The 576716-nt window shown below is 38.9% G+C and overlaps 14 protein-coding genes across 39 annotated transcripts; 7 read left to right on the forward strand and 7 right to left on the reverse strand.

The window, feature by feature from the left end:
• Positions 1-40626: 40626 nt before the first annotated feature.
• On the reverse strand, positions 40627-82366 carry htr7c (5-hydroxytryptamine (serotonin) receptor 7c). 2 transcript variants are annotated; one of them, XM_086077019.1, is made up of 3 exons: positions 82175-82366; positions 81632-82082; positions 40627-47779 (listed from the first exon to the last, which is right to left on the reverse strand). In XM_086077019.1, the coding sequence occupies exons 2-3, from the start codon at positions 81979-81981 to the stop codon at positions 47041-47043; spliced, it is 1089 nt and encodes a 362-aa protein (XP_085933145.1). In that variant the 5' UTR covers positions 81982-82082; positions 82175-82366; the 3' UTR covers positions 40627-47040. The 2 variants fall into 2 exon arrangements, with proteins under 2 accessions (XP_085933145.1, XP_085933144.1); XM_086077018.1 differs by having other exon boundaries at positions 81632-82366.
• A 3420-nt stretch (positions 82367-85786) lies between these two features.
• Positions 85787-127321, forward strand: piwil2 (piwi-like RNA-mediated gene silencing 2). Of its 3 annotated transcripts, XM_086076829.1 has the most exons (24): positions 85787-85869; positions 87947-88295; positions 88390-88489; positions 89151-89268; positions 92416-92594; positions 93909-93990; positions 95677-95787; positions 96065-96182; positions 98198-98322; positions 98392-98472; positions 98556-98669; positions 101426-101614; positions 106011-106095; positions 107718-107810; positions 107986-108126; positions 108245-108358; positions 112447-112635; positions 114246-114347; positions 114847-114963; positions 116314-116402; positions 116557-116662; positions 117907-118160; positions 120090-120197; positions 126443-127321. In XM_086076829.1, the coding sequence occupies exons 2-24, from the start codon at positions 87975-87977 to the stop codon at positions 126597-126599; spliced, it is 3093 nt and encodes a 1030-aa protein (XP_085932955.1). In that variant the 5' UTR covers positions 85787-85869; positions 87947-87974; the 3' UTR covers positions 126600-127321. The 3 variants fall into 3 exon arrangements, with proteins under 3 accessions (XP_085932955.1, XP_085932957.1, XP_085932958.1); XM_086076831.1 differs by lacking the exon at positions 101426-101614; XM_086076832.1 differs by lacking the exons at positions 107986-108126; positions 108245-108358.
• A 1928-nt stretch (positions 127322-129249) lies between these two features.
• Positions 129250-146600, forward strand: LOC147174179 (poly [ADP-ribose] polymerase tankyrase-1-like). Of its 2 annotated transcripts, XM_086076827.1 has the most exons (28): positions 129250-129722; positions 130733-130957; positions 131147-131242; positions 131387-131423; positions 133098-133173; positions 134133-134153; positions 135641-135735; positions 135819-135885; positions 135978-136164; positions 136261-136382; positions 136968-137059; positions 137180-137258; positions 137637-137808; positions 138316-138395; positions 138735-138880; positions 138988-139153; positions 139230-139449; positions 140194-140303; positions 140427-140615; positions 140744-140990; positions 141104-141186; positions 141301-141421; positions 141513-141610; positions 142126-142200; positions 142292-142397; positions 145138-145324; positions 145413-145569; positions 145650-146600. In XM_086076827.1, exons 1-28 carry the CDS (start codon positions 129308-129310, stop codon positions 145734-145736), a joined length of 3756 nt encoding a protein of 1251 aa, XP_085932953.1. In that variant the 5' UTR covers positions 129250-129307; the 3' UTR covers positions 145737-146600. The 2 variants fall into 2 exon arrangements, with proteins under 2 accessions (XP_085932953.1, XP_085932954.1); XM_086076828.1 differs by lacking the exon at positions 134133-134153.
• Positions 146601-148063: 1463 nt separating this feature from the next.
• idua (alpha-L-iduronidase) lies at positions 148064-157101 on the forward strand. Of its 4 annotated transcripts, XM_086076040.1 has the most exons (15): positions 148093-148115; positions 148313-148400; positions 148705-148845; positions 148946-149028; positions 149817-149924; positions 150017-150112; positions 150325-150527; positions 150628-150807; positions 151771-151981; positions 153747-153965; positions 154031-154152; positions 154295-154420; positions 154622-154698; positions 154767-154867; positions 156341-157101. In XM_086076040.1, exons 3-15 carry the CDS (start codon positions 148823-148825, stop codon positions 156457-156459), a joined length of 1668 nt encoding a protein of 555 aa, XP_085932166.1. In that variant the 5' UTR covers positions 148093-148115; positions 148313-148400; positions 148705-148822; the 3' UTR covers positions 156460-157101. The 4 variants fall into 4 exon arrangements, with proteins under 4 accessions (XP_085932164.1, XP_085932165.1, XP_085932166.1 ...); XM_086076038.1 differs by having other exon boundaries at positions 148064-148400; XM_086076039.1 differs by having other exon boundaries at positions 148064-148400; positions 150358-150527.
• LOC147174181 (purpurin-like) lies at positions 156525-160965 on the reverse strand. Its single transcript, XM_086076042.1, has 6 exons — positions 160805-160965; positions 160616-160730; positions 158840-158976; positions 158647-158759; positions 157272-157484; positions 156525-157193 (listed from the first exon to the last, which is right to left on the reverse strand). The coding sequence occupies exons 2-6, from the start codon at positions 160727-160729 to the stop codon at positions 157183-157185; spliced, it is 588 nt and encodes a 195-aa protein (XP_085932168.1). The 5' UTR covers position 160730; positions 160805-160965; the 3' UTR covers positions 156525-157182.
• A 1640-nt stretch (positions 160966-162605) lies between these two features.
• On the reverse strand, positions 162606-163948 carry atp5meb (ATP synthase membrane subunit eb). The gene is made up of 4 exons (XM_086076873.1): positions 163796-163948; positions 163270-163324; positions 163063-163161; positions 162606-162959 (listed from the first exon to the last, which is right to left on the reverse strand). The coding sequence occupies exons 1-4, from the start codon at positions 163829-163831 to the stop codon at positions 162934-162936; spliced, it is 216 nt and encodes a 71-aa protein (XP_085932999.1). The 5' UTR covers positions 163832-163948; the 3' UTR covers positions 162606-162933.
• Positions 163949-164781: 833 nt separating this feature from the next.
• Positions 164782-168410, reverse strand: LOC147174183 (potassium voltage-gated channel subfamily V member 2-like). Its single transcript, XM_086076872.1, has 2 exons — positions 166970-168410; positions 164782-165485 (listed from the first exon to the last, which is right to left on the reverse strand). The coding sequence occupies exons 1-2, from the start codon at positions 168296-168298 to the stop codon at positions 165213-165215; spliced, it is 1602 nt and encodes a 533-aa protein (XP_085932998.1). The 5' UTR covers positions 168299-168410; the 3' UTR covers positions 164782-165212.
• Positions 168411-171064: 2654 nt separating this feature from the next.
• tmem150aa (transmembrane protein 150Aa) lies at positions 171065-183207 on the forward strand. The gene is made up of 8 exons (XM_086076406.1): positions 171065-171138; positions 172333-172620; positions 173974-174021; positions 174194-174280; positions 174824-174891; positions 177336-177463; positions 177543-177720; positions 180582-183207. The coding sequence occupies exons 2-8, from the start codon at positions 172556-172558 to the stop codon at positions 180881-180883; spliced, it is 876 nt and encodes a 291-aa protein (XP_085932532.1). The 5' UTR covers positions 171065-171138; positions 172333-172555; the 3' UTR covers positions 180884-183207.
• Positions 183208-183879: 672 nt separating this feature from the next.
• rnf181 (ring finger protein 181) lies at positions 183880-188066 on the reverse strand. The gene is made up of 6 exons (XM_086076407.1): positions 187971-188066; positions 187591-187682; positions 185545-185675; positions 185280-185395; positions 185073-185147; positions 183880-185004 (listed from the first exon to the last, which is right to left on the reverse strand). Exons 2-6 carry the CDS (start codon positions 187674-187676, stop codon positions 184945-184947), a joined length of 468 nt encoding a protein of 155 aa, XP_085932533.1. The 5' UTR covers positions 187677-187682; positions 187971-188066; the 3' UTR covers positions 183880-184944.
• Positions 188067-188728: 662 nt separating this feature from the next.
• On the reverse strand, positions 188729-202949 carry tango2 (transport and golgi organization 2 homolog (Drosophila)). Of its 2 annotated transcripts, XM_086077023.1 has the most exons (9): positions 202753-202937; positions 201900-202016; positions 197661-197749; positions 195261-195380; positions 195061-195178; positions 190764-190831; positions 190444-190594; positions 189856-189960; positions 188729-189692 (listed from the first exon to the last, which is right to left on the reverse strand). In XM_086077023.1, the coding sequence occupies exons 2-9, from the start codon at positions 201953-201955 to the stop codon at positions 189572-189574; spliced, it is 828 nt and encodes a 275-aa protein (XP_085933149.1). In that variant the 5' UTR covers positions 201956-202016; positions 202753-202937; the 3' UTR covers positions 188729-189571. The 2 variants fall into 2 exon arrangements, with proteins under 2 accessions (XP_085933149.1, XP_085933150.1); XM_086077024.1 differs by lacking the exon at positions 195261-195380 and having other exon boundaries at positions 202753-202949.
• A 1272-nt stretch (positions 202950-204221) lies between these two features.
• On the forward strand, positions 204222-393787 carry arvcfb (ARVCF delta catenin family member b). Of its 14 annotated transcripts, none has more exons than XM_086075596.1 (21): positions 204222-204544; positions 275404-275505; positions 281227-281317; positions 283653-283866; positions 323730-323888; positions 332212-332355; positions 334633-335273; positions 347280-347785; positions 354352-354535; positions 359717-359834; positions 359927-360098; positions 363296-363313; positions 366869-366940; positions 381958-382091; positions 383772-383922; positions 384169-384361; positions 385624-385735; positions 386414-386501; positions 387786-387877; positions 389542-389654; positions 391135-393787. In XM_086075596.1, the coding sequence occupies exons 4-20, from the start codon at positions 283681-283683 to the stop codon at positions 389641-389643; spliced, it is 3072 nt and encodes a 1023-aa protein (XP_085931722.1). In that variant the 5' UTR covers positions 204222-204544; positions 275404-275505; positions 281227-281317; positions 283653-283680; the 3' UTR covers positions 389644-389654; positions 391135-393787. The 14 variants fall into 14 exon arrangements, with proteins under 14 accessions (XP_085931722.1, XP_085931724.1, XP_085931730.1 ...); XM_086075598.1 differs by having other exon boundaries at positions 281269-281317; XM_086075600.1 differs by having other exon boundaries at positions 204223-204544; positions 381958-382085.
• A 415-nt stretch (positions 393788-394202) lies between these two features.
• Positions 394203-415051, forward strand: txnrd2.2 (thioredoxin reductase 2, tandem duplicate 2). The gene is made up of 17 exons (XM_086076088.1): positions 394203-394316; positions 394817-394882; positions 394971-395027; positions 395096-395240; positions 396020-396094; positions 396866-396944; positions 397202-397264; positions 398699-398769; positions 402651-402670; positions 403052-403143; positions 403217-403391; positions 406679-406815; positions 408714-408809; positions 409020-409112; positions 411459-411530; positions 412077-412174; positions 412258-415051. The coding sequence occupies exons 1-17, from the start codon at positions 394241-394243 to the stop codon at positions 412385-412387; spliced, it is 1545 nt and encodes a 514-aa protein (XP_085932214.1). The 5' UTR covers positions 394203-394240; the 3' UTR covers positions 412388-415051.
• Positions 415052-426271: 11220 nt separating this feature from the next.
• Positions 426272-466202, forward strand: gnb1l (guanine nucleotide binding protein (G protein), beta polypeptide 1-like). 4 transcript variants are annotated; one of them, XM_086076823.1, is made up of 8 exons: positions 426272-426372; positions 426682-426809; positions 440063-440217; positions 442543-442668; positions 442760-442922; positions 446430-446522; positions 452796-453011; positions 463410-466202. In XM_086076823.1, exons 3-8 carry the CDS (start codon positions 440108-440110, stop codon positions 463686-463688), a joined length of 987 nt encoding a protein of 328 aa, XP_085932949.1. In that variant the 5' UTR covers positions 426272-426372; positions 426682-426809; positions 440063-440107; the 3' UTR covers positions 463689-466202. The 4 variants fall into 4 exon arrangements, with proteins under 4 accessions (XP_085932949.1, XP_085932950.1, XP_085932952.1 ...); XM_086076824.1 differs by having other exon boundaries at positions 426682-426803; XM_086076825.1 differs by lacking the exon at positions 426272-426372 and adding an exon at positions 426444-426486.
• Positions 466203-470086: 3884 nt separating this feature from the next.
• tbx1 (T-box transcription factor 1) lies at positions 470087-478286 on the reverse strand. Of its 2 annotated transcripts, none has more exons than XM_086076822.1 (8): positions 477757-478286; positions 476366-476696; positions 474930-475031; positions 474513-474684; positions 473634-473789; positions 472942-473009; positions 472300-472400; positions 470087-471048 (listed from the first exon to the last, which is right to left on the reverse strand). In XM_086076822.1, the coding sequence occupies exons 1-8, from the start codon at positions 477938-477940 to the stop codon at positions 470660-470662; spliced, it is 1503 nt and encodes a 500-aa protein (XP_085932948.1). In that variant the 5' UTR covers positions 477941-478286; the 3' UTR covers positions 470087-470659. The 2 variants fall into 2 exon arrangements, with proteins under 2 accessions (XP_085932948.1, XP_085932947.1); XM_086076821.1 differs by having other exon boundaries at positions 476366-476747.
• Between the last annotated feature and the right edge of the window lie 98430 nt (positions 478287-576716).

Raw genomic sequence — 576716 nt, forward strand, 5'->3', positions numbered from 1 at the left:
CCTCATGCCTTCAGTCTTTTGTCATGACCCGCTCTTGTATTGAAAAGCGTTCTATCTTGGTGACAAGAATGTAACAGACGAACTTGAACTTCTCAAGAGGGATGTACACATGGCAATAAATCCTCTCTTGATGATTTGCTGACTTTCTGTTTTGCAAAACGCCTCCGCCATGCTGCTATACACAAATGTAAATCGAAACCACCGAAATGCCTCTGAGGCATACTTTCATGCCGTCTCCGAGGTTTGCTTGTACTTGCCAAGGAATACTTTTAATCAGTACACTCCTGTATGCTATTCATGACGCTATATTTTAAAGGTAAAGTAGCCAGAGGAATCACCATACTGTTCACTCATGCACATTATTGTGCAATGCGTTTCCAGCTACTTATGGAGTGTGTTCAAGCTTCACCTTTGGGGGATAACCAGATGTTCATTTCAATCATGTCTGCTTCAGTTGATCTGAGAGATGAGAGCTACACTATGCACTGTGTGTCCAGCTAATGAGAAACACAATTTCATGTCAATTCCGATGTCAAGATTGTATGTTGTCAACGTGTCAGTCTGAGACAAATCAATGGAACTTTTGCAACCAATGCAATTGTGGAGTTCTGTTCCTTTTAATTTTTTTTTATTTTTTTAATATTGCTTCAGATTGTTCTTGTTTTTAATATCCATGCAACATACAATTCAAATGTTAAATTTAACATGCTGATTCACAAATACGTCAGTCACGATTTTCTCAATGTTTACCTCAGGATTGTTCTTCAGAGCTGAAATGAAAGCTATGATCTCTTAAAGGTTTACAAAGATCTACAAATTCCCCAAATTGGACCGTTTTAAAGAGCGCTGATCTAAATCCAGTTGAGTATCCGTGAATGAATTTGCAACATACAGTTTGAACAAACTTCCCTTCAAACCCTTCAATCTTGAGACAGCTAGAGTTCGCTCACAAGGAGAGGACCAAAATACCTTTTGACAAGTGCAGAAGTCAAATTGAGAGCTACACAAATAATTTGTTTGCAGTGATTGGCTCAGAAGGTTGTGCTAAAATTTGATTTAGGTCCTATTATTTTTGTCGGAGATAATGTCATTTTCATGTGTTAATTTTCAGTAAGTCTTTATATATTTTTTATCATGTCATAGTACTTCAATAATAACGTTGAGTTTTTTGTTTAATTGAAGATTACCAACAATTTTGGCCTTATATGTATTTTAAGTCTTACATACACCATATAATATAATCCGTCTGTACAATCATAGATATATATATTTTTTTTTCAGTTGTTACAGACATAAACATGATTAAGTACTCTTTGAAGTGTTCTTAAGAGTGCACATAACCAACAGAAATTCTTCTTTAGAAAGTTTTTTTTTGAATGTGGTCCAATTTTAAGCGTTAAGAAACAAATCTGGAATAGTTGCTATTTATCTTGATAGCATACCGTCTCACTGTGTCTTTCTAATACATATATATATATATATATATATATATATATATATATATATATATATATATATATATATATATATATATATATATATATATATATATATATATATATATATATATATAAATGTTTGCATCAAGCTATATATATATATATATATATATATATATATAATGTTTGCATCAAGCTGCTTCCATTCCATGCTGGCAAACTTAACAAGGTCAATTCCAATGTCACCACGCTGCCTTAGTTCCACAATACACTTGATAAAAGTGGACCATAATCATGCTATCATCTGAGTCAGTTTCTTACATGTAAAACTCATCAACAGTTGTGGTGTATTCAAAACGACATTAAAACAGGTAGGGCTGGGTATTGCCAACAACCTCACAATACGATGCGTTTCGCGATACATATGTATCCCAATACATGTTCTTTAAGGCGATTCGTATCCCGACATTTTACATTGCTTTACATGTATTTTTATTATAAGAGCCATATGTATATCTAAATGATGTTTATTATGCTGGATGGCAAAAATGTTTTTGTTAGCAGCTCTTCTGGTTTGCCACCGAGTGGCATGCGTGGTCTAAATGCGGGTGCACAGACACAGTGGGAAACTTTAAAAATAGGCATTGGCATAAAAATATAATAGTATTAAAATTACAGCTCTAAAATGTGCTTATTTGAAATATTTGGAGAAATATATATATTTTTTCATTTAACAAATTGTATTTAGTTTTTAAACAAAATATAGGAAAATTGGTACATTAAGAAACATGTACCAAGTTAAGTTTAAATAAATAAATAAATAAATAAACAAATAACTGTTGATAGTCTTCCTTTGTTTTAATTTTTCTTAGCAAGACACAGTGTCCAATCACTGGGACACCTACACATGTACACTTTTTTTGGATTAAGTAGTAAACTGTCTGCAAGGCACCAGTGTCTCTTTTCTCCCCTCCCCCCATTCTGTCCTCCTGCTGCTGCTTTGCAATTAACTTCAGAGGCTGCTGCAGCACAGCCCTGCAAGGAACGAGTGGTTAACTGCCTACAGTATTTACAAATGAATGTGCAATATCGATTCTGACGCCTGTATCGTATCGATACGTGTATTGTAAAGAGGCCCGCAACAATATATTGACGTATCAATTTTTTGAACACACCCCTAAAAACAAGTGTAATCAGTCAAGATTAAAAACAATCTGAAACATCAACATTGTCAGCAACCAGGGTTCGACTGGCACACAAAAAAATCGACCCTGGCATTTGACTTCGGCCCACCGGTCCGGTCTGGCCCGGCCCAGCTCGACTGCTGCCTAACATGTAGTTCTGCCACTGATGTTTATTGATGATGTTTCAGTTTGCGATCTATATTTGAGCTGGATTTCCGGACTAGTCCCTCTAAATTGTGGACAATACTCTTAGGGTAAAATGTTATTTGTAGCTTAATAAACTAGTAATAGCAACTAATATTCCAAAAATATCCCCATTGGTTTTGCTGCAAATAATCATAAGCACATTCAGAAAATATTAATTTATGAATTTACTTATTATCTTGTTGCAAATCATATGAGCTGTGAAAATTTTCAACAAAAATAATCAAAAATAATCAATCATGAATCAGTGTTTTCATTTAGACGTGCTATCTACAGATCAAAGCGGATCTATATGCACCATTTATAAAACAACAATTTAAGTTCTAGACATATTTTAAACTTTCAACAAATTTCCACATCCATCTAGAAATATTGACTAACTCAACTGACTCATCATCATACCATATACATTTTACAGTGGTAACTAGTGATGGGAAAATGAAGCTTCATGAAGCACTTGTGATATTTTTTGACTCCTCTAGATGGCACTCTTGGTTGAAAGATGCAGTGGAAATGTAATCAATTTCCTTTGCACTAGCCTTTATATTTAAACCAAGAGCACCATCTAGGGGAGTCAAAAAATATCACAAGTGCTTCATGAAGCTTCATTTTCCCATCACTAGTGGTAACTACTTCGGAAGAGTGTCCATAAGAATACACAAAAAAAAAAACTTTTTTTTTAACTGAAGCTGATGATGGACATTTTGTAATATTCAGAGTCTTCAAATGCTTCTGCAATATTCATTTAAATCGAACTGCATTTTTTGTGCCAGAATTATAATTTTTTCTTTCCCAGTGCTAAGTGGGGGCTTGACCAATGAGCGGGTGGGCAGACATAATATTTGTTTTTCCTGATTTCAGTCACTTTAAAAGGATGTTCTCCTTCTTTACAATAAAAGAAGCTCTGATGCACATCATGAGCATGTTCGATATAAAAGTAGTTTTAACAGTATTTGGCCAAATTGGTAAGCACAAGTGACCACAAGGCAATGGCAAAAATATTGCACATGCACCAGACCATGCTCATGTGCCTGCCAGTGATGTGCAGTGAGCTCTAGGTTTGGTTAGGCAGGCCGTCGCAAATTGAGACAGACACACCAATTACAAATTTGTGTGTCGGCAGGCGAGTGTACAACGTATCCTAGGGTGACCAAATTTTAATTTCCCCCAAAAAAAGAGGACAATCAGCCTGACCTCGTGATACTTGATACTCAGATACAAGATGCCATAATTATTTAAACATATGGCTGCTCTGTATGGGTAGAAAAAGAAAAAAAAACAAAACATTGCTCTCTTTTGAAGTCTTACATTTTTTGCTCCGCATTCTTCTTTTAATTTTTTACTTCGAGCACGGTTCGTACCCATCGCCTCCGGTGCGGCAGCTCAACACTTGCCACTCAGCTAAAGTTCTGGGCCGCCGTCAGCCAGTGCGCAGTCTGCCAGCCACAATAAACGTTGCAGTGCACTCTCACAACAAAAAACGGACAATTTCAAACCTGCCCGGACGCCCAGAAACAATGTAATAAAGTGAATATCTCCCTGTAAAACTGCTTAATTCCTCACAAAATCAAGCTAGCAATATCAATAGCAATGCCAAACATTATGAAAAGCGAAACAGACAGTTAATCGAAACACATTCACAAAGCCAATCTTTCCTTTTGCACCATTCTTTGTGAAAAGTACGAATAATTCTTTGTCCCTTACTTTGCTGAAGATCCGGTAGCTAAGGCATTTTTCCTCAACAAAAAAAGGCGTGAAAATAGTTTTATATTCTCCAAAGTGGCGTCATCTTACTGCTTTGCTGTGCACTAAATGTGTTTTGAATTCACGAATGCACTGTGCGAACGTACGTTCGCATAGGAATAATACAGCGACGTAAAAAGGCTGCGTAGCGATCTGCCTATTTACGTAAAGGACTTTTCTACTGGAAAACTGACTACGCATGCGCGAACACACATTGCTACGCGGACAGGGCTGGCAAACGCACAAAAGCGGTGTGCCTTCAGGAGGATAATTTTTGCAGTATTTTTTGCCTGCAGGCCAGACGAAGTAATGAGTCCTTTTTAATTGAGGTATGAAAATCATTCAATGTTGTCACTTTTAAACCTATAGGTAGTGTAGGCTTTCTGAAAGACAATAAATAATTAAAACAAATAGAAAAAGCCAAACGGTTTTAACTTTTATTTCAGCCTGGGGTAGGCAGTGCCTCCCTTGCCTACCCTGACCGCACGTCACTGGTGCCTGCCAATAGGGCCGTTTCTAGCTTCATGGGGGCCCTAGATGCTGTTTGGAGGTCTCTAGTTTGCCAAACTATAATGAAGAGATTCCTAACCCTTTAGATGGTCTCCTAAGATGCCACAATCTATTAAACTTTATGAGCAAAACAGTTAAACAGTTAAAATTAAGCATCTTAAGTTGACAGTCATCTTTACATCAATAAATAAAACCGCTTTTGAGTGTGTAGACAAATGATTGATTTAAATAACACAACAAAACAAACTCAATTTAAAAGTGCAACAAGGAAAACAGACTAACTTAAAATAGCTCCTTAGGTTATCAAGCAAATAGACCATGAGTAAATATTCCTTTATATTGGTGTGTATTAACAATCCATTACCTCAAGGAAGTCTTGGATTTATTTTTATTTTTTTTCCTGCAATTGACAGCCGCGAACTACATCCGACAATCAATGACTTGATAATTGTTGCCTTTAATTGTTGCCTTGACGAGTGTAGGCTGCTGAACTGCTTTGGGGTAATTGAGGCTATACTGTTTGACATCTGTCACCGAGTGACAGGAGCGCCTCAATATGCTTCTTTTTCTACCACTAGCATATAGAACGCAAAGCTTATGATAAAACAAAGAAACCTTATTGATGTGCATTAAAGGCATTCTAATTTTCAATCAAGTGGCAGTGTATTACTGAATCTCCAACTTGTGCTATTAGCTTTTGCTAAAGTGAGTGGGATTAAATAGTTTTATATGGAAGTTTCTCATTTGCTTATCATTTCACAAGATACAGCAATTAGTTTGGACTAGTTTGTAATTAAGTGACAAATAGTTAGCAAGTCACACGCATTCAATAATGGCCTGAAAATTAACTACACCCTAAAAAAAAAAAATTCAAATTGACCAATCTAGCTGGTAGTTATAGGTGTGAGTATCTAGAATGGTAGGTGTTTTCAACCAATATATATTGGTGATTGGGCCAACCGATACAAATTGGTCATTCTGACCAATCTGCGGGTCACAGGATTAGCGAAAATAAGCACCACTGATTGTCACACCGACTTAAGTGGAGTGAAATCTGTTCTCCACATTTCTCCTGAGGGAGCAGTGAGCAGCAGCAGGGGCCGCACTCGGGAATCATTTGGTGATAAAATTAATAAAAAATAAAAAAAGATAAATAAAATGAAACAAATAATCCAGTGGCCAGGAAAAAAAAGTCCAAATCAAAATACAGTATGTGGTTGGACAACTTCCTTTTAAGGAATACAGTAGGGCTGCAACTATAGAATATTTTAGTATTTAAATACTCGACTGAAAATTCTATGGAGTACTGAAGTACTCGGGTTAAATATATTTTTGCTTGGATAAAGAGTAATTTGACGTACTTAAAATTATGTTTGTAATCAACAGTTTACTTTTTAAAATTGTACACTTACATTATACGCCAGGGTAGTAGTGACTGAGCATTTATGAATTTGGAGCAGTTGACCAGTAGGCCTAATAAAGCAAATTAAATAGGGTATTTTGAAGGCCTTTTTCTTTTGCGTTACAGATTTTTTTTAAAAGAGAGAGAGAAAAAGAAGAAGCTTGTGATGAATGTAACTTGTGATGAATCTGCAGACACGAAACACATTAGCTACTGGAGTACTGCCCTACAGGCCACATCTTACATGACAGCCTTCACATTACGCTAAAATAACATATACATATGACAACCACAAATAAAGAATCCCCCGCACACTGACAAAACTTCACTAAACAAGTTTATTTGAGGGAAACAACGTGTTTTGCGTTGAGCGTCATCAGGTTCACCTCAAATTTTTGTTGTTTTCCTCAAATAAACTCATTGAGTGAAGTTCTGTTAGTGTGCAGGGGATTCTTTTTTCTGATTGTCAAGCACGAGCTCCGAGCTCCTGCTGCCCACCATCACCTGACCATTGGAGGCTGTGCATAAAAACCTCTCCATTGATTAACATATACACATATTCATGTATCGTGTTGTTCACTCCATTCATGGCGTAAGGTGAAAGTAGAAGTGGCAAAGGCCAAACAAGGGGCTTCCGATGACTTGTATGCTAGGTTGGATAGTAAGGAGGGAGAGACTGATCTATACAGGTTGGCAAGGCAAAAAGAAAGAGATGGGTAGTACGTGCAGCAGGTTAGGAGAATAAAGGATAGGGATGGAAGTGTGCTGACAGATGCCACTAGTGTGATGGGAAGATGGAAAGATTATCGACTATAAGGAGTACTTTAAAGTCTTAAATTTTCTTTAAAAAAATCGACAGTGCGCCTAATAGTGAGGTGCGCCTTGTGTGTGGAACAAGGTCCAAAATCTGACTGACTGTGTGAGACGACTTCCCGCACACATTGCTTATATACAAGAAAGGCGCACCTGACTGAGAACAGACATGAGAGCACGGAAGAGTCAACTTGGTGGCGAGTTCTCCAGCCCCTCCTCTCCCTCTCCCTCGCCCCCTGCTCCACCCCCCACCCTCACGTGTTCGCTCTGCCAATCGTGACTTGTTGTGTTCAAACTTATGCCATGGCGCTAAAGCATGCATGTTCAGTGAGCATGTGTCCTCTTTTTTTTAATTTGTTGCTTGTTTCAGAGCTTAAGAGCCACTTACAAGTTAATTGTTTGATTGACAGATCTCTCCAAAACAGAGCGGTCTGCTCGTGCAGGGAGTGAGGGAGATGGAACATACCAAATGCAAAGGGGTGTCCGGGCTAAACTACTACATACAGTAGTGTATTGTTTCCTTTTTTTCCTTTCTTTTTGAAACGCTTTATTGAACAAAGTACACTTATAGCAACAGATATCGCAAAAGTCACTTTAAAGCAGGTAAAATGAAAGGAAGGGTTTATAAACCTGTGGTGAGACCAGCGATGTTGTTTGGTCTGGAGACAGTGCCACTGAGGAAAAGACAGGAGGCAGAGCTGGAGGTGGCAGAGATGAAGATTCTGAGGTTCTCTTTGGGAGTGAACAGGATGGAGAGAATCAGGAATAAGTACATCAGAGGGACAGCACATGTTAGAGGCATTGGAGTTAAAGTCAGAGAGGCCAGACTGAGATGGTTTGGACATGTCCAGATGAGAGATTGAGTATATTGGCAGAAGGATGCTGAGTTTCCAAATACCAGGCAGGAGGTCTAGAGGAAGACCAAAGAGGAGGTTTATGGATGTAGTTAAAGAGGACATGAAGGTAGTTGGTGTGAGAGCAGAGAATGCAGAGGACAGGGTTAGATGGAGGCAACTGATTCGCTGTGACGACCCCTGAAGGGAAAAGCCGAATGGAAAAGAAGAAGATCTAACTAGACCAACTTTGTATTGTAACCAATTTCATTGGTTGTTTGGCTAACCAAAAAAATTGGTATGCCCGTAACCACCCGGAATGGTCAATGTCTGACCAATTATTGGTTAATCAAGCCAATATGAGCTTAATCTACCAGAGTGGTAGTTTTTTAGTGTAATACCTATATGCAGTATTTGATTTGATGGGCTCCTTGCCATATCAGCAAGAATTGCATTGCAGATTTTAGAGTAGCTACATGTTATTTTTTTATTTGCAAATCAATTATTAGCTTAATGTTATTGGTGGAGATCTTCTCTAGCATGCCACAGCCTTTCATGTGAAAACCTCTCAAATATGTTCATTCAGCACGTGCCCACCTTTCTTGGCATACTTTTATACAAGTGACTGTGATTCATTTTGTTCACACGTGAGTCATTCACTGCTTGGGTGAACCGCTGCTCTCCCGGCAGTTTTGGTCTTGGCTGGTTTTGAGTATAATTCAAAATAATTGTCTTGAGTACTGCCACAAGACAGAGCCCCTGCTCCCCCCAGGTAATACTACGTGTACAGCAGCAAACATTTCAGGTTGCTATGTTGAGAATGTGAGTGTCTTGTCTAAAAATATGCTATAAACTGGTGTGAAGAACCCCTTTTTATCCTGTAAAATTATTTGTAGGAACTCACCTTCTAATTGTCCAAAGAGTGATTCATTAACTTGACTTACAATTTACATCCATTCTATCCATTCTAAATATGGGAGACCATGTTATGAGCGACTTGACAGAATACTTAACAACTGTACAGTGTACTAGCCTCACAAAACCTTTCTGCTATCCAGGTAGTTAGACACCTCCACACAATAAGTCTCAGATGACAGGATGGGTTCAGACCCTTTCTTTATATGACAGGTGTTTAACTACCTGGATAGCAGAAAGGTTCTGTGAGGCCAGTACAGTGAAAAGCGAATGCCTTTTATGGACTTTAGCATCAGACACAACTCGACAACAACGTTGTCGTTCGTTCTATGACTCCTTTTTCACTTGAGCATACTGTCTTCTCGCGCCGAGTCGCTCTCTTTCTTAAAGGGGCAGCAACTTCATAAAGATAAAGGAATTGGGCCAAAAAATACGTCTTAACTTTCTTACAACATGCTATTAATTACCACAAAATAATAAGAACAAGGCCAAAACGCAAATAATAATAACAGGATACCACATAATATAAAAAACACCCGCGATTAGCAGTACCATCTCGGAAATTGGTCTATAATAGTTCTTAACAGTCCGTTGGGAGGCAACTCTAACTTCGGCCTTCCTTATGATTCCATCTTCACTGGGAACAGTCTTGACTATTACGCCCATTGGCCACTCATTTCTTCTTGTCTGTTTATCCTTGAGGAGACCAACATCTCCTTCCCTGATGTTAGTAGTTTCGTGGTGCCATTTCTGTCGAGACTGAAGGCCACTCAAGTACTTCTTACGCCATCTGCTCCAGAAGTTGTCTGCAAGGTACTGAACGCGCTTCCAGTGGCTTTTCAGCATATGCTTCTGAGTGACGTCACAGATTACAGGTTATGCGTGCGTTTTTTGTGTCAGCAGCATCGCAGGTGACAAGATGTGAGGATTTTCTGGGTCTGATGATACTGGCAACAAAGGACATGCATTTATGATGGCCATTACTTGGCAAGGAAAGTGGTCAGGATTTCATGGGTAAGTTGAACATGACCAGCTCGCATCAGCATGATGTCAAGTATCCTGCGAGCCACACCAATCATTCGTTCCCATACTCCTCCCATATGGGATTAATGTGGTGGGTTGAAGATCCACTTGCACTTCTGGCTATGAAGGTAATTTTGTACCTTTTCTTCTTCTGACACATTTGTTGTCATTTCTTTATGGGCACCTATGAAATTAGTGCCACAATCTGACCGTAACTGCTTTGCAGACCCCCGGAGAGCAAAGAAGCGCCTCAAGTGCATTGATGAAAACTTGAGGAGCTTATTTCCTCCACGACCTCAATATGAACAGCCCTTGTGCATAAACATCTGAAGAGTATTGCCCATCTTTTAATCGTCGTACTTGTTCGTCTTGCCGATACCTCCCATGGGCCAAACATGTCAAACATAGGTGAAGGGGGGCTCCACTTTGAGTCTGTCAGCGGGCAAGTCGGGCAGCTTTCCTTGCCAATGCATCGCTCCTACAAGCCACAAGCCAAACTAAGAGGGTTGACCTTTATGAGAGGACTAGTTTTAGAGAGATTCCGTTTCTCAGAGTTGCATCATATTTCATCTGCATATGTTTTGAGCTGCACATTTCTAATGCTTACAGACTCTGCTTGTTCTAACAGTTTAGGGGTGATTGCAGTTTTACAGATATGCCATCCACGCCACTTTGTGTTGGTTGTGAGCTGAGAAAAGCTCCGTGCAATATGAAAAAGGTGCGACACAGCTCTGGTAAGAGACTTGTGGAGAAACGATCCCAACAATCTGAACTTAGTGCAGCTTTAGTGATGCACCTCTGCGTCATTGTCAGGGTTCAGCAAGTCGAATCCTTGTTACTCCGACTGGATCTCTGGACAACGATGAAGGAAGGATGGCCCCGTGAACCACGATGTATTTTGTAGCGAAACAGCTGGGACTGAACGTGAGCCGTGATCAGCAGTATTCTGGTTGGTTGCAACAAAATGCCATTGCTCTGGAGTGTTCGATTCTCGACACGGTTGTTTACATAAACATAAAACAACATGCGATTAATTAACGCAAATAATAATAGGGCCAAAACATACAGAGAGGGCCTCAATTCCAATTTGTAAGCTATTAAAATTGGATTTAATTCATCAATAGATTGTGTACACACCCTTTGACATTTTCTATCCACAGCGTATAATGCCCGAATCTTGAAATACAAAATCCAATATGAATTAGAGGCAGGAGCTGATGGCAGAAAATCTATCTGCCAAACCATCTCTGCCACCCTGCTTTGGAGCCTCAGTCATATTTTTGTATAAGGCTTTGGAACTTCTTATATATTCATGGGTGAGATGAATATGATCGTGGTGGGAAAATTTCTAAGACAGTTGAAAACATCTTTTGCATGTTAATGCCATATTTCAAAAGACAGATTTAGAAAGAGAGGATTTCACCCTGTATGTTCTGTCAGGTATTACAGTTGTTTTTGTTTGTTTGGTCCCATTATACAATAAGGGCTTCAAGTGATTGTGATTATTAGTGATGGGAAAATGAAGCTTCATGAAGCACTTGTGATATTTTTTGACTCCCCTAGATGGTGCTCTTGGTTTAAATATAAAGGCTAGTGCAAAGGAAATTGATTACATTTCCACTGCATCTTTCAACCAAGAGTGCCATCTAGAGGAGTCAAAAAATATCACAAGTGCTTCATGAAGCTTCATTTTCCCATCACTAGTGATTATGGATCACACCCATTTTGAGTCTCACCTGTGGCTGAGGTTTAATTTGGCCAAAGCTGTTAAGAGCTGCTGTCTAAGGAATTCTAAAGTGTTTTATTGCATGGACTTTTTTTTTCTGAGAATAAAACTTAATATCAATTCTAAACGTCAGGAACTATAAAACAGAGCTTGTAGCATGTAAATAAACTTTATTGTTTTCAATAATATCCCTCAATTCCACCAACTCGCTTTCCATTGAGGAAGCAGTGTCTGGGGACTTTGAGATGGGTATCTCTGAGGTTGAAGTCACTTGAAGTGGTGAACAAGCTCCTCGGTGGAAAGGCCCCGGGGTGCATGAGATCAGCCCGGAGTTCGTAAAGGATCTGGATATCGTGGGGCTGTCCTGGTTGACACGCCTCTACATAGCGTGGACATCGGGGACGGTGCCTCTGGATCAGCACACAGAAGTAGAGGTCCCTCTTTTGAAGAAGGTGGGCCTGACGGTGTGTTCCAACCGTGCTTTGGGAGTATGGGGTATTTAACCGCCTGATACAGGCTGTTTGATCCCGGTACGACCAATGTCAGAGTTTGACATGATGGATGGATATTTCCAGTTATTTATGCTGAAAATATTAAACATTGGGTAAGTTCTCATGATTAAAAATCTGCCTTTTTGTAATATTAGTGCTCAAGGACAGACCGGCCCTCACCCTGTAAATGTAGGACTTTTTTGGATAGCTTTTCCCAGTTTTACCAAACAAATGTCATTATTGGATCCAATAAGTCTTTGTCATCCTAATGCAGAGTTAATCTTTAGTTCCAAGATCTCTTTTTTTAAAAGTCTATTTCTCGTTTTAATTAATTTCTTTCATTCACTGCGGTGTCCAGGGAAGCAGGTTCTGCAGCAATAAACATAATCATGAGTCAGTTCAATATTGCGGGGAAATCCATGGTAGCTTAAAACTGTTGATTTTGCTTGACAGTGTGCACAATGGAACACAACAATGTTGACACTATGAGACTATGAATACACGGTTGCCAAATTGCGCAAAACCATAAAGGGATAAACCGTATTCCTTCATGTACACTTATGTGTGATTAACATGTTATTTATCTACATGAGCACATCTGTTGTATTGAGATAACGTCTCTCTGGGCTTCTCTCCTCGCCTTTGTCCTTATCTGACGATCATTCATTATTTCAATCAAATGCTATTTCTGGAAATACATCCAACACAAAGTTTTTAACAACCCACAGTGATGTTAGATAACCATGAACTGTTAGTCTAGGCCAAATAATGGTTCCAAATATCTGCGAGTGATATGTTAAGTCCCATGCTGTTGTATTGTTCACAGTATATCATCACTCATAGAGTCTTGTCCAATCACATTGCTTGAACTAATTGTTGAATAAACAGAAACTGCGTAGCTATTTAAATCATTGAAATCTATAGACGCCTTGTCTGCCCCCTCCTCCGATACGTCGAAGCAGTCATTACGGTCCAATTAAGCAGTAAAAGCCTGTGTGACAAGGATGTGATTTCTGAATAAATAGTATTCACATTCACATTTATTTGTATTTGTTTTTGTATTCAATGATTTATCATTACTGATGTAGCATACTTATAGTAGCAATCAGGGAGAGGAAATGAAAAACTATTAAAAAAAATTAAATGTTGACACTGAACTCTCAATTTAGAGGATGATGTGCATGACAAATATATACAATGTTACATGTCTGTACAATGAACATCTGCATTCGTGCAAAAGTTCTTTGGTATAAAATGGATATTTTTTTACGTATTTGAATCGCATACTTATAGAATCGCTCTAACTGATGTGACTTGGAATTTGTTTTGATCAAGTTGTTGCTTTAGTAAAAGTGTTAAAACTGTCACAACGACCGTGCTAAATGACAAATGAGCTCCATATTGATAAATCACATGATCAATCTCCGCACCTCCCACAGCTGTCACTAGGGCTGAGCGGATTAAAGGAGTGGAGCATGTCAAACAGCATGTCGTAATGGGTCACAGCACATGTGAAAAGGTGACCACAAATTTTCACTTGGAATGATTTCAATCCAAATGACAAAAAAGTATCCACGTAAACCAAAGGATACTGATCTATTATATATGTATCTTCCATACAGAACGTGAGCTCTGGCCTTCTGGTAGGTGATAAAGAGTGTGCACTTCAAACTACTTTAAAAACTAATATGTTTCTCCCTCTATTAGACTTTCAAATGGTGCATTTGAAATGCAGCAACTCTGCAATGATGTTATCGTTTTTAAATGGCACAGTTGAATGTGTGTGTTTTTTGTTTTTGTTTTTTAGATAATTTGAAGACTTTTTTGTACCCGAAACACTATTTTTATATTGAACTGATGTCACCAATGTCTTACAAATGCAATTATGCCATCTAGTGGCAGAAAAAGGACCTCAACACAAATCAATATCAACCTTTTTGCAATTTTTCACTAGTAAACACCTTTCTGATATTTCTCCACTATCTTTTTGCGCAACATTAGAGGAATTGGTGATTTTCTACTCATCTTCGCTTCTAAGAGACACTGCCACTCCGAGAAGCTCTTTATATATTCCAATCAAGTTGCCAATGGACCTCATTAGTGGTAACTGGTCTTCCAGCTGTTTTTTTTTTTTGTGTGCAATTGACTTTTCCAGCCTCTTAATGCTACCTGTCCCAACTTTTTTTTTAGATTTGTTGGCACCATAAAATTTACAATCAACATATTTTTCCCTTAAAATGATACATTTTCTCATTTTAAACTTTTGACCTGTCATCTATGTTCTATCTGAACAAAATATTGAAATTTGGCACTTCCACATAATTGCATTCAGTTTTTATTCACAATTTGTAGTGTCCCAGCTTTTGGGGAATTGTGTTTGTGTATGTGTATGTGTGTGTATATATATATATATATATAAAGAAGGAAAGTAAGAAAATCCTCTGTCTGTGTTGTTCTAGTGTGCTTTTCTCCAAAGTCCAAATGACAGATAGTAACGTCTACCTCGCTGTGACCCGCTAATCCATCACAAGGAAGCAGACCACACAAAGTGAAATCTAATATCTCAGTTGCACAAAAACTTTGCAACTTGCAGGCGGTGCTTGCGGCTAGGCTTTAAAGATGATCAAATCAAGTTGCCACGGCGACTACGCCCTTCTCCACTGCTTGGAACCCACATCAGCGCTTCCAGCTAGATTTTAAAGTGTAGGCTGGACATGGGTCGAGGCTTGCAATCTTCTACTTCCTCCAGCCTACCACCACAGAGTCTACTGAAGAGTCAGTAGTATACATACACATACTGTATTTGAGTCTGTCATGGCAGAGCATATTATCCTGCATTGTACTTTCTATGATCCCACCGTTTACTTAAATATCATTATATCTTCATATTTATGATGATTTTGAATTCACGATGATGATCTGATCACACATGCAGGCCCACAAGAAGAGATGTCGAGTAAAAGTGACACGCAAACAGTGCTCTTCAACTGCTTGTTAGTGAGGGTGCCTTGCTCAAGGGCACCTAATTTACAGTAGCCAGTAAGCTAGCACCTTCAACAACTAGTTTTTTAGTTTTTAATTTTTAAATTCTTGTCCATAGCTGGACTCAAGCCATGGCCGAAAGCCTGATAAACAGGAAGGAATTTAAGAGAGTTGCGTGTCCAATTCCCAACAGATCATCTGTAGAAAGGAGACGTTGGCAAAATCGCTAGTGTGTCATTTGGCTGAATTTGGTGTCATTTGTTTAACATTTTCTAGCTCTTACCAGAGAACAAACTGGGGCTGTTTGTGATATTCTTTAATATTGCAAGCGCAAGTGTGAAAACTGAGGGTGTCAAACAGAGGTGTTATTTTTTCCTGTGACTGTGTGAGTCATTCTCTTTAGCATTTTAACACTATGCGCCCTGTCTGTGGATGCAGGATCAGTCAGCTGTTGGCGAGAGATCATAGTTTGTAGCACCTACATTTGTAGTAATCATGCACAAGTTTTACCATACTGTATTTTTATTTGTTATCTTCTTAACTAAAAATATCTGAGGAAACGCATAGACTGCAGTCTGCAGCCACCTAAATTAAGGGTCTCAAACTGGTGGCCCTGGGGCGTTATGCGTTTTGTGTGTTGTGAAGGGTAGCATAGCTCAGATTCATGACAGCTTTCGGCAAAACATAATTCTGAAGTGATACCAAGTGGAAGAAAACGATATCCTGTCACCCAGTCCGAATCATGTCTTTTTCAAAACCTGTTAGAAAGGTTAGTGACAAGAACAGACAATTTCAAGAAACACAGAAGACAATGAAATCATACAACATTACTCAACTAGACATGCTGAGGAGTATGCAAAAGACCAGGGAGAGAGAGAGGACCGGGTCACCAATCCTGTTCATGTTATGAATAAGCACTGTCAATAAAGATTGAAAAGATTAGATTAGTTAGTTTTTTTTTTAAATACTTGAACCCTATTTTTGTGGAATACAGTTGACCCCCGCATACTCAAAGTTTGGCACCCGTGGATTAGTATATTTTTAATATATATACAGTATATATATTGGCTGGCATAAGAAAATGGTTGGATATATATAATTTTTCCCCCCAGAATTTACCCCACTTTTTCATGGAAAATGTTGTTTTTTAAAGAATTGTTCAGCTTTGTAAGGAACAAAATGTTGTTTTCCTGCAATGCATTTCAATGGGTGTCAATTATGCAAATTCGCACACCGGCCAGTCCCTAAGCCCCGTGAATAGTGGGGTTCGACTGTACTTGATGTGGCCCAAACACACTCAGATTCTATTCCATTTACGTTGGCTTTGAGACCCCTTTCCTAAATGTAAGCTGTTTATTAAATGTTGTTGCTTGCCATGCATTTGTAAACTTACATGGCTGAGTACAATCTCACAAGAATTTTACAAAATATGTACAATTTAGCATTGAAGATATGCTACAAAAAGCAGCACTATAACTCCGCAAACTACATTACGACTCAGTTCAGACAATGTTGAGGGATTAGCTGTGTGTTTATTTTGCTTTTTCTTTGGCTTTGGAGAAGAATTTACATTGATAAATACACTCGTACTTAGACTCGTTGTCAACGTAGTGTTGACGGTTACCAAATAATTTTGGTGTCAAGCCAGCCGGGGATGATTCGACATTAGAGCCGGGAATCGACTACCGGTAGCCACAGGCTATCAAGAAAAAGCACCAAATAAGGATCATAAAAAAGGGAGCTGACTGAGTAGCTGCTGATTGGCTAGGCAGTCAACCACTACATGCATTTGTGGGGTGTTACTCAGTGGCGTCTCTGGCATGAAAAGTTGAGTGGGGCACAACAGTGGCCACTTTACATCCACAAGCAGCAAAGCCTTACACAATAAATTCGAATTCAATTCAAGATCACAATCCGCTGGAAAAGCGCTATATAAATGAAGTAGCCTACCATTTATTCATAGCCTTACAAATTAACGCTATGAATAAAACCTTCGTATGGTCAAAATAAAAATGCTACTCACCAACGCTGTTCATTCAGGTCACTTTCATTCAGCTTAACTTTATTTCCAATTGACCAGATTTTATTTGCTGCTTCAAATTCAGCGCATGGAAATGTTTTTCTGAAAAGTGTCCTGACCACAATCTGTGCTGTTACAAGGTGGTCACTCTTACAAAATCTCGTTTTTTTCCCCCTGTTTCTTCAGCGCTGCTGCTCTCTCTTGAGCGATGACGTCATCAACGAATCGACTTCATTCATATTGTTGGTTTGCTATTAGGTTTTGCTCCCGATGAAAACCAATCTAGCTTATTGCTGTATAGTGCGGCTGCCATCCGCCAAAACTGAGCGTGTGTTGATTGGGTCTTGACGTCACGTGACATCAGTCCTGTATTTTAATTGGACGTTGGGCCCAGTTAATGTGGCCCCATGGCTGTCTATTGAGAGCAACTTGGGACATGTGTATGGAGGTAAATATGGTGCAAAACTAACTTGTAAAAAAAAATTTACCTGTAGAAAAAAGTCTAAAATTGTATCTGTAAAAGTCGTGATTTGTACCTGTAAAAAAAAAAATTTACCTGTAAAAAAAAATGTGTATGTGTAAAACAAATTTGTATCTGTAAAAACAAATTTGTACCTGTAAAAGTCATGATTTGTACCTGTACAAAATTTTTTTTGTATCTGTACAAAAAGTGTAAATTTGTATCTGTAAAAGTTGTGATTTGTACCTGTAGAAATGACAACTTGTACTCAAAGAAGTCGCCACTAGGAGTCACAAGTGTTTTTTCTGCTGCTGTCCAGTGACATGAGTTTTGCACCAAATATCTCGCTACAAAAGGTGCAAAACTGATTCGTACTTGTAGAGCGCTGTGATTTGTACTCGTGGAAGAAGAGGGCGGGCTCTGGAAGATTTGGGCGGGCTAAAGCTCAACCTCATTGGTTGAGCGAACGACAGTGGGTTGAACTCAAATGACGCCCATGCACAAGTCCACAATTCCGAATAAACAGAGTAGCCACACTAGTTTACGAGTCATTTTGGAAGAAGAGGACGTCCCAGGCGTGAAAAATTAAAACATGGTTCAATATACAAACACCGTGTGGAACAGCTTAAACGTTGGTTGACATGCAGAGCACTCCAAGTGGGCAGAAAGAAAGAAGTTTTAGTATGAAGGTAAGATTTATTGTACGAACATAGCTCATAATCCGATGCTAGCTAGCTAGCTCATCTCATGTTGTTGTCACGAAAACTGAACACATTGAAGTCACAATTTTTATTTCAAGATTTGAAGCCTACCAATGTAAACATACGATCAATAGCTTGTACCTGTAAAAAAAATAATAATCTAAAAAAAATACCTCATAAACTGCTGCTTAGATGTGAAAATTACTATAGAGCTACAGAACCCTATTGAATGTTTTACAAGATAACCTAAGCCTATAACCAAAAGTGGACAGTACTCAGCTACTTGTATTTGACTAACATTATATTCAACGTTTTTAACTCGGTCAAATGTTAGTTTATTTATTTTTAATTAAATGAGAATCTCATAAGTTTCAAAATCTTGCTGAAAAGGTGGAGACAACTGCTGCAGACACTGCTGAAGCATCAGTGAAAAGGATGACCCACTCCATCAGCAAACAGCCAAGAGACAGGAGATGACACCTGGGGGGTATTAAATCAAGCCGGATTATGGAAAATTATTTTGCAGATCTTCTGTTGATGTGAATGTAGCAGGCGGTGGTCCCCTTCCCAACCCGTGGCAGTGGTCAGTCTTTTTTTCTGGTGGCTACAATAATGGGCAACATATGTTTACAGCTCAACACCTATTTAGTCTTATTTTTTATATATATTGTTATAGGCTACTTGCCGAATTGTTGCCATGGTCGCGTTTGGCTACTGTTGAGATGTAACAGTGAAGAATGAATATGTAGGTCAATTCGAAGTGCTTTACATTAAATCAATAATTAATAACACGATTAATGTGAAATACACATCTAACATGAAACAATTACAACTTATATATTTAGTCTGTCGGCTTTTTTTTTTTTTTGCTTATGATATTTCCCTCGTCTTATTGATAGCAGCAGTATTGCCTTTTTTGGTGAGTCTTGAATTCCTCATAAAGCTCCATCAATAACTTTTGTTCTGTTTGTGAGAAGAATACTGTTCTCGTCTTGGATGGATGCAGAAACGGCTCTTCTGGACATCAAATAAAACATTACAAATGATGCACAATCTTGTTTATTGAATGATACATGTTGTTATTTGATCTGACTATTTCAAATAACTCTCAATATGGATTAAATTGTACTCCTGCAACATTTCTCAAAATTGGAAGACATTTAGAAAGCATAATTTATTGCCTTTCCCAAAGGTGATTGCAGTGAAATTCTCTCAGAACAGTAACCAGTGTATCAAGGATTCTCATTTGTTGGACTTCACAGCCACTTTGAAGCAGGTTTGATGTCACACCATGTGCCACCGTCTAGAGATGGATCAAGAAGTAGCTTGGATTGACTGCATGCTGGCATCTGTGCGAACAGAATGGTTGGGTCAGCATATTCATACAATAAAAAAAAAAAATCATAGCTTCCTAGCTGGGTCATTATCAAAACACAGCCACTGACATTATACATAATCAGTTAAATGTTTAGCTTTATCTTGTTAGCCAGAAAAAAAACAAAGATTTTGTCACATCTTAATATCAGAAATAGTGGTAATACTGATAGACACAGACATTGTTTATAAACATTCCCATTTGCATTATTTTTATTTGGTTTCAGTGTTGAAAGCAAATGTGTATGTTTAAAAGTGTAAGAGCCTTTTATTTTAACTGTTTGCAAAGCATACATTGCAAAAATACTGACATTTATCAATAAATTGTCATATTTAAAATAAAATGATTAAATACAGAGGTTAAAGGGTTGAGGTTTAAATAACTGTAGCGGCTTAAAGATCCACTCGCAGTAAAAATGTTTTGTTTTCATTTTATTATGATAGTAAGAGTACAGATGCTTAAATATAATGTTAGTCAAATACAAGTAGCTGAGTACTGTCCACTTTTGGTTATAGGTTTAGGTCATCTTGTAAAACATTCAATAGGGTTCTGTAGCTCTATATCACATCCAAGCACTAAGCAGCAGTTTATGAGGTATTTTTTTTAGATGTTTTTTTTTTTTACAGGTACAAGCTATTGATCGTATGTTTACACTGGTAGGCTTCAAATCTTGAAATAAAAATCATGACTTCAATGTGTTCAGTTTTCATGACAACAACATGAGATGAGCTAGCTAGCTAGCACCGGATTATGAGCTATGTTCGTACAATAAATCTTACCTTCATACTAAAACTTCTTTCTTTCTGCCGACTTGGAGTGCTCTGCATGTCAACCAACGTTTAAGCTGTTCCACACGGTGTTTGTATATTGAACCATGTTGAAATGTTCACGCCTGGGACGTCCTCTTCTTCCAAAATGACTCGTAAACTAGTGTGGCTACTCTGTTTATTCGGAATTGTGGACTTGTGCATGGGCGTCAATTGAGTTCAACCCACTGCCGTTCGCTCAACCAATGAGGTTGAGCTTTAGCCCGCCCAAATCCTCTAGAGCCCGCCCTCTTCTTCTACGAGTACAAATCACAGCGCTCTACAAGTACGAATCAGTTTTGCACCTTTTGTAGCGAGATAAATGGTGCAAAACTCACGTCACTGGACAGCAGCAGAAAAAACACATATGACTCCTAGTGGTGACTTCTTTGACTACAAGTTGTCATTTCTACATGTACAAATCACAACTTTTACAGATACAAATGTACACTTTTTGTACAGATACAAAAAAAATTGTACATGTACAAATCATGACTTTTACAGGTACAAATTAGTTTTTACAGATACAAATTAGTTTTACACATACACATTTTTTTTTACAGGTACATTTTTTTTTTACAGATACAACATTTTTTTTGCAGGCACACAATGGATGAGACAGACAGAGCAGTCCACTAATTACATTCCAAATTCAAACTGCTCTTACCCAGAGCTTAATTAAACGATCCATCTGGTGTATAAAACCAAATGACCATTTACCAATTTAGCTGTTATTCAAGTAAGACGATAATGTTTCAAGCAATGTATACGGAGAACATATGGAGTGAACTCTTTGAACTCGAAGCAAATAAAAAGGTGGCAGTCCAGGAATAGACACACTTCACACTACTCATATGAAAGGATAGAATGTGTCAAATGTGTTTTGTGTTTGTTGTGTCATAAGGGTCTCTTAACTGATCAGTGATTTTATCGCCGCCCTCCAGTGAAGAGTCTTTGCAGAGAGTTGACATAAAAACACTCGGTGATGCACATTTTGTTCAACAAAAGAAAAAAGACTTTGTTTGCTGCTCGTAATACAAAAGGCAAATCGTGGCTGGATTGGAATTTATTGATTGTATGGTCAATTACTTTCAATCTTATCACAGCAAAGTGAGTAGGGAGGGTTTTGAGGTAACATGCTGAATTTTGATTGAAACGCAAATCTTAAACAGACTCTCATTTTATCTGAATGTTATTTTTTTCTGACTTTTGATTTACTGACATTTGTCGTAACAACAGAAATAAGAACTGTTCTGCTGTGGATCTTCATACTAAGTATTGCTTTTTAAAGCGAAGAAAAAAATCGTTGTAATAGTGGAATGGGTCATTTGCTCTACTTTGGCAATTGCAGAGAGTGTTCCAATGCCCGGTCTAAGCCCTCAAGCATTGTTCTCTTGTCCTCGTACATTAGATTAGCAGTAAAAGGCTTTGTGCACAAACTCAGCAGAGTTCAAAAGAACAAGAAGTGTGACAAGCGTAAATATCACTCTCGAGCAGATTATCAGGTGTTGGACAATAAGTTAAGTTATTGCAACTGGATACAAAACAACTGAATATTTCTCTCTGACCTTGTTGATCTAACAGCTACCAGAAATTATACAGACACACCTGGTGGAGTAGGATTATGATCAATGTTTAACTGCCAGCCTCATTATACTGTAATGTCTAATTTAGCAGATTTTAGTTGTGGTTTTAGACAGTGTAGTGTTTTGGACAGGCTGGTCTCCATAGTAACAGCTCAGACAAGTGCTTTGTGTTGTACAGTGTCATCTATGACCAACTCCACTGGATTCCGCTATAAGCCAAGATAACTTGGCAAAAATAACGTGGCTAATGAGAGCCCAAACCAGCATTATAAAGTGTTCAATGATTCATTAGAAAGTTGTTTTCTTGAATGCACTTGGCACCGGTCTCGCAGATTAAACTGTGGTACTTTATTCATGCAAACAAATACACCAACATTGTTCCAAATATAAAGTTTGAACAACTTGATGAAACAAGATCTAAATAATTAAAGTATGTGTAATTAATCATGAGTAATCACATTTTAATACATCATAGTTTTTCAACAAAAAAACATCCATCCATCCATCCATCCATTTTTCAAACCGTTTATTTCTCACAAGGGTCGTGGGGGTGCTGGAGCCTATCCCAGCTGTCATTTTCAATTGAAATGGATTTTAGTGGATGACTATATTGAATTGCATTTCAATACAAACAATTCAAACCAAAAAGAAAATGTCTCTAGCCAGAGTTAAACAGAACAAAAGTTCAAATGAATTTTCTGAACACTATTTATTGCCTTTAAATTGATTAGTTGGATCAAAAATCACTATTTATTGCACATTTTCCTACCCTTTATCTTCTACCACTTAAAGACAGTCCCCAACAATCCACTTTGTGAGTGAATTTGTCAATTTTTCCTTTTGAGGAGTAAGCGGTTCAGAAAATGGATGGATGGATGGATGGATTCATTCAGGAGAGCAAATAAACACACTGCAAACTAAAATGATACTGGAAAACGTACCTCCACCGAGGCCCAAGAGTACGTTTTAATTTAATCAATGAGCCACTCATGGGTGATAAATGTACTCCCTCCTGCTGCAGCTCTAAAGGTGACAATGTTCGAGGCAAGTTGAAAATGCAGCGGTCGACTGTGGACCAACCACATGTTCCAATTACACATTTGACAGTAAGGGCAAAGCGATGAACACGATGAACCATACATTTTAATCCTACATAACAGAAAGGTTCTGTTTTTTGAGGTTGTTAACTGGATATGAGATTTAGCAAAACTTTGATCAAAATTGCGAGTTAATTAAAAATCCTTTTCTCAACAGTCTTGGTTCTAAAGGGGAGGTCTGAGATAAGTCTATAATTTGCTAACAAGGAAGCATCCAGTTTTGTGGCCTGGCGTCATCTCCTTTCAGGATTTTCACAGGGTTTTAAACTCACCTAACTGAAGTGAGCAGTTGATTATTTCCTGTAACTTAGTTAATTAGTATGCAGGATCATTTTATCACTTGAGCGTGAACCTCATTGTGCATTAGGCTGTAAAATGCATATAAATTTATGCATGAAGACTACCTTAAGTGGGGAGGCCGTTTCCCTGTGATATGCCACGCATCCACCATATTGGGTGTGGCCATTATATTAGCTGCAAATAAATTGAATGAATTTGATTATTAATTCAATAAATTATAAATTTACAATGGTGTGTTAGAATGGCCTAAAAGTAATGGTTCATAAATCCTTCTTAATCCCATGAGTTCAGTATTTGAATTAGGGATAGACCAATTATCGGCCGAGCCGATTATCAGTGCCGATACTTGTCATTTTTGACAAATATCCGCATCAGCCTTTTTACGAATCTGAAGGCCGATAAAACTGGTATGTCACTGAGCAGTGAATGCTTGCGAACGTAACGAATTTAGAGTTTTCATCAGGATTTGTAAGATGTGTACAGACAGTTTTTACTTGTCGTAAACACATTTCGAACATATTCAGACAATTTTTCTCTGCGAAGATCTTTTGAAACCTTTTACAAACCCTAACGAAAACCCCAAATTAGCTACATTCGCATGCACAGTGAGATACAGGAAACTTTTCATTTATGGATCTATGCTGACACTAGGAATTCCTTACACTTTTTATAAAAAAAAAAAAAGAATTGGGAAATTTTGTTGAAATTTTAGGAAACTTTATTTACAATTACAGTAGAAAACTAGAGAACCATTTATTTGCTTAGTTTTTAGTTAGCTTAACACATGTTGATGACCCTGGAAGCGCCCTGCAATTTTTGTTATTATTTTTAAACAAACCTGTCAATTCTTTACTCATATTTTCTCTTTTACTGCAAATGTATATCAGCTTGAAATATTGGTTATCGGCTTTCTTGACTACGAATAATCGGTATTGGCCTTGAAAAAAACATATCTGTCTATCACTAATTTGAATATTAAAACACTTGATACATCTCACTCCATGTAGCAAATGAGGTAGGAATTTTCACAGATTGCTTCAGTCTGCCACTTTTAATACAGCTGCTACATCGATGTACGATTCAGCACTCACAGCGGGGTTGATGTACTGTGTATGCACTAATGTCTATGATAATACGTGCCAGCAGGTGTCTCACCGGGCGGCAATCAAGACTATTGACTGCTTGTGGCAGTGCTGTGTGAATAGAGGAATGTACTGTATAGCATCGTGAAAAATATGGAGTAAAGTACTGTGACTGTCTATAGGGTAATAATAAAAATTACCCCATGCATTTAATGTGCCGCACACACTGAGGTCTGGTGATGGGTCAGTGCCAATGTCAGCTGGGATACGTTCCAGTTCCCCCGAGCTTCAACAGGATTAGCTCTACTATTAGTACCATTTCCAGTTCCAACTGAACTTGTCATACTATTAAGCCTTGACATGTTTAGCAACATTATTCCGAGTTGAGTATACAGTAGGAGTTGACATTCCTTGAGAAAGAACATCTGAAGAATGATCGAGTGTAATATTTTTTTCCTCCATGTTTTCAAATGATTCTGTGCACAGATGACCTAAAGACATCATTTGCATTACGTGCGAGCTTTAACCACTTCTCCAAAAGCATATTTTTAGGCCTGTCCTCAGTGTACATTTAGGTTGAGGATGCAAGTTCTGTGACTAATGTGTTTCCATAAATGTATACTTGGCTGGCAGCAACAACAACATGCAACTGCCCTGTGTTGAATTGGTGCGACTTTTAATGAGGTCGCTCCAAGCACGCTAATCAGGCTTGCATGTGTGCGATAGCCAAGTCATAGCGACTCTTTGTGCTGGCTTGTTGGCCCAGCTGGGTCCTTTCTCTTCAACCACCGCCAAAGCCTGAGCCAACTGAATTCAACAGCTTCCTTCAGGGCTTAGAGAGTCGTCCTGTTGCCCTTTTCTTTGACTTTCTGCTGCTTTGGGAATTTCTGTATGCTACATTCCAACATCTTTTGGATTAGATCAAATGCTGCTTCATCTGAATCCGCAGCATCCTTCTGGAAATAAATCAGCTATACTTCCGAATAGGAGTCACCATTAAAAGATGGTTAGGACTGATAAAACTTCAGTGGAGGGAAAACAGCTGCCAGTATGAAAAAGTGCCCGCGTTAAATAAAAGAGCTGTATTGATTTTGTGAAGGCTTAGGTATTTAGTGCGGAAAACCAGTGTCACCTCACAGGCTGTGTGATGCACGTAAATGAAGAGGTGGTTGGTTATTTTTGGTCATGGTTGCAAATTTCTATCAACCCAAGTCATTTCGCAAAAACACTTCAGGCAGTGTACAGCACTTTTATGAGCTGTTCTCTAAAGCCCGGTGCACAATCATATAATTGCCCCTGCTGCTTCAGTGCTTTTAATAATCAATTCTTGTAAAGCACCTGGCTTGTGTAAAGATGCCAAATGAAGTTGAAGCGAAGAAGCGCAGCATCATGCGTCAGCGAGCATCGAAATCTAAAGATGAGAACGGTGTCTAACTGCGTCCTCTCTTGAAGGTCATTCAGACTGTCTGAGTTGCATTCAGCCTCTGCGAAGCACCGCTACCCACACAAAGGGTCAAAACTGCAATACAAATATCAGCGTGAGAATGTGTCATCATCAGTGCCGAAGCAAGATGGTTTCAGGAAATCAATGAGGTAAAATAAAAAAAATAGAAGTGTTTTCTGCTGGAAATATAAATAAGAAGTCATGCTCCCATTCAGATATTGATATTTTGCGACATTTTCCTCTCCATGTAAGAAAATATCATGGTACAGGGTAAATACTGACATTTTTAGAATGTGACTCTAATTTCTGAAGTATATAAATATTTAATATCCTGATTGTTTTTGGGGGTGTTGCTGATAAAGTCCTAAATTAAAATTCATTTATCAATTTTCTGTGCTGTTTGTCCTCATGAAGGTTGCTGGTGAGCTGGAGGCAACAAAACTATGAATGCAACACTTTTGTTTTTGCTCCCATTTTTTGTTTTATTGGGGGAAGGGTCAGGGGACTGAGAACACTCACAGAAATATTTCAAGCGTAACTTAAGATGTATGTAATTTTTTGACATGATAAATTCCCATTTACTTTTTTTTGAAGATAATTTTAACACAAACCTATTAGTCTACTAACACCTATTTATTTGAAATGCATAATCCTCAGGTTTATGTATTTGGTATTAATAAAGAATAATTACTCTAAATTAATAATAATGAGAGTATTTATTTAAAATACATAAAGTATATTGTTTGAATTGCATAATAATCAGGTTACCTAAAAACACTTATATTCATTTTTTTTCTCTTTTTTTTTTTACTTTTACATTTTTCTGGTTTTGGAATGAAACTGAATTCAGGCATTTCAAAAGTGTAAAAAAAAAAAGTAATTATACTTTTTGCATTTCAAATAAATAGACTAATGAGTATGTATCATATAAGGTTTATTTGGTAGGTTTGTGTTAAAATTTTAAATGGGAATTTGTAATGCAAAAAAATTACATAAATCTGAGTACTGACTAGCGAACGACAGAGAGACATTATTTTTGGGGGCGGGATATGCAGCTGTGACGAAACCAGGAAGCGCTGACAGTCGACACCGTGGGAAACAAACTAACCTAACATGGACCAATGGACGCTGCAATTAATTCTGTTCTTGCATATTTACTCCCGGTTTCCTTGAACAGCGTCGCTTTGTGCATTTTTATCTGGTAAAGATGCTTTTTTTTTTTCCTAAGACGAGACCAAAGAAGGCATTTTCATCCGTTGCCGTGATTGGTCAAAAGAAACGTGTACAAGATGCCGCATCGCCCAATCAGCTCGAAGTATTGTACACAATGTAACACCTTTCCCGAGCAAATCACCGTGGAACAGTCCCAGATTGATATTGCGGAGAACTCCCTTGAGTGAATCATAATTATCAATCTGGCAATTGCCAGGTAAAAAAAATATATACAATTTTTTTTTTTAAATGGGAGCAAAAACAAAAATGTTGCGTTTATATTTTTGTTGAGTTTGGTGACTTTTGACGAGAGGCAGGGTGCTCCCTAGTTTTTTCCTGTAACTGTATTCCATTACAGTTACAGGAAAAAACATGTAATCAGGTTACAGGTACATTTATTAAAAATGGGGATTACTTTGAGGGATTACAATTACGATTAGAGAGAGGGCGAGAGAGAGAGAGAAAGAGACAGAGCGAGAGAGAGAGAAGGACAGAGCAAGAGAGAGCGTGTGCACACCCCCGCGAGTGGGACCATTGCTACATGTCGGGGAGGTGGGAACGAACGAACTGACTAGTCGTGTCCTCCACACGCAGGCAGTTTGAAAAAGCTTCACGGACGGGAGGAGGAAATGGCGACCGGTATTCACTGGAACTTACTTGGAGCGAAAGTTTGAGCTGAGAGTCCAGCGGCATAATACGCGCTGTAGCTTCTTGCTAGCTAGCCCGCTAGCCTACAACCATAATGTGAGTTACACCTTCCAAACAAATCTTCCTCCCACCAATTCACTATTTAAACATCATGCACAACATATACACGGCTAAACTTGTGACTGGGATAAAAGTTGATGTCGCACATCGTCATCCTCATTGGATGACTATCTATCTATCTATCTATCTATCTATCTATCTATCTATCTATCTATCTATCTATCTATCTATCTATCTATCTATCTATCTATCTATCTATCTATCTATCTATCTATCTATCCATCTATCCATCTATCCATCTATCCATTTATCTATCTATCTATCTATCTATCTATCTATCTATCTATCTATCTATCTATCTATCTATCTATCTATCTATCTATCTATCTATCTATCTATCAAAATGTGAGGTGTGGTTGCTTTCAATGACAGTTTTAAAACAGCATATGGCCTTCAATCAATCAATCAATCAAGCTATCTATCTATCTATCTATCGATCTATCTATCTAGCTATCTATCTATCTATCTATCTATCTATCAATCAATCAATCTATCTATCTATCAATCAATCAATCAATCAATCAATCAATCTATCTATCTATCAATCAATCAATAGCCTACATGCTTTTTAATTACATTAGGATTTTTGCTATTTGTAGGCTGCCCGGGTCCCAATCACCCGCAAATAGCAGGGGCACATTGTATAGAATATATAATGTGGTGATATTTATTTTTATTTTGTCTTCATGAGCATATTCAATATTGGAGTAATCCAAAAGTAATCCAGTTACATTACTTTAATATTTTGGTACTTGATTACGTTACTAACTACATTTTTTAGCAGGTAACTTGTAACTGTAATGTATTACATTTTTAAAAGGAACCCTCCCAATCCTGCACACCCAGTATTGTATGGGTGCAATCTAGAGGGAGAAAATTATCAAATCAAATGAAAATATAAGTGATATTGATTATACTTGTCAGCTGCACCAAACTGTATGTCCCACAAGGGTTAAAGACGAATGATGTTGACTGCTCCTTAACACTTGATGACATACTGGAGGTGAGCAACCAAAGGGCATTGTGTGGTGGGAATGACAGGAACAAATAGAGGGGAAATTTGTGAGCACTCAGACAACATGCTGGGACAGGAAATCTTTGCTCAAGCTCAGCACCAGAGATCAGGAATAATGTGCCGTGACAAGAGGCAGGTGCAAACTGATTGCTGCTATAACGGCTTCAGACAGCACAGAGCACCTGAGTGTGCTTGAGTTTTCACGTCCAAACTGACTGCTGTCAGTCTTCATCCTGCTGCACAGGACATCCTGGAGCATATTAATAGGAGAAAGGTGTGCTCACTGAGCGGCGAAGGCTTTCGAGAATACAGTGTTCCCTCGTTTTCCGCTGGCTTGGGTTCCAAAAAATACCCGCGATAAATGATATCCGCAAAGTAGTTAGCTTTATGCTTTACATTTACTATAAATGTTTTAAGGCTCTATAACCCCTCACCGCACAGTTTATACACTTTTGTCATCGAGGTATTTACATTTGTTCACATTTCTCTCTTGTTTAAACATTCTCAATGTTCAAACCTTCGTGAATTTTACAAAATAGGTACATTACTGTAAAAATAAATTCATGCAAAATTGCACCGCGAAAAAGAGGGAACACTGTATACACACGTAGCGAATGTTGCGATTTCATCGGGTTTTGTTCAAGGTTGAAAAAGGTTGCAGAGATGTTCGCCAGATGGTCGCAAACCGTTTTTCAATTTCAACTTTTTGATGGTGACAAGTAAAACGGTGTCTGCCGAAAAGTGCTGGCATTTCATCCTACAAGAACTCCACTTGGAACTTGAGGTACTTTACCCTATAAAGCCAAATGCATCATATTAAATACAAGTCATTTTGAGCTCTCTATTTCATGAGTATAATATTTATTTTCCCATTAAAACCTTGACGTATATGATCTGACACATGCATTGCACGATTAATCCAGTAGAGGGCAGTATCACACAGGTGATGGCTTTTCCAGCAACCTTGCAAGATCGCTACAATTGAAAAATATATATATATACTATACTTAATAATAGTGGAAAATATTCTTTCTGGATTTAAAAAATTCTAATATGTTTGATAGGTTTGTTTAGCATTTTATTTTTGACAGTTATAAATGTATGAATTTAAAGCATTGTGACCAAATGTATCAAATATGACACAAATCAAAAGTCATATGTGGAAGTTGATTTATTTTTTTTAAGTTTGTTCAAAAGGACCAATACTCTGTTTAAAAAGAATCAGAATTTCCTTTCATATATTATGGTTCAGGCTTTATAGAGATAAGAGAGGCTGTCTCTGTTTGTGTTTGTATTATGTCATGCCATGCACTTTTTGAGTGAAACCAGCCGGTCAACCACAGCACATGAATGCAAATTACAGTTTGTCCGATCTACTCAAACCTGTTTGAATTTTCTGTTCCTCACTGTAAAAAGGAGCCGGAAGAACCCACAATGTATGCACAGCACTGAAAATAAAGATGGAAGTCGGCAGAACTCATGCTGTTTTCTAGTAATGAAACATGTCTGCATTGTTCATTAATGTGAGTGAATCCACCTGTCGGTATTCAAAACAATCAAAATATGTATCATCTCTACCTAGTGAGCGATGACCCTATTGTGTTTCACATGTGTAAACAAAGGAAGTTAATAAAAGACTATTTATGTGGCTGACTTATTTTAGCGAGAGATCTAATCTTCTACATTAAAGAAATCATACTTTTTGTCCTTCATTCATTTAGAATCTTATTAGGAAGCCAAATTTTCTATTACATCACGTTGCTTTCCGCCCTCTGGAATTGTCCCTGCACAATTTGTGCCAAGTCACATACTCAGTCTGTACACACAATGCCACTTCAGATTACAGGAGCATTGAGTGGTGCTGGATAGATGGTTATAAAAATTTTTATTTTTTTTTTCAAAGTCTGACTGCACAGATGTGAAGCTGCTCTAATAAGCCATGTAAAACGATGCTGAGTGCCCTGGTTGGATATGATAAAATGGTTTGCATAATGCGCATATGATTCGGTGCTCTCTTTACATAAATGAGCTGAGGAAGCCTGAGGAAAGTAAGATGGGAAGTCTTTGCAGTTGAGTGTAAAGAATTATTCAAAAAGAGGTGACTTAGTGTTTGGCTAACAACCATTCAAAATGTAAATGAAGTTAAAGTTGCATACATACATTAAAATACTATTGAGAGAGGAGAAGAGGAAAAGTCATTTAAATGTCATCTTGAATAATGTAGAGATGAGAGAGTGAATCATACTGGTATGCTTTTGTGCTGCATGTCAACTGAATGTCCAAGCTGTTGTATCCCGAGTCATAAATAATTCAACTTCCTACCATGTCCAACACTTTGAACAATGCAATAAACAGTTCATGCGCTACGAAATCAGCTACGGAAACAACCTGATGCGTTCTTACTCTCCTCTGCATTACTGACGATTTAATCTGGCAGACAGCTACAGAAAAGGAATTATTTACGATTTATGATGTAATTTTCATGTTTTACTCTCTTTTCTGAAAGCATTGGACTGAGGCTGCTGGGTGCAAAAGGTCATCCACTATTCTTGAGATCAACACGTTTGCAATTTGTTACCCAGCTCTCGAAAGGCAAACAAGATATTAAAAAAAGTATATAAAACATATATATATTTAAAAAATAGATAAAAAATTATAAGTGATAATAATCCTTTAAACATCACTTTTTTGTTGACTGGGTGTATTGGTTGCTTTCCAAATCTTTACATCCCATATGCAGCACAAAAAAAAATCCGTAAAGGAAATCTGCATTGTACTGAACCCAGAAAATAGCATTAACTCAAATATGAGATGCCGCCAGGGGCATAATTCAGAATTTATTCACATACAACTGAAACTCTCTCAATACCATAAGCATGTCGCACACGTGACATGAATTAGTTAAGTCAAGTCCTGCATACTGTATAACTTTGTGTGTGTGTGTGTGTGTGTGTGTGTGTGTGTGTGTGTGTGTGTGTGTGTGTGTGTGCGTGCGTGCTGCTCCTGGAGTGTTTTATAGTTTCACCACTTTTACAAAAGAATGTCCTCAATAATATAAAGTTAAAAATATAAAGTTTTATTTCACAGTACTTCTACTAGACACTCAAAATTTAAAATTTTCATAAGAATAGAGGTACATTTGCGGTAACACATATGGGTTTGTTTACTGATTTTTTTTGGGGGGTCATGGCCTCAGAAAATACAGATTAATTATTTAGAGGTTTTTTGGGGGGCCTTTTAGACTTTAATTGACAGAACAACTGAAGAGTTGATATGAAATGGGAGAGATAGAGGGAATGCCCAGCCGAAAAGGACCACACGGCTCAGGAATTGAACCAGGGTCGCCTGCTCGAGTACGAGCCTCTACACAGTGCGGATGCTCAATGCAATGAACCCCTATTTAGATTTTTCTTTTTTTTCAATACTCAATAGCAAAATACTGTCCAAAAAGCCCATTTATTACGTTGGATGAAAAAGTTTGCTATGCCAGTATTTCACAGTTCAAAACAAAGGTATTATCAATGTTCAATGCATTTTCTTGACTGGCTGCACTCTGCTTCCTCTTCTTCTCTTATGAATAAAATGCTGTGGATGACAGAAGGACCTTTTGTAAAAGAACACACACACAAAAAAGTAACACGTCACTAAGAGGCATGTGTGTTAGTTGTCATGTAAAATGCATATTAATCAATTGAAGATAAATCGCATACATCCAACATTGAAATTAGCATCTTCGGAAAACGTGGCAAATAATTCCGTTTCATTTGGGACACATAACGGTAGAGGCATATTGGCATTAAAGTATATTAAAGTGTGATAAACATCACTTTTTTTTGGCAGAGTTAAATTAATTAAAATACTCGTAAACAATTATTATTATTATTTTGTCCTTTCACATTGCAAGTTTAAAGCGGACAGTGGCTGGTAGTGCTGGTACCCTTCTGAAGAGGCCTCCCTCAGTATAGTGGGAAGAAGGTTTGCGTCTCTGAGCAAAGGTTATTTTCTGTCCATTCACACCTATGGATACTTGAGAGTCTTGTGCGCATGTTTTAAAACGCGGGAGGAGCACTCGAGAAAAGCCATGCAAGCGTGCGGGGAACATAGCACGCACACAGAAATATCCGGATCAGAACTGGATTTTTTGATTGTGAGGCAGATATGTTACAGGATCAATGTCTACTCTACTCTCTAAAACATACCATTTAATAAATTATAGCAATTTTTCATATGCAAATCATAGTAAAAAAAAATAAAAGACTAATGGAGGATGGGCATACATTTGCAATCTTTCATGTTCACTAGAAACAAGTACAACAGCCTGTGCAACTTTATAATCACTAATAAATCACAATGAAATTGGAGACAGTAGGAATGTTCTTCTACCACACACACACACACACTTGTACTTATATAATTGTGAGGACATCCATAGACATAATGCATTTCCTGGCCCTTTCCCCTAACCCCAACCATCAAAAATGATTGCCTACCCCCATTCCTTACCCTAACCTCAACCATAACCCAATTCAAACCTAAACTCTAAAACCAAGTCTTGACCCTCAAACAGAGGTCTTGAGTTGTGATGTGAGGACTGGCCAAAATTTCCTCACTTCACAAAAATGTCCTCAATCTGTTGGTTGAAGACATATTTTGGTCCTCACAAAGTAGTATGTTCAAGTACACAAACACACACACACAAGTTTGTTTTAGTACCTTTGTAATGCATTCCCTCGTCCCTTCCCCTAACCCCAACCATCAAAAATGATTGCCTACCCCTATTCCTTGCCCTAACCTCAACCATAACCCAATTGAAACCTAAACTGTCAAAGCAAGTCTTGACTCTCAAAAAGAGGTCTAAACTTGTGGGGCCCAGCAAAATGGCCCCACGTGGACGGGTGGGCCCCACAACACTGTGAGATCCCAGAATGTTAGCCCCACTATGTAACAAAAACAAGACCACACACACATTTCTGTATTACAAATGCTTTGCAAACCAATGACCAGACAAGCAATAGCCATTGTGTAGGAGGTCTTGTAGGATTGCTGGCAGGCAAGATTGCGAACGTGTGTAAAATCACAGACGTGTGTCCACCCTGCTTGATTAAAACACACCATAGAGTGAATATGTCTACTCTACCCACAACTGTTATACTGTATCTATCCATCCATCCATCCATCCATCCAGGCTTTTGTGGTCTAAAAAAACAAGACCAAGATTTGATCATTTCAAATGTGATGTAAGCTGTATAAAAAATGTAATGTATAATTTTTAAAATTTTCAACATTGCACTCAATTACAGTCTTTACGTAATGTAAGTGTGTCATTGGTGCTGTGTACCAAACAATGACAGCTGTGCAAGTGATGCGGAGAGTCATGAAGCAAAAATAGCCTAGTTATGATACAACAACTTATGTGCAATGATAGGTGTGGAATATTTATTAACAACAAAGACGTAGAGAACTGAAGCTACAATAATCAATAATGCAAAAAACTGTGGACTAGGGCCCCAGTTCCAGCTGAAGAAACATACCCCCAATGTCACAGTTCTGCTCCGTTGTTCACCTAAGTGCCCTTTCAGTGTTTTTCCTGTCACCCCACCACTGTTTCACCCTGCCAGTCACCCACCCCACCTCATTAGTTGTCTTGCTCACCTGGGCTCATAGGTACTCCACAGCAACCAAGCCACTATTTACACACACTATTTACACACACTCATTGACAGAATGTTCTTTACAATCTCATACAAGATTCTCCAGCACTCTTTCTTGGATTGATCTCCTAATCCTGTCTGTTGTTCTACTTTTAACCACCTCGGTCTTCTGTATCTGATCACAAGTTCTGCTTTATGCTTTTCTGTCTTTCTACCTGTGGGCCCCTAGACATTGAGGCCCATATGCATGAAAGCAGAATATCAGCAAAATACTAGGACCGTGGTGTACATCAGGGGTCAGCAACTTGCAACTCTGGAGCCAGATGTGGCTCTTTAGTCCCTCTCATGTGGCTCCCTATGGATCTATAAAAAAATAAATTAAAAAAATTATTATATATTTTTTTACATTTTTATTTTTATTTTTAAATACAATTATTCTTCAAAGAAATTAAGGATTTCTATTTTTTATGAATAATTAAATATCCGAAAAATGTCAATACAAATTTTTAAGTTGTCAGGAAAAGAGAGACAAAAGGTAGATGAAAACGGGTTTTAAAAAATATATATTTTAAAATGTCCAAAAAGTGACTATAAAATATCCAAAAACGATATTACCATAAATTGTACACAAAATGTCTCCAATCAGATTTTTTTTAAAGCAGCAAAGAAAACATTTATAAACAATGCAATGTCTAAAAACAAAAGAAGAAATCCTGAAATATAGCATAAAATGTCCACAAAATTGCCACACAAAAAAACAAGATTTCAGAAAAAGCAGGAAAGAAAAGAAGGAAAAAAGTAACCATAAACTGTTCAAAACAATAGAAACACGAAATTACCATAAAATGTACACATTTCCCCAAGTCAGAATTTTTTATTTGTTTTAAAGGCATCAAAGAAACCATTTAAAAACTATAAAAAGTCCAAAAACAAAAGAAACCCTGAAAATTGCCATAAAATGTCCAAAAACGGAAGTACAGATTAAAAAAACGACCATAATATGTCCGTAAAATTGACAAAAATGTCAGAAATTTGAAAGAAAGGCAGAAAAATCTAAAAATGTAGGGAAAACAAGGTATGAACAATTAAAAGAATAAATAAATAAATCTAAAAACAGAAGATGAAAGGTAGAATAAAATGTATCTCAAAAATATTGAATGCTACATATTTTTCTGTTATGGTGCAATTCTAACTAGCTCTTGCGCCCTCAGTACATTATACTAACACTAACTCACTTTTTCGTTCAAATGTTTTGCGTTTCCAGACAGATTTTTTTGTTATTTATTTGGCCTAAAAATGCTCTTTTCACAGGAAAGTTTGCAGAAGCCTTGCTGTACACGATTGTGCAGTAAGATCAAACCTTACTATAACATTAAACTTCCAATAGGGAGTTGTCTGCAGAAAGGTGTAATATCTTATTCTATAGTGTAACTCGACATATTCCTTGGTATAATTTTGACCAGTGGAGTAAAACAATAAGCGGTGGATGTCTCACAACTGTGCTTTTTATTTGGAGGATACTGGCAAAATGTGATAATATGATATTCAAATTAGAATGATCAAGTAAAATGATATTGTTAGTAGTGATGGGAAAATGAAGCTTCATGAAGCACTTGTGCTATTTTTTTACTCCCCTAGATGGTGGTCTTGGTTTAAATATAAAGACTAGTGCAAAGGAAATTGATTACATGTCCACTGCATCTTTAAACCAAGAGTGTCATCTAGAGGAGTCAAAAAATATCACAAGTGCTTCATGAACCTTCATTTTCCCATCAGTAATTGTTAGTACTAAGCAATGCCATATCTTTCTAATGTTAACATTATGTTTAATTTACATCCACAACACATATGAATGTTCATGTAAGGGCCAGAGACTCTTACCTGTCCAAGGCCTTGAACCATTTTGCAACCTGTAGTTATTTTTTTATCTTAACTTTGCTGACAGCAGCACAGTTTTTTCTGGGCTCCACCATTTTGTGAATAAAAATACACTGGTGAAGGCGATCAGAAAGACTAAATACGTCAAACACGTTCATTAAACATATTTCGACAGTTGAACGTCAGTCAGCATGTGCAGTTGTGTGATAAAACTTGTATATAGGTGGTATAAAGCACCAACTGCATGTGTCGGCAATTAATGTGCGTATAGTGGCTTGAGGCACTAGAGCGCGATGCCTCTCTTCCCTTCTCGCCCATGTATTTGAACAGGAAATAGTACACCAATTCAGCTATTTTAACTCATTCACTGCCATTGACGGCTATAGATGTCAAAAATTCATTTGAACTATTTCTATTAGTTTTCCACTTTTTCTACTTTTGTTAATAAGAGTATGAAAATCTTTTTTTTTAATTACATTTAGAACAGATATAAAATTTGTGATTAATCGTGAGTTAATTATTGAATTCATGCGATTTTTTTATCGCATGACTTTACCAGTTAATTCACGATTAATCACAAATTTTATATCTGTTCTAAATGTACAATAAAAAAATGATAGGTTTTTACACTTGTTAACAAAAGTGGAAAAAAAATTAAGCTAATAGAAATAGTTAAAATTATTTTTTTACGTCTATAGCCATCAATGGCAGTGAATGAGTTAATGATGCAGTTAATGACATTATTGGTTTGAAAAAGAATATTACTGTCTGGCCGGTGCTGGATTTCACTTTTCTTTCTTTTCTTTGGTCCTTCCTCGGGTCTCCTGACGGCGGTGTTCGGTTTAGGTGAACGGTATGGGATTTTTTAATAGGTTTTTGGTGAACTATTGAATACACACAAACTCACACGCACGCACACAAGCACATACACATTCTCACCTACATACAAAATAAAAAAAAATTAAAATAAAAAAAGAGAGCAATGATGATGACATGTCAAATCGGTGAAATTACCGAATGAACAATACTGAGCTCTTAGAAGAATTATTATTTTTTTTTTAAGAATATCAGTGTACAACATGAACCAGAGAAATAAAATGGAAAATAACTCAATGTAATAATTAATAATATGTTTGTTGTTTGTTTTTTTAATCATCACATGTATAGGAGGAGACTGAGAGGTTCTGCCTGCCCTTGAGCAAAAGTCCTTGATATGTAGATTTCTTATTATATCTACCATACATGGCATTGGATAACATAAGTAGGAAAGAAATTACATTCACTTTGAAGTATACAGGCCGCTTGGCCTCTTGTGCAACTCCTTTCATGCTGGCAACCTTAAAAAGCAAGCATACGTCTTCCAGCAAAAGCTAATTACGCAATGCTGGGAAAATAAATTATTTGGTCGCTGCTTTGCAGATAACGTCACTGCAAATTAATTTGCTGCAGATCCATCCCTGCAGGGAGTGGTATGGACTAAAAGCAGTGACGCAAGTTGTAATTGGCCACCAGGGTTGGGAGTTATTTGGTAAAAAATTTAGTTAGCAAAGTAATCCAAGCACTGTATTATTAAAGTAATGTAACCAAGGGCAAATACAGTCAAAACCAAAAGTATTAGCATGGCAAGATCTATTCCTTTGCTGTTGTTGCCATAAAGAGCTATTGCTCTATGGAGTGGCAAGGATACTTAAGGGTATCCAAAGATTACAATCCAAATAATCCATTTCATAAACAATTAATCTCAATCGGAGTCTCTAAACAGGAGATGTTTGCTCATAATGTGCTGTTTATTAACAATGAACAAAATGTACAAAAAACATACGAAGACTATGAACAATTATCAGTGTTTTACATGAATGAAATTTGCACATACACACTTGTTCCTTGAACAGAACTAGTCATATTTTCTCTCCGTGTTTCATTTTCCACACATCCTATGAAAAAGTAATAAATGTGTTTCTCCTACTAGCACTTTATTTACAACCACACAATGTTATTAATGTTATTAATTAATTAATAATGTTTTTAAATCCTGTTATTAAACCCCCCACTTCTAAACTAAAAACTGTACTTTAGTAAGTATTCTTCAAGCTGTTCTGTGTAATTTTAAATTATATATTATTTTGAAATCTATGCTTTTAATTTGGAAGGCCAGTCACTCACATCTCATGGGGAAACCAATTTGGCTTTGCCAAAAGCCACTTTTGTCTTGATGAGATTCGGGAGATTCTTCTCCAGACTTCTATTGAGGTGGATTACAATCTTGTTGTACATAGCACCAGCTACTGTGCAGGAGGGGCATAACAATTAGTAGGCATCATTGAAAAAAATGACGTGCGGCGCCACTGCGCCGGTGCCGTGATATGTCAATCATTTGGCACCTGTGGGGTCCAATCGAATTTGAGGGGGCGTGGGGGGCATTGCCACCCCGTCCTACCCTCTGATTTGTCAATGGTGGCTGGAAATGCGGTTTCCATGACTGCTGAGAACATATTGTTAATGTAACCGCGTAAGTGGTCCACAAAGTTGGTCGACAAACAGAATCCAGCCAACATATACTCTTTTGTTTGTCGCCAAACACCACACATTACCTTTAAAACTGCAGCAGGAGGGAGTATATTTATCAGCCATGAGTGGTTTATTGATTCAATTAAAGTGGACTGTTTGGCCTGGGGAGAGGTATATGTTGTACTAAGTGCATAGTTTTTATTGCTTGTTCTGAATGTTTCTTGTATTGAGGGGTTAGAATCATGTCTTCTTCTTCTTATTATTATTATTATTATTGTATTTTTTATGTTATTGGGAACGTCAAGGATGAGCTATACAGTGTTCCCTCGCTATAACGCGGTTCACTTTTTTTTCGCGGATTTTTTTGTATGCAATTTTGCATGCATTTTTTTCAAAGTAATGTACCTATTTGATCGAATTTATGAGCGTTTGAAGATTGAGAATGTTTAAACAAGAGGGAAATGTGAGAAAATAGTAGTAAGAAAACAAAAATAGGTGATGTCTGGTCGGTGCTGGATTTCACTTTCCTTTCCTTTCTTTGGTCCTTCCTCGGGTCTCCTGACAACCTCATGACTCTAGCTGGATTCTGAAGTGTTTGGTTTAGGTGAACGGTATGGGATTTTTAATAGGTTTTAGGTGAATTAATGAGTACACACTTACACGCACGCACACATGCACACACACGCACATGCACATACTCACGCTTATACAAAATAAAAAAATAAAAATAAATAAAAAAGAGCGAGCAATGATGATGACATGTCGAATCGGTAAAATTACCGAATGAACAATACTGAGCTCTCTCAAAAAATAAAGAAAAAAGGAAATGTGAGAAAATGTAAATGCCTCAATGAGAAAAGTGTATAAACTGTGTGGTGAGGGGTTTTAGGAGCCTTAAAACATTAAAAATAAATGTAAATCATAAAGCTAACTACTTCGCGGATTTCATTTATTGCGGGTATTTTTTTTAACCTAACCCCAGCAGAAAACGAAGGAACACTGTACTCACTATAGTCAAACCATGACATTTCCGTCAATTCTTTTAGGGGACCTTTTTATTCTTTTTAGCACTGTAGTTAGTCTCAGTGTGTATCCCTGCATTACCATTTTATTTATGAATTTATTTTAAATCACTTTGGAAATAATGTACTTTACATCAAGTACCATGCATCCTCTGTTGTGGGTACGACGATCCCACTGGTCATTTTATGATATGCTGTGAAACACAGCACTACTTTTTGTTCCCCTTTTAACACTTACAATCTTGAAAGGATCTCCTCAGATTTTCTATTGTTTGTGGTAGTGATGGGAAAATGAAGCTTCATGAAGCACTTGTGATATTTTTTTACTCCTCTAGATGCCACTCTTGGTTGAAAGATGCAGTGGAAATGTAATCAATTTCCTTTGCACTAGCCTTTATATTTAAACCAAGAGCACCATCTAGGGGAGTCAAAAAATATCACAAGTGCTTCATGAAGCTTCATTTTCCCATCACTAGTTTGTGGTTCTGAAACACTAAAAATACAATTTATTTTCCTCTACTTACTGTCACATACATGTTTGGTTTGCCTAAAGAAATAAAAGTGCATTTCTTTATCCAAGATCTCCATCGAGGTTTGTGTGCTACTTGAGGATGCTAAAGAATGGCGGGAAAACAAAGCAGCAGTGCATTTTTTTTTTCCAGTAAGGCTGTGGATTACTACATGATTTGCAGATGTTTGTGTTTCTAGTTTACAGCTCATGTCCACACACTCAACATCGTGCAGTGTTTTTTTTCTTCTTCTTCGTCATCTTTGTCGAATTTACTGGCAAGTTACACTCTGTCCTTGGGCTACGATGTGACCTTATTTACAGAGCTTATGCAGCTACTAACTTTCCCGCCTACAAACCCAGGGTGGAAACATCTGTAGCATTGGAAAAATAACCAGAGCATGATTTGTTATAAGACAACATACGTTTCTTTATCAGTGCAGAACGTCAACATTTTCCGGTTAACAATGCAGGCAATCAATGTAAAGGCTTTCAGACGAGAAAATTGTGGGCTTGGAACAGGACTTGCTGCGGCAGTCTGTGTGGGCTGGAAGTGGCCAACAACAAAGAAAAAAAAAACAAGAGTGTTACAACAATCCAGCCTCAGACAAAAGTGTGCATCAACTTTTCTATGTCTGCTGACAAGTGAAACAGTCAGGCTGACAGGTCATTGTACATGAGATGATAGAAGACGTCATGAGACATTTCAAGGCAGAACACAATCCATGATAACATTTTGACCTCTCGATGAATTAAGAGAGGTGACTCGAGCGGATCCAAGACAATATGTTCAGGCGCAGGTTAAACCATTGTGCTGTTTCAGGGGAAATTATTTGGAAAAATTCAACAAAGGTTACTACAAGCTTTGAGCGTTGAGAAGACTGGGTAGCTACAGACAAGTTCGTCAACGGGATGGTGGGTAATCAACCAATGTGTGTGCGTGGGGGGGGGGGGGTAACTGAGACGAGTCAGAAATGACACTGGAACTGGAGAGGGAAAATGACCAGCTGTGCTCAATTTGAACATTTTCACTTAGGGGTGTACGTACTCGCTTTTGTTGCCAGAGGTTTAGCTATTGATGAAAGTTTTAGTCATCTGATTGCATTTTAGTTTTAATCCAATTTTAGTCAACAAAAATAAAGAGCATTTTTAGTCAACTAAATTGACAGTTTAGTCGATATTTTCCTTCAGCATTAATTTAAACTTTTATACAGAAACACCTTATTTGTAACTGCAGTTTAACACACAAGACACATTTAATACAACGATGTATTTATTGATTATTTCAATGAAACATGTTGAACTGACAATAATATAACTTAGTTTTCACCTAAATCAAAAAAGTGCATAATTGTTTGAGATTAATTTTACAGCTGCAAAATGAATGTAAACATATTTGAACATTAAATAAAGTGCAGTGTACACTGAACAGTTTCTGAGTTTCATTCCTTCTGATTGGATTGTGTGAATTTTCGTCACTGTGTTGTTTTCATTTTCGTTTTAGTCATTGACAAAATTGTCAGTCAATTTTAGTTATCGTTATAGTCTCAATGAATGTCTTCTATTTTAGTTTTCATTTAATTTTCGTCTGAATTTGTATTTATTTTTTTGTTGACGAAATTATCACTGTATATAAGCTGTGCACTGACTAGCAAAGTGTCGTTTCTTCAATGTTGTCCCATGAAAAGACATGTCTGTTTCTCAACGATCAACAATAGGTTCATGTGCAAGTGGAACGTGCATACCGCTGTGATATAAGGGTCATCAACTTGTTGATGTTTTTGGTCCAGACATCGTGGGTGGCAGGGTTAAAGCAAATAATGATCTTCTGGTGCTTTGTGTGGGCATGCAGTTGGGCTTGTAATGCTTCCTCAGAAATTCAAGAGCACTTCTTTGTGAAACTTAACTCTCTCTTCATCATCAGAACACCTTAAATCCAGCTCTCTGAGTCTCTGTACTAAAACTTAAACACCATTTATTTATTTTTTGCTATTAACCTTGTACATCACATTGTACTGGTTTTGGTAAGTGTGGTGTGAGTGACTCACTTTTTTAGATACTTACGAGTATATAAAAAAAATTGCACCTTTAGTAGAAGCTTTGCCATCACAAAAAATTTGTACCAGAAGAACATGTACAATAGACATTAATTTAATGAAAGACGTGACTCATTGCCCCTCTTGCATACTTTCTTGTCATAACAGTCGAAATCTAATTGCTCTTTCTTATCTTGCCCTGTATCTTTATCGAGGCGGAGGTGAAAGAGATGTCTTTCCCAAAAATTAATCAACGCTTCCTCGCTTAATTACAGGAGGACATTAAAAATAGCAAAGTAAATGAGTGCATTCCACTGTCAGCAATGTCAGTAAAGCCTCTGGGCGGCATCCAGTGTGTGCAAGACTCATCTGCCTCTATTCGGCTCCGCTGCGCTGAATATACATCATATGCACATTTTCCTGTCTTCATCAGCAGCTCAACACTGTGACACACGCGGAAAGCTGGCTCAGAATACAAACCGCATTCCCCGCAAGTGAAATATGGCGGCCCTCATTCCCCCAAGTGTAATGCATATTGACATGGATGCTTGGAGATTGGACATTGTCGCGGGGCTGCACAAGGTGCACTGAGGCAGCCTGCTATTTCATGTGCCCAAGCAAAATGTCAACATGCTGGCAGAGGACAAGTCCCTACTATGCACTTCAGGGACTTTCGAATATTTTCTTTTACTGCCCATAAAAACTCCAAAATGGTTTTAGTGAGTGTGTTCACTGAGATTGGACAATTATACTTCTTGTTTCCTATAATTTAGTGTTGTGGCCGAGACCCCACTAACCAAGACCAAGACATTATTGAGACAAGAGAGTTTCGAGATCAAGACAAAACCAATGCTACGTTCACACCAAAAGCGAGGGGAGCGATCCTGGCAGTGCGATAGCATTGTACACTCTAAAAACTAACTCGAAAGGTCTCTTAACAACAGTTGCAAAAATGCAAGTTAAAAATGTAATTGAACTTTTGTCCACTCAAAATTCATTATTGGCTAGCTGAAAACAAAATTCAAGTTGGCGTAACTTCATAAAATTAGCTTGATAGCTTAATTTTTCTCAACATTGATTCAATTTTAAGGCGATTTGAATACTCCCACAATGCCTTACACCATGTTCAAGATGTACAGTGGTACATCTGAGGCATTTTTTACTCAGATTTATTGGTTGAAGTCCGAATTGTACGAGTTCCGAGACGTTCAAACTCCAAGGTTCCACTGTAAATAGTTTTCCTTTCTGTTCTCTACAATGTATTTGTGTAGTTACTTAATGATTACTATAGTGTTAGGAATCAGGGAATGTTCCATTTATATTATATTATTTTATTATTTGTTACTTTTACATTAAAGTTGCACTTTGTAACAATTTGCCCAAAAATATCTTTACTGCGAGTGTGTTCAATTAGTCCAGATTTCACCCTGAGTAAGTTCATTTGTGCATGAGTAAATTGAAATCAATCATTAAAATCATGCCGATCAATTGACATGTTTGTATACTTACCCTAACTGAGCCAGATTGCCAGTAAGTCATATAGTTGAAGGTACGTTGGAGGTGTGCGGGAAAGTGTCCGCCATAGCGAGTCTACAGCAAGTCACTTGGAGTTCAGATTTATTGCTGTTTTTTTGAGTAATTTTCCGTCCTGTTTTTCTGACTATTCCCCAGAACCTAACACCCCCCTAATTTTGCAGAATATTTTATTTATGAGAATGTTTTTTTCCTGGTAAAACAGGTAGACAATGTTTGTTTTTTTGAAAGAAAAAAAAAAGCTCCCCCCCAAAAATTAAGTCAGAAAGGTTTTTTTTTCCAAGTGAATGCAATACGCTTTCGTATGTTCATACTTTTTGTAACATTTTTGCTTGGTGGGGTGCAGTGTCATATTTCAAATGTAAAATTGGTGCTTTGGCTCAATAAATGTTGGAAAACACTACAGTAAAGAGAATGTTCTAAGGCTTGTCACAATCCCTCCAGCTTCAAGTAAAGATGAGTTGCAACGCTTTTTTTGTATTGTGTTTCATAATCCTCACACTGAACATAGAACTCAGCAGGATTACACCTGAGTGGCGCTCTAAAAGCAAGATTTGTGGTTTAGTACATTTCCCTCTTGCTGGAGGATTCAAAAAGTGCTTCTCCTCTGCTCAAACTGCAACATACGGTACTGTATCACACCACTTCCTTTTTCTGTGTGTGCACTACAAATCAGTTTCATCAAGAAAATAGCAGACAGCTGTCAACCACCCTCATATGAATAAAATATATAGTTGCAGGCAAACATAATATTAAGGGCAGTTCTTTTGGGTAAACGTTGTCAAACACTTCCGTAAAGCCTTCAAACAAGCCTTTAGGTGTGTGCCTTTATCCGTATGGACACATCAGTCTCATCTGCAAGTAGACGAGTGATTAATTTTGTATGAAGGGAATCTTGCTTAAGATGAAGACAAGCTGGTGTGGGAATAACAAGACTGTCTGCGCGTTGAGTGTTTGTGGGTGGCGGGGGAGGGCTCAATCAAAATAACATGAGAATTGGCCAGGACCGCGGTGACATTATGACCAGGGATTTCTTTATTTACAAAGTTAATAGTGTAGATGCTCTGTCACTTAAGATAATGTCAAAGCGTTGAAAGAGGGCAATTACAGAGCAGTTGGAGATCCAATTCACATGATTGAAAAAGAGCTGCTAATTAAAAAGAACATTGAGTCACATCAGCCTGGAGGTAATGTACAGTATTGTCAAAAGTCGAGGTAGAATCAGCACACACTCTTTGACTGATGGCATGTGACGCAAGTTTGTACCAGTCACCAAAGACTTGTAATGGGAGTGTTGTTTGGTGTCGGATCATCTCGCACCCTAGATAAGAGACGCTGTTGACTACCAGTGGAGCAGTCTCTGGATCATGTTGTCTCTTAATAAAGTGAAAAGTTTACTTGTGGTTTTATCAAGGTCAGCAAGACAACTGTGGTGTGAAAAAATAACAGCCGTGGAAAAACTCAAGACAGATAGGATTCAAGCGTGTGACGCTGTGAAACATGGAACACTTGACATTTGACTATTTAAAATCTAAAAGTAGCAATGTGGGATGGATCTTTCAAACACACACCAAACCATAGACATTTTCACCATCGTTCATCACCACAATTTAAACGATTGTGAAACATTTATCATGTTTTTATGGAAGAGGATTAGGGTCAGTGAAGTGAATAAAAAGTGTTGGCAGGACTCTCACTTTATTCTCAGAATCTTGACTTCAAAGTGAGAATTCTGACTTTCTCATCCCCATCACAATTCATAGCACTACGTCACATTTAAAATCAAAATTCTGAGATTAAGGTCAGAATTCTCACTTTATTCTCAGAATTCTGACTTTAAAGTGAGAATTCTGACTTAAATTTCTTAATTCTGACTTTATTGAATTCTGACCAAAATTTCATAGCGCTACGTTACAAAGTCAGAATTCTGAGATTAAAGTCAGAATTCTGAGATTAAAGTCAGAATTCTGACTTTAAAGACAGAATTCTGAGTTTCTGACTTTATTCTCAGAATTCTGACTTTAATCTCAGAATTCTGACTTTGTGGCGTAGCGCTATAAATTGTGTGGGGAGGGGGAATCAGAAAGTGAGAATTCTGAGAAAAAAGTGAGAATTCTCAAATTAAAGTCAGAATTCTCAATTTATAGTCAGAATTCTCAATTTATAGTCAGAATTCTGAGTTTAAAGTCAGAATCCTGCCAATATTTTTTTTTTCTCTGTACTGGCCCTAATCCTCTTCTGTATGTTTTTTTTGTTTATTCGTGATACAATCACTTTAAAACTATGACTTCTAAGAAGAAGGGTGACACTTAAATACACAGTAAAATACACAGGATTTGTTCAACAGAAGAACTTCATATGCGTTGTGCTCGATCAAGGTTCCTTATTGAACATAATTTTGAAGTATACAGAAATCAATCAGCCTCCATTGTTTTCGGAGACCACAAGATGATTGTGTAACACAGCTTGTCACCCAACACTAAATGCACAAAAGCAGTGTCGACTTGAATATCTCACAAAGTTCACAAAGTTTTCTTTCCAAAAATAGCATAACTGAGTCTCTCTCACACACGCGCACGCACAAACACAGACAGAAATGATAACGCTGTCTATCTGCCTTTGCAGTGGGACCAGAGAGCTACCAACAGTGACTCACATTCTGTCAGAATGTGTTTTATCTACAGGCCTGCTTCATACTCGCCACAATCCACGAGGTACAAGCACGAGGCCACCGCGTCGCGCTCTGTGAGTCAATGTCAGCTGCAAAACGTCTTTAGACCTTGAGGGCTTCGTGCACGCCCACCGCCGACAGACGGCGGTTGATGTTGCGGTATCTGCAGCGGAGAAGGTCACGATAAGTGGAGCGTAGGTCTCGATTGAAGAAGGCATAGATGAAGGGGTTCATTAGGGAGTTGGCGTAACCCAACCAGAGCAGCGTGCGCTCCAGCCAGATGGGCACACAGCTGCACACCACCCCACAGATAAAGGGCCTTGCAGTGGACAGGATGAAGAATGGCAGCCAACACACAGCGAAGACTCCCACAATCACCCCCAGTGTCGTGGCCGCTTTCTGCTCTCGTTTGAAAATGGAGATGTTTCTCCGTTCACGGTTCAGCAGTCGGGACAGGGCGGCGCACTCCTCCGCCACACCAGGTGGCTTTAGGCCCTGCATTCGTAGCGCCTCGTTAGTCACCGTTTCCAAGCGCTCTCGGCGAGAAAAGTCAGTGAAGCGGTGTTTGGCGCCACTCTTGCGGGCTGCCCGGAAGATTTTGTAATACATGATCAGCATTACCAGCATGGGGATGTAGAAGGCTACGGCTGTGGAATAGATGGTGTAACCAATGTCTTGGCTGATGAGGCACACGCCGGCTGTGTGGACGTTTTGGGCCCAGCCACAGAAGGGGGGCAAAGTGATGGATGCTGACACCAACCACACGCCCAAGATCATCTTTGCCATCAGCTGACCATTTTGGCGCGCTGGGTAGGTTAGGGGCCGTGTGATCCCAAGGTACCTGTGAGACGGAAACAAAGACGGCATTACAAATTGGCTGAGCTCACAAAAAAGGATGGTATGGGGGCACAATGGCTTGTCACTGCGGTCATACCCTTAAATGTTTTGTAGCCATGTATATTATAATATGAATTATTTTTAGAGGCTAGAACTTTCATTGTTAAAGCGGACGTCAACTCCAAAATGTTCTGTGTAAAAACGATATTCTGGGGAATATGAGTAATACAGCAAAATCCAATCATTTTAATCCATCTCAGGGGGCAGCCATTTTGTCTTGCTGTCAACTAAAAATGAGATCACAGATGCGCGGAGCTCAGGTAACAGCCAATCACGGCTCACCTGTTTTCTGAGTAGGGTCAAGTGACGTTCGCAAGTTGAGCCGTGATTGGTCGTTACCTGAGCCCTGAGCAACTCAGATGTCATTTTCATTTGACAGCAAGTGAGATGGATAAAAACGGGTGCATTTTGCTGCGTAATTTATATTCCACAAACGCAATATTAACCAAAATGCAGTGTTTAGACTAGTGGAGGAACATAAAACATATTATTGGAAAAAAAAATAAAAATCTTTGTGTTGACTCCACCTTGAATATAGAACAGAGATTGCAAAATTAATACAATGGATTTCAGACACTAAGACCAAAATTTGACTGAAATATTTAAGTTTTTATTTCCAATATACATTTCAAAATAAAGAAATACAAAAATTGACAATATACTGACACAACAACTGCCAGTCAAAAAAGCAGTAGGAAGAAGTTAAAATGTATTCAATCCTACACTTCTCCTACAATCCTTCTCTATTACCGATAAAAAGATCCATTGAGAAGTGTAATCCGGAAAATATAAATATTTGGTCTGTATTTTATATACAGTATGTATAATCTCTTTAAAAAACAAACAAACAAACATACGCATATCACTGGCATCGGGCCAAAACCCTGTACCTCCAAAATACTGTAGTCACTTTTCACAAGACCCCAAAAACGGCATTGTTTGCTCAACCATTAAAATTACGTAAATAGCAATACAGATACATACAGAATTTTGAAAAAAATATGAAATTAACCAAATTGTAAATTATTAGGTTTCGGCCCCACGCCAATGCACCACATTTATACCCACACAGTATCTTGTGCCCAACATGTTTTGATACATTCTTTTATAATGGTACCAGTTTATGTTTGAACATTGCTTTAATTCCTCATTCAAACTGCTCTACAGTTTCAAACCACAAACTGACAAATAAAAACATTTTGTTTTGTTTATAAAATTATTGATGGAAGAGCACATGGAAAACTGAACAGAAAAGGTGTTTCGGACAACAAGAGAAAGTACTGTTGTTTTTCTGGTTTTGCAACACCCTTAAATGGTTGGTATATTTTTTTTCATTGGCAGTTCATCTTAACTTTTGCCGTTTAAGAACATACCTGCACCATTTTGGGCCTGCAATAGGCACAGACCGTTATTTTGGTGTCCAGTAATTTCCCCAACAGGGTACATTTGTGGATATCATATCTTGAGGGAGAGAAAGAGAAAGGCAACTTGTTCTAAGTTTCTTGGTATTTAACTGACTATATTCATCAATTAATTATGAGGGTCTTCTCAAAATGCTGAAATTGACTACAAGTGTAATGTTAAACACACCATCATGCATTTAAATTTCAATAAGAACCAATGCAATGGACGAGATCTCGAATTTGTCAGGAGGGCTGTTATCTGTTATTCTATGACTTTGGAGGAATGTAACTGCTAAAGAGGGAGCTATAGATCAAATAAGCAGCTCTGTGATTTCAAATAGTAGCTGAAGGAGTGTGAAAAAAAACACGGGGATGAAAAGCGAGGAAAAATAGCTGCTATATTCACAAAATGCTGCGACAGTGTAAATTGCAGCTCAGTGTGTTTTTAGCAGCATTCTTCATTCAGCATCAAATGAATCAGGAATCAAAGCAGTTTGTTGTTTATATTTGTGTGTTTTGTGCTCTGATTTAATAGACAAAGCTTTCAGGAGCATGAGACAATCAACACGAATGTCCGTCCACCTGTGAGTAGCATCCATTGTGTACAAATCTAATTGAGCTCGGCCAGCCTTGTCAGATTCACTTTATCCTGTATTTAGGTGGGGAACTTCTGACAGTTTAAAAATAAGTTCTGAATATATTACAGACACCTGGATATACATCACAATAGAAGAGCCCTGCTAAATCATTTTTAGGGTTACATTATTCTGCAGTCTTATTTATTGTATCTGTAACAGTAACTATGTGTTAAATTGCGATGATGAACTCAATTTCAAACACTAGGGTAGAAAGAAATAGTTTTGAGTGTTGTTAAAAAAAGAAGGTGATGTAACATACCCTGTCCCAGCTCATGGGAATGTGTTACAAGCATCATCAAATTTACAATGAGTAAATATTTGCTAAAGTATAAAACAAAATAAAGATTAAAGTATATGAGTTTGAACTTTAACTATCTTGTCTTTGTATTGTATTCAATTGAAAAGTATTTGCAAATCATTGTTTTCCGATTGTATTTACATTTTACACAACATCCCAACTTCTTTGGAATTGAGGTTTGTACATAAAAAATACTTCATTTATCTAATATATTTACATGTCTCCCTTGAAACCTAACACAGTATTTGGTAGTGATAGGAAAATTAAGCTTCATGAAGCACTTGTGATATTTTTTGACTCCTCTAGATGGCGCTCTTGGTTAAAAGATGCAGTGGAAATGTAATCAATTTCCTTTGCACTAGCCTTTATATTTAAACCAAGAGCACCATCTAGGGGAGTCAAAAAATATCACAAGTGTTTCATGAAGCTTCATTTTCCCATCACTAGTACTTGGTGAGGAATGGCAAATGGATTTTTAGATGGCAGAAATGTCGGACCTAAAATGTCGCAATCACTTGTATTTAGTTCATGAAGACAGACTTTGTTTACACTGCAGGTTAATTCCGATTTTAAGGCCCATAAATGTGACATGTGATCATTTTCAAGCAATACAAACAGTGTAATTCTATTCTTTTTTTGGGCCCAAATTCGACCCCATCTCCTTTCATATGTGTATATAAAATCTGATATGCATCCGACGTGTCTCAGGCACCGACATCCGACCTCATCACCAAAAGTCAAATATGTGCTGCATGCATGGGGGATGATAATTTTATATTTGCCTTTAATTTAATCCCAATTGAAACATAAAGCATAAAATGGACATTTATTGAGAGAGTAATAAATCAACCACATAGACGGGTTCCACATAGACGGTTTTAACACGCGTCAATGATGTGACATGTGACATCTACATGAAATGAAGAGAGCGAGGAGCGATCGTCTCATTTCTCCAAAACATTTCTTCATCCTCCCGCCTCTCTCCTCTGTCAATCTCCTCGTGTCCTTCATGAAATTTCTAGTGGTAGGCACTAGAATGTAAACAGAGGAGCGTGGAATTTGTAAATAGGGAATTGAGACGAACTGGACCATATTTAATTCTGTAAACACAGCACCATGTGATGGTGTGCTTTGTACTCATGCGTGTCCCTTCATGGTCGCATACCGTGTAAATTGATTTTACAAAAAATCCAAATTGTGGGAATACAACCATAGATTCAAAATGGATGTGAGTAGCTCAACCTCACTCGTCCATTCATTCATTCTCCGAGCTGCTTATCCTCACTCGCGTCGCGGGTGTGTTGGAGCCTCTCCCAGGTGTCTTTGGGTGAGTCAGGGTATACCTTGAGTTGATCTCCAGCCAATCAAAGGGCACAAACAGACACACTCACATTCACACCTACTAATTGACAGTCTTTAATCAACCTATCATGTATGCATGCAACATACAAACTCCGCACAGGAAGCCCAGAGGCCAGATTCGTACCCACAATCTCTGCACTCTAAGGCAGATGGGATAGCTAGTTGATCACATTATACTGATAAATCCTGTATGATGACAAGCAACGCAATGAAAATAGTTTGCCTTTTTTTTTGTGCGTGTTAGTTTAAGATTTTCATGGGAAATGTTTGCCAATTGCCGTTGGAAACACTCAACAGTCTGCATAGACCACAAGAAAAATTTAACAATGGTCCATCCATAACTGTCCAATGACGAAGTATAAAAATGTATGCAACGATCATTGACTCTTTAGTTGCTGTCACCATAAAAGGAGACCAGGGTTGGTCCTTACACTCTAAAAACAGTTGGGTCAAAAGTAACCCCATTATGGATTTTAAAAAAAACATGTATAACGTATTCTGTAACTCCCCAAAGCCTGGAAACTGACCATTTTCTTTACAGCGGTCATTGGATTGCAGGTGTTTCTAAATGTCCTTAGTGAATCACCTTTCATTTTTCGTAATGAAATTAGATATCATTCAAGCAGCTAAAATCTTTAGTAGGGTAAAGTGCCTGAACTTCCAGCAGCATTTACACTACACTCTAAAAACAGTTGAGTCAAAAGTAACCCAATTATGGATTTTAAAAAATTGGTAAAGGATCTGACTAATAATTATGAGTTGTTTTACACTAAACGACCCATCTCTTGACTCAAAGTTGGGTCAAAATGACCCAAGTTGAGGATCGGTCCATTTTTTACCCATAGTTGGGTTATTTTTGACCAAACTGTTTTTAGAGTGTATGGGTGCAGTAGTGATTATACTTGAATATAGCAGTTCTGGGAGGTTATATTTGGCATCCTCATGCACTTCTGACATTATTGTCACACTATACTATAATGGTTGAGGGGGGGGGGGATTATCTTTTAAAGCAATGGCTGATCAAGAGATTGACTTTGCATAGGAATGTGTGACAAATTTGTAAACAAAACATTTTTTTAGTATGATATTTTTATTGACACGGTAAGAGAATCATGTGTCTCCCCAGCTCAACACTACAGTAATTGAATTTAGCCTTGTGAACAGCCCCCCGCTGGACACAGTATGCAATTACAGGAATAAAGTAAAACAATGACATAAAACAATGTCTAACTTCTTAACCCAACCGTGTATACATACCAGGTCCTAATGTAAATATCGGAAAATATAAGAACAAATGTATTTCGTCTACAGCACGAATAAAGGAATTGACCTCACTGTTTACACAATGATGATAGAACATCAGGAGACTCAGGGTTCAGTATCTTGTTCAACGATACGTTTATGTTGCTACAGGGAGTCAAACCATCTACCCGCAAGGTTGTGGATTGAGAGAAACCTAATTCAACATCCCAAGCCAAGCTGCCCCCAGAGTGACACACTTACAGGCATTCTGAACCAAAAGAAAAGCGTGGTGTTGTTTTTTTTAGGTATCTCAGGACATATTCATGCAGAAGCCTCGGGGATTCTGCTGTCACAGACCAACTGTGTGGCCAAACTAATGGAGAATTTCATTACTTCCACTGGACTACCAGCTAGGGCACAGTGAAGTAAATTATTTTCTGCACCATAACACTGTAATCGGCCACAGTGTGCAACAGCCTCCTGTCTCTTGGGGTATCTCTCAAACCTTTTATGTCTGAGAGGGAATACGCAGTGAAATATTTACCAAGCTGTAGTTGGTTTGGGTGGCAGTGTGCTAAATTTAGAACAGCAAAAAGAGGAACAGGGCAGGAGGGAAGTCCATTTACTTTCTCCCACAGAAACTTTCCACTCATCTTTTCATCTTTAGACTTCCAGTGGCAATGAGGGAGATCCAAAATGCACCTTTGAAAATGAGAATTGGCCCACATTTTCCGGGACGGATCTCATGCTTGCTCTGTCAATCATGCAATGTTTTGAAATGGATGAAAAGGAATAATGTGAAAACACCCCACTGTTACTGTCACTTCGTCTTTTAGATGCATGGTGTACAAGATCCTGACTTATATTTGCCATTAGTGTTACTAGCCATATTATGTCCTAATATAAGATGATGGTTTTGTGAACTTTTTATTTTGTCTATTTACTATGGACTGCCTTTGACTGCACTCACTGCATGATGGCAACATATTGTTCAATCTCAAAATGAGTAGTAAAGTTATTTCCTACTGATCAATCAAGCTCAAGACACCTATTTACCTAGCAAATCATTTGAATAAACGTGTCTTCATTAATTTTGTTTCAGTGACGCCTACTCTTGGCTGAAAAGAGGAAGTCCATGTATTTTACAGTCTTTGAGGTGAGGCTCACCACCTGTCCTGTAAACCCTCCTATCAACCTTTTATTGGCTCCCACAGCAATAGAGATGAGTGACAACTATTAAATGCCATATTGATAGCTGCATTCAAAAAACCATTGCGCCATCACTGTCAGCATGGTCTCCATGGTGTACAAAGAAAACATTGTGCAGGCATGGCAGCCTTCACAGAAACGAGCGGAATAGAAAAGAATGGACAAGGCCAACTAAAAACCTACAAATAAATCCAAAACTATTTAGGATATGAAGGCTAAGATGGTAGCTGGCACCCGCATTCCGGTTTGGGGCAGTGATGGCATTAGCTACATGTAGTGGCATTTATTATTATTATTATTATTATTATTATTATTATTATTATTATTATTATCATTATTATTATCATTATTATTATCATTATTATTATTATTATTATACTGATTAATTAAAAAACGTAAGCCGCATCTTGTGCATCTTCAATTGATGATCATGTGCAGATAATGGGTTTTAAGACATTGTTGTTGTTGTTGTTGTTTTTTGTATTATTTTCGTCTATATTACCAACATTGTTTTTCCCATTTGTATTCTTTTCTTCTATATTCCCTTCTTTGGTTTCTAATACTTGGACTAATCCAAGGGTTGTATTATTAACTGTGACAGATCTGGAAACGTGATAAGCAGAAGTGTCTAGGGCTGATGTTCATAAGTCATTTAACCAATTAACAAAATCATTAATATTAGTAAAATGAAGAGGATAATTCAGCAAGTTACAGAGTTAGCTTGAAACAGTGAAGCTAAATGTTCATTAAAGATGCACTAGTGGATTACACCTTTCTGTATTATTTGGGGAGTGTGCAGGTCTACATCAAAGATTGATTTGAGGTTATTTGTCATGGAAACACGTATTTGCCACATTTACTACCTGAAACCGCTTTCTATCGCGTCAAGTCAAATTCTGATCAGCATTTATGAGGAGAATTTGCACCCCCTTGTGGAGGCGTCCATTTTAAATGCTGTATGAGAAATGCAGTGATTTATTTATACGCACGTCACAGAGTTGACATTTAATCATTATTTTAAGAGGCACTGTCAAGAGCGTTTTTTTCAATCTCCAATTCAAACACATTGTGAAAAAAATACAAGGTGCTCTTTAAACAGAACACTAAACGTACTCAAAGTCACAGTGCAAACAAAATTACACTACTACTGCTCTTGGGGAACAACAAAGGCACACGCACGCACACGCAACACACTTGTCTTTGTATCATCGTGAGGACATCACCTTAACCCACATTTTACTGACATGATGCAATTCCTAGCCCCTTTCCCTAACCCCAACCATCAAAAATGATTGCCTACCCCCATTCCTTACCCTAACCTCAACCCCATAACCCAATTCAAACCTAAAGGCAGAAAATCGCAATGTTTTGCTTCACATTTGAAATCAGAAGATAACAGGAGTACATGACTATGATAGCTGAAAGCAAATTTACCTCTTAATTTTTTTAGTCCAAAATGTTTGAAATTGTTTTGGCTATTCTAGCTTCAAGGTAATCATAGTGCTTTTTCACTATCACCTCATTCACACATCTCGCCGCTTTGGCATTGAAAGCTCTGTCACAGAACGTCTGCAGTCTGGTGTTAGGGAAGGAGAGCAAGCCAGCGTCAGATGGCTGCGGCTTCTGTGATGGGGTTTCGCCATCGAGGGCAATTATGTATCGTGGAGCCAAGGCATGCAGGCATTGTATGTATACAATGTATGTAAATAGAAGCAGTAGAAACACTATAAACTATTACATTTGCAATGCAGACATTCACCATTAACTCATTCACTGCCATTGACGACTATAGACGTCAAAAATTCATGTGAACTATTTCTATTAGTTAAAAAAAAAAATCCTTTTCATTTAATTTTGTAAGAAAACCTAGAATTGTTTTATTGTACATTTATAACAGATATAAAATTATCATGCGATTAATTACGATTAAACGGCCCTTATTTTTATTTATTTTTTTAACTCAGGCCCGTCAAGCGATAATTTTTTTTTAATTGTAATTATTCACATGACTTCACTAGTTAACTAACGATTCATCACAAATTTTATATCTGTTCTAAATTTACAATATTTTTTTCTGTTTTCATACCCTTGTTAGCAAAAGTGGAGAGAGAACTAATAGAAATAGTTTAAATGAATTTTTGACGTCAATAGCCGTCAATGGCAGTGAATGAGTTAATTTGTCTCCCCTTTTACATGTACTAGCTCTAATTCATTTATTGAGTCTTCTGGTCAAAATAAAATTACCTCTGTAAAACTCAGTATGGGTCTTTTGCAGATGCAGTAGCCTACATATTTTCTGTAGAATAATATTAAAACCCTATAACACCAAACATATCATATTAAATACAGAACATTTTGAGCGCTCTTTTTCATGAGTATAATATATTTTCCCGATCAAAACCCTGACGTAATATGATCTGACACATGCATTGCACGGATTATCCGTTAAGAGGGCAGTATCATCCAGCTGATGGCTTTTCCAGCGACCTTGCAACATCGCCCCAATTGAGAAAGGAGAGACACCTATGTAAATGTTCTTTCTAATTTTGGGAAATACTAAAATGTTTGATATGTCTGTTTATTATTATATTTTTGACAGTTATAAATGTACAAATTTAAAGCATTGTGACCGGATGTATCAAATATGAAACAGATAAAAAGTCATATGGAGAAGTAGATTTTATTTCATTTTTTTAATGATTGCTCGAAATGACCAATAAATTCTTTATTCACAAATAATTAGAATTTACTCTCATATAATTCATAGTTCAGGCTTTTTAGTTTAGTTTTGTTTTTTGTTTTGTTTTTTTGTGTGCAAATGAGATCTGCTTTGGCTGTTGTCGTTCTTGTGACAAGGCATAGAAAACATGTAATGTGTTTAAGGTACTATTGGAATTTTTGAGTGTCTAATTTCTTGTTTACTTTATGGGCCATTCTTCACAAAATAAAGTTTGATTTAACAGCTAGGCTTTATTGTAGTCCCGATGTTTCTTTACATATATGAATTTGTAATTGTGTCTTAGACACAGTAAAACGATTATTTTCAGTTTAATGAAGATCAGTGGTTCAGAAAATGGATCAACAAAAATGCAGCTTGGGTGTTTTGTTTACTTGCATCTATTTCCTTGGGGTCCATTAACAAGTGATGTATTCTCACTGTTCCATCACTCTTTAAGTATGACTCTTGAACCTGCAGATCACTAATAGTGTCGTGGTACAAAGAGCTGACTTTGGTGCAGCCAGCGTGGGATTGATTTCCACTCTGTGACTGTATAATTTAATGTCCTGCCACAGAAACTGGGACATGTGAAAGACTAATCCGATTTCCAATTGATCGAAGCGTACACTTGCAAGAGTAATTTGATTTCCGATCGAATAGTCTGGTTGTGTTAATCCACGTTTAAAGTGTTGATCAAGGTCAAAAGAAGGTGTTTGCATGTGCAGTGTTCTGAAATCATTTTTTTTTATCAATTTAATGCAATAATTTGGTTCTCAAAAGTGCATAAAATACTGTTGAGTGGCTGACTTTTTACTTTGTGGTTATCAAGACAAATCACATGTTGAAACATATGCTTTTATTTGTAATTATGTTAATGTATAGTAAAAGCAGTTAGTGAGCGTGCAGAAAAAAGCAATGCTGTGAATGGCTGGTGACTCTTCCAGGGTGTATCCTGTGTCTTACCCAAGCTCAGCTAAGAAAGGCTAGAAAAAAAGCAACGGTAATTCCCAACACTCCCTTTATTTAACATTATGTTGTTCGTTTTGTTTTTTGTTTTTTGTAATTCCTGTCCCAGTGGACTCTTGAGAAAGTCATCAGACCCAAATACTTCACTGAGCTCTTGAACCTTTCATTTGAATAATGACATATACAATATTTTGAATGCAGTCACACAAACGTCATAGTGATCCATGCATGGACCACTGGTTAAGATGCTAGCATAGCGTATCTATGAACAATTGCTGAGTTTATATCCTATTACATCCTATTAGAAGATTTAGACAGTAAGGGATCTACTAATCTTAGGAACCACAACCACCCGTGTTGTATACGTCCACCACCATCCATGTATGATTTGCTGAAAGCTCTATCACACATTTTTTTAGGGTGATACAAAATCTGTAATTCAGCTGTTCCAGTCTTGAGCAGTGTCTCTTGAATCTGAGTCAGAGTGTTTTAGTGCATTTGAAACAAGCAACAGAGCAAGTTTTCTGCATCGCTCAAAGTCTATAAGAGGAAAAAACACAATTTACCTTTTCAAATGTTTTTTTGATTTAGGGCTGTGCAATTAATCGAATTTCAATTACAATTCGTACAATAACCGTAATAAAAAAACAAGATTATGAATACGAATTTTGAGTTGTTTAAATGTATATATTTGCACTTTTTTTCTACCGTTATAATTCCGACCGCCCGGCCTTGGGTGCTGCGCAATTTTCCAGAGCGCGCAGGTGGCTCTCTCTCACTTTCCAGCATGCTTGCTCGTCATGCACCATACACCGTTTGAAAGATGGGTTTCTTCAGATTTGAATAATGCCCAACATTTCATGATAAAATCATATCTGCAGGCTCAGATGTCCCACTTGGTCCAAACTGGTCCAATTACTTCGAAAAGAGTCCAATGAAAGTATTCCGGGAAAATTGTTCACCTACGCCGACCCTTTACATTCATATAGCCACGTTATTTGGTGCTGCAAGTTCCAAAATACGCACAACATCGACCCACAACTTGTCGCTCAACATTGCCTCCCCAAATTTGCCTCGGAAGACTCGTCAAATAACATTTGGCTGATATCTTCCGAATGATACCTTGTTTGGTCTAATAGAAAGATGTTTTATCGGTCACAAGATCCACGCAACCCAATGGCCGTCTTTGTGCGTCAGATGGTCCTCCTTCCAAACCTCCCCGTCGTCGCTTGAGCCAGTCATAGCGAAGGTTTTTGGTGTCAAAAAGCCAATCAGATCCTCAAACCATCGACGTGGCTAGTTAACTAATTATTTGAAAACAAACACCATCCGCCTTTAGCCCTCCAATGTCATAAAGCCACGTTTTTAGTTGCTGCAACCTGCCAAATACGCACAAGATTCACCCATTCTTATGCTCGTTTGAGTTAGCACTCATGACTAGCATTTGCAAACGATCTTCATGCGCGACGATGATGCATTCTCGGCTTAAGTCTCTTCCACCAAAACAATTCTCTTAATAATCCTTTGCCTTTTTAAAATTCTTCATCTAGACGCCGTCTCCTCTCACTCAAACCATCCATCCACGCCAAGTACTTAAAATAAAAAGCAGAGAAAAACAGCAACCACCTAAAGTTTTTCTCTTTCCTCGTTGTTGTGATTTTCGTCACGCAATGCTTGGGTGACGTCACGGGAGAAACCGTCGCACGGTGTTTACGTGTCGATCGAAACTCGTGACGTAGCAAAATGGATCGTACAAGCGGGCCAGCTGAGAGGACGGTTCCTGTGAAAGTCCCTCGTCCCCTGCGATGGAAATTTTACAATGCGCGTAAAAGGTCCTCCCTCGTACAATGCATGAACCAGTTACAGCGATTTCATGGTGTTTGGCATATTGAACAGCCAATGAGATTCTGAATATGTCAAATTCTTGCTTGCTTTTTTCGAAAGCCAGTTTGCGCAAACGTCATGTGAGAGAAAACATCAGAGGCTCATCAACGATGCGGCATAAAGGCATAAATCAAAGCCTTCTGTATGCTCTAGCATATATAAAAAAAATAATAATAATAATTTTAATTAAAAAAAATTTTTTTTACGTATAAATACATTTTGGGGACCATGGCAATAGGGTAGATGTCACCGACTTCCGGGTTTTACACATCAGCGCCGTTTCCGGCCACTGCTGGCCGCGTTCCAACACACACACGCACCCCCACCTTAGTGCCCCCCAACCGCACGCTCCCCGCTTAATCGGCGGGAGGGCGTTACAGCTATCTGAAATGCTTCGGACACTGAGACAGACACTACACACTTGCATCCTCGCACCCGTCGACGGGAACGCGCAACTGAGGGGCACAAAGGCGGAAGCGCAAGTACTGGGACGCGGCCCACACGTCGCAAACCGGAAACGGAAACAAAGTTGATGGGTGAAAAAACCTGTAAGTCGGAAGTCCCGCCTCCTCCGTGGCATATAGTCCATACTTAAAATATAATGTTTTTATACATGGTTGGGAGCAAATGAGTTAATATTTTCTTCATAATTGAGCAGCCTTATACAGCCATATTCTGCAATTTCTTACTGGACTTTAGTACATTTACTACAGCCTAAGTATTCAGATAGCAAAAGCTCAATTTTCTTCCAAGTAGCACAAATATCTTGAGTTTGAGGTTACGCATATTTTGCACTTCTATTGGCAAAGGTAGCTGCAGTGATGCAAATACAGTATTGTAGTACTATTTGAGGTATTTTGATGAAAGCATGTCACAGTCAGTTAAAGTGTTCAAATGTATAATGGAATTGTTTTTACTGCCAATACAGTGTATGTCCAGTTTAGTTTCAATGCATATTTTTCAACCATGCCATGATTGAGAGGGTTACTTTAAAAATGTATTCCGACACAGTTATTACTTATTTGTATAAAAATATATATAGTTAGTAACATAATCCAAGTACCATAATAGTTTTTCTCCAATGGTTTGGCTCATTCTTTAAAACAGAAATCTTTCCATCTCTCTAAAAACTTTTCGCACATGCTTCAAAACTATATTCCTTTCTCATATCAGTCAGTACCATCAAAACGGCAAAGATCATTCTCAATTTCTTTAGCTCATTTGCATTCACTTAGGTGCTTTTGCCAAAATAACCTGGATTGTTCAGCATAACGCCATGCATCACCTGCAAATGCTCATATCACTCCCAAAACAGTTGACCCATTTGCAAACTAGAACACGTTAGCATTTTGTAAGCACTGTAAATCAAAATGACTACATATTTTGTCACTATGGCAGCGGTCTACCTAGCAGGGGGGTTTCACAGCAAAAGCAACCTACAAAGTTTGACGTCCAACACACTGCACTCATACTGCCAAGGAAATTGTAACCATTTTTATTTACACACAAAACGTAACCTCCACATAAAAAATAATAAATCAATACAAAAAGAGGAAAGAAAAATGATATCTAGCCTAGAGTGCTGTAAAGTCCTGCGGTTTCAGGTCAGTAAACACCAAAGCGCTGGTCATTCTAGCACTAACTGCTGCATCGGACCCAGTAGCCTATGAAGCAGTGTAGTTTCCCACCAGCGCACGCCGCCTCAGGAACATCGGCACCATTTATGTAACCCCTGCAAATTGCTGTGCAGTTTATTGTTTTACACCAAACTGCACTGCTATAATAATTCTTCATCATCGATATAAGAATTGTTGATGGCCAGGCACTGTACATTGGTTATCTACTCGCTTAGTTGTCAACTGGTTACTATGCCGTATTTTTAAGGGTGCAGCAATGTTTACTGACGATGTTTGTAAGAATTTAAAAGGAAATTAAAATGCTTTGAGATCCAAATTTGTGGTACATTTATGGTTTAAACTACTGATTTAGGCAATTATCATATCTTTTAAGGGGCCGTCAGTTATTTGCAAAAACATTTTTTGCAGTCAGGCTTGGTCCCAAACCTCACTGTATCCACATCTTTCTGTGCACAACAGAAATGCATCTTAAATATGCAAGCGCATGGCACAGCCTCAGAGTAAAACGCAGAGACGAAATGTAAATGTTGATTCATTCATTAATTCTGCATTAATACCGCATTTTCCTGCAAGGAACTAAAACCCCTTGTAGCTTCAGTTTTGCAAATCGACACTAAATCACCAAATCCATCAAAGACAGTCACATCACAGCTGAATAATGACATGTCTTTGAATAAAGTATTTGTGCCACAGGCAAGTAAGCAGAAGCTAGCAAGGACCAAGGACGTCTTCCTCTGTTTCTCTGTCATGATAATGTGAGAGTGGCAGTGTGAAGTACCCCTCCATCGTTGTCACATCCCCTTTGGTTTCTTTGTCAAAGAAACACCTGAAAGCTAAATAAGCTTAAAGGAACTCTTCATGTCTCTCCAATTTGTTCTTGACCTTTAAGGGAAAATGAGAGTCATCTAGCCAGGAGTTAATATGGTTGAAATAGCAGTCTACAAGTCATCACTGTGGCACAGCAAATAGACGCTGAGGATCAGAGTATAGCTTTCGCCTCAGAAATATAATATATAATATAACAAATGTAGAGCTCTGTGCTTTCATTTAGTCTATTTTCTTACTGACCTTTTAAAAAACATGTATACTTGAATAAATATTACAGGTCTGGTGGTGATTACATATCAATCAAGTGTACTTTGTAGTGTAAATGCTGCTGGAAATTCAGGCGCTTTACCCTACTAAAGATTTTAGCTGCTTGAATGAAATATAATTTCATTATGAAAAATGAATGGTGATACACATTCACTAAGGACTAGGCATTTAGAAACACCTGCAATCCAATGGCCGTTGTAAAGAAAATGGTCAGTTTCCAGGCTTTGGGGAGTTACGGAATATATTATACCGGCATTATGTATTCAAAATACAACAAAAATATAACTCTACAGTTACTGTGAAGAAACAAAAACATGGGATCAGATTAAAGGATCTTTGTGCAGTTTGTCGCTTTTTTACTCGCAACTGCCACCTCCCAAAGCGTAACTGCAGCATCTGTGTCAGGCTCGTTCATGGTGCGCGTACGAGTACGTGCACGATCTTAAAGCGACAACCAGAGTTAACAAACGAAGTCATGACTTCAAATGAGGTACGAAAAACTGTGGATAAATTGTCACAAATGTCGTGTCGCTCAATGGGGCTGCCTGGCAACCCTTGCACGGTAGTTGTGAGCAAACGGGTCAATGTCAATGAGAGTCGGAGGAGGCCAGTTGCGTCCTACAAACGCAGCCAGTGCAAAAGCTTCACGGGGGGGAAGGAAGAGTGGTGACCGGGATTCACTGTTTGGAACGGACTCACTGAAGGATCAATTTATCTTAAAAGTTTAGTTGCCAGAGTCCTGCGCTGTCCTGCTACAGTGCCAACCAATTATACCGCTAACGTGAGTTCGACTTGATGTCACGCATCATCATCATCATCATCATGGTTTCATAATTACGCTTTGTGTGGGTGTGCTACTGCGGCAAATGATTCATCCATCCATCCAAATGCATGCATTTTAATGGCTGTCCATGGGCTCTTTGCACAACTCCATTACTTCCTGAACTCAATGCCACTTCTTCATTACCTGTCTTTCATGAGTGAAACTGATTAATCCAGGTGTGCCTGGCTCCAGTAACCACGACGACAATGGCACACCTGGATTAATCAGTTTGTCTACTCTTGAACAACAGGAAACAGAGGAATGGTATTAAGTTCAGGAAGTAGTCGAGCTGTGCAAAAAGCACATTTTACACAGATTCCCGGTCCCTATCACTCTCAAATAGCGGGGGTTAACGTCCACTGTATACAGATATACAGTATGTTGTAGCGATATTTATTTTTATTTTGCCTTCAATAGCATATTTGATATTGGAGTAATACAAAAGTAGTCACATTACATAATGGTACTTGAATTATGCTCCTAACTAAAAAAAAATTTTTATTAACTAGTAAAAAAAAAATGTCAAACTGTTTTTATTCAAATCATTTACAAAACATATAATGCAATTCAACCGGGAAACAAACCCGCTACATCAAACAAACATGCTCCTCTTACAACAATTGGCGCCGGGTCAGCTATTTTAGTAACTTAGATCACAGGTAGCAGTTTAAACAAAAAAATAACAATAAAAATGAAACAATTGTCCTTAATTTCCTTCCATATTCTTGACGTAATTAATAAAGGGAGTCCACAGGCGTTCAAAAGTCCGTTGCTTGTCCTTTAGAATATACGTTATGCGTTCCAGGGGGAGAATCGACAACATCTGGTTCATCCATTGTTTGACAGTAGGTCTGTAATACTAATACAATACATTTCTTTGCTGTTGTTAAACCAATTCGACTCTCTCAGTTCTGCTGTAGTCATGTCTTTCTGGAAATAATCCCAACCAAAAAAAGTGCTGGATCCCACGGGATTTCTTTAAATACAACTCTTTCCATAACTCAGAATAGATTTTAAAAGTAAACCTCCCAACTCTGTCAGTTTCACAGTCAGGGGTACTATTTTAGCAATATTGTTTATTGTAGTCAGTCATACTTTGCAGTAGTGTAGACATTTACTGCATATATACACACACACACATACACATGCATGCACACACATGCAAACACTAAACATATTAATAGTTAAACACTAGTAACAAAGACTTAGAGAAATTCGTCTTTCAAGAGCTGAACAGCAGAATTTACAACAGATGTTTGATCCATGAATGTGCCGACATCCACTATTATGCCCTTCTGTTACTATGTCATCTGAATGCACCTCTGTTGCAACCTTCAGATGATACTCTAAACTTAGTGACTATTTTCCTCTGAAAACATCCTGTCCGGTACAATGGTTCATCAATGGTTAAGTGTTGTCTGGGTCTTGCTATGTCAAAATGTGAACGGCATTATGAAGAGGACTGTTTAAATACCAATTCTAATTGAACTAGGAAATGTATTGGTCGATCAAACACCTGCTGTGAATTCAGCTGCCCAGCTCCTTGTTAGAGAACAGCAAGTTGTGCAACAAGTACTGAAACATTGATCAGTTGGAATGTGCACAAGTTTAGAGAAGGTCAATTTATCTTCACCTGGAAAGGTTATAGTGCATTTTAGGTGCATCCTGATATATCACCTGAATTCCCCTAACCTTTTGTGAGTAGAATTAAACTAAAAAGCGGCTTGTAGAGCACAGACCACCAGGCGTAATTATTAAAAATGCAAATTAAATCAATTCACAGAGCTTTGTATTTGGGTTTGTTTGTCAGTTATTTGTCAAATCTGTGGTTAATAGAGGATGAAGAAAAGCCGGGGGTGGCCAATGTTATTCTGGGGGCTCAACGGTTCAAATGGATTGAAATACAATTGGTTGTTGACATTTAATTGCTTGTTCCTTCATGCATTGTTTCTCTACCAAGTTTTGTTGATATTGGTTTTGTATATTTGTGCAAACTGGCTGTGGTTATTTTTTGCAAGTCATATTAATTGCTTGTTCGTCTCTGTGTGCCCTGTGATTGGCTGGCAACCAGTTCAGGGTGTACCCCGCCTACTACCCGAAGCCAGCTGGGATAGGTTCCAGCGCCCCCCACGACCCTTGTGAGGAAAAGCGATTAAGAAAATGGATGGATGGATATTAATTGCTGTGAAAATGGGTCACATATACCAAAGGTGACCACAGTCTTTTAGACAGTATTTATGAGTAATATAATATAAAACAGTTTATAGTCATTGATGGTCTAGTGGTACATTCAACTGGCAGCGTGGGTTCACTTCCCACTCAGTGAAAGTGTGAATGTGAGAATGAATGGTTGTCTGTCTTCAAATGCAGGCTTGGGGAGTAACGGAATGCATGTACCACCGTTACGTAATTAGATTGCATTTTTTTTTTTTTTGTATTCTATTACAGTTACAGGAAAAAACATGTAATCAGATTGCAGATACATTTATTAAAAATGGGGATTACTTCGGGGATTACAATTTCTACGATGAGAGAGAGTGCAAAAGAGGGCGAGAGAGAGAGAGAGAGAGACAGACAGAGCGAGAGAGAGAGTGAGAAAGGGAGAGAGAGAGAGAGAGAGAGAGAGAGTGAGAAAGAGAGAGAGAGAGAGAAGGACTGAGCGAGAGAGAGGTGGGAACGAACGAACGAACTACAACTAGTCGTGTCCTCCACACGCGGGCAGTTTAAAAAAGCTTCATGGACGGGAAGAGGAAATGGCGACCGGTATTCACTGGAACGTACTCGGAGCGAAAATTTGAGCTGAGAGTCCAGCGGCATGCTACGCGTTGTAGCTTCTTGCTAGCTAGCCCGCTAGCCTACAACCAGAACGAGATTTACACCTTCCAAACAAATCTTCCTCCCACCAATTCACTATTTAAACATCATACACAACATATACACGGCTAAACTTGTGACTGGGATAAAAGTTCATTTTGCAGTTGATGTCACACATCATCATCCTCATTGGATGACTAACTAACTAACTATCCATCCATCCATCCATCCATCCATCCATCCATCCATCCATCCATCCATCTATGAGGTGTGGTTGCCTTCAGTGACAGTTCGAAAACAGCATATGGCCTTCAATCAATCAATCAATCAATCAATCAATCAATCAATAGCCTACATGCTTTTTAATTACACAAGGATTTTTGCTATTTGTAGGCTGCCCAGGTCCCTATCACCCGCAAATAGCAGGGGCACATTGTATAGAATATATATTGTGGTGATATTTATTTTTATTTTGTCTTCATGAGCATACTCATAATTGGAGTAATCCAAAAGTAATCCAGTTACATTACTTTAATATTATGGTACTTGGATTTCATTACTATCTACATTTTTTAGCCGGTAACTTGTAACTGTAATGGATTACATTTTAAAAGTAACCCTCCCAACCCTGTTTAAATGTGCCCTGCAAATGACTGCTAACCAACCTGGGGTGTAGTCTGCCTTTGGCCGAAAATCAGTAGTTAGGTGGATAGGCTCCAGCTCACACATACCTGAACAGGCAGGTATAGAAAATGGATGGGTGGATGATACAATTGAGTTACATTAGAAACTGGTTTTATTTTACATTCAATAGAAAATCAATTTAAAATACCTTTTATTCATACACATATTTGTTACTATTATTTAATTATACTTACATTTCAAGAGTGGTTATGCATTTACTTGTCAACTGAACAGTCTAATTTAATCCAATATGACAGTTGAATCCAACATCTGTATTACAGTATATACTAAACAATAAAGTTGAGCTTTCAACAATGTTTTTGTTATTCTTGTCACACTGGGTACATGGATACTGGGAAAACCATTAATAGAGAAATGTGCAGTCCAACAATTGTTGATGATTACATAAACAAAAGAAATGTAGACTGCAGAACATAATACATAAAACACATTTTGATTTTGCACCAGATGCCATAAATCAGTACATTAAATATGGAGATGGAATCTATGTTCCTGTCTGAGCACTGCTCACACCAAACTATGACTGATGACATGATTTTCATTACAAGAGCATATTCTGATGTTTATCACTGCTCCGTGTAGCGAGAATAAGAAAATAATTCATAGTTACTCATCTTGCAAAGACACTGTATCACATCTGTGCATTCCACAGATTTATCTCCACACAGACCAGTTTGGAAGATGGACTGGTAAATAAGCGTAGCATTGCAGACAAGTAAACACAGCTGTGACAACTGTCAAACAACATTGATGATACTAATCCAGTTGAGTAAAGGTCACTGAAGCACAGGCAGTAAACATAATGATGGATAAGCAGGTAAGATTGTAATAATATAACAAGCTCATTATGTGCAGTTCCATGTATAATACTTCAAGTTGTGTAATCTCAGGAGAGCAGTGAGAAAAATTACGGCTGAAGGGCTACAAATGGTCCACCCGGTTCTTTAATTAATCCAGCCCACCAAGCATTTGTATCATCAAGTGTCCTGTAGCTCTTGTTGCCTTATTTTAGCCAGTTTCCCCCTAAAATTAGTTAGTTATAATGCAAGGATTTTTTTTCTTGTCCCATTTAATAATTTGGTCATTTAATTTGAACTATTTCACACATTCAACATATTTATAAAATAATTGGTTAGTAACTCAATGAATACTAAATAATAATGGAGATAATAATGGAGATAATAATGATAATATTAATAATATTAATACTAATATGATGATGATGAATCATGATTTAATTATAATAAAATTGTTGCATTAATTAATTGTTAATGTAGCTGTTTTTCAAAAAATATTTAAAATAGTTTCCCATTTTTTAAATGTATTTATCTAATTAAATAGTGTCAAATTGGAAAAAAATTAATTATTGTAAATAAATATGTAAAGCATTTTTGCATATACTTTTAACATTTTTCTTGATCAAATAATCATTACAAAATTAGAAATACTATCGGTATTTTGCATATTTATTAAACAAATATATTTATATCTGTATGTATTGATTTTATTAAATAATCAGTTACCTCATCTACAAGCATAAGTGCTCTGGGGTCCATTTCACAAAGCATGTTCAACAAACACCAAGACTAACTCGGCAACAGCGAGTTGACATACACTGAGAGAGGAAACTCTGCGTTTTCGGTTCCAGGACACCTGATTTGAGGTAGTTTTATCAACACAGAGTAGTTTCACCTGGAGTTACCGCTACACTAAAAAGACCGCATCAATGGAGCCCCGATTCGTCGAGTCCCCATGGCATCGGGGAAGAAGAGTGCGGCGGCGCCCTCTGCTTCCGCGTTTTTTACCCTCTCGACTGGAAATCTAAATGCGATCATATGGCGAATTTGAACATGTCTTTAGAAAAAAAGTGTATCACAATGACGACATGATGTGAAACCGTACCGTTCAAAAAGATAACTGTCCGGAAATGCCAGCATATCTATGCGCGGTCTGATAACAATCTTATGACGAATATTTAATTCCCTGCGCAATAATGCAGCACCTTCATTAATAGGGTCATTGTCAAAAAGACATGCCATGTTTGTAACAAAAGTGGACTTTACGCTCTTGTGTATTTATGCAAAAACTTGCCGCAGCAAACTTTATAAATGAGGAAATTAAATGTCGTGTGTGGTTGAAAGGAGGCGGAGACAGAGAAAACCTCAAAGTTCATTGTGAAAAACCTGCTCCTGACCAGTTTAGGTTCATGGACAATGTTACTACGGTAATTGACCGAGAGCTTAAATGACCTATTTTTATGAAACAGGCTAGAGTTACCTCTTTCCCTTAAAGTTCGAGTTACCTCCCTTTCTCAAACAGAAGACGCAAAGTTTCTCACATTTCAGAGTTTCTTGACTCAGGGTTCTCACTAAACCTGCTTTGCGAAATAGACCCCTGGACAGTCTGTTTTAAAAATCTAATGTTTGCACACACCCATTTTAGGAAGTGCTTTCATCCACTGTAAACTTACATAACATTGTATAAGCAGCACACAAAATAAAATTACGTTGGTTTGTTATGATGGCTTTTTGATACAAAATTTCTGAAGTAACTCCCAAATAATCAAAATCTCTGACAAGGCTGCTGTTTATCACAAATTCTGTCCCAGTGTTTAAAGGATGGGATTTCTGTCGGTGTTGAGGGAGCCCAATTTGGTGACCTACTCAGTAGTGTCCCTGCTTTTTGCAGATGATGAGTTTCTGATGGCTTCATCATGACACAATTTTCATCTCTCACTTGGAGCAGTTTGCAACTGAGTTTGAAGAGACTCAGATGACAATCCGCACCTCCTGTTCTGAAAGCATTCTCCTCTGTCGGAAAAGGAAGGCATGCCTGCTCCATGTTAGAGACATCTTGCCCTAAGTGGAGTAGTTCAAGTGCCTTTGATACTTGTTTGATTTCCATGCCCCTTGTATCTTTATAAATATTTGAATTTCTGCCTGCATTCCTGCTTTTGAGTCTGCCTGCCTTTGCCTCCACCATTTAAACTGGACCAGTATGACCAGGCCAAAAACAGACCCAACAGGACGTCCACACTGTCTGTCAACCTGTCATCAACCTGCCTGACCAGGATCCAAAATCAAGCCCTCTTCTTCCATGTCAGATCAAGTCTTTCCGGCCCCAGCACTGGCTACATGTCAGCTCAAGGCATTAGACAATGTTTGTGGATCTGCATGCCGAAGTGGGCACAGTCACACCAGGCCTTTGTTCCTCTTCCACCGGTGTCTGAAGCTGCAGCGGACACCTTACTCCTCTGTTACAGGTGATGCATGTTCTGTGGCTGCAAATAAACCTGTTCCGGGGCGAAGTGCTTAAAGGTGCATTAACCACCTACTCCTGTTCTGACTGAGTGACTGGAGGTGCCTTGGCTCACCTCTCTTGTTCTTGAGCTGTGTTTGTCACCCCAGCGTTATGGCACTGAACTGCAGCATCCATACCTCAGCCCACTTCCTGAGCTGCAGCCCAGGCATTCTGTTTCCTTTTCCTTTTTTTTCTGTTAATAAAACAGTCTTGCCTTGCTTCCTACAAAAGACTCTGGTCAAGGTGAAACTTGTTATTAGTGTATAGTTTTCACCCTGTGTGGATTAGAGACAAACTACTTTTTAATTTTTGAAGCTGTACAATGTTAAAAGATATATTCAAATAAATTTTCGTCATCCCCGAATTCACACATGTGGTAGAAACTCCAGAATTGCTCAATCAGGGTGTGTGTAGGTTTATTGAAAATTATTGTGTGACACCAGATTTAAAGTTAGAGAGAGAATAAAGACTCATTAAGTGGTAGAAAATGTTCCAACAGATCAACTTTAGCTCTCTTGTGCACACTCTCATGTAATTTCCACTTCTAATTTTATTTTGGCTGTCCTTGGTGGGGGTAAACAGTGCCGCACACTTGGATGCAGCGCCCTACAGCAACAAATTATTCTACATTAAATGAAACGTCACTACACTGAAGCTATGCACTAGAGAACTGATAAAATAGCACAGACAAAAAGGTACTATTGGAGGTATAAATTTAGCTTTTTATTATCAAATAAATGTTTTAAATTGGCCACAAGGATTCATTTTAAAATAACTTTTCCCCATCAAAATCTATTTCTGGGTAACATTACCCATAATTCTGACTTCTATTTTCTTACCTCTTCCTGTCTAAATTCCCTTCACACACATGCGCACACATATACACACACACACACATGCACGCACACATCCACACACAGAGATTTATTCTATTGACAATTCCAAGCTTACATCACAAGTCAAAATGGCAGTCTTTTGAGGAAGGTATGAAGTCGGATTTATCCAACTCTCAGTGTCCCAGTTCCGCCCTCAAAGCGCTGGAGGCAAATGTAAACAACAAAGATGGCTGGCAATCGTTGCATTGACTTTGGGAAATAACAGAATTTGTGTCATTCAATGCTGTACGTATTGGCCATCTTGGATGTTGAAAGTAGCTTGCTTTTAGGGTTGCATAAACTCTGCAATGAGAAGATTTGACAAATTTTCAAGTGGATTCACGAGTGTATTGTATATGTCTACTCCATCTGGCAATGTCTCCGCCTGCAATATCAGATAATTCACGGGCATCTTTTTACTTTCCATACAGGTATTGAAGCATTTCAGTCTTAGAACTGTTTGGGGAAATGTGCCTTCTGTTGGGTGCTACCGCGTTATTGATCAAGAAAGTCTAGCTTCACCCATGAAAAGGCACTTGATGTTGAAAATAGCTACATTACCACCATGCTAACAAGAAATGTAGTTTAACTAGCAACGGCACTACTTGTAACACCACTACTGCCCAACACTGTCTACAAACAGGCAGAGATAGCAGAAGAATATTCATGATATATATAGAATATTCCTCAGTAGCTTAAATAGTCCCTCAGTATCTTAAATATACCTCAGTTATCTACTGAATATAAAGATAAGTTAGATGCGCCACTCACTATAAACGAGCTCTACAGTGCTCTAGATAGTATGCCTAATGGCAGAGCACCTGGCCCGGATGGTTATCCGGCAGTATTTTTTTAAGCACTTTTGGTTAATGCTTGCTCCATTATTCTTAAGAGTAGTAACAGAAATTAAAACTAATGGTTACATACATCCACACATTAAAACACAGCAGCAATTAAACTTTTATTAAAGCCAGAAAGAGACCCCACCCTTCCATCAAGTTACCGTCCAATTTCACTAATTAACACTGATATTAAAAATGTTGCTAAGGCCTTCGCATCTAGACTAGAAACAGTAATCTCGACAATCCAATCATTCATAGCGACTAAACAGGATTTATTAAAGGTCGTCAATCTACTAATAATATTAGGAGGCTCTTTAAGCTTATTAGCATGTCACAGCGGCATGATAAAAAGGCAGTTATTATATTGTTGGATGCAGAAAAAGCTTTCGACAAAGTTAACTGGTCCTTCCTCTTTGCTGTTTTAAATAAATTTGGCTTTGGGAAGTCATTTATTCACTGGGTGTCAGTATTATATGATTCTCCTAAAGCTACAGTTACTACTAATGGGATTACATCTCAGAGTTTTACTCTACAGAGAGGCACAAGACAGGGAAGCCCATTGTCCCCTTTATTATTTGCGATATTTATTGAGCCACTTGCATTAGCTATACGCCAGGAAAGAAGGATTCAAGGAATTCACTCCAGGGTAACAGAACACAAAATGTATCTATATGCCGATTATATTTTACTTTATCTAGAAAAACCTGCTATCTCGTTAGGGGAAGTATTTAACTTAATAACTAAAGTCTCACATTTATCAGATTATTCTATTAATTGGACAAAATCAACACTACTACCTATTACAGAAAATCCATGGAACCCTGCAAGCCAGGACCCACACTATTCATTTCCTATAGGTAATTTAAAATACTTAGGTATAAAAAGCTCACCTAAATGAACTGATTTTGTTTATTTAAACTTCATTCCACTTCTGGATAGCATTTACAGTGACTTGGAGCGCTGAAATAATATTCCCATTTCTCTAATAGGACGAATAGCCACTATTAAAATGAAAGTTTTACCAAAAATAAAAATTTAAAATTAAATGATTCCATTCAAACCTACGTCTAACTGGTTCCAGTCGTTGGACTCGGCCGTTACAAAATTCGACTGGAATAAAAAAAAGCAAAGATTAGTCTATCAACTCTTCAGAAAAGTTAATCCAAAGGAGGTCTAGAGGCACCAAATTTTATGCACTACTATATAGCTAACCATCCAACAATATATAATTCTATGGGCACAACCCAACAGAGATACTAACTGTTGGCTGGAATCTGCCTATTAGCGAGAGCCACCACATCGCAATAATTTATATTGCTGTTTCTGTATTTGGCAATTTGTAACTAATGGTTGTGTTTTTATAGTCAGGAACCCAGTTACTGCCAGCAGGATCAAGTAGACCACATCAAATGACACTTTACAGTAACCAACTCCTCATGATTCACTTCCAATGGGCACTAAAGGTTAATATTTAAGCAGTTTGATGGATGTCGGCAGGAATGAGTTCTTGTAGCGGTTCAGCCTGGTTCTGGGGGCCCTGAATCTCCTGCCGGAAGGCAGTAGCTGGAACTCATGATGCAGAATGTGAGTCGGGTCAGTAACAATTTTCTGTGCCAGTCCGGTGACGGACCGCTCATAAAGCATCTGTAGGGAAGGATGATTCCTGACCCCCATGATCTTCATGGCAGTCCGCACCAGACCGGCAATCTGTGACCTTGACTGCACAATAGTAGTACAATAGATATATGGTGCAATGTTGTGTGTGTGGAATATATGCAGCCGTGCTGTACATACTCATGTATATATATATATATATATATATATATATATATATATATATATATATATATATATATATATATATTTATTTAGGAGTGTGTGTGTGTATGGGTGTGTGCAGTCCTCATGTATGTACTTCTCTACACATGTATACTTCTGTGAAGATTTCTTATTGCTGCACTTCTTATTTAACTTTAATTTATTATTATTATTTTATTTTATTTTATCTCTTTCTATTCTGTTGTTTCTTCCTTACTGCAACTGCAGACTCCTGGGTTTGCTCTCCGGTCAGTGGTCCCTGCGGGGCCCGCGGATTGTGAACTCACACACTCACACGCACGCACATACGCACGCTGTTTGTCTGTACTGTACATCTCATAGGCTAGTGCTGCAGATCATGTATTAACTCAGGTAGAGGTCAGTTCTGAGGTACACTGTCTTCCACAAGGGCAGTTGAACAATGATGTAACCATCATAACACAATGATGAACGCCTATTCCCCCAATGGAATACAAACTGAATTCAATGCTAAAGATTAAATCACCAACTTTTCAGGTCCCAAGCAGAGACATGATGCATACACTTTGGAGTAACTGTTATTTTAAACCTCTGTTTGTGTTCATAATTTTAATTACTAAGTACTGTCTCAAATGTTCTCCAATTTCTATACTGTAAATGTCTAGGAACGTATGCCAAGAAACGTTTTTTGAGAGGAGCAATATGACGGCCTTGCAGCTTTAAAAGTCTTGGCCTATCCAGTAATATTCAGATCAGTGAAACATGCAAACTCCACACATGAATGGTGGAGCCCGAGTTTGAACCCACGACCTCTGCACTGTCATCCACCATGCCACCTTGTTTAACACATATAGAATAAAAGCAATAAATAGATTTAAATAAAAGCTGGAATTCTGAACTGTTGTCTCATATTCATATTTTAATTGGAAACCCATATAAATGGTCTTCAGTACAACAAAATTAAAGGAACTGACCTTGCAATACCAATACATGGGGGACTATGTATCCATATATTGTGCAAATATTAATCAAATAAACACACACCACACCACGTTGCAATCAATTATATGTGACATATTAAAAGTGAACAACCACCAACTAAGAACCAATTATGTTTCACATTGTTTTTCTGAGTCCCACAGGAACAAAGCAACACAAAGCCTATTATCTCTCTGATTTGTAACTTTATTGGCCTCTTGTTTAGTACGACAAATAATGGATGCCATTATTGTAATGTCAAACTTGAAGCTTGATTTATGCAACACAAAATTCACACAGCACTACACCCATTTTTATTCTTCCTGTCTCCGGGGATTGTTGAATAAACAGAGTGGCAAGTAGACAATAGTAAAGTAAAACTAAGATTACTATCACCTGGCCGGTTATGAATAATCCATCATCCTCCATGTCAAGTTTCCACAAGAGAGTGGAACGTTGCAATTCTGCTCGTGGTGTAGCTGTCTTCAGTTTTTTTTAAAATCAGAAATAAAGGACTTCATCAGACATACTGTATGTACATGAACCCACTCAATAGCAATGTGTAATTTCATTAAAAGTAAAATTGACTGTGATTTTTAGCTCACACTCAAACACAAAACTTGAAAATCATAAGTTCCTTCCTGACCTCATTTTCAGTTGTGTGGTTGTGTTCAATAGGTCACTGAATAGTGCTAAAGGATTGTTTTGATTAAGTGGCTCACAGTATAGACAGCATATAAAGTGCAGCAAAAATTAAAACAACAAAACACAGATAGTAACTTGTCAATGAGTCAAGAATTTGTTCTAATTTAGTCTGCTGAACTGACATACAGTAATTTGTGAGCATGTGTACAATTTGTCTTTGACTTCAGGTTATTTTGTCATAAAAGTCAAATGTGTATTTGACTTCAGGTTATTTTGTCATAAAAGTCAAATGTGTATTTGACTTCAGGTTATTTTGTCATAAAAGTCAAACAGGTAGTCAAACAGGACACAAACAGCTGCAGTTGGCAATACAAGCAGCACTTATCAATGATTAACCAAGCCAATATATTCTCCCACCGTTTTTTTTTAATGACTTCTGAAATATTTTCATTGACAGAACTCTGCCACAACCTCACAGGCGTATGGTGGAATTTGATTAGCTTCTCTATGAGGTTGAAAACTGCTTTTAGTCAGCATGAAATAGCTAGAATAGTTCGTCGCATTAGCTTGTGATCATGGGATTTACGAATATTATATTTTCTGACTAGAACACACACTCTTTTTCAAAGAATTTCTCCACAAACGTGAACTACCTTTGATGTGATCACGCTAGGTAGCCTTGCTGGAAATATCCAATCCTTCACAAGGTGGAAGATGGAAGGGAATAAGTGCCCGAGAGCAGAGCTTGGGCGTCACATCACATTACCTGAAGATGCGTCAGCTATGTCAGGTCATGTGTGTGTGTTGCTGAGGGTGAATACTCCCCAGCTGCACTCTCTCTGGAGGGACAAACTTACTCCTCTCACACTTTTTTTTTCCAATGCAATCATTGCTTCGATGGGAACAATAGACACTTCTTTTCTAAACCAAATACCATTTAGAGGTTCTCACTTGTTTGATTTCCCATGCTGAGTGTAACCTGCAGCCAACTTTTACAGTTAAGTGATATTTTATATTAATATCAGCCAACCTGCAATGTGAGCTCTTTCCTTCCTTCAGCATGACTTTTCGTAGACATCCAAAGAACTACAGAAAGCACCCTCTCTTCCCTCTGTTTTGAATAAATCATTCATGTTTGACTTTTGAATTATTGAATGTGTAACATATTACTCTCAGGGAAAGTTAAAAAAAAAAAGTCAAGCCAAAACATATTTTATCTTATTAAAGTGAGTGGGTCTGAATACATCTCAATCTTTCTTGAAATTCATGCAAAGATAGTGCACCATAAATGACTATACCTTTTCCCTTTATAAAACGGATGGGCTGTGGCGGAAAGAGTGATTACTTCTCCATATGTTTGGCCTTCAAAGCTATGAATCTGAATTTATATTTAAACATAAATGCCATGAGAGTTTATCATACAGTTGTTACGCCTGTCAATAACTTGCTGTTATAGAAAAAGAGGTTTTGTAAAATATGTGGCTAATATTTTATAGTAGCATGATAATTCGTGTATCTTCCATTTCTAAGTAGAAAATCATTCTTTAACACATAGATTGTCAGAATTTAACAAGCAATATCATATTCGCAATGATTTCCGAATGAAAATTATCTGAGCTGGAGCCTATCCCAGCTGAATTTGGATGTGAGATCCAGCTTCCGGGTTTTGATTGCTGGCCAGTCAAACACAGAGTACATACAGTATTGACAACAACAAAAAACATTCACACTCTAATTCACAACTATGGACAAGTTAAATGTCTCCATTTATTAAGGTTATAGAGGTGGGGGGCATTATGTACTGTGTCAGTTGAGCATCTGATAGACTGTAAAGTTTTGACATTCTTGTCTTATATTTCATTAGATGTGCAGGGTTATTTAATGTTGTGTACATAATACATGTCATGATTTATCTGATGACTTCAATCATTTAATTCCAGCCACCTTCCATTCCACAGTCAACTAATGAATCGAGTCAAATTACTGCTACTATTCAGAAATTCCCTGATAGGTAATGTAATATCCTGAAAAAGTTGTGATTTTCTATCTGGGCGCAGTTCAATTCTCGGTTATTTTAACCACTGTTTAACCCCTAACCTTTAATTATGCGTTGTTCAAAACACGGTTAGTCACGCTGTTTGTTAACGGCACAGTCAAAGTTAACCATGCCGTTTACGTCACTGGTTAGCACCGATATATCCCACAATTCCTCTTTTTGTTTAGTTCCGGGTCGGCAAAAGAAATGGACACTATCCAAACAACCCCTGGCACTTGGCGCGAAAAAAATAAGTAGGAACTTTTCTGCTGACAAAAAAAAAACGTTATTCAATCTGTTGAGTTTTTGTAAAATAATTTAGTTTTAGTTTTTTTATTCATTATAATAATAAAAAATTCTACTGTGTGTATTTTTAGTGAATATTTTGTGTAATTTTTGCCAATATTTTTGTAGCATATAATATTGCATATGTTTGTCAGATTTTGTTTCTCATATTTTTTTTGTCATATATTTGTATTTTTGACTGATTTGTATTTTCGTGTAAAATTTTGATAGAATAGTTTTTAATTATTTGTCTTTTTGTATTTACATACATCTAATATGTGTGTATTTTTCATCTAATATTTGTAACTATTACTAATATTTGTAATTGTTTTAAATTAAAATTAATTAACAAAAATGTAACTTGGAAACTAAAATTAAATAATTAGCCGCTATTCACAGTGTTGTCTGTTTGATTATTGACATGAAAGCAAACAAGAAACATCACAGGTAACCTTTCTTTGGAATCACCTCCCACTAAATGTTGGGCAATCCTGTCCATTCAGAACTCTTCTTAAAAAACAAATTTTTATTCTTTCTCTTTTGACTCAGCATGAGACTTGGCATTGTATTACTGCTAAGTAGTAGCGTGTGCGTAACTCTTCATCAGAATAATCACCAATGTCAAAGTCAAGACCTCGATACTCTCTTTCTTGCGCTCAACGGGAATCATGCCACAAAAGCAGAGTTAACCACACTGTAAAAAAGTTAGCGGGTGTCCTTAAAGTTAACAGAGTTTTGAACAACAAGATAACAGTGCCGTTAAAATTAACCGTCAGTTAAATCTACTTAACCAATGGTTAAAGATATAACCGAGTTTTGAACAACCGGGCCCTGATTGATAATGTGAGAGAATGTTAATTACCTAAAGCACCTTTGGACACTTTTTGCAAAAAAGACAGTCCACAGTACAATATTTATGCGGCACACCATCATTGATGATAGATGTGTTTATGTAAAGGTGACATGGTGCCCATTGCAGAGCCATTCACCATGGATTTTATTGGTATTATCTGCCCGTGATTAGATTGTGGAAGGAAGGTCAGAGATACTGAACTCCACCAAAGTGGTCTTTCGGAGAACATCCATATAAACCTGTGGGATTAAATATTTATTGGGTCTATACACAAGGGTTCATGCTTCTGGCTCCATGATGTCGGTGGCGTTAGCTTACTCAGAGAGGCAGTCAACATACCTCGTACATTTCTTGAATCCTTACCAACCCACTCATCCAAAGTGAAATCCTGCAGTTTCATTTTTTATAAGTCCGCGCAAGCCTTTGATCACATTCACCACAGCTATCTTATCATCAACACTCACCATCCCTCACAATTTCCTCTGAGCCCTGCTGTGATTCATATGTATGTGATTCATATGTTAACTCCACTTTCACTTATTTCATTGGGATTACTGTGCAGTGTTTAACAGAAACAGTATAAATTCATTCTGGTCTGCTCTAGATAAGTGGTGCCGAAACTTGGATTTCCTAATAACGGCCCACGGATGCTTACTTGGTCGAAGTTTGTTCACTGGTGGGTCTTCCTGTTTCATGCACCATTGAGCACTATCACATAACACAATATTAGCAATGAGATAGCAAGTGTTCTAAATCCATCTTGTCTTGGGGTGTAAAGACAACAAACATCTATTCTGCAGGGTAAGGTTTTCATTGTGATGTTCATTGGTTCCATATGACAACTTAGTGGAACTCATGCTCTGACTGAGGAATGATTGTCCACAAATCTTGAACATATCACACTCAGCTCTTTGACTTTTCTTATACACACACTAGTCCTTTCGTTCACCATCAAATTTTCATGCAACAGTAGATTTGATTTTACATTTGGATTTGTGTCTTGCGGCACAACAGATTAAATACCAATATTTTGACTTTTTTATTACAAATTACAACAGGGAGGGCAGACTCATTTGTCGCAAGCAAACCAAAGATAATGGTTATACAATAATTACTGCTGAAAGCATCCCGGCTATCCTGCACTCTTAGCCAGTATAATACAGTAATTGAGTTGTTTTGGTGTTGCTAAAACCTGCATTGTTGTGTATGCAATGAGTGAAAAATTAGCCATATTGATTTGTCACTTCAGTCCATTCAAACTCTGGTGAGCCATGCAGTATGTGTGGGTATAAATGTAGGACATTGGTGAAACTTGTTTTAAGTCCTGCAGCTGATCCTAAATGCCTGATTAAACACTTCCCATGATCTTGTCAAGCAGATTAAGTGTACAGTAAATTAATCACAGTCTGCGTGCGCATCTGCTGCTCCAGTGACTCAAACAAGTAGGATAGCCTATCATGTGATCTGGAATTTTTGATCCCCTAGCACCAAATGCACCATTATTGGATGGATTTGACTCACAGTTCGTTATTGGATATGGCAGAGTAACTTACTCATTTATAGTTTTAGCAGTTCTTTTAGGTCAACTACACAGTAAAATTGGAAGTGTAAATTTAACTTCCATGGTGTTAAATTTAACACTTTCCCCGAGTTTATATACAAACCCAATTCCCAAAAAGTTGGGACACTATACAAATTGTGAATAAAAACAGAATGCAATTATATGGAAGTGCCCAATTTTAATATTTTATTCAGAATAGAACATAGAGAACAGGTCAAATGTTTAAACTGAGAAGGGAAAACTATGTTGATTTTAAATTCCATGGTGTCAACAAATCTCCAAAAAGTTGGAACAAGGCCATTTTCACCACTGTGAGGCATCCCCTCTTCTTCTTACAACAGTCTGCAAACGTCTGGGTCAAGTTTCTCAAGTTTAGAAATAGGAATGCTGTCCCATTCTTGTCTAACACGCCTCTCTCTAACTGTTCAACTGTCTTGGGCTTTCTTTGTTGCACCTTCCCCTTTATGATGCGCCAAATGTACTCTTGAAGTGAAAGAAGTGGACTGCAGGCTGGCCATTTCAATACCCGGACGGATCCTTTTCCTACGCAGCCATGATGTTGTAATTGGTGCTGCATGTGGTCTGGCATTATCGTGTTGAGAAATGCAAGATCTTCTTTGAAAGTGATGATGCCCGGATGGGATGATGTGTTGTTCTCCAATCTGATTATACCTTTGTGCATTGACGATGCCTTTCCAGATGTGGAAGCTGCCCATGCCACACGCACTCATGCAAGCCTATACCATCACAGATGCAGGCTCATAAAGTGAGTGCTGATAACAACTTGGGTTGTCCTTGTCCTCTTTAGTCAGTATGATATAGCGCCCCAGTTTTCCACAAAGAACTTGGAATCGTGATTCGCCTGACCACAAAACAGGTTTCTACTTTGCCACACTCCATTTTAAATGAGCCCTGGCCAAGAGAAACGCCTGCGCTTCTTGGTCTGCTTTAGATATGGCTTCTTCTTTGTACTGTCGAGTTTCATCTGGCAACGGCGGCTGGCACGTGGATTGTGTTCATGGATTGTGTTCACCCACAATGTTTTTTGGAAGTATTGCTGAGCCCTTTCTGTGATTTCCCTTACAGTAAGCATTCCTGTTTGCGGTGCAGTGCCGTTTAAGGGCCCGAAGATCATGGGCATCCATATGATTTTTCGGCTTTGACCCTTACACACACAGATTGTTCCAGATTCTCTGGATCTTTGGACTCTAGATGATTACTTCAACCTTTTTGAAATGTTTTGCTGGTAAACACCTTTCTGATATTTCTCCACTATCTTTCTACGCAACATTGGAGGAATTGGTGATTCTCTACCCATCTTCGCTTCTGAGAGACACTGCCACTCCGAGAAGCTCTTTTCATACTCCAATCAAGTCACCAATGGACCTCATTAGTGGTAACTGGTCTTCCAGCTGTTTTTTTTTATAAGTGCTATTGACTTTTCCAGCACCATGAAATTTACTATCAACATATTTTTCCCTTAAAATTATAAATTTTCTCAATTTAAATTTTTGACCTGCCATCTACGTTCTATTCTGAACAAAATATTTAAATTTGGCACTTCCACATAATTGCATTCAGTTTTTATTCACAATTTGTATAGTGTCCCAACGTTGTTTGAATTGGGCTTGTCGTTCTCACGAGTTCCGAGTTAAATTTACACTTCCAAAAGTGAAAGAGTGAAAGAGTGAAAGAGTGAAAGAGTGAAATTACAACACCCATCGTGTTATTTGACACATAAAAGTGAACTCAAAATAATTAACACTTGCTTTGTAACTCAATTTAACAATACAAAATTTGCTGTGTAGCAATTTACGTTTCATGACTTACCTGTCAACGCTGATCACACAGAGGGTCATGATGGAGGCAGTGCAGCACATTACATCCATGCCGATGAATATGTTGCAAAACACTTCGCCAAAAAGCCACTTTCCCCCGGTGAGGTCAGTCACTATAACAAATGGCATCACCACTATGGCCACGGACAGGTCGGCCACAGCTAAAGACACCAGGAGGTAGTTTGAAGGCTGCCTTAATTTCTTCACCACGCACACCGCGATTACGACCAACGAGTTTCCCATCACGGTGACCGCTGTGATGATGGCCAGCATCACCCCGATGATGATCTTCTCCGGGCGTCTGAAATTCAGCAGTTGCTCCCCGCACGACTCATTCCGCATGGTTGTGGGGCCGATGTTCTGCAGGACGTTGTAAAAAAGCTGCCAGGTGCCATTGGTAACTTCAGAAATCTCCTCCTTCTTGTTCAAAGGAAGCTCAATACCTGAAGTATTAAACATCACGACAACGCGAATGAATGAAGTAAAGGGACGATTCGCCAGCGCACTCCAGCGCGCATATTTGGATGTCTGTGACCTGCTTTCCTCTGCGAGTCAGTGCCTTCACTTCCAGCCAGCTGCCGCTTCACAGGTCGGGCGCTTTCAGAGAAGAATAGTTTGGGGTACTAGTGGCTTCCGGTCCTAAAATAATCCACATAGCGGAGCACGGTCCACCTCCACATGCGTCACTACAACTCCAAAGCAATGCAATAGTAACAGCATGCCTTGTTACGTGACACGCTCAAAGCGCATCTCTCTCTCTTTCTTTCTCTCTCTCTCTCTCTCTCTCTCTCTCTCTCTCTCTCTCTCTCTCTCTCTCTCTCTCTCTCTCTCTCTCTCTCTCTCTCTCTCTAACGACAAAAAGAAAGGACGGCCCAAATACGGATAGAAAACGAATTAGCCATATCATTACAGTATAGCCTACTGTACACAAATAAATCATCGCTTTTCAGGAGACCATTTTATATTTGTTTAATCATTAGTCAAGTCTAGTCATTTTCAACACTTTGCAATGAGAAATAATAAAAATGATAAATGAATTAGCACATACGTGAGAAAATTAAATTTACTATACCAAATTTTGATTGATTGATTGGCCAAGAGAAGATAATTATTACATCAGTATTCATATTTTTTGTAATATTTGTGTTTGGTGTAATAGTGCTATTAATTTGTTCTAATGTGAAATGGATGCCTCGGCATAGCCTACTTAACTTTGGGTGGAAACTTTTCATAGAGTAGCATTTTATGTTATTTATTAATGCATGTTTTCATACTCATACACTTGAAAGTTCAACAGTATTTAGTGAGTCTCATCTTTGTGATACAATATTAAAAAAATAGTAGTACTCAGAGGGAATTGGTCTTTAGCAAACTTGGCTTGAGGGCCTGAGTGTGTGTTTGGGGTTCAAGGACCAGTGGAGAATTGCTTGTAAGTTCTTTTATTATTTTTTGATGCAGTGAATAATAAAAATGTGTTCTCTGCAACTGACCGCTTTCGGAAGAACAGCAGTCATCACTTTCTTGTTCTAAAAGTTTAGTGTTCTACAGCATGCCAGGTTAAAGGTTTACTGTTATGAATTGAAAAGTGAGCAGATTTATAAGAACCCAATGCTATTAAACTGTCTGGTTCTTTATCTCTGAATTCATGTTAGCAAGTACTACGAGTCAAACATAATATTCTACATATTCCGTGTATCTCATTCAGTGCCGCATGCTTTCATTCAGAATAAGATGAGTGGTATTTCAGTTGCAGATTTATGGCTTTTGATGTGTGTACAGCACAGCATCAACATCCTGGCTGACTCAGCTTTTGGCTTGGACTGGGCTCTTGTGTCAAAATATATTTAAATGTTCAGTATTTATGTTAATGGTGTACTCGTTACAATTGGTTCACTTTTTGCCAGGACCTGCATTGTGTGTGTGTTTTCTTGTTTTTGCCACATGCATGCCCATATTCCGGGATTTTACAGACTTGTGGGGCCCACTTGTCCTTTTTGAGTTTCAAGACTTGGTTTTAGACTTTAGGTTTGAATTGGGTTATGGTTGGGGTTAAGGTAAGGGTTGTGGTTAGGCAATCATTTGTAATGGTTAGGGTTAGGGTAAGGGGCTAGGAAATGCATTATATCGATGAGATGGCCCCACAAAGATAGTACCACAAACTTGTGTGTCTCTGTGTGTGCGTGTGTGTGTGTGAGAATGGTTGTGCTGTGGGAGTAACGGAATACATGTACCGCCGTTACGTAATTAGATTGCAAAAAAAAAGTAACTATTTCATTACAGTTACAGGAAAAAACATGTAATCAGATTGCAGGTACATTTATTAAAAATGGGAATTACTTTAGGGGATTACAATTTCTACGATGAGAGAGAGTGCAAAAGAGGGCGAGCGAGAGAGAGAGGAGAGAGAGAGGTATTTTTAGGTCACCGCTGTCAGACTCATGCTACACTTTTAATGTATGTACTCTGACAGAAAATTTAATGGATGGATAGACGGATGGATGAATGGATGGATGGACGGACAGATTGATGAAAAGGTTTGTGAGGGAGTTTGGCTAGTTGCATCGTTATTATCCAGACACTCATAAACAGTTGTGGTGTGACCCACAATCCTGCCTGTCATCCCTATTCTTCAACTGAAGATGCAGGCTACGACAGACTCTGCTGCTGACTCCTAATTATCTGCTGTGCAGCCTGACAGGCAGGTCTGTAATGACTGTCACATCAGATAAATGCCACTTTCTCTCAGGCCTCCTGCTGTCAAGAAAATTTGGTCCATTTACACTAAGGCTATTACTAATCTGGATATGTCAGATGACTTTCAGGGTAAAAAGACTGTGGGCAAATCCTTACTGCTTACACAAAGTAACACAAACTATTCTGCAGGTCAGTGTCTTTCTCAGTGCTCCAGAGGATCTCCTAATAAGGGGGGGGGGGGAAATACATAGAATATTGAGACACAATAGTTAGCAGAGTTACTATAGAGATTACTCCACTGCAAATAAAACATGAGTTATGATTTAATGTAACAATTCGTTCTGATCTTCCACAGGCCAGATATAGAAGGCCAAAAATCTAATTGTTCAAAAAGTTAACTTTTTCTCAATGTGGCTCTTGGTCAGTTATTCATTTGCAGTTTTAATGTAAGTTTTGAGTGAAGGCTATTTTCACTGGTCAAAAATGGGTGACTAAGTTATATGTTCCGGTCTGTCCACTTGGACTCAGGCCTTTGTTGAAAGGAAAGGAGCTTCAATGTTTACTCACTCTATGATAATAATAATAAAATAAATAAAATAATAATAATAATAATAATAATAATAATTTCTGTGGAAGTTTCAAAAACATTTTTAGTGAATTATTGATGACTCTTGTGCTGTTGTTACTATGGCTTTGTGAGCATAGTATTGTTCTTAGGACCTTAACCTTGCGTATATGAACTTGCTGAGATTATATGATATTTAATAATGTAGCTCATTATTTAAATGCACTAAACGCATGCGTGTTTGTTTTGTTTTTAGATGGATTAACCTTGCAGTTACTACTTTCTAACAGTAGATGGCAACACATCCTCGGTTACCATTTGTATGACACAATTTAAGTGTGATTTAACATGTTGGTAGATATTGATGCCATCAAGTATAAACACCCGGAGAGTATCAGTAACATATTACTAGATACTTTCACAACATTTTAGAAGTTTGTCAGTGTGAAATGCATATTTTCACAACCCAACTCAACCTAACCCAACACCACAATTAATAAAGCAAGGACATATGCACTTGTTTTATTCATTGCAAACACACACTTGCACAACTTTACAAGGGTTATTGCTATAAATATCAAATTAACTAAATCTCTATCCATTATGAAGGAATGACCTTTGATGGAGTAGAGTGGAGTCTTAATTTAGCACAATGATTACCGTTTTGGGTAGAATTTGATTAATTTGAATACACGCTATCATCAATGTTGTAGGGATTGCGGCTATGAATATCGTACAGTATTGTATGTGAGGGATTCTGTTCGGGGGTAGCAAATCCTTTATCAAATACAATTGGAAATTAATTGGCGAAATGATTGGCAGGAGGCGTAAACCAATGATATAAACCTCTACGTCTTAAATCGTCCAATAGCGTTTAGAGGGCGGGAACAGTCTAGTCAGTTCAGATTCAACACCGGGTCACGGTTGAGAAGCTTGGTTCTAAACCCTAAACGTTTGTCACCCAGCAAAGTGTGAGTTTTAATTTCCATGATACGTTTTCAAGAACTATTTATTCGACCAACATACGGAAACTGGTTAGTTAGTTAAGCAAATGCAAGTCACAGTTGCTAATTGCTTCCTAGTCAGCGTCAGCAGCCTTGTGTGCAAGCTAAGTGCTAATTTTGCTAACTTTGCTGTGTGTTGTCTGTTAATAATTTGACAATGTATGTGGAATGTGTTAGAGTATACCAATACTTTTAATAGCATTGAAACGTATGATAGGAATGGGAAATGTTCCATATCTTAATGTTTTTTTAGGGAGAACACCTGGCGGGGATTTAAAATGGCCTCCGTTATCTGTTTTTTATTGTATTAATCCCATTTAGAGTAGTGAATTTAGAGTCTGAAGTGACTCTTTTCTACGTCATGGTCCACAATAGAAAGACAGTTTTTGCAAGTGCAGAAAGGAAGTTTTAACTATAGTACAGTTTTGACCTCTACAGCAGTGGGTCCCCCAATCTTTTTTTTTTTTCGTAGAGAGGTATGGGAGAGATGAATTTCCCGCTCACACGACATGCTACGCTCTTTTCCTTTTCTTTTCTTTTCCCCCCTTTTAAGAGAATTTGAGCGCCTGGTACCAAGTGGCTATAGGCTGTGGCGCCGACCAGTGGTTAGAGGTCTTCAGGACGTCTTAAAAAAAAGAAAATAAAAGATTTTTAGGTTGAATTTTAAACGTCATTACTGTAGTCTAAATTGTTCAAAAATGATAGCGTGACATGATATTTTAAAATGATTAAGACAGCAATTTAAAGTATATTTGAATAACTGTCTTTGTGCGAGTGTACTAATGCTGTACCATTAGATTGGGGGTGTTGTGATGTTAAAATTGAATGTTGTGCATGTGTTCAAGGTTATTGACAATTCTGTGATGACAAGTCAAAATGGCGGTCAACTCGGTGAAATGACGCTCTCCACTCATTGAAAAGCATTGGACTTTGGATTCTTGTAATTTGACTACTATAACAATATGCCTGGTTTGTATGATAGTCACAGGCAAAAGCAGTACTAGGCTGTTTGTTTTCACTGCATAAAGGAAGCATTTGCATTGGGGACATATCAGAAATGCCCGGATATTCCGAATTGTTAGTAGGGTTGTTCGATGCCAACTTCCCCCCAAAAAATCAGAAAATTTTAAACCAAGCAGATTGTGATTTTAATGGAACTTGGTATACTTGTTGATAGTGATGGGACAACACACCAATTTTAGGTAAGTCGGAGCAGGGGTGTGGGAGTGACGGCCTGCTGTATTTTGGCATTTTTGGCGAAAAGAGTTGAAACCTTATATCTCATGAAGTTCAGGGTCAATCTTCACAAAGCATGTATTGTTGGAAAGGGAATTCAACAAGGATTTAAGTATTCAAAATCTGCAATCATTTAGAGGATTGGTGCATATTTTAGTAACTTGACCTTTTGATTTATAATAACTTTTCTTGTGGATTATGGGATTTTATTTTTTACCATTAAATGCTGTTTATTTTGAGTCAGGACTGGGCAATAAATCAAATTAATTCGATACATCGTCATTTAAAAAATCAAATCGTTGATAATTTGCTAAATTGTGAAATAGAGTTTTGTCTTCTGGATTACTAAAAGCTGCTGTACTTATGTTCTGTTATATCCAAATATTTTGTGAGTTGTAATTTTGCCCAATGCTGGATGAGTGGTTTACAAGACATGTTTACAGTAGCTACCAACTACTTAAATGTAAGTACAAACTATGAAGGTTAAGTGTACGTTGAAACTAATTTAGAATCAGTATACATTTTTGTTGTCTAAACATTTTGCACAGCAATCACTTTTGAATAAATTAAAAACCTTTAAATGAATATTTCTTGGGTTTATTCGATTATATTCGTAATCGTCCTGAATGACTGCAAAAATCGAGATTTTATTTTTGAGCTATATCGCCCAGGCCTATTTCAAGCCTTTTGTGCTGTTATTGACACGGTGTGAGAAGTTTTAAAATAAGTACAAATTAAATTGGATGCATAGGATGGGGCCGGTCACACAGACAGATTTATTAACAGAACCCCCCTCTTTGCACTTCAGTTCACACAAAATATTTCAAGTGGACAAAATGGATCCAAACATGCCACCTGCCTCCAGTGATTCGGCAGGCATGCCTTGGCGGGGACGCAGTAGAGGGCTAGTTGTAGGACGAGGCCAAGGTTTTTTGACTACTCCTGCGAGTATCCTACAAGGACAAGGATCCAGTATACCCTCTGACCCTTTAGCTGGACGAGCTAGAGGGCTTCAGTCTAACAATGGAGGCCTTGGACGAGCAAGAGGGTGGCTCTTTCCCTCAGCAGAACCCAAGGTAGGTATTTCAAGAGGCACAGTCATGGCTATCACAGAGAATCGGAAGGCCCTTACAGAAGAAGCCCTCACCAGGAAAGAGGTAATTAAAGCCTGAAATGTGTTTTATCTAAATATCTTTTTTATTTTATTATTATTATTTATTTATTTTTAATTACTATTTACTTTGTGCATAGGTTGATTCACCTACACATTGTCATGGACGTTCACTGGTCTCAATGTTCAGGGGAATGGGTGTTGAACCCTCAGTGGCCTCATGTGAAAAATTACCAGTTGGTATGTATATACTGTACAGTAACTTCCCCTCCAGGATTTTCTGTTTATTATTGTAATAGTTGTAGTTGTGTAAGGGAAAAGTCTTTTAATTAGTGTTTGCCATGAACATTTGAAAATAAAATCAAAGTTGGAAAAATAATTGCAATATTTTTACTAGTAATATTTGACGAATTGCTATTGCTATTACCCAAGATACAATAATGCACCAATAAATGCTCCCCTTTTTTTAGTGAAGAGAGAGCTCATTTGTTTTTGTTGACATTTAACCTGTTGTGATTTAAACTTAAAGCTGTGTGATTGGTGCTTAATGTACAATATCTTAATCCTTCTGCTGCTAAATCAATCAGCAGTCCAAAACTTCAAACAACCAATTTGCCATTTACATATACAGTAGACCACTGCATAGTCACGGTTCAGAACTCACAGATTCACTAATTAACAGAGGGGTCATTTTTTGTTTTTTGAAATACTTTATTTTCTTTACTGCACTATTCCTCGACCAGCCCGGTCACCCACAAATAGCAGGGGTCCAATGTATTGTGCAAAAGGACACGACTTGAGGCAAACGCGTTGCAAATTTCTTGGATTTTTCTAGTTTGCCCAGTACCCATTTCTCTGTTCACATTTTAATTGGCAAAATTTAATTCAACTGTTTTTGCAGAGACAGTAGAAGTTGGGAAAGTGGAAGAGTTGAAGCAACCAAGTCCGGATGTAGATGTGGTTGCCAGCATCTCACAGACAAGTCACCACCTACGAGCAGTGATTGGCAGAGGGAGAAGGTAGGAAGATGACGTGTTCCCCATCTCGTACTGTATATACGATTAACTTGTCACTTTAAAAATCAAATTACGGCTGTGCGATATGGCCCAAAATTCATATCAGGATATTAAAGCAACACTAAGGAACTTTCAGTTTATGTTGATTATGGCGGCACCATATGGATAAAAGCAGTAATGTTATGCCTGAAGGAAGATCACATTTCCCATGAGGACAAGCACATTGCTTAATTTTTATTTTTTTTAGCTCAAATTGACTTCCATCTTTGTAATGAATGGGGAAAGGGAGAAGTGACATATGCCATAAAGCAGTCAGCTAATTTGTAGTGTTTTGTGTGGCAGTGTTCCTACCATCATCCTCAAATTTGCTTAGTGCAAGTAAAAATAATACAGACCCCCTCAGGCCATGGCAAAGGTACCATTCAACTAGTTTTAAGTTGACGTTTAATCAGAAGAGTTATGAAAATATTTTATTAAGGTTGAAAAGTTCCTTAGTGCTACCTTAATTGCATCTCCTCACGACAATGGTATCCATCCATCCATCCATCCAAACTATTTTCTTAACCGCTTGTTCTCACAAATTGATATAAAATTAAAGGTAAAAATATTTTTAATTAATGATAATTTAATAAATGAATCATTTCTGAATAAGTTTATACACTATCACAGAAGATAAATTGATCAAATAAAAAGTGATAACAACAAACACAATTAGGATAACATTTATTGTGTAAATCTCAAATAAGAATTAAAAGTAAGGGCTCCCTAGTGTAAAATAGTGGAAACGGAAATAATGCTGATATTTAATTGAAATCAGTACAGCTGGCTTTCAGTTTAGTGTTCTATAATTAATTCAAATGAATGGCCCATGGATTACTTAGCCTTTACTAGTTCTGTAGTAAATAATACAAGTCTATTAAATTATATTGATCAGATCTCAAACGTCAAAAAGAGCAAGCAGCAATAAAAATAACAAATCATATTGTTGGTTGGATAGTTAATGCTCAGCCCAATTACTTTGTGCCATGTACAAAACTATTCTTTGGCATGCTATTTTTTCTATTTCCGGTATCTACTGTTGCTGATGATACAATGACAATTCCTCCAGTTGGACTAATAAAAGTTCATATAGACTTTAAATATTTATAACTAATATACTAGTTTTAGGTCACGATACGTACAGGGTTCCCGTGGGGTCAAAAATTCAGAAAAGTACATTTTAGGCCTTAAATGTCTTAAAAAAACTAATATTTTCATCCCAGGTCTAAAATTAAATTTACCCAAGTCTTAAATTCTTACATCCGCTACATCCATTCCGAGAACTGTCTGTAGAAAAAGAAAAAGTGACTGCTGCGTTGTTTCTATTGTCTAGATACTGAAAAAAGTCCACACACCAAAATCAAAAGGGGCATTTGAGAGGGTGTGTTTGTATTGTACTCAGTGTAGTTTGGGCGGGCGGATACTTTGTAGCGGTTAACATAGCATCTAGCTTGTTGCGTTCGCATCACGGCAGTTAAAAGCCTTTCATCGCTGCAAATAGTTTTAAATTGGGTGGGGGTCGCTGTCTGTTCCTGTAGCGGACATTGAGTTTGATGATCTGTGCAGCATTCTCAGCATTTAGTCTTGTATTTATCTATATTAATTTTATTAACAGCTTTATAAAGTAAAGTTGACACATGATGTTAAAAAAGCTCGTCGTGACTCTCTTCTTTGGCTGTTTATGAAGTTTGTCATTATGTGGGTGCGACCCGGTGTGTCACCAAGTGTTCAGACGGGGACACTACAGTTTGTGTTGAAACCAGTTTAATAGGAGCTCAGCTACTTTTAAAGAGGCACGCTGTTGTATTGAATTAAATCCTTTGCATTTGCCTTGAAAAAAACCTTGTACAACCACATATTTTAAAAGTGACTTTTATGCCCACTAGATATTTTATTTATGCATTTAGTTTTTAAAATTCATTTTATTGTGTATTGTACAGGGTGACTTGACACAGGTTGAAATACAAATGACCCTAGAAATTTAATCAATAAATGTGATAAAATCAACACTTTAATATATGTTTTAAATTTATGTTTGACTAATTGTGAACTACTTTATCTCTTATTAGGAATCATTACATTATTTATTATCTTTATTTTTTTCTTATAATTACAGCTATCTTTTTTTTTTTTTTTTTTTGCCAAGTGGTGTCGTGCTTGCGGTGATGAAGTGACGAGTTCTGGTGATGTGCTGTCATCCTCAAAAACGGAATGTTTGTTCAATCATTGACATTGCATCATCAAAGAAAAAATATACAACACACTACGACTGTTAATAGTGCTGTCACTATTGAATATTTTTAGAATCGATTAATCTGATTCATTATTTAATTATTACAAAAATATTTTTTTCCCTGATTACTGTTTACTAACTAGTGATTGGTGTTTATTACTTTCTATTCGTATAGTGATTTGAAGGTGAAGGGGGGATTGATGTTGCACTTATGTTATCAGTTCGGTCATTGTTAATGTTTTCCACAGTAAAAACAGATGTTTGCAAATGTCTTATTTTGATTAAACACAGAAAATAATCAGTCTTCTTTCAGGAAGGACTACAGAAATCAGCAAACAATTACTGTTGATATGCTGAAATAAGAGGATTTGGAAAATTAGAAGGCAAAAAAAAGTCTAAACAATTACTCGATTATTAAAATAGTCGATTAATTTGATAATCGATTAATTGTCGATTAATTTGATAATCGCTTAATTGTCGATTAATTTGATAATCGATTACTTTTCGATTAATCGATTAATGTTGACAGCTCTAACTGTTAACCTTTTCTCATTTGATTTGTAAGTGACAATTCAGAGGTTTTCTTAGCTCAAATTGGGGCAGAGGTGGTACTACTGATAACCAGGTATCGGTGCCAATCAGGGGCGGACTGGGGAGAAAAATTGGCTCGGGAGCCATTGACAGACCAGCCCACTTCATGCGTTCTATTGTAATATCGCTGGTGTCAGGCCAAAACCATGTAACTCCGAAATTTCACTTTTCAAGAGACCCCAAAACGACTTGAATATATATGTATAGATGTATGCACCCCTAATACATTAGGATACACATCCCTATGAGTTGCACTAATGCATGGCATGGCCTGTGAACTGTTATAGCTTTGTTGGCCAAGAAATTTCTGCTAGCCCGATGGGAGTTGGAAGAGCATCGATGCCTGCGCTTGGACTGGGACGAGGATCCCCTTTACCTCTTTCCTCCTTTCCTCTCAAAAGTGTTCAGGCTGGTTCTCGTACCTCTGAGCCGACAGCCTACCATCACTCTAAGATCTCTGACCCAGGTAATGCACTTAAACGTTTGAAAATCACACAAGGGTGGAGAACATCCAACGCATTAAACACATTCCATAGCATATATGTAACTACAAAAATTAATCAGTAATAAGGGGTCAATCAATCGTTTTTCTATACCACTTATCCTCACGAGGGTCAAGTCACGTGAGGTAGACCCTATCCCAGCTGACTTTGGGTGAGCGGCGGGATACATCCTGGACTGGTCACCAGCCATTGCAGACAGACAAACATTCACAACATATGATCATTTAGCCTTCAATGAACCTAACATGCAAGTTTAGGAAATGTGGATGTCAGACTACGGGAAAAATGCCCTTACCAGCATAGAGAAAATACGTTAGCCCAGGCGTCCACAATCCATTCACACTAAGTAAAAGCTGCTCATTACAGGCATTATGCGAACAAGTTCAAAGTTTGAAATTGGCTAGTTCAGTTCAAAGTTAAAAAAAATTTTTTAGCCAAGTTCATCATTCTAAAAATGAACTAGTTATAATTTTATAACATTTTAGTGTTTACAATAAAATTCTATAGCAAAAGTCTCAGCTTTTCCATGTTTTCTCAATACTGGGTTTTATAAAAAATTAAATAAAATAAACACTAAATTCACATTTAACACAATTGAGTTGTATGGCTTGATTGGAATTGCCCACGTCTGACATGGGCCCCTGTGATCAGCTAGCTAGTTTAGCACTCTTCTCTGGGGCAGCGGTCTAGTGCCCAATCTCTACTGAGAGCTTTTGTGTGAGGACATTTTTTGACAGACTGTTGGAGCTATGGCACAAAGATAATTGTCTCACCAGAGACTCTCCTAGGACGCGTTAGGCCTCCGTTTCACAGCAAATGTAGTCTTATAGCGCTAGAGTCAGCGTGGTTAAGCTAGGCGCCACAACGGCTGTTCATAGGCTATGTAATGCAACGTCCTAATAAAAGCATAACATGTAGGACTGTATATGGACATCTATTCCTTAAACTTGGCTTTTATTTTGAAGTCAGTTCTCGGAAGCAATCGTTGTGACAGCGGACTTGTTTTTGATTTGAGGCTGCATATAGCGCATTGCCTGACCACACTCAAGCTGACTGACTCAACTGCATTATTCTAGTGTGCAAAAACGCAGTGACAGACTTTGAACTGAAGTGCAATATTCAATTTGCAGTGCTCATGCGCACTGGCACACCGCTTATGTGCACCTCTGATCATCATCCATCCATCTATTACTACATTATTCCCCCCACCCTCCAGTTTTTCAATCCTTACACTAATAAAAGGAAATGTATCAATTTACTATACCAATTCTGTTTAGCAATTGTGCCCATCGTCCAAGAGGTGCAAGACCCCTCAGCTATTGTACCAGGAAAGACAGAATTGGAAATGGAGGCTGTCCGGTAAGATTGCTTTTTTTTTTCTCTCTCTCTCTAAACTGTTGTGAGTTGTTGTCTTGAGGCTGTCCTTTTGGCCTCTTTAAGGGAATTGTCATTCGTTTTGTTTGTCAATACTGGTGCACTATCTGTCATCTGTCACTCTCATTGATCCCCTTAAGCATGTTTTTCATTCAGTTTGCTGTATTTTAACAAGCAATGCTTTCCATATTGAGGTTTATCATCTAAATGTCTTATGTTTACATCACAATATTTCCATATAGAGGCATATTCTCCCATGAGCTTAAGTGAGAAAATGTGCTCAGAGGCACACTGGCGACGATTAGTATAACTTGCGTATCCACTATGCAAGTTAATTTCACATTTAGTAAGTGGAACGCCTCTTTCTGATTGTGTGTGAGAGGACACAGGAAGATGGCTTCAAGCACTGAAGCGATTGCTGCCCGTCCACTCCTCGTTGAGAATCATGACGCGCAAAGTGCCATATGGAACTTATTTGCTTACATGGCCGACAGCCACGGCAAGCTAACCGACAGAACAGAGCCTGTCTGTAAGGCTTGTTTTAAAGTTGCTGTGGCTCGAGGCGGGTCCCAATATGGCCAAGTACCTCGCAAACCAGCATCCAGAATTATACTACCATTTGAAAGAGCGACAGGTTCATTTTTCACAAATAATTTCCTGTTTAATACATTTTGTAGAAACTTTATTTGGTCGTACGCCGCCATTGTTATTTTCGTCGCAACGCATTTAGTGCATAATGACGTAGAATGGCGGCTCGCTCTCTGCCGAGCAATGTGAAACGCCTATAAAGAGAGCAAGGTAAGTCTCCGTAGCGTTCCTAAAGGGACAATCAAAACGCTTGAATGTGTCTGGTGAATAACGAGAGTACGGTGTGGGGGTGTGGGGGGGGGGGGGGTGACTCTCCCGACTGCATGTAGTTTTTTTAGGAACGCTATGAGCCTTAACTTGCTTTCTTTATAGGCGTTTCACATTGCTCTGCGTTGCGGCGTACGTCCAAATAAACTTTCTACAAAATGTATTAAACTGGAAATGATTTTTGACAAATTAATCACATAGTTATGTTAGAAACAACCAAATGAATAATATAGAGCAAACTTGTCAGGGTTCCCTTTAAAATATAAGTCAAATACGAATTATTTTGTTCCCAGTTTGTAGTATTTGATTATGCATTCGACTACGTAGATGGGAGCGGAATGGTGAAGAGCAGAGAAACACGCACACATAAGCAATGTTACGTTGAGTCAGAGTACAACTGTATTGCCAATATCACATCGGATGACATCAAATACAGTAGGTACTTAGAGAATATGGCATGCAATATGAAAGCTCATACAAAACATACATAAATGTATACAGCATGTCCATACATTGACATGTATACATCCTAATATTTTGAATTAATAAAAAAAATACAAAATAATTAGCTTTTGCTGATGTTTTAGATTTTTGTCAATGTACTGTTTCAGTATCGAGATATTTTATGCAGGTATAGTATCAAAGTCAAAATTTTGGTATCGTACTCTATCGTAGTCACCCATTCATTCGATCATAGAGCTTTAAAATGTTTAAGTCATTTTTATGAAGGTCATGTAAAAACTGTTGGGCTATCAAATCAATATCTGGTGCTATTGAATCAAAGTTATATTTTTGTGTGTCCATTTTCTTGGTCAGCACGCCACTCAATAAGGCTGGATCAAAGGGAACTCCAATATCTATTGGCTCCAATCATATTCCAATTCACTGCAAGAACAAAGCCGTTTATCAGTACCATGTGACATATACGTAAGTAACACTGATTCCTGACTTTTTTTTTTTACTTCGTCAGACAATCAACTAATAATGCTTTAGCAAATCTGTACACTCGTACACTTACTCTACTCTGAAAATCTGCCATTACATAGTGTTTAATGTTCTATGATGATGTCGTCCAATGACAATGTCATCCTAAAGTGAATCCACTTAGGAATGACATGCCTTTTTCTAGTGACCATATTCTTATTTGTGTATGTACGTGAAAATATTTGTACAATAAGAATTTGTATGTCTACTGGTTTTCCAGCCCAAATGTTGAATCCATGTCAATGCGTTTTGCAATGATGAAAGATCACCGCTTGACCACAGGAGAAGTCATGGCTTTTGATGGCACTATACTCTACCTTCCCCTCCAACTCAAGGATGTATGTATCACAGAATATTAAGGCATCGTGTGTAATAATTGGTGACATCTAGAGATGAACTAATATTTACTTCATTAAAAAAAAAAAAACACTCTTGATTTCAATAATATATATCACATCAACCGACATTGAAAAAAATATATATAATCGTAGGTTTAGTAATCGGTACTTATATTACATGGCTGGAGCCTTACCAAGAGGCTGACTTGTTTCACCAACATCTTCCTGCTACCGATGCCCAAAGGGCAGCTTTGCGAACGTAGCACTAGTTAGCCCTGTTTGCAGCTAGTGTCTGACCCAGTGGATCGACCACCGCAACAACTGGGGCCTGCAGGTGGTCGTCGCTGAGTCCCGTTATTTGGGCTCCTGACTCTTGTCGCCCTCTGCTTTCTCCCAAAAGCTTTTACTAGCTACTGCTATAGAAATAAAGGTGACTTGACTAGCCGCTCTTGTTAGCAGGCCGATCCAGCCCATGGCTCGGTTAACTCTCACTAGCAGCTGTAGTTAGCTGCTCGGTTAACTCCCACTAGCAGCTGTAGTTAGCTGCTCGGTTAACTCCCACTAGCAGCTGTAGTTAGCTGCTCCGTCTAAATCCAGTTTGCTCAGTCTTTCGGCGTTGCTTGCCGGCGTTCTCCCTGGCTGCTGTTGCTTGCCGAGATGCTCCCTCCCTCGTCACGCCAAATAATAATATTGGTGGAAGGCTTGCAAAGTTTGGTCTCTGAGTCAACGTAGTTCGCCTGCTTCAAAATGCACGCGCTTCAGCTGTATTCTATTATTTGGCGACATATAGTGGTCAACTATTACACACGAACATACACACAAAGCAGCTGAGCTCATCTAAATGTATATAGTAGTGGTGCGGATCGAATCACGGATTTGAGTCACGAATCGTTTTTTGGACCAGCCAAAATAGTACTTTGTCTTTATTTTCCATTAAAAAAATATCTATTCAAAATGTCTAATATAGCCGTGTAGGATTTAGTGTCTTAATTAGTTAGTAAAACGCCTTTTCCGATTAAAAAAAAAATATATATATATATATATATATATAAAAAAACAATACAAAATGCCTAATATAGCCATTTAGGAACACAACTTTTAAGTGCAATATGAGGCAGAAACATTTTTATTTTTACATGGTCATGTGTAAAATAAGGTATTAATGGCTTAAAGTTGTGTTCCTATAACCTAAACAGTTAAGTTGAATGTTTTATTCTTTTTTTTTAATGGGCGAATGTGTTTTATAAAATAAATAAAGACAAAGTTCTATTTATCTTTTTTTGCACCAACGTGCAATTTAGGGCACTTCCTGTCCTTTAAACAAAGTAGCCTTGGTCCAGAATATTGAAAAGAATTAAAGCTAGCTGTCAAACTTGCTTATCAGCCGGCAGCCAGACACTTGGTCATGCTAAGAGGTAGCCGCTAGCCACTTATGTCTGAGACTTCTGCCATGTCATACGATGACAGCGTAATTAATTAGCGGCATCTTAGCGTCCTAAATTAATATATGCGTTTGGGATAGCGTTGTGTTGATGTTGGTTGCAACTACAATGTCAATCAACTACGACAAAGTAACATCTAAAAGGGAAGTCAAGCTAGCCATCGCCACGACGTGGGCAAACTTCAAAGTAAAAGTGTTAAAAGGCTATTTGCTTTGCCGTCAATGTAATACTGTATTTGGTCAACTTTATTGTGAAGTTAGACTTAGCGTGTATACTCAGTTGAGTATGTTACAGCTTCCTTGACATGTCAGTATGGACTGTGAATGCGCACTTTGTTTTTGTTTTGTTGTGGCCATAGTGAACGGGGGGCCAAAAATTACAGCAAAAAAACTGTAGAGCAACCTAACCTCACATGTTCCAAACTATTGATTGACTTCCCAGCACCAACCCCTAATTCCTCCCATTAATAGTTGTGAACCCATCTAATACTACGGACCATAATTCGGGAACGTTCCTATTGTTACACTGTGAATATGTGGTAGTGTGTAAAAGTAATATTTGTTTAATACACAGGAGCTGGTTCTCAATAGTTTGAGAAGAACAGACAATGAAGAAATCCAAATCCAAATAAAGATAACAAAGATGTTGCCACCCAGCAGTGATCTATGCATCCCACTCTACAATATTATTCTCAGGAGGTACATTTTTTAATTAAAGTATTTTCTCCAAAACCATTTATTTTTATTTTATTGTTCCTTTGTTTCAAGGGTCATGAAAATGATTGGATTGAAGCTGGTGGGGAGAAATCATTATGATCCAGAAAGTGCAATAGTTCTTGGCAAACATCGGTAAAGTAGCTTATTGATCTGCGGTGATGGGGTAGTTCTGTTTCAAGCTGTTCTGCTAATTATCTTGTGTCAATATTTTGTAGACTGCAGGTCTGGCCAGGCTTTTCAACGAGTATCAAACATACAGATGGAGGTCTGTACCTGTGTGTCGATGTGTCTCACAAAATCTTGCGGAATGACTCTGTGCTGGATGTCATGTGAGTAATGCAAAATCAGTTACACAACACAAAGATGAAGTCAACCCAAAATTGTTTTTTACAATACATTTTATGTGCCCCCACTAGTCTAAACATGGCATTCTGATTAATATTGCATTTGTGAAACATGAGTTAAGAAGCAAAATCCAGCCGTTTTTATCCATCTTAGGGGCCGGCCATTTTGCCACATGCTGTCGACTGAAAATTACATCACTGTTACTCAGGGCTCAGGTAACAACCAAACACAACTCGGCTTCAGAAAACAGTTGAGCAAAGATTTGTTGTTACCTGAGCCCTGCGTAACTGATGTCATTTTCAGTCGACAGAAAGTGGCAAAATGGTTCCCCTCCTAAAATAGATAAAAAAACAGGTCGATTTTGCTGCTTAACTTCAGCTTAAGGGAAACTTCAGCCGTGATGACCCATAAACTCTTAACGTACTTTTTTCATCAGGAAAATATTAGCTTGCATTTTCAATTTCATCAGTTTGTTTTGGAATCAGTATAAGATGAATTCTTGCGGTATTTGTGAGTTCACAAACTCCAGAGAATACATCTTGTACCGCTCCTGCTGATGTTTGCAGCCGACCTTTTTCAGGTCGGACCAATCAGGCATTGTTTAAACAGGACGAAACCAATAAGCACCGATGGCGGGGTGGAAACAAACAAACCTAACAGACGAATGGATGCCGCAATTAATTCTGTTCTTGCAGAATTACTCACTATTTCCTTGTTGAATTTGAATAGCGAGGCGTTTCGTGCATTTTTATCTGGTAAAGATGTTCGTTTGATATGATTTCGGGATGGCGATGTGTGGTTGTTGGCATGTAATGGCAATTAAAAACTACGATAAGGCAAGCCGAAACTTTTAGAAGACAAGTCAAGCCAGCCGTCTTCTTGAGCTTAATTTTGAAGTTAGCCTTTGTTCAGGTGGCATGGTACGTTATTGAATGTTTGTAGCTTCCTTGACAAGTCACAATGGCAGCGCCCTAACATCAAATAATTTGTTGCTTTTTAATTTGAGGTGCACAACTTAAGGACTAGTTTCACTCGTATTTGTGCCTTGATGAGTTTTTTTTCTTTCTCTGCCATGATAGTGAATGTGGGCTGATCTTGTTGCCATCACGTGAACGTGCTTTTAAATTAGAAGCCGCTTTTTGGATCTCACGGCGAGGTTGGCGGCGGTCATCTGTGTTTGTTTTTGTCTGTGCGTGCTGCTTGTGTGCTTACCAAAGTGTTCCGAAGATGACATGTACAGCGCTTTTGAGTTCCGCAATATTTTTAACATTCTGTATACCTTTTAATAATCGAAATGTGGACGTTTCAAGAATTCATTCATCAGCATTCAAGAATCGGAAAATTCCCCCACCCCTAATTATCAACTCATTAAAAAAAATGTTTAATCGGATTGGCCAGTATATCCACGTACCCCGCCCATCTTCCGATGTCTTGGTACACGTCAGAGGGGACAGGACATAATTGTACGGTCAAAGTCATTGTACATGGATATCGCTAGCAATAGGTACCGGCAACCACAATTTCAAAATACCTGTAAACCACATATAAGGTGTTTTTTGGGGGGCTTCTATTTGACATCAAAATGAAAGCAAATACAAGCCCCCCCCCCCACCAAAAAAAAAATTGTGGCCATATATAAAACTACTTTTAAGATATGGACCCAATTTCTTGACAATTCTTAACAGCCTATATGCTGAGGGTTATGGTCTTGGTTATGCTGGTAATGCCAATAGCAGCGGCGTAACAAAATGAAAACTCAACTACTCAAAACTATAATAGCCTTACGCCAGTGGTGTCAAAATCCGGTCCTCGAGGGCCTGAGTCCTGCATGTTTTAGAGGTTTCCCATGTTCTACACAGCTGATATATATTTAAGCTCATCAGCGAGCTCTGCAGGAGCCTGATAATTATCCTTATCATTGAATCAGGTGCGTTGGAGTAGAGCAACCTCATAAACATGCAGGACTTAGGCCCCCGAGGACCGAATCTTGACACGCGTGCCTTGCGCCCATTCATCACTTCACGTTGAACACTTTATTCTTTAACACTATTCTTTTTGTCAAGTCTAAAATATCCTAGTAATATTATGTGAAATTCAAGCAAAAATGTCTAATATGGTTGTTTAGGATTTAGGAATAAAAGTGCAATATGGGGCAGGGCAGGTACATTCTTATTTTACACACTGTCCATGTATAAAATAACAAGGTATTAGTGGCTTAAATTTGTATTCCTAAAATCTAAAGGGCTAGATTTGACATTTTGAACTTGCCACTAACGTCGGAGATTTGTGCCGTACCATACAATGACGGCATAATTGATTAGCGGTTTTAAGCGTCCTAAATTAGCGATTAAATATGAGTTTGAGATGGCGTTACTGTGGATGTTGGTCGGAACTATGTAAAACTACGATAAGGAAATCCGAAATGTCAAAGGCAAGTCAAGCTCGTCGTCACGCCACAACGTGGGCCAACTTCAAAATAAAATTCTACTAAGCACTGGAACGCCCTGGGAGATGCAACACAATCTCAAACTTAATAGACTAGACTTGCCCTAACACGTTGAGCGCAAGTGCATCTATCTAGGAAAATTGAGTTTACTGTTTGTAAATTCTGTGGCAAATGACAGTATACCAGATTGTTGAATGATTGTTGAGACAACCCAAAGCGGACTTTTCCAAAATATATAAAGCACAATTAGGCTTTCAAATGAAAACTAATGTTTGATACATTTTCTTCTGCCAGGAACATTCTCTACCAACAAAGCAAAGAGAAATTTAGAGATGAATGTACCAAAGAACTTGTTGGTAATATCATCATCACCCGCTACAATAACCGGACTTATCGCATTGATGCCATTGAGTGGGACAAATCACCCAAAGACACCTTCACTTTGATGGATGGCACAAAAACCACTTTTGTGGACTACTACAGGTGCGTCGTCTGTGTTTGAAATTATCAGAATTGAGCAGGGAAGGTAGACATTGAAACATAGCTTTAAGTATGGTTTTATTTTTTATTTTTTTGTGTGCCAGATTTGTCGTGTGTGTGAGAGAATATTTATATAACCAGGCTTGAAATTATTTTTGTGGAGCAGTTTTGCACATCAATGACTTCATTGTATGACCAAATGTCTGGTTTTGTAGAGCGATTTTATTTATTTATTTGTAGGTTAGTTCCTGGGATTTAAGACAATATAACATATTGGTTTTCGTATAATCAACAGTTTTTATTTCTTAAATTAACATTGTGTAAAGCTGTTTTTTATTTTCTAGAAGGAAAGCTAAATTGGTGAAAAAAATTAAGATCTACAACTATAATGTAATTATTAGAGCATTTGTTGAGTAGACCGCAAAAGTCCAAATCAAAACTCTGGGCTCTATTGTGAAAAACAAATAACCAGACCTGGGCATTAGTGTTAATCGTCAATTCCCATCAATGACAATATTCAGCTAATACTTTATGATAATGAAGGCTCACAAAAATATACGGAATGAGAGGGACCGTATGTACTCACCCAGATCAACGGATGTAAACCTTCTCAGTCCATGTATTTATCCGAGGCTTCGTGTCATTGTATGCTTGCTGCAAGGTGGGAATTGCCGATTAACGGAAGTGGCCAGCTTTGCAAATAACATTATGGTATATTATAAATGTTTTATACTAATATCCTATAACAAATTGGGTAATGTGTTGTTAGTTGCAGGGTTTTTCCTGGCTCGCATTGAGGCAGAGGTGGTACTACCGATACCAGGTATTGGTGCCGATAACAGTCTCATTTTAATGTATCAGTACTCACGGTGGGGCCGTTGTATGATCAAGAACTAGAATTTAGAAATTGTAGGATTTGAAAGCCATTAATTTCATGTAATTTTAAGGAAAAATAATATATTGGGATCTACCGGTCTTTCTTTAAAATAATCTGTCATCTTTGGGTGTGGAAATTTATGTACAAAATGGTATTTGGTATTAGTATTGGTGAGTACTCAAGAGTTGAGTATGTATCGGTCAGAAACAAAGTGGTATTAAACTAATCCTGACCATGCACCATGATGTGCGTTTTTTCTGTAAATTCAACTGACTCACTTTCTTTTACAGGCAGCATAAGTTAAGAGTTCCAATAAGAATATGTCTATTAGTATTATGTTTAAGCATTAATTCATTAAAACGGTTCTGCCATAACCTTTCACGAGTGACAGTGGTGTCTCACTCACTGTTTTTGCCAGGATTCAAAATAAGAATTTTCATTGCATGATGTGGCAAGACACAAGGCGCCTACCAGCATCATGACAAAGAAACAATATATACAGACTACAAACATTTTGCATTTTACAACAATGAACCTTATTTACAATTTCAGACCACCATGGATGAAATATTGCAGTCATGATTTCGCTACCTGTGTTACTTACCCCCGTAAAAATCCTGCAGGATCTTATAGCTTTTACCACAGAAAAGTGGAGATTCTCCAAAAAGGTTCCCTGTAAACAGGTATTTAAACTTCAAACATCTGGAACAAATCTGAAAAACAATAACATTTAATCGTCTGAGCTTTTTGTATGCATATGTGAGATTTCCTACTGCATGCGTGGTCATTTAACGCAAGTCCACTGCAGAACGCGAGTGAGTTTTTGCTTTTCTTCTGCTTCTTCGTGATAAATGCTTTATTTCTTGGTACAAAACCTTGTTTATATGTGTTCTTCATGTGTTTAATGAAAAACATGTGGCAGGGGATACAAGTTTTTAAGGGGGGGGGTAAGTACTTTGGCACAACACCGGCACGTGAAGCTCCCCACAAGAGCCTCTCCCAGTCAACCAACATCACTCTCCGGCGTCCCCAAAGCACTTCAGCGGCCACCGAAACCATTTCTGAAGCTAGAGCCATAACCATGGGCTGGGGCAGTGAAGATTCTCCGGGATGCAGCTGGCTGGAGCTCTCAAGTGGATGGCTAGGCCGCATGACCCAGCAGCCGTTCGCGCGTTTGTGATTATTAAATTTCTTAAAAATTTTATTTTATTTTTTTTTTATTTTAACTACAATCATTAAAAATTCATCCACTAGTACATATTATATTATAAATATAGTTCAGCGTTTATTGTGTATATACTGCATTTTTGTGACTTCAGCGACTGCCTCGCTTGGAACCAGGAAATGGATGTGGGCAAGACTTCCTCCTTCTTCGGTAGTTACTTCAGGTCTTTCCGGTGCACTGCTGTTGATATAGCGCCTCCATAGTGGCGCTATGCTGCAACTGCATACATTGCTGCCATGCTCAATCAACACAGCTGGAGCACTGTCTTGCGAGATTGAGATGTCAGTTGCTCTGGCTGGAGGCAGCCGCCTCCAAGTTTTGAACGCAGGAAAAACCCTGGTTAATCATGTTCAGTTGTGCTGAACGGTACTATTTCTGTGTTTTTTATTTTATTTTGTTTTTTTAAGTAGCACTAATGAACTTTTCACCCTTAAAAAAAGTATTTTCATATCTCTTCTGATGAAACATCGACTTAAAACTAGTCGAATAGTACCTTTGCCATGGCCTGAGGGGGTCTGTATAATTTTTTACTAGCACAACTTTGAGGAAGATGGTAGGAACACTGCTACACAAAAAACTATGAATGTGCACACTGCTTTATGGCATACGTCACTTTATGTTACAAAGCCGGAAGTCAATTTGAATGTCGACGCACAATTACTGCTTTCCTGGCAGAAGCTCCAAAACAACTGAAAAGTTTTGTCTGAGGAGACAAAAAAAGAAAAAGGGAAGCTACCCGGATAAAAAGTCAAGTGATCTTTATTTATAAAGATCAACATTGGCCTGACTTTCACTCGCTGGTGTGAGCTAAAGGAACGACGCAATGCGCTTATCCTCATGGAAAATGTGGTCTCCCTTCAGGCATAACATTGCCGCTTTTGTCCATATTGTGCCGCCATAATCAACATAAACTGAAAGTTCTTTAGTGTTGCTTTGAATGCATCTTGCGACTCATGGAATGGGAGGGGTGGCGCGAGAGGAGGTGAGAAAATTTAGTTTGTTCGTGTGTACACTTCATCTCAGGCCGATTTCGATTATTACACTCCACAGTTACAAAATTGGCATAACCGTAAAAAAACTTTTATTAACACCAGGGCCGAAACCAGTCCTCGTCATTTCTGCCTCGGATACCCGCTTAGGCAGTCGTAGTCAAGCCAACGGCAATATGCATGACAGTACACTGCACAGGGAGAAAGCCAACTTCAAAATAAACCTTGAAGGTATGTACAACATGAGTCCAAGCTAGAGATTTCTATTGTTTTTCACTTTTGAAATATCACATGACGATTTTGGCGTATTATTTTTAAATCGTCCTGTATATCGCTGGCGTCGGGCCGAAACCTCCCAATTCCACAATTTGGTAAATTTAATATTTTTTCAAAAATCTATACTTTTGATCAGTTCACACGTGTGTCATTTTTATGAATTATTGACCAATCTAAAATGTTCAAAATGACTTGGTCTCTTTGACGATCGATACAATGTATTTGGTTGAACCAACCAAGTTTTTGGTCTCCTGAAAAGTGAAGATTTTGGAGGTAAAAGCTTTTGGTCTGATGTCTGTGATATGGAGATCAATGCCTTGAAACGCTTTTATTTTGACCCGCGTTAAAGTGAAGCACGTTCAAATTTGAATAGCAGAGTAACAGGCAATTTAATGAGTCTGGAGGGAAAAACTAATGCTACACACTTAGCTAAACAGGAACTGTTGTGACTGTTACGCCGTCCTGTACGTCAGCCGGGAGGGAGGAAAAAACCGTGACTCAATCATACCAGTCTCAGTACGAAAACCTGGATTTGGCAGCAGCACAATGATCCAATTCTGCGAAGCATTCAAACACATACCTGTATACATAAAATTCCTCAATAAGGTATGATATAACGACATGTTTGTTTATCTCTGTTGCTGCGTGCGTGTGGGCCGCCTGCGCAGTGTGAAGCGAGGGGGGGAGGGGGGCTGGATAGTTGCCGCAACTCATTGGATTAAAAGGCTTTGATCAAATATTCCGATCACATACTTTTTCGCGAATATCAGCCGGTCATGATCAGTGGCCGATCGATCGGAGCATCCCTAATTATAAATGTATACTTGTACTATTAATCATAACAATACTACGGTATTTCGAAAAATAGCAGGAACAATAACTTGTGCACATAAAACTATATTTACTGGCCCAATCGATGTATAATGTTTTATGTTGAAATTATATTTTAATTAATTATTTTATGTCAACAAAACTTTTATTTTAGCAGTTTGAAACATAACGTCATTATCTTTTATTGTGCATTAATCACAGCAAGAACTATGGAATTAATATTAAAGAGATGGACCAACCTCTGCTCATGCATAAACCAAAGGAGCGGTGCAAGCCCGGCGGAAAGGTAAAACATGTTCAATTTCACTCTAATAACTCAACACAGAACATGCTGCAGTGTGCCAATACACTTTGTGTTCTTAACTCTTGACACAATGTTGAAATTTAAAATCTCAAACGAAATGTAAATGTATTTCAAACTTGCCTGAATTGTAGCGCAGTGTGTGGTGTTGTACAAGTTTCCAATTGTTAGCAAGCAATTTTGCTTGGTTATGACGATTCCAGCCTCTGTGACATACTTGCCAACTTTGTGTTGTGAAAAAGCTTTTTTTCCTTCATCGATAATTTGTCGACAGGCGGACTACCATGGGCTTTGCTGTAGCAAGTCAGAAGAGTTGCTCTTTGCCTGGCCTGCTTTTACGCACGCTCCCCTCCTAAATAATCCATACATACATTTTCCTCACTGCTTATCCCCACGTGGGTTGCAGGCATGCTGGAGCCTATCCCAGCTGTCAATGGGTGGGAGGCGGGGTACACCGTGAACTGATCGCCAGCCAATAATAATAATACATCAGATTTATATAGCGCTTTTTTGGACACTCTGACGCGTCACAGTGTATACATTATTCACACTCTGGAGGCAATAAACTACATACATAGCCACAGATGCCCTGGGGCAGACCACTCCAAGTGGTCCGGGAAGGTGCCTTGTGCTTGGCTCAAGGCTTCTTGACAATCACTGTCTCCATTGTCTTGTTACTGGCCGCTTACCGTGCGTACAAGCAGTTAAAATTTCCCCACAATGTAAACTTTGCTGCAAAATAGGAGAAATGACTGATCAGAAGCCACACGGGAGATAGAGGTGAAATTTGGGAGTCTCCCACACGAATCGGGAGAGTTGGCAAGTATGGACTGTGCTGAGTCTTCTGTAATATGTGCTCATACGAGTGCGGCAGCTTGCATGTGAAGAAGGGAGTGTACAGTTTTATTTTTTGGCCACACGTGGCAGTAGCGATACAGAATTCAATTTCTTCCATTGAGCAGCTTTTCAGATTTCAGTTCCCTGGTAAATGTCTAAAGCCCTTGTGGGTCACCACAATATCATGCTATAATAGAGCGTTTTAAGGCAGTCCTGATTTACTATATTTAGTCATTTACAAATAACATCAATAGACTTGAATATTGTTTTACTAACAAGGTAAATATGGCTTTTCCAACTACAACACTCATCGGTCATGACTTTTAAGAAAACTTGTTGAAGAGAGTTGAGATATTGGATAGTTCCTATAGCTAGACCAATGTTAAGTTTTGAGTAAATTTTATTTTGCGATTTAAATATAATAAAGTTAGATGTATTCACTCTGATGGATAATGTTTTCAATATAAACCATTTTAAGATATTATCTAGGTCAAAATTGGCTTTGGCCATAAATACAGAAAATCCACGTGGAAAAATAAAATTATCATCTGCAAAGATTAGAGGAAACCAGGAGGAAGAGGCTGCCTAAAGCCCGTATCCCACTGAAGGAGACGACTGTTGGCGAGTGTTTGCAAAGGTAGCGAATGTTGATTTCTCGTCAGGGTTCGTTCAAGGTCTCAACACTCGCCAAATGTTTCAATGTTTTTACTTGTTGCAAGGAAATTTTAAACATGTTAAAAATGCAATAATGTAACACTTATTCATTGCAGCAAGTCATTACTGGTGAGATCCTAATTGTTCCCGAGCTTTCTTTCATGACTGGGATCCCAGAAAATATGAAGAAGGATTTCAAAGCTATGAAGGTACAGTTGCTCAGCATGTCAGCATTTATTTTAGACACACACATATATGTGCCACGTTTTTTAAAATGTAGTTTTGGTTAGCTGTTGTTTTTAGCCTATCTAAAGTAGACTCAAAAGTGATAGGTCAAGTCATTTGGCTGGCCACAATTCTAAATTTTATATTTGAAAATTTTAGGACCTGACTATGCACATTAATGTGAATGGTGAACAGCACACCCATTCAATAAAGCAACTTCTGAAGAACATAAGCACTAACCCCGACAGCCAGAAACAAGTCACCCAATGGGGCCTGGAATTTGGCTCAGAAATACTGCTCGTAAGTTCTATTATCGACAATGACAATATTTTACCGTACACAGATTCTATATTAAAACATGTTAGGTAGTCAATCCAGACCAGCTTGATGGAGTTAAATTTCACTTGTACTGTTTCAGGTGAAGGGTAGAACTCTGCCTCATGAAACTATCTGTGTCCAAACATCGTCATTTACCACTGGTGCTGATGGCTCTTGGTCCAGAGACATCGTCAGGCTGGCTTCAATTAGCTCTGTAAGTTGCTGGGACATCTGGTAACTGCATCTTGGAAGATGAATGATTCATCCATCCATTTTCTACCATTTATTGGGGTCAGGTCGCGGGGGCAGCAGCTTCTGTAGGGAAGCCCAGACTTCCCTTTCCTCAGCCACACAAGGCGTTCCCAGGCTAGCCAGTAGACACAACCTGTGTCCAATTTCACAAGGCTGGATCTTCCGAAGGCTGAATTTGTCGGCTGCATGACCCAGCGTGACCCGATAGCACACACGGACTTGCATATGAATAAACTGCTGCTTGTCAGTAGTGCATTGACCGACAGTCCATTCATGTGGAAGCCCGTGCGTGCGGTAGAGTCGCGCCAACAGTGACATCAAACAATTTCGGCCTGAGGAGGAGGACCCAGCCTTGTGAATTTGGACACACACATAGTCTCTACAGTATGTCCCAGATCGTCCTTGGGGCCTTCTTCTGAGATGTGCACAGTAGAGCTGGACGATTAATCGAAACTTTATTGTGTCTTGATTTTGGCTTCTCTCGAACTTTAAAATGTAATAATTAAATAAAAACGATTAATATGCAGAATATCGCGGTGCATTTACAAGTTCACTATGTTGTGAAAGCACCATGTTGCTTGTAGCAAGCCCGGTGCGAATCGTGATTCTGCCGTCCCTAAGCGTCCTTTACGCTTTGCGCCACCGCAGCCTCTTTTAATGTACATGTATTGTAGTGTTGGTGAACTAATCAGGCCAAGCGGCGAACAAACAACTCTTTAATGACAATTTGAGAGTAACTGCCGGCCGTAACCATGCCAAAACACAACAGCTCCGAACGCACTTAGCTTACCAAAACAAAAGTCTGTGTTGCGTTCATGGCCTTGGGAAACTACACAACTCGCGACACACCCACAAGGATGAAATAAAATCGGAAAATGTTACGTCATATAAGCAGGTATAATTTTACTTTGCCTACACTTTAGCATGTGTGGGTTTATTGACTGGAGATCGCTAAGTTTAATTTTTTTAAATATGTATATTGAATTTATTTATTGATAAATGCAGTGTTTAAAAAGTGCAGTGTTTACATGTTTCATGCAACATGAAAAGTTGGATATGTTGAAGTGGTAAATTGTAACTAACTGTAGCTTCATTTGCCTTTATCTTAAGATCCTGTAATCTATAATTGATCTGATATTGTTTATTATTATTCACTTTTTGTTGGGTAAAGTTTTGGAGGGGAAATGACCTTGAAAAAAATAATCGCATATAATATCGTAATTTTGGGAGGAAAAAATGTCAATTAGATTATTTGTAATACTCGTCCTGCCCTAGTTAGTACTTAGCCCTAACTTACATGATGTAGTTTAATTTTTTGATGTGGTTTAATTTTATAGTAGATAACATATTATTCTGTGTGGGTTTTCTCCGGGTACTCCGGTTTCCTCCCACATTACAAAGACATGTATGTCAGGTTAATTGAACACTCTAAAATTGTCCCTAGTTGTGATTGTGAGTGTGAATGGTTGTTCGTCTCTATGTGCCCTGTGATTGGCTGGCAACCAGTTCAGGGTGTACCCCGCCTACTTCCCGAAGCCAGCTGGGATAGGCTCCAGCACCCCTCGTGAGGAGTAAGCGGTTAAGAAAATGGATGGATGGATAACATATTATTCATGTTTGCCTCATAATAAATGCATTTTACATTACAAACTGCTCCTAATTCATTCGCGATAATTGTATTATTGTGCAAATTTACAAATGACAGCATTTTCTTACATGTCACTGTTTTTAAAACGGAGCGTTTTTGTAGAAGCAAAAAAAAAAAAAAAAGGATCCGGCACCGGTAAGAAATTTTTTGCGTAAACCCACTTCTCGAGGGACCACTACACCATTGGTCTAAATGAACTGCGAAGATCCACCACTGACAAGTGGAAGAAGATGCTCTGGTCAAATTACACCAAAATTGAACTTTTTGGCCTACGTAACAAACGGTATGTTTGGCATAAGGACAACACTGCTCATCAGTCTCAACACACCATTCCCACTGTCAAACGTGGTGGGGGCATCATGCTCTGGGGCTGCTTTTCTTCTGCAGGGACAGCGAAGATTTTGCGAGTAGAGGGGAAGATAGATTGAACCAAATACAGGCAATAAAGAACCTGTTGGAATCTGCAATAGACCTGAGACTGGTTCATCTTTTAGCAAGAAAAAAACCTGAAGAATACAGCGAAAGCAACAATGGAATAGTTAAAAAAAAAAAAAAAAAAAAAACACACATCAATGTGTTAGAGTGGCACAGTCAAAGTCCTGATCTAAATCCAATAGAAAATCTGTTTTTTGTTTTTATTAATTTTTCCTTTCTGACACATTATTACAGCAGGTTACATCGGTCACATCATTTGCAACATTAACATCCGAAAGAAGGGCTGACTGGTTGAAGCCATGGCTCATTAGTAACCCGTCCCCATCAATTCTTACTAAACGCATCAGTCATATACGTTGATTTTAATAGTCATTGATTCATATCGTTATCCATTAATCCCAGACTTATGTCTGCACACTCCTCACTCAGTTATCTTGAGTGAATGTGCTCGTGTAAGTTGCGGCTGGTCCCAGTCATTTGGAATTGGTAAATCAGTCCCCAGACACCACCAACAGGCCCACCCCATTTGGCGAGCAGCCACGGCGAACGTGTGCTCTCTCGTTCACCAGAAGCGTCTTCGCTGACCTTGGATCAGTTTTCACCCATGATGTGGCATCCAGGCCAAGGGTAGATCGGCTTGCATTCTGACCATTGCGTCCACAGCAATGTTCACTCCATTCTGGTCAGCTCAGCCACCACTGTGGAGTGATTTTAAGATTGTGGTTCATAAACACTCTCTATCTAACCTAGCCGAGCTGGAGCTGTTTTGCAAAGAAGAATTGACAAACATTTCAGCCTCCCGATGTGCAAAACTGATAGATATACCCCAAAAGACTTGAGGCTGTAATTGCAGCAAAAGGGGGTTTGACAAAATATTAATTCAGGAGGGGCTGAACACTTTTTCGCACTCTACTTTTCAGTTTTTTTGTTTTACAACAAGTTTGAAATAAAATATCCACTTAGTTTCACTTCATGATTGTGTGCTAATGTGTTTAACTTTCACATAAAATTGAAATGACATCTATTTGTTTGTGGTCGTACTATGCCAAAATGGTGACAAACTGAAGGGGTGTGAATACTTTTTCAAGCCGCTGTATTTATAAAGTTATATACTTGACAAAAAGTGTTTAACGTGAAGGGATGAGTGGGCGTAAGGCTATGATCATAGTTTTGAGCAGTTGAGTTTTAGTAGTTGAAAAAATATTAAGTTTTAAAATCAATGAATACATGTTTTATTATTTGTGATTTCAATTTAAATCAAAATAATTGTGATTATAATTTTTTACATAATCCTCCAGCCCTAGCCACAATGGCCTGGGAGCAAACCCACTACCTCAGCATTGCTTTCGAGTACGTCATTATGTGGTTGCTATCTTGCCACCTAGTGGTCCAACTGAGACACCACAGTTGAATTGAACGGTGACAAACTTGTTGCCACAACTCTTGTAAATGGTAGATATTCCTAAACGTTACTTGAAGTACTATTGTATTGTGAGTTATTTGTACTTCACTGTATTCCTTAAAAATAAGTTGCATTTGTATATTTATATTTATTTATTCTTAATTTTGTGTGTTCTATACAAAATGTCTTATAAACAAATGAAAAAAGATAATAGAGAATTACTATTAATTTCATGCAATTTTAAGGAAATGTCCTATATTAAGATAAAGGTCTTTAAAATGATGTCTTATTTTTGGAAATTTTGTGTGAGCACTTGGTACTGGTATCATTCTAAAAAAGTGATATTCAAAATCCCTAACAAAAAATCAACCAAGGAACAGCCCCCAACTCAATCTTGCACTTGTAAGTCAATGTACCACTATGCTACTTTTCAATATACTATAAAAAGTAGTTAATTGAAATTTGGAACTATAATGCTTAGGTTGAAGACTTATCCATAAACAAGTTTCTATCTTAGCAAGGTTTGTTTTGGTCATTTGTATTAATTGACAAATCAATCTCTTAGGTCCCCCTAAAAACATGGGCCATTTTCTACCCTCGACGCTGTGTCGGTCAGGCTGAAGAGTTCATTTCAACCTTTAACAAGGTGGGTGGGCCCCTTGGGGTGCAAGTGGCTCGTCCTGTGTGTGTGGAGCTGAGGGATGATCGCACAGAGTCCTATGTCAAGAGCATCCACTCTCAGCTCACTAGCCAGGTAAGACCTATATTTTAGCAATAGACATACAGTACATTCTTGTGTCCTGAATTCCATGCCAATACTATATTCGAAACCTTAACCTACATATAATTGTTTTTTATCAAGTTATTCTTGTAATACTATTAAAGTATTAATACGTAGGGTTTTTCCTGGCCCAAATTGATGCAGAGGTTACTACTGATACCACAGGTATCAGTGCCGGTGCAGATACAGTTCGAGTCTCATTTTAAGTATTGCTAATTGCGGCGGTGGCCGATACCAGTATTAGCCACCTTCCGGCCATTTTACGATCAAGTACTATAATTTAGAAAATATAGGAATAGAAAGTTGCCATTAATATATCATGCAGTTTTAAGGAAAATAATATATTGGAATATATAGGTCTTTCTTTAAAATAATCAGTCATTTTGGGGTGGTGAATTTTATGTACTAGTGGTATCAAAATCTGTGACTACTCAAGAGTTGAGTATGTATCGGTCGGAAACAAAGTGGTATCGAACATCTCCAATTCACACTGACTGTGGAACCGACGCGGTGTGTTTGCCTAACTGCAACCGCACGGACTGAAATTCACACCGCGTGCGTTGCGTGAGCAGCTGTTCGTGTCTGGAAATCTGCACCCGCCAGACCACAAGATCACAGGGGTTCACGCTGGAGTGTTGAGTTCACGCTATAACAACCATGTATATAGAGTCCTATTGGTAAACAATAGCCACACTTGCCTGTTGTCACATCAATATGCTTTTGGACATTGTTTCTGGTACTTCTACCATGGCTCTTCCACCATGGGTAAGTACATTTTGTGTTTAAATAGTGTTATGTTTTCATGTTTAATTTAATCTGAGATAGGTTTTTTTTGTCTTAAATGTCCGACTCATGTCATGCTATGTAGTAAGCTAGCTTCCCTCCCCCCCCAAAAATTTGTTCGCAAACGGTTTTATTTTGAAATATACCAGATCTACCTTGAGACCAACGTTCGACTTCCTGTCCGGCTCGTGTAATTTCTTCAGCATCATTAAAATACACATGCGACGTCCAGAAAAAATAGAATGCTTGCGGAAACCTTCCGCAGCGCCGCATCCCTTCCGCACCGCATACGCACTGCAGCTGGTGTGAATTGACACGCAGACTCGAAATCACACCACAACAAAAATGTTAAGGTCTTTTTTATTGTTTAAATACTGTACAGGGTGTACAGTTTTTTTTACATAAATAGTCATTAAAATGGGAATTTTCTGTTTTTGAAGTTTGGGAACGTATTAATTGCATTTACATTATTTCCTATAAGAAAAAATGTTTCGGAGGTTGAACAATTCGGACTTTGAACACTTCACGAATTGTGTTCAAACTGGAAGCAGCCACCTCCGAATTTTAAATGCAGGAAAAACTTTGCAAAGTATTAATAGAGCGCCAGTGCAGTTAATAAAGGTATTATGACAGTGAGTTTGACCAAGGAACTACTTGGACTGACTGTTTATATCAATTATTTATGGTGGGAGAACATTTCTGATGTGGATTCTTGTCTGTAAATGTACAAACATAATATATTTTAGCGGTCTGGGAAAAAAATCTGGCTACCTGTCATATTTTTTTATTCTTGTTTACAGCCTAGTTTGCAGCTTGTAGTGTGCATCCTTATAGGGAACAGAGAAGATCTCTACAGTGCCATCAAGAAGCTCTGCTGCGTTAAAAGTCCCATCCCATCCCAGGTATCATACAGTAGCACAAGAACAAACTAGTGCAACGTCAATCCCCTTTCTTTTTTTTTATCTCTCTACGAATATGAAGTACAAAATAAACACCATTCACTGGTTAATAAATAGTAATCAAGAAAATAATGATTTCGTAATAACTTTATTGCAAAATTTAAATGAATCAAATTAGTCGATTAATTGATTGAATAATCGATAGATTAATCAATTCTAAAAAATATTCGATAGTGACAGCACTATTCCGCGTTTTGAATGAAGGTTGCTCAGTTTAGGTTAGCATCAAGCTTTCGGCTAACGATACCACTCGCTAGCTTTGGTCATTTGGAAGTAACCATGAAAAAAATTATTTATTCCATTTTGGGATGAAGCTCCAACATAAAATGTAGAAGAAGTGAAACGCTGAATACTTTCCGGATGCACTGTACAATGTGCTTGACACCCCAGTTTAGCCTTTGTCATTGTGAATCTACTAATTAGTATTGTGTTTGTTTGCTAGGTTATCAATGTCCGGACAATTTCCCAGCAACAGAAGTTAAAGAGTGTGGCCCAAAATATACTCTTGCAAGTGAACAGCAAATTAGGAGGAGAACTTTGGACTGTCAGTGTGCCTTTGGTAAGCCCCATGATTGGCATAGCGGGGAATGTATCCTATCCACACACACACACATAAATATATCATATATTAGTGTTGCACGGGATACTGGTACCAGTACCATACCTCGATGTTTTGGCGTCAAAAACGGCTTGGTATCATTTTTTCTCAATACCGGTACTTAAAAAAATTTATACGAGACAGCCCGCCAACTCTGTTTTAAAGGCAGGTACACATACACGCATGGCCGCCTGTCTACCCATATGTGGAAACCCTTTAAGTAAGTGACACGCCTCTTTCAGCGCGTGTGCGAGAGGGCGCAGGAAGATGGTTTCATGCATTGATGAAATCACAGACAGACAACAGATACAGGTTGACGCATTTTTGGCACTTCCCTTAAAAATAAGTGGAGTGTGAATTATTTTGTTCCCTGTTTGTAGTATTTGATTACGCATTCGACTAATTGGGAGCGTAATGGAGAAGAGCAGAGACATGCACGCACTCAAGGAACGTTACATTGAGTCATTGGAGTGCCACTGTATTGCCAATATTTAAAACGGATGACATCAAATGCAGTCAAATACAGTACTTCAAGAATATGGCATGCAATGTGAAAGCACATACAGATAAACATAAATATATACAGTATGTACATAAATTAACATGTACACATGCCAATATTTTGAATTTATAATAAGTTATTTTGTCAGTTTTAATTTTGCTGCTTTTGCTGATGTTTTAGAGTTTTGTCGAGGTACCGTTTCAGTACCGGTATTGAGGTATTTTATGCAGGTATAGTATCAAAGTCAAAAACACTATCGTATATACAGGGTGATTAAAAAAAAATCATCACGCAGTATCTCAAAAACGAAAAACAATAGAAAACTCTAGCTTGGACACATCTGTTAGACATACCTTTTACCTGACATACCTGTTTATTTCATGTTTTACAAGTGCTCAATGTGGCCATCACCGGCAACGTGTACATATTTATATATGCGTGTGCGCGCACACACAGTGGATATCATCAAATATCTACAACCCCCTGTTCAAATGGCAAGTTTGTGTGATGTAAAAAAAAAAAATGAGACCAAGACAGCTTGTTTTACCATTAATGTAAACTAGCCAAAAGTGCTGCAACAAAGTATTAGGTTGAGGGTGTGAATTTAATTAACCATGTTATTGTAACTGTTTTATTTTTCCTTTTTGAATCATTACAGTGAAATTTTTTAATGCTTTGAAATGATTTGTCTTTGTCTTGTTTTTTTCTCCCAAAAACACGTCACTTAAACAGGGGTGTGTTTTTTATATCCACTGTATGTGGTGAAGATGTGGCTGAGTCAATGTATACTTACAAACTTCTCATAATAGAAAAACTGTATGGTGGTGGGAGTTGATGTCCACCATGACACCACCAAGTCTCGCCAGTCAGTGATGGGCTTTGTCGCAAGCGTAAATAGGTAAACATTCTTCCCCTTTTATTGGTGTCATTAATGTTCAGCTTGGCAATTCTATTTCCCCCCCCTCCCCAATATCATGAGTTCTGTATTATGCATAATATTTCATTGTGTATTTTGAAAGGTTATTAACTTTATTTATTTATTTATTTTATAGCTCAATAACTCGCTGGTATTCCAGAGTAACTTTTCAAACACCCAACGAAGAACTCATCAATGGTTTCAGAGTTTGCTTGTTGGATGCGCTGCGCAAGTATCATGAGGTATATGCTTTGACACAACAATGGTGGAAATTCATTTTAAGTACAGTAATTAAGTGTTTTTGGGCACACACAAAAAGAGACAATCCAGGGAACTTTGTCTTTTTCGACACGTTAATTACATCAAAGCAGCTGCTGTTGTTTTGGGGTTTGGAGTGCCTTTAATTAGTTTTAATTAAACCTCAATGAGGTCTAATTAAGTTTTTTTTTTTATCAGCACAACAATGGCAATGAGTTAGTTGGTTGGTTTATGGTTTCATTGAACATATAAACATAAAGAAAACACATTACAAGTATAAAATATAAGTTGAAGTAAAAAAGAAAAACAAGAATAGGAAGGAAAAAAGTTTATATGTTCAAAAGGTGTAGGAGGAAGTTAAAAACTTATCTAGTTATGCACAGAGCCAATGATGGTTTAATAGTGTGAGACGCACAGTATAATCTGTCTACTCACCCATGCTGAGACGGTTCGCATAACAAAACATGTTCGTTAGCTCGAGGCAAATTTTCTACCAAAATTTTGAACTTGAAAAGTTCATAAAAAAGGGTAGTTTGTAACTCGAGGTTCCACTGTACGTGGATGTGTGTGAACAAATGTCGAATGGCTCCCTTGCCGCCACCATCATGATATCATCTGGCATCGAAACAAATGACTTGGACAACTTTGCAAAAAACCTGGCTACGTGTAGACGGGGCCTCAGTCCGCTTGACATTTGTCTAGTATGTTATTGTATTTTCTTCTACATGTATAGCACTTTATATGTATTGTGATTGTTTTAAAGTGCTCTATAAACGTAGTTGAGTTGAGTGTGCGTCATCAGTATTTCCCTAATTTGTCATTAAAATGTATTGACCCGGTTATTGTCAATTACATTGATAAACAATACCCGCTTTAGGCAATGCTTAGTCCGCCAGTCGTTAATCGTCGACAAAATGGGCTTCTGTCATTGACGGAACTTCCGTCAATATTGGCTTGATGCCAACCTCTGCTAAAAAGATGCCCGAGTCACCTTATCTGGCTATATATAAATTGCAAATGGAATTAACCGTTCAGTCCTAGACTTGGCTTTTATACTTTTCCTTTCGCTTTTTGCAGGCTGCACTAGAATTTTGACTCGCTAGGTTAAGAGAGCCAATCACTCGATATTAATGTGTTGTGTTTTGCAATAGTTGGAAAAGAAATGTAATGTAATAACAGTGTACATCAAAACGGCCATATCCAAACTGTGTATAAACCTTCTACATAGGTCAACCATTACTTGCCAGAGAAGATTGTGGTATATCGGGATGGCGTGTCAGATGGTCAGCTCAAGTTGGTTGAGCAGTACGAGATCCCACAGCTGATCAAATGCTTTGAGACGTTTCCCAGCTATGAGCCGAAGCTTGTCTTCATTGTGGTCCAAAAGAGAATCAGCACTACCCTCTATTCCTACGATGGAAGGAACTTTGGCACACCTTCACTTGGAACTGTTTTGGATCACACGCTTACTCAAAACCACTGGTCAGTGTTTTTTTTTCTTTCTTATTTTAATGGTGCAAATAGCGAGGGTTCACTCTAAATTTCATTTTACTACCGTAATACTGTATCTCCGGCATAATACACACTTGGAGATTTTACACGCCACCAAAATCACCTTAAAAAGCTGACTTTCCTTTGTGCTCGTGTGTTATGCACTTACCCAATTTGATGGTATCCTTGCTAAAAGATAATAATAATTACACTGAACAAATATATAAATGCAACACTTTAGTTTTTGCTTCCACACACAAAAGGCCATTTCCCTCACCTTTTGTTCACAAATCTGTTAGTGACCATTTCTCTTTTGTTGAGATAATCCATCCCACCTCGCAGGTGTTGCGTATCAAGTTGCTGATTAGACTGTGTGAATATTGCACAGATGTGCCTTATGCTGGCCACACAATAAAAGGCCACTCTGAAATGTGCACTTTTGTTTTATTGTGGGGATCTTGGGGGTCAGAAAACCAGTCAATATCTGGTGTGAGTGTGACCACATTTGCCTCACACAAACCTATTTTCCCTGAATAATAGAAACCGGGATTCATCCGTGAAGAAAACACCGTTCCAATGTGACAGACTCTATCGAATGTGAGCATGCGCCCAGTCAGGTCAAGACCCCAATGAAGATGATGAGCATGCAGATGAGTTTCCCTTAGGGGGTTTCTGAAGGTTTTGTGCAGAAACCATTTGGTTGTGCAAAGCAATTGTTGTAGTACAGGGGTGGGCACACTTGGTCCTCAAGGGCAGGTTTTGGATGTTTCCCTTCTTCTACACAGCTGATCTATGATCAGCTCAACAGCAAGCTCTGCATAAGCCTGATAAAGATCCTGTTGATTGGAATCAGCTTGTGTTGGAAGAGGGAAACCTCGAAGACCGAGTGTGCCCACCCCTGTTGAAGCAGATGTCCGGGTGGCTGGTACGATCTTAGAGGTGAACACGCTGGTGGAGTTCCTGGGCTGGTGTGGTAATATGGTTTGCGGTTGTGAGGCTGGTTGAATTGCCGGAAGTGCCTTTTGAGGTGACTTATGATAGAGAAATAAACATTGATGTCATCTTCAGTCAACAGCAAGTGGCAAAATAGACGCCCCTTAAGATGGATAAAAACGGCTGAATTTTGCATCATAACTCATTCCACAAAAAATATAATATTAATCAGAATGTTATGTGTAGACTAGTGAGGTAACGTGTAACATTATTGTCAAAAAATGTTTAAGGTTGACTTCCACACAAAAAGCTTTTTCTCCATAGTGAACGTCGAAAATACGTCAGTTACATGATAAACAAGTTTTACCTTTAGGTATCTTGTTCCCTTGGTTTGAGATTAGCATCTATTCCCCGAGACCCAGCCAGCGACTAAAAAACTGGTACACATCCAGGCTTTTGAAGATTTTAAATCAGCTCCAGTGTAAGGGGATCCAGTGTTGACTACATGATATAGGTCGTGCGGCCAGTGTGAATTCTGGCAAAGTCTGCAATTTTATTAAATCATTGAACACAGCAGGCGATAGAAGGTAAGGTCCAAACTAGCGATCTCCAATTTCTGTAAATGTCACTTCCTGGTTTGAACTCTGAAAAGTCAGACTTTCCTCGAATGCAGCATGAGTCCATCCATATATGTCAGTGGATGTTGCTTACTGTAGTCCATGGAACGCTCAAGAAGTTTGTGTGAATGCACAGACACGGGAAATTAGAGGAAACATTGCATGGCACATACAGGCACATTTGTGCAAGCAATCGTAATTAATAGTGATGGCTTCTCGAGCAATAGAAAAAGGGGGGAAAAGTAGACTGGTTAGGAGAGTGAGACTGAATTTCGCCCAGTCTGGTATGGTTCAAAGGGCCTCGTGAGTATTCCGCAAGAGTTATCTTCTCTAAATTTCAAGTCTTGTCCTTTCTCTTTTTTCCACATAGGGTGGACTTCTTTCTCATGGCACATCACATTCGCCAGGGATGTGGACTTCCTACGCACTACGTTACCCTGTACAATACGGCGAACCTCATGCCAGACCATCTGCAAAGGTTTTCTCTCATATAAATATTTTAAATGCTGTTGATGTACTTTTGAAACGAATGCTTCCCCACTGATTAACTATCATTTCATGTAATTTAAAACGGCGTTTGTTATCAAGTGTCCCAAAATCATGAGGTTAACAAAGCATTCAAAAGCTGTAAATTTATTTCAACAAAATTGCTTTGGCATCATTGAGTTATTGAATTATTTAATTTTGTCCTAGCTTATGTGATATGTCGTAAAATGATATTGGCCATCCTTACTCACTGTCATTATCATGTTATACAGTAGGGCTGAACGATTAATTGAAATAGAACAGGCTATGATTTGGAGAGAGAAGGGCAAAGAAAATTGTAAAAAATCAGCCGTAAGCATGCCAGGAGATCCATCCATCCATCCATTTTCTGTCGCTTATTTGGGGTCAGGTCGCAAAGACAGCAGTTTAAGCAGGGAAAGCCCAAACTTTCCTCTCCCAAGCCACTTCGTCTTGCTCCTCCGGGGGGGATGCTAACGCAGTTCCAGGCCAGCCGGGAGACAGGGCTCTATTTTCGTAGACAAGACGCACATAGTCTTAGTCTTCATAATTCTGCTTTCTGTCACAGAACAGCTGTATTTATACTGAGACTTGATTACACACATTACATTTTGTCATTAGGGCAACAGGTGATTAATTAAGACCATCACCAGGCAACCTCTGAAGACAAATGGCTACACTGAAGGAATAAGGGGGCTGAATACTTTTGCAAGGCGATGTATTGACAATTCCGAACATCCAAGCAATTCTGATATTTCCACAATGCAAATGCTTGCTTTACATGGTGAAATCAACGGTGTATTGTATTGCTTTTGACTGTGACTAGCATACAAACCAGGCAGATTGTTATAGTAGTCGACATTTTCATCACATTTTGACATCAAAATAAACCTCACTAATGAAATTACAATGATCCAAAGTCCAGTGCTTTTCAATGCGAAGAGCTTTCTTTCACCGACATTTTAACTTGTGACGTAAGCTTGGAATTGTCGATGTCAAGAAGGCAAAGTTTGGTGGAGGACCCAGACGCAGGGAAGCAGGGTAAGGAGGCAGAGGTGATGGACAAAAATAAATTGAATTATTCAAAACAAAAGCGAACTCCAAATGGCAAGTGAAAACAAAACGTGAGGGGGACAACAGGACAAAAACTGGTAGCATGACGAGAGGAAAATGACAATGAACCGACACAGACAGAGGGGAGACAGGAGACTAAATACACACACGCTAATGACACAACAAGACACACCTGGGGCAAGACACAAGTGGCTGAGGGCACTGCTTGGTTGACACGAGGAAGGGCAGGATTACACTTAACAAGACCAAGGGAGACACACAAGGAAAAACAGAACCCAAACATGACAGTACCCCTCCCTCAAGGGACGGCTCCCAGACGTCCCTAAAACAAAAGTCCAAAAACATGGCGGGCGGAGGGGGTCACTGAGGCGAGAACCTGGCTCACCCATCAAGGCCAGTCCGAGGGAGTCCGGAGGGCGTCCCGGACGCCAGACGAGGGGAGCCCGGCGGCGCCGGTCCGGAGGGCGTCCCGGACGCCACACTGGAGCAGAAGGCGACCGCAGGACATGCGCCGCCAGATGAGGAGAAGAGGACGGCAGTGGGATGTGCGCCTCCTGTCCACACTCATGGGCTTGAAGCTGCCATGGAAGAGGCGAAGAGACATTGCACGAGAGCGGCACGGGGGAGGAGGCCCGGGGCTGCAGCGGCACGGGGGAGGAGGCCCGGGGCTGCAGCGGCACGGGCGAGGAGGCCCGGGGCTGCAGGGGCACGGGCGAGGATGCCCGGGGCGAAAAGGCTCGAGGATGCTCGGGGCGGCACGGGCGAAAAGGCTCGAGACTGAGGCTGCCGCGGAGCCGGGACGGGGACTTGAAGCTGCGGCGGAGCCGGGATGGGGACTTGAAGCTGCGGCAGACGTGGTTCGGGGACTTGAAGCTGCGGCAGACGTGGTTCGGGGACTTGAGGCGTGCTACCCAGAGCGCCACCAGCCGAAGCCAGGAGCCGCAGGGCTTCGTCCAACAAGGCTATTAGTAGGGCTCCGGAGGCAAGTATTTGTTCCTGGCCTGACAGAGCTCCCGCTGGGTCCTTCTGTGGTTGGTTCATTCTCTCAAGAAGGCAAAGTTTGGTGGAGGACCCAGACGCAGGGAAGCAGGGCAAGGCGGCAAAGGTGATGGACAAAAAGAAATTGAGTTATTCAAAACAAAAGCGAACTCCAAATGGCAAGTGAAAACAAAACGTGGAGGGGACAACAAGGCAAAACCTGGTAGCATGACGAGAGGAAAATGACAATGAACCGACACAGACAGAGGGGAGACAGGAGACTAAATACACACACGCTAATGACACACCTGGGGCAAGACACAAGTGGCTGAGGGCACTGATTGGTTGACACGAGGAAGGGCAGGATTACACTTAACAAGACCAAGGGAGACACACAAGGAAAAACAGAACCCAAACATGACAGTCGATATGCTCTGAGGGTTATGGTTAGGCTGGTAATGCAGATAGCAGCCAGTCTTCGGTGGCAAAACAAAGTGAAAATTTGGTGAAAAGACAGAGAAGGTGGTGAAGCGAGGCAGGAACAACACCCAGTGCATGACTTGATCCAGCGATTGACCAATCAGAATTGTTCACGGCATAATATCCACTGTCTTCTGAATAGCTTCCTCCCTTACTCAGGTTGTGGGAGTGCCGTTTGGGGCGGTAGGCGGCCTACCCAATGTCGTTTTTGTATAAATGTGGGTTCCCCGGGCAGGCAGAAATTATTTTCCAAAGCAATTATTTCCTTGCAGACATTAACACCCTATAATGCTCCTGTCGCCGATCCTCTTCGGAAACAATCAGCAACCATCGGCGTATACCTGGAAGTGCCTGATCGTCTTTGTATTTGTAAAGTCACGTGTGATCATGCAAGAGCTTTCCTCTCGGAGGACTGGATTATTGACCGGTGGTGGAATAGAATATTTGTGTGTGTGTGGGGAGCTGTGTTGAAATTATATGACAACACCACACACAATACGACCAAAAGGGAATGCCCCCTACTCTCTAGCCACTGAAAAGACAACAAGACTGAGAAACAAACCATAAAAGTACCCGTTGCAGGTCAGCACTGCTCGGGTTTGCCGCCATACCTAATGGGCAAGTGATGCTGCACCATGGGAAGTTCTACTTTGGCCCCCTTGAGATGGAAACAAGGGTGGTTGATATCCATAAGCGGGCATGAAGGGCGAACGTCCAGTGACTGTGGGTGTATTCTACCCACGGCAGGTGAGTGGACCATGAGGTGGGGCTGAGCAAACACACACTTCGGAGGGCCGCCTCAAGGTCCTAGTTGGCCCTCTCTGTCTCTGGCCATTGGTCTGTGGGTGGTATCCCAAGGACAGGCTGGCCGAGGCTTCCATAAGCTTGCAGAACTCCTTTCAGACTTGGGAGACAAACTGCGGCCCTCTGTCCGACACCAAGTCAACCGGAAGACCATGTAGCTTGAACACATGCTTAACTAGCCGCTGTGCTGTTTCCCATGACGACGGTAGCTTAGGGAGAGCAACAAAACGTCTACCACAGTGACAGTCAATATGACAGAGTTTCCCCTAAACATGGGAGGCTTGTGACAAAGTCTAACGAGATGTATGACCATGGTCGTGACGGAACAGGCAATGGCCAAAGCAGTCCTGCTGGTGGATGGCGGGAACACTTACCTGCAGGCACACGCCGTGCAGGCCCCAATGAAGTCTGTGACGTCCCTTTTCATGTCAGGCCACCAGAATCCCTGCGAGACGAGGGCGAGTGTCCGGCTGATTCCTGGATGGCAAGCAATCTTTCACTCATGGCCATACCTTAAGACCTCTGGACAAGAATAAGTAGGGACAAACAGTTTTCCTGTGGGGCACTCACCGGGGACTGACATAGTTTCTAATAAAACAGCGGTAAACATTTGCAAATCCCAAGAACCTCTGTAATTGTTTTCTAGTTTTAGGAGTGGGCCAATTGATCACAGCCTGAGTCTTGATGGGATCAGCTCGAACCTGGCCCCCCTTGACGATGAACCCCAGAAATTGGACTATATTGTGCTTGCGGGCAGGATATGCAACTGTGACAAAAACAAGAAGCAGAGGCCATGGGAAACAAACAAACCTAACATGGACGAATGCATGGATGCTGCAATTAATTCTGTTCTTGTTGAATGAAGAACAGCGAAAGGCGCTTCGTGCATTTTTAACTGGTATAGATGTTTGTGCTCTTTTTTTTAACCTTTAATGACATTTGCAATTGTTGCCGTGATTGGTCAAAGCAAAATTAGGTAGGCGCGCATAAGTTGCCGCATTGCCCAATCAGCTTGAAGTATTGTACTGAATGACCCACCTTTCCCCTGCAGATCACTTGGAGAACTCGTTCGAGTGATACACATTATCAATCTGGCTGTTGCCAGATTAAAACAAATACATAATTTTGGGAAACTTAAATAGTTTTTAATCACATATATTTGCCCCCAACAATACAATTATCTGGATTTTATCTACTTCAGGAACACCTCTTTATGGATGAAACGCACAAAAAAAGGCAATTACATTTAATTGAAAGTATTATGTAAACACAGTCATGAAAATCTCAAGAGCATAGAAATACCGGGCAGCAAAAGAAAAAATACTCATGGGTAAAGTTCTGTAATAACTATTTAAGTATCCCGAAAAAAATGTGTTCATCATTTCTTTTTTTTGTCACGAGGAAGGGAAGGACCCAGGCACAAGGAGTAGGTTAGCAGCAACGGCTGCAGTTTATTTACATTACAAACACAAAGAATCACCTCTTGCAGAGGGACAAAAACGCTGAACATAAATTGCTCCAAACTGGAGAAAAAACAGCGCACACAAAAAAAAAAAACTAAAGGCGCTCCACTCAGGAGGGGAAAAACAAGGTGCAAGGCAAACAAGGGCTGTGGATCAAGGGCTGTGGATCAAGGGCTGTGGATCAAGGGCTGTGCGACCGCTTCAATGCACGGGGTGTGACACTTCAGCACTGAGCATTGGCTGAAGCAGTCTATTTATTAGGTGAGTAATTGGAGACAGGTGAATGCAATCAGGAACTGAGCGGCAAAGGAGGAAGGGCAAATGGCCTGAAGTGAGATTGGTGGTTAGTGCTTTTAAAATAAAACCGGAAATGGATGGACAAATAAGAGTAGCACAGGCCCGCTTATTGCGGCGTGACATTTTCTTTATTTTTCTTTTTTTCTAAGAGAGCTCAGTATTGTTAATTCGGTAATGTTACCGATTCAACATGTCATCATCATTGCTCTTTTTTTTTGGACGTGTGTGGGGGTTGGGGGGAGGGTTGGTGCGCGCACGCACACATATGTGTGTGCGTGTGAGTTTGTGCTCATTAATTCACCTGAAACGTATTAAAAATCCCATATCCTTCATCTAAACAAGACTTCAGAATACCGCTGGTGTCGTGAAGTTGTCAGGAGAACCTAGGAAGGATCAAAGAAAAGAAAAGTGAAATCCAGCACCGACCAGACACCACCTACTACTCACAGGGTTACAACCCAGAATCTTTCACCAAACCCAGAAACATCTAAATTCCAACAAATTAGGGTGACCTCAAGAGACCAAAGGAACTGAAGAAAAGAGGGATGGATAGATTAAGCAGAGTGAGATCCACAGACATCAGCCTCCACCGATTCAGCAACCAGAGGAAGAAGCAGATTGTGTTTGAATTTTGGTAGATGCTGGTATGGTGGATCTGGCATGCATGAAAACCTCCACCAAAGAAGGCAGCCGTCGACCCCGGCCAGGACAGGGCAAGCACAACGCCCCAGGCCCCCCCAGGCCGCGGGAGCGCCAGGGCACGACCCTCGGGAACCCGCGGGGGCCACTGGTCGGCGAGCAAACCCAGGAGCCCAGAGCGCCCCCCCACCCCAACAGGGCCCACGCCCCAAGCCCATTGCAGCAGAACGGGGCACGGCAGGCCCACCAGACACCCCACCGGCCCACAGCCCACGCTCCCCCCACCCACACCTGCCACCCACCACAACCCAGCCCCCGCCGGCCCCCAAACCCCTAGACACAGTTACAGTAGTAAGTCAAAGTGAATGTCCAACCACAGTTAAGCATACATCACTCTGTTGTACTGGTATCAATTGTCAAGACTATTTTGGTCAATATAGTCAAAAGCTTATTTTATTTACATTGACTATTCTACTCCCAACAGGCTGACCTTCAAGATGTGCCATTTGTACTGGAACTGGCCAGGCATTATTCGCGTACCTGCACCGTGCAAATATGCACACAAACTGGCTTACCTTTCAGGCCAGTACCTACATTCTGAGCCATCGATCCAGTTGGCCGACAAGCTTTTTTTCCTTTGAATTTTTCCCCCCAGATTTTATTTTCAGAAACCAGTCACACTGTTAATGACAATTCTGTTTTGTAGTGTTTTAAACTGAGATGTTGAGCTAAACCAGTTACTTACTGGAACTGGCCAGGCGCTATAGGCGTACCAGCACCGTGCAAATAAGCGCACAAACTGGCTTACCTTTCAGGCCAGTACCTACATTTTGAGCCATCGATCCAGCTGGCCGACAAGCTTTTTTTCCCCTTTGAATTTTTTTTTCAGGTTTTCTGTTTAGAAACCAGTTATACTGTTGATGACAATTCTGTGTTTTGTAGTGTTTTAAACTGAGATGTTGAGCTAAACCACAGTTACTTACTGGAACTGGCCAGGCGCTAGAAGCGTACCAGCACCTTGCAAATGAATGCACGAACTGGCTTACCATTCAGGCCAGTACCTACATTTTGATCGATCCAGCTGGCAGACAAGCTTCTTTTTTTTTTTTCTTTTTTTTTTTTCCCATGTTCAGAAATTGTGTTAATGGAAATCCACTGGAGCCTGGAATTCAGTGGCAGCATGTTTGTTTTCTTCATAATAATATGGTGAAAAACAGTTACAAAAAATAAAGTTAATCTCTGCACAGACCGTAGAGCCATTGCAAACACTTAAGTGCATCACATTTTTTATAATAACTCAATAAAAATGGGCATTAATATCCACACTCATGTGTATAAAGTGTAATAAAAATGAAACTTCTCATTCCTGCCTGATAAATCAATCACATTTCCATCCTGTATTGTGGGTGCGGACATTTTCTGTACTGTCAGTGTAAACCGGAAGTACGTCTAGTGGTAGTACTTTTCCTTATTACATTAACATTATTAATTTCAAGTTGTGAACGTATTTACATATCTCTGGCATCAGGCCAAAACCTTGTACCTCCAAAATTGTCAGTTTCAGGGAGATCCCGAAAACTGCATCATGTTTAGCAATGAAATCTTTGTTCAGCTATTATCATTCCATCATCAAAGAGAACAAGCCATTTTCAACACTTAAGATTGGTCAATAATTGGTAAAAAAAAAATTACACTCATACATAAGTGTCTATTAGTTTGAAGAAATATGAAATTTACCAAATTCTGCCTTGGGAGGTTTTGGTCAGATGCAAGCGATTATGTAGGAAAAGCCGTAAAGGCAACACACTCCACGCCTGGTGTCATGAGGCTCCACTCATCAAAAACTTTACTCTTTCAGTCTTTTTGCATACTAAGAATAACTTGTGTAACTGGTCGAATAAAAGTCTTTACATTGCCTTGGTTTAGTCCCATGCCTTTACCTCAATCTTTCTCACGCGATTGTTTTCGCCTAGGAACGTAGCAGTGACCCTTCCCAGGGCCCAGCTGCTACGTGTGACCCCTGTTTATCTAGCAGCAGAACTAGGTCATCATCCTGTAGTTTTCTGCAAGATAGTCTATTTTTGTCTTTGTTTAACCTCGCCAGCCAGATTGATAATAGTGATTCACTTCACTAGGCAGACCCATTCGGTAAAAGGCGGGGCTTGCTTTACATTACTTCAAGCTGATTGGACGCTGCAGCATCTTTGCACATTTTGTTTTGACCAATCAAGGCAACGAATGAAAATATCATCTTCCGTCTCGTCTGGGGGTGGGCACGAACATCTTTACCAGATAAAAATGTGCGAAACTCCTCTTGCTGTTCAAATTCAACAAAGAAACGGTGAGTAATACTGTGAAAACATAATTAATTGCAGCATCCATTCGTCTATTAGATTTGTTGTTGTTTTTCCTACCATCGGCGCGTATTGGTTTCGTCCTGCCTAAACAATGCCTGATTGGTCCGATCGAAAAAAGATCTGTTGCAAATGTATCAGCGGGAGCGGTACAAGATATATTCTCCGGAATTTGTGAAATCACAAATACTGCGAGAATTCACCTTGCTGGCAAGGTTAGTCTTTGTTGCAATGTGGACAAATACTCTGGACGGCCTTACCATCCACACTGTCACACTGTGTAAGACCGCCTCACTCCCAGCTAAATGTCTCCAAAACAAGCATTTTCAACGTTTGCTCCAAGGTAAGACTTTAATGGGCTAGGCTAAAGCTAACTAGTAACCAAACTATGTTGTCGGATTTACTTTAGCTTTAGAGGCAAGATCATCCACAAAACTGGACATCAAAGTTATACTGTAACTACGATTAAAAACACTCACTGCATGCTCTGGCACATTCATTTCCATTGTAAATATTCAGATTAGAAGGAAGTCGGTCGGACTAGGGGGCGGGGCTTTTGTGAATGGTCCATTCGCGGTCTTTCGTCATTCGCAAGCCTGCGCAATCCCCTCTACTGTGGTAATGGGTGCCTTACCAAAACTAAACCCTGCACTCGAAACTTAAGAAAAGGTGATTAAAAATAGAGCGTTTGTATTGGGCCACCTTCGAGTTATGTTTGTAGAAACGGAGTGAAATGCGAAATCGACCTAAATTAACCTTGAACGACATGTATTAAACCGAATCAATGTAGAAACAATTAGTCCCATAATCAACAATTACATGGAGACGACGTACGATCTGATTGCTCTGTGAGTAGCACAACAGTGCAGTGTAGCGACTAATTGATTCCCAGTGCGAGCGAACAGAGCGCTGTGATTGTGAACCGGAAGCACGTCAACTTTCAGCGGAAAGGCGGAGCAGGGGACCAGGGTTATTGTTGCTTGCGAGTTGCTGTAATGGCGGTGTCTCGTCGCGCTGCAACGCAGCAGCAACAAAACAGCTTACAGTCTCCGCCGAGAAGCAGCTCACTTTCGGGTGCTGCTGCGCCGATGGCAGTGATCAACTCACCGCATGAGACTGATCGGGAATGCAGCGGAGCGATTGAAGGCGCTGTGGCCTCTCCGGACCTGCCTGCCGCGGTCTTGGCCAACAGCGCAAGCTCAAGCACGACAACCTCTGGAGGAAGCGGCGTCTCTAGCCCCGGCTCCGCGGCCACAAGCCCCGCGGATGGTATCGGCGGAGCATTCCGGGAATTGTTCGAAGCCTGCCGCAACGGTGATGTGTCGAGAGTGAAACGGCTCGTCGACTCTGTGAACGTAAACGCAAAAGATATGGCTGGCCGAAAATCGACTCCTCTGCATTTTGCTGCTGGTATGTATAGCTAGCTAGCTAAGATAAGCTAATGAGCTATCGCCCGGCTACATCATCATGTAAGCTAAATTAGAATCCCAAACGGATGTATGTGCTACTCCCGACATGTCATGTAACTGAGTGATTCAATATAGCCTTGTTACCTTTTTGTCGTGCTATGTCAAATCAACAACAAACTGGTCCACAGGCTGATAGATTCGACTACGGTAAAGTAGCTTTAAAAGTAACTCCGTTTTTATTGACCTCCTCGTTGAAGATCTTCTCTCGATCGTATACATTATTTAGATTGGATATAGTAATAATTTCCCGTTTCTTTGTGCAAAGTGGATATTTTGCGTAGTCGGCAACTCGCCACTCGGTATTATTTTGCCGTGAATCGCCCGAAAACTTACTTACAAGTGCAAATTCTGCGTCTCAACGTGTACTACCGCTAGGAATAATGGCTAAGGCGAGCGAGTCCCGAGCTGTACTTGTTTTTTTTTTTTTTTAAAGATACAATTTCTTGACAATAGCCTATATGCATTATGCTCTAAGGCAGTGGTGTCCAAACTCGGTCCTCCAGGGCCAGAGTCCTGCGGGTTTTGGATGTTTTCCTTCTCCAACACACCTGAAACTCATCAGCAAGCTCTGCATAAGTCTGATAATGATCGTCTTCATTGAAAGCAGGTGAGTTGGAGCAGGTAAACATCCAAAACCCGCAGGACTCTGGCCTTCGAGGACCGAGTTTGGACATCACTGCTCTAAGTGTTATGGTTAGCATTAGGCTGGTAATACTAATAACAGCCTGTGCTCTGACGTTTAATTAGGCTGGTAATGCCGATAGCCTCTATTCGGTGGCCAAACAAAATTTAATATTTGTGAAAAGACAAGAGGTAAAGCGATGCAGGAACCATGATTGACCAATCTGAGCCATTCAAGGCAAAATAGCGTTAGCAGGAGAATTGCCTGTCACGGCATAACATCTGCTGCCTTCTCTGTAAGTAGTGTCATTTGAAATGATCTTCCTTCAGGTTTTGGTCGGAAAGATGTGGTGGAGCATCTCCTACAGACAGGGGCTAATGTCCATGCCAGAGATGATGGAGGACTCATCCCCTTGCACAATGCCTGCTCATTCGGCCACGCTGAAGTTGTGGGCCTCCTCTTGTGCCAGGGTGCAGACCCCAACGCCAGAGATAACTGGAATTACACTCCTCTGCATGAGGCAGCCATTAAAGGAAAGATAGATGTGTGCATAGGTAAACTCAAGTTACTGTCTATTTTTGGTTTATGAAAAAAAAGTTAATTGTATGCATATTGAAAGTTGTGAGCATGGTTAGTTATAATAAAGCAAACTGCCAAATAAAAGTTGACTAGCGTGCAAGTCAAAACTAATCACTGCCACAGTTCAGAGAACATTTTAAAGCACTTCTGTGTTTCTCATGTAGTGTTACTCCAGCACGGAGCTGATCCTAACATCCGTAACACTGATGGAAAATCAGCACTGGATCTGGCCGACCCTTCTGCTAAGGCGGTGCTCACTGGTCAGTTCCCATTCATTTCTCCAAAATGCCCCCCCCCCCAAATAATAATAATAATAATATCACAAAGTGTAGCATTATGAGTGTCGAAATATTGCGATGGTTGTTGCATGCCTGAGCCTAATCTAAATATATATTTCCAAATAGGTGAATACAAGAAGGATGAACTCCTGGAAGCAGCGAGGTGAGTCATCACCACCTTAATTTTTAAGTGTTTGATAGTCGCATATGCTTACAATCAGTTAGACTAGCTGCTGCAACATCATGATGTTGCAAGGACTGCAGCTATCAACACTCAAGTAAGTATTTTGGTCTTAGGTCACCCTACTGAACATTCTATCAAGTAATCGAGTATTTGGATAATATAATAAAAAGGTAAATTAATGCCTGGATAAATTATAACGATTCAATACCGATTAATCCCAATACGAATCTATGAATTGATTATTGCGATTTTTTTTTAAAACTCAAATTCCGAAAATACTAATCAGTAAACTTGTACATGTACACTGTAAAATTTGTATGAAGATGTATTTATTTATCTGAAAATTCAGGCTTATAACTGAGCCACTGCATTTAACAAACAGGTTGCAGTCTGTTTCATGTTTGAACAGCACTGAAATAAAATATTAAGGCTTTAAGTTACATTAATGTAACATTCTTCCATGCTTAATGTGTGAATCCTAACCCTAAGTAAGACGTTTTGTTGAATATTCCCATAAAAAATGTTTGTTTAAATTGCATGATGTTTAAAAATCGATTCGGCCGCATATCGATTCGAGAATTGCGCGCTGTAATATCGTGATATATTGCAGAATCGATTTTTTTCTAACACCCCTCGTAGCAACCGTGTCAAGCTACCAACATTGTGTGTAGAGTCTTTTTCGCCTATTATTCTTCCATTGAAAAGTAGTCCAATAGCTCTTGCCATCCTATATCGGGCACTCATCTAGCAGCTAACTGCTAGCCACTAACACTGGCAACAGGTGCTATACTATAGCATTAATTTGATTGATTTTTTTTGCGACCTTAGTTACAGATTGAATGTGATTTCAGAATAATGCTGTTGATGTTGGTGGCAACAGTTTGTGATGGCAATATAAACTTACAGGGATACTTGACACTCATTGAGCCATTTTCAGCAGTATGAAGTTAATATTTTGTCCAGAATGAATTTGATAACTGCATTACTTTTCATGTGCAATTAATACTTTTTAAAAATGATTTTTTTCCTACTTGCTGTCAACTGAAGATGACATCACCTGTGTTGAGCAAGTAGGTAATGATCAATCATGGCTCACCTGTTCTGTGGGTTTGGTCAGCAAACTGAGCCATGATTGGTTGTTACCTACTTCCTCAGCACAGGTGATATCATCTTCAGTCGATAAGAAGTGGAAAAATTAGTTTTGATTTGTATTAATTGTACATGAAAAATAATGAAGTTATCAAAGTCATTTTCTCGACAGAATATTAACTTTTTATTGCTGAAAATGGCTCAATGTGTCAAGTATCCCTTTGACACAGTGCCAACTAGCCTCTGGTCAGGAAGACGAATCAAGTCAGCCACCATACACTGCCAGGAACGTTGTTGAAATAAATACGTAGTAAGGCATTGATCATATCCATGTATTGTGCGGAATAATTTTATTTTAAAGTTGGCCTAGTCAGCGCGTTTGCGGCGTGTTACTCTGCACAGCGGCGGGCTTGACTTTTATTCCGGAGACAGAAAAAACAAACCTAACATTTTCTTTCATTGAGATACTTGAGTACGCGTTTTGCCTCCCTAATTATTGTCTTTGAATTGTGAAATGAAATGTGTCTTCTTCTTTTTTTTCCAACTATGTAATTATTTTTCCAGGAGTGGAAATGAAGAGAAACTGATGGCTCTCCTGACTCCATTGAATGTCAACTGTCATGCCAGTGATGGTCGCAAGGTAAATAAAATATATAATAACTACAAAAAGATAGCCTGTCATGAAACCAATGATACAAAGTGTTGTGTACTATTGCCATGTGTATAGTTCCCCCCTCCCAAAGTAAATGCATACAGCAGGATTAATTTTATTTTTAAATTTGTTAAATGTTTGAGAATTATGCATGCACCTCTCACTTAACCGGTCTGTTTGTTAATATAGTAACTTCTGAGTTATCACTCAGATGCCTCATTCATCTTCTCCTTTTTGTCATTTGGTCATTGACCTGTTCATCTTTTGGAACTTTATATCAGAGTTCAGTACTTGAGTGGTTCCCAGGATGTTTAATTTCAACACACCGTGTGTCTCAAAGGAGATATCATCGCCACTTTCTTCATCATAACACTTTTATTGGCTACTGGCATATCGAATGTTTTAGCATGCTTTGGTGGAATTATTTTTTTGTCTGTCTGAAAGTGTTGCGCAAGATCAATTGTCTGAAGACAAACCACAGTGCAACTGACAATATTTTCCTAATGTCATTGTAAAGCGTTGCTAATGTTGATGTCATGTCATAGAGACTACATCCCCCGCTGCCACCGCCACCATTAGGGCAGTTTTGTTTTTAAAAACACTGAAATGTGCATAGTGAAGTGCTAACACTACTGGATCTTCACAAGCTTGTTTCATTAATTTTTGTCTCCTTTTTTCTGTAGTTTTTCATTATGCCTGCATGAAGTGTTCCATTTAGATTTAATTTGTTCTGGCATATTACTACCACTAGATTGCTTAAAACTGCGGAGGGCTCTCCCTCACCCCTTACCATTTTACGACATGTATGACAGATCAAACGGCGATTCATGAATAGGCCTTGTCAGTCATTTGAGGGCAGAATAGATTTATCTGTGACCCGATGCTGCCGTTTTGTAATTTTTGTTCATTTTGTTTTCTGTGTGACTCTGGCAACATTTGTCGATCAGTCAACCTCTCAAAAAATGCTGGTAAGTTGACCTTGATAACAGCCACTTGATTGATGCACTGTTGTGGTCTTTTAGTTTTTTTTCTCCCCCTTTTTTTAATCCATTATTTTATTTGACCAATAAGCTGGCTGTCACTCGATTAATTGCACATCATGGGTGTGTGGGTCACTGATGTATGATACTGTGTGTGCGTGTGTGGCATGTGAGTGTGTTTGGATCGTGTCACTGATGACAAGTCCATGTTTTTGAATTTGGAGAGGAGCTCAATTTGTCTTCTCACTGCCTGCTTTCTTCAGCGTCATCGCTGTTCACTCACCCACACCCTCATTCACCCAGCCTCCACACACTACACAGTATCTGATCTGGCTTTTGTTTTTGGGTTTTTTTGTTCTTATTGACATGATATCTGACAATTACTCATGCATGCCCAAATGCTCGCTCCTCTTTGCATTTTGTCAAGCAATTGTGTCTGGTGAAAATTGTCTACTTGTTACCCCCATGATGAATCGGTTGGTATTCAGGAATGCCTTTTATCTGTTCCTCGAGCTCTATGCTTTTTTTCAATGTCATCTCTCACTGAACAATCCCATTGCACAGCAAATTCTGTCACCTTGGAGTTGCAGTCTTAATATTTCCTTTTCCCTTTTTATTTTCTTTACAAAATATTCCTGCTTGGAGGAAATTGGTTTGACAATGACTATGGGAATTGTTCCTTCTTTTTTTTTTTTTTTTCAAAAAATATCCCTGCATGGAACTTGGATTGAGAATGACTATTTGATTGCAAGCTTCATCTTTGTTAAACATTATAAAGAACGTGACCATACTTGGATTTACAGCTTTGCTTTCACTAACATTTTTTCTTGGCTGAAAATACATTTTGCTTTACAACTTAAGCTTGAATATGCTTTCTTAAACAATGTGTTTTATGGCCCCTTTGCATGACCCTAGGGTTGGATTTGATATCATTTGATTAAATCCAGATTAGAACTGGCCAAATGATTTCTTAATCAATACTTAGTTGAGATGGATGAAATGAGAAGGTATTGATGTCGTTATTCTATGCATTTTATTTGAGTTTCTGGATAGCCCATTGGAAGCAACCGTTATGCCCAACTGTAATATCTACCAATCACATTTTTTGAATTCATGCTTGTGTACAGTAGGTTCTGTCAGCTCCCTACTTAAGCAAAATTTCAGCTTTGTACTGCAAGACAGGTAATAGATGTAATATAATGAAATTAACATTGCTATTTCCTCACTCTGACATCAAATTGACAACACGTTAAGTTGGACATTTGTTTTGCCCACACCTCCGCTGACTTGGCAACATCATATGTACCATTCATCTGCAACTCACCTAGTATAGCCGGCCCAATCACATTGGCTCTGGCCCTAATCAGCCGCTTGCTTCTATGGCCATTGAAAGCAGTGCACGGTCAAGTAGCCAACCGGTCATGTTTCTTTGCATTTATGTTAATAAGAAGTCCTTTTTTAATATATATATACAGTCCACGCCCCTCCACTTGGCCGCTGGCTACAACAGAGTCCGCATTGTTCAGCTCCTCCTTCAGCATGGAGCTGATGTTCATGCCAAGGACAAGGGGTGAGTGCTCCAATATAAACGTTGTAGAAGACTTGAAAATGGACATAATCACAGACAATAACCTGACTATTTTGTGACTGCAGCGGCCTGGTTCCTCTTCACAATGCTTGCTCTTATGGTCACTTTGAGGTTACTGAGCTCCTGCTTAAAGTAAGTTTCAGTTCATTGACACGCATTTGCAATTCCGAATGGTGTGAAAACGTCCTCTTGTGCTCGTATTTTCCGCACGCTTCCTCCTGCAGCACGGTGCTTGTGTCAACGCTATGGACTTGTGGCAGTTCACTCCTCTTCATGAAGCAGCATCCAAGAACCGCGTGGAAGTTTGCTCCTTATTGCTGAGCCACGGGGCCGATCCGACCCTGCTCAATTGTCACAGCAAGAGTGCTGTGGACATGGCCCCCACTCCAGAGTTGAAAGAGAGGTTAACCTGTGAGTCTTCTTAAGCAGAAACAACTGAATCAGGCTGTCATCACCCAAAGTGATTTGTTTTTCGGTCCCTTAATTTTGTCTTTTCGTTCTATGTAGATGAGTTCAAAGGTCATTCACTGCTCCAGGCAGCTCGAGAGGCAGACATGACGAAAGTGAAGAAGACTCTGGCTTTGGAAATCATCAGCTTCAAACATCCTCAAACCAATGAGACAGCTCTGGTCAGAACCATGCCAGCTCCATACTTACATTTCTGTGTTACTCTACTTAGGATTTTGAATCTTGTGCTTTTTAGTCGATACTGTACATTGGGGCTGGGTGATATGGCCCAAAAATTAAATCTCAACATCATAACATCATTTGCAACATTGACATCCGAAAGAAGGGCTGACGGGTAGAGAAGCCAGGGCTTATCCGTAACCTGTCCCCATTAATTTGTTGGTAGCTATTGTAAACATATCTTGTAAACCGCCTATCCAGCATTCTGCCACGTGCAAATGTAGTAACTCACAATAATATTTAGCTGTAACGGAACATAAGAACAACAACTGTTAATAATCGTTAATAATCCAGAAGACAAAACTCAATTTCACAATTGAGCAAATTTTCATCAATTGTATTTTTAAAATGAAGAATAATCGATTTATTGCCCAGCCCCACAGTACATTAATTCTGAAGTTATATTAATGTTCTACTGAGTAATTAATTATAATCATCACTGAAAGAGGACTCACACATGCTTGTTTGTTTTGTTCTGAACGTATGGCCTTGGTACTCATTTATTTTTCTTTTTTTTTCATTTTAAGCATTGTGCAGTGGCTTCCCCCCACCCAAAAAGAAAGCAAGTGACTGAGTTGCTGCTGCGTAAAGGTGCCAACATTCATGAGAAGAACAAAGAGTAACTCCCTAATTTCTTTCCCATTTTACATAATGATTTTTTTAAACTATTGCTATACTAAACGTTACAAAAAACCTCTGACTTTAAGATGAGAAAGGGCTAACTTGTTTTGTGTCACAGCTTTATGACGCCTTTGCATGTTGCTGCTGAGAGAGCTCACAATGATATTCTGGAGGTGCTGCAGAAACACGGAGCAAAGGTTAGTATTTCAGATACTTTATTTTTCAGAAATCTTTGCAGTAACCTTTTCAATCCGATCCAATCCACTGTATTTCTATAGCACATTTTATAAACAAGCATTTCTTAAGTGCTGCACATTGAAATCGATACACCATCATATAAATAAAATCTAGTAAAACCAAATATAAAAAAGTCAATAAAATACTAAGGTACAATGAGTAAAATAAATCATATAAATACATGAACTAAAATAAAAACAAGACACGAGAAGACCCCGAGGACCACACAATTCATGCTCGACTAAAAGCCAAAGAATAAAAGTGGGTCTTAAGACGAGACTTAAAACATTTAAGATGTAAGAAAGCATATTTCACCCCCCTACCTTCTGACTTCTCAGGTGAACGCTGTGGACACTCTAGGACAGACGGCTCTGCACCGAGCTGCTCTGGCTGGTCACATTCAAACCTGTAAACTGCTGCTAAGCTATGGGGCCGACCCGTCCATCGTGTCACTGCAGGGTTTTACTGCTGCCCAGATGGGAAATGAGGCTGTGCAACAGATTCTCAATGGTAATCACATTATGATCTTGAATATTTGTCTTTTGAGCGAGTCAGGAAAAATCACAGTTTCAGTTTTGGTCATTTAAGGGGGAGTCAACCCCGCCAAAAATTCTGGACAATAATGTATTGGATTAATATTGTGTTTGTGGAATATGATTTGTGCTGAAAAATACATTTTACCACTTGCTGTCAATTGAAAATGACATCACAGTTGGTCAAGTAACGACCAATCACAACTCAGCTTCAGAAAACAGGTGAGTCGTGATTGGTCATTACCTGAGCAACTGTGATGTCATTTTCAGTCGACAGCAAGTGGCAAAATAGCCACCCCCAGAGATGGATAAAAAGGGGTAGTAGATTTCAACAATCCATATTCCACAAACGCAATATTAATCAAAATGCTGTTTTTATGCAAGTGGGGCTACATAGAACATATTGTTATAAATAATTTTTGAGGTTGGCTTCCTCTTTAAGGGCTGCTCTTCAAATTGAATCTTCTATTTTATTTATTTCCAGAAAATGTTCCCACACGAAACTCTGATGTGGACTACAGATTTCTTGAAGCAGCCAAAGCAGGAGATCTGGACACGGTGCAAGTGAGTTGGTTCCATGATGCACTTTCATTATTTTTCTAAAACCTGTTGTACTGCTAACCCTATTTTTTGTCAATGTATAATTTAGTAATGGGCTATTGTTGGCATTTTACCTAAAATCATCAGGGGAAGACTAATGACTTGCATTTTTGTTTTGTGAAGAAGTGATAGATTATTTTCTAAAAGAAGGAAGGGTCTTTTTTGACACTCAAAATAGAACCTTTCTGCCAGACTTCTCAATTACACTAGTATACCATTCATAACGCGCTACTTCTCGCCTTCAAACTATCCCTTAAGATCCATCACAGTATGTATTGCTGTAATGTTTTCTCTGTGTGGCAGCAACTGTGCACGCCTCAAAATGTAAATTGTCGGGATCTGGAGGGCCGCCACTCGACTCCCCTTCATTTTGCTGCTGGTTACAACCGAGTGGCTGTGGTGGAATACTTGCTTCACCATGGAGCTGATGTCCATGCTAAAGACAAGGGGTGTGTTTCTTTACACTGTTGATTCCCCCCTTACTCGCCACAAGTAAAAAATACCCAATAGACTATCTTTCTGGAGAATAGATTTTTACTTGCGCTTCTCTTTTCAGCGGCCTGGTTCCTCTTCACAACGCTTGCTCGTACGGCCACTATGAAGTCGCTGAGCTACTAGTGAGGCACGGAGCCTCAGTCAATGTCGCTGACCTGTGGAAGTTCACCCCGCTTCACGAAGCAGCAGCCAAGGGGAAATATGAGATTTGCAAACTGCTGCTCAAAGTGAGAACCATTTCAATCAGTGATGTATACATTATAAGATCGGAAAATTAACACAATTACGATTTGAAACCTGCAGCATGGAGCAGACCCCTCCAAAAAGAACCGTGATGGCAATATGCCACTTGACATGGTGAAGGACGGAGACACTGACATCCAGGACCTTCTGAGGGGTGATGCTGCCCTGCTGGATGCTGCCAAAAAGGGTTGCCTGGCTCGTGTCCAGAAACTTTGTTCCCCAGAGAACATCAACTGTAGAGACACTCAGGGCCGCAACTCCACACCACTCCACCTTGCAGGTAATGCGAACCGGATGCTCCTGCTCATTTCTAGTTTTGTCACAATTGAGTCAAATATTTAGTTGTACCAACCTGGAATTTATAGAGAAAATGACCTTTTTTGAATTAATGCAATGCATTTTGCTGGCCGAAACCTCATTCGTCACAATTTGGCACATTTAATTAGTTATTTATTTATTCCCAAAAAATCTATACTTTTGGTCAGTCCATGTTTGTAAGTGTAATTTTTACCAATTATTGACCAATCTAAAATGTTGAAAGTGGTCTGCTCTTATTGATGATGGAATGTTAATAATTTAACAAACATGCAATTTTTGGGGTCTCCTGAAAAGTGACAATTGTAGAGATACAAGGTTTTGACCCGATACCAGCAATTTGTACTTTTAAGGAAATTACTTAAGAGTAGTTTAAATTCACTCACATTTTAATGTCAAATACTAAAACATATTTCTGGAAAATCAAAACTCACCAACCTCCTCTGTAAGCACATTTAAGAATCTTTGTAGACACTATATCAAAAATGTTGCTCACCTGATGGTGTGGCATGACCTCAGGAGCTCTTCACACCAGAAAGCCCAGGAATCTTTATGTCCTGCAACAGTTTTATAAAGAGAAATCGTCCTAAATACCTCCAGGTCATGTTCACATACTTTCTCCTCTCACTGTAGATGTCCTATGGGGAGTTTATAGGGGGGAGATGCTGTGCCTGTTAAAATGTTCTACTGATTCCTGCTTTCTACTTAGCTGGCTACAACAACCTTGAAGTGGCTGAGTATCTGCTGGAACATGGGGCAGACGTCAACGCTCAAGACAAAGGAGGCCTTATCCCTCTCCATAATGCTGCTTCCTATGGCGTGAGTCTCAACCCACAAAGCTCTTAAAACAATCCGTAGCGTCATTTCATTTATTTCAAAATCAACTTTTGGGTGATTACAATAAAAATTGTGACTTGTTCTGTTGTCTTCCCTCTCTGACAGCATGTTGACATCGCTGCCCTGCTCATCAAGTACAATACATGTGTGAATGCCACAGACAAATGGGCTTTCACACCCCTGCACGAGGCAGCCCAGAAGGGTCGCACACAGCTCTGTGCCTTGCTGCTGGCTCATGGGGCTGACCCAACCATGAAGAACCAAGAGGGCCAGACAGCCCTGGATCTGGCCACGGTAACATCAACTTAGAAGCATTCACTCTCTCGCATGTTGTCTATGAATGCTTCTCATCCTCATCTGTCTTATAATTGATCAGATTTCTGCTCTTTAAACTTCATCCCTTTCTGTTTCTGCACCTTAAGGCGGACGACATCCGTGCCCTTCTCATGGACGCCATGCCCCCAGACGCTCTCCCAATTTGTTTTAAGCCGCAGGCCACAGTGGTCAGCGCCTCCGTCATCTCCCCAGCCTCCACACCGTCCTGCTTGTCGGCCGCCAGCAGCATAGACAACTTGGCTGGGCCGCTGAATGAGCTGGCCAGCGGTGCTGCTGCCGGGAGCTCGGGAGTAGCAGATGGAGCCGCAGGCTCAGACCGCAAAGAAGGAGAATGTAAGAATCTTAAATCTGCTTCTTTGGTCACTAATATGTCTCCACATTTGGGTAACGAATACAGTCTTTCTTTCATTGATTCATTTATTTGTTGATTGATTTTTGCTTAATAGTAACAATGCTGGACATGAACATCAGTCAATTCCTGAAGAGTTTTGGCCTGGAGCACTTGAGGGACATATTTGAAAGAGAGCAGGTAGGAAATAAAGATTATATCAAAAATATTAAATTAAAATACACACATACTCATCAAAGGCATTAGGTGAAGTGATCTCATGCATCACTTCTTAAACCTCTTGTTTTATTTTAGATCACTTTGGACGTCCTTGTTGACATGGGTCACGAGGAGCTGAAGGAAATCGGAATCAATGCCTACGGCCACCGACACAAACTTATCAAGGGTGTTGAGAGGCTGCTGAGTGGTCAGCAAGGTGAGGCGACCTATTTGAGGTCATTGCTATTTGTAAATTTTTCTTCAAGAGCAATTTAACCTTCATTTTTTTCTGTTTGCGTTTATCCCAGGTGCCAATCCATATCTGACATTCCACTGTGCCAACCAGGGCACCATCCTCATAGACCTCGCCCCAGATGACAAGGAGTATCAGTCGGTGGAGGAGGAGGTAAATTAGGCTCGTTGATGTTCAGATAGCTCCACTCACTACTTTCGACACATTTCTTCACCCCTCAAAATTGTGATTTCATTTACCATTTACAAAACACCCCACACACACACCAAACAACTAAATATTTTTCGTAGTTTTCAAACACAACCAACCCTTTAATTTTACAAGTAGCTGTGGTGCACATATTCACCCAGACATTTATGCACACGCGCGCCAACATACAATGGCGGCTGAAACAACACAAAAAAACACAACACACACCCTGAGGTTTTTTTTCTCTTCACTTTGCAAGGCAAAAAATATCAAACACTGTTTTTGCTTACTCTGATTCCCGACCTCCCCTCCACTCTCAATGTCCAGTAAAACTGCTGTCTTTGCAAATCAGGATTATACTGTATTGTAAATGCAATGAATCATGCTGCCCTACATCTGAGCGCATGATAGGTGCTTTTGCACTATGTTCCCTGTCTTTGCTGTTGAAGAGCATTAAACATGTTTTGATTGCCTCTCAGATGCAGAGCACCATCAGAGAGCACAGAGACGGAGGCAATGCAGGTGGCGTGTTCAGCAGATACAACATCATCAAGGTCACAAGTCTTACTTCACGTCCTGTTTTAAACTCCCTGTTTCAGGGTGGGAATTACACATTGGCCTTCACAGTTCATATTTTGTCCACAGATCCAAAAAGTGGTGAACAAGAAGTTGAGGGAACGTTACACACACAGGCAGAAGGAGATCGCCGACGAGAACCACAACCACCACAACGAGCGCATGCTGTTTCATGGTACGCACGACTCCTCAGCTGCAGCCCGTTTGATTTTTGGATTGGCGCCAGGCCTGTCGGATCTCCACGTTCTGTATTCATGCAGTACATACTTTAACGATGGGCAAGTAACAATGCCAGGTATGGGCCCGATAAGAGGCCTTATTTTAAGGGTTAGATACTCATGACAGCAGCAGATAATAGTATCTGGCACCCTCTTGTGGCTGTTTTACAATCACTAACTAGAAATGAGAAAATTTCCATTAATTTTTTTTAATGTGTAACTCTGGAATAACATTCCAAGTTACTGATGAGGAAAACGGAGCATATATTGTGCAGTTTGATAAATACCTGGTGGTCCCGTTTTTGTGTCTAGCCTTGTATTTGCCAAAAATAATTTGGCTCGTTAATTTTAAAACTTGTCGCCATGTTTGTGGCGGATGTGACGTCACCTCATTGACAGGCCGTCACTTCCGCTCATTATTTACTATTAAGTGAGACATCAGATCGCTTGCCAACAGATTCATGTCTGACGGCGTATTAGGGCCACGTATAAATATATAGATATTTTTAGAGGTGCAAGGTAATATTCCAAGAAAAAACGTTGCAAAAGTTGCACGAAATACATGTAGCGTACAACTCTGTTTGTGCCAATACTTTTCGGTCGGGTTTTCAAATAAGGAGATAGTAATTGCTTTAGCAGAGATTAATCGATGCATTCGTACTTTGAAGCGTTGGGAACTGCCAGCGACAAAGACAATTCGCTTTTCGAAGGTCCACACCCTGAGGATCAAGCATTTAAGTTAATTTGTTAAATGTATATGTACATTACATTTATGTTTCCAGAATTATTTACACATTCATACATTTATTTATTTATTTTTTGTACAAGTGGCTAAGTTGATGTGTCAAATCTGCTGCTCTGTCATTCTCTTGCATTTACCTAAAGTATGCTAGCTTCTGATTGGTTAGTGTTCTTCAGCTGATAGTGGGTCAGGAATTGTTGTCGCTCTAGCTGTCGTGTATGACGAGTAAAGTTTAAATTAGGAAGAAATCCATCTTCATCCTGCCTTTTCATTTTATAAAGAGTGTTCCATTAACCACCAACGAATCCTCACGTTAGCTCCTGATGGACAAAATCCTGTACACCTCGTCCAAACTATAACTACGCTACGTGTATTTGTCGTAAGTTTCTGAGGGGGTTTTTCTCGCAAATTTGCGACTTTATAAAGTGGCAAATTTGAGTTTTTTTTCTCTGAATATTACCCTGCTTCTAAAAAATATATATATACGTGGCCTTAATACACCATTGTAATCCAGACTTTATTATTTATTGAAACGGAAAAGATGTCACATGACCCGACTTCCGGATTCCTTACGGCGGGAGAATACTTGCATACGCCCCTCCTCCTGTCTCGTCTCGTTCTTCAGTAAAATGGCTGTCGCCAGTCACAGATTGATGGACCTTCTGTGAGTATTGACTCTGGAAAGATGCGAGAATGACTCAATTGTCATAAACGTTTAATCAGGGGAGTCAGTTGAGCCCAGACGACATTCAACGTGGTGACGTCATGGCTTTGCTCCTCGCCGGCGAATATGGCTGCAAGCAGTAGCTGTCTTGGCTTGTTGACAAATAAGTTCCGGAGCTATTACAAGCTTGCTTGTATATGTCTCCTTCTGGCCACCACAGGTACAATTATGGTAAAATGTTAGATTTGGATATATAGGTCTTTTTTTTTTTTTTGTAATTGGGTTTTTGGGGGAAATTTTTAGGCATCAAAAGTACTTGTGGTATCAGTACATCGTAACCTCGGAGTTTGAACGTCTCGGAACTCGTACAATTCAGACTTCAACCAAAAAATCTGGGTAAAAAATGCCTTGGAGTTAGAACTCATTTTCGGAGTTCGAACACCCAAGCAAAGCAGGCTAAGCCGAACATACCTTGAAAACGGGTAGCCGAGCGAAGTCGAGCAATGCCGAATGCTCACGTTGCGGTAGTTGAGACGATGCACTGCTCATTTCCAGTCAGATCGTGAATACTCCTGGAGGTGCTCCATACTCGCGAGTGCATTTAGATTTTTCCATGGCAATTTTCTTCGCCATGAGCCCAAGGAAAGACAACAATGCCAGTGGCAGCAAAGAAAAACATACAGTGTTACAAACCACAGTGGAATTAGGAAGGAGATTATCGCGCAGTTGCAACTACCGTGACTACTTCTGTAAATACTGGCACAAGGACCCTCCTTAGCTGTTCAACAACGTGCCTGACGTTAATCAACGCCCGCAAGGACTGCTTGGTAGTCTAAAAATATGCCCAATGTAAAATACACAAACTCAGCACTGAACTAAAGCTAGCATTTATCATCCACTGATGCCATCACACCACAACAACAAAAATAAGGTATTTTTTATTGTTTAAATACTGTACAGGGTATAAATGTAAAAAAAAAATGAAATTTTCTATTTTTGGAGCTTGGGAACGGATTAATTGCATTTACATTATTTCCTATGAGAAAAAATGTTTCGGAGGTCCTTGGACACTTCACAGGAACAAATTATGTTCAAACTCCGAGGTACCACTGTACTTGGTATTGATGACTACCCAAAAATGCAGTACTTGCACTTGTATCAGTCTAGGGGGGGAAAAGTGGTATTGAACATCCCTAGTGTTTACCTGCGCTTTTAAAGATTATTTTCCATGAAATGACCCTAAAAAGATGTGTTGTTGTGCTGCATGATCTTAACTAGTGTCTTCCCTCAGGTTCCCCGTTCATCAACGCCATCATCCACAAAGGTTTTGATGAGCGTCACGCCTACATTGGGGGAATGTTCGGCGCGGGCATCTACTTTGCCGAGAACTCCTCCAAGAGCAACCAGTATGTGTACGGCATCGGCGGAGGCACCGGCTGTCCGACACACAAAGACCGCTCCTGCTACCTGTGCCACAGGTTAACTACCCATCCCAAATAGTCAAATGTTTTGGGTGTGCTCCTCTTGATCATTGTCCAACTCGTTCTTTTGCTCTGCTACTTGCAGGCAGATGTTGTTCTGCAGGGTGACTCTTGGAAAGTCCTTCCTCCAGTTCAGTGCCATGAAGATGGCGCACGCTCCGCCGGGACACCACTCGGTGATCGGGCGGCCGAGCGTCAACGGCTTGGCGTATGCCGAGTATGTGATTTACAGGGGAGAGCAGGTACAGTTGGAATTCACAAACACTACGAACATTCATCGCATCCCAGCTGACTTTTTTTTCTTTTTCTTCCTCCTCATCAGGCCTTCCCAGAGTACCTCATCACCTACCAGATCTTAAAACCGGAGAGTGCAGCCCCGTCTGCTGCAGGAGCTGAGCAGAAGTCATAGTTGGTCCCATACTGACTCCTTTCACCTGACACATTTCCACTTTTCCCTCCAATGGATGCTAAGCTGACCAGTACGTAGAGAGAGCAGGCTGTGTAATACCCTTCTCCTTGTCTCGGTTCACTTCTTGTGCATCAGTTGCATGTTAACACAGGAGCATGGAAGGCCCTGTAGTGTTATGGATTACTTCTCTTGTTAGTTTGCCACCTTTCCAGCCTCAATATCTTTTTACACGCACACACAGTTTCTTCAAATTATGTGGACTATGAATATAACCATATCTGGGTGTTCATGCTGTTCAAAACGTTTCATGTAAACACTATCAAAGGAAATGGTTGTTATCCTGTAATGTTGACTATGAACCTCCAGGAGAACACTACAGGTACGTCATGTTGCACAAGGCGTCGGGAAGGATCAGATACTTGGAATCGGCATTAGGCATGAGAGTACGCTCAGTAACACAGCTTGATTGCAATGCACAACACCCTAATAATATGAGGGATATTCTACACATATGATTGCTGTACATTTGAAGCATTATGTATGACAGAATAGCTTAGTATTGAAACATGCTTGTGATGTTTTAAAAACGGATTGCCAGTCAACTCATCAAAGCATCCCTCTTGTCACCATTGGTCTTCTTTTATGCATAAGGATTTGCACTTTTACATAGAAACCTATTTAAGTTATTTGGAATTTAAATGGAAAATTGCAGGAAAAAAATATTTGTACAGGTTGTGTAAATGGTTGTTTATAACTGTTACTGTTTAACAGTGTCTTGAGTTGAACATAACGATATGTGGAGTTTTCATTTTATGCTTTCCCTTCCCTTTTTGTTTTTTTTAAATAAATGTCACACTAACAGTTTATTGTGTTTTCTTTTCTTTCAAAGCTGACATTCAATTTGACTGCACCTTAAATACAACGTAATAGTTGTCTGGTGAAATACATTCATCATTTACATCAACAGTAGATGCAGTTTGTGTTCAGAATAACAGTAGTTAATATTTATTGAAAGTGAGCAAAGCTCAAAATTCTTGTAGTGGCTGAGCACACGGCAGCTCAACATTAAAACAAACTTATCAAATATGTTTGTCCTTTTACAAAAAAATGAAAATGGAATGATAAGCTTTTTTTCCCCTCAAATTCAAGTGAACTATAAAATTCCTGTTAATCACTGAAACTAGTTGTATTGACATTCTCATCTTGGCTCTGTTTGACGTCAGGTCTGGCACCTGTGAACAGTTATTGCAACCTAGGTCGAAACAGTATTTTTGTTCACATATTTTCAGGAATTCGACTGGCCACTAAATATTAATCTCTGATGTGTTCAAACAGATCCATATTCCCTGGCACAGGCTCAACACTATAGTATGAGAAACATCCTCATGTTGCTTCACCATCTTCATGTTGTCCTGTGTCTTAAGAACTTGGTGTTTGCAGTTGTCTGAAAAACTGTCAACCAATGTTCTTTGGAAAAATTGGAAGCTTGTCAACAGGTTTGTTCAATAGTGGACTTGTGGAGGCTTCCTGTTGAAAGCTTGGATTCACAGTTAGCCCAGACTCATTAGCTGAGTCTGGGCCCTTCCATCAATTTGAATTGTAATTTTAATTGACTCTGTTGACTCAATGTCTGGAATTACATTTTTCCCCCAGATTTTCAGAAACTGCACAAGAACTGTATTTAGAATTTGTTTCCTAACATTTATTGAGCCAAGGGAGGCACATCCTAATAGAAAAAAATAATCATCACTGCACACCATCAAACAAGAATGTCACAAAGTGTATATGAACTGACAAAATGATCTCGTCTTAATTTTGCTCACAATTATACATAGTGTACGCAATTTGGGCCTATTTAGTTGAACGCAAAGCTCTCATTCTGTTGTATGAAAGGCAACACAGGTCGATATACTGTAAAGGCAAATGGATGGCTGTACCTTCTGCCATCTACTGGAAAAAACATGTAATTGTTCACAATACGTCGCTGGCATAGATGGACAAATCTAATATTTCTAGTAAATAAATAATTTTCGGATCAATAAAGTTTAACTGGATAGCATGAGACCTCTCAAGGAACATTTATGAGGCGCACAGATTGGTAATTAGTATCACTGGCACTGTGAAAAATCTACTTTCAAACAGATGATCTGGTTCGGGTTCGTGATCCCAGACCGTTATTTATAATTTACAATTGGTCGCAGCTGATTAGGCGCTGCTCTTCATTAACGTTTTTAGCAATACGTTCTCTCACTCGAACTTTGTAATCACAGAACATCGGAAAACTACAATCACGTCGCAGTCAAATGACGTCACTTGGGTCAGCTGACTTAAACTTTTCTTAGAAAAAAAAGGTCCCAACCACTGAGTGCATTTTATGAGGTACAACTTCAAACTTTGTTGTGTGTGTGTGTGTGTGTGTGGTTGTTTTTTTCCAGACTTTGTCGATTGTTTACTAAACTCTTGAAATGCTGATTTCACGTATTTTTAATCGGGGGTGACAAGCGAAAGTCGCCAATTAAGCCCCTCTTCAGAGATGAAGACATTGCTTGCCTTTGCATTCATCGTGTGTGTCACAGGCGCTTCTTCCGATTATTTTGTCATCAACGTTGATATCGGAAAACCGGTTGCACCTCTGAAACATTTCTGGAGAAGCACTGGTTTCTGGTAAGTAAACAATCCTCCCAGAAAAACGCGATTTAGTCGAGTGTAGCAGCTGCGTGATGAACTCTATATTTATTTTGTATACAGTACTCTAGTACGTGTTTTGTGTTAACGCAAGCAACAACCTAGTTGTTACATTTGGTATAGAGCTACACCAGCTTAATCGTTTACAGTGCTACAAAACAATTATTGCATTTATGACATTAAGAGCTGAATAGCGCAAATTTGCTTTATGATACTGTGTGTGGTCTCTTCTTGTTATGACAGGTGTGTAATACATTTGTTAAGCACTGTGTGTCGTGTGCAGTCCTCCTCTCCCTCACACTCAGGCGCATCACTTTGACCTGAGCGTTGACCAGCAACAGAACCTTGCCTACGTGGGCTCGGTCCCACATGGAGGGATCCAGCAGGTCCGAATACACTGGATGATGGAGCTGGTCAGTGCGCAGTAAGTGACACTGCAGCAGCTCAGACAAGCTTGCAATTACAATATGTGGTATTGATTACTGTCAATATTTTTTAACAGTCATCTGCTTTTGTTGTTTCAGAGATGTTGGAGGACAACCCCAGTACAATTTCACAAAATTGGACCAGCTAATCAATCTGTTGTGGATTAATGGACTCCGGCCAGGTACAACACCCCCACATCAGGCTTGAGAATATCCTATCGCATGTGTGATTCACCTCTGGTCTTTTCTTCCACATTTCTCAACCATTTCAACGTCATTTTTGTGTGTGCAGAATTCCAAATGAGAATAATCCCCATTGTATTTAATAGAGAGATTTTACAATTATTGTTGTGATTGTGTTCTTGTTGCTGGTTTATGTCATGTTTTTGAGCCCTTGAAAATGACTTTTTTTACACATAATACCATTCATCTTTCTACATGATAGCATTTTATCCATTGTCATTATAAATAGTAGCTAAACACATGGCAAAATGTTTCAACCTTATTAATTGACAATTCCGAGCTAATGTCACAAGTCAAAATGGCGGGTGAAATGACCCTCTCCATCATTGAAAAACATTGGACTTTGGATCGTTGTCATTTCATTTGTCAGGATTATTTTGGTATCAAAATATGATGACATTTCAATCTGCCTGTTTTCTACGCTAGGCAAAGGCAAAACAATATGCGTTTTGTTTTCACTGTATAAAGGAAGTGTTGAATTTGTCAATTGGCCTTTTCGCTTTTGCGACTGAAGTTGTTCGCCAACCCTATGTTAGCATAAACAACTGCTAGCACATTAGCATTTTATCTGTTCTCATTTAAAATAGTAGCTGAAAACAGGGCAAGACCAATATCTCATATGCGTCTAAAAAAACAAAACAATTCTTACATAATATTCATAAAACTTGATAAACTTAAACCCACTTTTGTATATTTATGTTTTCTATGCACATTTGCTATTTTTCAGGTTTTGAACTGATGGGCAGCGTTTCGAACTACTTCACAGACTTTGAAGACAAAGTTCAAGTGTTCAAGTGGAGGGATCTGGTTTATCTCATAGCCAAGAGGTACATTGGTGAGCGAGCGCCCGCAGTGGAGGACACAACTCTGTGCAAGTACAAAGCGACTGGCTTTGTTAAGATGTTCGCTGTTGACTTTGTCTTGCAGAAAACTATGGTCTTGGAAGTGTTTCTCAGTGGAACTTTGAAACATGGAACGAGCCCAACAACCATGACTTTGATAATGTCAGCATGTCAATTCAAGGTGCGACCATTTTTACATCATATCTAGTTGCTGTCAATGTCTACACAGTCTACTAAAGCTGTTACATTGTGAAACTGGGCTTTTTACTAAAGTAACCAAAATAAGAATAGTTTGCACAATGTTGTATTGTACAACCACAATATGATATATTGAGGGAAATGCCATCATGGTTATTTCAATAGAATCCACTGTGTGATATTCTGTCTCCTCAGGGTTTCTAAATTATTACGATGCGTGTTCGGAAGGTCTGCGGGCTGCCAGCAACTTGCTGAAGTTTGGGGGTCCGGGAGACTCCTGTCGTTCGCCGCCGCGCTCGCCTTACTGCTGGGCCATGCTTCAGCACTGCTACAACGGCACCAACTACTTCACCGGAGAGACGGGCATCCGGATCGACTACATCGCCCTGCACAAGAAGGTGTCTGCGAGTTCACGTGAATGGATGTGAACACCTCCTATCTATATTTACCCATCTCCAATTAGGTAATCTGTATTTTTTGCATTCTTCTGTCTTGTAGGGAGGAGGTTACTCTTTGCCAATCCTCCAGCAGGAGATGCAGACCATGGGAGAGATCCAGGAGCGTTTCCCTCGGTTCCTCAGCCGACCTGTGTACAACGATGAGGCTGATCCGTTGGTGGGCTGGTCCAGGCCTCAGGAGTGGAGAGCGGATGTGACCTATGCTGCCATGGCCGTCAAGGTGGGGAGCAGGGGAGGATTAGAGCACTGGTCTGCAACCTGCGGCTCTGGAGCCACTTGTGGCTCTTTAGTCCCTCTACTGTAGCTCCCTTTAGATCTGTAAAAAAAAAAAAAAAAAAGTATACATTGATATTTTGTCCGATATTTGTTTCTATTTTTAGACAAAATATTATTCAAATGAATTAATTAATAAATAAATAAAATAAATGATGAAATATTCAAAAAATGTCAGTCCAAAAGACGAAAGGTAGATAAAAAAAAAACAATTTAAATACCATAAAATCTCAAAAAATAAGAGAAAAAGCAATAAATTATGAAATGTCCATGAAATTGCCCAAAATGTCAGTGAATTTAATAAAATAGGCAGAAAAGAAAATATTAATATAAGTTACCATAAAATGTCCAAAAGCAATAGAAGAAATCCCAAAAATTACCGTTAAAAAAAGGCAACAAAATTGCCCAAAAATTGATAGCGAAAAAGGTAGAAAAAATATATTGTAATATATAGTCCTAAAATGCCCCAAAAAAGAAGGAGAGGCAGAAAATTTGCATATGTCCATGAATTTTTTAAAATAAAAAATGAAGTATAAAAAAATTATCCAAATAAATGCAAAAAGTACAATCGAAAGGTAGAAGAAATTGAACCTCAAAGTACTGGATGCATTCGCTGTTGAGCCCTCAGTACATTAGACTGACACACTGTTTCCTTCATCACAAATAATGTTCAAATATTTGGAGGCTCCAGATCTATTCATTTATTTATTTGACGTAAAACTGCTCTTTCGACAGTAACGGTTGTTGACCCCCGGATTAGAGGAATAATGACCAAGCGTCGCTGCACCATTTTAAGGAGTTTGGTGTGAAAGAACACGAGTCCTGATGGCAAATAACGTTGATCACATTATTACGTATTATGACGTCCAGCGCCGTTGGTAATCTCGTGACGGATAACTGTTTGTCACAGGTGATCAGTCAGCATCAGGATGTGCTGTGTGCAAACGCGAGCATCAACTACACCCTGCTGAGCAACGACAACGCCTTCCTCAGCTACCATCCTCACCCCTTCACCCAGCGCACTCTGACCGCTCGCTTCCAGGTCAACAACACGCGACCTCCTCACGTTCAGCTCATCAGGAAGCCCGTCCTCACCGTCATGGGACTTCTGGCTCTGCTAGGTACTGACTGACTGGATTTTGATTTGGGTCCATAATGTGATAAGTTAATCGCTACGTACGCTTTAGCGTCATTGCAAATGACGAAGTATTATTAACCTTATTATTTAAAGCCATTAACTCATTCACTGCCATTGACGGCTATAAACGTCAAAAATTCATTTGAACTATTTCTATTAGTTTAACTTTTTTCCCCCAGTTTTGTTAACTCATTCACTGCCATTAACGGCTATAGACGTAAAAAATTCATTTGAACTATTTCTATTAGTTTCACATTTTTCCCCCCACTTTTGTTTACAAGAGCATGAAAACCTAGAATTTTGTTATTGTACATTTAGAACAGATATAACATTTGTGATTAATCGTGAGTTAACTATTGAAGTCATGTGATTAATTACTGAAAGTTTTTCTTTTTTTTTTTTATTAGGCGATAATGTTTTTTAATTGTTATTAATCACATGACTTCACTAGTTACCTCACGATTAATCACAAATTTTATATATGTTCTAAATGTACAGTAAAACATTTTTTTCTAGGTTTTCATACTCATACTGTTAACAAAAGTGGAAAAAATGTGAAACATACAACAATCAACAAAAAAAATTCAAATTAATTTTTGACGTCTATAGCCGTCAATGACAGTGAATGAGTTAACTCATTAACAAGAGAATAAAAACCTATATTTTATTTATTGTACATTTAGAACAGAAAATTTGTGATTAATCGTGAGTTAACTAGTGAAGTCATGCGATTAATTACAATAAAAAATTGTAATCGCCTGACGAGATGATTATTAAAAATTTGCGTCAGGCGATTAAAAGTTTAATCGTAATTAATCGCATGACTTCAATCGTTAGCTCACGATTAATCACACATTTTATATCTGTTCTAAATGTACAATAAAAACAATTCTAGGATTTCATACTCTTGTTATCCAAAGTTTAAAAAAAAAAGTTAAACTAATAGAAATAGTTAAAATGTTTTTTTTTACGTTTATATCCGTCAATGGCAGTGAATGAGTTAACTTATTCATATAGAAAAGCCTTAAAGGATCTTTGTGCAGTTTGTCACTTTTTTACTCGCGACTGCCACCTCTGGCCCAAAGCGTCACTGCAGCATCTGTGTCAGGCTCGTTCATGGTGCGCGTGCTTAAAGCGACAGCCGGCGTTGACAAACGAAGACATGACTTCAAATGAGGTACGAAAAACTCCGCCCCTCCCCAAAGAATCTGTGGAGTGTGCAGGGTCCGCACACTCTACTATAAAGGTGATAGGTGCAGTCAGAGCGAACAAAACGAGCTTATTGAAATGACCAAAAGATTCAAACACATTTACAAACAAAACATTTTAAAAGCAAAGGAGAGAAATTAACTCAAAGACCACATAGTGAAATTGATTTGAAAATGCTCAAAAGTCACTAATCAAAGGTATGGGAGGGGGAAAAAACACACACAAATTGAACTTCTTAACATTTACATTTTGGGCTGACCTCATTTCTGTCAGCATCTTGTTCCTTTTACATGCAGCATAACAGCTAAAAGCTGCTTCACCATGCTTGCCTTGAAACCTGGCCTCCACTAAAGTGACACCCAAAAATGAAAACGATCATGTTCTTTTGTACCGGTACTACATAATATATTGAGTCTCAAATTTGACCCTGGTGGACAAAAATGGATTTTAGACTTTAAAAGTCTGTGTGAAATCAAGCTGTACATTCCATATGTGTTCATGGAAGATGCGCATTACGTAATCTGTCACTACGGCTGCAGGTGAGACGCAGGTTTGGGCACGAGTTTGGAACTCCGCTGGAAGCGGCGATTCCCGCAATGCAAGCGTGGGCGTTCTGGCAAGTACCCACCAGCCCGAAATCCCGGGAGGGCCGGACAGCTGGCAGGCCGCCTTGCTGGTCTACAGCAGTGACGACAACCGCACGTCCGCCAACACCAATGTTGTCACTGTGTCACTGAAAGGACTGGAGACGCACACAGGTGATTATTTCATAATCAACGATTATGATTGTTTTAGATTTTCAAAATGTTTATTTGCTACTCAGGTCTTGTGTATGTCACGTATCTGATGGACAATAAGGTGAGCAACCCGTATCAACAATGGCAGGACATGGGAAGCCCCGCCTACCCCACGACGGAGCAGTTCACAAAGCTCAGGAGCGTCCAGGTTCGAACATGGCTTTACTTTATTTGGATCGTATGTCATATTGTGATATTGGCAATATATATGTAATTGAAAAAAAAAAAGGCAGAATTGTCTTATTATATTATGGTCGTATCTATCAACCGCCTGAACTGTACTTTGCCAGGACCCCCTCGTTGACGGGCCCCAGCCGGTGCCTGCAGGCGACACTCTGACGTTGAAGGCAAGCCTGCGCGTTCCGTCTGTGCTGCTCGTGCATGTATGCGCCCGGCCCAAATCTGCTCCCAACCAGGTCAGTACTTTCGGAGTCACCGGGCGGATTTATAAGGCATTTGTACTGTGGAGTTGTTGCATGAATTCCGCAGATCAACTCAAGTTGATCAAGGCCAGCTATTGTCCTTAATGCCTTAAGACGGATAGAAATAAATAAATAAATATCCAATAAATGCTTATCTGGCTTGAATGAGTGAGGTGCCATTCTTTGCCTTTCAAGGTCAACGGTTTGCGTTTCATCCGGATCACCAAAGGTCAAGTCCTCGTTATCTGGTCGGACGGCTGTGTTGATTCCAAGTAGGTGCGAAAACTCCATGAGACTTGTTGTGTGCGCGCCCCATAAAGCATTTGTTTATTATTTGCAGATGCATTCACACCTTTGAAGTGGAGTTCTCTGCAAGTCAGAAGGACTTCAGTAGGATTAATAGCCACGACACCATTTTTACATCTTTTGTCTATTCACCTGGTAAGATGTTTTTTTTTTGGGGGGGGGGGTAATCCTTTTACATACCATTGTGTAATTAGGAGTTATTATACAAAAAAAAAACGTATGATATTCAGTAGGGGTGTGCCCAAAAAAATCGCGATTCTCATTTAGTACGATTCAGAATCGATTTTAAATGTCCCAAAATCGATTGTATATAAATTATTTCATACTATCTTGTCTGTGTGTGCCTTTATTTGGAGCACTGTTCATGTTGTACCCGATTTGGCCGCTTTGGGGCAGTGTGGTTCCACGTGGTCTGTTAAGTTGTAGCCACATTAGAGAGTAGAAGGAAAAAGTCACAATCAAGTTAGTCCAATAAAAGTTGTTTTTTTCGCAGCGTGGAGACGTTCTTTGGAGTGATAAAAGTGCCGCGAGTAGCATGCTAATTAGCATTAGCGAGTCAGACTAGAGTAGATCATTCCAATTCCTTGCACATCTGTAGATTGAAGCAAAAATTACTGTCAATCAAATCATTTGGAATCAAAAATCGTTCTCAATCAAAAATCGATTCTGAATCGAATCGCAGGCCCAAAAATCTGAATCGAATCGTGAGACATTCAAAGATTCCCACCCCTAATATTCAGCTGACGGGGGAAAGAACCGAAAATGGCCAACATGATTTCACCTTCACAACAGGTGTTTGATCAAAGAATGACCAAGACAGTTCATGGTTCAGTTAGAACTGCTATTTTATTTCAACCGTTTTCACCATCATGCTGTTTACATTTTCAACATATAATGAGAACAAAGATGACACCTAAAAAGTGTTTACATTTTTGAAAAAAGGGGTTAATCGAACATTGAGGAGTTTTGTTAAATTTGGCATCTGCAGTTGCGATGAGTTTTCCTTCACTCTTCATGGCCGTGAGTGTTTGAGTGTGCCATTTGAATGCTTGATCAATGATTACATGATCTATTGATTGATTCATCCTTTTCCAAGATGGAATGTTTATATAACATGAATCTTAAGTAAGTTTTAAGAACTAGGATTAACATGTTTTGTTACATACGTACAGCCATACTAATATTTGGTTAAATTCCCTTAGCATTTTTTTATTTATTTTTACCTCAACCATTCTAAATGCTTTGGAATGTCAAAATAAGGCTACAATGAAACTTCTGGAATGTCAACATTCAGCATTTTCCAAGGCAGGTCCATAAAGAAGAGATTTGAAATGTCCACAATTATGCTTGATGATGGCTCCAAAAAGCATCTTGTGTTTGTAAAAAACATTCAACCAAATATAGGTAGGGCGGCTTGTACGTGTAATTTTAGCCCTGCGTGGAATGGAGAAAATTAAATGTAAAATAAATACATTCTCATCGGTGCCCATTTCTTGTTACTCATTGAAGACGACTATTTTTGTAATGTAATCCTTCCCGTTGTTATAGTTGGGCCGTAATAAACAACGTCCTTGTTAACGATGCCGACTTGCCTGTTGTGTTGTTCAGCGGACCAGCAGGTGAGCGGCTGGTACAGGGTTCGAGCTGTGGACTACTGGGGCAGGCCCGGGATGTACTCGCTGCCCGAGAAGTATTCGGACGTGCCCCGTCATCGAGAGAAGACATGATGTAACTAATCTGCTGTTTGTTTACAGACATTGTATTGTTTTAAATATCAAATGAGACAGGAATATTTTGTAGTTTGTTGTCATTGTAATATTTTATTTTTTAATTAAGTCATTTTAAAAACATAATGAACCTTGCGTTGTTTTTTATCAAATGTACTCCAGAATGATGAAACGGTACCGATACTATTAACTCATTCACTGCCATTGATGGTTATAGACGTCAAATATTAATTTGAACTTTTTCTAATTTATTTTTATTTTTGTTAACAAGAGTATGAAAACCTAGAATTGTTTATTGTCCATTTAGAACAGATATAAAATGTGTGATTAATCGTGAGTTAACTCGTGAGTCATACAATTCATTACAATTTTAAAAATGTATCTACGCTGCTAATTTTTTAATAATCTTTTCTTTTTTTATCGCGTCAGGCGATATACATTTTTAATTGTAATTAATCACATAACTTCAATAGCTAAAGAAAAAATGTTAAACTAACAGAAATAGTTCCAAAAATGTTTTGACGTCAATAGCCGTCAATGGCAATGAATGAGTTAAGACGGAGTTGTGTCATGGACTTTTTTTTTTTCTTCACTGCGATGTTCTGTCACGACAACTGAAACAATGATGACAATTTAAGCCGTGACAGGATTATTCTTGCGTCTTGGGTCAGCTTTAACAAAGTGCTGACTTCATTCCCGGCACGATGACCAATCAGATTCTCTTCAGCAAGCTCCTGATGAGAAAGAAAACCAGAAGCATTTTAGTCCAAACATCCAGCGAAAATACGTCCAAACTTGAAGTGAACGCGTACCGGACTGCAGCACGGGCTGGAACTGTCCCGCCATGCAGATTTCCTCCTGTTTTTGCCGCACGATTCTCTGGATAGGAGGGGACAGGCCGCGGGGGTTGCGGGAGAAGACCAGGGCGTAACCGTCCTCGCAGCTCCCGTCCTCCTTCAGACTGCGGCAGGCGTACGTGATGGCGTAGTTGTCATAGTCGGTGTCAATGATCCAGTAGTTGTCACCTGGGGGAGCACAGAGCACAAAATGCCATGAAAATGATGGAAGCCCGAAAGTGTCAAAATTCAATAAATAAAAAACGTCATTTTGAAATAAATATCCTTTAGATAAATAACAGGCAATTATGTAATGTGGCCATTAAATTGTAAAATGTGTTTTTATGAATGGTGTTCATGCTATTCTTTAATATGTAACTAATATTTTATTTTGATTAAATATTTCATAATGATTATTTATTTCATAATGTCCTTTTCTTCAATGGCCTTTCTATTACATATTGGCGTTTTACAGCCGAATGATTACTTGGTGTGTTGTCAATCAAAGTCAGTGGGTTGGGCCTCCTGTTTGATCCTCTACGATCGATTAGTTTTCCTAGACACGGGACACGCCCATTGTTAGTCGGCAATGGTTTCGTCGAGCGTGGTTACCAGCGTTAGCATTTAGCATCAAGGCTGAACTGTTAATTGAACTTCCAAATTGTGACACAGCTTCATGATGCAACCCTTTCTCCGGTGAAGGCCTTAAGACGTTATGACCCGATTCCAAACGATTTTCCACTTCTCGGAGTACTCCTGAAAGTGACTTATCTCCCGCAGCCATTCTTTCACAAACCCGTGATTGCCACGGCTCCTCATCAGCCAATAAACTCTTCTCCACGCGTGAATCGATACTGCAAGTTTTGCTACTCATGTCTGTATAACGGACTCAGCCAATCACGTAACTGGCTTCGCCTCATGTGATTTGATTGACAAGGTCAAGTCATTCGGCTGTAAAACGCCATTATGTAATAGAAAGACCATTGAGGAAAAGGACATCATAAAATAAAAACTGACTTTGTAAAAAAAAAAAAAAAAAACGTTCTTATCTTATAAATCCTTGGAAAATGAATCATTTTTATTAAAAAAGTATGACGGTAAAATAATCATTAATAGAAAGAAAGAAATATTTAATCAAAATAAAAAAATTGTTACATATTAGAGAATAGCATGAACACTTTTCATAATAATACTAACACATTTTAAAATGTAATGGTTATTTATCTAAAGGATATTTATTTCAAAATGACGTTTTTATTTATTGAATTTTGACACTTTCGGGCTTTCATAGAAAATGAGACCGAACTTTGCCTCATATTACACATCGGTGTGAGAAATGAATTGGCCATACCTCCACTGGACAGATAGCTGGCCAGCCCCTGGTAGTTCATGAACATCTTGCCTGGACTTCCAGGGTCAGGCACCGAGTACTGAGCGGCCATGTCGGCACACACCACCCAGAACCTGAACGTCGTCAGAGAGGGAGCTTGAAGAGCGAGCAAGGATTTGAAGCGCTTTGTATGCGGTCGATGAGCGCCGCTCACCCGAACAGAGTGACTCTGCCCTTGGAGGAGGCCACCATGGCGCCGTCGTCTCCGACCGTGTACTCGGCAGAGATGTTGTCCTGAAGGAACAAACCCTCCGGATCCTTCTTCTGCAGGGCGTACCACTTGCCTGCATACTGACGGCAAAAATACAAATGCACAAATATTTATTTTCTGCACTTCAACAGATTATTCAGCATTGATACCTTAACTGCATACAAATGCTAAAGGACAGTATCTGTCATTTTTACAACTTTGTCAACTCTCAAAATCGGCTTGTCAAAATTAGTGCGTTAATTTAAAGTTCCTTTTAAGCCACAAATTTTTTTAGCACACAATTTTGCAGTAATAAATTCAACTTATTGACTGCTATTGACGGCTATAGACGTCATAAATTCATTTAAACTATTTCTATTAGTTTAAAAAAAAATCCACTTTTGTTAACAATTGTATGAAAACCTAGATTATTTTTTTTTACGTTTAGAGCAGATATAAAATGTGTTATTAATCGTGAGTTAACGAGTGAAGTCATGCGATTAATTACGATTAAAAAATAAGAATTGCCCGACGGCCCTAGTTAAAAAAAATATTTTCTTTTTAAGAAAAATAAATAAAATAATTGTAATTATTTTTTAAATTTTTAATCTTTTTTTTTTTAAAGAAACGATTATTACAAATTAGGGGCGTCGGGCGATTAGAATACTTAATCGTAATTAATCGCATGACTTCACTAGTTACCTCACGATTAATCAAACATTTTATATCTGTTCTAATACAATAAAAACATTCTAGGTTTTCATACTCTTGTTAACAAAAGTGGGAAAAATGTTAAACTAATAGAAAATTATTTTTGACGTCTATAGCCGTCAATGGCAGTGAATGAGTTAATAATAATGCATATTTGTGGAGGCTGGGGTCAAGTTGTATTTTACCATTTTAAAAATGTACATAATTTTACTAGTTACTTCATGTTAAAGATTAGATAGCTCTTAAAATGAAAAGAAAAATGAAATTATGCCATCTCGTGGCAGAAGAATGACCTCAAAATATTACACTCGTATTTTACAGTACAGTATATCTTTTTAATTTGTATTCAATTTTATGAATTATTATGAAATTACTGTATCAATGACTAAAAGTTGCAGCCATATTTCTATTAGTTTAGTTTTTTCACTTTTATGTTAACAAGAGTATGAAATAAAATAAAATATTTTATTGTACATTTATATATGTGTGTACGTGTATTAGAGCTGCCAAATGATTACATTAATCAGATTAATCTTAGAATTTTGATTAATCACGATTAATCACTTAATTAAAAAGGCTTTTTAATCAAAAATGCTTGCCCACCAAATTTGAAGAGCACCTGTTATGTGTTAATTCTTTAGACATTTAATGTTATGAGGACGTCTTAAACATTTTTAATCCACTGCACACTTTCATCCTTCTCTTTTTCCTAATCAGTTAATTATTTGCATAATTTTAAATGGAGAAAAAAAATTACCCCAGTAGTTTGACATGCACAAATATTGTGAATGTCATACGCAAACATTTATTTAAATGCTTTACTTTAATCCATGATCTTATGTTTATTGCTCAAACACGTGCGCTACCTTTTAATGTATAATATGAGAATCTGCGCTCAAAATTAATAGTGTGATTAATCTGACTTAATCCATGATTAATGCGATAATTTTTTGTGATTAATCAATGGGTTAACGCATTCACTTTGACACCATCAATATATAGTTGGATTATTTTACAATGCAGACTTACTCTTGTGGGGTCAAAGTCCTGTTTGACGGTGAAGCTGTCCACCGCGCAGCTGGCCAGGCTGTGCTCCACGCTGGCCAGCAGCAGCATCACCACGGCAAACATCTGCAGGTCCATTCTAGGCAAAAAAACAAGTTCAATAACATTAGTCTGCTTCAAATGAAGTTTCTCCAGCTGCACCGTCCGTCTTACCTTGTCGGGAGTCGCGGCAAGCTGAAGCGGGAAGGTCCGGTTCAGAGTTGTGAGCGGCATGGCAGCTTTTTATACATGAAGCTCATCGTTTATTTTTACGTCGCGAGCCTAAATGGGGAATTTAAATCTATCCATAAGCCATTTAAGCAAATCCCCCTGTGCCGGGGAGGGGTGAGCTCACCTGTCCGGTCCTCGGGGCACGTGGCCGCACTCAAAGTGCTTACAGGTGATTTATTTTGGCCTTGAGAGTTGCATAAAAACAATATCGGTGCACTTTGCACTACATATTAGTTTTGTTTGTTGCTTCGGGCTTAGCACACCTGACTCACAAGTACAAGGTTTGAATCTTGCACCAGCTCATTGTTACTTCCTGCTAATTGAGATGCTTACTGGGCTTATTTCTGTAAAAAAGTGTGAAATTGTGTTCAAATTACTCTGATATGCACGTTCATTTATGAAGCCATATATTTATGCAGAATAAGTTTTATTTTTAACTCATTCACTGCCATTGACGGCTCTAGATGTCAAAAAATCATTTTAACTATTTCTATTCGTTTCACATTTTTTCCCCACTTTTGTTAACAAGAGTATGAAAACCTAGGGGGGAAAAATGTATTGTACATATAGAACAGATATAACATTTTTGATTAATCTTGCGTTTAAATAATTAAGTAATCAAACAAAAAATAAAATATTTTAAAAATTAGGGGCGTCAGACGATTACATTTTTTAATTGTTATTAATCTAATTTGTTTCTAGGTTTTCATACTCTTGTTAACAAAAGTGGAAAAAAATGAAACTAATAGAAATAGTTCAAATGACGTTTTTACGTCTATAGCCGTCAATGGCAGTGAATGAGTTAAGAGCAATCGGTGGTGACAATTGTAATGTTATGTCAGCGAAAGCTCAGGTATTAAGTTAAGTAACGTCTATAAATACTGGCATGCGTACGCCGACATGCTCTTGAATGATATGTGGGGAAGGCGAACGTTGTAGTTCATGGATTCCGTTATGATTGATATGCTATAAATGTATCATCACCTCATATTATAACACATTGATTTTAAAAAGTCAATATAAAAGTGAAGACGACTGTCGACTAGCAATTTTGTTACAGATTTTATCAAGACATGGAGCTTTATGATTTGTTTTGTTTTGACATACATACTAGAGCTGGGAATTTTTGACTGTCTCTGTCAATTCCGATTTTTGGGTCTGCGATTCGATTCCGAATCGATTATCGATTCAGAACAATTTTAGATTCAAGATTATTTGATTGACAATGATTTCTGCTTCAATTTATAGATATGCATTGAATTGTCATGATCTGCTCCAGTCTGACTCGCTAATGCTAATAAACGCACTATTCGTGGCACTTTTATCACTCAAAATTCCACCTGAAAGCCAAAAATCGCTACAGTAATGCTATCAATTGCCCTAAAGATTTCTGCGCTACTATTTTTGACAGAAGGTGAGCGCTAAGTTTAGCCAAGGAATAAATAGCAGCGAGCAAAAGTGCACAGCTATTGTTGGCAACCGGCACCGAGGCGTTAGGTAAGTCCGATTGCTGGCTTGGGCTGATCCAGTGCAAGACGTGACCTCACGTTGTCTGGACCGGCGTCACGTCAGGTCAAAGAGGATCAGTGACATCACAACTCGATGTGAGCCGTTTTCTCAGCTTTTGACCGTTTGGCAAAACTTGTTAAAGATGTCAGTATTTTTCTTTGGTGGTGTTCCATGACATTTTTCTCATCTAAAATGAACGTAGTGTAACCTTAAAACAATAAAATACAACTTCATATTAGTCATGCCACTTTGCATTTATTCAAGTTAATTAAATCTGTGAACACATCGAGGTCTTGTAAATACAAACTGAGAACTGTCGTTGTTAAGAAGCAATAATGTAACAGCGGATGGGGAAACAATAGTGGGCATGGGTGGGGTTTACACAGGCAGCTATTTTAATCAAAACTTCAACCAATTATTTACATGATTACTAACAGGAGCAGAAGCCAAAGAAATAAATTATTCTTAAGCAACAGTGTCGATATCTACAACATGGGAGCGCCGACGTTGCCCATTCCACAATGACGAAGGACAAGTTAGGAACTGTACATGTAAGTCCAGGTTTACTTCAGGATGGTGTCTTCATTTGCTGTCATGACAAAGTATAATATGATTAGGTCAGAACGTTTAAAGAAAAGTAACAGTCCTGCTTTATTGAGCATGCCCAAAACATGGTGAACATATTTGGTCACCTGCTGCTAGCTCCTTGGCAATGCGCTCCTGCTCCTGACGGGCCTTCGTCTCTTCCTCCTCAATTCTCCTCTCATCAGCTGCAATAGGCTTCAAGTGATCTGAACAGAGATAAGAAGCGTGGCATTCAAAAACCGGCGGGAAATATTGATGTTTACACTCCATGGAATTTGTGGTGAAGTAAATAGGCTCCTTTGGGAACAACTTACCATATCTCTTCTTGCCATAAATGATGCCAACAATCAAAGCTGAATACCTGGCGGTCTGGAATACAACACAAACAAATCATCAGGCCATTCTCACATTTCATTATTTATTCAGAAAGTATCAGCAACGGTGTACAGAGCAACTGCAATGTGTAGTTAATTGAGTTGTTTCACTAATTTTAATGCGATAGTGAGTCCTCGACATACGTAGTTTTGAGATTTTCACCGCCAAATATCTAGTGTGCGCAGCGGCGTAAGAAATTCTATTTTATGTTTCATTATTTTACATGTATGACCTGTAAGTGCTTTTAATACACACATTTAACTGTATTTACGGATGTAATGTCGCGTTAGCGTAACGCCATACAATTCCGGTTACGCCCCCAACGTAACTCCGCCGTAAAACGAGGACACCCGTGACAGGTCTATTACGGTGTCGGTGCTTCTAAATCTAAACCGAGGTACGATACATGTACTTGACAACAAACATTCATATTGTATTGTACAAAATATTACGGGGCGAACGAACCTTAATCAATGGAGATACAGCAACAGGGGGAGCCATGGTTGAGCGACAGGCTAGTAGCTAGTAGCAGAGAGGTCACTTTATCGCCGCAAAGGATTGTGGGAGGGAGAGGTGACTTCTTCAACGAGCAAGGGTAGGAAGCGTCGCAACTGATCGTTGTTAAAGTGCTGCCACCTTCTGGACGATCACAAAAAGAGTTTACTGTTCTTCCGTCAACAAGCTTTATTTGTTTATTTATTATTTCGTCACCAAACTCATTTTACTCAAATAACTTACCAATGGAATTCATTGAAAATTTATTAATAATCTATTCCAGCCCACCATAAAAACTCTACCAGTTATATAGTAAATATATCGCTGTATTGTATAATAACATAATCCAAAGAGAATGAAATAAACTGGTTTTATAAAGTGTAATTATACGTACTATGTGATATTGGGTCTTTAAGGGGCAGGCATAGTGAATGACATCAGGAGATGGAGTCAGGATGACAGGTTAGTCTTCGCTTGTGTGTCTGGGCAGAAGTTGAAGCCAACAGTAGCTCAAGAGAGAACAAGTATTTCCATGTTCTTTTTGCTTACGTGGGTTTTCTCTAAGCACTCCGACTTGGTATGGACATGAATTCCTATAGACAAACTTGAACCTATGATTTAAAATTTTTGACTATTATTGTCAGCTGCAAAAATCAACCGTATGTTTGTATCCATTTTCAATTTCTGTAGACGGGATTGCCATGTGTCCCGACTCCCGAGATGTTTTGATTTTGTCAATGTAGTGTACATTACATACTAATACCAACAATATTTTATAAGCAGTGCTGTGTTTGACAAAATGCTATAATACAAAACTGCATTTATTTGAAACCCATGCAAATAAGTAGCCTACATTGTGTATAGGGAAGTAATCAGTATTGGATGCGGTAAATACTAAGTTTTGCATATCCATTGAACGTACACAGGTTCATAGGACTAAAAAATACAGTGTAGGATTTAGGCTGCAAAGAATTTTTATTTATTTTTTTAAACAGTTTATACTAAATGTTCTGAAAAATCTGTTGGAACTATGACAACATTAAGATTCATGCTAGTTGTTCCATAGTATCGGTAGCAACTGCACAAGTTGAAATAGCATGTCATTTTATTTGAGCCATGTTTGTTTCACAAGTAATAATGTATTTTGTTGTGACGAACAACAGTGTTGTGATTTAAAAAAAGAAGTTTTTAAAAAAATTATGATGAGATCAGATGTTTAATCTTCACCAAATTCTGGTAAGGTATGCCGCCAAGGTTTTTATTAAGCCGCTATCTGCATCAGGCCTCGATACAAGTTTGTTAAGGCAGTAAAGTCGAAAATGTGTTGAGTGCAAAATAAATTGTGTCACTGCCACTCTAACAAAATGTCTTAAAGAATCCAATTTCTTTAATTGGCATGGTAGTGGTCATCTCCGATTCCGAAGCAGTCGTTCATCTTCTGTACGGTCCTCTTGACGATTCTCACTTTCCCTCGATTCTTGAGCGAGGCCGTGTACTGATTGGATTTGAGTTTGGAGTAGTAGTCTGAGAACTTGTTGAAGAGGATGGATATGGGCAAACCGTTGAGGATGATTCCAAAAGCGATGCAGATGAAAGCAAAGAGACGGCCCAGGATGGTCTCTGGGTAAACATCGCCGTAGCCCACCGTGGAGATGCTGACCTGCGGGTTTTCAGGGGACAGAAAATTTTCAACTCTCTTTTGTTGATTTTTTTTTCAAGGTATGCATTTAGTTTTTCTTTGTTATACTTTTGCGACCTGATAAATACTGTAGAAATTAGGGATGTTCAATACCACTTTTTTTTCAAGATGATATCTTTACGAGTACTCAAATCTTCTGTAAACACTGATGCCGGCATACCAAGTATCGATACATTGACAGATAACTTCATGTCATATCTGTTACATCCGGTCACAATGCTTTAAATTTGTACATTTATAACAGTCAAAAATATAATAATAAACTGATTTATCAAACATATTAGTATTTCCAAAAATCAGAAGGAACATATCCCACTATTAATGAGTTTGGGTGTCTCTCCTTTCTCAATTGGGATGATCTTGCAAGGTCGCTGGAAAAGTCATCAACTGGGTGATACTGCCCTCTAACGGATAATCCGTGCAATGCACGTGGCAGCTCATATACATCAGGGTTTATTAATATGATTATTGATATAATACATTTGGCGTTGTAGGGTTTAAAACAAAACGTACTCAGTCCTTCTGGTGTGTTTTACCCGAGCCTACTTTCAGAAGATGCCCTAATTTTCTCTGCTCAAAAGATTTGCCTTGAAACAAAACTGACGAGTGTAATAATTGCCACTGTTAGATTAGGTCCATTAATGATTTGATAGTTGATTTGAGTTAGGCCGTTGTGTCGCTGTAACCTGTCCTGACTTGTCTATCTGCACTCTCGCGCACTTATCTAGTTGAAACCAGTTAAGACCATCAGGTCACACATTTTCATATGGGCTAGGCTGAGCCCCCCCCCCGTGTGGTAAGATTCCAGTGAATCTTTCACTTTATGAGGACATATATACTACGGCTGGGAATTTTTGACTGTCTCGCGATTCGATTCCGATTTTTGGGTCTGCAATTCGATTCAGAATCGATAATCGATTCAGAACAATTTTAGATGAAAGATTATTTGATTGACAATGATTTCTGCTTCAATTTATAGACATGCAATGAATTGTCATGATCTACTCCAGTCTGACTCGCTAATGCTAATTAGCGCGCTATTCGTGGCATTTTTATCACTCAAAAGAACGACTATTCATACAAAACCCTTCAGGAATGTATACAGAGAAGCATTTTAACATTAATGATCGACATATGCTCTTCCTACACTGCAAAAAAACAACAACAAACTTTTATTGGAATAACTTGATCATGACTTTTTGCTTCTATGTGGCTACAACTTAACAGTGTATCAGAACGAGCGGAACCACACTGCCCCTAAGTGGCCAAATCGTGTACAACATGAACAGTGCTCCCAATAAGGGCACACACAAACAAGGGCAAGACAGTATAAAATAATTGAAATGAAATAAATTTGGGGACATTTGAAATAGATTCTGAATCATACTAAATGAGAATGGCGATTCTTATACGAATCGATTTTTTGGCACCCCCCTAATACTTACCGATGCCCACCACCACGCATGAGGAATGCTGGTGAAGTTGGTTTGAGGCATATCATGTTCCACCGTGTAAACCATGGCAGAGAAGCTGAAGATCCCCATGGCGATGAAGAGGAACAGGCAGCCCACCTGTTGGTAGCACTGGCGCAGCGTGAAGCCGAACGCCCGCAGGCCCGTGGAGTGCCGGGCCAGCTTCAAGATCCGAAAGATCCGCATCAATCTCATGATACGCAAGACTTGCCCGAGCTTCCCCACCTGCCCCACGGCCTGCATGTCGGCCTCGTGCTTCACGTAGTTCTCCTTGTTGTCAAAGAATTCCAGAATGGCCTGGAGGTACTGAGGCAGGATGGCGATCAGGTCCACAGTGTTGAGCACACTCCGGCTGAAGGATTTGAGGTCAGGGGTGGAGACCAGACGTAGCAGGTACTCCATGGTGAAGAAGGCGATGCACATTGACTCGACGTACTCCCAGTAAGTCTTCCCGCTGAGCTGGCCCATATGAGCTCTGTACTGCATCGCCTCCACTGTGTTCAGCGTCATGGCCACCAGTGAGATCAGGACGAACACACTGGAGGTCAGTGCCATCAGCTTGGCCTTGACGGAAGAAAACGGCTTCTCCATCAAGTTCCAAATAGCTCGCCGCCCGTGGCCCATGACCATATCTTGAAAGAGCTCTTCGTTCTCCTCGATCTCCACCTCGGCTTCCAGCTCCCTCTGGATCTTCAGCTGCTCGTTCAGCTCATCCTGTCGTTCCTCGAAGGAGATGCGGCAGCAGCGGTGGGTGTTCTTGATCCTCACCCCCCAGTAGTTGATCTCCTCCAGGAAGTTGCGGGGGCACAGCTCGTCTTTGATCCACAGTACACCGGTCCGGTAGAAATTGAAGATGCTGTGAAAGGTGTCGGGGTCTCTGTCGAAGAAGAACTCGTTGCTGGTCACGTTGTAGTCGTCACACAGGTCCACTTTCATGTTGTGGTCGGTGTAAGTGGCCAGTCGCCCAATTCGGGTCTTGGGGTACCTCGCTGCCATCTTGTAGGCGATTTGGAAGGGCTTCCCACCAACATTGATGTAGATCATATAATTCTTGGATGGAGAAATCTGTTTGGAAGATCCATGCTGGCCATCATCATCTTCATCTTCATATTCAGCGTAGATATCGTAGATGTCTTTGCTCAACTCTTGCATGGAGTTCCATGTCCTCACGCAGCTCTCCTTTGCTAACGGATAAACAATCTCCGAAGATCTGCGACTATCGTCGGGACCCGTGACTTTGTAGTTGGGGAAAAGACTTTGTCTCCTGTTGAAGAAGCGGAACACCTTGCCGGTGCTCCCCATGTCAGTGCACAAACTGGAAGCTGCCAGCGTTACTTCTGTCTAATATCCTTTTACCTAAGTATGGAAGACATGAGCAGGATGCCTCATGGCCCCATTAATGTTGCTGACTGAGAGGATCCATGTGCTTACCGGACATCTAAATACCATTATCCCCTGCTGATCTCCATAGCCTGAGATCATGTGGACAGGGTGGCATATCTCCACAAATGCCCCTCACCAATGTCCGCTTTTACATCAACTATCATTGACAACATTGACTGATTGTGTTCACAGTTAGAATAGGTCATTTAAAGAGAAACAATGTAGCGTGTTATACAGTACATACATCTTTTTGTAGCACTCTCAAATTACACATGGAAAGTACTGGGCAAATGTTTTAGTGTAAGATTACACATATTGGGGAGTTCAGGAATTGTGAATCATTTATAGTTAATTGCTCAGTTAGAAAACAAATCTCTAAATTCTTACTGCACAAGTTTTGCGAGGGTTCCGCCTCTTTTAAACTAAGAAAGACAGCAGATACAAACAAGAGGATCAAGGTATTAAGCTCTGGTCCATACGTACTAACTGGGGGGTTGTACTGGATATTGCATTGTTCAGGGTTAAAGTGAACAAAGACCTTTACGACTTAATCGATTGTTTTTGCCTGATACAGTAACATTCAACAATGGTTGAATGTTCAGCATGCTTGCCTCGCAGGAGTTTGCTTGTCCTCCTCATGCTTGCATGGGTTTTTTGCTGGGTACTGCAGTTTTTCCCCGCATTACAAAACCATGCACGTTAGGTTCATTGAAGACTCTGCTTTTTATGTGGTGTACACCAAAAATATACGGTAGAACTTTTTAATTTCCCCTTGATTGACCATAACCAGTAAAATAAAATCAATAAATTAACAACAAAGTGAGTCTACCTTTTTTAAAAGGTGTTATAAAATGTGGTTGGTAATATGTATGCAGCGTCTCATCATAAGCTCCTCTCTTCCCCCAACTGATTACAAGGGCATGAACTGATTTGCGAAAAGCTTGAATTCTGTCCATTTATCATTAAAGGTGAGGTCTTTAGTTTTCACTCAGAAATAAACACGTATTAAACACTGATCCTTCTCAATCAACACCTCTGGGCTTCTGTTAATGTGTGGTGGTGATTTTGTCATCATTCACCACCACCCCAGCCTGTATTTTCCCATTTTGTTGTGTTTTGCAATGAGAGGGACGTTTGTGGGCAAAAAGTCTATGTTTACCCGTCCAGCCAATCACAGAGCAGGGGGGCGTGTCGCTGAAGGCAGGCGCAATGTTGACGAGAAGAGTGGGGGTTGAGCCATGGGAGGAGTACATTTTGAATTGGTTGGTTACAAACACAAAACTAAAGACTCCACTTTTAAATTACATAATGTGTAGTATCATACTATAAAACAATATATTTAGATCATTTTCATACAATCCTATCCTGAAACAAGAATGCATGAGGTCCTTTTTTTCAACAATTTATAGATTATTAAAGATTTTAGGAAATAAAAGACAAATTATCTTATAAATCAATGACTCTCATGTCGTTGTACATTCATAATATTTGTAAAGACGTGTAATTGTTCTAACTCTTTCACAAATTCAAACATATTAAAAAAAAAACTATTTTGGTGTGTGCTCTTGTGTGAATGCAAACTCGCTGCCACATCCTGCCTATTGCAACAACATAAGGAAGCTTCCTTCACCGGTATTAACAGTAAATGACTATTTGTAAAACAACCACCCAAAAAAGGAACTCTTAAGACACTGACTTTATGTTAATTTTCGTGCAAAAGGCATATTAAGCAATAGGAGAAAAGTCCTATGCTGTATATTTAAAAAAGTAATTAGCATCTTCTGAAAACATGAAATTTCACATAGGATGCATAATGGTAAAGACATTTTGGCTCTAAAAGTGTTCATAATACTTTTTTCATTACTTAATATGACGGTACCTTTTGAATGATAACAACTGCTAATAATTCAAATTCAAATATTTATATCAGTAAAATTGATTGATTTTCCAAATGGCATTCAGCCTGTTTGCCTGTAAATGGTATTGATCAAATGATATGAAAATGGCCCATAGATTATAGATGATTCTGAAGTCTCATTTTTCTTCATTTAATTTGATTAATTAATTTATTTAATTATTAAAATAAAAAAATGAAAGAGGGGAGAAAGAAGTAAAACTTAACATATGTCCCTAATTAACACAGAACGAATGGCAGCTATGGTCAAGGTACACAACATAACAGTTTTACAAATGGAGGACAAAAAGACTAATCAACCCCCCCCCCCCCCCCGCCCCCAGATGGAATCGCTAATGCAGAAGTGGCCCACAGTTTTGAGGGCCGAACCACGAGTGTAAAGTTACATTTCAACACTATCCAATATATGTGTGATTGTATAAAAATAAAAGCATTGCCAAAACTGCCATTTTGACACTGGCGTTTATTGTTTCACTGCATACGTATTGCAAGCTGTAACAATGTTGTTTGTCTTGTACCAGCTGTCAACCTCAAACTCAGGAGATGGCCACCTTGAAAGTCATACGATATGTTACTTAACAGATATATAATTTTGTATGCAGTGCTAATTTTACTAAGGCATGATACTGTAATGCTACTTATGTAAGGTTGTTTTCTTAAACTAATTTAAAAAACAAAACAAAAATAGATGAACGTGGAAACGTTAGAACCAACTCCTTAAGTCTTATTTTGAAAATGACAAAACGGAAACTAGTTTGTGGCACGCTTGATTTGCTGAGAAAGAGCGCTTTTCTAAAGGGAGACCAAGGTTGTTGGTGTGCGGTGAGGGTCTTGCAGGCTGGTGGTAGGTACAAATTCAGGAATACGCTATCACTTGCATTGAACCATCTGCATACTTGTCCTCTACTTAATTTGTTTATGAGTGGCTCATCTCGAAGGTTAACGGAAACGAACATGCGGGCGAGCGTAAAGACCAGCCGGTAAAGTGCACCCTAGAACTGGCGATGTCTAAAGCTAACGCGGCTAACAGTTGCGCGGTTCATTCGAGCAGACGGGACAATTCAAGAATATTATTCTACTCGTCCCGCAGCTGCATTCACGTTTGACGTCCATGAAGTTAATTTGCCTGTATTCTGTGAGTTAACCCAAGCGGTGTCGGATGTAGTTAGCCCAGGTCGACTCCGAGTTGTATTTATGGTGGCCCCCAACACAAATAAATAAGGACATGCACACTCCGTGTTGCTTGCATGCAGAATATTTTCTTTTCTCTACTGAGAGTGTCATATGACTATGATGCTTGCTCGTCACCTGTGTCACTTTTGAAGGAGCAGTAAACCGATCATTAGTTGGTTTATGCTCCCTTCAAAACTAAATATAAAAGTCATTCGTTATGATGTATGTTATGCGAAAGGCATAATTTTACACAATCACCACTGTGCGTTTTGGGATTGGTGCTGTGGGAGTATTAACAATGTAGTAAGTAAGTTCATTATTGTAGTAGGAGTTTTCACTTTGTAGTAACTGAACTACAGTATATCTTACAAAGTGTTATCATGGAGTATTGAGGATTTTCAGAAAAGTCTTTAGAAGTGTTGGTTTACACAAGTCCACCAAGTCAGTAATTACTGAACCAAAGCTGCATTTGCAGAAGTGTTGGAACTTGGAAGTATCTAGCAATACAATCAATATGATTTTACAGAGCTTAAGGTTTCCAACCATCAAGATACAGAAAATAACTACCCACTTGTGAGTTGTTCATGTCAAGGTGCCGCACAGGAAGTAGTAGCAGTGTTATAGTAGACCCACTGGGGGACCGTTGAAACCAAGTCCACATGAAAGATGTTTTTGTGTGCTTGCAACTTTTACTTCCACTTTCAAAATATGCGATCACCTAAACAAGAGCTGGGGCAAATATTCTACCATTACAAAGAGAGTTATAACAATACATTCATTCTATTGTGGTTGAGAAATTTTAGTTACATGAGTCGGTCAAAGTACAGTACAGTTGCTGTAAAAGCCCTTCTGTTTCTTGTGTCAGGTTGAAAGGGTTCCTGGAGCAGGGTTCCTGGAGCAGACACGCCGTGTCATTCCCCCTTCTGTCCTCTCGTGTCTCCCCTCCCCCTCCCTGTGTGTTCCCCTGTGTGTTTGTGACCCCGCAATCCCACCCGACCCCATCTGATCCCCCGTGTCGTGTCGCCACTCCAACCCGAAGCCGCCCTCTCACCCCATGCTTGGGACAGCGCCAGCTCACTGCCAGCCCAATGACTGCCTGGATCGTCCTGCCGGTCAGCCTGTCTGCCTTCTCCATCACGGGAATATGGATAGTGTGAGTGCACGCATGCCTTGAAAGCTTATCACGTGTTCTGTGACAGCACTTGTGACTGTAAGCCTGAAGTGGCCTTTATCGTTGCCACGACTGTTGTATCTGTCAAAACACGAGACAATGCCCACCTTCACTTAAAGAGGAAGTCAGCCCCCCAATTTTTTTTTGATTTTTTACATGAATATGTTGTATGCGCCCCCTACTAGTCTAAATGCGGCATTCTGATTAATATTGTATTTGTGGAATATGAATTAGGCAGCAAAATCCACCTTGTTTTATCTGTCTCGGAAGGCGGCCATTTTGTCACTTGCTGAGACTGCCAATTACATCACTCTGCCTAAGGGCTGAGGTAATGACCAATCACGGCTCACCTGTTTTCTGAAGCTGAGCCATGCTTGGTCGTTGAGCAACTGTGATGTTATTTTCAGTTGACAGCATGTGACAAAATGGCTGCTCCCTCAGTTGAACAGAAACGGGTGGATTTTGCTGCTTAATTCCTATTGCTATTACGCAGTATTAATGAAAAAGCCCAATGTCAGCAACATTGTCTCAAGCCGTTTATTACACTCCAGTTGAGGCTAAATTAACTTGCCTGTAAAACTAAACACTCAAAACAAAGAGAATTACACACAGTGCACACTTTGTTTAGCTTCTTTCCCCGAACGTATCTGGCTAGCTCAAGGCTAGTGCACAATGGAAAACGTCATTGATCCGCTAATGCTAATTTGCTTGCTACTCGCGGCACTTTTATCACTGAAAACAACGGCTATTCTTACAAAACACTGCAGGAATGTATACAGAGAAGCATCTTAACATTACTCACCGGAATATGCTCTTCCTACGCTGCCAAAAAACAAAAAACAACAACATCAACTTGTACTTGACATTTGACATACTTATCTTGATTTTAACTTTTTTCTTCTACTCTTTAATGTGGCTACTGGCTATAAGAGTGTATCTGAATGCGTGGAACCACACTGCCCCTAAGTGGCCAAATCGTGTACGACATGAACAACACTCCCAATAAAGGCACATATAAACAAGGGCAATACAGTATGAAATAAATAAATCAAATCGATTTTGGGACATTTTATATTGGTGATTCTGAATCGTAGTAAATAAAAAAATATTTGGGGCGGGGGGGGGGGCACACCTCAAATGAGTAATCTCTTCTAATAATGTTCATACTGATTGAGTAACATTATGACACTTGACACAAGGTGATTCTGAATCGTAGTAAATAAAAAAATATTTGGGGCGGGGGGGGGCACACCTCAAATGAGTAATCTCTTCTAATAATGTTCATACTGATTGAGTAACATTATGACACTTGACCTTGTGTTGTTTACTCTGCAGGTACGCCATGGCCGTAATGAATCATCATGTTTGTCCTGTGGAGAACTGGTAAGTGATTCTTATGTCATTTGACAAAAGCGGCCACATGCTATCATATCTATACCATATATTCTCTCCAAACACATTAGAGAGTTTTCCTGTATGAACTGTGCCAGCTAAGGCTGTTTAAAAGCGCCATATAAATAAAGATGACTTAACTTGACTTGTGTCACGACTGCAGGTCCTACAATGTGAACTGCACAGAGGAGCTGCCCCGAGTAGGCTTTCCCAAGACCTGTTGCACCATCAAGGACATCCCCCTCATCAGGTGTGCTTTTCTACCTCACAAACTTTCTTCAATGTCCTCACAGTCACCACATGGCCCACGATAAGCACACGGCGGGCGTGATGCTTCTGTGACATCATTGATTCGCGCTTTGACTCGTATGCCATCGCAAACGTGTGGAAAGGCATCGCAAGGCGCAGGAGTTTATGATTTCATAAAGTAGTTTCACACTGCGCCTGCAGCAGCACATGATCGAATTAAGTCACGTTGCTGTGTTATAATGATTTGGGATTTTTCATTATACTTATTTTGTTCTGACTGAGTTTAGTTTTTTAAATTTAGTTAGTGTTAATTAATTTTTAGAGCGCGTTTGTTAGTTGTTTTTATTTGTTTGAGTATTAGTATGTTTCTTGTATGCAAGACAAAACGTCATTTTGTAGTAAAAACGTAACTACTTTTTTGTGTGTGTTCATTTTCGTTCATCCATAATAACCAAATCTTTCCCAAATCAATGTTCTTTTGCCGTAACTGTATACAGTATGTTAAGTGTTGCTAACAGCCCTGTTTTGTCTTCATCTTTTGCAGTAAATGTGGTTCTTTTCCGCCTGAAAGCTGCCTGTTTAGCCTCATCGGCAATGTCGGAGCCTTCATGGGTAAGATCGTCAATGAGATGAACCAAACACAAAACATGGCCATGAAGCAATATGTATGCCACAGCTTGCGGAAGGTTGTTTGTCCCATGTGGCAAATGTGAAACTAGTACTCAGTGTTGCTTGGCTTGGCAAAAAGACTTGCCTGTCGTTTCTTTCAAAAGGTACTATGTCTTCAGGCGTGCCATTTCCGCCACATACAATAATTCATCATTATTAATGCATTATTTTTGCTGGTGCGTTGACATGGAACTCATCTGACCTGAAAATTAATCTTCATATTCATACAGGCTGAAATCATGAATCTCTTGGCAACACTTGCCCAAATAGCCTCAAATCAAATCTTAACTGGCCAATTGTCACATGATGATAATGATGTCATCCACCTTAGTGTAGGAGACATCCAGCAAGACCGTACACAGACCAGCCACAAGTGGTGTAGAAGTGTATTGCATCATGCCCAAAGCTGTTCTGAATATATTTGACTCTCAATTGAGGTAACCAGAAAGTATTTGTAGCGCTTCACTTTTTCCACGTTTTATGTTGAGCCTTATTCCAAAATGGCCTCAATTCAGTTCCCCCCAAATTTCTACATACAACACCCGAAGAACTAAGAGTTACAGTTAGTAATCTTTCGAGACTAGCTGCTTTCAGTTTATGCCAAGCTCAACATACTTGCTATCTAAAAGAGGCACAAGATTGGGATCAATTGAGGCCGGTGCATTGTCATTTTCATATCAGAATGTGTGCGTGTGTGCGTGGTGCCCATGTCAGCGTCTAGAGCTGCAGAGGGGCTTGAAATAGCCAGAGTTCTTTAAATCAATAATGAATGCAGTTTCCTTCCCCCGGCACCCCTCCCCTGCCTTCTCTTCTTCATGCACCCTCCATGGCCTTCCTCCATTACTCCTCTTCTTCCTGTCATGCAGGAGCACCACTCATTTTTTTCTTACTGAGAAGGGGGAGATGACGCCCAAAAAAACCAAAACAAACTTTCCTATTATTTATTATTATTAATGTTTCTTATTATTAAAACAAACTTTCCTATTAGCCATTTTATTACATGTACTCTTATTATTATTATTATTATTATTATTTTTTTAATAAACCAAACCCCATTTATGACCCACCAGTGATCGAGCCAATACTGACCTTATTTCCAGGTCTAGGGTACTTGTAGCCTGTGATACTTTAAGCCCCCCCAAAAAAAGGTGTCAATCTTCTCGGTTAGTAGTTGGTGCAACACTTTGGCCGTTCATTGGTGAATCCTCATGTGCACTAGAAAGACAAAAAGGTCTTTGTTCCGAAATGTCAACTGTCATTGTGTGAATTTAAAATTTTATGAATCATAAAGTACTTTGTATCGGTATGGGTGAGTATATAAGAGTGAATACAGGGAGTCCTCGAGTTACTGTGTACACGACCTAAGTCATTTCGACTTTACGACGCCCGTGCCTCGTCCGTAGCGCCTTCTTTTTTGTTAATTTCCCCACAGTAAACACGCCATTTTAAAGTTATTTAAAGTTGTGTTGTTACCTCTAGCAACGGGCGTCCATCGAGTGCGCCACATTTCCGTGTTTAAGTTTCCATTAGCTCCACTTTGCCGTCCGTCAGCCATAAATGTCGACACGGAATATTGGTTGGTACAAATGTTTTTTAAAATTGCCGTACAAAGTATTTTGATGTAAATATCAACTTTAACAGTGAAATCTGACTTAAGTCGATATTCAGGTTACATTCGGCAGTGTAGGAACGAAACTCGTTCGTAACTCGAAGACTCCCTGTACTTGTATTGGTGTCTTTCTGGAAAAAAAAGTGGTATCGACCAACGCTATATAAAAGTATTTCCTAAGTGCCTGTTTCTTCTCTAGCTCACACAGTTCTCCAGATACGTAAGCTCTTTGTGGACTCACAGTTTAAGTTCATTCTAAAACTGATGCATAAAGAAAAATAATTTAACATTGATTGTATATCTAAACACCAAAATATTCAACCAAATCATATAATTTTGTGTAACGAATAACGAAAGTCCATTAGCTTAATGCTAACATTAAATGCAAAGCACCATCAACAGGCTAGCAGAAATTAGCATGAATGTTGACTGTTTGCTGTCGACGGCTGATGGCTAACGCAAACTGTTCCTCTTAAAGTTAAGTTAATAAGACAGTGTTTTGAGGTATCTCGAACCACTGCTTCTGACAGCATTGTAATGAAACACGGCCTGGCTCAAATTGACCTGGGAACATTATCGCCGCTTGTGAGAAAAGAATGGAACAGGATTTCATGACTCTTATTACACATAATTTAAGTGAATATCTAAATACAACAAAATGTATTTTGGAGCAGATTTTCACAATTGCATTACATAATACTCTACAAAATGTTTGTTGCGTGGTGTGTGTGTGTGTTTGCTGTTCGGTTTTACGTAAATGTGCGTTTGTTGTCGGCAGTGGTGATGGTGTGCCTTCTACGCTACGCCCAGGTGATAGAACACAGCCACAGTTGTTGGGTCAACACCATCGCTCTGGTGTCGGGCTGCACCAACGCAGTGGGTCTGGTCATGGTGGGCAATTTCCAGGTAAGGTCACTCCTTCCTCACTTTCAGCTACACATCTTGGACATCCTTATGTGTGTGTGCGTGTGTGTGCGTGTGGTAGGTTGTCAATGCCAAGTCTCTTCACTACGTGGGCGCCGGCGTGGCCTTTCCAGCAGGGCTGCTCTTCGTGGGCTTGCAGTGCGTGCTCACCTATCGGGTGGCCGTCACCGCCCTTGACTTCTGGATGGCACACTTCCGCGTGGCTCTGGCACTCGGAGCCATGGTCTCCCTCGTGCTCAGTATCCTTTTCTCGCCTGGTGACGCTCAGGTGTTGACATTTTGTTTGTGTATGTTCTGAAAGTGTTAATTAAGGAAATATGAACAATTAATTGGAAAATGGATGGATGGTTTTTAAAATACCTTATGTGTGACTTATTCCATGTTTTGTTTTCTTTCTTTTTTTTTTAGGACTAATAATGAAATGAGAATTGTAAAGTAGAACACATGTTTGAGGAACAACAAAAAATATTCAAGAATTAAAAAAAAAAGTATACTGCTTGTTTCACGAACATAGCTAGCTCAAGGCTAACGCACAATGGAAAGCGCCATTGACTCACTAATGCTAATTAGTGTGTTCTATCGCGGAGATTTTATCACTCAAAATACGGCTATTCGTACAAAAACGTTTCAGGAATGTATACAGCGAAGCATCTTAACATTACTCACCGGCGTCTGCTCTTCCTACGCTGCAAAAAAACAACAAACATTTATTGGCATAACTTGATCGTGACTTTTTTTCTTCAACACTCTAATGTGGCTACAACTTAACAGTGTATCAGCACGTGCGGAACCACACTGCCCCTAAGTGTACTGCCCAAATCGTGTACAACATGAACAGCGCTCCTAACAAAGGCACACACAAACAAGGGCAAGATAGTATAAAATAATAGAAATAAAATCAATTTTGGGTCATTAAAAATCGATTCTGAACCGTACTGAGAATCGCGATTCTTATGAGAATTAGTGATACACCGAATATTCTGCCGCCTAAAATAAAATTAAAGCTGAAAGAATATGGCCGAAAGAGGATGTTGTAGTGACGCAAGCAAAAAAACGAAGAAAACAAAAAACGCTGCAAGAAAGTGTCTGTTTGAATTAAACGCCATACTTTAGCTAAGATTAGCACTGTTGCTATCAACAGTTTTAAACGAGTAAACACTTATCACTATCTCTGGGTGACTACAGACCTGAAACCTTTTCATTAGGATGAGAGATGTCTTAACCTGCTTGTGGTAGCTTATTTAGCAGACTGCAAGACTTCAGATGTTTTAAATGTCTCTCAGACACAACATTTACAACATATTGGTGACGACTTGCAAGTAAAACAGCAAAGTCCTTATTAGGGATGTAACGATAACGGCAATATCGCGATATTAAAACTGCCACAATATCATCATTGTTATGTCACGATATTAAAAGCAGCACATCTGTTAAAAAAGTCAGGTTGATTTCCATTTGTGCAGTTCTAGCACCCTCAGGTGGCGAGTTTTTTAGTGCAGTTTAATTTTCACAAGACATGTTTTGGCCCTTCTATGTTTAAAATCCATGCTAATGGTCAGATGAAGGGGAACGTATTATGTTTCTGAACCGAGTCAATATGTGGAAGAACTCAATCTGCGCATGCATTAGCAAGTAAGTGCCTCAATATTAAGTGTTATTAGAGTTTGTAGGTTGTTTATATGCATTGCGGTTATGTACAGAAGCACGTTTTTTTTTTTTTGTATGAGCTTGTGTTTTTTTTATACAAAATTTAATTTTTTGTCCGAAACCGAAAATGAGAAATGCTTAGCCGAAAACTGAAATGCCGAAAAAAAAGTTATGCCCAGTTTTTATTATCTTTGCCTTTATTATAATTTATTAAAATTATAATATTATAAAATATTTAGGCCTATTGAGCAAGAGCATTTTAACAAAGCACAATATAAATTGTCCACACAGACATCAGAGACATGTTGGCGAATGGTACATTAAACACCAAACGCGGGGTGAGTAACTGAGCATTTTCTAGGCTATTTGGAGCGGGACACGGTGCGGCGCACGTAAAATCGGCACGTTCACATATTCACCAACGTTTAAAAATAAATACATTTTCTTCGCACTAGCCAATCGGCCTTGAGAACGGACTGCAAAGTCACACACGGCGTCCTGTACAGATCTGTAGTCAACTGGAGATCGTGGTAAGCGTTTACTTGTTTAAAACTGTTGATAGCAAAAGTGCTAACATTAGCTAAAGTATTTAGCACGGCCACCAGGTTGCAAGTGAAAAAGTGGAAGCGCTCGAGGGGCTCTCATCAAAGAAAAAATGGAAGGCGCTGCAGGAGAAAGAGTGGCTCATCTGTAGTGCAGTACTCGGCAGCGCTCTCTTTTTCGACAGTTTACCAAGCGACCCGCTTCTTCTTCGGTGTGCACAATCAAGCTGCCGATACAAACGGGCACAAGGTGGTCACTCACTCCCGTGTTTGGTGTTCAAACAGACACTTGCTTGCAGCGTTTTTTTTGTGTGTTTTTTTTGGCTTGTCACCACAACATCCTCTTTCGGCTTCAATTTTATTTCGGCTAAGTTTTCGGTGGCCGAATATTCGGTGCATCACTAGTTACCTCCCCAATCATGACCTTCATATCGTGATAATATCATATCATAATGTTTGGATAACGTTACATCCTTAGTCCTTATAGGAGGAGCCTTCTTTGACAAATTCTGGCGCATGCGCGGTTGGTTGAGTGGCAGAAAATGATAGCAGGCAAGCCGCGCTGTATAGATGAGACGTAAAAAAAACTTCCCTAGGTTTTCATACTTTTGTTAAGAAAAGTGGGGGGGGAAATGGTAAACTAATAGAAATAGTTCACATTTTTGACGCCTATAGCTGTGAAGGCAGTGAATGAGTTAAAAAACATCAAAAATCATTCTTGCTGTAATGTTTACATAATTTATGAATGGACAGAAAGGTGATGACTTTGACTATGTTTGGTAATAAGGATAAATACAGATAGAGGACATCTACAGTACTTGTTACTCACTCAAGATGTCACTCTTCTTTTTGAAACCACATAGAACGCCGAGCTCCCGTCTCCTCGTTGCTCCTTAACCTCTTCCTCCCAGGCGGCATCTTCTTCTGGCAGGAGAGCTTCACGCTCCAGCACGCCGCAGCCATCTGCGAGTGGGTCTTCACCGTGGACATCCTGGTCTTCTACGGCACCTTCACCTACGAGTTTGGCACGGTCACCGGCGAGACTTTGATGGCAGGGCTGCAGCAGTGTCTCCGCCACGGCTCGGGGGTCATCTTGGGCCCCGGGGCCCGCGACTCCACGCTGAGCGGGGGGACGAAGGGTCTCAAGTCCCCCGGGGGGAGCAGCACGTCAACGCATCTCAACTGCACCCCCGAGAGCATAGCCATGTTGTAGCTCGGCGCGGACGAGCTCCGTGGACATCTGCCACGTGGAACCATGACTGAGGTAGCATGCCAAGAGAGAGACTAGTTCTGTTTGACAGCAAATTCAACCCAACCGCCGTCTGTAATGCAGTGTTACGAGAATTTCAGAAAGTCATACGAAAAGTGACGCACTACACACGGCACCCGGGCCCAAATTACAAGTTTGGACGCAACAAACGCAAAACTTCAAAATTAAGACAAACCCGTCATGTTCATGATGCCACTCGCGAGGCCACGCCTCTTATAGGCACACACGCAACTACCGTTTTTGTTGTTGTGCCTTTTGGCCCGTTTTAGCTAACAGTAATTACACGTTTCAAACAAGTTGGTTTCTTGGTGTAAAATGAGCTGGAAGATGAGCCACGGAGGCCAAACAATGTATATGGATATACGCATAGAACATATTATTGAGTTGAGTTGAGATTTGTAAATAATATTTTGACTCAACCTCCGCTTTAATCCATTCACACACTTCCACCCTCAAAATATAATCCTTTCACTCCCCAATTCAGTGCATAACGTTTTGTATGACGTCTCACTAAATTCGTCTGCAAAAAGGGTTTTGTAGTGATACTTTAGGAATGATGTTTTTACTTTGTTTATATTTGCCTTAGTCTGTAAGCCAACCCCCGAAAACGTCTGTGTTTAGCCCGTATCTCACTGAGCGGCGCTTTGCTTGTTGCTTTTTTGGCAGGCTTCCTTCTAATTAAGTCAAGTTTAGTTACCGTATATTGGCCTTAATCACGAAAGAGACTCAAAAGGGTTTCACATGGCCACAGTTGACAAATGTTATCGACATCCCTTGATCGGACCACAAGAGAGCAAAAAAAAAAAACATCAGGGGAGAAATACGAAACCTTGAGAAGGGAATGTGGAAATCCCCCTTCCAGTGTTGCAAAAACATTGATCGAAGTCTGAAGCCGATTGAAAAAGCAAAACTCGCTACGTGCGCGCACCCTCGCAATCCTGCGCCCGCTCAGCAGGTTACGGGCTTAAATAGAATGATGCACAACTTGAAGTAGGTTTTTTCAAAGTTGGTGAGTTGAATCTTGGACCGTGAACCCTTTTAATGGGCAACATTCCACAGGTGTTTGGAAGTGTAAGGTGCTCCCATCCATAGTTGGACAACTGGGCTGCCTTGATGGAGTTAAAAAAAAAAAACAACAACATTATTTTGTTGGCTGCTGTGGCCTTGTTTTATTAAACTTTCCCATTTCATGGATTTCTGCACAGCTGGCACTTTCCAAACGAGAGAAAATCAATTGATGTTTGTGTAGTCGAAAGAATTCTGAATGTTGACGACAATTAACAGCCTTGTTTGCCCATCAAGCTTTAATTATGACACTTGAAGAATTAAGTTGGATCGTAGTTTCTCATCCGAATGCTTTCAATTTGAAGTTGGACCTCTTTGGAGTGTTCCTGTTTAGACATCAATCAAATAGGACTATTTAAACCAGAAAAAGACGCTTCACAATGGATACATTATCCATGCACTCACACATTCACACTGACCAGTGTGACTATCACTGGAGGCAATGTGTGTGAAGTGCCTTGCCCAAGGACACGACGACACGTGACTTGGGGAGAGCGGGGATCGAACAGCCGACCTTCTGGTTACTGAACGGCCGTTTCTACACCCTCAGCCACGGCCGCCACTTTTGTACATCTTTTATTTCTACTGTACTGTGTATTGATTGCAGTTGAATGCTGGCGTTGTCATCTTGGAAGTGCCTCCATCTTGTCATGGAAGGAAAAGCATTCAGCAAGGTGGCTGACTTAACCTTTTGACCTCAAAATTTGCCACAGGCATGACTAGGAAGGACTACATGATTGCCACATCATGTTTTCAGCCTCTTTTATGTGCCCGTCTAAAATTGCTCCAGTTTCTTTAGTTACAGACCTTTCGCTTTACAAATGGCTGTTAATTATACTGTTGATTTCTTTGATTTTGTCAAGCAACAAACCTACTGCACGGTGTCCGTGTCGGCCAACAAAATGACCCTTAAAATGCGTAACGACCAGTGCTCACTACATCTGTTACGGGTTGCCATCTACTGAAATTGACTTGCTAGCTACTGCAGTAATTTTTTCAATTTGCTGCAAGTGTGTCCTCGTTTTCAGTTTGAGCTCGGCTGGACCTTGTTGACATTTGTTAGTTTGATTAGCCCATTGTGTACGTATGAGTGACAGTATTCTGCTCAAAGCTGCCAGTTGTCCACTTTTAGTTGTATTTATTTTAGTTTTTTTGTTTTCATGAAGTGTAAAAAATTTTGTCAGTAAAGAGATTTGGCCTTATCCCTCATATGTGCCAGGGAAACATATTTCCTTTATTTGAGTCTTTGTGTTGAGCCTTAGCCATGTTCACCATTTTGAAACCAAAGTCACAGCGTGTGACGTCTACAGGCAGCTTGTATGAGCCATCACAGGGTTGAATTTATTATTCTGTATCGGCATCAGTGCGATATGCCACATTCAACACTGGATTTTAACCTTTTATTTTTTGTAGAAAATGTGCAAAAAAAAGTCCCTATTTATTTATTTGTTTTTGACATGGCTTGAACTCCCCTGAGATTGGCCGGTGACCAGTTCAGGGTGTACCCTGCCGCTTGTCCAGTGTCAGCTCCAGCTCACTTGTAACCCAAGTGACGATAAGCGGCATACAAAATGGTGGCTGGCGTGAACTCTTATCAGGCACTATTCAAAGTGAATCATCTCTTTTCTTTAATTGAGATAATCAAATACACACTTTTGTTTCCTTTACATTCTCTAAATGTACGCTTTGTCTATCATTTAGGTATTTTATTTTGACAGATTTATATTCAAATATGAAATAAAATCTTAAATTATGACAATGTGTTCTTGGACTGTTAATGTTTGTTGGTTACCTTGGAGACAGCCTAGCAAACATGTTGCATTATAGGACTGCTAGATGGGCACTTCGGCGTGTCACAAGTCAAACACTTTAGGGAATTGTACAACAAATGGATTTATTTGAAAGTCTCAATTTAAAAAAAAAAATACATCAAAACAAAACTTCCTTACTTCTGCTTTAAAACACTTGCATGCAAATGGTGACATTTTTTACATCAGGGGTCTCAAACTCAACTTCTGTGGGGACCGCTGGAGATAGTTTGGGTGTGTCTGTGCTGCATCAAGTATTCCACCCAAGAAGTGGTTCAAGTATTCAAAAAACAAAAAGTACAAGTTACAACTGATCCATTAGTGACTTGGTCCGCTCTCTCCTTGCCCTGATCCTTTACATACTTAGCATGTCAAGTTGTGTAATGTCTGATTTCTTAAGCACTGCAATTTTCTCTGTGCATTCAAGACGTTCCCCCTGTGCTCAAAACAATTGTCTCCTGTTTCTTGTCACCAACCTTGCCCTTCGTGGCAGGTTTTGAAAAAGACATAACTGGGATTGGGTGACAGGATACCTTTTCCTTCCACTTGGTGTCACTTCAGACTTACATTTCGCCAACAGCTGGCATGAGCCTGAGCTACGGTAGCCCATACATGATTAAAAAAAAAACACCCAGGGCAATAAGATGGCCATGAACTTTGATGATAAATCGAAGGCCACAAAATATCTTCCCACAAACGTTCCCCGGGCTGTGGGTTTGAGACCCCCTGGTTAAGATAGTACAGTACATCAGCCCTGCAGTAAACCATCATGAGGTTTAAAAATAAAATAAAAATACAACCAGACTAAACACCACATGAGCCATTCAGAACAGAAATAAAAACATGACAATCCATGTTTGGATAGGGCCTATTGTGGCGATGCAATATAGTGTAAAATCACTGGTTTACATTTTCAAACATCTTTTCATATAAAATGATTGGAATGAATTGGAAAAACGCGCACACAAACACACACACATATATATATATATATAATAAATTAATTGATATATTGAGAAATATTTATATAAAAAAATGAGCCACTGCTGCATATTGAAGGTTAATGTGTGTGTATTTTCACACTGATGGTTAAGAACTTCCTGAATATTTTGTACCGGTAAACGGTTACTGTCATGTGTACATTGCTCCATGGAGGTCCTCCAGTCTGTGCTCCCTCTGTTTTCTTCGTTCCTACATCACACAGCACACGCACTAAGCAAACACTTGCGCGAATACACAAAACGTGTACACACACTCACCTTGTCTTTCTTGAACTCCTCGTAATCTGGATTATCAGTTGGTAGTTCAAGTCGACACAGCGGGCAGGAGTTAGTCTTGAGTTAAAAAACAACGACAACAACAAACGCTCGATAAAATGCTGCTTTGCAACAGACTGAACAAAATTGTGTGTGTGTGTGTGTGTGTGTGTGTGTGTGTGTGTGTGTGTGTGTGTGTGCCGTTAGTACCTTGCCCAGCCACGGCAGTATACATCCAGAGTGGAAAAGATGTTTGCAAGGCATTTGTCGAACCGTCTCCTGCTCTTCAAACTCCAGTAAACAAACAGGACACTTCAGGCCTTTGTCTGCAATAGTAAAAAGTCAACCAGCTGGGTCGGTCCCACACTGACCATGTACAATATGTATGTCGTTAATATATGGGGCAAGTCATTTTTGCTGCGGAATATCTCAGCAGAAAAAAAAAAAAAGTGTTACGTGCACATCGATGTGTCACCTGCTTGTTCAGGAGAAACGACAACCATATTGAGGGTCTGCACCGCAACTTTTGCAGCAGGGGGAGGAAGACGTTGGTTCCAGTCTGATGAATCCCCCGAGTCCATCAAGTCCAAACCCTGCATCAGAGACCTTCACACACAAAACACAAGCCAGTGTTAAAAGCTCAATGATTGCTATGGTAAAATATGCCATGACAATTGAAAACCGTGTGAGCATTTATTCGACAGATTTGTGCTCAATGTCAACGTTTTAGTAGTCAAACATGTTGCTCAGAAAATTTGAGTGAAGAGGAAAAGTCCATTTATTTCAATAATTTGTTTCAGAAATTGAATGTTACATTCGTTCATTGCACACAAAGTGAAATATTTCAAGCCTTTATTTGTTTCAATTTTTTTATTATTGATATATGATTATGGCAAAATGACGACAACAAAATCCAGTGTTTCACAAATTTAGAATATTTCACGTATGTGACCCACCAAAAAGGATCACAAAGACAGAAATGTGGGCCTTCTGAAAAGTATTCAAGTCATATGCCCTGACAATACTTTGTTGTGGCTCCTTTGTCATCGATGACATCATGGCGGCGTGGCTTGGAGACGACAGATCAGGTGTTATTGTAGCCCAAGATGCTAGTTTAGAATTTGTCTGCATTGCAGGGTTTCTGTTCCCTCGACTTTATCTTGACAACAATCCACAAAATGTCAATGAGGTTCAAGTCAGACGACTTTGCTGGCCAATCAAGTGCCAAATCCTGTTGGGAGAATGAAAGCCCACCCAAAAAAATGACATGGCTCTCCAAACCATTACTGACTGTGAAAACTTCACACTGGACTTTAAGCAGTGTGACTTTTGTGCTTGTCCAGACTCTGGGAGACCTTGTTTTCCAAAGGAAATGCAAAATTGACTTTCATCTGAAAAGAAGACTTGGGAGTCGAGACCACTGGGGAACAGACCGGTTTTTCCTTGCACAGATGCTCCTGGCGTTTGGTTCAGGAGTGGCTTGAGTCATGGAAATCGACAGCTGTAGCTCATGTCATGTATGTGGTGGTGTTTATTGCACTGACACCAGCTCCAGTCCACTCCTGATGGACTCTTCCAGATTTCAAAATCGCCGTTGCTTGACATCCTCTCCAGCCCTGTCACTTGTGCACCTTTTTCTTAACACTCTGTTCATGTACTTTGATACAGCAATTGCAATGCAATTTCTTTTTGAGACCTTTTCTCCTTATGGAGGGTGTCAATTATGGTTTTCTGCACAATGTTCAAGTCAGCAGTCTTCCCAGCCCACTAAACTAGACTGAGACAATTTAAAGACTGCGGAACATCTCTGCAGTTGTTTTGCATTAACTAGTTAACAATATTGGGATACAATGTTGAGCTTTGTCACAGTATTCTAATTTTGTGATTTTTGTGTCTTTCTCTTATAATCATCAACATCGAAACAGATAAAGGCTTGGAATATTTCACTGTTTGTGGTGAATTAATGCAAGTTTGCCCGTTTGTATTGAACTTTTTAGCACAATACATATTGCATTCGATTTTTAAGAGCTATTTGCTTGAATGTTTCACAAAAATGTTTATTTAATTTGAATACAATATTTCAAATGGATCATTATTTGAGTACAATTTCACACTGTAATGTTCAAACTGTGCATGCATGTTTATTCAATTTATTTCTTATAAATAAAACCCGACTCTTTTTTAAAATAAAACTACACCATTGTATTTTGTCACACTGAACTTGGACATTTATATATTTTTAGGTGGTACTTGATGTGTTTGAAAATCACTATACTAAGTTGCCAATTGTATGCTACTATTGGCGCTAATAATTATGACTATTTCGTTAACATCTGGCGCTTCATAACGTGCAGATGCCAACTCGAGCACAATTTTACTTCACTAGTAACATGTAGTTGTCCTGCCAAGGTCGTCCTACTAGAGAGGACAAAGAACGAGCTAGTACATTGACCTCAAAGCAAAAATAACTAATGAAATACTCAAACTGCTTCCGGTTCATGAGTGACAAGTAGATCGCCACCTGGCCAGTTCAAGTAGAGCGTTCTGGCGGTACTGTTCCTCGGGGTTGGTGGGCTCACAGTCGTGCTCGTCGAAGTAGGATGCCATGTTGTCCTTTGGTTTAAAACACAGGGAGGGAAAAACGATTGAAGTTTAACGTGTGATTAAAACACGGAGAAATATCGCATGCACTAAAATTTATATGGAAGAGTTCAAACTTAGTCACTGGTCAAAATGTGGTTCAAAGAACAACATTGCTGCAGGATCTAAAATGTTTGGTTTCATGGGGATTTTGGACAATTTCCCCTCCCTTTAGCTTGTAAAAAATTATCAACTGCTGCAGCTAAATTTCTCGTAATTATGGAAGCATAATAGAGTCCACATAGACAGATTGACACTTACCTTAAAAATTGAGATCGTTTGTAACAAGAACCATTTGTCATTCTTCCGGGTAGAACAGAATCAATCACGTGGTAATGCTTTCCTCCAATCATCGCAATCGAGTCCTGACTCAATCAGGCTCCGCCTTGCAGCGCCGGCTTGTTGATTATTGGTTACTCAGGCTGTCAGTCAAAGCCAACCAGTCGTTGCCTCACGTCACCATGCAGTACTCGAGCCTACCACTAATGGCGCGATTTAAACATTTGCTACAGAGCCATATTCGTATCTGATTTGCTACACAGGAAAACAAACAAACACCCATCCATTTGCTTAACTGCTTTAGTACTCACATTACCTCTAAATAACAACTTGATGCCACTCTTCTTAGCAGCTGGTAATCGTATAATAGTATAGGAAGAATGAAACACACATTTTGCTCCACCTTTTCAACATTTTATGTAATTTTTTTCCCACTTGTGAATGTTAAAATTGTCAGCAGCACTAGATTAATACAATAGCATACATTTGACAGATGAGGCATGATGATTTTGATTGAAGAGCGTCTTTGTCATTATTGTAGAAATGTGCCTTGAACTCGTGCTCATAATAAGAGGCCACTCTAATCTGCTGCGTATCTCTCACAGAAGTCATTTTTCAGAAGTTCAAATAAATAACATGTCAGTGGGTAACTGGCATGGCCACCAATGATCAATTCAAAGCGAAAATGTTGGTAATTCCATTATTGTAGTTGTGTCCCCATTAAGTGCATTGTCCACGTCTACCTTAAAAGCTTTTATTTATTTATTTTTTAACAGTCATTATAACGCTTAAGCTTGTGGAACTACTGGGAAGTATTCGTATTTGATGAGCAGTCATGAAACTGAAAGTAGAATGGACACTAGATGGCAGTACTCATAACGGAAATGTTTTACTGAAGCGCATGATGCCGATTGAAGACGGTAAAGCCAAGGTCATCATTTTTGACTGCATTTTCTTCACTTAGGCAAAAGGGTGTTTTCCCATTTTTAGTTCACGTCTTTTCAAGGGCTTCAATATAAAGTTGTCATATAACTTGTTTAAAAAATGTTGCAGAATTTGAAAATGCAGAACCAAATGAAATTCACAAAAACATTTGTTTTTGCTGTCTGCAAATACAGCAAAAAAGCTTGACTGAATGTGATTAGTGAATCGATAGCTATTAAGAGTGGCAAAGAAAAGACAAACACACGTGCTAAGATGTATTCTTCTATCTTTCTACAGATGTGTAAATCACCGATAACTCCATTGAGAATCCTATTGGGTAAAAGAAAAATGCAACTAAATCTTCCGACGGGTTTTCGACTGATTAACTGATGCTGTTGTCAAAAACATATTAATAATAATAATTCAAAAAAAAAATAAAAATCTTTGGCAATCCTTTAAATAATGTTCAGATATAATTTACAGTTCAATCAAAAATAAGGACTTGATAAGTGTGGTGGTAGCTCTTGCTGTGTTGAATCCAACAATGCTACTATTAGTTACTATGGCGACATAGGACTTGGACACAACATGATGATTCGGTGATAATGCATAAAGCAGCAAGGCTCTGAGGCACAAAGTGAGTTTCCTTCATATCGTCTTCATGTGTGCAGCTTGAACTGGAAAGAACTGGTGCACCAGTTGTTTGTGTCACAATTGAGCATGGTTCGCTCTGTGAAGGTCACGTTCCCCTTTGCATCAATCAGGATAATTGTATTGGTCCTGAAAGAACAAACAAAATGAAAATGCAAACACAACTAGGACAGGAACAGGACACGTTATTCAATTAATTTACTTAATTTGGTGCAGTGGTTTCTGGCAGGGACTGTGCTTGCATCTGAGCCTTAGCCAGGTGGATGCTTGCTATCTGGTGTTAGTAACCAACCTGGTGCCATAATCAGGAGTGCGAACACACACGGCTGACAGAGCCCGGATCATGGACTTGCTGTAAACTTCACCTTGGCTCTCCTGATCGGGATCAGGCGAATTCCTGTTCAACAGACACATAATAAAACTACAGGTTCTTAGAGTGAGACTGACATATTTCTATCTCCTGAGTTTAACCTCAGCTACACAATATGGATACAAGTATTGGATCATAGTGGTAATCATAATTACTTGAAGTGAAAATAGAAATACAACAGCTTCCAGAAGATGTTTGTTTTTCTTTGTTCTTATTTATAACTACTTAAGATGTACAAATTATTTGGAAGCGGTCACACTGTGTGTGCTTTTCTGGGAGGGGTAGCAATGGCCAAAGAATTGAAGATGCTACTTTTCTACTTAAACTCTGTTTAGTACAGGTTATTATGAAGTGATCCAAGGCGGATAAAGCAACCAATTTTATGCGATCACATATGCACACAACCTGTAAAGCACTACATTAAAATACAGTTAAGTGATTGTAAAAAATTATTTTCTTTTTTTTTTGATGTGGTCTGTTGAGATTTGTGTATGTCTGGTTTGCACGTACAGCTCTTCATTATTAAGTACACCCAGCAGCTCCTGCACAAGTCCATCGCAGGACAGTGACTGGTTGTTGACAATGCTGGTGAAGTGCCGCTTGCCTTGCAGCAGTTTCTTCCACGGGGTGTCCAGAAGTGAATTACTCAAGCTGTAGATTCCTGTATAACGGCACAGGCAAAATGTAGAGGTGGTTAGCACATTGGATACATCACTGCAATCAGCAAAACATTAATAAATAAGTACAGGCAAAGAGGAGGGCAAAAGTCAAAACACTTTCTGCAGCAATCACATTTAAAATGCATGGATGAACACACACAAAAAACAGACCTGGTTTTAGATGGATGGGTTCAGTGCCGCCTCTGTTTCCATAGTAACACACATGATCTTGCATGGTTCTACATCGGACATCATAAAATGAAAAAATAGAAATCATATATTTTATTGATAGAGTTGCTAATATATTCCTGAATGTGTGCTGTGACAAACATAATATGGTCTCGGCAATAAATACAGAAAGACTATGTTAAATTAGTCACCTGATTGAATTAATTATTTTTGTGAAAGGCAGAATCAGATGGTTGCCCTGTAAATGTATTGACTGGATTACAGGAGAAATTAAAATTTACAGATGCTGGAGAATTAAGGCCACAACCCAGTATAAATGTCAGTCAAATTTAACATAAAAAAAAATACAGCTGCAGACATAATTAGGTGCGCCTTGACCATTTATTTAGTACAGTGGACCCCCACTATTTGCGACGGATAGGGTTCGGGCTAGCCCCCAAATAGCGAAAATCCGTGTATCGACTGAAATGTAATAGAGAGAAAAAAATAAAATAAACTCCCCCAAATTCTTAAAAACACTGGTAAGCCATTTACACCAAAAATAGGGGTGATTAGGGGTTGGACAAAACAAGAAATAATAATAAATGAATAAATAAACAAATGTTAAATGTTATACAAAGGTCTCAGAATAGTTATTGAGAACATATTTTGTCTCAATAAACGGGGGGAAAACATGTCCCAATCCTTCAATCAAGAAGAATCCAATCTTTTTTTTCTCCACGTCACTTTGGTAACAGACCAACTACTGGCAACTACTGGCATCAGTCAACGTGAAATGTAATGCAGCATTACCTTAATATCAAAGTGGGGAAGACAAAATCTGAATATTTGCCCATGTGTGGGTCACAAATTGACAATAGATGTAAAATACATTTTAAAGTTCAAGTTAAACGACGAAAAGAACTAAAGGGCTTATGCCGCATTCGAGGACGGTCGGAAGTTGGACTTTTCTGAGTTCAAACCAGGACTACTGTATATCCGACTTCAGACCATCCATAACGCCATTAATAGCACAGTGTGTAATAAGTGACCACTAGATGTCGCTGTAGCAGCAAACACAAATGTTAGGTTGAATCCTGGCACTGTGAAATCTCTCGGTCTCCACAAGAGCTCCTGCCTCCTGTGCAAATTTGCATGTGCAGCAAATGCTGAGAATCGTTATGAAGAAACACATCAAATACATCGCTACTGCAGTCAGACAATTTATTTTCAAGTGTGATTGCAGCACGTTACTAGGGTTGCTACGAAGGAAAAACATGGCCTTAATCAGCAATATGCCCAAGATGCCTCAAAATGATCAAACACGCATCATTTGCAGGCTTGAAGGAAAACATGAAGCATTTGAGCCGTTTCTGCTAACGAAACTAGAAGAAGCGGTGGGCCAAAATTGGGCTTTGACGAGTGAACAGCAGGACGTCAAAGCCACAGAGCAGAGGCACAGGGAATGAGTAGGGAAGAGCAGAAAAGAGGCTTTTACTGATCTCTGTGAGTGAAGTCATCAGCATGCAGGTTGGGAGACCTCAAATGAAGAGTCCTCAAGATTGAAGCAGCAAAGCAGTTTCTTAAACACTACGTGCAGGGTACTTTCCTCGGGTTAAATATCATTTATATCAGACCTATACTGCAAGATCTATAGTTAATGTAAAGACCATGGATTATGTGTCTTTATTTGGTCTTGTTACCTATAACATCACGTTTCGGGCTGCGTGCACGGACTTATATATGACTGGACTACCAATGCCACTTACCATCGGGAGAAGTGAAGCCACTGGCGGCCATCTTACATTGCCAATCGCTAAGCCCGCCTAACTAGAATACACTGATTTCTCTGTAGCTTTTCATGTTATTTTCTGTCTCTACGGGAAAAAAATGCCACCATGTATGGCATTCGGTTGGAGCATAAGAATATGATTTTTATTTTTTCTGATCAGGTATATCTTCCAGGCTACTCAAAGATTCATCTCCTTCATGTTGTCAGAAGAACCAACAATTAAATGAAAGGAAAGTGTTTGTGAGGGGCAGTGTTGCTACCATTTTAAAATAATTATTTCAGTGTATAGAAATACCACTGGGTGACGGATTAATTTGAACATCTCAGTTTTAATCCAAACATTATTATTGTGCTCACTTATAAAACAAGACAAAATGGCAACATTTTGGAGGAATTTGAAGAAATGCTGTCAGTAAACTGTACTACGACTTTTCAGTCATAAGAAGAGACATTCTTATCCACAGCAAGTTATTGTGCTTGCAAATTCTTCTTTTTGTCTCAAAGAAATTTTGAACATGTTAAAAATTTGGCGAGATATGGGGCTTAAAGGTGTTGACATTTGATCTGTTGACGTTAAAGATGTGGCTATATCAGATCATTTCCGTCACTGTGTGTTCTTTAAGCTACAAATAGCAAGGCAGGTCATCTTCACCCATCTTCAAAAGTTCAGGCAACCACTGTGTCTACAGTTTCTTTAAAAAAAAAAAATACATAAATGAGATAGTCTTCTTGTTTATGTGTCTTAATTATACATTTATGGAAAACATGTCTGTGTCACCAACTGTAAATGTAGAGTTCCCCTGGAAAATCTCAAATGTCCTGGGCGCTTTTGTTCCTTTTTCATGCCAACCTAAAACTCCTTTGAGTTGCACTACGAGCATAATGACTTTGAAGTCAAAGTGCAGGAAAGTCAGCTATTTAACATCAGTAAAGAAAATGTTGAAAAAATGTCTTCCATGGTATCATCAATGTAGGAAAATGGCATCCAGCTCTCCTCTTGCTAAGAAAACACAGGCCCAAGTGATCATGCCAACATCAACATTTGGATTTGCGTGGAATTTCTTGGCTGCTTAAAGAATGCTTTGGTATTGGGTACATTTTCTGCTATGAAAACACTTGTCATTTCATGTAAACATCTAAAAATGTGTTCTTTCCTATTCATTATTATTTTAGGACACATCAATCAATCTTTAATGCATGTGAATGTGCATATCTAAAGCCCACAGTTAAGCAGCTCAGGGCGGACAAAAAAGGTACTATTCATTGAGGCTGTTTTACTGTTGCTATTTTTTACTATTCTGCTAATTGCAAGTTCTATTTCTACAAAAACAGCAATTGTGTTTACCCCATAAAAGATATGGTCATCCCCAATTAGCCATGCCTTGGTTTTCATTTAAAAGAGAGCGATGTGAATGGGGATCAGAATATACACTTTTTGGAAAGTGAAATGTTAGGTTATGCCTTGATCACATCAAGCATAGCGCATCTTAGATGAAATGGCTGAAATATGTATGAAGTAGAAGACATTAGCTCCTCTAAGGCCAGTCTCGCTGTCGAGTTCTTGGAAAGTAATGACTAAAACTAAATCACTTGTGTGTAGGACATGGAGCATAGATTATTAGTCAAGGTTGTAATGGCTTAACAAGCAAGACAACCACAAGCTACAAATTAGTCACGGCCAGACTAAACAGCCGTTCCTTTAGAGTTCTAAAGTGTACACATGTTTGAAGGTAAACTTTTTGAGCTAGTTTGAGCTAGCTTCAAGCTAACAGTAGGTTTTACTGAAGTCAAAGTGATGAAAACATTCCTATAAGAAAATAGTAGACATTTTTAATGCTTTTATGTGCATTTTTTTATTTTCACTTTTCCACGCATGAAAAGATCGACTTCCAAAGTGTCCTAATAATATGTGAGCATGCAGTCCGTATAGAATTATATGCTATTGCTGGTATAAATTGCAATCGGACTAACCGAAGCTAAAGACTTCAACAGGCTAACCCAGTCAAGTGCATGCCAGTCGAAGTTTTTCATCACAACATCTTGTTTTGGTTGGATTGATATGGCCATAAAAGTCTTTCGGTCCGAAATCGAAAATGTACTTTTGGCCAATTTTTGGCAGCTAAAGATTTCTAGCGTCTTTAAATTCCATGCCAGGCCAGCTTCTATGGTTACAGTATGTGGCGGCCCGACACCAGAGGCATGGTGGCCCCTGGCATCCGTCAATGTCAGTCCCTGTACTCCTTGTTTACCTTGCAGCAGACGAAAGGTAATTACTGTGTGGACGACCACGTAGCTTCATCCATGAACTAAACTTAAAAAAAAAAAAAGAATAATATCATTTTACCCTCTCTGGAACGAGTATGACTTGTGTGAGTGCCCTCAGCACATCATTTAAATGCAGAATACTTTTTAAGAGCAGAAACTTATTGAAAACTTTGCCAAAACTTGATTTTTGGGATGTGGTTTGGTGAAAGTCCAACTAATCCACTCAGCAAATGGTTTACTTACTTGAACTCTGCTGTGAGAAGGTTGAAGCCGTTATACAGGTGACTTTCTGTTGAGACCTTCTTTAGGTAGGAGTAGCAGTCCAACTCCTTGTCTACAAGGTAGTTGGAAACGAGGGAACCTGTGGAATGGTAATGATCGATTGTAATTCTATTACAGTAGTAAAATGATACACTAAAACCAACAACCAAAATAAATAGAACCTCTTCCTTGCGCATCTGGATTGGGCCGTCCTTCCAGGTAGTTTGTGATTGCAGCTAGCCTCCCGTTTTTGGTGACCCCCAGCCATGACCCTCCTTCTTTACCATATTCCAGGTCTAGACCTGATTTGTGGGACATACGTGCAAGAATCTTTATCCCAAAAAAAAAGCACCATTTCTTGCGTAAAATAATACCAACGCTTTGCAGTGTCATATTCATATTCAGATTACTTGTTCATATTTTCCACAATTATTTCATCATTTGATTGATGTCTGTTACACACAGCTGGTTTGCATTAGAACACAAATGAAATGGAAAAAAACAGCAAAGAATTCTGAGCTGGATGAAATTCCAAATCATTAGAAGTGAAAGTTGATTGAGGCTTAGTGCCCCCCCGCAGTTTACTATAACGGTCCCCATGTCAGTGGCTCATAAAGTCAGTATAATTACAGTGAACATAAGCACCTTTGCTTCCTTTGTGTGTATCCCTGAATATCGAATTAAAATGGACTATCCACCTGACATGTGATGCACAGCATTAATCTTCTTGCAATCATGAAAAATATATATAAATCAATAAATGTGCTTTCGCCGTGGCACATTTCCTGACTTGACATGACAGGCAGGGGAAAGGAAAGGTCATTTAAGTCTACTGCAGTTGCTGGTGATCAATAAAGACAGGCCACTTAAGCCGACAGTGACCAGTAGAGCCAAATGATCTTACTGCTCTAAAAGGTGAACAGAAAGCTAGCCCAATCCCACTGGGAGCCGTAGCTTACTTCTCGTCTCGTCATGCTACATCTCCTTCAGGACCTCCCCCATGTCCCGCCGATAAGGCAGTGCCATTATTTCCTGTCACATCGCATAAAAGCAGACATCAATTAAGGACCCAGGGCTCAAGTCCTGACCCGTCCGTCTATTATACAAAAGGGACAAGGATGCTATCTGTGCATTTCCTCCTGCAGAAGAAGGAAAAGGATGATTGATTCCTCTTTGCTAGAATGTGTATTGAACATTAGTCAATTAAATATAGTTTACTACAGAAGGGAATGTCCCGTGACAGAGTGGAGAATTAGATTCTGGGGTGCAAGGGAGACTATTCCTTTATGATTTAAAGCTATTTAGTCTTGAATGAAGCTGCAGTCAAGGAGGTCAAAAAGTGTTTTAGTGTGTGTGTGCAAATTCTCCAACTATGTGGAGACATAGCCAGAGGACCATTCAAAATCTTAACTACTTAAGGCACAAACATCGTCTGCCTATTTAACGTTGCCAGCTGACCTTAGCAAAGACAATTACTCATCAGGGTGCAAACCTGGGTCACAATAAATTCAATATAAAGTACATTAGGACTGCACTTAAAAAAAAAAATCACAGCAAAATGGGGAAATAATACAATGAATTTCTCTTATATGAAAATGAAAGAAAATATTTAATTTGGCTTTATTTAGTTAGGCCTTTTGGTTTTAAGTTTCCTTTCTTCTGGCAAGACTGGCAAGAAGAAACATGTGAGAAAAACGGTGAAAGTTTGGGAGCATTTTAGATTGAAACACGAAAGACACCTAGTATCAAGCCGCATAGGACCTAAGGTAAAGCTAAGGTTAAGGATAAGGTCAAACTTTATAGCACAAATCAGTGAGACTAATGTTAATGTACCACACTGACAAAATGTTAGCCCTACACGTTTACTAATATAATAGGGTTACAAACTTGTATGATATTGGAAAAAGAAACAATATGCCATACGGGTGTAATATTGCGACATTGATATTATTGTGATATATAACATGTACCTAAAAACAAATTTTTATTTTCTAATGAAAGAAAGAAAAAGAATGCAGCAAAAATAACCAGGCTAAATGTATTCTTACCTTAACGTACTATTCATATATACACAATTATAAAGTTATTTAGTGTTTGTAATGCCCTTAGATACTGTCCTCCTATTGGATGGCATGTGCATTTAAGTTTGCTAGCTCAAAGTCGGATAAACGCATGCAAACTTATCGCATGTGTTTGCGATACGCATAGTGCACGGGCAATTATCTATATATTTGCCGCCCAATAATGTGTTTTTTTTTTATGATTAAGTAGATTGTGTTCACTGGGGAAAAAATCTGTTAATTACCAAACCATTTTAAAATAATACCCTCTAGAGCCGTAATTGCAATAGCGTGAGACGGTGATATTGCTCAAGGTTATCAAACCACAAACATCTGATACCACACCATGCCTAATCTTAAGTATGGTCGCTAACACAAAAATCAAATGCAAATGATCTTGTGACCTGTCTCTGTGGCTGCAGCGATTCTATGAATCTTTACAGGTGTGGCCTGGTGGAATACAATAGATTGATTGCTGAGCTACACTTGGGATTTTCTTGCTTCAAATTTTGCACGACTTACCACTGAGAATGTCACTATTGGCTCCCCAGAAGTCTGCAGTCTTCGATGGTCTGTTGTAAAACTCATCTCTGTTGGCAGCCAAAATTAGCCTTGGGAGAGAGCAGTCATCTTGTTAGTATCTTTGCTGATTCAGTCAGCCATTTGAATACATTTCTAGAGTGAACTTAAGTGCATCATCACCACTGACCCAACCCCACAAGGTATTCACTCGCCTTTATATCATAATTGTACATACAACTTCAAATGTTTAACAGTGAACCCACCTCCAAATCGCCATTCAAAAATGTTTTTTCCTTCCGTACTAATATGGTCCTCCTATTTGCTAGCATCAGTTTCATCTTGTTCTACGCGAGTGCATGGTTTTAACACTCCACCCAGTCTCCCTATGCACTATAATACATGATGGTTGAAAGTCACCCTGTTTTTCACTGCTTTGGTCATTGTCCACGAGTGCCAGAAGGGCGTGTGCGGCTGAGTCAGGCGCCCATGCATATGAGCACCAAAACGTTTTGCAGTATAAAGCATGAACCAGAGCCACAATCATCTGGCTGTGCTGCACACAGAGAATAAATAAAGCTTTTTTATTTTATTTGAGCGGAGGCATTGTGACTGAGTGCTGTCGCCCGTTTGAAAGTTGGACATTGAAGACAAAAATAATATTACTGAATACTACAGTATAACAATTAACTCATTCACTGCCATTGACGGCTATAGACGTCAAAAATTCATTTGAACTATTTCTATTAGTTTAACATTTTTTCCACTTTTGTTAACAAGAGTATGAAAACTTAGGAAAATAATTATTGTACATTTAGAACAGATATAAAAAATTGTGATTAATCGTGAGTTAACTAGTGAAGTCATGCGATTAATTACGAAAAAATGTAATCGCCTTTTTTTTTTTAAAGTGAGTTTTTTTAATAATCTTTTTTTTTAAGAAAAGATTATTACAGTCAATGTAACAAATTGTCTTTTTTTCCTTGAACACATTTTTTTTTTTATACATGCCCTTTATTTTGGATGATTTTCTTATTCTCAAGAATTTACAGTGGCTGCATTAGGGCCCCTCATTATTCTTGGGCAACGGGAGCAGAGAAGAAAATCATCCCCAAATGATCTAATAGAGGTCAACCTGTAGCAATCAAGGGCTAATCATGATAGCTTGTTGGCGTGGCGCTAAAAATGGCCAAATTCTAATGATGCCACATAAAAGATGCATTTGGGGATTTCTCACCATAGATCTGGAAATAAGTATGGACATATCAGTTAGGGACTGATTGATAATCAGTCCAGTAATGTTCACTGATTTTTTTTCTTAGTGGAGGTCTTCACTATAATGAGTCAGAGACTTGCTACAACTTAAATATTTATTTTTAAAACATTCAGCAGTCTTCAGAATTGCACATCAATTCTGTTGTAACTACTGGTCTATATATATAGCACTGCTGTTACTGAATGAGGACACACTATGCTTCACCTTTCCCCGGGTTGATGTTTGAGTCAGTGCACAAACACCTCTGATCTGATCTCCTTAGGCAGGGTCAGAATCCCAGAGACAAGGACAGAGATGGACTTTTTTTCCAGGTAGGACATTGGCTCTCAGCGTTTGGGGGATTAAAATAAAGCCTGGCTCCACATCATACCCTAACTCATACAGATGGCTCATTGTGCAATAGTGCACACGTCTGCATTGCTCACTGAAAGGTCACACTTACTTTCTACCTACAACAGTACCAACAACATTGTCAATAGTACATTAGGTGAGATACAATACAAAGAGTATCAAGTATATTACATCACTATCATTAAATTGTCATCAAAAAATTACGTTGCCCACCAGAGTCTAATGTGAAGTCCAATGTAAGTCTGTATATTAGTAGTACAGACTTTCATCAGTCGACTCAATATGATAGCATCGACACCAGTGTTCACTGGGGGGGGGCTAAATGCAGGGGGCAAATTCCATTCAAGAAATTCTCAATTTTAATTATTATGTAGTTCTAATCAACAGTATGATTAACATAAACTACATCTCCCACAATGCCTTCAAGGCCTTCTCTGTTGAACCAAACACTCACAGAAGCACAGACCTACGTTTGCAATTTACATGAAATGGAAATCATTTATACCAAACAGTCTTTATTTCATAATGTGTGTCTCGATCCAGTCATTTGTGATGACCAATCAAATTTCAGCTTCTATGTATTGCCACGTAAAAGTAAATTTGTCCAAGACACATACCGTTACCATTGAAATGGCTGTCTTAGTTTTACAATCAAATGACAGATTCACCACTTTGTGCCTCCGTCAAGGCTCACAGTGATGTCCACATTTTTCCGTCCTCTGACAGTCTGTTAGGTTTACCCCTCTGATTGGTTGATCTTGCTATGCCCACCAAAGATTGATTCACAGGGGATTTTGGGGAAAATGTACAAAAACTGAGACCAAGAACAGTAGAGCTCTGAAATTTGAGCTGCGACCACACATTTGCTTAAGGTGGTGGCTGAACTATATCCCGAGGCATCATGGGGCTTTTCCACGCCATGACCAGCGGCACTAGCCACCAGCTAGCTCACAGGCTAATAGGTTTCCGCGCACCACGTATACGGGTGGCAGGCTCGTCAAATACATGACCGCCTTGGCGTTGTGTCGGAGGTCCACAACAGAGACACTTAGGGGAAAGTGAATTATTTATTAAACACAGTGACACACGTTATTCATACTTATACTTCACGACAGACATTTGGTTTCATATTTCCTACTAGTTGTAAACCCACAATGTTTTGCTATTCAGCATATTACCGTAGCTTAATTAACCCAAAATACAGAACACTTGGAAATGACACTAAGCTGGTGTGTAATTTGTAGTAGAAGAGGGACGATGCATTTCTCGGGGTGTAGTGTAGTGTCGCTAGCTAGCTAACCGCATGTTGTAGCTGTAGAAATGGGCCACCAAGGTACCAATGAGGCGAAAAACAAATCATTAAATAAAAAATAATAAATAATGAGCATGGCGCGAATCATGTTGGACACCCAAATGTGTCACGCCCAAACAGCCCTAATAATCATATCACATTGTATTTTTTACAGTGACTGATGAAGTTAGATGTTTTATCTGTTATCTTTGAGTTACATGTTACCATTCTCTTTTCTAAAACATAATCCTTAAATCTAATGCAATTGCCTTCGGCTCTTCCATCATGACATGTACGTGCTTCATAAGGTAACCTCATCAGCATTCCACGTCATCGCATAATGGTTTTTGGGGCTGCCGGGTTAATAACTTTTCTTTCAAAGACAAAAAGTCGTGCTCTCTTGAAAATTCTCATTTTCAAATGTAAACAGAATGGCTTCACAAATCAAAGTCAAGTGGAATCTAATGAATACCATCAAAGTCAAGTGTCCCACTACATCTGCTTGTTTGGTAATATCATTTTTGTAGTATTAATTGGACATTGCTTTTAACCCTGGAGAACCCAAGAACCCTTTTCTTCTTTGGAAAATTATGAATTATACATTAAATGACTGCTATAAGTTCACTGAACACCAAAATATATGTTTTTTCAATTTTAACCCTTTTTTTTTTAACTAGCTCAGAGTTGCTAATTTATCAAAAAAATATATAAAACATACTCCTAGGCATTCTGCAACATGATTTGAAATAGATTAACCAAAAAAACAAAATTTTACCATCTGATGGTTTGCTGAGAAGATGGTTTTGTTTGGATTGATTTCCAGCTCAACAAAATTGGCATGTTGCCAGCCATCTTGTCACCACCTCTCTGGCTCATGTAAGTGCAATATTCATCCACTAGATGACCCCATGCAGGGGTCAGAAGTGGCACGCTGGACTTTTGAAGTTAAATTTGTAAAAAAAAAGAAAAGGTATTTGTTATTTGAGTAGCAGAATTTATAGGGGCCAAATTTGACCCCGTGGGTTCTCCAGGGAATCTAAATGTGCCAGGTTTTCTCTTCTTATACTACAAGGAGAAAAAAAACAACATTGCAAATTAACTTTAACAATGAACTAATGTAGTCTATCTTTGGTTAAAAAAAAATTATGAACAATGAACTGAACTAGTTCATTTAAAAATTTGGTTCACATCATAGAAAATGAACTTTGCCAACGCTGTAGTCTGGTTCGCTGCATGATGTGCAACAAAAATAAACATCAGAGCGTATAAATAGACTTTCCCTTGAGACTGTAATAAGTATAAATAATACAAGATAGAAAGTTACCTGTAGGCATTTTTTGATGCAGGCCGGGGGTCAAATTTAATAAAAATGATACACATGGATGTTGTGGGAGATTGATGACAGGATTTTACTCAGTCCACCTTCAAAAGCTGGTCATGTCTGCCAGAAGGAAGACAACAGCAACAACAAGGAAAAAACAAACAAACATTTAGGATGGTTGGGCCTAGGGTTTAGTTATAGAGTGTTGAATTTGAAAATGTCTATATAATGACTTGCACAGAATAAACGTACATTACGTGGACCTATTCAATTGGAGTTGCTTTGTCAGAGCAACCTAATGACAATGTTCATTTGAACTGATGAACTCCAATCACAGTATGTTTTGTTGTGCCAAGTTTAAAGACAGACTGCAATGTTTTAGAAATGGTTACAATATTTACAGTAACCAGCGTTACACAAACTAACAAAAGGTTTTACGATCTTGTCTTGACTACAAATACAATGAAAGTCAATAGCTACGTAGATTACTGTAACAATAAAGATAAATGTGACAAGACTTGACAAGCAATCGAGGTTAGCATTATATTTAGTTTCAGTATGAGGATAAGCCAACATACGTAGTATTGTCAGTGCTAATACTAACAAATTAACCTTTGGCCTCAAGCACCACACGAGCGAGGCATGGTTGCGATTATGTATGGATATGGGTGAACTTTGAAGTAACAATGTTACACACAGTATAATTACAATTCCAGACTACACGTATATTTTAATAGCTTTGACGATCAACGGCGCCAGCTAACGTTAGCGAAATTAGGGCCAACACTGCAATATTATTTATGGAAACAAATAAAGCACATTTTGTAGTCATCCCCGTGTGCAAAATAAGACTCACCGTAGTAACCCTCTGGAGTGATCGCTGGTACACTGCAAAGTTTATTTACTACTAATACCGCTTCTCTGCTGCCCAAGGCAGGTAGCATTCCCAGAGGTGATCTCGATTTAGCTATGGCTCCCTCCCGTTTTATGTATCGTGTGTGATAGCTACAGCCCGCAATTGACGTCCACCGTTAACTATAGGTACATAAAACGAGCGCATCTTTTCCTTCCAAGGTCGCCGATTGGCCAGTTCAGTCCACTGATCAGGGGTTCAGTCACAGCAGTAACGTGAACAAAATTTTATTTCCGGGTCCTGTAATTACCAAAATAAAAGAATTGTTAGCTTTTAAAATATGGTTGGAAATACCTGTATTTTTCAAAATGATGGCTTATTAAATGGTCAAATATTACCCAAACAAGTTAGTAGAGTGTAAATTACATCGAAGTTCATGCATGATGCTGCCAGAAGACACATTCCTGTAACACAATACTGAGGCATACAACATATTGGCACTTTTCATAACATGTATAGCATATCTATCTCAAAATGAGGAACAAACAAACAAACAAACAAACAAATAAGAAAACAAACAAACAATAGCTAAAATTTTCAACTTAAATTTGACTGGAAAATATTTATTACTGTAACTGTAGAATCTGTGACTGTCTTTCTGTGGCTGTCTTTTATTTTGGGAAAAAATGCTAAAACATTTTCATACATTTATGTTAAATTTATAAAATGTTCATACATTTATGATATATTATATAGTTATAGTAAACAGAAACACTCATTGTTGTTAATGTTTTTGTTGTGACTTTCTGCTTGTCAGTCAGGCGTCGCCATATAGTGAGTTACTCATCATGGGTCACCAACCTTTTTGAAGCTGAGAGCTTTCTTTTGTACTGGTTAACGCGAAGGGCTACCAGTTTGATAGACATTTCGGGGAATCTCAATCTGCCGCTAATAATGTTTAAAAAAAAAGTTTTAATTATCTTTATTTATGTGAATAAATTGTTAGGAAACAGGTAGATATCAACCTACAACACTTGATTTCTGTTCATCTCTGTTCACTTTCAAATTACATATATGTATGTATATATATATATATATATATATATATATATATATCAATATTTACAACATTTCTAGGAACTCATACTGTCTCATCACTGGTGAACTATTTTTAGGATTGGCCAGCGGGCTACTCCTGTGGTTCCTGGGTGACCCTTCCAATAGAGGCCTCAACATTGATCACTAAAAATCAGAATCAAGAAGGAAGGACTGCATGCAAGCAGGGGGATAATGAAGAACTGTAGATTTTATTTTAATTATTCCCCCCCCACTATAAATACACTGGCCGAGTGAATTCTCACCAATAGAAAAAAAAAGAAAGAAAAAAAAGAGAAAAAAAGCAACTATAATAATAAACAGTCAGAAGATGTCCAATTCTGTGCGGGTGGCGATGGGCGGAGACACTGTCTGTGCCCGACAGCATCCTCTATTTTGGATGAGAGTGGATAGAGGCCACGCGACACCACCCTCATTAATTAGCAATTATTCACCAATGTAACCAAGTTGCAACTTTTTACCCAGTGCTTGAACGTTTTCGGGCGTTTTTGTGCAAGTGCCGCATTACACCGAAGGCAAGTGAACGCACCAATATCTGAGATTAGTGAGGTTGACAGAGAAGGTCCGCAGCAGCTAAACTGCATACGAAAAGCGTAATCATTCGAGCCACCGGACTACTGCTCATCATCTCGTAGGCTCTCATCTCGTCCGTAAAGGAGGATGGACTGGACAAACTGAGGTAAAAGCCGTGCAGCACATTGCGTTGTCGCGCAATTCCATGTGCGTATTGAGCTATACAGCTTGAGCTTGCAGCACCAAGTTGGTTCTGTGCTTTACAACTCACTATAACAAGGGGGCGTTGTGAATGCAATTGTGAACTATATTCGAAAGGCAATGATGCATCTTGATTCGCTGTACGCTTTTGTCACATCCCTACTCATTAATGTGTCACGGGAAAATGTTTTGTTTTGTAGCTAGGTAGCTTACAATAGAAGTATATTAATTTGTGGGCTAATTTCCCTAATTGATCCACATTTTGGAAACGAGCTGCAAATAATTAAATCCTTATTATTTACGTAATTTTGCTCTTTACGTTTAAATGAGTTTCTATGAATAATCTTAGGTTGCATGTAATTATGTGTGTCAGTGGCAGATGCTTATGTTATAGTGTCTTATTCAGAATAATGTGCACAAATGACTGAAGACCAAGTCTTGAAAAGGCTCTAAATGAAGTTATCTGCATACTCGGACCATTTTCGTTTCATACCCGGCTTTCAAGCGGAGGGATGCATGCATTCAATTAACTTAATTAATTTACAACCATTTCTTATTGAGCTTCAGTCAAACCCCACATGCTGTGGCCTGCATTGAATTGTACTATGTTAGAACAATTGATGAGTTATCAGGCTTTGATAAGAAGAATTAAAACATTGTTTTAGCACCCATGTTAGGTCACTCTTATGATCTAGATGCTTGATAACTATTTCAACATGTGTTATTAACACAATCATAAGGGCTTTTTGTCCCCCCCCAAAGAGAATCTTTCATTAATTTATTACAGGTGTCACTGAACATTATTTGCCTTTTTAAATATTTTGTAACCCCAGAAACGAGGGGAAAAAAGTGACTATCTATGGCAGAAAACTGCTTGTAATCGAGATGGTTTTGTCTTCAGGCTTTCATCATCCTCACCCCGTGTCACTATTGGCCCATCTTAAAGGTTAAAATGTCATTTTTGTTGTGGTACTGATATGACTTGAGGCTACGTTCAACCTTGAGGTCTTTAATGTGCTAAATTACTGAGAAAGCTGCGGTCCCCGAAGAAGCTGTGGTATTTGAAACTGTCAGTTCTGTTGCATAGTTACTCATTCTGATTTGAATGCACAATAAAAGCTGGTTAATGTCAGATCTATTGTGCGTATTATTGGAGCGTGACCTGATGAGTCATGGCACCATCAGGATTATTTGAGCATCATTCAAACATTTCAAGCATCCTCATGCATTGCTTGCATGTGGCTGTCATATTGCATCCGCAAGTGCGGATGCTACAGATTCAAGATATGTTAGCACTATTTGCATTCACAATATATGACAGACTGTGTCTCACACCAATGTGAAATGCTCTTCATACTTCCACTTTTTGGACCGGAATCATGATTTTTCATAATTAACACCATGTTCCTTTATTAGATGACCAATAGAACAGTCTGAATACCTTCTTTTGTCTCAATTGTTTCTCTTTAAACTCAAACAGCTGTTGCAGGGCATGGAAGAACATTTCAGGGATCAAGCGTATCCAGGCAATTTTTCTTGGATGCATAACATGCAAAACAGATCTGAATGATAATTTTACAGTATGTATCCCTGTTGAAGAAAATCCCCCCCCCCCCTTTTTTTTGCATAAATATTCAAAGCAAGAAGTTTTCCCTTGGCCCCTTTATCGATGAGAATGAAATCAGGCCAGATGTTTTTAAGAACTGACTAACAGCCAAACGAAACATATTTTCGATACCATGTCATTTTGCACGTTATTTTTAAAGATATTTTTCAAGACTATAAAATTTGACTCAAATGAATCATATTTCTTTTGAGTTAATTGTCAAATGGCTACTGCATTTGACCAACTAGTGTCCGCGATGATGATTTACTCAACTGCAGACACCACCAGGCATTTGCTGATGTTATTTCCCAGATAAAACAATCAAGCTGTGTTTCAGATCTGTTCCCACTGCACTTGAGTGTACTTGTCATGGACGACCTGAGAGACAAAATGAAAACCAAAACAAGTGTTGATGCACCAGGACTTGAGTGTAGCCTTTGGTCTTGTGATTGTTTTCTCAGTTTAAACAGACTTCCTCATTTTGTTTCAATCCTATCTCACAGACTAATAATTTTACTTCAGCATATCGATAGATTTCCACAACTACGGAACTATTCTTTATAACTTTTAAGTGCTCCCACTTGGGAATGTCATCATCAGCCAGAATTTTGAAAAGCAAACCCAATAACTACATAGCGACCTCATAAGTTTGGCTTTAGTTCAATTTTGCTTGATACGTGTATATCTGTCCATCAGACTGTAGGTCTGTCAGTCTACCTTTTTTTTTCTTATCCGATATTTGAGTGTATTTATTTAGCAAAGCATTATATATCAAACAGATAGTTCCATAATTTATGTAGCTGTTGTATTTTTTTTTTAAATTATGCTTTCTGTTTTTTCTTTGTTCTTTAGCTATCTTTTATTCATGTCAGCTTTACTCTGCCTCGAGTGTTTCCTCATCAATGGTGTTTCCTGACAGTTTTATCATCATTCTGTCAATCATACAGTCATGCTGCTGTTTGTGTGCGCAGGGGTGCAGCCAGGGAAAAACATATCCCCCGGCGCCCCACCTCATCAATGCCACAAATTGAAAATGCTATTTTCTAAGGTCTCTGTCAGCCTTGGATCCTGAGAATCGTCATCACTTTTCTTCTCCTTGCAGCGGCGGTTTGTGTGTGCGTGTGTCATGTTTGTTGACCCTGCTTTTCATTGTGGAAAAGCACTATGTGATGCAATGTTTGTTTAATGTATTGAAAGAGGCATGTATTAGAGAAGAGGTCTTACAAATCCTTGTGTTAGGTTGGAGACAGGCAGGAGCCTTTTTATTATTGGTTGACAGAGAGTTACTTCCCTTGTTACAATGTCAAGGGAATATTCAACACTCTCAAGTTGGCGCTTTCTCCTGTGTCAATTTACTATTTATTCCTGTCTCATAATGTAGTGCAGGTTGAGGCAGAACTAATAGTTTCCTAATTGCTCCCTCACTGTCACTTATCATTGACACACCTGCCTGAACACACACCACGAGCGCTCTGGCAAAGTTACGTCAGTTTACAGGTTGCACTTGCCGCAGCACAGCTGTAACACCATGCTGAAGGGTAGTTTGATGGTCGCATCACATGCTTTATTAATTAGAGCTCGGACTCGCACCCAGAAGTACCCTTCGCTATTCGTTTGCCGCGGAACTCATTCACTGCCATTGACAGCAATAGACGTCAAATATTAATTTGAACTGAATTCGTTTAACATTCTTTTCTATTCTTGTTAACAAGCGTAAGAAAGCCTAGAATAATTTTTTTGTACAGTTAGAACAGATATAAAATTTGTGATTAATCTTGAGTTAACTAGTGAAGTCATGCGATTAATTACGATTACACATTTTAATCACCTGATGCCCCACATTTTTTAAAATAATATTTTCTTTCTTTATTTATAATCTTTTTTCTTTTCTTTTTTTAAAGAAGAGATTATTAAAAATAAGGGGCATCAGGCAACATTTTTTAATCGTAATTAATTGCATGACTGCACTAGTTAACCCACGATTAATCACACATTTTATATCTGTTCTAATACAATAAAAATATATTCTAGGTATTCATACTCTTGTTAACACAAGTGGGGAAAATTTTTAAACTAATGGAAATAGTTCAAATTAATTTTTGACGTCTATTGCCGTCGATGGCAGTGAATGAGTTAATCAACGAGTTTTGTGTCAGCTCGAATGGGTCACAATTTGTTGTTTGGCATGTCATAATCCCAAAAAAGAAAAATCCAATTGGATCCTAATGGCAAATGGTGTGCACTTGTATGGCGCTTTATCTACACCATATGTTGCCCAAAGCACTTTACCAAGCCTCATATTCACTTTTGTGAAGACATCCGAGTGTACATAGACACACTCACACACACACACACACACACACACACACTCGTTCGTGTAAACCTACGGAAAGGTGTTTAAAATAACTTACTTTAACCTCCAGGATTCCTCACTGTACACTGCCCAATGACAGAAACCTTCTTTTGGACCAATTTTAAATCCATCAGCTTGCATTGTACCAGCTGCTCTAGCTAGCACTAAGCTAAAGTAGGCATTTTTGTATTTCGTCTCCCTTCCTAGGACGATGAGAAAGGCCAACAGCCAGTAAACAAAGCTGTTGATAGACTACTTAGATGGGCGTTATTGGCTATCTGCTTAACAGTTGAATTGACAATTGAAATGACACTGTAAGCTACGCACTGGTTAGCGTTATTGTTTTGGCGTGCAACATCGATTCATGCACAGCTCTAGTATTAATTGATGTTTCTTTTAAACCTAGTTTTAATGGTTTGGTTGACCCATGGTTTTAATTCATGTGCAATTCAGGAAGTTTTGCAGAAATGTCTTGTTTAATTTCTTTACACAAGAACTAGCTAGTATTTCTGTCCATGACTTGGGAGCTTGGCTGTGTGAAAATGTGTCATTCTTAACTCCTTTACCGCCCAAAACGTGTAATGACGTATACTAAAATCCAAATGAATGCCGCCAAGAACGTTTATTGATGTTTACGACGTTTTTCTCTCTCAATGGGCAGTGGAACTTGTTGCGCAGCGCTCCTCTTGTGAATGGGTGTAAAAATCACAAAAAAAACAATAACTATGGCCAGCAGATGGCAACATTGTATCTCTTTTCAATGGGCTCCTGGTAGTATGGAATTACACTGTAACATGACAAATCTGATGAAATAGAACGTTTTCATGGATGACGTGAATGATTGCCTGAATGAAAGCCTTTGTCACATTAAATCAAATTCACAAAGCGCCACTAAACAAAAAATTTTAGTGTCAAAGTCACTGTTGTGCAGAAAATCTATCTTCACAAAAAGCTTTTTTTTCTCCTTGTTTTCAATTTTCGCTCAATGTCACTCAAATTACCTATTTTCAAATGGTGATTACTAAAGAATGGAATAAGGTAGAAACATACTTTTTTCTCTAATGAAAGAATAGAACGCAATTTTTGATGTTTATATCATCAAAGCACACAATATTCAGTTTGCCTTGAAAGATGAGTTAAAATGCTCGAAATTGGCTGGCACTGTCGGGGTTGTTTTTTTTAGATAACGTGTGACAGTAAAAGAGTTTAGCCACGGAAAGACAGGCAGTTTAAATACGGTTGGCAAACGCACAACGTGAATGTACGCTACACCAAATGATTTGGTAAGCATTGCTGATCAAAAAGTAATGGTAGACCACTGCATCACTGAACAGTGCTAAACTAACCAAAGCATCCAAGTGAACGGCAAGGTCACAACAAAATACATCTCATAGAGGATTTCCATTAGGTACTTAATGGTTTGTGACCCATTAGCAAAGTTTTGACCTTGTTATTGTTCCTTGTCTGCTATAAAGGAGACTATTAGAACACCCCTTTGCATATCACTATAAATATTATGCTCTACAATGCGAGCAACTGTTAATGTTATTCATGTTACCGTTGTTCCGAGCTCATTACAGTTTCATGTTCAGTGTAGCATTTCATTAGCAAGGTTGCATGGGGGTTGTTGAGCAGCATTATTACTACAAGAATGCTATTATGCATTTGCCATATTATTTGCATTACACCATTGAGTACTTAATACTTGAAGTGTTTGTCTTGGGCTTGATGAATACCACATCTACAGTTAATGGAATAAAAATACAGTTTAGACACTTGATTTTGCTAGCATTTTTTTTATGAGCTGAAAGCTCAAAGATCTATGAATACATAAGACTTCTTCTGAAATATTGTTCCCAAATCTGTCCAAGCCTGTATTTGTGATCACATGTTATTTTCCCAAGATGATTTGCATAGAGTTGTAGCCTTTGGTCTACTTCCCTTCAATGGCTCTGCAAATTCCAAATTGTTACTAGATATTGGTAGGAAGTGGAACACGCTGTCGTATACGATGATCCAGAACATCCCAAACACGTTCAGTGTGTGGAAGTGAGTACACTGGCCACGCAAGACCTGAGATGTTTTCAGCTTCTATGAATTGTGCACAGATCCTTGCAACACGAGGCCATGTATTATCATGCTGCAAAATGAGGTGATATCACGATATCTAAAATGTGCCTGTATTTATTGTCAATGACATATCATATGCCGGCCCATTCCAACGTTGACATCATCAAACCACTCTGTGCTATCTGCTCTGTACAGTGTAAACCAGGATTCATCTATGAAGAGAACATTTCTCCAACGTGAGAATTTGCACATTCATGTTTAAATACGGTGACGAACTGCAGTCAGGTCGAGACCCCCGAGAACAACTAGCATGGGGGTGAGCTTCCGTGAGACCGTTTTGCGACAGATTTGCAGAAATTCTTTGGTTATGCAAACTGATTGTTGCGGCAGGCTGGTCTGAGACGATCTTGGAGGTGAAATTGCTTGTTGTGGAGGTACTGGTTAGTTTGGTTACATGTGGTCTGCGGACGTGAGGCCAATTGCGTGTATTGCCAAAACCTCTGAAACACCATTTTTGTCCAGTGCTATAACAACATGCACACATTAGATGCACATCATTTGAGTTATGGTGCACATATGAGGAGGACATTTTGTGTGATTGTCATCACAGATGAGATTTTTTTGTGTGCCAAATTGAAGTGACTTGTGATATTGAGCAGTCATGGAAAACAAGTAGGAACCCAGAGTGAATGTCCCTTTGTGTGTCTGACACCTGCAGCGCTCATCCTCCTGATCCTAACGTGATTAACATGCACTTCCAAGCTCCCCGGCCCTCCCACCGCACACCCCCTTTGGCTGGCCATGCTGGCACAGCTCTGTTGTCTTGGCACTTGCTCCACATTGCTTCTATTGCTACGGGATGACTCAGGTCTTTGTCTGGGATGGACCAATATAGTAATGATTGAACTGTAAGATTCAATGAATTCAATTAATGAATAGCTCAAACGATTGTTGGAGTTTGAACCATCGTCATATATAATGTCATGTCATACCATGCATGATGTATGCTGCACCTTTTGCTACCATCACTAAAGATGACAATAATCACTCCACTAGGCCTAATTCTTGCCAGAATCAAAACGTTAACTCTGCATGTGTCTTATGTCTGTTTTTATTTATTTATTTTTGTTTGTTACATTTTTACTTAAATCAGAAGAAGACTTGCCACGAAATAAGTAGAACAGATATTCCCATCAGAAAATAATTTTTGCTAATGTTACCAAGTGCTTCAGTGCCATGTTTAGTCAGAGATGATCGCCAGTAACCAGGTGGATGACCGAGCTGAAGAGTTGGTTGTTAGATGTTTAACATTTTATTTTGGCTGCTACTTCCTTGTTTTTTGTTCACTTCTGCTGACTTCCAGCCATCACCGAGCAGCTTTTTGTGGATTTGGACTAGATTCTGTAGCAGGTGTTGCACACATTCACAAGGACGAAATTGTTGGTATTCCAAATGAAAACCCAACAATGGTGATGGAAAAAACTGACTAGAGGAGGATGGGTGGTTTTGTTCTGAGGCTATTTTGCTGGATCATTCTGCTGCGTCTCTTGAATCTGTGCATGGTACAATAAAATCTACCCATTAGAGCTTTCACTATTCATATTGACAGCAATGAATGGCTTCCAAATGGGTTTGAATCATAGTCCCAACAAATAAAAAATCCATAATAATGAATGGCGGATGGCGGCCACTTATATAGCACTTCAGCTACATCATACGGGTACCCAAAGCACTTTACAAAGCCTCAATTGTACTTATTTGAAAACTACAGTATGTATGAGTTAGAACCTGACATTTTGACTGCCGTTTCTAACTCCAGAAAAGTTGTTATTTTTTTAATTAAAAAAAAAAAAAAGTTTTTATATTTTTATATTTTTATATTTTTATATTTTTATATTTTTATATTTTTATATTTTTATGCTTTTATGCGTTTATGCTTCTATGTTTATGTTTTTATTTTTTTTATTTTTTTTATTTTTTATTATTATTATTATTTTTAAATTATTTTTATTTTTAATTTTTTTAATGTATATATATATATATATATATATATATATATATATATATATATATATATATATATATATATATATATATATATTTATGTATAATTTTTTTTATTTAATGTTTTACTTTGGCTGAGATACCTTGCCGTGCCGTGGCCAAAGATGCGACCCGGGTCAGTTATGAATGAATTATTGGTTTATTTCGGTTCCATACAAAATAGAAAAGAAAACACAAACATTGTTTTGAACAAATCAATTAATAACTAAAAAGGGAATAGGCTGAAGCACCAGACTTATTATTGCCTATCCAGTAGTGTCTTGGGAATCACCTAAAATTACAACAGTAATGCTAAAATAAATAAATAAAATACTACCCAATACACATTATAATTCCTACATGTTTTACATTTTATCAATGGAACTGTAAGCATGAATTTTACATTAAAAAAAATTCTTTAACCCCAACACAGAAGTACTGTACTCAGCTTCAATGCATCAAGTCCATTTCACAATTTTACATCCAAAAATGAAACACATCTGTATTTTATGTTGGTCCTCACTTCACATGTTCAAACATAAATACACATCTTCAGTTCCAGTTCACTTCTCTTAATGTAAAGAAATTCTGAATACAAACATGTAGGCTATTGTTCACTACACGAAAAAGCATTTCCAATGTCTTCAAATCCACAATATCCATACATTATAAGCTACCAGATCCTTCAAATAATTGATTAATTGATTCTCTGTTACCAACCTAATTAAATATTCCAATGATTTTTTTTCTGTTATTTGATAACCAGGTCTATATTTGTTTTATATATACGTTTCCCAAAATTCAGCACAATATGACATTTGAGGCAACGGAAGAGACGAAGAGTACAAGAGTATGTGCCTTTTTGTGCTGTAGGTGGATCCTGGTTCCACAGGCCTGCTGCATGTAGCATCCTAGCTAGCTGGCTAGTTAGGGTTAAATCTCTTCGTTCGTTGATATGCCTAACGAGGTGAGGAAGAGGCTGGCAGCAACAGAGGAGTTGATGCACTGTAGAGATGGGTTTTGTTGACCGTACTGCTTGGCATTTTGTCTTTGTATAGACACTACGCTCAACAAATACATCAATTCCTCTCCAGAATGTCCGTCCTGTCCCTACTGTATGTGGAATATGTACACCTCCACTTGCAAAGCACATCCATCCATCCATCCATCCAAATATACATATTGTATTATGTTTCCAGTATCTGTTGGTTGTAACTTACTGTAGATACTGTACACAAATGAATAGGACCTGTCTTTTTGCTCATCTTTCATCATGTCCACATCCCTATATGCCCCTCCCTCTGCCCTCAGACCTGGCTCTGTGTGCTGCAGTAGGATTAGACAGGCTTCAACATTCTGGTGTGCCTTGATTATGTCCAGGGATAAGAGCTGCTTAATTGTAATCACTGGCGCTGTACTATACAATGTAAACATGGGAATAGACCACACACCTCGGATAAATATACAAACACATGGCTTGGAAAATGGCTACCAAACTTTTTGATGTTGTATGTGTTAAGTGAGCTGTAATGCAGTTATTTTGCAGATCTGGGTGCAGAAATAATGGATGGAGCAGGTTTGGCAACTCCAATGCTCCTTTAAATAGAGAGAAAGAAAACAACTCTTTAAGGTATTCTGCCTGGCTGACTGATTGCAATTTTATTTAGTCTTTACTTATTCCTGAGTCCTGGCAATCAGTCAACTCAAATTAGTTCTGTGTGACATTTTACTAGATTTTTCAATTCTCATTCCCTCATGATTACACCTATACCCTATCACCAGATTTGCTTTGTTAAACAAAAAAAATCCACCTTGATGGCTATATCATGTCAAAAAGGACAAACAAGGACTTTATTTTTTATTTTTTAGAACACGCACATTGACAGAATGTTAGAGTCGTTCTAGCGGAATAGGTTGGCCATCTGGCTTATTAGTTGTCAGATGTAGGGTCAGCTCTCTGGTGACCTGTCCTTGGTGCATTGCCCTTTGTCCCACACTTTTTGCATGTGGATGTTGAAGTCACAATTTTAAGGTTTTGCTCCCTGGCCCCCGCTACACTTTTGAAGTGTAATTTGTTATTTAGATGTGGTAAACTGACCACAAAGTGCCACATATGCGTTTTCTGACAAAATACATAATCATTTATCATTTCATTGTTAAAAATTTGGTTGATTGTGTGGATGGAATTGATTGTTGTTGTTGTTTTATTTTTAAATAGAAATAGACATATATATACACACACACACACACATATATATATATATATATATACACATATATATATATATATATACACACATATATATATATATATATACACACACATATATATATATATATATATATATATATATATATATATATATATATATATATATAGACGGATGGATTGCTGTATCTAGGCCTGTTTTAATTGAATAGTCAATAAATTAATTGTTGATTTTCTGAATAGTTACTCAAAGAAATACAATTTTCATTTCATAGTCAAGAGTGTTTGAAAATTGAAGGTAAAATAATGTCATGTCATATTATACATAATGTCTACAGTTGAATGGTGAGAAAACGGCTTAATGCCCATAAAATCCAAAATACTGTGGCAGTTGTTTTAATATTTTCAGAGGTTGTTGACAGATGTGTATTTGAATTTGGGTGATGAATCACAATTCATTTTGCGTCATTAAGCGAGAGTATGTAACCTTTCAAGCACAACTGCATCTACCAGTCAAACATACTTTTAAGCAGAAAAGACGGCGTCAAGTACTTTTATGCTGTGTTGCCAAAGGTTTGGAAAGCGATGTTTAAATAAAACTGGCAGCTAGCATGAGAAGCTAAAAATTTACTGCTTCACTCCATAGTGCTCCATGCCAGATAGCAAAAATAAATGGGACACTTATTTCTAACACCAAGAGGACAATTTATGTTTTAAAGAAGTCATACTATGCCTTTTTTTCCACAAATTAAACCAGTTCCCAGGTGTCTGGTCATCAACATATCTGTCAAATGTTTTTGTCAAAATACCCCATAGTCAAGAATTATAGATATTTTAAACCATATTTCTTCTTGTAGGGGCAAATTTGTGTTCATGCAGTGCTCTTCTCCTCATCCCAATGCTCATTCTGAGCTAAGGGGATTTGGGCGTTGCATTCTAAAATATCTCAAGGGCACAATCTTCTTTCGCCTCAGTTGCCTGCATTACATATGTGAGCTAGTTCTTTGTATAGATTTGCAGGCATGTAGGAATTTTGTGCCTCAGAGGATAAACAAAAAAACCCCAAAAAAACTGTGTTGCTTTTAATGTCCATAATGATTTTTGCTGTTGCTGTACAACTGTATTATTGCTTTGACAAATTAAGTTGAACTTTATTTGAGCTAATTTAATGAACCAACAGTTTGTTCAGTGAAGCCAGCACCTTGACAGATCAAAGAAACTGAAGCTACACTTTAAAAGGGGGGGGGGGGGCAGATGGCAGTAGACTAGACTGAAGAAACCCCAAGGTGAAAATATGCATGTGCATTTACCTGGTGGTCGTAAACCATATGAGGCCAGCCAAGTAGTATAGTTTTCCACAGCAGGTGTAGGCTAATTGTGGTTTGGAATGGGAACATCAACCAACCAGCAAAAAAAAACTATTTCTACGCAATTACAACTTACAACCGTAAATGACTACATAAAAAGCAATTACATCAGCATTACTATCCATCAATAATGGTCATTCTTTGGCTAGAGTGACATTGCAGTAATTATTTCAAGATATGAAATAATGGAAATACAAATCTGTCACATTATAAAACATATATTAATTTTTACAATGGTAAGTAAAATTTAAAATTTCTTACTATCATAAAATTACAAACGTAAGAGTTAACCATTGTAATGTAAACATGTCCAAAACAAGACACTTCAAACGTTAATGACAAATGAGACGAATAATATATATGATGAAAGTAATATAAGTATCTCTGCAAATGTGACTCTATCAAATGTTTAACCCTGACATAAGTATAAAATTAAATCAACCACTAATGGCATGTTTTGTAAAATGTTGCCAGCAAACGGAACATTCTAGATCTTATCTCGATTCACGGCCCCTTCTTGTCAAACAGCCAAAACAGACGGGGCCAAATTGCATTACACCAGCCACTGAAGCAGTCGTTTATTCATAAAAGGCTGGCTAATTGGCGACAGAAAACTGATGCATCAGGATGGAGGGCAGAATAAAACAAACCTGAGACAAAACAACGCCCCCACTGCACCGACAACTTCACACACAAATCAAATATTTGCTGCTTAACGGAAGGGAACGCTCTTGGCTACAAAACTTGCAGTTCACCTATACTTTTTAAAACATGATGATAGTGTTTAGTCTGACCCACCATCAGCTATTTGTATATAACCAATGAAAAAGTCAATTTGACATAATATGTCCCCTTTAAGGCAATATATTTTCTTATAATGGAATGGCCTTTTATGGGCTTGGGTGATGTCTTCTTGACCGGTTCTGCACCGGATGGGTGTTGTGGGCCCACACGTCCTGTTTGTGTCTGTGGGGACCCGGGCCCATTGGTCTTTATTGTGCCTGCACTGTAACTTGGGCACCTCTAATAACTAATGTTGTATGTGAGGTGCGGTTGATCCACTAGCATGTCTCTTGAGACACACGCCTATGGGATTTAGTTGCTAAGTGTGGGGCCACTCTCTTAATTGCTATACACTACCCTTGTGACTACTTTGTCTTGCTGGATTGCCCTCATTTGCACTCAAATGTTTTACATTTGCGTGGAAATGATGGTACCGTTGCGTCCATGGTTGTATGTATCCGTTCAATTTAAATAAATAGATAAATTCACGAACATATCCGGTTTTCATTGTTTTTCACAGGATCAATTAGCATGTGTTGAATTTGACTGACGCTTTGCGCGACAAATGGGAGGCGTAGTGCACCGTGTTGTTACCATGACTGCTCCCAAGTCAATCACGAGGGGTGTAGGGAAAAAAAAGGCAGGTCTTGTGTATGCCTGTTGTTATTGTTATATATCATCACCCTCATAAAATAATTGCCTAAGTCATTTTTTTTAATACAAAAATTATTTTTGCCTAAAGCATCTCCTCATGATGCAAATGGTTAAATTTTTTTGTGTTGCCTGAAAAATCTGAAAAAAAATGACTACGGTAATTATTTTAAAAAGGCGGCGACATATTTAAAAAAGCATTTTAGATATATAAAAAAGAGAAAAAAGTATGTAAACTTTTTACATATCTCACTTCCTCAACCTTCAAATAAGGTGCAAAGCTGTGTTGATGGTCCAGAATTTGGTAGTGTTTTGCGCTGCCAAACCGGAGACATGGTCACGGTGCAGCAGGAAAAGGACCATCGCAGGAGGAAAAAGGGTTATGGGTTATTTTTTTTGTTTTATTTTCTACCCATTAAGAGGTGGCATACATTAAAATAATTATAATGTATGGCGTCTTTGAGTAAACTCTGAGTATCATCAAGGCTGGGCCGAGTTAAAAATCAAAATATGGTCACTTTAAGTTATTAAAGAGCTGAGGTTGGACTGTATAAGATAAAGCTTGTCTTCTGGGCCTGTTCAATTGAACACAAAGATGATGTACTGTTTTTCGAGATGCTATGACTTATTCTGCTGTATAAATGGCAACGGGTGGATTCACAGGATTATTTTACCTTCTGCCATCTAATGGAGGTTATTTTTTTGTTTCTAAAAATAAATAAATAAATAAAATAATGGAGGTTAATTTTATTACCGGTACTCTGTCTATATCTCTTTATCGCCGGTATAGATAGATATACAAAGATATATTTCTAATTGATCAATAATAATTTGGGGACAAATTAAGTGTTATATAAGTGTTGGTTACTGTTTTGAGTGGACTAAAATTTAGTGTTTGTTTGCTTGTAACCTAAACCAGTGGTTACTGGTTGGCCCATCTAGTCGAGTAGTCAATGTATCGACTTTACCACTTCGCAATGATGGTTACTGTGGAAATATTTGAGTAAAAATGTGCATGCTTGCTAGTCTTTTTTGTAAATATAATAAATGCATGTCCATCTGAAAAGCTAGCCACTAACGCTTGCTGACTAATATGGATTATTGTCTGTTTTACAACATCCGACTGTCCGTGAGAACACGATAATGTATGTGATTTGTGATTGGATGAGTGAGTCGTGGGGGGGGGGGGGGGTGGCCAGTGGAAGGGGAAGCGGATTTCGACAGTGTGCCTCGGTAGATGTGTAAGGTTCAATCACTAAGTGTGCGGTTGTGAATCACCAACTGTCTTTTTGTGTGTGTGCAGTCATCTTTTCCAGTCGGGTTCGACCATGTCACGCAGTGTTAATTCAATGGAGACTCAAAATTTGTCTTAGGTGCGAGTGTGAACGGTTGTTTGTCTATATGTGCCTTCCTATTGTGAACTGTGCCTCATGCTCAAAGTCAGCTGGAATGGTCCAGCACACCCGCGACCCCAGTGAGGATAAGGTAGAAAAGATGGAGGGGTGAAAATATGCGCCTTGGCGCCATAAAGATTGGAAAACACTGGCCCAAGCTCAAGTTGATCTCTCAGGTAGCATTTCATGCCAGAATTGCATTGAAAGAGATTCTGGAGTCAAATGGCGTCATAACTCATGCATGTATGTACTTGTTGTTGTGGCCAAGATAATTTATGTGGAGGTCATGCGAGAAGACCTCCCAAAGAGGCTGTCAAATGAAGACAGGAAAATGTTTTCCTCCCCTCCTTAAGAGCTGGCAGTAGATATAAAGGGACACTGTCAGAAAATGAATGTGGCAGAGAAGATGCCAGCGCATTCATCAATGCAGGGCTTTATGTGTGGGAGGCTTTTTGATGTGCTGCTATGGCTCCCACTGCATTGGTCTTCTGTTGTGCTTGAAAGCCAGGAGCTTTGCCCAGCTGGGACACAACTATATATGCAAGTTGTCTTTCCTGCCTATCTTAACCATGACCCGACGACAAGTGACCTACAGGATGTGTGGAAATAGAAAAATACGCTACAGAAATGTCTCGCAGTAAATCGATTGTTGCTCATGATCTCTAATGTTTTGCCAGTGGGTAACTATTTGTTATTGATCGTTTAATAATCTCCACGTCAGTTTGGTTGCATATTTCTTTCAATTGGCAGTTCAAATGTTTCTGTGCCAGAAGAAGCCATACAAGCCCAAGTCACGCTCACGACACGTCTGTTTTCAAGTGAGCGTTTTTGTTTGGGATTATGAGCAGATCTTTTCTCTCGCCAACCTTTAGCCTTTCTGTCACTTTAGTCATATTTTTTTCTGTAGCCACTTAACCTTTTGTTCATACAACCTTATGTAATTCATAGATTGTAATTTTCACTCCTGCCCTATGGAGGTTGCAAAGGTTTGTGGGCCTTCTTTTCTCATTTTCTTTTCTCTTAAAATTCTTCTGGCATCAACTGCTGCGGTTTTCTTCGCTCTACCTGCTCAATGTCTGTTACTTAGTACACCCGTGGTTTCTTTCTTTTTCTAGACAATCTAAATGGTTGTATAGTTTTGGCAAACGGCTGTGCAATCCCTTTGATTGATTTTCCATTTTGCATCAGCTTTGCAATTGCTTGTTTTTAAACGCGGTCCAGCTGTCTGGTTTTAAATGTTGTTTACACTGTTCCAACTGTGAATGCATTCAGTACAGGTGACACATCTGAAAGTGAGTGTAAGCATTCAGTGTAATTTATTCTTTTAAAACTGCTCTATGGAGGAGTTTGCCCAAAAATATCGTGACAATATCCTTTTTATATGACCATTTATGACTCAAACATCTTCTAATTAGCAGATTAACACCTAAGATGTTCACAATTGGTGCTCCTGCAAGCCTGTGGCCAATAGTTTTCAGACGGGATTCGGGTTTGAATTTCCCACACTCTGCGTATGTGACGTCATGCGCGCAGTGCGTATGTGACGAAGGGAGTGTGCAGTTTCATTTTTTGGCCACATGTGGCAGTAGTGATTCAAAATTCACTGGGCCGTATATAAATAGAGTTTGGCCAACTCGGTATCAAGCAGGGTAACAAGATGGCGTCCATTTGTCATGTGACCAGCAGTTGACCAATCACAGCGTGACCAATCGGTCAACTGCTGGTCCCATGATATATGAACGCCATCTTGTTACCCTGCTGAAAACAGAAGTGGCCAAACTCTCCCTATATATGGCTCTGGAAATTCAATTTCCTGCATTGAGCAGCTTTACTATTCAAATTAATTGGACTTACCTGGACATCATGTTTCAATACTTTTGCTCAGACAACAAATGAGTGGGTTCATATTCACATATGCAGCTACCTTTTAAATTGTGTATTCACTCCAGATGCAAATGCCTGGAGACAAAATGAAATGTTTCTTTTGTTTCATACTAATATTTTATAAGGAAAGAGAATTTTAAAGGCCAATACTTTTTTGTATCTTAATGTTGTCACAAAATTTACTGTTCACATGATCTGACCTGACTTATTGCACTTTAAGACAATTCAGAATCTTTTTTATTTATATTTACAATTATTGAATTAGAATTATGAAAATATTTTCATCTCATCTTTGCTGATGTCTATGTTTGTATACAACTTAAGTGATTATAAAATGTATTACTTTAATTAATAAACTGAATAATTTGACCAATTACTGCCTCTGCAAAATGTTATTTGGAATTTAATGTTTGTGGAGTTTTTATCATGTGTTTGATATTTAAGAAGAATTGTTCCTTTATTAATCAATATTGGATTGAATTGAATTAAATCAAATGAAAAAGAGAAAGAAGCAAAATAGAATCACACTGAATTCTTGTGAATCCAAAGCAAATCAATTGAGCAAAATTAGAAATGATACCCAGCCCTGTAAAGGATTATAAAAGAGAGAATAAGGACTGTTGAGAGGCTGAAATCTGAGAATTTGCACAATTTGAAGTCAAACAACGGCTTTCAACGGTTACTCAATTTTGAAAATAGTTGTCGATTAATTTGATAATAAATTGATTGTTGATAATCTATTTTGTCACCTCTAGCATCAACTGTTACATACAAAGTTTAACAGTCTTAAAGAAAACATATTATTCTTTAAAACAGTGTCAGTGTCGTGATGCCGTTTTTGTGATAAGACCTAACCTTGGCGGTGCATTGCTGAAATAGAGAGAACCTTGGATATTTTAATTTGTTATCCTAATGCAGTGGTAGGAAACCCTGGTCCTCGAGAGCCGCTGTCCTGCCTGTTATCCATGTCTCCCTCCATCAGCGCACCTGATTGATGAACAAGATCGTTATCAGGCTTCTGCAGAGCTTGCTGATTAGCTCATCAGTTGAGTTAGCTGTATTTGAGGAGAGAGACATGGAAATTGGAAAACAAGGCAGGACAGTGGCTCTCGAGGACCAGGGTTCCCTACCCCTGTCCTAAAAGATACGCTCATCCTCTTTTGAGAATTAAATAAGAAAAATCCACCGGAGCTTTACCTGCTCTGCATTACTGAAGAAAGCCATCCATGAGTTTCCCTCTTCCAACACAAGCTGATTCCAATCAGCAGGTTCAGTATCAGGCTTATGCAGAGCTTGCCGATGAGCTGATCATATATCAGCTGTGTTGGAGAACGGAAACATCCAAAACCTGCAGGACTGTATGACACCTATGGGGTTAAAGAGTATTGCACAGCAGCACTGTCCTTTTTCTCGCTCTTTGTTTCTCATTCATGGCTCTGAATTGTTGTTGGCTGACACTTACGCTCATTCAAATTAATTGTCAACTATCTAAACATTTAGTATTGTTTTGCATTAATATAAATGAATCCTTGAAACCGTCCGTTTAAAAAATGTTTCAGGCAAGAATGGTCAGCACTTGAATTGGCCTCAAATAATCTCCTGCCTCAATATAACTGAGTCGGTTGATCCGTTGTTCCCTGTCACTCACGCTACATACTACACCTCTCACAAATAAGACAGCCTGGATGCACCACGGGGATTTAGAAAGTATATTACAGCACAGCAAAATCAATCGGCGGGCGGGCTGTAGCCAACACAGATATCCAAATTTAGTTCCAAATTCCTGCTTTTTGCATGTTGCTCACTGCTGGGTTGACAATCTGTTTTGAGACAGGATATGAATATATTAAGCAGTGTGTAGCAAATTAAGAACCCGCCCCCAAAAGTACACAGCATATTCTGCTTTGGTTACAAATAAATAAATACATTTAAAATAAATAAACTGGTTTCTCTGCATTAATGAAAGGCAGAGTGCATGCACACTTCCATCTATATTTGTGTTGGAAAATCACATGTCGTCCTCCCCCTTTCAGTTCCATCATAATCTTCTCTTATGGGTCTCAGCCCATGGTATCTTAAACCACTTTGTCTCCAACAGCTGCTGAGACCAAGCACAGAGAGGTATAGAGAGATTAAAAGCGCCTTTGCAGCCCCCTCAAAGAATCCCACATTTGTCTCTGCCTCTAGCTCCGTTTGTCTTTGATCCAGTATGGCTTCCAAGACATTTCAGTTCTGATTATGCTAGGGGCTTCCTGCACATGCTAGTCTATATGCAGGCCTACTATTGACATTGCTGATTATCCCTGTTGATTCATTCAGCTAAAATAAAAGCCTGACCTGTTTTCAAATTCAAAGTGTTTGGGTGAACATGCGTCGGGATGATGTACAGAAGGTAGACTCTCTTGAATAACTCAACGATTCTGTGATTCTCATCACATACTGTAAAATCCCAACCTTTGCCTTCTTCTGTGAAGGGTGCATGCCCTCCCTGCAATTCTTCAACTTTCATCTCATCCCGAGCGCAGCTTTGTATATGAGTGCAGAGCATGGATAAATCAGTGGAATTAGCCATACCCACTCGACTCCATGATAGATTGGACGTGATGGCCAAGCTCAGTAGAATGCCTGCCACCTTACATTAGCTGTTTGCAATGAATGGTTGTGGTTGCTCATAATGATACAGTCAGCTAAACAGTAGACCTATACTTGACCTTGTAGTATCATGCATGGGTAAACTTCATATAGGAGAGTAACCGTAATCTCAACGTACATAAATGATCTACAATCACTAATAACACTTAATATTGAGTCACTTACTTGCTAATGCACGCACACATTGTGAATCGAGTCAATTTGTGGAGGAACTCAAACATGTTGCTTCATCTAGCCATTAGCATGGGTCTTAAACATACGTGGCCAAAACATGCCTAATTAAAGTTAAAACACACTAATAAACTAACCACCAGAGAGTGCTCTTACTACACAAATGGAATAGAACATCTCCTTTTTAACGGTTGCACTGCTTTTAATATCGCGACGAAAGGAGAGATATCAGAATGTGGGGATTGTGTAAACCTTGTCTTGCCTTAAGCATTTGTAGTGACTTTCTTAATTTGTCTACAGAAGTTGTTCCTGGTTGTTAGTGGCGCTTTTTGGTCCATAGCCATCTTGACCAGGCCCCTCCCCCACACACATACACACCAGTGAACATCCAGAGCTCGCTTGAGAGTGTGGACTCCTTTAGGTACCTTGGTGTTCACCTAAACAATAAACTGGACTGGACAGGCGACCCAAATGCTCTCTACAAGAAGGATCAGAGTTTTCTCCGCTTTTGAGGTCTTTTGACGTAAGCATTGGCCCTGCTCTGGACCTGGTTATGACGCTGTGGTGGCCTCGGCATTTGTCTTATATCATTGTGTGCTAGGGAGGAGGCATAGGGACAGAGAAAAACAAAACAAAACAAAACAACACTTACCCGAGTGGTTAAGAAAGCTAGCTACGTCCTGGACTGCCAAATAGACTCCATCGAATAGGATGGTAGCCAAGCTGACATCAATCATGGTCAACATGTCTCACCCCCTGCTTTACACTGCAGAGTCCCTGAGCAGCTGCTTCAGTGACTGACCTCTATACACTAGCTGCAGGAAAAATGTTCTCCTTTCTTTGGGCCCTGTAGAAAATGAAGCATGGATCAGTATTGGGCCTAATTTGCAATGTGGGGGCACCAGTGCGATGAGAATTTTTGTTGTTTTGTTGTTGTTGCACGTTTATTGTTTTGTACTTGTATTGTTTTTTTGTTTTCTTTTTTTAACTGGGTAACACCGGTTATAGGGACATAATATATAAGATGAATAAGGCCTATTGTGCGCAAATCCGATTAGTTGATTAATCAACTGAATAATCGTTAGATTAATCGATTCTAAAACTATTCAATAGTTACAGCACTGCCTGTAAGTAGACCTCAGAGAATAATGTCCCCCCCCAAATGAAACGATTGAAAAAAGAAACTGTTAAAATTATTTAGATCTCTATTTTCCCCAAAATGGATTTTGTATTAGGTGGAGGGATGTGTGGCAGTATACAAGTGACTAAATCAGAAACTGCTGCCCACAAGGTAGAGATTAATTAGTTTAGTGAACATTATATCACCAGATTACTGCCTAAATTACTCTTGTTCAGTACACACATTCCCATTTTTGAGTTTAATTTGAATACATGTACATACAACCTTTTTAGTTGTTGATGTTGTAGTATTTCTAAAGACACTTTTCATTTGTCTGTGGGTTTACATGATGCCATCTCAAATAGTGAAAAATAGTCAAAGGCTCAACAGGGATATGATCAAACAGCGCCCACGCACATGCTTCCACTTAAATGTGGCATAAATGTGCAGGGCTGTTGCCCCTCTGCATGGCCTTATTCAATTCTCCACGAATGGCCTTGCTAGTTAGTTCAGTGAAAGTAAGCTAAGCTTGTTTGGCTGCTTTTGGAGTCTGGCCTTTACGCTCCCCAGAGGCCATGTGGCCATATGTCTTCCTCACTCTGGCTTGGACAGTTGGACTGTGTCCATGGGTTGATAGGAGTGAAACACACGCATTTCCCCTGTATGAATTTATACACATAGAAACGGTGCTTCTTTTCTGCTTTGGATGGGAAAAAGAAACGCGTACAGATTGCCAGTTGTCCACATGAGAGGATATTATATTTATTACAACAATACCTGGAGTCTCATTTGGTGGGTTGACTCCTTTTTCCAATATTGGTCTCTTTCTCTCTGACCTTCACATTCCCAGCTCAAAGCCTGTTGCCTGTGTCCAGCTCCTGTTGACAAGTCGTTTGACAACGTTGACTCTGACTGTGCTCCCCTGTTTGCCCAGCAGCCATCATTGTGTCCTGTCTGGTAATATTGAGGTCAGGCTAAGCCACTATGCAGCAGTTTCTAGGACACAACACATATCAGGATTGCTGGGAAGTTGAAATCAAGCTGAAACTCCTGGGGGAGGGAGTGGAGTTAGTTACGTGACACCCGCTAATTCCGCTAAATATGTGTCCTCGCTCTCTCCACAATCGGTGTAGGCACAAAAGGCTCCCTGATGGGTTCTTCCTCTTTTTTTTAATGCCCCTCAATTGGACATGCAGGTGCCTGCAATGAGCTAATGTTCATAAGTGGATTAAGCCTTTTTACAACACTTTCCTGTGTGAACAACTTATGTATATGTGCATTATTGCCCATTTTCCCCCTAAGATCACCGTATATTTGCCCACATTAGTATTATTTACACAACTGTAGTTACAATGAAATCTGTTTAGCTTAATGCCCCTGAGCATAAGGCTGTACAATTAAGCCAATTTGAATCATGATTACGATTTTGGCTACCACAAATTTCAACACATTCAATGGACACTCCCACAGCGTCTGTGAGCTGAGAGAATGGCTTTATTTTTCACAATTTTGAAGTCTCATGTTATTTACCAGGGCGGCATGGTGGGTGACTGGTTAGCACGTCCGCCTCCCAGTGCACAGGACGTGAGATCGAGTCCGGGCTTCGGCCTTCCTGGGTGGAGTTTGCATGTTCTCTCCGTGCTTGTGTGGGTTTTCTCCGGGTACTCCGGTTTCCCCCCACATTCCAAAGACATGCATGTCAGGTTAATTGAACTCCCCAACTTGTCCATAAGTGTGATTGTGAGTGTGGATGGTTGTTCGTCTCTGAGTGCTTTGCGATTGGCTGGCAACCAGTTCAGGGTGTACCCCGCTCTACTGCCCGAAGTCAGCTGGGATAGGCTCCAGCGCCCCCCGTGACCCTTGTGAGGAAAAAGCGGTTAAGAAAATGGATGGATGGATGTTATTTACCGCGGCTTTTTTATTTAAATTTTGTCAGAAAGCACTCTGACCATGTCAATCAATTTTTCTCGATGTCTTTTTTTTCCCCCTTTTTAATTTAATTAATTTAATTAATATTGGATATTCTATTGTGCGAGTGGTGAGAGTGTTACGGCCGGTTGGTTGCGGCTGCACAATCCATTGAGATGCAATGCCTAATTATTGTATACATTCTGCCTTTAAACATATTAATGCTGATTATTGATTGAAGTTCAAAAGGTGTTTATTTAATTATTTGTTTATTTGGGTTAGTTTGGGTAATTTGCCATGATATTTAGCTGCACTGCATCATACTGAGAAGTGTTTGTAGTTACCTTGTTGCGTTACATGGGAAAATTATAGTCATTAAAAGTGATAATTCTGTCAAACAGATTTTTCTTTAGTGAATTTCTTTTTCCTTTCATTACAAATCCTTTAGATATGATTATTGTATTACCAATAAGACTCTCTTTGCCTTGTATTTCCCAAAATTAAATAGCTTATGAAGGGCATCACTTTCCAACATTTTATGACCCTGGAAAAGATTGTAAATCAATAAATGCCATTACTGTGAGTTTCTCTATTTTTGAAACGCTGTTTTGAAAAGTGTATATTCTCCCACATTCCTGCTTCAAAGAGGAGACATAATAATCTCACTGAGACTCCAAGTGTCATTTTTTTCTTTCTCATACAGAGTAATGATTATTGGCCATGGTGAGGACTTTACCACTGTCTGGGAACAAGATATTTTGTTGACGCACCCTTCCAACAGAAGACGCGTGTCAGAGAAGTTCCAAGACTGGTATCCCAAAAGATTCAAACTACTTTTGTAGACTTACTGGTCGCATCTTTGGTGACATCAATCCTGGCACTTGTCTGACACACCTCATGACTGTTTGAATATAGATTATTTTAGGTGCTTGTTCAATCCCCTCCTTATCATGGTTGAGGGTTTTGTGTGTCCCAATAAAACTGGTCCGATGCGAGAGACCAGACCATGCTGGTTTCTTTATTTTAAAAATCTAAAGCAGCTTCAAGAGTAATGTCCTTTCCTGTGGTGGTTAAGTTATTAGCATAGTAGCCTGGCTCTGAGCCAAGGCTTGACCGACAGGTGTAGGAGTTTTAGGAGAGCCTTAGTGGAGTTAATTTGGATTATCAACCCTGGCACTGATTGGGAGGCACTTTCATTGTGGGTTTAATCTGCAGCACATTTTTAGCACCCCCATTCACTAATGTGCTGCCTTATGCGCTTCATATTGGTGAGGAGTTTACCTCTCATATGACTCTCAGTTTACATAAAGATAAAATAATCCTCAGATATGCTTTGTTAGGGCTTCTCCAACTCTTATCACTTATTTCTTTGCAATATGTGTTCAATTATAAATGTATTTGAATCTTTTGAGTGCTGTCATGTGAGAGGCCTATGATGTCTTCCTGGCAATGAGTGGTTATGTAGGCATGATGTAACTAGGAAAAAGAAGCAAAGCAATTTTGTTGATCTCTAATTTTTCTTATAGTTTAATGATATTATTATTGAAGATATATATTTTTTTAAAACACATTTTTTGAACTCTACAATATCTCCTTTGATCCTAACAAATGATTTCTGTAAAACTTGTTTTACAGAAATTACATTGCATGCCTAAATTCCACTTCTGATTTAATTCCTCAACAACATTCAAACCTGCATTCCTCTGACACCCAAATTGCAGGTGAATAGCTCGGCAAGTTACAACAATGATAGTGAATTAAATATTTAATGTATATAAACAGTGTAGTCAAGTTTTAGTTTGAGTTATCCTGCTCTTGGTTTAACCGAGTGTAATCGCCATAATGATCAGCAGTTATTTTTCTTGTTTAGTCAGCAGCACACCTCTAGTTTACCATATCTAGACTGTGTGGTTTAAGTTTTTGCAATACTTTGTAGTTTAGATTAACATCTGGTCTTTTTCAGTTCAGATTGTTGTATTTCGTTGGTGTCAACCATTTACACTGTAGTCGCTTTGGCAGAAATCCAATATTCATCATATTTTTATCTACAATTACAAGAGGCCTGATTCCTATCAGAGGCAGTTGGATTCCATTTTTTCCCCTTTTAAGATGCCAGGATGGATATCCCACTTGAGAGCAAAACATACATTATGAATCTCTTTTTTGTCTGAAATTTCAACACGGTGACATAAAATCTCAATTTGAAGATGCATGTTAATGATAAATGTGTTTTTCTCTTTTTGACAGCCCAGATGAACATTTTCAGTTCAAACCTGCCTGATTATTAAATGCTGCCATTGGTTTTTGCTTTAGACTGATATAGAGATAGAAAATGTATGCAAAGGCACCTTTACCTACCATATACAGGCCTATGTTTTTTGCATCATAGCTGTAATATTGAGACTGAGATCAATTTCTTCCTGAGCCCAGGATGTTTCATTTGTGGACATTTCGGGCACTTAGGCCTGGAGGAAACACTGCTCTCCACCCTACCGCTCAATATCTCGACAGTTCATCTTTCAGATGAGAGTTACAGCTTTGGACTTGAGGCCATTTTCAGCCAGGAAACGTCGTCCCCGTGTGCCCTAATCGGCCCTCATGTCAAACAGATTGCCTGCAGTCATGGAAAAGTGATAATGTGACACAGCACATTATTGTTGCTAGAGCCAACAGCTTTGCTTTGTAGGATTCTGCATGAGCAATGTCCTCTGCCGTGGTTCTAACTTGCTGCCCAGCAGATACATAGTGATATAAACAGTACCTAACACACCTTCTCATCCATCACTCTTTACATTTGTTCACTTCTCCCCTGCTTAAATCGTACTACTGTAAGTGTTATAACATTCATCATTCATTCTGTGCCTACATTTTAAAATTTTATACATTCATTAAAACAAGTTTCGTAATAATGCCATGCAGTAGCAATATCACCCACCGTTCAGTTCTCTTCATACTGGTCTGTCTTTGCCATGGATGACAGGTCAGAGGGAGCAGCAGCCAGGGCAAATCTGAGCTCCCTTCCACTGCTGCTTTTCTCATAATGGAGTTTATGCCAGCTTCCTGACAATAGGAGAGGAAATTTGCTTCATCTCCTAAACGCTTGATATGCAAATCAGCCTGGGGAGCTCTCTTACCAGGATTTGTTTGTATTGGGTCGCTGCGGCATGTCTTCTTTTTACTCAGTCATTCATTAAATGTGTTTTAATGATTCACACAGGCTGGAAATGTGTGGCTTTGCATTGTGCAGAATTATTATTGTCGCACATTATGTATATATCATATGCATGTTTATCCAGTTTGGCATAATATTGTATCAATGTTGTTATTATTGAACTTGTTATGGTTAATGAAAATGTACATTTTGTATTCACTGATTGTTATATCTTAATCAAAACCAAAATTGTTTGAATGAACTGTAAAAATGACACTTGCCACTTTTTTACCGTCCTTACATATCTGAAATCAGCCCTTGTTTGTATTTTATATATGAATATTTTTTTTTACAGTCCTGTAACTATAATAACTTCAGTTCCTCACGGGTTATTGCTAGGTCACTTGGCACAGCATGCTGGTTGCGATCGGCGAGTACTAGTGAGTGGTTGGAATGGTTGCTGCTATTCAGGCTCCGTCGGGAGCAACATGGTCCTATAATCTCCAGTGGTCTCTGAAGCGTAGAAATCAGTTGACTGGTAATAGAAAGTACATCCACACTCAAACCCATTTCTTGGCCTTACTCTATAAAATATAAAAGCAGGCTGCTCTCTTCTGTGCCTTTCACACATATTTTTTATATGGATCGTGTTCACAGCAAGCGGTGGCGAGCACAAAGGAAATACTTTCTTGATACTATATTGACTTTGGCTTGTATTCTCTGAGTAAAATGTGCTTCACTAAGATAAGGAAGGCTCACTGCTTCTTGTGTTGGAGACAGTGGTGAGAATGTCAAGATAACTTGACTAATTAGTGTAAAAACATCTAAACTGCAACACTGACTAGCGACTTCTGTGTTGTTGTTTTTTTCTTTTGCTGTGTTGCTGCAGCACATTTCATATCTGGTGAGATTGTGTGAGAATCTGTTCACACCCATAGGGGGCAGCTGTGCTCTCTATAACTTAGGCAAAGCATAAGCAGAAGAGGTTTGCGGCGTGACTGGCGTCCTGCCCAGAAATAGTCTTGCATGTTGTTTATTGGGGGGGGGGGGGGGGGGGGACTATATTCAAGTGCATGTAAGGGAACAGTCCAAATGAAGTTGAGTATTTACTAGAGACAGTACAGAAGCTGGTTGAGATGATTAGGAAGAGAAGCTATTAATTGCTTAATATGCCTTAAAGGAGTAAATATAATGAATCACAGTACAGGAAATAATTCCTCGAACTCATGGTTTGCAGTGCCACTGTTGCACTCTATGTTATCTACTCTGGCACTAAGATCAATTTGTTTTTCAAGCGGTGGAGGCATAGAGGGAGAGCAAAAGAGAGGTAGAAAGCTGCCACAAGGTCTAAAGTAGCTTCTGATTGGGATGGGCAGACTCTTCATTATAAAGCATAATGATCAATTAGCAGTTAGTTGTTATTTCCCTAAATGTATTGGTTGTGTGTTGCCCTTTAAGTAAGCAAGTGAGACAGTGCGATGTCTTAGATAATGCTTTGACAATTGCAATTTTACAGGGATACAGTGCAAGTCAAAGACGATCAAAAATCCAGTTGGATTAGGCTTCATTATGCCAATTTTGCTTCAAGATTAAGTTTACGACAAAACATAACCTTGTTCATGCACTAGATTGAACAAATTCCACACGATTTACTTGAGATTAAGATTCTAAAATTATTCAAATAATCAAAGAACTACAAATACTAAAAAGAAACATGGTTGGTCATTAGATCCCAATATCTCAATACTGTCCTGGAAAGTACACAAATCTGTAGTACCCTTACACATGTCTGTTGTCTCTCCACTGACATCTTTACTCTGAATTCAACAGTTATCTGCTGGCTCTGAAAATGGATTGTTCATGTCAGCTACCATTAATTTACGGGAGATCATAAAACAAGTGTGCTCTGCATTTCATCCCCTCCTACTGCAATAAATGGAGACAGTTATTTCCAGGGGCAGCAGTCTTATTTACTCTACTGTATATTACACACTTTTGTTCTGAAAATGAGTCATCCTCAAAATGATCCCCCCATCATCTGGGAAAGGGAGGGATTCATTAATATGGATGAGGAATCATGCACTAATGGTCAATTTATGGCACAACTAAAGCTCATGATGTAATTCGCTACAGTCAGACTAGTCAAGAGTCTATGATATACAAATGCATGGCTTTGCATTTTTTAGACTTAATCATGTCACTTCACGTGCAGATGTTGAAATAAAAATGCCCGTACTTAGACTTTGACAGCTGTACAGCGTTGAAATCCTACCTGAAAGTTTTCACTCACTATTTTATCGTGAGTAATTCAGTCATGTAATGTTTTAAACGTTAATTTCTCAAAATATATATCCAAAAGGGGCGGGTCTTCCCTTCTGCAGGTGAATTGCATGTCCTGTAGGGTTTAAGTCTGGAGACAGACTTGGCCAGTCTAAAACTATCCACCTATTTCCTTGATTAACTCTTTTGTTGTCGTGGAGAATTATCACCCAAATCGAGGGGACTGGCTTGGCTCCTGCCACCCAGCTGAGAATGGCACCTGGGATTTGCATGGCTTGAGCTAACGTTGAAATGGGACAGGAACTGGTGATTTGTGGGAAAATGTCGCCAGAGGAAATGAAAAAGTGACATGAACTGGTGTCAGGGTCTGGTTTGGGACAAAGTCTGTGCAGCCGTGTACGCAGCCCTGGAACGGTGATGTCAAGGGGCAGCACTAGTGGCTGAAGCACCTGACTGTGGGCAGATGGGCGGCGACGGTAACTGACTGTATACAAGAAGACTGAAGGCTCAGAGGCTGGAACATGGCTAACTTAATGCGAGTGGCTTGCCTATTCAACAGGGAGAAATACTGCAGGGAGCTTGTGATATTTTGCTATTTATCTGAAATCCACGTTGCTTTTTTTTTTGTCTGAAAAAATTGCACCTCTCGAAGCATCTTGCCGCTCTTGTCTCACGCCAATCCCACACAGCCAAGGTATTCATAAATATATTTTGCTCACCAGTCCAATTACTCTGCTCTTGCTGCCACTTACACTGGGCGCATTTTGTTTGGTCTGATCCTTTTGTCACACGGTGCGGTGTTATGGGAGGGAGGTGGACCCACATACAGGATAAGCAGCCTGGTGGCAAAGGCAAGCAAATCTCAAAAACATGTTGATTTAGAAAATAATCAAAGAAAAGCACTAGATGAATCAATATTTGGATAACAGTAAGCAGCAACAGGGAACCAAACATACTGAAAATGGATTACAAGACTTTGAGACGGGGCTGATTGGAGGAGATGAACAAGGAGATGACTGACAGAGGGATGAATGGCAAGCCACAGGTGATACTGTAGTGATGATGATAGCGGCTATGAGCGAGTGGCATAAGAGGTGGTGGAAAGTGATCGGATGAACACGGGAGGGCAAGACAGATCACATGCTTGAGCTGCACACAGACACAAGAGGGAAGATAAAGGATCTTAAATGCAGAAACACAAACAAAATTGTTAAACTAACAGTCCAGTTGCGACTGAAAATACACATGCTTGGTCTATAAATGTATTGCCTGTTCAAGACAAGATCAATGAATATGATACATGTTTTACAGTACTTTACATGATTTTGCTATTTGATTTAATGTAAATTAATTACAATTAGGTCTTACAATTGATTGTTGACGAGTCCAAAGTGTTGGCTTCAGCTCACCTGTGACCTTAATGAGGTCAAGCGGTATGGAAAAGGGAGTTAAATTGCATTAAACCTAACAAATACTGTGCTCTGCTACTCCATTAGAAGGCAGAAGAGACTACGTTGTCCTCCCCGTTTTGTGCAAGTGTCCTTTATACAGAGCAGTAACCTGAAAAAAAAAGTGGAGAAATTGCATTAGCGGGTGGTTTAACCAGGGCTATGGCGTTCACCTTGTCTTCTTTTTAAAATAGGTTTGAAGCTTCTTTTTTCCAGACAAAGATTATTTTTCCTCCAGTGAAGAGAGAATTCTCTTACCTTGCTGACAGTTTTTGTCTGGAAAAAATATATATATATATTGAGTGTCTGTCATTTAAAATATTGCTGTCCTTGGTGAAGGCATCCTTACAAAGCAGCTAAGTTCCTGGGTTAATATGATAAGCACATACAACAGCTGGTGGTCAAAAGCTACACAAAAACACACGTTTTGAAATCCTAAGTCTGCCTGTAGTGATGTCCAAATACCTTCTGGGCATTCACAACATGCTTATGGTCACGCACAGTGGGCCCGTGGGCTACACGGTGCAGTACAACATTTTCTGAACGTGGATGAAGACTTGTAAGTCCCTAACTCAGCTCTTTGTATTATTCCTTACCCTTTAGTAGTGTTAATTTTGTCAAACGGAAACCAAACAAAAATAATTTAATACAAAATAAATAAATAAAATAAAAACACATTCACCGGACTAAAACGAGACAAAAACGCTCATCAGTATGCATTTTTGTCGACTAATGAAGACGAGACAAAAATGTACTTCATTAATGAAAATTGGACTAAAATCGATGGACATTTTAGTTCATGAACTAAAATGAGGTGAATATTATATGATTTTGTGAAATATTATCTGCTAGTCTGTCACGTCTGTGACACTCACGTGACATACAGTGATACACCCCCTTTTAAATCTGCAGCTAGCAAGTGCAACATACACAAACACATGGGACAGACAGAAGGTGGATTCACGGTGAAAAATGAAAAAACAAAACAAGTAAATTATAGTTATGATTTAACATGAATCCACGGCTATAACGTTCCAATAATAATAACAATGTTAATCCGACCGCTAGGATAACTGATGCTGGCTAGTATACTAGCTTAAATAGCATGGAGCCAGAGTAGCCACTGTAATTGTGTGTGAAGTTGTTTTTCTTTAAAGAGATGAGAGAACATTTTACATTTTGGATCTGAAATGTTCAACATAATCTGCTGACAAAAAATATACATGAGTAAAATAATTGTCCTGACTAAAACTACACTAAAACGTTGACAAATAAAATTATGTTTTCTTGGACTAAAATAAAGACTAAAATGCTAGATTTTTGGTAGACTAAAAATGGACTAGGAGGTTGTCTAACTGTGATAAAAACTAACAAGTGTGAAATTTAATTGGACTAAAACAGACTAAATTTAAAAATGTCGGATAAAATTGACATTACCCTTTAGGTACTGTATTTTTTTCCCCCTTTAGATTGGCTGAGCACCCAAGTTCATGTTCTAAATTCCTCTCTGCGTTTAATTGTTTTGCACTAATTTGTGCTCTTATTTAAACATACAGTATCGGCAGATCCTCATGCGTTGCTTCTTCATACAACTTTTATAGTACACTAAGTGACAGCAACTGAGAAATCATGTACTGCAAATTTTGATTGTACTGTAAATTTTGATTGCCCTGTTGGAACCCTGCTATTGTTTTTCTCCTTGCTCTAACATCATTCGGCCTGACCTCAACAACAAAGGCTTACACAATCTCAAACTTAAATCATTTGATAATTTCAAGGGCCAAGCAACCTTTGTCCATTCAATCGCCTGCTGCAATGCAGATTGACTTTGATTCGGAACAGTGTTGTTCAGAATTTAGATTTGGAAGATGCCAATACGAATATCAACCTATGTAGCATGGTTGTGCTGCTCTTCTTCACTTCTCCTGGAACAGCTCCAAACAAATGTAAATATTGCATATCAGGGGTCTCGAACACACGGCAACAAGGGCCATTTGCAACCTCCAGGATGATATATTGCAGCTACTTGACATCAAAGTTGAATGTTTGTGCAGCCCCTATGCGGTTTGTGTGTACGTGTTGTAACATTTGTAGGCTACATAACAACTTTCAGTGAAAGGCAATTCTAAAATGAAATCAAGTGGAAGGAAAACTTATATCATACCAGTCCCATTCATGTCTTTCTCAAAACCTGCCGTGAAGAGAAAGGTTGGCGATGAGAGCAGACAATTTCACGTGACATGTCACGTGATGTTTACATCAATCTCCATGTGTCACAGCTGTAAAAGGAATGTTCTGATGAATGTAGTGGCACATGTAAAAGGCAGCTCGCAATCGATCACGTCACATGTAAATAGTTGACCAAAGCTTCAATGACAAAAAAAAGTCTCCTTGTATACCCGGCTATTGATTCCACGGCGCGCATGCATGCGCGTGTGTATAAAGAGTCCAGAACAATGCAATGGATTTTTGTTTAGGCATTTTCGAGTGTTGGTGTGGGCTAGATTCCACGCCACGTTAAGTCCGTCTGAATGGGTTTTTAGTGAATGCTGCTGTGTTCCTGTTTTCATAGCAGTGTTGAATCAGCTTCTCCATTTCTCTAATTGTTTTCCCCCTTTTATTGTAGGAAGCACACTTGGCATATATTGTATGACATTTTTGTTGTTCCAGACAAGAGAGAGCTGTGAATTTCTGCTGAGCTTCTCTCAATTCTGTTTTTACCTGTAGTGTTGATGCTAATTCCCCGAAGTGATTGCTTTTTAACAAGAGAAGTCAACCCAGTAATTTTTCACAATAGTATGTTATATGTGCCCCTACTAGTCTAAACACGGCATTCTGATTAATATTGTGTTTGTGGAATATGAGTTAAGCAGCAGTATCCATCTACCCGTTGATATCTATCTCATCAGGTGGCCATTTTGCCACTTGCTGTCGACTGAAAATGACATCACAGTTGCTCATAGCTCAGCTAAAAACCAATCGCGGCTTAGCTTCAGAAAACAGGTGGCGGCGGGAGGTGGGGTGGGCACGGGTGCCCTCTCCGCTCCGTTGTCCGGCCCCTCTTCGGCACCGATGCCTGGGTACGGGGGGTCCCCAGTGTTTGGGAGTAGGAGGCTGGCGGTTGGGAGAGGGGGGGGGGGGCTTGATTGAGGGGGGGGGGGGGTTACTACTACTACTACTCCTAATAATAATAATACTTCTTCGACTACAATACTACTAATACCATTACCACCATTACTAATATTAGTATTACTCTACCCTTTCTACTACAACTATCACTATTACTAATACTAGTGTTACAAAGTACCCCAACTATTAACACTACTACAACTATCACTATTATTACTACTACTACTACCACTACCACAGCTCATATTATTTCACTACTAGTAATATTACTCACACTGTTGATATTACAACAATTACTACTACTACTACTATTAGTACCACTACCACCATTATTTTTCTTGGAAAAACAATACTACAAGTGCTACTACTATAATTTCTACAGCTATTACTACCTCCACTACTCTGCTATTAGTACTATCACTCTGCTACACTACAGTACTACCACTACTAGCACTACAGCCACTATAACTAATGATCATTAGTTGGATTAAGAAAGTCGCAAGTGAAGTCATACAGTCTTGCTCACTCACAACTTATAGTGGAGTGACAAAAAAATTAACTTACAGTAACATAACACTAAAAAGTACAATTACGTCTAAAAGTTGGAGTAAGTGAACAACAATTGAGATAATGAAATGGATTTATTGCACTGAATTGTTTTAAAGGCTAAACAAACAATGCTGCGGGCTTTGTGGTGAAGTGACAGTTAATTGAAACTACTACTAAGCATTTTCAGAGCAGACCATTAAGGCTAAGACTGTGGAACTTAGCTGCACAGTATTTACAGTGGATATAGTTAGATTCAGCACACGCCCGCCACAATTTAAAGGGCCTACGATTAACCCCAAATACAGTCCTAGTAGGCCAAGGTATTAACCATGGAGAAAATGAAATGCGATGGAACTTTCTCACTCAGCTGTAAGCATTATCACCCAGCCATATCAGAACATTCTTTCTACGCGTGCACTTGATGTAGACACTGTCATCTGGTACAATGAAGTGGAGGGTGTGTCTGTTCATGACCCAAAACTGAAGCCCGTCCTGTCCATTACACATGTCAAAATAGTGATTCAGCTGAATCTTGGGACTACAAATTGAGTATTTTTTTCTTTTCTTTTTTTTGCGGTATGCCGAGGAAAGCCTGGACTGATGACTCTGGCTGGGCAACTGTTAGTTCCTCAGATCAGATCTGACAGAAAAGCATAAACCCTTACAAAATGCACTGTGGGGTCACAAGTTTATAAAAGAAAAAAAAATCACGTACTGTAAAAAAGGCTCATCAGGCAATGCTGACCTGTTTTACCAAATTTGAGCTCTTGTTTGTTTTTCTGTTGGTCAAATACTGTTTAATTGGATGTGTGATGACATGAGATAAAAAAAAAAAAAGTTAACACCCTTGACAAGAAGTTATAGTAAATAAAAAACTAACTTTTGCGTTATTTTGAACCAGTGAAACAAAGGACAGTTCATCGTTGTCATTAGATTAAAGGTTATATTTTGTATGCCGTGGTCACCGTATTGGAAACATGTAGTATAATGTAGTCTATGCCCATGTCATGCAGACAGCTTTTTCACAGAGGCAGCACAAAAGATGACATTTCAATTGTGGCGCTTCAATAGGCACAGTAGCATGAAAATTGTATCTATACGTTAGCCACTTGCTACTATCACGAATCAACGATATCTCTACTGTACTTGCGTTAGTCAGCTCAGCTGTACTAATCTGTTCACAATCACATTGTTTTTAAAGGTCCCAAGTTGACTTACCCTGTAGAAATTACGGTAAGTATATTGCTGATTAACTGAGCATTATTTATAGCTGGTGAATCAATAACGATCTTATAAATTCGAGATAAACCAATATGTTTTTTTCAGGGCTGATACTGATGCGGATTATTAGTAGTCAAGGAGGCCGATAACCGATATTTGAAGCCGATATTCATTTTCAGTAAAAAAAAAAAAGGGGGGGGGATATTCGTCAATTTTTTTTAATACAAATGCCAATCTTGACTTTGTTGTAATGTCATAATAAAAAATAAAAAAAAGCTTATTGAAATGTTTTCTGTACACTTTTTAAACATTTTTTTTTATAAATCTTAGACAATATATTTAATTGTAAATTTTTAAAAAAAAATGTCCAGGGCGCTCCAAGGTTATCAGTATGTTTTAAAAAGCTAAATGGAATTTGGAAACACATTTCTTTGTTTTAATGTCGAACAGAAACAAAAGGTTCAGAAGGTTCCTAGGGTCAGCAGCATCTCTTATGAAGTTAACTAAAAATTTAAATAATAGTTCCCCAAGATTAAAATGGTTTTTGCTTTACCTTTTATCGCCTGTCAGATTTGGAAAAAAGGCTGATACTAATATTCGTCAAAATGCCCAATATTGGCGCCGATAATCTATGTGCAGCACTAAGTACAAATATTCTTCTTCCAGATGAATCAGGGGAAACAAGTTTGAAAGTCAAAATTTGACCTACCTGTTTAAAATGTGATTAGATAATAGTTCATCCGCATAAGACCCTTACAGCAGAATCATCTCGAATGAAAACCATGTCATTTCATGAAGCACCGCTCTAAGCACCTTTAATCGCTTTTTTTGTTAGTGTCTCAATTGAATTGTTTTAGAGAAAATTTTATTCAGAAATGGATTTTGGTTGTGGTGCCCCGGTGTTAATAATATTCAGGAGAACAGAAGCCCACTATCTGCTCTGAATGGCAGATGAGGTAAGAGGATGTCTTATGGGTTTTTGCTCCCCTCCAGATGGTTGCCAACTCCTGTTGCGACTGAAATCCAGTAAGACACCCCCATCCCCCACCAAAACATAAGCAAAGCCACATGCACTCCCCCTTCTATCACTTGATCCCATTTGCAGTAAACTCCGGGGATCGCTGATCAACCTTCAGCAAGGTCACTGAGCAAGTTACTCTTTTCCAAATAAAGATCGAGTAGCCCATACAGCTGTATAAGGTGTGGCTCTTCTTTGCTAGTGGCAATCTTTTAATGATGAGTCAACAACAGGACAAACATTGTAGAGAATGCATCTTTACAGGAAGCTGGGTTTGAAAAAACACATTCACCTTGAGTAAGACTGTTCAATTTTATGGATTAGAGGCCAATATTTATTATAATACATACAACCCGCACACTACAACATGCTATTTCCTTTCCAATCTGACCGTCATCAATTGTTACCTTAGCCTTGCGACACTGTGATGTAATTGTCAATCGTCAGCAAGTGACACAATGGCCGCCCCTCTAAGATTGACATAAAGGGTGGATTTGGCTGCTTAATGCATATTCCACAAACCCCATATTGATCAGAATGCCATATTTTGACTAGTGGGAATGTATAGAACATTGTAAATAAGATTTTTCTTTCGGACATGTTATTACAACAGACTTTACCAACAACATCTCATTTACATACGAAAAGAAAAAGGGCTGACGGATTGAAGTCATGGCTTATTAAATCCCCCGTCCCTGTTTGACTTTAGAAGTAAAACCACTATCAAGAGGAAAATATTATTCAAAACATCCGGTAGTCAAGTTTTTAATGCTTATTTTTTAGAAGATGCTATACCACTTTATATGTATGTATATGGATGCTACTAATCGGGGAACACACAAAAAAAAAAAAAGCTTTCTGAAAACCTTCAGCACTAACACTAATAAATTATTTTACTATAAAATGTGAAGATGCTCGCATATATCAATGCAAAGTGATAGGGTTTGGCCTCACTAGCCAGAGTGAATATGTGTCACTCATGACAATGAGGCGCTACAACAAAAGTAGCTCTAATGTCATCCTCATGGTGGTGCTAAAGGAAAATTCTTGGTCCTAATAGTCTCCCAGCCTTGAAAAACCATACAAACTGTCATGACTGTTTGTATCGTAGCTAAAGATTTCTGAGTCTGGGAATCCATTCCCTCAAATGATCTGAGAAGAAAAACCACAGCAGTGATTCTAGCCTGCCTGTCTGCGCCAACGTCATTACCTGTGTTCCTATGGAAACAGAATATCCTCTGGAGATAAAATGGTGTTTACCTTTTTGCTTTGTTTATGTTTCCTGCAAATCCTGCATCTATGTGATTCCTTATAACAGCCATGAGAAAGTGATAAATAAACCTGAACCTTAAAAATATGACACAAAACAACTGAGGCACATTTATTTCTGTCGCATTAAAATTGTATGTAATAATCATTAAACTTTTTTTTTTTTATATGAAAAAAACACATTTCCAGTGATTTGTCCTTGTACCGCATTACTGCTTGCAAGGCCACCATTACCCAACGGTGCAGCCATAGCCCATATGGTCCTGCCTGCCCTCCCTCCATCCCATGCATTCACCGATGCCCCTTGTTCTCAGCGGGTGAGGAGATATTATACAGCATCATGTTCGGAGACCTGGGCTGAACTCCAGCAATCCCAATTTGATAGTCTTATTTTTATAGACTCACGAGAACTGGCAATTTGGCGGCTGCAATCGCAAATAGTTCCATGAATAAAATAATGAGTGTACTTCCTGCCCCCCCCATTCCAGGAGCGCTAAATCAAAAGCATATAATTAAATGAAAACATGTAACCAAATTGCAGTGGTGCATGTGCACACACTATACATTAGCTGCAGATTGACCCATGTATTCAACCAAGACAAAGAAAAATGGAGTTCATGTCTCACAGTTTTTGCAATGGAAGTCATTCATCCCCTGAGTGTTCATTGACGGCGTTTTGCCTCTGTTTTCAACTTTCTCGACTCATCTGTGATATTAAATAACGTGTCAGCATGGTCACTTCCAAGGTGCCCACCAAGCTGTGACAAAAAGTGGGACCTGTATGGGTTTTGGACCAGGCATGGGCAACTGGTTGATCAGGTCGAAGTTGTAATGATTCAAAACACCGACAATGAGAGTCAAATCACAGACAGCAGGAGATCTACAAGCTGGACTGTTTTAGTAGCTGGCGAGCAAGTATATAATTTTGGGCGGGGATTGTCCAGTGTTGGTCGTGTCAGCCATGCGTGAAAGTCAGTTGGTCAGACAAGGCGGTATTGCACAGTGACAGCTTGACGCGCATCCTCGACCAATCTCGCTGCTCTCATGGTTTACCCGCCCCTAATCTGGACCAGCAGGTTCTGCTTTATTAAACAGAGAGGCAAATTGCTTTTCAATCGATCATATTCTGAGTGTATCCACTCCATCCACTTGCCTCCCATACATTGTATTAATGGGAAAAGGCTGTGCCTGTCCATTCTGTTGTTGAGGAAGCCAGTTAAAAACACCATCATGTGCCCTGCTTGTTTATAAACAGGGTTGGGAGGGTTATTTTTAAAATGTAATCCATTACAGTTCCAAGTTACCTGCTAAAAAATTTAGTTAGTAACGTAATCCAAGTAACATAATATTAAAGTAATGTAACTGGATTACTCCAATATTGAGCATGCTCATGAAGACAAAATAAAAATAAATATCACCACAATATATATTCTATACAATGTGCCCCTGCTATTTGCGGGTGATAGGGACCCGGGTAGCCTAAATAGCAAAAATCCTATGTAATTAAAAAGCATGTAGGCTATTGATTGATTGATTGAAGGCCATATGCTGTTTTCGAACTGTCACTGAAAGCAACCACACCTCACAGTTTGATATCCCAGTCCCAAGTTTAGCCGTGTATATGTTGTGTATGATGTTTAAATAGTGAATTGGTGGGAGGAAGATTTGTTTGGAAGGTGTAACTCACATTATGGTTGTAGGCTAGCGGGCTAGCTAGCAAGAAGCTACAGCGCGTAGCATGCCGCTGGACTCTTAGCTCAAACTTTCGCTCCGAGTAAATTGCAGTGAATACCGGTCGCCATTTCCTCCTCCCGTCCGCGAAGCTTTTTCAAACTGCCCGCGTGTGGAAAACACGACTAGTCAGTTCGTTCGTTCCCACCTCCCCGACATGTAGCAACGGTGCCGCTCGCGCGGGCGTGCATGCTCTCGCTCTCTCTCTCTCTCTCTCTCTCTCTCTCTCTCTCTCTCTCTCTCTCTCGCCCTCTTTCGCACTCCCTCATCGTAGAAATTGTAATCCCTCGAAGTAATCCCCATTTTTATAAATTTTATAAATGTACCTGTAATCTGATTACATGTTTTTTCCTGTAACTGTAATGGAATACAGTTACAATTTTTTTGCTATCTGATTCTGTTACTTCCCCGAGCCTGTTTATGAAGGGTTAAAAAAATGTACGCTTTAACATGGATGCTTTTTTGACAGGTTAATCTGAGATACGAATCACAATTGTCATGGCCAATATGCCATTGTTGAAACATTTGCCTCTCTGGTAATTACCCTTTTAAAAAAACAACTAAAAGATCATTCTGTTATATAAACATGATTCACAGTGTGCATTAGAGTGAAAGATGCTTTCCACTTTTCACTTGCAGCCTCCCAAGTGATCGAAACTTTATTCAGTTCTTTAAAAGGCAGACTTTGACATGACAACTTTTGGTAACTTTGTGACACACCCTTGCACCGCCAAATGAAATGTATCCATTTTTTTTTCAGTACTTAGTTTTGAATGACAGCTTTCCATTTGACAATGTCTCAATATTGTGGTTGTAGTTTGCATCATAAATGGCTTCCATTTGACCTGTTGTGCCTTATTTTATATTATTTGCATTTGGTTTGAGAGTCCTCAAACATCCTCAGAGCAGACACAATTTTATGTAACTGTTGGTCAATGTTATTTATATTTGTACTGGTAGTGTTTCAAGTGACAAGAGAGTGGTTCTCAATACTATCGTCAAATTCATGCATTCTAGTTTAGATCTATAGCCTTAAATTTGAAACCAGACTAAGGTATGTGCTGAGGTTCCTGTTTTCTTGAGTGCGTTGATAAAGTGCTTATCTTCTTTGAAGGCAGACTTATGTTAAGTCTCTGCCTGACAGGTGGAGTGTGATCCTGCTCTGATAAATGTGCTCCTGCTCTGATATTTGTATGTGCCTTTCACCTTAGCCTAAGGTGAGTACTTTGTACTTTCTCTACCCAAACAAACGTGTGTTTGTGTGTGTGTGTTTTTTTTAAATGGACTTAATTATAGTTGTGCTTAAACTGTAAATGTACAATAGCTCAATGTCACTTAATGACACAAAAAATGCTCTGATCCGTCACCAAAATTGACTTGTACATCGCTACTCATGTCAACTTCAATCTCTGAAAATGTCAGAAAAATGTCAAAAATCAATGATGCTCACCTTCCTAGCGTGCATGTTATCATATGGCAGGAAGTGGAAATTCTTCTTGTACTTTTGATATACAGTACTGCATAAAGTTTCATTTAACACAGTGACAAAATATTGTTAACAAAGACCTTTCTTTCTAGAAGATGATTAGCCAATGTGATAAACTGCCGCAATATGGCACCAACTACTGCCGATGAGGACTTGCTCGATTCCAAGATATATATATTTTTTTGCTTTAAGTATCAGTGGCTTGTATCGTCAGCTTCAGTACTTAATACCTTCGGTATCCATTCCCGAGTATCGGTACTCGCCCAATCCTAATAAAAATGATTCTTGTTAAATAACCTAAAAAATTGTAATGCATGTTTGGCTATGACATTTAAAAAAAAAACGTCTTCTTTTTTTTTAAGTCACTAGGTACATACTACAGTAAATGTTGTCATGGTGACTGAGTGCGAACCTTGAGATTGTGATTGAGTCTTTCCTTATAAACTTGTTGATTCAATGATGCAAATTTTGCTACGATAGCCTCTATTTCCATCACTAAACAAAACTGTACTCACAGTGAGCTAAGATGTCTCTGTTGAAATTAGGGATATTGCGTAGAATTCCTAAACATCCTTGCTGTTCTTCCAAAAGTATTTGTTTTTGAAAAATATTGTCTGATTACCACCTAACAACCAGTTTGGTAACCCGGGAGCTAGGAGCTGAAGTTCAACTAATTTGTGGTAGCCTGACTAATGGTCTGCCTCCTCTTTAGTGCCTTGGACAATAGGACTCTCCGTAGCTATTTTACAAGAACACAGAGTTGCTAAAGTTTGCTGTCCCTTTTTGCTTTGGAGAATTATCTTGTTTGTGGCAGCTAAAAAGAAGCGTACTTAAATAGTTTGACAGTTGATTAAGTGGATCGCAACTTCAGGTCATGTCTTGTTTCCTTTGTGGTTTTCTGGGAATGAACTACTTTTGCTGTCTCTTTGTGGGGGCCGCACTACATCACTGGATATGCTTCTGTGCAGCTCAATGAAGAGGACTGGCCTTGGCTGAGATAATCACTTTAGGGTTTGGCATGAGGGGGAAATTATAAATCTTGAAACACATTATTGTGAGGAGAACAGACTCTGACACTGTGTCTGGAGATCACTTTATCTCCAACACTTCGCCCAAGCTACGATACTCCCTCACTTCCTTCCTTGTCTATACTATTCCACTAAAAGGCAGGACTGCAGAGATAAAACAACAAGTAGCTGCTTCATTGCTTGCAATCATGCAGTCCTTGCTTTTATGTTTGATCGAGCTGAGAATAAGTGTCCAACGGTAGATTGACTGACAGCAAATTGGCTTTAAGAGAGGTCAAGCCACACTTTGAAAAGCTCCTTGAATGCCCCATAATTCTAGCAGGAATCATTCAGCGCATCAGACACCTGCCGTCCTTGTGGGGGATTACTCCCTCTTTGGGAGATTTAGCTTCCTCCCGTAGGCCATAAACATGCAAGTTAGGTTAATTGGACACTCCTAATAAGACATTTTTACGCATGCAATATAACACAATGAATGCAGTTTTGTACTATTATCATTGAATAGAATCTAGAGGGGCGGCACGGTAGCCGACTGGTTAGCACGTCCGCCTCCCAGTGCAGAGGACGTGAGATCGAGTCCGGGCTTCGGCCTTCCTGGGTGGAGTTTGCATGTTCTCCCCGTGCTTGCGTGGGTTTTCTGCGGGTACTCCGGTTTCCTCCCACATTCCAAAGACATGCATGGCAAGCTAATTGAACACTCCAAATTGTCCATAGGTGTGGTTGTGAGTGTGAATGGTGGTTCGTCTCTGTGTGCCCTGCAATTGGCTGGCAACCAGTTCAGGGTATACCCCGCTAGCTGGGATAGCCTCCAGCGTCCCCCCGCGACCCTTGTGAGGACAAGCGGTTAAGAAAATGGATGGCTGGATGAAGAATCTAGAGGACCGTTTTAGCTTTACATACTATGCAACAGGTCCATCTTGCACACATGACTGAGTGATAAATGTTAGTCAGCAAGGTGAAGTGCACTGAAGAGGGGCGCTATCCATCCAAGAGCCTGTCCTCCTCTCTAATCAAGGTCGTTTGAACCTTAAATCCGTGCCTTTGCAAAGTGTCCCACAGTTTAATTAACTCTCTTGAGCTTCGCGATGAAAAGCCATTCTAATAGTATGGGAATGCATATTAATCTGCTGGCAAGGGGCCAATTATGGTTGTGTGCAGGCATTGCATGGACTAAAAAGACCTACCCGAGCTTGAGCGCTCATTTGAGCTCTCAAAGGCTTTCTTAACACACGTTCCTACTTTTCTGCTTTGTCATAGTAATTCTAATATCATTAACTCATTCACTGCCATTGACGGCTATAGACGTCATTAATTCATTTAAACAATTTCTATTAGTTTAACATTTTTTTCCCACTTTTTTTAAAAAGGGAATGAAAACCTCGATTTTTTTTTTGTACATATAGAACAGATATAAAATTTGTGATTAATCGTGAGTTAACTAGTAAAGTCATGCGATTATTTACGATTTAAAGAATTTAATCACCTGACACCCCTCATTTTTAATCGTCTTTTCTTATATAATAAATAAATTAAATAATTGTAATAATTTTTTTCAAATTTTTAATAATCTGTATTTTTATTTATTTTAAAGAAAAGATTATAAAAAATTAGGGGCGTCAGGCGATTACCATTTTTGATCGTAATTAATCGCATGACTTCACTACTTAACTCACAATTAATCACACATTTTATATCTGTTCTAATACAATAAAAAAAAAATCTAGGTTTTCATACTCTTGTTAACAAAAGTGGGAACATTTTTAAACTAATAGAAATAGTTAAAATGAATTTTTGACGTCTATAGCCGTCAATGGCAGTGAATGAGTTAATAATAAAGATCCTTAGGGAAAATCATGACACCACAAAACTTGTCATGGCTATTGCTGAGGAAATTTTGGGTCGTATACAATCAGTTTATAAACAGCCATCTGAAAATAGCTACATTTCAAAGATGACTTTCAAGTTGTAGTACCAACAATAAGTGGAGATCATCCTGACAAACTCCATCACGGTTTGGAAAATATACCATACAGGACAGGAAAGCTCTCCAGTGTGCCATTAAAACTGCACAACGCATCTGTGGAATAGCCTTCACACCATGAAACCACATGTATGGCAGACATTAGCCGTGACAGCACACATCCACAACACACGCTTTTCAAACTTCTTCTATCTGGTAGAAGCAACAGGAGTGTCGCGAGAAAAGAGCTTCTTCCCACACGCCAACAGATTCCAAAACAGATGACTTTAAAATCCGTGAAACACTGTGCAATATTTTTCTTTTTGTAATCCTGTCCAATGTTTACATTGTGCAATACTTAATCTTTGCACGTAGTGTACTGATTTTTAAACAATTACTAATGCTGAACTTTAATACCTTACATGCTCTTTTTTTTTGTAATTTTCAGTGTTTGATAATTGTTCGTATGCACATTCCCTAGGCCCCCTTTCTTTCAGTATTCATATTTACTCATTTAGATTTGCTCTTTTTTAATCTTTGTAAGTGGGAGGAGACTATCAAAGTAAGAATTTCATTTCTCAGTGCTTCCTTTGTGTTTTTACTATGCACATCAAATAAACATTTGAATCTTGAATAATAATGAATATTGCTTTCATGTTATATTGATATATTGATGCAAATGTTCAATTAATCCGGTTTTATTCATTCTATGTACCGTATTGGGTTAATGGAAAATTGTGTGCTCTGATTGGTCCAATTGTCCAAAGTCACTTGAACTAAGCGGTGCAGGGGATGGATGGAAAATTGTGTGACTTTGTTTTCTTTAATTAGTTTATACATAGTTGTGACAAATTTTAAATTGTAGAACATTCCTAATAAACCTACAGGTTATTTGGTCAGATACCGTAGCTTGCATGCTAGATAACTAACACAAAAATTGCATAACACATGCTGCATACATGTTATGTGATCCGGTACATGATCTTAATGACAAATGTTTCCATGTTTGTTATTGAAGGTGGAGTGTCCAGTTAAATGGGCTGAATCCTACAGAAAGTTGGACTATTAAAGTGGAAGTCAACCTTAAACATTTCTTGACAATAATATGTTATATGTGACCTCACTAGTCTAAACATGACATTCTGATTAATATTACATTTGTGGAATATGACTTAAGCAGCAAAATCCAGCCGTTTTTATCCATCTCAAGACGTGGCCATTTTGCCACTAGCTGTCGACTGAAGATGACATTAATGTTGCTCAGGTCTCAGGCAACGACCAATCACAGCTCATATCAACCAGAATACCATATTTAGACTAGTGGGGCTGCATAGAAGATATTATTGTCAAAAAAGTATTTTTTGGGTTGAACAATTTTCTAAATTTATCTGGACTTGTTTTTAATCTGAAATGGAAAATAATACAGCATTATTGTGAAAGTCACCAACTCTGCATTGGCTGTTAGAATGCAGCATGTGGCTTTTAATTTGGCTCCTCAGCCATCAGTCGTACAATCTGCCTCTTAATGCAAGTGTGATCATGACCACAAAGCTAGCTTTCTCACCAAAACGTGCTGTTATCTCCGCAAAAAGATGGAACTATATTTTTTACAACATAATTTTCCCTCTTTATCCACTCACTTTTAACCCTAAATGACAGTTTTGCCACCATATTACCTCTGAATTGCTTTTTTGTCATTGACTCTCTCAAATATTGCTTATTACGCATTTGGGCTCATTCAATGTCAGAATGTGCTGGAGCAATGACAGCATATTAATAAGCCGGCAAATAGCACTTTGCTACGTGCATCGTGCAGTTACACCAAGGAGAGCAGCTCTCCTTTGGGCAGCAGACACAGCATTTTGAATTAGTTGAGAAAGGTGGGCCAAGACGTTTGCTGCTATGCAGTTAACTCCAGTCCAGTCTAATTTGCGGTCCTTTTAAGAAGTTAGATTGTAGTGATAGAGGCTTTGAGTTCATCTCGTCTAATTTACTACAGTAATGAGTTTAACCACACCAATAAAGTGTTTGCAGGGGTTTTGAGGAATTTGGACAATCGCATGCTTGAATGAGTCTATATCATTTTGCAGTAGTTGTGGTTGGATGGTTTAGAGCTGGTGCTAATGTTTAATTTAAATTTCTGTGTTCTAGTTGTCATGCATGTACTGTGGCATTGGAGTTTGGATGCAGGAAGGATTGGGAAGAAGGACTGGGAAAAAATGTAAATATGGACTAAAACAAAATGCTGTTTTGGGTTTTAATTTTTTAGAGAAAATGTTTTGCTTTTTTTTTTTTTAAGTCTAATTGTAAAGTACGCAAAAAGGAGCGTTAGTACCACACTCAAATAAAAAAAAAAAATCACAAATGTAATATTGAGAGCTTAAAGTCAAAATGTAGCAAGAAAAAGTCACTGAATAAATTCTCACATTGAATTCAGTGTTTCCTTAAAATGATTATAAAGCTCTTAGCATACTTGTAGCATAAATCGGGTCAATTGATTATTTAATTAATTGAGGGCAACTCAAGTTTAATGCCTGCCCTAACCTCGAGCACCTTTCAGGGACACCACATCTGTTTTTGGATTATTTTTTTGAGGATAACAGACTCATGAAAAAAAAAAAAGTAATTACATTGAAAACAAATATAGAAATGACTAGTTTTTAAATGTGACTGAAACTAACTTTTGCATTTTGTAGCCAATTTTGTAAACCCTGCTCTTGCTAATAGTAATTCCAGCACATTCCAGCACAAGGAAGTTATGAGGAAGTGTGATTGCAGTTCATTATTTGAGCTCTTACTTTTTTTTTTAATTGCACCTTGCCTTATTATCTCCTTATTTAGGCTTTATGTTTAGAGAATATGACAGGTGGTTATATTTTCATAATTGTTCCGATATACTGATTGTGATCTAGTAAGTTATTTTTTTTTTTTTTACTATTGACGTTGGTTACTTAATCGAATGTTTAATCTATTTTAGATTGATACATTAATACATATGAAATATACATCTTCAATAAAACACTGTAAATTAAAGTGGGTCGATCTGAGCCATAAAACTCCAGGGCTGAAAATTAATCCCAGTCCGGCCCTACCTTTGCTTGATTGGCAACCACTCCTGAGTGTAGTTTGCCTTTTGGCCAAAGTTAAATGAAGCCTTCAGCTCCTTGCAATCTGGAGCAAGACAAGCGGTATAGAAAGGGGATGGATGGATTTCATGCAGCGAGGTTCAGAGCCCTTACCTCAGCCACATCTAACCCTTTGAAATGAACTAGAACAGTATTGTAAGCCAGGCCCCCTGAAAAGAAGTCACTTCAAAATCATGGTGAAAGAAAACAACATTTTTTTTTCTTTCTGTTTTTACGTCCTTTTGGTATGCTGGGAAGGTTTCCGTCTCAACTCTTTCTGGATTGTGGTGAAGAACATAGTAGTGAAGAAGGCTTGGGCTAGTTTGACTACAAACTGTTCTTAACAATTTTAAGATTATTATTGTATTATGCTAGTATGTTTCCTTCACATTTTTCTGTCTTACAGGAAAATTGTCGATGTACTACAACATTTTCTACAGTATATCCTCAGTAAAGTAGAATGTGTGCATCATACAGTAACTTTAAATTCATATGGTGTTTTCAATGAAGCTTGACAGTATTGTTTTGGGTGAGGCAGCGGAGTGTTGCCGTAGACAGGGAGCAGCCAGCGTGACTAATCTGGGAATCTCCTCTGTGGCGAGCACGGATGGCCGTCCTTCACGCCTTGCTGATGGAAACTGCAAACCCGTGGTCCCCCCATAGCAGTTGCAGTGGGTGGGAATGTAGACACAATGTTGCGTGTAGGAGTCATGACTTCAGACTTTCAGTTGGAACGTCATAAATCATCTGTTTCTTGCTTTTCTATTTTCTCTGGATAGGAAATACGTTAACAAGACCCACCAAGTATTGATTGCAAAACACTTTAGATTGTTACAGCTAAAAGTTCTTCAGGGATTTTAGTTTGTGGGTATTCTAAATAGCAGTGGTGTGTTGCATTTGAGTTGACCAAAGAAATAAAAACATTTCAAGAGCGGAGAACTGCCATTTTGTATTCCCAAGGAAACAAATTGGGAATATATGGTGGCTTTGTGAAAATAGGATTGCTTTGTTCATGCTGCAATGAGGCAACTTGAGGAAACCGCCTTCCTGTGTTTGCCTCCAAGCTGGCTGGGGTTCTGCTCTGTTTTCAACCACAGTGGGACAAATGATGAATTTGTAGGTCGTGTGAAAGGAAAAAATAAACAAACCCATAATATATTCTTTACATAGTAATTCTTGAGAAATAGCAGATACAAAACAGATGTGACAAATAATTGTCAAGAAATGCAGGATAATTGCTAAAAAACACATTTAAACTTGCAATGTTTCTGAAAAAATTTAATATTCAGAAATGTTGTCTTCAAATTAATAAATGACAACTCATTTCTAAAACACAATAAACTCCCAAATTTGAGACATTTGAATTTGGCCTGAGGTGCTGATGGAGTCATGGTACATTGACCTGACTTCAGGTATAGCAAGAGTTCACTTCCTACTCGGTGAATGTGAGTTTGAATGGTTGTGTGTCTCCAAATGTTCCCTGCGACTGACCAGTCCACCTTTTGCTCAAAATTAACTGGGATGGAGCTCCAGCTCCCTCCGACCCTGAACAGAGTAAGCCATCTAGAAAACGGATGGATGGATGATTTTGATATGCCATTCTATTATTTCTTGAGTCTACAATCTGCTGGGTCAGAGTTTTGTGTCAAGATGCAATCCGTTTATTTTTCAAATGTGCTGCAAACTGCAGTTCCATCCCCAATCGCGATTAGGACAATGTTGGTCTTTTTGGCAGACTATCATCTGTTAGGCCAGTCAATATTCAAGCAGCATTGTCTAGTCAACATAACAGCACGCTGACTCACATAGGTTATGTTTTAAAACAGAGCTATTTCATTAAAAGTTTGCAACATTTGTGGTCTTTTTTTCTGGATTTCTAGGCAGGGGTCACCAACATGTTGTCTGTGGGCACCAGTAGCCCGTAGGCCTGTTATAAAAATAGCTAATCCGTGAAGTAATCATGTGAAAATGTTAATATTTGGAGAGATTCACTGAAATCAAGTGTTCCATATTGATATTTACAGTCTCTGTTTCCTAAATCATTGTTGACAATTATTGGGAGAAATCAGGATCAGATTACATGATCAGGGATGTTCAATACTACTTTTACAATGATTCAGTCTTTCAGTACTCACCAATACCAAGTACTGTTACCTTCATCTAACACAATAGCAAAACACTGTGAACAAAAACCTTTTTTACTTTCTTTCTGATGCAGAAAATGATTCCCCAATGTGTCAAACCTGCTGCAGTATAGCGCCAACTACTGCCAAGGAGGACTTACTCTATGTAATAGTTACTTTACCTCAAGTAATTTGGGCTGGTATCGACAGCCTCCATGAATATATATGTGTGTGTGTATATATATATATATATATATATATATATATATATATATATATATATATATATATATATATATATATATGTGTATGTATATATGTATGTATGTATGTATGTATGTATATACAATTAAATATATATATTATATATATATATATATATGTATGTATGTATATATATAAATATGCAATTATAATAATGCAAACTTGAATGATTTTCTAATCAATTCTTGTGAGAACATAATTGGATTTAATATTACAGCAGGGAAGACACTTTACATATGAACAGATTAAAACACCCAACTTTAAAATACAGAATTAACACCATCAATCAGTTTACAGAATTATAATAATTATAATATATATTCACTTACGCTTCAATTAAATGAAAAATTAAAAATAATTAACAACCGTCTAGTTAATTCTCCCTTCAGGATAAATGTAATGTTCAAGTTGATTTCTGATGGCTCTGAAAGGGATAATAATTTATACAAAGTGGTTATGTTTTAGGCCAGGGGTGGGCAAACTCTGTCCTCTAGGGCCGGAGTTCTGCAGGTTTTGCAGGTTTTCCCTCTTCGAAAACAAACTGGTTTAAATCAACAGAATCGTTATCAGGCTTTTGCAGAGCTTAATGATGAGCTGATCATATATCAGCTGTGTTGGAGAAGGGAAACATCCAAAACCTGCAGGACTCCAGCCCTCGAGGACCGAGTTTGCCCACCCCTGTTTAAAAAAAAAAGTTTAAATTTATTTATACAGAAGTGCTCCTTCACTACCAAGAGATTCCACATCTCTCATGATTTACATTTAGCACCTTGGATGTGTTTGGTTGCTTGTCTTTAAATGATTATTATTATTTTTTTACTTCATATTGATATCGCAAGTCAAAATGCAACTGCATTACCTGAAACATAAAATCCACATCGCTGCTTCTTTGTCTTAAAGTCAATTATGAATAGAAGCCTTAATGAGTACATTTCTTTATTCCTCATCTTCACCCACCCGTTAATGGAAAGAAGAGAAGAAAAGAAATGCTGCCAAACAGCTGTTTGTTTGCTGTCAATTGTGCCGCCAAAAAGTCTTGCTACAAACTTCTTATTTCCCAAATGATGCATCTGTGTTTGTGTGTGTATAAGAGGGAGGAAGGAAAGGGAGTGTTGCCTCCTTTTTTCCATCTGGAGAAAAACTGTACTGGAATGTTAATTGGTTTGACTGGTCATCCTCTGAGATATGAAACAGGGCCGTTCCCATTAAAGCTCACAATGGCCCCCCCCAAATGTGTGAAGCACAGTCTGTGTGTGTGTGTGTGTACTGTATATGTGGGAGGGAAGGAATTATTTTTAATTTCCCGCCTCTCTCCCACACAACTCTCCGGCTCATCATCTCTTAACAAATAGAAAGTCTGAGGTATTAGAGAATGTGCAGTGATTCACGGGAAGGCTCAATCAGAATCTATTATGCAGAGAGAAGCGGCAAAGTTATGAAGTTATGGTAATGAGGAGCTTACTGTGCTACAAATCTTAATGCCATTGAATAATTCCTCTCGATGTCCTTCCTCATCTTGCCCTTCTCCATCATTCTGTCTCCTGTCTATCTTCAAGAGCGCAGCATTGTCATGAAGCCGTATGCATGCTGGTTCAGAGAGTTCATGGTAAATTACACAGACACTATGGACTAGACTACTCACAATATAGCTCGCAATTGAGCTCTATCCTCCCACATGGCATAATTATAATAATTCATATTCCTTATGTTATTTCTGCATTGAATGTATAGTTCAACAAATAGAATTTGTACATGGTAAACTCTGTATGGATGCACCACCATGAAGGATTTCAAATATAACAAGATGTAGTGATTTTTTTTTATTACCTTAAATGTAAAGGTTTCACACAAATATGGCATATCATTTTTGAAGTTCAGTCATTTCATGCGGAGGACCTCAATTTACCTGGGCTCAAAAGTATTGGGACAATTGATTGCAAGTGTTTAATTGGCCTGGTGTGGTATTTTTCCAATACTTATTACTTAAAGACAAATAATGCTGAAGAAGATTTAAATGCAAGTGAAGGAGTAACGTCGGTTTGAGTGACGCAGTCCAACTACACTGATAAATATGAAAAATAGAAGACTGAGGAATTTGCATTTCCAGTTTAGATTAGATTTAGAAAGTACCTCCACATTTATTTATTTTTGTGCAATGATGGTATTTGAAAAGCATGGCGAAGAAAAGGAACAGTCCATGACCCAAAGCATACCACATCATGATAGATAGGTTATTGTAGTGGAACATGTGCCAGTGCCAGTCCCAAACTTGGGTAAAAATGGCTGCATTGTGTGAGGAACGACATCCAGTATGAAGGCAGTGCCAGACAAATCATGTGAGTGACTTGCTGCAGTGAGCCCTGATGAGACCAGCTGTAAAGCCATTTTTACACTGCATTTAGCAAGGTGCAGTGTGCTGTCGTCAAACTCATTCATTGCGTGTGTGGTGAGGGGCAGGGACCACGGAATGGAGCATTGCTTGGTGGCAGGGAGGGTGTAACGCGGCAAGAGGTGCCTCAAATTGGGAAATTTGACAGCAGGGCCTTGTGATGTCAGATAAGCGCCTCCAATTGGAGAGGAGCTGGCTGAGTAATTTTGTGCTATTTTGGTGGACTTATTTACAAGTAACTGCATGATTAAACTATCCACGTCAGCACCTCCAAATATGGGCACGTTGGCAACGGATCATTTTGTGTTTCTTTCACATGAGTGAGTGCAGTGTGATCAGGGTTTATAGCACAACTACTGCTTTTGTCTTTTTATGATTACACTTCTGGCCAGGTGAGGTTCGCCCTGGACTGTTTGCGAGTCATTCACATTACGTACATAACATTCACCAAATATAACCTAATATGCATGTTTTTGAAATGTGAGATGAAGGCAGAGTACATTGAATATTAATTAGAACTATACTATTGATGGCGATATTTAAAATGATGTTCCTTTTTCTAACCCCCCTGAAAACTGTATACTTCCCTAAAATTGTAAACATTGGATTTTTGTGAAGCCTCTTAAAGTCATCAATCACATTTTCATTATTTTGTTTTTAATCCAATAAGGCGTCTCCAGATCATAAAAATTCTGTTATTGTCCTCCTCCTGTCTAAACCTAACTGTAGTTTGTTTGAGGTTTCCTCCCCCCTTTTCAACTAATGAGTCATTCTCATAATATCTGCAGTTAAAGTATCAAAACATCCCAGCATGAGCTTTTCAAGGCAAAAGCAGATTTTATTTGATTGCTTGGAGATGATGATTTCTCTCTCGGCTGAGTCCCAGCATGGAGCCACAGGAAAACCTTTGGGTGGCAGAGGGACCATGCATGGATCTGGGAGGGGGTGAGGATGATGAAGTGCGTGTCTGGGCTAGTTTGTATTGTTATTGTACAGCTTGAGTTCGACACAATCTACTGCATACCACATGTTGTAGCACATTGTTCTTATCGGCACTTGGAAGTATATAATTGCTGTTTCTGTCAAATTTTTGTTTGTTTGCTCCTTCCTTCAAATTAAAATTTTAAGTTATAATAGTTATAGTGTTGCAAGGTTTGGAGATAACACCTTCATATCAGTGAAGCAAAATCTGAAGTACTTGAATTGGCTGGCCCTTCTTTTCCACTATTCTTGCTTCCCTTTACTGTTTCACGTTAGTACAAAATCAATTGATGGTTGCACATTAGTACGACTTTGCCCCTTGCAGCATTTGTGACCTTCTTTTTCCTCATTCCATTTGAAAACCGACACAATCCCCCAGTCTGGTTCGTACACTAACGGCTGCACAAAAGGTGAGCAGGGAATTGCAGCTTGAGCCCAAAACCAAGGGGAATCATCCACAAGCTATTACAACTGCCAAATCTCTGGAGCACTTTCAGTGTCATCGAAGCCAAAAATAGAGTAAGACTGAACATTTGTTGTTTACAATTTTGACTGATTGAAAACTCATCAGGAGTTATTTAGTCAAGTAGTGAATAATTGTAACACAATAGTGTTACACTCTTTGGGGTATAAAAAGGAGACAACATCTGGTATGAACTAGTATGCATGTATTGTGTAATTTTGTTGGTAGGTTATGTCGATTTATGATGATATTGTCTGGTGAGGCGTCTGTAAGTGTCAAGATCTACAAGCTTCTGTGGATTGTTTGAAACTTTAGAAAAGAAGACAAAAAAACATTTTGAAAAAAATAGTGGGTAATGATAGCAAAAGCCATTTGTATTTCCTGACAGTTGTCAGCGGGGTACGAGGTTGCAATCCACCTTTTTACTGACTTCATTGGTGAGTTACACAATCTCACGGAGCTGGGTCACACTTTACATAAACAAGGTGACTAGTTTACAGCCTCCTCAAAAGCATCTTTGCTGTCAGCACTGTTTTAGTCAAGGCACTGCAAGGACTTAAGCTCAGGGCAGGTGGAGAGCGCAGCTGAAAGGAAGGGAGGAACAAATGTGTTATGTTCATACGCATGGAACACGGCTAATGTCAAAAAGCCATGCGATGCTCATGGTGCACCAAAATGGGATTTGAGTGAGTCTGCATGAGAGTCGGTACCTACCTGCCATTTTCTTTGAAAACATTTTGCAGAGCTCTGTTGAACAGGGAATTTGTCTTCCACAAAGGCAACGGAAGTAAAAGGCAAGAATTATTTATCACAAAAACAACTGGAGAAATTGTGGAATAAGTGATTGAGTAGTGATTAAGTGAGCCAATGATGAGCAAATAATGCAAAATACACTTTATCCTTGTAGTATTACTTTCAGCCCACAAATGGCAACCAAGACTCTTTGACACGGGGCCCACAATCAACAAAGAAAATAAGCTGCTGCTCCATCCCATTTACCCATCACAATCACCCACAAAGTAGATCTTTTTTGAAGAGGAAAATGGTGACCTGCCAAAGCTGCTGGTGGCACAAGCAGCTATTGACTGGATGAATCCATCCAATGTCCCTGCATTCAGCTGGTGATGATTTTCCTCCCTGAAGGGGAGATGATGCTGGGAGGGCTGCCATGGCATCGCCATGGATCCAGATGGCCCAAAACATGAGGGGGTGCATGCGAGCAAATTATCAGCAGACCATATTCCATAAAGTACAAGCTGAATCCCAGACTGGAGCAAAGTCAAACTGTATGTTAGTATGGCCGAGATGTTTTTGTCCTTGTGCTCCCCGGACCACATTCAACATACGGAAAATGACCTTGCAACAGACAGAAGGAAGTAACTTTACTATATCTGTTCTTGTTTATTCCAAAGGTATTTGATGAAGTTGACGGCATTGCTCTTAAAATCCTCCAACCATGCCTTTATGGTCCTTGCTTTGTTGCTAGTGTTATAGTCAAGACCACATCAACAGAGACCAAGACGTTATCGAGACTAGAGAGTATCAAAACCAAGACAAGACCAAGACTTTTGAAGGACAGGACTGACACAAGACCAAAGTCTGTATACATCAAAGAAAAATCACCACAACAAAAACATAACAAGATGGCCAGTACAACAACAAACGGGAAACCACCGTGTACAGTGTTCTCTCACTTTTTGTGGGCATTCCACAAAATGGGTGGGGGGTGGAGGTGGAGTGGGGTAATCATTTCTGCAAAACACGCACAATAGTGAGGTACAACTCAAGATAAAGTTAAAGTACCACTGATTGTCACCCCGTAATGCATGAATTTTTGACCCAAATACAAATCCGCGGTATAGTGAATCTGAGATAAGTGAACCGCAAAGTAGCGAGGGACCACTGTATTTTTATTAGAGCTGTCAAACAGTTATTAAAAAAAAAAAAAAAGATTAATGACATCACTTAATTTAATAGGATTTTTAAGATCACATGTTATATGTTAATTCTTTCGACATTTAATGTTATGAGGATGTCTTCAACATGTTTTTTCATCCTATAATTTTTCTAATCAGTTAATTACTTGCATAATTTATAATGGAAAAAAAAAGCCCCCTGTAGTTTGACATGAACAAATATTCTGTATGTCATATGCAAACATATATTAAATGCTTTACTTTAATGCATGTAGTTACGTTTATTGTTCAACACAACTTGTGCTACCTTTAACGCAACCATCCGCTGTTAAGATAAAGGTTTATTGTTTCTTTTTTTTTAAAATGGGATCCCTATTAGTTTTCACAATGGTGAAAACGATTCTTCCTGAGGTCCCTCACGGAAACTACAAATAAAACATCATTCTTTACAAAATCAGAATCAACATAATCGACATCATTTACCTAAACATTCCCAAGTGCTTACATCAAATAAAATAAACAAACAGAAAAGAGCCTGCAGCTAACATCCTAGAATCACACTTTACTACCAATTTTCACATTTCATCACATAATTCATGTATATACAAAGTTGTATAACCTCATTCATTAGTTATTTTCCAATTATTTCTTTTTTTAATTTGCTTTTCTAACTTAGCGTTTTAACCATAACAAGCAGGTATGGGGGAAGATGGTTCAAGTATAAAATTGCTCTATACATAATTGTTCTTTTAAGTGCATTAGTTCTGGGAATAAGCAAGGTGAAGTTATTACCCAAGGCCTGTCTGATCTCTGGTGTCATAATTATGCCTTTAAGTGACTGATAGCTGTTGTGAAAACAAGAAGCCGGGTTTACCCGAAATGTTGATATTTCTTAAAAACAAAACAAGTCGACATGCCAGTCTATCATCCACCATCATCCAAGACAGTCTGACATGCATGCTGTCAACTTTGCATCTAATTGATTAACGGAGGACCAAACGAGACGCTCTTTTCTGAATAATTTGAAGCTTTGTAAAGTCTTGTTTTGATGCACTAGACCAAACTGTTGGGCAGCAGTCCAAATGAGACAAGACTAAATAATTAATTAACAATTTAACTATAGTTTCATTTAACAATAACAAGTAGGTACTCCTCCTAATATTTGAAATATTTCTGCTCATTTGAGACACAATACTGTATATTATCAACATCCACCAGAGCACCAGAGAACAAATAGTCCCTGAATAACTCACTCGCCATAATGCTAAATCAAGAGCTGCTCGCTGGGGACCTCACGTGTGAATCACCTGTCGCCGTAAGTCCATGCACCTTCCTTTTTCTTCTTGGTCATAGGCTCCTGTGTTGTCTCATCACTGGGCCTTTTCTCCGTTGCAAAGAAACTTTCCAAATATGTCAGTTTTTTACTCATTTTGTTAACTTGTGGAGTTAGCATCAGTGCTACGCGACTGAGATAATTAGCATCTTGACATGCGTCAAGAGTCAGTCGTAACAGAGAGAATCTGGTCAGCTAATCAATTAGTAGGTACAGTGAGTTTTTTATTCCTTTAACTGTACGGCCAGCCGTGGCCCGTACCGGTCCGCGGGCCGGTGGTTGGGAACCACTGCAATAGAGTACACTGAAATAAGGAGCAAAACACATCGATTCCTCTTTGCAATACAGTGTTGATTGTGGAAGTAAGTCTCATTCAGATGTAATTGATTTAATACATCATTTTGACACAAGGAGCAAAATTGTTTGGGGATTATTACGATGAATAAAGTCATAGCAGTCATCCTGGGGGGCTTCCTGGGGCCTGCAGTATGCTACTTCAACTCACCTCACCTTCGAGCGCTCACACAAATGCAGCAGCGTGAACCAGACTGCACATTGAAATGGGGAATTGGACAGGCTTGGGCCGTGCAGCACAGTTCACTGTGCTCATGGGAGGACGCCACAAAGGTGTGGGACACATTGATTTCGCTTGAAGAATTCCTGATTCAATCACGCATGGCTGATGGTATGAAAGTGACGGAAAAGTGTAACATCGCATTCTCTGCCCCCTGTTATCTTAACACTAATTAAAAGTTATTTGTTTGGATCAACTCACACTTGAGATTCACATTGCCTGAGAAGTGTCTCGCAGAGTTGTCTGTCAGCGCTTTGATCAAAAGGATTATAATGAGACGTCCTACTGAAGGGAACAAGCACACTTTCCCCCACACAAGCCTCATTTGTGATTTGTTTTGGTGAAACTTTTTGGCTCCTGGATGTAAAACGGAAGAAGGGACAGCCAAGAGAAGCTTCTGTTAAAGACTTTCTCTTCCTTCACCTTATCTTCCTATTATAATTTTAATCTACTGGAGCGATGTGCTTGTTTATGTATGTCTAGAATCTAGCTCATTCAAAATGGTTGCACTGCAATAATGTTTCCATTACTGACTTTGGGGATAGTGTGAGAATGTATAGGTGACCTAATTTGAGTACTATTATAATTTTTGTGTTTTAGATATTGTAGAGACTTCCCTAGTACTTGCAGCTCACCGCGTCTTTTTTAAAAAAAACATTTTTTTATAAATTTTTTTTAACAATAATATTTTCTTTGTCTACGTAAGGTATTCTGGTTAATATTGCGTTAGTGGAATATGAGTTAAGCAGCAAAATCCATCTCAGCTGTCGACTGAAGATGACAGTTGCTCAGGTCTCAGGTAACAACCAATCAAAGCTCAGTTTCAGAAAACAGGTGAGCTGTGATTGGTCGTTGCCTGAGCCCTGAGCAACTGTGATGTCATTTTCAGTCGACAGCAAGTGGCAAAATGGCCGCCGCCTGAGATGGATACAAATGGCTGGATTTTGCTTCGTAACTTCCATTACGCAAATGTCATATAAATCAGAATGTCATGTTTGTGAAGTCGCATATAACATATTATCAACAAAATGTTTAAGGTTGACTTCCGCTTTTAAGCAAACTTATTGTATGGTCCTTCTCCCATCTATCTATACTGGGCGAACTATGTTAATAAGAAAAAAACAGACGAGGCACAAAACCTCCTTCCTGCGAGGTGGAAAAAAAAACCTTATCACCATGAGAGAACTCTATTTCTGTATTCTAGTATGTATTCCGTTTTTATGAATGCATAAAAGTTCCGGGATCTGATCAAAGATGACAGGCATTTCAAAAATATTTCTACATCAGTTCGACTTTATCATTCATCAAGCTTGTGATTCATTTTCTTGTGATTTAATAGATACTTAATCTTGATAGACGTTATCTTTGCTCCACAAGTCTTGTTTCTCCTCAAAGAGTTTATTTACTAATCTGGTTCTGTGCCTCATGTGTGTAATTTGCTTTCTTGTAAAACACTGCATTGAAAAATTGCTTTCCTAATCCCGTTGTGGCAAATAGCCTCCAGGTTCTGTCAGTTATGAGTGATTAGATCTTCGCTAGAGCGTTTCTCACAGGCTTTGCTGGGATGTGAGCCAGCATTGTGTATTGTGGTCAAGATAGAACGTCCACTAATGAGTGACAGGTCAGCCTTGTTTATGGATTAGGGTGGGCATGAACCCGTTCAATCAATGCCACTTATTTCTTGGCTCATTTCCTCCTCCGCCATCGCTTTGTGTTCCTGCAGGTGCCGGATGATCTGCTTGCAAACACACAGGAATCCAGCTAATGACAGTACAGATATAGAAAGTCTTACAAGTCTTATTATTATACGCTTCTCTCTTCTTATACTCTGTCTTACCCAACCGGCCGAGGCAGACCCTACAAAGTTGGGTGCTGTTTGAGAATTTGGGTAGGTCGCTGTTTGCTTTTTTTGGGGGGAGGGGGGTTCTTAAAAGGAGTCTTGATTAGTCTTTTGATTAGTGAAGAACCTAACTTTTTTTTTTCTGGTGTTATTGAAATCTAGGAAACATTCACTCACTTTGCATCCAGACTAAATGTGACTCACGAATAACTATGCGTCTCTACAGGACATATAAAAAGTCTACACACCAGATTTTTGTGACATAAACTATAGATCATTAACCCCCCCCCCCCCAAAAAAAAATCCATTGTTCATTAAAATAAAAAATAAAAATATTTTCGATAAAGGGAGGTAAAAACATTCAATGTGATTGGCCAATAATTGGACATGTGTTCAAAATTAATCAACCACATTCAAACCCATGAGTCAGCATAGAGCCATTTAAAGTACAGCTGTCAAAAGATATATATTTTTAAATTAGATTAATCACGTTTTAGAATTTCGATAATCACTTAACCAAAAAGGCTTTTTGTCAAAAAATTGTACCCGCCAAATTTGAAGAGCACCTGTTATATTTTAACTTTTCAACATTTAATGCTATGAGGATGTCTTCAACATTTTTTGATCCACTGCATAATGCACACGCTCATCCTCCTCTTTTTCCTAGTCAGTTTATTACTGACCCCAGTAGTTTGACATAAACAAATATTCTGAATGTCATACGCAAACATTTATTAAATGCTTTACTTTAATGCATGTAATTATGTTCATTGTTCTAACACCACCTGTGCCACCTTTAACTAACCATCCGCTGTCAAGATAAAGGATAATATGTGGTCAAAACGAATAGTGCAATTAATCTGCGTTAATACAAGATTAATGCGATCATTTTTTTGTGACAAATCAACGAGTTAACGCTTTAACTTTGACAGCAGTTATTTAAGTAGGCTTGGAGGCTTTTTCTGTCATTTGTTTGCTTTATGGCAGAAATCTAAAGAAATAATTTGTGCTATAGTTTCACATTGAAACATGATAAGCTTAACCTTTTAATGTGATTTTTAATTTATAATGATATAACGTTAAAAAAGGGATATGGTTGACTTCCACATTCGGCAGAACAAAACGAAGCAATTCTTTAATGTTCAGGTCGCTGGTGAAGCCCTATGTAGGTATGCGTTCTTTTCATCATTTCATCTTTTCACAAAAAAATGACTGCCAAGTTTCTATGATTCCCGTAAAATGAAGATCTGTGTGCAAATTCTGCCAAAATAAATTCCTGTTAAATAATTCTGCTTCCTGTCTTATAAGTTTAAAAGTTATTACATTTAAGGAAGAAATGACCATGTATGTCCTTTTTTAATTAAAGGGGCGTAGACTGCTGGCGTCCTCCAGCTATTCCTGCTTTAATCTCTGCGTCATAGATTTCATCAATTAAGCAGTGGTGTAACTGGAACGTTTTATTCTGACACCCCACAATTTATAATATCTATTAAATTATGTGACAGTAAAAAATGTGTGCAAATTTATCGACATCTTTAAAAAATAACAATGATGTCAAAACCTCACCCCAAATATTATTACTGTATTTAGAAAGCACATTACCAAGATTTTCCCACATAACATCCTTTTTTTAAGTGCCTGTACTTGCGTGCTTTTTATTTACGAGAATTCTTCCATCCAGGCCGCTCTGACAGTCTGACACAGCCAACTCGAAAAGGCTAAATTGTGAATGAAGGCGGCCATATCAAAGAGAAGCGATTTATTGATAGTGGAATCCTTTCTGGAAAATATGGAACATGGAAATTTCCTGAGACTTGTGACTGTCATTTAAAATGATTGTGGTACTATTGTTCACTCAAAAACTCTCTTTATGTATTTTTTTGATCAGGATAATTATAGTAGTTTGCATTTTCAATTTTATGAATTTGTTTTGGAGAAATTAGTAAATGACTAACCAATCTTGAAATGTCCCCTTTTTCATCAATTTTAAGTCCAGAACTATAAGGTGAAAAAGGTAAAGCAAACGTTAAATTTGTAAAGGCTGCACACTTTGATGCTTTTTATTCTGTATGGGATAAATCCAATTAAAATAATTTAATCACAACACTCTGCTTATGAGTGGATGCATGTTTGAAGGTCCATCAACAAAAAGACGTGCCTATCGTCCCAATTATTGAAGTCAATTATCTTCACCTGTCACAAATGAATAGGCCCTCCATGCATACTCGCTCAAATCAAACGGATTGAGAACTAAGCAATTCTTTGCTATTGCCAAATATTTTATGATTTTAAAACTGATCGCAATGTTTGTGTTTTATCAGGTTTCCACAAGCACCACCACACCTACAGTCCATATATTCAGTAACAAACCAAGATTTAGTCTTTTAAAGTGCTTGAAAAAGCATGCTGCAGTGACACTGTGACCAGATCATCAATATAGCGCTCCCTTAGTGTCTTTTAGGTACAAACAAATCAATTCAACGGGCAGACTGGCTTGTGCTTGGGTCATAAAACTTGTAAGTTACAAGAAGAGATTGTTTTCCAGCACAGCTGTGCTCCACTATGGGTCAATATTAGACTTTCCTCTGACAATAGTAACAACGTGATACATGAAAAGCCTCGAAATAAGCGGTTTCAAATCACATTTTGCGCCTCATCAGATGTGGACGTTTTTCCGATAATTGAACCACCGAGACCGTGTGAAAAATCTTCGCTGGGCTGGATGCACAAATTGCTCATGTCATCTATGCACTGACTACCCGGAGGTTGAAGCAAGCTAGGCTCGACATAAACCACACCAGCTAGCTAAAAATGAGCTTTGATTGTCTACTAGTGTGGCCTTAAATTATTGTACTCTCAATAGTGTTGCTGTAGTGCAAATTCAATCGTATGTCCCGTCTTTGACGGATGCCCACCTTTCGGCGAGTGCTTACACATTTTCGTGAGTGCTTTATGGCGCGAATGCTCGAAAAAATACACGGGCTGAGAAGGACTCTCTGTACTGACCTGGATTGACGGACGGAAACCTGCTTCAGTCCTGCTCAGTCCGTGTATTTTGAGATGCAAAACACATTTTGTACGCACAAAACACATTCTGTATGCATAGATTATGCTTTTGTGCACAATATTCCCCAATACTTATGTAATTGTGACATAAATCTAACGCCCTAAAATCTGTGTGAATTCTTTAAAAACCTGTAACGTTGAGGAATACATGGAATCACTAATTAGGCTTTAGTACCAACACTAAACGTAAGACCCAGATAAAATCATCCAATCTATCCATTTTCTATATTGCTTGTCCACATTCAAGATGTAATTGAGCCGGAGCCTATCCCGGTTAATTTTGGGGTGAGAGGCAGGATACACATCTGGAGAGGTCAGCAGTCAATCACAGCAGATGAAGTTAACAGAGGGCACTTCCGTCTCCCGTCGTTGACGACGCCCACTTTTCGTTCAGTGCTTCCGCATATTTGGTGAATGCTTTATGACTGGAAGCCTTTCAAAAATACACGGAATGAGAGAGACCGTTTGTACTCATCCTGATCGACGGACGTAAACGTGCTTCAGTCCCTGTATTTATACGAGGCTTCACGTCATTGTGCACTTGGCGAAAAGTGGGCGTTGTCAATGACGGGAAGTGACGAGAGACGGCAGTCAAGTACTGTCAATTTTAACAGATGATAGCTAAAAATAAAGATTGAATGATTCTTGGTTGTGATATTTAGTGGGCAAAACATGCTCTTAAAATCGAATTTAGTCTTTTTTTTTCAAAATGATTGAGAGTTATTTAAGCCCCATTGAGCGACAAAGATTATGACACTGCAAACTAGCACCACATCGTAAACTGCTTCTTCCTGCCAGTTTCTGGTGTCGTGTTGAGAGGGAAGACAAGATCGTACCAAGTCCAAATGACTTTCTGCTCACACATCTATCACCTCCACCGCAATCCTTCTGCTCACCTCAATCTCTGCTCAATGCCAGAGAGAAAGGGGAAACAGAAACACAATTTAACTAAGTCGTTAATGCGTAGAATATTACAGCCTTTGCAGAAATTTAAAGGAAACGTGCTCAATAAATGAGACATAATGGCTCCAGTACCTTGATTTGATTGGTTTTTATTTTTGTAATTTTGGTGTTGTTTGTGTTAACACGATACAAAATCTTGCCAACCACAGCGCGGTTTTCGCATCTATCGTCTTTGGATGTTAAGACAGAACTGTGTCAGAAATCTTCCTCCTCCCTCTCACATGGTTCAATATGTTCTGTTTGATTTTTTTTCTTTTGCCAAAACTGTTGTGATGTTTTTGATCTCCCCTGCTCCCTGACATGTTTTTTTGACAATATTATTGGCTTGTCAGTGTGTTCATAGTTGGCAGCTGTAAAATTTGGGAGGAATTTCATCAGTAAGAATGCAGGTGTTTCCCATCAATTTCAGTGAGCTCTGCTGTCAAGACAATTGCTGCATTTCTTTCTTAGTCTATTGACTTCTTTTTAACGTCAAATATGTTTTATTAATTGTCACGGTTTTATCTGATGCAAAACTGCAAATTATAGACAGAACATTACAAAAGAGGATTTCTTTAGTGTAATACAAAATACCATAACCACATAATAGCCACAATTTTTTTATTTTTTTTACACTGCCAGTCCCAAGCTACACTTCCTGCTTCTCTTCTTCTACAACAAGATCCTAGCGTGATAGTGGCTGATCTTACATTTTCTGCCACCTGATGGCCGTTTCTTTTAAAAAAACATTGCAGTCAAGACTAATCCTTGAGTCGGAAGCTTCGCCAGACCCTCCTGTGCACTTTTGCATGAAAGAAAAAGCTTATGACGTATTGATATGTCATGTGTATGCGGCGACTATGACACTTATCTCGTATTGATACGTCATATGTATTGAGAGAGTTAAATTGAGCAACCTGTCACTGCTAAATTGACACAGTGTTGTGTTCAGTTACTGTAAATACTGCCCCGGATTGAGCTAAGACAAAAAGTTTACATTGATCACAAGACAAGTCAGGGGAAGGCGGGATTTTAACCGTGGTTCCTTTGAGGTTGATCTTCTTCGCTGAAGGTTATATGCGTAATTAGAACTTTGCCTCTTAAACTTGTGGAGACTTCATAAATGGGTCTCCAGAAATAATCCATCATGCTCATGATTTAAGAAAAAAACTCCAAACATTTTCACTTTTGATTGACAGAAGGGACGTTCAGGTACAGCTAAATCTAGGTCACACTTATGACACACACACACATACACACACTCTCAATGTCAAAGAGAAGTAGATGCCAGGTTTTTGGTCTTTTTCAAGCAGCCAGGGAGGCAGGACTTCAGTGAAGAGGTGATGGATTGATGCTCTCATTCTTGGCAAGTGATGGCTCAGAGGCGGTGTGTGTTACTTTTCCATCAGCTCTGATCTCTTTCCTCACCCTTCCTTCTAGCTGCCACTGTTCGAATGTCGGTCTGAGAGAATATCGATATAATAAAAATGACGAAGTGGTTACTTCCCTCTGTATTTTCCCTTCTCATCTGCCTCCACCTCCCACCGTCAGTAAACAAACATCTCAGGCAGGAAGTGTAAACAACGAGATCATACAAAAGTAATGATTATTGACATTAGTAATACAAATTAAATTATTGACAGAATTGTACAGTTTGTCAGTTGTAATGTGCAATTTACAAGCTCCTGTAGTGAAGTTATTATTAACTCATTCACTGCCATTGACAGCTATAGACGTCAAAAATTAATTTGAACTATTTCTATTAGTTTAGCATTTTTCCCCACTTTTGTTAACAAGAGTATGAAAACCTAGGAGAAAAATGTATTGTACATTTGGAACAGATATAAAATGTCTTAACTAGTGAAGTCATGCGATTAATTATTATTAAAAACTTTAATCGCCTGAGTTTTAATAATCTTTTCTTTAAAAAAACAAATAAAAAAATAAAAAATAATAATAATTACAATTACTTAAAAAAAAAAGAGAGCCTATTAGAGACTATTCAAATTAGGGGAGTCAGGCGATTTTTCGTAATTAATCGCATGACTTCACTAGTTAACTCACGATTAATCACAAATTTTGTATCTGTTCTAAATGTAAAATATTTTTTCCTAGGTTATATACTCTTGTTAACAAAAAGTGTAAAAAAACTAATAGAAATAGTTCAAATTAATTTTAGACGTCTATAGCCGTTAATGGCAGTGAATGAGTTAAAATTCCCTGTCTGGAAGCATACAATTATTTACAATTATTTTATTATTTTAAGTCCACAACAAATGTATTGTCATTACACACAACACTGCTGAACAACAATGTCAGCATAAAGACTAACACTAACACATGGGAGCTGCTCAGGCTGGTGCACAAATATTATAGGCCACTAAAATAGCCAGTCTGGGGTCGCCATGGCAATGACAGAGAGACTGTTCCTCTCATTCCACGATATAGCTGATGTAAATTGCTGCATATTACTGCTTCAAGAAAAGAAAACATAAATGCATACAAACTTGTGTCAAAGCTGCATTTATCATATTATGTCATTTTCAGTCTTTAACCATGACTTTTTTAATATTTAATAATTTAAGTAGATCTTTTTGCAGGTATAGATGTTGTTGCCCCACCTGTATGTCTTATATAATGCTTATTCTGAAAGCATACAAATATGTATTCGCTTTGATACAAAAAATAAAAACATCATCAGGAGACCAAACCCCCCCCCCCACCCCCACACAGCATGCAGTAAAAAAAAAAGAGAAAAAAATAAAACAATGCTAAACAATAACCTTGTTATATTTCGTTTCAAAGTTTGAAGAAAATACATTTCATAGTTGTTTCTAATGGCTTCCTCATTATCAGAAAAATGCTGAATTCCAATCATTCAACCTCAATTCATACGACTGCACACAGATGCCTCCTGGGTACGACTCTCTGAGTTGGGATAAAAGTTGTGCAGGGAAAAAAAAGGGAATTTAGTCAGATGCTGTAGAAGTTGCTTTGGTATGTTTTCACAGTATTCAGCGGTCTGTTTCACTCTAGTCGACGCACCTCTCGAAATCCAGCGTGATATTGATTTGTGTTGAGGTCATTCTCTGCAACTAGATGGTATAATTGCATTTGTAAGACGTTGGTGACAGCTCAGTGCACTCTTTCATTTCATATAAGAGCGATCTCAAATTTAACATGAAGTAACTTGTGAAATTCTGCACATTTTTAAAATGGTAAAATGCAACTTGACCCCAGTCTCCACAAATAAAAATATTAGTATTAAATTCATTGCTGCTCAATTTTGACCCCCGATATAGGCTTTCCATGTAAGGGGCAATCATTAATCGTGCATTTAAAAAAAAATTGGCGTTAAAGGAATTTTAAATTAACTCAAAATGAATGCACTCATTTTGACAAACCTAATGTAAACATGTGATCAAAGGCAGGCCAAAAAGTGGACGGCTCTTGCTTCAAGTGTCTTCTTTTTGCTGTACTAGCTTGCAGCTGCTGCTCGTAGCTGTAAGGCTAAGAAAAATCCATGAAAGACACCATCCAAATAACCCATCAAAAAAGAGTTTATAGGTTCATGTTGTGCACTCCTGTTCTGACATTTTGTCCCTGATACAACTGTAACTCTGCATCAGAGGTGAGGCGAGTGCACTCAAACTGAAAAGGTTCAGGTGCTAAAAGACTTCACACAGTGCATGTGCCCCTATTAACATCTCTGCACCTACCAGTGCACCAGCACCTGCGACCTGCTGATAGGCAGAGGCAGATATGCATGTGAGAAGAAGGCAAAATGGTTGGAAAGTAAACAAGATAGACGGATATTGTCTCTGGTAGCAGATGTTGCTACCTTATGTTGGAGAACAGAGATGCAGTGAATTCAAATTCTCCAAAACTTTCATTAATGAGAAATTAAATAGAGAGTTGAGTTTTTGTATGAGGGTTTATGTGCGCACGCACATACACCAAAAGCTGATATTATATGTGTTACATAAGTTAGCAACTCTTTCTAAACTTAGCGCAAGCTGATGGCCATCTGTCAGTCGACTATTATAATAAATACCTTCATTTGGTATGTATTAAAATATGCATGAGATCTCAAGATGTGTTAAAATGTATCTTCTTAATCAGTTGTGAAAAATGTTTTGCCATGAAAAATTTACATGAACAATCTCTCTGATTGTGGCAAGTGGACAGAATGTTGTGACTGGTCTGTGTACATTTTATAAAAAAATACTCTACAACAGGGTTTTTTCAAATCCACAAATCTCGCCATTGTGGTCGTGGTTACTGAGGTCAGGCACACCTGGATTAATCAATTTGTCCAATCATTGAGTTCAGGAAGTAGTCGAGCTGTGCAAAGAGCCCATTGAAACCCAGGGGTTCGGTGAGTTCACAGGTGTTTGGCGGAGGTCAAGACAGACATCTGACACAAATGATTGGTGATGATATGCCCCGCTTGGCCATCATTGGCTGCAAGTGATCACGCTACATAGCTTGACCTGTCTGTGCTGCAGGGAATTTGGTGTGCTCAATAGTCGACTTGTGGTTGTTGTGATGGTTTATTACGTTTTCTTCTCCACACTCCCTTTCAGGCAAAATCATATTCTTTTCCTCTTTTTCTCTCATTTTTTTCTGTTCATATTATGAAACTACAGTATGAATTGTTGCTCCTGTGTCCAACTGTAAGTTGTTGCCTGAAATAAATTAAATTAATGAATGAACTTATGGTGTTCCACAAGGTTGAATTCTGGGGCCTCTGTCATTATTTGCTGCCACTGGGTTTCATCTTAAGAAAACAGTAGTAGTTGTTTTAAAGTTCCCATCTCAATGCAGCTTAAGGAAGTGTTAATTTAGTTTTATAGAGTTGATCTGAGTCATGGGAGTCAGCGTCCTAACTGCATGATTTGACCAGCTCAGTGGTCAAATGGAATTCTAAGAACGAATTTGGCCCCACTTAGGTGGGTGTGACAATCAGTGGTACTTTAACTTTTATGATTTGAAATGCCAAGTTGAGCAACTCTAGTCCAGCACATCTAGCTATCTAGCAAAACTAAATTAACACTTCCTTAAGCTGCATTGAGATGGGAAATACAAGGATAAAATGCTTTCTGAATTCAATGTGAAAAGAGACAGATTTGATGAAAGGACTACTCTCCCTGTCAATTTATGCACCAGTAAACCCTATACCTATGTTTTGATAAAAAAAAAAAAACATGTTTTATTTTTCAATTAAGAAGGGTTTGATGAAAGTGCATATAGGAAACTGATGCAGTTCAGTGCCTCCAACAACTGCTGTACACATTTATATCATTAGGTTCAATGTGGCTCCTGAAAGTTCCTAATTATTATTATTTATTTATTTTCACTGTTTTAGCAACATCTCATGAGTGGTGATGAGTCGTGATCAGAGGTGGGTAGAATAGCCAAAAATTTTACTCAAGAGTAGCGTTACTTCAAAATAATATTAGTAAAAGTAAAAAACGGTCATCCTAGAAATCACTCAAGTACAAGTAAAAAAGTATTCGCTGAAAAGAATACTGAGTAACTGCTTGAGCATGAAGTCTTATTTAAAAAACAATGTCATCAGATAGAAAAAATAAAATAAAATTATGTACAAAAGCTGGCATATTCAAATCATAGAATAAAAAATAATTAAATAACTTTTTGAGCTTGTTGTGTTCTAACTTCTGCCATGGTGCTAAAGCAGGCATGCACAATTAGGAGTGTCCTCTCATTTACTTTTTTGCTTGTTTTAGAGCTTAACGACCCACTTACAAGTTAATTGTTTGATTGACACTAATATGCGAAGATGACACTCCCTCCAAAAACAAACAGTGGAGCGCGGGGGGGAAGGGGGAATTTAGGGGGTTGAACGGCTCTCTATAAAGACTCGGTTTCCATCGTCACATTGAAGAGCCGTTCAAAAGACTCGATTCGTTCGCGTTACTTCTTCACACATCTACTCAAGTAAAAGTAAAAAGTATTGTGTGGTAAAAATACTCTTAGAAGTACATTCTTTTCAAAATGTTACTCAAGTAAACGTAACAGAGTAAATGTAACTCATTACTACCCACCTGTGGTCGTGATGTAGTAGAGTATTTTTTCAATGCAGGAAATACTCTCCCAATATCAGCTGTCTGGAATGACTACACAATTCCAAAGCCTTTTTCTTCCCACTTATCACACAAGCCCGTCTGTTTATGTGGACTAATGATGATGGTCTCTAATGTTCTTTTGGAAGAAGCAATTAGCTGCTGCTCTCTCCAGACACACGCTGTACAACATATGCAATAGAGAGTTTTTCCTCGCTCCGCTTTCAGCTGAGCCATTACCTGGCAATATAGAGCTGTCTGGGGCTTTGCAGGGAACGCGGAGTGCTTCAAACTGCCTGAAATAATTGCATGGAATTCAGTTTTATGACAGTATAGCATGGGGGTGTTCCGTGTATCGGGGGAAGCGCCATCGATAGAAATATCAGTCAGCCCTAAACATAAAATGTTGAAAAGACAAAAGCAGCTTTACAAGAGTGACATGCACATCATGTCATTTTCTGCCTGACATACACCTCACATATATTTTTTAGAGAAAGGTTTACTTCAGCACAGGAAATGTGATTGTGAAGATCCAGCAGGCTAGGTAACACCCACTCAACATTTATTATTAATCACAGAATTACTCAGGAGCATTCTACAAACAATGTGGGTTCAAGGGGAACAAGTCATGACAGAATATTTAATTGTCTGCTCGGCTTGTGATGCATTGCATGCAGATATATGAACAAATATTGCTTCAGCATTCTGTTATTATATGTTGACCACAACCATCCATTGTTGTGATCAAATTATCTTGTCTGGAAATAAATTGAGTGGATATTCTCATCCTTGATCCGCCAAATCATATTTATTGTTGTCATTCACCCGAGGAAATGCTTTGTTGAGAATAATATGCATTACTGTCATGTCACTTGTCTTTCCAGTTTATTGACCTCCAGTGTATTAAAGTTATTCACTTGCCAAACTGTATAAGGGAGTCACTTTCAAGAGCATCGCATCATGTTAACGGCGTACAATGAAATGTCCATAAATCACGCTGAGTTGTCCATTCAGGGGCAAGGCCAATGCTTGTACTGAGGCAAAGAGAGAAATGTCTCCCTTTTGATGTTTCTACCCAAGATTCAATGTGCTCAGAGTTGATTTGTTCTTGATGTACACTCAACCTGGAGAAGAGAATTCTGATCTCATGCCAACGAATGCAGCATGAACATAAGCGATAGAAGTCTGTTTGAATCCACCAAATTTTCTTGTGAACCGTGGAGGTACGCTCTTCTTCTGATTTCATCTTTGATTTTTGACTATGGAGACTTAGGTGTAACCAACATCAAAAAGCAGAGAGATGTCTATGGGTGAAATAAAATTGTGCAGCTGAGAAAATATGTCAAATCAATCAGAGCCATTGCACATATTGGACATTGTCAACATACAACAATTTGGACTGTCCTGAACAAGAAATAACCACTAAGTACCAAGGAAAACAACAACTGCTGTTGACTGAAACTATGAGAGCAGTAAAGACAGACCCTATGACAACATCAGCAAGTACATCAGCAACAACCTAAAGGATGAAGGTCCTAAACATAGAGGAAAATGTCATGGCTTAGCCTTGCCTGTTCTCTCCTGGGATGTTCTCACTAATTTCATTGGATAACAGTATAAGTTAGTGTAAAAACTCAGACATCTACAAAAATATTTTGTCTGCTAATTTAAAGACAAAGTGATAGATAGATAGATAGATAGATAGATAGATAGATAGATAGATAGATAGATAGATAGATAGATAGATAGATAGATAGATAGATAGATGCAAATGATGCGATCATCATTCAAGGGTGCAGTTGATCCCGTGTTTGGGTTGTCAGCCTTGTTCGGAGTCATCAAAGGCAGCTGAGCCAGTGGTGTGTATGTCAGTATCATTTGTCCCATGGTGTGAAGCATCACAATTCATGTATGCTCTTGTAATGTCACAGGTCGTTTTCTCTCCCAGTCCCTGTGATGTTTATATTTCTCAGACACTGCAGGGTGAAACCAAAGGTCAGGCTGCGCATCAATTTGTTGAAGCAAGTGTTGCCTCATTGTTAGGAATCATTTATTGAAGAGGAGAAGTGAAAAATACACATATTGCATATTTGTATGTATTACGATGGATTGCTTCAGGGAAGATTTGTCAGTCAAATGTTTTTTTTCCCGTGTTTGTATTTTGTCAGCAAAACGTATCTGCTGCAACACATTGAAATTCCACATGGGAGAGAAAACTTGCTATAACAGCAAAGCTGGTTTCTTTTTTATAACTACCGCTAGTACTCAAAGAAGGGTTGTTTCACTGTAGAACTTTTGAACTCCCAAACTTTATGTAGACCACATCTCACCATTCATTTTGTATCGGTAACAAACAAAACAACATGCAGAAAGCTGATTGTCGTCACTTTGTCAAATATCAACAACGTTGGATGCAAATTATTGAGTGAAATGTTTTGAGAAGATGATACTTAATAACAGTATATTATCACTCAAGTGAGTCAATTCGGATTGATGTGACCATTCATTTCAGGGGGCGGCCATTTTGTCACCTGTTGGCTGCTGACTTAAAATGTCATCGCCATAGTTCAGGTAACGGCCAATCACGGCTCACCTGTTTTCTGAAGCTGAGCCATGATTGGTCGTTTTCTAAGCCCCGAGCAACTGTGATTTTCAGTCGACAGCAAGTGACAAAATGGACGTCCTTTTAGATGGAGAAAAACGGGTGAATTTTGGTGCTTAACTCATATTAAACAGAATGCTGTGTTTAGACTAGTGGGGGCACATACAACATATTATTATAAAGAACATTTTTGGGTTGACTTCCTCGTTAATGTGTCTAATAATGGTCACATAATATGTTGCTCTGCAACAATTGTACTTTCTCCTGTGAAAATAGAACACCTTAAAACCTAAAAACTTCTGCAGTTGAAAAGGATCCCTTAGAAGTGCTCATCATAAAAAATGTGGTCTTTACAATGACTTTTAGCTACAATATCTTGCTACATGAAAAAAGGAAGTTATTAGAAACAATACAAACTGTAAAAAATGAATATAAATATTTGGCGATTCACATTTACAAATGAATGAAAAATTTGCATTATTCCCATTGCAAAGGCTTGATTTGTGTGTTATTTCGAACTGTGCTGGGATGAACCAATTGTGAGTGCATGTGTCTCTGCAATCGTATAAGAGCTATTTCTTTCAAATGTGGAGTCAGCAAATTGGCTGCATACTTAATTCCAATGTCATTTTATTTTAGTCACAGATCTCCCCCGAGAGACGGAACAATCAAGTCCAATCTATCAGAGCCTCGCCTTTCCTTGTTCTACTTGTGGTGTGACGGCACTCGCCAACATCAAAGGTACGACCGCCTCTCCCTTCACACCTCCAGCCTCCGTTAATCACTTTGTTCAGCTCATCATTGCAGCAATTATATTTCTTGACACTGGTTTTGGTTTAAACATCCAACACTTGCGTTTCCTCTGGGGATTGAGTCACTTTGCTAGTTAGCTGCTTGTTTCAATAAGTTTGTTTTATCCCTCCAAGAAATATGGTCTCATTTGAATATTTCATACAATTACAATGTGGTAAATATCAGTTGAAGCATGTTGTGGTTCTATTTATTTATAATAAGCTTTTCAATGTGCCCCAACTGTCAAACAACTCAGACTTCAGTCAGATTTATTAAAATACTCTTTGTAATTGCAATTTGTATGCAAAGAATGTTGCTGTTTTCAATATTGAATAAATTGACACCAAACTGTGTATTAAGGATACATTTTCTACAATTATAAATGATTGAGGATAAACGATTTAGATAATGGATGGATATATGCCAATCATGAGTCACATTTATAATGATGAAAATTAATACGTGATTTATTTTCCATATTAAGTTTGTAAACAACATCAAGTAAATTGTGTTTGGTTAAAGAGTAATAATTCACATTTAAAATCACTAGCCTCAGTGATTTTGAAGCATATTTGCAATTTGACCCTTTTTGTAGTGAAAAGTAGAGGCTCTTCAAAGAGAGTATATTATGCTACCGCAGCATGACAGACATGTCAATCTCATTGATGAGCGATTGCACCTTTTTGAACAACTGTTACAAAGTGTTGCATCAACTGTATTTAACACAAAAGCCTGAATTGTCTTTGTGAGAATGTGAATGTGTGAATTGTTAAACAAGAAGCATTTGAGGTTTAAGAGACACCAGTGTGATGTACGTTATTTTGTTTTTCCAATACAATTCAAAGCAATTGCTGCAGGGCACAACTAACTTAGTTGAATAATTAGAATCTAAAATTTGTAACATTGCGGAATAGTTTTACTTCGGCCCCTCTACAAATACAACTGTCAGCCAAGGGCCCCTCGAATCGTCATCATCCATTGTGTGCGGACTTTAAGAGGAGAAAATAAAAGTGTATTTTTGTGTATTGAATATCAAGTTTGCAAATATTGAGTTATTTAAACAAATGAACATACTTTTAGACCAAAATAACAAAAGCTACCTACCACTTATTTATAAGAATTTTTTTCTGGTTTGCTTAACACTTCTAAACAAAGTAGTGAGTGTACCTTTTAAAAAATAAGATTGATTTGGGGCATGTTCTGATAAAACAACTCTTATAGATTCTTCTTCTTTAAACTTATTCGTCACATACTGGTGTAACCTCCACCTCATCACAGAAATTAGTCACTTTGACAAGCTACAAAGTGTGTGCAGTCATTTGGCTGCCTGGCTCTGTTTGATCGGTAAAATGGAGTCAAACATCACTAGTGGTTACGTTTGATTGGAGAACAGCGCCAGAGCAGGAAGTCTCGCTGACACCCCCCCCCCCCCCCCCCCCAAAATAGATTGCACAATAAATATATATACAAATAAATACATACATACATACATACATACATACATACATACATACATACATACCGGTAAGATAATAAATAAATAAATTAAGATATGAAAATAAAAGTAGCAAATGGAATGCACCTCAATGTAAAGGGGTAAAGTTTATTTTCTTCTTCTAAAGTATCCAGAATCAAAACTACTCTGGCAAGTACAATTTTCCCCAAAAGTTAACTGGCAAAATATAATGGAGTAAATGTCGCACGTTTTAATTGGAGGGATAAAAACATTTAAAATCGCTGGAGTCAGGCCGAAAAGTCATAATTCACAATTTGGAAAAAATATATTTCTTTCTTCTTTTTTTTTTTTTTTTTTATCTATACCCTTGGTCAGTCCACATATATGGGTATTATTATTATTATTATTATTAATGTATTTATTTTTTTTACAAATAATTGACCAATCTAAAGTGTTGACGATAACTTGCTCTCTTTGATGAGGCAAAGTTAATGGTTGCACAAACATGCCAATTTTGGGGTCTCCTGAAATGTAACGATTTTGGAGGTACAAGGTTTTGGCCTGACATCAGCGGAATGTTTGCTAATTTAAAGCTGCTGAATGCAGAATATTGAATTTCGAATTGCTACTGCCACCTATGGCAGAAAAATGAAACTGCACATGACAGAGGGCGGGGAAATTCAAACTCGAATCCAGTATGAAAGCTTTTGGCCCGAGGTTTGCAGGAGTACCCAATGTGAACAGCTAAGGTGTTAATCTACTAATTATAAGATGTTTCAGTCATGAATGGTCAAATAAAAAGGCTATTGTAAAGATATTTTTGGGCAAATTGTTACAAGGAGCAGCTTTAACATCAGTTAAAAATAAATAAATAAATAAATTGTTTGCTCCCCAGATTGATGTTCAACAACAAAACGGTGACTGAATATATCTTGTTAAAGATACATACAAAATGAACGTTTGTCACTGAAACATAACGTATTTGCTGTGGTATCCCAGGTACATGCCATGGATGTTTCCATTTCGGCATGGAAAATAAGCATTTGGCATGCACGTTAACTTTTCATGATGACACCTCCTACACTGCAATGCAATGCTGCACTTGTAGCATGAATAGAGCAGTATTTCTTGGCTACAGTATATTATTCAACTTTGGGAAACGTATTTAATGTTGCTTCCACTATCGATGAGCATGATGATAAATGACCGCTTTAACTTTGACAATGTTCAGCGTGATTGATTCCGTGATCGAGCTCCTTTCTTGTCAAATGCAGCAAAAAAAACAACAACAAAGTGAAAATGATTGCGCTAATGTTGTCTGTTTCTTAGTGGGAATTTTTGGCCTCCCATGATCTTCTGTTGCGTACATTATAAGAACGTTTGCTGCTGTGTGTCTTTGTTTTAAATGTTAAGATAATATTTGGTTGTGAGCACTTACAATAGAGACAGCTGCGTCTTTTTATATCGCCAGCCAAAGTACGTTTTATCACACATGTACTGCGCGTGTTAAATATTCTATATTAAATATTCTTTTGTTTTCCCCGTTATTGCATTGTTGAACGGTGTGGAATTGATTAAAGCATAAAAGCGTTTAAAAAAACAAAACAATGTTAATGTGTTGTAACAATTTCTTTCTTTTTTTGTTGTTGCTGATTTTGCCTTTTTTCCCCACATAAGAACAACATGGAATTTTCTTTTTTGGGGTTACCTCATGTTTTTAGTGGACGTCAGGATAATATGGCTGTAATGTGTGGTAAACTTACTACGCTTATATGCAACATTTTGAACATGAACATCATGCAAATCAACTTGCGATTGTGATTGGTTAGTTAAGATCCAATCATGAACCAGAAATGTTGACATCATCCAAATTATGCTTTTTTTTTTTTTTTAGAATAATACTGTATGAGAAAAACATGAATTCCCATGGCAATGATAGATTCACATGAGTTTCATCAAATCCCACAAAGCCTTAATTTTGATGAATAGATTTAGGTATTCATTTGTAAAATCCTGAAGACCTGAAAACAAGAAGACAGATAATCTTCTCAAGATGTATTTTCTATGACTAGAGTATGAATTATTGTAATGGAAAGTTTCCCTCTGACTGCTGCCTCATTTGCAAATCACTCGTAACTGTGGCGGTGAGTGTGTTTTAATTATTTTATAGAAGTGATTTATCCTTCAGTAAAAATATAGAGGTGCAGAAACTCCACTGTATTTCATACTAATTAAATGTATTTATGCCTTGAGACCACTTTCAACTCAACCATTTCTCTTTGTAGTGGAAATAATCTGTTTATTTTTTTCCTTTGATTAGACTACACACAAACTGTCCACAAATGATATGCATGCCTTCTGTTTCTTCTACTTTAAGTTCAATCTAAAGAGGATGAGTAAAGTTTAGGAAAGGGTTAACTGTGCAGACACTTGTTGTGTTCTTATTCCTTGGCCATTTTTGAACATCTGCTAATGTAAAGCTAAAAAAAAAAAAAACATGTGGTGTTACAGAAGCATATTGGAAAATCATCAAACACTCGTCCTTATGCATTCCGGGCTATTTAAGTATGCTCAATATGTTGCTGTTTAATGGTAAGCTGTGAGGCGTAACTGACATGCTGACATGTCTGCCATAATATTCTATTGATGATGCAGTATATATAGCACGCAGTGGCTGAATTGGCAGCCTTCTACTTGTCACGGCACAAAGTACCACAGTTCGTCAAGTATTTGCAATCAACATTGGACGTGGTATTTTATTACTGGTAGGTAACCATTACTAATTAGAGTTTTATAAACAAACCGTAATTCAAGCACCTGAATGTGCACAGTTTTTCTCTCGTCATGATTTGCTTTGGAGGAAGGGTGAAGAAAGAGACACCAGATAAGTGAAAAAAAAAGAAAAAAAAAGAAGAAGAAGCAGACGTAGACGTGAGCAACAAACATCAAAGAAGGATTTTCAACTTTAAAGGGAAATTTACTTTTTTCCTTCCCATGACTTATCCTGAAAAATGAATCCTATTTATGCATACAAACGCATACACATAGGCACCTCTCACATCCACCCATAAAAAAAAAAACATGCCTGTTTGAAAATGCAATGACTTCATCTTTGGCTTTGAATATCCTCAAATTGGTGTCGATTGCAGTTGCTTTCATATTAACGTGCATTCTGAATTACACTTATTTAACCAACCCGCCACACGGTGGACGAGCGGTTAGCACATTTGCCTTACAGTTCTGAGGTTGTAAATTGGGATGTTCTCCCTGTGCTTATGTTTTTTGGGGGGGGGGGGGGAACTCCGGCTTCCTCCCGCTTTCCATAAAGTATAAGCAGTCCGCTCAATTCATATTCTCGCGCATAAAATAAACATCAAAATTAGGGGTGGTCGAGTACCGATACCTGGTATCGTATCGGGCCAATACCCAGCCTTATTTCTTTATTTGATCTTATTTATTATTTATTATCTTTATTACCCGTACCTGTACTTGCGACCCATACCCTTATCGACCGCTCTCTTGTGGCCGTTTTACGATCAGGAACATAAGGCGGATGTCTGACAGATGGCCATTAAGAATTATTTTTTTATTTGTTTGTTTATTTATTTATTTGATTAATTACGTGTCAGTGTGTGTGTGTGTGTTCTATACAAAATATATATTTTATGAACAAATGGATTAAAAAAGATAATAATAAACTGCCATTAATCTTATGCAATTTTAAGGAAAATGTTATATTGGGGTATAAGTCTTTCTTTAACATGATCTGTCATTGCTTTTTGGTCAATTGTATTTATCAATAGTGAGTAGTATCGGTACTAAGTATCGGTATCGGTGATTACTCGAGTTGAGTACAGTATCAGTCTGACAAAAGTGGCATTGAACATCGTTAATTTAGATATTTTGAACAATTCCATGTTTGCAAAGTTGTTGGAACAGTGAGCCTATGCAGTGCACAAAGCACAGGGTACTCGAGTATTTTGTAGCTCAATCTGCCATAGAAAATATTGATTCTGGAAGAAAACACAAGCTTTCCTCGCAAATCTGTTGAGCTGTACTCATTTAATTGAATTCATTTTGGCAAATAAAAAAGCGCCTATATGTGTAATACATATGTTTAAAAATGCATTGTGTTGTTGCAGTTCAAATCCGATTTAACTTCTGCCTTTTTCTCTTTTGTCTCCCCTTTGTTGTTCCTTTTGTTTATTTCCCAGCTCTTTCTCATTCTAGCTGTGTCATCCCTCTGTTTTTGTTAGAGTTGGGGATGACTGTTGCCTAACAGCTATCAGCCTGCATATCTACTAGGTCTGTATTGATGTGGAGCGGTATTTCCAAACCATTTATTGCCACCTCCATATCATGCCACCATTGGTGAAAGATATCAGTGTTTGTGTGTGACAGTGACATGCACTCAGGCTTGCAAGTGTTATCGGGAAATCACGAGCTTATGACAGTATGTGTGATATGACGCCAAGATATGTGTTTGAATGGCTGTGGGAAGCCTGCATGTGTTGGATTCGGGCCTGCAGCATTGCTCGCATGTCAGAATGCATTACAGTTCTGTGCATGACCATAAGGAATGACAGGGTCGTTTCCCCATTGCGGCTATGAGTGTTCATTTGCAGGAATGAATGAATTCATCTTCATCTTTAGATGTCCATCAAAAAAGGTTCATCCTCCAAAAGACTTTGTCTAGGTTTTGACACGAGTAGCCTTTTCATACATGCAGCACATGGTTGGAGCTACAACCATGAAGATGTACATACAGGACTTCAAATATTTTGACGTTGTTGGTTTGTAATTCAATCACAAATACCCTGATCCTTTTTTTTACTCGGGTAATTGTCCCAGAACTCAAAAGTCTTGAATCTTTTTATTATGTCAATAAAAAAAATTCACATTTGTGTTTGGAATAGTCTTCCCCTTAATTTTCGTTTTACTTGCTGTTTAATAAAAACCAGTACAGTCACAAAACCACTTTGTGGTCCAGCCTTTGGCCACATCTACCTTAAACAGCATCAGTTTTATTTTTAAAGGCTATGAAAACCAAGATGGCAGAGACACAATTTATTGGCAAGGTATTTCGATCAGTTAATGAATTTGTCCAGACATTTACTACATTTTAGATGCATTTTAACGTGGCTGGTATAGTAAAAGAGTTAATTCCACATAAATCCCCCATAAATTTGGGGTAATTTTATGTTAACAACTTTGTGGTAACAGTTTGGGGTCTTAGAGGACCATTTCTGTTCCTTATGACTGTGCCACAGTGCAACAAGCATTGTCCATTTTAGGAGTCATTCCAAAACTGGGTGATATGGCACCCTACTGTACAGTCAGGGATTGTCAGGGGTCCCATGGGAAATCCATTAAATTTTCCCAAAAATACATTAATTATTTGTGTGATATGATGTATTGATACACAATACATGATATTTCATTAGATAGCAAAAGGCACAATAAACCTGTTTATCCACTTGTGGCCATTCATTCAACAGAATAAGTATGTGAATAAATCCATTATGGAGATCAAATTATTATTATCGCAGTATTTTTGTGTGGTGACATGCAGTGAGATTTGCCATATGTAAAATAGGTACTTTGGCCAATTATGACCACAAAGTTCTTAACCAGAGTTTTTTGCCATATAGTGGTGAATGGTGAGATTACAAATTTAAACTATAAAGTGGACCCTCGCTGTTTGTGGAGAATAGGGACCGGTGCCGGCTCATGAATAGCACAAATCCGTGTACAATTGATGTCCATTAAAATGCATTGGAGTATTATTATTATTATCGTTATTATCGGTATTATTATTATTATTATTATTATTATTATTATTATTATTATTATTATTATTATTATTATTATTATTATTATTATTGTAAACCCAACTGATCATTGAATGACCAAAAATACAGAAACACTTCACAATGATATAGTGGCCGTAAAGGGGCGAGACCATGTAAAGATCATTTGGGAATGGCAAATTATTAGACATCATAGAGATATCACACTTATATTTTCAAGAGTGAATGGAAAATATCCTTCACCTAAAGTTTAAGTTTGCTGTGCATGTGTGAAAGGGGCCCAAGTGTGTGATGTTAAATTCTCTTTATTGTGCCTTTAATTGGTGAATTGTGCTTCCATTTTGTTCTAGCGATATTTCGTCAAAACCTACACTTTGTCTTAATTGGCAAATGGGCCTCAAACTTCAGAACGCAAACACATAATTGGCGCCCAGCAGAGTACCCTCGTTAATGTCTGCTGTTCTGGGCTTTGTGAATCCTAAATAACCCCACACAGGCCTTTCCTTTGAGGAGAGAATTTAGGCTTTTCCCTTTTGGCACTGGTGTCAGAAAAGTGCAAATGAAAGAGATGAAACTAGCACAGATGCCGCTAGCAGTGCAATGAACCCCACCACCCATTTTAAGTGTTTCAGTTTAATGTGCCATGTTGGTGCTTTTTTTTTTATGCATGAGGATTAGCCAAAACCTTGTGTAGAAAGTACAATCTCCAATGGCTAAAATTTCCCGTGTTTGACTGAAAGCGGAAACATGCTTCTGGGTCAGGGTGTCTTTATTGACCTGGTACCCCTCCTTTCCTTTCCCTTCTCTCCCCTCCCTCCTTGACCTGGAAGATCAGGACAAGTACAACTAATACTGGACATGGAGGACTATGAAGTTCGCTCAGCCGCCAGCATTCTGGCCTCAGTGAAAGAACAGGAAGCTCGTTTTGAGCAGTTAACCCGAGCCTTGGAGGAGGAGCGTCGCACCCTGCAGCTTGGGCGGGCCAATGCGCCTGCCAACCCTCCCAGCAGCCAACCGTTAGCATGGCAGCAAGTTGTGATGCAGGTAAATGTGTGAGCATGCCGGACCATCTCTATTGTGTGTTTCATCTGCACCGCAACCTCTCGGCGAACTCCTCCAGAGATATATCGCCCTCCATCTGAGCAAGCTCATCACATCATCATGTTAAGTCCTCATCTGTGGGAATCAATCACAGTCCTGTTCAAGTTTTGACATTTTGAGGCATCTATTTACATTGCTTGAACCCTGTCCTGGATGTTCTGTGTATTACTTTTTTTGAGGCAAACTGATTCAGCTTCTTCTTCTTGCTTCTTTTTGCTGTTTTCGTCTAAGCTGCTGCTTGACATCCAATTCCATCTCCTTTCACCTTCTGGTCTTTGATATTGTCTGGTGTTGTTGGTGATTGAATGTGGCCTTTCATCCTGGCCAGGGCTCCACTGCTGACTGTATCCGCAAGTGCAGGACATGTAAGTTGGACAAATGAGACAGCTGTAATCTTCTAAAAATGTCAACAGACACATCAGCAGATTGATTCATCTCTGACTGCCAGAGTGACGAAACATAAGAACAAACTCATTGAGGATTCTACTAATGCATGTTCTCCTTAATTAATTTATTTATTTATTTTACAATTTTTCTTTGGACATTCCGATTTCCCGTAGTGAATTTTTGAACAGAGCCTTTCAGACAGCACATTTTAATAAGCAGGAATCGAAAGCAATTTGTTTGCACAGCCCCTGCAATGCTCAGATGTAGCATGGTTATACGTGGTAAAAGTGGAAAGGGCATTTATTATTGATAAAGTAAGACCTTCATAAATGATTTTACTTACCTTACATTTGCCTGAGGTCATATTTTGTTAATGGTCCGTGTCAACGTTTACACTGACGGGCCTCGCATAGGGAAAAAGGAAAAGGTGAGAGTGTTAATCTTTAACCCGACATCCTTTCAATACTCAACAACCAATAATGTATTGTATGTGTACTGTATATGTGCAGTACTTGTGCTTGAAGGGGGGGGGGGGATTCTATGTAGGCTGTTCAAATGTTAGGATTTACAGTCTGTAAATTGTCCTTGGTTGCATTTTCCTACACCATCGCACTAACTGTGATTTACATGAAAACTCGAAGGAGAAATAAACAGCAACAAAATTAAAGCAAGAATACATCTCTAGTAAAAACATGGTACTGAGATTAATATTGTTTTTGGTGAATTAAGAATTAAATGGATCATTTTCAGCCGCAGACAGGAAGTGACGTTGAAGGCAAATAGCGCCTTACCTGCTAATACAGCAGACTGTCATCTGAGAGACTGTTGAGAGCGATGGATTTAATTCAATCCCGTGTACACCACGCCTTGAATGGAAAGCATACAGTGGCCATCAGAGGAAGTATAACGAAGATAAAACTAAGAAAACTATTGTACATCAACTTCTTGATATGAAAGAGGTCCGCAAATAGAAACCCAGATAATCTTCCAACTTGGTAAGTACAATGCATGTAGATGATGATGGTTGTGATCATTTTGCTCTCAGTCAGTTTATTATATTGCTTTTGAAAATGTAATGAAATTGAGTACGTCACTTGTCAACTTCAATCAATTTGAATCGAATAAACCCAACAAACGTTTATTTAAAGGTGTATTTTATTACAAATGTTCAGACAACAATAATGTATACTGATTCTAAATTTGTTTGAACATAAACTTAACATTCATAGTTTGTGCTTAATTGACACAATTAAATAGTTGGCAGCTATTGTGAACATGTCTTGTAAACCACCCATCCAGCATTCTGCCACTTGTGCAAAATTACAACTCACAATAACATCTGGATGTAACAGAACATAAGAACAACAGCTTTTAATAATCCAGAAGACAAAATTCGATTTCACGATTTAGCACATTTTCAACGAAACAGTTTACATGTAACATATATCACATTCTCACAATTTTGCACTCAAGTAAGAGTGAAAATATCTAAAAATGGTGGCATCTTTAAGTGAGTAGATGCTTTGTTTAAAGTTTGTGAATTTAAATAAACAACAGCTTGTTTTGGCATTTTGGGTTTCATTTTCCTTAAAGTGACATCCCATTCTCAATTGAGAAGGTTTAATAGGACGTTGCCCCCCCTAGCCCTATGAATTTTTTTGCATTCATGCCATTTTAACAATTTATGAATCAATGCAAAGAACATGTTCATGCTATACCATTCTTTGTAATCCGTCAGAATAATTTCGGTCAGACACTCCATTAGCGTCTTATCAAAAGAGATTCAGTGACACAGATCAAAAACGTTTTTTTATCTTCATCCATTGACAGTGGCTGCATGCGACCACTCATAGCACGACAGCCTTTCTTCATTTGACATTGCGCTCGCCTTTGCAAATTGATTTTTGCCCGAAGGTGCGTCATAATCAAGGCTTTGAAAGATCAAGTGATGTATTATGGGAGGTTCTATGTGCGCAGATAGACAGACGAGACACAGACAGTCCCATCCCTGTGAGGCTGAGGGAGAAGGTGACCTCGTTTCACCAGACGCCTCATCTCCCATCTCGTGCCGCGCCCATTGATAAGACAACACAGGATCATTTCATGTATCATGCTTATCATAAACTGTTGGTTTACTTTTTAAGTGTTATTATTCAGCAGGCTTCTGGCAACTGCAGAGCTCCATCATCTTGTTGTCTGAGTGGAGTGGGAAGTTTTCAAAGACTTTTCAGCTTTCGAAGGGAGTGAACAGTGCAGCGTTTGATCAGTGTTGCTGTCTGTGGTGAGGATGTACAGACCCCAACCCTGCCGTGGCACTGCAGCACTCAGCCAACAACCGGCCCAGTCGCCCTCCGCCCACTTTCATCTCCGCACAGCCCCCAGCCCCGTCTAGGCACAATGCATACAAAGGGCTGAGGGTGATATAGTGACAGAAGATCTATCCTTCCACTGGCTGGGCCTGGGAGACCTTGTACCCTCATAAATCAGCTTCTTCACAATGAGCCTTAGTTCCCCCCTGCTCTCTTTTTCTATTCCTTCTCTATCTCTACCCTGTTTCCCCCTCACTATGCCATCAGGAACCTTCTCGCCCTCCATAAACACCCTAATTACCTTAGTGTGAAAGTGGCTCCTTTGTTTATTTTTTCACCTCACACTGTTCCCAAGGTCCTCCTTTACACTTTTTTTTCTTCTTATACTGCTGTTATGTGGAGTAGCCAGTGGAGAATGCCAAGAATGTCGCTGCTGGTTTTCTTGCTTCCATACAAAACACCTACTTATAACGGCACAATATTTTAAAGTGTATCCAAAGGGAAGTGAAAGAAGGAAAGGTTTGATTAGTGTAGACTGTCAGTGTTACGTTAAGTGAAAAATTGCACAATTTGAAGTGTGACTTTAATGGATAAAAAGAGTGAACACACCACTTTAGTGACACAATGGAACAGTGGGCATCCCTGTGGCATATGAGAAGCCATTTTGGTAGGGGCCTGTTCAAGACTGTGAGTGCCAATGCCATTTGGAAAAATTTATCTTGAATCCCTATGGTCATAAACTACATATTTAAAGGGGAAGTAAACCCACGATGTCAAAACGTTGTTGTATTTAAAAAGTGCATGTCTTTTTTATATGCAGCTGTTTACTTAAATCTATACTGAGCGTTGCGGCGGAACTCCACTCAACGCTCTTGAGGTTCTCGAATCTCAGCCACTCTTTTTGTGGCAATTCAAAACATCGTAAATCATAGCCAATCAAAATGCATGAAAGGTTTCACAGGCAAAAAATGTATTTCCGGGCTATAAGCGAGAAGTTACGCAACCGCTCACCACGCGTTGGAAGCAATGCAAATACAGTATATATATATATGTATTTACATCTTTTACAGCACTACTTACCCATATTTATCATTTTAAACACTCAAACAAAATATAAACACAACACTTTTGTTTTTGCTCCCATTTTTTACGAGATTAACTCAAATACTTTTTCCACATACGCAATATCACCATTTCTCTCAAATATCAAATATAGTCTAAATCTGTGATAGTGAGCACTTCTCCTTTGCCGAGATAATCCATCCCACCTCACAGGTGTGCCATATCAAGATGCTGATTAGACACCATGATTGGTGTCTTAGACTGCCCACAATAAAAGGCCACTCTGAAAGGTGCAGTTTTGTTTTACTGGTGGTGGGGGGTTGGGGAGGGGGACTAGTGGTTTTCTGAGTAACAAGACCATTAATACTGAATAGTTTTTTGAGTCCCCAGACCCCCCCAATAAAACAAAACTGCACCTTTCGGAGTGGCCTTTTATTGTGGGCAGTCTAAGGCACACCTGTGCACTAATCATGGTGTCTAATCAGCATCTTGATATGGCACACCTGTGAGGTGGAATGGATTATCTCGGCAAAGGAGAAGTGCTCACTATCACAGAATTAGGCTGCGTTCACACTGCAGCTCAATTTCGATTTTCTTCACAAGTATCTGATTTTTCCATGCAGTGTGAACGGTACAATTCCGATTTTTTTCACACCAAACCTGGGCCTCTTTCGTATGTGGATATAAATCGGATATGTATGCGCTGCTTCTGCACTGTGAACGCTCATCCGCACGTATCCGATTCATACGTCATCAAAAGCCTGATATGCGCTCTGCGCGGGCGGGACAGAGTGCTTGGAAGGGAGACTACTGACACGTCTGTGAATATATACGAAGCTGTTTTGAGTAACAGTGTTAAAATTGTATTTGTCTTTAATGTAACCACACATGAAACATGAAGCATAAATTTGACATGTGTGGCGATAGTAGAAATTCAGCCCTGCAGACGGTTCATCACGAACGGCGATGACGCGACTTCATCTTCGGTAGATTTCTCAATGAAATGAGGAGGTCGAGGAGTTTCCCCTCATTTCCCCCAAATATTTATATTACCTCTTCCAACCTCGCTACTCTGGCGACATGAGATGGAAAAAATAAGTCAGACGGATTTCTGTTGCTGTTTGTAAATAGCACGTTCAAAACTGACACACGAGGAAGCCGAGGACAGCAGCCAAACAGTCGCGCAGCTGAATTTGCATAATGTGTGCAGACAAGACATATGAATCGAACTCCTAACATGTCCGCAAAACGAGTCCACCAGACCACCAATCTGTAGCGTGCGTTGGCACAGCTAAATTTGCCAAAAATTTGCCACTGATAAAACTCGCTTGCCTCAGTGGCTTGGCTGGCGGTAAAACGTTGCGAGTCGGGACAATATTTACTTCCGTGAACACCGCAACGTGACGTTGTTGTTTTGTGTGTACGCCGCTCGACGTGTGCTCTTTGCGCATGCGAGTCGCATCACGGGCGTGTTGCGTTCACATTAGATGTCGCAAAATAAATAAATAAAATAAATAAAAAAGATGTCGCATTTGTTTATGTAATGTGAACGGTACGGTGTTGTGTTTATATTTGTCCTGAGTATATGTACCTGTGGATGAAATAGTGAAACTTGCGATAAAAATATACAAGAGCAGTGTACATACTGCGCCGGTTAGATTCAAATGATTGCGAGCAAGCCATTTTTTTCTTTATTGTCACCCGTGTCCTCTTACTGGAGCATACTGCGGCTTCTTTGACCAACCCGCCTTCTTTTTAAGGGTTAAAAAAAGTAATGATGAACAACATTGAATGAGGAGCTTTAGAACGCGATCCATGCTGGCACAGTTCAAATTGCAAGGAGTCCTTGTACTAAATCGGCCAATGTGAATGGCCAACTGCCATTTTTAGTGATTGTTGGGTCCTAAGTCTGATTCGGAAGCACCATGCAATATGTGGTCTATAACATTGCATCTACTTGCTATGCTTAATCACACTCGTGGCATCATCATCCACAGCTAAAGTGTCCATTTTGTTTGATTGTTTTTCAGTATCGGCTATACAATGTATCTAGCTTACATAGAAATGGCTCAAAATAGAAATGCCTTTTATATTGTGAGCTGTTTATATTCGTCTATGGTGAGCTTCAAACTTTCAGCCTTCAAGTCAGCCCACTCGAGGACTTAATGTTTGCCCTAGTCCAAGTCCCCGCCATTTGATCACAATCCAATAAAGTATTAAGTTCACTAAAAGCACTAAGAAGGGTATCTGGAAGCTGCTCCAATTTTCTTCACTTCAAATCCTCTTTACATAGATGAACTGACAATGTCAGTGGCTGGAATCCCTGCCTGCAGATACTTGAAGAAGACAAGGTAGTCCAAACATACTTTTAACCTGGGTCCTTTGATACAGAAAATAAAATGGAGCCCATATGTTTACAATAAGTACCTCTCCTTTATAAGACCCCAGTGCCCCCTGTGGAATGTGACCCGTCTAGTGTCCAGCAGGTAACCAAACAAGGCTGGGTGCTGACCCCATTTAACATATATTTAAAAAAAAAACACTAATTCAAAACGTTCTTCTGGGTTCATATAGGTCTGAAGGTGTTATTCAAAGCTTCTTCTTTTTTTTTTAAACAAGCCTTATGAGCTTAATACACTCATTTGACATTTTTACCACTGCCATTCAAATCATTGTCTACATTGCCTTGTTTTTGTGCTCCCATTGTGTGAATTTCTTTAGGAGTTTTTCAATAAAAATGACAAATGTATCGCTATTTGTCACCTTGGAGCTACACATAATATAACTGTCCATTCTTCAGTCTAAACTTCCCTGGCGATAATTAAAAACTACAATGGCGCATTTGAGAGTATGTTCAGTGTTGGGCTGTTAAATTTGCACACCCACATGGTGAAGACTCGGGCTTTTCAAACCGCAGTTAAAAATGTGTGTTAAGGAGTCTGAAAGGTTCCCCTCGGGCTCACAAAATACTACAGAACGAGTCAACTGTGGACCATCTACCTCCACACTCAACTGGAAAATTTACCTAAGGATGCACCTTTTTTTATGTTTGCTATTTTTTTCTACATGCCAGCAGTTTTCACATTTTTTTCTTGATTACTCTAGAACAAATGTTTATTTAAAAAAAAAATTTTTTTTATAGACATATTCGTCTGCTCACTGTTTGAACTCACATTGTTGTCTTTCTGTCGATACATATTGAACATTACACAGCCTGCAATCCCTCATATTTCATGTCACACAAAAGCACAGTCTTCAGTCATTTTTTAATGGTGGAGCCAGAAGGCGTTTTATATGCCGGTGTGTTTCAGAGAGGGTGAAGTCAAAGGATTTGGACTTAGCATGTGAAATGTCTCGTTTTGTTGAGAAGGACAGTAATAGTGTAGGAATGTGTGAAAAAACAGGAACTTATGTGACTTGCTCCTTGTCCGAGCTTTTCATTTAAGCTTCATCCTCTTTTGTATGCTTTAACATTTTGTGAAAATTTTAGGAATATGAATGTATGAAAATCTATTTTGCTATAATAGGTTTAATATCAGTTTTGAAATTATCAGTGTTTGCGGGCCTTCACAATTGTCATAAATAACATATAAGAGTTCATTTTAAATACAAATGGTTTTTAATGACATACTGTAGGTATCTGTAATGTCTATGTAATTATTCTCCAAATGTGTCTTTACAGTGCTGTGGTGCCATCAAAAATTACCACATGATAAAAATAAATGATGAAGGTCGGACTTCTAAATCACACATTTAACATTTTTAGAACATATTGTAATTGTGACTAGGGATGTCCTGATCACGTTTTTCTTTTTTGCAACCAAGTCCAAGTCACTTGAGTTTGAGTATCTGTATAACAAGCCCCTTGAATAGTTGTACCTTTAAAAAGTCAAAATTTTTGCAGAAACCCAGAAATCCGTGGATGTTTTTTTTTTGTCAACTGCTTCTCATCTTTTTCTCATCACGACACGAACCCAACATTTTGTAATATACTGTAAAACTAAGTTATTGATGTTCCTTTTGGCAGTATCTTTTTACTTTAGGATTATTGTGTTGCTTTGTTAATTAAGATGAATTAAAATGGCAATGTAATTGGCTAGAATCTGCAACAGTATAGGGAGACGAAACAGCACAGCCAGCCTAGTGGAATACTTTTTCTTTTGTGCCGTCTACACATTTCAGATCCAAAATAAAACACTAAACATTTGGTTTAAATCAATTGATTGTTGTATTTTTACATACATATACAATATAAAGATATAGCATGTTAGGCCTTAGGCCCTTTGAACTTCCCCAACTGCCAATGTTTGAATTCACACTGTTTAGTAGCTGAAATGCATTTCAGCTAACATAAAAAAAACAAAAAACATTTATGAGTTTCCTACAGTCCTTAATAGGTTTTGAATGAATGAGTTACTAAACGTAATCAAAGGTGAAATGACTTGCATCAAATCATTAAAAGATATTGAGTTGAAACAAATGCATAAATGCCACTGTTTGGAGGTATCGTGGACCGTAACTAAATCTGAATGCATTGGTGCATGGTGGACCAGCTCTTTCATTAGGAACAATTGAATCTGCAACACTATAGGGAGATGAAACAGCACAGCCAGGCTAGTGGAATGCTAAACCTCAGGCATTTCCCTTCTGCTTGGGATTTCTCCTTTCTCTGTTTATTTTAAGTCCAGTCATCCCTTTCGGCCTCTCTTCACTGTCCAAACGCCTCTCAAAGTTTTTGGTTAAGCTTGCATTGACGTTATTAGATTAACATTCCACCGTAGTCCTGGACACAGTACTTGATATTGGAGTGTGAATTCTTTCACGTACATCCCAGCCCTCCCTTAAATCTAGAGCAGTGAGGGGAACGGGACAAAGAGGTAGAGAAAAGAAGCTGCCTGTGTGCATGTGTATGAAGGGTGTAAAAATGTGCAGAGTACGGTTTTGCCTTTGCCTCAATGGGGACAACTTTTGTTTTGTGTCTGAGACCCCCTCCTTTTCCTCTTTTTCCCTTCGCTTCTCTCTCTATGCCAAAAAGGGGGAGGGGTCCTTGGGGTGAGAGACAGACACAGCTGGGGTGAGTAGAAGGTGCTAGTCCCACCCCACCAAGGTGCCAGTTAGACCCCAAAAAGTGTATGAGAGAGAGAGAGAGAGAGAGAGAGAGAGAGAGAGAGAGAGAGAGAGAGAGAGAGAGAGAGAGAGAGAGAGACTGACTGCAATTTAGGACCCACCTTTCTCCTCTTCTCCATTGGCCCCAGTGGTTTTTGTTTTTTGTTCTCTTTCTCTATAACTTACAGTATATTGAGTGTGTGCGTTGTCTTATGTGCACACAGCTCTGCTCCAAACTCTATTGACTTGGATTCATTAGAGAGCAAGATTACTCAGGCTTCTGTTTCTCTTTCCTTCCATCATCTCTGCGAAGGAGTCTGTCTCGTACTAGAAGTTGTCATCGCTATGAATATAACAGATGCTGGTGCTCACACAATATTCATTTCAAAATAAAAGTATTACTAGTACTTTCATATATAATACATGTGAACAAGGGATGGCTGAAGATACAAGAAATACAAAAAGTCATACAAATATCTATAAAAATGTGCTTTATATATTTTTATTGTGAAATTTGAAAATGTATACTAAGCATTTATATTGTGAAAGTTACCCATTTGTCATTAGTCTTAAAGGAGATTACCAATAATGACAATACAATGAAGCACAACAGCAGGAAAAAGATCACCAATAAAAACAAAAAATACATAATAGGCGCATGCCACTGACTTGTAGTACTGTATTACTTTACTTTCACTATAAGATTGTAGCCTGTCAAATGGCACAAACATGATGAAAACCGGACAGAAAATTGTGTCCAACTACTACAAGCACTGTCAGAAAGATTCCTTCTTAACTTACAGAAAACAATGTTCAAGTTTGATTGATGCAGTCAGTCATACTATTTTTGATATGTCATTCGTCTACATCATGTGATCTGTACTGTTTCATTACATTTGAGCTCGCCCGGTATTTTAATACTGTGTTTTGTAGCGTTGTAGACAGACCATAACTACGATGGCAGCAGTGTTGCTTTTACTTTGAAGGGCTACACGACACTTCCAGTATAATCATCGCTAACTTGGTTGAACTTGACGCGGCTAGTAGCGGATGGCTGACCGCTTCTGAGCAGCTACCTTGCGCTCCCGGAGGCAAAACTCCACGTAAATACACGAGGATAACTCAAGGGCACGAGCGGAGGAGAGGAGGGAAAGGCAGAACTTTTCCGACTGTTGGAAGTAGCCGCCAGACAATTATATCCCGCTGAGGGTTTTCCATTTTGGGGAGCGAACGGAGGAAATTTGGAGCATGCCTGCCGAAGTGAAACAGGTTCGTATTGATGCCTGCTCTCAGTCTCAACGCGAGCGCGTCTCTCTTCTTCACTTTGCCCGCGAGAGATAATTATTCATCTGTCGTGGACAGTTTTCGTTTCAAGTACAACGTCATTCTCTGTTCTGTTTAATTGCTGGATGTCTTTTCGGACTATGGCGCGTCTGTGTGCATCGATTGACGTGTCCCGCCCCCCTGTCTACCTTCCACGGGATGGCTTCATGTGAACACAATGAGATTTACGAAGCATCTCATCTTAACTCCGTGGGTCTCCGTGTTGCATGGGCGCTTGTAGCTTTGCAGGACCTTGACTTGTGGTCTCCTTGGGGGATCATTCATGGGCTTCCAGTCAATAGAAGACTTTCTGGGCATTATGCTGTGTGGTCATGGGACAACCTGAAAGTTTGGCCCTGAACAGCTTACAAGGCTCTTGACTGAATTCAAACCCGATTTATAGCATGGGTTGTACTGACAATTGTGTGAAAGGCATGACATTAAATCCTTTTGTCTTTTTCTTGCATAGATACCAATGGAATGTGCTTTTGTTAGGACTTGCATTTGTGTGTACCAGGGCATGATGTGCATACATTATCGGAGATGCTCGCTGAGTTTGAAGAGCTTGAATTTCCCGTCAAGCTTGGCAGCTCTCTCGTGATAGACAAATATATCATTACAAAAAAGACCTAGTGAAGGATAGAATAAGGCCAACATCTCATCCGCCAGTGGTTGGTTAAGAAAACAAGCTTGCTGTAAATAAATGTCACCTATAGCTAGTTATGAGGGATGGATGCTGTTTATCCTCCCTCAGACACCCTTTATTTTCCTGTCTGTTTGGCAGTGATAACCCCTGAAGGTTCTAAGTGCTATGCAAGTGCTGATGGATTCATACCAGGCTTGTTACTCAAGGGTCACCACTTGTTGGGCTCCTATCTTAGATGCATGCGTGTCGGAATGCATGTCAATGACCCAATAATATGTCCTTGCCATGTTTTTTCCCAAAATGGCTCAGAGAGGTGAAGCAATGACCTTGCATCCGTGACCTCTGCGGGGCCAACATGGTTGGCATACTTTAGGCGAGGCCGGCATCATGGCGTGACCCTTTCAACTTAGCTGGAGATTCCTCAGCTGGGAGCACCTGCTTCCTAGTCACGCTTAAGCCATCATTTGGCTTGTGTTGATTGTGGAACAAAACATTACGAAAAAGCAAAGAGTTCAAACTCCTTTCCATAACTGCGATGCTCTTTTATTGGCTTTATTTCAAAGAAATGACATGAAAAATGACTGACGTTGCAGAGACCATTTAGAGACTGTAATTATAATATATAAGGTTTTTTGTTTTTCTACAACTAAAGTCAGTTTTTAGACTCAGTATTACAGTGTAGCTAAAGTTGAGACAAAGACAGGTCTGTAAAATGTTAATGTAAATTAACTTTTTGCCCAATTAATATTTCTGCATTCTGCATTGCCATTCAATTAGTGGGGAAAACTACAGCAGGCCATATATCTGAGTTTAAAAACTGTACACCAGAAGTTTGTAGAGCCCTGGGCCTCGAAGTTCAGATGTAGCATCTTCTCATCATGAAAAATAGAAAATTAGATATGTCACGGAAAATAAATGAAAACATTATGAATAATCGAGTAGTTGCCAGCCTTCCAAGGTCTGTCAAAAGCCCGACAACACTCTTCCTCTTCAGTAAGGAGGACCCATCCGAATAGCAAAACTAATTCATGGTGATCCGGCCAAAGCCTAAAAGGGAAGCTTGTCTTCAGTCTGCCAGTTTCCTGACAGCTTGTGTGGCTTGTCTGCTGCATTGCTGTTTGCCGTATTGCAGAAAAATCCAAAAGTTCTATAAGTTTTTCATTGGCAGCGTTTTGGTGTGATGGCTCATCCTGCACTACTCCTTTTATTGACTCCTTCCTCAGGCTCTCCCATTGTGGATGAGTGGATCAATATCTGAAGACATGTAGAGCATGAGAAATGGCTTTGTTCGGGGTCATGCAAGAATAATGACTCTGACTGATGACATATGAACACATACTAGCCGAGGAGCGTGTATCAAAGGAGGGGGCATTTGATGAGGGGGGAGTGAATTCTGCTCTTGTATTTCGAAGGTGAGCGGGTCTTGCAGGAGACATGATCATGCGGTGGTGGGTCATACCAGATGGCCTTCCCATCTTGCAGCATGTCGATGCCGGTCATGTTTGCCATACAAGTCCCATGGCTGGTCGTCTTGTATGAGGAATCATATTACATTATGCATTATGCTTTTCTAAATATGTTGTTCGAAACACTTTTGTCTCCTTATCAACATCGTAGCCCCTAAGGACCTACTATTTTTGTATCAAATATAAAGAACAGCATGTTTTTTTTTGGTCTTATAAATGAAATATGTTTCAAGTAGATAGAGCAGTAGAAGGTTCTAGTAATTGTTTCATCATTACTCAGTAATTATTTAGTTTATAATAGTGATTTTGTTCACTCTATTCTCTATTAATTATCACGTTTGTGTTTGATTTCCTTAAACATTTTTGGCTGACAAGTCCGTTCGAATGTATTTGCAAATACGTTAAAGCAATACTAAATAGGATCTGAACCTTCAATTATATTTTCATATTTCTGCTGATGAAACATTGATTTACAGCTAGATTAATGTAACCTTTGTCATGGCCTGAGGGGGTCTGTATCATTTTTACTGGCACTAAACAACTTTGAGATGGATGGTGTGTACTCTGCCACACACCAAAAAAAAACCTACAAAAGTACAGACTGTTTTACGGCATACATCCTTTACCCCGACGGAAGTTGAGTCAAACGTCTACACGTGATTACTCTTATCATGAAGAAGCTACAAAACACCCCAAGAAACGAAGATTGTTGTCTTAGGCGACAATAATAATAATGATGATAAAAAGCTTACCTGGATGTGGATTTCACTCGCTGGCGGGGCGAAAGACGGGGATTTGCAAACGATTCTGCCTTTGCGGGGACTCGGCTCTTTTTAGTAGGTACCTTTCCATGCTTAAATTTTTAAAAAGCGCTTGCACAACAATAAAGAAGGTAAGATCACAACCACCGTCTGCAGTTAACATACTTGAGAAACATTACAGTGCTGCATAAATAAATACATAGAAAATAGCCACTTGTTGGACGCATGGATTTCACGATGATATGCGCTTGGCCTCATGGGAAATGGGGTTCTTTCAAGGGAAATTAAAGGGAAAACAATATCATCAACGAAAACCAAATGCTCATTTGTTTTGCTTTAAAATATATTTAAACATGTTCCAACAAGTATGTTCGAACGTATTTGCAAGTAACAGTATGTTTCAACATACTTGCAAATATGTTTCAAGTTTTCAACATACTTGGAATTGAAATACTTGAAGTTCCATTTGTCATTTTGTTCCCATGATGCCACGGGGATATGCACATGCGGAAGTCAATATACCCCGTGGCATGATGGCAAAAAATGGCGAATGGGAATCACACACTAAATAATAAATCATAAAAATTATGACTATAAAATACTTCATTTTTTAACGTATTGGTATACCGTAGGCCAAATGCAAAAAAAGAAAGAAGGATTTTACGTTTGCACATGTCCAAATCAATATCATGTGCCATTTTTTTTGTGCTGTTGTTTTGAGAAAAAGGCAGTTTCTATCATTGGACAGCAGTGATATTTATCCTTCATCCAGTTTTCTTATACTCCGTATAGTTTAAGATTTTTAGACAATATGCTGGCATCAATGAAGCTTTAAAATAAGACAAAATAAAATGAAAATACTTCTCAATACCTGTTTTATTTCATATGTAATGTGATTTTAGACTGCCATTGCTGCAGTTTACTTTTGGACGGCAGTGCTGACTTTGTAATAAATATTTCAATGCAACACAACCCCAGACATCTGTGCTCCAAGTGGGTTACAAAGTATACTAAGAATTATGCACAAATGTTAACTGGCATGTAATGCTCTGTGCTATAGATAGTGCACTGAGTGTCCATGCAGTGTATCACATGAACTCCCCCTCAGCTTTTGTGTTTTTTTGGTGTGTGGTAGTTGTGGATCACTAGCAGGTGTTCATGCAACCCCCAATCTGCACACTCCCCTCTTTTTGCACTCCCCTCACTCTGTCCTGAGTCACTGCTGTCTCCCATCTCGACTGATGCAGCCTCACGATCGTTCCTTCACTTTGTGACCACAGCAGAAGTTAATAAATTTCACCTTCTCCTTTAATATGACATTGACGGAATTAAAGAAATATAAGGGCCAATATATTGGGAAGCTGACGAGGATCCTGCCACACAGCCATGTTGAAAAACAGCACCGAGGAGAGTAGCTGTGCATTAATGAGATGGCAGTCTTATTATCATGCTTGAGCTGCAGTTTCTCTTTGCATATTCCGAGCCTTTTATCCAACATTTTGTGCAGCTGCTTTCAGTCCACACCACATTTTGCCTGATAACACCATTACTCGCCCCTGCTAGTTTGTAATAAGGTCTCTTCAAGCTTTATTTTCTGGGGCCATTATATTTGCCATGTATGACATGTAGACACGTGTCAAACGATGCACTCTTCAACACACCCAAGCAAAAATAAAATACAAATAATAATCAATTTGATCCCAGTGCTATTTGTTCAATTTTTGTCTCTGGGCTCTGGACAGTGGGATTCATAGCTTCCCTGACTGTGTCCAATAAACACCTCCTATCTTTGCTGCTGGAAGCCAGCAACAAGAATCATGTTTTTGATCAGATAGATAAAAAAAAAGTGACAGCCTCACAGAAATAGGAAGGTGCCCAGTCACAGTGTGCTATGGTTAGACCAGACAGGAGCTGACATCCATTTAACTTTGCATAAAACTGTGCTTGGAGGTGTACAAAAGCACAGTAACTTGTAGTGACAATATTTACTTTTTAATGGTGGTTAGATTACATAATGGTATCAGTTCAGTCATTGCACAGCCTCTAGCTTAATTTTAGGAGATAGAAAACACCAAGCTGATAAAATGTGATTTATTTAAATAAGATAATAATTGACACGTTTCAACAGACTACATGCTGAGGAAAAAAAACTTTCAAGGCACTATGACTATCATAACCAATGAAAATTTGGCCCTTTTTTTCCCCTCTTACTTTTTAATCTTACCTTAGATATTTAGTCCAATTCCATGCAGCAACTTTGTATGTATAACACACAAACCCTGACCCATGTTTGAACCAATGAGCTAAAGCAGATATTGCGAGCCAGCCCCTCTTGTCCAACATCAGTGACCTCTGGCCTCATAAATGGTCTTCTGGATGAATACTGTTGAAGAAAAAACACACACACATACACACTCCATTGAAAGTCTTCCCAGAAACCTTTTATAGCCGCAAAGGGGAAACCAAACCAACTCATATTTCCCGTACCTTTTCACTTCTTCTAGGTGTACGTAATATAAAGCCCTCCATAACAATCGAAAATGATAACCCAATCATTTTACTGGTTTTCCAATAGGGAACGTGGCTAAGCATTTCTAATCATTGTCAGCAGTGTCTGCATAAGTCATGATCATTCAGTTTTAAAGAAAAACTACCTTTAATCTTTTAAGATCAAATGCCAAAAGTTTATTTGATGTATTTTCTTGCAATATCATGCGGGGATTTCTTACATACTTTCAGTTTGGTTCTGTTTTTGGGGCCGACATTGGGAGAAGTTATCTATAGTTCATATACGCTCCAACCCATTTATTCTCAATCTTGGGACCTGTTGGAGAGGCCCTTTGGGGGAAGGTCAGTTTTTATAAAGCTTCCCTCAAGCAGAAAAAAACCCCAAATGCCTCCCTACTTCTCCCTTTCTCTTCCATCCAATGTATGAGGCTGTATATGTAGGGTAATGTAGGGGCCTGGGGAAGACATGACTCAAGCCTCACTAGCGTGTTTAGTCTGGAACTTTCTTTTCAAGGATTAGCCCACTTCCTGCCACTGGAAACGGTCGGGATGTCAGGGAGAGCATCGATCTGCCATCATGGTGCCATCTGTCTCTGGCTGCCTTTTGGGATTAATGATTCTCTCTGACAGCTCTTTCGTAGGGCTCTATTAGAGTTGACTGGCCATTCAGATTACTCTGACATGTGGCAGCGCGAGGACTTGGCACGAGACGTCTTTGCTGTTTTCTTTCACACATGCTAGTCATTCCAATAATAGAAAGTGGAACTTAACATACTGGTGTGATGGGCAGACACAGAGATGTATACATTTTAGTTGCGTTATGATTCTGTGCCGTTTTGACCCTTATTTTGGGGTAAAGATAGCCAAAGCAAGATTGTGTGTCAAACTACAATAAGTCTGTGTATTGCTTTCTCAGAGCTTAGCAACAAAGCATGTTGGGGGTTTGCAGTGAGGACTGGCGTTTATTGACCTGCGGGCGGTTGAAGAACTCTGATGAGGTCCAGCAGCTCATTAGATTGCTGTTCCGAACCTTGCAACACACAATTCCAGGGAGAAAAATAAAAGGGAGAGCAATCGAGGTAGAATGAAAGTCCAAACCACTGTAAGTTGACCGACTTTGGCTCAACGGCAACCCTCGCTACTCGCAGCTTCTGCTGTCGCAGCTGCAGCTGCACACAAACATTATGCTAACCAGAGGCAAGAGTTCAGCCAAAACCAGGACGAGAACTCCCCAAAATGGAAAGACAAATGCGTTGCTTGCATTCTTTGTGTTGCTAGTGCTCCATGCAGACAACCATTTGCAGGGTTTAATGGAGGCGTTTAGATGTTCAGTGTGGCTGTCATATGTCATTACATGCCATGGCACAGTCTTGTTTCTCATCTTCTCTTGATATGCGCTCTTCCCATTCCCAGAGGAGCCACTTGTGAACAATGGAATGATGCGCCTCCTCACACATTCCATGGGCTCTTTTGAGCTATCCAGTGCATCTGCCCCACATAAGTGGCTGTGACTACATAATGACTACGGGAGGTTTATATATAAATAAGGTAAACACCATCTTATCCCATCACACCTTATTTTTAAATTGTTTGGAATTTGTAGTAGGTTGTAAAGAGTGTCAACCTGAGCCTCTAAAATGGAGGGACAAGTACTAGCCATCCATGGAAAGGTGTTGTACTTAAAATTCTTTTGGTGGGATAAAGGGTGTAAAACTACGATGTCTGCTTTTAAGCTTTTTGTACCCAGCAGTTTCAGCCAAGCAAGCTCATAGTTTGGTATTAGGACATTGTAGTTGTGTTTGCCATTTGTTATTCTACTGTATATTGTGCCCTTGAAAAATTCTTAAAAGATAGGGTTAGGAATTGATCTAGCCTCCCAGTAGACTTGCAGTACACATCTCCAAAGTAATTAAATTGGCTACTGGTTTGTTGCACAATTACAGATTATTAGTGGGACCCTTACAAATGCATTGTCTTGATTTTTGCTCTCTACTTGGTCAATCACAATTGCACAATTGTGTGCAGAATCCCTCAGAGTTGTCCGAGTTAAACAAACACGGTTGTTGAGACAGATCTCCCTGAGTTCCCAAATTCTTTCCATCATACTCTGGTATGACTACAAGAAGCTTAATCCAATAAAACTTTTTCTTTGTGGATTTTTGCTCTGTCACTTCTTAATACAACTGTGTGTGTGTGTGTGTGTGTGTGTGTGTGTGTGTGTGTGTGTGTGTGTGTGTGTGTGTGTGTGTGTGCATGTGCGCATGTGTGCATGTGCGTGTGTCTGGAACCTCTGTTGTTCAGACCACAAAAGAACACAATCACTATGGGGCATGCAATAGTTTGCATTCTGTAGTCTACTCTTAAAATAACAATTGCAGTAAACTCCATTCATTTTCTTTCAACTATAACTTAACTTGACGGATTATTATAATACAAAATTCCTGCTACCATAGCAACCAATGCTGATATTTTCAAATTACATTACTGGTTAATATATTATGTCCAAATTTTAATAGCTTGGTTTCATTATTTTCCTATTGAGAACCCCCCCCCCCCCCCCCCCAAATACAAATCCCTTAAAAATATGCTGAAATTTTGACATTTTTTCCCTATAAATGAACAAGACTGGAATTTGAAGTAACACACATAGGCAAGCTACAAAGCTTCTGGGCAAATTTCTCTTTGGCAGATAAGGCAAAACTGAGCTTTTTGTCAAGTCACATCAGTTCTGCCTTCAAGTTTACAAATGCAAAAATGATGCCTCCAAAGAAAAGTACGCTGCCATCCTGTGAAAAGCTGTTTTATGGTCTGGGGCTGCTTTGCAGTGTCCAGCAAAGAGTGTCTTGAAGCTGTGAAGGGTACAAGTGATATCTGTAGACAATCAAGGCTTGAACAACTGTTAAATGGTTCTGAAGGAATGCAGTCTGGCAAAGACGTGACTGGGCCAAAATGTATATTGACACTTGCATACGTCTTACTCAGAGTGGCATCATTCTAAAAGGTTGTGCAGTAATTTTTTTTTAAAAGTAATTGTGTTGTACCACTAAAATAAGCATTTCCTGGTTTATACATTAATTGCTATAGTTTCTCATTTTTTAAAATTTATTATTACTTATTTCTCAATTATTTCTGTGTCCATTGTTTTTTCCACCCTAAACAAAAGAGTACCAACATGTTTGTAGCCTAGGCATGGGCCGATGTCAGATTTTGACGGTATGATAACCTTGAGCAAAAATATCGCTGTGTCACGGTATCACAGTATTGAATTTACAGCTCTAATATATATACATATATATAACCATTTTCCCACTGAATAGTTTTATTTTTAAACAAAATATAGAATATAAGCATTTGCTACAATAAACATTTGCCATGCTAAGTGAAAATAAGTATCAAAACAAATGCTGTAAAATGGGCAAAACCTTCAGCTCAACATTAAACGAATAATGAATTATTTCTCGATAGCTTGTTCAACAATATAAGACACACTACTAACTCATAGCGTAGTTGCAAACGTTCATTTTTCAGACAGCATTATGTTGTTTTTTCTTGAATTTGTGATAGGTGGTGCTCTTTGGCAGCCACTATTCTGAAGCACATTTTGCAAGTAGTATAGCCTTCATCCAAGCCACGGTCGCCATTCTTTTTTCGAAAGCCCAAAAATTCCCACTTAGCCGACTTTGTTTGGACGGGGGGAACGTTTGCTTGGTGGTTTACCTCCTTCAGCCATCCTCCAGCTCGCTCAGTGCTCGCGTTCTCCTACCTCAGGCGAGTCATATAAAACGCTCTGTGTTGTAGTCGATGTTAACATGTCCAGCCATGCTAATTAGTAACGTTATCAGCAATGGTGAGCCGCGGTAGTGAGATTAATTAGTAATGAATTCCCCAAAGCAGGACGTGGCCAGCCCGACAGTAACGTGGTTGGCTGCTGCAGCGAAGGCACACTCACGTGACGTAAACAATGAGACGAGGATGCTGCTGACCGTCGCTGCACACCGCTGGTGGCCATTTCAGGTGTACGCCTCCAGTCGGGGCCGGGGCTAAACAACTTACCGGTTTGGGAGGTTTTAAAAAATCGTGACTTTTAATATCATGATTTACCGTCTAACCGGTTATCGGCACATGCCTATTGCAGCCCTTTTGAAAACAGTTTTCAGTTATGTTTCCATGGTTGGTAATGTCACTTGATTTATTATTCGTTTTAAGATTTATTATTGTGCACTTGGCTGCAGGTAATACATTTATCTTTGTAATCTTTTTTTTTTTTTTTTGTGAAACAGATTTACCATTGATAAATAGTGTAACTATGTTTGCAATCTGCTGTGCTAGGGAAGACAAATTTCTTGCATATTCTAATGAGTGCACAGCAATTGTTTATCTGAAAAATGTTTATTGGAGCGCAGACTGGGAGTTGGATATTATATCAGAGGGATGGCCTTCAAAGGGAGAGCTGTTTTGTCCCGTGCCATATTGTGATGTGAAAATTACTGTGGGCCTGTGCAGAGAGAGTGATCTGGAATAACCGTGCCAAAGCATAATCAGAAGTTTACAGGCATCAGGACTGGCATGATGTCTGCAACTCTCTGACTCTGGACTGCCACTGCCACAAGCTACTTCTGTGTTTCCTTATACTCAGTCAAGTCTTCTGTTCATCCAGCTAATTCACTTTCCTTACAAACTTTCGGGCCTCTCTACTCCAGCTTGTCTTCAGTGCTTTGGATACTTTTTTTTTCTCTGTTTGAATTCTGCAAACGGTGGCTTTCCCACCGTGTCACTTGGTGGATCGTTCGATTATTTCAAAGTGAGTCATACATAATAATGCAGTGTAGAAGTGTGCATTACCCATGTTTTCTGTTGTTGAATTTGAATAGCTGGGCTAAATAATTTGATTGTGTGATTCATTTTTTTCAACTTTGCCTGTGGCAGAACTGCAGTTTTGTGCAGTGGGGTTCTGAATGAGGCAAAATAATTTTAATACCACAGCTTCAACAGAGTAAAGTGTGAGAAAGGAAGGGAAAGAAAAATATGCCATTGGCGAAGCATCACGCTAAATAAACACATCTGTGTTCCTTATGGACATGAAAAGGAAAGATTTATAGCCATGCTTACTGGATATACCGCTCCCTTAGTGAATTGTTCATGAATATAGTTATCTGTTTCCACCAAGCATGCGTATAAAGTTGCGTAATGTTCATAAAGTCATAACTTGTACTGTAGTTGTTCCAGGTTATTGAAATGACATGTTTGGAATGTAGCTCCGGATTAAGTGTATTGATTTTGGGAGTCTCAAAGCATTTTCCATAGGGTAGAAATCTTAACACTACAACAGCATTTATTTATTCAGTACATATCTTTTATTCGTATAGTTTACCTTGAGGATCATATTACCATTTGCATTGGGTTGCCTAGATTTCGAACTGCCCCAAGAACATGCCTCACTGATGGATATAAAAGCGACTCAGCCAGGATTTTTTTTTCTCTTATCCCAGCATGAGCAAGCAGGTCATCAATCATTAATGATTTGAAATTGTGTATTACTTAAGTTTGCTAATGCCACGTATTGTATGCCCAATAGATATCTTGCATACCTCTCCACGGCTGTATGTTCTTATACTGGAATCCTGCAGCGATGGCATTTTGTGTTCATGGCTGCTGAGCCTGTTGTGGTGTATGCTGCCAAGTGGTGTGATGAAATATGACAGCCATGTCATTCAGGCTGTTACAGAGTAATTTATCAGAAGATGTGACACTTCATTCAACCCGTATGTCTATCTACGTCTATCTATATCTATGTCACCACAAATGCCTCAGCTTGTCCACTATAGGCCACTGTGTATGTCTCCATGCTCTAGAAGCTGAGTCTGTAAACATGATCGTGTAATCCTCTTTGGTATTGCTGTGCATTTACACAGGTGAATGATTCTGTAAAGATTAGAGTCATGGTGGAGACTTTCCTGGAAAACTGCAGGAAATTGAATAATAGACACACTTATTGCTCATTCATTGGTTTCATTGTGTACCGATTTGCTAATGCCTGTGTGATTTCATTGAAAGTGTCCAAGGGCTGACTCATTGTGTGTTTTCCCACAAGTGCACAGAAGCTATTTGTGTAACTGGAACTACCGGGGCCCAATACCTCAAATGAGTCATGATCCGCATGATAGTGGTCCCCACTGCCTCTTTCCAGAATTTGCTTTATAGTGCAGCAGGTGCCCTTGCATCATTTGATGAGCAGATGGGAAGCCATTCAATTCGCTAGTGGAGATCGAGGACTAGAAGTACTGGAATCGTGGCAAGGAAGGAAGTAATGGAACCGAAATTGAGGAAATGGGACAGCGTTGCCATCATATGTAGATCAGAATACCACAGTTATTGCTCTCTAATCTCCACAACGTTAGGAATTTGGAGCCTGTGTTTATCAGCAAAAATAGCATTACAGTATGTGCATCACATGGCTATGGAAGGGTTTGTACATCATTTAACTCACTCTTTCTTTATTGAAAAATATTTAGATTATATCAGGTGGACCATAAGATTCCATACATAAGAAAAATAATTTTTTTTCAATGAAAAATATTGCAAGGTATCTAAAAACCATATGAGTGGAAACTTATGGCCCACCTTGTATAAATAATTTTTTTTCAATGAAAAATATTGCAAGGTATCTAAAAACCATATGAGTGGAAACTTATGGCCCACCTTGTATAAATATTTTCCATTAAAGAAGTGGCAGGCTAAAATTTGCGCAAATTTTATTATTTATTAAAATGTTGTTGATTTTTTGATAATATTAAGTTTTTAAATCCAGTCAACCTTAACAATATGGAATATTTTTACTTTTGATTATTTCTTACTTGTGTTGTTTAGAAAAATATATTTATAGGTAGTTGTGATAGATTCAAATGCCCTGTGAACTTGTGTTGTTGTTGCATGGTTTTGATGCTTGAGTAGTGGGTATGGATTTTTATCCTCTGCACATGTGGTTTTTTTTCAGGTGTTCAGTAAATGGTTATGTGCCACTTGAAAAATATATGTAAACAATAAAACTTTTTGAAGTTCGAGCCTCTGGGCTTCTTATAATACTTTTGTCACAGTAATCTCCACACTTCAACCCTCTTTTGCACTGAATAAGGCATTTCGATTTCTTTAAATGCTTCATATATTGGATTCATAAGCAGGACCAGGGTCTCCCCTGTTTAATACATTCCGAAGGTTTAGCTGGGGTCTTCCTCTGGCTTGTAAATTTTGTTATTCCTTCCTCAGGCCAGTGGACAAAATGGGCTTTGGTCTATGGAATCCAGTGCAGGGTTGTATCTCTCATTGTGTCATTTTTTGGAGGCCCCAGTGAACTTGACAACAATAGGCTTGATATGAATGATATATTGGTATATTGGGGTTTTCTAGCAAGCGGTTAATCTGTTTCTGGCAATTTAGTGTTTGATTAGAAATAATGCAATGCAACTTCGATGCTTCCAGAGGATCCAAAATAGGATTGATTGTTCAGTTAGTTTTTTGGATGGGGCCTGCATGCCTACAACAATCCACCTAACCTCTGTTTGGCACGCAATGCACATTGCTTGGCCTTGTTTCTCATTGTCTTAGTCAGATGTTGAGAGTAATGAAATTATAGTGCTTATGGATACACAAATTAGAGGTGAAACAACATTGCAATTTGTATTTAGTCTTTTGCTGAAACCACTATTTGTAGAGAAACTGTGTCATTGGGTGTGCACTACTCCATTACACTCAGGTGCAGACGCCCTTAACGTGGAGATGCTCAGTCATTACGGTGACATCTGGAGACGCAATTGTACACTAGATTTTTTTCTTTTTCTGATGGAGTATAAAATGGAACTTGTACATTTCATTTAACATCTATGTTATGATTGGGGCCCAACTGATATGAATTACAGTATTTGTTTCTTAAATTCACATTCTGTATAGCAGCAAGCAAAGCAAAACTGATTAAAAAAAGATGGAATGTAATTTTGTGAACATTTATTGTGCAGACCTCAAAAGTCAAAACCCAGGACAAACAACACAAACAAACAAATAACATTACGGATAAATAATAAATATTTATACTTTTAACCTAGTAGGCCACTTCTTCTGGCTGACATATATCAAATCGGAACTTAATTCATTTCCGGCTATGGTTCTGTTTAGTGAGTATAATTTTCTAGCTTCGTAATCCAGACACTTAAATTTCCTGCTCTTTTGCTGTTCAAAGTTGGATATTTTCCGCTTTGACACGGTTCCAGCCAGACGTCTATGAATAGTGTACTTAATTGTGGTGTGTGTTCAACGCGGGAGCCATGCCAATTTTTGGATAGCTTTGCATTTAGCATGGATTTTCCATCTTTTCTATCTTATTCACCGCCACGCAAGGAATGATTACTGATTTAGGAGCGACTCCGCAACATGTTTAAGCGCAAAAGTACCCAGCCGAAAACTGCGATGCAAATATTTTTTAACACACAGTCACAGATTAATATCGCATACTGACCACTGACTTCCACTTACAGAATGCAACCAATGATGGCATTGTTCCATCTGACCACCTTTGATGAAGTTCACATTCCTGCTGAGAAAAAAAGCTCAGGCCATTAAAGCACACATACATTGTTTTCACTCCAGTCATTCCTGTGCCATGCTTTTATTATCTATGCAGTCCAGTGTGAAAAGGTCTGCCTCTTTTTCAGCAGTCTAATGCTTACAAAATGTGGGCACATCCAGTTTTTGCTGAGGGAAATTGTACTTTTATTTATTGAAGCTAACTGTTGTTTTCTCATTCCCAAGTGAAAGGAAATGCATTCACTGTATTGCCATTTTTCAGTCTGCAGGCTTTTTATTTATTTGTATGATTTTTTTGCTCACAGGTAAACTTATGTGAGAGAGAAGAATCCACAACACTACTCTTTAGGATTCATTATTAACGAGAGAGAGTAAAACAATCACAATGTCTTCCTTCCTCATCTTACTAAGTACATAGTGATATGCAGTAATATATACAGTATATAATGAATGTAATTATTATTATATATACCACCCACTTTGGGCTGTATTCCCAAACAACTCGACTCCGATTGCACTGAAAACTGTTATTTGAGAATGAAAAACTTGAATTTCAGGGTTGCAAACATAAGTTAACTTTCGCTTTGTCAGACAGGTCTACATGTATTGTTTATTTCTTTTTTTGGAGTATCTTCCCAAAACATTCATCTGGATCCTCATGTGGTGTTGTAGTGTTCTATTTTGGAGCTTGTCCTGCACACTTCATAACCTGTTGCGCAGCATTTGTTGAACCCTTCGCTGGCCCTTCTCCTTCTGACAAACCCGCCTTCTGACAAAAGCTCTCCACAGAATTAGTCTGACTGCAGTCATCACATACCCTCCACTCTATTTCAAGCCCTAAAACAGAGGCCCTCTGCCCCTTGAGTAGACCGTGCTGTATGTGTGGGCCAGAGCGTGGGCCAGAGCGTGGGCCTCGCTCACTCAAGGCAGTTCCTGCCAGCTGGTGCAAAGGTAATAGCAGAGATAATCTCCCAAATGGTGTGGCCTCACTGCATCTCTGCCCCGGCTACATGGAAAGTCTGAAGGACGCTCATTGATGTTCACTTTCGTCTCGGAAAGTTCACAACATTGTTGTATTGAAATTTCTATTTTGCTTGAAACATCATCATACCTCTGTGAGTGGGGAGTATCTGTCAGTTCCATCCCTATAGTTTTGGGCAGTAAAAAAAGAAAGAAACAAAAACATCCTCATTTAGCCTGTGTTTAACTTTTACAAAATTCACTTTTCTGTTGTGAGTTTATTTTCCAGGACGGGGAAAATTCTACCATGGGCAGACAACAGGAAAACAAACAAAATCCCATGTTTCCTTCCTGTCTCTATGCAATTTGACCAGCTTCCACATTCATTACCACTGAGCAGTCATAACAAGATGAAGGACATTGTTTCGCCTTACTTCACTATCACTTGTCACACCCAGATCTTGGAATGTGAGACACTTACACATTTACTGCAGTAAGTCGTTTTAATTTGCCAATAATACATAGGGTGGCGATGTTTGAACTATTTCAACTACCTAAAAGTGAGTCTCATCTGCCTCCCAGAACAAATCTAGAAAGCGGCAAGTCTAAGTGAGTATAAGAACAGGGTTCTCTTCTGCACTCACTTCCTTGGGTTGTGGGTGGTAATGGATGGAGTGTATGATGATGACTGTAGATCAAACTGTACTTTGGTTGTACTTGAAAATGAGTAGTTAAGGGTTTTTAAATAAAATGTTCATGGCTGTGCACAGTGCCCTCTTGGTTTGGTTTTGCGTGGAGTTTTCATGTTCTTCCTGTGCTCGTGTGGCCTCACTGTAGTTTCCTCACACAATCCAAAACCATGAACTGACATTTTTTTTAATGCCTATGTGTGTGATTGACTGTGAATGATTTATCATTATATGGGTGCAAATTGGATAGATGCTCCATCTTCCAAGTTTGATGGATAATTGGTTTTGTTAAATGTTGAGTTTCTTCACCAAAGTTTCAGTTTGGGAAAGGAGTGAGTTTTCACAGATTGAAACAATTACAACTGATTTATTTGTTTTGTTGAATTTAATCAGTCTTGAAACATTGGGTTTCAAGGTTATGGTTATGTTACATAGCACATTTTCTATGGAAGCAATGTAGGCCAACTGGTTTTTCTTTAAGGGCCATTAACTTTGCTATGTAACTGAAAGTGAGCAACAGTAGTGCCTTCTAGTCTTTTCAGCTTTTACAGTTAGTAAATTTTTTTGGTTACAAATCCCATATACTGTTTTGCACTCGAGCCTTAGTGGGAGCAGCCATATCCCTTTTGCTTGAGCGAATGTAGTTAATCGTTGAGAGCATAAAAAAAATGGGAATAAAGTATTGGTATGTATGTACAAAAATCATATTGTTTTATTTACTGCCATTGAAAAAGGTCAGTCATCCGTGGCATTGTCCTCCAAGATGAAAACAGTTGATGATGCTGGTCCAACAGCAGCTGGGCTAAACCCGTTTTTCAACTTTGAGGTGTAGGCAGTAATTTTGGGATTTTTTGCTCATTATATGGTCACTTAGTGTTCATTTTTTGTTCTTCTGCTCAATGACTAATGTTAAAACAAGTATACATACATATATAAACACCAACAAAACTTAATTTTATTAATTGCATTTTTTTTTTGGGATGCTGGCTGTCATCTAAAATCTTTTTTTTTATGACAGTTTGTAGTTTGTGTGTTATCACTAATGACTATTTTGGGTGAAGATCCTGTTTACTTGCTTGCCAAAGCTTCTGAACTCAGCATTTCATGTTGCTTGGAATGCACTAGTGACTGATGTAGTGGTGGGGTGTTTTATCATGGGCAGAGATGCATGTGTTTGGTTGATTAAAGACTGTGCAGGGGGTTTGTGGCCAGATGCTTGGCTTGCAGCTGGCCGTGCAGGAGGGAGAACTATGCAGAAAGGCAGCCTTACCGCAAAGTGGGGCTTAACCAGACATTGAGAGGAGATTATCCATATTTTGTCTGTATCCTCCTCTTCTTCCCAACCACCTGCAGAGTAACACGGACCCACAGCATGAATAGTACATGGCACAGAAATAACATATGTGATGTATTAAGGTTGGAGTGCAATAACGAGACGCCTTTACATATCAACACCTGTGGGCTTTATATCTAGAGCATGTCTGTCAGTCAGGAGATCTGTGCACCCGCCAAAAAATAAATAAATAATCAACTCCCATTGTTATCTGGCCCATCCTCCTCATACAGCATATTTCAGCTTGGATTCAGCAAAAGGGCTTTACTATGCATTCATAATATATTCTCTCCAGAGTGCTCTCCTGATCATTTAAAATGCAGCGCTCCTGATATTCTTAAATCATCAAACAAATACTTAGGATTAAAACCATACTGTGAGAAGCACGGCTTCATTTATTTGCATACCGTGGATCTGACGCAAACTGTGGCCTCTGAAAATTATTTTTCAGATATCAGCCTCCTTTTAAATATTCATGATCAGCTCGCAGCTTCCAAAGTGAGCCAAACAGATCCTCTATTGCTGCATTTGCAACACATGTCCACACATGCGCACGCACATTTCTAATAGCAGATGAATTATATTGTACCTTGCAATGATACATTTTTGAAAGAAATAAAAAGAAAAAAAATCAATGGAATTTAAACATTATGACCATGTAGTGGAGTATTTCCCCCCCTTCTCATTTTAAAGCTCTTTGTGTGCTCACCCACTATATTATTCTCATTAAAATCATAGATTTGAGAGAGGGGTTTGTCTTTGGAGTGAGATGAAGGGCATGGTGTCTGTGTACTCTGGTTGACCCACAGATGTCAGATCCGCGGTAGAGTTAAACTCAAGCTGAAAGCATTGGGAAGACTGCTCCATCCCTCTATCATTATCTAACTGGGCTAACTATAGACAATCATCTACAATCTGGGGAATGTATATATATTTTTAAGCGGGAGTTATCTAACGGTTAACATGGTCGTAATGGACTAATGTCATTAGGTATTTGAGACAGAGGATGTTCAAACTAACATTGCAGTTGGCTCTTTAAATAATGTTAAATAATTGAACGTTAGGGTTATAGGCTGCACTCTTATGGTCACCGTTCACTTCATCATAGATCTACCTGGACAATCTAATTAAATCTAATAATAATTCCCTTTTTTTAACCATGAAAGGCAATTAAGAACAGTTTCTTCTTATTTACAATGGCTGCTTGGATGTAATGATTTACACTCTAAAAACAGTTGGGTCAAAAATATAAGCCAAACGGGGTAAATAGGGATGTACCCAACTTTTTGAGTCATTTATTTAACCCCCAAATAACCCCAAAACAACACACACAAATTGGCTGTTTTGTATAAAACATTAAAACTACTGGGTTATAAATAACCCAATGTGGAATATTGTATTTATTTAACTAAAAAATCTGGGTTGGTCCCTTTTTGATCCAATTTGGGTTATGTTTGACCCATCTGTTTTTAGAGTGTGGGGTTCAGTGTCTTTCCCAAGGACACTTTGACAGTGGACAGCTGAGCGGGAAATCAAACCCCCGATTTTTCGGGCACTAGACTACCCGGTCTACGAACTGAGCCACAGTCAGCCTGCAATCAGCAGATAGAAACATAATTCGAAAAACGTTTAAGAGATTACACTCATGGCGTTCACACAAAGCTAAGTCTATTATTAGAAACCTTCAATATATATTTTCTAAATCAACAAACAACTGAATTGCATCTGCGGGTATATTTACCTTCAACACTGTAGTGCAGTTGTAATAACTTTTGGGGGATTGAGTAGTAATTATTCGTCTATTCCGTTACAAAGCCGTTGAAAAGGTTTCTTAACTGTATGTCACTGTCGACTCGTTACACTGATTCAAATACCTCCCGCGCCGTCATTAATCACATAATTAACCCCAGCGAATCTACGTCAGCCATAAATGCTCGAATAAAATTCCAGGACATGCTACGAGGCCCACGTCACCCTCTCAGGTATATTCTGATGCATTTCATCGGCTAAGAGACCTAGAATTGGTCAAAACAAAACAAAATGACGTATTCGCTCTCCTGGCTTTAAAGGGAGAAGCACACTGGAGCGCTCCCAGCCCTAACGGTAGCGGTCAGTGTTTTCCCACAGATTTGACCTACTTGGGTGGGTGGACTACGGCGGTGGGGATGGGAGGCGAGTTACGTCTCCTCTAGCCTCGCGGTCCACAAGTGAGTGACGCCGAACTAACGTTACATGCGGTATATCCTGTCTCGACACGTTTTTTTTTCTTTTTAAATATATGTTTAATACATTTTCTTGAAAACATCTTGGGTAGTGGCCAATTTACTTGGGTGGTCCGCCCAAGTATTAACATGGTGTGGGAAACGCGGCGATAACCTTAACCCCTAACCCTAACTCTAAAGCAATAAAAAGTTAGTATTGGCTCTCTAACCAAACACTGGGGACTCAAAATTCTTGCTGTATTTAGCTTAATTTTGCATCCTGAAGAAGATTCTACCATGAATCTGATTGTGCACATGTTCTTTTTGAAGATTATCAAAGAATCACCTCCGAGTGTACATCAGACTCTGAAAACGCGTTTAATGCAACTGTCATTTGAATTGTTAAAGGGACCACTAATTGTGCTAAATAGTGGCACTTATGTAATACGTCTGTATGTAAAAATGAGGTCAGGACTGAAATTTACCACCCTGAAAAATTCAATAGTAATTTAAGAGTTTTGTTTGTTTTTTGACGACTTGCAGCACTTCTTGGAACGCCTTTCTGATTGACAAATTAGCCTGACTAATAGTGAAGGGATAACAGCAACATTTTACTTAGCTTCCTGGTTTACTATGTCTGCGTCATGTTGTTTCTGAATAAATTTTGAACATTCAAGCAAATATGCCAAACAAGTGACATTTTCAACTTGACTTAGAAGATAAAGTGTTGTGGTCTGAGTTTGAAAGGAAATGGCTGACTTTCTATGCAAGGATGGTCGGATGGTGGTCCCCCTCAGCAACAATGGCTTCTTTCCTGCTTAAATTGCTGAGCTGCCTTTAACATCAGTGTGGCTCCTCGGGCTCCTCGGCCAGTAGAGGCCTTCTCCCACCTTCCACGGACGGTGAGGTATTTGGCTTCCCAGTCTTGCTGCGACTAACGAGTCTCCACAGCTGACTGCCACCACTTACTGTGCAGGTGTAAAAACGTTTCATGTCAGGTAGTTTCCGAAAATCCTGATCAATCATGACCAAAATTCATATGCACATCCTTACTCACTGTCCACTTTGGGATTTTATGGAGATTAAATATGTGCTGCAATGAGGAAAAAACATCACATCTAAAAAACAAATGGATATAATTAAACATTTAATCATTTTCCTGATTAAAAAAATTAAATAAAGGCCTATATTTTTTTGTGAAAAATTGGCCGTCCCAGCTACCTGATCTCTTTATGGTGTAGTATATCGCTGGCATCAGGCCGAAACGTGTTGGTGTTATTGTTTTTATTTTTTACAAATTATTGACTAATCTAAAGTGTTAAAAACAGCTCGCTGTCTTTGATGATGTAATGTTAATGTAATGGTTCAACAAACATGCCGTTTTTAGGGTCTCCTGAAAAAGTGAATGTTTTGCAGGAGCAAGTTTTCACCCTGACTGCAGCAATATTGAAGTTATTTTTATTTTTATGTGTATAATTAAAATACATTTTTAAATTACTTAGGACTTTCTTTTTTCTTCTTCTTCTTCTCTCTCTCTTTTTTTTCAACCTAATACTGCTATATGTTTATAACATCCACAATCCACTGGCTATCACATATAGGGTTTTAGGTGAGCTTGAGCATATCCTACATTAGCTGAGGTGTCATACACTCTGAACTGATTGCCACTCAATTTACGGACAATGTTTTGTGTATTGCCCATCTATTGTAGTTAAGAAAGGTAACCCCAAAAATTAGTGTGTCAGAATGTGTATGATACAGTGCTGTTTAAACCGCTTCCTTTTTTGTCATGCAGTAAGGAAGAGCAAAGACGCAGTGCAAATGTTGCGCCCCAAGCAGTTAGAATGAATGTCGTGTTAAATTAATACATCTGTCATTATTAATAGTTAAACCAAATTGTTGTATTAGTAATGTCGCATTTTTATATGGAGCTCTTGCATCGGATCTTATTAGATTGTGCATTTGTGCTGAATGTCAGGACCTGTGGGAACTACTGATCTAGTAATAGCATGTTTCTGCATTTAAGTTTATTCTAACAATGATTATGGTGAATGCTGTCAAAGAATATCACTAACCAGTTCAGTCCCTGGTGGAGCTGGAGATAACATCAGATTGCCACATAGCCTCTTGACCACCTCCATATGGCTCACAGCCCTTTAAATAATTATGTTGGGATTTGAAGCCCAAATCTTCAATTTTTGAAAACATTGGTTCAACACTCAATGTACAGTTGCAGAAAAAAATGCTACCCGTATGGTCTTGATTTCTGCATAAATTGGTCATAAGATGTGACATGATTTTTATCTACAGTAATTAAAAATATTTTTGAAATTTTGACTGAACACAAGTAAACATTCACAGTGGAGGGTGGAAAAAACAGTCAGGGGGGACTTAAAAAAAAAACTTTTTTCCCTTCAAAAATGTGTTTCAGTTCAGCAATATTTTTGGCATGTCAGGTGTGCATCACTCTCATGACATCATGCCGCAGCATCTTAAACAGTTTTAAACTCAGGAAGGAATATTTCTTTCTGCCGGAGCTATTCCGTTGTTGATTTACTTCTTTTTCTATAGGTTGTTATCTTGTCACATCACCCTTCTTATCCTAAACTTCAATTGGCAGAACGATAATCTCAAGTTTTCCTGCAAAAGGTTTTGAAAAACTTGGTAATTCCCTTTTTTGCTGATGACAGCAATGTGTCCAGACTCTGAGCAAGCAAGCATTGCTTTTGCAATCTAGTCTCTGGCCTTCCTGCGCATGTTCTCCCCATGCCTGTTTGGGTTTTCTCTGGGCACTCTGGTTTCCTCCCACATTCTGAAAATATACAGGGTAGGTTCATTGAAGACACTAAATTATCTGTAAGGTTGTATATTTATTTGTTCGCTGTAATTGGCTGACGACCAGTTCAGGGTCTACCCGGCACCTCGCCTTTAACTGTTTTCCACACGCTAGAGACATAGAGCAAGCTAAAGAGAGGAGCATCTTTGGGAGGCTCCTAGTTTAGTGTCTTTTAAATGGGAGATCCTGCGGCAGCAAACAGATCGTTTTTTGGTGAAAGGGTGTCAAGGGGTATTTTGCTAGCAGCCTAACAGGAAGTTGAACATATGCATGTCCCCTTTCCAACTCCCTAAATCTCCAGTAGACCTCACATGAACTTCGCTTTGGGCCAAACTTGCATTCCCAGTGTTCCTGCACACTTTGCTGTTACCACTCAACACACATACACACACTTTGCTGACAGAATCATGCTGACAGGGATCCAGAGGCTGAGGGGAGGAGCACTACAAACAACCCACCCTCCGGGAACCCAAGCATATGGCGTCACAACAAACCCACCATCACCACCAAACGTGGATTTCAGCAAGCTGCCACTAATATGAAGCCACAATTCTGAATTCCTCTCCCTCGTCTTTCCCTCATTGCCGAACCCACGCTTCAAATAGTCATGAGTTGCAATCCTGTGGCAAAGGCTCATTGTTTTTGGTTCACGAAGGGTATGTTTTTTAAAATACCCTTTTATTCCTTGCCTTTTAAATCAGATTCAATTTAGACAGTTTGGTTGGTGTGCCTGTCTTTGTTTCAATAAGTGTGCCTTTGTATTTATGTTTGCTCTTTGGATTAGGCACTTTGTCATCTGTATTTTATTTGATTTTTATGTCTTGTTTTTCAAACTAAAAAGGATGAAACAAACAGTGAAGGTGTCTAAAGTATAAACGAAAGAGAGCAAGAAGCTGTGCTTTGGCTCAAGATCAGTCACCAGAGGAGAGATTAAGTTCCCATCACCCCCTATGGCAACATCTTGGATTTGTCTCCTGTCTCTTTTGGCTATTTGTGTTTCCATTTTGTGCACATTGCACTACTAAAACAGTCCACTGGAAATAGTTTTAGAGTTGAATGTCCAGGTACCAGAAAACCACACTGTCAGCTGCAAAGAGTCAGCATATAGGTAAAATGAGGACTCTCAAGGGCAACATTGACTTAAGCATGTAGTGTAACTTCTTTACCCTGGAAGGACATTATTTTTTGGGCTTTTGCCATGCATTGTCAGCTTCTCTAGTTCCTTTTCCTCCAGTTGTTTTCCTTTCTACCTCTGCTTCATCCCGCAAGCATGCCTCGTTTTGGCTGGATGTTTTGATCACACAGTCCCGGTTCTTTTTTTTTATTTTTATGTTTATTGCATAGCAGACTGTCACATGCTTCCCTTTCTCCCTCACTCTTTCTTTAACTTCATCATGTGTTTCCCCCCCACCTCCTCCTTTTGGCAAGAGGGCAGGTGGTTAAACATAAGGGTCTATTTGGAAGTTGGGTGATCCAAGTTTAGTCAGGAGATCTTTGCTGGAGGATTAATTGTGTAAGAGCCATGTAATGATTGCTGGCATGTCTGAGGGTTGAAATCCTGTTAGTTACTGCACAGGGGTTAGGTTAAGACTGAGCAGTTGTCTTTGTGTGTATGCATGTGTACAGTATGTTTGTGAGAGAAGGACAGTGTCGCCTGCTTAACATGACCAGGTGGTGAAACTGCTTCTGTTATTTCAACCTGAATTCGAGAGCACACAGTGTTCACATGGTGGATATTGAATCAATGATTCTCAAAGGATCATTGTCTATTGTACAAATTTACAATGTGTTTATTCAATTACTATAGTAATTGACTTACTTTCTTGGAATTCACATCTAAATACAGTACTGAATTTGAGAAAGTGCATTTTTGTTGTTAGTTACAGTATTTTTTGGGGGTAAATAAAATGGCACGCTAAAATTCACTAACAGTTTTTTGGTACGTAAATCTACCTTTTTAAAATGTACTGACTGATATGTAAAAATTACTACATCACCAATAATGTGTCTTACTATGTGGAATAAAGGAAAATTTGTCTTTAGAGATAACTTGTTTATAGCTAGAGTAATAGAAGAAGAAACTCGTTTTGGTGAGACCCTAGGACACTTTGGGAAATCACAAAACGTGCGCATAAAACCGAATGACAGTTTGGTTTATGATCCTTTTTGTTTTCCCCTATCAATATTTGGATTAATATGCAGTATGTTTACAATAAAGAGAGTATGTATTTTTACTTGTTAATCTTACTATTTATGTTTTTACAGTACATAATGTGTTTAATATAAGTAAAATACATGTGACAAACAAATGCAGAGATGAGTAATTCTTGAATTGACATTTTATTGTTGGGTTGTCCTGAAGAAAAATAATATTCCTATCTATTTTTTCCCCACTTTTTATTTATGTATTTCAAAGAAAGTTGCTATCCTCAGAGAACCAATTCAACACAGGATCAATGAGTATGGTTTGACAGCACATAGCAGGTAGCAGCTAATTGACACTGCTGATCTCCCACCTTCTTATTCCCCCTCCCCCTCTGCCTTTTCTCTGCGCAGCAATCCATTATGGTTCGGATTAGTCACTTTTAAGAAGCCATATGTCCCCATGTGATCTGTTTTAATGTCATGGACTCTACATGAGCTCACCCAAGGGCACTGTATCTTACATGATGCTTAAATATGTAATTTGTTGAGTCAGCTTAAAATGTTCTCTCCCCATGCATATACTGTAGATTTTAATATACTTCTACCTGACTCCCCTAACTCAGTGATTCACAAACTGTGTGGTATTCTATGAGATGTGGACATGGGTGGTAGATTAACTTGGAGTTTGCCAATAAGCCAGCGAGCGAGTGGCTATATGGGCTTGTCTTGTAAGTACCGTAGCTTGTGATTAGCTTCATGACCACAACACGTCTAGCGTATGAGAATTATTTAGTTTTTTCCGCATAGTGTGACATGTCCTACGTGGCTCCACTATTTCTTTCTAGTCATTGACCAATAATGAAATGGAGTGAAACACCCGTCACTCCCTAACCATATATCTCGCGAGACACAAAGGGGGTTGGCTCCACAGGAACAATAAGCGCATGACCATAAGCTTATTGTAAAAGGAAGTCTGATTAGTTGTGTTCATTTCTGATGGCCACACACTGTTGCCCTGCTGCGTGGACTCTTTTCACTTTTTTGTTTTTTGTCCTGCCTCCCTGACAACCAGTGCCGTTGGACCATGCTGTTGGCAGCAGCACACAATGATCGGTCGTGTCCTGGTCAGTGTCAGACTTGTTGTAGTGTGGCCACTCATCCAGTCCAAGACACAGAACTAATTTATCTGGTAATTGTGACATAAGGATTGCCGTGAATGACAAACATGTCATGCAGTTTGAGGCATGGTCAGCACTCAACTGTACGGTATCCAATAATGTTTGCCTTTGGATAAAGATACAGTAGTTTTGTCGTTGTAATTTCCAGTTTAAAACATTCCACTTAAAATAATCAGTTTTAATCTCTCTAACTGTTGGATTCTAACCATAGATATCTGACTCTCTTATCTTTCTGACTTCAACCGTTTTAGTTCAATTTATCCTGCCCTTGAAGACCATAGCATCTTTGTAGACAAGTCAAGCAAGCCTATTACTAGACAGCTTTTCATCATGTATTTATGAGTTGGACTGTTAAATTGAACTCTGAAGTTCCCCTTACTGCAAGCAGAGATGAGTGGAAGCGAGCAAGGAACGCAAACCAGAGGCACAGCGGGAAGCTTGGATCATGAAGCCTGTTTGTCAGCGAGACTCTAAGGATCTCATTCCTATGCTCCCGATGTTTTGCCAAAGGCTCTGTTTCAAACGAGTACAGGATTGTATCTCTTATATTACATCTTCTGTTTTGACGGCCTCTTCTGTAAGTTCACCCAGTGAGCTTGTAAAACAAAGGGCCACAGAAATGATGTTAATTTGTAAAACTTTTATTAGCAGAGTGCTAACAAGAAGAGACACATACTCACATACTGTTATACACACTCAAAGACAGCATATTAGCAAAGGTCCATTGCAGTTTGAAGTATTTCATACTGTTCCAAATTATTATGCAATATAGGCCTTAAGTCAAATAAACATTTTAGATTTTATTTTTCTGGGGAGGTTCTTGCATATCATTAGCCTAATTGCATTTCCAAAGTCATCTTTAACTTACTCTTACCACATTAAAGAAATTTTAAAAAAGACAATTCCGAACATCCGGATGTTTCTGCTATTTCCACAATGCAATGCTTCATTTCCATGGCGTATTATATTGCTTTTGACTGACTAGCATACATACCAGGCATATTGTTACAGGAGTCAAACAACATTTTATCAAAATGATCGGAATCAGCCATCTTTGTTGTTTACATTTGCCTCAAACGCTTTGAGGGCAGAATTGGGACACTCCAAGTGGGATTAATCCGACTGAATGCAGCATAAAAGCGCCATTTTTAACTGTAATTAAAAAATTGTCAATATGGCTTGGACAGCTATGCTATTAGTAATAATAGTAATAATAATAATCTCAAACAGGTTTACTTAGAAGTTTACCGGATGAGCCTAATTAAAGGAAACTCGACAGTTGTTCCACATTATTAAGCAAATAACAGTTTCCTAACGATGCTACTGTGGGTGTCCCAGAGGAGTGGACCTCTGAATGGTTGGTGGACGGCCAGCATGTCCCACTAAAACTGCAACGTCAGCAAGGGGGTGGTGGAGTGATGTGGCGGGCTGGAATAATGAGGAGTCAGATAGGCCCATTTAGGGTGCCAAAGGTGTCAAAATGACCTTGAACTGTGTATTTCCTGTGATGCTATAAGAAAGCAGTGCCTTCTACAGTAAAATAATAATGATTAATAAAAATAGATAAAGCCCATGCTGCAAATGTACCATTGAAGGTTTAGCTGCTGTGGAAACTCGTGGTGTTGTCACCATAATCCCCAGACCTCACCCTATGGTGGAGCAAGCCAGCGAGATATTTTGACAGCAAAAACCTCCACACAGCAAATCTGGTAGGTAATTCATAGATCCTTAAATGACATATTTAGAAACTAGCCATGGTTGAACTTACAGAAAGAAGAGGCCATCAATGAATGAGCGACTTGTTAAAATGATATAAAAAAGGGGCTCCTAATGTGAAATTTATGTTTTTGGTAAAAATAAATAAATAATAATTATTAATTAATAAAACTGTGTAGCGGAACAATAATGATTGAAATACAATATTTTAATAAAATCATCATGAAAGTTATGTTCAATAAAATCCCATTATTATAAAAGCTAATTGTTGATTATTGTGTTCATTGATAATTGCATGGACTACCATATTTAGTAAAATGAACAAAAATAACCAATGCTTTAGAATTTGGAACACAGTGCAATCAGTAATGACCTTTTTTAAAATGCTTGGTGCCTCGAAGCAGACTATTCTGTTCTGGAGTCAGTTGAAGAAATTGGCATTTTGGAAGCAATTGTGCACAGCCAATAAGTGCATCTCACTTGACACAGCTTTCCCTGTCACTAATTCCCATTAATGGGGCTTTTGGAAGTGTAAAGACCGATCTCTGCTTAGTTCAGAGGTGTAATTGCCCATTACTGGATTGAGAAGATCAGGTAAATAGAAAAGTTTTGTGTTCATTGTGTTGCTTTATTTGGGCATATAAAAAGTAAATGAGTTCAGGTCATCCATCAGGGACATTTAAGTTGGAAGTTTTTGCAACCTTAACAAGGACTTTGACTGTACAGAAAAAAAGCAACATTCTCACAAGAAAGCAAGTAGCAAATGTGACTTTTAAGCATCATGTGAAACTTTTTCTTTGTTGTTGACAATTAAGGGCCTAAATTAAAGCCATATTTGATCCATTTAGACTGACTTAGTCTGTAGGATTCATGATAAATGAAATAGCCTTTTCAATTTACCCACTAAATATGTTTTAATTAGAAAGTATTTTCTATTGGTTTTCATTAGATGTTTGAACCAAATGTTTGTGAAATTAAAATAAGCTTAAGGCTTCAGTCAAAGCAGCATGGAATAGTGGTTTATTATCCTTTCCCCTTTGAAGAAGAAACATATTCAATGAAATGTCAAGATATATACGCCTTTTTTGATTATGTATTGTTTACTGTGCTTAAGATCGTGTATCTTCTTTGGTATTACCTTGCTGCTTGCTTATGTATAGTTTATCAACGCAGGAATAATGCTGCCTCTTCATTTTCATTTATGTAGGCTTCCACGATAACCTACTCCAACACTTCCACTGTCTTCTCTGTCGCTTCAATTATTATAATTTTTTTTAAATTAGTGATTGCAAGAAACTCCTTCCGTGCTTTCTCCATCTGGAGGACTATAATTCTGTCACTTATGCACAGCAGCAGGGCAGGCCAGAGTGCTGCACATTCGGACAGCGACACTATATCTGTATCTTTATACTGTATCTGAAAAAGCAGCAGGAAGTTCAGATTTTCCCGCTTACAAGGGCCAGGTGGTACATGAGTGTTGTGCTTTTACCCTTTCCTGACTCACACCTTTTCTTCAAACCCACAGGCAGGGTAAGAAATTCCTCCAGACTTGTGCTTATAAGAACTAGTTTAAAATCTAGAACTGTGAGACGTTCTGGCAGCTTTGCAGTAATCTTTTGCTGTTATAGTGCCAGAGCCAAATTTGTAAAACTGCCAATACCAGAAACAGTCATTATAACTTGAATTCTCTTTTATATTTGTTGCAAATCAGTTTGCCTATTTTATTTTGTCATACTCATGCCAAAATGACAAGATATCTAAAGTTAGAGAATGCTGTAGAAAGAACTGACTCAGACTTTTGCCTTATTTCTAGAGGGATAATTGAGGATTTATGTTCTTTACAAACCTTTAACTGTAAATGACAAGTTAAAATAGGTTCACTCTTTTAGCATGACAGACTTCTTATTTTTTCTTATTTACCAGATTTACTACTCACGTGCTGTGATTCAGACATTCTTCACCCCTGCTTGATGCTTCATTGTTGCAGATTCACTTCTGTATTGTTTTATGATTATACAAAATGTTTCATTTTCAGTGTTGTAAACTTTATATTACATTGTCCCCAAATACATTTTGGTTGACCAACATTTGACCTACACGTAACTAAACAACTGATAATGCTTTGTGCATACTGTATTCTCTCAAGGCTGTGCCAACTGACCGTTTCTGTTGCTGGACTCAACACTTGAACTTCTATTGACAGTGCATCTACTGTGCTGCTCTGGCAGAAGCGGATCACTAACTTTGTAGATGTGGGTCGTCAGGGGATCACAGACAGTACGCTGCACAGCGGGACCCACTATGGCTGACAGCAGAGGGGTGTGGGTGTGTGTGTGTGTGTGTGTGGGGGGGGGGGGGGGCAAATCAGGGTGTTCAGTATAGAGTGTTCTTTTCATTATGCTATTTGCTAACTTTATAACAAGAATCTTTGATGTATGTATTTAAAGTTGAAGTATTGTAATAATAACATTATTAGTTAGCTTCAAACCAAAAACAACACCAACAAACCTTTACCAAGAGGTGTTTTTTTTTCTACCTTGCATGGTAAAGCATGACCATTTACTATCAAAAACAATTAAAACCTGCCTGATTTCCCCTCTGTGCAGGAGCAGAGCCCCAGCAACGCCACTTCGCTGGCCACGATGCAGGAGCCGCCTGAAGTGGTGGAAGAGACCGTCACCATAGAGGAGGACCCTGGGACCCCTACTTCCCACGTTTCGGTCATCACCTCTGATGATGGGACCACACGTCGCACAGAAACCAAGGTAAGAGACAAAAGTTGTCATTTTATTTTTACTTTGCAGAGGTGCAAAGGACCTGCTGTAAACTTATGAATACAACTTTAAATGTACAAAAGTTAAATTCCACTTTATGACACCATTTTTTTTTCTCACCATACAGTGCACTCATAAGTTTACATACCCTTAGGGTAATGTTATGCTCATGTTTTTTTTTGTTAAACAATCCAAGAAGTGTTAAGTTCACTGTTACGTCAGCATTTTAGTGTTATCACTAAAACGCAGATGTAACAGTGAACTTATTTTAATCATTTCCTGAAAAGTTCGTTTTTCTTTCATTATTGTTGAAATTATTGGATTTTATTACACTTTTGGTCAAGTTAATTGCAAATTTGATTACATTTTCAGGCGTTATTACATTTTCAGGAAAATATTAAATTATAGCGTGCTACACTTCATGTCACTACATTTATTTTGAGTGACACTGCATTTCTCCTTTTTCTTGAACTTGTCTGTGCCTCACATGAATTTCCCCATTATACAAATCTTGGTTTAACATTTTGTAGATTTGGTCAGCTACTGTACTTGGCTTACAGTAGAGTGGCAAACACTGCGTGGTGATCCCACTCAGTTGAATGTGTAATTATGAATGCTGGTCTAATCCCTCATAAGGGAGGCCCAATGCCCTCCAGTGTGTTTACTGTGAGGGGACTGGCCACACACTCCCACACGATTTTATGTAGTCACAAGCAGAACTTTGTAGGGATGTTGTATGCAGTAAAACACTAATCAAAGGCTATGCTGGCGAGGGAGGGAAGAGGAAGGACGCTTTTTAAAAGGGCCAGGCCATCCCTGGGAGCATATATGGAGTGTTATTTGGAAGTCACTTTGAGGAGAAAAGCAGACAACTGTTCAAGGGGAAAGTTCTAGCAAAACAAATAGTGGTTGCAAATACAGACATAATTCATAGAAACTCTTCCACTTGTCATCTCAACTTTCCCAATTTCACTTACTTTCAGATTCTGTTTTCCTGCCGGTTAACTTTCAAAGTGTTTTTGCAGTAACACATTTGTATTTGTATTATTCTACACACTAACACAGCCCTGTCCTGTTGCCTTTCACCATCTGTGTGTTGTGAGATGAAACACAGAAGCATCTACAGACTTAAATTAGCATTGACAAACTACAAAAGTATAACAAAATCTAGTACATCTGTGCTGTATGTGAAAACGTCATTATAAAGATTGTTGGACCAATTGGTGCATGTTGGAACATCTCATACCATAATTGAGGCCAATACAATAGACATCTTAATTCATGTAAAATATACATTTACCATAAGCACACCTCAAAAAAATTCATTAAAAATAATGCTAATCCCTCATAACCAGTTGAGGAAGAGAGCCCCAATGTTGAGTGAATTTGTCTGCACAGCGTTCCGATTTGAACATTCTCCTATATCCTTAGCAAGATCAAGTGATCAAAATCCTTCTTGAGAATTATTACCTAACAAGTGAATCGTACTGTCATTGATAAGAACATAATTCAACATTTAATATAGTTTACAATTTCACTATCCACCGTCAAGTCCACCAGTTAATTGTATGTGCTCGCACATGGATAGCAACATCTCATCCTGTGTTTTATGAAATCTGTTTATCGGGACTCGTCCAGCGACTGCTGAGAAAAATCAGCTGACAACAGGGGAAAGTCTTTGTGACAGCATGGAGAGACATCTGGCAGGAGGGAATAGACCCCACCGGGTCGGTTGTGGGTTAGCTACCCACGTCTGTAGTCTCTCACACCAGGTAGGTTGTAGGAGACACCCCCCTTAGCTACGAAGAATTATACAAGGTGAACACCCCCAGAGTCTGCGAGAGCGGGTGTCGGAAGATGACTTATCGGCTTACAATATGGTAACGACTGGACCGGCAACGACTACGAGTGAAGAGAACACCACAGCAACCAGCGCAAGCCCTGCCATAGCAGAGGACCACAAGCTGCAGATATGTAGCTGCGGATGAGGAAGGTAACATCTTTTTGGAGTCTGAGGATTCAACAGGGGAAGAAAAGGTGCTTGAGAGAAGAGAGACAAGGGCCTCGCATTGCCTACTTCCTGCGGAAGGGGTCAAATCAGTCGAATGTAGTTCACCAACTGGACGAAAACCATAGCTTGGAGAGCATCAGCACCTCTGTCAGAATAGGCAAACTCAAGCACAGAACAAGCGATGGAACAAACACTCAGCGGTGGAACCCAACCAAACTCCCCGACCTGTAGTCGAGCGGAGACTCCCAGGTTACAAACTGCGTGTGAAGTGGCCCAGTGCTGTGGAAAAAAAGCTGTGGGAAATGGTGAATAATGATCTGACCTTGTCCCTCGAACAACTTTGAGGCACAGTGGAGAAGAAGTTGGAGAAAATGGGAAACATCATCTATCAATACGGAGCAGAAAGATTTGGAGTACTAGAGTTGAAAGTTGCCAAACAGGCTCCCACCTCACCAGTCTCCAGGAAGCAACAGGAAATCAAGTGCCTTGTTCAAGAACGGAGACAACTCAGGAGACTTTGGAAGAAGGCCTCGGAAGTGGAAAAGGAGGGCATAAGCATCCTCCAAAACACGTCTGGCATCCCTACGCAAAGCAGAGAATTCATGGAAATTAAGGAGGAATAAAGAACAGACAAGAACACGGTTCTACAAAGATTCCTTCAAGTTCCTAAAGACTCTCTTCACCAAGGAGAAAAGTGGAGTTCTAAAAGCAACAAAGAAAGACCTGGAGGAGCACTTGAGATCAACGCAGGACAAGTGTCCTCAAGTGTGAGTTCAACACGACTGCAGATGACCCTGAATGAATCCAAATATCTGGTGATTAGGGAAAATGCACCAACCTTGGTTACTGGGCGCAAGTGGAAACCAGCAAGAGCAGTGGAGGAGGCAACAGCAGCTCTCAAACATGCTGACATCGTGGGGAATGTTCAACAAGGAAGAGGAGGCTTGGGGCTAACAGCAATTAGCCGTCCAGCCTGGAGAAATGTCATCGCTCCAGCACGGAGGAAGATGGTGGTGGAGGAAGTGCGTCATCAGGCGTCGCTCTTAGAAAACAGGGTCTGCGGACAGGGTGGGAGAGTGTTGAAAGGAGGAGATTGAGCTGGAGAGATGTATGGGCCATGGAAGCGAGGAGCTTGAGCTTCGCCATCATAGCCACCTATGATATCCTTCCAACACCAACTAATCTCCACCAGTGTTTTGGCAAAGATCCTGGGTGTGTCCTGTGTGCCAAGCCAGCCTTCCTCAGGCAAATACTCACCGGGTGTAAAACCAGTCTCACCCAGGGACGGTATACTTGGCGCCACAACTTGAAGAGCCTTGGTTCCACACTGGAGGGAAAACGATCCACCATCAACGCCCTACCACTGCCAACCTCTAACACCTCATGGGCAATTGCCTTTGTCCGTGAAGGGGCCACAGCTGCCAGGAGCAACTCTAGTCCATCAGAGAAAAGCCAACTGTACCTAGCACGTGATTGGAAGATGCTGGCAGATATTAGCAAACTGGTGTTCCCCTCAGAGATCGCCACCACCACCTTGAGGCCTGACTTGGTGTTCTGGTCCCCTTCCTTAAAGAAGGTATACATTGTCGAACTTACTGTACCCTAGGAGGACTCCATGGAGGTGGAATATGAGCAGAAATACCTGCAATATTCTGAGCTAGCTGCTAAAGCTCGAAATCGCGACTGGAACGCTGCAGTCTGCCCAGTGGAAGTTGGGTTTGTGGGAACATCTACCACAAGACTACTGAGGGACTTGGGAGTTAGGGGCCAGAACCAGCGTACAGCTGTCAAAGCTGTATCAGAGGCATCAGAAAGAAGCAGCCAGTGGCTCTGGCTGAAGAGGAACAACCTCAGTTGGGCCCCCAAATAGCATGATAGGAGCTTTTCAGTCAGCCGAGGCCTGACTCAGGGAACAGGACACCCCTGCCAAGCATAGTCCACTGAAATGTCTGCAGCTTAACAGCAAGGTGACTCTCATGGCTAATTGGGTTTGGGACGCAAGCTCAGGGCTGATCATCCTGCGGCTGGCCGCCTCTGGGGAGGGTGTATAGTGTAAAAGGCAGATAAATCCCGTGACCCAGAGGAACACTACTGATGATGCATCTCGTAAATTTATTTTCTCAAGCCTACCATCTACTATTCACTGTCAAGTCTACCAGTTAATTGTATGTGCTCGCACATGGATAGCAACATCTCATCCTGTGTTTTCTGGAATCAAATGCTTTTATACTCATAACTTACTGAAACGCTACCGTCATGTGACTCTCCATTTTATCATACAGTATTTGCAATGGTATAAAATGCCAAATATTGAAGCCATAATTTATTTACAATTGTTATTATTATTAATATAGAGTAATGATAATGTTGCACAATTAACTCTATACAGAATATACTCATAATTTACTGAAACGCTACCGTCATGTCACTCTCCATTTTATCATACAGTATTTGCAATGGTATAAAATGCCAAATATTGAAGCCATAATTTATTTACAATTGTTATTATTATTAATATAGAGTAATGATAATGTTGCACAATTAACTCTATACAGAATTCCTTTCATCCGACAAATAGTTCTGGAATTTTATTTATATAGGCTGGCAATTCTGATTTCATTTTCATCAGTGGATATAAAACTCTTCACTAACAGGAAATGTTTTAGATAATCCTTTACTCCATTTATTTTTCCATTTACGCAATGGTAAAATAATTTGAACCCTGCCCCTAAGTTTCTAGCCTTACTGCTTTCCCAACTGTTCTCCTATACATGCAGTTTATGTATCATTCTCCTAATCATCATGCCAACTCCCTAGCTTTTCCTGTCGTAGTCCCAACATTGAAAGTTTCCTCTTTCAATTTCAGAGAATGCTTTGTGCTTTCCTATTCTCTCTGCTCTAAACCCGTGTTCTAACTCTTTTTCTTCTTCTTCGACCCACAGTAGATTAATTTTCAACGACACCCTGTAGGTTAACAGTACAATTGGAAAAACATGCATTACTTGTAGTGTATGAAAATAGAAATAAAATAAACTAATTACCCCTTAGTTTCTTTTATTTCTATTTTCATTGATTTTTTCCCCATTCAGCGATCATTCAAATTCCTTTAATTGTCCTGGAATATCTATACACACGTGTCCATGTGCTTGTGTTAGCAAGTTCAGTAGCAATAAAAATGATTCAAAATGTATCCCATGAATTATCTTAGCCTTCATCCAACTTTGTTTTTATTCTTGGAATTAAACACCATTTGAGCTGGAGGAAACACTCCGTTGGGCCAATAAGAACTGCATTCCTATTGTCTCCTCTGTAAATAACTGATGAGCGTTGTGGGAGACCACATGTTTTTGCTAGCCTACAAACAGGGAGCAAACCACAAGTGGGAGGAGTAAATTATTAACCTAAAAGAGTTGTTGTAATTGTTATTATTGAGTACAGCTGCTGTTGTCCACAGGAGTCCGGTCAGGTGATTATTGACCAAAAGAGCCACTTGCCTGTATTGTAACCATTGAATCTCGTACAGCGGAAAGTCCTTTGTCTACTCTAATCAATTATCTTATAAAATGGTCATATCTTGTTGTGTAGTCGGTTGTACAGACAGACAAAGGAGTAAACCAAATGTTGCTTTTTATTGCGTACCTACTAATGAAGACAAGTATTCACGGATTTGCAGCAATCATTTTTTTGCGAGGTTAGTAGATAAATGTTGTAATAAGTATTATTATTATTATTATTATATTATTATTATTATTATTATTATAGTATTAGTACTAGATTGTAACAGAGGTGTCAAATTGCGTGTTTCAAATCACATTATTGAGCCAGATAGTTAGCATCCATTCCAACTGCATGAACACGCAGCTTAGTTTTAAAATGAGCCTCCTTCAAAACTATTAAGTGCATTTGTCTGTTTAATAATGGAGGATTTGTGCTTGGAGTTCTTCACTCTGGAGCCGGAGTCATATTCATGAAATTACTGCATAGCTTGCCACTACGATTTTTTCATTTGTTTCATGCTAAAAAACATAGTAACATCATCATCACAGCGTTTCAATATAGAACGGACTATGTAAAAATAAGTCAGTTAGCGTGATAAACAAGTTTTACCTTTGCATTACGATGTATATTGTCCCCCGGCGTGAGCGTAGCATCTCGTCCCAGAGACTCAGCCAGCGACAAGCTTTTCAATCAGCCCCGGTGTAAGGAAGAGACAGCATTGACTACATAATGATATAGGTTCTGCGCTGTGAATTCCGGCAAAGTCAGCAATTTGGTTAACTTGGTAAAAACAGCAGGCAACAGAAGGTAAGGGGCTGTTTTCAAACTAGCGATCTCCAACTTAAGTAAATATCGCGCTCTATGAGTCCCGACTAAATGTGCAACTTCGACTGACAGGCGAACTTCGGTTGAAGTAGTATATTCCATGGTTCGATGGGCAATAATAACTTTTAATTTGTAAAATAACAGTCGCTAAGTCACTAAGTCGCTTCGGGTCACGTCCACTTCCATTCAACAATCATTTCCTTCCGCCGTCCGTCATAGGGCAGTCACGTGATCACGTGACGTCGGTGCAAATGGTCAATAGGGAGGTTGCTCCATCACTTCAAAGTCCTTCTTGGCCAGGAACTGTTGGATGCTCAAGGCATTGCTCCTTACTCACTAACAGTGCATACGTACAGATTTGTATTTAAATTGTATGCACGCCCGTTTGATGCACAGACGAAATGTTCGTATTTGCTTACGTTGTTTTTCTGGAGACACTGCAAACAACTTTAGAGCCTCCTTGAATGCACACGCACGATTAATGAAAACATCAGACCTCTTTTACCTAAGATTCACAATGTATTGAAACTACAGTCATTTGTAAAAACAATAATAATATTTTCCATGATAATAATTTAAATTGGGAATTTACTAGGGCTGGGAAATAATTAAATTTTGATTCACAAGAGTTCAGGTCGATTCAATTTCAATTTATCCTGACTTTCTATATTCGACTCACTTCATTCCGATATCGGTTATATTATGGAACATCTTTTCTTCTTAAATGTCAAGGACATGATAAAAACTCCACAAATATTAAATTCCAAAGTTATAATCACTTAAGTGTTATACAAACATTGAAATCAGCAAGCATGAGATGAACATATTTTCATAATCCTAATTTTATAATTGTAAATATATATTGAAAATATTCTGAATTGTCTAAGTGCAATAAGTCAGGTATTTCATAAATGTAAGAAAATACTTTTAAATTCATGTAAACAGTAAATTTCAAGAAAACTAAGATAGAAAGTGGCCTTTAAAATTCAATTTTCTTAAGAATTTATGGGATAAAAGAATCATAATTGATTCATGGTATAATGTATCAATTTTGGGCTTGAAAAGGAAAATCGATTCAATATTGATTATTATTTTTTTTTTTTAAACCCAGCCCTAGAGTTATCTTATCAGTTGACTAATGTCCTAAATAACCGTAAAAAGGACACTTCTCATACTACTTGCTGAAGCTTTGTAGGTGGATTTTTTTTTCTCCATTCTTTATTTAGGCCAGTCTTGTACTCACACTCTTTTACTACAAAGCCAAACTGTTGTAACGTGCAGAATGTGGCTTTGCATTGTCTTGCTGAAATAAGCAGGAACTTCCCTGACATTGCTTGGATGGCAACACATGTTGCTCCAAAACCTGTAGCTAGCTTTCAGCATTAATGGTGCCTTTAACAAATGACCTGCCCATGCCATCGGCACTAACACAACTCCATACCATCTCAGGTGCTGGCTTTTGAACTTTCCCTTGATAACAATCTGAATGGTCCTTTTCCTCTTTGGCCCGTAGGGCGCCATGTCTGTGCTCTAAAAAACAGCTTGAAATGTGGACTCACCTGACCGCAGCACAATATTCTGCTTTGCTACAATCCATCTCAGATGAGCTCGGGCCCAGAGAAGCCAGCAAAGATTCTGGGTCTTGTTGATATATGGCTTTCGCTTTGCATTATCAAATTTATATATACTGTCTTTACTGACAATGGGCTTCTCAAGTGTTCCTGAGCCCACGAAGCAATATCTATTTACACAATAATGATGGTTTTTATTGCAGTCTCACCTGAAGCATCAAAGGTCACGGGCATTCAATGTTGGTTTGCAGCCTTGCCGCTTATGTGCAGAGATTTTTCGTGATTCTCTGAATCTTTCGATGATATCACGGACCATAGTTGATGAAATCTCAAAATCCCTTGCAATAGTAGATTGAGAAAGCGGGGAACACTGTACTGCATTTGCTGACACACATCCCTTCAACTCTAGGTGACCAAGGTGGTCAAAACGGTTACCCGCAGCACCTATCATCCAGTACCAGTGACGGAGAGCTTGGTAGTGGAGTCGAGGCCTGCCACCAGGACACCCACACCAGTCTCCATCTTCACCAGTGCTCCATATGACACAGAGCCAGTAAATGCTGAAGCCTGTGTGATTTCTCTTGTGCATTTCCCTTTCCCCGCCTGCTTCACTTAACATATTTTGAGTTGAAACTAACAACAATTTGCTTTTTCGTAAAGCCCCGAACTCTATCACATAATGTCCATTTAAGTACCCAAAAAAAGTCAACACCGTGGAGGTTGTGAAATAGTTTACAGTGTTATAAAGTGGGCAGTTTGACGCCTGAAGCCTTTCCCTGTCTTTTTATCTGTTGGTTAACATTAGTGGCTTGTGTTGACTCTTCCACAGCACAGTTCAGATTTCCCTAGGCTAATACTGTACAAAGTATTTTTGTCATTTATATATGCACTTATCTATTTGCACTTCTATATCTCCATGAAAAATGTAAGAACTTGGATGATTTGTGAACTTAAATTTACTTTAAGTAGTTTTTGAGTCCTGTAAGTGTTGCAACCTTCCAAATTAGAAATAGCTTTACTTTGCATTATAACATCTGCTGGGTTACCAAGGATCCTAATAAGAGGCATTTGTTGCCCTCTTTTTTACAACAAGCACAATACACATTATTTTTTGTCAGGTATAAATATTTAAATAAAGGATATTCCTCATCAGGATGGAATAGCTGTAACATTCAGCTGCTTTGTAGCGTATATCAATAAACTCTAAATTAAGAGGATGAAAGTGCACTTTTCCTTTCAAGGTCACAAACTTAATTTGAAGTAAGCAAATAAGCTCTTTATTTTGAACTTTTCAAAACCAAGGCAGAATTGCACTAGAACCACATCTACACTAATAATTAACTTGGAATGCCTGAAATGAGTTTTGCGGTAAGACTCACAATTGGGGTGCACTCAAGCCTGCAAGGCCCGTAACATCGACATTGTTTCACTGTTGGTTTCATCAACTTTAATGAAGGCACACAAACCAGTGCCATTGGTTGCTTTATTTTCACAGCCCCATCTTTTTGTAGCATTTAAATTATTGCTTCATTTTATTGGATTGATTACCTGTGGGAAAACCTTTTCAATTTGAACTGCTGATTTAAAAATAAAGAAAGCATGTTACAATTACCATTAAAGGGGAAGTCACCCCCCCCTTTTTTTTTTTTTTTTTTTACAATATGTTGTATGTGCCTCCACAAGTTTAAACACGACATTCTGATTAATATTGTGTTTGTGGAATACGAGTTAAGCGGCAAAATCCACCGGCCATTCTGACACTTGCCTGTCATCTGAAAATGACATCATAGTTGCTCAGGTAACAACCAATCACAGATCTGCTTCAAAAAACAGGTGAGCCATGATTGGTCGATTAGTTTTCAGGTAAATGGCCGCCCCTTGAAATGGATTTTGCCACTTAACTCGTATTTCACAAAAACAATTCTAATCAGAATGCCGTGGTTAGACTAGTTTGGTTGCATAGAAAGAACATTTTAGAATATTTTTGGGGGGGGGTTGACTTCCACTTTAATAGGGTCAGTGTTGGAAATGTAACCCATCGGAATTGAATGCGAGAATGAGTGGAACATTTTAGTCAAATGTTTTGTAAAGAAATTCCGACTAGTCAAGATGGAATAACTCAAAACGCTGTCAGTTACAAAACTAAATGCATCAGACTAACACCACTGCAGAGGACAGTTAATTTTAATCAACACAATTAATTTGGAGATTATAAAGCTGCGAATGCAATGGGCAATTATTGATTTCAACATTTTTCCCTGGGCAGCAAATTGTTTTTGTTTTTGTTTTTCATCCTGAATAACACAGGTAAAGAGGTTTGTCTACTCTATGTCTTCAGTAAGACTCGAAGGAAGAATAATTCTGTAGTTACGGGTTGAAGTGAGTGTGAGAGATTGCTACATGAAGGCCTGCTTGTCACACTACTACAGTTCTGAATAACAAAGTGTGGTTCGCCCTACTCCCTCAAGAGATGAAAAATTCAAGGTCTGGTGGTGCTGTAACGGTCAGATGTGTCTCTAACATAACATTTCAAGATAAGAGCCAAACAATATGGTTACTATGGTAATATCAGCTATGTTAGCAAGTCAAAACAGCATGGATAGTGGCGACTAATATATCTCCTTCATACTGTTATAATCTATACACAAGCATTGACATTTTTGCCTCTGCATGTTGTTCCAGGGATGTCTACCCTTAAACCATTTGTATTAAGAGGGGAGCATGGTTGTCATTGTTTCTAATGCTGGAAAGTAGTGGCATCATGTTACTTGGGTGCACAATGATTGTTGCTGTCCACTTGTATGACAGATGTGCCTAAATTCCTCTGCAGGTGACCAAAATGGTGAAGACGGTGACTACACGAACTGTGCGTCAGGTTCCTCTTGGCCCTGATGGCTTGCCCATGCCCGAGGGTTCATCCCCATTGGGAAGCTACACCGACTCCATTGACCGGCGCTACATCAAGAACGGCGGCGATCGCTTCATCACTCCTCAAGCTTCATCCACTTTGACACGCTCCTACAACAACTCCTACAATGATTCCTATGGTGAGACACCAGACAGCCAATACATTCGCCACTATGGTCTGCACGATGGCTACACTGATTTGACGGACAACTACGGCAGCCTGTCAAGAGGCATCAACTTCCGTCCGCCTCGCTACCCCTACATACCAAATAGCTACCGGCCGGAGAACAGCTATACACTGCCCATTCGTAAGGATGATTATGGCCACGTGGCCCAACCCCAGGTGCCTATGGGTAGCAGCACTGTTGACCTGAATCGCTCCCAGCCTGAGCGCTTTCAGGCCGAACCATATGGCCTGGAAGATGATCGCCGCAGCTTTTGCCCTGAGGATGAGGAGCCATATGAGCTGGAACCTGACTATTCTACCGCTAACCGACGCACACTAAAAGGAGCCAACCGGGGTCGCACCCACCGAGAACCACTTCGTGATGGGCCCAGAGTCAGGTGAGGAGAAATGCAGAAATATGGCTGTGATCTACATTTAAGCGGGAGTCTTATTCTTGATTTGTATAGATATTGATATGTAATAGTAGCCTACTTTTGGTACATAACTAATTTGTGGAGTACTGCATTTAAGTACAATAAATGGACCATTTCTGGTATGGATAGACCCTGATTATCGGCGCCGCTATTGGGCTTTTTGATAAATATCGGAATCGGCCTTTTGAAAAAATCTGACTGCTGACAAAAGGTAAACCTAAAACCATTTTAATCTCAGCGAACCATTTATTTAAATTTTGAGTTAACTTTATAAGTTGACCCTGGGAACCTTCTGAGACATTTATTTTTGACATAAAAAAAAAGAAATGTAAGATTTTAGGTATTTAAAATTTTTTGAAAAAAATATTTATTTTAGAAAACTATATAGAGCTATATGATATTGACCTGTTTAAGTTTCCTTTTAACTTTTTAAGACGTACTGATAACCTTGGGCGCTCCCTGGGCATTTTGTTACAAATTTTAAAGGATGTCTATTGTCTAACATAAAAAAAACATTAAACAACAAAAACCCTTCTACATTTGGTTTGAAAAGTCTTAAAATTTGTTCAATAAACATGCTTTAACATTACAACAAAGTCAACATTGGCATTTGTATTATTATTATTTTTTTTACGCCAATAGTCTTTACCCTTTTTTGCTGAAAATGAACATCCGCTCCAAATCGGTTATCGGCCTCCTTGACTACTAATAATTGACTACTAATAATCAGCATCGGTATCAGCCCTGCAAAAACTGTATCGGTCTATCTCTAATTCCTTTGCTCCACTGAAGTTACTAATTATCATTCAGGGATTGGGCAAGACAGCGTTCTTCCCCATCATTTAAATTGTTTTATTTTTTTATCAAGATATATTATACTACAGACAGGGGAATTCTTTCTTCTCAAATGATTGCGCTTTATATATATATATATATATATATATATATATATATATATATATATATATATATATATATATATATAACACATGAAATAACACATGAAATCTGACATGCTGAGGATTCTACTATTATCAGAATTGCCGCAGTAATTGGTATAGAAGACGGTCTTTCTTGCCCTTTAAGTCAGCAAACTCCCATTCAAGTGAATATCGGCAGCTGTCATTAAGGCACGGGATACGTCACCACGGTCACGTGACCAGGATAATGGCGTTCACCACGGTATGTTTTTATTTTGATACTTTTTGATTGGTTTAAAAGAAAATTCGGGGAATAAGATGCCAGAGATATTTGCACTTTTATTCTTTATACAAAATGCCTAATCCAATACTGGAAAATGAATTATTAGTGGTGTGTTCTTTTAATGTGACCTATAAACCTGTACAACTCAATTAAAAAAATAATAATTTCAGAGAGGTTATGGTATAACAAACAACTAAGATAACGTGGTTGCATAAGTGTTCAGTTTTGCAGTTCTAACAGCTTCCACTCGTCTGGTAAGTTGTTGGAGTGTGTCTGTGGGAATTGTTTAATTCATCCAGAAGCACATTTGTGAGGTCAGACGTCACTTATGCTGGACCTGAGAGAAGGCCTGATGACTCACTGTGTTTGTTATAGTTGATCTTGAAGGTGTTTGATGGGCTTATGGTCAGGGTTCTGTGAGGGCTGGCATGCTTTTATGGGCTTTGCTTTGTTCACTTCTGTACAGTCATCATGGAACAGATATTAGCCTTCTCTAACCTATTCCTTTAAACTTGGAAGCATACATTTGTCTGAAATTTAATGGTAAAATAAATAATGATGATTGAGAGGGAAAATAGTGCTCGGGTCCACTGCTCCCCAACCAGCGGGCAGCAGACCTGCGCCGGTCCTTGCATCGGCCGTTTGGAACCGCGTCGCACAGAGAGCATCAACAGAAAATGTTTTCTTAATGGTCAGAGTGTGAAAGAAGTTCTATTCTGAAAATCTGGTGCACCCGCCATCTCTGTCACGTGATACAATATGTTAAAAAAAAGTGGGCCTACAAACTAGCAAAATAGGTAATGAAAAAACTTTGAGAGCTTCTTCAGAAAGTGTCAAAAGTAAATTGATGATGCAAAAGAAGAAAATACTATACTTCCAAGAAACCAATAGCTCCGCGTAAGAGACAATATCAGCCATCCTACTGTAAATATCGGTGTACCACTGTAGGTGATTTTCATTCAACAAGCCTGCTCTGCATAATGTGTGCTGACAGGCTCGCAAATGAGGCAATAGAGCCCTGAAAAGCATCAATAAACCTCTAAATACCTTGCTTCCATTTACATTGTCCCGTCTTTGTGAAGCATGATTGTCTGCAATGATGGTGACTGAAACAAAATTATGGAGTAGCCTGGACAAAAAGAACACACTTTATCCTAAATTAGGACCAGTTTGTTGAAGAGAAACAAGTACAAAACTAACGTAATGGTGAGTTGCATTTTTAATCGTTTGTCTCAGTGAACTTGAATTTTCACTTACACTAGCGAGCCTTATTTTTTAAATCCTCATGATAATGAATTTACACACAGACAAACAAACCTAACAGATGAAAAAATGTTGCAATTAATTCTGTTCTCGCAGAATTACTCACTGTTTCCTTGTTGAATTTTGAATAGCGAGAGGTGCTTCGTGCATTTTTAACTGGTAAAGATGTTTGTGCTTTTTTTTTCTGTCCTAAGATAAGAGCGAAGACAACATTTTTATCTGTTGGCGTGATTGGTCAAAACAAACCGGCACAAGGGGACTTAAAATATTATGGGAAATTAACTTTTTAATTGCTTGTAAACACGTAGTTTAGTGTCTACCCATCCATCGAATATGAAATTAACCTATCAGGTAAATCTTTTGGTTTTATGTTTGGTTTACCACATGCTCAGACACTCTCCATTAATTATAGTGCAAGTGTAATTCAGCGGCTGCCACCACGAGTGAAAATACAGTGAACACATTTAACAAATCTTTGTGGCTATTCATTTTTGTCTTCACACTGGTTCATCTTGTCAAAACACCCTAGCAAGAAAGCTAAACTTGACATAGGCCCAGCATTACAGGGTAGCAGAGTCAACAGTGGCTTTGCAGTGACTTGAAGTGGACGTTTAGTGTTTTGTAGTTATTTGTGTATTTATTTTGACAAAAATAATAGCAGATTTTTATGGCACTTTTTATTCAAAGTAACAGTAATGCACTATGCTCTTCTCACATTTTAAAACAGCTTGCTGGTGTCTTAAAAGGGAAATACTACACTATACACAACTCGGTAGCAAATCACTCATTAGTAAACATCTTTGTAATGATATACAGGTCTTAACAAATATATTTCCCGTAATGGTTAATCCACCAGTATGTACGAGCTCATTATCAAAATGATATTTTTTATTCATTCATTAATTCTCCTAACTGCTTTACAAATATAATATAATTATTGTCATTGTATATGCATTTCTAAATGTATTGACTACTTTTACATGAAGTCAATATTCGAGTTAAGGTCAAAATTCCGGTTTCTGAAACATTTGTGATAACCCGTTTACATGCTTAAAAGGAGAAAGTTACTCCCGTATACATGGTCATTGTGCTCAATTGGAATACCCCATTCGAAAGCGTGACACACACGGACAACGTCATTATGCATATAGATGTCATATCCCATTTTAACTTTCTACATTTATAGACATTGTATTCATGTCACTCATCACGCTAAATCAAGTAGTCGGTTTCCTCCTCGTTGCAAAAATGTGGTTCTTTGCTGCGTTGTCATGTTTGTTTACCTTTGCTTGAGTATTTCTGGTGGTTTGCATGCCAAAAGCACAGATTTATGAACATGTAAGTATATGTTGGTATAGATACACACTGTGGCATTTTTGCCGTAGAGAAACAAAATAACGTGAAAAATCAATGTATTCAAGTGAGGTGCGTTTAGCGAATGGGACGGCACCGCACATACAAGTCCTTCGTGTACTCCAAAGACCAAGATTGCTTGCAAATAGAGCATGCCCACGACACCAAACAATGTCCCGTTCAATCGAGCCTATTCCAAATATGGCAATATGAATTTCGGTTACGGAAGGGGTAATTCAGGGTTCTTATTTGGGCGTTTAAAAACCCAAATAAGAGCATATAGTAGTCCCCTGCTACTTTGCGGTTCACTTATCGCGGGTGTGTTTTTGGGTCTAAAATTCATACATTGCAGGATTTATCTTGGGTTGTACCTCGCTATTTTGCGGATTTTTCAGAGATTATTTTAGTTTTCGAGGTTAAATCTTATGCTTGAATAATTTCTGTCTTCCCAGAAAAGCCCAGTGAGCTGCCTCAAATTTGGTTACATAAAATTACGTACAGTTTGATATTCCTAAACATTTCAATCTCACCCAAATTGAAATTATGCTGGATGGACTGAGACAAGTAGTTCCAATGATCTAATGAATTTGTTAAGTAGTTCCAATGGTCTAATGAATTTGTTAAGGTCATTATGTATTATAGCATGCATTTGTTGAATTAAAGAAACGAGAATCATTTTGCTATCCAGTACTAAACCTATTGAGGCTTTTTCAAAGCTTTTGTTAACTTTAAAGTTTTTTTTTGAAGTCATGATAGTGTAACCCTTGTCAAAAATATTTCTTTTTGTTTGAATACTTTATTTGGTTGGAACACTTTTTTCCACCCTCTGCTCAAAGATTTCCATTTTAGCGTTATTTTTAAGCAAGGCATTAACAGCTGTCATAAAGGTATCAATCGTACTCTTTTGGTACAAGAAGTCAGGTCAACTCTTTTTCATTTATCTCTGTTCAGATTTTATGCTGTTAACACACTTGACAATCTCCTAACCTACCAGTTATCTAGCTGTGACTAAATCCCACTGCAATTTCCCGCAGCCATCGTTTATGCATGAGTCTGTGTGTGTGTGTGTGTGTGTGTGTGTGTGTGTGTGTGTGTGTGTCCTCATGCCAGTGTGATTAATAGATGCTTTTGAACTGGGTCAGACTATTGGGACGTCTACGAGGCAGTCTCTAATTTCTCTTTGGGCAACCTGCACCTGACTACTTGGCACCTTGGGGTCAACACACATGCACGTGCACATGCATTTCTTAATTGAGAGTTGGGTTTTCTTATTCTAATCAAATCGTGTCTGTAAGGGTTGGCCCGTGGAAGTGATCTGTCAGTAGCCAGCTCCTCCTCCTCCTCTTCTTCTTCCTTACCCCGTTACCACCACCCGCACCCCCACATCTCTTCCTACATCCTGCTAAAAGATTTCCTCAGAGAGCTGTATACGCTGTTTGATTCTTTGCTTCCTGTTTATCATGTTTGCGCTTACCCTCAAGAATCCCCTAAATAATAGAATAACATTTTCTGTCTATTTGAAATAATGAAATTAGCCAGTGGTGGCTGTGAATAATATACTGCGGAGCAGTGACAAAAAGCAAGCCGTAAACATTCCAGGCTTGCCGTTTTGTTGTCATTTTTGTTATTGCTCAGCCAAGCGTTTTGCATCATAAAACAACAACTGGCCATTATTCAAAGTATAGCTGTGTGGTTTGTTGGCAGCATTGACTCAAATGTTCGCTAACGCCGAAGAGATGGAAACAGTTTGACAATTTCTAATCCTTTCAAGTTCCTCTTCTTACAATAGACATACCTGAGACATGGGTCATGGACTGCCTTTTATCAAAGGACGGCAGAAATAATTGACAGGAGGAGGGTGGATGTGCGATTCATTTGAGATGAATATACTGTTTTTGATAGTGAATTTGTTGACTCAGCTCCATTATACTATCTACTACATTGTGTTCCAATTACATTAATAATTCCATCTATCAATAAAAGTTGTAAAGAAGCTACTGTATACCCCAATGCAGTCCACCCTCAAAAGCCGGGTTTACGTGTGATGTGATCTATACCGATCTGGTGTTTACATGTGTTACTACATTTAATCTGAAAATGTGTTTTACAGATGTGTGACATGCGTAAATCTATGTAAACAAAACGTGATTCATCACGATGGGGGTTTGTCATCTATTTATTAGCACAATAATCATGATTATTTTTTACACTTTTATAAAAGCAACAACTTGATTTAAAAACAAGTTCCAAGTAGTTAATAAGAAGCTGTCAGTCACAGCCAAGCTCTGTTTGGAAGCCAGACAGTATTTTCAAGTGCGTAAACTTAGATGTCACTGGACATTAACATAAAGATAGACCATGCACAGATAGGACTCAGACTGGCAATTCTGAATGAACTATATACATGACTTCTAATCAGATTTGAAAGGAGGAATATATCACACGTGGGAATCTTACTGTAAATTCCAATTTCCATTTCAATGGATCATTCCTAGGGTTGTGTACCTGTCATATTTGAACCGGTACTGTTCCAATACTCGGTACCTGGGAATCGATACTGTTACTCAACGGTACCAATTGTCGGTACTTTTGTACTCTTTTTTTTTTTTTTTTTTTAATATGTATATTTTTTATTTGTTCAATTGTATTCATTAATTTATTTGGGTGGTAGGAAATTTTCATCATTGTTTATTTAATAGTAAAATCTTATTGAAAATCAATTGAACAATTACCTTTCAATATGTAAAACTTGAAAATAAAAAAATAAAAAAATTCATTCAAATTAGCCAGAAGAATTGTAAAAATAAATGTTTAACATTTTGCAATTACTGAAGTATAATTAATAAACATAAGTTAATATTACACAAAAAACAAAGTGTGAATCTAACTTCTGTGCAATGAACTACAGTAAGTATATAAATTAATAATAATTGATGCAGTTGTTTGTTTCAAGGACGTAAGCCTGCCGTGCGATATTTGAACCCACGTTGGACTCAAATATTAAAAAATGACAGTTGGAAGAGGACATAGGAAAATAAATTGATTCAAATTAATAATTTGCATGTACCCGACATGGTCTGTAATGCTCGCTACATTTTTACCACAATCTTTTGCTATTTTAAATATGGTCACCAGGAGTATATACAAATTACAATGTCTATATACATTAACGATTCCATTCGGTGGGGGGCAGACCGCTGTCGACATCTCCCTCAGCCGTGTGCTGATTGTGCTGGGACATTGCCAGCTTCCGCCCGGCGCGGAGGCTTTCATACTTCATAAACTATATTTGTTTGGCTTGGCGGCGCAAAAGTCTCGCTCGTTTCTAAACCCGGAAATGTAGGTGTCCCTGCGCCTTTCGCTGGCGGGCCACGACCAGGTTGCGTGGACACTGAGGCGGTGGCGGCGGTGGTCGGTCTGTCCGCCTACCGCGCCCTCTGTCTCGTTCTTTGCACGTGAAATCTTGTGCGCTGGTGCACATTGCGTTGAAGTGCACCATGGAAAATCGTCAACTCTTCCACTCCCGCACAGTCACAGACGTGCTTCAGAACCAAAACATGGCACCGTTTGAGTTTACGTGAATCGGTGCTCGGAAGTATCGACCCAATTCGGTCCATACCACAAAAAGTACCGTCTTCGGTACCCATCATTATACCCATCAGTCATTCCATGCCTAATCACCCCCCAAGAAAAAAAAAATCTGAATATTTTAACCAAACAGATTTCGAGTTTAATGAAACTTGGTGTACTTGTTGATAGTGATGGCTCAACACAAAATCTAAAATTTTAAGTCATTTTGAGCCGGGGTTTGGCTCAATTTGAATATTTTCGGCAAAAAAGGAGGCATGGCCACCTTTGAATCTTATATCTCATGAATGACTGGGTCAATCTTCACAAAGCAGTTATTGTTGGAAAGGCAATTCAACAAGTATTACAAATCTGCAAACCTTTAGAAGATTGGTGTGTATTTTAGTAACATTTTGCCTGACCTTTTGGCCTATAATTTGACCTTGAAATTGACCTTAATTGTCGATCATGTGACCTTAACAACATTTTTCATGAAATGTAATCTCACGTTCTCTAAAACAGTGGTTCTCAACCCTGGTTTTTGGGGAACCCTATCCAGCCTGTTTTTCATGTCTCCTCAGCCAACACAGGTGAGGATTGTTCTTCAGGATTCTTGGAATAGCAACCAGACAAGCTAAAAAAAAATCATTTTAGCTCTAGAGGTACGATCATTCACAAAACTGGACATAAAAATTATGCTTACGTTAATGTAATATCTTACATTATCAGGATATCATTATTAGTGGCCATTCATGACCTAATTTGGCGAGTACTTCAGCGAGTTCTTTATGATGTGGCACCTCGCTTGGTCATTGTTATTAATGTCAGCTGGGTAAATTGATGTCGTAGTAAAGTTTACAATGGGTTTCATACTGGCAGCTCTGTGATGTTTCATCGATTTACACAAAGTGAACTCAGCATTGTAACAGGCACTTTGAACTTATTGTTTTCATCTTTACATAGCATTTTGTGTTACCTCAGAGTAAGACAGACAGAGGAAAAAAAGCACATAATCAGTTTACAGGTCCATTTATTAAAAATAGGAAATATTTTGTGGGATTACAATTTCCACACGTTGTTGTGCCGGACTTATCCTGAAACCTTGTATGCTTTTAGCCTGGCAAGCCACACCCACTTTCTTGAAAAGTCTGGACAGGCGTTCATAGACAGCGATTCGGCTCTGGCCAAAAACAAGCCGGCCAATCAAATTAGTCTATTTGCGTGACGTCGTCTTTGTGAGCAACGCCACTCTTCACTCTCAAGTTTTTCCAGCAACAACGACATAAGTCATTCACTACTGTCTCTCTTCGGCTGGATGTTGGATTTTTACTCCGTCTCCGCAGTAAGAAAAAAAAAAACTTGCCGTGAGTGAGTCTGGATTTCCACGCTAGTATGCTTTAACCTTGATAGTTGTGAAGTCCGCTTTTCTGCATATTTTAATGTTATGAATACATCCTTCCACTACATACTGTAGACCCTTTTAGTGGAACCGGAAGAGTTAACTGTGGGGGGCGGGGCTTTTTGCGAAAGGTCCATTGAGCTCAATAACCATCTATAGACGAGCAAATCTCTCCGCTCAAGCATGTAAATGGTTTATCCTGAATGCTACAGAAACCGGAATTTTGACCTTAACCCGAATATTGACTGCGTGTCAACATAGTCAGTGGTCTAAACAGAAAGGAGAAATATATACAAAAATGTATGCATGTTATTTCACTTAATTCCTACATGGATAATAGTTTGGAACACAGTGAATATCTATTTATCATAAGTTCACTGCCCCTTGAAAAAAAATCACTAATGCATTCTTAGACAAGCACAGACACAAATAACCTATTTAGAAGCCTTATCAAGATGAAGTGAATGAACTACTGTAATCATACTGGAGCTGAAGGCCCAGAGCCCTTTCACGTCCTGCTGAATACACCCCTCCGTGTACACACAATGGCGCCAATTTAAATGTAAATCCTGACATTCCCATCACTCAGCCACATGACGTCTATTTTACCAAAAGCTTGGTCACGTCGGCCAAGATCAAACTGAGAGCTGCGCAACATCTCGTCTGTGTTGAAAATATGGGGTAACATGGTTCATTACTGTGGAAAAAGATATTCTGTGTACAAAAGATTTAAGTGAATAATGTTTCAATAGTGGGGATCCTGAGATTGTTTTGTGTATTATTTTCCTTCAGTAACAACACAGTACTGTAATAAAAAACTGGATGATGACCTCACATCACAGTGTGTTTCCTAAGGAAGCACTTAGTGGCAACACATTTGGAAAATATTTTCCATGTAGCCAAACCTCAGATTTGTGATTTGTTAAAAGATGCATTGCAATCATTTGAATGAAGGCTTACTGGTCCCTCCTATTTTGTGTTTCTCGGTTCTCACGTGTTTGTGCTCTAGGACCTTTTTTTCTTATGGTTTCTTTGAAACTTTTTAAAATGTTTTATGTGAATGTAAAATGTGCTGCATTTAAAGTTGCATGTGAAACCCAAAGTTGTCAAGCAATTTCCTATTCTTCACTCTTAACTCATTTTTTGGTTTCTGTTGCATGCAAATTTGGACTGTCATAGTTCCTCGCTCATTATCTAGTAATTCCCTTTTCCATCGAGCTGAATTGGCGATATATAATCTTGTTTCATTGTTCAAGCAATTTGCCTTGTATCAATTCCCCCAGCAGTAAAATCTGACTCTAACCATAAAAGCTGGCATTTTACTGCAGGGCTTCTGAAAGCAAAATATCATCAGAGGAATACAGAAAATTTCCAGCAAGATGGCACATGGAGCTCTTACCTTCTTTTCCCTGCACACATGAAAATGCATAATTAACATAAAATTATTCAAGCTTGATCTCTCCCTGGAATTATGTGCCAAGCACCACCGTTGGCCACCATATTGTTGCACAACCAAACTTCAATTCATCAAAGATCTATGATGCCGAAATTGCCATACGGATTCTGTAACGAGATAAACAAATCTCATACAGTGGGATGATCAGGATCGGATAGTATAGGTGTACCAGCCTAATTTAAGTCCTTTCCCCATAACTTTCACTTGCCAAACACCCCTGTGTCATGCAATCATGATTACAAATACAGCTGTAAGAATTACCTAGCTTTCTGCATACATTGGTTCATCTAAGTTACAACATTAGAAACAAAAGTTTTCTCAAACTAAAAAAAAATATTATTAATGGCACGTAAACAAAAGTATGTGAAACTTTGGATGTAATGAACAGTTGATCCTTCATTGGCGGGCCAGTTTAAATGAAGACCCCCACCTCATCACATTGACTCTAGTTTGGCGGATTTCTGACTTTGGTTAGAAATGGGGTTCTGAGAATGTGAAACACACATTATAATTGTTTGTTTGGTCATAATAGTCTGTTGGTCTGTTTTGGTGACCTAGATCAGGTCACAGTTTGTCACCAATCTTTGTAGAAATCCAGGTACTCTAAATCCAAAGGGTTACCATGCCTGTACTTGTCGTCTGTAGTTGTAATAATACTACTACAAATATGAATAGAAAGTAAACCGTATTTTTGTGTACTAGGGCACTACATTCACTTCAGCATACAATTTCCTTTTCTTTTTTTGTCCTTATTGGTAATGGGAGGGAGGAAGACATTGAATTTCAGCTTGTATGTGCTTTTAACTGAAGAGGAGCGCTTTGCAAATTTTGTCATGGGGGAAAAAATAATAATGATAATGTTTTCTTGAATTTTTTATTCATTTGAAAGCCTGGTGCAATGAAAGGTCCTGTGACTCACAGACAGAAAAAAAAGCATGGGATACCTGAAAGCACTTTTTTTGGCAGTACTGTACAGCATATCAACATTTTATAACAATTGTGACGGCCAATAAAAGCTCAGGTTATTTTGGTGCTTCATAAAAGTGATTTTGACTTGGAAAACTTTATTTACTGTAGAAAATTTTAGGGAGCTATTCATTGATTGAGGTATTCATTTAAGACATGTTGAACCTGGGAGTTCTTTATTTTTGTTTGAATAAAAAAAAAAAACTATCGTCCAACATAAAAAAGAAAAAGGAAAAAAAGAAGTTGCACGTCTGAAAAGTGAATATTTTTTATATCTTCGCCTCTAAATATCAGTTATCAGCCTCCTTTAGCAAATAATAATTGTATTAGGCCTGAAAAACAACATATTTCTACAAATATAATTTTAGTTGTACCAGGCATTTAAAATGAACAACTAATTGAAGAAACAAGGTTGGTCTTGTTTCTTAATTTTATATTTTTTCATGACTGTATGTGCAGACAGTGTTGCCTTGGTTTTCAATTCAAGATTTCTCTTAAATAAAAATGGTAAGAAAAGGAACTTTTCCTCCCACTTTCTAGCTAGTTAAGAACAGATTCAACCCTCATAAAGTCTCTCGATGCACCCCACTCCTTCCTAACACCCACATCGTTTCACCTCGCGTTCACCCCCTCATTAGTAATTGGCCTCAGTTTCTCTGTCTCTCTGACGAGCTAATTCTGCTCTCAGACAAATCGCAGTCCCCCTGCATTTGGCCCTTCCCTCAGTCTGATCTTTATTGTCCTCTCTCTGTGTATTTTCCAGAGGCTACCCAGATGAACCCATTGAAACAGAGTTGATTGATGAACGCCACCCGTACATCCATGGCATATATTGTGCTCCACTAGCGCAGCCAGAGCGAGGGAGCATGGCCAGTCTAGACCGCATGGGCGGTCGACGTTCGCCCTCAATTGACAGCATTCGTAAGGATCCACGTTGGCGTGACCCAGATCTACCAGAAGTCATTGCCATGTTGGGCCACCCCATTGACCCTGTCAAGTCCAATGCTGCTGCCTATTTGCAGCACCTGTGCTATGAAAACGATAAGATCAAAAAGGATGTGCGCCAGCTGAAGGGAATTCCTGTCCTGGTGGGGCTCCTGGACCACCCCAAGTCCGAGGTCCACCGTAAGGCTTGCGGTGCCTTGCGCAACATCTCCTATGGCAAGGACAATGACAATAAGGTGGCCATCAAAAATTGCGATGGCATTCCTGCCCTCATCCGCCTCCTGAGGAAGACGAATGACATGGAGGTTCGAGAGCTCATCACTGGTAAGATGTCTAATTCTTAATTAAAAGTGCTAACATGTAACATTTTAACTTTTTTTTTTAATACATTTTGTTGTACAAACAAGCAAATCACGTCAACTTGAGTATTTGGTGAAATTTTAAATTAAGCTGTTTTAAGCGCATAAGCAGTGTGAACTCTTTGCTCTAACAAGCTTCATGATTGGTTTTCATCATCCCCAAATTGTGGCAGATAAGGTTAGCGAGCTACAATTCATTGAATTGTTGAATTTATTTTACTCTAAACACTCTCTATTCTAAATTTAATTGACTTGTTAACAAGCTATATATTTGCTGCAGGTTCGTTAATGCTACCATTAAAATGTAAGGGCTACCATTAAAATGTAAGTGCTCTGTACTCTACGCATGTCTCATACAGATAGCAAATGCATCAAATCAACACAACACACAATAAAGTAATTAACCATCGATCAACATCGTGGAGCTAATTATCAGGAGCATCATAATTGAACTTACGACTAATTTCTCATGACGGACTTGGTGAGTTTTGGATCTTAAAGCACTTACAATAATTGACAATGTCTGACTGACCTTGTCAGCATGTCTTAGAATTAATTAAGTTATGTTGTTGCCATTGCGTAAAGGCATTCATATTTTTAATTAGGACATGCCCTTGGCTTTACTGTGCAGGTTTAAGTTTTTTTGTTTTGTCTTAATAAATATGTGTTCCGACGATGAAGTAATTTCCTGCATGTGTGCACTGCTGTGTTTTCTTGTGTCAACCATAATCTTGCATTCTTGTTTTGTGATGCTTCTCCAGACTTTCACTGCAACCTCTTTCAGTTGTTTTGTTCTTTTTGTTTTGGGGTTCCATTTAGCAAATGTATGGACTATAGGCTTCAATTCTGGACATTGACTTGGTCAGACTAATGACCTGATGAACTCCTTTGTTCTTTTATTGGTGTTATTTAGACATTATCTCACTCAGTGAATAATAGTTGGAACGGTTGTGTTAAATTGGAAGAAAAATGTTTAGTGCTACCATCATCTTGATCATCCATGTTAATGAGTCTATCAGAGATGCCCATGCAAGCCCAAATTTCACAGATGTTACTGTATTTTTGGGATCATGAGCAAACTCTCCAAACTTTTAAGGAAAGCCTGGTGGGCCGCCGGGCTAATAAAAGGCTGGGGAAAAGCCTTGGTTGGTCACACCTATAATAAGTTTAAATGTAGTCATCAAAACCCCAAATTCTCAATCTAAAAGTGAACATTCATTGCAGTTTGAATAATCCATGTAATAGGACACATCTGTCAGTCAAGTTTCCAATAATTTTGCTCACATGAAAGATTGTGAGGTTCACCCAAAAGGGTGATATTGGATCCAGTTGGAAATACCTGGAAAATAAAAGCTGAAATCTTGAGCTCTTGTCGCAAAGTCATCTTTTGTTGTTCAATGCAATTATTTTCACTGCAACAATAAGGGAATTGTCTAATTGGAATTATACTAATTGGAATTAGTATATGATGAGTCCCACAATCTTTTATGACTCATTCCATGTTAAGAACTGGTTGTTTGTGTCTCTGTGCTAGTGACAGCTGTTGCCAGCAGCATAAACACAAATCTTTCCACCTGTTCGGCAGCAACAAATTCAATAAGACGCAACCACAAGCAGCACGGTGAGCACATCTGCCTCACAGTTCTGAGGTTGAGAGTCCGAATCTAGGATAATCTTCCTGAGTTTAAATGTTTCCCCGTGCTTGCTTGTCTTTTCTGCGGGAAGTCCACTTTTCTCTCATATTCCAAAGCAAGCAACAGGTTCATTATAGACTCTAAATTGTGCTTAGCTGGGAGGATAAGTGGTAAAAGATGCACGTCCTTTATACCACCATTCTTTGTATGGTAAGGTATATTATGTGAATGGCTGCAGTCTTTCTCCATCAATGGTATTAAATTTGATTTCATTTGTACTACGGTACACTAGGAAGGTAGGTATTAATTTATTTTAAAATATTATATATTACATCTGCATTCAAGGTTTTATTAGCCAATTAGCTAGAGTTATTTGTATTTTTTGCAAATTAAAGAGTAACTGTTTATTAGTTGCAACAAAGACATAAAATTTCAATAAAGACATAAATCTTGCAGATCATTGCAACTTGCTTTAATATAGCATTTTGATATTTGGGGTCAGCTTCATTAAACATAAAAATTAACAATAATTCAGTGGGTGAACACTGCACAGGAAAACAATAGATTACATGGAAAATAGTTCACAATTTCAAAACGGCTTCCTATTAAGGAAAACAATTGTATTACGTGTATGCCTAATGCATATGTGCTTGTGTGTGACTCTTTGTTTCACTTTTCATTGCTGAGAGGAGGCTATTTTTTTTCATTTCTTGAGAAACGTGACCCATTTAAAAATGTGATACCTTACCTTTTACACCATTAAATACAGTTGAACACACCATTCCAAGAGAATGGTTGCACTAAAGGGTTTTTTCTTTTCTTGTTGTCTTCAATGGATGTTGATTGTGAAGATGTGTGGAGCTCAAGCATCCATAAGAAAAGTCACTCTTATTTGCAACGTCCTATGATCTACAGTATTTTGGCATGGGTACTGCTCTCGAAAAACAGTTGCTGTCTCAAGTGTGCATGTGTGTGCGCGTTGACAGAGATGTCATGGTGAGCGACGACTTTGGCACAGCAGAAATGATTGTCTTTACAGCACTGCATCACATTTGCTAAAAATAACCATGCACCACAACACATAGTGAATGGATTGCAGGGTAACCTTTTTTGTTTTTCTACTCCTTTTACTATTATTCCCTTTCCAACCCTTGCAATCAATTTATTTTCTCCATTCATTTTCCATTGCAGGTTTTCAGTTTTGTTTTGTCTTTTTCTTTCCAGCATCAGGTTCCCCTCTCCAGTGTGTTTGTCCCAGTGAAAAAGACTTGTCACAATGCAAGCTGAGCTTGCAGCCCCAGCCCATCTGGCCAGCGTTCGGCAGTTTTCTACAATTACATATAATTGAGGGGTTTTAAATATAGAATCCTTTTTTTAGTATTCGTTTCATAAGAATTGGCCGTAGAAGTGGTCTGTGACTGTAAAACCACAGAGTTGTTCTTTATCCTGCCGGAGAAAGTGATGATGTGGAAGTTTGTCTTTTTTCCACATTTGATGACCCATTCCTTAATTAGTTTTGTCCATCTCAGTTCTTCTAATTTTCACCTTCTTAGGCTTGTGGCGGTATGGCTCAGTGGTAGAGTGGCCACCACCCATCTGTTAGGTTGTGGGTTCGATCCTCACTCCTAGTGACTATGTCGAAGTGTTCTTGAGCAAGACACTAAACCCCAACTTGCTTCCAGTGGACCTGGCAGTGCTCTGCATGGCAGCAGCTGACCACTGGTGTGTGAATGGGTTAATGTGAGGCATTGTAAAGCACTTTGGGCACCATGTGGTGTAGATAGTGGTAAGTAACTTGTAATCTATCTTGGTTACTTTTGGAATAACGTAATCATTAAAGTAACTAAAATATTTTTTAAATCAAATAATCAGTAAAGTAACTGAGTCACTTTTTCATGGAAACGGTGGCAGCGCTGCCCAAGACCCTTAATGTATACATGTGCTATAGAAAATGGATAGATTGATGTCAACAGTATGACCCCAACCACTTCAGGCATAACCCCAACAATATTACAAAATTACAGTATATTCATATAATTCCTTCTCGCCTTAATTTAACTGAACTCAGTTCAAATCAACTTGATTTTATCTTCTTTCTTTTTCTTTTCTTTTTTATCTGTTGACTTCACAAAATGCCAAGGGACCCATGTCAATGGGTGGGTGAGGACTAAAGAGGGGTGGAAGTGGATGGTGGGTTGGGATTTACAAGGGCTACTGGAACTTTGGTTTTCTTTTTATTAAAATTTTAAAGTTTAAAGCCCATCCCAGCTTTAACCTCTTACAAACATACTAAAAGTGGTTTTAATGAGAAGGCTTCTTCTTTCTTTAGTGGCACATAAAAATGGTTGTCATTAGCATAGTAGTCCATGAAATCCAGTGCTTTGTCAAGATGCTAATCAGGGGGTGGAAAATACAAGAAAAAGGCAGCAGCCCTAAAATTAAACCCTGTGGAACCCTATAAGACAGTAGAGCAGACTGGGACTCAGAACTACTAAAGCTTACACACATAGATCTGTCTGCCAGATAGGATCCAAATCGCTATGACTAATGCCCACAAGGTGCTGTAACCGAGCCACTAAAATACTGTGGTCCACAGTGTCAAATGCCGTATCATTGTCTGTCAATTTCTAGGACTATGTCATTGAAAACTTGTAGTAAAGCTGATTGGGATTGGGATCCCGTGCAGCGGTTTTAAACCAAACTGGAAGACTGGAAGACCTCCATCCTCCAGGACAACATTAGCTAGGCCAAGGGAACAACACCAGATGCCACACTGCTATTAATAAAGGGCAGAACCAGAGACCCTATACGAGGTTAAACTTCCTTCAAAAAGTATGGAGGGACAGAGTCATAAGTAGAACCTGATGCCTTGATCTGGCTGGCCAATTCTCAGATGATTTTTCCCCTGGAGAGACATGTCCCCTCAGTACAGTTTAGAATCTACAGTAGAATCTACAGGAATAGGTGGCATTATAACATCCTTGTAATGATTACTATAAGTTCTCAATTATACAAAAAAGAGAGAACTGCTGTTTCTTTCATAATACACATACACAACACATTTGAGATGAAAAGGCTCCAAGCCTAAAAAAGTGCATTTACATTTAGCCTCTGTATCTTGTTTGTGGTGTTTGTTGTGACAGGCTCCTTTCCTCTTCTCCCACTGAGGTTGAGTCACAAAAGGAACGGGTGGGGGGAGAACATTAATAAGCAAGACAAACTTAATAGCAGAGCCAGAAGAGCATAATTTCTGTCTGTGCTCCACAGATAATGTAATTAGTCGGAACCTCAGCTTCAGTACCATTCCCTGGTCTATGTTCACACTAACCCCAGGCATCAAAGAGAGGGCAAATGTAAAGACGAAGAGACTACACAGAGAAAGTCATCTTACGACCACTTAAGCTTGGCTTTTCTTGCTGTTTATAGTCACACTCATGTTGGTTGGGTCTGAGCTTGAACTGTTCTCAATGTCCAAGCGATGCTGTCGAAGTGTGACAATCAACATTATGCACCATTCAGTTTCTTCCCTTTTCATTCTCATCTTTATTCACTGCTTGTCTCCCTCAAGCCAAGTGGCTGCTCATATGTTGACTGCATGTTGAGTGGTGCTTGTCATAACTAAAACTGATGCCGGTGTCACAACTGTGCAAGTAATCAAGCCCAGCAGGCAGGCATGAATGTTAGTTTGTCATCTTATTGACGCTGCCTGGAAGAGCACATCATTCAAGAAGTGTGGAATGATGATGCTCACTCTTGAACACCCTTTTGTATTTTGTATATTGAATATATAATACATACTTACATAGTAGATTGATAGATAGATTTGAATACCAGCATGGACTTTAGATGATGAATTGAAGTGTGAGAGTTCATTGCTTCTTGTTTTTAGGATTTCTAGGATTGCCTGTAACCCATACGCACACACACACACATCCACGCTACATACACTATATATGTACTGTATATGGTAGCATGTGTGTACATTGATTTATATTTATAGTCTGAGCTGCAATTTGTTGGACTAAGAACTTGTTTTAAGTGACTCCAGATAAGATTGTCAGTTTAATGCGCTCTGAATGTTACAGCAGGAAGGAAGGAGTGTGATAAGTGATGACAGACACTCAAACAAACCTGAAGAATGAGCTAATAATAATATAAGTTCTTCCAAATGTGGAACTCCATTTCTCATTGTTACCTACTGTATGCCAAGGGCGTTGTGTTTTTGTTGCTACTTGATATCACAAGCACACAAAATGTGAAACTAATTTCTACAAAACTTAGTGGTGGGTAGGCACATCAGCCATTTGAGATCCCATTCCATTTTTTTTTTAATTTTGAGGTCATAGCCTTGTTTCGGATCGAGAACATGTTGGATACAGACCGTTGATCTTCATTCTGGTTGTACTTTTCTTTCTTTCCACTCAGTTTTTGAGCTTTACTATATATTATATCAATATTACAGTATATAAAGAAAATGTGATATGTCATCTTGACTCATTTATGACCCAGTCTTGATTACTGCATGCTGGTTAGGCGGCGAAGAAATTGATAGTAATATTGTAGAGCTATTGTGGAAACGAGGTAACATCATAGTAGACTTATGAGCAACCCGCTCTTGTCTTCTGTACTTTTTTTGCTGAATTGGATTTTCCGCCAAGATAAACATGCTTTTGAGTGTGATCATAAAGTTTTGCCTGCTAGACAGCTGTTGTTGTAGTGAATCAACATCACTCCATTCCTTGCTATTCTCCCCACCCTTTATCTATTTTTTCTTTCACTTTCAATCTTTTTTTGGATCCTCTCTTCTCATTTTATTGCATGATTCATTTCATCCATTCATCCTTGTTCTTTATTGCTTTTCCCTCATCTTTATTATCTGTTTCTTCTCTTGCCATAGGGACACTTTGGAACCTGTCCTCCTATGAACCCTTGAAGATGGTCATCATAAACCATGGCCTTCAAACAATGACCAACGAGGTCATCATCCCGCACTCCGGGTGGGAGCATGAACCAAACGAGGACTCAAAGCCACGTGATGCGGAGTGGACTACCGTCTTCAAGAACACCTCTGGGTGCTTGAGGTAGGGTCAAAAATGTACTCAAGAATCGGACTAGCATTGGTTTACAGTTTTGTGTGTTTGTATTTCTGCTTTTTGGGACAAGTTACTATTAAAACCACTTTGGGCAGTAGATCATCTTATATTAAAGACTTGGGTTTTAAAGGTTATAGTTGAAGTCCTGCTGCAGACAACAACTTGATAGAGTGATGCTAGTCTACTTTATGAATACTGTCAAGGTGCCTTCAGGCAAGGCACAGCATTTCTGTATCTATTCTGAACCACGAAACTATGGCTATGCCTTAAGAACTGAACTACAGTCGCTTGGCAAATGTGCTCCCGTTGACATCAGTCTCATATCAGATGTTAGCTTCTTGTCATATTTATAGCAATTGGCAAATGCTGAATTCTGCCCACTCCTGTCTTCGGGTCTGTGAAGTATTTTATTTGGCAGTCTGCAGAAGGATTACAGACTGACACTAGAAATTATTCCTGGCACCACCTAAGCCTTACACCTCAGATATATGTTATATGGCAAAATGTCATATGTGACTGAAAACACAATATATTTTGTTATTTTCTTTTTTTGCCCTACAAAATATTTTATGTTCACATTTACGTAATAAAAAAAAAATACTGGGTGTCATCCACACACGTCATTATGCTGTTCAAACTTGTGGAAAGTATGTGAGTGAAGGTCCGTTAAAGTTTGAATGGAAGCAACAGGACCTAACGATGTTTCATCTTTAACTTATTCACTCCCAGCCATTTTCACTGAAGCAATCCTCTTCACTCCCGGCTGTTTTACTGGATTTTGTCAGATTTTCCAAGGCCCACAGAATATTGTGTTCTATTGCTATAAAAACATGGAACCTACGAAAAGAAAGATTAGAGTCTCTAATTTCATCAGGAAAAAGTATATTTCTATCTGTTTCCGTTTTGCAGCAATTAGCATTAGAATATAGCTAAGTTTCATCGTTATTCACAAATCTATTTAGAAATGTGAGTAAATTAGCTTTTTTCTTCAACCGTTTTTGCAGTTGAGAGGCTGCATCAAAGCCTTGTATGTTCTAGCATTAAAAAAACATAAAAACGTATAAATACGTCTTTTGGACACTTAACACATTTAAAATAGAACATATTAATACGTTTTTGGGAGCAAATGAGTTAATAAAAACGGCTTCTTTAGTTCCAAATCTTAGGTTTGGCGTTCCATATTTACTGTAAATCTCTGGTAGATGTGTCACCTGAGCAATAGACACTTAGGAGTGTTATTGTTCTCGCTCGATGTGACTGGTGAATGACACACTCCACACACAGAAATAGAAAAAACCCCTGAAATTATTGAGAAAAAACACATTAGAATTCACAGTTTGTAATGTGTTTTTGCAGTTGTCGTATGTTTATACAGATAGATTTATTATATCTGGTCTCAGGCGGTGAAGGAGGTCACACAGCTGACTTTCACACAGCCAGTCAGAACACGTCTACCTGAGTGACCATAGGTGTTGATATGAGGGTGATTGTTTGTCTGTCTTCATGTTGTAACTTGTCATTTGCCCACAATCAGCTTGGATTGGCTCCATCTTCCTGCGACCCTGAACTGGGAGCATAAAAATAAAAAAATCGATAGATGGGTTGTATGTAGACTCAGTGACAATGGGAATGTGAGTGTTATGTCTCTATAGGTGCCATGTGATTCAGTTTGTGGTTTGCCTTTGGCCTTAAATCCACTTCCTGGAACCTTGAATAGGAAAAGAGGTTGGATGAATAATAGATGAATGGGGAGCGTATTTACATTTTATGGCTTCATAAAATGTACAAAACAGCATTTTAAATAATATTTTATCCTCTCTGTCGCCTTGTTTGTTGGCAAGCAATTTTTGTTTTTCAACTTAAAAGTAAATTGAAATTTTCAAGTAACCATCTCAAAACTGTGTGTGTGTGTTTTTAGATGACCATGCCTCATTCCTGACTGCTTGCCAAGCTTGTCTAGACAGTAATCTGGAGCAGAACAACCCAGCAGTCAATGCTTCAGCAGTTTACTGTTTTACAATTGCAACATACAGAAAGTACCTCACGGATATGAACATTTTGCCTCTACCAAGTTTTCTCTCATCAAAGACACACTTGGGAAAGTGTGAAAACTCATGCAGTTTCCAGAAATATACTGATCATGCTCACAAGAGCAGTGATAATGAATCAGGAGGGAATAAATGAAAGTTCACAGATGTAGTTAGAAAGCGTTACACAGAAGTCAATGTTGTTTTTTCTCCATTTAACATGAGTTCAGTTCTGCCTTTTTCCGCATATGTCTATTTGTCAGCTTCTCTACAAACACAAGCTCTCATTACCCCTACCCACATGTTACTGCTGGCAGAAAACACACAGTCCTCCTGTCAATCTCACTTGCTATACACTTAATGCAAGCAGTGCTGCTGAGGAAATGACTCCATGGTAACTGTAACCATGCCTGCAGTTTCCTAGATGCAAGGTTTGTGCCTTGGGAAGAAATGCTGATGCCAGAGAGAATTTGTTTACTTACACCACCAGAGACGTCACTTAAACTTCAATGAGACTCAGTATAGTTCCATTTGTTTTCATTTTTATCCTCCGTTAATGTCGCGTATCACTGCGAAGGGGGAACCAACTCCATATATGTCTTCCACTCTACTCTAGGTAGGGTGTCTACAAAAATTTGAAGTGAGTGTTTGGGAATTTTCCATCCATTCATCCAGATGTTGTGAGATCAGAGGTCACTGATGTGGGGTTAGAGAAACTGACTCTGTCTCTGTTCTAGTTCATGCCAAATATGTTACTACTCCAAACTGTTTGCATCCAATTTGGTTTATAACATTGTACATGATGTCTTGCTAAAATTAATACTTAAGATTGAGAAGGAATCAATGAGTTGAAGCCACCCCGTGGTAGATTAATTAAAAGGTGTGTCTCAAGACTTTTGCTTAATTACTATAGGATAAGATCTGTTGACCTTGAACCACTTTGCATGACTTGCACATGTAATGTTTTTGTACGCATTGACTTACGTACTGATGACAGAGATCGTCAGGGGGGGGTCCATCCTCCTCAATCCCCCTCCATTGGCGACTCCTCAGTTTATTCCCAGCTGCTTTTGTCCACAGCAGCTGATAGCCTCATAACTCTGAGGGACCTTCAAATTTGGACGGCTGGTCATTCGGTACACCTGCACAACCTAGTTTGATTCATTACAAGACATGTGTAAGACAAAGCATACTTACCAATGTATTATCTATTCTGATTGACGGAGGAGACGTACAGTATTTTAATTCGAATAATGTATATGTATTATTCATAATTTGGCAGCAGAGTGACCTAGTGGTCGTCTTGACTGCATTCCTGTGTGAAGTATGCATGTTGCATGTGCTTGCATAACTAGTACTGTTGTGATATTTCTATGGTTTGACGACGCACGACTGTATCTCGCTGTCTTGGCTGTGGTATCTGCGTTTGTGTGAGTGTTTCTCTCGCTCCCTCCGTCTAGCCACCTTTAGGTAGAATTAATGCAGCAATTTGCACTTGCTGTTTTTCACAGTAACGCAACACCAAGCCAGTAACAAAAGAGCTTTCCATTTGCAGTGAACACTAAAAATGCTGATGCAAGCTCACAACCTGCTCTGAGTTGATGAAAATAATTAAAAGTCTATATCTTTTCATCTACTGCTGTGCTGCAGCAGATGTCTCATTTTGCACAGAATATCCTGCACAGCAGATACGTAAAATATAATGCTACACAACTGCTTTCAATGAAACCTACATTTAACAATAAGTTTATACAATGAGAAAATTCAAAGTCGCTCCTTAAAATAAATGGAATTAGCTGATTTGCTTCAAAATAATTACTTTGTACATTACTGCCACTGAAATCAATAATTTTGGGTCTCCAACTGCTGGTGTAGCCTCGTCAGAACCTACATATTACTCCTCCAGGTCACCTCTCCAGGGACAACAACTATCTGCTGTCTTAACTGACAGATGCACTATCCATAATCCTTCCAACAAAGACAACTGTCCCCCAAAAGACTCCTAAAAATGAAACAGCTGGCAGTAAAACTCAGTCCGTCTGCTCCCAAACACACGGCTGTCAAATAAATCCAAGGTGCGTGCCCCTCGGATTAATTTACAAGGGTACTCGAGACTATTGTCTGACAGCTGAAGACTGATAGCAGCGCTTCATAGACAATTGAAGACATTGGCAGACATGCTCGGTGACACTCCGGCCAGCTAGTATTAGTCAGAGTAGCAGATGATGTGGCTGTGATCTGAATTTTAGAAGTTTTTCGATTTGGTAGATTTGGAATTTTGCACTATGTGTGTGCTATATGCACACAGTGGGTCTCTCTGTCATGCATAGTATGTTTATTTTGAACAAAACAAACATGCAGTGGTGTCGGGTGTGGTGTACACTTATTGTTACAATACTCCCTGCAACTACCAGACTTAATGGGGTTTGTCTAATGGGATTATGCATCTTGGATGCTCTCATAAATGAAATCACATGTGAGGAGCTGGGAGTTCAAGCCATCCTTTAACCTTTTGTTCTGCCTTTCCTTTTATAGTCAGTCAGGAAACAACATTTCAGGCTATGAGTATGGGTAGTATAAGAGTAGAAATTCTCTTTGTACTGCAAATTTCACATTGACTGATGTCAAAGACTTGCTGGAAATACCTTGTACACGATATCAAGCACTAACATATTTTCACCGTCATCAAGCCTAATAAACAATTCATCTGAGAGAAATGAAAAATTGTCTGATAATGCTTCGCTTTTTCTTAGTCGACCATCATCTTTTGGAAATAAATAAATCATACTCATCATCACTCAAATCTAACTTAAAACTGCTGTATATTTTTCCCGCGTTGACACAGCAAGCATGAAAGAATACAGAGTGAGAGGCACGCAAACAGTTCTGCACCACTTGAGCTGGAGGATGGAGATGATGCCTTGCTGAAAGGTGCCTTGACATTAGCCAGCAAGCAGACTAGCATCTGACATGTTACTTTTTGTTGGCAGCAGTGGGTTCTCGAACCCATGACCCTTCGGCTCCAAAGCTCAAGTCTTTACATATGATTACTGCAGTCCCATATTGCTGAGAATTGTTGTTTTGGAAAACATATGTCTTTGTTGGTATGTGCTTAATTGAAGTGTATGTGTGTCTTCTTTAGAAACGTAAGCTCAGATGGTGCAGAGGCTCGGCGCAGACTGAGGGAGTGTGACGGATTGGTGGACGCCCTGCTGCATGCCCTCCAATCAGCTGTAGGGAAGAAGGATATGGATAATAAGGTTGGCTACCTGCATTCTACTCATTTACAATTGGCTTGTTTTTAGCAGATGCTCTAACACGGACAATGTTCTATTTGCCGCCTCCCGTCTAGTCTGTGGAGAACTGTGTCTGTATTATGAGGAACCTGTCCTACCACGTCCACAAAGAGGTGCCAGGGGCCGAAAAGTTTCAGGACCCATCAGCACCACAGGCCCCTGGCTCTGCTGGGCTACAGAGGAAGAAGAAGGATGATGCTGGCTGCTTTGGAGGGAAGAAGGCCAAAGGTGAGGAAGAGGAAGCTTTTGAACCTCATGAATTAATCTATATTACTGCTATAAAAAGAAATTCCCCAATCACATATAATTTTATCACATCACAACCTAACATGAACAACTTGTTTGGTAGATTATTTCTGTTTTGTAATTAATACCTGTTGGAAAGCCTGTTTATGTTTATTAAAAGGAACACACATTTGTGGGATGAGAAGCAGTATATGTTGCACACATGCCTATTCCTAACAGTTCTTTATGCTATTACTATTGACTCTTGTTTGATGTTCTTTTCTGGATTAAATGCATAGACTCTTGCCAGTAACAAGGAAGAAACAAAACATGTTGGCAATTGGACAATTTAGGGCTAAATCCACTAAAAGTTTGCATGGCTTTTACGCGGCACTCACCAGTAGAACTGGAGCATGCACAGTGTCTAATTCTCAAATCATGTGCAGATGGTCAAATGCGCCTCAGTGCTCCGGTGGTATTTGCACATATTTGACGGAGAAATTGTCTCTATGCAAATGAGCCTCATTGATAAACGTGTAATTCACTAACACCAATGCTAATTGCTACACAAAGTTTGAGTGATGCAAATAACATCTATAGAAAGCTGTTGTAAACGCCTGTGGAAGCCTCAACGGCACGGGGGAACGCATTGCACAAGACGTCATCCAAAATAGCCCGCCATCACCCTTGTCTACCTACAGTATGCCCTCATCAATCTCTGAAAATGTCCAAATGTTTGCACCATATTTTGGATTTTATAGATACTAAATGAATGAATGAATAACGAGGCACTCACTACAGTTTAATGTCGCTTACACTACGTCCATAAACTCCTAAATACTATGGTGATTGTTTTCATGTTTTCAGCAGATCAATGTGGGCATTATTAGAGATGTCCATGTAAATTTTGGTGACGACTGGTAGCAGTTTTCTGACAGTCCCTCTTCGGCCAGGACTCTAAGCTCACATTCTGATAATTTATCTATAACAGTAATAGTAAGAAAAATAACGTATTTTATCAGTCCATTTACCATTTTAGGCGCCTTTATTGGCACTCAAGGACACGTTAAATAGAATAATAAAATAAATAAATAAGGACAGCGCAAAATGGCATTTTGTTGCGTAGGCAGTTTTAGGCAGGTGTCTTTTGAGCTGTGATTTGAATTGAGTGAAAGAGTCTCCTGTCATTTTTCTGCCACAATGTTCTTGGCATAAAGTCATCATTTATACTATGTGTGGCACTCAGGGAGAAAACAGGTGCAAACTGCGCTCAACTGTTAAACTTTGTGGGCGTGTTTGCGCTGCTCTGTCATTAGTGCAAAATACTTTGCGAATAGGACGTTAAGACGAAGCAAACTGCAGGTGCAAATGAAGTGCAATAAATGGCGCTATCAGCTCATTCTGCCCACTTTTTTTTTTTTTATAACCTGGACCCCCAGTAGCTTGTGGAGGAACCATACGCAGCCACAACAGTCTGGCACCTCCTCCTGTGACCATGCTGTGTGGAATGGCATTCCACTACCCAACCAGCGTTTTTGCAAGTCAGCATCAAAAGTATGGCTAAGCTGATCCCACAAGTGTGCAGTTAAATTGAGGTTAGGACTATTGGCAGGCCACGCTTTAAAACACTGCTTTTCAGAGGCGAGTTGTTGAAGAATATTGAGATTGCCTTAAATTACACACATGTTATCCAGTGATGGAGATGCTGCTCCATCTTGCTGTCTCCATCAAAAGAGCTTACTGTCTCCAATTAGCATCACATTCTCCCTGTCTTCTCTGCACTTTGATCCTATGATCAGACTCATTGCTGAACATAACATTCCTCCACATGTTGATGTTCCAGTACAAGTGTTTCTGTAAGCCGTGTTGCAAGGTGAAAATGTGACACATTAAACATGACTGTGATGCATATACTATGTCATGCTGCTCATCCCACAAATGTTCCTTACAAATAGGGCATCACGTAGAAGGGAAATTTCCAAATGTATTACATTTATTGGCAAGAAGCATTGTTACCACTGAAAAATAATCTACCAAAGATGATTCCCCTCACCCCCAATGATATTAAATAACTGCCTTCTTTCCAGTCTTCTTTTCTCCCTGTCCTTCCACTTGCCTCATAGACTAGACACTTGTTCCCACTTATCTGTAAGAATGTGTCTTATTTCTGTGTTTCTATTAAATTGACGATTTCAATTATAATGAATTCAAAATCAGTCCTTGATAGCCTGCATTGTTGGCTCCTTGTCAGATATTACGTTTAGATGTGTTGTAAGCAACATCTCCATCTGTGCTCTCCTGAGCTCTTAGCAGCACAACACCGTTATCTCCCTGCTGTACAACAATAATGGCTGTCATTAATCAGATGGCCAATGAAGTGTGACTGCACGTCGGTGACCTCCGGTATCTAACGACTCTTTGGAGACATCTCTCTTTTTGTGGGTGTGAGAAACACAAACCATACATGTATATGGACTTCTAAAGAAAGCAATTATCCACATGAACACTTTGCTCTGTGGAAACGCACATTAAATAATGAGTTGTGTGTAGCTGCTGCGGTCCCCCTCAAGGTGTTGTTTCTAAGAGGACCATTAAACATCACCATAAAGAAGCACAGAGCAATGCAGTTAAGTGACATTGTCGGCAAAATTGTTGGTAATTTGTTGCCTTAAGTAGGCTGCGTATTGCCTCATATTCGGGTTAATGTCTTATTCTGTATGAATTAAGATACACATTTATGATCAGAAACAGCAGAAGTGTTCTAGCTTTGATTGGTTAATGAGCAGCCTGAGATTTCGATCGCATCTGTTTTTTCTTTTGACGCAGTGAGTTTAATGGAGCATGTTTATAAATGCTGGCAGCTTGCACTGTTGTTTTTCATTCTGTCTCCTTTTTTTGTCTCGAATTTGATGCTAGAAATGAATTCAACAACAATTGTCCAAGAGGTTTTTTTTGGACAATTTCAGTATCGCTTAATAAAAAAATAGTTTCCCCTCTTTTCTCTCTTAAATTCTCTCTTTACTTCTGTATCCTCTTTTGTGAGCTCCTTTAATTGTCACTCAAGGCTATTTTCAGAAAATGATCTCTGTTCTCCTTTTTACACAGCCCTTTGACATGTGAGCATGGCTTTTTCACCATGCCCCTTCTCTCTTTTCTGTGCTTTGTCTTTTTTTGGCTGCTGCTTCCGTGGCTAACTGTAGAGGAATGGTTTAATCAAGGTGAGTGCACCATGCAATCTTCTTCTCATTGTCGTTCTGGTCCAACCCATTTTCCCTTGTCTCATTCCCTAGAATATAGTTAGAAGAGATGTTGTGTGTGCTTGCAAAACATTGGTTATACTCATTTCACATGCATTGTTTTTTTTTTATTTGTATTTTTTTAGGTCACACCCATCTGACGCGGTCCGGTTATTTCGTTAACAAAAACTTAAAAAAAAAAAATTTCGGATGAAAACGAGACTAGACTAAAAAGCCCTCATTAATAAACATTAACCGGGACTAAATTAGTATGCATTTTCGTCGACTAGTGAAGACGAGACGGGGAAAAAAATGGACTAAAATCTATGGACAGACGAGACGAAAATTATATGGTATTGAAAAATCCTGTCTCTGCTAATCTGTGACTGTGACACTGTCTGTCATGTGACATACCCTCTTTCAAATCTGTAGCTAACAAGTGCAACATGCACAAACACATGGGACAGACAGGAGGTGGATCCACGGTGAAAGGTAAAAAATAGAAAGAAAAAAAATAGTAAATTATAGTTGTAACATAACATTAATCCTTGCCCTGCGATTGGCTGGCAACCAGTTCAGGGTGTACCCCGCCTACTGCCCGAAGCCAGCTGGGATAGGCTCCAGCAACCCCTGTGACCCTTGTGAGGACAAGCGGTACAGAAAATGGATGGATGGATGGATGGATAACATTAATCCTACGGCTATAATGTTCCAACAATAATGTTAATCCGACCGCTAACTAATGCTGGGGATTTTTCTAGCTCGTAGCTTGGAGCCGTAGTAGCCACTTGTTAATATACTGTAATTGTGTGTCAATTGTTTTTCATCAAAAAGATGAGAGAACATTTCATGGGAAATAGTTTTTGATCCGAAATTTTCAACATTATCTGCTGTCAAAAAAATATACAGCGGTAAAATAGTTATCCTGTCTAAAAGTGTGTAGACTAAAATGTTGGCAGAATTTTTTGACTAAAACTAGACGAATAAAATTATGTTTTCTTGGACTATAATAAAGACTAAAATGCTAGATTTATAGTCGACTATAAGTTGACTTAAAAAAACGGGATGGGGTTGACCAAGTATGATAAAAAACTAACAAGCATGATTGAAGCGGAACTAAAACTAAATTTAAAAATCTGATAAAATTAACACTAGTCCGGTGGATATATTTGGTAAAGGACTGGGAGGTTGTAGAGCTTCCCTCATCCAATGACTCAATCAGGTAAACTACAGAAAATATTTAAAAATAAATCATCCTGAAAGCCATTCATTCATTCATTCATTCATTTTACAGTTAGACCTGATGTTGTAATATTCATATAACATGTAACCCAGGTGGGACTTGAACCCAAAATTAACTGCCTTTGACGCTAATGTCTGGTCCATTAGGCTACTAGGTCTTGTATTCCAACAATGGAACCACTCAGAGTCCAGTGACACATAATTATTTTCATGGATGAAAGGTCCATTTTTATTAACACAAATCCACAGGATCTGAATTTGAAGGATGGCCAAGAAATAATGCGCTGCAGTGAGTTCTTACTTACTTATTTTGTTATAAGTAGCCATTGTACCTTAAAAAACAAAAACAAAAAAAGTCTTCAAAATCATTTGGATGGTACACTGGTTTGGAAAAAAAGAAAAAAGCATTTCTGTTGTGCTCGGCCTAGCATCTGCGGATCATCTTTGATTAGTTCAGCCAGGGAAAATGTTGAGTTGGATTTTACTCCTTCGTCAAACACTAAAATGATCTGACTTGCGTGAGAGTTTATTCGTACACATAACATCTTATTTTTGTAATGATTGCACCAGCCTGTGTTATTAAATCAATGTGGTGGTTCCTCCCATCAGTCATCGCTCTAGAAAAGGTACTAATGATCACTGCCACCTTGGCTACTTGAAATAAATAGAATGACACAATATAAGCCACAAAGTAAGGAAAGTTGCAGTCATTCGGTATTGTGTTATGACGAAACGCACACATAAACTGTAAGTTAGGAGGATCACATCACAACTAGCTGTTGGAGAGCTGCTAGTCTGCATCCTGACACCACACCACATTTCGTTCCATGGGCAGCCATTGCTTTTGTGTGCCGCCTCAATCTGACCTATCTCTCTGCATGCCTGCATGTGTGTGGTCCGGTTGCCTGGTGGTGTGCAAAATGTAAAGACAGCGGAGTGGAAATGGAATTTTCCTTGAGCAAGTATTTTTGTCCGACTGTCAAGGAACACTATCTAGCTAATAGTAATGAAACTTTTCCCAACTGTGGGGTGAGGCCCTTGGCAAATAAATGAATAATTGTTTTTGAGTTTGAGAGTTTATTTCCTGAGCGGAAGCAGTGTGTGCCTGGAAATGGTGTCTCATTATGGGGTTTGTCATGTACAGTAGATCTTTATATTGTCTCTCGGGAATTATCATGAGCATGCAACATGACCATTAGTTACCAGCTGTAATCACCACACCCTGTGCATTTCCTCACATCCTTACATTAGTAAAGGTTTTTCCCTCTTAGGAAGTCCTCCTGTTGTTGTTTATATCATCATATCACCATAATGGTTGATAGCCAACGATAATTATAAGATAGCGTGAAACCTTTATCTCATCACATAATTTTATAGGCCACAAAAACAGAATTCAAATGGAATATTACATGCTCAACAACAATACGATTCTGATGGAGACAAATAACAATATGGAAGACACATTCTTTTTATGTTATTAAAAAATAAATTATATGGTATAACAGGCAAGCTAATTTAGACACACCTAACGAAGAGAGGTCCGTAAATGCATGTGGAAGAACTTGAAAGCACAACTCTCAACCCCAACACCTTTGCGATAAACTCTAACAGAAATAGTGAACCAGGCTCTACATCAATGACCTCTCACTCTCTTCTGGAGAAAATACAGAAAAATTCCCACAGATAAACTCATCATCTTGTTGATCTTGTCCAGTAAACTGGAAACTATCATAGCAGCAAATTGGGACCCCATACAGGCAACAAATATTTCCCAGTTTGTCTTACATCAGTTTTGTCTCACATCTACAGTGAGACTGTTTACTAAAATCCCTGAATCATGATCATTATCGGATATCCGTAGTTACATAATCACTCATGTAAACAGAATAATTTGATAGACTTCACAGTACTGCATAAGTAATGGTATTGTCTCTTAAGGAAAAAATCTGACGAACAAGCTAAAATTATCTCCAATACTCAGATTCCTTTATGTATGTATACTTATATTGCGTAAACACCATACTCTCCAATAGTTCTTACTCCAAACACACATCCAGCGAGCACCGTTTTTAATGAGTTGAGGAAACTAAGGTTATTTACATACCTATTCGCTTTATAGCTGAGGAGTTCTATGCTAAAATCCCAAGTCCCCAATTGACAACCTGTTTTCTTATATAAAATGTCTCTTCACAAGATATTTTAAAGATTAGAAGTTTTACTTTCCCAAATAAGACTACATTTCAGATGTTTTGCTTAGTCAATTACATTGTGCCTTGTGCTCTCTCCTCCATCCAGGTAGAAAAAATGGTGAGAATGACAAAAACTACGACACATTGGATCTTCCCAAGCGTACTGAACCGACAACAGGTAGGCACTTCACCATCAAGTGAAACATGCCGAAATTGAATTACAAGTTGTTAGCTCTGAAACAGATCACGAGTCACACCTGCGGGATACATTTTTTCGAGTCCAGTCAAGTGCAAGCTCGCCAGCAGACGTAAATCTGCATTGTGATAGCAGCAATTGACTGTCACTGATTCTTATCAAGTGATTCTTATTGGTGATTCTGAATATTGTGCAGCAATATTGTGTGGATTCAGTTCCCACTAAATAATGGTGTCAATGTGAGTGGGAATGGTTGCCTTTTTTTTTTATGTGACCTGTGATTGATTAGTCACTAGGTCAGGAAATAGCTTGCCTTTTTTTGCCTGAAGTCAGTTAGAATACGTTTGTACCTCTCTGCTGCCATAAACGGGATTAGCAGTTATAGAAAATGGATGGATGGGTATTTTTGTTCAAATGTTACAATACTAAGAGCACTACAATTAATACAAAATAAGCGTGTTGTCACATCTTGAACTCAAATACTTACCTGTAGTTTGTCTGGTGCGTTTAACACAATAATAATAATAATAATAATTGTTGCTTAATGTTTGTTTGTGTTTGGCCATTTCAATGTTTGAAAGCACTATATTTTGTTCACCCTGTTTTTAAAATTTGTTTCAGTATACGTGCTTCAATGGCGGTTCAAATTGCTCTGCACATTATTTTAAAGCACATTATCATACAGCCAACTCTGCTGTAAATAAAGAAGAAATTATAATTAATGTGCCAAGTCTAAATGAGAATTTTGTTCTCATTTGTAGAGTTAAATATGCTGCTATGCCATTGTACTCCTGATGAAACAAAATCCTCTGCTGTCATTTCATTTTTGCTAGTGCGCTGTTTATTGGTTGGTGCAATCACGTGTTGCATAGTATGTATTGGATTGGGTACAAATGTGACATTTGTCTAGTTATGTGTGAGTAACTTATTTGAACTTACCACAATTCCATTTGTGGTATTTACACACACGCAGCTCCATCACTGTCTAGTGGCAGACACGCGAGTAAATATCACCTCCAATAGTCCACATTAGCATGGAACACTTATACAAGCAGGTTGTAATTTGCCCTTTTCAGATTGAGTCAAAGCCAGTCATTTGCAAGGCTGTAATAGAATAAAGTTGAAAAGTAGAGAATGCCAACAAAATACAGCAGTCCTAAAATGTCATCCGCTGTGTACTTACAAAGAAATCTTATTCAACTTAATAGCCAATGACAGCACAATGCAAAAAAAACCCCTCCATAATTTAAACCTGTACAGCATCAACAATCTAAATAGAGGACATTAAGAAATATACAGTAGGACAATAAGTATATACAGTATAACAAAAGGAAAATACAGTCATTGCTGATGGCAGGTAAGTGTAGTAATGTGACTTTAGCCTCATCTAAACCAGTGAGGGTTTATAAATGTAAACATAGTCACATTGGTTATGTGTCGTTTGAAATGTGCATGTAAATAGAAAGTCAAAAGAAATTGGATATAGGGTTTCAATTGGAAATGGGCATTTAGCCTATTATGTCATCTAAGTAACACTTTGAAAGTGCGCTGATTTGCGACTGTAAAGGTTTATCTGTGTAAATGTGTATTTTTTTATTGGTACTCACTATATATAGTCTCTGCCAGCACCATGTCAGCTTGTCAAGTAGGCAGAAAGACTGAGAGCAGCCCTTATTCAGTGCAGAGGTGTGAAGAGATCGGGCAGATTACGCATCCTGATGTGATCGTTTATAGTGAGTTGATACTGAGGTGCATCCTGGCAGTGCAAAATTTTTCTTTTTTTCTTTTGTGTGTGTGTGCGTGTGCATGTGTTGTGTGTGCGTGTGTGTGTGTGTGTGTGTGTGTGTGTGTGTGTGTGTGTGTGTGTGTGTGTGTGTGTGTGTGTGTGTGTGTGTGTGTGTGTGTGTGTGTGTGCCAGATGGATATGGCATGCAAGACGAACAGACCTGATTGGGTACATGTACAGTAATTACAATTCCAGTTGAATATGGTAAAAGCATTGAAAGAGTTAAATGATTATTTATGCTTGCCATTGAGTTACATAGGAACATGAATACATGAATTTGCTATAGAGAAAGCAGTTATTTACACTGAAGTGTTTTTGAACCTGTTCTATTCGGCTGCATGATCATGCAGGTGTGTGGATATGTATTTTATATGCTGGAACAGTTTTCCTGTACAATGAGGTTGTTTGATATTCTTCCTCGTTAGTTGTAGTATCAGAATAACAACGGTGTATGGCATAAATAAGAGTTGGATTCTATCTATATTGTGTGGTCTGGCGCTGGAAATTGATTCACTCATACATTAAAGTTGCCATTCAGTTGTTATAATCCACATAAATCTAGCTCTAAGTAATTCCTCTTTGGCAGAGATATTTAATACCTTGGTCCGTAATGGAAATAACTTTTCTATAAGGACATATTCTTAATGGTGCTCCATTATTCTTTTGGATCAGAACAAAGACTAAAGAACGAAGAGGCGATATGAAAAGCAATTCTGATGTGTGAAAATAGAAATCCTTTTGGAGCTTTGGTGAGTGCAGCAGCGCCTGAGATGATGAAACATTTTTCCTGCAGTTAATTGAAACCTCAGCTAAACCTTCACACAGGTTGGGAGGTTAGCAGAGGATGTAGCAGAGAGCTGAGGAGTGTGATGTGCTCTTCCTTCTAACTTGATTTGAATGGTAATGGTAAATTGACTGCTTTTTATATAGCGCTTTAACTACACCATATGGTGTCCAAAGCGCTTTACAATGCCTCGCATTCAGCCACTCACACACCAGGGGTCGACTGCTGCCATGCAGGGCGCTGCCAGGTCCACTGGGAGCAAATCGGGGTTCAGTGTCTTGCTCAAGGATACTTCAACATGACACCCCTGCACCTTGATTTTGAAGAGGGTTTTATGCTTTAAGCAAAGCTTTTAGGTCATCAAATAAATGTAGTATCAAAAATGAGAACAAATAGAAATAAAAGTACAAAAACTTTATTTCACCATCTATCCATCCAACATATGTATGTCTGTTAACATCCACACATTATGCCAATGTCTGTCTGAGAGGGTAAAACAGTACAGAACTTTGGGTTCCTCTTAATTGGCAATGGATGCAGACACAAATTAGACCACTAATCTTGAAAAGTCATTACTGTGTACACTACACGCGAGCCTAAAGAGTCAAAGCCATCATTGCAGACAGAGTCAATATGACTACAAGTAGATTTTCAGACGGCTGCTGTCATGGTCCTCTTACTGTGAAGTGTTTTGCTTTTATTTTTATTTGTGTGCGTTTTGTGCTGTATATGTTTAGATGTTTTACAAAACAACAAAAAACAAGAGAGGCATTGTAAGCAAGCAACAATGGGGCTACTTGGTGGAAACAAGACTACATTTTGCTGTTTTTCCTTATAAAGAGGTTATATTATTATATTGAGTGAATATGGAATCCTTACCGTTCACACTGTCTCTCAAATATTTATGTCTCGTCGCCATTTTGTGCCTCTCGGAGTATGTGACCGTTTTAAAATAAGGATCAGCAGCCAGGATTGAGCATGTATGCTAGAACTGATCAATTATTTTTTCAAAATCCGTGCAGTCACCAAAGCCATTTGGTATTATGTTAGAAATGCCTCAGCAAGTTGGCCTTCTTGCTTTTACACTTGCCTCTTGGCCTGCACGTTCTCTATTGTTCTGCTCGCAATCACCCATGGCATAATTGGCAGTTTTTTTTTGTTTGTTTTTTGTCAATTGACAGCAGCTGTATAATATGTCTCACTGCTTTGTCTTCCAAGATAAGAGTGTTTAACTCGTGGAAAGGTCTTAGCATTGACAAACAGTTATGCATTGTATTGTATAACCCTCTTTGTTATCATCCCACAGGAGATCTCTATTTGTGGAATAATGAACACAGACTCCTGTGCTACCAGTGTTGACGAGCTCTCTGTTACACCGCTGCACTGAAAAGTGTGAGGCTGGATTGAATTAAGAAAAAGTGAGCCACACTCCGCTCCTGTCGCTGCGCATATTTTACTAAAAGGCTCACTGACAAGAATCTGATTATTCGAAACAAAATCACCACTCCACCCACAAGACATGATGAACAGCCTGGTGCAGTGAGACCATTTGTTCGAGCAGATCCTTTTTTTCAAGATAAAGCATCTTTGTGCCTTAAATGCCAAGTCTCCAGTGTGGTACCATTATAGCGCATGGGAGGGAAAAAATACGGCATCTACACTTCATGTCATTTAAAAACAGAATATTGTAAATGATAGATTGTGCACTCTAAATTCCAAGCAGCAGTTTCACATAGCTTCTCTGTTTTTGCGGGTAGAATTTAACACCAAGACAGAAAACGCTGACGTTGGGTCTTGCAGATGGATTGGTTGCTGCAGTAAACCTCTCACTCTCTTGTTCAGACTAAACACACCACTTATGTGCTAGAGATACCGCCCCAAATTCACCCCTTCTGCCTCACTTCCTGCTGTCACATGTCATAGAAAGGATGAGACCTAATTACTACGACTGCCGCATAAATGCTCCTTATTCCTACCTGGACATGTGAATAAAATAAAACGTGCATACAAGTTTAAAAAAGAAAAAAAATAGACACAAACAGATCACGTCCACATACACAATGTACAGGAAAACTGCTTTTTTTTGGGTGTGTGTCTGTTTGTTAGTTTGATGCTTAGGGCAACTGTTCATTGACCGTCCCAATGGTTGCAAAATGTGTCTATCACATTCTTCGCTCTATTTTCAGGAACGCCACCACAGAAAAAAGCTGAATGGCTAGTACAATGTAGCTGATGTTCACATTCTCCTAACCCACGTTCCACGCAGGTTTCCGCACTGGCAGTCAAGAAAAATAGAGAGAGAAAAAAAGAGAGGCATAATAAATTAGACCACCTTCTATGTTGTTGAAAATACAAAATTATTTCTGTAATAATACTGTGCGACTGCACTAGACATTATTCATGGAATGAAGTCATTGCAGCTTCATATGTGTGATGACACATGCAGCATTCATCTACGTATACTTAAGGTAATTACAGTACTTATTCCCAGGGCTGTGGTGATGCATAAACTTCACTCAGCACATCTCGGAAATCTGCTAAAACGACTTTAATACATCGAGACAAAAAAAAAAAAACTGAACTGAACCAAACTGAACTACACTATTTGGTAGAATCTAGTCATTGAAGACAATGATTGGCAACTTTTTTTTTTAAGGCAAGGCAAGACAGCTTTATTTAAATAGTGCATTTCGTTCACAAGCAAAGTCAAGATACACAAAGTAGCTTATTAAAATTACTAAAAGAATGTACAGTGCAGGAAAAAGATTTGGGAAAATAAAAATGATAGTCTTAAAGTGGATTTAAGCGTGAAGTGTAATGAGTGGGTAACATAATATAAGGTCTATAAACCATTTGGTCTTTAGATTTGATCCTTGTCCAGTAGGTAATTTTATGTTCAAACTTTCTATATTGGGTGCATGTCTAACATGTTATTGAACTGTGATGTAGAGCAACATGATCTTGGCAGTTGACCACCGACTGAGTGTATGTGTTGTGGTATTATATGAGAGATCACGCAGCACACTGTCATTGGGCTTAATCCATTGCTGTATTTAAACCAATGTCCACAGGTGGTCCAAATCTAGAGGTTGCGATATGCATAGCAGATTGAACAGGAAAAATAATCCCAGCACGCCTACTTAAGATGGTTTAGATCACTTTCAGTCAACATCCTTGCTCTGTCAAGTGTTATTGTGCGAACAGAGCAACCTTGCTGTATGGCTGGACGTGTGTATATATAGAGAACAGCAGGGATTGTCATTCTCTACACAAGAGTTAATCCAAAGTATCCATCACATTTAAGCATGTGATGGGTTGATGGGGCTGGAGCAAGCATTAAATGAGGGATGGGTGTTGACACCAATCCAGACGCAGCAAATCCCTTCACTGTCAGCCTCCATCACAATAGGCATCATGCATTCTGGATGCTAGGTCCGCTCCGAGGGCGAGGTTGTGGTGCAACAATCCAGTGGAGTCGAGGGGGATGGGAAATCAGTGTACGCCTTAATCAGGATTCAGCATTTGCCCAAAATACTAATCAGATTTGTGCTGATTTAGTGACTCTAATAGGCATCAAAAGTGACTGTAAATTGATAGCTGAGCTTGCGTGTGCTTTTTGGGGACTTAAAAAAAAAAAATATATATATATATATATATATATATATATATATATATATATATATATATATATATATATATATATTTATATTTATATATATATATATATATATATTTATATTTATATATATATATATATATATTTATATATATATATATATATATATATATATATATATATTTATATATACACAGAGATTACATTGAATCACATATACACTCAACAAAAATATAAACATAACACTTTTTTTTATTTTGCTTTAGATGAACTCAAAGATCTAAAACTTCTTCCACATTCACAATATCAAAATTTCTCTCAAATATTGTTCACAAACCAGACTAAATCCTTGCTAGTGAGCACTTCTCCTTTGCCAAGGTAATCCATCCCTCCTTACAGGTGTGCCTTACCAAGGTGCTGATTAGACACCATGATTAGTGCACAGGTGTGCCTTAGAGATCTGACTGTGTTTATATTTTTGTTGAGTATATGTCAATTCAGCATATTTATTATAAGATTTATATAGAACTGTAAGAAAGGGACAATATAACGGAAAGATACCGGTAATTCAGATTGTATATACTGTATCTCTATGTACAGTATGTGTGCATGTATTTGTAAACATTTAATATTTTTATGTTTTGCATGGAACAAAGTCCACCAAAATGTGTCACATCATACCATATGAGCTTGTTTGTTTGTTTGTTTGTTTTTTATTGATCAGCGTAAAGTGCAAGATTGTGAAGATAAAGAATGTTGGACAATTGAGTGAAATAACCATCTATAATATTAATAATAATAATAATGCATTGGATTTATATAGCGCTTTTCTATCTAATCAGATACTCAAAGACAGGATAGAATGCTCCTTTAGAGAAGAAAACAAGACATGCGTTTTATCAGATGCCTGAACAAAACATGACAGCTAATGAGCATTTATAATGACATGCTAACAGGATACATATTTACCAAAGATTAATTATGTATGCAGTGTGTTCAGCCTTTTCCATACTTCCGTTAGTTACTGTACATCACAATTTGCCAGTTGGATGCTTTCAAGGTCTGGTTTGGAGGCACTCTTAAGATTTTTTCATACATATATATATTTTTGGCATTCCAAAGACACAGTTGGTTTCAGTATCATATTATTCCAAGTGTCTCTATGTAAATGTGTGTTAGAGTAATGTTTTTACAATACCAATCTCGCATCAATTAGCATTTAGCCTTTGGCCCACATCTTCCTCAGTTATATACATCTTCAGTTCCCATTCCAGTCACTACCATATATATTTTACTTCCCTCGCCATACTACACACATTCCCTACCACTTGCTTGCTGTTGCTCAATGTCCTTCAGAAAAGCAGCAATCCACAGGATTATCTCTGTTTATTCCCCAGAGGCTGGACATCCAACCTCAAAACCCAAACCAAAACTGCTGAACATAAGAACACTTCACCAAATGATAGCTTTGTGATTCCGGTTCCTTATCCCTTTTTGCATGTGTTGTGGCTATCACGGGAGTGATTTCCCACTGCAGCATTCCATGAAATTCATTGGGGAGAAGTTTTACACAGACTGCAAGAAATTTTGTGTGATTCCGTTTGTTTGCCTCTCAGACTCAAGTGATTATTTAAAAATGAAAAAGTCAGATGCCCTCTATAGCTTGTCTCTGTGGACCCTTTTTCTAGATATTTCTTTCAATCTCTGTCTTCTTTGTTCACTTTTAGGAGGATTTTACCCGTCTAACAGAATTATACATTTACTTCACATAATGTTCTTTAAAAGATGCCCATTTTGCTTATTTTTGAAGTATTTCAGTAGATGTTTGTAGAGGCTAAATAGAGCACAGGTATGTCTAGGCTGATAATTGGAGTCCTTGGAGTAATATTTATCCTCGTTTCTGTGGATTTATGGTAAATAAAGGTAAGCTTTTACAGCTTCATAGGGTCCAATCAGTGGACAGTCTTCAGCGCCAACAAGCGCAGCAAGACAGCCAAGGTCATCAATTAGAAAGCACTAATTACATTGACCAGAGCATTCTGTATTGTGTGAGTTTACACTCTAAAATACAAGTTTTTTGGGGGATGTTTTTTTCAAGAATGACTAAATGAAAACATTTGGCAACGGAGAGGACTTAGGAAAGAAGTCAGTCTGCACATTATGTACAGTATACTAATCTTAACATATTTTCTACATCAATTATAGTGCAGTTTGGGTGCAATTTGTTTTGGAATATATGGAATGAGACGTAAGGATTAATGTCAGAAGGAAGTGAAACCAAATGTTCCTGCCAATGGTTTTTTTCATCTGCTGCCAATGTACAGTATTGTTACAATATGCAGTTGCAGTGTCTGCATACTGTAGAATTGGCAGAGGACCAGGGTATTCCACAGTTAAGCTTTGGATAAGCTTTTAAACAATTAAATATTAGCTTCAATTGAAAAGGCATTCAGCTTCTGGATTTATTCCATTGTTTTTAATTGAAATATGTTTAATGAAACAATTAAATATGACCATAACACCTATGTTCTGTAGGCTAATGTGAAATTTTGTGATTGTCATTAGCTGATATCCACTTCAAACCGTCATTTCAGCCTCAACACACACACACGCACGCACGCACGCACGCACGCACGCACACACACACACACACACACACACACACACACACACACACTTGGTAAAATGGCACTATCCAAATGTACCATTAGACCAATCCATTATTTAGACCCCTATTTTTCGGTCATTACCAAAAGCATAGCAAAAAAAAAAAAAGACTGATTTTCAACCAACCAAAAGCACCTCCATTCAATATTTACCATGCAAATGTAAATGTCACAACAAAAACAGGATATCACTCTCAGTTCCCCCTGTGTGAATGTCCCCCTTGATGCGATGTCACATGTAAAATGCATCGAAAATGTTCCAAGCACAATTTATGCCATCAGTATAAATAGCACAGTTTATAAATAAATATATATATATATATATATATATATATATCCTAAATCTTAGAGAAGTAAAACAGATCAGAAGGCCATCTAATTGTGATAACAAAAAAATAATCTCCTAAATAATGGCAACAATCACACACATTATTGCAATTCATTCACTTATAGACCAAATCTTTGGGACACAGAAAATGTGTCATTTCAACATCAACATTTAGACTCGACTTGGATTTCAGGATTAAGTTGGGGCTTTCCTGTCAGTTTCAAGTCAATTTGCCAGCATGTTTTTGGCTGCCTCATGGTTCAAAAACCGTACAGTAGGACTTAATTTTGTGCTACAAAGGTTTCCTGTTGTACTAAAATGGTCTTTCCTAGCCTGGAAATGTTGGTATAATTGCCGATGGACACCTGATGTTGAAAGGCAGATATGGAGGAAGTACAAGGTAGGGGGTCTGAGCTGTCTATTTGTCTCTCTTGACACTCTATAACTTCCCCAACTGTCTTGTCCCCTCAACCATCCCATCACACCAGGACATCTTTGTGACCCAAAGCTGATGGGCAGCTGTACGAGACGGGCTCACAGCCGCGTTCTGCCTTCCTTTGTCAGCATCCGGAAAACTGCAGTATGGGTATGCTAATGTCCCATGCCCCGGGGCTGCCCGTAGAGGTGCCAACCTACAGAACTGTCCAAATGGGTACCAGGGGATATAATGAAGCTTTGACTCCTGGCTGCTGTCCATATAAAGGGGGATTTAGAAGGGGGGTGCCTTTGAAGACAAACAGTGAATATATTTTAGAAAATACAAGCTTCTATCAGACTTTGCCTCAAGCTTCGGTTGGAGATACTTGGATGCTATAAATTCATTCAGCATACTTGAGTCGAAGAGTTTGTTTTCTATGAATCCTGCATTATAACCAGGGGCTTGACCACAATATGAATGGTAGCACAGACCGAGAAAGACAGTTTGTAATTCAAAAACATGTTTCTCTGACTCACATCAAGCTTTAAAATACATTTCAAATTCAACTATCTATCAAGCTATCTATCTGCCGAGTCTATAAATCTATCAAGTCAAACTTGCCTGTATACTGTAAAAAGTAAATTGCTCTAAAGCCTATGATATAGTAGCAAAGCAAAAGATGAATCACATTGTAAGAGGGGTTCGGTGTAGTGGCAATAACTGTATTGTGATGAGCTCTATCATTGTGATGCTCAGATAAAAGGATGGCGTTTTTAAAACACTGAAGGTCTTGCCAATTTACTTGGTTTTGTTTCCAGAGTTCCATTGCTGATCATTTGGTATTTAATGAACCTAGGAGAGCTATGACCCTTATTAAACAAGCAGCTCACAGTTCTTGTAATGATACTGTAAATTGTTGCCTTTCTGTGCCTCTGCCTTTCAAGTGTCTTCATTAGTTTCCCATGTGGCTGCTGCATACATTTGTATAAAGACATGAAAGCAATCTGGAGGGGTCAAATGTGCATGGCATGAGAGTGGAGAGTCAACAACTCAAAATGTCCTTTTTGAAACAATGCATACAATAGAAAAAACAAAAAAATCTGTGGTCGGTCAGTGCTGTTCCCATTGGTCTTCAAGTATTTATTTTTACTCTGTCTTCCTTCTGCTAGACAGCGGGGGAGATGTGAGTAATGTCTGAGTTAACTTTAAGTCAAGACTGCAAAGGTTTGGGCTGTTCCAAGATGGAAGAATTATTTATGTCCTGTTGTTTGTTTTCTGATGCTCTACCTCCATTTTCTCCCCTGAAAAAAAAGAAGAAAACAACAGAGGGATTGTTTTGAGGCTGAGGCTTGTACCTGTTTGATTGACGAGCATCTCTTTTTGACATGCAAGGGCCCTGGTGTTTGTGGCGCCGTGTGTATTATTGAGATCCAGGTGTTTTGCAACTAATCTACCCTACAAGAATGCTGATGGCAGACTGTAGGTGGTGTTCGTGTGAAAGAAAAGTTGACTTTTGAGTGTCTTACTCCTGTATCAGATAATCCATGACATTTTACCAGCTTGCCTCACTGCTGCATCTTGCGCTAAATTGCAGTCGATACTAAAACGACATGAACCATTAGTGCTGTAACTTTGTTGTTGGCATTTTCACAGTCGTTTTACACTCTCTGAAGGAACAAATCTTTTTTTAATTGATTGTCCTATCATTTATTAATATATAGACAGACATAAAAATCGCTCAGTTGCCTTTTTTGGTGTAGGTCGGGGGGGTTGTTTATGGACGCCTCCACAAGTAACACTTAAGTCCCACATTAATCATGCCACTTTACACGCACACTTGGTCACTGCGTAGCGATGTGTTGATAATAGACGTGCTTTAGACAAGTCTAACAGGGGCACAACAAATTAGTGGAAGTTGATTTGCTCCTGTAAAGTAGTGATGGGACGTTCTGTAATGAGGTGTAAGCTTGCTTAGTTTACTTAAAAAGCACCAAACTGTGAACGACGCTTGGTGAAAGGGAATGGACATTCACACATGTGATTTGCAACATGAATATGCTACAGTATGTAGTCTGCAAATACTAAAGAATCTTTTCTAACTAGCGATGATATGATATATTATATTGACTAATGATTTTTTTAAGAATGCACGATAACTGGTTTTGTTTTTCCACCGATACGATAACCGATAACTTCCTGCTCCTCGACATCAATAACTTTTTTTTTTATGAGAAACTACAAATATATCTGTTGTTGCATCCACAACACAGCAAAGGACCCATGGGAGCAGCTATCAGGTTAGTACTGTCTTGCAACTATGGAAAAAAGTTACCCTTTTAGCAACTGGTACGTAGTGATCATATTTTATTGTAACTTTACTTGTAAGGCTAGCTAGCTTGTTTTGTTTAGATGGCTAATTGTTATTGTTGTTTTAATTAAAAACATAAATAACTGCTTGGTCTGAAATCATTATCTGCCCTAAAACATTGAAATCCCGCTTCTATTATAGCGGGGTCGGAGGATGGAAAAGTGGTCAAGCTCTTATGCTAATCAGTTATTATTACCGTTAATATAGTTGCCTGGGTTTTGTTTGCGACTCCCACTAGTATTTATTAATGCTTCAACAAATACATCAGTCACAAAATTATTTACGTAACACTAGTGACGTTTCAACATTGCACATTGCACACACATATTTTAAAATCAACATAGAACCCTAAACATTTTGTTTAATGGCTACTAGACATTCTAAAGGACAAAAAAAAACAAAAGATTAAAAATATCACTCACCATACAGTAGCTGAACTTCAACCAGTCGTGGTCGTTTGTATTCAGTGCAGTGCAGAGACCATTTAGTCTGACAAACACAAGTCTGATTTCACGAAGGACTAAGGATATTGGGAAAATATAAACATTTGAGAGGCTGAATCAGAGGATTTGGACATATCGGTAATTTTATTTGAATTTGAATTGGAAAAATAGTTTAAAAGGGGGTTGTAATCCTTTTTTGCTTAATTTCCATTTTGCTTGCAATACTTTTGCTGCAAGCTTTTTTTTTGGGGGGTGGGGGGGGTGTTTAGTGTTGCCTTTGGACATTTAATTATTTGGCTACTTAGAGTATTCTTTACTGTCATTGTTTACCTCAACTAAAAATTGACAGTTTGGCTATTTAGTGATTTGTCTACTATGGAGAGGAGTACTTGAATGGTATACAGTAGGATGATCATTTGCTTAGAAAAGTAGGCTAACTCGCTCCCACCCCCACACACATACACACACACACACACACACACACACACGCACACACACACACACACACACTTCTGAAATGATGGCTATGCTTGTGTCTACAAAGTGAAAACAAGACAGCCAGCAGACTGGCAGGAGATGACTGAAGATCACAGTGGCACTTCAGTAGATGATTAAAACGGACTTTAATCTGGCCTGCATTATTAGGGGAGACCCCAGGCACTTCGGGCAGACATTATGCCCAGGCTAAAAAGATAAAGCTAAATATTATTTTTTATTTTCTGGCCCAAAAGAGTAACAAAATATTTTTTTACTAACAATGCCCAATGAATTCCTTGTTTAACAGCAAATACCAGTTCAATTTACGTTTTTAGGTGCTGCCTGACAAGTGCACTACAGATCGAGAAAATATGTATTGACCTATGCACATTTCATTAGCAAGAATTGTATCATATTAAGCAGAATTAGGTGAATCTCAGCACTGTGTGTTTGATTCCAAGTCGCAGATGAACTGGATTGTTTCTAAAAAGGCTTTCCAGCTTGCTGATTAGGCACAGTTACCCAGAAAGATGAGGATCGTGCAGAAGGATGCTGAGCGGTAGACTTTCCACTCTAGTCTAGTGCCTATTAAGGAGAGTAGATGTGATTGATGCTCTTACCTGCTCACAAGGCAGGGTCACGTGCACAACTCATGATTCTGCTGCAGATTGCATTCATATTCTCACTACAACAAATTGTAGCAGGCTTGTATAATTTGGAGGAAAATATCTACTGTATGTTTTTGCACATTAAAGAAAATCATTCTGATTGTTACACTGGCTTGTAATTATGGAGAAAAAAAACACATTTGTCATTGCGAAGGCAATCCACTATCACCTACTTAAGTGCTCTATATTAATTCTAGACTAGCCTGTATATATATGATGTTGTGCTGGCTCTAGTACCAGTGCTATCTTTCCTTTTGAGAACTGTGCAGTGCTTGTACAAATAAGACGTTTGTTTTAGGACTTAATATTGTAAAGCTCTTATGTCCTTCCCAAGTTTCAATGTGTGTCATGGGAAGCCCAACTTTATAATGCATTTTTAGTGGTTCTTTGCACGGTAGCATCGTGCATCATCCTCCAGCTCCCTTAAACCTTTTGAAATACACTTCTTTTTTTTTAAATACACTTTCCTCTGGTGAAATGGCAATGTCAACAAAAAGGATTACTATAGAGTATATCCCGGCCAATATAACATAGGGGTTTTAAGTAGAGCCTAAAAATATTGTCAATTGAAGATTTACTGTAGGATAAAACAGTGGCTTATTTTCTCATTGGAGCTGAGAGGCCAATTGCAAACTCTCTCTTTCCTCTTGCAGATAATAGGAAGGAAGCGTTTGGTCAAAATGTTTATTTTGTTGTGTCTTTATCAGCAGTGAGTGGTCTGCACAGGTCAGCAGAAGTCACAATTCTAATAGCAATGCTGCCTTGGCCACGCTCCATGTTTTTATTGAATCCATTTATTTCTCTCTGTGCTATTGATTCACCATCTTCCTCTATTAAGCAAGAAACATACTATACAGTACATGTATCTGCTCAGTGCTTTACTGTTGCATTGGGGCACTTTAAATACACCCTCAATGAGTACTAGTAGTTTGTGCTTTTTATAACTGAATAGAAAATTATGTAATTGCAGAACAAATAATTACAATAATTTCGCTCCGAGCCTCTGACCCACTAATGTGATGTTTACTGTTGTTAATGATATAATGTGAACGGTTCTGAATGACCTTGACATAACAACTGACACTGTGCAAAATCTCACTTGGAAAATGACTGCAGACTTTGAGATTCTGTGCCTGTCCGCCTGTCCCTTCCTGTGTCTGATTTGTCTAATAGCCGATAATGTCATTATGTTCCTATCAGAGGGAGGCCTGATGATTAACAATGGTGGATGTGTTATGTGCAAACGAGAGCAAAACATCAGAAACTCTGGACTCGTCGGATCAATAATCTCCTCCTTGTGGTCTCCTTGTTTGTCATTCTCAAGTATTGACTGTCATTATGCTTTCATACCATAGTTAGCGGCGATGTTGCTCAAAGAATTACTGGCAATGTTTGACCATTTTCTCGTGTCAAGTCTGTTTTTTCGTGTGTATGTTTCCTTCTAGGTTTTGAGCTTCTTTATCAACCAGAAGTGGTGAGACTCTATCTTTCTCTGCTGACTGAGAGCCAAAACTTCAACACCCTGGAGGCTGCTGCTGGGGCTCTGCAGAACCTTGGTGCTGGGCAATGGACTGTGAGTGTAAGGGTGGGGATGGTACAGCAGACACCATGTTTGTCATATTTATTTTTGCAACTACAGTGGGAGTTTTTTGTTTTTGTTTTTTTATATTTCAGATGGATAGGTGATGAGTTGAGAAATCAATGCTTGGGATACATCCAAAAGCAAAAGGGGCACTGTTACTAGTAATAATTAACTCATTCACTCCCAGCCATTTTTACTGAAGCAACCCCCTTCGCTCCCGGCTGTTTTGCTGGATTTTGACAGATTTTTCAAGGCACACAGAATATTGTGTTCTATTGCTATAAAAACATGGAACCTACCAAAAGAGAGTCTCTTCTTTCATCAGGAAAAAAAGTATATTTGTATCTGTTTCCGTTTTGCAGCAATTAGCATTAGAATATAGCTAAGTTTCATCATTATTTACAAAGCTGTTCAAAACACTGGGGCTTGTTGCGACATGGCCCTGGTTGATCTCTTATACTCTGCTTCCAACTGCTGGCTGTTTTTGGTAGTAACTACCATTGCTTTAAGCGACCTCTTCAAGTCAGAGGCTGCATCAAAGCCTTCTGTATGCTCTAGCATTAAAAAACAAAACAAAAACGTACAAACACGTTTTTGGGAACATGGCAATATTTGAAATAGATCGTTTTTATACCTTTTTGGGAGCAAATGAGTAAAAACAACAACAACAAAAACATACTGTGAAATTGAATGAGATAACGATAGAGACATCTTAAGTACAAAGTGCAATTGATGAATTCTAATATCACTAGTATGTTGTGAAACTAATGCACACATCACTGTTAGATGTTTGTCTCTGACGATAGAGGAGAAAGTCCGTGGCCATGACCAGACATTTATTCCAATTAAAGCAGGAGATATACTGAGAGGCTGTCTGGCTTGAAAGCAGCTGTGAATTATGAACAGGAAAAGCTCATTGTTAGATTCCAGCAAAGACTTTGCTGTTTTTTATACACGTGTATTCAGCCCACAGCGGCCATCAGGGCAGTGTGACCTTTCAGTCGTATGACATTGTCATCAGCAGGCACCTCCAGCTACTTTGGAAGAATCACACGAGTGGTTAATTTTAATCCATCACTTATTGTCACATTTTATCCTCTCGATAGTTTAGCTGGAGTGATTCCCAGCAAAGGTGGTCATTTTGAGGACAAATCCTTTTCTCCCTTGCTACATTTTTCCTGTGCAAGCTGATCAGCAGGTCCCCAGGCCAGATTCTGCAGCAAGTAGAGCTGCTTATTCATTTGTCACATCTGGCTGCTAGGCTAAGCCTGTGCTCTCTCTTTTGGCTTAGCTTGTTCTCAAAATTCTAACCTATAGCCAGCCACCTTTGCTTTTTGGTGTCGCTGGTGCTGGACGTTTTAAGTGGCACTACTGCCATCTTGTGGCTTGAATCTAGCCAACAGATTACTTTTCAAGGATAGGTTTGAATAAGAATGCTTCTTTCACATCACATGTATATTTTATTCTACAAAAATGTAATGGTAATATTGGAAATTGTTTTAATTATATTATAAAAATGTATGTTAGAGGCCCTGTGTGGTATTTTGAGTTAGCCATACTTGTCAGATTGTTCCATTTTAGTAATGTTAGAGACCCTGGGCCATCCCAAAAAGTAATAAACATATAAAATGAACTCACCTCCGACCCTCTGTGTGTGTACCCGCACCCCTCCCGCAGTGGTCCAACTACATCCGAGCCACAGTGCGTAAAGAGAAAGGTCTCCCCATACTGGTGGAGCTGTTGCGCTCCGATTCCGACAAGGTAGTCCGAGCTGTGGCTATCGCCCTGCGCAACCTCTCCATCGACCGCCGCAACAAAGACCTCATTGGTAAACACTCAAGCATAATGTAAACACACACTCAATACTGTAGGGGTTTTATGTAAGGCCTTTTTTTACCCAACTTTTTAAGTAAAATGTTTTAAGGTATTTTATTGATTATCAAGCGGACACTAATTGTTCTGCCTAATAATTTTGGATTTTTGTGTTTTAGATTGTGCCTTCAGGAAGAGAAATGCAGTTCCATTTCTTTTCACTTATTTTTATTGACAATATTTTTTTTTCATCTATTAATAGGAAGTTACGCCATGCGTGACTTGGTCAGTAACTTGCCCAGCGGACAGCAGCAACCAGCCAAGAACTTGGAGGAGGACACTGTGGTCGCCATCCTCAACACCATCCACGAGATTGTCACAGACAGCTCTGAAAACGCCCGATCTCTCATTCAGGCCCAGGCCATCGAAAAGCTAGTCGCTATCAACCGGACCAGGTGCCCCTACATTTCTTTCTTTCATCAGCATGATGATTTATCAAAATAAAATGTAGTCAGTCTGTAATAGCGGTTGCCTGCCATCAGATTTTTTTTATCATGTCATTGATATTTTTTTCAGTACAGTATTATACTGTAACTTTTAAAAATTACAGAAGGGAATGCTTTGCAAGAAGCTATATCCACCCACACTGGACAGCTCATGCTCTGAGTTTATTAACATTTGCACAACTTGGCCCCAGCACAACAGCTGGTTCTACATGGTGGGAATTGAGCAGTGCTTGCAAATAATCATGGATCTATTTGTGCGCGATGGAATAATTCCCTACTCTTGTCCCCCCCTTTGATGTGCGGCCTCAAAAATTGTTCTAGGTCCTGCTGGAGTCTGGCTTCTCACCCTAGTTCTCCCTCACTTAACAAAGCTGTGTGTTAACAAATATAATGCAATTTAAATCAATTAAGGTGGCAAACTAATTTCATTCAGTGCACTCATCTGTTGCTGTAAACCGCTTCTGCTTCCTCCTCAAGCCAAAAACACATGAATAGCGACTAGTCGATGTCATCTGTGGAGTAGTAAAGTCGACTAGTTTGTGGAATCTCCACTCTGAAAATGCTCTTTCACCTTTTAATCTGCTGTACATATTTATGCATATTCTTATATTTGGCACTTCATAATTATATTCATAGGACATGTTGTATTTTATGGCAAAGGTCGAATATGGAACAGAAATATTCTCTCTCTCTCTCTCTCTCTCTCTCTCTCTCTCTCTCTCTCTCTCTCTCTCTCTCTCTCTCTCTCTCTCTCTCTCTCTCTCTCTCTCTCTCTCTCATCCAACCATCCTGCAATCCATCATTTTGACAATACTTAAGGGAGATATTCAAATTAGTGTCACCCCTTTCCAATTCTGAAGTGTGAAAAAGAAAATTCCACCACAATTTTAATCTATGCCCTTCTCAATGTTGGAATAAGATGACATATTGATCACACAAAGAGCCACTCTAAATGAATAAATATGCAGTTTATCCACATACAAACTACTTAGGTGTCATTGCACATCTCATGAGATTGTGTTACTTTCAAGCTATGTGTAATTAATGCTGGTGTTTCACAAGTAGCTATTACAAGGAAATATGCCTTTGAATTAAAAACACACTTGTTGCTAGCACACACTCTCTCTTGTGTAAAGGTACTGTTCTGGGACAATGTGTCTCTCTAGGGTTCTTTTGTAAATGATTTCCACTTCTTTTTTTTGCCCCCGCAGCCAGTCAACCCGAGAAACAAAAGCCGCATCTCATGTCCTGCAGACTGTGTGGAGTTATAAGGAACTACGGAACGCTTTGACAAAGGATGGCTGGAACAAGAGCCATTTCCAGGTACGGCATATGTCAGTGGATGTCTTTCTTCACATGTAAGGTTGCAGTCCCTTGGAACGTAAATTTTGAAAACATGTCCTGCCTAGACAAAATTATTTTCATCGATTTTAGTTTTTGAGTTTTAGTTTTATTATTTATGTTTTATTGTTAGGCTATCTATAATTGTGGTCATTGTTTGCTGTCCGTGTAAAAGAGCGCATTGCAATTTATTGAGTGTTTCAAATAATTGTGTTACTTGACCGTTTACTGTAGCTAAATGAGAGTGCAAACAATCAATATTGTCTTTTTAAAGGCAGCAAGCTCGATACAGCTTTAGTACTGGATTTCATGAGCTTGTGCAGTTGTGACTACTAAAGAAGCTGAAACTGATGGGAGCTTATCGCTGGCGTCGGGCCGTAACCTTGTACCTCCAGAGCGATAATTAACATTGCAACATCAATGAGAGCAAGCCTTTCTCAACACTTGTTATTTGTAAAAAAATAAAAAATAACAACCACACATGTGGACTGACCAATACTATAGATTTCTGAAAAAATATTGAATTTACCAAAGTGTGAGTTATGAGGTTTCAACCCGATGCCAGCGATATGCAGAATATCACCAAGTAACTGAACAATGTTTAATTTACACATAAAATTAGCAGCAATAATAAAATGTGTAACAACAATTCTCTTTCAGCCGGCGGTGACAACAACCCCTAAAGGAACCAAGAATGGCAAACCGGGTTATGATGATACAACGCTGCCCCTTATGGAGAAGAACCAAGGTCAGACAGACAAAACGTTTCACTTGTTTCGAGGAGCCATTTGGCAGAATGAGGCAATAATAACCACAAAAGGCTTCTCACCAAAATGAGCTGACATTATTATTCAATTCACATACACAAAAAGAATAATCTCCTTGACAAATTTGAAGGAATTAAGATCACATGAGGGTCGAGTTTCTCATTTGAAGCATATTCACTGTTGCTGTATTGTGAACAAATCCTATTAAGAGACCAAAACAATCAAAGCAACTGGTAACTTTAAGCCACTTTGTGCAAATTTAACCCTATGCAGTATCTGAACAGGTCATGAATGTTCTTCTATTAAGTCTCCTTACAAATTGAAGAAGTTTAAGCAGCACCGTAGTAGTTAGTAGTTGAAGTACTGTAAATGCATTCACCTGGTTAATATCACAGGCATTAAAAAATGTACGGTATGTCCTGTATACGTCTTGTCTCTGAAGTGAAAATACTCTTATTTTTGTTTGCTTTGTGGATGCACATGTTTCTTGAATTACCATGCATGGCATGTTATTGCGCTCAACGCCTTCATTTCAAAGTATGTAGTATGTAGTGTATCATCCTGTTGCAGAATTATTTAAGCATCAGAAGAGGTGTTTTTGAAGATGTTCACCAAAACTTTCTTTGTTGCATTTCTAATGTACAGTAATTTCTGGACTATAAGCCGCTACTTTTTTTCACTTGCATTCGACCCAGCGGCTAATACAAAGGTGCGGCTTATCCTTCAGATCACAATGGGGCGCACTATAAAGGAAGCGCAAGAGCGTCAGGCAGAGCAAAACAAACCAAGTGAGCCCAAATACAGAAGGAGAGCGAGAACGAGAGCGAGACAATTTGCGCCCTGATTATGGAAAAGAAAGTAGCAGGAACCCGGCGCGGTAACATTAAAAGCACCTGCGGCTTACAGTTGGGTGTGGATTATATGTGTAGCAAACACGAGTATTCCCCAAATTTAGCTAGGGCGGCTTATAGTCCAGAAATTACTGTAAATAAGAAATGTTAAATTTAATGAGAGTTCAGAGTAATGCATTTGAATTGAGTGCATTCCTTAAAAGGTGAAGAACATTGATGACCCGTCTTATCTCCATCAGGTAAAAATAAGAATGCAAATATTGTGTGTCCAAAAGTCAAGTTAAATAATTTGTAGGAGCTGTGGTGACCATGAAATTGAAAAACATGCATCATGTATTTTCTACTTAAAGCAAGTGAATGCATCATTTGTTCTTATCCACAATGAAGTTGACCACCCTTCTCCGACCTCATTAGATGGTTACTCTACAATTGACCAGAGGGACAAAGACTGCAAATACAAGACAGGCGACAGTTCAGTGGACCTTTCAGAGCGGGAGCCATTAAAGGTACCAGCACAACTTTTCTTGTCTCCAGAGGGATTAGAGCATAGAGGACAAAGTAACGGTGTCTCATTGAAATATTGTCACATGCCCTCCCCTCCCTCCCTCTTTCTGTTGACTTCTTTCCACATTTTCAGTGGAAGATTTTAATCCTATCAATTCTTTAAAGAGGATGAAATGTGTCGTTCCTGTTCGTTTATGTGTCTGTCTGCAGCTGAGGGCTGTGGATACCCTCAGATCTGTGAGCCACTAGTTAATTAAGTGGAAGCTTTTGGAGTCCGTAAAGTAATTAAGCTCGCACCGATTAAAATAGCTGCCAACAACTAGCTCTTATGGAACACACCCTTTCTTTGGCAATGAGAAGACTGAGGCTACATCAAATGGTTGTCTACTGAATTCAGCTTGCTAGAGTGTGTTAATTGCAGAGCTCAGTGCAAATGCGCCCTCAAAGTACTGTAGCCGTCAGAGGACTCAAGTACACTTCATATATGTTATCCAATCCGCTGTTAAATGAATGGGACTCACTCCCTGGTACAGTCAAATGAATGCAACAAATGGACCCTTATGTCCTCGAGGCCAGTTTTTCCCAACCTTTATTGAGACATTGGTCACATTTCACATTGAAAAAGCCTCACAGCGCGCTACTATAGGAAACATGTCACAACCAGGAATATTGAATGATGATCTCATCTGAATGTACTCACAAATTGACTACTCCGTGTGAATTGTGTGCTTGTTTAATTGAACACAAAGCTGATGTACTCACAGGAAGACTTATTTTGTTGTATAAACACAGGTTAATTGTACATTCTGCTATCTATGGAAGAACATTTAATTACCCCGCCCATCACAATGCATCACTGGCATACATGAACAATTCAAAACATGTAGAATACTTTTGAGACAAATTGAACTGATAATTTCCTGCTTCTCAAGACATTCTGGTTGGGAATCACTGCTCACTGCTCTCTGCATCTCTTGGACTTTAGCGTCCTGCTGTATATGAAGCTGTAAAATACTCCTTGCAATGTATGGCAATCATATTTATCACAAAATTAAAAAAAACTGACAGTACAGTAGATTAATTGCTGAATTGGCCCAATAAGTGTCTTAAATTCATTAATTGTAAGCAAACCCAACATCAAAAGTAACATTTTTATACCATCAACATTTTATTTATTAGGTTGGGAACATACATATTAGCCTCTGTATACCTATAAGGGGCATAAATAAAAAAGAATTGTGAAATTAAAATTAATTTATTTGAAGGTTTTTTTTAAGATGGCATTATTAAAGATGGTCAAAAATTAAAACGCTATCAACTAAACTGCACTTAAATTTGTGGAAGTTTTTTGGGCACTTTTAACCTATACAAGTTATAGCACTATACCTGATGTTTATTTTGGCTCCTATATTTTAAATCTGCTATGAACCAACCAAAGATGTTCCCGATAGCAATACAAGTTGTACCCATTAATACTAATCTCTCCTTCTTTCTTTTGCACGTTGCTACTGTATGTCTTCTTTCCCTTTGTAGCTTGTGTACAACAAGAAATTAACACCTGCTTCTCTCTATATTTGGCTGCATGTGAATATTTGAGTGTATTGGTCCAATGCATTGACCTCCTTTTGTTTTGCTTTGTGTTTTTTAAACCCGTCCTATTGCACAGAATGACACAAGTAGGAAACACTATATCAGGACTAATAGGCCTGCGGTCAGTCTGGTGGACGCTTGTGATGTTAAGCCACAGCCCGTTGATTCCTGGGTCTAAATGCATGCATGGTAGGTTTGAAAAAGAAAATCACAAAGTAACCACCCTCACTCCTGAGTTGGACTGTAGTCAACCTTCCCATTCCTCATTTGCTCATGGATTCCATCTAGTTTCCTCTCACCTACACTCAATGTCTTGCAGAGTTTCTGTCACTGAGCACCCTCATCAGACGTGTCACCTACAACACCAATTTTTCATACTGCTCTTGAATTCGATGTGCGTGTCCCTTTCAGCAATGCAGCTGACCTAATTTGGCACCTCAGGGAGCAAAGATACAGCATTAACAAAAACAAATGTGAATTCTCGCCTTTGGAGAAGGTGCACGCAAGTCAACAGGCTTTCGAGTGTGATTGTGGTTCAGCAGCTGCTGCCTGATTGAAATGTGCACCGACGTCCACTCGTTGCCTCCCCTGACAGCCTTTGCTGAAATTGATGGCAAATGATGAAGGGGGGTCATTTGCCAGCACTCCACATGAATGCTCCTGGGGCACCCCAAATCAAAAGGGAGAGAAAGAATAAGATATGCATATTGTGAGATACACATTATGAATTACTCTCCTACAGTGTGTCACTGCTCAAGATATGAGAAGGTCAATTATTTGTAAAGCAACATGTTCCAATCAAAAACCTCTTAAGACCTGCACATTTAATATGTTGGGCGACAACCATTTTCCTGTCCAGAGGTCTCAATTGTGCTGTTGCCATGGTATGAGTCCGTTTTACTTTTTCAGCATTGCCTTTATTTGTGCCACATGCCCTCTGTTGACCAGCTCACGTGTCCCAAACGTCATGTCTGACCTTCATGTTTTTCTCCACATGACTAATCATCATCTTTTCGTTCTGTATTTCCATCCTCATCCTACTGTATCACAAGAAATGATGTATAGTGGCTATGGTGGTTTATTTTCTACTCACATGCCGCAATTTGTCCTCAAATACAAGGATATGCTGCTTTTCTCAATTTCAATGCCATTTCATGGACTTCTTGTGAGTTTGATCTGGTTTGAACTAAAGGATGTTCTAGTGCTTAATTATTATTTTTTATCACCACCACCTGTTTAATTAATATTGTGTTGGTGGAATAACATTTACATTAGCAGATAAATCCACCTGTGATTTATAGGCGCTCTACTGCCCTCTGCTGTCAACTGAAATTAACGTGAAAGTGCCCTCGGGCTGGCATTGTGAACATCACGGGTCACTTTTTTCTTTTCTTCTTTTTAGTCAATTTGGTCAGTTGACGTTCGCAACGCAAGCTCAAGGACACTTTCGATTTTCAACATCAATTTCAGTCGACAGAAGGGGGCAGTAGAATCACAAAATGATTGAAAACAGTTGGATTCATCTCAACTCAATTTATTCCACCAACATAATATGTATCATAATTCTGTATTTAGAAGAAGAAATATTTTTGGGGACTTGAGCCTCCCCTTTCAGCCACCTGTATGTGTCTCCTAATATGTTTCTTCTTGTTTTGTTCATGCACTCCAGGCTTAAAACGACCAAGCGACAGAGTGACACCACAGGAGGAACTCTCACATCACCACTGCCATTTCATACGGAGCTCGTTTGGAGTTGAACTTTGTACAGATAGCAGATTAGAAAAAAATAGTAATAATCTTCACGATCAGAACGACGACTACCCAGCAGCAGCCAGCAATTTTGCTTTTCAAAAAAAGAAAAGAAAATGAAAAACATATGGAGTGACTATTCCTACTACTTCTACATTTCTACATTCCCACTGGACAGCATGTGAATTTTTCAGTGTTGACTCTTGTTGAAATCTACAGGTGACATCAAGGTATTCAAGGTTGACACTACTGGCAAAGAAATGGATGTGAGAATGGGATGAGGGAACTAAAGGGCAAATGAACGTGTGGTGAAAGGAAACTTGGCACAAGAAGGAATACTTTTGTTTTGGCTTTGTTTTAAATCTGGAAGTTTTAAAGGTTGCCAGGTTTTTCCCAAGTAATTTCGATTTGTTGTGTAAGTTTGGTATTTTGATGTGGGCTGGTGCGGATTGATTGATTGATTGATTGATTGATTGATTGATTGATCACTCACTGGTTGTTAGTTTTGGTTTTGGTGGGGTGTGAAAGAAAATAGCATTGTGGATAAACGTCTTCAAGCCACAGCCCATTTGGTTCACTGTGGTTGAAAAAAACTGCACTGAAATGCTTTGGAATATGAGGTTTATTTTATAAAGTGAGGATTTTGCAAGTTGTACTCTGGACAGTAAAAGGTGATGTTGAGTGGGCATTGAATGGAGCAACATCTCAACAAGATGTGAATGAACAACATCCGCACAGATGGGTAGAAAAGCAGTCAGCTTGTCACAACACAGTTTGATTTGTATGAAAGAAAATAAGGCATTTTGTTTATAAAGATAATGATTTTGGTAATGAAAAGGCAGAATATGGTTATTTTGTTTAAAAAACAAAAGTCTAAACCAGTTTTATTTTTATTTTTGTCAACTTTTACAAACATGTATATTAGGGTCAAAATATGAAGAAAATACCAATCTCGTAGTTGTATATTAATACCGCATTGTTTGGAAAACACATTGGATTGGAAGCAACTAACAGTCAGTTATTGCCAAGTTTCACACACTATCACTTATTTATATATTGTAAGTAAAAAGGGTTTTAAACATAATTGCAGTGTTGTTTCATGAGGCATTTTTTAAGACAACACTTGCAGTGGGTTCAAGGGTCTGAGGTCAAGAAATGAAACAAGTTATAAATAGAATTTTTACTATCCATTTTTCTTCATACTGTGTTACAATCAAGCACTCAATGCTTCTTAAAGTAAACTATTCTTGTGAGCATGAAAAAAAAGTGTACAGATGTTCATATTGTTTTTAAGTGCCATTTTTTTCTGTTTTTGTGATATCAACTAATCCATCAATATGGAGCAAAAGAACAGCAGAATAGATATGAAGCTTTCAACACAAACTGAAAGGTCACACTGTATAAAGTGAAGTATAAAAAAAACATTTATATAGTATATATTTTTTACAAAGTTTCAGGGTGGACAGGTTTGACTTGGAAAAACAGTGATATCAAGTAAATTTGCCATTTCCCTCGTGCTTGGTAAGACCACACACCAACATCTGTGCTATAGTGTGTTCTCCAGCATCAGTCAGTCAGCATAAACTGCAGACGCAAATTCCGCATCACTCGTGTCATCCTGGCGAATGGCATGTGCCTGCATTGACGTTTTTCTTTGTGACGTGGTTTTATAAAAGCTTGCGTTTACACCGTGTTTACAAATATGTGTGTTGTGGTAAAATTCAATAAACTACAAATAAATGTATAACTCTTAATTCCAGAAGTTAAAACCATATACTAATACCCTGCATCTTTCTTTTTTTTGGTCCCTAGAACTGTGTGTTTTCATTGGACAGTACTGATTGATCTTGAGAAAGGAAAAGAAAAAAAAAAGCGAGAAAAACAAATAACAGACTGTCTTTGACGGTCTCTGCAGCACCACAACCAAAGGAATTGTATTTAACATTCATTAGAGTTTTATTGGTTTTCTGGTTGTGTAACACATTGATGAACTAAAAAGCCACATAACTGTACTGTTAAATACAAAAGGACACAGGCACACATTGAATCAAACCTACCTGTGTAGATAAAACTGATTCAAGTTTGTCAAAATAAAGTCAGTGTATATCTCAGTAGCCAATGTGTTGTATGCCTATCATGTGCCTTAATCTTTTCCATGGTAGTGACAAATGTGTGTTTTGTATAACTTTATTCCTCCCCTTCAACTGCCATATCTCAAGAAGCTGTCAGCCTTCCCTATTCCTCCTTTCATCTGACACTTGCTGTATCATTTGCCCTCCCGTGTTCCCTTAACTCCAAGTAGTTTAGATTGGCGTGGGGTTTCTGCCTTGTAATTCATTGTATAATAAACTTTTACAAAAGTTAGGCTCATTCAAGATGATTTAATTTTTCCTAGAGGAGTTCAATTGCTAATGCTTTAGTAGCGAGCAGAAGCGGTGCCACAGTGACAGAATGTATTACTTAATTTTACTAATACCCACATGCAAATATTAAGCTTGTTAAACATAACAGAAACATGATGGTTTGTAGAGTATACATTTGGTGTGTTTTCAATAAATCATGCCTGGAATGAATGTGTCTTGCTTCTCTGCCTGTCTAAACCACCTATTTTCAGCAACTTTTATTTATTTATTTTAGTCGCTATTAGTCATTTTCGGGATTAAAAATGCATATAGTAATATATGAGTAATAATAATAATTTTTAAAAAAGCAATATAATACACTAATATTACATTTTAAAAATGGCGTTTCAGGAAATTATGTTTAATTTAAAAAGTAATTATCAGGGGGAATGGGTGAAACTAGAATAAAGCATCAAATACTACTGTATTTGACTCAACGTAAAAAAAAAAAAATTTAATCTCGTAATTGCTGTTCCATAGCTACAGAGATAATTGTTGTATTTGGAGTTAAAACGGGTTAAGATAAGTGACCATGTTGGTGTTTTATTATTTTGTATAATAAAGGCTTGTGAAAATCAGGCAAATGCTTGAACACCACAGACGTCGAGGTCCTTTCATAACAACATGGCTGCGTTCAGCAGAGGTAGACACCGTTGGAAACGAATCAATTGGTGTCATGTTTTGACCAGAAAGTTGACAGGTAACATTGTATTTCGAGACTACAGGAGTAAATATTCTATGCGTGAATATGAACAACAAGTTAATTTTTTTGCCTTCTGCGTAGTGACACGACTCCGTGAGAACCACTTACTTGACCTGTCTGAGACCACATTAGAGTCAGAGTCCGATTAAAAGCAGTCTAGCCCGGTTTCACAATTACATTTTTAGTGTGGTAGGGAAGCCCTTGCATATCGAAACAACCTATGTCTAGATAGGGATTTGGCTGTGTGACGGGAACGCGTGACGTTCTATTGAAAACCGAAATGAAAATATGATTGTCATTGATTGAATAGTTAAATACACACGCACAAAAAAAATACATGTTGTAATTCCACTTCTAATTAGTTTTATTGCTGTCCTTGCCATAACATGGATTTTGGATAGTTTTTTGTTATGTGTTATTCAAATAAGGTGTTAAAAAAAAGATTGCTGTCATAGTCATGTGGTTTTGTATCCTACTATCGTTTGTCCAACGCACAGGGAAGTATGACTATGATGTGGTGGTTATTGGAGGTGGTTCAGGAGGGCTTGCCTGTTCCAAGGAAGGTGAGCTCTGAATGGGCAACATGCTCCTACCTGTTTTGCACACATTTCCTTCTGTCTAACTGGATGTAATATGTGCTGTTTCCAACAGCTGCACAACTTGGACAGAAAGTTGCTGTTCTGGATTATGTAGAGCCCTCTTTGAAAGGTGAGTCATAATTCTTATAATAACGATTCTAAGACATCAAATTGATTGTGTTGTACTTCTCCATACAGGCACCAAATGGGGTCTTGGTGGCACATGTGTTAATGTTGGCTGCATACCGAAGAAACTCATGCACCAGGCGGCTTTGCTTGGAACTGCAGTCAAAGATGCTAAAAAGTATGGTTGGCAGCTCTCAGGGCCAATTTCCCATGATTGGTAAGGTCTGAATGTTTCATAATGGTTGAAGTTTGTTAAATAAGCCATGAGTGGCTAAATAGTACCATCTAGGGGCATGTTTGTAATATTACATAAACAGAGCTTCCCAAAAGTGTGGAGAAGTGACCCCTATGGGTGTCAGCAAGCTATTGCAGGGAGGACTGAGGAAAATTAGGAAAGCTACATTATTGAATCTTCAGTAGTTATGTCAGTTAATGATAAGACAATAACAGAGTAGGATCTTCTAAGAACTGTAGTTTCCAGGCACCAATTTGCCATGAATTAATTTAATCTTGATGAGACATCAAACGAGAGATCATAATGACTAAACAGCACTATCTAGTGACATTATTTATTGCAGTAGTGCACACAAGTTGATTTTAGATTAATTACATTCCCCATTGCAGGGCTTCCCGAAGGGTGGAAAGGCATGGGAGGGATGTAGCAAAACTGTACATACTATATAAATGATTCTTCAATTTGTCATAACTATGACAATGACATAGAGAGTAATATATCCAAACAAGTTACTAACAAAGTCACGCCACATGAGCTCTTAAAAAAATTACTTAATATTTACTTTGGCCAGGTGGACAAAGTTGACATAGATGTGATTTAAACACGCATGTTATTTTGATATTACCATTGTTTTTAGGATCACCCCAGGATTACACCGCATGCGTGTGCGTTGCGTCGCCGCTCCGCTGCGTCTTGACTGCGTGCTCAGGACACGGTCTGCGGTCTGGACCAAAAATAATATAAATTTTTGTGTGTTGCAGGGTCACCATGGCTGAGGCTGTTCAAAACCACGTCAGGTCTTTGAACTGGGGTCATAGGGTCCAGCTCCAAGACAAGTCAGTGGCACATAATTATCAAAAATTGTTATTTGCCCATATGTAATCAAACGCAACTTGTTTTGATCTACAATAATTTAGCTCCTTTTACACATACCTTTTAAGTTGACTTTTTTTTCTCTCCACCACTTTTACCCAACACACACTTCTGTGTTAGGGTGCCGATGCATTGTTGAATTCGACCATCTGCCATCACTGAGTGGTTTGAGAATTGTAAGGCATATAAAAGCAAAAATCTACAATGCAAAATAAGGGCAGATGAAAGAATCATTGAAGTCACCTGTCGCAATCTGCACGCAGTCTCTTTTCCCCACTACCGTGTGCTGAATCAAGTCACGCTTTTACAGATTCTGCAAGATTTTCTGGCCTAGTATCATAAATGGCTGTCACTCAACATTCAACAATTTTATGCACTCCGGGTCAATAACTGTTGTTACTGAAGGTCACTTTACAGTTGCCACTTTGCTCCTATTAAAATTACATTTCAATTATTATATTACATTAATATCGAATTACTGCTGCTCAGATTATGTGCATTAAATATGTATTTCTACTGGTCAGAGAACTTGTGTGAATAATGTGAATTGCCTAGACTAAAATTAACTATCATGTTGATGATTGTGACTGATTGAGGATGTTAAAAATGTGTATATTTTCAGCACGTAGCTCTTAGGACACATTTCATTTTGAAATGGCAATAAAGCTAAATTCTGATATACTGTTTATATCAAGAAACAAGCTCAAATGGGGTTTTATTGTTTGTTGTTGCAGGAAGGTGAAATATCTGAACATGAGAGGCAGCCTTGTGGATGAACACACAGTCAAAGCAGTAACAAAAGCAGGGAAAGAGGTAGGCTGGTAACTCCTTAGAAATACATAGATTGATCCTGTATAATCCAGTTACTAAACTGTTTTAGAACTGTTGTGTAAGACTTGTTAAATGCGATCATATTGACACCTACTGGGAGCGATGAAGCTAACATTTTTCCTTAATGGTTTTAGTGCAAAATGCTTTAGAGACCACTTATTCTTCATTTGACATTTCCTTGTTTTCCCAAGGATATGACCAATGACTGTTCCTTCACATCCTTATCTCTTCTCGTGCAGATGACTCTGACTGCCAAGAACATTGTGATTGCTTCAGGTGGCCGGCCAAAAATCCCCACAAATGTTAGTATTAATTGATTAGTTATTATAAAGTAGTTTGTTAGTATCATATACATTGGAGTGAATACGTCTTTTTTATGCATTTGTCACACTTAAATGTTTCCCATCCTCAAAGTCAATGCAAGTATACACAAAAAGCACTTTTTAAATGAAGATTTTTTTTTTCTTACTAAGGGAGAAAAAACATGATTGCCCTGTGTGACAAAGTGATTGCCCCCTAAACCTAATAACTGGTTGGGCCACTCTCAGAAGCAGCGTCTGGAATCAAGTGCTTTCTATAACTGCCAATAAGTCCTTCACATCTCTGGAGATATTTTGTACCACTCTTCTTTGCAGAATTGCTTTAATTCAGAAACAATGGAGGGTTTTTGAGCATGAAGGAACTTTTAAAGATTATGCTACAGCATTTCAATAAGCCATTCAAAAGTTGTCTTTCCACACTGATAGATGTCAGTTATTAAATTTCTCATCTGTTCTTGAAATTCGTTGGATCATGGCATTTTGTTGCAGCTTTTTGAGATGTTTTGACTGACTTCATTTTGTCAGACAAGTTCTATTTAGGTGGTTTCTTGACCAAAATGGTTTGGATGTATTCAGGCTCTGGTGTGGTCAGTGAAAATGAGAATTCCTGATTTCATAAGGGGGCCCAAGTACTTTTTCCACGCACGGTCACATAGTTTTGATTTGATTTGATTGTTTTTTTATTATTTGTTTGATGATATTAAACATGAAAGTGGGGGAACTGTTCCAAAAAATACGATTTTTAGGAGGCGGCAAATACTTTTTCAAGGCAGTGTAGTTTGCATCTGATTTAAAAACAAGCCCTAAACTATTGAAATTGATTTTGGAAAATTGCCTTTTTATCATTTCTATTCTGGAGTTCCTACTCTCTGTTCAATTCCAAAAACAAGGCCTTTTGAAAAGTGAGCTAGCACAGATTCGCTTTAGTTAGCAGCATTATCAGCGTTAGCGTCTGATAGCTGGCACAATGGCACATAAATGTTCAGCAAATGTGTCAACATGGCTGGCAGAGGCCATGCACACTAATTGACAGAAGTAATTCAACAGATTGGTGATCAAGTGATTGCTCCGTTTCATGTATATGGGGGCTCGCTTTTTTCTTCAGACTCTGACATCCCCCCGCTCATCATTGTAACGAACGCAGCAGTCTGTATTGGTCTTGTTGTTTGGAGGTTTGGATGAGCTGTGGCTTATTTGCATGAGACTCACTGGACCGCCTCTAAAAACCTGATAATTTCAGCGAAATTGGTCGAAAAACATGCTATCATTTTGATCCTTGGATATCTGAACGAAAGTATGCCAAAGGTGTGGGGGGAATGCACATGTTTGCTTTGAAAGGAACTAAAACAAACTTTAATTGGAGCAAGCCTGTTCACTTGATTGACAGCTGCTTACAGTTGTAACTCTTTATTCCAGATTCCAGGAGCAATGGAACATGGAATCACCAGTGATGACATATTCTGGCTGAAAGAGTCGCCTAGAAAAACGTGAGCATCTTCTCTGTCCAACTCAAAATACAGCCATGACGTTCCGCAAATTACAACACAATTAACACAAAGTTGTGGGTTTTTAAGATTGAAAGTAATTTAGCCATAGGGACATGTTCAACCGAGGTGTGTCTTCCAATTAGAATCACAAGTGTAGTCAAACTTGTAAGCAGTACATCAGTGTCAGTGTTGTTTTGTTTTTTGTTCTTGTCCATGTTTTATACCTAAATTTTAACATTTGAAGACAAAAACAAGCATGAAAGTGACGACTGCCTCTCAGTTATTGATGCACTACATCCCGCTGTCACGTAATGTTGTCATGTATTAGTGAGTGATGATTATTTTCTCTCTCATTTTTCACTCTTTCTGTAAGACTGTCTTCACCTTTGTAATTCAGATTAGTTGCAAGTATCCTGATTTATACCGAACAAGCCCTTTAATCCAACCATTTAGCTCCTGTCATCACTTGGTTAATTGGCCTATCTCAGACGTTTCCTCTTGGCAACGCACACAGACAGTGACTAGTGGTGATGTGATGTACCTGAGTTCTGCTGCCTGTTTACGTCATGGTGACAGATACCATCAAGTAATTTTTTTTTTAGAAATATTTGGACAATGACACAGTTTTGTATATTTTTGTCTAATGGACCACCTCACTGAATGAAATGAGAATTGTGGTTGAAGTGTAGACTTTAAGCTTTTAACCTGTTTGACAAAAAAAAACAATGCTTTTTTCATTCAAGAAATACAGCTTTTAAATGTACATTACTCCAATTTGCAGGAAAACAAAAGTTCGTAGACAAATACCAGTAGTAAATAATGTGCCATCATTTTTATACCCTCATTTTTAGTCCTTGAGTGAAAATATTTTGCATGCAATTAATCTTGGTCCCCATTAACATATCCATATTCAGCTTTTCTCCCTTGAGATACCTTGAAAGGACTTTTTTACAATTACCTTTAGTTCATTTGCTTCAGTTTTAGTCAAAAGCAGTTTTTTAATCTAGATTTAAAAGCTTATATCTTTGGGTATGACTTTATTTCTAATAGCAATTTATCTAATTTGTGTGCAGCATAAATACTGCTTCACTATGTTTGCTTTGAAACCTGGGTGGGCTCCGGTACGGGTTAATCATTTTTTAATTCAAGTATATTGTGGTGTATGAAGGCAAAATAATACAACGGCATTTTATATGTAGGAATTATGTACCAGTATATCCAAATATGTTTATCACTCAGAGGGCCATTATAATCTTATTTGGCATTTTCTACAAATCCATTAACTTAACTTTGATGTGCTTCATAGTCATATACTGTAACTTTTTTACCATTACCTACAGTTAATTAAGTAATAGTTGAATGTGTTATTGAATATGTGCACTGTTACCAGTCTTAATCAGCACTGGACCATTCAAGTTTCACAAACCTTCATGTATGAAACAAAATGACCCACTGCCACTTTGAGCTCAGGAAGTCCTTCAATGGCATGCTTGATCTCTACCACCCTTGGGTCAGAAAGTGTAAGCTATAGCTTCATTTTTTTCCACGATAGCAGCACAAACACTACCAAGAGGATGTTGTTTTGTTGCAGAGCTGTCATTTGTGCAGGTAAGGTCAGACAAGCGCTTTCTGGAGGCAGAGATAGTGTGTGGGGGAGTCCAGGTGAGTGATCTGTGTCTAATGGGCCTTGGAGCACATTACACACCTGAGTGACATATCTAGCCTTGCCCTGAAGCCGGGAAGGGAGAAAACACTAAGCATGAACGGCAGTAAGACGGTTTATGTGCTGTGAAAATGTACCTGGACTCAGAGGGAGTACATTGCCTTACAAACTTTGCTTTCATTTATTGATTGTCGGTCTAGACTTTATAGAAATGTCTTAAATGCCATAAATGGTAGCCTAGTACAACAAAAGAATGGGCATGGGAAAAAAATAGCATAATAGCATAAAGGCATAATAATCATTTGCCATTCATGAGAAGGAATTGGGAATTTAATTTGAAAATGCTGTTTCTCTAAAAGATTTGGGGCACATCCACGTTTCAAAACTTTTGACTGGTAGCCTATGTTTCTTAGAAACAGGATTATACCCTATCATTAGCAGTGTTATTACCTGTATGATGGTCTAATGTTTGGCTGTGCTCTTACACAGATTTACTGTACTCTGATATTGTTTGTTCTTCACATCCAAGAATATGGAGTATGACCTTTGTTTGTGAAGGGCTCGTTAATACATTTTTAGAAATGTTTATATGAGTAATGTTGCTGCTTTTGTTTTGTTTTTTGCCAATATTGCATCATTCGATTAAAAACGGTTTAATTAGAGGTTCTTTTGTTAAGTGGTTTCTTTTGAATTGAAGTGGGAAAGTAAATTAATTTTAATTAGTATTGAGGCTTCTGAAGACTTGCCAAGGTTTTGCATGAACTGAAAGCCGGCTACTACTCACTCTAAAAATATTAATGTTGCGGATAGTTGTCCTTGGCTTCTGTGGGAGGAAATAGATTAGAGCAAGGATGTTATCAAGTGGCGGCCCTATATGTGAGTAGGCCTAATAAACTTTTAGGATTTGGAATGACATACCGGACAACATACTACTTCAATAGTAATAATACAAAATTGTGAGTTGGTTTTTGTGAGGGGAAAAATGCACAAAATGAGTTATTGCACTTAATGTTGGTTTGCTCTTCAGTAGTTTTGTGCTGTTCCTGAATGGTAATTCTTATGCAAAAGAGCCCTTTGTTGTTGAATAGTTGTACATGTGATATTTATTATGAACATTTAAATATATTAAGAGTGCGTATTTTGCACAAATGCATGTGTTGTGTCCATTTTTTATTTATTTCCATCATAAGCCTACATCTGGTTAGGAGTGTGTGACCCCTCCCCAGTAGCACTGATGACAAATTGTGCCCCCCTCCATCATTTATTTCAGATTATACATAGCACAAAAAAAGAAAATACAAAGATAATTTCACAACTAATGATTTTAATTGTCCATTTCTGGATGAGAGGTTTTTAAGAGAGCAACACCAGGCCAGCTTGACCTATAGTGTATTTACTCACTTCTACAATGTATTTGAAACAAATGACACAAAGACACAATTAGACGAACTGACTGAAATCACTGATGAAAGTGTAGAATCAAGATAAAGCTCTTTGCCTGATCACCTTTAAGCCACTCACAATATGTGATAAGTGCACCTCAGCATTACACAGACACGGTGACAAGGGGCATTGAAGCTTTTAGAGGTTAATCTTAGCATGGACAAGGACAAGATTTGCTGCAGGCACTCTGAACTGTCAACTCCATGCAGCAGTCCTGAATAAGAAAGGAGCTCTGGTATAAACACGTAAGAGCAGGGCCTCCTGTTTGCAGGTGATGGACTTCAATCAGCAGACTCGTATGTGGACTTGAGCTCTGAACATGGCACTCCCTATCCACAGGGATTACTTTAAATGGTAGCAATTAGGCCTCCTAACTGCCATTGATCTTAGGGTTGGATTAGATGTGTTATTTACTTGGACCACACACATTTGCTGATTTTTTTTTTTTTTGTTTTGTTTTTTTGCTCTGGCCAAAGCAAAACCAGTTCTGTTTTGGTGAGATCTGGTGGTGTCAACGTATTTGTACGCAAATGTATTTTTTAAATATGATATTAATGTTTAAGACAGCACTCACAATTGGATCTCATTAGATTTCACTGGTTTATTCTGTTATGTTGCCAGTGAATCTAAAAAATAAAAAATAAATCAGCTTTGTGAGATAAATATATTTCACACAGTTTCACACAGTTCACTCTACATACAACATGACAGTCATACTCACGTCAACTTAAAATGTCATATTATGCTAAATAGTCCATTTATTTGTGTTTTACAGGCTTGTGGTTGGAGCAAGCTGTATCCTTTTCTGCCAGCCAATGTGATGTGTAAATAATCACTCCAAGTCAGTTAGGAAATGGTGCAGTTGTAGACTTAAATGTAAAGCTTGGCATAAAGCCGGTGTTGCACGAATAACATGTAGTATTTGTTTTTGACGTCAGGGTGCCATACGAGGGAGCTTTTTAGTTTTAGTTTTTACACAATGTAAAACATATGCTTCCCATATGTGAAACTACTGGACAATAAACAAAATGGCATTTTTCCAAATACAGTCGACCACTGAGTGCTATTTCGTTTGCTACTGTTTGACTGTGTTTTTCATGTTGCCAGCTTAAAATGCATTGATAGTAGTCAGTTAACATGCATGAAAAACCACGATTCCCTAACCTACTGCTTTAGATGTAGCCCTGGAGTGTGCAGGTTTCCTTACAGGCATCGGCTTGGACACCACGGTGATGGTTCGCAGCATCGCCCTCCGGGGTTTCGATCAGGTATTGTTCTCTGTAGAATAGACTCAAGTCATCATGATAGAAATTCATGATTTAATCCTTTTTAACTTTACAGCAAATGGCAGGATTAGTGACAGACTATATGGAGTCTTATGGAACCAAATTTACTTTGAAGTGTGTCCCCAAGAGAGTGGACAAACTTGCATCAGGAGCCCTGAAAGTCACATGGAATGATGCCCTGACAGGCAACCAACACAATGACACCTACGACACTGTGTTATGGGCAGTTGGTAAGTGCATTATTGTATGCGAGTATGTGGAACAGATCATATTGTAAATGTTTTCAAGAAATCAAGCAGTATTAAATTGTGTCAATCCACTGATACTGATGAAATTAGGACAATTTGCACAAGCGAATACAATACAATACAAGAGCTATATCATACAATCATTCGTCATCCTCAAAAGAGTGCAGTGTCAGCAAATGACAAGCTGAAAACAAAGTCATAAAGTCTGAGTGATGGAATAACCAGGGGAAGCTCAATGGCTGTCTGGGTGGGGAGACACGGACCCAGGCAGGATGCGCTAAGGCACAGGGTCACTGTATTCCCCTCTTTGTTCTTCTCCGGGTCATCCTGTCTGTGCCAACCCAGCGGAAACCAACCTACATATGTCTCTGCCATCCCTACACGTGGACTTATGTTACGCTCCAGTGCTACCAGCCATCTAACTCTGCTTCTATCCATTTTATATTCTACCACTTCACATTTCCCACCTTACCAGCCTAAAGATTAACAACAGATACTGATGAGATCAGGTCCACTGTCACCACTTTATCAGTGTGGAAAGCCTTTAAATGTTCCAAATATCTCATGACCAGGAAAGTTCTGTCTTTGTCATGAGTATGTTTTTATGTGTGTGATGAGAGAGTGCTTTGCACATATGCGTGTGACGGTAACAAGGATGTGCGTGACCCGGCAGCCGCAATGACGTTTGCCATTTCCTCTTGTGGCCGAATTCCCACATCATTTCAGCGTGAGGCTGTTGGTGTGAGCAATATTTGCATTGAATTCTGGAAACTGTATTGTATTGTCTCATGCGTGAGATGCGGTGACCTTTATATTTCCTTTCTGCTTTTGACTAGTTAAAATGCAGCCAAGTAGTAGGCTGCTTATGGCCCAATAAAAAAAAGCCAGGTAGACAACTTAAGTGTCCCTCCTAACTCTACAATTCAGTTTTTTCTTTCATTATCGAAGCGTACCGATGACGGCTAAGTTAAAAATTGCAATAACGATCATGAACCGGAACTTATTATGACGTAGGAAAGCCGTGCACATGCCTTCCCAGAAGAGTGGAAGCTGTTATAACTGTAAAGGAGAAACCAACTCCTTGCTCCCATTGTATTTTCTGATATCGTAATGGCCATGTGTCCCAATACATTTGATTTAAATGAATGTTGTGAACTGGTATATCAATGCTTTTGTTCATCATTCTGATTTAGCAAGAAAATGGCCCTTTGATCCCTGCATGCAGGACTTATGAGTATGAGGCCACTTCCCTTTACTGTGACCTTACACTATGGAGGCCAGGCAGGGTTCGGGCCTCTGTGGGGTTATAAAGGCCTGAGGGGTCCGAGGCACTGTATCACCACTGTCTAACATCCTTCTATCCCAGCCATGCGTCCCTCCACCTTTCCCCCATTCCTTCCTGCTTACATGGCCGCTCCCTTGTCCAGGTGCAATATACCAGGAAACAGAACATTTCCACTTCCTGTGGACAGGCAGACGGTGGACGTGGCTTTTCCGCCTCAGTGCACACTATAGTACTCTAGAATATTATTCAAAGTAAATCCCGATGTTGTACAGGACTTTTGACGTTTGAACAGTTTATTTTAAAATATAAAAATAAATAAAAGAATTATGAACAATCATTAGTAGTTGAGCTTTGAAAAATGAAATGACTGTATGTCATCGGATTTGTCGTTTTCATATTTGTCTAGAGAGCTGAGGAGAACAATTTCTGTATTTCCAAAGTTGCTGTACAAATCCATTGAAATTCAATTCATGCTAAGGAAATAGCATCCTATAATGTTATTGGACTACTCTGGGCACCAGAGTTGTGGCTGTGCTTGAACACGATTTTGTCACAAGCTAAAATTATGACAAGTAGTAAAAGTAGTAATTGTTTTTGTCATTTTCACAGACAAAATATAAACATAATCAAAATAGCATGTTCATGTTGTAAGTGATAGGCAGTTAACTAACTTGCCAGTCAGTCGGGTCTTAATTGATGTGCATCTTAAAATCTTTTTTGGCCTGAACATTGAAATGTGTTTTTAGCATCCTGTTTAATTTGCTCCCCCCAAAAAAAACAATGCCATTCTTCCCATTTGTCTTTGTTCATCTAATTGATCAGATAAGTAATCATTTTATATTTTACTCATGAAGGTTTATTGTTGCTAATTAGCCTAGCCATCTGGAAGCTTCCTCAGAATGTCACAACAGGCATTGTTCAGCATGTGTGTGTTGGTTCTGCATGGCCATGTACTCCAACCAAATCCCTTATCAGTGTTGTGTCCTCGGCACACAATGTGGTCACTCTTAAGTGGAGCGACAGACAGGAAGGGAGGATAGACTTAGTAATTTAAAATTTTTAGTTTTCCCAATTGAATTAGAGAATAATGGTGAGATTTTAGTTTATTATATATGTATATATATATATATATATATATATAATTTTATTTTATTTTATTTTTTTATTTACCAATTCAGCACAGAATTTCCCGTCCTGTATACTTGGAGGAGTCTAAAATTGGAAGTTACATATTTGGGGAAAAATGTCTTGTTGACTTTGCTCCTTTTTTTCACCCCCTTCAGCCACCCATGTTGTGGAGTAGACAGGTCCGTGTTGTCCCCCGGTCTGGGGGAAAACGTTGCTCTTTGGCTCCAGCCAGGAAAAAGGGTCTCGGGGGTTTGTTATTTTTTGCTTTCCGATAGCATCTACATGTGTACCTCGGGCTTGGGTGTTTATTATGCTGCCTTGACTAGTTTTGAGGAAATATGCTGAGGAGGACGAGGATTATGTGGTCAGTTCTCCATTGACATGGAGATTACGTGTTGACGGCATCAGTTGGCTGTCCCCTACGAAGTGTCACACATCACATCCTTGATTTCAGGATTGAGCTCTTATTATCAGTCCTTTTGTTGTCATTTAAATGTATGTGATGTGCGTTTTATCCATTATCTTCATTTAGTCTAAAAACAAAAAGTAAGAAGCACCATTCAGATCATCTTAAATACTTAATTATATTTTGATCTGTTTTTGTAATAACACACTAACAGTACCCTTTGATAACTTCTGTTTATACATTTCTAATTATTTTTCATGTTTTATTTTATTTTATTTTTTTTGCAATCCATTTTGATTTGATCCATTGCAAGCCATGTGAATGAGGTGACACATTTTAGGGTGTTTTTTTTACGCAGCACTCTGATTGCTTTAAAGCACAAAATGTCAGCTGTGTCAGCTTGAGCCCTATACACAATTTGTAATAAAAATGTTGTCATGTTTATTGCAGGTAGAGCTCCAGAAACAAAAGCTCTGGGTCTGAACAAGCTTGGTGTACAACTCAACAAGGAGACTGGGAAAATAATTGTGAGGGCTGATGAATCTACCTCTGTGCCAAACATCTACGCTTTTGGGGACATAGGCCAGGTATGCATCACCACCAAATGTTAACACACTTGGGGGAGCTTTAAAAAATATTCTTATTAGTCCTCCTGATTCGATATGATGAATTTTACGTCCTTTTTCCAAACATTAATTTTCTTCTGCTTAATCCGTTCAGACACATACAAACTCCATAGAGAAAGGTCCTAGCTGAGATTCGAACCCAGAACCTGTCTGCCTCGGAGTTACTGCTATTGTATTGTTTGGTGTTGAAATTATAATCCATATCCACTACAGAGCAATGAATTAGTACAAAGATTATTTGCAATTGTGGGCAAGTTTTTAACAGTGACACAAATTGTGAGTTTCTTGAAATTCACTGCTTCAATGCAGAAAATTTCACATGTCCTTTAATATTGAAACATCATCAGCGGTTGCTGAATTTAAATTTTAAAAATGTGTCCAATGAATCACAATGTTGGCCTTCAAAACTCCTGTGTGTTTTTTTTTTCATTAATTAGAAAGATACTGAAAAGTATAAAATAATCTTCAACTGCTTAGTTTGTAGCAAAGTTAGTGAAATAGGTCAATTGAAGTTACCCTTGGGTATATAATCAGTACAATTAATTAAAGGGGATGTCAAGTTAATAGTTATTTTTACAGTAATATGTTTTATGCTACCCCACTAGTCTAAACACAACATTCAGATTAATATTGTTTGTGGAATATGAATTAAGCAGCAAAATCCGCTCATTTTTATATCCATCTCTGGGGGGCTGCCATTTTTGCCTTGTACGGCATCACATGACCAAACTCAGAAAACAGGTGAGCTGTGATTGGTCGTTACTTGAGCCCTGAGCAACTGCAATGTGATTTTTAGTCGGCAGCAAGTGGCAAAATGGCTGCCCCTCAGATGGATAAAAACAGGTTGATTTGGCTGCTTAATTCATATTCCACAAACACTATTAATCAAAATACCGTGTCTAGACTAGTGGTGTCACATAGAACATTTTATTGTAAAGATTTATTTTTTTTACTTTAAATCTGCCAAAACTAACCAACGATACCAGATTGAATTATCAGTATCTATTTTTCAGCCATTAAAATGTGATCACAAGAGTATGCTAGGAGGAAACAAACAACAATTTTGAAATTATGAAATAAACAAATGTGACTAAATGAGAGATTGGCCGCTAACTGTAAATGTTTGTGTATTCTATTCAACCTACAATTTCTCAGGATGGGTCTCTTTAACAGCATTTAAGTGCTGCTGCACTGTATTTACGCTAGCCCATGTAAATAGTGGTTAGTTGTAGCTGCTGCAATGTCGGTGTGGCCTCTTTTTTTCTTTCTCAACACAAACAGCTGTGTGCCTCCTTCCTGTCTCCCAGGACTCATGATGACACGCACACACTCATAGTCAACTTTGACTGACAGCTTGCTTTGATGAGTGCTGCTTCACGCCAATCTGTCTGTCATCTTGTCAACGCAACAGGAGGCGTGTTTTTTTTTGTTTTGTTTTTAGCAGAAGGTTTGATATCTATCTTGCTCAAGTTGTCCACTGCATTTCTTGTTTTCTTTCTTCTCGATGCCAAATGAAGCGCCAGGAAATGCATTAAAATGACAAAAGCGATCTGGTGTGTAAACAGTTGCACATCAGACAGTGCATCACATCCACATTTGTAGAGGTGCAGAAGATGTTTATGACAACAGGATGTGTCGTTGAAATTTAACAGGTCTAAGTCATGCCTTTAAAATTGCCCCGCAGCCTTACTATTTCCTGCACTACTCATATGTGTGTCTGTATTTTTATTTGCTTTGGCTCACATTCAGAACAATACGCCATTAACCTTGGAGAGAGAAATGTGTATGTGTCTGTTTGACAATTTACATTGGCAAGTTTACAGGTACATTGAATTAAGTGATGCAGTCTTCTGTTTCAGGGTCGTCCTGAATTGACACCTACGGCGATTAAAGCAGGAAAACTCCTCGCCCGCAGACTTGCTGGACACAGCACAGAGCTCATGAACTATGACAATGTGAGACAAAAACACACATCTGTCACATTTTCTCCACCTACTATTGTCGTATGTAATGATATTCAGCACAAAAGTGGTGTTAAAGTCTGCCTTGAAAAGAAAAATGCTTGTTTTTGTTTTAAATTGTGTTTTTATTTATTGTGGTTGTATTTTCCATTGTGCTACTTTTGTGTGTGTGTGTGTGTGTGTGTGTGTGTGTGTGTCCTTTAGGTGCCAACCACTGTGTTCACCCCACTTGAATATGGCTGTGTGGGTCTATCTGAGGAGGAGGCTGAAATTAGGCATGGCAAAGACAACATAGAGGTAATAACATGCTGGCATAAATGGAAAATTCAAGTCTAGTGAATAACTTGAAAAGGTACCAAGTAACATAAGTGGTGACCTGCCAGAGGTATAATTAAAAACAAGTACCGCTAAGGTTGAAAAACAACATTCAGTTCGGAATAAAGGCTTCCTCTCCAGACTTTAATCCTATTAAACCTGTTTGGAATGAACTGGACAAAAGCATGAACGTAAAGCAACCTACAAGTGCCACATGTGAACTTTCTGCAAAATGATGATTTCCATTGTAAAAAATAATGCCATGAGTAGTTGGGGCAGTGGCCGAGTATCCATGCATTGCACGGTGTTGATTGAAGGCTCTAAATTGTCCGTAGGTGTGACTGGTTTGTCTATACGCGTCCTGGGATTGTCAGCTGGGTGAAGCTCCAGCACACCTGTGACTCTAGTCAGGATAAGCAGTACAGAGAGTGGATGGATGGGAAATAATGCCATGAGTGTGTTCAGCTGCTATATATACAGGGGCGGTAGAGCAGGTAGTCCAGGGGCAGTTTTTGTCATGTGTAAAAAATAATAATAAAAAAAGTTTAAGGTGAGTTATTTCTAATCTGTATCCCACATTACGTAAAATATGGCTTGACATGATGACTATTTACAGATAAAACTGTCAAAATTCTTCTATCCCCTTCTCCTGAACAATGAGATCCTTCTGATGCTGTGCAAGCTGTCTGCAAACCATGGCTTGTGCTCTTAGATGGGACTACAAAAATATCAGGAAAAGGATACCTAAACTTTATTTTGGGTTCATCAGAGGAATTTTAATAGTGGCAAGTGTGCACTAACTCTCATTAAACATGAGTCTAAATGTGATTGGTTAATTCTGAACATAGCCACATCAGATTATCACCTTGTCAGTTTTTTTTCTTGCTCTCTTGAAAATATTTTTTTTCATGTTATAATAACAATAATGCATCAGATTTATATTTGTAGAAAACGTTTTGAAATTATTTATCTTGGTCTCTTTCTTTTTTTTTCACAAAAACCTGGCATTTGAAAAGGGGTGTGTAGACTTTTTATATCTGCTGGATATAAAGTCAGTAAAGATTTTGCTTTGGATACAGAAGGTTAGAGTTTCAGTGTGTTTTACAAATGTGGACTGTTTATTTTATTTTTATATTTTCAAGGTAGTAGAAATGATCAGAAAATCCATGAATGAATTGTTCATGGAATTTGTTTATTACCTTTAATAGTCATTTCATACAGTGTGTAAGCTTTCTGCATACTAAAGATGTAGGACACGTCCTATGTATGCTCTTATCAAATTCTAGGCTAAGGTGAGAAAAGTCCTTTTTGCATGAAAGGTGTAGCAAAACGCATGCATCTCACTTGATTGCTCAAAATGTAAGAAAAAATTAAATGGGTGAGAAAATAAGCAAAGTAACACTTGGAAAAACATAAACGTGATTTTTTTTTTTTTTACATCTATATTTTTTTGTATCCTTCTGCATTTCATTTGCATTACTATTATAGGAGTCTGCAAATTGTTCCAAACTAGCCAATCCTATTGTAATCTCTTTTGTACAAAGAAATAATTTATTCGGGCTAAAATTTGTCAGGATAGTCAGCTTCCTTCAAACACGTTTATTCATTTATTTTAATGATAGAGTGAGAATGTTTTCTAACCCCTAAAAACAAATACAGTCCAAAAACAAACAAGTGTGTGTATTCTGTGCTGGTGTACGTGAGCCGGTTGCCAGACGTTCGCCAACACCTGCACACCGCGCGGATAAATGGTTTAGCCTGTAAGGTGGGGCTGTTGGCAATGAGTGACAGGCGAGCAGGAGGCCTGATTGAGGTGTGTGTGAGGCGATGACAGGCATGCTTAGATCTTAGGAGGAGCTGCAGCACCGGCCCCCTCTACAGCTGCATGCTCCTTCAAACTTGTGTTGGCACGCTCGCCCATTGAATTAAACGCATTAAACACACATTGTCGCTCCCCAGTTGGAAATCTGTCAACATAAGCTGCAACCGGGATTTGTTTTCCAGTCTTGTTGTTCTCTTTTCGGTGAGCTGCAATCATAACATCTCATTGTTAAGATTAACTTACCTTTTAATTAATAAGTATTACATTTATGTTGTTGCAATACAGTTTTGTACTTGTACTTGCATTATTTACACAAGTTGTGATGTTCATTGCAGGATTTTTCTCCCTCTTCACTAGTGAAAGTGACAAAAGTGTGCATATATTAAAAAGTTGGTGATTTAGGAAAAGCCCCCTAAAAATGACCTTAATATGACGTCATAATCTGCAAACACAGCATTTCAAAGATGAGACATTTCCTGATTCAAATTGTCTTTGTGTGTCTGCAGGTTTACCATGCCTTCTACAAGCCTCTGGAATTCACCGTGGCAGAGCGTGATGCTAGCCACTGTTACTTAAAGGTAACACAAAATGTTTTGGAAAAAAAGAGATCTAAGATGACAGAATCACATCACATCCTAATGGCTTGTTGGCAAACCAACCACTAACATGTGTCAAACTCATTTTAATTCAGAGGCCACTTTCACCTGAATTTGGTCTCTAGTTGGCCAGACCAGTTTGTCCGTGGCTTATAAGCTATAAATAATGACGGGTCAAAATTTTGTTTTTTGGTGCAAATAATTACAATTACATTCTGGACATTCCCACTTTTTTATTATTATTTTATTGCAAAGTAATCAGAAATGTCTTTTCTTTAAATGTTAGCATGAAATCCTAAGTAACAGCCACATTTCAGAATGTCATTTAAGTGGTTGTCAGTGCGCCCCCCATTGGACAAAATTAGCAACAACAATTAATTTTAGCGAAAAACTGCAGTTTGTGTTCTGTCCTCACGGGCCAGAGTGGACCCCCTGACAAGCCGTTCTGGCCCACGGGCCGTATGTTTGACACCCCTGCCCTAACACATATTTAAAATTAAAATGCATTATCATTCTCTACCATCTTAGGTGATATGCAAGCGGCACGGAGACCAGGAGCTATTAGGTCTGCATTTCACTGGTCCGAATGCAGGGGAAGTCATGCAGGGTTTTGCCATGGGCCTCCAGTAAGTTACTAGAAACGCTATTATTTGTACAATATGACTTCTCAGGTCAATTAAATAAGTAACGTCATCTCTATGTTTATTAGGTGTGGTGCCACGTACTCTCACCTGTTGGAGACAGTTGGAATCCACCCGACCTGCGCTGAGGAGCTAACCAAAGCCAACATCACAAAACGTTCTGGATTGGATGCCACAGTCACCGGCTGCTGAGGTTAAAGCCCCGGTCTGTGAACACTGAGCACACACGGTAGAAAAGGGTTAGTTGGGTCCAAATGATCATTCTGGTTTAGCCTGCTCTTTCTTTTCCGTCACTAATTATTGGTGGGCAAGTGTCTATTACTGAGAAAAATCACCAATATTTTGAATGTTTGCAAGTTGAAGCAGTATATTCTCATGGAGCAAAGTCTCTAAATCCGGTTTGTGAAAGTCTCGTCCGCAGAGAGACTTTTGAAGGAAAGGCCCATAAATCAGGATTAAAGCCCGTTCTCAGCGTGTCGTTGAAATTATGCAAGAAACACAGAGCAGGTTCAAACATTTTTCTGGAAATATTTTCTACAAATATTGTTGTTTCTGTGGCTGTACTTCCTGTCCATTAGTCTTTAAGGTGACACATACCATAACCCCCTCCCCAACTCTCCGCCCTCTATGACACTGATGGATGGCCCCTGGGCCGTCGCCGCAGCGACACCAACCTCATTTCCCATGGACAGACACAAACAGTTGGGCAGGCATCTTGGAAAGACTTAACCAGAGAGACGAGCCTCTTTGAGGGTCTGGGATGGCCCAGATATACGTCTTGACCCAACATCAAACAATACCATACTGCAGGCTAAGCATGCAGTATTCTATGGGCATCACTGCACTAGTTGCTCTGCAAGAGATGTATTACTCCATGTTACCCAAAGGTGGCACTATTGCCTGCCAATTTTCATCTTGAGTGTAAAAGAGAGGATAAAGTTGTCACCAGATAAAACCTAATCTCCAATACATTTGTTTTGTAGGTTTTAATTCCCTTAATCCCCACAAGTGATATGCATTTTGTTGAATTTGGAGAGTAGACTGGATTGATTTGTGCTCCAACTGCTAACTAATCCTTATCTCTCGTGTATTTACATGGATGGAAGGTTAACGCTCAGTAGTCGTCACCCTTTGGAGATAAGATAAGTTGTATATATCAATAGCCATCATAGCAGATAAAAGTGCTCAAATGTTTAACCTGCTGACTGAACTGGACATCCTCAACGTGGTTTATTGGGCGAAATGGGCTACACAAATTTGGGGGCCAAAATGGTGGGTGTCGTTTATTTTTAATCTGCCTGGTCTGATTAATGATTCTGATGAGGGGAGTGACAGCGAGCCCGGCGATGGAAAAAGAGAGAGCAGGCTACCAGGTTTATTTGGACCTAGCCTGGGAGAGTACGAGCTGAGTTTCAGCTGGGTTGGGGAAGTTTGGGGGGGGGGGGGATTCCTGTGTGCTGTGTTCAGGGCCGAAGTGCTGACTGAAGAACCCTGACCTCCGCTCAGCAGGAACAGCTTGACTCTATCACTCAGAGGACAGAGGGCTCACATGCTCTGGTGCCGCACGGCAGGGGCCGAGTGGGTTTTGGATGAAGGAGGTAACGGTGGCCACCGGACCCAGCAAAGCAACACGACACTCAGCCGCTAATTGATTCTGTATTGCTTTGCTTAACGAGGCACTTCGGAGACCTCAGGTTCGGACGAAGGCAATGCAAAGGAAGTCATTCACTCTGACAGTGTAACTAGAATGTCTGTTTGCTTTTTGCCATCCATTTCCCCTCAACCGTCCAAGCTCCACAGTATCCACATAGCACATGCACAACATGAAAATTACTTCTGTTCTATAAGTAGGGTCCGACCGATTCATCAACTGGTCTCGTTATTTATTAGCACATACTTCTGCTATACTATAACCTCGTACGCTCTAAAAAGTGGATTGTTGAACCAATTTAAGATTACAAATGGAATTGTTAACCAAATAAAATTTAAAAAAACGCTTCAATTGGTAACACGATTGAATCAAGTTATTCCAAAGTAAATATATGAAGTTTAATAAACTCATAATTAAACTAAATATGCAATTTGTAATATTAAATTGTTTTAACAATTGTCTTTTTAAGAGTACAGTATCCATAAATACTGAATGAAATTTGTTGACATGCATTCAACTGTGGCACAAACACACTTGAGACTTGTTAATTAAATGCAGTGCACCACACAATGCATTCAGGGAACTGAGTTTGTTTTTGTTTGTTTGTTTGTGTGTTTGTTTTTAAAGCATCTTTATGGTTGACCCCACTATTCACAGGGCATAAGGACCATCCTATATTATTGAAAATTGCATATAATTATGCCAACTGAAATCCATTGGGGGAATTATATATATTTTTTGCATTATATATATTTTTCTATTAATTGTTTTTTTGTTTTTATGCCATCCAATTTGAATTTTTTTGTGGCCTTAAAAAAACAAACAAATCCAAATCGGTCGGGCCCAAGTTCTAAGTCTTTACTGTACTGAACAGTGTTGATTGGGCTCTCTCATCTCAGCAGATGAGTAATGAGCCTCCTCTGAGCAGCACGGGGGATCAGGGTTCAACTTTCAGGTAACCAGCTAATGATGACCTGCACTAAAACTCAAAACTGAGGAGTGCCGGGCTGATGTCTACTGGCTGCCAAAGTTGTAAAAAGAGAAATCTAATTTTCCATGAAAGCTTTGTTACACATAATGTATATGTGAAGTCATAATACTGGAATGCATAGTGGCCATATTAAAGATGACATACTGTGTGCTTTTGTGTAAATTATTGTATACTGTAATTACCATATTCTGTGAATAAAGAACAGATTTCAGCAGCTCAATGATGACTAAAGCATATGGGAAGATAATAACCCTATATACTGTAATTTACGTCTGAGATATATTTCCCAAAAAAGGAAAACGTATACTGTTAAGTAGACAGACTAAAAAAAGATGCTCTTTAGGCGCTGAAATCAACATATGAGCAAATGTTTTCCATTTCACAAGTTTAACAGCTGAATAACCAGTGAGAGTTTTGATAATAAATAAATACTGCACGGATTTGGTTCTGTAATCACATAAGAACTACAGGAAGAAGAATACATTTTTGAGAAGAGTTCATTTTTTTCTGGGAAAATATTTTTTTTGTATTTTAGAATATTTGGTATAAAAGGCTATAGTTACAGTAGTACAGCGTAGGCTGTGTGGACATGTACATATAGCTTGCCTGAGGGTCCCTCCAATTGTGATCAAATGGTTGATTCATGCGGTGCTGTTTTATTATTTGACTTCCAAGAAAAGGAAATCATTCCCACGAAAAGTGCAGATAGATGTTCCTGCAATTTGGTGAGAAATTGCTCAGCTAAAATAATACATTACCTCAAATGTGTTTCATCGATCACAGCATGATTTGACAATCTTTTGAAATTGTTGCTAGTCATCATAATTACTGCATAATTGTAATCATATCACATTTGCAAATTGAATTATGCAATTCAAATTGTCACCGCTATGGATACAAAACGTGTTCACCAAGGATTAGCACAGGTCATCTTAAACACGCTACACAGATTTGCCTTCATATGAATCTGTGCCGCCAGGGGTGGTCAAACTTTGACCCTGGCTCGTCTCTGCTGACAGGTTCCTCTGCTATGCGGCCCTGTCACTCAACCCTGCGCACCAACAATGGCAGAAATTCCACTGTGTTTGTTTGGTTAAGGACGGCTCTCTGAAACCCCTGAACCTCTTCGGGATCCACAGCAGCCCCCGTCACCCAGTGTCAGTCCAAATCCAGACAGCGGGAGTAAACTTCAGCTTGTGTCTGTCCCAAGAACAGGCGAGCCATTTAACGTTTGTATCGCTTATGTTCCTCCACAATGGAGCAAACGGGCTAAATCCACCTTGAAATGCACTTAGTAGAACATGTCAACATGTCAGTCTCTTTTGGGTACTACGTTCCGTCTTAATCCAGCCCATTGAATGCTGACAGTTGTCTGTGAGTCAGACATTCACAAGGCTTTTGTCACCTCAGCTTTTCAGTCGGAGCAGCTCCAGTGAAGAGCGGAATCCTCAGACGCACGTTCAAACACACACGCTGGGTATTAAGCTCAAGCGCGGCGCAAAAGACGAAGGGGGGAGGAGAATGCAATGCATACCTTATGTAAACATAGGAGTCAAAATGAGGCAAAGAGTAGAAAAGGCTCAGCCGAGGCGAGGATAATCCTTGAGAAATGAATAGGGGCCAATTATGAGTGCAGGCTTGTCAGTCTGAGATCCGTTCAGGGCCCAGACAGGGCACGGTACCTGGGAATGGGGTCTTTGGGCTGCTTGATAGAAATGGTTGGGTGTCCAGATTTTCTAAATGAAAAAAAAATGAGTGCTGTCAAAGTTAAAACGTTAACTCATTGATTAATCGCAAAAAAATATTGCGCTGATCATGTATTAATCACACTATTAATTTTGACCGCAGATGATCCACAGAGGTGGCACAAGTTATAGTAGCTAATACTTTTTAACACACCTACAAATCTTCTTAATATATATTGTACATACATATACATATTGTTGGCAGTTGGCACTTTATTGATATTGTGTATTTATATTGTATATTGTTATATTGTGTGTATATTTATTTTGCTTTTTATTCTCTTTTAAATGCTGCTCAGTTGCTGCTATTTCTCAATTGCCCTTAGGGGATGAATAAAGCTGAATTAAATTAAAACATTTAATAAATGTTTGTGTATGACATTCAGAATATTCATTCATGTCAAACTATTGGGTTCTTTTTTTCCCTCCATTTTCATTCAAATTATGCAAGTAATTAACTGTTTAGGAAAAAGAGGAGGTTGAGAGTTTGCATTGGATCAAAAAATGTTGAAGACGTCCTCATAGCAAATGTCGAAAATTTGTTTGTTTGTCACTTTTTTGTCACTTTTTTTACTTGCGACCTCTGGCCCAAAGCGTAACTGCAGCATCCCAACTGTGTGGAAAGTTAGCAGTTCATGTGTGCAGTGTCGTGCGCTAGCTACGGCACAGGCTAATGTTAGCCCAACACCACATGTCTGCTACACCGCGAGGACGCACATGACGTCACCCCCCCCCCCCCCCCCCCCCATCCCACTGTGGAGTGTGCAGGGTCCGCAAACTCTACTATAAAGGGAAGATCAAAGCTGATAGGTGCAGTCAGAGTAAAGCAGTCAGGGCTCTTCATCCTTATCTGGGCATTGGTGGAGCATGCATAATGTAGAAAAAGCTGTAATATTACTTTTAAGTGATTAATTAGGATAAATCTAATTTCTAAAATGTGATTCATCTGATTTAAAAATTCCATCGTTTGACAGCTCGAAATCAAATATACAATAAATTATCACCAGGAACTACTGTATGTATAACAAATGTAATCGCTAGTCCGTCTGGCTTTGTTATTACTTTAGCTAATAGGTACATTAGTGTTGTCAAACGATTACATTTTTTAAATCAGATTAATCACATTTTAGAATTTTGATTAATCACGATTAATCGCTTAATTAAAAGGGCTTTTTTATCAACATTTTTTGCCCGCCAAATTTACTGTTATGTGTTAATTTTTTCAACATTTAACTTCAAAAACTTATTCACTGCACATGCTCATGATTAAAAATGCAATCGCCAGATGCCCCTAATTTTTAAGAATCTTTTTTTTTAAAGAAAATATTATTTTTTAAAAAAATATATATATTTTTTTGTAAAGAAATATTTTAAAAATAATTTAAAAAATGTAATAGAAAAGATTATTGAACATTTAAAATATATATTTTAAAGAATAGATGAATAAAAAAAATTATAATTCAAATAATTTAGAAAAATAATTCAAATAATTAATTTTTTAATTTTTTTTATTATTTTCTAATTAAAAGATTAAACACATATATATATATATTATTTTTTTAAGAAAAAAAATAATTGAAATATTTTTTTAAATATATATTTTTTTAAATAATTAATTTTTTTAAATAGAAAAGATTAATAAAAATTAGGGGCGTCAGGCAATTAAAATTTGTAATCATATATAATTGCATGATTTCACTAGTACTCACTATCTGTTCTAAATGTACCATAAAAAAAATCTAGGTTTTCATACTTTTGTTAACAAAAGTGGGGGAAAATGTCAATGGCAGTGAATGAGTTAAGCAGGAGTGTCCGTCCACAGTCTCCTGAGTCCAAGGACACATTTTAATTTCGAATATCAGGACTGTTACTGTCCTTCCACTTGCAAAGAATACTCCCCTTCTTGTGTGTCTCTGATCTAATGGCAGCAAATGAGAATATGTTACAATGGTTCCCCCTAGTAAGATTCAGCCAACAACCAACATCCCCTCTCGACAGTCCTTCAAGCACAAACACTGTCGAAGGTCATCTCTTGTCCGCGCGCGATCCCGTTGGTAGCCCAGTGGAGGTGGCTGAGGCCTTGTGAAATGAGCTTATCTGACCCCTGATAAGAACAGGATACCCTCAGGAATGGTCTCAATTCAATACACATGCGGCTTTTATCAGAGGGGATGTGGGTGTTTGAAAAAGGAGTTGGTGGTTGGGTTCGGCCTATCGGGAAAGCGCCGACACAACACGGTCTTATGCAGAACACAAAACGCCCGTGGCCGCTGGCCAGCAACAAGAAAGAGGTGTGCAATGATGTCATACGTTGCGGTTTTGATCCTCAGACTTTTCTGAGTAAGTCATTACCATGCCAAACCGCAGACACTGGGGTGAATTTATTTTGATTGCAAGAACACAACCTGCTGAAATGTTAATTACACAGAATTTTACACTTTTGAATGGCGCGTGGATTATAACAATGTTACTGGACTATATGAACATTCCTTCAATGTCGTATTACATTTTTTCAAAGTGCTGGAATCAAAGCACGAAGATTAGAATATTTCACAGTGCTTTTTGAATGAACAGCACGTTCAAGTGTTAAAAAGTTTGAGGGATTATTCTATCATATGTCAAGCCTGATTTTTATAAGCAAGGCATTTGAGATCTTGAGATTTACACTTACACTAATATTATTGTGGAATTTATTGGAACTCTCAAGATCTTCTTTTTGATGTCAACATTAATCTTGTTACAAGGGAGTTATCGAAGTTTGTGCGGTGCCCGAAATTCTGGCAGAGCCTGGCGGGTTTTGTCATGGTAGCTTTCCATGGAATGCTTCAACAACTGTGGGATAGATGACATTAGCAGCGTGCATTGTTGGGGATCTCCTAACTTGTCATCCATCACTGTCATCAGTAGGGTGAAGTAGATGCAAAACGAATGCAGCCTCGGCGAGACTTATATGATACCGTATACTTTATACTCAGTTGAGAGAAAATATAGCATTACTGTACAAAAAAAAAAAAAAACGCCCCTTGTAACTAATTTGTTAACTTAAGAAAAATGAACAAAAACAGCTAAACTTGTCCTTACTATATGACGTAAGTGCATTCTGATTATGCGCTTGTGGAATATTAACTAAGCAGCAAAATCCACCTATTTTTAGCCATCTCCGCGGCGGCCATTTTGCTATGCGCTGTTGACTGACAATGACATAATAGTTACTCAGGTAAAGACCAATCACTGCTCAGCTTGCAAATGTCACATGACCGCACGTGATATGAGCAAACTGTGATGTCACTTTCAGTTGACAGAAAGTGGCAAAATGGCCGCCCCTTGAGATGGATAAAAATGGATGGATTTTGCTGCTTAACCGGAAACTGAATGGCCATTGTGACTATATCAAGATCAGTCATTTTTATTAATAGGAAGGGCCACCAATTTTTATTATTATTATGTTTCTATAACAGTAATTGTATGCGCCCCAAGTTGTCTAAACACGACATTCTGATTAGGATTGTGTTTGTGGAATATCACACTCTAAAAACAGTTATGTCAAAAATGGACTGATCCTCTACTTGGGTCGATTTGACCCAACTTTGAGTCAAATAATTGATCTTTTACTGTAAAACAACTCATAAATATTGGTCAGTTCCTTTACTTGGGTCAAAAAATTGGGTCATTTTGCATAAAACAACCCATAAAGTTGAGTCAAATTGACCCATAAAGTGGATTAGTCCATTTTTGATCCATAATTGGCTTAACTGTTTTTAGAGTGTGATCGTTTCTAAGAGAAGAAGAAAAATGTCATTGGGATTGATGCTCTCCATTCACACATTCTGGCTAGCGCTATTCCTGCTTGTTTGTTGTTTGTAAACATGCACATTGTAAAAAAAAAATAATAATAAAAAAATAAGCACAGAGTCTGATGTGCAGGGTTGTGTTTGACTGCACGCAGGATTCGCCCCCTGGCTGCTGTCGATGCCTCCCTGATTGATTCTGTCTCTCCTGTTTAGGCAATAGTCTATGTGGTGGGACAAGTGGCTTGTCAATAAATCACACTCACGCAGCGGCGATTAATGTCTGTGGCTCACAGCAAGTTAGGCATGCCTGTGTTTGTCACTTCATTGTTGAGAGACGGCTTGCGTGCTGTTTGTTGTGTGTATGCGCGTGAGAGAGCGCCGCAACAGACATGAGAGTGTGAAAGTGGAATAAATCGGGCTGATTTTGCCCCGATTTTCCCCTTCTGGCTAAAATCAGCAGATAAACATTTTTTGAAATTTCAAAGTTTTAAAATCGAGTTTTTCTTTGAGATAGGCTCCACCCAACTTGAGTAGCGTTGAGGTAGTTTAGCTACTTTAGTCATTTTATTGTTGCCTAACTTGCTACATTTCTCTGGTGGATAGCATTGGCGTGTTGACGTTTCATTTAAAGGTGCAGTATGCGATGTTCAAGCTGCTAGCAAGATTTCACTACCCTCTGCAGACATATATAAAACATGTTAACAAAACAAATTGACTTTAGCACAAGTTTGTCTCTGCCTTTTTACAGCTCGTCTTTAATACAAATACTTCTAAATTGACTTCAGTCAGCGTAATTCTTCTAAGTTAATATGGACAACACTACAGGAACTAAAGGCTGAAATGGTTATTTTGCATTTATTGACCGCCACAGCGCCTCCTGTAACAGAGCAAAGTCTTCAGTTGTACTCAACTATTTAATTAGCTCTGAAATGCAGACAGATCTTTTTATATTGCATATCGTAATTGATTACTGCACTGCTATGAGATGAATGATGACCGGATAACGTGAAACAGGAATCGGAAATACAGAGCAGCCTTCCAAATTAAAATCGTGGATTTCAAAACAAAATATAATTAAACATCACACACTAAACAGCTGGAGGAATTCTTAACATGACTAAATTACTTGAAACACTATTGAATGGAATTGACTTTTTTCAATTCACTCCAGTTCTTAAAAAACACATATTTGGATTGGGACTCTTTTTTTCTGGCCACTGGATTATTTTTGTAATCTTATTATCAATTTTAAAGCATTCATTTTATTGTGTGCTCTATGCAAAATGACTTTTATGAGCAAATTGAAAAATATAATTGCCATTAATTTCATTCAATTTTAAGGACATTTGCTATAGTTGGGATATACAGTATATGTTATTAAAAAAAATTGGGGGGGGGGGATTTTATGTATCAGAAGTACTAATGGTATCGGCACTTGGTATCGGATCGGTGAGCCTTGAAGATTTGAGTATCGGTATCGAACATCCCTACTAATTATCATACACTTTTAACTGATATGACAATTGACTGCAAACTTTAGCTTGCATCTAGACTCACTTGTACTGTCGCGAAACTGTTTTCCAAGTAGCGTGCCTACACTATGGAAGTTGTCATGCTGATTCTCAGCCTCAATCCCAGAGGTAAAAGAGCCCACTTCATTTTATTTGCATTTTACATGCCGACCCATCTCAGGCCACCAAAGGATGATCGGAATGCCTTTGGAAATATTATTTTATTAAGCTTGTTTGAATATTTTACTCCCAATGACAAATATTTGCTCTGTAATAATGCAAGTGTGTTGGATTATAATCATCATAGTACAATGTGTTGCAAAATGTATGACCAAAAAGGAATTGATCACACTCTAAAAACTGTCCTCATTGCTGAGCAAGGGTTCGAGCAATCTGAAGCCAATTTCACAGGAACAAAATCAAATCTGACCATGAGAATTAGAGGGGAGGGTTAAAAAAAAGAAGAAGCTGATAACAATATTAACTGAAGTGGCTGGGTTGACTCCTTCATTACCGTTGCAAGGGAGGATGGTTGAGCCATGCTGATAGTGTTGTGCATAAGCTCCTTCCTTGCAAGATATCTATTCATTAAAGTTGTGTGATTACATGCTCCTCCTCGATGCAGTGGGCAGGCCAGTCACTCCTCACGCTCCTCAGTCTCTTCATTCACACCTGAAAAGTTCCCCAAGCAAAACAGGAAAGGGAGTGTTGTGAAAATCACGAGATGATACAATGCTCATCCAACACACACTCCAACGCACGCCATCCTCTCCTCCTGTTCTGTTCACATGCTCACATTATTCCAAATTCCTTCTGAGGGAGTCACGATGTCCATACAATGTATTTGAGTGTTTAGCAGTGAAATTTAGAGTTCCAATCATTGAGATAAATGTGACCTCACGTTACTTTCTCCTTCGTTTTCACAAGAATTTCATTCATATGAAAATTTAAGTTGTGTTATCTTTTACCCGTGTAGGAATTTGTCAGCACATGTCCTGTGCATGTGAGCAAACAATTAAGACTAATCGCACCACAGCATAAGAATATTCAACATTCACAGGCTCTTTTCAACTCACTACTACTGAGTCATGCTATGTTACCTCTGAGCAAGGCTCCCAGTATGGAGCCACAACACTGACAGTAAGATTTGTTTTTTTGTTTTTTTAATATGTAAATGTGGAACAAGCTGCATTGACATTGAAATAAGTATTGGCATTGAAAAAGGTTGTATTGAAAAATAAAATACAGACATAAAAAAAAAACACTATTTTATTTAAGCATATTTTTTCAATGCCAATCTGCAGATTTTTTTACACTCTCTTTTTTTTCAGTATCACAAGTTTTCAGTTTCACTTCTCTTTCTTTTAGCTTCAATTTATTGACAGTGTTTTAACGCAGGGTTGGGGCGGGGCTTTGAGCGCGAGAACGCCTTCCAGCTTTTCAGGAGCAGAGAGCGCGCCCCCTATTGACAAGTTCACCATGAACTCCTAAACTGCCTGTAAGCCACAAGGTTATATATGTTAATTGTGGCGTTAAAACCACCATGTTTGAAATTACTTTATGCATCATGTTATGCTAATTTAGCTAACGTACTAACTGGTTTACTACAGAAACACGAACACTGACGCCACAAGGGTATATGTAGAAAAAACACAGCTTTTCAGGTGGTTTAGGAGTTCCTGGTGAACTTGTATCCATGAGTATTGCCTTTAGCCAACAGAGAGCTCAATCTTCTCTCTCCTGAAAAGCTGGAAGGTATTCTCGTGCTCAAAGCCCCGCCCCCCACGTTAAAACACTGCCAATAAATTGAAACAGAAAAAAAGAGAAGTGAAAATCCCTGAAAACCACTCATTACTCTGATGTGTCACTTATGGTGCAGTGGGTTAAAAGCAGAGGATGTAAGCAATTTACATTATAGTAAATACGTTTAAAATGTATGGATTGTGCATGTTGTTTTAAAAAATAAATTATTTTTAAGCTAAATGTTTTGGAGCTATTATTATGCAAATGTGGTATCTACCACATATAAATGACATGAACAAATCAAACATAAATTTTTTATTTATTTTTTTATTTGTGTCGGCTTCAGTTGATTGTCCGTAGGTATGAACGTGTGTGTAAATGTGATTCTATTATATAACCTGCGATTGGCTGGCAACCAGCCCAGGATGAACCCACCTTCATGCCCAAGGCAGATGGGGTATATACTACAGAGGACAAGTGGTATACAAAATGGATGGATGGGTGGATAGATGGCTAACTATTAAAAAAAACAGAGTAATTCAACAGGATCCAGTATTTACAGCATTCAGCGAGCTAGCCTGATTAGCAAGATGGCGCAGCGTGGCCTAACCAATGCGGCTCGCGGGACTAATTTCCTTGTGTGCTGTTCACAGGCAGAACAAAATGGTCCGTAAATTTACAAAGCTATTTGTTAAAATGATCAAGCGTGACTAAACCATTGTTAGAAACATGGTAGACAAAGAGATTGAATTAACCACCCACGCTATCAATAATGTCAGTTACACCTTCACGTTAGCTTGCAAGCTTGCTCTAATTACTAAAAAGGATCTTAATCCTCATCTGCCTCACATCCACAGTCTAATGAAACCATAACTGATCTGAAGATGACAAGCAGTCTGGTTTTCTTCTTTAGACGTATTCCCTCACTGCCGTTTAATGCTTAAATTCCAAATTGCCAAAGCCGGTGGTTGAAGTGTCGCTTGCCCATCTAAATGTAACACTGTGGTCCGGCTGTTACTCAGCTTTCTAATTCGGTGATGAGCTGTAAAGTGACCTGTGTGTGTCAGACTGTGTGACTTTGTGAGGGAGAGTGCCATTCCAGGGATTTCCTTACACACATTCCCTTGGGTGAATATTTATACACACACCAAACCCTGGACCTCAACGTCACTGGCTCCTCAAGGCCTTTAAGGGGGGGCTCTGCCTTTCAGACGCACGCTGACATTGTCCCACGTATCATCTTTGGCCTCGAGTAAACTGAGATGCCAGGAATAATTGATGATGATCTCCTGGCAGGGCTGCCAACACTTCCTGCTACCTCCTGCTCAGAAGTTATGGTTCTGATCTCTCCATTTGCACTAATTGACTAGCGCTTCAAATTAGCATCTCTTTTTATGTGGCATGACGTGTTGAAATGAAAAATGAACCTGGTGTTCATTGAGGTAAAAATATATGTATTTTAGGCAGTTTAATTTGATTCAACTCCTTCTGATTCTTAAAGTTAAGATGTACCAAATGACGCCCCTTTTGTTTGCTTTTTAATGCTTCTTGGGACAATACCTTCAGGTTTCAAGATGTCCATGCCTTGCACCATCTCCCACTGATCCACCCATACCCTTTATTGTTTCATTTTGGAGTAGAGACTAACTCTAATCCATGGCCACAGAAGAGGTTTAAAACACTCTGGTTTCATCTAATCTTCCAGCTCAAACCAACCCAAGCCTGAAACACCCCTTTCTCTGTGATTGGAATGGACAAATAAAGGTCTCTCCCAGAACTCTTGTGAAAGGGGTCTGTGTGCTCTGTGGATTAGGGCTATGCGTGTTTTCTCGGTCTCTCTTTCTCAATTAGACTGAAAAGAATGCAAAATGACTCACCTGTTCATAGAGTGTGACTGTTTACCACCACTCTGCTCATTTCAAGAGCTTCTAGTATTAAAGAATGACAGTTGTGCCATGTGCCAAAATGCTCTGAGGAGGCGGTGGTCATTTAATAAGGCAATGAAAAAAAGGTATTAAACTGAAAATGCAAGTCAGACTCATATTAAACCATTTTATGCTTCTATATTCCATCTATCTTCTATCAGGCTCGTGCTTGCAGGTGTAGCCTTTGGGGAGACTATGCCAGCTGGCTTCGGGCAAGAGTTGGGTACACCCTGGACAGGTCACCACTCACCAGCCACTCATTATCATTCACACGTCACACTCACATTCTTTCACACACTTGAATTTTAATATATTAAAAATACCTCTTGGAGATACTTAAATGTTTTTCTTTTTATTTGTATACGTATCTATTTATTTTTTATGTGATTCATGTACATTGGATTGACTGATATCTGTATTTTTCTTCTATGTTCAATAAATGGTCAAAGCAAGACATTTTAATATATTTAATACGAAGCAATCAATCAAACTTTATTTATATAGCGCTTCTCACACTTTGGAATGCAACCCAAAAATGCTTCACATAAAACATATTGTGATTTGTGTGGTTCTCTCCGTGTCTGTCTCTCCCTCTCTCTTGCGCTCTAAAACACGCACGCACGCACACGTGAAAATAAAGAAGAAATGGACAGGACAGGATGAGGGAAGCGCGCCAGAGATTTTTGTACAGGCATCGTAAGGACAGCTCACTTGATGTAAACAAGGGTCCTTCGAAAACCGGCGCATGTTTTGTATCACAGCCTAGCTACGCTAACCGGCTCCTGGGTCCTGACAACTGTCAAAACAGCATTGCCCTCTGCAAATGGTAGTGTACTAAAGTTTCTTTGCTACCGTCATACATTTATTTCATCTGAAGGCTCTGTCTGTGTGTCATGCTGTCTGCGCCTTATTCTTGCACGCTTCATCTGCTAATTCTCTTGTAAGTTTGTTGGGTGTTTCGATGCACAATAATGAGAAGTTTCTCTTTATGACTCACTTTTGAGTTAACATGACTTCTAATCTACTAACATTATGGTTAATAATGGATCTTTAAAAACCGAAAATGAATCTCGCAGCGTCTTTGAAATATGTAGTTCAACTGTCTCATTGAAGTCATTTGCTTACGCACAAACAGGATGCAACATGAGACTGAGAGTGAAAGGGGCGCACAACCAGTGCTCCATCTCCTGAGCTGCGGAGAGGCAGCTCGATCGTAGCCAGGAACGAGCATCCCATATGCACAGTTACAACACAACGGTAGCAGTGAGTAATCAAATTGTTGCTTAGCTGGTCTCTCTCGCCTTCTGCAGAGAATTTAGGGGAAAAGGGGGTAATAAAAGCTAAATACAGAGGCGAACAATATATTGAGTAGTATAATTAATTCAAAAAGAAAAAATATGTGCAATGTGTAAAATATGCAGGAATTTGACTATGGACAATTCCAAGCTCAAAAAGTATCCGCTCATTGAAAAACATTTGACCTTGGATCGTTTTAATTTGCTTTTGTGTTGATTCTTTTTTATTATAAAATGTGATGAAATGTCGATTGAGCACTTTAACAATCTGCCTGCAGAGGCAAAAGAGCGATATGAACAGAAATTGGACATCATTTAATGTTAGATGAATGTCCTTAAACAGCCAAGAGGCAATTGTATTTTAGTACATTATTAAAAATTAAAGAATAAAATCTGCATAATATATACAATTTAGTTCTTAGGTCATCTGAATGTTGTACATTATGCTAATAATGTAAAAAACTGTTGCATAGAAAATTTTAATGTGCGTCATGTAAGCTAAAACATGTCAAAAGACTAGTATATGACACGTTAGCGAGCACGGAATGATAGTTTGGACTCGGCTTAAGTACATTATTTTTTATATTTTATACAAAGAGTTGCACACTTACGTTAATAATTTCAGCAGTGGATGATTAGAGAGATGTTTCGCCTATTTTTATTTAGTTAACCCATAGGTTTGCCCTCCTCTTGCTAAGAACAAAAGGGTAAACACTGATAATGCAAGCTTGCTAACGTTTAAAATATGTAGAAAACGACACAATACATTTTGTCACACTCAAAAATGATGCTTACCACTTGCGAAGTGCTCACAAAACACTGTGGTCTTGGTTAGCCTTCATTTCCAACTTTCTGGTTCCACTCTTTCACTGCTTTTACACATTTTCTCCGACGTTTGGGGTCCATGGGAAAAGCATTGAATGATAATTTAGTTTCCCTTATGTTATGGTTGGAATATCCAACCTCACAACAACTTTTAGGCATGATTTTCTGAGAGCTTTGTATAGTCACAGGCCAAAGCAATACAAAGTATGTATTTGTTTTCACCTTGTAACGGGGGCGTTGCATTGTGGAAATACCAGAAATGCCCAGATATTTGGAATTGTCCATTCAAGTATTGTATTGTTGATGAGCAACTGAGAGGCACTTCAGTGTAAATGTTGAAGTGGGCAGAATTACAAACAACATATACTGTACTGTATACACAGTATACAGTGCTGCTCAAAAGTTTGTGAACCTCTTGAGCAATTTTGACTTTCCATTTGTTTTAATCTGAACCATTACGTTTTATATGAAATAACAGGTGTAGGTTTATCAATTCAATGCATTGTTCTTTAAAACAAACAAACATATTATTACTCAATTGTGTAGTCAAAACTTGATTAAAAATAGTTTTTGGTCAATTCATGTAGGTGCAAAAGTAAGTGAACCCTGAGCTGCATTGCATACAACAAGCAGTCAAGTAGGATCAGGTAGGACAAATTGGTAGCTAAACTAACCACTGAAATGGACCAATGAAATGAGAGGTTTAGCGAAGAAATTGTGCATCACTGACTGAAAGGGTGACAAAACCACATCACTTTAGTCTTACCCAGGCGAACCCATACAAGTCAGTCATGCTGAGAGGAAAATAAATCTCAGGGGAACTTAGGAAGTGGATAGTGACAGCACATCTGTCTGGGGAAAGCTATAGAGTCATCTAAAAAAAAAATCTGCTTCATCATTCCACTGTGAAGCAGATCATCTGCAACTCGAGAACACTAAAAATTACCACAATCCTGCCAAAAAGTGGACGACTTTCTAAAAATATCAGCAAGAACCACAAGATAAATGATAATTCAGGTGAAAGCCAACCTGTTCATCACATCGAGGGATTTGCAGACCTCTTTTGCTGCATCTGGGACACATGTGCATGCTTCAACAATTAGAAGAAAAGTCAAACGACAAGGCTTTCATGGAAGGCTTGCTAGGTAGAAGCCTCTGCTCACAAAAAAGATCAGAGCTGCCCATCTCAACTTTGCCACACTGAAGCTTTTTGGAAGTTCCTTCTGTGGACAGATGAGTCCAAAATTGAACTGTTTGGTCACAAGCAAAACAGTCATGTTTGGTGAAAACTCCACACTGCATACCAGCAAAATAACCTTCACCCTAGAGTGAAACATGGGGGTGAGAATGTTAAATTATTTTAAATTCTTCTAAATGTTTCATCCTCAGGACCTGGACAACTCCACATAATCCAGGGAATCATGAATTCAGAGGAATATTGCGAAATCCTGGATCATAACCCGAAGCCGTTCTTTGTGAAGTTACAGCCTGGTAGAAGATGGATCATGCAACATGACAATAATCCAAAGCATTCCAGCAATACAACCAAGGAATGTCTGAATAACAGCAAGATTCATGTTCTGGATGTGCCCAGTCAAAATCCTGACTTGAATTATTTCAAAATATTGTGGCGGGACCTGAAGCGGGGAGTTTATGCTAGACACCTGTCCAACCTCTCTCAACTGGCTGCATTTTGCAAGGAAGAACCGCAAAAAATCCCCCAAAGTACATGTGAAAGACTGATAAATCACTGAAGAAGGTGTTTGGATGAAGTTCTCATTGCAAAAGGAGGAGCAATGTCCGACTAAGTGAGAGGTTTTGCACCCATGAAATCTAAGTTTTTCTTAAATCAACAACTTTTGTTCAAGAATGAATTACAATATTACTATTCTTTTTGTTCAAGTCCATTATTTTCCATGTCAGCATTGTAGACTTGGGTATGACTAAACATTTAATAAGGTCATTTTAATATTTTATACAAAAAGTCTGATCATGCCTTCAGGGTTCACAAACTTTTGAGCAGCACTCTATATATTGCACCGGGTGGTTGACACTTGACAGATTTTGTTGTCAGTAGTTTAGGAGTCTGATTGCATTGGGTAGAAATTGTTTTTAGGCCTGTTGTTATGGTTGTGAATCTCATATAGTGTCTGCCCTATGGGAATATTTGGAAAAGTGTCTGTTGTGGATGTCACTGCAGTGCAAATGCTCCCTCATTCACTCTCTCTGGCTGCCGCTGGTTTTTGCCTATTGGCTGCTGACCTGAGCACCCCCTTATCCCCGATTTGCTCATCCAATCTCTTTCAGATGCCTTCAAGGTACAGTTCTAACACCAATTCATGAAATACTAACTGAATTCTCACGGTATTTGTTCCCAAATATTACATGAATACATCTGCTGCTGCTTCCGGTGGCGTTCGCAAAATACCTTTTTTAGGTCGGACCAATCAGGCGTTGTTTAGGGCGGGGCATGCCAGCCTGGAAATCCAGTCTCTCTTGCAGCTTTGCCAGAAAGTCAAGTCAACCGCCCGATCAGTCGCATTTCTGAGGCGGGGCAAACATGACGTCAGAAAGGCGACTCGTTGAAGTATTTTCTTTTTCTTTTCTTTTTTTGCGGAGACGGAGTAAAAATCCAACATGGCTCCTAGCCAAAGAGAAACAGTAGCGATGTTGCGGGAAGAAGTTGAAGAGTAACTTTGCTCATGAAGACGACATCACGCAAATAGACAAATTTAATTGGCCGGCCTGTTTTTGGCCGGTGCTGAATCGCTGTTTTTGGACGCCTGGCCAGTTTCACTTTCTTTTTCAAGAATGTGGGTGTGGCTTGCCAGGCTAGGGAGGTACGTACAACTGTGACGAAACCAGAAAGTGCAGATGCCGGGGAAAACAAGCAAACCTAACATAGACAAATGGGCGCTGGAATTTATTCTGTTCTCGCAGAATTACTCACGGTTTCCTTGTTGCATGTTGTACAGCGAGAGGCGCTTCATGTATTTTTATCTGGTAAAGATGTTTTTTTTTCTAAGACGAGACCAAAGACAACATTTTCATCAGTTGCCGTGATTGTTCAAAACAAACATGTACTGGATGCTGCATCGTCCAATCAGCTTGAAGTATTGTACAGCAAGTCCCTCCTTTCCCGAGCGGATCTGCCAAGTGAAGTTCCAGATTGATAATGTGAATAACTCCCTACATACACTAAAGCCTGGTACACACATAAAGACAATCGGGCTGTTTTTGCCCCTTCCAGACCAATGATGTCAAACGCCCGACAATCTTATGTCTTATAATATTGTCTTATAAAATTATCTTTATGTGTGAGCTGTGTTAAGAGTGGATTTGTCCCAATAATTGGATCCAAAACCAGTTGGGGCCGACAATCTTAAATAATGAACATGTTCAATATTTACGACAAAAATCTTGGGGAAGCCGAGGTTCTCCTGAGTCCCGAGCTGACTCCACAGACTGTGACGTGAACGGAATGTAGCCAAACAAAGAAGCTCTCTGACAAACGAGCACCCGAACATAAAACAAATTAATATCACCTACCTGAAGTTCATCCATCCATTTTATGAATACCAAGTGGTTACAACACAGACCAGGCACCTTTTGCCGTGAATTGCGTGATGACTACAAGTAGCACTTCTGCTCAGTAACCTGTGGGTTCCCGTGTGGGCTGGAGGTTTTACCCCGCAAGCGCATGGTCACGGGATCTAGCCCCGCTTTCTCCGTTTATTGTCTTTTCTTACTACAGCATATATGCCTACCCAGTGGCATTTTTGTATAAACGCGGGTTCCCCAGGCGCCAGAATTTTTTTTCCAAAGCTATTATTTCCTTGCAGACATTAACACGTCATACTGCTCCCCTGTCCTGTCCCCTTCGGAAACATTCGGCAATCATCGGCGCATGCCCGCAAGTGCCTGGTCGTTTTCGTGTTTGTGAAGTCACGTGTGATCAAGCGAGAGCTTTCCCTCAGAGGACTGGATTCTTGACCAGTGGCGGAAGGACAATCTTTATGTGTGGGGAGCTGTGATGAGATTATCTGAGCACCCCACACACAATACGGCCAAAACTGTTCAATGCCTGATTTTTTATCTTTATGTGTGGGGTCTGACAAAGATAAAAAAATCTTTTAAGATTTGAAAAATCCTTGTGTGTACCAGGCTTTAGGTCAATCCTTCTCATATATATATATATATATATATATATATATATATATATATATATATATATATATATATATATATATATATATATATATATATATATATATATATATATGACTTCACTGTAGGCTTCCATTTCTATTACTTTTTTTTAGGGATGCACGATAATTCTATTTTCAACTGATACCGATAAACCAATAATTTAGAAAGTGCTGACATCGATAACTGATAAGTAAGGCGATAATTGTTTGCAAAATGTACTTGAATATAGATATACTTTCAAATCCTACTATAAGTCTAACGTGTACAAATACATTGAAACATTGTGTAAAGCACCATGAAGCTGAATTTTATTTATATCTCTGCTTCAAAGACAACCAGTAAATCATTTTGAGTTGGCCAAAACAAAACAATCACGTTTTAAAAATGCAACAAAAAACTGTGATGGTAACATTTTGGGGAGTGTTGTGGGATTTTCAGTAGTTAGGTGAAATAAATACAACATCCTGGAAAACAATGGTCTTTTGGGTGTCTTTATATTTGAAGCTTCAAATATATGCAAGTCTTACTAAGCAGTCTACAAGAAGTGATCTGTGAGAGTGTGCGCAGTAAATTATCATGGGAAGATTTTTATGCAGCCTGGTTAGGTGTTGGGAGGAGAAAGGGGGGGCGGGGGGGTCAGCTAGACAGGAAAGCAAGCAGTCCGTTCCGAGCAGGCTTATCAGTCAAGGTCAATTCGATATTGCTTCATGTATAAGAAGTGAAAAGCTCATTGTTAAAGAAAAAAAGGTGTCCACAATACAGTATAAACTTATAGTTAATTCGTGTTAAATAGTTATTTTCCATAACAGGAAAGCCCACACTGGCGACTGCCATGTCGCCATAATGCATCTTCTGTGAACACGAGGTCACGTGCATTATGACGTCACAAATATACGACACTACCATAGGAGAGGGAAGGGGCAATCATTTCTTTATTATCTGGATTATCTGTATGACGTTAAATTGTCAATTTGATATTATCGGGCATCCCTATTTATTTTTTAATTTTTTATAATGAACACAAGGCTCTAGATTTGGGCACCTAGATACCCAAATTTCATTGGTATGTCAAAAAAAAAAAAAAACTTGCACCAGTGCGACCAGCCTTTCGAGGGGTGATGGAGGAGGTCTTTGTGACTCACATTAGGTACATCTTCATATCAATGCCAAGATGATATCATCTTGGTGATTTACTATCTCAGATGCTGCAATGTCTCTCCTGTTGTGTGTTAGATCAAGATGTATTACATGGTGAGCTAAAAGAACCTTTGATATCCTTGAGAGACCATTTTAGCAGTTACCACATCTTGTGCTCATGTGTATGCAATCACATGATTGGCAACTAATAAACAAATATTGCAAATACACCAATATAATTTTGTAAATCAAATAATCGACTATTTGGATCAACCTGCATAGCACAAATTGTTTGTTTGTTTTTACACCCACATCTCTGCCGATCTACACGCCATCACACTGAAATAAGTGTTGATGTGTGTCTATTGACCCTCTTGTGTTCCTCTAGCCCGTAGTGTCCAGGTAAATGACTTTATGGAGGAAATGGGTGATAATGCAAACAGATAAGCACTCTGGTACCTGTTGGCCACAGACAGGACCTGCTAAATCAGGAGCCTATGACACGGTGCTCCATCAATGCTTGCCTCAATGACACCCACAAGGCATTGAGGCCTTATCTGCTATGGCCCCTGCTTAGCATTCACGCTATTCACGCAAACAATGCCACCTCTTCCCGTTCAGTGGATCTGTGACTGACAGTGGGTGTTGGTGCACTTGTGTCTGACTTCAGCATCTATCTGACACAAGGCTGTTTATCCAGTCCAGATCTCCCCACCAAGACACAATAATGGGTGTGTGGCTTCCTAACCACTTCCCATGTTGTTTGTCTAACTGGACTTTAATAATGGACCTGCCTCTCCTTTCTGCAAGTTGGTTTCCTCTTCCGAACTATCTATGGTGGGAGGCCAGGGCAGAAAAGCTGTCCAACTACAGAACAACCAGAAGTGCTCCCTGGTCGAGACGTCTGAACTTACTTGCATGAAAAAACAGACAATTTCATTAAATCAATTGAAATCAAACTTTTTATATGCCTGTAAACATCATAATCTGACAGAGTTGAATTTTTTAATAGTTGGATTAGCAAACACCTTGACTCTTCGATTATGGACCACATTCATCTCACATGTACCACTGAGCTGAGGCTCATTTACAAGTTGGTAGCAATGGATCATTTACGTGATATTAGGTTGAGATGTTCCGATCACAGTTTTATGCTGCCGTTTTTTTAAATTTTACAGCTGCTCACATTGGGCACCTTGTATTATTAGGTGCAATGTCAATGAACAGGTCTATTTTAAAACATTTTTATACATAAGCTGCATCGGGTTATAAGATGCATTATCTCTGTGAAGCTTTGTATGTTAAATAGTTTATTCTAATTATTTTGTGTGTTTATTTGTTAGAATAATATTCTAGGTTCAGACCGGACACTGTGCAACAACACAGGGTTGCTTTGAGCGGTGGAGCGGATCCTCCGACGAAACAAAAAGTCAATCTGGTGACTGGTGGTTGTGTTATTATATTGGCTAATGCTAAATTCTATCTTGTTCTACACTTCCTCAGCTGTAAGAACGTCAACGTAATAGGAAGGAATTTGAATTAAAGGATTACTCAACAGGAAGTTCGACTCTTGCTCCACCTCTTACTAAGATTTGAAATCGGCGCTCAAAGGGGGTGTTGCCTGGAGGACCGTTGGGTTGCGAATGAGGAGAGGGTTGGGTGTGGTCTGGCTGTGATTGACAACAGCAACTCACTAAGAAGCTTTTTAAGGAGGCATGTACGAGAATGAGCCGTTGGGTGGCCGGGGCGACTACGTCATGCGGAACAGGTGACGTAGTACGTATCGTCTCATGTAATGAGAGGACAAACAGCCAAATTGTGTTTATCTCAGTGTTTAACCCTATGATGGCACCAAACACACGGTTTTTGCCCCCAAATCAAGCTTTAAACAAACATGTATTGCAATTTTTAAATAATGACCAGGACATGTAGACTGCATTTGTAGACACCAGTTTATACAGTTAATCAGCAAAAAAAAATTGGTTAAGTGTTGAGTTATGCTTTAAAGACGATGAACTGAAAATCCATCCATACATAAGGCGAACCACATTTTACAAGGCAGTGAAGGCACACTATCGATTTTTGAGAAAATTAAAGGATTTTAAGTGCACCTTATGGTCCGAAAAATACGGTATTCATTATGTAGCTCAGATCTATTTGATTGAACTGATATCAGAGCAGAGGATCTAGGAATCCAATGCCTCCATAATAGTGCCTGTGAAGCAGGGCCATAATGAAGCTTCTCTATTAAGATGAGCCCCTGTGATCAACATGGCCCTCCTGCCTGCAGTTATTTATGAATGGCAGATTTTGACAAGGTAGTAGTTCAGGTGGGGAGCTGCTGATTTTGGCGATACCAGCACAAACGAGAGTCAAACAAGGAATGTGGACAGAACTCCCCCGTCAGTTCTACCTCCAAAACTAAAAAACTTGAGTGCCTGGCATCATAACGCTGCCTCCCTATGTGGTAAGGAGAAGAAAGGGTGGGGCAGGCGCACAGATAGTGGCAATGTTTGATCTGAAGGTCGCCAGCCCCTTGCTGGCGTTGAGAGATTCTTGGCAGATGAGGCAGGCTCTTATTTAATAACATGAAGGGGAAGCGGACCTTTTTCTCATAATTAGGCCTAATTACACAGTAGGTGTGGACAGACAGCCCAAGAAGAGACAAACTGCCTTTATCCACAGTCTTAGACTCAGATTACCCAGAGCTGTCTTATCTGTTACAGGCAGCAGAAGCTTCAACCCTCCTGGACTGTCTTTTGCCCCTTTCTGACATGTTAATATGTGGACTTCTTTAATGAGATAAGCAGACAAGCCTATATTACTTAGATATGTATTTTATTTGTAAATTACTATTGCGCTGTGACATGATGGATATCAATTAAGTAATTACTCGGCCTCTGCTAACAGGTAGAGCTGTAAAGTTCACTTTGAAGTTTGTGTTAATTAAATTTGGATCTGGCATTATTTATCTGGGGCCTTTAAAATAGAGCTGCTACCTTTTTGTTTACATATGTGTAGGTCCTACCAGAGCTGTTTGTATTTGGGTTTGTGGGTGACTGGAGCTGGCACCACAACAGGGTCATTGTTCAGCGATACTCAGCGAATGGAAATGCTGACGCCTGGTTAAACAGAAGAAGCAGTCCTCCAGGAAGTCATGGCAGGGGAAAGTGGCCATTGTACTCATCTTATGAACATAGTTTGGTTTGGCAGCTCACGGCCCCTGCACAGTGACACCTCCATCACTTTGCCCTGCTGTTGTTTATGTGAAAGGGAGCAGGGAATTGCCAGCGGAAAGTTGAGCCCCCCCTATGTTTTAAGACAGTAAAAACAAGCTACTCTGCCCTCCATGAGTCACAGCTACACATGGTCCTTCTGAAAGGAGGACAATGAGTAAAGCCTAATCCACCTGTTATCAGGGTGAGTCTGCCCCTGCCCCTGTCACACTCGTACAGACACAAGACTCTGGCCCGGAATGCAGATTTAACCACCCATTAGCTTAAGCGATAGATCCTCACAAAAACACTGTTGTTGGTTTTTGCCATTTTCTTCATACCACACTGAAACAAGTTTGTACAGTTAGACCGAAACGTTTCCTGTCAGGTTTGCTCAGATTATATCAATGCCATCTACAAATTTGTCTACATTTGGAAGGGGCAGTTACTGTGCAATTTATAATGGTGATACTAATGGACAATCAAGGGGAATAAGCAAAAGATTGATGAGGCCCATGGAATATGTGGAAATGTCATGCTTTCACATCAGATGTCAAAATTGAATTCAACAAGGATAACTGGATACGGCTAACAAGTCTAATGTATGAAGCTATCATTTCTCATATTCGTGATGTTTTATTTTTGCGCAAAGGCGATTTGCCTCGGTCTACAGTGGAGTGTACACTATATTGGGAAATAAATTGAAAGTGAATTATTTCTGAGGTCCACAAATGGTTCAGATGTGTCTGACCTCAGCCCTTAAGTAGCAAACAGAACTCGGCCAGTAGCCTCCAGCAAGAACAGTTCACGCCTGGATAAAGTGCTTGAGTCCAGAAAAAAAAGCCGTTCAAGAGCTTGACTATTCGATAACTGATTCATGATCTCCATGTGACTGTACGCTGCCGTTATCATTTTTTTATGTCACCGTCCGATTACAGATATATTTAAAAAGTTATCAGTGTCGGTTTGGAGGAGCATGAAGTTATTGGTATCGGTGGGAAATAAACAGTTATCGTGCATCCCTAGGCATTTCTAAATCATAGGTGCAGAATTTCCCTGTTTTTGTTTTGGGTGGTCCCCTAGGGTGTGGTTATATGGGGCTTGTTGTTGTTGACAGGTGTGACTGGTGAATGACTGTGTTGCATAACAACCGGTCATTCACTGTCTTAGTGGCAATCGACTTGTTTGTGGGCACTTAAAGAGGGACAATCATTTGAGGAGAGATGTTGGTATGTTTTTGTAAGTAGAAAGCCGGTGATGGCACAAACCTCTTCCTTTGTTTAGGCCCTTTTTCATTTAAAACACTGTACAGTAAGTAGCTTCCTTCACTCCTCTCTCAAACCATTGGTCCTGTCCAGGATTTTAACATTGTTGTATGGTGGAAACACACCCACCAGATACATACTGTCAACATGACAACTCTACATCTGAAATGTTGATAATTTTTCATTGAAGTTTGTTTATGTTCACATATTTCTGTCCATTCACAAAAATATTAAAAAATAAAATATTGTTTATTGTGTGAATTATTTAGATTTGATTAATTAATAATTAATTCCAAAGCCTGTAATTAATAAGATTATTTTTACTGTAGTCCGACCTAGGGCTGGGCGATATGGCCCAAAAAATACAATTGTGCTTGTGCTCAAATGCCACAATTAAGTAGTTGATTTGGTAGTTATCATAAACACGTCTTGTAAACCACCCAGCCAGCATTCTGCCACTTGTGCAAAATTATAACTCACTAAAATGTTTGCTTATACCCAGTAACATAATTTAAGAACAACAGCTTTTAATAATCCAGAAGAAAACAAGAGTGCGTTTATGTGCACCTCGATTTCACGATTTAGCTACATTTCAACGATTCAATGTTTAAAATCAAATTAATTCGATTTATTGCCCAACCCTAGTCCCACCACTATTAAATGTATCACTGTCGTGTTAGCCATTTTTAAGTAAATTTCGTAAGTTCTTGTGCTTATAATTTGAAAATTCTCTTTGTTGTTAACTTTTTCCAATTGTGCACTAGTACACAAGGTTGTTCATTTGATATTTTTCTTGTTCAAAATAACACTATTGTGATGATTTCGGTGTGTGCGCTTTTAGGCTCCAAATCCCATTTCTAATAAGAATGAAATGTGAACGCACATAACATTCCTTTCCACTTCTCACATGACAAGGTCACAGTTCGTAGATGCACTGACGGCACATATTTGGACGTCAAACAGCGACAGTGTCCATATATGTTGCTTGTGTATTAAGAATGTAACATTAAAGATGTATCTGTTGCATTTTAATATGATATTTTCAGATTTGATCGACAAGGAGTTAGAGTGAAGGTTAGCACTCTTACCAAATTATTGAAAGGTGCTAATGTGATAGCACTAAAGTGTATAGTTTTCTGGCAGATTACCTGCGGTCGGATGGGTTTCCTCAGCTGCCCAACTGACAGACGACATAAAAGCCTCAGCTCTTATATGTGCCTCTAAGAGTGAGAAGCCAGAATCTGTTTACTGTAATTAAGCTGTCCCAAGTTGTGATTTATGACATATTGAGTAAAAGAGGTGTTATCCTATAAACTGGAAGGAGGAAGTCGACAAGAACGAGAGCCTCTGCAGCATATAGCTGCAGGGTTTGTAGCCACTAAAACTAGGGAAAATACAGACAGTACATGAAACCGTCTGGTGTGACGAAGTGTTGTAGCAGTCTCTCCTTAAAATGCAAGTGAGTGAGCTGTTTCCACCAAGTTGTACAGGTTGCTTCAGTTTGGTATCACTGTTCTGAAGGGCATCGGCACAACTGATTCATGCATACAGTATGAATCAGTTATGCTGGTTATTTGGCACATCTCTGTTTGGATGCCAGTTTCACTGGTACAGTAGCTCACGGGTGGGGCTTGATAGGCAGCAGTCAGCAGAAATTAGCAAAGTTGTTAGTTGAGAAATGAGAATGAGATGGAATGGAAAGAAATATAGATGCTCCACGCGTGTTTCTCCGTCTGAATTTAGAATATGCGAACTATTCAAAACGTTGGGCCTAATTTACTGAGATCCCAAATAACTAAATTGCGTGGAAGACAAAGTTGCAGAAAAGAAATCTATTGCTCCAATAATTTTCAGAACACCAGCATACAATGAACAATCCGTTTTGTTTGATTTAACTCACCCCAAATGTGTGTGCATTGTACGCACTTGCCCGTCCTGCGTAACCTTGTACTTAAAACTGTTCTGGGAGAGGCCAACACCAAGTGTTACAACTTACAGTGCGCTGAAATGACCCAGACACAAGACAATGCTGGGTTGAAAAGAGTTTTGACATTGGCATGACTCCTTCATGTGACTGTCTCTCATCAGCACTTAGAATTTAGATCATTGACAAGCGCCATTATTTCATTGCTGACTAGGTGAAATTTTGTCTTGCCATGTTGGCACTCCTGTATGGATTAAGCATATCGATTTGCTCCTGCCTTAGTATTTAAAGATACAAAATGACCAGTTAACTAATTCAATTCAGATTTGATAAATCCCATTGGCATTGCACATGCTACTTCTCCAAGCACATGCAAAATTGAACCCAAATTCTGTGCATTTTGCAGGTGCAATTCTAGTGCCTGGTTAGTAGATCAGCTTCTACTTCTATCCGTTTGTGTGAGCCATCAAGTCTGTGCCCATTTTTGCACCACCGAACCATAAGTCCATTTGTCCCATTGTATTTCTGTTTAAACTACTAATATTACCAGTAGTCTATATTTTATATATATATATATATATATATATATATATATATATATATATATTAATACATGACATTTAGTTTTTCTCTTTTTCTGTTTTAGTGAGTACCAGGATATAGCTTTGTTGTGACTTCATGACCTGTGGTGATGTCTCGGCCAGCTCCCTCACCAATCTACACCCTGAGGGGGGCCAGTGGAGCCTTCAACACCCTCCACTTCAGTTGCCATGGAGGGGACACTCCCCTGCTCTTCTCTGGGTAACATATCCAACTCTTTTCATCCCCAGCAAAATGGGGGGTGTACAAGATAGCATTTAGTTTTTACTACCAGTAGTTGTGTTTGACTTAGCTTCAGTAACAAGCTACTATGGTATATCCAGGAAATGAATTGCTTTTTGAAGTTATAACAGAAAACCAAAACCAAGCTATGATATTTAACATAGTATTTTTTGTATGCAGCCCTGTTGCTGTCAAATTCTGCCATTACACACTATAATAATAGATCTGGAATAAAACTATTAAATGTTATTGAAAAGTAGACTTTCATTCTCGGTTTTAATTTGAGGTTTCATAAAAATATAGTGTAATCATGTAATGACACGAGGCACAAGGTCATTGTTGAACAATGGAGTTCATTCCGGTCACACAAACATGTGAGAACAGGGTTCAACGAGAAAATAAAGTATTACAGATTTATTAAATAAAACAGATATATGTGTGTCACCAAGAGAATATGGCACATGGCTTATCATGTAGCATAAGTGTTGAAGTGCAGATAATCACATAAGATGAAATAAACCCTTCGAAAGGGGTGTTAAATCGGTTTCATCATTCTTTTACATGTTCTTGTCTAAACGTTTTTTTTTTGCTTTTCGTTCTTGAACTCAGCCACAGAGCTCCCCTTTGCTGTGGTTTTTGGCATCAGGTATTGTAGTATGTTACTTAATTAGTTTGTGTGGAAACACTTGGTCAGCAATTATTAGTTAGATCCCTAATATAAGTGTGGAAGATAACTGGAAATGTATGAGCCAGATACAAACCCAATTCCCAAAAAGTTGAGACACTATACAAATTGTGAATAAAAACTGAATGCAATTGTGTGGAAGTGCCAAATTTCATTTTGTTCAGAATAGAACATAGATAACAGGTCAAAGGTTAAACTGAGAAATTTTAAGGGAAAAATATGTTGATTGTACATTTCATGGTGCTGGAAAAGTCAATTGCACTTACAAAAAACAGCTGGAAGACCAGTTATCACTAATGAGGTCCATTGGCAACTTGATTGGAGTATAAAAAGAGCTTGTCGGAGTGGCAGTGTCTCTCAGAAGCGAAGATGGGTAGAGAATCACAAGTTCCTCCAATGTTGCGCAGAAAGATATGGAGTGGAGACATATCAGAAAGGTTGAAGTAATCATCATCTACAGTGCATAACATCATCCAAAGATTCAGAGAATCTGCAACAATCTCTGTGTGTAAGGGTCAAGGCCGAAAAATCCTACTTGATGCCCATGATCTTCGGGCCCTTAAACGGCACTGCACCGCAAACAGGAATGCTTACTGTAAGGGAAATCACAGAAAGGGCTCAGCAATACTTCCAGAAAACATTGTGGGTGAACACAATCCACCGTGCCAGCCGCCGTTGCCAGATGAAACTCGACGGTACAAAGAAGAAGCAGACCAAGAAGCTTAGGCGTTTCTCTGGGCCAGGGCTCATTTAAAATGGAGTGTGGCAAAGTAGAAACCTGTTTTGTGGTCAGACGAATCACGATTCCAAGTTCTTTGTGGAAAACTGGGGCGCTATATCATACTGACTAAAGAGGACAAGGACAACCCAAGTTGTTATCAGCACTCACTTTATAAGCCTGCATCTGTGATGGTATAGGCTTGCATGAGTGCGTGTGGCATGGGCAGCTTCCACATCTGGAAAGGCATCGTCAATACACAAAGGTATATTCAGATTGGAGAACAACATATGCTCCCATCCGGGCATCATCACTTTCAAAGAAGATCTTGCATTTCTCAACACGATAATGCCAGACCACATGCAGCACCAATTACAACATCATGGCTGCGTAGGAAAAGGATCCGGGTATTGAAATGGCCAGACTGCAGTCCACTTCTTTCACTTCAAGAGCATATTTGGCACATCATAAAGGGGAAGGTGCAACAAAGAAAGCCCAAGACAGTTGAACAGTTAGAGAGAGGCGTGTTAGACAAGAATGGGACAGCATTCCTATTTCTAAACTTGAGAAACTTGTCTCCTGGATCCCCAGACGTTTGCAGACTGTTGTAAGAAGGAGAGGGGATGCCTCACAGTGGTGAAAATGGCCTTGTCCCAACTTTTTGGAGATTTGTTGACACCATGGAATTTAAAATCAACATAGTTTTCCCATTAAATTATACTATTTTCTCAGTTTAAACTTTTGACTTGTTCTCTATGTTCTACTCTGAAAAAAATACTAAAATTTGGCACTTCCACATAATTGCATTCAGTTCTTATTCACAATTTGTATAGTGTCCCAACTTTTTTGGAATTGGGTTTGTACGTTTAGTATTTATTTATTGAATTATTAATTTTTGCAGGTCTGGGAAGGGTGCTATCCATATGTGGAATCTGAACAACAGGAGGGCGGAGAGAATTATAGAAGGTCATTCTGGGAGTTCCGTCATCTGGGTCAATACACTTTCCTCTGCAGATACACTCATTAGGTCAGTATGCTGTTGTTGGTTATATGGTCCTGGTTCCCTTCCTTTAATTGTTGAAACATCTGCCTCTCTTGCTTTTCACCTGATGGATTAGTCAAGGACGGGACATGAGGATCTGTCTTTGGAATCTGTGTCAAGGTGGCAGTGAGCTGGTGGACTCTCTGGGTACGGGAAGTGTTGGATTCTGTCAGTGCTCTTTGCTGGAGATGGGACAGAGGACCTGCCTGCTCGCCTTTGCAGGACAACAAACTGAGGAGGTTAGACCTCATGGTATTGAAGACCATGATCATCTCATAACTTATAGGTTAGGTTGAGTGATTGCTCTCACCCGTTGTATGCTGGGACTGCCCTAACCTCTTCAGTTGTCGGGATCAACACACTATCTCTTCTTGCCTTTGTGCGTTGGTGCTTGGGGGAAGTAACATTAGAAATGTTGTGTTCTGTAAAGGCAACTTAAAAAAGTATCATCAGTAGTGTCTTTGTCTAATTCCCTTTTATTGTTCTCCTATGTATCACGCATGTGTTAAGACCCCTAAATGCTGATGGTTTAAATTGAATCAATTGGGCTCATCAGTGCTTGTATGACAATCCAACGCAAATAGTGTCATTTGCAAAAAGGCACACTTTGGACAACAATAGCTAACAGACACTTGTTTTGGCTCTGGCTTCCAACTTCCAGTTTAGTGAATGGATTCAATGTATATATATTCCTCCTTTCAAAAGTATTGGAACATTGAAGCCAATTCCTTTATTTTTGCTTTAGAACTTCACAAGATGAGTCTGAAAAGAGCAATCAACATTCCAGCTTTTATGTACAAGCCACATCATATACACAACTTAGAAGATAATAATATTTGTAATTCAGTTAAAAATGTGTCCAGAGGCAATGGAACAGTTACTTAAATATACTAATGTAAATAAGACTTAAACAAGACAGACACATTGTGCACATTTTTTTCACAATTTTAAAATAGTTCAACAGTTGTCAGATTGTCATCAAAATACCCAAGAATTGCAGCATACATCTAAAAAAAAGAAAAAAAGAAGCCATTTTAAGAGGTCAGTCTTGATGTAGGAGGTGGTTATTTGTTGAGCCCCAAGTCTTAAAAAAAAAAAAGAAAAGTAGGGGCAAACTGCAGGCCCTCCGGAGACCCAGACATTTGCATTCAAGCAATTAAAAAGTAAATTCTCCATAACATGAATTATGAACTCTTTAATCTTGCAAATCTTTAGTTTGCAGTGCTGTAACAGCATCAAGCCTATGTCCCATTGACAACACAAAACTTCTGCCTTATTCATTTGCAGTGCTTTTCTAGGCAATCACTGCAGTCTCTATCAGTTTGTTTCGGGGGTTACTACTTGTACACTTTAATTCTGGCGATTGACTTGGCAAGTCAAAAACCTTCCAATTCTTTATTCAATGAAATCTTTTGTTTTCTTTTTGGGTCATTACTTTGCTGCATAACGAAAGCTCTCCCAATCTTCCTACCTTTGTCTTGGTCATCCGTGAGGATTAATGAGCAGGTTCCAGGTAAAGAAATGCAAGCCCAATTACCTCTGCAAAGTTTCACAAATGAGCTTTTATGAGTGGTGTCATGAGCAGATTTTTCTTCTCGAAGTTTTCACTTAATCACTTAATGAAGGTTCATCTTTGTCTCATCAGACAATGAAAATGTATTCCAGAAATTTAGAGGCTTGTTTTTGTACAAACGTTGGAGGGAAGTGGATGTGCACTGTGACAATATGTTGGTTATAGACTTGCGAGAAGTGGCATGCTCTAGCCTAATGAGATTGAGTTCTCGATAAAAGCATTGTGTCTGGTCATTTGTTTGGTCATGTGTCATGCTCAACACCCACTGGCCTGTAATGTCTGGTGCTGGGCCAGTGTCAAAGTGGGTAGAGGGGAGCCTGCTATTCAAGCATCTTTTATTGCCTTCAGATTCATGTTACTTGCTGTGCTTTGGAGGAGCCACACTTGAAAGAGACAGAATAGTCACCTGATCCAGCCAAATGTGCCTCTGCTAACCCCTATCTAGTGGACCAGGCACCAGGGCGCCTTTGACTCGCCAGCACCTCAATAATACCATTGTCTCACCAGACACGGACAGAAACGCACACACACATGCAGCATCCCAGACCAAGAAGGAGGCCACTGTTGATTTTGCCATTTTGTCTCTCCACTCAATTACACAAGCATAACTGGTGCAGACAGATGCTTATCATGCTCAAATATGACACCCGTGATTAGAAGCAATGATAAATGCCAGTGCCAATTTGCCAGTATGCAGCAGCATTGTTTTTCAAAGCCATGAGTAAAATGTAGTTTAGTTGTATGAATATGGAACCAATACAACAACATAATTTGTGACGGTAGTTATTACTCATTATGACTTTGGTTTCTTGCCTCCTGATTGTGGCAGAAAGAAATTAATTAATAGCACGACTGTTTTATTTATGGTCCAGGTGATGAAACACGTGAACAGCAGTCATCCTGGGGCAATGACATGGCCTTTAAGGCCCACTTTATTAGCTGTGTATGTAAACATGCTGGACAGGAAAACAGATTGATTGCCTATAGGGCTTTTGAATGTGAGGCCTAATGAGAATGAATTTGCAAATCATCAACACGGGTAACGTAGGAAGGAGGTTTTGTAGCGATCTGCGTACGCCTGGAATTGCCACAAGCTTCACTCGAGCTATTTCGAATCAGCACCAGCCTGTGCAGGAAAAGACCATTTATGGCATGTCATATGTCAGCTGGAGCTGGATATATTATAGACAGTGCGGTGGCTGCTCTGTGATGATGGATCACCTTCTTGCTTGTTGCAGAACCTCTTGATCTGAGGAGGTCCTGAAGCCACAGCGACAACCTTGCTTTTTGGGGGGAGAAATTCAGTCAGTCAAATGAAGCAGTTTACAGGATCTTTGATGTACATACACACAGCTGTGTATAAATGAGTCTAAATTATGACAACATACATGCGAGTGATATCACTCCAACTGATATCATCTCTAAATGTTAAGGAAAAAGCCTGTTAACAAATTTTCTCCTATATCTAAAGTAGTGTTCTCAGCAGTTACAGTATATGTTTGCATAAAGGCTTTACAAAACACTTAAAAAAAAATGTAATGTAGTGTAATATATACCTTACAGTTATGTATCGTTTTACCAGGAATTCTTAAAGCATGATGGACACACAAAGCTACTGATCTGAGTTAACTCAAGTTTTTGTTTTTGTCTTTTCTTTAACGGGAAGTCAACCTTAAACATTTCTTGACAATAATATGTTATATGTGACCTCACTAGTCTAAACATGACATTCTGATTAACATTACATTTGTGGAATATGAGTTATGAAGCAAAATCCTGCCGTTTTTATTCATCTCAGAGGGCGGCCATTTTGCCACTTGCTGTTGACTGAAGACATCACAGTTGCTCATGGCTCAGGCAACGACCATTAAGAGCTCACCTGTTTTCTGAAGGTGCGCTGTGATTGGTTGTTACCTGAGACATGAGCAACTGTGATGTCATTTTCACTTGACAGCAAGTGGCAAATTGGCCGCCTTCTGGTATTGATAAAACTGCTGGATTTTGCTGCTTAACTCATATTCCACTAACACAATATATATATAACTAGAATACTGTATATAGATTACTGGGGCTGCATAGAACATATTGTTTAGCATTTGGGGGGGGGGGGGGTTGAGTTTCCTTAAAGTGCCATTCATTGCGATGTTTGAACTTTTTGTTTTGTTTTCTGCAGCTCAAGATTGTCGAGCTTCCCAGTAAGACGCTGGTGTGCAGCTTGATACCAGATTCAAAATTGGGGATGGTCATGTGTGTCAAGCTGTGGCAGGTAAGCACCAAATTGCAACGTTTCAGCACCCTATTAGCATATATAAGGCATGTTGATGTGTAGCGTTTTTGTATTTGTATTTACATTTATCTGAATGAGAATTTACTGCAATCAAGTTAGAGTTTTCTATTTGATGTCATAATCTGTTTTTACAAAAGATAAGCAGTTTTAACCTTAGCATTTTATTTTCTTACTGTACTGAATGTGAACAGAACTGAAGGTACATACCAACCATGAATTGTCTCATTTCAGTAGTTAACAAAAAACATATTCATGCTCGAATACCTTTGCGTGACTGTCTAACTATTAAAGTGCATATTGGGTTCAGGAGGTTCACCCTCTCAATATTTATGAGGTACAGTAGATTCTACCCCTTTCCTTGCTATACGTTTTTATGCTTATGCTTCACTCTGATTGGTTAGCAACCCATAACAAGGGGCACTAACAGGAAAGTCAACAAAAATGAACACGCAAGACGTGGCACATAATTTAGAGCCCGACAGCTCGTCCTGGGCCATTTTTCCAAGCGTTTCTTCTCAACTTGCAAATTCCCAACACTGTAATTAGAGTGTTTGGAATGGCTGGGGGTTCTCAGTCATATATCAGCCTGCAGCTGTACATCCAATCTGATCCCAGCACAAGTTTGCTTTCTGTTTTGTAAATTAACGAGTCCCTGTAATTATTTTCATGGTTAATAATTGACATGCTTAGTTTTGAGCTTTGTGGGGGGTTGTTTTGAAAATTGTGTTTGAATGAGGACATAACAGACATTCTCAATTTGATTAATATTATCTATTATTTTTTTATTTTTTTCAGCGACGGCCTTTTTTCCAATTGGTGTTTAATTCATCGAATTTTCTTTCTTTCTTATGCCATCTGATTTATGATTATGAATTACTCGTTCAATGCTGATTGCCAGGAAGCATAATGATCAATTATCTCATAATAAATTATATAATAACGTTGACCTCCAGGACTTACCACCATCTAACTTCAAAGTTTATTAAAATTATTTCAGGCTGTTGCTTTGTAAAGATGCGGTACAGTATATTTCTTTTCTTCTACTGCCTCAGACAAAACACCTGGAAGGAAACACTGTGTGCACATTTGTAGACTAAACTTTTGTTACTGGCCCTTCCAACTCTGAACACCTAAATTGGAAATGTGTGTTTGCCTTACAAAAAAGGCAAATCTGTAAACTTGTGCAGTGGAAAGCAAAATAATTGCAATCAGATTTGAACACACATTTGTGATTAACCGCCAGGGAATTAACAGTAATAACGGTTAAAACAGTAATGTGAATTACTTAATGAACTTACCAACATATCCTATGTTGCTATAAGGTTTGGCAAATTTGTTTCTCATACTGCGGACAACATTCACACAGTCTTGTACATACAACTGAAATCACTGTAATATGCATGTCACACATTTGCACACTTTTCAGGTCGTATCCCAAACTGTTCACTGTTGTAGTTTGTCGGCAATGTGGATTTAAATGCAGCAAAAGTGTAACATTACCTGCTTCAAAAGATAAGTCAAACTAAGTGGACCCCCACCCCCCCCACCCCTTTTAGTTATTAAGTGTAATTGACTAAACTACAAGGAATGTATATTCATTATTGATATTCAATATCCATTATTGATAGGTTAACATTAGGGACGGGCATAAGTCAATTAATTAATCAACATTAATGATTATGTCGGCTGTAGATTCATTATTCATTGAAAATGACACTATTAGCTAATCAGCTAAAGTCACGTGAGCAAAACTCAAAATGTACTGTTTACTATTTCACGGTAACATCATAATAGCACGTTGATCTGACTTGTGTGTTCCTTCAAAAAGGACCCTCCCAGCCTTAATGTGAAACTCTCAGCCTCATCCTGAAGCTGACAGAATGTACTCTTTATCGCTGATTTGCTGTGAAAGTGAGAGCTTTGAAAAGTGTGGGAAGAAAGTGCCTCCATATGTGGGTTTGACTTCACTTGTGATGTAGGGCTCGACCTGGGGAACAGTAGTGATGTATTATCTGCAAGGCTCTTTTGTTGTGAACAGAGGCCGGCGAGGAAAAGGAAATGTTCCTATACAGATATTCATCACTCTCAGCTCATCACCTTGATGCCTCGTACCCATGACAACATAGTGGACACAAACCCAAGGAAACGGATTAGTTCCGTATGTTGGAACAGTGCCACGCTGGGCCTCTACTGGCCACAATAGTAAACAGGCTGCTGGGCGTTTGGCTGTTGAGGATTTCTGGCAGAACCAGCAGCGGAAGGACAAAATGATGTAGGGGTGTTCCCTGACTGAAGTGGAAATGTCGTGTAGCAACCATTTATTTACACTTACTGACGATTTCTTCGTTTCGTTGGCATTGATCTTGTGCAAATGATAGTCCACAGAAATACCGGTTATATCCAAAACATGATGGAGGGATTGTGCATGATTATCTTAAAAATACAATTTATTTAATTTTGGCACTTTTGGTCCTCCATAGTAGCTCAGGTGGTAGTGTGGCATTTTCACAAGCTGAAGGTCATGAGTTCGTTCCTCAACCCTTAAGTAACTATTTTTTTAACTCTCAAGTGTAAATATTACTCTAAAACTCGGTCTATTTGCCCCCACTCTAAATAGAGTCAAATTTACACTACAGAATTTGCTGTGTAACTATTTGTTGCATTATTAGAAGGGGATAGAGAGGGGTTACTAACATAAATTAGGCCGCGCTTACTGTAAATGAACAGGTTGAGAAAGAGCGGAGTAGAAAGGAGCATAATTAAGCACTAACTTGAATCTGGAAGAGTGACTTTAGTGATTCTGTGAGTTAAAAGGGCTCCACAATCTCTTTGAGGATGATGTTGCTCAATGCATTTTTGATTATTCAACTAGGCGCCATTACTGTAAAATATTATATTTTCCTATAGTTCTAGTCAGTACTTAAGCAGCAGCATCTTGAACTAAGCTGGTAAAAAAAGAAAAAAAGATCAATCTTTAGAAACTTGCTAGAGCGCATTTTACTTTTACTGAATCATTAATCTATCTTGCCTAGAGGTCACAAATAGCTTGGACTGGTTTGTCAGCATGAGCAAGTGGCAAGGATTTATTTTTCACCTTACGCAAGTTCATGAAAAAAAACAATGTTCTTGGCATTGGTTGGATGTGGGAGTTGAAGGATACATTTGGATCAAATGTAAGGCCAAGGTTCCCTACTCAAGCCAAAGACAATAATCACTCTTTTAAAATTTATTGGCAAAAAATCTTCTATTTTTTTCCTCAGTAAGTTCCACTGTACATCATTAATGTTCTGCAACATAATTATTATATACTATATGTGAATATATAAAACGTTCATCAGTCCATCCATTCTGTGTGCCACTTATTCTCACTAGGGTCACTGCTGTGCTGGGGCCTGTCCTAGCTGATTCTTTGCGAGAGTTCACTCTGAACTGGTTGCCAGCTAATGGCAATTCTGTATATGATATAATAATAATGCATTGGATTTATATAGCACTTTTCTAGACACTCAAAGACGCTTTACAATGGAATGGATACATTATTCATGCACTCACACATTCACACTGTGGTGGCGGCAAGCTACTTAAGTAGCCACAGCTGCCCTGGGGCTGCCAGTGTGCGCCTACGGCCCCTCCTACCACCGACAGACATTCGCACCTTCCATACACCAGTGTGAGTAGCACTGGAGGCAATGTGTGGGAAGTGCCTTGCCCAAGGACACAACGACACGTGACTTGGGTTCGAACAGCCGACCTTCTGGTTACTGAATGGCCGTCTCTACACACTGACCCACGGCCGCCACATATATGATATATGACAATGACTAATAGAACTCATATGAACTACTTCTACAAATACTTTATTATAAATTGTCACCTGTTTTCTGAGTTTGGTTATGTGACGTTTGCAATCTGAGCCAGGATCGGTTGTTACCTGAGCCCTTAGCGACCGTGATGCCAATTTCAGTCAACAGCAAGTGGCAAAATGACTGCTCGCTGAGATGGATAAAAACGGGTGGATTTTACTGCTTTATTCATATTCCACATAGCCTACTTCCGTATTAATCAGAATACCATCTTTAGACTTGTGGGGCTACATATTACATAATATTGGAAAGAAAAAATTGGGTTGATTTTCTCTTCAAACTAAATAAAAACATTGTAAATTCATTCTATATGTATGATGTGCATGGACACGTTAACAAACAATGTGAGTTATTGATAATCTGTGCTATCCATGCATTTGAAGACTAGATTTGACAGAACGCTGTAGCAGTCTGGCAAACTGACGTACCTACATTGCCCCTTCCTAGCTTAGCATCGCTATAGGCACCCAGCTCAAAAGGTGTGTCCTATCTACCCTGTTTATATCCGTGGTGCTAACGTTGCAGAGGTGCCTACCTTTTTGGCTTTGGCATGGTAGGTGCTTATGCAGTCATGTCAAAGTGTCTCTTTAGCTCATGATTGGGAAACTGTGTGGTGATGGTTATGTTAATTAGCCCTCCTGTTTGGTAACAGTAGGGCACAAGTGCAGAATGGCTCCCTCACAGACACATTTTTAGAGCACACACTTTCCCATATGTGCCCTTAGCTTTCATTTGGACACGAGATGGAAGAAGCCCGAAAGATAGCTACTGCTCTATCTGTTGACTAAAGTGTCAGGGTTACATTTAAATCTTTCTCAAATACTAAAGTACATATAACATAACATATTCTGTAAATGCCACGCTGAAGAAGTCTAATGTAACCTGGTTTTGCATCTCCCACCAATCACCATCCATCCATCTTTCCAGCTGCTGTGCAGTGATGAATCTTCTCCCATAGCCCCAGCCCCATTCCAGCAGAGAGCCCTCGTGTAGAAAAGCCTGTGTAGGATATAATGAATTAGGTGTCTACCCAGGGTTCCCTGACCTCTGGCCCATAACATCGTCAATCAAGGAGGTCCTACATTTAAGTGAAATGGTGGGCCCCAAGCCTGGAACGCTTAGACCAGACCCTGGTGGCAAGTAGGGGCCACTGATTTTCACTTGTTTTTATTTGTTTTCTTGATCCCATAGTGTTCATCCTGGATGATGTATTTGGAGGGAATACATGACTGTCTATAATTTGTTTAAAGCTTGAAGAAGAGAAATATATTGTGTTTAGTGAGAGGAGGACTTGAAGATGGATGAAAATATCTTCCCCTTCTGGCACATATGGAAAAAATTAGCTTCTCTCCTTGTTGCTGGTAATAAATATAAAGGCGCACGTTTGTGCTGTAAAGCAGTCGTATGTCTAATATGTAGTGATGTAAAAATGTATGTTCTTTGTGAATTGTTTCTTGTGGTGTTTTGCAAAAACAGGTTCAAGTTGTACCTTCCTCATTCTCAATTACCTTTAATTCCCGTTTCTTCCACTCTCTCAATTCCTCCCCCTGCCTCCCTTGAGAGATCTGAAGCTCAGCTTTTTTATCAGCTCACCTGTATATTCTCTTTCACTGAAGTAATTTACAAGCGCTGTGTATTGGCAACGTTGCACCATCCCTGTGCCTGTCTGATCTACACACACTATTTATTAAACGAAGGCAGGAGGCACTGAGAGGTTATCACTGACTGCCCACTACACAGGGACATCACTTCATCATCCTTTCAAGCTTTGCCTAATATGTGCCTTGTTTGCATTTCTGCTCAATCGTGCTACTTGTTGTCTTCCAAATGTTGCGGTGGAGATTAATTTGCAATTTGTGAAGATTACATGTGGTCTCTCTGTTGTGAAATGGTGAACAAAAGTAATTGCAACCATCTTTCTAAAAAACAAAAAAAAAAACAAATTTGATACAATTTTTTTTATTATATAGTACTATACTGTAAATTGACAGTTAAAGAGCGACACGAGATACTAGCACAGTATTTTCAAATGACATTTTTAGTGTTTAGTGAATTTGGCCCTCCAAAAAATTCTTCTGGTGCCAAAAAAAACATACTTCTAAGAAATGTTTTACTCCATGCTGTTATTCAGTACCAAACTCTCAGTATTGTAGACGAGGAGCAAAGTGAGTAGTGGTGTAATGGAGTGATGTCAAGAGAGAACGGCAGCCTGATGAATGGAGCCCGCAGTGACTCTGTGGGTGTCAGCAGAAGCTTCCAGAAAGATAACCTCTGCTCTGCTAAGCTTCCAGTATCGCATAGCGGTTAAGGTCATTTTGCCAGTAAGCTTCTTTTAAGGCTGAAACTTCACGGACTTTCTCTCTATCTGTTATCATCCTCTCACATTCAGCCACTATCAGGTTCTGGACCCCTCTTGCTGGCCGGGTATGAGGACGGATCACTGTTGTTATGGGACATAACCCAGAGGTCCATATTGAGTCAAACCAAAGTCCACCTCGAGCCTGTCATGTGCCTGACCTTCGACCCAGAAAGTCTGAGGGGCATATCGGCTTCTTCAGAGAATAAACTGGCCTCATGGATGCTGGATGGGCAGAATAACCTGCAGGTAAGTGGATGCCAAGAAAATAAGCAGTTTAAGGTTGTCAGTAGTCATATTTCTTTTTGTTTCTGATTCCTACGTGCATCATGATGCTAATATTAACAATTCTTGATCCATCCGTCATCTATACAGATTAGCCTCATTGGGCTCACGGGTGAGCTCTGACTTGAGGCGAGAGCGATGGTGACCGCTAGACTGGTCATGAGTCAATGGCAGATGATTCTGAATCCATTAATATATTACAAGGCTTGGTTATTAAATAATATAATGATGGGAAAATGAAAAAAGTGGCACTCGGAATGCTTAGGAGGGCATTAGCTATAAATCAGCTGCTGTTTATGCAGTCTGTGTGAGGCCAGGGGCCAAGTGAGGGGGCTCGATGAATGTCATTCAGGACTGCAACCACCCACATAAACTCACATGGACACTCATTAAGCATGGATAATATTATTTGAGTACCACCAAATCTAAAAACATAAGAGGATTTTTTTTTTTTATGAAAAAGATCACTTTAGAATAACAACTCATTCCTTTTCATCTACAGTACCCCATTTAGCAGTTAAAGTAAACCTAAAGGGATACTGTACTTTTTTTTATGGTGATTGTTTTTTCTTTGCAGCTGTAACAAGTTCTACCCACTTAGTACTTTGTCTTCATTTTGGTCTCACTTCTTATGGAACTGGAGCATTTGCGATTGTAAACAATCGCCAGGAATAAGTTGCCTAGCGTGTACAGTAATTTCTGAACTACAAGTCGCTATTTTTTTCACTTGGATTCAACCCTGCGGCTAATACAAAGGTGCAGCTTATACATCATATCACAAGGGGGGGGTGCACTATAAAGGAAGCGCAAGAGCGTCAGACAGAGCAAAACAAACCAAGTGAGCCCAAACACAGTAGGAGAGACAGAATGAGAGAGAGACAATTTGCGCTCTCATTATGGAGAAGAAAGTAGCGGGAACCCGGTGTGGTAACATTAAAACACCTGCGGCTTACAGTCGGGTGCGGCTTATATGTGTAACAAATTCGAGTATTCCCCAAATTCAGCTAGCGCGGCTTATAGTCAGGTGTGCCTTATAGTCCAGAAATTCCTGTAATATGACTGCACACACCACCGTGCATATCCTTGCCCAGAGGTTTCAGTAAATATATCCTTTTGGTGGAGGACAGCACCTGCATGCATGCCAAGAGTTATGTCTGCCCAAAAAAATACAAAATGTTGTAAACAGTTGGAATTAGTTTTTGGAATCCATTTTGTCATTCAAAGGAGTGTCATGCAAATTGACACTCTCGTGACTTCACTTCTGTGAATAGTAGCCAATATGGACACACCAGATTGTAAATTTAAAGTGCAATAAATTATAGAGATGTGTTTTTCCAGCTTTTAGGTGAGTTTCCTAGCTAAGCTAGTAACTACCACTGAGGTCATATTCCATAATTTAGCCAGTCTCCCTTTAAATAAAATGTACAGTCACCCCTCATTTTTCTTTATTATTATTAATGTATTTTTTTACACATCTAATAAGCCATTACACCCCCCCCCCCCACACACACACACACACAAACGGCTTCCACAAGCTGCTGATTACAGGCTGCATTCATAAATTAATGTGAGTGTGTACCCTGGCAGCACATGAGGACTACAATCTTAATAACTACGCTCACAAGTTTTACTTTGTAATTTTAAAATGGCTAACCTTAACCAGAAATGGTTTACAAATGTTACAAACAAAATTCCGCGATAGAGTGAATACTACGGATGCACCGGAATGAAATTTTCTGGCCAAAACCGAAAATGAAAAATGCTTGACTTAAAAGCAAAAATCGAAACGCAGAAGAAAAAAAATGATGCCAATTTTTTTTTATTATCATTGCATTTATTATAATTAACTAAAGTTATAATATTATTACAAAATATTTAGGCCTATTTAGCACGGGCATTTTAACAAAGCACAATTTAAATTGAATTGCGTCCATGTTTTCGAATGGTACATTAAACACCAAACGCGGGGTGAGCAACTGAGCATTTTCTGGCGGTGCAAATGACGCATTTAAAACGGGACACGGGACTTAAAATTGGCACATTCACATATTCACCACACCAACGTTTGAAAATAAATAAATTTCTTCCCACCAGCCAATCGGCTTTGGAAACTGTACAGATCTGTAGTCACCCGTAGATAGTGCTAACATAAGCATAAGTATTTACCACGGCCACCAGAAAGTAAGGAAGGCGCTGCAGGAGAAAGAGTGGCTCAACTGTAGTGCAGTACTCGGCAGCGCTTTCTTTTTCGACATAGTTTACCAAGCGACCCTTTCCTTCTCCGGTGTGCACAATCAAGCTGCCGGTACTCACAAACGGACACAAGGCGGACACTCACTCCCGTGTTCGGTGTTAAATTCAAACAGACACTTGCTTGCAGCATTTAGCATTTATTTATTTATTTTTTGCTTGCAACACCACAGGATCCTCTTCGGCCATATTCTTTCGGCTTAAATTTTATTTCGGCCGAATGCCGAAAATGCATATTTTTGCCATTTTTGGCCGAAAATTTTCAGTGGCCGAATATTCGGTGCATCACGCAATAACTGAACCGCAAAGTGGAGAGGGAACACTGTAATAATACATTAATTTCCTTTCACACAGACATCCATATTTTTTACTAATACCGTAGGCTATCGCATCAAAAAGCTCACTTGAGCTCATAATTCATTTTACGTAACAGTCAACACCTCGGAGACCTAGCGACTCATTAGAAGCCATATATTCTCTCCATTTCATGAGCAAAAGGGAACGCTTCCATTTTCGAGCCAACTTCCATGAATCAGAGCCGGTGAGGAACCTGGAGCTGATGGAATACACTCCAGTAGAGTGAAGGCTGTTTTTCTTTCCAGGGCTTTTCGCATATGAATGCTTGAATTTGAAATATTTGCAAAGCCTTGTTTTTTTCCCACCCTTCAAATATGTCTGTAAATATTCTATTGTGGATTTTGTTTGCTATAGGAAAGGAGAAAGACTGATCATTTTGTTTATTTTGCCTGAGCAACAAAATATTGATTCAGTATGTATGACAGGAAAAAAGCACACCGAGAGCAAAAGCATCCACCAGGGGCTTTTAAATTACTCCTAAGTGCAGCTCAGTGTGAAGTCCAGACAGCAATGCTCAGTTCCTCCCACAGAAGTATTTTTGTGTGGCAGTAGTCGGAGGGTGGGCAGCGAGGGAGCTGCTGGGTGGCGCACCCGGGCCTCAGGTCCTGACGGACGACCCCTGAGAGGTAATAAAAATATCAAAACCTTGGAGGCCCCTTAACCAAACAAAAAACACATCTGCAGTAAAAGGAACAGTAGACTCAGTGGGAAGCTGCAATAAAGCTTGACGAGGCTGTAAGTGCCACAGCATCCCACTGGCCGTGAATTACTGCTCCAACATGGCCTCCATTGCCGAGTTGCCTGGAAGGGCAGATAGATGTTCCGAGTTGTGAAATGAAGGGAAAACTTAATGAGACAAAACACAGCGCGGTTGTGATTTAGTGAAGCTGAATGCTTTTTTTTTGAAGGAACCTTATCAAGGCCAGATAAAGACAGATATCTTCTGGAATTGAGGTTAACGCGATGCACATGGCTCTCAACTGCCGTTATCTGCCGAACGACCTGGACGCTCGGCGCTTGTAGTAATGAAGCATTATCTTTTTTTTCTGCCTCAGGTTTCCTGTGAGTTTACGTTTGTTGGACTACACTGTACAGGTGTGGATGTCAGGATTTACAAACTGTAAAGTTGGATAGACGTAGATTTAGGCGGTTACTCAAATGCACTGACAGAGCACTGATAGGCTCCTCCAGGAGGGCGAGAAAGAAAAAGGTTGCCGGGCTGGCTGGACACAGACAGCGGGAATCAACAGGGGAAGATTAGCAACAAAATTCAAGCATGACCGCAAGACAGCAAGCCTTCTCTGAGACACTTGACAGTTGGCTACAGGTGCAAGCCCGCACCCTCATTAGCAAACAAGAATTTTACAAAATGCTTATACTGTAAAATCCCGACAATAACATGCACCTGCGTATTTTTTCTTTTCTTTTTCTTTTTTTGCTCTGTACTTGTGTATAATACCCCCCAATTTGCTGGTGTATAATACCCCCCAATTTGCTGGTATGCTTTATTATCAGAGGGAATCATACGAAGAAATATTCAAGACATACCAATAAAGCGAAACTAGACTGTTTTCCCATAGAATATTGAAGTTCTTTCAAAGTATTTTGAAAAGCATGTTTTTAAAAAATCTTGTTTTTGCACGGTACTCTCTTCTAGTCATTTAAGTAAGCTATTTTTTTTTCATGTATTTACTTTGCTTTTAAATCTCTTCAACTCAGAGGAATGGTAAACATCTAAACAACGTGACATTTTTTCAGTTTTTGTTAAATGATTGATTTGCCTAAAAAAAAGTGCTATTCACAGGATTTTACAGTATGTTTAAATTGGAGATGGGCGAGTACTGATAAATAAACGGCTTTACTTCAAGGTATCAGTACTCACGACGGTAGCCGATACCAGTAACTCTCTTGTGGCCATTTTTTACGATCAGGACCTAAAGACATTCTTTCATGCTTGACAAATATATAAATATTTTGATTTTGACTTTTTCTGGTCACTGGATTATGAGTTACAGTTTATTTATTACAATTTATTATATTGTGTATTCAATGTTAAATATGTATTTTATGAACAAATGGGCAAAAGACCATATAAATTTGCCTTCAATTTCATGCAATTTTAAGTACAGATGCTATATTGGGATATGTAGGTCTTTTTTTTTTATATATTATCTGTCACTTTTTTTAATTGTGCAACAAAAGTTCAAGTGTATCGGTACTTGGTATCGGTGACTACTTGAGTTGAGTGCTTGGTCTGAAAAAAGTGATATCGAACATCTAAATTTGTGCCCGTTTCATTGATCACAGGAACGGAAGAAAGACACACACGGACATCATCAATAACGACTGGATAATTTCCCACGGCACACCTGTTGCCATCTCTTGTAGCACGTTGTAGTTAAGGAATCACACTCTTGTGTCTTTTGCAAAATGGAAGCTCATTTAGCTGCCAACGTACCAATCGGGGAGGCCTGTCATAAAAATTACAGGTCTTCCTATTGAGAGCCCATATGTCTTTTTGTGAATGGAGCTGCTCACCTGTGTGACGCATCCGTCTCCTGTCAGCCAGACCCGAGCTCTGACAGGCAAGGTGACAAAAGGCTGTAATCTCCTCCTCCTTCTCCGTGAGTGTGATTCGGGGCCAGGGTGTGTCAGAAATGCCTGTGAAAAGTCGATAGGCTCCAGTGAGTGAGCGATGATGGGATGTTTCAGTGGATCGGCATGAACGGCAGGCAAAAGATGAGGGAGAAAAGTGGAGCAAGGTTCGAGTGATGGTTGCCAACTGGACGCTCCTGAATGTTTCTTATGTCGGTGAGATGCTACAGAGAGATGATAAAGTGTGAGTTTATGTTGGGATGTGTGACGGGCTTGAGGAATGTATCTAGGCCGGTCGGCTGAGCACAACTGGTAGCCCCCAAGACAAGCGATGATTGATGGTACATCGTGTGATTTCTTTATTATTGTAATCCCTTTATACTAACTATGTTGATCAAAAAAAGAAAGTGGTCGGATGAATAGATGCAATATGAATTCACATGAATAACGGAACGTATGGTGTTCCACAAGGTTCAATTCTGGGGCCTTTGCTGTTTTTATTGTATCCTCTGCCCCTGGGTTCCATTTTAAGAAAACAGCGATGGTTGTTTTTAAAGTGCTCTTTAAGTTTAGAGTTGTGTTGAGTGGTGGGACTCAGCGTCCGATTTTTAATGTCAAGTTGAGCAACTCGAGTGCAGTACATCTACCGGTAGCTATTTAGCAAAACTATAGGAACACTTCCTGAAGCTGCATGGAGATGGCTAATACAAGAATTTAATATCCCTTTTTCACCATGAATTAATAAAAAAATAGAATTTTAAAGGCTAAATATTTGTTTTCACTGTTTTCTTGAAATGTACTGTTCACATGAATTTAAAAGTATTTTCTTACATTTATGAAAGACCTGATTTATTGTACTTAAAGACAATTCAGAATATTTCTTATTTATATTTACAATTACTGAATTAGAATTATGAAAATATTTTCATCTCATCCTTGCTGATGTCAATGTTTGTATAACATGTAAGTGATTATAACGTGTTACTTTGATTAATAAACTAAACCATTTAATTAGTTACTGCCGCCTCAAAATTCAATATGGAATTTAATGTTTATGGAATTTTTATCATCTATCCATCCATCCATGTCTTTGATATTAAAGAACATTTGATGTCCCATAATTAATCAATATCGGAATCGTGAAAAATCGAAATTGAATCAAACTGAACTCTTGTGAATCGAAATCAAATCGGGAAAATAGAATCGATACCCAACCCTAACAAGAACACGCTTTCGGAATTCAAGGTGAAGAGACACAGATTCGAAGAAAAGGCTACTTTCCCTGTTCATTTTGTTCACCAGTAAACCCTATGCCTGTCTTCAATTAAAAAAAAAAAAAATTGTTTTTCAATGAAGAAGTGTTCAATGTATGTGCATAGGAAACTGGTGGGGTTCACTACCTACAGCAAGGTTAAGAACCACTGTATTTATTATAAAGGTAAACAATAAAAGTGAGTAGATCTTGTATTTGTGTCTGGTTCAAATTCTTTAAATAGAAAAAGTTGAGGTCAAGTCATCTTTTTATGTCTAACAGAACAAATGCCAATTAATACATTGACTAGGGGTGTTAAAAAAATAGATTCGGCATTATATCGCAATATTACAATGCGCAATTCTCGAATCGATTCGATATGCGGCCGAATCGACGTTTAAACATCAATTTTTGAAATAGAATTATTCAACACAACGTCTTACTTAGGGTACACACGTTAAGCATGGAAGAATGTTATAATAATGGAACATTAAGCTTTTGTTATGCTGTTAGAAAAAATAGCCCCAGTTGTCAATTACAATGTCTTCCCTTCACACTTACTGCATCATTAGTATTTACTGCTTACAATTGACCCTTCAATGAAGCAAATGCCCTTTCCTGACGCAAATTTTGGAATGGAAAACAAACACAAACAGACACTTTAAGCCATCATTATCAGGCCTGTAATTGAAAGCAGATGGGGAGAGGTCGCGGCATACCAACTTCTTGAGGTAATAACAAAGCTCCAAACAATCTGTCGCCCCAAAGTTTTCTCTGCATCAGTGCGCCTGGGCTTGTTTGGTCTAAGCAGCCACACACTGACACCGTTGGTACCAGTGATGATGGCTTGATTAATATTATCATCATCACCCCCCCCCCCCCACCCCCACCAAAAAAAAGAAGTGAAATCACACTTGTGAGCAAAGCTTGCTTTTTTTTCCTGATCAATGACATTCCTTTCTGCTCTCTTTCACTTGCATTCCTCTTTATCCACTCGGGCAGCGAGTACCTGGCTTCTATCTCCCACATGCAGCCTGTGTATCGTTCCAGCCCGGAACAGGAGCAGATCAATTCGCCAACATGTCTTTTATATGCGAGGCTATTAGTCTCCTTAGACACAACCCATGAAGTCAATTTTACGCTGTCCAGTTGGATTTCAGCCACCCAAATCCAGATGTGCGCCATCCAGCTGAGAGCCCCGGCTCGCCGAAAGAGCACGTTTCTCTTGCGAGGAATGCCCACCTCCGAAAGGTCCTTCACATTGGGTTCATTTGTTATGCGACGTCAAAGTTAGCGAGACGTCTTGAAACACTGTAGCTCACGGTGGGAAAAGAGCTGTGGCTAATCTTTAGCAGGCAGACGTTACCAAAAGCGTATTCATCAGGTGGCTTCTTCTGCTGAGCAGACCTTTCAGTGCAAATGTAATTCATCAGAGGCGCTTAAAGCAACAAGTCGTCTGCAAACAAGCATTTCACCAACAAGGCTTCTCTCCTGCTTGCAAACTGTGACAAGGGTGACCCAAGCCCCCGTCGTGCTTCACTGTAGCCCCCCCCCCCCCCCACACACACAACCCCCCACCCTTAAATCCAAACCAAATAGAGCGACGCAGACAGATTTGGTCATGGCCCTCATGCCGTAATGTTTTATGCTTGCTGATTGAGACTCAGGAGTTTACGGGCCAGGATCAGCAGAAATCGGGACCTCTGTCATCACGACACCTGATAATCTCATTCTTTGGGTTGGTTATAGTTGGCTGAAAGTTAGTCATTAATTCATTACTTATCTGTTACCTATTTCATATATAATATTTTTTATATATTGTGGATATTGTTGGTTTTTAATGTTTTTAATTGAATAGAATACTCTTAATCCCATTTTCCTGTTTGCATGGCAAGACCTGTATACTGCTTGAGAAGTGTTCACGTGTCGCGGTACCAAAATGTTTGCCTTTGATTCTTTTACCCGCATAAATGACCTCCTTAGCGACACTGAAACGATACCATGTCAAGAACTTCAAACGTCAGGAAAAAGCAGTGGAATGATAGCTCACAGCTCAACAATTTTAAATTAGTTTTGTTTGGATTAATTCAAGTAATTATTACAAGGATACTAATTCAAATGTTTTTCTATAACTCCATCCATCCATCCATCCATTTTCTGTACCGCTTGTCCTCACAAGGGTCGCATTTTTAGTTTTCTATAACTAAAAATGATAATTGTGAACAATTTTAAACACTTAACATTACTAATAATTTGACATATATCCAGTGCAGTGCTGTCACTATGGAATATTTTTAGACTTGATTAATCAATCGATTATTCTATGAACTAATCAAATTATTTTTAATTTAGCATTAAAGTGTATTACAAAAGCATTTCCCCCCCTAATTACTTTATTTTGATTATTTTGTTTGTTAACTAGTGATTGGTGATTATTTCGTACTTCGTATTTGTATAGTGTTTAAAAAAAAATTATGTTGTGCTATATTACCATTTCGGTCATTGTTTTCCAGAGTAAAAACAGATGTTTGCAAATGTCTTATTTTGATTAAACAAAGAAGCTAATCATTCTTCTTTCATGAAGAACTACAGAAATCAGTGAGTAATTGTGCTGAAATCTCAAGATTTGGACAATTTTAAATAAAAAAATGGCTCCAAACGATTATTCGATTATTAAAGCAGTTGTTGATTAATTTGATCATCGATTACTTGCCGATTAATCGATTAATTTTGACAGCTCTAATCCGGTGTAAATCTTAAGGCACCCAAATGATTTGTTGTTTATTAATTAGGCCTTTTGGGCAGTAATAAAACTCATTGAATATTCAACATTTGACATCCCAACTACTAGAATGGAATCTGAAGGCCGACCGATTATGTTTTGTAAGATAAGTGGCCAGATGGACCATCGATTGTAATTAACAGCAAAGTGATTCTACTTTGTCAGCTTTTATAGATTGTAAGAAAGCCCACATTGTTTATATAATTGTAGTTATGCCTTTTTTTTTTCCTCATCTGACTTTCAAACGCCCTTCTGCGTAAGGGACTTTGAATCTACCTCATGTGTCCTGCAAATGCGAGCGATGTCAATGTTTACTCCCGATCTGATCCTCTGCGTTTGAACCACAAAGGTTCCAGTGTATTACAAACAATGAGACAAATATCCAATTACAAGCATCTGCCCGTTACATGGCACGAGTTTTCCAAGATTGATCCACCCGCTTTCACTTTCACACACAATACGCTTCACAATACACTATAAAGATGCAAAATGTGAAATAATCATTAACTTAACGCTATTTGCGGGAGATGGGGCCCAGGCCGGTCCACTAAAAAATCCGCGTATTATTATACATGTGTTGGATTTTTTAAATTAAAATAATGAAAAAGTCAGCAAAATTCTTGAAAAAAATCCACAGATAACCCGAAAAACAGAGGTTGGAACCACACACATTTTCACCAATGTTCATTTTGACAAGGAATTTACATTTAGTTGTAGTTATGGTCTTTTGACTACAATGAATTCAAGTTTTAGTCATAATTTAGTCATCTGATTGTATTTTAGTTTTAATCCCATTTTAGTGGACGAAAATAAAGAGCAATTCTACTTGGCAAAGTTGACAATTTAGTCGATGTTTTCTTTCAGCTTACATTTCAACTTTTATCCAGAAAATTGTAACACACCTATGTGTAACTGTAGTTTCACACACAAGACATATTTAACAACTGTGTCTTTATTGTTTCAATGAAACATGTTGAACTGACAATAATCGAACTTAATTTTCACCTAAATCGAAAAAAGTGCATAATTGCCCGAGATGAATCATTTCCAATTGTATTGCTACAATTATTTTGTTGCCTGAAAAGCCTTGAGATTGATTATGACTTCCTTTCTATTCTCTTTGTAGCTTGGAGACAGCCTGACTCTAACCAACCCTGGCGTTTCCCAGCTGAGTATTAGAGGAGACGGTAAACTGCTAGCATCCGCAGGCTGGGACCACCGGGTCCGAATATTCGGCTGGAAGAAGCTGCGCCCTCTTGCGGTGTTGCAGTACCACGGCGACATGGTGCTCAGCGTTGCGTTCTCCGACCACGAGGACCCCAGGGAACGACTTCTGGCTGCTGGATCCAAAGACCAACGCATCAGCCTCTGGTCAATATACAACGAGGGACCTGATACTGGCTAACGACGTGAATACAATACTCAGTGAAAAAAGGGGCTGCACGTAGGAGCCAAGTTCATTCATTTAAAAAAAGATTATTAAAAATTAGGGGCGACAGGCGATAAAAACTTTTTTTTATCGTAATTAATCGCATGACTTGACTAGTTAACTCACAATTAATCACACATTTTATATCTGTTCTAAATGTAAATAAAAAATTCTATGTGTTCATATTCTTGTCAACAAAAGTGAAAAAGAATGTTAAACTAATCGAAATAATTGAAATGAATTTTTGACGTTTATAGCCGTCAACGGCAGTGAATGGAAGAAAAAAAAAAGAGAGAAAACATAAAAAATTTGGGGTGTCAGGCGATTACAATTTGTAATCATAATTAATCGCATGACTTCACTAGTTAACTCACAATTAATCACAAATTTTACATCTGTTCTAAATGTATAATAAAAAAAATCTGGGTTTTCATACTCTAACAAAAGTGGGGAAAAAAAATTTACTCATAGAAATTGTTAAAATTAACTTTTGACGTCTATAGCCGTCAATGGCAGTGAATGAATGTGAATTTTTTTTTTTTTATATCTGTTCTAAATGTACAATAAAAAAATTATAGGTTTTCATACTCTTTTTAACAAAAGTGGAAATAAATGTTAAACTAATAGAAATAGTTCAAATGAACTTTTGACGTCTATAGCGTCAATGGCAGTGAATAAATTAATTTTTTTAAGAAAAATGTTATATCTATTCTAAATGTACAATAAAAAATCCTAGGTTTTCATACTCTTTTTAACAAAAGTGGAAATAAATATTAAACTAATACTTTTAATAGATTTGCTGAATTTTTTTACGTTTATAGCCGTCAATGGCAGAAAGAATTTAAAAAAAAATGGGTATATCTGTTCTAAATGTACAATAAAAAAATTCTTGGTTTTGATACTCTGTCGTGTGATTTGCTCCAGTGGACTTGAATATGAAGTGTAAGCAGCTATGTAATCCTGTGTTGTTTTTGTAACAGGACTTTGCTTAACACAGACGCCGTATTTGTCGAGCAAGGTTAATCACAGCTGGAGAGCACAGAGACTTTGCTTTAATATATCAGCTGTATTTTGGCCACCAGTACCTGTTTATAAATGAGGTCATTGTTTTCGCTTGACAAATACTACACTCAAAAACGGTTGGGCCAAAAAGGCACCGATCCTCTACTTGGGTCTATTTGACCCAACTTTGAGTCAAGAAATGGGTCTTTTAAATATTGGTCAGATCCTTTACTTGGGTCCAAAAATGGGGTCATTTTGTATAAAACAACCCAGAAAGTTGGGTCAAATTGACCCATAAAGTGGATCCATAATTGAGTTATTTTTGACCCAACTGTTTTTAGAGTGTATGAACTACTATTTTCAATGGAATATGAAATACGTGTTTTTTTTAAAGGACATTTATCACGAACAATTAGATAAGCAAAATTTAACAGCTGATGTGTTGGAGCATCCCACAAAGAAGACAATGGCCATGGTTTCAAACGCTGGACATTGTGCTTCATAAAGGATTAGTCTCCTGGGATGGCCACGAGAGGCACAGGAAAGGCCTGGAAACTCAAATAGCGAGACCGGCATAACAACCACAACCACAGTCGGGAGCAAAGACGAGGTTGACCAAACAAGCTGCAATTTGCTCCTTAGCGTTACGGTACTTTGACTGTAAAACTGCATTTGAATGTGTTTTAATCTATTCGGATTTTGAGCATTTTATTTCGAATCGTCTATTGAGATCACGTGTATCAATGTGCCTAAAAGTTGTTGTTTTTTTAATAATCAATGTATGATTCATACTATATAGTTTGAAGTTGTATAACTGATGTTTCTATAGATGTCCGCCTTTTGTTTAGCAAAATAAGGTAAGCAAACTTATCAAGTCAAGTTTATTTCTATAGCCCTTAATCACACATGAGTCTCGAAGGGCTGCACATGCCCACAGTTGACAAATATCAACGACATCTCCTAATCCAGGGTTCAGCAACCTTTACTGTCAAAGGAGCCATTTTAGGCCAAAGAAATAACAAAAAAAATCTTGTCTAGAGCTGCAAAACATTTGAACATTTTGATGAACAAGCTAATTAGAGCTGCACGATAACAGAAAATGTGCAGCATCCAATACTTTGTGATTCATTTTCTTCTACCTTTCGTCTTCCATTTTTTCATTTTATTTGTGCGTGCGCGTGTGATTTCTCAGACTTAGTTTTACATTTTTAGACTTTTCTGCCTTTGTCAAATTTCTGATATTCTTGGCAATTTTATGAAGATATTATGGTCATTTTCTGACTCTTCTTCCTTTCTTGGTAATTTTATGGCTATTTTTTTACATTTGTTTCTTCCATTTTGCTATCCATTTTCTGATATTTTTGGCAATTTTGTGGACATTTTATGGTAATTTTAGGGATTTATTTTGTTTTTGGACATTCTATAGTTACTTTTTGAACGCTTTCTTTTCTGCCTTTTTAAAAATAAATCTTCTGACTTTTAAGGCAATTTTGTGTACATTAAATAATTATTTGTTTTTCCTCTTCCTTTTTGGACATTTTATGGTCACTTTTTAGACATGTTTAGTTTTTTGTTTTTTTTTACTTTTTCTGACATCTTACAAATTTGGACATATGTAAACTATGCATATATATATGTATATATATATATATATATATATATGTATAGATATACATATGTATATGCATATATATATATATTTATAAAAAATGTGTATATATATTTATTAATTAATGTAGGTTTTTTCTTCCTTGCCCTGTTGTGGTTCGATTAGGGCAGGGGTCTGCAACCTGCGGCCACATGAGTCCCTCTCCTGTGAACATAGTATGTATGTCCTAATCGGACCACAACAGGGCAAGGAAGAAAAAAAAAAACATCAGGGGAAAACTGAGAAACCTTGAGAAGAGACCGCTAATGTGTTAATCTCCCTTCTATCCTTTTGGATTTCATTCAACATGTGTTATGTGTACCTCAGCAAGTGTAAATATTAGGGGTGTCAGGCGATTACATTTTTTAATCGTAATTAATTGCATGACTTCAATAGTTATTAATTCACGATTAATCGCTAATTTTAGATGTTTTGAATGTACAATCAAATATTTTTATTAGTTTTCATAGTCTTGTAACATAAAAGTGGGAAAACTAATAGAAATATGGCTGCATCTTTTAGTCATTAATACAGTAATTTCATAATTCATAAAATTGAATGAAGATTAAAAAGAGTGTGATATTGATTTGTGTTGGTCATTTTTCTACCACTAGATGGCATAATTGCATTTGTAAGACGGTGACAGCTCAGTGCATTTTTCTTTTCATATTAAGAGCTATGTAATCTTTAACATGAAATAATTTGTGAAATTATGCAGTTTAAATTAACTCACTAATTTTGACACCCCTAGTAAATATCATAAAGGATACATGAACTTCTCTCCCCCCTCACTCGATTGGTTTTCAGGACATGTTTTCCTTGTACCCCGCAGAGGTCCGTCTCTGCCTTTTGTCCCTGACCTCTCTCCTGACATCTCCCATTCATAATAGCTTCCTAAGTCTCATGTTAGCTTTGAACAAACACAAACGGCGGCGTGGGCCAGCTTCCGTCTTTGGTCTGATAAATCAAATGACGGGTCCATTGGTGCAGATGTCTTCTGAATGGAACAGACAGCAACCTGCTGCTCGGTGGGACTGGAGGCTGGTGGACCTCGTAAATCACTTCATAATGGATCTTTTAGGAAGTCAATAAATGGACAAGGACACCCCCACACTACAATAGACACTGTGCTTCACTTATCACCCAACGTGTGGCGTCTTTGGCTTTGAGGGTCAAAGTTCAGTTTAACTTTGGGGAAGGACATACTCATGAGTTGGTGTTGCAGTTTATGTGTACCAAAAGCTCGATGATGTCATACATGTGTATATGCTTTCACTCCGTTTTAGTGTCCCACAAAAAATGCTGCTTCATGCATCCCATTGTATTAAAGAACTCTGTGCCATATATAAGGAGGACTTACCTGACTAGTTTTTAAATAACAGTCCCCACATATTGTAGTGCTGCATGCAGCAGATGTTCCACATGCAGATAAGTGTGACATGATGCTTCAAGTTGCATTGTCATCCATCATCAATCTCCTCATATTTCAATGGCACATCCTTGGCATCCTGTCACCGGGAACTCCAGAAATCCCAGCTCTCTTTTGTAGTTCAGATTTCCCTGGTTGAGTAATAATATGCAATACTTTAAATAATGAAGGCATAATAAATATACAAGTTTAAGTTGAAAACATGGGATTGGAAAAGTAGTTTTTATTTTGTGTAATTTGTTTTGGGGTGCGTTATTTTTTTTTGAGTTATCAATATGTTATTTTCGATTTTAACAAATCTGGCTGTGATTACTAGTCCCATACAATTATATATATATAAATTTAATATATTTATAAAAAAATTATATATATATATATATTTATTAATTAATGTAGGTTTATGTGAAATGATTAATATGCTTTAATTAGGAAAACGGATTATTTGATAGAAGGCCTATTCACCAGGATTATTAGAAAATGCACTGTATTTTCTTTATTTCTTTATTTTTAAGTGTAACTCGGGATTGCAATTTAATGTCATTGACAAATATTTTGACCAATGCCAAACGTACGGCACGGGTCATTTAACTGAGAAAAAGACCTTTACAAGGAATTCTTATTAGTACCATCCGGCTGCGCGAGTCTCAGCGTGAGCTGCAGGCCGGCGACAGAGCGCGACAGGCGGCCAACACATCTCCAGACCTCCGCTTCCTGACCAGACAAAACAGGTTACGCATGTTGTGCTGACCAGCGTGTGGCTTTGCGTGCTAACGTTGACGGCGACTACTAATAAAATCGGATGCGAAACGAAACTTTAAATCAATAAATATTATTTTTTCAAATGTGTTTGTTTATAAAAACGTATAGTAAAAATGTAAAATGATGAAACTTGCGAGTATTTTGATGGCAAAGGTGGTGCACAAAAGCCTTTGTAAAAGCAACCCTAAACAAAACAGAAAATGATACACCCAATTAGTCTGAGTTTAAATGAGTGGAAACATTATTTAACCTCTGACACCTTTACAAGCCATTAAACAGTCAGAGGTCAGACGCCCTCAGGCATTCTTTTACTCCGCTTCCCCTTAATTGGCAGCTGGCCTCAAAGCAAAAAATACAGTATTGAAAATGAAACATTTCTCTTTGTATCATAATAACACACACAAATCCTGAAGCTATCCAGTTAGCTAGCTAGCTGTGATTCAATGGAAGCTCCAGTGCACACAAAAACATGGTTCGATTAATTGGACTTTAATGTTCACTTTACAGACACAGAACAATATGATTCTGCTTGCTGTCAGGCTGATGGCGATTGTATCCTTTTTATGACACATATGAATGAATACAACAGCAACATGTTGCCACGATATGCAGTGTAATTGTAGCCACTTTATATATGATATTACATGTAGTTCATGTATCTTCTTGTGCATGTAGAGGTTGTGTAAATGTTTGAAAATAAACGTAGGCTATTTAGTAGGGGTGCACCAATTTCCCCAAAATTAAGGAATTTAAATAAATCGGCCGGCCAATTAATCAGTGTACCCCTAGCATTTAGATATTTCTGTCAATTAGCTGTCTATCAAGCTCAGGGGTGTCAAACTCATATTAGCTCTGCAGGGGGCACATGGGGGAAATAGTGGGCCGGATAGATACAATCATGGTATTTAACTTTAAAACAATTGCCGTCAATTATACGCAGATTTGTGGGCGAGCCCTAAATTGCGGGGCTCAACTGTAAATTTTCCAAAAAATAACACGAATGCAAATGGAATGCGGTAAGACTTTGGCTGTATGAGTGTGTTAAATCTACCGGTTTTGCATATATACTTTTCCCAGAATGCATTGTGTGGCGCCGTTAATGAAGTTATACGGACGTTAATACTTGTCATGTGTTTGTGTTGTTGAATGCGTCGTTTTTAGAATGTTTATGTTTGATTTATGATTTTTTTTTTTTTTAACAAACCTTAATTTTAGGTTGTGTGTAAAATAATGACATCCAGAGCATACAAGATGCATTACTCATCTGAAAATTGCTTAATAATGAATTTATATGTTTTAACTGTAGCCGGCTGATTAATTGGGCCGACATTACTATTTTTTTTTCCACATGCGGGCCGGATTTACCCCCTTTGTGAGCCTGATCCGGCCCACAGGCCGTACGTATGACATCCCTGATCTAGCTAGTTAGCCTGTTAGTTAAATATCTATCGAGATATTGCTATGACGCTCTCCAGCTATCCAGTTAGCTAAATAGCTAACTGGATAGCATTCAATGTAAGCTCCACACAAGACATGTTTAGATTAATTAGAATTTAATGTTCACTTTACAGACACAGAACAGTCATTCTGCTTCATTTATTTACTTTGAATTGCTGCAAGTCATTGCCATGGTACAAACTTCTCAGAGCGGCTCAAAAATGTCCACGTTTGATGATCCAACTTTCTTTTCCCTCGTCAGCAGACAACAAACATTTTGATGTGGTTCCACAGCCGCTCCGATGAGCCCGGCATGCAAACATGTTGTCTACCTGCAAGGTCGAGGGATTATATGACATATGGCTTTTTTGAAAGCATTAGAAACAAAGCAAATCAAAAAGTGCATTCAACACAAACAAATATTCAATTCCAGTCTGTGATCAAACGTGTTCTCCTCGGCCCGCTGGCTCAGTGACTGAACTGCCCGTGTTGGCTGATGCGGAGCAATTGCCGTTGAATTCATAGGTCACACAAAACCTCTTGTGTCCGTGCGTCCTGCGGAGATTCTTTAAATAAATACAGCAGGGTTTATTTAGCAGAAAGGAGTTTGTGAACACACCCTGCAGGTTGCATCAAAAGTTTCAAGGCTGGCTCCATTCCCATTAGCAGTCATTATCTGGGCCCGTAGTCGTAGTTTGCGGGCCCACTGGTAGCCGAGTACATGTTAGCTGTGGCCGGGTTCATGTGGTGGTGGTGGTGGTACGTGTGTCCTCTGATGCTGGGCAAAGGGTAAGGGGACGGCCTGGTCTTGGCTCCCAGGTAGTGTTCATAGGTGCTGGGGTACTTGTAGGGATGGTGGTGCAGGGTGTCCGGGGGCAGGGTGTGAGGGTCTGGCCGGAGGTCGTGCGGAGGACTCGGGCGGCCGCCGGTGAGCGGGACGGCGTGGAGGCCTCCCGGGACGGGCAGGGCGGGACTGAGGACGCGGGACATCAGCTGGTGAGCCGGGTCAGCGTGGATTGGGGTGCCGCCGGGCTCTCGCTCGTATTCCCGCCTGCTGTCATCTGAGGAAGATAACAACTTGTCACATGAGGTACCAGCATGCATATTTGCATAGACCAGGGTTCTGCAACCTGCGGCTGTGGATCCCCCCCCCCCCCCAAAAAACGAGCAAAAATTATTTTTTGGGTTACATTTTTATTTTTTTGATAAAATATTCTTCAAATGAATTAATCGCTAACAAAAAAGGAATAATTTAATATTCAAAAAGTAGAGTCAAAATTTTAAGTTGTCAGAAAAAGATGAAAAGTAGACAAAACATTTTTTTTATTCCTAAAAATGTCCATGAAGTGACTGTAAAATGTCCAAAAAGAAAGAAGAAAAAGATAAAATTACCATAAAATGTTCATAAAATTGCCAAAAGTGCCAGAGAATTACATTTTTAAAAAAGGCAGAAAAGAAAATGTTCAAAAAGTAACCATGAAATGTCCAAAAACAAAAGAAGAAATCCCCAAAATTACCGTAAAATGTCCACAAAATTGCCATAAATGTCCAAAATTTAACAGAAAGGCAGAAAAGCCTAAAAATTTATGAAAAATGTATTTTGTTCATCACAGTGTTTAAACGTTTTGCGGTTTCAGGCAGATTTTTTGTAATTTATTTGGCCAAACATGGCTTTTTTGACAGGAAAGGTCACTGACCCCTGGCATATACATTGTACATTTGTCATTATTGACAATCAGCTCCAAAACAATCTCTCTTCTTTTTTTTTAGATGTTCTTGGGGAGACTAATCTAACTTAGTCTTATTTAAATCTTTCCGTCTTTTATCTATGTAGCTATCCATTTAGCTAGCAAGCTAGCGTACAATGAAAGCTCCACACAAAAACATGTTTAGATTGATTGGAATTTAAAGTTCACTTTACAGGCACAGAAAAGTCATTCTACTTCATTTATTGACTTTGAATTGCTGCAAGTCAGCTGAAGTATTGGAATGACCCAAAAAAAATAGGTAATTTATTGACCTAAAATGTGATATATGAAAGTGTTGAATCAGGGTGATTTTAAGAAAATCACTATACAAAAGGCCCTTTTATTTATTTATGGTCAGCGACCGGCTATTATTTGTTTAATTAAAGGCCAGTGTTGGCTCAATCCTTCAAAGGCATCACTTTTTAAGCCGTAAATTGGATGAAACGTTGCCCACGCTGACAGCAAGCCAGTTGTCAGGAAGACAGAAGCCGACTTGGTTTGATGTCGGTCAGCAGCCTGGCAGGCAGAGCTGACGTTGGAACAAAGAGCTCGGGAGCTGCAGACCTTTCTCTGTGCCGTTCTGCTGAGGAGGAGATGACATCGGGTTTCTTGTTCTGGCAAAAGCACTCATTATTGGCAGGGAGCCGGGCCTGTGATTCCTGGGCCTGCGGAAAGAAGACAAGAGTCATTTCATGAACGCCAAGGCCACAATTTATTCAGATGGTATATGGATGATGTTCTAACAGCAATGCATGTCTCGAATCCTTCTACAACATCCGATCTTCCATTTAGAACGTTGAAAGTAGAAAGTCGGTCTGATGATGCTATTCGGTGATTAATAAGGCTGCACTTCACAGTAATCTGTTTAGTTAAAGCTTGAAAGGGGAAAAATGAACAGCATTTGGAAGAAATTGAGTCACTTGTTTCCGTACCAGATGTGTGGACTTTTGTGTATGGAGAAATGTTGCTAATCTATCAAATACTTGAAAAGCGGATGATAATCTTTGAAACAATATCCAGTGTTTTGCAACGCTCGCAGCCTTCATTGTGTACTTTTGACATGCAAGTTCCACCCAACTGGCACGTACACGTATGTTAAAACAAACTACTCAACTATTTTCCTAATGCTTGCAAATGTCCCCTTTCCTCATATCATGTACAAACATGTCAAAGGGACTTTTTGTAAAAGTGTAAACAAAAATTTACCAATCCTCTGGGTCACAGTCCCGGAAGCCTTTTGCAAAAGGGTTACTGGCGATCTTCAGCTGGGTGATCTGAAGTCACAAAATCAAAACAAATGACTTCATGCGGCCACAGTCGATGTGGTCAGTTGGAAATTGGAATAAAGAGCTAAACGAGTCAACAACGCTTGCATAATTAGCACAGGCTTTACAAGACTGATATATTACAAGCTTAATTTTTTAGACATCAACTTTATTTGTATTTCATGTTGCATCTGGAATGAATCAATTTATTCAGACACAATATAGCTGCTTTAAATGTTCATGTGTAGCCTACTGTATTTATTTGTGTAAAAATATTTCAAAGAAAGACAGACAGAGAGAGAGGGAGAAAGGAGAAGAAAATCAAAAACATGATACTGACACTTTATTTTCAGTGAACAACTTGGAGTGTTGACGTGAAAACGCCACGTATTTTTTAAGATATCGCCTAATAACTATCTATACAAGACATTATGTAAATATGCACACATATGTAATTAGTTCATTTATGATTTGAATGATGTGTTCAAATGATATAATTATTTGCACGTTAATTATCGGTTCGTTTAAATACAGCAAAAAGTTGAAAGTATTTTATCGCGGTATTGTTTTATCAACATATCTCAGATAATAAAGTTTCATGGACGCTATCGACGACACGTGTGACTTTCTCACCCGATGGTTCTGGTAGGCCGTGACCGCCGTGAAGCGAGTTTCCTCAAAAACAAACGTTTTGTAATTCTCTTCTGCGTACTTCTCGCTGTCCTTGCGAGGGTCCACGTAGACCACGTGGAACCTGGGCTGGTAGCGGTGCATCGAGTTGAGAATGATCTGGGGGGAGAAAGAGCCGCATGAGCTATCTGACCCAGATAACACTGATAGGAAAAGGAGAGCAATAAACAAATAAATAAATAAAATAGAATAATAAATGCTTGATATGTTTTCAATGGCCTATATATATGTTTATGCCTATATTAAAACATTCTAAAAGAAATGAGGATGTATAGGCTATTAAATTTGTTCTATAACACAAAACCATAGAAATCAATTGACGTATTGGAACAAAACGTGAATTGCCTTTCAGAATACACACAATAATGTTCGCATTTGATGGCAGCAGGTCAGTGGTTAGCACGCCTGTTATGGGTTCGAATCAAAGCTTCAGTGAGGACAAGCGGTAAGCTAGGAAATTAATTAATTAATTAATTACTGGATAGATGTTCATATTTTAAAGGAAGATAATGTATTGGGCTATTTGTGCAGACTCAAAGAAGGTGATCAGAATCACAAATCCATAAATAAAATGCGCCCCGCCATTCTTTTTATTATTTTTTCATCGCGACGTGCATCAACTCAACTCAATTTGACTAATTGCGGCACATAATGTGCTGCACATGGAGTAAAAATCAGTCATGCAATAAAGACAGGTAAAACAAAATTAAAGAAAGATAATATACAAGATAAATTAATAAATAGGTAGGTAAATAACATAAATATAAAAAACCCAAAATACAGCAGGTATAAATATAACTATCATATATGAATTGCACTCACATGTCCGTTATCGTCGAGGAGGTTGTTCGTGAGTTTGAGTTTGTCAAAAGAAACGATCTGCTTCATCCATTGGGCGCCCTTGGCCGGCGAGTCCGGGTGGTAGTGGACCCTTCCCGGGGTCGCCGGGTCAGCTTTGCCCGCCACAAGCCACGAGGAGCTGTGGAACGCATACCTGCGGGGATCACTTCGGTCATTTATCACTCCATTTCTTTTATTGTTTAAATAATTTCAAGTAAGTCGTGCAATGCGCGCATGCGCGGCGTGTATGACATTGAATTTGGACGTCACTTATTGTTCTTTCTTTCTTTTCTTTCTTTCTTTCTTTTCTTTTTTCCCTTTTCTTTTCTTTTCTTTTTTGCATGTATATTTTGCACCAACCAATTGTGTGTGCATTTTTTCATGCTGTAGAATTGCTACCTGTAACGTTTGTCGTCTACTGGCAAGAAGTCCATTAGTAGCATATAATCCGCCATGGGATCCATCCCGAATATTTTCACTTGAAATGTTGGAAACATTCGCCTGGAAAGAGCACAGAAAATGTACATTCAATTCTCAAGTATTCGCTTGCGTGAATGTAAACACGTGGAGCACATTTGCACAGAGTAACTGTTGAATCAAGAACATTTATCCACACATATAAGCTTTATTTTTTTCCATGCTTGCAAACATTTATTTAGAGAAGAAAAGTAGTAGAAAAGGTCCACTTAGTGGAAATGACGTGATCGTTTGTTGTCTTTAAAAATTTGGGGGGGATATTTTCCAGGCACATATAAACAAGCCAACTTGTCACTTCCTTGCATTTACATTTTGTTCTTTCCACGCACATAAGTGTAAATATGACCACACATGTAGATTTATGGACATATCATTTCCACCTGCACCGCGAGTGCATTATGTAGATTTTGAACTTGATATTTAATCGTTCTCCCTCTCTCCTCGACTTCTGTGTGCTCGACCAGTTGAACGAGCTGACTAATGCCCATGTCAGTGAAAGGGATGCCGAAATCAACGCTCAATTAACGTCAGTGTTTAGGCTTGCTGAGGCTGAAGGAGCCTTTAAAGTGCAACTATACTTGTCACACTGCACCACGCAGAGGAGCCTCACCTTCAACATTATCTTTAACATGCAGGCCATGCTTCTCTCTTTACCATCCATTTGCAATATCTCCCCGCTTGTTTTCTTGTCCCTTAATATAATAAATGCTCCCCCTAACATTTAGGTTTGAATATAAATATGGTGCAATAAGTTAACAGCACTATCTCAATGACCAAAATTAAGGAGTTATAACCAAATTAAAACGGAGTACGCCAGGAAAAGAAAGGAAAATAGTTCTAAAATGAGACCATTTTATATTTAAAAAATAAACAACACTGCAAAAATCCAACTTAAATCAAATAATTTCTAATTGATGACAAATTAAAGTAATGAGCTCCAAATCGTGCGCCATGCCATGTTACTGGTGGGAACACACACACACACACACACACACACACACACACACACACACACACACACACACACACACACACACACACACACACGCAGTGTTTGCAGTTGAAGCACAACACACATCAGACACGTTACACACGCATGCTTGCAAACCTGCAGAGTGATTACTCATAAGTCGCGCGGGGGTCTTTAAATAATAAATACACGTCGTGCGTAAATCGAAGAAAGTTATTATTATTATTTTGAAACGGTTTTTAATTTTGGAAACTGCTCACAAATTAATTTAAGATCAATAAATTAATAGGAAAAAACTGTAAAAGAATACCAAAACGTAAACAATTAAAATGTCACATTATTGGGATTTGACGCTCCAAATACGAAACGCTGACCATCATGCTCTCACCTCCCGGCCTTGGTGACGATCATTTCGGTGCCCAGCTGATTAAACTCGTCCCACAAGGCCTTCATCTCCAGCTGGACGTTAATATTGGCCACTTTGGGGTTCTTCTTGACGAGGCTCTTGCTGTTGGGCGTGGAGTTGGACGAGGACGACGAGCAAGGGGTCCCGGCGGGGTCGCTCGGCGGGGCCTGCTGGCCCGCGTAGCTGTAGTTGGGCTGAGCGGCCGGGCAGGGCTCAAAGTGGGCCTCGTGTTGGGTGTAAGGGTCCCCGGGGGAGGGGGACAGGTGGTATCCCCCCGGGGTGTTGAGGCTGCTCAGGCTGCTGGTCGTGAAGGCTGCAACATCGCAAAAATGGGACAGCTGCGTCAGCCACGGGCTGGATATGGCTGAAATCATCCCAAAAAAGACTGGATTTACTAATCGCTCTTGCAGTACAGACAAAGAGAGAGAAAAAACAGCAATGAGTTCCGAATGAAGATGTCAGGTTGGTTAAACAAGTTTCCGTCTCGGTTTGTTATAAATCCCCTGAGGTAGCATCCAAATGTCCAAAACGCGTCCAAAATCGAGCGAGTCCCGGGGGAATCCTGCAATGTTTTCTCCTCGGTGTTGTTGTGCGCTGCTGCTGACTGCTGAGCGTGCGTGCGTGTGTGTGTTCGACTGCAAAGCAAGCCTGCGCTCTTATCTGGCGCGGAGGGCCTCCCCTTCGTGATAAAACCGGTTCTTATTTCTATTTAGATAAGGAACTGCAGGTAATGTGCCTTTTCCTCGCCTTGTGAAGAGACTGATTGACACACGAGTGTGCCCCTTCTTTTTAATGGGCTTTCCGGGACTATTTTGGATGGGGCCCGCATCACCCCGTTGACAAAAAAAAAACAATAGGAGGTGAGCAGTGTAAACAAGTGACTGGGCCGGTCAACATTGATTTACATGAATAAACAAACATGCAGCAGCTGAATGTTGCTCAGTAGGCAAATAATTGAAAGGAGATAACAAGTTTCACCATTACGCGCAGCACAGATTTTCTCCTCTTGTTTACTTTTCATTTTATTATGCGGATTGTGCCGACATTTAAAATGGCGTTGATAGCGAATGTTTAGTTTCATTTGGGCGGATTTTAAACACTGCGCAATTAAGACTTGAAAAGTTATTGTTAAATCAATTCCCAAAACACTCAATCTTTTTTTTCCATTTTATTTTGTCCTAAATGTGAGCGCTTCATGCCTATTGCATTTTGAAACTCGGCATGATCGACTTATCATTGACTAAATATTTCTAAAGCGATCTGTAAATAGAATGCCCATTTTACAGTAAGATGGAAACAAGTTTGAGCTCAAACCGCGGATCTGACTGTCACGTTTCATCATGCGTGATAAGATCATCAACAAACTCGTTTACCTTCCATTTCCCGGGTGACAGTGCTGTAATGCATTGTGCAGCAGCTCTGCTTGTTCCCGTCTGGTTTGTCCGGGCCCGCGCTCCGCTTGTCAAAAGCCGCGTTTCCTGCTTGCTCTGCAGCGCAAATCAGAGAGGCAATACTGAAAGCATTTGCCCTGGGAGAGAGGGGACCACCGTCGTCCATAGGCAGGGGGCTCGAGTTAGGGCAAAGTCGTGCCTACTCCTCCGCCGCCTCCCCCTTCTCCACACAGCAGGAGAAGGCTCCGCAAAAAGGCGAAGAACATGCGCGGAAAAAGTTTCTCACATGCCCGCACTGGCCAAAGTCTGCTTGGAAATTATTCCCGCTGGTGAAGACGCCAAAATGTCCCAGGTTCATTTGAAGAACCTCGACGTGCAAGGGGAAGGGGTCCCGCCGGTGTCAAAGCATAGTCGATCCGCCAAAGAGGAGGGCGAGCGCGCGTTCCGTGTTTGTGTTCGGTGTGCGCGCGGTTGCGGGTGTTGTCATGCGAAGGCTGCCCGCCCGCCTGCCTCCAGCAGAAAGTGCTGCTGATACGAGAATGTGAAGGCAGCCACATCCACATCCACGCCTCCCCCCTCGCGAGCAAGACTTGCGCGCGTGTGCTTGCGTGCGTGCGTGCGCGCAACTCGGCGTGTTTTATTTTAATAAGAGATTGTCACTCATTTGGATCGCGTCCACCTCACTGCAATGTCCGGCTGAACTATTGAGCGCACGCGCCTCTTTTTTAACATATTGGCATTTTCCAACAACGAATTTCCTTGTTGGAGGTAAAACGATCCCAAATATTGAATCATTTATCATATATTTTACATGGTATTTGGATTTTTTTTCTCCATATGAGACTTAACAATTGGGACTCTCCGCGAAATAAGAATAGTTCAACATTTCACAAAATTTGTAATTAATTATAGTGAGGTGCGCAGCATCATGGCTGTGTCAAATATAATGTTTATTATAAATTTCGAATGTAATCCTTTTGGATTGGTTGCATCCTCGTTTTTAAGACACTGTCAGAAATTGTTGTGTATGGCCTATAGTTTGAAAATATATATTTGAACTGTTTAACTTGATTTTATTTCTTTCCCCCACACTTTTTATTGTGCATCTTTTATGAATTGAGTTTGAAATAAACAACTGAATTGAATTTGCTAAATTACTACTTTGCTCACGCTTGTATCCGTAATAAATGTTCATGCGTTATTCATGTACAATATTAGATCATCAGTCTAGGATGCAATAGAAAACTATAAAAAAAAAAGAAAAGAAAAAGTAAAACCTTAACTCATATCACCATAAAATTGCACTGAGATCAATAACATCGTGGCAATCGCAAATACATTAAAAAAATATCAGGTGAGTTATAATTGTAATTTATATATTTAAATATATAATTTAATTCAACAAACAAAATAACCAATGGTAATTCGAAAAGTAATTGCAATAGGCAAAAGTGAAGCTCAGACGCTTTGGTATTGTTCCTCATTTCAACGATGATTTATTCGAGATTTACGCGGCATTTATAGGCTACTTCACGTAAAGCACTGCGATGGAGACGAGCAACACGCGTGGAAGTCAGTAAAAACTTTTTTTTTTTTTTTAAACACGTGTAACACCTTGGAGGGAGCTGGACTTGACCTCTTGCACCCCGCGTCTCGTATTGTGGCTTCTCAGCTTGTCTGTGTTGGGCTTCGGTGTCCAAACCGAAATGTGTTTGTTGGACATTAACCGGATAGAGTTCAATTTACACATGAGGTCACCGAATCAAGCGGGGATGTAACAGCGGGGTTCTAATGGGATAAAGCAGTTAGAGGATTAGCTCTGTTTATTTTGGATGTTTCATAGGAGGCAGAGAACATCAACAAACTACTGCACTAGATAGATAGATAGATAGATAGATAGATAGATAGATAGATAGATAGATAGATAGATAGATAGATAGATAGATAGATAGATAGATAGATAGATAGATAGATAGATAGATAGATAGATAGATAGATAGATAGATAGATAGATAGATAGATGGATAGATGGATGGATAGATAGATTTTTTTTGTTTTGTTCTGTCGTTCTGTCAGCATGTTAAAATAAAAGGCTCCTTTAAATGTTTAATTATTTATAATAATAATAATAATAATAATAATAATAATAATAATAATAATAATAATAATAATAATAATAATAGTAATAATAATAATAATAATAATAATAACAGCCACGACTAAACACTGATTGTAACGTTTACTAAACTTTTCGCCAAAACAATGAGGCATTAATATGCAAGACTGAGATGATAATTTCAATTATCAAATTTTTCTATTTGAATAGGAGCTATTTCTACCCTCTGTTTATATTTATCATTTCTCTTTGCGCTCCCACCCGCCCTAATAATGTTTTGGCGTTGTTTTTAACCATTTAAATCCCTTAAAATGAAAATAAGAGTTACAATAATAATTTACCAACATTGCTCAGTACAATATTGTTTTAAAACAACTTGAATACATGAGGACTAACAAGTGTTTGTCGGGCACAATTACGCACGATATAATGTATAAATTATATTCCATTCAAATCTGCAACAACAACAACAAAAACAACAGTGTGAAATATTTTTCCAGTTTCTTTTCTTTTTCTCTTTTCTTTTGACTGCGTGCGGAAAGCTGCTGAATTTCATCGTGTTGTCTTTTACAAGTGAGGCCGGGCCATGAGACACCATCAAGCAGGCCTGGGTCTCCCGTGTGCGTCTTGTTGTGCTAACATGACAGATCCCATTCATGCCTCATTAAATGCCACGTATCTCGTAAACGTCAAGGCTCATTGGCTGCTACTTTTTGTATTTTTTTTTTTATTAAACAGAAAAGTTTCATGAAAGACACCCAGTGGGAGGGCTTTCCTTCTGTCGGTCTACTCTTATCTCACAATAAGTGTGTGGATTAATATTTGATCTGTGTACGCTTCACTTCTTTAATTTAATAAAATCTTGTCACATAATAATTTAATAAAATCTTGTCAGATAATAAAGGTTGCAATTTCCACATTGATGCCCCCCAAACATAAAGCCAGGCGACGTGCTCCACAGATATAACCCAACCCTATCCAAATATTAGTCCTCATCCCAGAATTAGCAGGAGAGGAAGTGAACAGTTGACCGCTGACAGAAGGGGTCCTGGGGTGTCCCCGCTCTCCGCAGGGATGCATGAAATACACGCAGGTATGCTGTGGGGAAATATCGGCTTGGTCATCAGCTTGGAAAGTCGCTAAATAAGAAACAATCAGTTCAAGTGACAGGCCAGTTCATTTCACGTGCAAAAATGGCAATTTTCAGAAGAAAAGATTTTTGTAAAGTTTCATTTGTGTTTTTATCACCAGAAATTTAGAAAAACATATTTTAGTGCCTCATTTTTTTGTACTGTTTTCTAAAATTATCTGTTTTAATTAACCATCGAAGAGAAAGAAAAAAGAAAAAAAGAAAAGAAAAGAAAAGTGTGAGAGAGAAAAAAAAAGTTAACAGCTCCGGAAAAATAAGCACGTCTTGATGTTCATGAATCCTTTTTGTTTTTGTCTTTATTTGCAATGATTTTTGTAGTTTCCAACGTTTACCCAATATTCCTTGAGAATATGCTCTTCTTCTATCAGTTTTAGGCCTATTTATTTTTAGGAAATGATCATAACTTGATTGTTATACATCTTAAAAAGTAAATTCATGCAGGAGCTATGATGAGAGATACTGTATGCTATCAGTAAAGGTAACATTTCCAATCCCACGATATCACTAAGCACATTTTATTTCCAATGTTCTGGGAAAACTATAGGCCACGCCCATCCTGTTTGCCTGAACAATTTCTCGTCATTTCTGTGGAAAAAGGATCGAAATGAAACGGGGGAAAATGGCCTGAAACACATTTCCTTGTTGGCATATAAAGGTGGCTTTCCTGTTCAGCTCGCTTTGTATTTTTTTAGGGGGTCATCATAAAAGGACACGTGCATAAAAACACAATGGAAATGAACACAATGGCTGAGCAAAGGTGAAAATCATCATTCCCTGGTGATCGTTGCAGGCAAATTCCAGTGTATATTCCCACACATAAGGACACTGCAGACTTGATTATATATATTTTTAAATTCAATTTAGCATACTTAGCCTATAGCTAATCTTCATGTTGCTTAACACTGAAATGAGCATATTCCTATATTTTGCTTTACAGAATTTAAGACCTGTATGAAATGTAACCTTCCCAGCTGTTTCATCTATTTTCTCACACATTAAAGAAAAGTGCAAAACGTTGGCATTCCCCTTTGCAGATACCTGGCGGTGGGATTGCATGTTTGTTTTTTGAGGGTGTGGGGCGGCTTCTCTTTCCACATGCGAGCCTGACAGCTGCCAACTGTGCCCTTCAACAGTCTTCAAGCTGGGCCCCTGCTGCTGCCATACTCCATACCAACACTCCCTGTATATCCAGCGAGCAGCAGGATCGTTAGGAAAATGCATAAGGTCTTTTCTATATTTATGTTTTTTCTATCAAGACAGAGAAAAATGCACACAGTAAGTTCTGTAGAGTAAATTTTACTCTAAACTGAGTCCCATTTGGTCACACTTTAAAAATAGTCAAATTTACACTGGGAAAAGAGTAAAAAAAAAAAAAGTCACTCAACGAACCCACAACTTCAGGTTGGGGGACGGCCAATCTACTCCCTGAGCCACGCAGTTCCTGCTGTGTGCTAGTATATCGCTCGTGTCAGCTGGAATCTTCGTAACTCCAAGACCAAAAACAATGTCTGTAGTTTTCGCTCGGATATTTGCAAACAGTAGGAGTGGCATAGCTCAGGTGGTAGAGTGGCCCAAGCTGAAGGTCGTGGGTTCGTTCCTCAACCCTTGTGTAACTATGCAAACTTTAGGTTACTTAGTATTTCAGAGTGAAAAGTCTTTAATAGGTTTTATTAAACACTAAAAATACTTTGAGTAAAATTTACTCTCTTTCATGTGTAAATGTTGCTCTATTTAGAGTGCGACAAAATAGACTCAGTTTAGAGTAAAATTGACTGTACAGAATTTCTACTGCACCTGAGGTTGTGTGTGTGTGTGTGTGTGTGCTTGGCTGGGAGTGGAGGCGTCTTGCATGAGATCACTTTTCAAAAATGAGTCCTCTTCCCTTTTCCTCTTTGTTTTAAAACTGGGAAGCTTTTAGCTTTTGAAAAGTATCCTTTTCCTATCTGCTGCCCAGACGTCATCACCTGGCGTCTTTCCGCAGCCCGTTTGCAGCGCCGGTAAATAGTTGGCATTCCTGCCACAAAGGGCCGATGATGTGGGCCTGGGGCCTCCGTGATCTCCCCAAATTAATTAGGGCCTTTCTTCTGCCTAAGCAGGATCTGGGGGCCTTTGTCTCTCTAATACGTCTTAAGCCGGCTATGAAACGCAAGGACATTTATAAATATGTCACCGAGTGCGTGCTTCGCTCTTTCTCGCTGTCTGTGCTCCTAAATAGACTTGAGTGGAGGGAAGAAGCGAGCTCTTGCCCCTTTTTCCTCCTCCTTATCTGCTCCCCACTGGCCTGGTATTTATTTGAATATGAGAAGGCCCGCTTGTTGTTTCTGGCCGAGGGGGCTTAGGGCTGAGAAAGGTCCCGTTCTCCACCTCCCCCTCACGTCTCTCAACCCCCGTCAACTTCTTCCATCCCCAATCACCGGCTCCATCTATCCTTGCCGGGCCATCCTGGCTTGTTCACTCCTCACCAGCCTCTCCCTTCGTGAACTTGAACTACAGACCTTTGCTCAAGCGCCAGTACCGCCTGGCGGCCTGCACATATACAGTACGTATGAGTACATATCCTATTAAGCCGTGTCCCTCCCGGGTTCGAGTTAATAAGCATGTTACAACGCAGCCAAGCCAGAAAGGTGGCTCGAGCTCACAAGTTTCCTTCCAAATACTTCAGCCAGTGAGTGAATATTTCCTTTACAACCACTCCAGCCTCTAAATGTGTCTTTCAAGAACAAACCATATTTGCCTACTCACTGGATTCCTTTGGCTCATTTGAGTAGAAGCTTCGGATCCCCCCCTTGGAAATCTCCAGTTTGAAACATTGAAGGTGTTCTAACATGAGAACTTTCATACCGACATCAGTCTCTTCTGAGCAGCAGGAAGTGGCTAACATGTCCCTTAGAGTGGTCCCCCGACCCCAGACAGTGAAATGAGGGGATCAGTAGCCTGCGGAGGTTTGACCTTGAGGAATGCCAACGCCACACCCCCGGAGCAGAAAAGGACAGGAAAGCGAGCTATCGTGCAACTTTTTGTTTGGGCGTCCAGAAGATTTCAGTTGCGAGGGGGCTGGGGTGGGCACTGCTGGTCCTTTTCGTAGCTCCTCTTCTTAGCAGGAAGTCTCAGAGGAGGCAAACAATGTGCAGGATGGAGTCGCTACCAAACTTTGGAATGTACACCCTCATAATCATACGGCGCTCAGCCCTTGATGATAACGTACAAGGACACCCGGTTTCCTTTGGAAGAAACGATACACTGCATTGTTTGATGGACCAAAGCATCATGGAGGTCCAAAATGGTTTTCAAGCAGTGATTAGATCTCACTTTAGGCATGAACATGAGCATGGAGTAGTTATGCATACCTATAATAACAGACAATTATGAAATAAAAGCTCAAATGCTTTTAAAAACTTCATTTTACGTTTACAAAGCTAACTAAAGGTAACTATAATTATAGCAAAACTGTCCTTTGCGTCTTAGGCAATTAATATATTACATGAGACTGGGGATGATTTTAAATGTATTTATTTTGGTATTACAGCAAAGCCGTTAGCCGTTAGTTTGGTAGTTGGGGTTTCTTTTATGTGTGTTGTTGAGACCTGACGTCATCTTGTGGCAGCCAATTAAAAAAAAGCACCACCAGATGATGTCGCTGATGGCAGCCTTGCTTGTTTGGAGTGCAAATTTATATATGAATGGATTAATAATGCCGCTTACTTGCTGTCAGAAGACGTGAAGCCACCAGCGGCCATCTTAAATTGCCACTTGGTAAGCACGCCCAGTTTGAACAGGCCTCCATTAATCTCTTTGCGGCGTTTTCACATTATTTTCTGTCTCGACGGTAAAAATGCCACAATGTATGTGGTTGTAGCAATCGGAGAAGCGCTACATGCACATTTCATCGCTCGAAATATGATTTTTAATATGGTAAAACTCTCAGTACTCAAAGATTTGTCTGCATCATGTTGTTTGAACCATCAAGAATCAAATGAACGCAAAAGAACCAATGTAAACCTAACCTCTGTCAGTCACAATTCACAATACTGAGATGATATAGTCTCAATGGTCGATGCAAACAGTAAAGTTCGTTCTTGGAGAGGCTCTCACTATGCCATACATGGGATCCTAGCAAAAAAAAAAAACACACACAGATAACAGTGTTTTCAATGAAAAAAGTTCTAAGTAAAAGTGGTAACGTACAGTATATGGCTGCCCTCTGGCTTCAGATGTGATGTGCCAATTGATAGTCCATTCATATATCAGCCCGAAAAGTGATGCTATAGGTAACAAGTGTTTACATATATACATATACATACAGTACAGGCCAAAGGTTTGGACACACCTTCTCAAGCAATACATTTTCTTTATTTTCATGACTACTGATTACTGAAGGCATCAAAAGCATGAATGAACACACGTGGACTTATGTTCTTAAAAACAGGGTGAAATAATTGAAAACATGTTTTATATTATAGTTTCCTGCGATTGGCTGGCAAACAGTTCAGGGTGTACCCCGCATACTGCCCGGAGCCAGCTGGGATGGACTACAGTGCCCCCCGCGACCCTTTTGAGGACAAGCGATTAAGAAAATAGATGGATGGATATGATAGTTTCTACAGAACACTCTTTGCTCTGATGATTTTATTTTTTTTGCACAATCTTGGTATTCCCTCAATGAGCTTCAAGAGTAGTCACCTGAAATGGGTTTTCAACAGTATTGATGGAGTTCCCAGAGGTGAGAATGCCAAGATTGTGCAAAGCCGTAATTAGAGCAAAGGGTGGCAATTTGGAAGAAACTAGAATCTAAAACATATTTTCAATTATTTCACCTTGTTTTTAAGTACATAAGTCCACATGTGTTCATTCATAGTTTTGATGCCTTCAATGATCATCTAAAATGTAAATAGTCATGAAAATAAAGAAAGTGCATTGCATGAAGGTATGTCCAAACATATGTTTTATATATATATATATATATATATATATATATATATATATATATATATATATATATATATATATATATATATATATATATATATAGTACAGGCTATGGACTTTTATACTGTAATCAACATAATTGTTGAATTTTTAATACACAATACTGATATGTTTAAAAAAAAATCTTGCAAGCAATAAATACTATACACAAAATTTGGAAAATAAATAAATACTAATACCAATAAAAATAAAAACAAACCTCTGAACAACAAAGCTCTGAAATCTAATCAAAGCTAACTAAATTTAAAACCCAATACTACAAAACGAAACAAAAACTACCTATAAAATTCCAAAAGTATTACAACCACATGCACGCACGCATGCACACACACACACATGGCTCTGTCTGTGCCTGATTTTGAATTAAAAAAAATCCATATACATTTCCTATCATTGTTGTTTGCTCACCATGCATACCACCACCCCCATTCTCCATTCAAGCAGTTTTATTTTCCTTCTTGTTACCAAAGCCTCTTGTTCGTTTCAATTTTCTCCCTGGAGCACTCTGCAACAAAAAAATGAAACTCACCTCATTCATCTCAATATCATCTTTGAGTAAAGTCAGTGAGGATGTGGTAAGTAATCGCTGCACCTGTTTTTAGCCTGCTACAAATTTTTTATCCACCTAATGCTATGATGTAATGTATGTATGCGTGTATGTATGATGTAATGTATATGCGAAGATCTATTTGAGTTTGTATAGTTTTCTGTGTTTGCATTTGTATTTAGCTTTTCCAGGTCAGCATTGCAAATGAGAATCTGTTCTCAATTGCCTTATAGGATAAATACACGTTGGGAGGTGTTTCACACAGACTGGTGTTGTTAATCTCAGGTGTTAAATAATGGATTGACAACTTTTCCATTTTAGTATGTGAAGTCTTGTGACCTTAGAGAGAGTTTTTATCCATCTTAGTTGTGAAAAACTCTGCTTTAGTTCACGTAAATGTCGCTCTACAGTACGTGCCTCGTCCTCGGAAATGTTGTAGCTTCAACCAATCAGAGTGCATTCTGTGCTGCCTGATGCTGATTACTGCGATTCATCATGTTAGTCACTCCCTGCCACCACATGTTTGTTTTGATCTCTTCCTGTCCAGCTCGGTGACAGTGAACGATGAGGGCGCATGTGGCCAAGAAGGCACTCCGACGCGCCTGTGGTAGTCCCAGCTTGGATGTAAGCGCAACGGATCCGACCCTTCTCACAGCTCCATGTCAGGGCTGAGAAAGAGCGAGCTCAAGTGGGCGCGGCGGAGACTCGGCTTAGCTAATTGCAGAGCCGAAAGTGTAACTCTAGGTGATGCGGGGATTAAGGCATGTTGACTTGTGTTCACTGGGGGACTAAACTGACACTCAGTTCCCCCAGAGCGGACAGTTCCTGAAACCTCCTGGAGTTGGCTGGGGGGTCCGGGTCACATTCGGGGGCCAGACCACATGACCAGCTCCTCTAAAACAAGCACTGCTGTGTCCGCAATGTCAAACACTTCCTCCACCGGCATCCATTAGCCTGCTCGGGAGGTGGCGAGCAACATTTGAGAAAAAGCAAGGAAAACAAAGGCTCCCGAGATTATGTGGACTTTGCATAATGAAAACATTCCCTTGCCTATCACTCTCTTGACTCCCAAAATACTCAAGGAATCCTTGAGGATACATCAAATGCATGCTCACATTAAGCATCATATTCCTTATTATTATGGGGGGGAGATTATGCACTCTAAAAACACTTGGGTAAAAAATAACCCAACTATGGGTCAAAAATGGACCGATCCACTTCATGGGTCAATTTGACCCAACTTTGAGTCAAGAAATGGGTATTTTAGTGTAAATCAACTTATAAATATTGGTCACATCCTTTACTTGGGTCAAAAAATTGCATAATTTTGTCTAAAACAACCCAACAAGTTGGGTCAAATTGACCCATAAAGTGGATCGGTCCATTTTTGATCCATAATCGAGATACTTTTGACCCAACTGTTTTTAGAGTGTGATTGTTTAATTATAATTTTTAAAAAATGCATTTGTTGTCATTCTGCTCAATAATTTAATGTTCTAGATATTTTTAAATGGTGAATTAATTTTGACATTTGCACATTATCTGAACTGCAAAAATTGTGTACTACATGTAATGCATGAAAAATATATGATTGTGTTTACACATTTTAAACGATTTGTAAAAACTCTTTATAGCCATTGTTACTCAAACATGTATTTACAGAGACAGAGCATTTATTGCAAACAAACACAAATTTGTAACGGAATATGAATTGAACAAAATAAGAAGCATAAACAGTTCTGATGCTTTGCCAAAACAGACACAATATTTTAATTTTTTTGTGCATATGCTTATCACTTGTATTAAAATGTTTGTACCACTTGTTCTTATCGATGAACAATTATAAGCAAAGAACACACCATGCAGTATTTCAAACTTTGCTTTCTCTTCTTGTCATTTTTTTTTTCTCATTTGAAGGTATTCCCTTTTTGTAGATTCTTTGGAAATCCAGCAAGCAATGCAGATAAGAGGAAAATCCAAGTCAAACTTTTATTTAGGTGACATTTCTCAGCTCGTCTTGAATGAGTTTTGCAATGCTCTTTTTTTCAACCAGGTCCAAAATATATATATTTTTTACTACAATACTGGATGTCCTCACTGAATTGTCTGACTGTATATTGTTTATGTATGATAACAGGAACAGTGGTTTGAGTTGCATTCGATACATGAAAGTTAATGTAATGAATTTTGCCACATGATGACTTTACCTGGTAAAATAAAAAATAAAAAAAGCTAAATCTACTCTTATGGGGAGGCAATCCAGATTAAAATAGAGAAACAACGTGGGTCATCAATTTCTATGATTAGACTACATTTTATTAATTGCAGACATTTCAGATTATTGAAGGGAATGTGTGTCTGAAAATAATGTGTGTATACGTGTGTGAGTGTGTATGCCTGTCTAATCCAGGTCTTGCAAAAAGCTGTAGCTCCACTGTGTGGTTTTGTGGTGTAAAAGCAAGGGGCGGAGGTGGGCACGAGGGCACAAAAACATACCCGTTGGCCCATTCATAGGAAGGACTAACTTTAAGAGCTACTATTGCCTGAATTACAGAATACTCAACAAGTATTGTATATCATGTACAGAATCATGAGAGGGACGAGCATGTGACTAACATAAATAGCTAAACAAGAAAAGTGAATGTGCCGAAGCATGGAGGTCATTTTCATTCGGCTGCAGGGCCAGGTTCTTTGGTGCAAGCTTCTGTTTTGGGCGAAGTGTGACGGTGCATGGCTTCAGAGGCCGCCTAATGTAGGATCGGGTGTCCGCGTCCACAACAAATGCTTGGTTGGAAAGCTTCAGATGGCATGTGCCCCCCTCCGGACACTTCATCGCCACTCTCCCCTGAAATATTTAACTGACATCTCTCTGTGGGTGGCAGCACATTTAAAGAAACATGAACACTTGCAATCGCATTGATGGATTCATTGCATACCGGCCACAATGTTGGCACACTTTCCCTAATGAGATTCACTACAAGTGTTGTATCAAAAGTCTACACTAAATAATAATACTATAATGTGTATATTCAATTTTTATTGCGACAACAGTTTGCATTACATCATACAAATGTTTGCAATATTTTACCATTATTTATCCATTAATCAAATTAAGGTGACAATTAATATAAAAAAAATAATTTGAGAAATAAAAAATATACAGTACATTTTGGCGAATGTAGATATTGCTGTAGATAATATAGAATTATATAAAGAACAATTTATGTACATTTACAGTTAACTTTATAAGAGATACCTGATAGCTGACCCTTAAACTCTCTGCACCTTTTGTTTTTGTTTGAAATTATAACTAAGATAAATGAAAATGTAATATTTCAGATCTTTTGAAATTTTGGAGAACTTATTTATTCTAGAAAATATTAATTTTCTGAACCTCGTGTCCTCACAATGGTCGCAGATGTACTGGAGCCTAACCCAGCCACCTTTGGGTACGTAAACCTGAATTCGTCACCGGGTATGTACTTTTCTGACCCCAGGAGCTTCCTGACTATTATTTTTTTGTTAGAATCGGAAAAGTTGCTCAATAAAAATATGTTTAAAAACATTTTGACAAAGGCTGGAGCTTAAAATAATTCATGCCAATATTTTCACATTTAGCAAAAGTGAATATCGGCTCAAAACATTGGCCCTCCTTCACTACTAACGATCAGTATCAGTATCTGTCCTGACCCCCCCCCAAACATATTGGTCTATCTATACTGTCTTATTTGAAATGACAAAGGTTTTGGCAAGATTAAAAAGCATTACATCACACACAGGCAAGCATTTGGTATTCGGGATTTTTGGTGTTGACACTTTAAAGCCGTCATGACTTGTTTACAGATACAAATTAGTGGTCGGCACCTTTCAAAAGAGCAAAGAGCGGAACAGTCTATGGAGCGAACGGGGTCCTCAACTTGTCTCTCTCCCTCCCCACTTCTGTGCATTCAGGCACAAGGAAGGAATGCCTTCAATCAAACTCACCATTCAGGTATGTTGGTACTGAAAAATGCATTTATTTATGATCACAAGCACGATCTGTAATCACTTCCTGTCCGTATTTTCTTTATCTCACAAACTTTGCGTTCACTGATTATGTAGTTTTTTTTTTGGCGCAATGTGACATAATGCTGAGGCTACCAAACTGGAACTCCTCAATTGTCTTGGCTACACCTAGAAATTCTGTCCATAAGTGTTATTAGCTGCAACATACCAGTCATCATGGCGCACTCTCACTGGAAACAAGTGCCAACACTGGTCGTAAAGGGACCGAACAGCCCATGTTTGAGGGTTCTTCAGTCTTGGTCCGGCTGGACTCTATTGGCGTAGGCTTCGGCCAGCAGACACTCGCCATCGAGACCCACCTTAAGGCTTGGTTCTAATGGAGGGCCCTGTGACCAAAACCATGGTCCAATGTTTTTATTTAGGAGGTGTCTGGTCCCTCACCCACGAGCCATTTGCCCTTGGTGACCCGAGCAGGGGCATAAAACCCCAGACAACTTAGCTCCTAGGATCACTGGAACGCACAAACCCCTCCACCAGGATAAGGTAACAGCTAAGGGAGGAGCTACTGTACATTTAAAATTCACATTCAAATCTCCACAGCTAGCTTGATAGTATAAAACAATATTAGCAAAGCTATTTGATTATCTTTGAACATACAGTACGATGGTTAGTTGACTCTAATGAACACAGCCAAGTTTACGTTTAAAGGAGTTGCTTATAGTGAGGCTGCAGTTCGATCTTGACACAAATAAAATGGCGCGCCTCAACAAACGCATGCAGTTGAATGGCCTGTGTCGTAGCTGCCACGCAAGGTGGTTGGAGCTTGTGGGGAGCACCTCAGGGTTCAGTGCATCTTTGCTATTTGCTAGCTAGCTGCTGTGGTTAGCAAGCACATCTGCACAACAATGTGCATGCACATTTCTCTCCAGCAAAAGTATAGTTCATTGTGGGAACCACTTGGATGTGATGTGTACTACGAATGTCGAATGATGACATTAACAATAATAATTGCTTTTATCTAGACAAATTCTGTACGAAACTTGAACTAGTATTTGCTTAAGTTGTGTGGAAATTGACCTTTTAAAAATAAAATTAAAATCTTTTATTTAATTTCACTGACCAGACTACAAACAAACACATGAATAATGGAAATTCACCTTTGGGGAGGTTGGGCAATAAGAGTTTCTCATTGAGACTGACCTAAATTATAAACACATCAAATCAGTGCATGCCATTAAAATTACAATAAATAAGTGAAATGTGAAGGGCAATTTTGTTGAAAAATATCCTTTGACTTGGCGGTTCTGGTTGAATTCATTAACAACTAAATATAATTTTAAAAAAAATTCCACCTTCAACTCTTTTCCTTTTTTCCATTTCTTTAAGGACCAACTGTACTCGCAAGCATTGATTGGATGTCTTTATATATATTCACACGGGCGAATGCGCTCCATCATATTCAGTCTTATTTCAAGGTATTAGTACTTGTGACAGATGATGGCCTTTTTATGATCAGGAACTCAAAATTAGAAATTAGAAGAATAGAAAATTGGCATTAATTTCAAGCAATTTTAACGTAAAATATCATCTTGGGATATATAGCTTTTTCTTTAAAATTATGTCATTGTTTTTTTTTGGGGGGGGGGGGGTTATGTATCAAAAATATCGATACTTGGTATCAGTTTCTACTCAAGAGTCGAGTACTCGTACTGGTATTGGTCTGAGAAAAAAAGTGGTATCGAACGTCGCTCATTTTTATCTTAAGAGGTCGGTAAAATGTGTAAAAATGTGCAGTGCTTCTCTAAAGCCAGCCATTACCTTAAAAGTTGAAGAGAGTTAACTTTTAAGCTTTGAAGGCAGCTCATTACTGCATAACTGTGGACATGGATTATTTGTGATTACCACACCAAAGTTACCCACCCTCACTGGACACCGTATACCCCCATTTCCTTCTAACAGCCGTGAGTGTCACTCACTTAGAAAAGTCTGAGCGTGTGAGTGTGCAAATGTAAGTGTGTGTGTGTGCAGGTTTGTGACTGTTTGCATTAGGGCAAGTAAACAGGCTTCAGGTTACCTCTGAAGGCTTATCCATGATATTCATTTCAATTTAAAAGTGGAAAAATGCCATTTGGATGACAACTACTTGGCAGCACCGGAATAGTTAGTTTTCATGTACAGTGAGGGGGTCAGCTCGTGTTTCGTTATATGATAATGCTCAGAATGCCCCATAAGCATTTAATGAGTTTAAGTCTTATCAGGCAAGGAACCATGGAACATTTGCTAACTTAAGTTGTGGGCACCTAAAAACAGACCCCACATGATTTGCTATTTGAAGTTACAACACATGTTTTTTTCAGCCTAAAAGGAAAAATAAAGTAGATTAAATGTTAAGAAATACAAATTGTATCAAAACAATTGGCCAATTTTTATTCTCTAATCTTACAGAAGTGTTATTTGGGTTGAATAACTACCTTTATACTTGTTATGCTTTTATAAATATTTGAAAATATAGATTGACAGACATCGATAGGCTTCAATATCTGTCACTTGCAGGTGAAATTGACTCAAAACACTGGTTTAAATTCAAAGAAAAAAACAAATCTAGATTCTAGAAAAAACACACACACACATTAACCACTTGACTGATTTAAAAATTAAGGTCTTGATAATTGATGCATTTTAAATGTATATTGGGGACATGGTTTAATAAGCCACGGCTTCACCTGTCAGCCATTTTTCTTTTCGGATGTTGTTATCTAGTAAATTCCACGTTGAAGGCTGTTTATTACTATGTCCGAAAGGAAAAAAAAGGGAAAAAAATACAATAAAGGAAGGACATATCAAAACATATTTGCATTTCTACACAGCAGTGTGTAAAATTAACACTTACCAGACTTATTTGAGTCTCCATTGTTAATCGTCTATAACTCAGTGAAGTGCTAAAGAGTGTTTGAGCGAGATGTTGATTTTCTACCACACTAGAGTAAACAATCAAAACTGCTGGAATCATGTTTACTCCCTCTAGAGTTATTGAACCTGTAGTATTAAATTGTATTAACACTGTGCAGTGTTAGCCAGTGTTACATCTTTACTCAGTTTTGAGTTCATTTTACACTGAAATGTTAACACTGTAGAAAGTTACTTTAACACCAATTCTGAAAAATACTGCAAAATTAGTTGTGTACAGATGGTAAAATTAACAATCAATTTACAATTGAAACTCATGCAATCAAGTAGGCAACGATAATCATAACATTAATATATTTTGGCCACTGGCCTAATGAAGGGCTGCTCTGTCAATAGTTAGGCTACTTGGAATTTTATTTTATTTTTTAAAAAAGAACACTCAATTTTTGGCTCCTTGGCATTTCTCCCTCCTTCTCTCCCACTTAGTTGATTTATCCCATGTTCTGTTTTCCCTGGCCCACATGGCTCGGCAGTTTGCCTTGGTTGCAGTCACCCAGAGCTGATGTCATGCAGATCCAGCAAAAAAAAAAAAAAGGCTCTGCAAATTCACTCCAATAATAATCCAGAAGGCGGGAATGTGTGTTAAATCATCATATGGGCAAGGGCTGCGAAAACCCATGCAATCTTTAAGATGTGGACAACTGGGGCGAATGTGAGAACTTGTGGTTCCAGAGCGGACGAACAAGGTTGAGTACGTGTGCGTCTGCGTGAAGGGTGTCAGGAGTGGGGGGTGGAGCTGTCATAGAGGGATGAAGAGGAGTTGGATTCCAGGCTGCTGTCTGTCTCTCTACCTGGAACGAGACCTTGGGGACACTTTAGGTCAGCCCACCCAGAGGCAGAGACACCAATCAGGCCTCTGTCAAAATCAGCTAAATCATGTCTGGTGTGTTGCATGCATGTCTATATCGCTTCATGCGATTCTCAAAAAGAGGATTTAGGCAACTGTGTGTAAGCAATTATTGTTTGCCATGCTGCGGCAGTTAAATGGGATTCTGACATCACAAGGCAGTGAGGATTTGTGCTGGCATTCTACCACTTGGCTTTAAATGGGACAAAAAGATGTAGTGTACTGTAATGTGATGGGTGGGTGAACTAGTGGACAGAAAAGATACAGAGAAGAATTGTGTTATGACATCACTTCAAAGCATGTACTAGTCTTCCAATCAGATTGCACTGAAGTCATTATTTTATTTATTTATTTTTTTAATGGCATTTTTCATCAGGGGTGTGGGCAGCTGTAAATGCAGGATGTGACAGAAAATTTCTTTCTCACGGTTCTCATCCAAGTTGCAATGAAATAACATTTAGAGAATTAAAGAAATACACTCAAAAAACACACATCAATGCTTAGAAGAAAATTATACTGTCATTACAAAATTGCAACTGTTAAAGGGAGCTTAATGGAGTGTTGAAATGACGTTTAATAGTCTAACATGATAATGATAGCCTTATTATGGTTTCATACAGAAGCAATGGTGCATGGCATATCCTAATTGTGTATCAGTCAAAACACTAGCTCACAGAAATGATTGTAATGACTTCTAATATCAGCTTCAACAGGTTCAAAGACAAAAAGATGAATCGCTATGCAGTTTATTTCAGCTTTCAGATGAAGAGGGACTGCAGCTTTGATTTGTGGCCCGGACAAGTACAAATCTCAATGCTCAGAAATCCACAGCTAGAAAGACTGGGAATCTTCTGCTGTAATGGGGACAGGCAGATAGAAAGCAGGAAGTGCGAAGGCAGCACTCACAAGGTACACGTCAGAGGAGGCAGGATGGGTGACAGGAGCTCAATCCAAGTGCTGGAGATGCCTTGAATGAAAGCATGAAGAACAATCTCTTATTTTGAGGGAGCTAGCAGGAGAGCCTCAATGTCTTGATTGCTGATCTGGAGCACCTGTGTGCCCAGGTGAGTAGAGTGACTAATGAGGTGGGAGTAGCTGAGTCGTGGCGGGCTGGGTTGAGGAACACTTGAAGAGCACAGGTGAACAATGAAGCAGAATTGTGACAATTAGTCGTATGAATATTGTATTTTATTGTAGTTTTTTTTTGTTGCATTTTTGATCATCAACAATATCGTAGCATTTTAACGCAATTATTACAGCTCACACATTTATAATTGAAAATGAATGAAGTCTTATATAATTTAAATGGACTGAGCTCATGTAGATTTTTCTGCATCACATTCAGCCATTCACATACTCGCATTCATACACCATTGGTCAGCTGCTGCTATGCAAGGTGCTGCCGGGTCTCACTGGGAGCAAATGAGGGTTCAGTGTCTCGCTCAAAGACACTTTGACATAGTCACCAGTGGTGAAGATCGATTTCACAACCTTTGCGTTGGGAGATGGCCACTCTTTTATTGAGCAAAACCACGTATTGCTACGGCAAGCGAGTGTTTGCCCAAATAAAATTAGCTTTAGTAGAGTTGAGGCGGCATGTGGGCAGTTTTCTACTATATATGCAACAGCGGTATACGTCCATCCACTCACGATCCTCCAACGCCAGCTGAACACACTGGACCTTTTATTTTATAGAGCATTGTGGGCTTGTGGTTTGAAAATAAATTTCTCAGCATAGATGAATTCTCGCATATGTTTGAAAGCAGCCCAGTTTACTATTAGATCAAAAATACCCTGGCTTCTGCATTGTTTAGAAAAGGAACAAGATGAAATTACCACAGACATGGAGGTTCCGAAGCAATGCTGTGGCTGTGTAAAGCAGGCAAATGTTTAAATCCCACCCTCTATCCAAAATCCCATTCCCTCCAACATGTCCAGTTTGAGAGCCGAGTGACTGGACCAGTGTGTGATACTAGTGACCCGAAACCCATTTACAGCCCTAAATCGCTGCCCCCGTCTGCCATGTCTTACCTCCTCTTCGCCACCTCAGCCAAACTCTTTTTGGTGACTGGTTAAAAGGATGACAAATCACCTGCTGTCCCGTGACCGGGGCCCAAGTTCCCTCGTGGCCATGGTCCGCTCCCTTTTGCCTGCCTGGCCTGCTTAGAGAAGCGATTTCTCATTTTGGAATGATGCAGTGGACCTGCTCAGCCTCATCCATTAACGTCTCCTACTAACCCTCTCAATTTAGGAGCGCCACATCTTATATCTGTTTATCAAATCTACACGGCGAACATAAACAATGTGTGGGTGTTATGGCGACAGTGACAGAAATATGACCAATGGATATAATTGGCATGTAATTGTGAATTTGGAACCAGGAGACTGGATCTTGTTTGTGTGTTTGTATGTCACAGTCTTGTCGCATGAAATAGTTCATCTGAACATGTATGTTTGCATATATGTAACTGTGAAGCTTGTGTGTGTGCCCTCACTACAGAAGTGCCTGCTCTCCTATGAGGCCGTAAATCGATCATTCATACAGTGTATACCTACCACTTCACAGAGCTGTATGTGCAGGGTAAACAACGTTTATCACTGGATGCAAATGAGGCTGCACGCCACAACCTCCACAAAGAGCTCTTTCACTGCCTGGATGGCCTTTAACCAGCACACTGAATTTGATACCTTAGATTACAGGCTTATTCCCAGGCATTATGCGCCACTTTACTCTCCCACACACACATAGCAGCTCATTCACAGCCTCATCCTGCGGGATTTTCAGAAGCCATTAGTGACATTTTTTCCCCTAATACAAGTCTAAAAGTTTTGTATCTTTGCTTTGTCTTTTGTGCTAATCTCCTCCTGATGTATTCCTTTATGTTTCTATGTGACACTGCATACACAATAATCAATAGACTTGATGTGTTTCTAGAGAACACGATCTACATTGCATATTTACAAAAGGAACGCCAGAGCCACCAACAAACAACAGGCTTGATTGCAACAAATTCAAGAGAATGTTACAGGCCTGGACATTTTCTTCATGTAAGATCATTTACTTAATGACTTACTGTAAAGTTCAGACCATAAACCATTACTTTCCCCCCCTCAGCTTTAAACACTGCGGCTCAAACAATGGGGGGCTTATTTGGGGATTTTCCCAATCCTAGGAGTGTCAAGTTCTCATCTATTTTTAGCATCTCTTCAATTGACCAAAATTGGGTTTACTGTTAATAAATACTTCAACGAGCTCCATGTCCAAGTGTTAACTGTTTACATTTTTAGATCAAATCCACACACGCTGAAGCATTTGGGTTGGCATTCTACTCAGCTCCAGTGTACACCTTCATCATACCCAAAACTTGACGTAATGCCCATGATGCAGCCCTTTAGTTGAGACAACTGACCTGGTAATTGAAAAAAGCAACTGAGCTGCTGGCACATGAGCCTACAGTAAATTCATTGCTGATAATTTGTGTTTATAAAGTTTTATGGTGGTGTTACCTAGCCAACCTACAGGCAACAGTAAAAGGCTCGGCATAGGTTGTATATGTCTGCATGGCTCCGCCTACAACAACAAAACAAGTCAGCCTCGCAATTTTAGCATGCATTCTTTTTTTGTTGCTCCCCAACCTGTCCAAGCAGTACTCTATTTCTTGGAAAAGGGACACGATCGTGTTGAAGGGACTTCCGAGCACTTTCTTATTTTGTAACATGCCGCAGTTGTTACGCCAGGCGACATGCTGTGACCTGACATGCACAATTAAAACGAAAACACTTTGCCCGTTTGCAAAGCGACATATTATTGTATAAATGAGTCATACCCGTCTTAATCCATGATAGGTCCAATTCTGAGTTTTGAGAAAGGAGCCAGTTAAACCGAATCATCTTGAAAATCTTGTCTTCCTCGGTAAGTCTATGGAGTCATGTGTGCTTTTGCTTTTTGAGGTACTAATAATCAGCTCTTATGTTCTCCTCTCAAAAGGTGCTGCCTTAATTAAGTGACTTCATTGAATTACTTAATTTCTTCTTCTTTTTTTGTGCACGCCAAACCGGAAATACCTAAAAAAATCAAACAGGGGTGTACAAAACAACTTCACTCATTATTAACTTTATGCTATTAATCCTGCTCATATAGAAAGAAATACAAATATATTTCAAACATATTTTTCCTGATTTAATTTTGTCTTATTCAAGGTGACTTTGCCGAGTGGTGGGACGGCAACATGGCACCCTCTATTGACCTTGCTGCCATTGGTCAGAACAGGAGTCTTAGGTCACATCTGGCCTTGAGAGAGTTTGTTTCCCATGAAGTTGCCCTTCCCAAAGACCAGCAATGTGGGGGTTATGTAATACCAACCAGGGCGCCCTGTAATCAGAATCTAAAACCTGGAAGCTAATTTACTGAGAAAGTGAGTCAGGAAGTGATGATGTGAGCGATTGAGTGTGGTGAATTACTCGAAAAACTCCCTCTCTCCCTCCTTCATTCTCTTATCGGTCTTGATGGCCAGAGTCAAAAGTGTGTCCAGATTAGACGGAAGATTTAGACTAAAGAGTAGAGCCTCATCACCCACGACACTCTTCCATCACCCTCAGCATTAGCTACACGCATGCAGGGTTGTGTGCTGAGCCCCCTGCTGTTCACACTACTGACCTTTAACTGTTATGGCCAAGGCAGCTCGCTGTTGTTCACTAGCTGCTAACACTAGCGACTGATGTCTAATGAGAACAGCTGTAGATGGCTTGATAAGTGGATTTGACTGATGTGTAGCTTGTCATTGCTGAATATTATATGTTATATACAATATATAAGACCCGGGAAGATAGATGTCACATTCTTATGACTTTGAACATGTAATGACGTAAATATTTTTGTTGTTGTTGTTGTTGTTGTTTTTTTTAAATCAAATGTTTCATAGAATTAGCTAAGCAATATCAGATAAAGAAGATATGCACATTTATGTACAATATAACAGTAAGTTTTGGCATCTTGGGTTGTGCTCCCATTTTATACTGCGACTGACTGAGTGTGTTACTACATGTTTGGAAAGGCACATCGAAGCCCATATTTGCTTTCATTTGTTGCACGTGTGTGTCCTTGTCTACTAGTGTGTGTCCACCTGCAACCAAAGCTATTCATCAAGGTGAGGTGAGCTCATGAGGGTGGGTCTGACAGGGATTCATGAATGTATGGGCTTTTAGTCCACTTCAATCCACGTTAAATCCCTTGAATGTTGGAAATATTCACTTAACGTGACACGTCCACATTCACTTTTGAGTCATGGAAACTTTACAAGTCTGGAGGTGAGATCAAAGATGAAGTATCTTACTAAAAATGGTTTCACATATCTTGCCCAAACTCCCTCCTTCGGAACAGCTGCAAGTCTTTGTTCTGTTGTGTTAAGCCTTTTTTTTTTTTTTTTTACACACACATTAAGGATCTCACAAAATAGATGCATCAGAGTCATAAAAGTAAATACATTGCTTTTTACACAGAATCTAGCAACTGCTCATTCTTTTGTACAATCTGATGCGTGGAGTCAGATTCCCACCCCGCCTCGCTGTTCTGGAATTCTCTTTTACACAGGAGCTCCAGTAAGACATGCGTTTCTGTAGGCAGAATATTGGCGGGAAGACTTTGTCCCCCTATTGTGACACAGTAACCCAAAAAAAGGTGGAAGGATGGCCTTCCTGTCTGGAGTTTTCCCCATTGCTGTGGGTTTTCTTCGGCTACTGCAGTTTTCTCCTATTTTCTAAAAACGTGCGTGGTAGGTTAATTGAAGACTCTGCAATATTCTGTATGTGTGAAAGGTTGTTTGTCTATATAAGCCCTACGATTGGCTTGCCTTACCACTCGCCTAAAGTCAGCGAGCTCCATTACATCCACGACCATAGAGATGATCAGCAGTACAGAGCATGGATGGATGCACTTCATCTAAGTTTAGCACACGAAGGATTTGATGGTGTTGAGGTCAGAGATCTGAAATTATTCCACAGCAGACTATGATAACAATACTTCTGCAGATGTAAATTTAGAGAGATTTTCTGCCACCAAATGCACTGGGCGCATGTTAAAGAACACACTCTTGCCAGAATGCTTGGTGCAGACAGATCAGCAGGTTCACCTTCTACCTCTGATTCAACAGGAGGTCCAACCACAAAGGCCACAGTGTTGTGCAGCTCATATGCAAACAATGCTGCTGCTTCTGGGGTGCACTTGGTGGACTTTGGTGCCTCACAGTTGTTTTTTCCATCCATCCATCCATCCATCCATCCATCCATCCATCCATCCATCCATCCATCCATCCATCCATCCATCCATCCATCCATCCATCCATTTTCTGAACCCCTTTCTCTGTTCAGGATGTGAGGAACACCACAGATGATAATGATAATTTGTTCAATGAATTGATTTCTAATGTGATTCATAGGGATTGTCCCGCGTTGTTGTCACTGAATGAATGAATATGATGACATGTCTGCGGAGCTCAGGATCCGTCTGCTTGCACCTCACCCAAATCCATCAAAATGGTGCCTGCGCCCCAAGTTAGACCTGCCTTTAGCTAGTCTAAAATCTAGTCTAATTTCTGGTCACCAAGTTGCCAGATGTGCTGGGGGCCTGCAATAGAATACATTGGAAGGCCCAATGAGGCTCAACGCAGTCTAAAATTCCCCAAAATGGTACATACTTGTCTTGGCACAAAAATGAAGATGAGATTTTAGGCGCTTCTCTATGAAAATAGTGTGGACTGAAGCCATCGCACCCTATGTGACCTTAAATCTAAAACATATTGGATTTTTCTTTTTTTTTAAACAGCCATTATGATCATCAGCAAAATATGACAGCCCTTTGATTAATATAACAGGCACTTGAGCTCAGACACAAGTGCTTATCGCTGCTTTAATTAGTCTTTGATAAGGAATGTTGTAAACATGTTGTAAACATGTGTCTCTCAGAAACACAGGCTGTAATGATGTCATTGGCTACAGACACAAGTAAAACAAACATTCTAGATGTGGCTGAGCACTTGAATTGGAAGTCGAAAACTAATCTGGATAAGACAGTTAGTGAAGTATGGAAATTGTTATAAATTAAATTCCTCAGTCACTGTCAGCATATCTTAATATCTTAATATGTTTTGTAAAGATAGAAAATAGAGCCCTTTGTCTGCTGTATATCTTGAAATTGGCTGTTCTCATCACCAACATTTCTCTTAACAGCAGATTTGGAAAAAGACATGACTCGATCTCAGTGACAGGATATCTTTTCCTTCCTATTGGTATCACTTCAGAAATAAATTATGCAGATTAAAAATATGCACACACTCGCACGCACGCACGTAATCCTACGACCTGCAAATGGGCCCTGGGCCTCTAGTTTGAGACCGCTAATTTAGAGTCTTCAACATAGCATGCATTCATTGTGAATGTGGGAGGAAGCAGGAGTATGTGGAGAAAGCTACCCAAGCAGGTGGAGAACATATAAACTCTACACAGGAAAGTCTGAGCAGACCAAACACCAAGCACAGTGAGACTTTGCCATAAATTACTGATCATTAAAGGAAAGTGTGAACTTGTCTCTTCACACTGAATGTGCAGTCATCAGAAAGTTTACACACTGTGATTTGTGAGGGACGCTCTTTTCTTCGGTGTTAAAAAGTTAATAAATCCTCTAAGGTAATTCCCACTCAAAGCTAGGCCCATGAATCACCCTGCAGTAATATTCTTGTTATCTGCAAATACCTGACAAGTACCCGCGAGTTATGGTTTTGTTATAGTTTTCAGACACTCATTTTTACATGGCTTCAAGATTAAAAAAAAGTAGGGAGGGGGCGGAAATGCACCATGTCCAGTCCAAATGTTGTATTTTGTAAACTTGTGTCAAAGTCAACATTAAGTAAACTTGCACAATCTAATGATATCCAATATAATACTTTCATTGATGATGTGTTCACCGTGTTGCACAGAAGAAAAATCTGCGCAGGTACGATAACTACAGTCTGAAAATCTCAATCTATTAGATGTATTTGGGCAACGATATTTTTAATGTACTGTACATCATGTAAGAAAGACATTGAATCTGCACCATAGGTGGGTGCGTCAATGAATTTTGAGCATCCGTCATTCAGTAATCTTCAGGACGCCCTTACATCGTCAGCTATCCCTCAATATTTCAAGCTGAACCAAATTATAATCGTCAATCCATCAACATTGTATTAATCAGGCTTCGCTAAATTACAGCCGCTATTTTAGGGCCGACTCTAAATTTCATGGGTGCACTCAATCACTTGTCAGTCCGTCAACGTTATTTTAACCACGCTTCCGTCATGCTAAAATACATTTATACACTATTTTCTGCTTGACATTTTTCTTTTCCTCGCTAATGTCGCCTCATATAGTATGTGCACACGGTGGTAAATGCTACAAATACTACCGCGCATGGCCAACAGACTCACCTATTTAGGACGCCTCAACTGTTCAATAACCTGCCTAACGTAAAATAAACAAACTGAACACTAAACTAATGCTTGCATATATGTAGCAATAACGAGGAATTTACAACAAGATCATCACAGCCTGTAGTTATTTTAAGTTATTGGTATTTGTGACCTCTTGTGGCTGCTTTACGATCAAAATCAAGCAATTTGAAATGAAATGAAAAGAAAAAAGCCATTAATTTCATGCAATTTAAAGGGAAAAAATTATATATTAGGATATATAGATATTTCCTTAAAATGATCTGTAATTGTTTTTCTTTGGAAATTGTATGTATCAAAAGTACTAGCGGTATCGATGCTTGCTATCAGACAGTGACTACTCGAGTTGAGTACTCGTACGGGTAGCGATCTGAAAAAAGTGGTATCGAACATCCGTAGCATTAATAATAATAATAATAATAATAATACAAAAAAATTATTATTGGTGAGTTGGAGCCTATTACATGTAACTTTGCGCACCTTAAACTCGCAAATAGACTAACAACCACTCACATTCACATTAACACCTATGGACAATTTAAACCCTTCAATTACATTGCCTTACAGAAAGACAAGAGCAGAGAACCAAACCAAGATCACTATGCGTGGATTGGAAATGAGGTCTGCAGGGTTTTCTGGTTTAAAAAAAAAAGTGTCCAAATTTCCTGCAATGGAATCTTCTTGAGTATCTGCATTTGAGATTTACTGGCCCACTGGGTCTCATCTGGCTTCCTGTAGGTTCAACTAGTGTCCTGTACAACCCCAGAGGGTTCAGGGGAAGCCTGTTGGCAGGAGCTCCCTCTATGTGTTCTACTTCCAACTCCCCCTCCATCTGGCCCTCAACATCTCAGGAGGTCCGTCCAGGCCTGGCAGTCCGTCAAAGGCGCCCTTCTTCTGCCTCATGTCCCTCGGGAAGCAGGGCCCCCATTTATGCAAAGTCAAGTCCTAATCGTAGGATCAGCTTACAGGGTAAATTCTACTTGAGCCTATTAACAACTGCAGTTAATTGGAAGTCAAGCAGAGGTGAGCGTGATACAGGAACCCAGTGGGATCGTGAGGATTGAAGTGTCACTAGGACAGCTTACATCACAGAAAATGCACAGACATTCATTCCTATGGACCTCCCACACAATAGTAAATCTCTTTGTTGGGCTTTGTGTCAGGGATTTCTGTTAATACTGCAGAAGATCACCTATGAACATCACGCATTGTCTATTTTCCTCCGGCACAGCAAAGCGTGACAATTATGGAATTCTGAATTTGCATTTGAACATCACATTGATTTAAAACTGATAAGGAACCAAGCTGTCAGGTGGCAAACACATGCGGCGAAGTCACTGGATTACCACTAGCTGGTTGTTAGGGTGGCTTTTTGTTAATTAATGAGAAGGGATGAAAGGTGGCGGGAGTAGTCTGAACACAGACTGCGTCGGGCCTCGTGGCTCTAAGCTTGCTTTATTGAATTCTCTGTTTTCTTTAGGAGGCTCGGGGTAAGACGGGGCAGACAGGTGCTAGTCTGAAGTGAGATGATCATTAGGACTTTCCCTTTGACCTGGGAGGAAGCTTGGACAGCTGCAATGTCTTTGAGTGGATGAGGACTGACTGGATGGACAGAGTTCGTCTGGCCACAGATTGGTAGCGGCAATGGGTAGACCAATCGACAACAGCTAGATACGAGGATTGATCGTTTATACAGACAGTCTTAGATAACTGCAAAACTTAGTGGACAATACTTTTATTGACAAGAGAGCGAGCAGACATATAATGTTGCCAAGCCTCTGAATGATGATATTCAGTGTTGGGGAACTGGAGGAAATCTTTGCATACGCTTACTACATGAACACACTTGTTGAACCTATCCACCAATAACGTGTATCTTAGCATGAATAGCGTGGAGGGATTTGTATACTAGGTCATACTTAAATCAAATATTATCCCTCTCCACAGTACAACCTAAAACAACTGTAATACAATAAGTGAAAATTAGGATTTTTTTTTTAATTCAACTCTTGCTTTAGGAGAAAGTGCGTATGATGTAGTTGGAGAGTTTTTTTTTTTTTGCTTCTGCATGTTTTATGACGTGTGGCGTACAGTATACCTCATAGTGACAAATTGTTCATGTTTCCCTTCAGTGATGTCACCTAAAATTCAGACTCAACAAGATCCTGCAGATTAAGTAAAATGCACTCCATGATCTCATGCTTTGAAACATCTCTACGCTGACAAGAACTGATAGGATCATGTTTCTCCTGTAGGGAATTTTCTGCATTAGTTACATGTAAACTGGAGACTATAACATCGGCCAACACACAATTTGGTGCCAGGAAAATTTCAATGATTTTAGGGTATTTTCATGTCGCTGAATTCCCAAACTGAATCTAGTGTTTGAGATATTCCATATTTTGAGGATGCATCTGTCTTTTCAAACATGTCCAAACAATATTCTTTTATTTTTGATGCAAAATTGTGAAAGTGGGAATCGCTATTTCGGAGAGTCTTTTATATGCAAATCATGTTTCTAGCAAACATTCAGAAAGTAACACAATATCAGCAGTCATCAAATGCAAGATCAACGTCAAATCACAAACACTACTACAAATCAAACAATTAAAGCAGAACAAAGCAGCATTTGGCTTTCGTTGATTATGGCGGCATCTTTGGACAAAAGCGATATTGTTTTCCCTTTAATTTCCCTTGAAAGAACCACATTTCCCAAATGGCCAAGTTATTTTTTCTTTTTTTCTTTATACAGCACTGTAACGTTTGTCAAGTATGTTAACAGCAGACGGTGGTTGTGATCTTACCTTCTTTAGGCTTTTTATCATCATTATTATTGTCGCCTCAGACAAAAATCTTTGTTTCTTGGGGTGTTTTGTAGCTTCTGCATGATAACAGTAATCGCGCGTAGACGTTCGACTTCCGTCTGGAACGACTTTTGTAGTTTTTTAGTGTGGCAGAGTTCACACCATCCACCTCAAAGTTGTTTAGTGCCAGTAAAAATGATACAAACCCCCTCAGGCCATGACAAAGGTTACATTAATCTAGCTGTAAGTTAATGTTTCATCAGCAGAATTATGAAAATATGAATTGATTCAAATCGTATTTGCTTTAAATGGCAAAAATATCAATATCTAAAAAATTAGAGTGGATTAATATAACCAGATGCAATTGTTTAACTCTGCAGCCAAAAATGATCCAAAACCCATAAAATATCTTTGGCACTAAAAAATACAACACAATTGTTGGCCAGTGTAATCAGTGTTGTCACAGCTCCATTGAAAAAGTTGACTTGATTTTAAAAGTAACTAAGGTACTCTATTGTTTACTTGATTTTAAAAGTAACTATGTTGATTGCCGTATCATTTCTGATTAGCTGCCTTCATCAGATGCTGACAACCCTGCTTAATATAAAAGTGACAACCGGTTAAATGCAAGTCCGTTGTCAACATAACGTTTAAGAATAGTTTATTTTTCTTTCTTTCTTTTTGTTTGTTTGTTTGTTTCTTTTTTCTTTCTTTGTTTCTTTTTGTCTTTCTTTCTTTCATTACATTTTTTTAATTACTTCACATAAATAAAACAATTAAAATGAGTAAATATTTTTTTTTTAACAATAAAAACACAGGTAGTCTTTTTTGAGCTGACATACTGTTAATATTGTATTGGCAAAACGTAACTTTTGTAATGTACAGTACATTGTTTATAAATGTAATGGCTACATTTGGGACAGTCACACAAACTGGTGGTACATTTGAAGTAATGTATTTGCAGCTGGATAACACTTTGCCAACAGCACGGAGAGCGTAACGTAACATAAAATTGTCATCTTTAGCTGACACCAACTCAAAATAGCCACTGTGCTTCCAGCATGAAAGTGTGACTCTCTCCTTCCTCCATTGTGCTCCAATAGTTAGCCAACGTCACGTCACTCGGGAGACGGGATGTGAAGTTGTGAAGTCCCACAATGCCTCTCGTTAAGCTGTAAACGCTGTAGTAATGTTTCCATAATTGTGTTCCACATTTAGTTGTTGTGTGGTTTTTAGCTCGTAAGAGGGTGCCTTGCCGTATTTTAATATCCGTTAACTGATCATTTTGTTGCATGTAAAATATGTGATCTTTAATTAAATGTGAAATCTTACTCACTACTGCACCCCACAGGCAATTGACTGCAGTTCTATTTGCTGTTGAACAGAAATATGTCACCTTCTTGTCAACGTGATTAAAGGCTATTCAATATACTTTTGTGACTTATTGAGTTACTGTAATCTGATTAATAATTGACTGGAAAAAGTAATGTGATTAATTGTTACTGAAAAAAGTGGACTTTCAGAATCAGTATTATACTGAAATCACAGGCTTCAATTCATATTCCCTCTAGCAAATAAAGTCGTTGTTTGGTGTGAGTGCCTACAAGCATTAGAAGAAGCTGACAACTAAAACGTCATGTTATGTTATCACATTAGGAGCGTCAAATGTTTTCAGAAATCATAAAACAAAACCGCAATGAATTTCATGAGCATCAGGGCAACAAACCACAAACGTTTTCATTTTGTGTAACAAGTTTCCTGCGAAGTAGACAAATTAAATAAAAAAATGCAGCGGCATTATATATCAATACAGTAATTCATGCCTCAATCTTTCCATCTATCTCCTGAGCCGGAGGTGTGTTGCGGCATGCATGGTGAGAAAAATCACACCTTGGACATCTTCCAAGACACTCAAAGAATTGACGCATTGCCCTCTGGGCTTTTCCTGCTTGTCTTTACACCGGCAAGCATAGAAGCTGCACAGCCAAGAATGATTACATGTCCTTTTGAATAGACGACATTCTCTGCCAACTGCTACTAAAACATCAAGGTTGGATCTGAGAGTTTGATGGTGGATGGGATGGCCCACTTTGCAAGCAACACATACACGGTGCAAAAAAGTCGTTCGCAATGTACGGACTGTGCTGTTTCGGAAAGATGATTCAGATGTAGACTGTTTTATAGGGATGACAAATTCAGGTATCTAAGAGTGGATTTGGATGCGTGTTTCAAGGCTTTTTGCCAAGTTGCTGAGTGGGAGCCAGAGCTTTGATTGACGGCTACACCTGACCGTGCACAATCTTTGAGATCAGGCGGCGTTAACAAAAGCCACAGCTGTCTAACAATGAAAACGAGTGTATATGTATGATATCCCACTCTGATAACCAAATATCCCATGGTGATGACTCTTTATAAAGCGTATCTATCCATTTTTATCCTTCCTATAAGCCTTTGTAATAAGATGATGAAGGATGTGGTATCCCACAGCAGGATGGCCACACACACAAACCACTATGTGGGGCTTAGACTGTTATATCCACATTATGGGTCCATCTAACCCTTTGGCGTACTGCTGTTGTTTGTTTTCTTACTGTCTGTACCTAAGACTGGCACATTTTGTGGTGAACGTATAAAGCAGGGGTCCCCAACTAAATTGACAAGAGGTCCACTAACCCGATCAGCCCAATTGACCGGGGTCCGGACAGGAAAAACACCCAACCACATTAATTTCATTTTCTGCTTTTTTATTCAATTGTTAACATGTCAATAATTGACAAAAACTTCAATTTATTTAATAATTCAACTTATTTTTAGTCTATTGTGCAAATATTCATCCTCTATAATCATTTTAGTCTCCTCGTGATAGAATCGAACATATACCAAAAGCTGAGAATTGATTTATCCACAGCTCGTGAAACACACCGCTGGCTGTCCATCTGGAAGTGCACATCCTCCGGGTGCAGCACCGCTCTTGTTATTGTTGTGGATAGCAAGGGAATTTGACGGACCTTAAGTTGCTGTCTTCCTTTCTCTTCAAATACCGTCTGTGCCAATTTCCGAACATTCCTTACCCATTCCGGAGACGCGAAGTGAGCACTTGTAGGCAGATAAACGGGGCTCGTAGCCCTCAATGAGTCCAGGTCTCGGGGTCTGGAGCTGGACCGCGGTCCGCCATTTATTATTTATTTATTATTTTCTCCTTTGCATTAAGGATCTTATCCTACGGTGACATGGTAGGGAAAAAAATAATAATTTGCATTCTCTCGCCACTACTGTCTTATAAATGTTGATGGCAATATTTGCATCAGCTACATAAATAGTATGAGACCAAACCATACAAGAAGGAACAAAGGGCAGCGGGAAAAAATTAACCTGTTGAGCATCAATGCATTGATTGGGGATTTCGCCCCCCGTTGGCGAGGCCAGTTTGGATCACCTCAATTTTGTCCTTCCATGGGGCCTTGTTTTCTTAAGAAATATGAAATAAATGTACATGTGTGTATATAAAACGCTAGGAATAGTTACAAGCTATGGAAAAAAACCATGAAATAGACCTTACGGTATGCCTGTGGTTGAAAGATACAGTAAGAGAAAATCCAGCACTAATCCTTTTAATTCTATGCAAGCTTTTTGTTTGCAGATATTGATCCTACTGACCAATTAGGAGCGGCACTGTAAAATCTACAGTATAAAAATTACATCATTTTCTTGTTTTTTAATTTAACTGTATACTGCAATGCATTATGGGTAAAACAGAGCATTGTGGGTAAAAACAAAGTACAGTAAATTGCTGTATAATTAGCGGTAAAATACGTTATATTTTACAGCAACTATGTTTTGGCATGTATATATGTAGATTACAGGTAAATACTGTAAAGATTGTTGGATTTTGGCGGGTATCTCTATTGGAGAAGAAGCAAATAGCGGACCCTGTATTGTCACTGGAGCAAGGACAAGAACAATATTTTAGCGGGAGGGCAGTCTGCATTGTCTTCACATCGCATTTCTTTCAACGTTACAGCTAACATTAATTTATGCACTCGGCTGCAGAACGAGGATTGATTTTACAACAAGTGCGGCATGGTGGCTGACTGGTTAGCACATCCGCCTCCCAGTGCTCAGGGCGTGAGATCGAGTCTGGGCTTGTGTGGGTTTTCTCCGGGTGCTCATGTGTCCTCCCATGTTCCAAAGACATGCATGGCTGGTTAATTGAGCACTCTAAGTTATCCCTAGGTGTGATTGTGAGTGTGGATGGTTGTTCATCTCTGTGTGCCCTGCGATTGGCTGGCAACCAGTTCAGGGTGTACCCACCTACTGCCCCAAGCCAGCTGGGATAGGCTCCAGCAACTCTTATGAGGAATAAGCAGTTAAGAAAATGGATGGATGGATTTTACAACGACATACTGTATTATGTATTTACAGGAATTTACTGGCAAGTTTAGTTGCCAGTAAATTCCTGTAAATTACGTAGAATGCAAGAAACGCTTGTAAAGTAGATTACAGTGAATTGCTGTAAAAGTAAACACAGTAAGTAATTATGATTTGTATACAGTAAAAAAAATACAGTAATGTACTGAGATTTTACAATAATTAGCTGGTAACTTTTTTGCCAGTTATTTCCTGTAAATTCTACAGTCAATTTGTTACAGTGCAGTCTTACTACAGCTAATCAGTGGAATTATATCTTATGAGGCGTATGCTTTCATTTTACCGGCATTAACTACGAGCCTCGTTTATCTGCCTACGAGTGCTCACTTTGCGTCTCCGAAATCGTCGAGGAATGTTTGGAAATTGGATGCTGTGGAGAAAAAAACGTGACTGCAATTTTGGAATCAGCATGTCAACGGGCGGTAGGCGGGGTACACCCTGAACTGGTTGCCGGTCTATTGCAGCATAAAAATCAACTCAACATTTTTTTAATTGTTCCCCAGTGTAAAAAAAATACTCTGTTCAGTCGAATATACAGTAGCATAAGAACTCAGAACAATCCCCACTGAAGGCAGACAAAAACAAAGAGAAGAGTGTAAGTGCTTTTGACTGTCACTTTCACAGTTACACACGCAACATGAATGCATCCCTTACACATGCATTCACACATGCGCACAAAAAACAACAACAAACATTTTGTGGTACTTTACATCTGAGTGCGGTTTTAAGTCCAGCTATGTCAAATGTATAAACCAGAGATGTACAAGTCTGACCTGAATGTTAATTGCCTCTTCCCTATGCAATGGCCCAACTAGACCACCCATAGTGAAGTGAGTGTGCAATTTAATAAAGCGTGTCATTATCTTCCCGTGTGTGAAGTGCTGCTGCAGCACTTAAACACAAATGTTGTAACGACCGCCAAGATGTAAGTCAATATGCCTGATTATTGTGTGTGTATATATATATATATATATATGTATATATATATGTATGTATATATATATTTATATATATGTATATATGTATCTTTGTATATATGTATGTGTATATATATATATATATATATATATATATATATAAATTAATGATTTTTTTTTTTTGCAGGACATATTTAGACAAGACTGTTTTCTAGGTCTGGCCTTGCAGGTTTTGCAGGCATAGGGGGAAATGCATGATTGGAGGTAGGCGGTACTTGAGGAAAATATTTTCCTCATTCTCTGGCCAAATTCTGCTTGGCCCCAGGTTCCTCCCCAGTGCCATGGCTTGCTGAGAGGGGTCTGAGTTAAACCAACAACTGCGCTACTTGATGAAAGGGTCGAGCAGCAGGGGGGAGGACATGAAACCAGAGTCATCAGAAAATCCTGATGACTCTATCCCAGTTCCCCCTTTTGGTGGTGTATGATACCTCTAAAAAATATGAACCTCACCAAAAGTATTGTCAGTTTCTTCTGAGCTATATAGCAGAACTGTCATAAGCTGGGCTGGTCAGTCACACACAATATGGAAAATACAGCCAATGATAATAAAAAAGTCTTTTATTGTGTGAGCCAAAAGCATGCATGCATGCTTCTCAGCTGGCAGGGCTGCAAGTAGCCTGAGTACCTCTTTATGTGGAAATCTCGTTTGTCTCATTTTTCATCTGTGATGTGTGTCAAAAAGAAAGATGGATGTCCCCCCGCAGCTTGAGTGACCTGGAACTTGACAGTCAACTGTGAAAATGAGGGTGGGACTTGGTCTCCGTCTTGCAGATGCAGTATGACATGAATGTGTTTCATCCATGGTAAGAGGGAGAGGCAAAAGGACCATGATCACAGTCAGTGTAAAACATAGAAAGCTGCCAAATGTGACCACCTAGTGTTGCACCAACACAACCTGTGACCAAGAGAGATCTTGGTTTATGGCATGTCCCAGCAACAGGCTGGCGGACTTCCTAAAGACAAGATAAAGTATTCCTGCAATCTGCTGTGAAATAAATAAACAACTGAACGAAAGCTCAGATTTTTAGCCACCTCAATGCTCACTTTTGCTCATGCGATTCCCATTAAAGCAGCAGCCACAAACACTGTGTATTCAGACATAGTATTTGTTTTCCTTCATGCAGACCACCACATTGTACTACGCCACTCTAAGTGAGGCATGACATTCATATGATTTTATTTCTCTGATCCGAGGTTCTTTTTTTCCCTTTCACTTGATTGTATTTTTGCATATGGACCTCATCAAAGCAGAATGACATGTTAATGCAAGAATTCCTCAGCTGGAACGTTGGTTTCAAGCACTCGGCCAGGGAAGAAGAATATTGTAACAAAACACTCACCAGTGGGGCTCCACACAGAACTCTGAAAAGTTTTTGCCTGAGTGCTGTAAAAGTGTTGATGAGCAGGGCTGCATTTGTATTGCTCAGATAAGGATAAGGATCAAGGGGTATGATTGTACTTGGAGTCGTGTAGCATTAGCATGTGGTCGGAGGATGGCTTTACCCTGGTTTGCTTGCAGACATGTTAAACAATGGTCACTCCCTAAGGGTTGCATCCTGTTGGTTCCACATTTTGCCTCTAGAGGTTCATGTGTAATAGAGATGCATTTCTTGGTTGTGTCTCAATCTCTAAGCAGCGGAGGAACCCTAAACGAGGGGAGAGGTGTGCTCACAGTGGCCGCCGACATACGGCGATTCTTATTAATCAACAGCGGGGTGACGACTAGGGATGGGTACCGAGGACGGTACTTTTTGTAGTATGGACCGATTTGGGTCGGTACTTTCGAGCACCGATTCATGTAAAATCAAAGGGTGCCATGTTTCAGTTCTGAAGCATGTCAAGTAAGTTGTGCCGGTGCAGTAGTAGAAGAGTTGACAATTTTCCATGGCACACTTGAACGCAACATTGTACCCGCAAATTTTTTTTTCTTCCTGGTTTGGAATCGAGTGAGATTTTTGCGGCGCCAAGCCAAACAAAATACAGTTTAGTTTATGAAGTATGACTCCGCACCGGGTGGAGAATGGCAATGTCCATGCATGGCTAGAGGGACGTGCTGGCGCTGTCTTCACTTGCGCGGGCGCATCGTGGTGTCACCCGCCTTTTACACCAACACCGAAACCGAGAGGTCCGTCTTCCCCCAGCGAATCGAATCATGCTGGAAGGTACTTGGCTTTACCTTTACCGTAAACATACATTGTAATTTGGAACAATAAAGCCTGTGGCCAAAATATAGTGAGCGTTACAGACCACGACGGGTACATTCAAATGATTAATTTGAACCCAATTATTCTCTTTGTTCATGTCATGTCACTGTATTTTTTGTTTTTTTTGTTTGTGCTATATTTCGAACTTCAAACTCATCGTGAGGCAGGCTTCATGTTCTTGAAAAACAACTGCACAAGAAACAAAGATAACATCAATTATTAATTTATATATTTACTGTTAGTGTTTAACTCCATTCTTCGTGTTGTTCATTGCACATAACTTTGCTTTACACTTTGTTTTTTTGTAATATTAATTTATGTGCATAAATTATACTTCAGTAGTTGTAAAATATTATACCTTTATTTTTACGATTCTTCTGTGGCTCATTTGTTTTAAATTTTACATTTGTGTTTTTTGTCAAGTTTTAAACATGAAAAAATAATCGTGAAATAGATTTTGAAAAATACATTACTGTTAAATAAACAATGATAAACATTTATTACCACCCAAATAAATAAATAAATATAAATACATAAAAAAGAAAGACAATTTAAAAAAGAGTACAAAAGTACTGAAAATTGGTATTGTTCAGTACCGGTATCAATTCCCAGGTATTCAAAGAATTGGAACAGTACCAGTTCAAATGTGATCCCTAGTGACGACTGGCCCGAAAATGGACCAACCATTTGGAAATTTCCTGAAATTCCCAATGACCACTACGCCTCATAGTGCCTTACTACCTGTTTTTCATTTACAGGTATTCTACCGTCCACACACCCACCACATTTAAATTGTGAACGATCCCAGAGAGGTTTCATTGACAAAGTTGGCTGAATCTAAATAATGGAACATAGTGATTCCCTGAGACTTGTGAATGTCAATGAAATCCATGAAAAGTAATTTCTATTTCAAGAAATGAGCCAAACCAACGGCGGAAAACTGTAATACAGCCGCAGAAGCACTTAAGAGAAAAAGTGCTTTAGTCGATGGGATAATACACAGATGACCAAATTTGACATCCACATTTTAGGTTTGCTCCACCCAGGGCAAACAACCACTCACACTGACAGCACGCCTGTGGACAATTCAGAGACTTCAATTAAAGATGCATGTTTTTGGCATGCAGGAAGCTGCAGTTCCCAAAGAAAAAGCAAAGCATGGGTGAAAACATGCAAAAAAACTGAGATTCAAACCCATAATCTCACAATTACAAGCTAGATATGCCAAACACTAGTACACTACTCAATGTTTCCATCAAAATTTTGAAAATAAAACTCAACCATGATGCGACAGTTACTGAACTGGTCTGCAAATGAATACAATAATTTTAAGAATTGTTTATTTCAACAGCTGTGGAGCAATAGTTAAAAATCTAGCATAAAAATGCTCAAGCTTGCAATGTAACAAGCTTTTTAGTTGTCTCAGGTAGTAAAAGTTCTAAAGACCAGTGTTGGGAAAGTTCATTTTCTACGCGAACTAGTTCAAAGTTCAGCTCACAAATTTTAAAATGAGCTAGTTCAGTTCATAGTTAATAATTTATTTATTTTTTAAATAAACTCATTGGTCCAAAAAATGAACTAGTTCATAGTTTCTTTTTTTTTTCTTTTTTTTTTTTACTTATACTTTAAATATAACTTAAAAGAACAATGAGAAATGAAAATAGTAGGAACGTAGTATAATAATACTGTACACTAAAATAAATAATGCATGACTTGACAATTTAAAAATAAAATAATAAAGAACAAAAAGACGGATGGTTCCTACACATGTTGGTCTCTTAGCGGCAGTGTACCGTGCATGCATGGAGTACCAATTTGATCTGTTAATTGTAATACAAATCGTTTTTCACAGTTTGGGGAAAAAATTGTACCAAGTAGAGTAGTGTTATTTTACCTGTGTGACTGTGTGTATGTGTTTCCAAAGCGTTTGTGTGTGAATAGCCGTTATTTGAAGGAATAACACTCCCAAAGTTGATGCTAATTATCGTTAGCATTTGAATGGGACCCGTCATCAACTTCAGCATTAGCGCTAGCGATGTTTTATAATCGAAGCATGTTTTGTATTTAAATATCCGATGTGTGTTACTCTTAGGGACGACAGAATCACATACGCCCCGCGTTTGCCACGCAAGGAACACACAGCAATGCTGTAAGTTACATTGGACAAGCTCGTGTCACATTTTGATGACGTATGTGCCTTTCGACCGTTCGTCGCCGCTGACTTGCCAGATAATGGCATTTACTTCCTAATTAAGCCCCGTTAATACTGTCTTTACGCTGGTTTTCTAACAAGAGAAAACATGGCAACCTGGAGAAAAAAAAAGTACTGCATTCAAAGCTGTTCATTTACCCCTGAATGAGCTCGCTCATAGAAACGTCCACAAAGCAAAAATGCATTACGTTCAGTTCATGTTCACCAAAAATATGAACGAGTTCAAACTGTAAATGAAACTATGTTGAACAAACTGTTACTTGCGCTACTGTCTGCTAAAGAAAATGAGAACTCTGCTTTTTTGACTTTTTCTTGCTTTTTCCTGTTATACCAAACTTGTACCGAACCGTGACCCCAACACCAAGGTACGTACCGAACCGTGACTTCTGTGAACCGTTACACCCCTAATATGTATATTAATCACAAAATTACTAAAAATTATTCTTGTGAATTATTATTATTGCTATTACCTGTAGTGTGATCTCGGTTGTCATAGAAGTGGCAGCATCACTATTCTACAGATTACAACCTCAAATACCATTCCCTGGATGTTGAAGCTGTTAGTTTTCCTCAATGTTTGTATTTGTTTGTTTAGGCAGCTGTGTTAGGGCTGAGCAGAACATACAAATGTAAAAATGGGGAGAGGTGCAAAACAGAGGTTGGATTCCTTCTGTACTGCATACTCTTACATTGGTACACAGCCAAGTGTTCCTTTTGGGCACGGTCACAAGCTGTGACTTATGCATTTACACAAGCCAACACACACATATACACACACTCGCACGCACACAATGGATATTTATTGTGGTAATGTGTTCATTTTGGACCAACTCAACGTCATCTGCATGACGGGCAGAAGGAAGAAACGGGGGAATATTTAGTTTATGAGCATTGAAATGCGCCTCCAGGAATCTCTTGGTCAGATGTGTGTTATGCCAGTCTAAACACATTACCGTAACTCTGCTGCAAGCGCACTTCCCCTGAGATCCCCTCCAGGTTTATTCAAATTCTGCACAGAACAACAGTGGCATAACTTTGTTTTGTCTCAGAGGATAAGCATTCATTTCATACACTAATGCAAGCAGCTGTTTCTTTTCTTCTGGACAATGGAGAGAAACTGTGCCCGAGGGCAGCAAAATGATTTTCTGGTTTCATTCCCATCTCTTTGTCTAAATGTTTATCGGAATATTTGGTAGTCGACTCATGGCATTGAGTCTCATTCACAACATGTTAGTGATTGCGTGGACCTCACCTGACTAGATGAGTGACAGCTCCTACCGGCAAGAGTGTAATTAATCTCAACAAAGCAATGCTATTCTTCTGACAGCATTGATAGATTGAGGAAGTTGCTCAAGACCAAGTCATGACTGTCATTTGGAATGTACCAAACCAGCCGGTGACAGTGCACTGTATGCGTGATTGATAACACAGGTGGTAATGGCTATTTGTCGTCTTTTCTGGAATGTGTCGGCCTGCAGCGCAATGGTTATCCACACCGATGAATTTGTCTGGTCTAAAGAGGAGTGAAGACGTTTCCTTCCCTTTTCTTTTTCATCATGCCGCACACATCGAGACAACTCTCACTTATGCATAATAATGCTCAATTATGACTGACACAGTGAGAGTAATAAATTAGTATCCATGCATGCCATGTTGTAGAATTTTACTGAATCATAATGACTTCTGCATGTAATATTTTTAATCACAAATGGTTATAAGTGTTTGTGATATTTATCAATTTCAGCGATAGTAGTTAAGCAAACAAAACTGATCTTTCCAATGTGCTCCAGATATCTTTGTCATGTCGGACAGGGAGACTCAGGCGACGTGTACCTGCAAAGAAGCCCCATACCACGGGCTGGAGGACTCTAGGGGGCTGTGCTTGCCTTGTCGGGCCAAGATCGACGGCTCCCCTCTTAGGTGGAGTCTCTCTTGCATGCCAGATCCGCCGTAACAGCATCCCACTGGTCACTGAATCAGTGGAGGTTGGCGTTGTGGATCTCACTCTGCTTCATGTATCCTTCCTTCCATCATTCTTTTAGTCCTTCCTCTGCTCTCTTGATGTCTCCTGAATCCTGTTGGAATTCAGATGTATCTGGGATTGGTGAATGATCCTGGATTTGTAACTCTGTGGATGGAGGGTGATGCCTGGTTGGTGTTGGATTTCACTTTGCTTCATCTTTCCTTCCTTTGATCCTTCCTCCGGTCTCCTGACAACTTCACAACTCTTTCGGAACTCTGAAGTATCCGGTTTAGGTGAAGCGTTTCAGGTGAATTAAAGAGTGCATACATGCACACACGCGTACACACACATGCACAAAAAAAAAAGACAAAAAAATGATTATGAAATGTTTATTCGGTAAAGCTGCAGAGTGAATAATACTGAGCTCTCAAAAAGAAAATAAGAAGCTCCATCTCCTTTCTGGAATCTGCAGTCTAAAAATAACCTCCGCTTGTACTATTGTTCGTGCGGGTAAACTTTACTTCTGCAATTTATGTCTCTGTTTTTATGATACGCCTCTGGTGTTGTTCGATGCATGGTAGGAGGAACATGGATGGACGGGTGGGATGGGTTCCAGCAAGAGACTTTGCTCCTTGCCAAAGTTAACAAGGAGCTGAGTTATCGCACCATCTGCTGTCTGTGAGATGTGACTCATGACTTTTGGACACTCGCCAGCAGCTAACCTGCTGGCTGCTGTGCCTGTTTGATTCCTTCTCAGCACCTCACAAAAGGAAATAAATATTTTTAAAAGAGACACATATGATATGCGCATTGTGTAAGCATGAGAAGCCGTATTATGGGTACAAGGGCTGTGCATCAGGCTGCTTGCAAAGAGGGCAATCGTGTTCATTTCTTCTCTCAGTGTTTGCTCATAATGTTTAATCAGAAATCATATTTACTAAGGATATTTGTTTGCTCAGCTGCTTCAGATGACTGCATGCAAATATGCTGGTGGATTTACAGTGAGAAAAACAAAAGAACAAATGCTCCAGATGAAATGTCAAGCGTGTGTGTAAAATGGGACCAAGATGAATTATTTCAGAACTTTCTGAACTCAAATAGAAAATTAGTACACAGAGCCAAGATTTAAAGTGACGTATTAACTGATCTTTCACACTTTCCATGACTGATTTCACTCTTGACAATCGGAACTGGACCACAGTAGGCTTTTCCCAAAAACGTACTTGGATTTAGAATTGATTTATTTAATTTAATCAATAACTTTTTTACATAATTCAACCTTTTAATGCTGTACAAATAAAATTTAAATAGTTTAGCTGAGGAGCAAACATTACCCATATACAATAAATTCTCATTTCAAGTTCTTTGGCGATGTCAGGGGGTTGGGGTGGAGGGTGCGTGTGAACCCAGGGAACGTGTTTTTTTTTGTAAAGTACTAGAATAAATTGTAATTGCACATCCACTACAGTAGGTGGCAGTGGTGCTCTCATTGTCATAGAGTGCACAAAGAGTATTAACAAATGATACTTTTTATAGTCGCAGTGGATTTTTGGGGGGGGGGGGGGGTATAACAAAAAAATAGTTGAGAAGTACTGAACTAAAGTGAAAAATGGTTGACCACCCTATAAATATATACTGAATTAGATGATTGGGACTCAACAATTAGCATTTTGGGGCAGGAGAATGGTTCCATTGTGACTTGCATCCTTCCACCACCATTTTATCCAGATTGCACTAAAATTGATTGAAAATTGCTCGACTTGGATCTGTGGTTTTCTTTTTTGTTTAGTCCTACTAGCAACCAAGTAAGAAAGTCAGCTAACTAACAAACAGCTTAACAGATATAGTGTTTCAGAAGTTAATAAAATCTAATTATACAGCAAATCTATACACAGTAATTATTACATTATGGCATCCAAACATCCATCCATTTACAGTTAAAGAAAATTGTAAAAGTAGTAACATTATTGTCCAATAATTGGAATAATTGCCCAAGAACGGATTTTGAAGTGTCATGAATTAATATGTCATAAAAGTGTCACGTACGTACATGTTATAAAGAAAAGAAAAAAAAAACGTTATTGATCTCGTGAGACGATATTCAAGATCAAAATATGGAATGCGACTAGCCTATTTATATTGTATTCTATTTCTGTATAAATATTCCTAAGTGTTATTTACTGCAATTAAGCTATTTCCCACAACAGAACAAAGGGCATTGCATCATCTTGCCTTCTTTTGGCATCAAGGGGATTGACGCAGCTGAAACTCTTCACAGAAATGGTTTTAGTTTTGCATGTGATATTTTTATACGTCAGTAAGGAATTGAATGCTAAAATTCCCCCTTTTCAAGTTTGGTCATCAAACAATAGCACAGAGAATCACACCAACGTAGTAAGTACGAGCATGAATAAGCTTTAGCTCTTGTTAAACATGTTTAGTCAGGTTCAACAGTCCCCCCATAAATCCTGAGTTTGATTTACTGGCAGTGCAATTGCGGCTTTGGGCCAATTGCACACACTTTTTATTTCTGAAAACCAATCGTCACCAAAACCCGAGAGCATTATTTCCCAACCTTTATTGAGCCACGTATTCTTTGTTGTTAGAAAAATCTCATGGGACACCGTGAAAGAAAAATGTCAAACAAATGACATGTGGTATCCTGAAATAATGATGACCTGTGTCTCAGTTTATCCACAGATATACTTACTCAGTTTAAATGCGAGCCAGTTGTCAAGCATAAAGCTAATATACTCTTCAGGAAATGGGCACAGATCCGAGATAATATACTTGCGACCTAATAGGGCCGTGGATGATTTCCTGCGGCAACACCTGACGATCTGGCAGCCATGATCTGGCAGCCATGATCTGGCAACCACTGTGCCACGGCACTAATGGGCATACATATATGTATGTTATGACAATGTCTTTGTTCTGACACGGACATACTTTTATTTGCATGGTAACATTTTACACTCATTACAGTCATTTTGTTTATTAGTTTGTATATATTAAAGTTGTCATTGGACAAAGATGATAGATAATTAAGTCATATTACAATTAATTATGATACATTAGGATCTATTTTTGTTACATTATCTTTTTGTGTCTCTTCTACTGAGGCGTTGAGTGGACATCAAAAATATTTTGTCAACTGTACGATGTAATAGATAATTGGTATCATAATTGGTATGTTACTCTTTGGTTGTGTTTTTTTATACAACCAAAGTGAGAGAATGTTGCTGTAATTTGTCTTGCCTTAATACATGGGTGCAGCGTTGGCTTTCCCGGGTTCATGTATTGGCTTACTGTATGTCGTAAATCTTTAGTTAGTACATTCTTTAAGAGACAGGAATCTGACTGTCAGAGACTCAAGCGCTGGAAAGGAATTAAGCTGACACCACAGAGATGATGGAAATCGCTCGTAGGAGACTGTTGACGCCTTTTTCCTCGTCAGGTCTCTTAAGGGATACGTTTAACCTGAATCCAAATAGGGACACAAATCACATAAAAATGCCTTCTTAAAATTATCACCTAAGTTATTTTTTTCTGAATTTTCAGGAAACAAAAATTAACCATTTGCATCATACAGTACAGGCAAAATTTTTATTTTTTGTAAAAAAAAAAAGAATTAGGCAATTATTTTAAGGGGGTGACGATATAATATGTACATGAAATTACACCAACCCTTGCACATGTCGCATGCTATTTAAAGATCGTATTAATTGCTTCGTACAACAAAAATAAGTCAATATATACAATGAAATAAGAATGTCCAGCAAAAAAAACCCTGCTGAACAATGATTTCTATGACAGATATTTTTTTAATTAATGGTGTTAAAGATTATAACGTCACCACCTATCAAATAAACACACATCACAAAGGGCTTCAATTATTGACATGCCTGTACTTTTATTACATGCACAAAGGCATTTCCCAGAATTGTTACAAACTCTTTGTCAAATGTTTGTGGTTTGATGAATGTCTGACTAAGACAGAAAAAAAACTTGGATTGTAATTCACTGACATAAATCACTACATGTATTACCGAATTACCTTGACATCCACCTGTTGGTGGTCCAACTGGATGAATGCATTGTATGCACATAACCACAGAGAGCACAACAAGCAAACCTTTCATCTTAGTGCCTTGCACTGTAAGTGTAAGTTGTCTACAAGGTAAAGTATGTTTATTTATTGGTTTTGCGTAGTACCTCTACAATGCATGTCAGCTGAGAAAAAAATAACAGGCTTCAGGATGATTTGATGGATTGCTATGAGGAGCTTGTGCCGTTTCAGTCCAAACAGTCCTAAATCAAACTTGTCACAAATTTCAGAATTTAACAAGCATCCTGAAGTCAGAGGAAAGACAGACAAAAATCCATTATGGACCAGATTTCCTTAAAGCCATTTGTCAAACATATGATTAGGAGTAGAGAAAAGTTTTAGCAGTCTAAACGAGAACTGTGAGGAAGAATTATAAGCAACTTCAAATTAGTATTACTGAATTTAGCATGAAGTTTTCATAAATGTATTCAAGGCTCTTTTGTGACTATTGCCCAAGCCAGAAATATTTCTGCTATGCAGCTGAGCTGATTCCTTCCTTGAAGAGCAAGGCGTAAAGTGGATATGACTGCTGAGAAATGACCAATGTGTTTTTGGTCATGGGTTCACAGGGGTCAAGTCAGTGGATTTATAATCCATGCGAGGATTGTGGGTTGACTCAAGATGTCAAACCCTGTCTTTATTTTCACTACAGTACAATTTATGATTAGGAACATGCAGGACATTTCAGATTCAAAACCCAAACCAGTACACATTTATTTGCTGCACAGGATACCTTACATCTTTGAGTAATACAACTCTGACATATAATGAAATAAAACCTATTATTTATTTGTAGTATCTACTGTATTTTTACAGGAAATAAATTAATTGCATGCGTTATTGTAAATTCCCTCCAATACATGCTACAGAGAACACAGGGGACAAATATGAGTGGGTCACAAACTAAAGGTCCTGTCCAGTCCACCTGGAGCCCATCATGGCTGACCATTGCAGACCTGGCAGCTGCACTGCGCTCTGGGATACTGGACACCCTGAGCTGACGACTCTGATGAATCTGTCTGCTGCCTGCCCTGTGGCCCCCATCAGATCCATCCTTCTGGGAAACAAGTGTGTCTGACTGACTTAAAGCAAACACAGTCACTTATACACACGCACATACACATACACTTCCTGTGGCCTCAAGTGCATGCCACACCATTAATACCAATTGGCCTTTTCTTTATGGCTACAAATATTTTTCACATGCCCGTGGCCTCCTCCAAAACCATCTTGAATATCAGTGGCCACAACAAAAGCTCACAAGTCTTTGTACTTGGGAGTGCCAAACCACAGGATACTCCAACGGAGGTATTTGTTAACATGATTTGTTAAACATTTGGGGGCCCCCCAAAAAAAAAAAGTCAGACTGTGACATGGTGTTTTATTGTATAGGATGAGATAGGTTAGCTTTTCCTATGCAATATTTGATGGTGTCTCTATTGTGTCTACTCTACAAGACTGGCAGCATGGAAGTCTGTTGAAAGCCAAGTCCGCCACACACGCGCACACAGTCTCTCACATCAACAAACTGGCAGACATATCAACAAACACAGGAATGGGAAACTATATCTGTCCCAAGCACAGTCGATGGGTCTATTGAAGAATCACATTTAATTGATCAGCAAGACGTTTTTGAAATGTTTGTATAGATAGTGGAACCAATTCTTATTTTTTTAGGTATTGTAACGCTACCGCCGAATGGAATCAATTAAGAGTCATTGCAAGTGCTTCAGGATTTTTTTTTATGAAAAATAATAATGAAAATAATGATAATAATAATAATTAATAATATCCCACAGCTAGTTTTAATAACAGCCTATTAGGGCAACATGACTGCAGGACTTACTGTTAAGGTTTGTACAAAATAATAACTAATGATTTAGCTAATAATAGCTTCATGCCTGCTGATTTAGTACAAGCCACTTAAAAATACAATGTGAAGAGCTTTTTAGATTTTACAATAAAATTAACCTTAAGGAGCAAATCAATATTAAAATGGGATCTTAAAAGGTGTTAAACCCTGGTAAAAAAATACTCTCTTGCCTTGACTCTGACCTTTCATCTTCATTCTTTGGTTTCATCCAAGAGAGCAGAGATGCTTCCCTTGGCTGCTTGCCCCCCCCCCCCCCCCTTTCCAGCTTCTCCTAGGCATTATGCTACAATTAGTTAATAAATAGATCAATTGTAACCAAACAGACCAAGGGTACGAGAATGAATAAGATTGACTGTTGTCATTACAAGAAAGCAAGAGGGTATTTTTCACAGGCATTTGCAATTCCAAACATCCGGGCATTTTTGCTATTTCCACAATGCAACTCAATGCAAATGCTTCAACCACCGACGACATATTGGATTGCTTTTGCCTGAGACTACTAGCATAATACAAACCAGACTCAAACAACTGTTCATTCCATTTTGAATTCAAAATAATCCCCACAAATCAAATCACAATGATCCAAAGTCCAAGGTTTTTCAATGCACGGACCAAGGAGAGCTTCCTTTCATCGTCATCACGTTATCTATTATTATTGATTTAGCGTATAGAGTTAAACTAGCTAATTAGGTGGCCATTTGGCTAATTTTATGCTCAGTTGTTTGTGATGTATATGAGACAGATACTTCACAACAAAATGATTATAGGCAGGGGATAGAGAGCAAACAAAAGATTTCACTGGATTCATAACAGTTGCCTGGTTGAGGTGGAGCAGGGGAGGAGGTGCGCGCGTCAACATTGACCTGTCTTCAGTAAACTGTTTATTTAAAATATATATATATATATATATTCTGTCCAGCTTGAGTCACCCCTTCCCACTGTATGTGGACTTGAGTGTCTTTGTCCACATTAGCGGCTGTCTCTCGGAATTGTCAAGTTACTATACTTAACTGGTCTGTTTCTCTCACTTCAGCATGCAGCTAGCTAGCTAGCTACTGTAGCTATGCCAACTCCTTGAAAATTGCACCTTTCCTGCATGTCACAATGTACAGAACAGCTCAGTGTTATTATTAAAATTCCCCAGTGTTATATATTTTGTGTTATTCAGGCGACTGTAATATGATGAAATGCTATTGTGAGTACATTATTTAGTTAGCAGGTGGCATGTGCTTGAATGTCAGTCATGAAGCATGAGCTACTAATTTGTGCATCCCTGTTTTATAAACGGTTCCATGAAGTGTCTCTGCTATGTGGGTCAACACACTGACACCACACGAAGTGAGGCGATGACGTATTGGACAAGCCTGCTGCCTGTCCTTTGCGTCTGGAAGAAGATAGCTTGTGGCTAGCACTTCTTGTCGCAACGTGTAAAAGCCACCACAGTGTCTCTGTGGGATACACCTGTATTTAAGTGGCACAAACATATAGGAATTTATAGGCATAAGAAAAATGCTAGACCTACAAACATTGAACAGGACATGGGTTCAGCGCATTAAGCAGATATGTCGACTGACAGATGAGAATGTCTTATTTTTTTTCCACAAATTTACATTACTGTATTTTATTTCACGTTTTTTTTTTCTCATTAAGATTTGCCAGGCTTGTGACCAAAACATGAGTTAATGCCCGGCTGTATTTGTGAGAAGCAGCATGGTTTCATGCCAAGTAAGAGTGTCAGTTGCATTATTTTTGGAAGTGTGGAGTGGTAGAGAAATATGTTAGAATAGTTTAAGAGTGAGGCCACAAGGAAAAGAGATAGCGAGGGTGGAGGGCTTAAAAAATGTAGGGTGTTGTGATGATGTACAGTAGATGACACCTAGAGATGACAAGAGGAGGATCTGCAGGTGGCTGAGATGAAGATGTTGAGGTTACATTTAGGATTCACAAGGTTGGAAAAAAAGAGCAGTGAGATAGTGAGTGCTGAAGATTGGTCAAAGGATGATGAGGATGGAGCTGCCAGGCAAGAGAGCTTAGAGGAAAACCGAAGAGCAGGTTGATGATGAGCAGTTCGCGTTCGTGTGTGGCGTACAAGAGTCTAAATTCCTATTGGCATCAACTCTTGTATCTAATTTGTGTGTTTGACAGCAAGAACATGCTGTTTTATGGCCAAGCACAATCTCATTTCCACAGCTGTCACAGGTACGCACACAAGCACGCAAGCGCACACATGCACGCAAACACACACACACAATGCTGAACTTCACAGACAAGTTTTATGCGAGCTGGTTTATCAGTGAGTGGCAAGCCCTGATGCCTGAGTGCTGTTTACTTTTTACTCAGCGCCTCAGATACTCACTCTATGCTGATGCTGGTATCAGGTGGGCATGTGCACTTGCACGTGGGTGTGTGTGTGGGATATGTTTTGTCTGCCTGTGCAAATGTCAGTGGTGCCTATCTGAGCTGGTGGGCCAAATCCCATGCCGTAGCATATCATGCAATGCCATGCAAATCCATTCTTCATCCTCCATTCTGTGCATCCAACTAGCATGACTGGCCTCAGTGCACAAAACATGCATGAATGTCCATAATGGCATGGTTCAAATGGATTTCGGTGATGACGAATTTGAAAGCCCTGACCTGGTGGCCACACAAAATATTGATGTTTTGGGCATTTTCATATAGGGGTATTCTCACTTTTGTTGCCTGGGGATTAGCTTTGGCTGTATTTTAAGTTATTTTGAGGGAACAATAAATTGACACTGTTATATAAGATGCACACTGATGTGCACTTTTTATTGTGTCATTGTTATTTCTTCAGTGTTGTCCCATGAAAATATATAAAGAAATATCTACAGAAATGTGAGGGTTGTATTCACTTTTGGGAGATATTATACATCGATGGTGCCCTTCTAGACAATGGCAAAGACCTTGTAGGTCCTTGTAGGCCGGAGAAACCATCTGCCTGCAAACTAGCGCCTTCTGAAGCCGGGTCATAGGTGCTAATCGATCAATGTGGTGTCGGAGAGCGACCATGTAGCCAATAATTTACCCGGAAAATACAGGTACTTTCGATTTTTGTGAAAATTGCAAACCAATGAGTATTTCAGTGAATAACAGAGGCTGCGTTCAAACTGCAGGCAAATCGGATTCCTCCTCCAATCCTGGCTGACTGTCTCGACTGTTTTTAGCAAGTGGCCAAATCCGATCTGGCCCTGTTCAGACTGAGCCGCATTATTGACCAATCTGACAGGTTGCTGTAGCAGAGGCGTCCAACGGAGGCGGCGCCCAGCGCGTGTAGTGTTTGATGTCATGTGACGCTGTTTACCGCTCCGTACTTCCCGGTTTTCTTTGATATTGCTTTCCTTCTTTTCTTTTCTTTTTTAACGACCATGATCGGGCACTATTTCGCTATTTCCGGTTGCGCATGTGTAGATCTGATGGGGTAGCAAGACCGGCTTTAGCGCAAGTAACGTAAACTGTCACTGTATTTCCGGTTGAGCATGACAGTGGAGCCGTCAAGGCGATTGACTGCCGAGCATGCGAGCGACGTCAGGACAGTCAAATCCGTTCTGAGTGTTTCAAGCTGATTAGACGTATCCTGTCCAAGTCGTATATGAAACTATCTCCGGCATGTGGTTTCAATCTGTCCCGCAAAAATCGAATTTTATTTACTTTGTGACTGTTCAGACTACAAAAGAGCCATCCACATTCAATCTGGATTTGGGCTACCAGTCTGAACAAGGCCTGAGTATAGGTTCCCAAAAAATAAATAAATCTGCAACTATGGCATGGTTCGCTGCGCTATGTGAATTTAGTACAAACAAACAACTTGTCCATCAAGAGGAAAATCAAAATCCTGTATAATTGCTCTAGCTTCAGATGTGATATTGTGTGGTGGTCTCTATCGGAGTTGCAGCTGGAGTTGAAGTCATGTAGGAAGGTTATGTCCAGACCATAGGATGCATTCAAGTGGTTATGAATTGGGTCGAGGGGCAAACAGAGGGTGTTCTGGGAGATTTTTTTTCTCTGCTGTAATGACAGGGTGCTGGGCAGCTGGATCCTGTTTGCTGATGCGGCCATTGAGCATAGCAGGCCATGGGCAGCTCTGTCTGTGGGCTCTGTGTTCATTAGTAGAGCAGCAACGCAACTCTGGGGGTGATTCACAAGCATATCATGTTAAAAAGGAATGCCCGGCCACAGAGGGATTTTCCTGCTGTGTCTGTGTGTGGGGGAAGACGTGAAGTTGTGGATCAAGGGAATGGAATTAGTAAACTTTAGTCGAAAAACTTTCCCCTCAATTGAAGAAATCCTTCAAACTCATTCCCAAGCCACTACAGACAAACACCTTGTCTGTGAGTTGAGCTTTATTTTAACTTGGAAAGCGGCCAAATGCAGCCAAATGTTTGCAGCATCTGTCCCTTGATGCTGCATTAGGTAGTTGTTGGCATAGGCCTGATGCCAGGTTTCATTCCCGTCTTCCCTGCCCTGCTTTGCAGAGATTGCAGAAAACCCCAAACCATAACCACTCATTATATTTTAGTCATTTATTTCCCCTGATGTACCTCAGCTTTGTTTGCATTCTTGTGACTATTTGGTGTTATTCAGTGACTAAAACACCATCCAGAGTAGCGATTAAGCTACAGTGCAACAATGAAACTGGATCTATCCTTGTGTGCTGCATCAAACCTCAGCAGCCCATTTATCTTTAGCGAGACCACAAGGTGCCTATTGGGTGGTCGCCTGGCACTTGAGCCCAGGCCACCTTCCGTCAATTGTTTAAATGTGGACATATCTGGATTGAATTGGTGACCTGCGCCCTCTCTCACCCTCAAGTTTCCTTTGTTTCATGTGGTTTGTAAGTGCAGCAACCCACATGTGGCTCATATTGCTTTGCTCACTGGTTGACCTCCATCAAACTCATAATGGGAATCAAAATTGCTTGAATCGGCAAGTGAAACTAAAATGGAAGGGGTGTCTTGATAGCATGGTTAGCATAGGGCTAGGGGTGTAACATTTTGTTTTAACAGAAATTTGATTCATATCACAAATTTAGATTGCCAATCCAATTGAATGATGATAATAGTTCATTTCTAATGATACGATCCGAAACAATTCATTTGAACCTTTTAGACAAAAATTCAACCAATGTGACTGTGTGCAAAAAATAAAAATAAAAAATACGGATATTGGACAATGCAGGTGAAGCTCCCAAATGACTGTTTGTTCTTGTTGAACATTTACAAAAGTGACGATTTAAACCAAAAAAACCTAATACTAGGAAGTAGGTCTACTTGCCTGATTTGTCACATCACCGTTTTAAAACCAATCCTGTTTTTCCAGTTTTAAAGGTCTGTGACTTTTGCTCTTTTGACATGTACTCTCCAAGCAAATTTTAGAGCCTGTACTTAGTAAATATTTGATGAGTGCTTTTACTGATACCAAAGTCATTTTTACACAAATAATTATATTTCTACCCAAGTACAGAATGTCATTACTTTTACCTTCTCAGCCAATGCGTTATTACCAAGTATCGATAACATTGATTGATTACTTTTCAAAACTATTTTAATCGCTGTAGCTCGTCCAGAAGGCCAAATTGCAGAGCCCAGATTGATATAAAGTAGTTGGATTGTATGACTATAACGCGATACATTCCTGCATAGCACACTTGACCTTGTAAATACATGATGAAGTGCTTTTGTTTTTCAAAAACAGGCATAACTGATCAGTTAATTTACACACATCATTTAATTGATGTGATATTTCTTCAAAGGTTTTCATCAAGGATGAACTATAAAATTTGGCAAATAAGGCTGAATAAGAGTGAGATCTCGTTGTATTGGATCTTAGGCTTGTGTGTTAATGTACAGTACATGTACACACAATATCTATTCATGACAAAGAAATGTAAATATGTGAGCAATGGCTGTGGTGTCATTGGAATTTCAATTGACAACTTTAAAAAAGCAGATTTTGTCTAGATAGGTCTTGTGACACACAAAACAAGGCTCAGGTTACCAGCTGTCATGTGAAAAGCAACACACTTTGCTATGATGAGATGAACGGAGTTTTTCCCCCCCCTGTGCAAAAGATTTTTATCTCACTCCTTTATCTTTCCTAACAATATGCCACCATGGCTCCCGAGTGACACATTCACTCACAACATGATGATGTTTTCACAATACAGAGCTCGGGACTCGTAAAATGTGCACATGTGCAACAATCCCCGTGGAAACGTACGTACATACATTTAAACGACAATGAAAATAGAACATTTACCAGGCGGACCAGTTGTTCTCTACGAGATCCAACACAAAGAGTGTGTCAAACGAAAACAGGATACGGGAACGCAGACATCTGACGGTGTCATAAAGTTGCCACATTTGACAGCATGCACACTATGATTGGCATTTACTAATGAATTTTGAAGACTTTTTCCATCTATCAATCCACAAAACAACTTGATTATAAAGACTAATTTAATAATGTGTTTTGGGTAAGAAGTGGATATTAAATATTAATATCATATCAGCTGTTGTCTAAAAATGAATAGTAATCTTCATTAATGAATTTTTGGGTGCTTCTTTAAAGGCCTTATATTTACTTGACCTTCTCTCTTAAACCCTTCCCTTTTCTGTGCAAAAAGCCCCATAAATCACTTTCCTGTAAACAGTAGTGACACGCAGCCTGATGTGTATTTCGATATATTTTTAGGAGACCACAAGGCTTGAAATCTGAGCCTGGCTGTGTTTGAGGGACTCACGTATGCTTTGGGTGCAGCCTCATTTCTCTCATTATGTGCGTCTGTGTCTCCGTCTGCTCGCAGAGAATTCCGTTTGTTGTACACAGATGCCATCAAGCCAATTTGCTCTTATTGTTACAAATTGGACGTTGTCACAATTAACGTGGTAATGCAACCAGCAACAATACAGTAATATAAATTGAGGCCGGCAAGAGGACAAAGCAGCTGCAGGACGCCACGGCCGCCTTGGCTGGCTGGCCCAAATTACTGCCTTGTAAGTCTCAGTGGTGTAAACAAATTCTCTGTAGCGCATATGGCGTGGCAGAAAACAAGCATACTGGAACGCCAATTAAATAATGCACCTCATAGCACATACTGTATAAATACGGCGGAATTCCGCAACACATCAGACGTGGTTAATGTTTAGATGTGGTTTTAGCAAAAGCTTAAATACAGTAAGTACTCTATTATACAGTATAACCATAAGAAGCATTTTATACTGACTTTGTTTAGTTCAGTTCAGTATACGTTGTTTTCCCGGAGTGAAACAAGTTTTGCAGACAGGCTAAAACGATAGTTAAGGCAGTTTACATGCATGCTTACCTTGAGAAATGATGGTCATTTCAAATCATGTACACTTCACACATCATATTTTGTAAACGTTTACAGCTCTCATGACTGATCACTTGTTGATAAACCTCATAAACAAAGATTGTGATTGAAGATATTCAGATTTATTGTTGTATTTAGTCATTCGAGTACATCCAAGTCCGGTCAGTCAACCTGCTGAAGGCTGTTTAGTTAGCAGCTCGCTAATCAGCCGACGCTGACACACACGGATGTTTTAGGAGATCAAAAGCATGGATGTTTAATTTGCAAAATGTTACCTTAAGTGCGCATACAATTATTTATTTATTTATTTCGACTATGAATTACTCTTGACTAGATTAACGAAGTATCTCAAGAATCCGATCAGTGTAATGTGAAATCCAGTTTTTATCTTTTACAGATTGAAAAGAAGTTTGTTTTGGCCGTGCAACATTGTTCAATTGTGGGCATTATTTGTTTGAATGGAGTGAAGCTACTGGTAGTTGATATAAGAAGACATCTGGTTGTTTAGATTTTGCTCAAATCAAGGAAATACATTGCTAAGAGAGGATACATCTATCAAAGTAGAATATTTACCCAGTGGATGCAATATTTTAAGCAATCAAGCACAATTTGAACCCTGTACCGCTCGAAGACTGTACAGTAGGCTACATGTACAGGATATATACAGTAAGGTATATCCCAAGGACACAGGAAAAAGAGACACCTCTAACATTTATTTTCCAAGTTGCAAAACCTGGTCTCCTGTTTTTTCTCTAATCCTATCTCATCCCTTTCCTGTCTTTACTGGCTCATTATTGTGACTCTGAGTTTGACCCCAAATGAAAGAAAGCGTAGAACAAGAGGGAAGGATGCATAGGTGGAGGGTAAAGAGTTGGCGACAGATTTAAGGGCCTGGCTGGCAGTGCATGTTAGTGGTGACCATGAGTGGGCTCCCCAAGGATTGGTTTCGGGCCCAGGTGCAGTCTATTAATGAAGATGCTGGATATAAAAACCCAGGTCCCCATGTGAAATCTCAGTCAACACCGTGACCCTCTTTAACCCTGGATTAGCTTCCTTTTCCAGGTTTAGGAGCTAACCCCAACATTCCCCCCCTCCACTACCTGAACTAGAGATAGACCTCTCCTTGGGGATGGGCATTGCCGTTGTTTTCTGGACTGAAGCCAGCTTGGACTCATCACAACAGCAAAGATGCCCATCTGGCTGGGCTGACAGGAAGCTAGCCTGCAGGTCTTAACTCATCCATCCTCACACTTGAAAGGAAAGATGTTCATCGTGTTGTTGTTTTGATGAGTTTTTACACCAATTGTCAAGACTAATAGTAGTCTTGCATCAGTGTAGATTTTGTTATATATCATCACCATTTGCCAGCCAAGTAAGAGGCATGTGTCCCTTTTCAATTCTACAGTCGTCATCACATTCTTCCTTTTTGACTTTCCTTACCATATATTGCCATATTGGGACACACAGTACATGTAACTTAATACAAGGAATAGATGGAGATACAAACATTGACCGAGTGGAAAAACAAGTCTGTTTCAACGTTCACTTTGTGCTGCAAAGGTCACTTTCATCCTTGTCAACATTAGCATTAAGTGGGCACAGCTTAAATCAAACGTCAACAGCACAGCATAAAGGACTGTAGAAATGTTCATTTCAAATAAGCACAATTATCTGCCAACAGAACAAGAAAATGTTACTTCAATTTACCTATAAGATTTTGAAAAATAAGAAAATAATACTAGGCCCATATCAACCACTGCCTTCTTGAAAATAGTATTTTCAGACTAAAAACAAGTAATGTCAACTTTTTTCAAGCTGTAATAAATAGAACTATTTTCTTATAATACATGAGTACATTTTAAATTTTATTTTTTACACATGGATAACTTAGCCCAAATGTCAAGCAGGGAGGTAACAGGCCCCGTTTTCTTTGTCATAACCTAGCCAGGAATTGAACCCACAACCTTCAAGTCTGAGGGGAAGCACTCTACCACTAGACCACTGAGCTTGTACTGAAAGAAAGAAAAATTAGCTTAACAAATATAACGAAATTAACCATATTGCACTCGTCTTTTTTCATCATTTCATTTTTTTCTCCATTTATCTTATTACTAGATTATGCAAAATCTTAAAATAAGAAAACCTATGAAACCCCAGATCAGGGCCTTTGATGTTGGTTAGTTGTCATCTTAAAATGTGGGAAATGCTTGTTTTAATCCTCACAGTACTTAAAACTGGCTGTTAACACTTAATGCCAAGACTGCTTGATCAAATAAGATAATTAAGTAACAAGTGTCTTAAAATAAGCACAATGATCTTGCCTGACAATTTCATTTTAAGTAAAAATAACTTGTCAAATCAAAATAAGCAAATTTAGGTTAAATTTAAGAAATTATATCTTACTTAAGATTTTAGTTTTTGCATTGAGGGAAGACAAGGCATAGCAACCAGAGGCTCCGTTTCCCTCCATGAAAATACAATTTCTATCCAGTAAAGTTGTTTGTAAATAAATTCTGTGTTTTTCGTCAGGCACCAGCAGCGGAATGTGAGTTAAAAAATCTGCTTTATAAGCATGTAAAGGCAGACTTGGAACAAGAATATCCAGCCTGACGGCTGTGCCTGAGCAAGGCGCCAGTGTACCATTAATGATGTGAGCCAATTGTCGGTGTCCTGATGAATGAAATGTGATTTTTATGATGAATGTTTTAAAATCTTCTGCTACAATGTACCAAAGAGGCATTATATATATATATATATATATATATATAATCGGAATCCAAATACAGTAGTAGTAGTCTACTTGATCCAGATATTTTGTGCAACCACTTGACAAAAATGAAGTTGAGTATATTCAACACACCATTTTTGTGTGTGTGTGTGATTGAACAAAAAATAATTGAGAAGCACTGCTTTACATACATTAGGTTGGTATATATAAAAAAATACAAGCTTTTATTTTATTCAACGTGAGGAGCTTGTGTTCCAAGGAAATTGAGTATAATAGTAATGACTGGCAAGTAAATAAATCCCAAATGTACTTTGTTACCATGTAAAAAGGTCGGAAAATTTGACACACAGAATAAATATATTTTATTAGATATATACTTTTTGTTGAGAATTTTTTTGGGGTCATGCATTTGTTTAAAAAAAATTCTAGGAATTCTAAAAATCCAAAACAGATGCAAAAATCATCTATGCATCACATGTTGTGTGGCTAAGATACAATAGCCTGTGATTATACACCTGGCCAACAGGTGGTTCAATGAGCGCATGAATGAACCCTTCCTCGACTCAATTGCCTCAAATAAGATGATGCCTCATGAGGCTTCATTTCACCATCACTAATAAATGGCATATCCATTAATTTCAATTGGGAAAGATGATTTGAGATACACCTGTTTTGAGTTAGGTGCATGGTCACGGAACAAATTATACTTGTATCTCAAGGCACGGTATTTCCTACCTTAGCCTAATGAGGGCACACTCTGCTGCTGCTGCAAAAAAAGCAGTGTTAGTAATCAACCATACCAAACAAGTGACACATTTTGTGGTTTGACAGCACTGATGCATCTATTAAACATACTAAAAATAACATGTTTGTACTTATTACACCAGAGTTCGAGCTGCAGCCGCCTCCCAGCGACTTGTGTGTCTGCGTGTGGGGGGTAGAAGTGTGTGTTGAAAGGATGTTTTCAGGTTGAGAATGTGGCTGTGGTTGGGCACACTCCTTGTCTGCGGTTCCCTCTTACTCTCCTTCTCACTCGCTCGCCCACACCTGCCTGCGCTATCTGTCCTCATATCTTCATTGGCTTCCTCACACCTGTTGATAAAAGACATCCTCACCTGTCAGCGACAGCAGCCACCCAGCCATTTTGTGGAGGAGAGGAAACCACACTGGCTGTTTGTCTCTCTGTCTGCAGCTGTTTCTTTTGCTCAGTCACTCAAATACACTCAGATGAAAACAGAGTGATTGCCATTTGAAAATATAAAACAGGGATACACGAGTCCCCTTATAGTTCAATGCACTACAGTCAGTAAATACATCAATCAAAATGCCAATGTATAATATACTTTTGTGGTCTAAATATTGGTAGATTGGTCCTGTGTTATGTTTGTGCCAATTATTAGCATTTGTGGTGTTCTTGGTGCAGTGGTGCAGATTGTTATTTGGTGATTTTTGCAGTTGATATCTCTTTTTTTTTCTTTTCCTGTTGCCACAGTTACCTTGAAAAAAGTAACTTACTTCACTTGCTACTACTTGCTTTAGAAAGTAACTATGTTACTCTACTAGTAACTTGTTTTTAAAAGTAGATAAGTTACAACACAAGTTACCGGTAATTTAATGGTTACATTGAGCAGATAGATAACCCTGCATTGCATAAAAAGGACACCCGGTTATGTCACTTAATTCCAATTTTTAACAGAAATTAGTTAAAATATAAAGTTTGTTGCTGTTGTTATTTGGGGTTTTTAAATGAAATAAATGCCCTTTAAAAAAAACTAAACCTAATAAACCTTTTTGACTTACCGTACTATTTTTTCTTGATTTTACATAACACAAATGGGCGACCTGTTTTTACCAATAAAAAACAATTATAATAGTTTTAACAATAAAATGTAAAATAAAGGCTTTTTTTTTTACTTGACATGTTTTACTATTATTGTTGTAATAGCAAAAACGACAGTGTTTACAGTGTACATTGATTACAAATATGATTACATTTGGGGACCTCCTGCAGTCACACAATAGTCACAAAATAGGGACTGTTTTTCCATCATGAAAACAGGAATCTCTCTTATTCCTCCCTCTTGCTGTTAATGCAACTGTGTAGTCTGATTACTTTACTGGAAAAAGTAACACGTTACATTAGTTGTAACTCAGAAACGTGAACATTTGAAATAACAGGTTGCTTTGTTACGTGGCTTCAGTCTACATCAACTCATCTCATCACAAGAAGCAAAGGTAAATTTTGCTTCACATTATTGGTTTTGAGTTTTACTAACAAGTTACAGTACTTCTATTACTATTTTGGACTTACGTTATCTTTTTACGCCAAACGTATCATATTAAATACAAGACATTTTAAGCCCTCTATTACATTAGTATATACTTTTTTTCCCCATTAAAACCCTGACGTATATGATCTGACATGCGTTGCAAGGATAATCCATTAGAGGGCAGTCTCACAGATCGCTCCAATTGAGAAAGTAGAGACATCTATACTTATTAATAGTGGGAAATGTTCTTTCTGATTTTTGGAAATACTAATATGTTTAATATGTCTGTTTATTATTAGTGTTTTTGACAGTTATAAATGTATGTATTTAAAACATTGTGAAACAAAAGTCAGTCATATGTGAAAGTTTGTTCAAAAATACCAATAAATACTCTGTTTACAGAAAAAAAAACCTTAATATTCTCTCATGGTTCAGGCTTTATAGGGTTAAAATTATATATATATATATATATATATATATATATATATATATATATATATATGTTATAAGTCATTTGATCATCCTTTGATAAATAGAGAGCTATTGGTGCAGTCTGTGTCTTCTCCAGACAACAACGCGTTAAAGACGCGTGTGTCACACCACTGAATGGTGGTGGCAGGGTGCGAACAGCTGGAGACAAGTTGTAAAGCAGCGAGGTTACAATTGGTGTTAATAGATGCCTTCCTAAAGTGTGGCTCACAATACACACGAAACACCCAGCAAGCCACTTCCCTACTTGTCAAGTTGTGTTTTCCACCATCAACTACAAATCAGTCCATTTAGATTTTATCAGGATTTACTCAAAAGCTATGTATTCCATTTTCAGCATTCAGGAGCGTGACTCTGATGTTAAACAGTCAATCATGTGCATGGTAAGGAGCATGAAGCTAAACTTTTGAGCAAAAAAATAAAATAATAATTTGCTCACACTGGCACATGTGAATTATCAGTGATCATATATTATTTTCAATATAATAAGCGAGAAGTCAATGGCAGGGTAGGCGCGTATAGTTGACAAATGGAAAAAAATAAATTGTGAAGATGAATGTCATACAATTACTCGAGTTAACAAATGTTCCTAATGATTTATGCACAGATCAAGTTTCTTTATTTTTGCCTGGGTAGGATTTTGCAGGAGGACAGTGGTGCTAGTGGTGCGAGCCCCGGGGCTGCTCTGCGTTGATGCTCAGACAGCCAGCAGGAGACATTGACTAATGTGCTATGTGAGACCACCGCCATTGATATTTACCTCATTTCTCCTTGCACGAACAGTGTCTCAACAATGTCAAGGCTAGTAACCATGTTACACACACACAAACACACACACACACACACACACACACACACACATCGCAGAGGTATGGGCAATGCCAGGGGCGTCAATGATGACTTTTCCTACAGGCCCACCCATTGGTGCCTGGCGGCACAGGGGGAGAAGGTGAGTGAGTGAGCGAGAGGGGACGAAGTCAGACTTCAAGCTTCAGGCAATGTAAAAAAAAAAGAGAGAAAAAAAAGAAAAAAAGGAAAATCTGTGTTTTCACTTGTCTGCCTGATAAACTATCATACTTGTTACATGGCGGACAAAGACAAATTGTTTCATAGAAAATTAATGCTGACTTGTGTAAAGTATAAACAGTAAATTGCATGCTACATCACCTTTACATATGGTTTTGCTGTGTGTTTTTAAAATTCATTTAGGTTTGTATGAGCTTCTTTTCCAACATTCAATTCCGTATATCATTAAAGTGGTAGAATAGATTTGTTCACAGATTCGATGCATTAGCTAAATTATTGCATTTTACAAGCTGCCACTGACTGACTGCATATGCCAAATATGCATTGTACATCTAAAAAGGTTGGTCATGAATAAATACGATGCTTTTGAGATTAAAAAAAAATAAATAAAAAAGGAATGACTTTGATCATTGTCATGCCATTTTCAAATAGTTAAATATTGGTGTGACAAAATAACAAAACAGATTTTTCATTTGAGACAATCAGCCCTATAAGTCGCACTGCTTTTCATAATGTGATTTAAGTATTGTTCAATAATACTGTACTGAATGGTCACATAGAGTCACATAAAATTACAACTAAGCGGGTACCGATACCAGGTACCGTATCGGGCCAATACCCGGCGATATTTCAAGGTATCATTACCTGTTACGGAAGCCTCTTGACAGCAACTAGAAATTAGAAGAATGGAAAATTGCCAATAATTTCACTAAGGAAACTGATATGTGACAAAATGGTCCTCGTGGGTAAAAAACTAAATAAAAACTGAGATACTCTATTGATATAATGTAATTCTACACAAAATTCTAAATTCCCTTTAAAATTATATAGTTTTGCTCGACGGATGAAGCGTCATTCATTGACATGCAGCAACTTGATCGCCGCCGTCATGCTTTGATGAGCCGATGAGGATGTTTTTGAGAGAGCTCAGTATTGTTCATTCGGTAATCTTACCGATTCGACATGTCATCATCGTTGCTCTCTCTCTCTTTTTTTTTCTCTTTTTTGTATGTGCGTGAGTATGTGCATGTGCGTGTGTGTGTGTGCATATGTGCGTGCGTGTGTGCTCATTAATTCATCTAAAACCTATTAACAATCATATACCATTCACCTAAACCGAATATTTCAGAATCCAGCTAGAGTCGTGAAGTTGTCAGGAGACCCGAGGAAGGATCAAAGAAAAGAAAGAAAAGTGAAATCCAGCACCGACCAGACATCACCTACTACCCATCGGGTTACATTGCAGTCATACCTAATCCTTTAGTCAGAAGCTGCACCAGACCCTCCTGTACACTCTTGCATAAAAAAAAAAGTTTATGACGTATAGATATGTCATATGTACGTGGCGACTATGACGCTTATGACAGATCAATACGTCACATGTATTGAAAGAGTTAAAAGTTTGCCGGAGCAGGTCACATATATCTTTAAAATTATATGACCTTGTTTGTTTTTTTATGTATCAAAAGTACTAGTGGTATCGGTACTTGGTATTGTGACTGCTCAAGAGTTGAGTACTTGTACTGGTATAGGTTAGGGGAAAAAAGTTATATCCAACATCCCTAGTGTATATATGATAAAAAAAAAACTATCAATCCAGACTATTGTTTGCCAAAACCATGTGATCAAAAGGCAATACATTAGGAATAGACACTATAAAGTGCAAGAGGAGAAGTCATCTGAAGGAGCTTGACAGTCAGCTCTTCACATGTGAAAGTCAACCAACTTCAGAACTGAACAGCCCCTCCCCACCTTCGCTACCTGCACATTTCTACTTGCTGTTAATGCATGCCTACAGTATAGTGAGGAATAAGAACACGCATCTGGCGGTGCACACAACATGGATATCAAAATGTGTTCCTTATGCAGAGACATGTAAAGTACAAATATGTTCTTTCAAAGACCACAAAACATTGGACCACTCCGGAACGTTTCATTTCCAGACCCCGTTGATCCATCGCAGCTGCAGTCCTGTTCATCCTCATTTGGCCTGCCATCCGCGTATCCCGCACGTCAGGCACACCTGCCGTCCAGAGTAGCTCTGCGATTTCCGCCTCACAGACAAGACTCTGTAGTGACTCGCATCTGGACCACGGAGGCGAAACGTGGAGAAGTTCTGCCACAAAACGGGTATTGCGGTTCATTTCTCAGCAAGCACCCGCTGAAGTGAATGCACTTCTTTGAAATGTTCTTCATGTGTTGACAGAGGATACGATGATGAAAGATGCAATTAGAAAACAATGGCTATGTTGCGCGTTGTCATTGTTTTGTCCCATATGGATACTGACTCAACATGCTTGCCACAATAATTACTGACAGGCCGGAATCCCAACAGCCTGTTCTACAATTTTCTGTCCTCAGTTTTCTTTTCATTCTTCCCATCATTTTCTTTGACCTCTAATTTCAAAGGAGCCAGTTAAAATGAATGTAATATGACCATTCCAACCACTGTTTGGACTGGAAGAGTCATCACATGATCCATAAAGTGGGGTACACAATTACCAATCTTTAACACATGAGAGACCCCACACACAAACTAAAGTGTGCTTACCGCTCTAAACTGTGTGGCGTACTTAAGATGACCAACGCAGCACACCACACATTACAATGAAATTGTTGATATGTGTGTACCCAATTTTAGTCATAGAACAGCTTCTCCAAAGAGTACATTGTGACAATTGGGCCAAATTCGAGCATTTTCCCACCCTTCTGATCAAAGTCAGCAAAGGCTCAATTCTCGGATGTCTCTGAAAGATTACCCTGAAAGATTATCCTGTGGTGTGGGATGCGTTAATGGGGCACGTTTTTCATAGTTTAAAATGGTTCCAGGTGTCGTAATAACATGTATGCATGCTTTGGTCAAAATAGCCCAAACATCCAGAATTATAGACATGTTTATGCAACATACGGTATTTTGTGCCATGATGGGCCAATCGGCTTTCGTTAGATTGTTAACTAGTGGACTGTCTCCTCTCCCACTTGCTTTGACAGTCAGCATTCTACCAGTACAAGCAGAGCAAGCAGTGTAAAAAAACAAGTGAGGGTTGTAATAGTGTTGGATTTTTTACTCTTTTTTTTTAAGTCAGTTTAATTATTTATTTATTTATTAAAAATAGATACCGCCGCATTTAACACGAATGAAGCCTGAACGCTAATTGACCAAAATGGAAACAAGGGACATTTTGCTATAATTATAGTTAGTCTTAATTTTATAATTAAAATATGGTTTGTTACTTTTTGTTGTTTTTCTACTTTTATTATTTTTGGCTAGTTTTTATTAACTGAAAGCGTGCACCATGCTGCCTCTCACAGCTCAGTCTTGGTACTATAAGCGACATAGCTTTATGTAGTGTGCTGTGTTGTCATCTCGAGAGCACACAAAAAGTGTTGTTGTTTTTTCTTTTGCATTAGTATGTGTGGTGCATCTCACATTTGAGAAATCAGCTGAAATGCTACAAATCGGTAGACTACGTGTGTGCTTGCTTAAGTCCTGTCAGTTCATGCTTATTATCAGGCACAAAGGCTTCTGAGTTAACTACTTGACCACTTTGACTTAACCACCACTATCACCACTGCAGTCTCCAATCCATCCTTTTCATTATAACGTTTGCCTCTTTTTCAAAATGACTTCCGTCGTTCACACTAATGGCTGCAAATATGTTTTCATGTGGACAGAGATTCAAGTAGAAGTCATTAATTAACCTTATTGGGCTGTATAGTTTAAGCTTGGGGCTTTTGTGCAAGGTATTTTTGGTGTCTTTTTTTTTCTCAGGCCTTGGATGGCTTTGAAATGAAAAACATGTCTCCCCCGGGGGAAAACGCTCTCAGTTCCTGTACAAATAAATAACAGCACACGCAGCAAAGATAAAATAGCAATTATCCAAGAGTGATAACTGAGGGAGAGAGAGTGAGCCAATGCAACACACACAGTGATACCAAATATCAATGTTCACTGATGTTGTGTTTTTACATGTCATGCCTCTGGTTTTATAGCACACAAAAGAGGCAGTTACTCAGACTGATAAAAGCACAACAGATATGACCTGTAAACGTCTCTACGCAAAGTGTTGTGTTTGCATGAATGATGCCTCACACTTTGATGGGTACAAGCTTTTTAATGCACTGATCCCTTGGAAGGAGTCTGCTATTAACACACAAGACAACAAGAGGTCACGCTGAGTTTTGTTGATACTCAAGTCTGAGCTGAAGACTGCGTCTGTGCAGTTGATTGAAGCTCTGTCTCACTAAGTAGCTCAGGTACAAATGCAGGCATGTTTCTCCACAAACACAAGACTGTGTGTAAACTAACTCAGCTAAGCCAAGCTGCCAGAGCAATTTGATTTTTTAAGACGGCTTGCATAAAAGCCTCTCCACCCTGTTTTAAGTAATAAGAGATTACAGGTAATCTCGCAGCAATGACAGCTTGGCATTTGATGAGAGCAACCACCTCTGACCTTGACGAGCATAACAAGGTCAAGGTAAAGAAGGGCTTTTCTGAATAATCTGTACTTTTACTTTCTTCCATCCAAATATGTGTTTGGGCTTGTCCATGGTCAATGAGGTTTAAAATGTCACTCAGAAAGGATTTCTTGTATGAAGGCAACTTCATTTCCAGACAATCATAATGTTATTATGTCTATGTTGTTTTGAATGTTTTTAAGTCATCCAAATTAGTTATCTCAAAAAATAGAAAACTTTATTATAATTTTTTTATTTATAAAAATATGTGACCGTTTCATTATATAGTTGAGATGTTATTCTGCGATTTAACTCAAATCAAAATACCAAACGATGACAGCCAAAACTCTCAAATCAATCAATAATCTTCGAGAAAACCGGTGTTTCCCTGATGGATTATCTCAGCAGGCTATCTAATACTGTGTATGTCCCCTTCTCTTTCACAGGGAACTGGTGCCAGTGCTGTATGTTTGAGTACAGTGGTGTCAGGGACCTGTGCCAATTTGGTTTAAAACCCCTAGGCGGTATTGTGACCCGTTTGGGGCTTTTTGATGGTTCTGACCAAGCCATTTGAAAATGACTTTTGGCTTTAAATTGACAGAGAGCCAAATATCATCAGTCCCCAAAATAATGTCCAAGCATCACCTTATGTGTCTGGTGAAAAAGTATTGGTCAAAATAGCTGCTTTTAAGGATATAGATGCCAATACAAACTTTTGATTTGAAAATAAGTCAAATTTGAAACAACCACAATGAATGGAATGAAGAAATTATTGTTTGTTATTTTATGTAAATATCACTTTTGTCACAGTGTTGGTAGTACTGCTCGCATCTGAGTGCAAGTATGTGATAACTCGTCTGCTTGTTGGGTTTCACCCTTAAATACGCTCATTTGCATGTCAACACTGAGGATACACCTGACAATACCTGGGGTGTTAATAGTGTAAAATTATAATTATATACTGTAGGTTAATAATATAGTTGACTTATGTTTATTAACTCAAGCCAAAAAAGAGAAGTAGAAATGCTTTTCTGTCAAAGTTGAAGAGTTGTCGCGACTGCCTGTCTGACGTGAGGTGGGTTCTAAATCTGCGCAGGGGCAGGCTAGACTTTGCTTTTGTATTTTCAAAGAGACATGCAGATGTGGCCGTGAACCAGCCAATTGAATTCACTGTTAATAAAAGCGGCTCACCTCATTTCCTTTAAAATTGTGTGCAAGAGGCACACAGCCCTTGACTTGGCAGAAGAAGAAATTAATTTGCTGTAGTCCATGCAGGAAGCAAGCACACCTCCACGGGAGGATGAGGTAAAGTTGGCTTGGGAGATCACAGATCTACAAGCAGACACTACAAGCCATTATACCTGCACTTTTGATGTGACCATAATAATAACTAGGAGGTGGTAGCAACTGAAGAGTCAAAATTCCCTTTTAGCAGATGAGCTTCCAAATGAACTCTTGGAAAATGGATGGCATGCGGCCAACTTATAAGTGTCTACTTTCTTTGTTGTCCTTGTCTCACATCACGCATGTACTTTTTGTACTCATAACATGAAATAATTTCTCTCTCTCTCTCTCTCTCTGTTTTACCCGTGCACACCGAAAGGCACTGGGATTACAGGATTATAGAAAGGAGAAGTGAAGATTCCTGTTTTGAAGATTTGCTGAGGCTTAAATTTCCCAACTGCACATTTCATGGTGGAAAACTCCCAAGAGGAGATGTTGATCGAAGTGTCAATCCCATATTAGCCTCTGCTCAGGGTAAACACAAGGATACCATGACCCATTTTTTTTCCTGTTAGACCTGCTTCTATTTTTTTTCTCATATTCTTACTAAATTAAATAAACACAGCAATGACAACCATCTTCTCTTGAGAATTGTAAAAGTGTAATAATGAACACATTTGGATTGGTGTTCACATCAAGGTCAGAGAGCCCACCTCTGGCATAGAGCATGTGCAAAAGTCTGATCTGATTTTAAGCTAGTCTGACTAATCTCTAATTAAAGAGCTCTTTTACAAAACACTATCAATTCACCAATCCATCCGTTATGTTAAAAACAAGTCATTGGCTCAGTGTGTACATGTTCCGTAAAAGATAATAATGATATGGCAAGATAAACCTTTTTTTAAAATGTAGCTTCTATCTCTTTTTGGAAAAGGCTCCTCAATTTTATAACTAGATAGTGTTTTTTGAAATATGACTGATAAAAAAGAAAAATACAATGAATGAGATATCATCTGACCAGAATCAAGCCGATAATATACCGTATAACCTTGGTTTATGAATTATACTGCGTACGCAAACTTTAACAATCAAAAACTGAGTCAATGCTTCCTATTGAAATGAATGGAAATGCAGTTAATGCGACTGACTTGCAACCAGTTCAGGATGTAATCCACCTTTTGCGCAAAATCGGCTGGGATTGGCTCCATTGCCAGGATAAGCGGTGTTGAAAAGAGATGGAAATGCAGTTAATCCGTTCTAGCCCCAGAACAAAGTTATCTCAACCTTATTTTTATCTGTGTAGTTAAACATTACTACACACACACACAAAAAAAAGAAATACATGAGACACACATTATTACGAAGAAATAACTGGGTGTTTGCTAGCAAACCACTGTGCAACGTCTTAGCCTTTTCACGTACAGTACTCTACACTGTAAAATATATAACCCCGCTTAAACAAACAAACAAAAAAGATGTCCAAATATCACATTTAAAATATGTGACTTCAAAGAAACTAAATTGAGTGACTGATCATTTCATGTTGACGGAAACAATAATTCTTCAATTGAACCAACCTTAATTTTTTTTTGCCATTTTAGTTACTGAACCAAATTATATTTTTTTACTTTTAACTGAATTAACATATTCACTTTGCATGACACCAGTTAATTAATTTATCCATCCATCATCTACCGCTTATCCAGAATCGGGTCGCTGGGGCAGCAGCTTTAGCAGGGAAGCCCAGACTTCCCTCTCCCCAGCCACTTCAACCAGCTCCTCCAGTGGGTTCCCAAGGCATTCCCAGGCCAGCCGAGAGACATAGTCTCTCCAGCATGTCCTGGGTCGTCCCCGGGGCCACCCGCCGGTGGGACATGCCAGGAACACCTCTCCAGGGAGGCATCCAGGAGGAATTGAGTGATGCCCAAGCCACCTCAACTGGCCCCTCTGGAGCAGTCCCTCCCAGATGACCGAGCTTCTCACCCTATCTCTAAGGGAAAGCCCGGACACCCTGCAGAGGAAACTAATTTCGGCCGCTTGTATCCTGGATCTTGTTCTTGTTCTAATTAATTTATGCATAACCAAATAATATTTATCGCATTTTATAAAGTTAAAGGACCACTGATTGTTGAGCCCGTATAAGTGGGGTGAAATTCGTTCTCCGTATTTGACCCATCCACTGAGGGAGCGGTGAGCAGCAGCAGGGGCTGGCGCTAGGGGATCAGTTGGTCATCTAACCCCTCCAATCCAGAATGCTGAGTGTCAAGCAGGAAGGCAAATGGGTCCCATTTTTATAGTCTTTAGGTATGACCCGGTCGGGGAGTGAACCCAGTCCCAGGGGGGACACTCTACCACAGTGACACATTTTTCTGGTCTGGTCAGTATTGGCTAGAGAGGATCTCTTCCACTGCAGGGCAGACTAGTGCACTGCAATGCATATTGGAATGGAACCATGGGTGCAGGACGGTCTCATCCAACCATCTCAGCTCAACTAAGCCCTCAGGCTCCCTCACATCTGTATACTGCCTGACCCAGCGGCAGGCAGCTACTCCCTCTCATTAGACCCCTAATGGATGGATCCGTTTCCCTCTGGCCTCATCCTTCCTCCTTACAACCCTACCCCCTATTTCTTCCAGCAGTGAGGCACTTGGTAGACGCCGCATGACTGGCGTGGAATAAAGTCAAATTATTAAATGAATAAATGATGTGCAGGTAAGATGATCAGAAAGGGAAACCACTCAGGTCATTATTTTCATTCTTGGGGGGGATTTATGCCCATATTAAGACAAAGTTTAGACGACTCTAGTGACTCACGACTCTAGCTGGATTCTGAAGTATTCGGTTTAGGTGAACGGTATGGGATTTAATTTTTTTTTTAGGTGAACTGATGAGTGCACACTCACATGCACGCACCCCCCCCCCCACCCACACATACACACGCACATGCACATACTCACCCACATACAAAATACAAATAAAAAAATAAAAAAGAGAGAGAGCAATGATGATGACGTGTCAAATCGGTAAAATTACCAAATTAACAATACTGAGCTCTCTCGGCAAAAAGAGAAAAAAAATAAAAATAATAATAATAAAAAAGACAAAGCCTAGAAACCCCCCATAACCTCCCAGCCAGGGTTTCCACCCTTCTAAACACTTGTTACTCTTGATGTAACTTTTAAAATGTAAAATAAAGAATAAATACCGGTGCTGTAAATCCTTGTACCACAGGCAGAGGAGGAGGAGAAGAAGAAGAAGAAGAAAAAGAAGAAGAAGAATGACGCAGGATTCTGGTGAAGGTAAGCCATTTTAAACTAACAAGAAAAACGTTTACGTTTCATCGTCCTTGTGTGCTGTGGAACTCAGCTAATAATCAGCAGCTCATGCTTCAATTGTTTACCTGTGCTGCCTCACACTTATTAACCTAACGGCACATTTGAACAACATATTTCCAAACGCACACACAATGATGTGAAGAGGATTTTGGCGGGGCGACGAGCTCTAATGTCTTGGCTCTTGTAAAACAAACAGAAAATGTCCCTAAAAACAACAATTCTTTTTTACTTGTCCGACTTAGAAGAAAGAAAATTGCAAGAAAAGCCAAACTATAGCGAGGTAAGCCTGCAGTAGATGAGGTTATGGTCACAAATGAAAACCCCGCAATAGAGTAAAGCCGCAATAACCGAACCGCAAAATAGTGAGGGGACTATGTAGTTACATAAATTATCTCAACAATGCACAGTTGACACCTTTGTCTTGTGCAATATCCATTTAAATGTCAAATAAAAGGAAGCCGTGAAAAGGAGTATCCTCTGATCTTCACACCTGTGTTTACCGCTGAGTAAACAGAAGCTGCCTTTACGTGAAGACAGCTTGCAGTTCATTCTTTGGAATTGAATTTCAGGTTCTTGGCTCTTTTGACTTTACCGCAGAAGCATGTGAGTCATCAACAGTGCAGCATCAACCATAGATATATATATATATATATATATATATATATATATATATATATATATATATATATATATATATATATATATATATATATATATATATATATATATATAGCAACAAGAAATACAGACTCTATGGGCTGTAAGACATTGGTTGTGAGTTAATTTCTTCCCATTTAATCATGTTGCCTCTATTTACCTCAAAGTTATTTCTTCTTATGTCTTCTCTGAAACCACAAAATATTTTTGCTTAACACCCTAGAGATCAATTTGTACACTGAGTGAGATGACAAAGAAAATGTAAAGTTTTAGATTAGAAATTAAAGGCAAAAGTGAGGCAAAGAATACATGAATGTCCTCTGTAGATGGGCATAAGGTAAATAAAAAGAACCATTTCTGAAATGTGCGTCTGATGATTTAACAGATATGAATATCAGTGATGGGAAATGCTTGTACACGCATGAGTGTCAGTGCAGAGGGAGCGGGATATGGAGCAGACAGGGGAAAAAAAGCCAAAATAACAGGACAGCAGCAAAACATTTGGTTGCTAAGCAACAGGGCTTCAAGCAACGGCAGTACTGCGGTCTGAAGAGTGGGGGTCCACTACTCTATTTCCCAGATCTGATGTTTGGGCTCGCGGTGGTGCGCGGGAGTGGTGGGTGGGGTGTTGGGGAAAGAGAAATGTCTCCACCTGTCTAGATTTGTCAGGGCTAGTGAACAATGACACTGACTGCAACAGACTGGAGGTCTCTTGGGCCCCAATGCTGGCATATAAAAAGACCCCTCAGTCTGGGCTAAGGTTTAATGATCTCTCGATACTTTTGGGGTCCAGCCACTTAGACAACATGATCTAAATATCGTTAGCCTAACACGTTTTTTTGGAAAACAAGAGAAAAAACAACAATTCAATGGAAGTGTCTTTTCACCTTATTTCACCTTTTGCTGATTAGCATGACGTGGATGACTGAGACTTTAGCAAGCACATTTATATAGTTTTTTTTTTTATTGCTATGGTGACAGTAAGTTAAGAATGGCTTACGCAATGATGCTATTAGACTAACATATCTGCTCTGCAGAGTGAAAGTCTAGGTGAAGACAAAATAATGGTATGAGCATATTTTGTGCATGCAGGTGTAAGGAAGCACATGCCTGTGTGTGCTCAAATGACACACGGAGCAACATCTGTCAGTCAGATTCTGGCCAATTTGTCAAAGCTAGTAAGATGCCAGCAGATGAGCAGAAAATGGGCCTGCAGATAACATATTTGAATGTAAAGTAAATTCTGTTGCTTTTGACAGTTCATCCCCTTTAACCCTACAGCTCTCTCTCTCTCTCTCTCTCTCTCTCTCTCTCTCTCTCTCTCTCTCTCTCTCTCTCTCTCTCTCTCTCTCTCTCTCTCTCTCTCTCTCTCTCTCTCACGCACGCACACACACAGACACAAGCACACATAATAATAATAATAATAATAATATTTTACTTAATTTTGTATTTAGGCTTTATTATATTGTAGACCATTGGCTGTGGTCCTTCTTATTATCATACTGCCAAAGTTGCACAATTTTACAAACATTGATCTTATTCTTTAAAACAAGTTAATGCCTCATTCAACAAAAGATTACAGAACAGTGACTGATAATTTGAATGATGTCTAATCAGCATCTTGATGTGACACACGTGTAAAGTAATAAAAACAAAGTAGAAATGCCCACTAACATAGATTTAAGGAACATGGGAGCAAAAGTGTTGCGTTTTTATTATTATTATTATTATTATTATTATTATTATTATTATTATTATTATTATTATTTATTTATTTATTTTCTTTTATTTTTTGGATCAGTGTATCTACTAAACAGGCACAAAAACATCAGGCCTACATTTTAGTCAAAATGATATGTTGATTCCTGCACCTCAAAAAAAGAAATAAATAAATGCTAGCAAACACTTTGAAGTATAAGATATAATGCACATTTCAAGTAAAAAATGGCTTTTGTTTACCTTTGACTAAATAACGTCTCAGAAGCTGCATTGACACATTCCTTATTGAATGAAACGTCACTAAATGTTTGTTTTACGTTGCCTCAAAATGCAAGTGATAGGGACGAACATTCATTTGCGGAGTAACAGTCATGTGACTCTGCTGTTCTGGAATCTCTGTTTGGCTATTCTGGAAATTATGGACGAAGGAATTGTGTTTTATTTAGCTTACTACTGAAGCCGCATTCTCACAACTCACAACGGTTTTGAAGAATATTCTTAAAAAATCTATTTTGTAAGTCAACCTCCAAACTTTGTCAAGCCCCAAATCCTGCAACTCTCTTCTGGTAAACACATTGTTTGATTGGCTTATAATGGTCACGTGACTACACTCCGTGTAGCTCGTAGGCTACACAAAAAACAGCTTAATGGTGCCATTGCTGCATTCCGTGGGTCCACATGAGACCCTGACTCCGTCCAAACCTGGACTGCGGGTAAAGATGATTACACTAGATGTTGTCCTGTACAATGCAAATATGACTGCTTGGTATTTTCCTTCATTGTCAGTTGTGGAATGTAGTTTGATCGTAACATGTGCTTCTTGCTTCCGCTAAACTTCCAAATGACTAGCATTAGTTAACAACACTGAGAGTGTTTGTGCTACGTTGGTATGTAGGAAATAATTACATGTGCTTTTTACAGGTATATACACACATGGGTAATTTTGTTGGGCACACCTGCAATCTCTAATGAAAGATCTGTCTCCAAAATGAGAGATAGAGGCTCAGTTTAAAAAAGTTTTTTAGTTGTTGTTTTTTAGTGGTTTTAGTTTGTAGTGGTGAACAAATGCACTGCATTAGAGATTGAAAAGTGTTGCTAATATTTCCCCACTCTCATGTTACAGCAAAAACATTACACCCAAACTTCAAAGTCTTTCCTCATAAGTATTGCAGATCCTGCTCGTTGTTTGGATGACACCAGTGGATGGCACACGTTAAGTATATTGGCTAAAGTCAAATATTGGTAAAGAGCAGCCTAACTAAAGCGTGTTTGCATATAATACAATACAAATATGTATCCTCTAATAAAAGCCATTGTGGTTTTTAAAAATAATAATGCGATTAAGATGAAAGATGTGCCATTTGCTCCAGATGTACACAAAGTTGTGTACATTGTTTTTTTGCTAGCTATTTTTAAAGTCATTAATGTCAGTTGTTCTTTACCAATAAACTGATTTCAGTAATAGATTGTTTGCCATTATTAACTATCTCAAACGCTCCTCACTGGTTAATTATGTTCACCTGTACCAACATGCATATATATTTACCAGAAAAATTCAACATTTATAATTTGTATTTGAACCAAGAAAAATAACCATTACTATAGCGCTTTTGTCCTTTTTATCGGTATCTTGGGAGAGCTGTAGCCCAGTCTTGCTGACTTTTGGTGAGAGGCTGAGCACATCCTGGACTGGTCACCAGACAATTAAATTTGATAAAAAAATAAAATTAAAATTAAAAACATGGTATCTCTATGCATAAGTACCCAAAGCGTCTTCTCGCATTTTGTGCAGATACAGTGGAACCTCAGAGTTTGAACATCACGCAACTCGTACAATTGGGACTTCAACCGAAAAAATCTGAGTAAAAAATGCCTTAGAGTTTGAACTCATTTTAGCAAGCTAAGCCGAACGTACCTTGAAAACGGGTAGCACAGTAAAACCGAGCGAAGTCGAGCAATGCCGAATGCTCACGTTGCGATAGTTGAGACGATGCACTGCTCCTTTCCAGTCAGAGCGGGTGAATACTCCCGGAGGTGCTTCATACTCACGAGTGCATTTAGATTTTTCCACAACAATTTTATTCGCCATGAGCCCAAGGAAAGACAACAGTGCCAGCGGTAGCAAAGAAAAACATACAGCGCTACGAACCACGGTGGAATTAGGAAGGAGATTATTACGCTGCTGTAACTACCGTGACTACTTCTGTAAATACTGGCACGAAGACTTTAGCTGGTCAACAATGTGCCTGACGTTAAACAACGCACGCAAGGACGCTAAGTAGTCTAACAATATGCCAAATGTAAAATACACAAACTCAGCACTGAACTAAAGCTAGCATTAACATAGCATTTATCATCCACTGATGCCATCACACCACCACAGGTAAGGTAATGTATTTTTATTGTTTAAATACTGTACTGTACTGTAAATGTAAAAAACATAAACAGAAATTAAAATAGGAATTTTCTGTTTTTGGAGCTTGGGAACGGATTAATTGCATTTACATTATTTCCTATGGCAAAAATGTTTCAGAGGTTGAACAATTCGGACTTTGAACACTTTGCAGGAACGAATTATATTCAAACTCAGAGGTACCACAGTACTCATTTAATTTTTTATAAAGCATAGTACAGGTCTGAATTCGAATAGTTACCATTTCTGATGTTGGATAAAAAAATAAAAAAATACAGTAGCTTGTCTAACTGCTTACCTTTGACAGCTGTTGAAAAAAAGTTGCACTATGTACAATAAATTGTTTTCTATTGCTGTATAGTACTAGCAATTTAGCCTCATTTTCACCTCATCTCATTGCTAATCTTCATGTCAAAGCTCAATTTCAGAAAAGTGGAACTGTGGTCAGGTGGGACTTAGTTTAATTATAGTCTATCAGCCTCAAGTAGCACACGCAACAATGGAGCAGACAATGTTTGAGCGGATACTGCAGATGCGTACTTGAGGCTTAATAACTTAAAATCTATCTTCTTACTTCTAGGCTTTTTGTGACTGTATGACAGCAGCATATCGATCAAGCTCAACAGTCATGGTGCCTGATACACAGTCAAACTCACTTTAGATCTATGCTGACTCCTCCAGCATGATGCCAAAAGATTTGCTTGAATGACTTTGCTGAGCAGCATCATTTTGCTTTCAATTCTGACATGTAGCGTGACATGAACCCGCATGAGCTTCTTGCTTCTGGAAGTATGGGTGATGTCATTGCGGACATGAGATACGTCTTTCCATATAGAAGGAAACTCCACCGCAGAATATAACAGTAACAATGTTGTGAGCAACACCCTCAATCCCACCATTTGTTCTCATCCGCCAGATAGAAGTGTCACATTTCACTTCCCTTCTCAGGTTCTCCTCAGTAATTTATCTTTAAAGACTACACCTGTCAGAAGCCTTGATTTCCTCTATGAGAGATTTTGTCAGCCAGCGGTAGACAGATTCATCTTCTGTTTGTTTAGGGTCTTGCCAGAACAATCTATCTCACTCAGGAGACAGAGATATTGGAATCAATTTTTGCTTCATACCAGTAAAGGAATATACTTGTCAGGGATTTTTTTTGTGTCCTGTTCTATTCACTTAACAGATTTGTAGATACTGTAAGAAAATAATAAGCGTTGACACTTTGTTCTGCAGCACAATATTGACAACTGCATTGAGGCACATTAATAAAATAGTCAAACAGTGGTTGGATAAAGTTGCTCAAATTACCTGCTCCAGGCCCTTCTCTGTTCCATCATGACTGTGCTCTAGTGCGCAAAGCAGCATCAATAACGGCATTGTTGAGACTCGTGTAAAAAACTATCAGAGCCCTGACCTCAAAGCGATAAATCATGGGATGAACTAGAGAGGAGATTGTGAGCCTGACCCTATCGGTTTGTAACTCTACCGCTATTCATTTAGAGTGCGATGTTGATGACATTTCAAATACTGTCAAATTTCGTGAATATGTTTTTTTTTTTTTTTTTTTTTTTTGGGGGGGGGGGGGGTATTATACTTTAAAAAAAAATCATCACATTGTTTAGATGTTTAGAGAGTACATTTCATACACAATCTAATTCAATATGCTTCACATACAGTCATTAAAAGTACATTTAAAAGCAGTTCAAAACAGAGAAAACTTAAAAATAAATGTAAAGAAATTAAAAAAAAACCATAGCTTGACAAAAACATGATTTTAAAAATAATTTGAAAGACCTTAATGATAATGAGTTGGGAAAAGAACATAGTATTTATCCTTGATTCAAAAGCAGATACACTTTATTGGTATGTTTTGAATCTTTATTCACTCTTATTATTCACTCAATAAAGAAAATAAAGACATATAAAGGATTGCACACAAGTACAGAGAAGTGTGCCTTTGCATTGTGTTTTATACATGGGTGCTTGTTATTCATAGGATTTTACCGTGCTTTATTTTTTTCGCCAAAGGAAGGATGGAAACAAATGAATGACTTACAGAATGTCTTCGGATTATAGCATTACAAAGTAGAAAATGGTTGTCTTGTGTCTATTTGTAATTGCACATAATTCAGAATTGTTTGACTGCCAAACAGTTAGAGTTCAAGGCATCCACCATAAAACTCATTCATAGAATGTTTCCTAATTAAACAAAAGCTACAAGATCTAAAAAGAAACTTATACGCATGACAGAGAACTGCCAAAAGAGTGTTTGATGGTTGAAAACTCAATCGCAATATAACCTTGAGAAGAGCATTAAAAACAGCAATGTGGTGAGTAGCTGCCGGCATGTACGGAGGTTACTTTGAGGAAAAGTCATTTTCAAAAAGCAGTCAGCTGCCAATGCTAACAAAGACCCACACGCCACCAGCCAAGTACCTGCACACTCCAACATATTCGGTCACAGAGGCAGAGGCTCTTGTCACTTTCAATGACTCCATGAGCTGCCTTTTCAGACCACACTGTCAGCCTATAAGCTATTTTGACACGGGCCCGAATACCTTACTTGAACTTGGCCAGAGGGTTTGTGTTCAGATCCGTGCTCATGGGGAAGAAGAACTGCTGTGTGCTGCGCTTGGCAGCTCGCGTCCTGCCGAGACAAGAGTGGAGAGTTTCTGCCTGGTTGAGAGGGAATGACTACCGCATGAGGCTTAGTGGACACCGCACAGATGTCAGCTCATCACCCATCGCCACACTCTAATTCCAAAGCTGTCTATATGTCTGTTTGTCTCTGTTACACAGACTGTTTGATCATGCTTATTATTTTCCACCTGAAAAGTGTTTATTATAGTTGTGGTAGACTGTTGGTTAGATATGAACAGTTACAAAAGTGACTGATTATTAAGCAACACAATTAAGCAGGGCACTAGTACGTTTTTTGTGTTGACTTCGACTTGTCTCTCAACATTGGGATCGCAAAATATTTTTAGTGACTCGACCAAGTCCAAATATGTTTTTATTCCTGAAAACTCAATTCAAAAGAAACTTGAAATAAAGTCCATTATGGCCACCCGGTCATGGCTACCGGGCAGCAAACCATCTAGATAACCTGACCACGAACGTCAAAGCACACAGTATTTTTCTTTCAGTCATGTCAGCCAACAGCAGAGTTATAACATTTGGTTTTATCAACCATTGAGAACTGGCGTGAGGGCGTTAGGAACGTATTAAAAAAAAAAAAAAAAAACATTTCAAACACACACGGCACCACAGCGAACTTTGTTCATCACTTGCAGAAGCACCACAAAAAAAAAAAGGGTAAGTCGCCGTCCACCAGTATTCTTTCTTTAAGAGGCAAGTTACATGTCTTCACACTTTTGTGTTTATATTAGGGAAAGAAAATAACACGGTTCCCAACCGTCTTCCTCCTATCATTTTAGCCTAGCTGCTCAGTAACAGTTTTTACAGGTTTCACAGAACCAATCATTTATTTGTCTGAATATTATTGGTCTTGGACTCTGACCTTTGTGACTTGGACTTGACTTGGACTCGATAAAGACTATACCTGCAAGAAGTTTTCAGCTCATACAGTACCAGTAAAAACAACCCCTTATACTATGAATTTTATAATGCATACACATCAGCATGAAGTTTGACTAAAATCCTCAAAGGTGCTTGACATTGAGGTTCCACTGTATTTGTAGTAATTGGCTGAAAACATAAAATAACATGAAACGTTATCTTTTTTTTATTTTCTTTTTTTATAAAGACAAACCAAGAATGAACAACATTTTTACAAAAAAATTTTTTTCCTTTGCTCATATGGGCATTTTATCTTTTCTTTTCATTTATTTATTTTTTTTTCTTTTCATTTAATGCTTATGTGTCATCAATAAGCTCAAATGCAAGGATAATGTCATTAGTACTGAAAAATGCAAAATAATTTCGAGTCCAACCAGGGCTGGACTGGCACAAAAAAATCGGCCGTGGCATTTTGACTTAGGCCCGCCGGCCCAACCCCGACCGGGCCGGCCGGTCCCAGCCCAACTCTTCCCTAACATGCATTTCTGCCACTAATGTTTACTGATGATGTTTCAGTTTGCTATCTATATTCAAAATAGATTAATGGACTGGTCCCTCTGAATTGTGGGCCAGTCTCTTAGGGTAAAATGTAGGAAAAAAATAATCTAAAAGCACTGCATCTGCCCCAAAAGAGACAGGCCCACTGGGCATCTGCCCTGAGTGCCGGATGGCCAGTCCAGCCCTGAGTCCAACACAAAATATAATTTACAGTTTTGTGTGTTTAGCGTTTAAGGTCTAATTTACTTCCAACATGCATGCATGCATGCTGCTATTTTTCTTGAGTAATGGAAAACTGTAGAGAAAGATCTTGTGCTGCTGTTTTTCTGAAGTCTGACAAAAAAATCAATCAAAGATCACCACAGAGCTGAAACATGTTTCTATGGATGTGCTTGTTTGTGGGAATTTGAGAATTGCTCGAGCGTCTTGAGTGGATCCTCCTCACATCCTGATTCAACCCCCACACTTGCGAGAGAGAGAGAGGATGAATAAAGACCAAATGTTATGTAACAGTCCATCTTTTTATTTTATTCATGTATGTACTCGCTAAGGAAACCAAATATATTTTATACTTTATATTGGAGATATAAATACTTTCTATTTCTGTGTTTCAGAATCTATATATGTTCAGTATATGGAGCCCTGCTGACTCAAACACTCAATACAGGCACGAGACAAAAACATGTTACTTTCCAGTTTCCACCATTGCCAAGAGGTCTAACTCAGTTATGCATTACTGCCATCTACTGGTTGAGAAAAAACAACAACCATTGACGATTTTTTTTTCACCTCTGGCCTGGTTGTGACGTTTTCCGTTTAGCAGTATTTAGTGTGTCATTAAATTTCCTGCTTCAGCAAGAATATTTGTATACATTCAGTGAAAATCAATACTAACCAAACATACAGGTTTTAGACATGTTGGAGAAATAAATCACACTTTGTCCCATTATCACAGTTTTTCATCAACAATAAAGTAATCATGTTTGTCTAACATGATGAAAAAAATGTCACTGCTAAAACTGACTTATTTTCAATTAATATTTTTCCCCAATTAGTATTGTGATGACTTATTGTCATTATTTTGAAAACACTGCACTTTCCCTCAGGCCTATGCCTAACCCCCACGTAATGGCTTGTGCATAATCCTATAAATCACAAACCAAAATACAATTATTTGAAGGTCTCCTACAGAGGATTTTTCATCACATGTACCTTGTCGACCCCTTTTATGGTAAAACACCTGCCCACTGGTTGTTAAATTATAACTGAAATCCCAGGCTGATTCAACTTTATCTGATCACGTCACCCTACTTCTTTTGTATCTGCAGTTAAAAGCTTTTGAGCTTATGAATAATTACAGGTATCAAATAATGGCTGCAGCTGGCGCATGGCTGTGTAACATTGCAATAACTCATAAACATTGCATTATCGCAGAAGCAAAAAGCACAATGGGTTAGGCAAAGAGTATCTGTTTCAAAAGTACTGGCCACATGCAGTGCCAAAATGTAAGAAAACGCGGAGTGACTGGCGGCTTGGGAATAATCACGCACTTAAAAGCAACAGGTTGATACACTGTATCCGCTGTCACAACAATTCACCTGCCGCCATCATTCAGCATCACCATTCACAGCCTCGCCATCGTTTTTTTCTGCCTGAGCAAATGGACATGTCAGCACTTACTGTGCTGTATTGATCGAACCTCAGGTGCAGAGTGGAGACACCCGCTGAACACCTTACCTAACACTTTTTTTTAAAGGCCTTTTTTTCTAAACCAGACACTGTTGCTTCAACAGCATGACGATCTTTGCCTCTTTAGAGCTCAGAGTGGGTAAACACGAGGCTGAAAGCTGCCGTGGACTCCTTTAGAAAACACAACAAAACGAGCTTTAACTGTAGCGAGATGCCTTTCAGTGCCATGCAAACACAGAGCTGATGTGATCCAGGCTAACCCCCGGTGCCCACTGTGGTCACACGAGTGTGGTCTGCTGACAGCTCCTGTTAGGATGCCATTGTGAGGACACAGCCGTAGAAGACGAGAGAGGAGCTAGTTCAAGCACAAAAGGGACATAGGTACACGCTTTCCTCTGTCTCATCCCAGCTGCTCCTTCTTTTGGATGCAGTGCCGTCAATCAACCTCAATAAATGGACAACCCTGACTTGTCCACAGCTCCAAGGACTGCTTAAGTCCAGCGACAGGGGCTCAGTCCACCCTTGAACCAGTAAAGACAGGTGCAGGCCAAGATATGAGCGTCTCATTATGGTGCTGACAGACATGTTGCTCGCAGAGTTTCTGGATGGAGGTTCTCGAGCTTCCTTAAACGCTCCAGATGCACTTTAATGCTCACGCTCATTTGTCACAGCCTAACTGCTGGAGCAAAGGTGCTGTTGTGCCTTGTCAGTTTGCACATGTTCAAAGCAAATGAAATAAAATCCGCGTGCAGAAAGGATGTATCTGTTTTCATAAACATTTACTCAGCTCTCCAGGAAAACTGTGTTCATGTTTAGTAATAAACAAAATCAACTATAATCTTCAAATATACTGTACGTACTGACAATAGTGTTGATGTGAAAAAACATTCATTACACTGGGGAACACAATTGTTGTTGTGTGACTGCTTTGGAAAACTGACTTTTTGGATGTGGAATCCAAAATTCTCAGTTTTCCTCTACATCAGATAATTTTTATTTTTTTTGCGATGGGATCCCCATTTTCTTAAAAACATTAAATGAATGTGTATGTATTTACTTTGTAAATAAAAGACTAAAAAGGAATAGTTACAAGTTTTGAAAATAAAAACAGTATAAAACAAAATAGAAATGACACCATCCAGCACTTGTCTTTAATTCCTACTATGCTAGCTTTCTGTTTGCAGATATTGATAGTAGCCTACTGACCTATTAGGAGCTGCACACACTCTCAATTGTGACTGCACAGACAAGTTGCCACGTAGCTCTTCATGTCTAATTACAGCTAATCAGTGGAATTTAGCTGGAGAGTAAGCTGTGGAGAAAAAACATCACGTGTTAGAAGAAAACTGTCAGCCATTTTGAAATCAGCATGCTAATTTTAGTTTTAATCTACATAAAAATCTAACTCCTCAATAATATTAATTCTCCAGTCAGAGACCTTCATGTCATCGTAATGACAGACTAATTTGAGCGATTATAATGGCTGTAATACATTAAAATTTAAAAAATAATAATTAAATGAGAAGAAGAAACATCTGCATGGCTATATGTACAATTTCTGAGCTTCATTTTCCTGTTAGGACTTTATTTAAATTGTCCACAGCTTTTTGAAAATTCAAAGCCATAAGTGCATCCTATGAAAAATGAACTATAATCACTTACACCAATTTATAAGCATGGACTTAATGTTCCCTGAAATGACCGAACATTTGTTTAACAGTGCATTAAAATATGGCTGATCTTAAAACTCAACCCAAGCCCTTTGCATCACATTCATTTCTAAAGTTCTTCATGTTGTATTTAGGGAGCCATAATTACCCTTACCATATTTGAAAAAGACAGCGGTCATAGAGGTCACCGAGACAAAGGCCTTTATAAGGAGAGTGGAAGCCCTGTGTGCCAGGGATGACAGATGCAGAGACGCGATTGGCCTGTTCCCGTACGGATGGGATTTGCTGTCAGCAAGTCCCAATTAGTCCAATCAGAGTGGAAGGAAACGGCAGAGAAAGGATACTTTGTTAGTGCTGCTGTTTGTGAAGCTGGGCGCAAAAAACAAAACACAATCGGTAGCTCATTCTTCCCGTATCGCATTCTATGGGGGCGAATTAACCCGGGCTTGTTGTAGCATCGCTTTGTTGACACACGCTACAGCGAGGGCTACATTGTTTCAGCTTTAAATGATGCTGCTGAAGTAAATACTGCCGTCTGCTTTGCTTTTGTGGTTCTGAATGGTAGTCAATGAGCGGGACTACTTCCTGACACAAACGTGTCATCGAGAGCCTTTCAAATTGTGAACAAACACTGCCATGATCTAAGCAGGCTGAATTTCACATGAAAGCACATGTGAGAAAATTCAAGTGAGGGCACCCATGAGGAAGTATGCAGTCCAGAGAACGGATGCAAAGCCTTTTTTGGACAATAAAGTTGTGAGAAATTTTTTGAAACACTGCAGGAAATCAACAATTTAAATTTCGATGACTGAAAAACTTCGATTGGCTTCGATTTTTTTTTTAACAGAACATAATTATATTATAAAAGATTTTCTGGATTTCTCTCAACAAAAGTGGTTTATTTGTTTTATATACAAAAAAAATCACTTAACATTTACATATATAATGTAAACATTCCCTGCAATTGGCTGGCAACCAGTTCAGGGTGTACCCCGCCTACTGCCGAAGACTGGGATAGGCTCCAGCATGCCCACGGCCCTCATAAGGATGAGTGGTTCAGATATAATATAAAATAAAGGCAGTTTATTTTTACCTGAAATATGTAACTTTCAATACTGTTATTTTAAAACTTCACTTTTATCATGTACATTAATGTTTATAAATATAACCCCAAAAATCACAGACCTCCTGCATTAGTCGCAGCTCTGCTTTATGCAACCGGTTGGGACTTTGTAAGTTTGATTGAACCATGGTGCGACTCCAAATGTTTTTTTGTTTTGTTTTTAAAGATAGACAACACTTTGTCAACAGTACAAAGTGCACACACTTGAAGACGCGAATGTCTCTACTTCCTTTATTGTAAGACGTCAGCGTGCTGGAAACGTGACATGGCGCAAATGTGATATAATTTCCCCTAGATGATTGGACGTAGATGACTTCATTCCTAGTAGTTTCATTTTTCGGCCACAGGTGGCTGTAGCAATTCAAAATTTACGTTTCTGCGTTCAGTAGCTTTAATCAGAATACTTACTACATTAGATATAACAACACATTTGATAAATAGTTACAGTTATTGAGCAAAATGTTACTTAGCATTACATCGCTGGACATGGATGAGCTGAAGGCTATACTTGTGCTTATTAGGAGAGGCGGCGTACACCAGCCATTTGCAGTTACACATAAAACAAACAACCAGTCACCCCTACAGTGTACATTCACAGCTATTGACAATTTATAATCTTCGATTGACCTAACATGTATGTGTTAGAAATGTTTAAGAAAGCTGGACTACCCTGAGAACACAATTGCAAGCAAGGGGAAATTTGAACCCAGGATATTCCGACTGTGCAACAAATGTGCTGAATCATTTTTTTGTTAATCATCTGTTCAAAAAGTATTCCGACAGAATTGCATGAGTAATCAAACTTAATCAAAAATTTGAACTGCCTTTTCTTCAGTAAATGGTGCAAAATGTATATTAATGGCACTATAAATAAAATAGAATTTCTTTGCATACACCCAGCCGTTTGTTCTTAGAAAGTGGTATAATTCGCTGAAATTTATTAGAACTATAATGAAACAAAACCAAAAAACTGAAGTTTAAGAGTATCTGGTTATTACTACTCAATAGTATCGATGTGAACTTAAAATGATTCAAATGTGAACATGAATGAATGATGACTCAACTAAAGAGCTAGATCAAAAGTTCTATTTTTGCAATATCAGTATGCAGTTGTCATTGACAACGTCATGGATATTCAACCAAATGTTCCACAATATTTATTTAATGTGACATTTGTGCAGTTCTACGCAACAGCAAAATACAAACACAAAAACCGGCATACTGCTGATACTGAATTTATTTCCTAGACTGAGCATTTTCCTTTGGCTTTGGGTAACCAACATTGCAGAGCCTAAAAGAAACAGTATACATTATTATGTTGTGCCATTCACTAGTTGCAGTCAAGTCTTTGAAAGAAAGTGGATCCCCTGTGCTCGGGGTTAATAGTCACATCTAAGCATCTCAGGGAGTTCTGTTTTTACTTTGGTATGTCTTGAAACGACACTGAGGAATCTGTTTAAGATCAAAGCTTGGAGATCAAACGTGCTGCAACCAGAAAGACAATACAGCCATCTCGATCAATGTCTGTCGGACTACCCGGCCTAGAAACGCGGCTGAACACTGTAGCATTTGTAAACAGACCTAAGAACTAAGAGTCTGTACACTGTCTGTGCCATGGGGCCCCTCTCCTGCACAAGCCATTGATCAGCTGTGGGGTCCTATAATGACTGCGCACCCCAAATTCTGGGTGAAAAGTTGATCCAGGATTTAGATTGATGATGTAAAAGCTTTTATTAATAATGTCTTACAACCTTCTAAAGGGAGATCAACTTATAACTTTTCTAAGTATAGTGCATCTTTTGTTATGATTCAAACACACAGCCTTGAATAAGCAGGCAAAAATATTTAAAGGCCCGTTGAGAGTTCTCCTGGAGGTGGTATTCTGGGAAGGCATGGGACTAAATAGTATATCATGTATATGGAGTGTGAGATTGACCTGTTTATTTTGCTAGTCCAACACGTTTTTTTTTAGAAACCAGTGACTAACGAATGAGGTTCTGAACATGTGTGTCTTCAAATTTAACGTAACTTTGAAAATGTTTATTTTAAATACAATATTTCAGCTAATAGTGCTGGGAATTTATTCATTTAATTGCAGATGGCCGAGGTATCTTTTATTCATACATATGTGTTGATATTAAACAATTTATTATTACAATAAATTCCGAATGAAACTGGATTAATCACTCATGGTGGTCCCTTTACCTTAGCAGTGTATTATTCACAATAATCTTAATACTTGCTAACGATTAGCATATCTACATTTTGGCAATTATCTCTAATACTGCAGAGAGAACTTCTTTACAATATCAGGACTACACACATAAATACATTTACATCAGTGGCCCCCTATACCTCTTTTTTTCAGGGAGTTGTTCACCGTAGTACATATTTTGCATGGCCAGGAAACCATTTGGTAACAGAGATTCCGGATCGGAGAATTATTGCCAAGTGGGAGGTGATGGCGTCAATTCTCAATTGGGACCTATATGAACAGCTAAAATAAATCATTCTCAATCTGTGTGGTTTGGGACCACTGGGTTACATTTATGCTTCAGTGTCACTGTCTCGGTTAGGCTTGTATCTCACTGAGAGGTTGACATTTGTGACAATCGCCAACAAATGCTGATTTCACGTCAGGGTGTGTTTGAGGTCACAGCGTTTTCTAAATGTTCTCTAAGCGTTCTTTATGGTCTTTCTTGTTGCAAGGAAATTCTGAACAAAAACAAGAAAGACCATTACGACTCTAAAGAGAACGTTTAGGAAATGATGTGACCTTGAACGAACCCTGACGTGAAATCAACATACGTTAGCGTGGCAAATGTTCATCCCTCAGTGGGATACAACTTTAGCAAGACCATTCAACAATGTAATGTCTGTGACTCAACAACAATTGTGTCCATGATGATTGCAGTTACCCATTGTTGAAATGTTGTGTTTTTATTTTTCCTAATTGGATGACATACCTGGTGGCTACTTGGAAATGAGAGGGATAGGAAAAACAGTATGTTCCTAAATCCTTCTCAAATAATTTTTAAATATTACTGTGGCATCTGAAATCAACAGAGTGTACTTACACACTTTGATGCCAATAGGTGTGTTTGCCTTTTGTTTTTCACAAAATAAAAGCAATATTTCTACTTTTTCAATCAAGTATTAAACTTGTCGGTATTTCACTTCTGAGGTGTAATCCTCGTCATGTTGCTGCAAGAAGATTGTTTACGGAAGATGGACGCCTAGAGGTGTTACGATTATTTTAGAGCCATCTCATTCTCGTCATCGGTCGGGATCGAGCATTTGGTGTTGTGTGTGTGTGTACAACTCGTGTATGCAGTAGACGGATAGAACAAATTTCAACCACGATGTACGCCGTCGTTGCCCGGGGCAAACATTTCTCCTGTAACGATAATAAATTGTCTGCGTGCATGGCTCTATAGCTAAATGCTTTGTGGTTAAAAATACTTGTTATCCCCTCGGGAGGCAGTTCCGATACAAAAATGTGTGGCCCTTAACCCACGTTCCCGGGCGGGGTCACATGACCACTGGAATTTGGAGAAATACTGCTGTTTTGACACGTCTCAAAAACCACCTCATTAGAGTGTAAAAACTTATTTGCAATAATTAAGAGCCCCCCCCCCCCAACCCATAACATTTCTGTGTTTCCAGTACCAGTTTGCTTTTACTCAACTATCATTTTGCACTTTGGAAGATAATGGAATGGCATTCATATGTGCATTTAAAAAAATTAAATAATCCCTGACTAAGGTGTGCCCAAAAAAATACAACATTATAAGGAAGCCTTACTTCTTCTACATGCACTATTCAGTAGTCAAGCACTTCCTGCTTTTGGATTTTAACTCACGGACCAAACACAACTGCCTGCCAGTCAAACATAATTTAGAGGAAGATCCTATTTGGCCAGAAGAATGTGGAGCTACCAGGTTTTGCATACCTGTCCAGTAGTGACAGAAATCAAGTGGATGTCTGCAGGCTGACACAAGAAACCGCAAACTATGTACACGGCACTTTTGTGGAAATGTGTGCGTGTGAGATTTTGATGTGGGCTTTTGTGTGTCTGCCACAAATGAAATATACACCTTTCCAATTTAATAAGTCCCTGTGTGCCATTAAAGAAGCAACAGTTGTGTTATTCTTTCAGCAACATTCGCTTCACAGTGACAGGTCCTCTGTTAACTGGCCAGTCGGCCATAGTGTGCACTGCCAGGTTTATTGCAACACTCACGAGTGCATTCCTACCGAAACACACATGCACACTCACGCACACTCACAGAGCACTGGCTTATGAAATTTCAAAGAATAAGTCAATTTAAAGGCTTAAAATGTTACAATTGCTGTTTTATGCGTGTATTTTGATCTCCTGAGAAACAAAAATGTGGCAAGTTCTGCAATTCCATTTGAACCCTATTACGGCTACTTGTTGGAATTGGGTGCAATAGAAATAGATACTGCACTGTACTGTTTTAAAGTACAATTCTAATACACAAAGGAGATAGTATTCCATCTCCCTGACATATACACTCTAAAAATAACCCAATGGACCGATACTCTATACTTGGGTCAATTTGACTCAACTATGTGTCAGGAAATTGATCTTTTAGTAAAAAAAAACCAACTCATAATTATTGGTCAGATACTTTACTTGGGTCAAAACAATGGGTCATTTTGTATAAAACAACCCAGGAAGTTGGGTCAAATTGACCCATAAAGTGGACCGGACAAATATATATATATATACATATATATATATATATATATATACAGTGTGTGTGTGTTTGAGTCTCAGCTATCCTTCCTAAATGAATAAGGTCCCTTAAGAGCTCTAGTCTGTAATTTATGGTCAAACAAAAAAGACGTTGAGACAAGGACTTATGGCCTGTGAACTGTTTGCGTTAGCTGCCCTGTAAAAGCCATTGCCAGCTTCAGCAGTGTGTGCATTTGAAAGGGAAAGAAAAGTATGAGTGTGTGTCTGTGTGTGTGCACCTCTGTGTGTTTGTTGGGTACATGTGTGTTTGTTAGGGGGTAGAGAATGGGGCAGGGAGAGCATTGCCATATGGAGAGAATATTTTAAAATGAATGCCACAATTTTCTGCAGCAGCAGCCCAATATGAGAGCAGCTGTAGTGAGGAATCATTTGTATCCAATCTCCCACATCAAATGCGAATTAGCGACAGTTACAATTTAGTTGCCTTGATTAAATACACTCACTGAAAGGCATGACAGAAGTCATGACTGACAAACACTGATTCACTTGCTGAATGGCCTTTGTTATTTTCATAATGCCTGATTTGCGAATTTGCCCCAACATCTGTAGTCCCCACTAAGTGAGGTCATTCAAGGCCTCCCATGAAATATGGCCAACGTCTCACAGTGTTCTTCAGCTTGGTTCCCAGGCTGTTTTTAGATGTGTTATATCCACTGGCATTGATCATAATGCCAAGGTCATGGCTTCTAGATGGCTTTTCCACTATTAGAACTCATTAAAGCTCATTAGGCGTCAGCTGCTTGTCTTGTTTCTCCTCATACACACTCTCATACACAATTATACACACAAACCTGGACAGATGGACAGTCACACACGGCCACACACAAACACACTTGTTCGACACACAAATACAAGCACAGCCGCCGCTGCGATTCCTGTGGTACAAACCCATAGCATGGCAAATGGCAAATTGTCGTGGTGGAGACTTCTTAGAAAATGATGTTTGGTAAACGGAGAAGGCTGGGAGTCAGTGAGTGGAGTGGGCGAGAGCAGCAGGTGTTTCATTTTCAGGTCCCACTGGGCGCATTCCTCTATCCGAAACCACCAGCCAAGGTAGCACGGCTGTCTGGAAACAAGTTCATCAACAGCTCGTGACACCCTGGCTGAGGTATGAGCGATGGGAAGTGCTGGGGGTCCAGTTCTCTGTAACAGATGACCTGTTGTTGCATGCTTATCCGGCATCATCCGTTATTATAAGAACATTGGGAACTTGTGGAGCAATCTGCAGCTAACCCCAGCTGATTTAGGCTGAGAGGAACGATACATCAGACCTGTTATTGACTGATCATCCGTCAGTCACACAAACTTTCACACCTATACATGGACAATTTAGAGTCTTGCATTCAAATCACTCTTTTTACACGATTCCTGGCTGTATTTCCAGTGCCCTTGTGACAAGTGGAAGCATGAGACGTATCTGTATCCAAAATGTTGCTCAGATAGTTTCTCATCTCATCTCATCTCATTAGGAACATGCTCAAATAAATATAAATGAATATAAACATGTTAAAAAAAAATTGTGCTGTCAAAGTGAAAGCGTTAACTGATTAATTAAAAAAATCACTGCATTAATCATGAATTAATTATTCATTTTGACCATAGATTATCCTTTAGCGTGACAGCGGATGGCTACGTTTAAGGTAGCACAGGTTGTGTTTGAGCAATAAACATAATTACATGCATTAAAGTAAAGCATTTAATAAATGTTTGCGTATCACATTTATTAGAATATTTGTTCATGTCAAAATATTGGGGTCATTTTTTTCCCATTTTAAATAATGCAAGTAATTAACTGATTAGAAAAAGAGGAGGATGAGCGTGTGCAGTGGATTAAAAAAAATGTTGAAGATGTCCTCATAACATTAGATGTCAAACAAATTAACACACAATCTGGTGCTCTTTAAATTTGGCGGGAAAAAAATGTTGATAAAAAGCCTTTTTTTGTTAAGCAGTTAATCGTGATTAATCAATATTCTAAAATTAGATTAATCAGATTAGAAAATGTAATCATTTGACAGCTCTAAAAAAAGATATATATATATATATATATATATATATATATATATATATATATATATATATATATATATATATATATATATATATATATATATTTTAGCCGTTACATTATTGTAACTTAGTGCATAATACGTTTTGAGACGTCATACAAGTTTTCAATTGTTAACATATGTTCATATGTTCAAAGGTGAATAACTCTGAGTAGTCACAAAGCCATATTAATGGCCGTCACATATAGTGCCTGAAAGTTACATTTGTTATCTATTAGTGGCAGGCGGTGGTTTTCAAATCTAGTCCTTCATTCAACACCACCCACTTTTTTTAAAAGTCCACTTTGAAAATGAATTTTCAATCATGTACAATTTGTTCTCCTCTCCCCGCTTCATGTACTGTAATGAAATCCCACTCGAGTAGCTCTGAACCAATCAGACAACGGAAAAAATGCAGACGTCCCTGAAGACCATAGAGCAGGCTTGCAATCTAATTGCTTCAGATTCTTAAAAAAATAAAAAGTCTATCATTTTGTATCGTGTACTAGGCCTACAATTTGGAGTCTGAAGGCATTTGGAAGTTTATATAGCTGCAAATCTGATTAGACCAAAAAAAAAAAAAAGACAACCCACAAACGACTGCAAGATGCACAACCAAGACACACGCTATGAAATGAAGACAACAGAATGTTGGAAATAAATTTATACAAAATTTTAAATTCAGGTTAAGGCTTTTGTTTAGCATTTAGTGGACTAATACTTTTATAAACACTCTATCATCCTACAAGTTAAAAAAGGCTATTGAGAACCTTAATCTGACCAAAGGTGGTGACTTGGCGGAAGAACACATCAGATCCGTCTGCTATTTGCCGCTAATTGCCGATGGAACAGTCACCTGCGTGGCCAGAACACATACTGTTACGTTGGAACAATTTATATTTATAAGTTATGGACAATGTATAACTTTGTTGCTTCATTTGATTGAACATATGTATGCAGACAACTTAGCACATCTTGGTGAATTTTCAACAAAGTTAACAACCCATTTTTTACAGGCTAGATGTTGCTAGGTGTCGCACAAGTTGCAGTAAATCAACCTGTGATCACCTGTTCTGTCTTGATTTTGTTTATACATTCTGGGTTTAGTCTTCTGTGGGGTGATTGGTTGGTTACATCACCTTATATTTAGTTTGAAAAGTATTATTTCATGGGTCAGTTGTACGGTTGTCCTTCCCTGCTGGCTGCCATGTGATGAAGTGTAGCAGCCAGGAACGTGACTCTGAGCAGAGGGAGATGAAGAAGCAGGAGGGGGACTTTTAGAGGTGGAATGGGCTGTTACAGCCCATTAAAGTGCAAGATAATAATGGTGGGAGGTAATACAACTGTTGCAGCAGGGGTTGCTCTCCAAAAGCCAAGAAATATTCCAGTGGAGATTTGCAATGCATTTAAAAAATTGCAGACGCATTTTCTTTTTTTATGTTCCATAAAAAGATAATTAAATACCAGTCATTTATTTTTCGCTATGTTAGTATTAGTGACTATTATAATTGCACGGGACCAAAAGGAGACTTAAAGTATGAATAATAATAATAATGATGATGAATAATAACAAAAATAATAATAATTAAAAAAAAATAATAATAATAATAATACTGATAATAATGAATAATAACAACAACAACAACAATAATAATAATAATAATAATAATACATATGCAAAATTATATTTTGCAATTCCTCTTAGATTTGATAAAGTAATTAATTGGCATATGCTCAATCCGCAAAATGAACTGCGTGACAATTTTGCGTTATGGAGCACGGTCCTGGGTGCGTCCAGTTAATAGATCAGCTTCCATATCTGAGAGCAAACATGAAAAACAAGGACTGTACTTTTCATCTTGCCATTATCCTTGTAACCTGCAACAGTGCCCTTCTTCTATTTGGGAGACATAGCTGGGAAAACGAGTGAACGGAATGTGTCACATTCACTTGCCCCAGCAGCTCACACTTTATGACTGCTCAGATGACAGTAGCCATGATGATGAAAGGAGATTAAAAAGCTTAAGATGAAGACTCTTTTCGGTCATATTAAAGACATTGTTAATAAAAACTCCAAACCAAGGAATCTCCTCTGTCTCTTTGCTTCCATTTGTGATAACCTCTTGTATGTCAAAGTTTTAATCCAACTGTTCACAAGTAGTTTTAAAGCTTTCATTTGAGCCAAATTGTAAGTCTTTCTGACGATTTTGTGAAATTGACATTTAAAGAGTCCAAAAGGTCAAATCAATACATCTACATAATTTATGAATTTCTTGACTCAAACAGTCTCAGAAACTATGCATTATGCAGAACCTTGAACCTCTGTTAAAAAGAGCTTGGCTAATGGTAGCCAATTTACCCCAATCACTTTGAGTAATTTACTGACACATCCACGTAAAGTGATCAAATCCTTAGAAACCCCTAGCTGAATAAATCTATGCTGTTATATAAACAGAACTCGAGCAGCTACTGTATTTATTGAGTGTGTATTCATAATCACAGGTATTTAATTGAAACCACGCCAACAACAACAGTGCTTAACGCCAATTTAGCTGCTCCAACTCATTAATACCTTTGTTCTGTCAACATCACGTTGCCACGATTCCATAGCATGAAGTCAGATTAAGAATGTGTGACATAGCTACAGTACTTAATGAGTAGTGTGGCAAGCTGCTGTGCTTAAACAATATATACAGTACTGTACTTGCCCAAGCTGAAGAAAAACCCACAAACTGATATCAGATCTTCAATCAATTATAAAATCAAAATGATGATACTTTAAGCGACAAAGTTAACTGTACAGTACATCATTAACAGCAACACGCTGGAAAGTAACAGAATTATTGAGAGCTTGTCTAAATGTTACACACACACACACACACACCCCCCCCCCACACACCCCCCCCCCCCCACACACACACACACACAAACACACACACACACACCCCCACACACACACACACACACACACACACACACACATATATATATATATATATTTCAGTATCAATCCACACAATAAAATGTGATTCAGTCGAGATGCTCTACAGCTGTTGTTCTTACCATAATTCGTATTTTTAGTTAATCTTTAATTTGCTCTTTGCCTTGTTTGCACCTTGCCAGGAATCAAAGCAGCAAGTCTAGATACAAACAAAGAAATATCATCCCCTTCAATGTTGTAATTTGGGTTTGACTGCAAGAGGCAAGACAACGAGATTACCTTGTCTGTTTGTGTACTAACATGGTAAATTCATATCACCTGTGTACAATTTAAGCATTGTACATATGTGTTCCATATCCACACCCTTTAGTGCGGAGTATCGGATATGGTCAGAGGCTATTTGTGAGGTTACAATGGGCCTGTCACGGTGGCTGAGATTAATGAAGACTGTTTCTGTGGCTGGGAGGCTTTGGGGATTCCGCGTTTCTTCTGCACATGTTCTCTAAGCCTGTTTAACCTCAGCCAAACACAAGACCGCTCAACACACGGGCAGACCATAGATCACCTGAAGTTGTGGATTAATCATTTTTAGTGTGAGCTTACTGCAAATGGTTGGTTATTGTTAGCACAGAGAACAACATTGTGAAACACAACTTGGAAAATTTCGGCTTGGTTGCATTTAAGAAAACATCAAATTGTGACGCATTCTCCAAAGTGGATTCTTCTAATGTGACATGGCACTATGGGAATACAGTATGTATATTTTGTCATCATATGTTATGCTTTATCACTCTTACTTTTGACTCACTGCCCTGGCTGTAGATGTGGAAGTGACCTGACATATGATAGGATCATTGTATCTCAACATAAATCATATGCGTTGTACCCAGGGGACGATTGCACAATGCTCGTCATGTCGTGAACTCTCCAGCCTGCTGTGAACTTGCCTCGAGGCAGCCGTATCAGATGTTGTTGGCCCTATGTGCTGCTGTCAGCATATCGGCTCATCAGATGAAGGGTGGCAACTTAAGAAAAGAACACATCACCTGCAAGTTCACACAATAGCCTGGCCTTGTACTCACTCTGGGGATTATGTCAAATGCTGCAGGGGAGGAAGCCCTTCGCATGCACGCACTGGAATTAATATAATCCTGATAAGGTCACCAATCATTTTCCTAATGGATCACTCACTAACAACGTTTTTTCTTTTTTTTTACATTTAGATGGTTAATTGTTAAATGTGTGGCAGCTTTTAATGTTCTAATTTATATGTTACAAGCCACATCTTTTATAAACAGATGGATGATATTGGTAATAATAATAATAGCTTGATAATACTTCAAGCTGCTCTGTATAACAACTTGCCCAAAAATATCTTTACAATAGCCTATTTATTTGCCTATTTATGACAGAAACATCTTCTAATTTGTAGATTAACACCTTTGCTGTTCACAACAGGTACTATTGAAAGCCTCTGGCCAATAGTTTTTAGACTAGATTCGGGTTCGAATTTACTGCCCTCTGTCTCCGGATGTGACGTCATGCGAGCATTGTGTATATGAAGAAAGGGAGTGTGCAGTTTCATTTGTTGAACACTGGTGGCAGTAGCGGTTAAAATTGTTATTTCTGCATTCTTTAAATATACCGTGTATATAGCATCTTTCTAATCCAGTGATTCTTAACCATTTTACCGAAACCTTCTTTATTGAAAAATTAAATACAATCTTTTTCCAAGTTCAAGAAATAGGTATAGGGTTTACTGGTGAACAAAATGAACAAAATGAACTGGCAGAGTAGCCTTTTTATCCAATCTGACTCTCTTCACCTTGAATTCTGAAAGCGTTGTGTTCTTGTATTCTTCATCTCCATGCACCTTTAGTTTTGCTAGGTAGCTAATTGTGCTGGACTATAGAATCGCTCAACTTGGCATTGCAAATAATTTAAAATGTGTTACGATGGAACAAGGGCAGCAGATATAATAACCCTGTTGAACACCATACATTCCATTATACATGTGAATTCATAAGCACATATTTGTCTATCCGTTTTTTTTTTGGTTCCACATAGTTAGTATGAAGGAATTATAATAACAAAGAAATCACACGACATACCATCACAACAGCCACAAGTCGACTACTGACAGGCCAAGCAATGTCGCGTGATCACCTGCAGCCAATAAAGGCCAAATCATCATCACAAATCATATAAGAGACTGACCCAACAAACCCAGGTTAAGAACTACTGTTCGAAGCAAATATTTAATAAAAGCATTCAACTCACGAATCAATGATCGCTTTTCTTTTCAATTTCTTGTGTAACAAAAAAAAAAAGAAAAGAAAAAGAGAATTGTTGCAGTTAGTCACAATTTCTTTTAGAGCAAATAGATGGAAAAAAAACTATGGAATCATCCAATTTTGAAAAGATTGTAGAATATATTTGGGAAGATAAAGCATCATGGACCAATGAATGAAATAGATAGAAAACTTAAAACAATATGTATTGGGGAAAAAAACACACAGGTATAGGCAGTCATTACATATTCAATAAATGCACAAATTCCCAAATAGATTTGGGAGACTTTTCTGATTCCATCGATTGGAAGGATGTTTAGGGATGACATTATTGTTTGAGATAATAATGCATCTTGCCATCGAGCAAAAAACGTGAAACCCTTCCTTCAACAAAGACATACAGGGCTCTATTTTTGTGACCAGAGCTAGCCTGGCGCGAAGCGTGGTCTAAATCTGCACAGGGGTGGGCTAGACTTTGTTTGAGTGTTTTTTTAGACGCACGCAGCTTGGCACAATTTTAAAACAAGCGACTTGATTCGCCGCCAGTAGAAGCGGCTCCTCTCATTCCCTCGAAAATCAATGCACGAGAGGTGCACGGTCCTTACATGGCAGAAGAAAGAAGAAACTGATTTGCTAGAGTCCATGCCGTAAGTCCAAACCTTGCAAAGTATGTTTATAGGAACTGCAAGAACACCCCCAGGTGGTGCAACTAAATACTAATAGTGTAGTAGTTAGTGGTGGTCATTCCTTAATGTTGTCTTAGAGTTGAGCAATTCCATTTTATTTCTCTACATTCTCTTAAAAAATAGCTTCAGACAACAAATGTATTTCTTGATTTTTAATGTGTCTTAAGGCAAAAGAGTGGCATTTGAATAAAAAAAAATGGGAACATCCTTGATTTGCCTTTTTTTCTCTCAAATAAAACGTTTAAATGACCATCAGCCAGGAGCAGTCATCCCATAATTTTTGCCAAGAGTTTTAGGTGAGAAGTGAGTTTTGTGACAGATAGAGGTGTTTATTTCTCATCTAAGAGAACAAAACATTTTTTTTACGCAAGACTAAAATGAATGCTGTACGTACAATTAAGCATGCTATTTAATGCGCAATATTCTACACCCTGCAAAGATAACCTCACATCACATGTAGTTCTATATTTAGGACGGAAGTCATTTAACATCTCACTGATTATATGCGTGTGCACAAATCATGTGTGTGCATGCGTGTGTGTATGCGCACAGCCTCGTGGGTGTGAGATGGCTATCTGGGGCCATACATCAGGGCCAATGTGGCAGTGGGCCCATGTAATTATTGGGTCTCAATGGGACACTGTGTTATTTTGGCCCAGGGTGAGATACTTATCTAGTCCTGTCAGCATCCACCTGGATGGATGATTCTCACTCCTCAGAGAGAGGTGGCTCACCTTCCCTCAGAATCAAAGCCAAACTGGCTATTTCTCTCACAGCAGCCTCTCCAGGCCACCCAGTTTAGCCAAAGGAGCCCACAAAATAATTGTTCATGGGAATGCAGTAGCTGTGTTGGTTTTGCATATTGACAAGGAGGAGATTAATTCATTCAGAAAATATACTAATAGCCTACCCGAGTATTTGATGGAATTGGCACATTCGCTATTTGTGTTGACAATAACCAACGAGTTCCAAATCCACTCGAATGGGTTACTAAGGCTACGTTCACACTGCAGGTCTTAATGCTCAATGACGATTTTTTGGTGAAATCTGATTTTTTTGAGTAAGCGTTCACATTACCTATTAACTGCGATCTTAGTCTCAGTCTGCTGTGTGAACGTTATGCGTCTGTAAAGTGACCCTCATGCGCAGAAGAAGATGCAACGTCACTCACAAAACACGATATGTTTGCTAACGATGACGTCACGTCATTTCCGCGCGCAATAAATGAGTCGTCTGCATGGCTAAATGACTAATATCACCACAAATGTCAACTTTATGCTTCATGTTTCAAGTGGAATTAAATTAAAGTCAACTATAAAGTCACAACTATTACTCGAAAAAACGTCTCCTGAGTAATACCCCCGCCTGCGCAGAGCGCATATTGGACTTTTGATGACATAGAGGTCGAGTATATGCGACCTGGCCGTTCAGTCTCACATTGCAAAAATTCGGATACATATCCAATCTAGGACCACATATGAAAGCGAATCAGGTCGGATATGGAAAAATCGGAATTGTACTGCATTTTCCTGCAGTGTGAACGTAGCCTAATTGTACTTTTGTTGAAAAACATGTCAAGTCCAAAAAAAGAAAAATTATCATAATTGTAAATGGTAGATGTAGGACACTTATATGGAACTTTATGTACACCAGGCTTCTCCAACCGGTAGCTTGCGAGCTACAAATGAATCAAACGACGTCACGATGGCAACGTATGCATTATACGACTACTGTTGATTTGTGAGATTGAGTTTGAAGTAAAGGCAATAACAAAAATGTGGCTATAAATAAATAAATGTTGTGAAACATGAGTAGCTCGTTGCTGTTTTGCTTTTCTAAAAGTAGCTGGCGGTGGAAAAAAAGGTTGAAGACCTGTGATCTACAACATACGTTGTCCAAAACATCATATTTAGAGTGCAATGCTGTGTTGTTGTGCGTATCCTATGGAAAATAGGGGTGTGAATTGCCTAGTACCTGGCGATTCGATCCATGTCACGATTCACAGCTCACGATTCGATTCAATACCGATTAATCTCGATACGAATCTATAAGTTGATTATTGCAATTGTTTTTCTCATATTTAGAAAATACTAATCAGTAAAGATGTACACTGTAAGATTTGTATGAAAATGTACTTCGGACTTATAACTGTGAGCCACTGTATTTAACAAACAATGTGTTACATTCTGTTTGATGTTTGAACAGCATTGAAAAAATATATTAAGGCTTAATGTTCCATTAATATAACATTCTTCCATGCTTAACGTGTGAACCCTAACCCTAAGTAGGATGTTTTGTTGAATATTTCTATAAAAAAAAAAAATATGTTTAAACATCGATTCGGCCGCATATCGAATCAAATCGAGAATTGTGCGCTGTAATATCGCGATATATTTCCAAATCGATTTTTTAAACTCCCCTAATGGAAAAGTTTTCCTTTTTAGTTTAAAATAACTTTTAACCTCCAGTATCCCTCGCCATACCCAAGGGCAGAACCCAGGGTGTTTTTTTCACCTTTGGTCCTGTCTTAACTCAATCCTGTTGTGTTGTACTAGCCTCGTCCTAGCTAGTGCTAAGCTAACCTGTCAATACATGCCCTTCTGACTCAAATCTGAAAATTCTGATTCGGCGTTGGTTTTTAAGGGCAAATTCACAACTCAATTTTAGTCACTGCCGATTCATTCACACTAATAAAATATGATAAAATGTCATTTGTGCAAAATTTGTTATTTTAGATGTGTGCATCAAAGTGGTAGCCCTCACACTAACAGCAGCCACGTAGTAGCGCTCAGCTTTAAAACGGTTGCCGACCCTTGATATAAACTGTCCCTCTCCTTTGTAGAACCGTCTCACTGGTAAATGTGTTCAAATAAATTACAGAGTCAACTTAACAGAGTTGGCTGGAAGCACGTAACGATCCACACCTGTCTAGGGGAAATGCTTCATGTGATGCCATCCATATAGTCCATTACCTTTATAACCACCAGTTATGCAATATAATTGTTTTCAACTCAACCTAAAATCTACCGTCTGAAATGGATGCAAGCACATCGCATCTTACTATTAGACATGCTGCTTCAGTTCAAACGTGGAATTCAAGGCGCTCACTTTGAGGATCACGTTACATGGTGAAGTTTGTTTGTGATGAGTTGCATAATTGCATGCTCCAAAATCTATCAGCACTTTCCTTTATTCTGCCAATGGTAAACACATTGCACATACACAAGCATCTTTCCTTAAAGAAAATGCATGTAGTTGTATTTGAGCTGGGGCTTATTTCAAGGTTGCATCTATTTACTGCATAAAGGCATACCAAAAAAATATATATATTCATATTAATTGAGGCATTATTTTTGCAATAGTCAGGTACACCGTACACCTTAGGTAAAAAAAAAAAAAGCAGTATAATCTCGGCTCTTCATGAGTTGTTAAAGAATGGCTGAATGCAACACTGATTTTCGCCTTTGTTAGATGTATTTGCTTTTAACCAGTCCATTAGGTTCAGATAACCTCTGCCTGATGGACCTTAGCGGCTTAAAACCGTGCAACCCCGCCCTTGACCTTTGCCCTGTACACCCCCTCCCCATCCTACCACTTCACAAGCCATCGAGTTAAAGAAGAAACGTTGGCTTGCTCCAATCTGGGAGTCAGCTAATATCACTGCAACATGCGGGCTCATTAACGCATATCTGTCTGTTTGCTCCAGGGATGAGTAAGGCAGCAATTTCAAGTTGAATTAACAGCTGTCTAATAATACCCCCCACTAAAATGGAGAAGCTGCTGGTGTCAGTCAAAAGCCAGGATCACTTGGAGGAAACACATACATGTACTGATGTAGTCTTGGGTGAATGTGGATATAATCCACAGACGTGTAAATCATAAACCCCACAATACAGTGAGTGACAGTTCAGAGGTAAAATAAATGACGCATAGTGTTCTTACACCACCACATGGCCGGGGATGGTAATAACAGGGTTAAAATGCTATGTTAAAAGATTCATTCTGATTATTAATGAATCTCTTGAGTGTCTCGCAGTTGAGTAGATTTTAATAAATACATCATACTAAAAACTTAAATTAATCCCATTTATTTATTGGCTTTATTGCTATGAATTGCTCAAATGTTCATTGCTGCTTGAGAACCTTCCAAGACAGTTATTTATTGACTGATGGAGAAGCTGATGGAGCGTCGTGCCTAATGAATCAGTATAAATTATAGGCCTTCTTTAATTATACATGCTGATGTTCGTCTGCTACATTTGTGTCCAGATCGTTGAATGTATATTTTGATTAT

Source organism: Leptonotus elevatus, chromosome 5, assembly GCF_054856555.1.
Source record: "Leptonotus elevatus isolate MCC_2025b chromosome 5, RoL_Lele_1.0, whole genome shotgun sequence".
Taxonomy (NCBI): domain Eukaryota; kingdom Metazoa; phylum Chordata; class Actinopteri; order Syngnathiformes; family Syngnathidae; genus Leptonotus; species Leptonotus elevatus.

Bases quoted from the DNA above. Each gene is read 5' to 3' on its own strand.
- piwil2 (XM_086076829.1), top strand. From the start codon at position 87,975: ATGGATCCAAACATGCCACCTGCCTCCAGTGATTCGGCAGGCATGCCT. The intron at 93,991-95,676 runs GTAAGATTGCTT...TTTCTTGGTCAG, and splicing joins TTGGAAATGGAGGCTGTCCG to CACGCCACTCAATAAGGCTG. The intron at 116,663-117,906 runs GTATATGCTTTG...CCTTCTACATAG, and splicing joins CGCTGCGCAAGTATCATGAG to GTCAACCATTACTTGCCAGA.
- arvcfb (XM_086075596.1), top strand. From the start codon at position 283,681: ATGGAGGACTATGAAGTTCGCTCAGCCGCCAGCATTCTGGCCTCAGTG. The intron at 347,786-354,351 runs GTAAGATGTCTA...CTCTTGCCATAG, and splicing joins GGTTCGAGAGCTCATCACTG to GGACACTTTGGAACCTGTCC. The intron at 384,362-385,623 runs GTGCCCCTACAT...TTGCCCCCGCAG, and splicing joins GTCGCTATCAACCGGACCAG to CCAGTCAACCCGAGAAACAA.
- idua (XM_086076038.1), top strand. From the start codon at position 148,270: ATGAAGACATTGCTTGCCTTTGCATTCATCGTGTGTGTCACAGGCGCT. The intron at 149,925-150,016 runs GTGAGCGAGCGC...TTTGTCTTGCAG, and splicing joins CATAGCCAAGAGGTACATTG to AAAACTATGGTCTTGGAAGT. The intron at 151,982-153,746 runs GTACTGACTGAC...CTACGGCTGCAG, and splicing joins GGGACTTCTGGCTCTGCTAG to GTGAGACGCAGGTTTGGGCA.
- tbx1 (XM_086076821.1), bottom strand. From the start codon at position 477,940: ATGGACGACGGTGGTCCCCTCTCTCCCAGGGCAAATGCTTTCAGTATT. The intron at 476,748-477,756 runs GTAAACGAGTTT...GGATGATTTCAG, and splicing joins TGTCACCCGGGAAATGGAAG to CCATATCCAGCCCGTGGCTG. The intron at 474,685-474,929 runs GTAGCAATTCTA...TGATCCCCGCAG, and splicing joins GTAGACGACAAACGTTACAG to GTATGCGTTCCACAGCTCCT.
- LOC147174179 (XM_086076827.1), top strand. From the start codon at position 129,308: ATGGCGGTGTCTCGTCGCGCTGCAACGCAGCAGCAACAAAACAGCTTA. The intron at 130,958-131,146 runs GTAAACTCAAGT...TTTCTCATGTAG, and splicing joins AAAGATAGATGTGTGCATAG to TGTTACTCCAGCACGGAGCT. The intron at 133,174-134,132 runs GTAAATAAAATA...TTTGTCGATCAG, and splicing joins ATGCCAGTGATGGTCGCAAG to TCAACCTCTCAAAAAATGCT.
- tmem150aa (XM_086076406.1), top strand. From the start codon at position 172,556: ATGACTGCCTGGATCGTCCTGCCGGTCAGCCTGTCTGCCTTCTCCATC. The intron at 174,022-174,193 runs GTAAGTGATTCT...TCACGACTGCAG, and splicing joins GTTTGTCCTGTGGAGAACTG to GTCCTACAATGTGAACTGCA. The intron at 174,281-174,823 runs GTGTGCTTTTCT...CATCTTTTGCAG, and splicing joins AAGGACATCCCCCTCATCAG to TAAATGTGGTTCTTTTCCGC.
- tango2 (XM_086077023.1), bottom strand. From the start codon at position 201,955: ATGTGTATCATTTTTATTAAATTTGACCCCCGGCCTGCATCAAAAAAT. The intron at 197,750-201,899 runs GTAACTTTCTAT...CTCTCTCCCAAG, and splicing joins GCATCAAAAAATGCCTACAG to GCTAATTTTGGCTGCCAACA. The intron at 190,595-190,763 runs GTCTGTTTTTTG...GCCGTTATACAG, and splicing joins ACCCATCCATCTAAAACCAG to GAATCTACAGCTTGAGTAAT.
- LOC147174181 (XM_086076042.1), bottom strand. From the start codon at position 160,729: ATGGACCTGCAGATGTTTGCCGTGGTGATGCTGCTGCTGGCCAGCGTG. The intron at 158,760-158,839 runs GTGAGCGGCGCT...GACGACGTTCAG, and splicing joins GGCAGAGTCACTCTGTTCGG to GTTCTGGGTGGTGTGTGCCG. The intron at 157,485-158,646 runs GTATGGCCAATT...GTGCTCCCCCAG, and splicing joins CAGCTATCTGTCCAGTGGAG to GTGACAACTACTGGATCATT.
- atp5meb (XM_086076873.1), bottom strand. From the start codon at position 163,831: ATGGCTCCCCCTGTTGCTGTATCTCCATTGATTAAG. The intron at 163,325-163,795 runs GTTCGTTCGCCC...GTTGTATTCCAG, and splicing joins CTGTATCTCCATTGATTAAG to ACCGCCAGGTATTCAGCTTT. The intron at 163,162-163,269 runs GTAAGTTGTTCC...ATCTCTGTTCAG, and splicing joins TTATGGCAAGAAGAGATATG to ATCACTTGAAGCCTATTGCA.
- gnb1l (XM_086076823.1), top strand. From the start codon at position 440,108: ATGTCTCGGCCAGCTCCCTCACCAATCTACACCCTGAGGGGGGCCAGT. The intron at 442,669-442,759 runs GTCAGTATGCTG...CTGATGGATTAG, and splicing joins TCTGCAGATACACTCATTAG to TCAAGGACGGGACATGAGGA. The intron at 453,012-463,409 runs GTAAGTGGATGC...TTCTCTTTGTAG, and splicing joins ATGGGCAGAATAACCTGCAG to CTTGGAGACAGCCTGACTCT.
- LOC147174183 (XM_086076872.1), bottom strand. From the start codon at position 168,298: ATGGGGAGCACCGGCAAGGTGTTCCGCTTCTTCAACAGGAGACAAAGT. The intron at 165,486-166,969 runs GTAAGTATTAGG...GAAAACCCGCAG, and splicing joins ATGCGTGGTGGTGGGCATCG to GTCAGCATCTCCACGGTGGG.
- rnf181 (XM_086076407.1), bottom strand. From the start codon at position 187,676: ATGGCATCCTACTTCGACGAGCACGACTGTGAGCCCACCAACCCCGAG. The intron at 185,676-187,590 runs GTGGCGATCTAC...TTGTGTGTGAAG, and splicing joins GCTCTACTTGAACTGGCCAG to GTCTCTGATGCAGGGTTTGG. The intron at 185,148-185,279 runs GTACTAACGGCA...TTTTAACTCAAG, and splicing joins TACTGCCGTGGCTGGGCAAG to ACTAACTCCTGCCCGCTGTG.
- htr7c (XM_086077018.1), bottom strand. From the start codon at position 82,098: ATGTTTAATACTTCAGGTATTGAGCTTCCTTTGAACAAGAAGGAGGAG. The intron at 47,780-81,631 runs GTAAGTCATGAA...TCCGTCTCACAG, and splicing joins TGTGTGATCAGCGTTGACAG to GTACCTTGGGATCACACGGC.